Source organism: Anopheles stephensi, chromosome 2, assembly GCF_013141755.1.
Source record: "Anopheles stephensi strain Indian chromosome 2, UCI_ANSTEP_V1.0, whole genome shotgun sequence".
Lineage (NCBI taxonomy): Eukaryota > Metazoa > Arthropoda > Insecta > Diptera > Culicidae > Anopheles > Anopheles stephensi.
In genome coordinates this window covers 11,597,228-12,076,008 of record NC_050202.1, presented here as the reverse complement: position 1 = coordinate 12,076,008, position 478,781 = coordinate 11,597,228, and the positions used below count along the sequence as shown (strand labels likewise).

The following is a 478,781-nucleotide window of genomic DNA, read 5'->3' as shown; positions in this document are numbered from 1 at the left end:
ATCGATTCGCTCCGAAGCGGCAAATTTATTTCTGCACAGCCATTAGCGCACAATTAGTGTCTGTTAGCGAAATGTGGCCAGTGAAAAGAATAACTGTCACACGTTTGGTGTAATTGTAAAATAAACGTTACGGTCACGCTTAAAACAAACCGTCTCTGCACATTGGCAGACGATGATTAGTGAGCGCCTAGCAACAGTTTGCCCATGACGTGGGATTCGGTGACGTAAAATTCGTCTAATATTAGTCTAGAATGACGAGGATTTCGAACATCGAGCAAAATATTTCGTCCCAGAAGCTGAGTCGTTCAATATCAGCCGCCCAGACATCACTCCATGCATGTAGTTGTTCGTTGTTGGGCACTGTGTCTCGAACAGGGGAACATTCCACAACCCACTGTTGCACTGTCGCGAGCGAATGCATCAAACCGGCATTTTAGTGCAACGCGGACGGACGGATCGCTCACGCTCTCGTTTTCCAACCGCACGGCCGGTACTCAGCAGTCTCACGCTCTTATCAGCCGCTTCGGTCTCAGTCGCTCAGTCGGAGTAGAATGAGCGCCCATCAGGCTGTATGCACACTGTCGACGGTGCTTTTCCAATGGTGAGATACTGGACATTTATTAAATTTGACGGCTTCTAGTAGAAGCTCTGGATGGTCTGTTTCCCATTGGGCAAGTAGAACTGTTTCAAAATGCCCTGAGATCCTAATGCACCGACCTCTGGTGCAGTCCAACCACCCGACGGTGTGTAGCCGGCTAATCGTGCCATCACGCATCGCACCGTGGGTACCGACCGCCGTGGGAAATGGCCGTTCGCCGTCCGTTCCCGAGGATGCTGTAAAATCAAAACAATCGGCCCTTTTGCTCACGCAGGCGGCCGTTGTTTGTGTGCGCGCGCGGTCAACGGCAGAGCATCTCATGAGATCCGTCGACGTGATCGCGTGCAGTTCGCGGTGAGTTGGGTCAGTTCGTTGGTGTTCGTTGAAATCGTGTCTCGGCCGGAGATGGTTGTGCGTGCAGCGTGTCGCGTTGTTTGTGAATGTGATTGATGTGAGGGAAACCCGTACGAGCGAGCCACAGTGTGTGAGACCGTGCGTCGTCCAGCGTCCGTCGAGTGGCGGTAGGTTGTAGGTGTGTTTTTCGCACTAGATTTACATGCTCCGATCTCGAACGGTGCACAGGTCGGGCGATCCTCTCGAGAAAGGGAGGCTGCGAACATAATGATAATGGCAATAATCGTAGTAGGCATTGATTGAACGAGCGTTGCGTTAGACGGCTTGCGCGAGAGCAATTTGGTGGTTGGTCCGTCTTCCAGTCCCAGAGTCTGAGCAGGGCCCCGTGTCGTGTCGTGTTGTGTTCGTTCCGTACGTGTGCCGTACGGGAGACAGCCAGAGTGTGTTGTGTGTGTGTGAGGCATTGTGTGCGCCGTGTTCGTGTGAGTGTTGAGCTGCGCGTAATTCTTGTCGATCGCGCGCGCGGCTGGTAAGTGGAAAAGTGCGAAAGAGCTAAGATAGTAGAAAGGAAGGGGAAAGGGTAGGAAGAGAGAAGGGCGGAAGGGGGAGTGTGGGAGGTGGGAGGGAGTGTGTAGCAACTTCGGAGTACAGCGGCGGATTCGAAGATCGCAGAAGCAGAGTTCAAAGCATTATCAGAACCCGTCATCGTCATCATCATCACCATCATCGTCAGTGCGAGTGAGCAGCAATAGCGAAGAGTGAACACAGACAGAGAGAGAGAGAGAGAGAGTGCTCGTCAAGGAGTGAGCGAGAAGGGTTGAAGAAAAGGTTTTGGAAAGGGAATAGTGTGTGTGAGAGTGCGTGTGTATGGAAGAGGAAGAAGAGGAAAACGACGAGGTGGCACGAAAAGGGAAGTCGAAAACAGAGCACAACAGCACAACAGCGACAACAAAGCAGCGCACATGCAAACGAGAAACAGACGAGAAACAGTAGGCTGTGCTGAAGTGTGTGTGTTGCGGCGAGTAGAAGAGTGAGCGAGAAGGCGATAGTGTGGTGTTTTGGGTTGTGTGTTGATAGCGCGTTGTTGATGCGTAGAAGTGTTTTGGAAGAAGAGAAGAACCGAACAAGAGTCAGAAGAAGGGAACAGTGTAGGAAGATAAGAAAGAGAAAGAAGGAAAGGTAGAGAGGAAGAGAAGCACGGAAGAACGACTCGAAACGTCAGAAGGCGCTAGAGAGTGAGTGAGTGTGCGTAACGGAACGATCGTGAGTGAAAGAGAGAGCGAGAAGGTGTTTGACAGTACGGAACAGATCAAACACAATGTGAGAGAGAGAGAGAGAGAGAGAGCAACAACGATCAGCAGGCCGACCGTGCGATGCAGTGAGCAACGGAGAGCGAATAAACGAGGTGAGTAGGACAGCAAACGTGGTGGAAAGAGATGGGAGGCGTCGGTGAGCTTGAGATGCGAGTAGCGGAAGAGATTTGCCAAAATATGTGTGTATGATCGGGTGGGGTGGGAATGTGGAATGGTTGAGTGGGGTTGGGTGGAATGTGGGTGGGAAAGGGCGCTCGGGGAAAGAAGACAAACAAATCCATCATCGATTATTCAATCAACGCGAGCAACTTTGCGCTGGAGAATGAACGCATTTGAACGTGGCTGAGATTTCGACTGGAGCTGAGGGACTTGTATGTTCTTGGTGTCTTGGAGATCGCCGTCGTTATGCTTGTTATGTTGATGTCATGAGTGTGAGTGGACGACAGCTTGTGATAGCAAGATCGATCGTGATGAAGGTTTTCAGCATAAAGTTGAGCTGCTCTCTTGCTCCTCAAGGGAAGATTAGCTGACTGCTGGTGAGGAGATGGCAATGATGGCAGAATTATGTTTCCAAGAGCTTTGATATGTTTGATGGAGCATAGTTTTGGAGTGGAATTACCGGGAGAGTAACCAGTGGAGACGTTGGCCCACTATGCAAGTGATTGATTTTCCATCAACTGCTTTTGGGGGAGATTCTGCTCCATTCTACTGGCTCACAACGGTCGGCTGTCGACGTAATCTCCTGCAATCGGTGGAAGATGTTGCTGCAACGTGACTAACGCCCAGACGCTTATCAAAAGCCACTGCAGGTTTTGTTTGCGACGGATTTTCACCATGGCAAAGGATTTGTGATGGGGCAACGAGCTTTACTATTTGGTATGGAATGGTATCAGGATTATTAACATCTCTTTAAGCTTTCGCTGAATTATTCAGCGTTGATCTCTTTAACACCTTTGATATTATATAATTATTTAACTTCGGATAATTAAACTTCTCGTATTAAAATCATTTTTTAAGTTGTACACTGATTAAAAAACTTTTTTAATAGACTTGCATATTGTATATTATAGGATTTTGGGTAAAAGACTCGAGAAGGCCCCCCCCTGACAAAATTTGTTAGGCGCTGTAGGATTTACGCCTAAAGGTATGCAATCCGCAGTACACGTTGCGAGAGCTTCACAGTGAGCTTTCAGTGTGCTTTCAGTGTGGTCAAAGTTGGTTGAAGAAAGTCGAATAAAATATTGTTATTATTTGATTAAAATCCCCTCTCCGCTAACCCTACCATTCATTTTGGGTTACAGGAGCTTCGTACTAGTTTTCAGTCGCACTAGGGGTGAACAATCGGGCCTAAAACATGCACGGCGTTCTCGGACGGTAACGGAACAGTAATTCGATGAATACTTGTTACCTTGGATTGATATTCAGCAAAGGAGGAAACATAAGAATATCAAAATCTCAAACCACTTGTTACAATGTATTTTATCAACTTCTACTTGCTGTCTATTAACAGTATTAAGGAACAATGCACAATGTTTATATCAAATGTGTTTTGACCATACAGAAATTCCACTGTACATCAAAAATGACAGGCCACAGTGCTGCACACAAAAGATTCTACGGGGGGCCTTCTCGAGTCTTTTACCGGATTTTGTGATAATTACATATTTTTCCTACCCATAGAAAATAATAGTTAAGGAAATAATATGACTTGGAACATCTCTAGGAAAATTCTAGTGTTGTTCAGTAGCAAGAATAGCCGAAAGAAAAAGGACATGTTGCAAGAAATGGAAAGCTCCAACTGATGCTCCTACCATAGTAAAGTTTTCGCTACTCGCCGCTAGGTGTCACTAACGTCATTCAAGAGAATATCGTAAGGGCGCGTTCAAACACAAGTCTGTTTTTTAAATCATAGCAAGCACATTAGTAAATAATAAATTAATAAACTAGAAACTTAGAAAAAATACGTAGAAATAACTTTTACACAAGTCAGACGGTACAGTTTTGTGAACTATTTAAGGGTTTATTTCACAATTATGCTTCATGACGACACATTACAAAAACGAACAACAGTGATTGATAAGGATGTGTGTGTGTGCTTGTGTTTGTGTGCATTGCACTTTCTACGCGGCACAATACTGTTTTCTCTTTTCTCGGGTGTTTAAATCCGTGTTGCACACTAGCCTTTCCACTGTAACTGTTTCTTTCGCTGTAACTGTGTGTATTACAACATAGAGCTTAGACGGTCGCGACCGTGTTCTAGCTGTTCATTATCACCTTATGCTTATTGGCAGTTAAGCACACAGACACAGACATTGAGCGTATGACTAGATATCGGTAAGAAGGAAGGACATAGTTAAAACCGTTCCGCTTATATGTTTTTTCTTCTTCTCTCATGTTATCTCTCCTCTAGGTGGCGATACTGTTGTTGAGCAGTGGTGTTGTTACGGTTGGGCAGTTGGTTAGCAGAAAGCTGGCCGGTTCCGTCGAATGACTCGTGCCGAGATGCTCGATGCACGGACACGAGGCAGTAATGTCTTCGGCACCGTCCGAAATGCTGTAATCCGATCGGCGGATGCTACTGTCGGAGATGACTTCCATCAGCGCATCATCGCTGTACCTAGGGTGAGTAGAGAAATACAATTTTTATTCTCAAATAAGCTAATTCTGTTTTCTGCTCCCATTTTAGCCTACCGATGGTACCGATGTTGCTCGAGCATGGCTCCACTGGCAAATCTCAGTCTTTTCGGTGACTCCAGACTAGACGAGCGAGGCAGCGAACCGCGCGGCAACCCCAACGAGCGACTCTTGAGCGAACTGCGTACCCCGGGCAGATTGGTGACGCTTTTCAGCATACCGAGATACTTGTTGAGCGCCCGCGAACCACGCCGCTCGGTCCGTTCCTTGGTGCGGCGGGCCCGCGCATCCGGATCCTCGCCCACCAACCAGAACGTCCGCTGGTCACCCTTGCCCTTCATCGGCACCAGGCCCCGCTCCTGGAAGTGATAGCCGCCGAGCGAGTCGAGGATCTCTTTGGTCTGTAAGCTGCAGTGGATCTTGAGCGGCTGTCCGGTCGATTCCATGCGCGATGCCGTATTGACCGTATCGCCGAACAGGCAGTACCGGGGCATCTTTAACCCCACGACACCGGCACATACCGGTCCGGAATGGATACCGATCCGTAGGAACAGTCGATCGTTCGGTCGATGCCGTATCTTAAACTCGGCGACCGCTTCCAACAGCTGTAGCGACATTGAAGCAATCTCGGCCGCATGTATCAGTCCGTTCCGGATCGGCAACCCGGACACGACCATGTACGCATCCCCGATCGTTTCCACCTTGTACACATCGTAATGCCCTATGATCGAGTCGAAGCACGTGTACAGATCGTTCAGAAAGTCGACCACCTGCAGCGGTGTGCTTTCCGCCGACATCGACGTAAAGCCGACGATGTCGCTAAAGTAAATCGTCACCAGATCGTAACTTTCCGCCTCCACCTTATGGCCACGCTTCAGCTGCTCTGCCACCGGCCGTGGCAGCATCTCCAGCAGCAGTGCTTCCGTTTTCTTCTTTTCCTCCTGCAGCTGATCCGTACGCTCGTCAACGAGCTGCTCGAGATTGTTGGCGTACTTTTCCATCATGGCCATCATGTTGTCGAAGATGTTCGGTCGCATACCCTTCCGCAGGACGCGCAGCTTGTTGCGTATCGCCTTAAAGTCGGGCCGATCTTCGGGCCGTTCGGCCCAACATTCCTTCAAACATTCGCGCACACAGTCGAACGATGTTTCGAGCGGTTGGATTGCGGGTCGGAACGGTGTGTTTGGATCGAGCGGGTTCAGGACGCGCTTGAGACACTCCATCGGTGTGCATTCGATTTCGCCGAATGGACCGCGGCGGGTGAAGATTTCGTACAGTACGATGCCGAAGGAGTAGACGTCACCTTTCGGTGTGCCCGGCACGGTTGCGGTAGGGCCGGCACGCAATAGCTCGGGCGCACGGTACAGCAGTTCTGGAATAAAGAACGTGTATTTTAATGAACACCGTTGGCGAATTGAGAAATGTGAATACTGTGTATTCAATAATTTTTCAATTAAAAAAATAATCAACAATTTCTATTTCAGACAAGGTTTCGTATAGTGTAAATTATTGAGTTAAAAAACTCCTGGAAGTATGCAATTTAATTTTTTAAATTACATATGCTCGCTAGATAGCGTTTTGCACCATGTTGCATACTTTCAGGCGTGTAATAAGATAATAAAGGAAAGCTCTTCCAGTCTGTGAAAAGTTTCACAAAAAATCGAATTAATGAACGTTGTATAAATGTAAACTCTAGAGAGAAAATCACAGTTGATCTGGTTATAGAAATGCCCCAAAAAAGGTTTGTATACATTCCGGTTAAATATTTGCTGTTATACAACGATACCAAGTAGCAGCATAAGTGTGAACGGATCTTGCGATTTATTCCAGACTACAAATAGCAGCTTTGTTTATCTTACACTCCTCACATAAACAACTACTTCCAGGTAGAATCAATCCCGTTTCATTCCAGAGCCGAAACCTATTGTTAGATTGCACCGTACATTCTCATTCAACCTTCAACCCGTGCAACCCCAATTGGCACAGCACGCCACACTTACTTTGACACTTTTCCTCCAGCTTTTCCTTCTCGTCCGGCACATCCTCCGAGCCCTGCTTGAACGCAAACAGGCCAAAGTCGCTCAGCTTCACCACCCAGCGGGAATCGATCAAACAGTTCGATGTACGCAGCGAGCCGTGAAATCGAAGTGGCGACTCGTGCAGATATATCATGCCGCGCAGTATGTCCGCCACCATCGAGGCGGTGAACATGTTGTCCAGCTTGACGTCTTCGTTTTCCAGCACATCCTACGGGTGGAAGGGGAGAAACGCGTTAGTAAGGGGTATTACGTTCTTTTCCAAATAAAACCACCTCACCTTCAAACTGCCACGGTTGCAGTAATCGGTAATGATGCAAATGTTGGGCGGATCGGTGCACGCGCCGATAAATGCGTTCAGGTTGTCGTGCCGCATGTCGCGCAGCAGCTTCAGCTCCTTCTTCATCTCCCGCGTAATGTCGATGCTTTTCTTCTTCACCTTCTTGATCGCGTACAGCTGACCCTTGTACAGCCCGATCGGTGTGAAGATGGTGGAGTAGCGGAAGTCTAGGTCCGGGTTGGAGCTTAAGCTTACCTGGCTGGTGCGTATCAGCGGGTGCGTGGTCTGAGAAGGAGAATAGAGAAATGAGTGTTCAAAGATAGAGAGCTCGGTCTACTAGACGCCGCAATTATAAAGTACCAGGCGCCTCCATCATCAAACACCAGTCGCCTCCACCATAAAACACCAGGCGCCTCCATCGTATGGATTCGGAGTTTTATAAATAATAAATCGTCTTGTTATTTTACCCCACGAAATCTCTTTCTTGTGTAAAAAAGGTAACACAAAACTAAATTATTTAAAAAAAACAATTTGTAATAATGAGAGCAAAAACATGTCGAAAAAAGCTTGCGATTCATACCGGCGATAACTCTTATAACCACCGATCAACGCCTCTCAAAATTGGAGAGCATAGTTACGGCAAAAGGTCAATGCTCAACACGGGTGTACAATGGAGGAAAATGATTGAACACGACCCTTATCAAGCGCATTACCTTACTCAACTGAACGACCTGCCCAAAATAATAATAATGCTCGTTTACACATACTCTTACACAGAATGTCGCAAGTCGACCGTCCTTCTTGGTCCATTGATTCTTTACAACAAAACGCACGCACACACACACACACATCCAAAAAGTCCCAAACACGCACCGGGACAGGGAAATCGTTATTATTTATTTATTTTCAAACGACATGGGCTAGCGGGTTCACACGTTGCTTTGGGTCCAGCGCACTATGGGACGGTCATGGTATAAAACCTCAGATAAAAATACCTTTTAATTGTGAAGAGGAATGATAAATGGTTTTAAGCTTTGACATCTTGAGATCGTCAAAAAACATATTTTAACAATAAACTAACATTGAGTTTTTGAAATATTTTTTCACTTTTCATTTTTTCCTTTACTTTGATTATTTTGAGCTCAGAAAATAGAAGATAAAGTTTAAGAATGTCTTGGATTATTCTTAGTTGACTTATCGTGTTTCGAAAGGCATGAAATTCCATTTTTTTACCATCTCCTCTCTCTCTATAGTGCACGGGTACTGTTTCAGGTCATCGACCTGGAAAAAACTGGTCGCACATCAAACACACAGAGGCCAGATTGCGTGCTGTGTGTCACTATTGCCGGTTCCTGCCCCAATTACCAGCGGGCGGTAAGTTCCAGCACGTGTTGATACATTTGGCACGAAATCTTCGAACAATGTGTTCGAACAACAACGCAACAACAACAAAAAAAACAATAGGAAAAAGCTTTCACATAAATCTAGGTCACAAGCTGTTTCGTTTGGCTTTTTTGTTTTGGTCCATTGGTCAAGTGTCTGTCGAAGCCCCCAAACGGTTCACATAAATCAATGCCTAATCGAGCATGATGACGTCGGTGAGAGGCCTTTTTCTTTGTCACCGCGGCTCTCACCTGTCAAAATGGCACTCGGTCCATGACTTACCCGTGTCATTTTCTGACCGGTCGTTTCCTTCTCATTCTCGTGCATCTGAATTTCGCGAAAGTCCACCTTCCACAGCAGACTGTCGAGCTCCTGTTCGTAGCGCCAGTTCCGGTAGAGGACGAGTGACACGACACCCAACAGCAACAGGGCACCCCCAGCAATGCCGCCCGTTATCTCGCCCGTGTAACCTATCCGGGCGCAGTTCCGGGAGAAGAGGAAAGCACTGAGTATGAGACGTTCCAGGTTCCGGTTCCTGCGGGGAGGCGCGCTGATAGCTCTACTTACTGATACACTTTTCACCACGAAAGCCGCACCGTGGCTCGGCGACCGGAGGACCGGATCCGACCCAATCGATCGTATCAAACAGGCGAATCTCCTGTGTGGCGGAAATGAAAAAACCGTCCATAAGTTACAAAGGGAATAAAAAACACGAGCGAGAAGAATAGTTCTTTTTCGGGGGGAGAGAAAAACTCTTTTGCCAACCATGCAAAAAGAAAGAAGATCAGTCAGTCAAAACCGGGATGATGAATTTACTATCCAAGCGGGCTACAGGCTACTGAAGAAAGCCTCAAAGAAGCGACGGAAATATTGGGAAAAAAGGGATCCATCCCAAGCGTATCGTCAATTAATCAAAACCGAGTCATCGGTGTGCGAGCGATGAAAACCAACAATTAAGTTAAATGATTGGGCGAACAAAGGATAGGGGACACACTTCCCTTTGTGGACGGGGAGGACAATGCCAATGCCGCCTTGTAATGGGTTAAACGGTTGAGGCAGTTTAGCATGAAATAGGAACCCGAAGGATGACTGTTGGGAAATGTCAAAAAAGGGCTTCCTCGTTGAATATGATACGTTTTAGATAATTAATTTTTTAAAGTGCCTGTTTTGGTTTTTTTCTATTGATTTTAATTAAAGTCAAATTTAAATATTATTTTTTAATAGCTAATAATTATTTACAACGCCCCAATTACCAGCAAAAAGAATAATTGACTATAAACCTTGCAAAAAGCGACACAAAACAGCATGCAAAAACCCGAAGTTTTAATTTAATAATCAGGAAGTCATTCAATTTTATACAAATTCATTGATCACAAATTTATAAAATGATCCCCAATAGTGTAACAAATCAAGAAGGAAATAAGCTAATTAAATATACAAACATATTAATACAGGGTTTTTCAGTTGAGCAGGCAATAGCATCCATTTTTATGGCAACCTTCGTAGATGAAATGGCAAACAGAGCTAGTTGAGATGGAATCGGCCTCAGATGATAGGGAAATCAAATACCTTTTATTGTGATATCCTCAAATGATATTCTCATAGCAGCCGTTGATATTGTACGTACTTGAACGCACGCTGGGAGGTCATGTACAAAATCAATGGTTACTATGACAATATCGTCAAAGGGCATCACAATAAAAGGTATTTGATTTGCCTGTCATACGAAGCCGTTTCCATATCAACTAGCTTTGTTTGCCATTTCATCGAAGAAGCTTGCCATAAAAATGAATGCCGTTGCTTTATCAACTGAAAACCACTGTAAGCTATATTTACAAAAATAAATCATAGATTTATGTAAAATACTAGCCCAAATAACAAACGGAATTTAGGGCAAAAGGTTTAATTTCCTCTAAGAAATTGTACAATATCACTACGTTAATATTTACAACACATTTTATCACATTGATTTATGATTAATAGTTATATACAAACAACTTCTAATAAAGTACAGTAAACTATGCTACGATAAGTCGTTGAAAATAATTGCACGTGAAGCAAAGAGAAGCTGTGACCATGCTTAGATTATTTTATTCAAATAAAAAGCCAAATAATGACTTTAAACGCCGATCCCAGAAAACCGAAACCTCTACCAAAGCGACATTTAAAAATAAAGTTCCCAAAGTAAACATTTTCCAATTTTTACTTTTCTTTAATTAAATTTGTTTTCAAAAAGCGCACTAAAAAGAAACATTCTTCCGACAAGCGTGCTGGCTATTAATCATTTCCAGCATATCATAACAAAATCTTCTCTGAACCTCTGAAAGCGGACGGATAACTCGCTAGCCTAAAGACGACCATTAGGTGATCATTTTAAGCTAGTATCGTAGCAACGCCACGTGCGTATAACACGGAGAGAAAGAGAGGAAGAGAGCAAAAAAGTAAACAAACGAACAAACAACGTTGAACCAAAACAACATCGATCATGCTGCGTCCGAATCGCAACGCTAGCGTGTAGTGTAGTGACCACGGCGCAAAGTTGATTGATCGCAAAAAGCGAAAATTGGATCGGATTTAAGGAAAGCACATTGCACACAGACGGATGGCAAACGGAACGGGGGCCAAAGGGAACACATCACATTGAGAACACACAACGGACGCAGACTCACCTGAATTTTAAACTACACGCGCGTGGCAAGATGAGATGCGGAAGTACAAGAAAAGCGTACGAAGAAGATAGGGATGTTTTAAGGTATTTTTCGGTATGTTTTTTTACAGAAAAGAAAAGCTTAAGTAGCAGCAATATGTACACAGAAAACCCACATTTTGTTCCTATCGTTAGTCAGTTTGAAAAGCAATTATTACATGTAACTGCCAATGTGAAAGTAAAATATTACTGAAGCATTTTATGTAGCAATAAAATGTCACATTATTTATAAATAATTTAGAGTTTTAGTTAAGTAAGTTAGTTTAACTTTTTTTGCATGATAATCTCCACTTTACATAGTTCTTGAAGTTCCAGAAAAAAAAGTTTAAAGATGAAGACTGAAGCGAGAGTCGAACCCATTCCCGGTACACAGTAGTCGGTTGATCTATGCGTTACCAACGTTACTATTTAGCCGCTAAAGATGTATATGAGCTAATAGGTCTAGTGCTTCTAAGTAAGCTAGGTACACTGAACCATCTAAGGTTAAATTTGAACTAATTTTAAGCTAAATTCTCATTTAAATTCTAATTTAAAGCTTAATTATTTTTTTTCCTAAATTCAACAAAATAAAACATATCACAAAATAACGCTCATTACAATATTCTGTTTCACTTGCCATCATAAACAATATTTAAAATCAAAAACGAAAGAAAAGCCTTTTGAATTGATTAGTGAATTTGATAGTGAAATCTCATCCGTCGCAGGTACTAAAGCATCCGATTATTATAGCTCAATGTAGCAGAGGGTTTTTATCTGTAGAACCACACATCACAGCCACACTATCAGCACGAACGCATTATGACATCGGAATATCATTTCCATAATATTATTTTCTTTACAAATGTTCTCCTGCGTGCCCTTGTTTGGAACGGTTTCCAACCCTAAACTACCCTTCCGGCAATCCATTAAAAGTGCATCTGTTCGAAAAACGAAGGTAATATCTGTCTATGTGTGTGTGTGTGTGTCTATACGGCACTTACCGGTATGCGATCCACGGTCGGTGAGCTGAACCGTCCGATCGGAAACAATCCGTACTGGTTGCCGGCGGCCGTACTCGGAACGGGTTTCCGTGCGAGAATCGTGTAGTTTCCGGTCGCGTCCCCATTCTCGTCGATGTGCACCAGATAGCTGGTGGGGTTGGGCGAAAGGAAAAACCGTGAATGGAGGGTTGAAATGGCGTTGCCGGAAAACGGATAAAACGACCGCGCCCGCACGTAGTCACCTTACCCCATCGCACTCATGTAAGCGCGTCCCTTAATCGCTTCGATGATGGCGGAACCATTCTTCGGACTGCCGCCCGCCAGCAGCACCTGCATCAGTGCATTTGCATACAGATGAACCGCATCGTACAGATAGGCAGCTTCCGCCCTTATCTATCGGGTGCGATGCGTTGTGGTGGGCGTGATTATGAGGGATGAGAATAGAAGAAAACAAAATGGAGAGCAGATTATTAAAGAGTTAGAAAAGTGCCTGAAGCAGCCGTTTAAAAAAGCTATCAGAAGTGATGTAAATTTTATTTCTTTTTATGAAAATCTTGTTCGGAATACCGTATTTTGAATATTCTAACTCGTCTAGACACACATTTCACTCGAGAGGTTGATGACTACTAAAGCAAGAGCTAGCTACTAAATGGACCGCTAATGGACCGCTCTCGAAATCCACTCTTCTGTGCTTCGAATCAAATCCGAAACAACCGTCCATTTAGCAGCTGCAAATTGAATCCTTTTCGTCGCATGGAAGCTGCTTCTTTATGAGAAACGATTCTAAAGTCATTCTAGTTTGAAGTGAGATTTCCAAGCTGCCATTCAATCAATCGGTTGCTTTCCACGCGAAATCCGTATCAACCGAAACCAAAAACCTCAACCAAAACCTTTCCACCACGCAGTTGATCTCTTGTGGAACGGATCCTTATTTACGAACCGCTTAGTGGGTAGCAGTGGAAAGATGGAATCGATTATTGATGCTTCTCCACCTCTTCGGAAGTCATCGGAATCTCCGTGGGGACTTTGGTTGAACGATGCTGCACTTGAGCACAGCTGTACGTAATGCAGGAAAGTGCAAACTAAGCCATTAGTGATGGGATTGTGTAGCGGCAGCCCAACAATGGATGCAGCATCATCTTTGCCTTTGGATTCGTAGCCGGTTCTTCGTCCGGTGTTGAACTTTAATTGGGGAAATAAGCTGTATTGTTAGAGCAAATCAATATTGACCAAATGGTCAAACATGGCTCAACCTATTGTTGGTGCCGATAATAATGAGAGCTTTTTATTCTTTTCAGTGTAGTTGAATTGGGCTTGAAGAAAAGATTATTGTAAAACAAACTTTGCTATTGCTTAGCTTTTTGTTTTATTGTTTGAATTATTAACGTGTCCTGATTTATTATTATTGATTTATTTTGAAAATCAATGATACATCTTTAAGCCTTAAAGTTTATGAAAAAATAGAGCAAAGATACACCTTCAGAAAATTGACAGAAAATTAAAAAAAAGGAATGGAAATCAGTGGTGGCAGATCACCCTATTTCACATTGCCATCGTAAACCTTTAATTTGGCATCCTAAATCTCAAAATGGTATAACGAAGAGTGAATCGATCATACAAAATTAGTTATTTGGCCGGTTATTTTTTTAACGAGATAGAAATGAGGAGAAATAAGAAAGAAAGAAAGTATGAGAAACGAGAGAAAATCAAAAGAAAAGTGAGAGAGAATCGAGAAAGAAATTGCAGCGGATCGAAATAAAATCGAGAGAGAAATGAGATATAGTCGAGAATCACGTAAGAGAAAAAAGAGAAAAATGTGAGAAAAATGACAGAGAATACCAAGAAATTCAAGAGAGAACCGTGAGGAAATCGAAAGAGAATCGAGAGAAAAATGAGAGAGAAATGAGCGAGAATCGAGAGCGAAATGAGAGAGAATCGAGAAAGAAATTAGAGCGGAATGAGAGAAACTGGAGAGAAATGAGAGAGAATCGAGCAAAAACTTGCGAGATAATCGACAGAAAAATGAGAGAAAGTCGAGAGATAAATGAGAGATGAATGAGAGAAAAACAATAAAGAATCGAGAGAGAAGTCAAAGAAAATCTAGAGAGAATCGAGGGAGAAATGAGAGAAAATCGAGAGGGAAATGGGAGAGTAATGAGGATCGGGAGAGTTATTTCTTTCTCATTTCTCTCTCGATTCTCTCTCATTTCTCGCTCGATTATTTCTCAATTTTCTCTCCGTTCTTTCTCAATTATCTCTTGATTTACTCTCATTTCTCTCACTTTTATTTCTCGTCTTTCTATCAAATCTCTCTCAATATTCTCCAGATTCTGTTGTCATTGCTCTTTTGATTCTCTCTCATCACTTTCTCATTTCTCTCTCTATTCGCTCTAAATTCTCTGTTTTGTCTCTATCGATTCTCTCTCATTTCTCTCACGATTTTCTCTCATTTTTATTTCGATTATCTCTCATTCCTCTCTCAATTTTCCCTCATTGATCTCTGATCTATCTCTTAATTTTCTCTCGATGTTGTCTTTTATTTCGCTCTCGAGTAACTCTCACTTTTCGTTCGATTATCTCTTTATTATCTCTCATTTCTTTTACATTGCTTTCTCGTTTCTGTATCAATTTTCTCTCGATTTTCTCTCATCATTCGTTCATTTATCTCCCACTTGTCTCTCACTTCTCTCCTGTTGCTCTCTCATTTCTTTCTCGATTCCTTCTCGATTTCTTATCGATTCTCTGTCTTTTTTAATTTTCTTTTAACTTTCACAAACAACTAATTTTGCTTGACATTTAAATCAATACAGAACCTAGTGGAAATTTGACTGCTCGTTCTACAGTTCTGATATAATAGTTAACAGCTATGATCGTGCTACTGTAATTTAGATGATAATTGTATCTCCAGCAAAGTAGCGCGTTATCGTCTCTCCTTTTTACCATAATCCTTCCCTCGCACGTACGTACAGCCAGACACCGTTACTTGATCTCGTTTAAACCTACGAGGCGATCGGAATCGTAATCGGATAGCAATCAGCCCGAGCTTTTGCCAACTGGAACGATTACCCGAGTGCTTAGTGCTTCAAGTGCCCGGCACTCCTTCGTTCGAGGCCACTATGCACCGATGTGCAGCACGACCAAGAAGGACGGTAATCAACTTATTCCTGACAGCTGCATGTACCCGACACGTCCCTGTCCACCACCGTTGCCGTCCTAGGCGACCGTCGAACGTAAGGAAGTGGCATATTAATTCAATTTCCGTATGAATAACCATGGTCCAATCGATAAAACGGCATCCGATAACGAGCGTGCGTTGGTAGATATGGTAGAGGAAAATGATTCCCCTCAAGGGTGTGTGGATGGGTGTGTGTGTGTCCTCTATTACTTGAGTGGTACATGAAACTCAGTAAGTAAGAGGATGTAATAATATCACTCCTATCGTATGAATGCAACTCAGCACAATCTGAGATTTTGCTGTGTAAAATCCAGCAGCTGTGGAAAATGGAATCTTAAAGCTTTCTTGGAAGGAAATTTATTTTTAGACTTGAAACACTTTTTCAATGCAAGGCAGTATGTGGTGAGGACGGTTAAAAGATAGAAACAAATAACTTTTCCATCTAAATTCAACAAATTTAATAATAAAATCTCCAGACTGTTATACAGTAGAAAAGTAAGAAAAAACACTTTCTCAAATTGGGTGGAACAATTATGATATCATATGAGAACCTTTCCCGAAGGGTGATAGTATGACGAAATAAACTGAAGCTGGTGTCTAGTAGCAGAGGATACATTCTCCAAGATGCTGGATTATAGTTAAAAAAATTCTCGCAAACGCTTAAATGACTTTCTCAAATTCCAAGGCAACTAAACTCGAACAGAAATCTTTTAATTTTCGGTCAGTTCTGTAGCAACCAAATTAAATTTTGTCAATATCTATTTTGACCTGTTTCTTGTATTGGCTGTATCAAATGAATGTAAAAAGTAGCTCTCGCTTGCTGCCTTTAGAAAAGATTTAGTGAAGACTTGAAACTGTTCTAAACTGTTATACACATCGTAAGAAAATCTTTCCCTCGGATAACATGTCCTTTGCCATCCCATTGTGCTCAGTAGTTTAATTTTTTTTCCAATAAAATAACTCACAAAAAAAATTATCATAAAATTAAATTTACAATCTTTAAACGCAACGGCATCAAAGGATCACAACAAAGGCTTATCATCTCCCTTTTAAATTACGATACAGCTTAATCTCCCTCATAATATGTCACGCTCATCCTTTCCACGGTAATCCCCTTATTACCATTTTTCACACACCGGCTCTGCCGGGTATTTGTAAGCCCCCTGTTGAACGTTTGCTCTATAAATATTTACCTGCTTTACGCCTCCGAAGAAGATCAGCGCATTCCGATAGTTGAACGGTGGCAGCTCCAAATATTTGTTAACCTGTTGTAACGACAAGCGTCAACGAGAGAAAGGACAACGTGTGTGTTAAACGCGACTGAATGGATGGGAACATACGGCGCTGTGTGTTTGTAATAAATTAACGTTCGTTTTTCTGTTTCGTCCGATGTGAAAATGGTGCAAAAAATGCTGCTTGTGCATCGAATGTGCAGCAAACGGTGTTTGCATCCGCCGTACACCAGTGCATCAAAGCGCACGTTTGTGTATTTATTTGGCTGCTGGCGCGAAAGATTTATGGCGAGTAATAGCAGGCCAGACTTTTCAACGCCAAATGGTCGTTCTTTCCCCTCGCTGGATGGTATTTATTTTGATGGTCCGTAAATAATTTCTCTACCCAATTTTGGGAGTTTCAAGCAGACAGATATGGTTCGCGGTGCTATTCTATTTACCAAAAAAAAAGGAACTTTCATCTTCCGCCGTCAGCGAAGTTATTATTAATGCAAGAAAATGGCTTTTTGTCTGAGCTCGTTTCGTCGGTTATAAAATTAATTTTATTACTGGTCAGGATAGAACCGGGTGGGTTTTTATTTTAGCACCACACTTAATTACGCCCATTTAATGGTTGGCGAGGTTCATATTTGTGGTGTGGTAATGCATAAAAGTACTATTAACCACTGATTTGTTAAAGACGAAGACGAAAGAAGATAAAACATATTTGGCAGAGTAATCCATATAGATTTGCTTGATAAGATAGATCAATCGCAAAGGCATAATATTCTTTAGGCACACTGAAAGGCACCTTAAACCATCCATTTTCCTATAAAGCTTATTCAAAGCTGTCATACGTTATGATAGAAAAACTGCACAATCCGTAACAATTCGTTTCTTCACCTCACAATCGGAACCCACTTGTTGGCTAACGAGATTAATCGTAAACCCCTTCCGCATCACTGTCCACACGTACATCCGTTTTATCCATCATCCAGTGACAGTGAAATGATACTCCTTCACACTCACTCACCTTAACCGCAAACTCTTCGAATCGTACCGGTGCCGACGGTACGATGGCCAGATAGTGCCGGAACGCTTCGACCGCAACCGTATCCGGCGCCGTCTGCAGCAGCCCGTGCATGTACTTCGTCGGCAGGGCCGCGTCGTACTGCTCGATGTCGACACCGACGACAAAGTATTCGCCCCGGTCGAGTAAACCGCGCCGCCATAGGCTCACCAGCAGCCCGATGTGTTCGTAGTGGTAGCCCAGCACCAGATAAACTGTTCGCGAACCGTCAGAAAAACGTCAATAAATTGATTAATGGCCTTCTAAAGTGTTGTTACCGCAGGAGCGGAGCGAGTGCAAATGAACCGGACGGAAAGGAAAAGTTGAAAGATGAATAAATAAAAGCGCGAAACGTGGATCCTGGTGGTGGATTTCTCCAGGTCCTAGGGGTAAACTTTTGGGGGGTAGGTCATCGGAACAAATGGAAAATAATTTATCAAAAAAAAAAGAGTCTCCCGAGACAGCTCGGTAAACCGGTGCTATTAATTGAAATTTAAGCGATCTGCTATCGACACTTGTGTGCGCGAATTTACCAAGCGCCGAGAACAGCGAGAAACAGATTAATGTGGTAATCGATCCAAATGAGTGGTGGAAAATGAGTGATAAATCGGGAAGCTTTTTAGGAAAATGCTTAAATTGTTCGCTGTATGTATTTCGCCCGCAATCGATTGGTGATTGATACATCTGTTCTAACGTACCCAACAACGAGGCGTCTATTAAGCCCTAACGGTAAGTGATCGATCTCACGTAAAGCAGTAGGTGGGATCGAATCTGGTGCAAACCACGCTCTGTTTCTTAGCAACAGAAAAGTTTTTTCTCCTATGGATTTGAATCAGAACGGATTTTCCTCTGAAATAACTATTTAAGTGCTCCAAATATGCTTTTATGGGTCGAAACAAGCTGATGAAATGCTTCAATTTTGCTCCTTTAAAATTCCCTCCCCGAGAAAAAAAAAGCAACCCCCTGCCAACTTACTTCTCGTGTCCACGTACGTGTCCTCCACTAGCCGCTCGAACGGATTGCTCGAGTACCCGTGATGGTAGATGTCGGTCCAGGTCGCGACGGACCGCACCCGGATGCTCGCCGTCCGGAGCGTCGTCTTGAGCGTTTCGGCAACCGCATCGAACTCACCGTTGTCTGAAGCACGATACAAAAAACTAACCTTAAAGAAGCCGAGGAAAACTATTTTTCCATTTTTTCGATCGAATTGTTTCTGTTTTTTTGTTGTTGTCAGCAAAGACACATATCGGAAGTAGCGGAAAGACTTTTGGCTTTGTTTTACACGCGCCGGATTTTTTGTTTGTTGCTAATCAGCCAGACAAGCGTACGAATTGAAGGCAACTAAAGCATATAGCAGACACACACACAGAGAGAGAGAGAGATAAACGCACACACACACACAAAACACAAACGAATCCGTGCACACCTACCTGGGTCCAGTTGTAGGCGAGCAGCAGCGAGACGACCGATTTGGAAATCTGTAGATCCGGCGGACGCGTCCGTGCGAACGTTGGAAAGTGTTTCTTGTTGGACGTTTCATTGTGCGTACAGAACTGTTCGGGGGGGTGGAAAAATGGAGGAGAAAACACAACGAGCTCCGTGAAAATAGCTGTGCTAGAACAGAAGAAGCAAGTCCTGCTACACTCACGTAAGAAATCATTGGCAGATTGAAGGCGGCCGCCATACGGCCCTCGTGCACGCAGGTTTCCTGCGGACCAAGGTATCCGATCACGTCCCGCGTCCAGAGGTCGGCCGTCTTCCGTATGCTGGTCACCTCCTCGCCGTACGTTTCCACCACCTCGAACCGCAGCTCGTGTCCGTGCTTGCTGAAGTACCGGTCGTTCACCTCGGTCATGGCTAGGGTTATGGCACCGGAAATTTGTAATCCTATCCACCGACCGGACCGGACCGAGAAGGAGAAGAAAAGAGAGTAGAACAGGAAATGCTATTACTCTCGTGCTACTTGCGGGCCAAGCGCATCTGCCGGTACCGGATAGTTCGTATTGTATAGTCAGCAGGCAGGCATTAGTCCTGGCGGAAAGCGTTAGTGCATATTTAATTGTCTAGCGAGGAGGAGCGATAGGAGGAGAAGAGAGAAGAGAAAAAGTTTCCCGTAAGTGGAAAACAATCCCATCCGGTGAAGTCGTTCTAAGAGTAGTAAGCGAAACCGAGCGGCCCGCCAGTAAACACAACACTTGCGGTACAAGTGGAAACTTGTGTAAGATGCTGAGAATGCTGAAGAAATGGTTGAAGAAGAATGTTGCATCAATTTTTCACATGAAACGCCTTAATGAATTCATTTGGGTATAAGATTGCAAAATAAAGTACAAGGTGTTTGGTGTCCTTTCTTTTTAAAGTTGCAGGTTTTTTAAATATGTTATGAAACATTTGCTAACCTAGCTTGTAAAGCGAGATTCATAATAAATTAGTGAAATAGTGATCGAATCGGTACAATCGGTAGCACATCAAAATATCATATCTGGCTTCGAAGAAAGCGCGATAATCTTCTGATCCTATCCCATCGGTTTAAATTCATCTCTTGGATATTTAAATCCTAGATAACCATTAACTGGCATGGATGAAGTGTCTTCCGTGCCCTAAGTCAAGCTTAAAGAGATCTCTCTTTTATTGCTTCTTTTCTTCATCCTGAGCAGTACAAACTCAAAGGATCTCAAAGTGTCATTTCTGGCTTTCTGTGATTTGACTTTACCCGTAGCAGGCGTACGGAGAGGCGATCGAGATGAGATTTGAATCCCGGTCCTGCCGTGTGAAGAACGGCGCCATTATCGCCTCGGCCATCGAACAGCCTCTTCCACTTCATTCTGCGTGCTGAGGACAAATACAATGTTTCTCAGCCCATAGAATAAGTGTTAGAATAGCTGCAACTTTGCGGAAATACAATAATATCCGTCTTGAGCACACATCACATCAACTTTAACATCTTTTTTGGAGCAGTTCATTGGAGGAGCATCTATTGATCTTCGATCAAGGCACAGTTGCTTCAAATGCCTGCTGTTTCACGTCTTTCAACATCTTTTCACTTCTGGATAAAGACAACTTCCAATGGAGGACAGATTTTGGTTGGCATACAGTGTTTAAACATAGGTGAGACTTTGATCCAGGGATCAGCACAACCGATCAAACGGTGAAGAATCTCCTGGATATGATATGCCTTTTTTAAATTGGCAGACTATGAGAGTGAGACGGGGCGGTCCGGTGGCCGAGGCGACAATGGCGCCGGGACACGACAGGACCGGGGTTCAAATCGCATCCAGATCGCCCCTCCCTCCCCCCCCCCAAACGCAAGGCTGACTACCTTGCTAAGGGTAAAATCAAGTCTCAGAAAGCCAGAAATGGCAGGCCACGAGACCTTCCCAGGTTGAAGTGCCACCGAAGAAGAAGAAGATGGATGTTAGACAGGGATCGTCCAATTGACAACAACTGAGAATCTAAAGTAGACGATGAACTGAAAAGAATATATTTTTGTACATGAGCGTGTCGTCGATCGTAGAGCCTCGCAGCTGCTCTCAGCAACGATCAAGAGAATTTGGTTTGACAGCTTTATCAAAGGACCTTATCGAATAGTTCTGTAGCCAAATCAGTTCACTAGCCAGCGATCGATTCACAAGCTCCATAAAAGCGATTAGAGAACGCCTTTGTAACGACCACCACGGTAAAGGTACAAGCAGCCTGTCCAAGATTCGCCCTGAAAACAGTGGCAATATGTTTGCCCAAGGCTTCTTGGATGTAGAGATCAAGCGAAATTGTTGTCCAATAGATTATTTGTATTGAGATTATTTGTAGCTCAGCCTTGCGCACAGAGCTTCCTGCAAAATTATTTGCGAGCTGGCTCTGCCTTGAGGACTTCTCCAGACCAAGAAGGAGAAGACTCTCGACTCTTTCATCTAATTAGTCTTATTCTTCAAGCATTTATCGATTTCTTACAGATTTTAATTAATTAGCTCAGTCTCACACCCTTATTCTCATAGTTCTGTTACTTGCTGCAGTAGAGATTTGGTCTCTTGAGCGAACGTGATCTCTTGAGGGGAATAAAGTTCACAAAAAATAGATAAAAGAATAAATCACGAGCAAACATCAGCTCGCGCTTGAGAAATCTTAACGCTGCAACCCCTGATGTTACGCTCATTTTCACTTGCCAGTAATCTCCATTGCTATTGTTTGCATTTGCGGCAACCAAAAAAAAACAACAAAAAGATAACAGACACCAAACACTAACCCTCCGGAAGTAAATAATCAATCCCAAGGCGAGCGAACAACGCCAGTACATCCCGTACCCTTTGCTTATGGTCCTGTGGCTCAGATCCATGCGTGAAGCGAGCACAAAGCAGCATGGAGTAGCCGCCGGATGTTGCTGTTTCCTTAATTCCACGGTTCACGTCAAAAAGCTGGCTGGCGTAACTAATGTACTAGCAACTCAAGTGCTTCCGCTACTATCTCTGGGAGAAGCCCAGTCAAAGCTGAAATGAAAAGAAAAACAGGTTCAAGGCGCTATAGGGGTTTTTCATTCGTTCGATAACGAACGCCACCGTGGAAAGCGGAGGGCCCGTACGCCGTTTTCCACGCATTTTACGCCTGACCTATTTGCACGCAAAAATAAAACAATAGGTTTGTTATTTACGGTAAACGGCTACACCTACCCAAACTCTACCTCGTTTACATAAAATTGTAATAAATTACTTTCCGTGCTGCACTTTCATGCAGGCGTTGCTTGGATGCAGAAATAAATTAATACTGTCCCCCAAAATAGACGGGAAAGCGCGCGTTACTATGGCGACACCCAAGGAGCGATAAATAACACAATGCAATTGGGCGACAAGTCCAAGTTTGCAGTTTGTGGTTTTCTTATCACGCTTTAAAACACATATTTCATCACCTCGAACCAATTAAATTTGGTTCTTGCGTTCCTTCATTCAGCGCGCTATCATCTCCAGACAATCTGGCTGATCTGGAGAAGGGAGATGGATAGGATGGATTCCCAGTCATAATAACACTTCAAAAATTCTTCATTTACCGACAAAACACCATTGCATATTCAAACCGCACAATCAGATCGCATTAATATTTATGTCCACACGGGCACAGATACCACGGGGCGTTGAAATTCAAGGACGACAGATATTCTTCCCAAACACTCCCTATTCCAAGGCCATTTTCTTCGGCTGGGCTTTTTTGAGGAGCTGGTTGGGGTTCCAGGAGGGAGCCACACAAGGTCAGGTCAGCTCCTATCGCTGGAACGTCAGGTGTACGTAGCGCAGACGAACGGCGTCATTTTCTGTGGCAACGCATTAATGTACCGAGGCGATGAGCGATGGCGTTGGCTTTTCATTTCACTACCAAGATAAATGATGAGCTCTTTACGCGGGATGACAAATTTGGTTCTCTGGCGCTGTTTGCGTTCGTTCCTCAAGGCACCAGCAGGATGCCATTTTAGTTTTCTTGCATGGTTTTATGGGAAGAGGATTATGTGATACGACAGTGAGAGATGTTCACTTGTGGTGTGGCGGTTAGTAGATTTGATTTTAGAATAAAACTTCTTTCCTAGATACAATATTGGTTTGTTGCCTACTTTATGTCCTTTGAAGTACAATAAAGGCTCTTTAACATGTTTGAAACATCTCGCAGGATTAAACGACATGTCAGCCTTACTTCTTCATTCATTCACGTCCTCAACTGTAACTGAACGAATGCTAATGAAGAGAGCGCGTAAAAGAACGCCTTACGACGTTGCAACTTCGGAGCTATTAAGCTCAAAATTACATCGCACCATCCAACCGCACCACCAGTAAAGCAGCTGCCAACCAGCAAACGCACCCAACGGTTAAACCATTTTCCCACGGAAATGGAGACAACGCTGACAAGACAGTGGGGAAAGCGGAAGTCCCACGCGAAAACCGTGGCTGGACGAAGCATGTGCTTTAAGACGGATTAGCCGTACGACGTTGACGGGAGCCCGTCAGGCAGTGTTGGTCTCGACAGTGGGTTTTATGGTTGGCTGGCCGGAAAAGTGGTACCTAATTATTATTCGCTTTTCCGCTTTGAGCGAGTAGTTTGCGCAATAGTACGGTGGGTACTGTTGTGTGTCATTTGCTTCGTTTTAAGCGCAAGGGAAGAGTTGCTTTTAAGATGGGAAGTTGGTTTAGTAAATTTTGTAACTCTTTTTTTCCCTGTACCTAATTACTCAGCTTTTATTGCATTACTTTGGTGATTTTTTATGCAGTGCGTCTGGAACTATGCAACTGTGTGTTTTCAGGCTTTATCAATAGCTTTAGTTATTTTTGTATGAGCTACGAGAAGGCATAAATAAGATTTGGAGAGAATTTAACTTTATTTTGAAATATTATGAATGTAAGAAGATTTTTCTCTCTTTGCTGTAAGATTTCAAACCTTTTATAATATTTTAAAAAATCTGTGTTTTCGGCGCCTGAAACTTTGCAATTACTTTGTGCTATGATCTACGGGCTTTCAGTATGAATAAAAAATCCATTGCATAATTTTAGGAGTATAGTGATCTGTCGATGATATTGAAAAAACTGTTGTTTCTTCTCGAGAATAATAAATTATTTATTTTTTTGTATTTTTATAATAATTCCCGTTCATTTCAAAAATTTCTGCTTTGAAATGCCTGAAGTTATGCAACCACTATTGTTATGACATATCTCGCTCTTCAATTTGGTTTTGTAGTAATATTTGAGAATGATTTAACTGCTGTAACCGTTGTATGTTTTTTTTTGTATTAATTTTAAATCTTTTATGTCATGAAAAAATTTGAATTTTGAACTCCTGAAGTTATGCAAAAAAATGCTGTGCTTTTGTACTATTTTTTGTGTAATCTGTTAGAAACCAGGGCTGAGAAATCTTATAATCTTCGGTGCAAAAATTTCTGTATAATTATATACTTCCAGAAGAAAACTACAATTACAAAAGCCGGTAATCATTCTTAGAGTTGTGTATTTATTGGGTTCAAAGCAATTATTAAAAAGCTTTATTAAGTTTAGTAAGTTTTAAGATTTTTAGATAATGTGAAGACTGTTTTGATACAGAGCATATCAATTGTCAGAGGATGGTGAGTGGGTTACGTTATGACAATGACACCAAACTATTAAGGAAGCTAAAGCTAAGGACAGATAATGAATGAAAGGTTTAAATTTCTTTTGAAAGTTTTTGAAAGATTATTAAACAAATTTTAAATTAAGTTCAATTTAACATTCATTAATAAATACATTCCAAATGACAAAATATCTATGCTATAAGTACTCACCAGGACGGTCGTAAACGCGGTCACCCGGCCGCCGCTGCGATCCTGTCAGATAGCCAACGGTAAACACATCCCCCACGGTGGACACCACCAAACACCCGAGCACAGCTACCACGGCAACGAATGTACTGCCGCTTAGCCCAACCAGCCGGCCACAAAACCGTCCCACTCTGCTGCTGCTGCCACGCAGCCCACTTGCACTGTTTAGCAACGCTTTGGTACGTTCGGTCGGATCGCGTCCACTGGACTTCATAACGTTACGCTTGCAGTACACCGGGACCAGTACGCGGTTACACTCGGTTCGACCGGAACCAGGCGCAGGAAATGCCGAAATGCCGAACACACGAGCCAGCAGCGGTCAGCGAACATCTTACTGCTGGCAGCGCATACCATCTTCCCGGCGCATTACACTCACTGTAGCTCAAAACCAGCACTTGCGACCAGAACTTTCACTGAATTGGGGCCAACCATGGATTCAATCTTACGTCCTTTTGAAGATTTCGATAGGGAGAAGGAAGGAGGGGGAGGCAGAAACTTCTGGCTTTAATAAATGGGCTCAAACCGCTTCACTGCTTCCTGCAATGAGACAGAAAATAAACAAACATTACTTTCATAAACGGACTCACAGGTACCACAGGGGTAAAGTTGGCATCGGTTGCCTGCGGTGAATGAAGTTTAATTAATTTAGTTTTTTTTTAGTGCTATTTTATTCCAGAACCGGAAATTAGTTTCCAGCTTTTCCCCGTTTGAAGGATGTGGAGGTTAGTTTCGGTCGGTTGAGTATTTGTACAGGTTTAATTATGTGACGGCACACCCGATGAGGCGTGATACGGTGGTTAACTTGATTACGGTGCAACTAGACCGAACACAAATTAGTGCGCGACCGTTTGCAAATTTTCACCGCACAGGACAATCGCCTATGTAATTGCGTTTTGATTGTGGGTTACTACCAAGTTAATTGGATTTTCGCTGGCTGTTTTTTTTAGTTGTGGTGGAAATTGTAGTTGACTTGACTTTGATTGTTGCTTGTTAACTACGGACAATTCGAGTTTTAGGGGCATAATTTACATCTATTCAAGGATTCGATAGTTCCGGAGGCGTTTGTCATTGATTTCAAAATAACATGAAAACATCGTTAAATAATATTTGAAAAACTACATAAATGATACGTTTAGCAATTGTTTAGCAACTCTGAAAAAAAAACTTTTATAGAAGTTCCTCGAGTGTTGATTATTGTGAGTAAGACCAAACCATTTAATATCCATCAAACTTCAATAACTGAATACCAACACAAAAACTAGCATTACACGGAATTTCAAATCGTTATTCCGGTGTGTAACAGTTCAGGTTTTAGCGATCTGAGAGGATGACAATATTTGTTTGTTTGAGATGAGAAAGCATCGGGAGAAATTTGAAGGAGCATCGAGAGAAAAATGATAGAGAATCGAGAGAAAAATAAGAGGAAAATGTGAAAAAAATCGAAAGAGAATCGAAAGCGAAAAAAGAGAAAAAAAAGAGAATTATTTCTATAAGAGGAGAAATGGGAGTGAATTGAGAGAAAAATGAGAGAGGATCGAGAGAAAAAAGGGAAAAAATCTAGAGAGAACCGAAAGAGAAATGAGAAGGAAATCAGAGAGATATCAAATAGTTTCAAGAGAGAAATGTGAATGAATCGAGAGAGTAATTTTTCTCTCGTTATTTTTCATCTCTCTTTCGATTATCTTTAATTTTTCTATAATTTTTTTATCATTTCTCTTTCAATTTTCTGTTATTTCTCTCTCGATTCTCTATTACTTTTATCTCCATTCCCTCTCCTTCCTCTGTTGTTTTTCTCTTGATTCTATTTCAATTTTCTCTCAATTTCTTTTTCATATCTCTCTAGTCTTTCTTGACGTCTTGATTATCTTGCGTCTAGTCTTGATTATCTTGCGAAATGTTGTCATTTTTCTCACAATTCTCTCTCGATGTTTTCCCGATTTCACCTTCACATTTCCCTCGATTTTCTCTCATTTTTTGTTTCTCTCTCAATTTTTTCTCATTTCTCTGTTGATTTTCATCATTCATGCATTTTCATTTTTCTTTCGATCATTTTTCTCTCGGTTTCCTCACATTTTTCTTCCATTTTTCTCTCATTTATTTCTTATTTCGCTCTCTATTCTATCTCAATTAATTAATTACTTATTTCTTTATTTTACAGTTTTTTTTTATCAGAAGCAGTTGACCTATGCAAATACGATGAAAGTTATATAAAATCAGAATAAATCTAGTCCAATATGGTGGAAAATAAAATTGTCTCTCATGAGGGTCTCATAAACCAACAAAAACTCGACGATTCGCTTAATTGTAGCTATTTTAGGCAAATGTTTGTGCATTATTGAAATTAAACCTTATCTTAATAAACTGTATCAATACAAATATGTCTTGCATTCAGTATAAAACTGCCTCATGACCCTAAACATGGAACATCTTTGAAATTACATGTACGCGTTAAACTTTGCCGTGTTATACAGTATCATAAACACCCGTGCATCACCCTTGAGCTTTTGCTATAACCCCGCTCTGTACATCCCAAAATCAACCATCCATTCATACAAGCTTTTACTTTTGTTTCGTCCAAACTAGTTTCCGAGCAAAACTTTGTCCTCTGAAAAATCGATTCGGATTGCTGGCGCTGCCACCATCGCTTCCACCTGACAAATCCCCAAACACAAAAGCGTACAGAATCACACGGAGGAAACTCTCAACACCGAACCGGGCATGCAACTCCAACTGCAACGCGCCGTACGTACAAGCAAAACAGCACTTTCTTCAGCATGCCAGACGGTGTGAACTGTCCCGATACTCGATTACCCAAATCCACTGGGGGGAGATGTAAAAAAAACACCCCCGACCGATACGGGATTTCATTCAATTTTCACATTGAAAATTGTGTTGCTGCGTTGTCTGCCTCTGTCGCCTTCAAATCTATTCCTAAATAGCGCAAATTGAAAGTTTACACAGTATTGGAAAGTTGTTTCCCTTTTTGCAGTTCTGTTGGTTCAACACATCCTCAGCTAAATGCCACACTTTAGTGAGAGAAAACTTTTCCAAACACACAAACAGTTTCCAACCGTCCCAATTTGGTCAATGCTCAGTGTCGAAATTCCTATTGCGAGGGTCACCACAGTTTTGGGTGACAGTGTTTGGCTTCAAACCTCACTGTCGGAATGTCTAATACATTCTCGATCGTTCCGTTTAACCTTTCCCGAATCTATCCCCAACCATTATTCCACGCAGTTACACGCGGTCTTCGATCAGTCGAGTGGAGATAATTTGCATTTGTCGAGTCCTGCCCAAACCAGGGGAAGTCACATTTACATTTAATCTCGTCTGGACGCGTGAGCGGCCACCGCTGGTTTGGGTGGGTTGTTTCCGTACCAGACTAGCGGGCATGAAACCGGGGATCAGCATCAGCTTTACGATGTCGATCAAGACTGGGACTGCAATATTGGACTTTTGTCAATATGTCAGCAGCCGAAGCCTTCCCTTCCAACAGTCGGTTTCAAACTTCTCCATGGACCTCGAACACTCTGTCCTTCTGAGTGAGAAAAAAAGGGGACCACCAATAAACCCCCAAAAACCGGCACAATGTTAGACGATTGTTTGAAGGGGGAAAAAAAAACACCGAAGCTTGCAATTTTGCAATCAACATGTGTGTGTGTGTGTTTGTCCTCTGTCACTTACGCCTAACCCTTATCACGTACGAGCTTACCGAATGACTAAACTTTGTCGGCTGCGGCCTCTCTCCAGAAAAAAAAGCAAACGAGCCTCCCGAACAACCTTCACGCGTCTCATTACCATTTATTTGACTTAGAACGAACGGCGCTTTTCTGTCGATAATTAGTTGCGAAAGGGATGGCAGGAGGGAAAAAAAGGAATTGGTGCCCCCCCGTGTGTTTGTGGAACTTTTGGGTTTGTTTTTAAACTGAATGCCACATTTAATTAACCATGGTGGGGACGGGCGAGCTTCATGCGAGAAAATTGAACGGTTCGGTTTTGCGGTAAATGGGTCATTACGGAGGGCGAAACGCTTTGCAAAAGTTAATTTACTCACGGTTTTGTTTTTTTTTTTAGTTTCACTGTTCTAGTTAGAGCCTCATGACTCATATGGGGAAATGCTTCGCTTTTTTTTCCACTTGCATAAAATTTTTCGTTGTTACTCAAAAGTTTTTTTATGTCTAACATCTAGTTTAAGATTTTTTGTTTACATTTATTTCTTTAAATTAAAAGTCTATAATAGGTACAGTGTTGGACAATAGAATAAGACCACCAATTAGATAATAGTTTAATATAGTAAAATTGAGGTTATGCTGTGGATTATCACAATTTTTGTAGTTTAAAATGTTGAGCAAACGATCCTATTATTTAATGTAACGAAATTTCGATTTTCAAATATATTTTTGTTTCATCGAGAATATGTGATCCTAATATGTTTCAGAATTAAATAACTTATCAATATTCAGTTGGCATTGAAAGTTTGAAATTTTTACTAGTTTTTCAAGTTTTGGGCCACTTTTCCTTTTTGCAACCTTATCATAGAATAGTTTTGTTTATTAAAAAAGATAAAATTTTTGGGCACATTTTTTACGACGGTCCAACACCTAACTATGCGGTATCAACAAGACTAGTGAGCCGGAAATGGCAGACATGACCTAAAGAAGTCGTTAGGCCGAGAAAGAAGAAGAAGAAGAAGAAGATCTATAACAACTCATGAAATAAATAAAGGGATTCAAAACACTAAACTAATCAACAACATTAAAGCATTAAACAAAAGTCTAGAATCTTTGTAAACTACAGTGCATACCATAAATGTATGTGTCACATTTAAAAAGCATATTCAAAACAAGTTTATTTACAAATAATTGATCCAAAAAACTTCTGTATCCGTGTTACTGTACTGAATATGTAAAGAAAAATGTTTAAACGTTTATCAACAATTCTTGTTCAACAACTCGTGTCTGCGAATGTCACTGACTGTCCATGTGCATTTTGTACATTCTGTCATTAACCACACCAATGTCGTTTATTTTAACCGAACCGAGTGACATCTGCCACGCGTGAAGGTGCTGTTTATTTTTGCCCCACCGCTGAACCCGAACATCTGTTAACAGCCCTGCCAAGGTTACCCTTACACCGAGATTTGTTGTCGAACAACTCCACAGCTGACCACAGAGATACTTGCCGGTGGAAACCCTTACCCGTTCACCACTTTCATTTTTCACCCCGAACTCAGTTAGCCAATGTGAAGTGCAACATCCAAATCTTCGTTTGTTCGCAAAGCGAGCAACGATTCGGGCAAGCGGACGACGGCAATAAACGTCAGACGTCCGTGGCGCGTTTCGGACAGTTGGAGCGAATTGTTTGTGCTTTTTTCAACACGCGACTCCACAATTGGCTGAGGATATAAAGTGAACAATGTATAGCAATAAAAAAAACGCACGGAGCACGTGAATTTACTACCACCCGCGAGACAAACGCATCGGTCACACGCTAGTTGCAAGTGTAGAATGTGCCGGGATGCAGCGTGTGCGGGTGCGTTTTTATTGCCACTCGTTTAAAATTTTATTGCGCTTAGTGTGAAACATGTGTGCAGTGCCCGCATGCAACTCGCCGACACGGTCCGCTTATTATGCACCACCAAACGCCGGGTTAGACCGGTGTGGTAGGTCTAGTGTCACACTTGTTGGCAGTTGTCGCCGTTTGCTACTGCGTTACGCGCTAACAGAATGGCGCGGCGGGGGGTGTTTCGGTTGACAACTCACCCGACCGAACTGGCACGGGAGCTGGGCTGCTTATTGGTTGTTGCGTGAAAAATTACATCCCATCATAAATGCAACCATGCAGGAGGGGGACACAGGTCGTTGGTGTGAAGGCAAATAACATCAAGCGATGCTATCTGTAGCTGCTGATTAGATCTGACAGATTATTACGTTCTAGTGACAGGGCAACAAACAAAAAAGGGGATGTTCCACCGGGCTCTATTAACACGATGTGCTGTACAGGGGGTTTGATGATATATTGTCGCACGGAACGGATTGTAGCGTCAAATTTGGTTTTATTTAACGAAGCACATTACAAAATAGTGCAATTAGTAGTGCTATACGGCAAGAGACTCATTATGAGCGCTTCTATGTTTTGTGGTTGCATACTTTTTGGCGTATCGAAAATAATGGCTATTGTCTTTCAATCAGTTCTAAATAGTCGATCAGTCGACAGTCTCCTAGGGGCAAAATTATTGCATAAGTTGACCACTTGATCTTCAACTTCGACTGAAGGACATTTGAATTCGGAAATTAACATTGATCGTAACGTATTGGATAATAAATAAAAGGCAGACTGGAGTACTGGTTGAAATATTCCTCTCGCGATGATTTCCAGCGTGGACCTCATACAATAAACCATGGGAAGAATATAGGCAAATTTCAGGCAAATTTCAGAGATTAATTTTTGTGAAGCCCTCGGACGCAGAAAGTTTCTTTGCAAACAGATACTATGATGCTCCAAAACTATTTCGCGCTGAACAATCTATCCATTTGCGGGCGTTCAATCGCATCATTAATCAGAACATCACTAACGGAGTCCAGCTCATTCCAAAAGATTTTTCTCTTAAGAGCTACTCAATCAACTAATTGCTTTCAGTTCAATTTTATAGCAAGGGTGACGGTATCAATATCAACATAAAGAAGAACTAGGAAGAGCTTGCTGTAAAAAAAAAAGTTGAAGAAGGTTTATCCCGTTCGATAGATGGCATCATCAAATTCAATTAGAAGCACCACATTGACACAAGATTTAAACTTTAAATAAACTTTAAATAAAAATTAAAAAAAAGTAAATAAAGCAAAGAAAAAGATCTTCCTGAAGGTCCTGAGTAAATTATACTTTCAGGGGTTCAAAGCTTTGTAGAGTCGACATTGAATATCGCGAACTAGTAATTGTAGTCTGTATAATACATTTTAAATAGTTTAAAGTATTTTTACAATAAATTTGAATATAAGAAGTTATTCGAAAGTATATCACCTGCTTGGTATAACAAGCATTTAAACTAACTGTAAAAAAAACCCCAAGACGTTATATACTAGTTCACAAGGAATACAAACGACAACATGCTCATCGTCTCCCATTTCTCCATTGAACCATATCTCATTGCAAACCCCCCAGGGTGTCTGGCCGAGGAAACCAATATATCTACATACCCAATATCGTTCCCGTCACCCGTCCTTTCCCCCCCCCCCTCCTGCCCCCGAAGTACTCCACCATTGAATTGCAATCGACCAGCGGTCACGGTGCTTGGAATGTTTCATTCACAGTATTTCTTAGAAATGCGAATAATGTCGTTTCCTCCCAAGTACGCCAAGATTGACTTCATGAAAATTACTCACTCGGTTCGGTGAGTTGTTGAATGGCAGCTGAAAACTTTACGACCCAGCTCACACTCTCCACAGAAGACGCACTTTGGAGTTAGCGAAGGGAAGCAAAGAAAAGCACACACACACACACACACATCACAAACATGCCCTATCAGCTATTGCCCTATTTCGATCGCTTGTAAGAGCGCTTACTGCACGCAGCCAATTTCGCACCAGCTGACACGCCGTACCGAGCACCGGCAAAACTGACTGACTGACGCCCCACGCCTGTTGAGCGACGAGCGACTCAAAGTTGCACGATACGATAAGACCGATAACAAGCCCTCGAAGACATCGGGGACGCCCGGTGAGGACTTATCATCGAAATAAAAATAATAACATTTACACCACCAACCCTCCTTCGTGTGACTGACGTCCTCGAGTGTCGACTCTAGTCGAAGTCGAAGGAAAAGCGGAAGAGAGATTACAGCAACTGTAACAGTTACCAGTGTGATGGACTTTACGTCATGGCCAAGCAAGTTCACCTTGTCGTGAAGTTATTTTCCGCAGGACGGTGTGGTAGGGCGAAAGCCACATTCACAACTTTATTTGCCGTTTGAAGTTGTGCTCTGGAGATCCCCAAAAATTCAATCATAATCACACTTTATTGACGTCTCCAAATAGTCCCCATCGAGTTAATTAACCTAGATTTGGTTTGCGCTGCGGGATTTTGGTTTACTTTTCTGACGACATATTTTTAGCATGCCGTCGTGTCGTGAAAAAATCGTCTTGTTTAATCCTCCAACACACTATCAGGCACAATGACCTGCTTCAGATAGAGTGGAGGGCCAACTATGTCGTCAGCTCGGAAAGTGAACAAGCATAGAAACGAAGCAGCTAAGCTTAACCTACAAATCAACTCCGAAAGAACCTCAACATTCGCCCCACATGCATTCGGGTGTTGTCATTAGAATTAATTTTCTATTAACCGACCTGCCTCCCTTTATCACGTCAAACGGTGAAGCAACCCCTGGCTAGTCCCCGCGGTCTCTTATCCACGACAGCCGTCTAAATGCGCGTTTTGCTTTATTTTGTTGACCCGTGCGTGATTGTAAATGGTGGCTTGATTGACGCTTGAAGGTGTGTTGGTGTGTGATGTTACATCGTGGTTTATTCTTAAGGAGCTGTGAACCGACTCGCACCACTTGAAGGAAGGAACTAGATGCGCACAGGACGCTGAAGAGGTTTGCGGACCCTGGCTTTGGTGGTTTGACCCATAAATGATAAGGCTTTTACAGTAAAAAATGGCGCGATGGATCGGTCTATGCGGTAAGGGGTTCGTTGATTGTAAGTACCCTTGGACTGACACAGTTTTGTGAGACACACGCACACATAGTGGCGAGCTGTTTGGTTTGAGTGATTCGAGTACTGTGAACATTGTATAGAATGTAACTCATATGTTTAATTATTTGTCCTCATATATATAACACGATTTTATTGTGAAGACAACAGGTTCAATCTATATTAACTTCATTACAACGTGGCGTTCAATATGCACCTTAAAATCCAAATTTTTATTGCCTTTCAATGCATTTACAATGGTTTGAATTAAAAGGATTTTTGAATCTTACGCCTAAAATTATGCAATATGCAGGGTTGCTGCAAGTGACATGATTTTTGTATTCTTTTACATTTTCAAACTATTTTCCTTTTACTTTTAATCCGAGACCAATAAAAAAAGATACAATTTTGGAGAACTTTAAATTTGACTGAGTTTTTTATGTGTAAGTTCTTTCAAATAAAATATCTGTACCACTTTTGGCAGTGTACCTCTGTTTGGCAGGTGAGCATGAGTAGGATAGCCTGGCCTACTGCTGCTGGCTTATAAACAAGCTTGTTATTATGGAAACAATCGAAGTAGGCATTTACTTAAACATTTGTTAATATTCAATGTTTATTCATCAAGAACTGATTTTTTAGCGCACTGAGCCAACGAATTTTGGAAATATACGGAAACAGTTTAAATATTTCGTCGGCGAAATGTTCTTTTAGTTAAAAAAAAACAAGGAAAAGTTCCTTGAGCATGCATAATTAGGCTACCATACCATACTTCAAACGCCATTTATTGCTAACCGCAAGACATAAACAATAGTTAACCAAGAGTTGTCGTCCGTAAGCAGCCTAATAAAACAGTTAATATTAATTCTTTATCGATAAAACTTCATAACAATGATAAAATTTACTCCAAATCCCCACTGGATGATTTATACCCAAACAGGCAACAAATTTACTTCCAAAAACAAACAACATAAACTATCCTAAAGCGTGCCCATAACCAGGCCGGTTAAAGACGTGCCTGCGGAGCTGCCCACGATCCGGGTCACACACAAATCGTTCGGAGCTGGTGAGATCGATAAATACCCACAGCAGCAAACGATCCGTTCCGACAAAAAGTATTTCACGTTGAGCCCGGTCAGTTCGGCAAAGTTTTATTGACCAGCGATCGAACGAGCTTGGAATATGCGATGCCCGCTTAACGCTAGAGAATCGTTTAATGGAAAAACAAAACATTCCCAATGAAGCACAGGCCCAAAGGGTTTATTCTTAGCTGCAAAACTTGTCCTTCCTGCATCTCGGCTGTCGTATGTGAGCTGTTTCGCAAATTCAGCTTGATGTTTTGCACATTTTCTCTCTCACCCACTCACTCACTCACGTCGTTCGTTCTGCCGCGATGCACAAATATGCAAGCCCGGCTTCGGGTGCAAGCGATCCGAAGAATGTTGAAGAATTGTTTATTTATTTCCGGTCGTTGCAGACGCTGCTGTGTATCGATGATCTCCATCACCGTTAGCTGCTATTTTGTAGTAATGGATTTTTTAAAGCTTTTCGGAGGGAATAGTTGAACAGATCGAATGATAAAATTAACGTAAGGGGCGAAGCGCAATAAAACAGAGCTATTTACAACCTGCTTAACGAAACCCGTAAGCAAGGGCACGGAAAAGTTTGCTCGGGCTCCGCTGATCCTGGCTGCTGCTGTTTGTTGGATTTGTAGATTGCTTCAGGCAAATATTGATTTTGGGCTAGAATCGATGTCCTCTGAGGGCTGGAGCGCGAAACAGAGTCCTCGCCGTTAACGGCCATTGCCAGCACGGGAATCATAAACTACAAAATTGAATTCGAATACTTTGACAACAAATTGTGCGGGACGAACGTTGGACCCGATGGTTGTTTCGTGGATGCGCACACCACAATCGTGTAAGCTGATAAACCCCTCGGTTTGGTGGTCGTAAAATAGGTTTCCTCTTTATCTGCTAGGAACGGAGCCCCAGCGACGTTGAAGGTCGCGCTTGGGAAGAATACATGCCGCGGGTTTCGACATTTATAACGAGCTGTTGCTGGTGTTTAAGGGGATTTGATACGGAATTTAATGGTCGGCAGGAAACGAAACATCGTGCGAAACCCATCAACTGCAGTTCAACGGAATCGTACGGGGTTTTGGGTGGTGTAATAAAATTGATGTCAACATATGAGGTCTCCGATATGAAAGCTAACAGAATTGTTGATTGGTTTTATTATTTTATTTTTTGTAAATTATATTAATTATGACCTACTCATCGTTTCGTAAAGACTTTTGTCTATAAGTCGCCTAAAAGTATGCAATGGTTACTTTGATACTAACTTTTAAAATGGTTTTAATTGTCAGATCGAATGCTCCACTTCTTTCATAGTGTGGATAATTGTTTAAAAATACAGGGTTTCCCAATTGATTTTCCATACCGATCAATCCGATCTTCTGTTAACAATTTAAAAATTAAAAAAGCACCATTAAAATTTTATGGATTAAGAAAAAACTCTTTTTAAAGAATGATTTAAAGAAATCCAAATATAAAAATATGTTTTTAAAGAAATCACACTTAAAGGCACTTTAGCACAAAATATGTGAGTCAACATTATTTCAAATGATCCCTACTATTCCCCAAAAAGTAATAATTCATTCCTTTTGGGAACAATCGTACGTGTCCTTCACATATGCTATCCGGCTCATATTTATATCATCAATATGGACAACCATTTTACAACAATATACATCAATCAGTTTTTTTGAACATAATTCATGGTGATGATTTATCGTATCGCCAACCAACTGTCCGGACGCATCACATCAACGTCTTTAATCTTAATTGAGCTCCCCCTCAGCTCCCCCAAAACAACCAAACCGATCTGTCATTCTACCGTCCATCAATCCTCATTCTTGTCGGCGATCTGCGCCAACGTATCATCTTCGTTTCCCTTACGCGGTGGCACGCGCGATGATAATAAATGTGCCATTCCGTTCGCCGGCCGTAACATGATCCCGCTAATTGTGGCAGTACGCTGACATGATTGCGATTAAAAACATTCCCAAACAAAACAGCCCCCGAACCCGAACCCGGTGGCGCGCTGCAGCAAAATATTTCTCACCCGAAAAAACACCATCATAGCGCAAAAAAAAACGAAAGATTTGCACGTTTGGCTTCTCATTCGATACGCGTTTTCTCCTCCGCTTGGTACACATAATAACGATTCGGTCATCTGCAAAAACTGATTCTGGGCGGACATAAATCAATCTAAATAAAGATTCGAACGGCCAACTGCAAAAAAATCCCATCATCGACCCGGTGTACGTATGGCGTGGCTGCTCTCCTGACCTACTTCTATTATCAGATTAGGGGAACAGTATCCCGGGATGGGGCCGTGAATGCAGGACCAACCAACGCGCCAGGCCACACAAGTCTGTTTTTCGTGGTAAAGACAACAAACTCCCGGACACACAAGCTGGTAAATGTAAATTTTTTTTTTCTTTTTCACTGCGCTAAGATTTTTTTTCTTTTATGTTTTCATATTTCATTGAACTATGTGTCGTTTGTCTGGCTTTAGGTATGATTTATTGGTCTGGTTATGGGAACGCTTTTTTCCCCATTCAAGTTCCACTTTTATTGTATATTATTATTCTCCTTTTATAATGAACATTAAAAGATTTTTTCGACTTTAACAAATCAAATCCTTTGAACGACAGTGATTTTGTACTTAGAAAGAACGACCTGTGTAAATTTTTGCAATCGATACACATTTTACAGGGTTTCTCCGTGTGAAATGAAGACGAAAGGCGATTACGATTTTTTATTATTCGTGACATGGATTCGTGGCATGGTCGAATTGCTTATTACGAAATTAATAAACAAAAAATATAATTTAGGCTCATCGTAAATAGATTATGAACAATTTTTTAACTGAATTGCATCCTTAATGCATTTTGCGCACTATTTCCAAATATAGTGGAAAATAGTAACCAAAGACATTTTATATTCTCTGCAGCCCTAGGGCGATATTTTATTTATCAGTAAAATAAGAGCGGAAAATATGAACCGTAAGACCAGATTTTTTTTATAAAATGGTCATAATTTATCAAAAAATTTGCGATTTTGTAAAATCTATTAAGAACAAATAGAAAGTAGACTCAAGTACTTATGCTTCAGATTCAGAATAATAATTTAAATAAATAAAACCTCTGGTTCCCTATTATTTACTTTTAAGTTGAGTGTATTTCATTAATATTTTGGCAAAAATTATCAGAACTGAAGTACTGAAGAAAGAATTACATTCCAACTCTGATTTTAATATATAGTTCCCTAGGCTTGGGGTTTCCCGCAGATTACAATTTTGTGCTGAGTAACCCTGCATTATTATATTCGAACGAAAAAACTGGCACTGCTCTTTCTTATGAATGTCTAACCTATCAAATAACACACTTTGTCGAGTCAACAATGTGAAACATCTCATAACGCAAAGAGGGCAGCAGGCGACTTTTTGTGTACCGAATACCGGCTCCCCGCCCAATCATTCCTACGACCGGAGATTTGGTCCTTCACGATCACACAAAGACACGCACATGAAAAGGCTATCTGTGGCCCAGTTGTAGCGTTCCGGGAAGGTTTTTTTGTAGGTCACCATCTGAACCTCCCCTTTAACGCTTTTTTTTTGTTGGCGCAGAACTGATGCCACCACCGATGGAAAACTGCTTCCGAACACGAAGCTCATTGGGAGAAAATATCCATTATCGCGGACGTTGAGCAGTACCGAACGCAAGGACGCTTTTTCCGTCGTATTTCACTACTGCACGGTAGGATTCGTTCGGCTGCAGCCCATTGCTGATGGGCTCCGGTTGTGGATCCTGCGGAGAGAGTTTTTTTCCAGTACAACGAAAATCAATTACTAGCAGCTGCGAGCTGCACTACAATTGCGTCGTCGGTTTGCTACGCATCCGTGCTCGGGGCATTTCGCACTTCATCTTCAACGTTTTATGAAGGTACGTATTTTATCGAGCTCCGTTTCGTTTCCCACCATAAATCATAACCGGTGGAATGTGGAAATGTGTTTCAAACACTTTTCGTATTTATTTAAATCAGAGTTATAAAATAAACATCATTATGTGCGTATTAAAGCTAACGATTGGAACACTTAATTAAATCACATTTCGCTATTAAACTGTCATAACACACGGAAGCCTATAAAATTCCCTGGACTTTAAGACGGTACAGCCCACTGTCTCTCTCACTCGCCTCTTCAGAAATCGCGGAGCATCGTAACCATGGAATTTAAATTCAAACCATACGGCTGGCTAGATTCCTCTGCCTGGATCTCTGCTGCACTTGGTAGCATTCCTTGTGGCAGTGCACCGTACGCTGCTTCGGTCCCTTCTCCTGCAACCCATAGCAACCCGCAGTAGGACATCCGTACGGCACAGGGCTTTTACTACGTTCCGAACAATGCCCCATTCATCAAATGCGCGTGTGTGTGTGTGTGTGAAGGGAAGTACCGGGCAGCAAGGCATGAAGAAAGGCCAGAATGCAAAATAATCTCACAAGAAATTTCTTTGCTAGGCGTAGCGGTTTTACATAATTGATTCGTTGTAAGTACATTCCACAGCGAGAAAGGTTCCGAGAGAACATTGCTAAATTTTTAGATGCATTCTTTAATTACTCTTATCTAAAATAGAGTTGTAAATTTGGAATGTAAAATTTGGACTTAAAATATCAAAAAATGTTCTATTAAGTATGAATTTATTAACTCTCTTGACATATTTTAGATGGAAGCGCCTAAAGGTATGCAATTTATATATTTTAAAGTATAATACACTGGTACTCTTCAGATAACCCAGACTCAGATTTTACCGACGTAAGCCTAAAAGTATGCAATTTATGTAATTTATTGAATAATGCATTAAAGCTCATCAAATAACCCGCTCAAGACGATTTTAACGATGAACGCCCTAAAGTATGCAATTTTTATATTTTAAAGCAAAATTCACTGCCACCCTTCAAATAATCCCCTCAAGATGTTTTCAACAGAGGTTCCTAAAGCAGCGATTGCATACTTTCAGGCTCGTTGAACCCTACTACACGGTCCTGGGGAATTAGGTCGAGATGAAAGGGGCTTATGTACTTAAGCCCTTTGGAGCACTTTTGTATGCCAATACTGTGAACCTCTTCAATACGATTGTTTTGTGTGCAGGAGCTAATATAATTAAGCGAATAATAATTGAAGGTAATTATTGAAAAAATATATTTAGAAATGTTTAACATCTAAGAAAACAAAAAAACTCTTAAAATATGTATCAAAACCTGTACAAACTCCCAGCTGTAACTTTTCCAAACACGAACATAATATTTTCCAATCAAAAGCGCGTTTGAAGGGTGAATCGTCGGAGACAGGCGCAAACGAAAGAGGTGCATACCGAATGCAACGTTAATTATTTCGCCTTTGTTATTGTTTTCATCATCATTGCCCCATCCGGTCCTTCGGCGTGATATTGTGCTAGTGTGTGCGCACAATGTGTACATGTATGTGTGTGTGTGCAGTGATTACGTGCACTTTCCTTTTCAATGAAATGCATACTTTATATGCGCGGCTTTTTAAAAAAAAACACATGGGACGGCGAATAAAGTGCTGCAAATAACCCTTGGGAAAGAGATGCAATGGGCGAATGTATGAACATAAAAAATGGCGTCGAAATTATAAAGTTTGATTTAATAATTAGAGAACACATTTTTTAACACAAACTATTCAATTTTTAAAACAAAAATGCTTTAAAATATCAAAACCGTTAGATCCATCAGAAAAAACGGCTCCTTTAAGGGTTAACGAGGAAGGTGCAGCAGACTGTAGCCAGGCATGGTGACAGCGAAATGTGCATCCATCGCGTGCATCCGCCGGCCTGCTGTGGTGCACGCGAAATTAAATGCAACAAGTTCTGTTCAGCGTTCACCTACGGCTGCCCCCACGGCTGTGTTTGGTGTGTCTGTCTGCCAGTGCACCTTAGTGTATCGACAAGACAGAGCGGAGAAAGTACAATGCTTCGACCCACACACACACACACAGTGCACCACGACAGCAGAGCTAAGAAAAAAAAGCTGCATTAATGTAGCATTGTGAAGTCCAAAAATGGTGTGATACAATAAAGTACGGACCGGTAAAGCACCGTCAAGAATATGATCGGCGAGGTTTGGCTTCAAGTGCAATAATCGTTTGCTTTCGGCAGAATGGTCTCGGTCAGACCGTAAAACTCCATTTTTGGCAGTACGTAAATGGTCCAAATCCCAAAATCGCAAATCGCTGTTGCCTGTTACCCAAACAGGCACCCAGCACATTACTCTCACCTCGGGTGTGCGTGCGTTGGAGATAATTGGTTCGGATAAATGCATTACTGCTGCCCACAGAAAGTCATCCAAACGGGGACCATCGAGCTACAGGTGGTCGATATTTGTGCTCTGATTTAAATTGGCGTTGGAAAACTGGAACTGTCCGCCGCTAAAGTGAAGGCGTATAATATCAGGGGGGTTGGTTTTTATCGATTTTTACGTCATGTTTTTTGCACATTAAATTGTTTACTTATCTTGAGCATTGTATTTAAAGCTCAATCTTTCTTTTTTTAAACTAATGGGAAGGCGGCTGCAAAAGCTGACGTGAAGAGAAAATTTGCTCAATTGCATCAAGTGTTCTCAGCGCCTGTTAGTCACTAAGACCAACCTCGAGAGGTCTGTGACTTAATTTTACCCTTAGTAGAATAGTCAGCCCTAAAAGTACGGGGAGACGGTCTGGATGGGATTTGAACCCCCGTCCTGCCGTGTGAACGGCTGTGAACGCTGGTGCCTCTGCCACCAGACGCGCCTGTTTACGGATGGAAATGTTGCTGTAATTTATGGTCCACCGTGTTAAACACACAACACAAATGAAATAAATCGACACGTACAAAACCCCGACACGACGGAGAACCCGACTTCCACCGATGTTCAGTTAAAGCCGCTAGCAGAAGCCCACAAAAATTAATTATCGTCCAGCTGGCCAGATAGTGTAGCATAAATCATCGGCCTATCCGTCAAACAACCACCCAACCAACATGCGTGTGTTCGGTGCATCCTGCCGAACTTGTCGACGTCCATCAACACATCGAAAGTTATTAGCTGTGGCGAGAGATCACTTACGTCACGCACAAGCCAACCACAGCCAGATGGTTAAGAAGGGAGGAATGCGGAGAGGTCCGCTGACCCATTTCCGGCCAGCAAAGGGATAATGTAATATCGCACATCGCGTTGTCTCGCCCCGGAACGCCTGTCCCATCTTCTGCTGCTGCTCATAAAACCAAAGTTCGAGTCCATCTCATCACGCCGGTCGCATCACAATAATGACCGTTTGAGTGCCGCATGAATGGTTTTCGAGCGAGACGTATTCAATGGGCGTCCCAGTAGTGGTTGTAATCCGGAGAAGCTTATGCCATCGGATGGTATTGGTTTACTTCCTCGTATGTTCCGAGCGACTGGTTAGCCTCGGGGCCTCGGGGATCGTTTTACTTTTATTGATACGGTAAGTGGGGCTGTGCGTTAAGTAGAGCCGCCGGTTATTGTAGCACATTAATAATAAATAATAAGTGTTGCTTAAACTACTACAAGCGATTATTATGTACATAATGTTTTGTTACATTTAGCGATCTAATGAAAGGTAATACTGTAACAAAAAAAGATAACTTTAGCTTATACTAATTTTCTAGCTTGCTTTTCTAGCTAATATTTATAGCTTGCTTGAAAATAAAAGAGATTAAAAAATTTCTTGCTTGGAGTGAATAAAACAAAATTTAAAACTGTTGTCAAAATAAAAATGATATGCACTACTAGTAAGACTAGGCATTCATTTGCCTTGGAGCTTGCTTGAAAAATAATCGTGATATGACTATTTTCTTGTGTAGTGCATTTCAGCCCCTAAGCTGCTTAACTGCTGTTTAAAAGGTTTTTTCTACAAAAATCTCCTAAACGACCCAAAAGGTTAATGAACGCAATAAAGAAAAGCTAGTGTGCAACAATAAAGTATTTTTATCACTTCACGATCCATTTATTCTAATCGACAGAGATGAACAGCTGCACTACCAGGGCACTGACCACATGCAAAGCTCCTAGACTCTGGGGCTGGAAACTAGCAAACCTTTTCGCAACGTACTCCCATAAAATGGGCAACACATTTATGTCACACGTCACACGGAAATTGAGCAACCCTCTGGAACGATAAACAAGAGCCCCCGGACGGCATACTGTATCCGCCCTCGTCGAACGAGGGCTGCCGATGATGGGTCCCACTAGACGGTGGCTCACACCCTCAAACGGTTCCGTGGCACAGGAATGCTAAACCTACGCTCATCGTGTGCATTACATGTCCCTTGTTGCTCCTTTTTTTTTCTTCCTTTCCTTCTTCTATCTCTCTATTCTTTCTTTCGGCTGCAACGATTGCCGGGTGCAGTTGCATGTGGGATCCTGTACGATAACCTCAATGGTTCATAAATCATTCGGTTGATAATTAACGGCTCAAAACCGTGGCTTTAGTGGGCCGCTGTACACACACACACGCGCGCGCGCGTCGGCTGGAAGCTGGAAAGCGAATACTCGCCCTCGGTACATTCTCACACACACACACGCGTGGCAAAAAGTGACGGTTGTTGGGTACGGTGTAATTATGGAATAATTTATGGTTAATTTGAATCATTTTAATTTGCACCGAATTCCTTGCCGCTGTGAATGGCACACACACAGACACACAAAGACAAGGTGAAAACAGTAACCAAACAACACCCTTACCCCTTGTGCTGGTGTGTCTTATGACCGCCCCCACCCTAGCCTCCCCCCACCCGAAGGGATAAATGACACTGGTCGTACGAAGGGAGGCAAGATAATTAAGCTGTGTCTCTGTCGCGGTGTGGCGCAATTCGTGACTTAACTCTTACAAATCCGATTGTGGCAATTATTGGCATTTCGGAAGAGAAGATTGGCAACGGTCGTAAAGCGTGTGTGTGTGAGTGTGTGGGATGTGATTCAGCACTGTCAACATAGTTGCTGCAATGTGGCAGATACGGTGCCGGACTTTGTAGAAAGGATGTATGCTCGATCGACTAAGCATGTTGCTGCGTTTCATTTGAGCGATTTGCTTACTTTTTTCAAGATTTTTCCACAATTTTTCAGCAAAATTACTGGTTTCCTAAAATTAAAAAAAAAACTTTATCTTTAATCAGATTTTGTGATAAATGAATGTAAAAACCCCTTTTACTCTAGAAAACCTTTTATGAGACGAGATTCAAACCAAAGGCCTGAGGTATGTGGCACCAAGCGCCTAATACTATGCTATGAAGCTACCTATATGATAGTACACTATAACTGAACCAGTATAAGAGCTCATTTTATTCGACCAGCTTATTTATTATTCGATTTCATCTATTCGGTTAGTGGATGACTAAAAAGATTAAGAAATTACTTTTTATAATGCAAAATTGTTCAATTAATTATGAAGATAGGAGAGAAACATGAGAAGGCTACAAAATATTTATTGCCTCTCTCTCTCTCACACTCTCATAAAAAAACTTTACAAATAAGAAGTAATGTATATAAATAAACAAAAAATAAATTAAAATAAAACTTACAAGCCTAAATGAGTGACAAATGAGGCTCGCTAAAAGAAATTGTTTGTCGTCTCATATCTACAGTACATTTGCGATTAATCACATCGGCAGCAGATGTTGCTGTTAAATGTAAATCTTGATTAATTGCTTTCAAAATTTTCCATTTGTTTCGATAAGAGAAAAAAAAGATTTCGAATTCAGAAACCCCGAACCAGACTGACGTAAATCAGTCCAATCTGCTAATTATTATTCGAGCACGATCCATCAATAAATGTTTCATGCATTTTTCGATGCAATCAACTCGTATACCGAGCACCAGATGCACTCTTTCCGCTGCATCCATATGGTGCTTGTTCCAATTTTATTTACTTTTTCGCCCGTTTCGATTTCAAGCGGGTTTATTTTTAAAACCGAACCTTTTGCTCCACTTTTCAACCTAGCTGAGCTTCGTTTTGGACGCAATTTTTGTTTTCGGAAGCACCAGGGCGCTACAATGCATTCAAGGTCTTCGATAAAAACCGAACCTTGCGCATCAATTTACGATCGCGCGCGAGAATTCGATGAACCGGTTCGGATGACAGCACGTTTCGATCTCCACTATTTAAATTACCCGGATCGTATCGGTACGGTGGGTGCTGGAGCTTAGAATATACTACCGGGGGCCCTCATCGGTAACTGCCACAGTCTTGAGAGCGCCTGCGATGAAGAAATTTAAGCGTTCCACATACCGTCAACCTCCACTTAGTCACTCACTGAAAATTAGGTTAATGTTTGCCAACCCTTCCGGCACGCACGCTAATACACCCCTAGGTCGCTGGGAGTTTCTACTAGTTCCTGACTTTATTTCACCAAACACTCACCGCCGCCTGAGCTTGTCAAGGTTAGATCGTAATGCTGCTGGTAAACAGGTCCATAAATATACGGTTCGGCAAACCAGTTGGAACTGTACCGCACCCGCAAAACGGCGCACGATCGGCCCGTGCGGCTTCAGCAAGATAACCGTGTGTCTTTGCCTCCCTCATCTGTGGGAGCCGCACGGCAGGGAGGCAAAGCTACCGTTTGCCTACATTCGCCGGTGTCAAGTCTAAGCCCTTCAATCTTCCAATGGGTTGGCTAATTTGTCAGCATGTCACATTTAGTTCTCTCCTTTCGTCCCATTGCTGCATCGCGACTGGGCGCATTTTTATTTCCTCGCCCCAATCTTAACGCCCAATCGATGCAATCTGCACAAATCGGCACCGAACCGATGTGCCGATGACAACTATTTACGCTTAGCCCGGCTTACTAATTTGACTACCGGCTCGGTGATGGCGGCAGTCGCCATCGCTCCGGGCACACCTGTCTGGGCGGTTCGGTGTCGCATGCCTGTTCGCAGCAGATGGTTGCAGGTTGGCGGTTTCTCTTCAATCTTGCCTTCGTCAGCATGACATTACTGCGAATAATGTTATTATGAAATCGTGCCACTTGCAGAGCACTGCGCCACCACCACCGACGGGGTACCGGTTGTTGCCTAACGCAACAACTCTTCTGTCTCTTCTGTTATGCTTCAACCGGGGCGTCTCTTCGATCTTCTAATAGGCGTTGGCTTTGCGGTACATCTCGTTTGAAAGTTGGTAAGGAGGAGGAAAAAGTCATGATAACCTTTTCTTTGGAAGAAATGTTTGAGCTCAGCAGGAAGACAAAGGATAATGAGAGTCGAGGGATACTGAATAGCTTCTTTATAGTTGTGCTTGGGCATTGGGAGCCAATCATGTTTCAAAGGGCAAAAGTGGAGCTATCAAGATAGTTAAGTAGCTAACACTAAGTTAATTAATATTGCTTCATCAGGAAAAAAAACTCAGGAATAGCGCATGCCTTCTCTTCTATCGTGGCGTGCTCCTAAGGAACACGACTAAAAGACATGAGCTGGGCCATCTATATGCAGTATAGCTCTCTTTCAGTGAGGAATAAACTCCAATCAAAAGCAAGCAGCCCGTTACGAGGCATACATGATTAAGGTCTAAGGTCTAATAATTAAACCTAGATTTTGTTTGGGACCTGATCTTTGGAGTAAGTCCTCCACTAAATGCAAATTCTTCTCTAATAGCTAGCATCTGCCAAAAGAGAACTCACCTATGGCATTCAATAGAACTTCCATTTCATATAGATTCTCTCACTGCAATCTATATCTCTACTCCTGAACTTCGAAACAATACAACATAACAATGCCAGGTTAGGCCTAGACACTGTTAAAGAGAGCGAGACCTATGATGTCTTCATGAGGTTTCTGATACTGATCCTTAAACTTTGAAAAAGGAGTAAGTTGGAGAAATATTTTAATATACTGCTTACTGCTCAGAGTATCTTTGTTACCGTCCTATGTATCCCTCGCTGAGGAATAATTCTTCGCGTAGCCTTCGCTTGGCTATAAGCTTTAACTGAACATGCATCATCGACCATACCGTGTAAGAAAGTACCACGCCATGCTGAGCAATAATACAACACGATGGAACATCAGTGGATGTCACTTACCCAAAAAAGCAAACCTCATATTGCCTAACATTCCCAATCCCGTTAAGGATTCCGTTTCAAATTACATCCCAAGGTAAGATTCATCTCTCCTCCTAGTACTGGTGGTGGGATTTTCGGGAAGGTTACACTTCCTTTCCTGGCAGCACACAGCAGTGGCCTAGTGTGCCGTTCCGCTTATATTCCTCCGTACAAGGAACCCCCCCAAAACGGTCGATTGTGTCTTCGAATACTCCAAACTTGCCAAATTTGCCAGTTTCGAAGAAATGATTACCGTTGCCAAAACCGAACAGAAACACAGAAAACCACCAATCCGATGCGTTCCAATCACGGCAGGATATTGTTTACCGAACCGAACCGACCACTTTTTGATTGACGCCAGCAAGGCTAAACCATTTACGGATTTTGCGATCCTTGCAGGTGACCCACGCACTGCCGTGGTTGCCTGCCGGTGGTGGATATGTTGTGAGCTTTTTTCAAAATTTTATTTCGATACTTTCCATCACCTACGGCACCCTTTAACCCGTTTTGGAGAATCAGTGAGGGCAGGGAAGGTTGAGGTTTGTGGTGTGTTTTTTGCAACATCCCGTGACTCAATCATGTGCGAGACACAGGCACACACAAGGCCCTCGGGCCACACCATTCGGCCATCGCTCGCTCATTCACTTTCACCGGCAGTACGGCATCACAAGTTTGGCAGTAGGTCAACCCGTGGGCAGTGCCCAAAAGGAAGTATCGCGGTACGTTTTGCGGACCGGTGTTTCTGCAGTCGTGGTTGGTAATTGTTTTTGAGGACTAAAAGAGATACAAAATTAGGCTGGTTATGGGGAGATGGAATTAGGACAGGAAGACGTTGCCATTTTCTACCGATTGGTATTGAAGGATGACACGCACTGCCTGTTTTAGTGGCCACAACAATCTCGGATAACACCAACAGCGCTATTCAAGGTGAACGTTATGTGTGGATTGAAAAGTTTCCCTGCGACTGCTTCTGTATCAACAGACCTCAAACCACAAGCCTTTTCACAGTGTTAGTAGACTCCAATGACTGATCAATTAATCTATGAGCGCGCCCTCTACGGGGAATTTTTATAATCATTTCAAGAACTCAGTTATGTCAGCTGCCAGAGGTTAGTCATAGTCTTGAAGAAATGGTGCTTAAATTATTGATCAAAGTTCTATTCTTGATTCGAAAGAACTCTTGAGCTTTTAGTCTCTTAAAATATCAATTTTAAGCCTTCGTTTGCTGATAGTTATAACATCTCATTCACTTCTCAATCCAACCATCATCATTACATCATCGTAAAGTGGCCAAAAATCAGCGCCTTCATTCAACCGAAAAAATAAAAAGAAAAACCCAAAAAACCGGTACCACGCACGACAAAAACGAGAGGTCACAACGCAAATAATCAACAAAAAAACTTCAGCTCCTATCTCCCGGCTTTCGTTAAGTTTTGCAAGCGACCGGCAAAAGACCGGCGATTCGCCAAGTTGGGTATGGAGAAACGAGACGTGCTATAATGGTCCCCGAATATTGGGCATTTATTGGGATGGAGCGAGTAGCGAACCCGTTTTGGGGGTTCGTTTTCGCATAGGTTTCACATATTTTGTGTGCTATAATTTGTATGTTTATAACTCATCACCTCGCGTCAACACGGCTGTTGGAGTGTTGAGGATAGCACAACAAAAAAAACCGGATTGAGGTAGATAGAGCTGGAGAAGAGGATGTTATTCAAGGATGAGTGTAGTATGAGAAACAACATTTGATACTGTCAACAGAGCGCTTAAAATCAATTACATTTTGGATGGGAAAAATTAAATAATCCTGGTTTTCATCACTTTTATTTCAATTTTATGAGCCTAATTTATAGCTACCACATATTAGCATCTTCTAATGAACTCGTAAAAAGAAGTTTCAATTCGAAATGATTCATAAAAAAAACCTGTTAAACTTTGCCATTTATTGCTCTTCTTATCGTTCTCCGTTGCCAATAATCGTTAAACCATCCGATCAAGGCGCAAAATTGTACATCCGCCAAATGTGACCTATTTGCTAGCCCTAGGGGCAGATTTTTGCGCCATTCAATTAAAACATGCTAATAACCGTTTTTTTATGTAAGCTTTCCTTGGCATAGATCGCTGAAAAACGCAGATGCTAGCGGCGGACAGATGTCTTTAACGATTTGCAATCCGAACGATGTTTTACGACCGATCTTTTACCGCGCCGAGTTTTTACCGGGCGTATGAACGACGCAAAAAAAAAGAAACTCATCTATCGCAGGTCGATGGTGTCCTGTAATAAAACCTCCGCGACTTGGTTTTTTCCCCTGTCGGTGGAGCTCAAAAAAGGGGTGCCGTTACGCGTGCTGATGCGTGAGAAACGATTTCGTTTGCCAGAATCGATGAGTTTCGATGGCCCGAATCCGATAAGCGGAGTATTTTAAGTGATACATGAGTGATAAGCAATAAGTGCTAAACAATTTATTACTGAAATAATATTTTTAAATTGCGACTGAGCAAAAAAAAACTTTAATACACGGTTTGAATTTCATAAACCTTCAACAAAAACTTTCTGTCCCTTCGATTTTCCTTATTTATATATTTAATATTCAAACTCGTTCCAAATATTCAAGCCTCCTTCTGTTTGGCTTAACGACATACTAGATTAAGTCGGCGATCTAATGGCTCACTAGACAACAACTAACTTGCTTTCTAGTTAGTGGGCTAGAGCGGCCCGATGAAATAGTGGTAGCGAAGCCCGTCGCTTACTCAAAGGTACTGGGGTCGATTCTTATCCATATCCAACATTTTAATTTACAATAGAAATTTAGGTAAAAAAGCCAGTAAGTACTAGTTATTTGTAAGCCATAAATAAGGAACCTCCAGTTGTTGTTAGTCTAGTTTCAAAGAAGATGTTGTTTTTAAGTATAATCATTATTAAAGTAAAAATATGATCTTACCTTTCAAATGTGTTCTCCTTCAATGATCTGTCACTTCAAAGCTGTGGCTGGCTGCACACGATCACAACTCTATTTCTAGAGCTAATGCTTAAACAATTTTCGCACTTATTCTTCAGTTATCACTTTCTTTTTTCAATTTAAACTAAAATTACTGTTAACACTGGATTTACAATATGTAAATTCCCCCTTTGAATTACTCCTTCAAATGATCATCAAAATTGAATCAATTATCTGGAAACGGGGTGAGCTTAATTATTACTAGATCACGATTGACGCACGTAAAACCAAACAACCACACACATGAAAAAAAAACTTGTTGAACTCCACTTGAAAAAAAAGGTTCACCCGTTGGGGGAAAGCAAACTTAAAACGCCAAGTACGCAACGCAAATAGTCACAACGCATGGCTACGACAACTAAAACAAAAAAAAAGGGGGCCAAGCACGCTTCGGACTCAGGAGAAAGATCTCCTGAGCAGCAAGCAAACCCAAGAAAAGCCGTAACTAAAAAAAACGTCAACAAAATCAACCAGAAAACAGACATCCCGTGAACGCAGTCTTACGTTATTTATAAATAAAGAACCACACGGGTGAAACACCGCCGACAACCGTTCGAACCGTTGTCCGCCGAAACGATCAGGCAGGGTCGGTCGCTGACTTTTCACGTTTTTTGATGACGAGTTTTCCCCGAGTGCGACGTACCCTTTGCCGTGTGTTCTTTGTTCTGAACGGTGAAGTGAGGAAAACCCCGCGAAAATGTGATCGAACCCGATTTCGCCCGATTTAGCGTGATCACGATTCGTGATTTAGAAAACGATCAACTGACAAAACTGATTGTTTGGTATAGTAAAACCTAGTTTTCTTACCTGAGAACCAGCTGAGTATATCACTTAGTTTGAGAAGTCTAACAAGCCTTATAAACGACGCTTAGTATACATAAGTGCTCCTGCAGCGCCAACCAGCTCAAACCCCAATTTGAGGACTTTTCTTAAGTGGAATTTAAATGCCCTGCTACTATTAAACTACCTCATCACTACTACCACTACCACGAAGACTACCAACACATCTGTTGCCGCTTCCACTAGCTCAGCAGATACAAAAAAACCTGTTCCACCCTAAACGGCCCATAAACACACCATCGCCGAGCAATAAGTAACAACAACCACCACACTACACTACACGCATCTTATGCACTACCCCATGCAGCTCACCCTTAACACATCGCATCACACCATCACACCGAGTGCAACGAATGCACGCGCCGACCACACTGCATGCACCGAACCGACAACAACAACAACAAAAAACCGGTGCAGTTTTTGTACACACAAACACCAATCCACGAAACGCCGAGCACAGTGCACGCACGCGGTAGGCCAACTTTCTTTCGGATGCGGGACAGCTGACACCGAGCAGGCACGCACCGGAACGGGAACACCGAGCAGGAGAGAGAACGAACCGTATTCGCCAAAGTCACACCAATAACTGAACTGACTGTCCGTGCACGAACGACGAGCAAACCTTCGCGTAAAACACGCACGGCTCACGTTCACTCGCGCGGTGCTGAAGCGTACGGGTGAACACGTGTCTGCAAAGGCAGGGTTCGTTAGTGGATGAACATGGGCTGTTGCAAAAATCTTTAGCTCACTTTCGTTCTGTCCTTTGTCATGAGCGGACAGAGCAGTGTCATAAGATCTAAAAGGACATTAGGGTATAAATAGCTAAATGTGTCTAAAGTCCCTTCCTGATTATCTTCAGCACACAGAACTGACACTGCTGCTGGAGGTGAGTAATCTTCAAGAAAATTATAAATAGAAAGCCAAGAACCTCTCGAGGTTGTAGATCCAAAGCAGAAGATGGTGGCTTATTTATACGACGTAGCCGGATAGCCCTATGTTTGTGATAATCTCGTTAGACAAGCTGTTTAGGAAGTATTAAATGCCCTAGTTGCTGTTCCTCACAGTAACAGTTCCTTGTTACTGTTCCTCATGCAGATATTTTTAGCACCGAGGGTCTTGCTGACTGAAGCTTAGATAATGTAATAGTAAATGTGAGTAATGTTTTCAGGGGTGGTCCGGTGGCCGAGCCGATAACGGCGCCGGTCTTCACACGGCAGTACCGAGGAAGGTCCCTTGGACCGAGGACCGAGAAAGGAACCTTGAAAGGTCTCGGCATGGCATTTCTAGCTTTCTGTGACTTAATTTTACCCGTATAGTAAAGTAGTCAGCCTTACGTACGGAAGGCGGTCTGGATGGGATTTGAAACCCTAGCCCTGCCGTGTGAAGACCGGCGCCGCTGTCGCCTCGGCCACCGAACCGTACCATAATTCAGTTACACTTAGGCTTAAAATGGACCAACACACAGTCAGATCTGAAAACCCCTGCCATTCATTCACGCAAAATGAACATCAGCTAATGGTGTTCCGAGGACCAGTTTTTCACCGATTTCCTTTCTTATTTCGCCGGTAGTAAACCGTGTCCACCGTGCATCAAGGGATGAAAGGCAAGCCACGTGGGATAAAATGGAGGAAGGGGAAACAGTAGCGAGGAACGATTCAAAATCCGAACGTGCCATGTGCGTTCTCGGGTTTGCTATCGGAGAGTTCATTCATTTGCTCGTGAGCCAGTTTGCCGGTGTAAACAAAATTATTGCATCTTCTACAGCTGTCCAATCAACACGGTCTTGAACGGAACTGTTGTCTCTACTCTGTAACTAAACATTTCTAGAGCTATATGAGCTTCTCTTTTTCCATCGCTCATAGTCTGTACACCATTTGAGGGATTATGTTTGGATCATGTTCCATTCCAAAGCTTTTTTTGTGTTTTTAAGCACAGCACAGCATTGGCTTTTTTTTATTTAATTTTTGCTTCTGGCTGGATGTTCATTTCTGCATAAGGGGAGACGATCCATACGGGATTCGATACCCGGTTGTGTCTCGATCTCGAGCCGGCCGTAATCCAAAGGTTCTTTACCCCTCTCTTCTTAGCCTAACGACCTCTTAGGTCAAGCCTGCCATACTATACTTAATGATACCACATAGTTGGATAGTTGGAAGTCCTCCCTACAGGGGAGCAGCCTAGATGGGATTTGAAACCCAGTCTTATCGTATAAAGACTAGCTCCGTTGTCTATCTATCGGTCTTTCGGTGACCCCTCAAAGGTTCAGATTATTAAAATTCTGCAGTTGTTACATACAAAGCTGTTCCCTTTGGTTTGGCCCTGTAGTTAACTTAATTACCTCGTATCCTTCAGATCGCTTTTTCGCTAACATATTTGAACAAAATGTTATTAGAGTAGTGTTAACTATTGTTTTTTTTTTATTCATAAAGAACGGCCTGGCCGTATTGCTTAAAGCTAAATTACAAATATAAGTACAATTCACGATGGTTTGGAAACATTTCCTTCTCCAAATCGTGAAATGGCACCTTATAACTATTGTTTTTATCATCTAGCTAATATTTAATTACAATTCCACATTTATGCTTGTGATTCTGACGATTAATTGCCAATCTAGAATACACATCAGAAAGCAGCTGCATGCAAACAAGAGAAACACGAGAGATGATGAATTGTGGTAAAACCTTCTTGTAAAAAGAGTATTTCCAGTATTATAAAAATATATTTTAATGAAATAACACACGTTCCTGAACCGGCGTACAATTAAAACGAACAAATTAAACAAACAGGCCCGACTTCATCCCGAACGTCATCCACGCGATCGTGCTGCTTCTTGCCTTCTGTCACAACAATCAAAATACGCCGTTCGCGTCCGAACTGTCAAAAAATCAAACTCAAAAAAAGCGGTCCTTTTCGTTAGCGGTTCTTCCATTGTTTTGTCTCCGTCGCTTGCAACGAAAACTTCGATTCCGATTGTTCGTTCTTTAATTTTGGTTGTTTTCCGTTCCCGTTTCCATCGTCCGTAAAAAAAATGTGGTCTTGCGTTGAACCGGTTTCATCGATCGATGAATCAATCGTTGGAGTGTTCTGTACCAGTGGATTGTTGCGAATTTCATCCCAGGAAACGGTAATGCTCGGAGTGCATCCTCCTATCGCTTACCTAGTGGCTTGTTGCATGCATACCGTTTGATTGACTTCGTTTCCCGAAATCTCTCTCTGCAGGTCCTGAAAACTCCAACCATAAATGGAATATTGCAAAACAATCGATTGGTCATATCGATCGACAATGCGTTGATACTGTACGAGGACGAAAAACGCTGCCAGCAGGGCCAGTTTGTTGACGCTGGGTATCCGGTGGAAGTGATTGCCGTATCGGCGAGTGGAAACATCATCGTGAGCGGCCTCTCGAACGGTACCATCGTGGTGCTGCACATATCGGGTGTTATTGTGTTTGCAGTGTATGTACATCCTGTCCTTTTTTCCATCTGCTTTTTAATATTTATTATAATTGTATTTTTTATGGAACAATCATACATTTCTGATTGCAGCGAATTGCCAAACACCGATGCGACAGTCGGAGGGACCACCTTCGCCGGTATATACGATGAAGGCAATGGACGCTTTTTGCTCCACACGACAAAAGGATTGCTGCACAGACTCGTCCTGGATGAGGGTGCAATCGTTGAATCGATTGCTTCTGGTAGCTATCAGCAGAAAGATACGGTCCAGTTTGCACAGTACGAGAAGCTGATTGGAAAGCAGTTCAAAGACCCGATCGTGTGCTTCATTCCGATCCGCCAGTACAGTGTGGGAAGAGACGGTAGCCGCACTCTGCCGCTCGTTGCGGCTGCAAACCAACATTCGATTTACTTTTACCGTGAGGCAAACGCTGAAACTGTTCCACTGAAGCCGGAGTACAATGGTGTGAAAAAGATGTTTACACTAATGGGCTGCAAGTAAGTGTGGGATTTTAATGTTTTTCTTATTCGCAGAACGTTCCTAATGATTTGTATTGGTTCTCCACAGGTATGCACTAACCTACAGTGGTCAGCTGTTTGAAATATGTCCACTAACGAAACTGATGTCCGAATTGCCGTGCTCGTTTCGCATCGAGCAGCTCGTCATATTGGAAGCTACCGGGGAAATTATCGAACTGCTCATCACCACCAAGCCCGACACCAATGGAAAGATTCTGATGAAAATCGTCAGCTTTCCGTGTAAGTATGCCCAACTGCAATTTTGCCGCCTTTCAACAAAAAAAATCATCCTCAATTTATTTAAACACCGTAACAGCAATGGAAATTCGTCAGGAAATGGAAATGTCCGAGCACACCTGGCTGGTGCAGCAGCCGAAAAATTCCGCCAACATCTACTACATCGCCGGCCTAACGCACCAGGAACCGGTGGTGCAGGAGTTCGAGCTGAAAATACTGTCCGAAACCGACCCTTCGCTGCGGCTGATAAAGTTGATCAAAATCGGACGCCTGGATGAGGCGGAAGAGTTTGCCAAACAGTTCGAGCTGGATGTGCAGCTGGTGCACCAGGCACGTGCCAAGCTGCTGCTCGACGCTCTCGGCACCTCGCCCAACGCCGAGGACACGTTCCGCAGGCTGATGCAGGTTTTGGCGGACGTTACCGATCCACAGTTTCTGACCTCCGTGCGGGACGCTAGCATTGCGGATAGGAACATGAAGAAGCGCTTCTTGCAGTTTCTGCTGGCGAAAGTGTCAGCTGCACAGGTAAGCAGAGCAATGTCTTTTAAACTACCCACAAAGCGATGTATTTAACCTTTGCTTCGTCCCTTCGGAATAGAACGTTGAGATGGATTCGGTGATCGATATCAACGAGCGGTTGCTACGGATGGAAACGCTCAAGCTGATCGATCCGTACGAGATCGACCAAGACTGGCAGCAGTTTGTGTACCACGACAGTCTGTTGCAGCTGTGCACCGAACTGTTTCAGAAGGATATGGACGCGGCTTGCCTGATTTGGTCGCGGCACATCGCCTGCATACTGCCCCAGCTCGATGACACCAAGGTGGCGCTTTTGCTGCGTGCCATCCCGAAGGAAACGTCCCCATTGCACGTGGTCCAGTGGTTGCTTCATTTCGTCGGCCCGATCCTGCACCACCAACCGCAGCTAATGCATCTGCTGGTACAGTTCATTGTGACGCGTGCGAAATCCTTCCAAAAGCTGGCCGGCTGGCCCATGATCGGTCTAACGTTCATCGAGGATGTGATCAAGCTGCTGCAGGAGGTTAAGTTCCCGCTGGTCGATCTGCGGCTCCAGTACGACAGCAACATGGCGGAGCTGCAGCGGATGGCGCGGGCCCTACGCGATCTCGTCACCCTCAAGCAGCAGTTCAATCTGCAGGCAAGCCTCGACTGCTACATGCAGGAGGATGTGAACAGTACCGCGTTCCGGTTGCTGCAGATCACGCCGCTCAACCTGCTCGCCCGCATCGTGACCGAGTTTCTGTACCAGTTTTTCATCGGCAAGGAGCAGCTGCTGTACGATCAGATCGTACGGTACGTGATGTTTCTGCTCGCCAACCAGCACAACAGCTTCTGGGATCAGCGGTGCGTCACGCTGGTCGAGCTGCTGTACGACGAACCGCTGCAGCTGCAGACGGTGCTCGCTATCTTGCGTGCCGCACCCGTACCGTGGTCACCGGCCATCGCTTCGCTGATGCGGTACGCGGCGAGCGATCTCCCGATCGCGGCAGAAATAACGACCGAGCAGAACACGCAGACGATCAAGTGTTTGAAGGTGAAGTACGGCTGGAGCCTGAAGGCACTGATCAACATCCGGCTGCTGGTGCAGCGCGTGCTGAAGCTGCACCTTCCGGAGATGCTGGCCGACATTCAGGCGATCGTGAAAACCAATCCGGCGCTCGCGTTTACCACCGACGTGAGCGTCATTTTGAAGCTGGCCGAGTATGGGGACGTCATTGCGGCGGCACAGTATGTGGATGGGTTGGAGAGGAAGCGGCGAGACGATTGCTGCCGGAGCAGCATCGCGATGATGATTGTAAGTGTTCCAAGTCTTCTTACGTGTTATCCCCCTTTCTAACACACGAATTATCCCTCTTTCTCATTGGCCTAGCGCATGATTGATGGTGGAAAAATTTCAAACGACACTGCAATGGCGTACCTGGAAGCGCTGAACATGCTGAAGCGACGTGCCAACCCCGACCAGCAGTCGGCCATCCAGCAGATCGTCAGCATCGTCCAGCTGCGGACCGAGTTCCGATTGGTCGTGTCCTGCCTCAGCTACGCCAGCCCAACCGAACGAACCGGACTGCTTCTCACCGGCATCCGATACATCCTTCACAAGCTGCAGGGGAATCGCGACCAGTTTCTTGATCTGCTGCTCGGTGCGATGAGACGCCTCTCGTCTCTGTTGCGCATCAGTCTGCTAAACGCCCTGTACGAGCTGATGGCACTGCTGAGGAACGTTCATCTGAGCTGTCTGCTGGCGGGCCAGCTGGTCGAAATGGCCGACCTACGGCAACCGGGAGCGTTCCATTCGGTGCACCGGATCGTTTCGCTGCTGCTCGTGCAACAGATGCGCAGCATGCAGTCGAACGATTGTTACGCCTGGATGGAAGATCCACTGACCTTTCCCGTGTGCCGGGAGCTGCTAAACCAAGCGGCAACCGACTGCCCGAAGCAGGTAGCTGTCCGACTGGAGCTTTTGCGCTGGATTCAACTCGGTGCCCGGTACTATCCGGTTGGTGTTGGAGAAGAATTTGGCAAACGCACGGCCATCCCCGAAACGGTGTTTAACGCCCTGTACGAGCGCCTCGCGGACGATGGCATGCCGAAACAGACCAATGGTACGAATGGAGCTGCACCTGCCAAAGCGAAGCGTGAATCACTGTCCGCGTTCGATGTGGTGAATGATGAGTTTGATCAGGTGAGCGTACCACGCAACCGGCACGTACAGGAGCAGGAAACGATCGTGCACTGCGTTGGGTTTGCGCTGCAGATGGTTCTGCTGCGCGTGAAAGAGGACGCACGATCGAGTGGCACGTTCGCGCACCTCCTGGCCCTGATAGGGCCGCTGGATGAGGTGGCCGTCTCGACCGCGTTTCAAGCCGCTCTTGACGGGTTGATCCGTGCCAAGCAGTACCCGCCCGTTATCGGGCTCGTGCACATGCTGCGTTCGTACCAACCGACCGTCGGGCTACTGATTCCTGCTCCGTACGCGGAGAATGTTTGCCGTAAGGCAATCAAGTACATGCTCTCGCAAAAGGAACCCAATTATAGCAGTGAGTATCATCCCCTTTTTTTGGCCTGTCTTTACCGCTGTTTCGCGAGATATTAATAAGCGGTTCGCTCGATCTACCTTCCAGGTGCCATCATGACACTGTTTACGTGCGAGCAACGTGACGCCTGCCTAGAGTATCTGCGCACCAATCTGATGAATGAATCGCAACGCATCGCCCTGCACACGATGCTCGAGTTCTACTACTTCACCATCGGCCAGGAGGAAAAGGCGGTCGAGGAGCGTAACCAGCGGCTCCGCTACACGCTGTTCTACGAGCTGTGCAAACTGGATCCATCGCTCAAGGCGAAGAAATCCTTCATCTTCCACTCGCAATCGGATCTGATGAAAGAGCTGAAGCAGAAGGTGATCAGCGTTGAGCTGTTGCGCAAGTTAAGCGATGCCTTCGGCTGGGACTATCAGCAGATGCTCGTGTCGCAGGTGATAACGCTGCTCGGCCAGCAGGAGCTAACGTTTACCGTGCGCACCGATGCGTACGGCCAGGAGGCGATCGTTATTCACCAGAGCGCGGAAACGATGCTGGCCCAGCTGCAACCGTACCTGGCGGAAATCGACAACCAGCTGCTGCTCTGCACCAAGCTGACGAAGTACATGGAGCAGGCGAACGGATACTTCTACGAGCAGTACTTCTGCATCCTCGAGATGCTGGCCCAGTACAGCGAGACGAAGGACGACATTGCGAGCTGGCGCACGATGCTCGGCTTCCTCACGAATCAGCTGACCGGGCGCCGGCGGCAGCGACCAGGTCAGACCGAGCTGGACGCCTGGACGCGGCTACATTCGGATGGGGACATGCTGCCGGAAATTGCCAAGTATCGGTACCCGTTCATGCTGATTCTGCGCCAACCGCTGAAGGTGCTGCTGAAGGAGGACATTTCGATCGAGAACTATCACAAGCTGCTGATACTGGTGTCGATGAAGGCGTCGGCGGAAGGTTTGGATGGGCAGGAGATGAACGATTACTTCTGCCGGTCGGCCGTCATCAATTCGCTCAATGAGTACAAGATACAGAACAGGGAAAAGACGCAACACTCCGAATGGCACCGGCAGTCGAAGAACAAAGCGTTTCTTCAGTCGGTACGGTTCGGTTTTTGGATCGGTGAAGTGAACGCAACAGTTCGATTTGACGCCTTTCTTACGCCTTTATCTTGCAGATACTTCGCATCGTGGACAGTGTGTGTGACCTGTCGATCAAGCTCTACATCCTGTACTACATCACCTGCAACGCGCTCGATGGGGACGATCAGGTGAGCGCCGCGTACGCTTGCTACCAGTTTGCCCGCAAGCACGAACCGATGCTGATCGGCAACCCGGAAGCGAAGGACAAGATCGAGAAGATTTACCGCAAGTATCCGGTGCTGAAGACGCAACAGCTGCTCCAGCAGAACGGCGTCACGGACGAGAAGCAGTACCAGCTGGTGAAAAACCCCCACGAGCTGATCCAGGCCCTGTACACCGAATCCTGCTTCCAGAAGGTGAACGTAAACGAGCTGGCCACCATCATCGGCCAGCTGCACGATCTGGACGTGGAAGCGATCCAGATGGGACTGTTGCAGAAGTGGCTCACCATGTTCGGTGGGTCCGGTATGGTGGCTGGCGCGGACGGTTTCAGCAACGGCAGCGGCATGCTCGAGGAAACGCTCTACGACGATCATAACCTGTCCGGTGCGAGCCAGGAGGATGACTCGAACGTGCACGAGTGTATGGCGCGTGCGTACTACATCCTCAGCAGCTGGCAGCGGTCGAAGAGCGTCGAGTTTCTGGTGGCCGAACTTAACGCCAGCCTGGACGCGTCGAACGGCACATCGGACGTGAGCAAACAGCTGCAGATCTACCAGTGCTTCAGCAAGCTGGTCGATGACGACTGTACGACGTACCGGGAGTTCTTTACCCAGCGCCGGTACGTTGCGCTCAAGTGTGTCCACCTGCTGAAAGCGCTCGGCATGCATACGATCTCGGTCGCACGGTTCGAGGAGGCGGACAAGATGGCAATGCTGAAAATGCTGTGGCAATCGCACGCCACCAACCCGAAAGGGTTGGAGGTGTTGGCGCTCATCTGCATCGGGTACGGCATATACGTGCCACAGATCTGGAACGGCATACTCAAGCAGATGGCCCGGTTGGGGCTGGTGGGCAACCTGTGCGCCCTGATCGATATCGTCACGGCTCACCGGCAGCTGTTCGGGCTGGAAGGATACCGGATGGCTTGGGAGCTGCTCATTAAGGAACCGTTCCGTAGTGCCAATCGGGAACAGTCGCTTACGGAGGACGCACTGCTCGCCCGTTCGCTCGTCATGGTACAAAAGTGTCCGATTTCGTTCCGCCTGAATCTGGTCGAAATTGCGGACGTTTGTGTGAACGTGAATCGGATCAGTATGGCCGCCGTACTGCTGGGCTTTTGCGACGAAGCGCAACGGGAAGCGCTCAAGAAGGTAAGGATGAGGCGGGGTTGTAGGGAGCGGTGGTTTTTTTTTTCGCCCACCCGTTAAACGTTTGCTTCTCACCCCAACCGTCTAGCTAATTGCAACGATCGCTGTGCCCAACCTGCACGATCAAATACGGGAGCTGGAAGAGTTTGGGCTGGCCACCACGATCACGAAAGCCGTCTGCCGGGAACTGATGGCTTAAGTGGGAGTTCCCCTGTTTGCCACCGGACAACCGTACAAAACACCGGCCACCGTTTGCGCGTATCATAGACTATATATTTTTCTTCTTTTTTTAAAAAATAAATAACTATTAACATGAAATCTTGCACGTGCACACACAGACCTGGCAGTCCACAGGTCCCAGGGACACCAGACACCAGAATCGCATGATCCGAATTACATTTCTAAATTCTATCACTTTTAGCTTCATCGAACGCTACCGCCAGGGTCGGCATCATCCGCTTCAGCTTGTCCAGCTCGCGCTGATACACGCCGTGACAGTGGCTAACCCGAAGCCAGCGTAGCGCGGGAAACCGTTTGACCAGTATTAGCAGGTGAGTTTCCTCCAGCTGTGGGGTGGGAAAGGAAAGCATTAGTTTATCGTTTAATGTGCTGAATGTCTGGAACTTAGTTGGTAGGTTGTAGGGCACACTGAAAGGAACTTTGAAAGAGTCGATCTCGCACCAGAAATGGTTAACGACTCCTGTGCTTGTTCTATATGATCAATCAGGGGATACAAATCACACCCTGACCACATTGAAATCGCAAGTACTGTTCTTGATAGGCCTTGATACCCCTTCTCAACTCTCGTCCAATGAGTTAAAATCAAGCCTCTCAAGCCCTTAGTCTCGGATGCATGGTTAAGCTAGACCTTCTGGAGGGTCCAAGAATGGCCAGAATTCAAGATGGAATCTTCGATGACCATCAACTGTTCTTTTGTATATTTCGTTGAGGCCACTCTGAGACAGACTAAGCGATAATGGGGGATAAAACTAGATCCCGAGTAAAAAACAAGGATCCATGACGATCTTGATGGAGAAGGACTTGCTGTAGATGTGATAAGGCATAAGCCCCAAAGAGCACTTACCCTCCGGTAGTAAGCGATCACCATCCGCTCGACGCTGTACGTCGGCGTTAGCTGCAGCATCTCGGGATAAACCTTCACGTTCATCAGCGTTAGCGATCGCATCCGGTGGAACGCCATCAGCCCTTCGATGCCCTCGAGATACGTGCCGGGCAGTTCGGCCGACCCGAGCTCCAACGATTCGAGTGCCGGCAGGTGCACATTCTGCAGATTCACCCGACACGCCACAATGCGTAACCGCTGCAGTCGGGTCAGGCTTGCGATGTGCTTCAGCTCGATCGTACCTTCCGCGACTTCGAGCGACAGTTCGCACAGCTGCTTCAAACCGTCCGCAATGGTGTGCAGGACGTAGCTGTCGATAAACTTCACGCGCAGCTCCAATCGCTGCAGCTGATCCAAGCGCTTGAAGAACGCTATGCTAATGTTACGCTCACTCTTGGTCATCCCCTTCTGGCGCCGGTCGATCGCAAGCTCACGTAAGCGGGTTGGCTTAAGGTGGTAGAAAAAGAAGCTTTCCTTCGCATCGAACACGATGCTAAGCGTGCGGAGCTGGTGGATGAAGTGTAGCAGAAAGTCGAGATGCTCCTCGGACAGGACGTGCAGATGCAGGCGAGAAAGCTTGGGTGCTACGAGCCACAGGTCCTGTACGCCACTGCACACCAAGTCCAGCAGGCGGAGCTGGTCCATCTGTAGTATGAGCGGTTTGCGAGGATGCTCCGTACGGCAGCTGCCCGTCAGGTGAAGCCGTTGTACGGTGCGAAGGTTAACGAACTGTTGCTCCTCGCACAGCGCAACCCACCGTGGATCGTTCGGGAAGGCTAGGTGTAGCGCTACGGTGGATGGCGACGGGACGATGGTTGGCAGCAGGCGCAGCCCTTTGAAAGCATCTCCATTGATCGCATTGTCCAGCTTGAGCGTCAGATTCGGGTAGGTGCGATGCATCGGATGCTTGTGCAGGGTGAGCGTACGTTGTCCATCGATCACGAGCGTTACGTGGCGGGTAATGAACCGGTCCGACAGCAGGACTGCGTTCCAACGGCGACAAACCAGCGTCAGATTGCGACGCGACCGATAATCCAGATGATCGAATATCTGTTCCAAAATCTGCCAACCATTAAACGCGTGTGTGAGTGTTTGTGTGTGTTGTGATTTTCGGGCCCCTTGTCCCGGGGCAGCTTACCTCATTGGGCATCTGGTTAAAGGTCGCCATCTGAGACGAACCCGCGGGAGGAACGCTCCAACTGCCGCCGAGCATCCAATCACTTCCGGGACCGGAACGACGATCCTCCGACTCTAATCTCCACTGTTTACACACAGCCGCAATCAACCGATTCTCCAGCGAGATGTATCACATGATAGCAACAACCGGCTGAGCCACTCACATTACTGTCAATCGGACGTACGGTGGCGAGTGTTTGGAGGCTATTATTTCGCGCCTTTCCCCCCGATTTTCGGCCAACTATCGTTCTACATCTATTTCGCAAGTATTCTTTATCTGGTTCGATTCATCGTACGCAACGATAAGGGCGCGAGACGTACCATTTGATGCTTCCTGCCGGTCGTTGGACACTAACAAACAATCGGATTGCGTTTGTTTTTGTTTATGCGTGCGTGTGTTGGGGGTCGGCGGTGGAATAGTGGGAGTTTTGATTCCGTTCGGCACATTGGGCAAAGCTGGCGAACGTACGCGGACAGAATATGTTTTGTGATCAAACGAAAGTGTTTGAAATTTTTGGTTCGGTGCGTAAAAGTGCGTCATTGGGATGCGGGGGGAACCAAAATGCATAACTCCGGAAGTCACTTCTCTTGGAGTTATGATCCGATCGTTAAACAAAAATATAAGTAGATCAGAGAATAATTGGCGGAGACTGGGGATATTGTCACCTGACCTTAAACTATAAAAGAAGTCCCTGAAGACGTTCCTACGAGAGCATCAAGAAGTCTCACGCAAATTTTGTAATATTCATATAGCATTCACACCGCCGGAAATCTGGCTCATAGCCCCTCTACGCTTCCTCATATTTCTTCGCACAAAGACTACGCCATCCTAGTCTAGATTTTATCACATTCTTCGTATGACGATTCATTGTTGGTGTTATGTTCAGAACCGATGATCTAAACAGAAACGATGATACAAGTATCTTGTTGTACTTTGCTCTGAGTAACCGGATCACCGGAAAGACACGTTAGACCGCGTTCCAGATATGCTGATATTCGGAAAAGAAATGTTGTACCGAACATTAGGTTGAATTGAAAACATTTTCAACTCAATTCGATGCCTATTCTATTTCCATTCTCGATTTATGTTGTTTAAAATTATGATAAATAATTTTCCTAATTTCTCTTGCATCGATAAATACGTGATGGGATGCCTCTGTTCCTAATATTTAAAAACATGCTACCGCGCTATGCCGATACATACCCTGCAACTCCAGCAACAATTCGCCCAAGTCTCACTTGAAGTTCAGCGTTCTATATGTCACTCAAGCAGAATTTCTTGATTGTTACGGCTTTCTTTTGCACAGTATTCGATTTCCTTCTCGTTGTTGAGCGCTTCTCGGGATGCTCTCTTCGGTATTGTGCAACTTCCGCAACAAGCTCCTCACTGCTCATGATCGTCCGAAGCATGGGAGCATTGTTTTGAGGAGCTGAACTGAGGTTTTGAGCAGAAAATGTATTCCTCTGCAGCGCTGGCATAGTATCCGGATAGTAAAACGCATTTCGCATACGGCTGAACGTATCGAGCAGCTCGTTCCGTTCGATGGTGTACGGGTTGCGATAGTCCGGCGTCGATCGTACGGTTATGGTGGGCAGCACGACGGGTCGTCTGAAATGTGCCCTGAACTCATCCTTCTCCTCTTGGAGCAATGTTTGTAAATGAAGCCGTTCGACCGTTTCCGGCTGTTGAGGTACAGCGGTAGACGCTAGCTGCTGATTCCTCCACACGTGAATACATAGATTTTTGCGTCTTTGTTTAGCAGCCGCATGCAACGGGCCGAGCTGGTTGCATATGCTTTCATTCAGAAACGCTATGCTTTCCGGTGGTAAAACGGTTTGCAGCACGGATTCTTCCAGTACACCGGTCAGCGCTTTGCGCAGGTGGAAACAGTAGTATCTGGGTATGGAGTTTATGTAGCGCTTCATAGTGTAGAGGAAATGTTTGTTTTTAACGGTCAAATTGCTACAATTCTCGGTCAGCAATCGATTAAGCTCGGAGTAGTCGTACGGTAGCAAGTACAGAAATATTTTCCCGCTCTCTTTCTTGAGATAGCCGAAGGGATGTTCCCTCTGGTCCTTCGAGCTCGGTACGATCTCCACCGGCCATACCTTACCACACTCCGTTACAGACAATCCGGTAGTGGGTTGCTTGCATTCCCTCACCTCATACTTGTCGATCGGGACATTAACCGGCCATACTGGTTCATTGAAACACATGGACAGTATGCGCACCTCTGGATGCGCAGCTCGGGGAGCTAGTTGGGTTTGATCTTCCCGGGGCCAGTAAGACTCGGGGAACGGCCACAGGCCCTTCGATGTAGTGCTGCAGCACGTGATGGCACACTTCGTTGTCTGCAGTTCAATGGCGTACAGCTCTCCGTTTTCGGCGCGTTTTTGAGACTCGTGTACAAAGTTCACCATCAACTCCAACTTTAGGCTGTCCATCAGCTTCGCCATGCCGTAAGTCAAACTGGGCTTGTGCTTGACCGACGTACACCATCCACCCGTTTTACGGCACACTTGCAACAGGAATGGCGTACACCGTGAACTTCCCAGGATTAAGGCGAACAAACGTTGATCCCAGCGGAACGGTTCCTTCGTCAGGGGCGATTCAGTTAAGACTGAGCGTGGCAGCATCAACGAACTGCCGATGGCCGTCGGCCCGTGGCGATAGTTTGTAATGAGTATAATGAAACTGTACATACTGTTGGATGGACATCTTCCCCATCCGTACGTATCGATACCGACGGTCATACGCTCCTGATCGATGAGTTCGAACGCATTGCCTAGTGCAAACCTTTCCGAGACGCTTCCCGTGCACTGGAGGTTTTTCAATGCCCTGTCAAACTGTTCCCATCCTTCTTGCCAACCCGCCTTTACGTGGTTCGGTGGGGTGTCGTACGTTAGTAGCATGTACCGCACCTGCATTCTGTCCTCCTGTGTCTCGCGAAGCTTCAGGAACGATTCCACCATGCGCTTCGCGAGATCAATGTAGGAAAGGCGTACCCCGTTAAGCATCGACTGCTGCAGCATCGATGGAGTGTTGTTCACCAGAAAAATGACCACCGTCATTTTGGAAGAGAATCCTCTTTTTGCCAAAAACCAGTCTGCAAACGAAAATGGTACCAAGAAATGAGAGAACAAAATTTAAATGCACCATTTTAGGGCGAATTTTAAAACTTTTTAAATCATGCACTTACATTCGTACGGCTGTTGATGTGATAGGTTTTGTAATTTTCTGGAAACTCCCTGCACTGGAACACTAGAACACTTGCTCACACGAACGAACTGGACCGTTCAGGAAACTCCGATCACGATTTGAACCGGCACTGTCAGTGTTTCGAACTAGATTGCCCGCCATTGTTGCTACTGGCCCTTTGTCGACGACAGTGTGTGCTGTACATAGGTTCCCAAGTCACAAATCAGTGGACTAACTCGTGTGCGATTATCCGGGTATCTTTAAGCTCGGGATTATCCGTGCTGGTCAATAAATTCGATTTCACAGTTAAATATCTGTGGAGAGGAAAAGGAAGCAAGGGCAGATTTTACAGATTTCTCTATGCAAAGATAATTTAAAAAGTTTTTTAAAAAAGTTTGAGGTATGTGGTTTCAAATAAAACATCATTCAAATGTACAGAATCGAGGAATACGAAACAAAAAACTGAACATTGACTTTCTTCTAGGAAACTGGCGATCCAGGATATCCTATACGTTTGATATGGAAACGAATTGCAAATCCTTTTCTCCCTGATGTCCGTACATCCAATTTTGCTCTATTACCGAAGAGCCAGCGGTGTTTTGTTATACTTGCATAAACAAAAGAGATGGCCCTATATTGCACAATCTCACCCAAACCTCTCGAACATGAAAATGTATCTTAATTTTAACTTATTCCCGTTTACCGTATTTTCGTTACTAAATTTAAAAAAAATGCTTTGCTGATAAAACATGTCCTGCGTCCACGACCACTGTGCGTTTCAGCACCTTCGCAAGCGCACTTTGACAGTTGTGCGTTTTTCCCCCTTTCTTGCTGCAACTGTCAAACGCGTGTGTGTGTCGAAAAGATCGAACAAAAAAGAGTAGCTTGTGCATTTTTCGCGTTTTTGCCAATCGAGGATTTGCGGAAGTGGACGGCAAATTTCGCTTACTAGCGTAATTCCAGAACGAACTATACTTGCCGGACTTACAACTGTGTCCAGCGTGTGTGTGTGTGATTGGCGTTTGCAAGCGCTCCGTGCGAACTAACTCGGCGACGGTATTGATTGGTCTTTTGTTCGGTTTCGGGAGCTTCTTGCTCGGAGACGGTGAAGATTGATCGCAGCACTACCCGCAGGCGTGCAGAATGGGTCTGCTAGAACAGTTGCAGGAGCAAGGATGGTTAGTATCGGGAGGGCTGAACAAAGTGTGTGGTCACGTCTGGCTGCTAAACTGCGCAGAAGAAAACAAGAGCGGTTCTGATTTGCATTTCCTTCGCGTATTCCTACGATCTAGGTACATCACGCAACCCGGCTTAGACAAGCTGCTGGAAGGTGAAAAAAATGGAACCTCCACGAACGTCGACGTGAAGCAGGTTGTGAAATTGGCCTTGAATGTAAGTTTCCGTTGCATGGCAGCTTTTTTTTTTGCTTGTCTCGCTCCTCTTGCAATGCACGCATCGTTCGCAACGCATCGCTAGCCTACTTGGACCGGGAATATTTTTTTTACCAACGTTTTACGTCAACCTTTCTCTTCTGCAGGTCGATTTGCGGGAGTATGGCGCCGGAGCGCTCAGTAGCTTGGCTTCCCGGGGTGCAAAATCGGACAGCTTCGATGGGCCCAGTGTGGTGCAGCTGGTCAAGCTGCGCAATCTCGGCGCCCCGAAGGTAAACGAAGAGTCGAAAGTTGCTCCCCGCCTGCTGAAGCTTACCGTGACGGACGGTCAAACGCAGTACGTTGCGCTGGAACATGAGCATATACCGTCGCTCAGCTTAAACACACCGCCGGGCACAAAGATTCTGCTGAAAAATGGCCCCATCCGCATCATGCAGGGTGTGATGATGCTGAGCGACAAAAACGTACAGGTGCTGGGCGGGCACGTTACGGCGCTGGTAGAGAAATGGGAACTGAGCCGCACCATGGCCAAGTATGCGAAGGGCGGACGGTTGATGTTCAGCACATCCGGCCCACCGCCATGGATTCCGTTCGGGCAGAAAATACAGCAACCGGTTGCGAACAGCGACAAAGACTTTAAGAGCCTGCAGCCGAAAGAGAAGGAAGAGTCGACGGAAAATACGGCCTTCAACGCGCTGCGTAACGATGCCATCGCGGAGGCAACCAAGCTGGGCACGAAGAAAACGTTCGGTGGCGGTGCGAAGCAGATGGTTGATGCGAACGTGCAGAAAATAATGGACAAGGGTTTCACCGAGGATCAGGCGACCCACGCGCTGAAGCTGACGCGCAACAATGTGCATCGGGCGCTGAGCAACCTGCAGCGAATAGAGGACCGCAAACAGGCACAGGCCGAGGGAGGCGGTGGCAAGATGGACGGAGGTGGAAAATCGGGCGGCAAACGAGGATTCGGCAAGCGGGACGATGATGCCGAGCTGCTGCAATCGAAACCATCCGGCAAGGTGTCGTTGTTTGATTATTTTGGCGATATTCTGGCGGATACGGAACCATCGTCCGGGTCTGGCGGTGCCGGTGGTGGCAAGAAAACGAGCAAAGAATCGACACCGGTCGAAGGAAAGGAACAGAGCCGAGCGCGAAGCGATAGTTCCGGTCGGCAGACGGGCAGCAATCGCAACCACCATCAACCGTCGAAGAATGCGCCTGCTACGACCCGTTCCCATGGTGATAGCGCTGCTGGCAACCACAATTCCAACGGCGGCAGTCAAATGGTTAATGGTAGCAGCTCGAAAAGCTACAACCAGCAACGGTTTGAGAATAATATTTCAAGCAGTTTTGCCAATCGCAACACAGCCACCTCCTCTTCTGGGCGGGGAGGGGGAGACAGGGGCCGGGGTGAGCCACAGCAGCACCAGCAAGGAAACCATGGCCAGTATGCGAATCAATCGCGAGATCAGCAGTCCGGTTACAAACAGTCGGATTATTACGGCTCGTCGGGTAACAGCCGGTACCGAGGTGCGAACGCGAGCGAAAGCCATTCTACCAACACGTCCAACAATCCCCCATCTTCCGGTGCCGGTGGTGCACGGGGTGGAAATTCGCGCGGTGGTGGAGGTGATTCGAAATACAACCAACAACATCAGAGCTCCGGTTACAGCCATAGCTCACAGCAGCAGCAGCGCGCAGACGGTTACAACAACAACAGCAGCAACAGCAACGCTACTGGCGGTGGCAAATACAACGGAAAAGGTCAGTCGAACACTAATGCATCCGGCGGCGGGTACGGTAACAGTTACGGTTCGGAAAGCCGAAACCAGCAACCATCGGCACAGTACGGTTCGGGTTCGCACGAAGGTCGCACGGCGGGTGGAAAATCCGGTTCCGGGACGCAAAGTGGAGCCACGCCCCAACAGCAGCAGCCGCAACAATCATCCTACGGAGGTGCATCCAAGCAGTCGGGGTACCACAATCAGCACCCGGGATCTGGCTCGTCGTATAACAACGGCAATGCAGTCAACGGAAACCAGCAATACAATCAGCAGGCCAGTGGTGGTGGTGGCGGCAGCGGCGGCGGCGGTAACCATGGCAACAATTACAGTGGCGGTGGTAATAATGGACCCAAGGTAGGTTTGCGCCTTCTTGAGTAAGGGCTTGAGTAAGCGCTCCTCCAGGGAGCGAGTAAGCGCCTGAATTTATGCAACGCAATCCATTTTCAGGAAGGCATTTTTATAAATGAATATTTGATTGAGTTCAAAAGCTCCTTTGCCATTAGATCTCCGGTATAATCGTTTGTTGGCGATGCTGGACACTTATCTAATCCAATATCCGATCCAAGCTTTTCTGGCGTCACATCACTCCATCTCAATAGGGGTCTAGCATACCTTCCTTTCTCGATGTGTCCTTGGCAGATGAATCCTTTTTAGCCTCGAACGTCTTTTTAGCTGACTATTCCAAGCTTAGATGTATAACGTTTTCTGTGTGTTTAAAACCTATCATCCTCTCCATATTAGAACTCAACTAACAAAGGTGGCCGCTATGGAGGAAAAGATGAATCTCATAAGTATGCTGGAGGTAATGCGCCACCGAGCACCAGCACCACCACAACCACCAGCAGCTCGCAGCAATCAAAAAAAGGATCTTCAAAGGGTCATCACGGAACCCAGCAGCAGCCGCCGTCGCATTCGAATGCTGCGCATAGCAACCACCCCCCTGAGCAGCATTCATCCTCCTACAGCTCATCCGGTGGCAAACAAGGAGCAGCGAACGCGAATAGCAAGGTGAACCAGGTGACGGAACAGATGGGAAGCATGCAAATATCCGACAGCAAACCGTCGGGCTATAACGCCACGAACAGTAACAACAATGCTTCCCATGCGCCCGCCTCATCTGCTTCCTCATCCTCCACGGCAAACAAACCCGGTTCGATGAAGCAGACAAGCGCAAACAATCACGCTTCATCGGTAGTGCAGCAGCAGCAGCAGCAGCAGCAACATGTACCGCAGGTAGCCTCTCCACCGGGAGTAGCCTCTCAACCGATGGCAGTGCCCACTGGCACGGCAGGTCCGGGTGGACCATCGCCAGGCGCTCCGGTCACACCGTCGCCGGGCATCGGTGTCGGTGGTGGTGGTGGACCACCGAACGTGCCGAAGAACTTCATCCAGCTTCCGAACGGCTACAACTACAATCCCTACCAGATCATGGGTTTCCAGAACAAGCAGACGAACGAGTTTGCTTTGAATGTGCTGAAAAGCCAGCAACAGTTTGATCCGATGCAGCAACCACCGCACCTCGGTACGCCCGGCCCTGTTCCGCCGACCGTTTCACCGGTCGGGCCCAACGTGATGCCGATGCCGGGCCCGAACGTAACACCGACCGGTGTGCTGGCCCAAGCGCCACCACCAGCTACCACCGTAATTGCCACCGCACCGCAACCGGGATCTGTTCCCGGTCATGGTGCGCTTGGTCCGGCCGGTATGCCGATGGCGCCGGCACCGATGGCTCAGGCCGCTGCCACAATGCCCGCCGTCTATCCCAACTGGAAGATTGGCGACCGATGCTGGGCAAAGTACTGGGAAGATGGAGGGGTAAGTACATACAATGTGATATTGGTGCAATAGGAATTGTTTTTTAAATACAATCTATTAACGTTGCCATTGTTCCAACAGTTCTACACGGCCGAAATTACTGACACGTCGAAGAATACGTTCGTGGTGCATTTTCTCGAATACGGCAACTACGAGGAGGTGTTGAAAAAGGACTGCATCCCCATCACGCAGGCACCGACCCCGGCCGCACCCGCTCCGATGGCTCTCGGATACAATCCCGCACCCTCCACACCTCACCTGCCACCACCCCATCCGGCAGCCGCCGCCGCCGCACCCGTGCCGTTTGCTCCCCATCCGGGTGCACCGCATCCGCATCTTCCGCATCAACATCACCACGTACCGCATCACGCGATGGCGGCCGCCCCGGGAGCGTACCAGGCTCCGATGCAGGATGTTACCAACCAGCACACGCACTATGCGCCGTTTAAACCGGGCCCAATGCCACCGGTGCCCTCGCCGATGCCAACACCTCCGGGACAGGGTCAGCTACCGCCCGTAATGAACCAGTATCAACCAGCCCAACATCACCTGCATCAGCCCCAGCAGCAGCAGCAGCAGCAACCGCCACAACAGCAGCACCATCTCTCCCAGCAGCAGCAGCAGCAGCAACAGCAGCAGGGTGGCCATATGCCACAACACCACCATCAGTCGCAGATGCAACCACACGGCGGTCAACAGCGGCCGGGTGGGAAGTTTCGTGAACAGCGACCCATGTACGTTCCGCCGGCGCAACGTAAATAAGTAAGCTGGGAAAGGCTATCAACCGTCATCTGTCAGTAAGTAGCTGCAAGTGCATTTCCCTTTATCATCACTCTACTAACACAGAAACCGGGGAACGGACCGGATTCGGAATGTTAAGCGGCGACTCTCCCAGGAAAATAGCTAACGATGTGTTAAACACACACACTCTCTCTGTCTTGCTCGAGTGCAGGTTGTTTCGCCACTGCCATTGCTAGTTCAACCGCTCACTACAGCAGCCATTCGGTGGGAGTTGTGACCAGGATTTTGATTTGTCTTGCAATGGGATGCTGTTAGATGGCGTGATATGATGGGGTATAGTGATGGTGGATAGCATACCGAGTACACACCGATGATACTCCCCTGTCCCTTGTAGATGTACTGATTTTATATGTGGTAGTTGTGAATGTGTGTGTTTCTTCTGGCGGGAAGCTTGAAGCGATGGGGGAAGTCCATCGGAAGCTGCGTGAATGAATGTTGGTAATTAAAGATAACAAAACATTTTCCAAAAATGTTTCTACCCGTTTTTCGTTGTGACGTTTATGGTATTACGTACGTTCTTTTTTAAAGTATTTAAACTCTACTGGTCACGATTTGGTTTCTCTCTCTCTCTCTCTCTCTCGATCCGGTTCCTAGGAATGGATTTCCCGGGCGGGGGGTGAGCTCTTGAGGGAAAACATACTAAATCAGTATGAAATTAGTCACAAGCGGTCGTCGCCATTTTGAAATGTTAAAAAGAAGAAGAAGAAAACTATTGGAATCTACCTAGCAAAACGATTCCACACAAAAAAAAACGATTCGCGTAATACTTACCGTTTCCAATTCGCTTCTGATTATTACAATTATTACACTACTGTCGTACTTTTTTATGGTCTCTGAAGGTCAATATTTGATACAATCAAGCAGCAGGAATATACAATTGGCAACACATCATAACTAGAGCGATGCGTTACGTTGTGTGGATAGAATTCACTTCCTCGATTGGTTGAATAAAGCAAGCAAGAATGAATCGTTGTATATTCTGTGAAGTATTTAGCTGTAATGTATGGGTTTTTTTTTTTTTTAAGTATTGCCTCTTAAGCTTATAATATCCGAACATAAATGTTTATTGCTTGTAGTTGTTCAGAATAGTCGGAAACTATCAGAGAGGATTCCGAAACGGAAAATCAACCACTGACCAGATCTTCATGATGCGGCAAATCTTGGAGAAGATGGCCATCGCTTCATTGATTTTAAAGCCGCATATGACAGCTTAGCCAGGGTAAAATTATACGACGCAATGAGCTCTTTTGGAATTCTGGCCAAGCGTACCAGGCTTGTAAGAACGACAAAGGTGGATGGAAAACTCTCAGGGCCCTTTGCTACCAACAAGGGTTTGCGCCAGAGGGAGGTGGGCTTGCCTGTCTCCTTTCCAACCTTGCGCTAGAGAGAGCCATCCGCGACTCGGAGGTGGAAACTTCAGGGACCAGCTTCTATAAGTCAATCCAGATCCTGGCATACGCTGACTCAAATAGACATCATTGGTTTGAGGCTCTCCTATGTAGCAGAAGCTTATCAAAGGATCGAGCGTGCGGCACAGAACCTCGGGTTGGAGATTAACGAGGCGAAAACCAAAATGATGATGGCACCACCAGCGGCCCTGCTAACAAACGCTGATTGTAAATTAGCATCATTACATATAGGTGACCGCACCTTCGAGGTCGTCCAAAACTTCACCTACCTGGGGTCAAAAGTCAGCACACCGGCAACAACATTGACACAGGCAGGGGTGCTGGCTGCCAACCGGGCATACTATAGCCTGAGGAAACTACTCCAATCAAAATACCTGTCGCGACGGACGAAGCTGGGATTGTACAGAACATTTATAGTCCCAGTACACACATGCTCCTCTGAGACATGGACTCTGTCCAAAACTGACGAAGCCCTCTTGGCCGCGTTCGAGAGGAAGATGCTCAGAAGGATTTTTGGCCCCGTGTATGTTTGGAAGGACAATGGAGGAGCCGCTACAATGACGAGCTCTACGAGCTGTAAGGTGATCTTACACGGTGATCTACGGTGTCATGAGAATCACACCGGACGACCCAGCCCGTAAAATCCTTTTAGGCCGTCCACACGGACAGAGGAGGCGTGGTAGGCCCAAATTGAGATGGAGTGATGGCGTTGATGCGTCCGGGCCAGAACGGCCGGGATAACGGATTGGCAGACGACGGCGCTAAACCGTGGGCGGTATTGAGGATTGTTGCAGCATGCCAAGACCGCAAAGCGGTTGTAGCGCCTGATAAGTAAGTAAGTAAGTTATTCAGAAAAATATATTCGAGTCATATTATCAAGTTAAGGTATTCTCAGTCTTCTTAACGCGGTTTCAACTATCATTTTTGGAATCGTTCTGTTAAGCCTCAACTCGAGGTTTTGCGCCATAGTCGTTTGACACGCAACAGCATCAGCATCCAAGACGATTATTTATGAGTTAGTATTCTTTATTTTCTTCTGCTTTTTTTTTGGTAAATTGTAGCTAATGTGACTCCACCATAGGCTCCTTTAAAATAAATATTTCCCACTTTATACACACGGTTATAAATAACACCTACCCGTAGCAGATTTCGTCAAAGATCCTTCATTAATTCTATCCCTTCCCCAACCAACTTCCTGAGGTACAACGATCGGGGTATCGTTTGCGCCTAATCCTCAACACGCTGGAATTTCGTGAAGAACAGAAACACCTGCTCGAGCGACGTCTGGCCCAACGCATAGTCTTCAATGTCCAGCACCTTTTTGGCGTCCTCCATAATGCCGAACATGGTTGACCAGCGGGTGTTGGCTGACGGGATCTGATACGTTACCGATTCGAGATACTCTTCCCTAAGTTGTTGGGAGAACGATAGACGTCAAAGTTAGTAGGGTGCCATGACTCTCGTCGGAGATAGTTATAACTCGAAGTGGTAGTTGTACTTACTTTAATTCTGCCTCTGGGAACCGCTGGACGATGTACTGCTTAACTTCCTCGATACGTTCAACGTTCGGTTCGTCGATGCGTTTTAGTTTGATTGTGAGGAAGTACCCGTTGGAGAACTTATTCTTCAGGTGCTGCGTCGAGCCGAGACATTTAAACTCTCCGTTCACCATGATGGCTAGACGGGTACAGAGTGCCTCACACTCCTCCATACTGTGAGATGTCAGGACGATCGCTTTTCCAGCGGCTCGCTCTTTGCAAACCACATCCCACAGCTGCCGACGCGCTCCCGGATCCATACCGGTGGTCGGCTCGTCCAGATACACGACGGCCGGATTTCCCATCAGTGCAAGTGCGGTACTAAGCTTACGCTTGTTACCGCCACTGTACGCCTTCGTCTGCTTGTCGATGTGTTTGGCAAAGTTAAGCTCCTCCGCCAATCGGTTCGAGAGGGCCGCAATCTCCGTCCTCGGTATACCACGCAGAAGGGCAAATATTCTTAACGTTTCACGCCCAGTTAGATCGTCGATCAGTGCATCGAACTGCGGGCAGTACCCTATCCGCCGGTGTACCTCGTTCATGTTGCTCTTCAGGCTCACCCCGTTCACCCATGCCTCACCGAACGATATGTTTTCGTCACCGGTCATCATCTTGAAGGTGGTCGTCTTGCCGGCCCCATTCACACCGAGCAGCCCGAAACACTGCGAATGCTCTACGGCCAGCGACAGCTGATTGACGGCGAGGAACTTCTTGTAGTACTTGGTCACGTCCCGCAGGACCAGATTGTTGGCAGCGATTTCACCCTCGGTAAGGCCCCGGACGCGCAGCTTCTCCATGCGCACGTCCGAGTCGATGTCGTCCGCTTCGGTCGGTGGGGCCGACTGTTTCGATTTGCGCTTGAACAGCCGATCAATTACGCGGTACTCGATGCACATGAGCAGCACGAACGAAACCAGCCCCACCACGAACAGGTACATCAGATTGCGGCTGATCCCGGTACGCTCGAAGGTAAATATTTCGGTATCTAAAAACAAAGGCGGTTGAAACACGTTAATTACACTCCAGACACCAGCATGCCATCTTCCTACTTACTGCAACACTGAGGGAAGAGTTGACAGAGCAACTCCTGGGTGCAGCTCGGTATAAGTGCGCACTGCGAATCGCACACCTGCTGCGTGGCGACGGCAATGTTCATGTTGCTCAGCGAGTGGCTTAACGCAAACAGGGGGAATATGAGGAAGGCCCACTCCATGCCCTCGGCAACGTGGCGCAGATCGAACCCATCGAACAGGAGCAGAAACACGGTCATGAAGAAGATCGTACCGGTAAAGATGTTGAGGATCATCACCTTGACGAACCCGCTCGCCGGTATGTCGAACGCGAACGAGAAGAGATATGTGAGCGGTAGGAAGGCGAAGCCAAACACGACCATTACGAGAATGACTCGACCTGTGGGAGAAACGTGAACGAACCCATGTTAGCAATGGAGATAAGAAGAAAACCTTGCAGTGCACCTCACCAATCTCGTCCCCGGTTGACCATCCATCCTCTTGGAACGCGGCCAGTACCGCCACGTAGAACATAACCGTCACGAAGAATGTCATAAAATCCCAAAGGAACGATATCAGCCAGAATCCGAGCACGTTGGCACCGCTAACGAACTGCAGCAACTTAGCGCGTGTCACACGCTCCTTGATGTAGAACATGATGTAGAGCGCTGCGACAAATGCCATCGCAAAGCCTGTATTGAAAGCGAGCTGGAAGCCCATGTTGTTACCGGCCTGGAGTTGCGTGAACTAGGAGAACGGGACGAGAGATCCTGAATTATACCTTCCGAGATGCAAGAAACGTATCACCCCTACCTACCCTAGTCTCGGGACGGAACGGAAGCGGATGGTTCGTGATCAGTATCGAACACTGCGCACAGACCGTGCGCAACATCGCATTGTAGAACGTGTTGACGGCCAGCGGTGCGGTGTGGAATCCTTGCGCGTTAAACCAAACGGTATGGTTGGTCGGTGTGATGGAGGCACCCACCATGAACTCATTGTTCACCTGCGGTAAATTCTGACCGTATCTTCGCAGGATGTAATCTACCATCGGTTCGGTAATCGTTAGCAGCGAACGGCTAGAGCCGGTTCCTTCGAATAGCTGTTGGTACGCCTGTATCACGTTCGTATCAGCAGAAGTTCCCTCGAGCACGGTGACGGTGGTGGCATAACTGTCAAAATCGATCGTCAGCGGAGGCAGTGCGAGAGAGTCGGGGAACGAGCGCACGATCACGACCGTCATGATGACGAAGAAGATCGGTATGAAGATCTGTACGAGCAGAGCGATCCAGCTGCGCTTGGTAGCGATCGCTTTCTTGAGCAACATGGCCAGCAGTTGGTTGGAGAGTAGCGGGAATCCGGTTAGTAGCTTATGTTCCTCCTGATCGAGCGTTAGTGTGACGGTGGAACCGTTCGAGGGTTCTAGTGCGTAAGGGCGGGCGGGATCGGTTATGGTGGGCTTTTTGTCCAAAGCGTGCGAGTCACTGCCGACGCGTAGGAACACCTCTTCCAGCGTCGTTAACGATATGCCGTAGCTGCTAATCCCGATCGAGTTGGAGTTATTTTCCAGATCCTGAAGTAGCGGTTGGAACAGAGCGGTATAGTTATCGTCCAGCACGTACGACAGCTCCGTACCGATGTCCGTGTCAACCTCAATGTTGGGAATGTGTCTTCGCATGAGGTCTGTTACGCGCGTCGAATCACAGCTGTCATCCTTGACGCAAATCAACCGATAACCGACTCCGAAGCGTTTCTTGAGGAAGAAGGACGACCCAGCTGCCTTCAGTTCTCCGTCCGCCATGATTGCGATACGGTCGCCCAGTATGTCCGCTTCATCCATGAAATGCGTGGACAGTAAGATCGTGCGTCCACGCTTCTCCTGTATCAGCAGATCCCAGAGCGCGCGCCGTGCGGTCGGATCCATGCCCGACGTTGGCTCATCACAGAACACCACCTTCGAGCCACCGCACAGCGCCACACCGACCGCCAACTTGCGCTTCATACCGCCGGACAGCGTATGGCTCTGGGCGTGCCGTTTATCTTCCAGCTGCAACACCGACACATAATGATCGATTTCCTGTGGAACGTTTTTGCTCTCGACACCCTTCAGCCGGGCAAAGAACTTAATGTGCTCCGAAACGGTCATCTCGTTAAACAGCACGTTATGCTGCGGGCACAGGCCCAGCGACTTTCGTGCGCCCTCTATATTCGTCCGGATGTCACAGTCGTTGATGAGCGCCGTACCGGACGTGGGCGAGAAGACACCGGTCAGCATGGACATTGTGGTCGTTTTGCCGGCTCCATTGTGCCCCAGCAGCACCGTTATCTGATCCTCGAACATGCTCAAATGAAGTCCCTTAACGGCAACCTTCGTTTTGTTGAACACTTTCCGTAAACCCTTAATGCGAATGCCCGCATACTTCCCGACCGGTTCCGGCTCTACGCTGGTACTGTTTGCATCGGGCTGCTCACTGCCATCCGCACTGTTGGCCTCGGGCGTCACTTGATTGGTCCAAAATTTCTTCGTCACCGGAAAGTACCAAGGTTCCGCCACGCCGTACTCGCCCGGGAACACCTTCTCCACGTAGAGCGCAATCACGAGATAGATGACCGTGTCGGCGAGCAGCATCATCATGGTCGCACCAACGCTCAGATCATCATCCACCGTGACCGGATCGAACATGTTCGACCACTGCAGCCCGTTGGTGGTACCTTCGTGGCGCATTATCAGCATAAAGCCGAACGACATGGCCGAGTTGTGGAATAGACAGAGCGCCAGCTTTGCCGACAGTGACATCGTGTCGTAGTTGGAGAACGCAATGTTGTACGGCATCACGAACACGAACCACATCAACCCGGCAATGCCGGACGCTGTGTTTGCCTTCGAGAAGAAGGTGCTCATCATGAAGCAGAACGTGATGGTGGCAAGGCTGTAGACGAACAGGTAGAACCAGATCGCGAACCAGTTGGCGAAGGTAAATATGGCCAGCTCGGTGTTGCTGGTGATGCTGACGCACAGCAGTATCGTCAGGATGGAGATGGAAATGATGAGCAGGATGATGCACTTCACGAACCAAGCGGTCCAGTGAAGCCAGCTGGAAAGTCCCATGATCTTCATCGCTTCCTTCAGCTGCCGTTCCTTCTCGACCGTGATGTACTTGACGGTGTTGATGCAGGTGTAGAAGAACGCGATCACAATGATGAGGGGAAGCAGATTTTCGAGTCCCGTTAGCAAGACGTCACTGTAGAAGGGAGGATAAGGGTAGCGCTGTGGATGGAACAAGGGCACCGAGGCGAGTTAGACACGTCACGTTACGCTGCAGACGAATCTGGCGAATCACTTACGCTGAGATACACATCGGGGAACTGGTAGTTGGGATCGCGCTCCTGCAGAATGGATCGCGAAATGGCACTCTGAACCTGAAGGAACGTTTCGTTGTAGTAGTTGGCCGGGTAACCACCATCGTCACGCTCGTACTGCCGTGCACCCGGCACTTGGAACGGAGGAAACAGTCGCTCCGTTTGCCAATTGTTCCAGAACTCGGACCCCGTCTCACGGAACGTGCGCATCTCGCTTGGGTACCGCAGCGATAGAATTGTTTGGTCTGGTAGTTGTGATAGCGTCTGGTGGTGGGCAAGAGAATGCTGGATGAATCATAGTCCCGAGCACTAACCACCGCTAAGGAGCTACTCACTGCATAAGCATCGGGAAATTCGATGCCAACCAGCACATTGTTCACCTGCAGGTGAGCCTGCAGCAGTTGTGCATTGGCGAAGGCTAACACTTCCAGCGCTTCATCCAGATAGGAGACCGACCGTTGTACTACGCTTTGCAGCAAAGGACTTTGGGGTGAGTACGCGATCGAGTATATGATCGGGGGCTCTATGTCTGGGTTGTTTCTGCGCAATTAAAAGAAGCATCCCATCAGCCAGCGTTCTAATGACATGCGTTGCCTCCTCTATTGCAGACTTACCGCAGGTGTGAAATGGTGTCCAGCTCGAGCGGGTTAAATACGGTCGGTTCGTCAAACTCCTCCGCATCGACTAAGCCACGTATTATTATCAGCAGAATGCAGGCTAGTATGGGGATAGCTATTTCGAAGAATGTCTGCAGGTAGTGTCGCTTGGTAATGATCCAGTTCTTCCACAGGAGCAAGACGAACTTGCCCCAGTTTGAGGTGGTCATTTTTTTTTGGGGGGGTTTTCTTTGCGCTGTGAAGGTGAAAAGTGAAGTACATATTCCTTTTTATTTGCTTGGCACATCATTATTGGAGCTCTGTTGTACAACAAACATCCCTGCCCTCCTATCGCAACAGATCGGCTCGGATTGCTGACGGATGTTTCCGGTGCGCAAAACCACAAACGCACGAACAAATCAGCACGAATTATCTTTATCGAGTGCGATAATCGTTATCGCAGTGTGAATGTCGACACACTGCTAAGCCCGGTAAGGATAAATAAAGTTCTTTTGCGTGGTGCCATGACGCAGCACAGCCACACCAGGGCCACACGATGACATGGCGACGTTTTGCAATGATAAAGCACTTTACTGCGAGGCTTCGGACAATGATTTTGCACTTTACTGTGAGAAGGTTTTTTCCTGCGGGAATTCATCGCTCCAGAACACTCGAAAAGCGTCGGGATTACTCATGATTTTTTGAGGTTAGAAATTCTGATCCTGGACCTCTCGAAGAACTTCACCTACAGGTTTTGCTTTTTCACCAGAGTAAGATCGATGTCATGCTTGTCCAAGAAGACCACTTTCACAAAGAATTCTACCGACGCGCTGCTTCTTGTGTGTCCTGATGATATCCTCGGCGTAAGTATCAATTCCACACTGATTATATCAGACACACTGGTTAACATACTTTTATTCGGAAATGTCCTTCAACTTTCACCACAGTTGTTACAGAGTTCATGGTCGAACGATTTGGCGGGATCCGTGTGGCGCACCCACATAACCGGGAACCACCTAACATAACGTCCATAATTAACTTCCTACGCGGTGAGAACCGTTCCATATCGATGGATGATTGTCGTATAATGCTAGACCTGCTGGGTTGGTTTTAATGTCTCTGCTTTCAGGCTCACTTATAACTACATTGTGGTGGCACACCGAGTGAAACGGAATGCGGAAACGGAAACACTTGCCTGTGACCGAACTTGTTGCTGACGAACACCCCTTTCAAACACTACGGTTACGAGCGGACTGAAACGATTCTCACCGGTCGCCGGTCATTTATCGATATGTCGACCGGGGGCTGGCTTAGCGCAAAGGAGAGAAACGCTAACCTCAAAACACACCCGCGGCCCCGAACCACCCGATAACGTGAACGGTGGCCGATGGAACGGAAACACAACAAAACGCCCGACACCCGCCGAACGCAAAATTGATCCAGGGAGGGATTAATGATAGCGAAATCTCATCAATGATTCACGTGCGTTAAGGGCGACACTACTGTGAGTGAGTGTGTTTTGGAGGGTTTTGGAGTACGGGTAGTAGTGGGAAAAAGAAGAAACCTGTGCTAGGTTCGGGTTTAATGGGACACCGGCAAAATTTCTCGGTCTACTTCAGTAAGCGCCTTATCAGGTACACGAACACGACAAACAGATGTTGGTGGTATTTCATCAATGAAGGGTGAAAAACTAAACGAACTAATAGAGGATCCCCGACCGGCATTTCCTACGTCCTAGTTATCGTCGGTAACGCGCTGATACTTGGTGAAGAACAGGAACACTTGCTCGAGTGATGTCTGCCCCAGGGCGTAATCTTCGATGTCGAGCGTCCTTTTGGCTTGCTCCATCAGCCCGAACATGGTGGACCACTTCAGCTCGGACTGTGTGATGTGATAGGTAATCGAGTCGTGATACTCCTCCCTGGAAAGGTCCCAATCAATTGAACCGCTTAGATAGCTATGCGAATGAGAGCGTGATTAGCGTGGCAACTTACTTGAGCACCGCCTGGGTGAAGTTTTGCGCCACGAACTGTTTTACCGGATCGGCATTAGCCGCGGAACCGTCGCCCGTACGGTTAAGCTTAATCGTCAAGAAGTAACCCTTGGAGAATTTGTTCTTCAAGTGCTGCGTTGATCCGATACACTTGAATTCGCCGTTCACCATAATCGCTAGCCGGGTGCAGAGCGCTTCACACTCTTCCATGCTGTGTGACGTGAGCACGATCGATTTGCCCGCCTTCTTCACGTTGATGATAACGTTCCACAGGTGACGCTTAGCGCCCGGATCCATACCGGTGGTCGGTTCGTCCAGATACACGACGGCCGGATTCGCCAGCAGTGCCAGCGCGGTGCTAAGCTTTCGCTTGTTACCCCCACTGTACTCCTTGACGCGCTTGTCAATGTGCTTCATGAAGTTAAGCTCCTCCGCTAGACGTACCGTCTCGAATCCAATCTCGTCCTTGGGGATGCCACGCAGCAGGGCAAAGATCTTCATCGTCTCCCGACCGGTAAGATCCTCCAGCAGTGCATCAAACTGTGGACAGTAGCCGATCACTTTGTGCACCTGGTTGAGGTTACTCTTGAGGCTTATGCCCTTCACCCATGCCTCACCGGCCGAGATGTTTTCATCGCCGGTAAGCATCTTGAACGTGGACGTCTTACCGGCACCATTCACACCGAGCAGCCCGAAACATTCCGAACCTTCGACCGACACCGAGAGTTGATTCACCGCCAGGAACTTGCCGTAGTATTTGGTCAGTTCGCTTACGACCAGATTTTTGTTGGTAAGCTCACCGTCCGATAGCGCTTTCACGCGTCTCTTCTCTTCCCACACATCATCGTCCAGTGCGGGATCTTCGCTGGCCGGTGGTAGCGTGCCGGACGATCGCTTGCGACGTTTGAGCATGCGTTCCACCACCCGAAACTCGATGCCCATCAGTATCAGAAAGCCGACCAGCCCGACCACTCCCATATACAGCAGCTGCCGGTTGATGCCGGTCGTTTCCCACGAGAAGATGTTCGTATCACAGCACTGGGGCAGCAGGGCACAGATGTACTCCTTCGAGCAGAGGGCAGCCGTCTCTTCCGTGCACTGCTCCCGGCAGACGGATTCCGTCGTCGACAGGACGTTAATGTTGCTGAGACTTTGGCTGAGCGAAAACAGGGGGAATATCATGAATGCCCACTCGAGCCCGTTCGCGACGTCCTTCAGATCGAACCCGTCGAAGCCGAGCAGAAACACGGCGGTAAAGAAGATCGTACCGGTAAAGATGTTCACGATCATCATCTTCACGAAACCTGTCGCCGGCACTTCGAACCAGAACGAAAACAGATAGGTCACGGGCAGGAACGCTATGCCGAACACGAGCAGCACCAGAAATACGCGGCCGAGCTCCTCGAACGTGGACCAACCATCCTCCTGGAAGGCGGCCAGCGTTGCAATGTAGATAAGTGCGGTGATGATGTACGTGAAGAAGTCCCACAGGAAGGACACGATCCAGAACGTAAACACGTTGATGCCGCTGACGAACTGGAGCAGCTTGGCGCGGCTCGTCCGCTCCTTGATGTAGAACATGATGTACAGTGCCGCGATGAAGGACATTGCGAAGCCGGTGTTGAACGAGATCTGGAAGCCGAGGTTATTGCCCGCCTGAAGTTGCGTGAACTGTATCGAGAGAGGTAAGGGGCAAGTTAAGGTTTGTTTTTCTGCACGGATCATTCCTTACTTACTCTCGTTTCAGCCTTGAAGGGAAGCGGTTTGTTGATAATGGTAATCTCAAAGTCGGTGTTGATTGACTTGATGATAGCGTTGTACATGAAGTTCAGTGCTAAAGGTGCAGTGTGGAATCCGGTCGGGTTCCACCAAACGGTGTGGTTCGTGCTGGTGATCGATGCAGCCGCCATGAACGCTCGATTAACCAGACCTATATTCTCGACCGACTGGAAACGGGAAAGATATGTTAGAGATACCGGGAAAACCAACTATAAAGTCCTGAAAGTCACCTACCAGTTCTAGTATGTAGTCCACGATATCCGTATCGATGATCCGCAGCCGGTGTGTGCTGGGATACGCTCCGAACACTGATCTAAATCCATCAACGAACGGGCTTGCGGTGGAAGCCTGCAGTAGCGTGTTTGTCTCCGTGTAGTTGTACACGTTGATCGGTATCGGCGGTAAATCGGTCTGCCCCGGGAAGGTCCTCACAATAATAACCGTCACAATCACGAAGTAGATCGGTATCAATGCCTGCACCAGCATCTGCACCCAGCTTCTCTTGGTGGATATGAACTTTTTCAGCAGCATGGCAAACAGCTGGTTCCAAACGAGCCCAGACCCGCCGAGCAGCGGCTGTGTATCACTCGTCTGACTCATCGTGACGGTTGAATCACCCAGGCCCGACACTCCGTCACTGTCCTGCCCGATATCGTTCGAGCCCGATTTTTGATCCAACGCGTACGAATCACTACCGACGCGCAAAAACACCTCCTCGAGCGTGGTCAACGATATGCCGTAGCTAGTGATGCCGCACTGCTCTACGTTGTCCTCGAGATCGCGCAACAGATCCTGAAACACGGCGGTGTAGTTTTCGTTCAGCACGTACGACAACTCCGACCCGATGTCCGTGTCGATGTTGATGTTCGGTATGTGCTGTCTGAGCAGTCCCGTCAGCCGGCCACGATCACAGTTCGCACCTTTCACACAAATCAACCGATAGCCCACCCCGAACCGTTTCTTCAGGAAGAAGGAGGATCCGCACGCTTTCAACTCTCCCTCGGCCATGATCGCGATCCGATCGCCCAGAATATCCGCCTCGTCCATAAAGTGCGTCGACAGCAGGATGGTGCGGCCCTGCTTTTCCTTGATCAGCAAATCCCACAGAGCGCGCCGAGCGGAAGGATCCATACCGGACGTGGGCTCATCGCAAAGCACCACCTTCGAACCACCGCAAAGTGCTATTCCCACGGAAAGCTTCCGTTTCATGCCACCGGACAACGTGTGGGACTGCTTGTTGAGCTTATCCTCCAGCTCCAGCAACTGTACGTAATGGCGAATTTCTTCCTTAATTTTGTTCCTCGGTACACCCTTCAGCCGGGCAAAGAACTCGATGTGCTCCGCTACGGTCATCTCGTTGAACAGGACGTTGTGCTGCGGGCACAGTCCGAGCGATCCTCGCACCGCGTCTATATTGTTCCGTATGTCGTACCCATTGACCAGCGCCGTGCCGGACGAGGGTGAAAACATGCCGGTCAGCATCGACATGGTAGTCGTCTTGCCGGCCCCATTGTGTCCGAGCAGCACCGTAATCTGATCTTCGTACATGTTAAGGTTCAGTCCCTGCACAGCCACTTTGTTCTTCTTGAACTCTTTCCTTAACTTACGTATCCGGATGCCCGCGTACTTGCCGTCCGGTTCACGCTCAATATTGGACGTATCCTGCCCGATGCTATCCATCACCGATACCGGTTCCGGCTTTTGCTGCTTTTCCCTGCACCAGAACTTCTTCGTGTACAGGAAGTACCACGGCTCGGCAATACCAAACTCTCCCGGGAACACCTTCTCCACGTACAGTGCGATCAGCAGATAGAGGAGCGCATCGATCAACAGCATGATCATCGTATCACCGACGGAAAAATCATCATCCACCGAGACAGGATCGAACAGGTTCGACCACTGCAGTCCCGTGGCCGTACCTTCGTGGCGCATCATCAGCATAAATCCGAACGACATGGCGGAGTTGGAGAAGAGACAGAGCGCCATCTTAGCGCCGACCGTCATGTCGTCGTAGTTGGAGAACGCAATGTTGTACGGCACGATCAGGATGAACCAGAGCAAACCGGCAATGCCGGCCGCAATGTTAGCCTTGGAGAAGAACGTGCTTACCATAAAGCAGAAGCAGATCGTTGTGATGCTGAACACGAACAGGTAGAACCACACGACCGTCCATTCGGCGTACTCGAAGATCGACAGGTCGGTGTTGGTGGTCACGTTGACGCAGAGCAGTATCACGATCAGCGAGATCGATACGATCAGGAGCAGCAGGCACTTGACGAACCAGGCGGACCAGTGGAGCCAGCTCGGCAGGCCCATAATCTTCATCGCTTCCTTTAGTTGCTTCTCCTTCTCGACCGTGATGTACTTGACGGTGTTGATGGCGGTGTAGAAGAACGCGATCACAACGATCAGTGGGAGCAGATTTTCGAACCCGGTCAGCAGTGGATCACTGTAGTACGGTGGGTACGGGAAACGCTGTGGTGGGGAGAGAAATTGTTAATGGACTCACGTGCAGTAGAGCGTCTTACCAGAGTCACTACTTACATTCAGATAGATGTCCGGCAGTGCGAACGAAGGATCCCGCTCCAATATGATCGCCCGCGAAACTGCGCTCTGTACTGCGATGAACGATTCGTTGTAGTAGTTCGCCGGATAGCCTGCATCGTCTCGTTCGCGCTCACGCGCACCCGCAATCTGGAACGATGGGAACATCAGCTCCGTCGCCCAGTTCGCCCAGAACGCGGTGAAGTCATCCTGCAGCGTTCGCATTTCGCCCGGGAACCGTAGCGACACGGTAACATTGTTCGGGAGTGTATCCATGGTGCGGTAGCTGTCCGGAAATTCTACCCCAGCAAGGGAATAGTTCAATCGGAAGAAGTCCTCCATCCGCTGACCGGAGTCAAACCCGACTACATCGATCGGTTCCAGTATCTGATCGACGGCCCTCCTCATAATTCTTTCCGTCAGTGGAGACTGAGGGCTGTACGCCAGCAGGAACGTTATGGGCGGTGTAATGTTGGGGTTCAGTTCAGGCCTGATCAACACAAAACAGGGCAGGGGCAAAGGTTAGTATGGCCGCTTTAAGACCTCCAAACTGCATACTTACATCATGTGCCGAACGGTGTTTATTTCCAGCGGTTTCCATGTGGTCGGTTCATCGTACACATCCGCATCGACCAGCCCGCGGACCACTATCAGCACCACGCAGGCGATGGCGGGGATCAGAATTTCGAACAGTGTCTGCACGTAATGGCGCTTCTGGATGATGCAGTTCTTCCAAAGCAGTAGGATAAACTTATCCCAGCTGGAGGTGGCCATTGTCACCTTTATCTGGAAGAACAACAAACTCAATTCGTAATGCGTAATGCTGACGGGGCGAATTTCCGATTCGACCGATTCAAAAAGTCATTGTACGCGGGCACACCAATCTAGCACCAATTTATCCGCTGCTTTATCGCAGCCCAGCTTATCAGCCGGTGAGTACCGAGATCACTGAATTGCGCTAATCGTGGCGTGTCCGTAGCGTGAATTTGTTAATCTGCCAACCGTTTTCGACATTTCAAGGTACTTTTGTCCAATTTTTGGTGAAAAGGAAGCAAACCTGGCGAAGCCGTCTACTATCTACATCGACGTCAGGTACGTCATAGATCGGATGGGAAAGATAATCTCAATCACGCTCCTATCAACGCACTATCGTTTTGGTATGTTGTGATCTTTGTTGGAGAAGAATCGATAATCGGTTTGTGTGTCGCACCAGTACCTCAACTGAAGCTAGACAATGCTTCGGCTTTCTTTATTAGACGAGTCCGGGATCACTTAACAGCAGAGAGGCTTTTATTAATAGTGAGCTGATGCTCATCGAAATATTCCAATATAACAGATCGAAAATGAATATTGAAGTTAGATTAATTCATAACCAATAACTTCACAATACGACCAGGAAGTTCTGAGCACAGTTCTTAGTTAGAATTATGCACTAAAACCTCAGTAAGAAGCTCTTCCAGTACGAAGATACTTCCAGGATACTGCCGCGTCTTCTCGCACCTACTCCAACTACTTTACACTCCGCTTTCAACTTACATTCGATCAACACAAGCACCACCAGAGCACCTGTACACCACTGTTTCACTAGCACGACACGAGTCTCAGCCGCAGCATACGAGCGGTGCGCATTTTTATAGAAATCGGCCAATCGGCCAATATCGGGCATTTCGGGCAATCAAGCACCGATTCGATAAGGCCCCTATCGGATGCAAACCAATAGCGCTTCTCCCCGAGACCCGATGAGATAATGATTATCGTTGTCTCGCAGAAAAATATCTACGTCTAATTCCGGATGAACGATACGGGTACGGGGTTTTTTTTTTGAGGCTGGTCGTGTGATGTGCTTTCGTAAAAATGCTCCCGATGGCCATCCCCCAAACGATGAATTAAACGCCTGCCTCCGATGCCCTATCACCTGGATGATGTACCGTGTCATTCGGGTTGGTCTTTGATAATGGGATCTGCACGGTTTTGGCAAACGAACCACATGAATTATTATGCACGTGAATGGCAAGTAATGGGACTTCGCTATCACGTCCATGTGATTGATAGAGAAACGATTATAGGGATGAAGACCAGTGGACAGCTGTAGATTTGACCGCTTGATTGACGGCTGGTACCGGTTTTTATGGTTTTTTGTTTGCATATTAAAATTTAAATTTCTTTTTGCAGGGGTTTTTTACCGTAAAAAACAATGAGCTTCTCACTTCATATGTAGCGTGTCTTGGTCTACCTTAAATTGCCTTGCCAATGTTAAGGCTTATTAGTTGTCCATTGCCTATGGCAGAAAAGGGAGATAATTAGTTTCGGTTGTGTGGTGTACAAGACTAATTCAATCTTAACCTTGAATAGATAGAGCCCCACCTGCTCCCTAATCATTGTGGTAGGGATACAAGCCGTCACATGGTTTAAACCTTCACCGATGCTGCGAGGACCCACCTTTCACCATCTCTTGGATTACCAAGCAGCAGTCAAGGCTTTACGTTCTGGAACTAATATTCCACCCTCTTTGTTCCTTTCATAGATCCCATACTAGAATGGCCCCCTGTTCTTTAACCCCATTTACTCCAAAGATTATAGGCGCCTAAGTATCGTTTAGAAAGAGATTCCCTTTGCATGTAAAGTCTTGTTAATGTAGTGTCAAAACATGTCCTTTTCGTCTTGGAACAATACCACCCCGCGAGATCTTGGTCTGCTATTTCTAGTTTCCTTGAAGTAATTTATACCTATTCCTGGATAGTCAGTAAGTACGTTTTAAGGAATAATCCCAGTACAGATGGGAGTTGATACTGATCAGTCTTCTTTTCTTCTTCCTCTTTCTTGGCTCATGCCTGTCATTTGTGGCTTACTAGACTTATTGATACCGCATAGTTGGATAGTCTAGTCAATCTAGGGGCCGCATCTTCTACCGGGCCGTCCCTATCTACTGACTATTGATCAGTATGATCGGCAAGAAAGATCTGATACACTAACACTAATCCATCAAGCTGCTCAAAGATAGTAGAGTCTTGATACCTAATTGTCCTTTGGAGCTTTTCTGGGGTTGCTCTGAAGCTCTGGAGTTTTTCTACATCACTCTTAGTACTTTTCATTTCGGTAACTCCTTTTAGCATCTATCTCCAATCATACGCTAAAGATCAAAGATTGGATCCTTTCCATGTCTATGATCTTACTTCACAATCCGTGGGAGAAGAACAAAGCCAAATATGATTTATTATACCGTTGTCTGCAGAGAGACTTCAGAGAGAACTCCGCCTGATCAGTTGAGATATCAGTTAACCTGGACAACGATCTTTCTACCACAGACTTTGGAGATTTATTTACCCTAGTAGATGGACTTAGTGCTTTAAGTATTCTATATTTCCATCAATCAATTCCCATCTGCTGTTTTTGGTGTTCTTCGACTTCGTTATATTACCTTACAATTTATCACAATATCCTTGTCCCATTGAACTCTCCAGAATGCATCTTCTTTTACCTTCAGAATCCATTGAAGATCTGCCTCAAACCTCATCTCTCAGCAGCAATCGCAAATCTCCACACAAAACGCGATAATCATGTGCCCTAATACGGCATGCTGTCTATGAGCTTTGCGCTCACGGAAGCAACAAGCAAACGCGATAAACGCACAATGCAAACCACCAGCATTCAGCCACGCCAACATCTGGATCGTCGACGACGGTTTCACTTTCACACCATTCCGCGCCCGGGTGCCATCCGCGCTGTCACTTTCGATGGCATTGACCGTAAAAATCTGGCCCATTCTGTCACACCGATGGCTGATGGCGCGTTGGCTGGAGAAGGTGAAACAAATATTGCACACGAGAGCAGCTTGCAAGACAAGGTTAAACGGGTTTATAGTTTCGCTAAAATCATCGGGTTCTCGGTCAATGTTTCGATAAATCTTGTTATGGTTATGGTAAATGTACCCACACGATCCGTTTTTTTTCGGACCTCTTTTCGTATGACGGAAGTGAAATATGTTTTTTATTTAAACTCTTTATAGATTAAGTTTCTAATTGAAGGAATTTATTTATCATAAGTTTAACAGTTACTCAACGGAAAATTTAAAATATTTTTATGAAAAATGTTTCGGGGGAAAACCCAACAATCAATCGACGCAACTATGTGGCGGTTGAAATTTCTCTCTCTCTCTCTCTCTCTCTTTCGGGCCCGCTTGACTACCTTCCGTTAATTGCTTCTCGTCGCATTTTTTTCTTATCAGACATCATTTCTTCCTTTTTTTGGTAATTAAAATTAATTTTATTCGCATGTTTTATACGGATGGGATACATTATGCTCGGCCTGGTGCATTTAATTGTGAACCATTCGATCGTCCACAACTGTCTTTAAGCTAGTATATTGATGCGATCTTACGATTACTTCAAGAAGATCGAAGTCTAAAAAAAATCATTTCAAATAATTCTAAGAGAGTTTCTATGTAGATAAGCTCGAATTAAACTTCCGCCATGATGCATAGTAATTCAAGATGTCAGCCTCTGCCTCACGTAACGAATCGTAAAGAGAGGCATCGTTTTATTAGTGCCACGTACCGCGTAGTTGGTGGGTTGATGGTGTTTGATGATGTTGTCATACAATAATTACGCTTTTCGATGAACTCTGAAGCCCCGAGCTAGCTGCTCCGTACACAACGACAGATGAGACCTGCTATCATCCGATTTTAGAAGCACTTACACGGTTCTGATCGATCGCATCTTCCTACCTTGTGCTCTTGGGATCTTGGAAAAGAGGTATGCAAAGAATACAATAATTAAGAGATAGAATGCATCCCATCGTTGCTCTTCAAAGTCGTATGATATCATCCCCATCATATCTTCCCCGTTAGTCTACCTGCTCGTGCTGTACTGCATACGAAATCTGACAAACGGTTAGAAGACTTTTTCCACCCTACAACTGGTGTTGTAACTCGTCTAGCTATCACAACGCACGCTAGACGCTAGACGATCGTACGCTTAGACACTTTCGCCCAGGAGGATACTCCAACCTGTCCCACTACCGGCGGCACCGCACTGCATGCATTTGTGTAAATATTATGATAGATTAACTGCGGGCGTGTTCTCCTCGGGTCGTTGTGTGACATTAATGTTGTTGGCGATGCGGTAAAGATGGGTTTCAGTATAGCTTTATACTGGTGGTACAAAAACCTGTGACGAGAACGGTTAACGGGCGGCCAACTTCTTATCGTGCACGGTGAATTATTGTGACCCCATAGCTTTGCTTGGATATTGTATCGTAGAGGTGTTTGTGAGCAGTGCGATACAAAAATGTGTCTAAGTAATATAATTTATCGTCGGTTATTCGAACCGATCAAGAAAAATCGGATGATGAGGGTAAGTGAGATAAGAGTTGTGATGTGATCTGAATACCGTCTTACTTGTCAAGGTTTGCTTATTCTACTTTGGCTCTATAAACCTCAAGAGGTCGTGGATAATCCCAACTGCGTTATTTAACGATATTCCATGTGATGGTCCTGTGCCATAGCGAGTGCCTTTTGCAGCTGTGTCGAATAGTTGGTACCGCTCAACATCCTCTAGCGAAGAGGCTTGGAGACAGTGAGACACTTTTTAACCTCACTCTGAAGATGACTTATAGAATATATAAGCTAGAAGATCGAATTGGAGCCCTTTGGTGGATCTTAAAAATGCGCCAGAAGCTTCGGATTAGAAAACCCCGGACACCAGGAGTCATAGTATACGTTACAGTGTGGAAGATCCTAGACAAGATCGATATTGTTGTTCAAAGCTCCAGTCGATGCTTTCCAACTCTGAGCTGTTGATCTGACCAGTGGTGGGTCAAGATGGATGGAGCCATCGAGCGGAATGGCAGTTGACGCTCCTCGAATTGTGATATAAGAGGGAAACATCAGGATTTCCCTCGCCGACGAGGTCCCGAGCAGCCGCTCCTTCTGCTCCTAGGGTGATCCGCCACTGGATCTGACCGTTTCCTATCATTCTGTGGACTAGATTCAATCTCAACTTGTATTACATCCATAATAACGATCTTCACTAAACCTTTGATCCTGAAGATCTTGGATGATCTTCACATACGTATTACACTCTATTGGTATAACTTTACGTGTGTTCTTTAGAAACATGACAAGTCTTGGCGCCTTTTTATTTTATTATAATGCTAAACGAATCATACCCACGACATATGATCATCAACCGCAATTGTCACGGCATTCTACACACACCGGCAGGTCCGGATCCGATCGGCGATGGAGGGAGTCTGGCGTGTGTTTGTGTTGCCTACATACGGTCAATCACAGTACTTCCCCCGGTCGAACCGAGCGTCGTTGAGGCCGTCGTCATCGTTGGCATACATCATGCTGCGGCAGCAAGGTCTCTCTGACTCTCTCTCTCTCTCTCTCTCTCTCTCTCTCTCTCTCTCTCTCTCTCTCTCTCTCTGTCTCCCCCGGTAGCACCACGGTGGGCCACGGGTGGGGTGTGTTTATTGAAAACTAATTTTCCACATTTATTACGCGGTGGTAGCTGGGCTCGCGCTTTCAGTCCACCGTCAACCGTTGCACGTAACGCACTGCGCTATACGTACACTCGCTGTGGGGCTTTGCACCGGAGTGGCACGGTGGTGGTCAGTACGGGGTACAAAACAAACACCTGTAAAGTGCATCGTGCATATTACCAGACACGGACGAGGACCGATCGATCGCGATCGCACATTAGCGTACACGGCTTACGGTTAAGCATTAGTGGGCACCTCCCGAGAAAGAAGGTGCCGCTGCAGTGGGTGGCTAGCTAAATTAGATTCAATTGAATAGGTGCAGCAGTTGTGTAGTGCTTTTTGTGCTTGTGTGTGTGTGTGTGAAGTGTTGTTGAGACGATTGTTCTTCGACAATTGTTTGTTTGATTATGCCGCTCTTTTTTCGCTTGCTCCTTCGAAAAGAAAAAGACAGATTAAATCAGTCACTCGCGGTGTGTGCGATCTCCAACTTCCATTTCCTGCCCAAAAAAGCTAGATAATTACATTTTCCAAAAGTGCATCACGTTCGCTTCCCGAGGGGGGTGCCACTTTCACGCACCGGAAGATCTTTCACCGATTGTGACGAACAAAGAGGAGAAATACAATTACCAAAATAACAAAGCCACACACACGCACGCGTAAAATCGAACCTAAAACTAGCTTCCTACCATACCATACCGGTACTCCGGCCAAAAGAAAACTCCCTCAAAAAAAAAATGTTAGCCATTCTATCAACCGTGACCTACGTTGAAGCGTTACGCACCTTTTTTTTATTTTATTTTGGGAAGTAGTGTGGATGTGCCGGACTATTAGTAGTAGTAGTAGTAGTGGCAGGTGATCATTATCGCAGGAAGAGGAGAAAAAAAATCGAAGAGAAAGTACCGAAACCATTATGCGTATGTGTTTGAACTAGGTGTTAGCTTCATTTGTGTCGCATTTTCTCTATTTCTCTCTCCCAAAAAATATTTTAATTTGCCACCAAATACTGCTTACACCCTATGCGTTTGAGTGGCGTAACGGCAAACCGTTACGTGAATCCTCCGTTGATGAGTGCCGATCGAAAGCTCGTTCATTAGTGTCGCAAAGAAAAGTGAAAACGTATCCTTGCGTATTTGCATAGTGTGCGTGAGAGTGGATTGAACTCACACCACAGATACACACGGTCGCTGACAATTAGTGTAACAGCATCATCTTGCAGATAGTTTTACCGGTGTCCGATGTGGTTTATCTTTTCTAACAGCGTTTTTATCACCCTTCACCAGTAGGTACAGAGACGGTGTGCTTTTATCTATGGTGGTTTGCAAAACCGACAGCTGGGATCTAGCGGTGTGTTATCATCGAGTGTGCAAGTGTAAAATAGTGCTTTAGTGACGAATTTTCGCGTGAAACCCGCACCCGGCTGAGTTGAACACGGACGGGCAGCACATTCATTACAGCCCGATAAGCGATACGTGGATACGTACAACCTGCTGTATAAAGAAAACGAGGCAATGGTTTCAACGCGCTTCGAAATTAATAGCACACCGGTAATAATTATGTGTGTTTACTACTATATTGCTCTAGCCTGTAATTAATAGTGGGCAACACTTTGCAAGCTCACTCTCATTAAAACATCGTTTGACATTTACACTATCGCCATCTTTTTTTTTTAAATGCGTACAACGCACCAATAATTACGACGGCGGCATACTACGATTGGAAGCGATTCTTAGCAGGCGTCGATAGCCCTCCTCCACTCTGTAGCTCTGTGATCAAAGCAAACCGTGTGAATTTTTCTATTTACAATTTCTCCATGCATCCGCGTTTGCCGTGCAGATTCCCCCAATAGAGGGACGCACCCATTTCGTTCGTGCGACCAGTCGTCCCAGTAGGTGGTAATTGGCGGACACTTACACACCCAACTACTTTTCCTCCTAAATCGGAACCATGATAACGTGTGTGTGTGCGTGTGTGTCGATATTGGTCAGACAATCGCGCTTACATCGCCTTCATCTCTAGGGAGCGGACCCTGCTTTCTTCCGACGATGGACGGCTATTTCACGGATGAATGCGCTGACAGCTAATTTCGGTTTGTTGCTTAAGTTAATTAGCCATTTGCGCACCCGCACAGTAAACTCGATCATTACTGTGTGTGTGGTCGAAAGCCTATTTCAAAAACCTAATTATCAGAGGATTTTGTTTTACTAATGGAAAAAGGGAGAGTATTTCAAGCGGATGTGTTGTGGCTAAATTAAATTTGCATTATTGGTGTTTTAGTAATGGCTTATTAGCGTCACACACTTATGTCAGTTAATTTGCTTGATTTTTATTTTATATTTGAATATGCTTCAGGTATATTGAGACGATTCCATGGTCTGATGCCTTTGGTGATAAGATTTATTTACCGAAGATCGTCGATCATTCAGCTGTCAGTTCTGATCTGTTTTAAGGATTGTCCATCTAGCAAAGAGATAAAATATCTTTGAATATTCCTGAGTTATAGGATAACGGCAAAGCGTTACGACGTTACAGACTCGCAGAGGACCCCTAAGCCATCAACGACGACTCCCCTACTCCGCTGGGTGGCTTCAACTAATTTTCAGATTGCGTTGTCTAATGTCATTCTCATGACGTGCTCAACCCATTGCAATTCTATTACCCTAGTTCTTCAGTATCAATTCTTTAGAGATTTTTTGTCCTTAAACTTGAATGCTGGAGCAGATATAGATAGCATACTGAAATTCTGAGAGGAAACCATTTATGAATTCATAAATAATATGATTGAAAAGATTGTATCCATATTGTCCAGGATCGCGTGCTGTGTGAATGTCCGCTGGTAAAGGTCAGACTTTAACGCATTTCCGCACTTCCTTGAAGCAACATCGGAAGCAGCGGCAAACAATTCAAGTCCAACAACCCACCCACAAACCCGATATCGCAATCCTTGAAGCGCTTCAGGTGACAGAAATGGTTTGCATTAGTAGCTCCACACTTCAGTCGTGAACTTGGCCCGTGTAAGTTATGTGATCGTCCTTGTCCAAAACCGCCCACACAAGCACGCTCGCAAAAGAAAGCGTCAGGAACTGATGTGACGACGACGTGTTTGGACAACTTAATCGGAATGCGCCTGCATACGATTATCTGCAAGACATTGGGACGTATCCTTGAAGCAAGGCTCAAGTTCCGAAATGTCATTTATCACTCGCTCGTTGCTCCCTTCTGTCGCTCGCCTGAGCTCTCCTCGGAACTTACTTTCCGATAGCAAAACAAATCTGACCATGAACTCGTGCGCTCGTTTCGAGAGATCGACCGAGAGAGAGAGGCTCGTCGTTCGACTCGAAAAACCGGCCGCGCGCGAGCTCTCGCGAAGATGCGTGCCAATGGCCCAACCGCAGCGTGGACGGCATTGACGGTCCAGTTTTTTTGTCTGTCCCGGGGAGGAAAGATGGCGCGAAGGCGTGTGCGGTGGGAGCGCATGCGTAACATTGACCCGCTTTTACTCTCACACGAGACGGACGGCACAACTCCGCCGTTTGAATGAAACGGTTCGATGAAACGTGAAGGTATGCCGGGACAACAGCCTCCGTCGATCGGTCGATCGTGGAACGTGGACTGCTTCTTGAGCATACCTTTAGGGATCCATCGATCATCACTGATCGTCAGCCTTTTTTTTTCGACAATGTGACAGATGAAAGCTGTGAAGTGATCAATGCTGTCCCCAAAGAATCCTGCCGTCAAGAGTGCAGAGTGGGCTTGTTGGTAGGACTCGTGGAGGTTGAAGTCGTAACCCGATGTAGGTCAACTGGGTGGCAGCACTTGAGCTGTCGACCGTACTGCGATCTTCGGCTGCAACTGCAAGCGTTGCATAATTGTTTCTCCCCCAGATACGCACTGCACTTAACGTTGCACACACGCGCATGTATTGCGACAGTTGTCTAGCCCCGTTGGGCAGTTCTTTCGGCTGAGGGTTTAATTGATAGAAATTGAAGTAGATTCGCACTAAATGAACTAACTTCATCGGCAGCACCGATTTGTGCTGTGAATGAGCGGTATCAATCGACACTCGCCAAAGCGTTTGGCTCAATTGACGCAAGTGCGCGGGCTATGGCGCTGCATAGTTCAAATGTCAGGCACGTGGAGATGCACTACAAGGGCTAGTAAAGAGCAAGAGGTATAATGGTTTTATAGAGTTCGGGACTGAAACATTTGCTCTTACAATGTTTGAATAGCTTTTCATATTTGAGTCAAGAAGATCTTTCTCTGTCGTATTTAAACCTAGAAGGAAAAGTTACAGTTTGACAATAATTTTGAAGCTTTTTGAGGGCAAAATAATACTTTACTAGCAATCACCAAACTCCATCTATATGTCAAATGGAGAACCTTCTATCCAATCACCTTTTAAGATACTTTGTAGAGCTCTTCATCCTATTCCGAAATTCTATTTGAAACGATGGACATACATATTTTGCTACTTTGACACCAAAACCTTGAGAGGTCTCTTTGGCTAGCATTTTTTGGATTCTCTGTTGGTCTTAGTCTTACCCTAAACAAATTATGATTTGTAGCTCATGCAGTGGCGGATCAAGCACCTTGGAGGTCTTAGGTGGAATGGAAGTTGGGGAATGCGATTGTGGATCCCAAGCCAAGGGTCTTGATGATCCTCGATGATCTCCGGTGTCACACCCAGTGAGGACCTTCAGACGGCGCTTACATGAGGGGCTTATCGGGGAGGCCCTACTGGCGGCCTCCAACTCAGTTCATAGCCTCATCCGCCTCTGACCCAATGGCACAGGATTATAAGGTATTCTTACCAGATGATCTTCAAGGCAAGATCGCTGCGCTGTTTAAGCATAGAGCTTTACTCATCCAAATTCTTGATAAACACTTCCCAAACATCCACAAACTCTGGAGTGCAATAAGAGCCTAGCAACTCCAAATAATCTTTGGCACAATTTTTAAGATTATCAAAAAAAAATCCTGAACCTTCCTGAATCCTCGAGATTCAGATCTACCTTATGCGCAGACCTTCTTCTTGGCTTACGACCCCTCTAGTCATGCCTTCAATTTCTGTCTTACTCACAATAAGTCTATTGATGCTACGTAGTTGGATACTTGTAGTTTCCCAATAACTTCGTAACAGCATTGCTGTTATAGTCTTATATAATTAGAGATATTCTCAGACTAGAGATCTTATATGATTAGAGATTCAGACTTGACAGACTTGTGATCAAATAACTTTGACGTTTGTATGCAAAAACGTCCCCATGAAAGATGAGCTTCAATGCCGTATTACCACCTGGACCAAGAGACCTATAGGGGTTTTGACTTAATTCTCTATTGGTCCTTATGCAATATAAACTTTTAAATGTACTCATAAGTGCCGACTGCAGTTCAATTTAATTTGCACGCCAATCAAACCAATAGCGAAATTCCCACGCTACACAGCAAAAAAACGGCAACATACGCGGCAATTGCATCAGAAAGAACTCACTTCGATTGCATCAGACAACATCAAAGTAAAGGCTGCACACCACACCGGCGGTCAGCCAATTGCTGGTTGCTTCTGGTGCCTTTTTTTACGTTCCGTTTCTCGTTACATTTTTATTTATGCCAAATTATTACTTTTTTTTCTACGTTTCTACCAAACCTCCTCGACAGCCGTAAAATGCCACGGTGAAGGCTTTTCTATTTTTGGCCTTTCCTTCCCCCCGCAATTGCCGTCGTTCCCCTCCTTGTCCTTCGCCTGCGGTTGGAGGTTGGTACGCCAAAAGTGCATCGTAATCGGATTTGTTGGTGTTCGTTCTTCTCTCTCTCTCTCTCTCTCTCTGCTCATGTTACGCTCGGGTGCTTACCATTGTACGACCCATAACAATGTCCGAAACCGGGGCTACTTGGGGAATGTTTGCGGGCCACCTCGGGCCACACGGCCCAATGTTATGCTAACACACATGCTGGACGAGAATGCGCCTTTGCCAGTGACTTAAACGCTCACAACAAGACAACAAACAACATCAGAAAATAGTATGTTTCTGTACTTCGTTCGGTGGACCTTTGCCAAGTGTGGCACGTGGCTACATCTCTGGTGCCGTGGTTAACCGTGCAACCATCTGCAACCCACTCCCAACCGGATAAGACACGCATTCGGAAGTGGCACGTGTTGCGAATAATCTATCGAGCCAGACCGTCCGTCCTTACCCTTGCGACTGCCATTACGAGTGCATGACTCCTAGCCATTACGACTACCGGCGTATCATCCAGCGCTGTCACGAGACAAGACGTGCAAATAAACGAATTCCAATGCGAATCCAACGGGTGCGCTTTATCGCACCAGAATTGTAAACAGAAACGATTGGCTTATCAACGACGGCGTCTTCTTGAGTTGCAATGTATAAAAAGTTGTGCTTTTTTAAGTCACTTGTGTAATTGCTCCTAATTGCATCTTCGACATGTTGTTTGCATACGGCTAAGTAGAAGGAAAATAACATTTTAATAAAATTAATTCAATGCCTCGCTGAAGCTCCTTTCGACGTCATTCCATGCCTAGAGACGCCTGCAAGTATGCAATCAGCAGTAATAACGAGAGAATTGGCCTGTGTTCTTGATAGTGATGCGGAGACTGATTAAGTCCCCTGGATCTCCTAAGCAGAATGAATGCTGGAGGCCCTCTAACACATTGAATCTGATGACTGGGAATGTGCAAGGATCAAATGGAAATATTATACGAGGCCTATTATAGACTTTGGGTCCATTTAAATGATCGAGGCTGCCAGGTCCGCACAAGCTGCTTATAGGAGGTTTTTCAGGTTTGTGCTCATTCACTCAGTCACTACTGCTCAAAACAGTCTGGAGAATTGCTCAGAGTACTCCAGAGCACTCTTCTCAGAGGAGTTGTTCGATTCAGAGTGCTTAAAGTGTCCCGCCTTCCTCTTGGCTCTACAACCTTGCTAAGCATTGCGTATACTTGTAAAGTCAAACAGGCCCGCGGATCGTATGCGACCTTCGGGTCTTTTCAAAACCGGTCCGAAAAGGAATGTTGAGACATTTAAATTTCTGGGATAAATTTGAGTAGGTTTTCGAGAAAAAAGGATTAAGTTGCGCTGTCACATCAACATGTATTTGTTGAATAGGCCATGGTCCAGTTGGGAACTTAACCCCTTAGTTGGGGTTGACTCCAGCGATTTTCCAGCAATATTCTGAATGAAAAGGTTAGTTACCAAGTGATCTTGGAACAAGACCAATCATCAAGAGGACCTCCTATGTCACGTAGTATCTCCAGGAAGTCACAATTTGGTGTTCCTTTTTTGGGGCGTTGGGCAGCCAACAAGTGATTTCTTCCCTTGGTCAATGATGTCGAAATATCCACGATGACTTTCGGGGGAAGCGATGATAACTCAACCCCAAGATTCTGTGGTTTAACGCTGCTAGACTGTTTTCTTATGAAGTTATGTTTAATCCCAGGGCCTTAACTCCAATTAGTTACAATACAACTATAGCTTTAAGGGCCAGCGTTTCATAAGAGATTCAACAGGATTCGAGATTGACTTGTGCGTCAGAGTCATGGAAAGGTTAAAGCTCTCTTGAAGTCCAAGTCTCGGCCAGCTGGATGGAGTCGTATCGGAGTTCCCTAGGAAACGTTCTGGTTTTTGAGTGACGGAATCGTCCTTATTTTCTTCCTCAAATGTCTAGGGCTATTACCAATCTCTCGATAGGATCTGCGGACAATTTGATTACATATCACAAGAACTCGCTTCACATCTCCAGTTGTACTAATATTTGTACGCCTCTTTTCCCTCTCTCTCTCTCCCTTTCATGCCCTTATTGGCCAGCAGCCGGTGCGGTATCCTCGCTCGATATTCTTCATCATCAGCAATGAGTTCAGCGAACGGTTCAACTACTATGGCATGCGAAGTAAGAAATGCTCAACACACCTCAGCTAAACCCTGTCAAACTAATGTCCCATTTTCTCTCCCTCCCCCCCATCGCTCCACAGCGGTTCTGGCACTGTACCTTACGCAAAAGCTGGCCTACAGCAACGATACCGCCACCGTGATCTACCACGTGTTCACCAGCCTGGCGTACTTCTTCCCGCTGATGGGCGCCATCCTGGCGGACAGTTGGTTGGGCAAGTTCAAGACCATCCTCTACCTGTCGATCGTGTACTGTGCCGGCAGTACGCTGATCGCGCTCGGTGCCATTCCACCGCTGAATCTACCCGCCACGTGAGTTCCCATTTGGGTTTGGGAGAAGCGAGTAAGGTGAGAGTAAGAGTTTTTTCTCCATCGATTCCAGCTGGATGACGGTGCTGGGTCTGCTGTTCATAGCGGTCGGATCCGGCGGGATAAAGCCATGCGTTTCGGCATTCGGTGGCGATCAGTTTAAGCTTCCGGAGCAGGCAGCCCAGTTGGCCAAGTTTTTCTCGCTGTTTTACTTTTCCATCAACGCGGGTTCGCTAATTTCGACCACGCTCACACCGATCCTGCGCGAGGATGTGCACTGCTTTGGGGAGAACAATTGCTTCTCGCTCGCGTTCGGCGTACCGGCCGTGCTGATGATCCTGGCGATCGTGATCTTCGTGTGTGGACGGGCGAGGTACACGATCAACAAACCGTCCGGTAACATGATCGTGCTGGTGTTTAAGTGCATCGGGAATGCGCTGTCGGTGCGGTCGAAGGAACGTGGAACGAACCCACGCCAGCATTGGTTGGATTATGCCGAATCGAGGTACGGCAAGGGTATCGTGGCGGACATTAAATCGTTGCTGAAGATCCTGATCCTCTACATACCGCTGCCCGTGTTTTGGGCGCTGTTCGATCAGCAAGGATCCCGCTGGACGTTCCAGGCGACGCGGATGGACGGTGAGGTGGCCGGGTACACGATCAAGCCGGATCAGATGCAGGTGATCAATCCGCTCCTAATTCTTGCCTTCATTCCCGTGTTCGAAAGCGTCATCTATCCGCTGCTGTCCAAGATCGGTATCCGACGTCCGCTGCAGAAGCTTTCACTCGGAGGATTGCTAGCCGGAGCAGCGTTCGTACTGTCCGGGTTTGTGGAGATTGCGCTCGATCGTACGAATGCGGTCCTGCCGGCGGCACACGAATCACAGCTACGCATTTTCAACGGACTACCCTGCGACTATCGCTTCCACACCGACATTCCCAACCTGACCGGGTTCAATGTACCGTCCCGTGGTGCGTTCGAAGCGCTACACATCGACGTGCCGGCCACGAACACCACGTTCCAGTTCCGGGCGGAAACGAGTGAAATTGGGTGTGTGCGGGAAAACATGACCGAGTTCAGCGGTACCTTCTACCTGCAACCGGGCAACGCGGTCAGCTACTTCATCAGCCGCAAGGGTGGCCGCAGCAATCTGGTCGAGTACGCCGACACGGCCGAGAAGGATCGTAATGGGTTGCCGCTGATGCGACTGCTAGCGAACGTCCGCACGACCAAACACATCTCGCTCCGGCACAACCGGGACGCCACCGTCGTTTATAACGTTCCGCTCAACCAGTACGATCAGCTGGCCGTTACCGAGGGCGAGTACGGTGTGTACGTTGGCGAGCGGGAAATCGCCACCGTGAAGCTAAGCCCGGGCGGTGTTTACACGCTGATTCTGGACGAGTTTTTGGAGAATGAATTTGTGAGTACTCGGTGGCGACCCCGCAGGAGCTGGTTTCTAATGTGTCCCATTTTCTTTTTGTTTCAGAACCTTCAAACACACATCATTACACCGTCCAACTCGGTTCACATGCTCTGGCTCGTCCCACAGTATGTCGTCATCACTGCCGGCGAGGTTATGTTTTCTATTACGGGGTTAGAGTTCTCCTACTCGCAGGCACCGGAAAGCATGAAATCCGTCATCCAAGCGTTCTGGCTGCTGACGGTCGCCATCGGCAACATGCTGGTGGTGTTCATTGCCGAGGCCAAGTTTGTACAGTCACAGTCGCTGGAGTTTTTCCTGTTTGCCGCCCTCATGTTCCTCGACATGGGACTGTTTATGGTGTTGGCGATGCGGTATCGTTACTCGGACAGTGGAGCATCGCCGGACTCGATCGAGGTGGACAGCAGCAGCGGTAAGAAGCAGCACGATCCGTTGGCGATCAGTGAGTCACTGTCGGAGAGAAGCGCCAAAAGCACCACGTACGCGAACGAGGCGTTCCGGGAAGACTGAAACAATTGGGCTGGGGATGCGGTTTGCTAGGGGGTTTCAGCCAGAGAGGATATGTATTATTTGTTTCGTCGTTTTTAAGGCGTCTTAAGTTAGGTCTAAATCTTTTTTCTATGTAATAAAATAGGTAGTGTTTATGAATTGCGTGTGTGGGCAACATTTTCTTTGCGTCCATGTCCTTGAACAGCTTCCGAGCCGAGCCAGATTGTCCAGAGCTCTTGCTAGGACCCTGCAAGTATAGTCCAGGAGTCGTGGATTTCAAACCCTTGGTTTGGCACACAGAGGCCTCCAAGCATTTCTTGGTAGTCTGGATCTGGTGGCAGATGTCTTGGCAGCATCTTAGAGGACTCATCTGTAGGGTGTATAACATGTAATTGTCAGTCCTCTGGTAGTTCTTTCTAGTCCCAAACCCTTGCAAACATGACGGGCAATAACATTCGTTTGAAAGAATTTGGTTATGAATTGTTCGCATTACTTTCAAACTGACTTGCGAATAGCTTGAGAAACCCTGGATACATCGATTGAAAGATATGTTTATAATTTAGTTAAATTAATCAGTATAAAGTAAAAAAAGTGTTTCAATTTGTTACTTGGAGTAAAACTGCACAGCAAGAAAAAAAGTTGGCATGTGCCGAAACCCGGGATTGAACCGGGGACCTTTAGATCTTCAGTCTAACGCTCTCCCAACTGAGCTATTTCGGCGCCATGTAGCTCTTCCTGCTAGAAGCCGCATATATATCACAAAGCGAGACGGTTTCTGTGTTCGCCCACACGTTCTCATTTATTGTCAACGTCGCATTTTCTAGCGCTTATCAACACCCACGAGTTTGCTTCGTTTTTTTTTCCTTCTGCTTCCAAAAACAAAGAAACTAAGATGTGACAGATAACACATTGCATAAAGTACAAGTTCTGTTGGTTGTTAGTTTCATTTTCACACAATATAATGTGTGATAAAGGTATACATATATATATTGCACAAAAACTGCACAAACACACAATCGCCACGTTCCTGCTGCTATATAATAAATGTACAACCCACCCTTCATCAGTGCGCGTTCCTGTTTGTTTACTGTTAATATCACTCGCTTATTATCCTATTACGCATCGAATAGGTTGGATTTTCGGATTCACGGTTCTCCTTCGCAAAAAAAAATCTACCCCACTCAACTCAGCTTTGTTTCACGTTGTTGGTAAAAATGGTCGAATCCTTGGTCGAGATGCCACAGCACGGCATCTGGCGGCGCAGCTCATCGAACGTCATGTAACGTTTGGCACTATCCGTCGGGATCAGGTACAGGAAGCAGTTGCTAATGACGAACGTTTGCAGCGACGGGAAGCGGGCCGGTACCGTGTCCAGTATCGACACCTCCGTCACGATCGTGTCCATTACCAGCCGCTCCAGCTGCGGCACCGTTGGGCAGTTGGCATAGATCTGGCTCGATACGGACATGTTCTCTATCACTAGCACCCGCAGCTTGGTCAGCAGGTTGAGATGCAGAAACGCGTTCGAGTCGAGCTCGTTGTCAAAGTATTGCAAACACAGGAAGGTCAGGTTGGTGAAAGCGGTCGCAATCTGCTTCACGAAGTTCGTTTGGTCCTTGGCCGTGTTGTTGTAGTAGAGCGTGGTCAGCATGGTCATCGGACTGCCGCCGGTGAACAGGGCGAGCTGTTTGTAAGGCATCACCAGGGTCTGTAGGCCGGGCAGGTCCAGCTTTTTCGTTGCATCCATCCGTTGGCATCCCTCTAGATTAAGATACTGCAAAGGAAAGGCGAGGTGTGCGTGTGAGAGATCATTGCACTAATCGTAGGTCGTCGTAGGTAGCAACTTACAGTTAGCTGCTTAAACCCGTTAATAAGCTCACTCACATCACCGATCAACTTGAAGTAGTTGATAGTGAGCGACTTAAGAGCCTTGGCGTGCGAAAACATCTGCAGGAACTCGAAATCGAATATGCTACAGATGTCCGCGATTCGAAGCGTTTCCAGCCGCACGATGCTACGGGCAAACACTCCCGTCCTGTCGAGCGGTCTCAAGTGTACCGGGGAAACACTGTACGATATGTATTTGTCGTTTTTCAGCAAAATATTTAGCACCTTCAGCGAACTAAAGTCACAACCGAACAGCTGCGCCACATGATCCTTCGAGATGAACGACACCTTCAGCTCGATCAGCTGCGCCGAAACCGTGCTCAGTAAGTCCATCTCGCTCCGGTACCGTACGGTTAGATGCAGGGTGTGTAATCGGGGCGTATTGAGCCGGCAGAGTGAATTCTGGTAGAATGAGATGTTAACCTTCTCTAGACAGGCACTATCAATCTGGACTCCGTTCGTGAGCGCCTCGTTGGCCGAGATCTTTAGCTCGGTCAGGTGCAGCAGATTAGGAATGTTGGCCACCACCAACCCGAACGCTACCTTATGCTCCGACCGCAGATACAGCGACAGCGACTGTACCTCCGCCGATCCCGTGCTGAACGATTTCACAATCGTGTCGAGCAGCTCTTCCGTGTCCAGCATGGCGTTCGAGTAAAACTCGATGCTCTTCTGCCGGCACAGCAGCTGCACACCGACGCCGGAAAAAAACTTTGCCTTGCCATAGTTGTACAGCACCAGCTTCTGGCGGCGCAGATAGTGGACCGAGTTGATAATGCCGTTCCATCTGCTGCACACCAGCGACACACGCTGCCGATCTTTCCATGGTAGGTAATCAAAAATGTAGCACAGCACCTGCAACGGAGAAGCAACCCGGACGGTGAAGAAAATGCACGCACGAGGACGATGATATCGTATCACTGGCTTTTCACACGTTTACCTCGTTCGGGAAAGAGTTTAAATTCATTTGAAACCCCAACGAATTTCTTATGAAATTTCGTACGTCGCGCACGGGCCACGGCCACACGTAAACACGCAAAACCCTCGTGTCGTGCGGGCTGGCGCTGCGCTTTCGGCGAAATTGTAAACACGTTATGCGCGTTACATAAAGCTGTGGCATGGTAACGTTTTCGTCCAAAAAAAAAAAACATCCACAATTTTGACGTGTTGCGTTCAGCCGGGTTGCTAACGCAAGCTTTGCCAAGATTTCGATATATGAGATGGGTGAGACGAGCTTTTAACGTTTAACGTAACGAAAGGATTAATTTAAGCCTTGGTTTAAGGATGATTTTCAGCCACTAGTTTCATCCGAAACATTCAGGCTGTTGTCATTGGTCGCATGCGTCTAGTCACATTTTTGTTCTATTTACAGCAACATTGATCAATTTGATTTGTCTTAAATGCCCAAAATTTGAGAGCTGATTATAAGTTGACTAAGCCTTAAGCTCCTAGCTACAGCGTCACAACACGGCACTCAAATTTCGCTCATAATTTGTAACCTGTTCCGAAGTTGCTCTCCTTCACACAGCTACTTAATTAAATTATCAGACAACCCCATCTCGTACGTATAGACCTTAGGCGTTTCAAACTGTCATCAACAATCCTGGTGACATTTCCCTTTCGTTAAAAAGTGTACACTGTTGACGTTTTCGTTGAATAAAAAACAACATCCCACACCGAATCAAACGACGGGAAAGGCCACTGCTGGACAGAAGTGAATTGTATTCGGTCCCGCGAAATCGACCCGCTTTCCCTGCACCCAATATCCTCCTTCGTTTCCGCGTTCAGTGCAACTATTGTTGGCCGCGTTTCCGCAAACTTTCGGTGACGTTTGTCGTAATAAATCCGTCCGGTGTTGGTCGCGGTGTGAGAGTGAGATGCTGCGGCTTGTGGTGTATTTGCGCTAGCCAAGCAGTTCCGCCGATTCACACCTGCAGTAGTAGTGAAAAAAGAGAACCCAGTGAATCCCGGGGTCGCTTTCGTCCGATTTTGTACTCCGTTACGTGTGATTTGGTGCAGATAAGCTCGATTGCTATTGTTGGTATTGTTGGTTTGCTGGTGTGTGCCTCGTGTCATCTTATCACCGAACCACCACCGACCGTCCGATATCTTGGCCGGAAGGTGCCAGGTTGAAGCAATTCAAAAGTGCCACCCGAAAGGTGTGTGTTTGTGTCCGCGTGTGTTCGTGTGCTTGAGTGAAGCGGTGCAAGGGGAAGAAGCGTGGCGGCATAATTACGGTCGTGGTGTGGCGGTGCGTGGGACAAAGCGGTTGTCCCCCGGTTGTTGAGATAAAAAAGAATAGGTGTCAATTCTGTGTGTGTGTGGGTATTTGTGCTTATGCTGAAAGTGTGCGTGCCTGTGTGTGTCCATCTGTTCCGTAATAAATAGAAATATATCAGCTAGAGAAAACAACACCCGCAAGCGGCGGAGACAAAATTTGGCCTAAGGCGGGGCAAAAGCACAGCAAAGCAAACGACCAACCATAATGGCCAACTTTTACCGTACCGAGATCAACAAAACGGAATGGGAAGTTCCGGACAAGTATCAAGCACTGACCCCGGTCGGTAGCGGTGCCTACGGGCAGGTGTGGTAAGTATCTTTAAATCGAATCAGCTCTTCTCTTAGCTGTTTATTACTGACCCATGGGTTTCATGGGTTTTTAAACGTTCTACAACGAGCTCCGGCAGTAGACCGGAAAATTCATTAAATCTTGATCGCTTTATTGGGAGCAGGCTAGTTATGATTGCGGGACCAACAGACCATCTAATTGATGTTAAATAACTTTAAACCATAGCATCAGGTGGCCAGACAATACAGTTGATACTGTTGGATGTTGTACACACGCTAGAATCCCGATTGTCTATTTTGTGTTGGAAATTGTATTTTATAAATAGTTTTTAAGCTTTTCTTATGAAAATACTTTCTTCTAATTGGATTCTGCTAAAGGCTTTTTGGCCTGCTCTGAGTAGAGCATGTGTATAAGACATGGCTAGATCGCCAATCCGTCAACCCTTTCAAGAGTTATTTGTCTTGGTGCATCTGCTTAATTAAATATCTCGATTAATTTATTTTTTTATTTGAGCCATGAATTCCTTGAGTTTCAGTATACATAATTCTTATGCAATATCCTGCAAATGATTGGAAAAGCCTCTCTGATTCAAATTATATCCGTGTAAACTCTCGGAGTCTTCTGTTCCCTTAAGCATGAGCGTTGGGGCTCATCCGGGGTTATCTGCAATATTTGAACCGATTTTTCCGATCTCGAGGCAGACTGTGATTTGCAGAAAAATGAAATCTCCAAGCTTATCGAAACCTGGACTTCAAGCCTAGGAGGGTCAAATCTTTGACCGAATCTACTCAAATATTTAAACGAAGTTATAATGCTGTTAAACCTTTAGTCTGCACATAACAGACACGATACAGTAAACGATCGATATTTGGGAGGATCTCTAGAACACAGGATGCTGTTATGAAAAATCGTTACAGTCAGTATATTTTTTAGTATATTTTAGGATTTCATTTCCTTTTCCCAAGCAAGTATCGTGCCTAATGAGCGAAGCGTTTCTTCGGTCCAAAACAATACGTGCTGTAAACCGAAAGCGCTTATCGTGTATGAATGGGCAGTATGATTTCTTAATTACATTCAAGTATTCTCTTAGTTATCTTCTAAACAGTGACTTACACTGTATTACTATAAATGAAGCGAAATTAAGTTTTAATTTAAGCTAGTAGCACGAACAGTCAGCCGGGTCGATAGCTTTCAGTACAGATGCGATCGTGATTAACGGGATTAGGATATAGCTCAACCTACAACATCGTCTGCACAGCAAATGAGTTCTACATGCTTACATACTGTCAAACTTACCCATTTCTCACGACATACAACACATTTCCATTGCCACTTGTGTCCCATTTAAGGTGAGAAACATCCCAATTCAATTGATCGTGATCTATCCCAACTGGCACGGGATTTGCTGTAAACCCGTCATTCGAATGATGCCATCACCATTCTCCACACTTCCGAAACTGAGCAGCTGAGCAGAGAGAGAGGAGAGCCACAAGAAATAAATATTAACACCGGCACAAAACAACAAACAGCCTGGCTGGCTAGTCAGCAGCCATGCGACGACCTTTCAGGGGGCAACCGACCGATGGGTGATGCTTACGTACTTTTCGGTTTTCCTGTTCCGCTTTTTGGTGGTGTCGGCCCGCTGTTTGCACAGCAAACCGGTTCGTGCTGTGATGATGGTGGAGGCAGCATCGTACCACCCGGTCACAAATCTCATAAAGTTAAATAACCAAAACTAAGAGCGGTTGGTTGGTGCATTGTGGCATTAGGTGGTGGTGTGTGTCCGCAGTATGGTCTGTCAGTGTCTGTCTGCAACGCAGATCCACTCTTAGCAGATCACAAATACAAGCGGAAGATGTTGGCTTCAAGTGCAGCAGCGTTGGTGGTACATGCAATCGATGTTTGATTAACGGACAGTTAAGGTATCCTCCCCAACTGACCTTCTCCCAAACTATGTTGGGAATGTTATCCATTCTTTACCATCGCTCATTTCAACTGGCATAGAATGGCGCACCATGGCGTCTCCCTAACATCAAAAAGAACCATGCAGCAGCAGAGTAGGAGTGGCTTCCATTCTAGGTGGGCTGGGAGTGGATTTCATTCAACCACCATTGCCCGTGGTGCCCGTGATTCGAGCCATAACATCTGTCGTCATTCATCGGCCGTTCTCCAGCACATCCAGCCATAGCCGCGTGTGGGTTTGCGAGGGATGTAGTTGGGATTGAAATGCTTCCATCGCGCGCGCTGATGTTCGCGTAACCTTGGCGCGTATCAGAGCGGGGTTCGTACCGGATTTACTATTTTTCGTACACATCATGTACTTCTCATTGAGGGAATGTCACGAACAATGAGGGGAGTCAGGAAAGTCATTTGAATTTATTAAAGTTGACGCTAGTGCGTAGTTTGAGTTGGTAGTTATAAAGAGGGTGAACCGTCTAATGTCAAATTAATCATGTGTCTCTTGAAATTTGATTAGTCTCTTCTCTGAAGGTGGCATCAGCCTAGTGGACAGCTCTAGATTCTCATACAAAAGGGCTAGTATCCAAGATGAATCGCGCCAATTTAAACCTTCTAAAGATTCCAAAAAATATTCCAACATTGTTCCAACCCCATCACGGAAATAGCTCTCTGGAAGGTCTGCCAAATACTGCTCCCCTTTCTCGTCTATAACCTCTTTGTTTAATGAGAAATATTTTCCCCAAAGGTTCTGCAACAGATTGTTGATTCAAATGTTGCTCAGAATGTCGCATTCGGACGTGTTTTTGAATTGCATTGTTACGGCACTCGGCGAGCAAACAGTTTTTGGGGAACCCCAAAACTTCGGGCAAAAGAATAAGCCATATTGTACCATGGGAGATGCCTATGATGTTAGCTACTCGATCCAGAATCGATCGAAGATCTTCAAGAGCACCGGCATTTTTGCTATAATATGATTTTGATGCACTTTCTGCCACGTTTAGAACGACCACGTTTGAACTCCAAAACAGAGGAGAAGAATTCTTTGCTCTTGCTCTACACACGTTGCTTTCAAAACTTATAGACTTACCTTACCTTACCTTATAGGCGTTATGAGGCCGAGATACCGTTCTCTAAAAAAAGTACCTCTCTTTTAGAAAATTATCGGGATGGGAAACATCTTAAGGTCTACGATACTATCATGAATACCTATCAGTTTGAGAACATCAGGAGCCTTGATTGTCTATCTCCGCTGATGAAAAACTTGGGCCTTATATCGGTCAACATAGACCGTAGACTGAGGCTCCATCATCCTCTTCAAAGAAAAATGATCCCATAGCCTAATTTGGTGCTCTTCGAGGATCTTTGCACTACAACCTCGAGAGGCCTCGGACGTTATACCTAATGAATAAATTCGAACATCTCTTAGCACCCTGTAGATGAACTAGTACTTCGAAGCTAGGACCAAATTCCATCCGCACAACGCTCCACCGTAGGACACAGTACTTCATTTATTCATCTAAGGGTTATAATCAATTCAAGAAAGCGCAAAAAATTGTAGGTCTTGAGGCTATGGAATAGCAGAAGAAGTAATTGAGTGCGCGAACATCACCCAACCCTAACTCAGAGTCGCGTCGTGGCCTCTGTGTACTGCTGCTATGTACTTTAGATATCTCATTGGTATGCACCAGATAAGATTAGATGCCCGCGAACAACATTTCACCTAACCCCCGGGTATAGTGGTGGGTAACAGCAAAAGCTTCCCGTTCCAACCAGAGAGTCACTAAGCGTTGCTGTTATTTAACCTTCCACTGTTACTTCACTTTCGATTCGGAACGATTAAAACCAACGACGATGGATTATGATGTTTACAGTTCTCCGTTATTGGTATTCGATTAGTAATAATGGTTGAAATAATTTGCATCTGGCGATAAATCGGAGCGAGCGTAGCACAATCCTGTGCAGATGATAAGAACATTGTTTGCATTGCGCTATTTGCAAATATTACATATGCAATAATCTTGCACGGGATGGGTAGCCTGGGGCAGTTGGGGTGTACATATTGGCGGACTAGAATCTCGTAATCTCTTTTCCTTACATTCAGCAGCTGCCCTCCAATCGTTACGCGAAACGAGGAAGTGTTGCGATAATGACTTTATTTTACTGTTGAGATAGGTTTATGGAAAAAGGGTGTTGCTGATATGCTGATTATGTAGCGCACACACACACTTAGTAACACAATGTTGGCACTGTAACTTTAAGAATGTCCTATGAAAAAGATAAAAGAGTAATTAAGTAGTTTCATAATCGGTGTTATCACTGTTAGGTAGGTATTATCGTAATTATGACCTGAAACTGTCAGAAGTTGAATCCAGAACTCCAACTACAGCTCTAGAAAGCTGATTTGACCAGTTTATTTAAATGAAATTAAACCCTATTGAGCCGCTACAATGACGAACTCTACGAGTTGTACGGTGATCTCACTATAGTGCAGCGATTTAGATTCGCAAGGCTCCGGTGGGCTGGTCACGGCACGAGAATGACACCGGACGACCCAGCCCGTAAAATCCTTTATCGAGGATTGTTGCGTAAAGTCCGGTATCGAGGATTGTTACAGCAGACCAAGACCGCGAAGCCGTTGTAGCGCCCTGATAAGAGAGTAAGTAAGTAAAGCCTGTTGAAAACCTATGGGATCTTCTGGACAGAAAAACCATCAGGAACGAATTTCAGAAGCGAGAGGAACTGTTTTGTTCCTTGACTCTCAAAGGAATTGTAGATATCTATTATTCGGTTCCAATCTATTAGAATTTTTGAGGAGCGATTGTCTAGGTGAATTTCTCAATCCTCAACAGTTAAGTGTCTGACGAAGCTCTTGACGAATTTTTGACTTGTTTCATGTTCTTCATGTTCAGATTCTAAAGCTATATCAATTAATGTTAATATCCGTCTATTTGTGGCCACTCATATACTTTAGAGCTCTACTGGCCATAATATCTCCTAATGGTACGCGCTCGACTATGCTTATCGAGTAGGGAATGATAGTTAACGAACTCCACGCAGAGCCAAACAAGATAATACTTATCCTTCACACTTTCGTCTAAGCCAGAGTAATTCGCTGGAGATGAGTCTACAACGCAAAATGCATAAAAGACGACGACTTAGACTTCTCAAGACTACCTGTGGAAGTTCTTAGGCAACAAGTAGAGGTTGGCCTGTTGTAAAATCTGCCTTCTTTAACGAGAGTCTTGACCTGCCCAATCAATTTTATACTGACGAATGCATGGTTTTCAACAGCATTTTGAGATCCAGTTACCTCAGCAATATCACTTAGGCTACCTTTAAAAATGAAATACTGATCCGGAAACTGGTACAGTTATGTCACGCACTGTAGAGAGAGTTATAGCTTTAAGCATAAACTTGCCCTTACATCATCGAGAGGATATATCGTGTCACAACTGCTGACTGTCACAACATTCAAATTACGCTTCAATGTACGCCCGCGAGACAGTAGCAGTAGATCTAGTTCAGTAAGGTACCGGCAATGAATCATCGATCTTCGCCTTACCTAGCTGCACGCCGCTTGTCATTGAAACCTCCTCGCAAAGTGACGCGTAAAATGCGGTCAATTTGCAACAATTGAACGGGCTTCGAAGTGCGATTAATAGCCGTGTCACCCTAAGCAAGTGGATGGCACCCTAACGGACGTACGGCGTGGAGTAGTTGGTGGTGGTCGGTCGATCATTGTGTTTGCACGTAAAGAACTCGGGTGGCAATTGCGTCTTGGCAACGATTGGCTACTGGAAGATGTGCAATGAAAAAAGGGGGTAATTGCAATTTTCAAAAACTAATTTCTAACTGTAAAAAGAAGGAAATTATCTAACAGGAACTTCATGCGATCTTCCAATCGATCCCGAAACAAACAGGAAACTCACAGCGATGAAGGGGCAGGTTTGATTTAAACGGCCCCCAGCAGCAAGGTGTGAATAATTAGCCGTGCCACTGTGTGTTACTGTTTTGTTTTACTTGACGACGCGTCTCTGTGGTGGATGATGCTGCTGCTTCTGCTGCTGCTGCCACTGCCCACCTAGAATCCCCGCCGAGAGATAGGTTTGAGAAATGCTATAAATAACACGAACGGCTGAACTAACCGTATAAACAAATGAATCCGAAAGCATCGCCTTTTACTGGGCCGCTTGCCGCTCCGCGATCGGCTCGGTGGTGTCCGTCTGTCGGTAGGGTCGTTTGGGGCCGGCGTAACCTTAGGCCCCCTTATAACCTTATCTCTTCTCAACCCGCGCGTACACACACAGGTAACGGAGACAGCAATCGTACCCTTTGGCTTTAATTGTTTCTGTGGCGTTGCAAGGTGCACTACTGGTCATGCGCCGAGATGTAGAACCACCAAGCGCATAGAAATAATGTTGAAGGAAAGAAGGGGGAATCTCTTTGGCTTTCGGTAATTCTTCGGGAGGATTGTTGCTGTTTTCTGCCCTCAAAAAGTTGAGCGGAATGAGCATTTGCATGTGAGCAATGGACGAAATCGAATGACGCTTATTCAATAAAAGTTCTGCTTCTTTTATAGCCGAAATTCCAAATTATATTATAATTTTGACAAAATTATCGTTAAATTAAAAGTCGATTGCTTCATGTATTAAAATCGCATTACGTGCAAACCAGTGTACCTTGGTGATGATGATGATGATGATTAATGAGTTGGTACGTGAAAACGTGACGGGTTGGCCGTTATTTAATGCATAAATTCCACTGCTGTTATGATGTAACGCTCTGTAACGCTGCCTGGTTATTTATTGCTACTAACCTAAGCCCTAGAAGCTCCCTCAGCTCCTTGGTTTTATTGTGCTGTACCCGTGAGATCACTGGAAAGCAAATATCTTTACAGGTGGTTATCAGATGATTTCACAAGTGTAGTACTTAATTTCACACAGTCAAAATACCAACTTTGTAAGGTATAGTAGCGGAAATTAGAGTTTATGAGGCGTTAATGGAATGTTAATTGTTTTAAAGGCTGCGAATTCGTTAACAAAATTTATTTTAATGACTATACGGTGTTAATCCTTTATATTTCTAAATATAAATATATTCTACTTATAACTTATAATATACTTTGTGCACAGGAGTTTGAATATGAGATAATGGACAAATTCCTATTGCACCTATCTTAGCAAGTATATATTGATCCCTGAAGCTTCTGTATCGAAAGTATAAAATTGTATGCTTCGTTTACGATATTAATTGAACAGTTGACTTCATTGTGATATTTTATTGCCATCATTCATCGAATGCAAACGGAGCCGTTCTATAGCGTATATAAATTTAATTTAAATAATTAAATTCAATTCAATATTTAACTTGTGGAATTGTCTTATAATTTTATTAAAAAATTCGTTATCATTTTTTAAAAGCGTTTAAAACGACTGCTTGTTGTGAACTTGAATGCTAATTTATTATTGTCCACGGTGTAATCAAGCCCGTGTTGTGTCTAGGCTCGCTGGCGCCTGAAAGTATGCAATCGATATTTGAGAGGGTCTCGTGTTTTTGGCGGGGTAAAGAGTTAGTGGCAAGCCTAATTCAACTGCTAATGAACATCAACAAAGCCTGTTGTGCCACTACCCTTGTTCTAAAGGCGAATGGTTTCTGATGTTGCATACTTCCAGGCGATGTAAATGTTGTTTTTCATAAAAAACTAAACTAAATAAATTACTGATTTCTATCACCATTTTCCTTCTCTTTCACAGCTCGGCCATGGACACGGTACACAATGTGAAGGTGGCAATCAAGAAGTTGGCCCGCCCGTTCCAGTCGGCCGTCCATGCCAAACGCACCTACCGGGAGCTGCGCATGCTGAAGCACATGAACCACGAGAACATAATTGGCCTGCTGGACGTGTTCCATCCCGGGGACAACAAGCTCGAATCGTTCCAGCAGGTGTACCTGGTCACGCACCTGATGGGCGCCGACCTGAACAACATCATCCGCACCCAGCGCCTGTCGGACGAGCACGTCCAGTTTCTCGTGTACCAGATCCTGCGTGGTCTCAAGTACATCCACAGTGCCGGCATCATTCACCGGGTACGCTACTGACCGCTCAAGCAGCTTAATGCAAACATTAATCAAACGGTGTACTACACCGGCACCCATGTGCGTGTCGCCACAAAAAAAAATCTATTCGAAAGTTCGGTGTGATAAGAGAGAGGGGACGGCCGTCTGTGTGTGTCGTATCCACCAAACCGACCGACCTCGGGTTGGTGGGTTGAAAAATCGATCCACCACGTTCCTCTCCGCAGTATAATAAGTCTTTTCCACATGACATTATGTTCCACCACCCGTGTGTTCGTTCCAATCGTCGCATTATGTCGCAAATTCTGTAATTACCCTGCCAGACCCAGGATCGTCAACTCAACCCCTTTTTCCCGCTTTATCTACGCTACTTGCAGGATTTGAAACCGTCCAACATTGCCGTGAACGAAGATTGCGAGCTGAAAATATTGGATTTCGGGCTGGCCCGACCGACCGAGAACGAGATGACCGGGTACGTTGCGACCCGCTGGTACCGTGCGCCTGAAATTATGCTCAACTGGATGCACTACAATCAGACGGTCGACATCTGGTCGGTCGGGTGCATCATGGCGGAGCTGCTAACCGGTCGGACCCTGTTCCCCGGCACGGACCGTATCCTTTTCGCAAAAACCCGTTTGTCTGTACCTGTACATGTGCCTAACATTGACCTGTAGCCTCAGACCGCTTGTGGTATTAATTTGTGCTTCGGTGTGACGTTCTATGACTAACCTTTCTAACAAAAAGCGGGTAGTTTATGTCCCTTTATTTCTCAATCTCCCTCCATGATTTGGGTTAATTGATCACTGTGCTTTAATCCTTTCCCTCAACCAAACCATTTTACTCCATTCTGTATGTGTGTTTAGTTAGCGTCCCATTCAACCAGTATTTGTCATTAACGTATAGTAATTCCCCCTCTTTTTACCTACCTTAAATTGCCCTTCTGTCCAAAGGGGGCAACTGAAATGTTGTGAACGTGATTTTCTTTCACTCCAAACCCGTCGTTGCCTTTTGCTCCCACCCATTGCACTCTCAACTCCCCATCTTCAATCACCGCCAGACATTCACCAGCTAAACCTTATCATGGAGATACTCGGCACACCGAACGATGAGTTCATGGCGAAAATCTCCTCGGAAAGTGTGAGTAATCGTATGCTGTTTTTCTTTTTCTTTAATTTAAATATGTTAGTTTTTAGCAGTTTATTTGTGCGTTGAAGGGCTTGAGAGTATCAATACGTTACGGGTGCCTTTATTTGACTTGCTTAATGAACGGATCTCGCCGCCATCTCACTAAACTTGCCCCCAGAAGACCGTACACAAATCGGTACACGAATGACAAATAGCTTTAGAAAGATTTTTAATTAATGCCAATTAGAAAGGTCGAAGCAGCGGACACTTGTCTGCAGACAGACACCCAAAGCAGTTTTTGCAGGTAGCAATAACCATTTTTAAACTGCTTGCACTGCACTGCAATCAATCAACTATTGCAGTGGCAAAACGGATTCAAGTACGTCCAGTAGTAGCCAACTCCTTGTACGCACTGGTACGTACCCCCCTAGCTAGCCTGGCTTGGTGGCTGATTGTGTCAAATGTGATTAGAGCAACGGATACACGACGCGTCGTGATCGATTCAACCGGCTCTGGGCATTAGGTGGCATACTGCTATTACCCACTACAAGATCGTGACAGTAGAGTAGACGTGGTCAACCTACCTGAGGCGGAGAGGTGGTGCATTGCGACAAGCGTGTTTATGGCTGATAGATAGGCTTTGGGGTTGGGTCAAACATTGGTGGCTTTTAAACTAATTTCCAGTGGCCACGGGGTGGTGGTTAAGTTCTTTTAAGCAATCTAATTTAATTCTAGACGCTCACACGAGTTGTACGATTTGTCCTGTACAAGCCTCACATATCTTTCCCGTTGGATTGGATACACACTAATGGACATTCGTATAAGATTCGATTCCGAGGTGGTTTTTATCAGCATTTTTGCGTTATCTTATTGTGCTATATAAAATTATTGAAATAGATTACTTACTTACTTACTTATCAGGCGCTACAACCGCTTTGCGGTCTTGGCCTGCTGCAACAATCCTCGATACCGCTCACGGTTCAGCGCCGTCGTCTGCCAATCCGTTATCCCGGCCGTTCTGGCGGACGCATCAACGCCATCACTCCATCTCAATTTGGGCCTACCACGCCTCCTCTGTCCTTGTGGACGGCCTAAAAGGACTTTACGGGCTGGGTCGTCCGGTGTCATTCTCATGACGTGACCAGCCCACCGGAGCCTGGCGAGTCTAATGCGCTGTACGATAGTGAGATCATCATACAGCTCGTAGAGCTCGTCGTTGTAGCGGCTCCTCCATTGTCCTTCCACACATACGGGGCCAAAAATCCTTCTGAGCATCTTCCTCTCGAACGCGGCTAAGAGGGCTTCGTCAGTTTTGGACAGAGTCCATACTCCATACAGAGTACTTTAAAATTAAGTCACAGAAAGCCAGAAATGGCAGGCCGAGACCTCTCAAGGTTGTAGTGCCACAGAAGAAGAAGAATTCCGAATCGCGAACATTGGATAAGTAGAAAACTTGAAGAGATGATGTTCCACTTTTCGCAGGTACTCACGGGACACAAGTACGTACCTGAATACTTGCATCGTATGGGCTTCATCCCATCCCCTTACTGTTTTCATTGTGAGGAGGTAGTGGAGCATCTGTGAAGCATGTGATCAAAGTCAAGTCAAAGCTTTCCATTACTCTGGCATCTAAACTGAGCTGAAACTGGCTTGGCATTCAGTATGGAACTAGAACTGGGACTACACATCTTCCTTGAACAAAAAGTCTATCAGGGTCTTGGTGGACAGACAGCGCAGTCTAGCAGGACAAGATCATGTTGATCATCGCTCGTGTAGTGGCAGACAAGCCCCGAAAGCAAAGCACACCCAATAGTGAACTTCTGAGGATGCCTAGCGACTTGGGGAAAACTCAGTGGGGATTATATTTCCGACTGTTGTATCTCTCTAATGCAAATTTCTCTAATGATGTTCCTTGCAAGTATAATCTAGCAGTCATATTTTTATTTGATTTATGCGCATAAAGTCTAATTGGTTGAAGCAAACAAAAACTTCACGCGCACATATAAGCATTTCCACTGGTGTAATCAAATGACCGATAGAATGCATTTAATGTGTGTTAATTGTGCTCCTACTAGCGCGAAGTGCACCGCCACACTCCGATGATTGAATGTGGTCGATCCAGTCGATCTTTCCTACTGTAGACACAATGTGTGGAGTGCGGACAGACTTAACGGGGTGAAGGAGGAGGGTAGGAGGGGGTTTGCGCGACAGCCCATGTCCAGCTTGGGGACAACATTCTACAAATTCTTGCACGTTTTCTTTTTTAATAGTTGAGATTTTTGCTGTTGCCATTTTCTTCTGCGCGCCCAGCCTCTGCCATTTCGCACACACTTAATCACGACTCGCGGTGGCATCTGGTAGTTTACGATGCGAGTCGTTTTTTTTTTACTCGGGCTGAAAGGGGGTTCTTGGTGAGTGCAGGGCTCGCTCGATTGGGCAGGATTGAACTTTCGAAACTATTTATTATTTCCAAAGTACATTTTTTTTAAAATATTGTTGAATTCCATCGGCTCAAACAATTTTATGAAGAGCTCGATTAGGATGCGACATTAAATGCTATTGTAAAATAAAGTGTTAGGTCCCTCAAAACCCCAGTAAACGCCACACAAAACTACCCTTACGCTGGCAGTTTCCTAGGTAGAGGCTACGTCACGTGGAAAAGTGGCAAGGTTTCAACCAGGATTTCACTGACATTCCTGCAGCAAGTTACTGTAAAAGGGCGGCGTACATGAGATATGTGCAGAACCCGCTTATCATCACACGGTTGGAGGGATGATGGGGGGATGTATGTGTGTGTATTTCTGCACGCCAATGAGGGGGGGGGGAGGGGTGGCTTATCATACGTCCGTCCATACCCCCCCTTCGCCCCATGGCACACCTCACAAGGCAGTTGAGCGATCGTCTTGATTAAGTTATTATCTGTCATGTATGTTGGCGATTTCTTTGGACATATGTGCATACATGGCTAGTGTCCCAATCCGGGGAGGGTAGACGTGATTGTAACTGTGTGCGGTTTTTGTTGGGAAACCGCTCCATGTGTATTTTTTTTGCATTTGCCTTTGCCTTGTTCGGCAAACAAGTGCACACACATCAATTAGACATTCTGACACCATGTTCATGTGAAATGCCCCACTCAAATGGAGAGGGATGAAAATATAGATGTTTTTTTTTACGCAAAGCTACGGAACATATGGGTGATGAATGATTTGTGTGAAAAACCGGAATTCCTCTGATGGGGAGCAAAAAAGGAGGAATTGTTTCTTCACTCCCTCTCGTGTGTGCCGAAACCCGGGATTGAACCGGGGACCTTTAGATCTTCAGTCTAACGCTCTCCCAACTGAGCTATTTCGGCGGGTGGGGGGCTGGGTCGCTATACGCGTACTGGTAAACTGTGCCTTTCCCGTTTACATGCTTTTTCCATTTGCATAAAGGGGGGACGGACATACGTGTCATTCAACGGGGTGGTTCTTGTTGTTTTGCGTAACATTTAAAAGCATATGTTTACATTGATTTCAACAAGAGTGTAAATGTATTACAATACTAATTCATGAAGTTGTGTTTTAATTGGTTGTATCTTTCATTTTTAAAATTGGTTATAATACAACAAATTTAAATCTAGACAACTGAATGACTATCAAAACTGACTTACTATACTTACGCTATATTTGTGAATTTTGATATTAGTAGAAAAAATGTAGCAGTGTATATATAAATTATTCAACAATTATTCGTATACTATGGTAACAAGTACTTGTATACGGTATAAAAGACGGAATGCTTTCACGAATACGTTCCTATCTTATCATGTATCCTTCTCTTAGTAACAGTAACAGTAGAATAGTAACAACTTCGGGTAGTAATAGTAACAACTTCGAGTAGTAATAGTAACAACTTCGAGTAGTAATAGTAACAACTTCGCTGTTGATTACTGTGTTGTAACTACTAAAAAGTCTGAGAACTATATAAAATGTAAGCTTTTACGATCACATAAATAATAGTAAAAAAAGAAGGGCATCTTTGCCGAAACCCGGGATTGAACCGGGGACCTTTAGATCTTCAGTCTAACGCTCTCCCAACTGAGCTATTTCGGCAGGTGGGGGGTGGGCTGTCTATTACAGTGCTGTTCAATAGGAAGCAACCTGAACGAATAAGGCTGTGCTCTGATGTTGGGGAAGTTAAGCCACCGGCCTGTTGTCTTTGGGAATTGTCTTTCAATGTGACAATACATAAACGCGGCTTCTTTGTGTCATAAATATTGTGATAAATACTCCAATAGTTTGAAAAAAAATACCACATAACTAATTTTATCCAAACAGTTGGCGTCACACAGTCAAGGAGTACACAGTGCAGCTGGAATATCGAACATGACAAAATTGGACAAAACAAATAGTTTCGTTTGAGGCTGTCTGACAGAGTACCTCCATGTAACTCTGTGAGGTTGTTCGTGTTCCATGTCTTGTACAGAGTTCAACTCGGCCTTTAGTCCTGGAGCCCCAAAGGCTATCTTCCTATAAGCTGAGTGTGGGATCCTGCGAGCCTCGTTCATTTAAAGGGTCCCCAAACTCCATAAGAGGTACAGGATATATTAATACAGGCCGCTTGTTCTCTAACATTGGCCCAGTCAGCAAATTCGACGTATTAAGGGTCTCCAAGAGGCGGATTGATCCGTTACTGGGCTTTGGTAGTCCGTTTTATGTCACAGAAACTGTTGAGCTGACTTATACTATTAACATTATATCTGTAATTATGATTTGTATAGTGGGCAACAATAACATACAAAACTAAGGCATGTTTTACGGTTATCTAACAGCTAAGGTATAATTTGAAGGGCGATCTTATTAAAACTCCTCACCAATGTTTAACGTTGTTCGACACTAACATTGTTTGCATTCTATCTAATATAGCTTATGCGTTCAAGTATTATTTTAATAGTAAAATTTCGAAAAAAGTGTTTTTTTTTTTTTGCTTGCTAATGCGTGATATATGCATGAACTATAGTTCAAATTTTTTAAAAAATGGTGTAAAAACACGTATAAACTAATATTCAAAAGCGACTAAGACTCAGCAAAATAATAATTAAATTGGATAAGTGGTTGTTTGGATGGTTAATTGTGTATGTGTAGGGTAAATTGAAACCTAACTACACAACGGAGCCAAGAAAAAAATATTGCTCGTATGTGCCGAAACCCGGGATTGAACCGGGGACCTTTAGATCTTCAGTCTAACGCTCTCCCAACTGAGCTATTTCGGCGCGTCGAGAGGAGTGCTGGTTAAAGCGGTACGGGCTACGCTACGCCTTCCCTTAGCTCATAAATACGTTAGATGAAGCAGTGGAAGAACTCCATTCTGATTTCTCGCTCTATTGCGACTAATTCGGGTTTTACTAACAAAAATTGTATGGTTAACAACAATTGTACATCAATAAAAAAGCCAGCATGTTTCGTAGCAACCTTAACTTTTGGAACTTACGAACTCTTCTGCCACGTTTGGCCCCCCAACCAACAACGACCCGCTTTCGACTTACGACGACGCTGACACATGCCGCAACCCCCATGGGTTTTGATCCATCAGATATTGACCATCTGACGCGCGTTATGTTTTTCTGCGGTACACCCAACGAAGAACTTATGCAAAAAATCACCAGCGAAGAGGTAGCGAACGCGTGTTAGCTTATCTTTTTTGTTGTTAAATTGGTATACCCAAAAGGCCAGTTTGCAGTAAATGTAGTTAATAAAAAGAGAGTTGAGAGAACATGCAAAAGGATATTAACGATTTGTTGCTTCTACTCGCAGGCCCGACACTACATCAAATCGCTCCCGAAGACCGAGAAGCGCAACTTCAGTGATGTGTTCCGTGGCGCCAACCCGCTTGCCATCGATTTGCTGGAGAAAATGCTGGAGCTGGATGCGGACAAGCGGATAACGGCGGAACAGGCGTTGGCCCATCCGTGAGTCTAATGCTGTCCCGAAGCCACTTTGGACGTATTCTAATCCTTTTTCCCCTTACTATCCCCTTTTCTAGCTATCTGGAAAAGTATGCCGATCCGTCCGACGAACCGACCTCTTCTCTTTACGATCAGAGTTTCGAAGACATGGATCTGCCCGTCGAACGGTGGAAGGGTAAGACAATCAGAGAGTGCAGAGTGCCGTATTCGAAAAAAAAAAAACGATTGATTCGCTTCCGCTTTCCTTCTATCGTTTTAGAGCTGGTGTTTAAGGAAGTGCTGAACTTTGTCCCACAGCAGCACGCACACATTGGCGGTGAACCGCAGGCGTAAAATGTGCCATCCATCCACAACACCACCCACCCAACTGAACCTTCTATTGCCACGAACGACAAGGACGACGGGGAGCTACTGCAACTCCACCGTGTGCAGCAAAAAAGAAAGCAGCAATAGGAGGAAACTCGGGACACTAAAACACGCCGTCGAATAAGAATTTAGTTGCTGCGATTGCCTAACTGTGTGTGTGTGTTGGTGTGCGCGAGGACACTACTTTTTAAAACAAATTTCTTCAATAATGTATTGGCGTTTAAAACGCTTGCCTTCGGCGGGTGCATTGGTTTTCAATTGGACAGCCTCAGTACGGGTAGTAAGCGGGTAGTAGACAGTCACGTGGCAAACATGTGTGTGTGTGGTGGAAGAGAGCAGGGCAACACCAACTAGTGTATTAAGCGAGCGAGATGATGATCGTGGTGATGTAGAAAATGTAATGAAACTAAAAAACACACATAAAATACATACCGATTAAAGGCGGTAAGCAGCAATAGTACTCTCGTGCCGGTTCGAAGCTTCTTCTCTTCTGTGGTCACCACAATACGACGGCGGAACGTATGGCGGGTAGAAGGAGGGAACAGAGGGAAGTGTACTTCGAAGTCAACAACTGCAACAACAAAACTATTTGATACGAATAAAACAACAACAAAAATGCCTGTATGTGTGTGTAGTGCGTCGTGGTCTGGTTTACAATAAATGTTATACAATTTGTTTGTTGCCTTAAGCTTTAAAAGGGTTTTCAACTTTTTGTTTAAACAAAAGAAGACATTTTTTGGTATTTTTTAATTGAAAACAATATTCGAAACGTAAGACAGTGTTGGAATGTGCAGAAAGATAGGAAGTTTAGCTAGCATAGCCTCAGGGACACAGCACCAATGATCAGACTCGTTGGGAACCATGTATGGCCAGCAAGGCCGGAGGAACCTCTGGGGATTTGTCTTCACTAGGCGACACTGTTACGATCGACTGAGACACTTGTGGACACTGCGCGAGAATAACTTCGTTGGTATCCCGGAGGTTGAGCATCTCCACGGACAGCCATGTATAATCCGGAACACAGAACGAAAACTGTTCACGACGTACGAATCATGAAGACTGGGTTAAAGAATTGCACATATCACTTTATAAAACCGTTCCATTTGGGTTGTTGGCTATGAATTTCCACAGGTTTCCTACATAAATTTAGAATGACGACACACATGAAGACCCTCCCATATAAAAAAGCGACTGGCTAATTGTGGTCCTTAATCCCTTTTCAACCCCTTTTTGCTTAACCAAATTAGGTGCATCAGCAGAGGAGAGTGTCCTTTTTTGTTCCTTGTATCCGGTTTTTTTTAATGGAGTTCATTAGATGATTGTAAAGTTCCACAATAGGCTTAGAATATTTCACTATCAATTTGAGACATTCTCCTCAGTGATTGTAAATATAAATCCCGCACACGGAATTTTGACCGTTCTGATTGCAAAACATGTTGTGTGTAATGCAGATACAAACTGTATAATATTCTCAGTTTTGTAGTTTTCATAAATAGAGAACCTGTTAAAAATTGGACGTAACTCATAATGTGAGCATAAGTACGCCGAAAAAGCCAAGTAACAACGCCACATTTAAATACCTGCTTAGGAGCCCCTCCGTCATCCTTGTTTCCGTAGTGTAGTGGTTATCACGTCTGCTTCACACGCAGAAGGTCCCCGGTTCGAACCCGGGCGGAAACAGAAATGCTTTTTTTTATTATCCTCTCTCTCTCATCAGTAGTTTATTGAAAGAGACATAAATTTTGTTTATTTTTTTGTTTTGCTACACAAGGATATTTATGATTTATTATTAACTCCCATTTTGCGTCTAATAGTGTGTGCTGGTAACTTATGTTGCAGCATCACCGCTCGATCATTCACTCTAAAGGTGCAAACTAGGTTGGTTTGGGAGAACTGTAAGTGTGCGGACACACACACATTTATTGCTTAAGGATCATCGTCGTCGTCGATTACTCCTATATCCTCGCCTTCCCCGTTGTCGTCGTCCTTGCCCGTGCTGCACAAACCTCCATTATTATTATTCATCAGCATTATTAGAGTGGTTTTAGATGTAACTTCCATCGTGTAAGTTTACGAGTAGTTAAGTGTGTGTGTGTTGGTAGTTATAAAGTGTCTTGGAAACTTAAAACTTTCTTATAAATGCCAGCCCATCTCACTACTATCACACGCATTTTCTTGATGGTTTGCTCTACTTTACTCTCCGATTCTTTCCCTTTTTTTAACAGTTGCTCAGCTGAGCTGAGCTATATAAGTAGCTGCTCCGATGGTCAGTTAATGGTTGTTAAGTGAACGGAATGTTGGTAAGTGTTGGTGTACATCGATCTACTACTATTAGAGGGATTATATAGAGATTTTGGTTGCTTCTTTGTACTGTCTGTTAAGCCTTTGCGTTTGTGATTTTTTGTTCTTTCGACTACACATATACCTGTGACGTTCTACTAAAATGCACTGGATATTAGAGAGTGTGTTAGTGATAGTAAAAGTGGTTAGATTACTTTACTTGTGTTCGACAGTGAGCAGCTTTCCGATGGCTGCCACCATCGAGATCGGTTTCTTCTTCTTCAGGCCTTCTTCATCGTAGCTTGCTGCGCCCGAGTCGGAGCCCTTAAGCAGCCAGTAACCAGCAAGACCAACCAGAGCTGCCGTTTGGATTAGTTGATAAAGGAAAGCATTTTCCTGCTGGAAGGCGGCCACCAGCTTCTCATCACCCTGGTAACGTTCGTTCAAGTTGTTAAGCTCGCGGAAATTGCGTCGGTCTTCCGCTTCGCGACGTTCAGCTCGTTCCCTGCGAGTAGTGTCGCGCCTTTCTGCAGCACGTTCTTCACGACGACTGTTCTCAGGAGATTGTTCGGCACGAACTTCACGACGCTTCTCCGAGATGTCCTCGCGACGTTCCTCTCGGATGTTTTCACGGCTTTCGCCACGCTGTTCTCGGCGGAGATCTTCCTGACGCTCCTCCGTTCGGCGATCTTGACGGCGGCGTTCATCCAGACGTTCTTCTCGGGTGTTGTCTCGACGTTCTTCTCGACGGCTTTCAGCCATATCTAGTCGGCGGTCCTCTCGACGTTGCAGTCTTTCATCTTGGTTATCATCTCGCAGGTCCTCTCGGCGTTCATTTAGTCGTCCATCAGCTCGGTTATCATCTCGAGCATCTTCACGGCGATCTTCACGGCGCTCCTCTCGCAGATCCTCGCGTCGTTCCTCACGATTATTATCCCGGAGATCTTCTCGCTGATCCTCACGACGTTCCGCTAATCGACGTTCAGCTCGGCTATCATCTCGAACATCTTCACGGCGATCCTCTCGGTGCTGCACCTCACGTCGTTCCTGACGCTGTCTTTCATCTCGGTTATTGTCTCGAAGGTCTTGTCGGCGATCTTCACGGCGATCCTCACGAGAGGCATCTCGACGTTCTTCACGCAGATCTGCTCGCCGATCTTCACGACGTTCTTCACGAGAGGCTTCTCCACGTTCTTCACGGCGATGTTCTCGAGAGTCTTCACGCCGTTCTTCACGCAGATCTACTTGCCGATCTTCACGACGATCCTCACGAGAGGCATCTCGACGTTCTTCACGCAGATCTTCACGACGATCTTCACGAGAGGCTTCTCCACGTTCTTCACGAAGATCTTCACGGCGATCTTCTCGAGAGTCTTCACGCCGTTCTTCACGCAGATCTACTTGCCGATCTTCACGACGATCCTCACGAGAGTTTTCACGTAGTTCTTCACGGCGATCTTCCCGACGATCTTCACTGCGATCTTCACGACGCTCCTCACGAGAGTCTTCTCGACGTTCTTCACGACGTTCTTCACGACGTTCTTCACGTAGGTCTTCCCGACGATCTTCACGGCGATCTCCACGTTCTTCTCGGCGCTCTTCCCGAACTTCTTCCCGCTGCCTGTCTTGACGGCGCTCATCCCGGCTGTCCTGACGACGTTCGGCTAGACGCTCGTCACGGCGATCCTTCACGGGACCTTCGCGACTTTCCTCGAGCCGGTTTTCACGCCGTTCAGTCTCTCGTCTAGCCAGAACAACATCATCTTCCAGGCGATCCTGGCGGACGATCTCAGCACGATCGATGTCCATGCGCTCTGACCGTTCGTGACGTCGTGCGTCCACCTCGAACCGATCAAAAGCCCGCTGCTGGTCTACCTTCTCGCGCCGATCCTCCCCTTCTACCCGCTCTCCGTCCAATCGATTATTGAACAGCAGCAGCCGTTGCTCCTGATCCTGATCCAACCGATCGATCCTACGATCAGAGTAATGTTGCCTTTCGCCAACATCATCCGTACACGCTTCGGCCGCCAGATTGCGACGCTCTTGGGCGAGCGAGGCAACACTCTGCACACTTGCCACCAGTCCGATGCAAACCACCATGAATATGGTTCCTCTTTTCGCCATCTTAACGTACCCGTTGGTGGTGCTGGTAACGGCCATCAAGTCACACCTTTCTCACGAAAGTAGCACAACCAACTTTATTGTGAGTCACTGAAGCACCCGAAGGATTTGTTTGTACTGTCCCGGTTGTAACGCGTGCTGCTGAGGACACTTTCCAAATGGAACTGATAGTGTCCCAAGAACCTGTCCACTGCTTTTATAGCGAGAGGCGATTGGAACAAACACACACGCACACAAACATTGGAGCCTGTTCCATCGAATTAGGAAGCTTGAAAAATTACATTTAAACTTCAATTTCACACTTCACTTGTACGAATTGTATCGCACCGAATAAGGGTGGAAGAATTAAGGGGTTGTGGAGGATGCTGATCCGCTCGCCGTGAGGAATTTCATTGATAAGTTTCCAACATCCCAACAATGGCATGCGCTCCAAGGATGCTTGGTGTGTGTGTGTAAGTGATTTAGGATGTTGTGAACAATAAAAAAAATGGAACTGCGTCTTGCATCCATTGACCGGCTGTCCTGGGTGGCTGGCACGCGCCCGATAAGGATAAATCGTCGCAATTGATTACTTTCCAATTGCATTACGATGACGTCATGCGGCCACACAGCTTTTACCAAACCAATCGATTAATCACGGCGGTGGTGTTGCTCCGGTTGTTAAGGCTTGTTGTCTGTGGTTGGCCATGAAACTGGGAAAACCATCTGGGTCCGGAAGGATTCGTGAGAGGTACCTATTACTTCCGCCAGCATGCATTTGGGTGGGTGTTTTTTTTAACCCTAGAGTGCGTATTGCGTGCATTCGTTCCGACGGAAGGTTTGTAACGTTCAAAGAGCTTGTAGGTGAAGCAGGTTTTTGGAAAATTCGATTTAATATGTCCTAATGAAATGTTAACAGATCGACTCGTTTAAAGTAAGTTCATTAAGAGTCCGTTAATGTCTAATATGATGGCTAATGGTTTCATTACTACACTCCAATACTAGTAGGTACTTTTGGTAAATTTGGATAAAGCCTCAGTAAACTTATCTTTAAGCTCTTCGAAACGATCACGAGTAGGGGTTTTAGAGGTAGATATCTTGAAGAAGTCCTTACAAGTCTATGGAGTTAAATCTGCAGATACAGGGTTTGGAGACATCTTCATGATCTAATCATTCTAAAGAAACTAATTATTTCAAGAACTGTCAAACGTCAGCTATTCTGAGCCTGTGGTTGACCAGTTGTTAAAAGAGCCCATGTTGCCGAACTGTTTGAAGAGACGCAATAAAAATTTAGACTGAGTACACAAAGTCATATAAATATTATAGAAAACACTCAAGTTATAGGAGGTTCCAACTGTGATGTGATACTTACTTACTTATCAGGGCGCTACAACCGCTTTGCGGTCTTGGCCTGCTGCAACAATCCTCGATACCGCTCACGGTCCAGCGCCATCGTCTGCCAATCCGTTATCCCGGCCGTTCTGGCCCGGACGTATCAACGCCATCACTCCATCTCAATTTGGGCGTACCACGCCTCCTCTGTCCGTGTGGACGGCCTAAAAGGACTTTACGGGCTGGGTCGTCCGGTGTCATTCTCATGGCGTGACCAGCCCACCAGAGCCTAGTGAGATCATCGTATAGCTTGTTGAGTTCGTCATTGTAGCGGCTCCTCCATTGTCTTTCCACACATACACGGGGCTAAAAATCCTTCTGAGCATCTTCCTCTCGAACGCGGCTAAGAGGGCTTCGTCAGTTTTGCACAGAGTCTATGTCTCAGAGGCGTATGTGAGTAATGTTCTGTACAGTTCCAGCCTCGTCCGCCGCAACAGGTATTAAGTGTGGAGATGTTTCCTCAGGCTGTAGTGTGACTCAACATCAATGTTGTTGTCGGTGCTGACTTTTGACCCCAGATAGGTGAAGTTTTGGAAGCCCCTGAAACTGCGGTCGGACCTATCTGTACATCACCCCGTGCGTAAATCAGTGTTTGTTAGCAGGGCCGCTGGTGGTGCCACCATCATTTTGGTTTTCGCCTCGTTAATCTCCAACCCGAGGTTCTGTGCCGCACGATCGATCCTTTGATAAGCTTCTGCTACATAGGAGAGCCTGATTCCGATGTGATAGTAATGTGATATTATCGCTGACGTCGATGGCTATACGCGATTGTGACCAATCGCCCAAATTACTGTTCTCTGGTCCAGAGGTTCACAGAGTCTGCACAGCATTTAAATTTAGTCTGAGCAATGGAATAACTTATTGAAGACCTTCTGGATAATTTCTGGCGGAGCTACGTAAGTCGTCGAAGTCCTTATTAAGAACTTCTGGGTGAAATCGATCAGCTTCTCATAGACTTCCGTATACTAGACTAGATGAAGTCCTACACCATGATTTGCTTAAAAAAGCCATTCCACGCAGACATAATCAGGGAGTTATACTAAGAACTTGTATGAAGTCTATCTCATCCGCCTGCCAAATTAACCCAAATCTTTAGTCATTAGTCTATTTCACACAAGTTACTCAAATTAGCCCAAATTCTTAGTCGTAAATCTTAGCTTCCGCATGCATTCTCTTTAAGGGTCCTAAGGCATTCCACGCCCGATGAAGCTAGCAACACACTGTTAAATTAATTGTCATCATGCTTTACTCCGCTTACTAATTATTAAAAGACAACAAAATTGTACTTGATTTTGGGAAATATGTGTATGTGTGTGTTTAATTATTCCATCCATACAACACAAACTAAAACGCGAAAACAAAATCTCAACCACAATGTACAAACGCAACGGTTATTGCAAACCACAACGAGTTTTTCTGTTGTTGTTAACCGGTCACAATTATTATCTACTATCATTATCATTTTACACAGCTTATAAACCTACGCTTTTTCTGTCACTTTCCCCCTTTTTTTTTTGGTTGATTCATTCGCATTTCTTTTATCGCTCCTTATCCTGCCCGAAAGTAAGAGAACACACGTTGTGAAATGAATTGCGGCAAGCAAGAGAGCACAACTCGCATGCGAAAATTCTTTTAACAAAAATCCTACTTAAAACATAAACTTTATCATATGCGGGACCTGGGGGAAGGATTGTTGGTGACTGATTCCCCAAAACTTCTCCAAACAAGAAAACAAAACCTCGTTGCAAGACTCTACCGGAAGGACTGGCGGACTGTTTCGCCGCAGCTTCTTCTCATCGAAAGATCTCATCACACATATACGGCGTAACGCTTGGGAAGAGAGAAAACGGTCAATTAAAGCTAATCTTAACATGTATGGTTGAACTTGGAGCAAAAGTGATTCACCCCTCCCATCCTCCTCTTCCTCGTTTCACTTACTGACTAGAGAGATTTGTGTGTGTTTTGTGTCTATATAATGTAACGTTTAGCTAGTTGCTCGGAGTTCGACACGGAACATAGGAACGAAGAAGCATTTTCTCACCCTAACTAACATGTCGGAATTCGGAAAGTGGTGCGAACTTTTTTTGTTAAATTGGAGAAGAAAAAATGAACAAAACCGCAAAGACTTGTTATAAAAATTGCTTCTTCAGGTTTCCTATTCCTATAAGATATGTAAAAACCGTGTACGTAAAGCGTCGCGTAGTCTAGCAGCGGCAAAGGCAAAGAGTGGCGCATGCGCACGCCTAATTGTGTTCCGAACGAAGCAAGGAGGGTTCGATAGCGTGCGAGAGTGCACTACCGTTCGCGAGATGCAACAGGTTCGCCCGACCAGGGCGGCAACAACAGGGCCGAAAGAATGCATTTAACGAGACAATTTTTGTTTTTTACAGTCCAGCGAAACGGAAGCTTGTTTTGTTAGGTTCTTTTGTTTTTTTTGGTAAGGAATATAAATCTACACCTTAAACTCATTACATTCTCTGCCATTCGCTTACTATTTATGCTCAATCTACTATGTTCGTGACTTTGCCACATGATGATGATGGGCAAGCTGTTCTCTCTCTCTTTCTTTAGTCTTGTTTGTTTTTATTACAATTAATTACTTGCAATTAGAATTTGTACACCGCATTTGTTAACCTCCGGGTCCGGATTTTGTTGTATCGGGTCGTCTTTGTGTGTGTCCGGTAAAATACAGAATATTGCGGTCAGAATTCGAACGTGTTGAGAGATGGCACGCTTCACTAGGCTAGCCCTCCCGCAGAACAACCACCTCTGCCCCCCTGCCTACTCCTTATGACTATCCGGTAATAAAGATTCACAGATACAATGCTTCTCCCCTAGCTAATAACTCTACTGTATTAACGTAATTCAATCAGCCTTTTTTACTCGGCCCGCTGCATATGCCTGTACGAAGTAGTAGAAGGTGTCGGTAGAAGGAAAAGCGCTGATAGCTAAAAGCTTTGCAAACAACTCATGTGTGCAGATGGGTTGAACTACTTCTGCGTGCAGATAGAAAGCTTTGCATGCGTGCGTGCGGTTGGTATTACACGGTAACAGTGTTACACTGTTGCACGCGGGAAAAGCGCGCATTTTTTCCTTTCAAACATAAGACATAACACGCGCTAGAACGCAGAACTAAAAACACACCAAAACTAACACTAAGCAGCAGTATTCAAATGAGGGGGGAGGAGTATTCAAATAGCTGTTGGAGTTGAGCTTTTTATAAGGATTCAGCAGTATTTTGAATTTGATGGTCCGAAGAGAGAAAAACAGTCTACAGCTTCTTGAAGAGACGAGGGAAGTTTTCCGCAGTCGGCAGGACAAACACTTGTTTCCACAGTCTCGATTGTAACGGGTATAGGCGTGAGACTTGCGATATTAGAACACCGAAACAGGTCAAACCGACAGCTACTAAGTCTAGTGTGGAAGGCTTGTTCAACAACACTACCTCCCCCTGTGAGTGTGTCCGCCCAGTCGCACCGACAAGATCTCTCCTGTGTCTGTGTACCACACACTACTTCACCACTCCTTAGAACCTACTCAAGATGTTCGCGGACCGATTTGTCGGCAGTTGTTGAGCCTTGGGAACCGCCAATAAGGTTCCGCTGTTGAGATCGTGCTTTTTTGGTGGGCGTAGATTGGGGCGAACTTTTTGCCGACGAAGCTGAACCACCCTTGTTTCCTATAGTGAAAAAGAAGAGTAGAAAAAAAAGAAACAGAATAGCAATAAAGTAGATGTCAAACGAAACGTAAATCGCCAATTACAAGCAGTTACAACACACATCAGCAGCAAAGGAACGATGGGTAGAGAGCGCGCGCGCGATTGTCGACGAGGATTCAGTCGGGGAGTAGAACAAGGCGTTGTCGAAGGCGTCGACGCAGAGTAGGAGCGAGTCAACAGCCCTCGGAGGTCAAAAATTACGTGCTGGATATGTCTTGATGGCCATACCCCACCGGAACGGACACCGGGCTGGACTCAACCAGCACGGCACCGCACAGATGTGCCATACAGAAGCGTAACAAGGCAAGCACCCTTTTATTAACCCGCACACACGCACGCCGTCCCACATACCAACCGAACGGCGACATGTTGCGCTAGCGATGCATAACACTGGCAGACACGAATGCAGGCGGTTAGGGCACGTGAGATTGAGGTGGAGCTCGCGATGTATGCAAAGGGTGGATTATTTTTACCGTGAATACTTTGGGATTTGTCTAGAAATGTTTTCGTATCTTAAAAATAGCCCTTAGTTGACAAAGCATCAAAGAGTTTGGCTCTCATCGGCTAAAAATAGGGCAACTGTGTGTTGTGTAACCATAAAACTTCGCAGAAACTCCAAATCCAGGGGCCAGAGTATCCGCCTAAACAGGGTTAAGGATAACCTGGACAATAAGGGACTTTGTTATACAAATCTTTGATCTATCCGAGGATCTTAATAAATCAATCTGTAGCCAAGAAGAAGAAATCAGTTGAACGGAAGGCGAAAACACTATTTTTCGAGACAGCCACCGCTAAGGTTCCAGATGACTGTCACTACAAGATTGTCTATGTCTGGGTGGCAATAGTTTTGTAGAATGCTTCTTGGCCGTAGGAGATTGGATGTAGCAATTTTATGTAAGTTGGCCTTTCAGAGTTAGCCTATTCGTTTTGATGCATCCGTTATATGACTGTGACTTTCGGTCCAATGTGAAGCTATATCAATAGTTTAACTTCTTGGAGAAGTGTTCCTTTAAGTTTCTAAACTGAAGCTTCTACTAGCTTATGATTAATTTGAACATAACTGATCTATTCAATTTTTATGGGTTTCTTTGCAACCAAAAAGATTTGGATTGGTGAAATCCGAAACTGGTTTAAAGAGCCAAGCTATTTGACATATGTAGAATAATATTAGCCATCACTGATCTCTTACACGATTGGACCAATCACAAATCCCACTCGAGACTGTCTCCAGATAGGGCTGACACACAACTACGTGCTATAAGTAAGTCTCCTTCTTCTAGCGCACCACAACCTCGAAAGGTCTAGTTTTGACTTCCTTTGACTTGATTTTACCCTTGGTAATCAGTCATGCGTAACAATAAGTCTAGTAAGCCTTTATAAGACCATGGCTGACATAACAGGTCCTTAAGCCATGAAACATTAGGTGTGGTTCTTTGCTGAATTCAATATTAAACTACTATATAATCCTCTATTGCATTAATACAAAATTAGCAGAATTTTGCAACAAAAATTCGCATAAGCATCTTTTACACTAAATAATTTTTCATTCTAAAACACCAGTATCGTTATCGATACTAGATATCAGAAACCCCCTTTCCACCCACCCGTACGCTGGAAACGCGTGTGGCTTGGGGAGAAATATCTACCTCCCTTTTTTCTATTCCTTGGTGAAGCGCAAAACACGATAAGCTCCGATTTGGTTGTGAAAATTGCCGTAAATTATACATGCGTTCGCACGCGATCCGGGGTTTTCCACGGTGCATTTGTGTAAGGCACAAGGCAATGAAAACCATTCGGCATGTGGGTGTTGGTGTGTGCTTCGAACATCACTATCGATAGAGGCGCATTATTAGAGGCTTAATTTTAGCAACTTGACCTTTTTGCTAACCACAGAACACCGGCTCGTTCCGTGTCCGATTGGTTTCGTTATTCCTTGAATATGCTAATCAACCCAACAAGGTTTCGGCCAACCCATTTTCCTCGGCACATTTGCCATCGTTGTTTCGAAGCGACAGTTGATTGACTATCCGCGCTGCTTGCGTGGCGTGTAAAGAAACCTTTTTTGTTATCACATTTTTTTCAGTCAAATCAATTATAGAAATAACCTCGCCACAAGAGTAGGTGTGTAGAACGGTAAAAGACTCTAGAAGGCCCCTTCTTCTTCTTCATTGGCACTACCACCTCGAGAGGTCTCGGCCTGCCAATTTCTGGCTTTGTGTGACTTGATTTTACCCGTAGCAAAGTAGTCAGCCCTGCGTACGGGGGGAGGCGGTCTGGATGGGATTTGAAGCCCGGCGCCGTTATCGCCTCGGCCAACCGACCGCCCCCGAGAGGACCCCCCCCCTGACAAAACTTGTTAGGCACTGTAGGATTTACGCCTAAATGTATGCAATCCACAATACACGTTGCGAAAGCTTCACAGTGTGCTTTCAGTGTGGTCAAAAAGGGTTTCATAAAGACGAATGAAATATTGCTTATTATTCGATTAAATCCCCCTCCCTCTATCCTGACCATTTATAGTGGCTTACAGGAGCTACGTAATAATTTTTGGTCAAGCTAGGAGTGACCAAACAGGCTTACAACATACACGGTGTTTCCGGACTGTAACGGAACATTGGTTCGATGGACACTTAGGATACGGGCATAGATAGAGAAAAGGAGGAAAAATAAGAATATCTACATTTCAAATCAAATGCTTATATGAAACGAGTTATAACCATACAAAAATCCCACTGTGCAATAAAAATGACAGATCATACTGCTGCACACAAAAGATTCTAGGGGGGGGGGGGGGGGCCTTCTCGAGTCTTTTACCCTTTAAAAAAAATATTACAAACTAAGTCTATGTCTCATTCGTCTCATCAGAGGACTGATCACACCAACGCAAAAGCATCGGTACTCAGTGCATTTTAAAGAGGAAAGAGGTAGGCAATAGAGCTAAAACGTAAATAAAATGCCAATTAAGATTAAAAAAAAAACATTTGGCTTTTTAACAAAAAACAAACAGCAGCAGCGCAGCGAACAAAATCAAACCAAAACAGCATGAAGCATCACCATTAACCTGCCAGCAGCTAATGTAATGTAAGTGAGAACCAACAACAACGGCAACGTAAAAAACACAGCTTAACACAAGGCCAGCAAATATGTCGAAAGAGCTGCGCGGCGCACATTGGCACATTTTTATCACATTCTGAAACACGACGACCTAAGGCTAAACCTAACAATCAGCCTCAAAGTGGCGCATAATGCTGTTGCTGCTGTACTGTGTTCGGCTTTTCTTCCTAATTATCCTGTCTCTGGATAAGCGTTAGATTTGCTAATCTAAACAACGCACACACGCAAATACTGGCTCGGGGTTTTTGTTTTCGCGTTACGAACAATTATTGATCGGGGCAAAACCGGTCCGTGCTTCACACTATTTTGATTTTGATATCATAGCTGGGGCTGTTTATGTCCATCATCTTTAGCTTTCCGCGGGCATGCGCCACAAACATTGGATGAACGTAATATTCCGGTCCTTCGTGTTTTTTTGTTTTGTATAGGCCGCGGGAACAAAGAGAAACAAAGACGATTAAATATACACATTTTAGGGCGGTGGAGTACCGCGCGGGAGAGATAACGTATAATGTTTGCGCCGAACGATTATGCAAACCGCATTGCACGGACTCTCTTGGGATAGTATTTGTAGTATCAGTGCAAAAGAATCGGCAAATGCTAAGAATAAATTAGCAATCAAAGAACAACCAAACAAGACGCATATGTCCCCAGAATGCGCGTACGCGTGATCTATCCGAACATAATCGGCGTTTATAATCACCGGATCTATGGATAGAGGGAGCGCGACAAAACCGAAAGCGACAGGTAACGTTACGTCACTCACCCTCTACTTCTACTGGAGGTCGAATGCGTCGGACCACCGTTGGCTTTGTTTCCCTGTTTGCTAGACTTAGTAGCAACACGTGCTAGCGCTGAAGGTTGGCTACAGAACGCATGAGTGACATGATAAGGATCGTACCAGGGTGGCGTGACAATGATGTTGGGATGGTCCCTCGGATGAGAGAGCGAGAGAGTATGTCGCGCCGGAGATAAGCCTTGATTTGGCACACGGCTTATATTTGGTACTCCGGGTTTGGAAGTGACGTTGCTTATCGGACAGCAACGCCGATCACGAGCGAACTCGGCATGTCTGGCCGCGCGCGATAAGGCCATCGCTCTTTCGCTCTCCTCGCTAAGCGAGGCTGGTTGCATTGCAGTGCCCCGAAGAAGTTCCGCATAGCAATCAAACTCACGCACGGCGTAAACAATAATCGGCCCATCGGCTTTACATACTATTGGGGTGATGATTCAACCCGGAATCGATTTCACCTATAGTCCCTACTGACAGTGGACTTTGATAAAGCGCCTGGATGGATGGTAAAGCGAAAAAGAGGGAAAGTGGAAGACAGCACAGCTACGTACCTTTCGAGTCACCGGAAACGATGGCAGAATCCTTGAACGAGCGATTCATCTGCTTCACCGGAGATCCGTCTCGTGAATCGTCTTCCTAGAAACGACAGACGAAAAAGTGTGTTTTTTTTTTAATGAGAGGGCTTTTTTAACACTTCTTTTCGATTTGCATACGTACCGCAACGTATCTGTGCCACAGCATGCAGCCGTACACGAAGAGTACCGACAGCACTGCCTGTATGATTAGCCAGACGACGATATTCTTCACCTGGGTGCGCTCGAACAGTTCCTTGCCGTTTTTAATGCACAGAATCGCTTCCGACACGAGGATGGCAATGTACACCCAGCACTGCGTTCCCAGCCGCTTGCAGCGCGTGTCCGTCACGTAGATGTAGTATTGCCGTACCGAGGGAGCAGTAAACAGACCGACAAACATCAGTCGCCCAATTACGACCGGATGCGATGGGGGCATTTCGAGAATGTGTTTCAAAAAGAAGGTGTTCAATTCGGTTAACTAAAATAGAGATAGCATGCATATTGTTACAGTGATTTAGTTCAGCGTTGCCGGTTGCCCCAACACTACAACCTACCTGCCAAAGCAACACCAGCTGACACACCGCGAAGAATCGCATATAGGTACACTTCGGATCGAGCCACCGGACCGGTGCCCAGCTTTCCGGCGTAAACTGCAGCACGGCCCGCTTCAGCTTGCCGGTAGTGGACGAAATGTCCCGTATGCTGGCCCACTTGTATTCGCGCATTTCCAGCAGCTTGCAGATCTTCAACCCACACCAGATGCCGAGCCCGTTGCAAACCAACACGTCCAGTATCAGTGCATCCCACCAGCATTCGGCAAAGTTGGGCAGCAGATGGGCGAACGTAATTTCCGTAATTTCCCACATCACCGAGATGGCCCACAGGATGCCCATATGCCGGATCAGCACGGCTTTAAACGCCCAGCCAAGAAAATGGCCCCACGCGAACACGTCCACGTGTGACCAGATGCGTTCGAACGACATGTCCGAACAGTTGGCGGCGTATTGCTGTAGGGGGGTTGGTGGGAAGAAATAACTTAGCTCACTAAAGGCGTTCTAAACAGCTCCCCGCTCCAAACTGTGCCTTACCTTCTCCATGTCGATGTGGAAATCTCTCAGCTTCGGATCGAACCAGTAGAAAATCCCCATTATGGATTTGTAGTCCTGGAACATTAGAAACTGTAGCAGCATCAGGTAGAGCACCGACAGACCGAACAGCATACGCCAAACCACCGGATGCGGTCGGGTAAATGGGCCGTTCGGGAATGCAAGCACCGAGATGATCAGGAAGAAGAATATCACACACACCATGCCGGCCCATATGTTCTCCTGTATATCGGACTGATCGCTACAAATACGTTGACAAATATGTTTTTTGTGTTTTTGTGGGTGAAAGAAAGCAAATAGAGGGGGGGAGCAAGTTAGTTGCCATAGGCCAATTGCAGATTAATGTACATGTGTGTCGAAATTTTGGGCTAATAGAAGTCTGTCAAACGAAAACACGAACCATCATAGAACTGTTGGGGAATTTAAGCAGCAAATTAATCTATCGATACTCTATAATATCTTGAGGCTTTTCAAAGACAGGAGGCCTGCCATGTCTAAATCGGTGATTGGTTGCCTTTTTGATCGACTCTCCCCTACTGAGTAGCATGAAAGCTGCTTAAAAGCTGATTAAAAGTTCCAACAACGATCTTTAACACATCACAGTAACAGTAACACCCAACGAGTGTTTATCAACCAAAGGAAATGTAGTTACATGACTGCTCGTATCGCATACTCTTCTCCACGTGTAGCAATGTGTAGAAGATGAACCGAAGATAGTGTCAAACCAAACATCTCTCCGACGTGCACCACACTCGCAACGTATCGTACGAGGGTGCAATGTACAATTTCTACATTCTAGGCGAAGGACACTAACGTGGTTCGATCGAAACGCCGGTACGCCGGTAGGTGACTGAAGCGGCTCAAATATGAGTCAAGCGATTTGTTTCACCGAAAGTTTTTTTACAGTGGAATAAAAAAGCAGCTATTCAATCATAGCAAGCTGTGGATCTTTTTTTGCTAATTTAGCAATAGCGACAAACGGTTTTTTGTCGCTGTTAAGCCGTGCGCTAATGCGCGGCATCTAGTACGCACTGCGAGCACGTTGCGTTGATTACCTAACAACGGATGTTTTTTTCCTCTCGAAGAATCTCCCCATTTTTCTTCACCCTTAATAACAATTGTACAAACGTATTCGTGTCCAAAGTACACGGCGCGTTTGGGTAACGTACAATTAAATTATGCCCGCGCTTCCTAGAGCGCCTGTCCACAGTCGCGTTATTATGGTGAAAATTGTGCGTTTGGGTGGACAGTAGAGGTAGTGGTAGCAGCGGGTGCGTAGAGTGTCACCAATCTTCCCTGATTCTCCTTCCTCCGCTACCGTACGCTACTTACCGGACGAAGGCAAAGTACATCCCACCGATTATCGAAACGGCCAGCAGCGTGATCGTGTGTGGTTTGTAGAAGAAGTTCAGCGAGATATCGTCCACCGGGCGCTCGTTAATGAACTTAAACTCGTTGACCGCCATCGTGTGCTGCGAGGCATGCAGCAGCGTTTCACTGCCAATGCCACCGTCCGCCATCGTCGCCGGCGGTGGCGGACTGCTCCGCTTCTTCATGTTTCTGCGGCTCAGCACAATAACACCGTCCGGATAGGGGTCTGGTTCCGCGTTCTGGGCCAGCGCTGCGTTCCGTACACCGGACCGCGGAAGGCCGTACACTATCGGTTTGCCGGGTAGCTGCTGGTATGTTTCGTATTATTCCACCTTCCGACTCCGTTCTGTTTTTTTTTCTCCTGTGAGTATGTGTTCCAATTCACAAAGCTAACCAACGCACTCGAAGCACGAATTCGGTACGGATGGAAGGTTCCGTCGCTGGTACTGTACTAACTAACGCACGGCTTGCTTTGTCTTAATTGAATTAAAATCGATTCCAGCATAAGCTCGGTGCAAGAAAAAACAACTTCCCTTTTCCCGAAAGCCACTACACGTTGACCAGGGGGAAAGAATTGTGTTTTCCGTTCGCGGCGAAAACAGGGTTAGATGCGTGTTGCATTTACGGCACGATTCTATCACAGAAGCTTCTATGCATGTGGTATATACTGGTACCACGAGTGCACAAATTTTCACCAAACACGCGTTTCTTCGCGGTCCGCACGTCAAGCTCGTTCTTCGTTTGGAAATTTATTGAGATGGGTTTTAATCTCACCGCAATTGATTACATCAGAGAGCGCACATGACAGAGGTTTTGATTAGATTTGCCGGAATGAGCAGGTTGGTCCAGTGACGTTTGTTATCATGCGCACGGTGACAGATTTGTTTTGACAGTTGGGCGCAATACAAGCGCTGAATACCTGAATATCCCTTCGAAATAGGATTTGTTGGGAGAATAGCATAGCTTTTATGGGTTTTAAATTGATAATAATAGTATTAAGACCGATTTCAAACAAAATACAGCTTTATTTAATATAAAAACCAGTCCAGCGTTCTGTATTTGGGGATGCACGGAATGCAAAAACCGGCAATTTCGCTGTCTGAATGCTGTCAAACATCCCGAATGATAACAAACAACTATTTTTTTGCGCTGGCTACGTGTTTTGTTGGAACGATATCTGTACGGGCTGCTTGAAAATCCTGCATGTTTGCACAGTTGTATTTCGTTTTGGAGTAAGATTGTAGACTACCCCAAAGAAAAAGGACACCCTCAGTAGCAAACTATGCGGTTTCTGGATTCCTTGCGAAGATTAGATGCTTATCCTAAGATAGACAATGAATTTAGCATACGCACAGTCAGTGGAGCGGCACGTAAGCATCAGTGATCGTAAAAGTGGCCAATTTAATGGTGGCAAATAATACAACGGGTTTATCTTCCATTTACAGTCACGCTGATCAGCACGATCGTAATAGTTACCCTAGTGATAGGCGAAATCAACGCCTACCTTTCGCCCAACATTTCGGAAGAGCTGTTCGTGGATACGACACGGGGCCACAAGCTTAAAATCAATCTAGATTTTACCATCCCGAGAATATCGTGCGATTGTAAGTGCGGGTTTCCTCCAATTTTTTCACATTTTAACTAAACGCCTTCCTCACGCCACAGATGTATCGCTGGATGCGCAAGATTCAACCGGGGAGCAACATTTGCACATCGAGCACAACATCTACAAACGGAGGGTCGATCTGCAGGGGATTCAGATCGAAGAACCGAAGAAAGAGGACATTCAAGCGTCGACGAAACGTATTGCTAGCACGGAAACACCGTCGGTGACGACCACACTCAAACCCGCTTGTGGAAGTTGTTACGGTGCTGCGACGAATGCTTCCCAGTACGTGTTGGGTTTCCTTCGCGGCTTATCGTAATTTGCTTATAAAAATGAATCTCTTCCTAGGTGCTGCAACACATGCCAGGAAGTTATCGACGCGTACCGTGAGCGAAAGTGGAACCCGAACGTGGAAGACTTTGAGCAGTGCAAAAACAGCAACGATGGTAGCATCGAAGGGAAGGCGTTCAGCGAGGGTTGCCACATCTACGGTACGATGGAGGTGAACCGGGTCGAGGGACGGTTCCACATTGCACCGGGCAAAAGCTTTTCCATCAACCACATTCACGTGCACGACGTGCAACCGTACTCGTCGTCCCGGTTCAACACAACGCACCGGATCAACACGCTTTCGTTCGGGGAACAGTTCGAGTTCGGAACGACCCGTCCACTGGACGGACTGATGGTGGAAGCGACGGAAGGTAAGCGACCATTGTCTCTTTGCCGAGGTTTAGTTGTAGGGTAGCGCTAATTTATTCGTAACAATGCTTAAACGTAAAAGTTTTAATGCTCCATCAACTCCCATCACATCCGGGAGTTTAGCATCGAATGCCTGTTCCAATTGCCATGAAGGTGCCGAATGTACCACCTCCCTGTACCATCACTTTGCCCACGTTGTTGATAAGCTCCCGACCGCGCAATCCGTATCTGGAAAAGGGACCCATTCATCTGATTAGCATGAAATGGAATGTGTGTGGAATTACATTTCCGACACCACGCATTACCTCAGTGCGGAAAAGCCACCGAACAGTGCACCGCTTGCCATTCCCACGCAGAATCCAATCGTGAAACCCATCTTCATCCGGTCAAAACAGCTCGGCTGCTGGTTCTGATTGTATACACCTCCCGGGACTGCAGGCATGGTTGTTTTTTTTTTGTGGGGGATCGACTGGAACAAGCTTCGACACACAAATTACTCTTGGTCTCAATAGGAATTCCGGCGTTTTTGGTCGACAAAACTCGTGGTGCAATATTGTTTAGTCGCAACAATGCACAAATATCACGTAATAGAAATTTCGGTGCTACTTTGACAGGCAGCACGACGTTGACAGCTGCAATTCACGGTGAGTTGCCGGTGAGAAGTGAGAGTAGCGAGTTTTACTCTCACTTGTATTTTTATAGCAACGTGAGTGATTTGAGTGAGACGATTGTTCTGGACGCACGGTGTAGCGCTGTGTGTTTTAAATTGTTTTTTTCTTTTAAAATTAAATTGCAAAAATCCTAACTCGTGTGCTTTTCCTCCAGGTTTTGTATTTAGGGACACAATTGCTAGACTCTTCCGGCTCTTCATTGAATTTGAATCCTTTTTGTCCCACACAATTTTTAGACGATGTCTCCTCTTTATTCTGTTCCTGCTCTTCCGACAAATGTTACCTCTTGGCTTTTCGTTCCCTCGAATTTTCAGGTGCAATGATGTTCCAGTACTACATAAAAATAGTTCCAACGATGTTTGTCCCGCTGAAAGGACCAACGCTCTACACCAACCAATTTTCCGTCACCAAGCACCAGAAGAGTGTGACGGCTATGAGCGGTGAAACGGGCATGCCTGGCATTTTCGTCAACTACGAGCTCTCGCCTCTGATGGTGAAATTTACCGAGAAACGCAAGTAAGCGTTTAGTCCATTCCTCGGTGCCTTTAAACAGAGCATTCATGTTTCTTTCTCCCTGCTTCTTTTCTTTCCAGCTCACTCGGTCACTTTGCTACCAACGTATGTGCAATAATAGGTGGTATCTTCACGGTGGCCGGCATTATTGACTCGCTGCTCTTTACCTCGATACACGTTATCAAACGCAAGATTGAACTCGGCAAGGCGAGCTAATGTTATTGCCACAGGTGGTGGTTGATACATGCGCATGTATCTTACCAATGCTGCTTCTCAATACGAATCTCTCTCTCTCTACGAATGAGTCGAGTCCCTCCAGTCCATTTTACACTGTGCTTTTCCCTATTACGGCACCATATATCTATATATTTTCACTTCGTTTGGTTTTGTTTCAAAAATTAAACTTTCCATTGCGTCCAGCAGCGTGTTTCAGATTGTTTTCAGGAAGCGATTGTAACATTCCATGTTCGATTTAGCCACTTCTGTAACGAACTCCTCGTCGGTACCCACGGCCAGTGATTTTAGCGGAATATACAGCTCTTTCTTGGGATCGTACTGCACTTTGCCGAGAAATTTCAAAAACCCGTGTCTTTGCTTGATCCGAACGTCGCGTGTGAGCAGCAGGTCGGGTGTTTGCAGAATTTCCGCATGCGATAGCTTCATGCGACGGTGAAGGTATTCGAATCGGTACTGTAGCGCTTCCGTTTCTGCGACACAAAAAATCCAACAGATTATTAGCTGCTTAAGGGATTTAGTAATCGAAAAAAAAGAAAAAAAAACAACATACTTATCATCCAAATGCGCGGCTTGCTCAACAAAAGCTGCTTTACTTCCTCCTTCTCGAATCCCATCTCTTCCTGCACGGTGAACGTGTTTTTACGTACATGCTCCAGGTTGTACGTGATCAATCTTGGCTGTTTGGTGGCTAGCGTTCGCACCTCATTGCCCGCCAGCTGAAACGTTTTCTGAAAGTATCCTAACCGTCGATCGATCCGCTTGGTGTTGAGCATAAGCCAGAACGGGTTGTTCGTCACGATCCGTGCAATTTCTTCCCGTTGGAATCGTTTCGATTCCAGATAATTCGTTCGCGTTTCAAGATCCCCCAAATCTTCTTTGAAAATCAACGGGTTTTTAGTGAGAAACTCGCCCAACAGTTCCGCCGGTACACCAACGTCCGCCAGGAACCGTATGTGTGCCTTCATGTCTCGCTCAAAATCTAGCCCAAGCACATACTGTGGGATACCTTTGCGCTTTTCCAGCCGGTGCAGCTCCACGCCAAGCGATACGAGCTGCTGCAGGGTGTGTGATTTGTTTACGTAGGCCGCAAAGTTAAAGGCGGGTTTTGTGTTGGGGAAAGCTTCCAGTGCCATCGGATCCGGTACCGGATCGAGCACGGACCGTTGCTGTTCTTCGCGCAGCACTTGGTGGAACTCATCCTGCAGATCATCCTCGTACCGTTGCAAGGCACTGCTGTGCTGTGGATCGGCAATGGACACCTTCGTACACAGGTGGCGTCGCAATAAAAGCTCGAAACGTGCAGAAACACCTATTTTAATTACACTTTTCAGTATGCTTCTCATTTTTACGCTGGAATTGCGAAACCACACGCGTGCAGCATGCGGTAACGTTTTGTTTACAAAACACAGCGGTGAGAAACGCTTGCGAGATGCTATAAAATGACGTTTATGGCACGCCGTTCAACTGTCAAACGATGAAACGTCAAAATATTTGTTACCAAAACAAACCGGTTGCAAGCGAGGGAACAGCGCATCGTACAGCAACGCAAAAGCTTTAGTTTTCTTACTAAATAAAGTGGTAAATTCCATCCGAATAGTGCAAAATGTCTCTAGCCGACGAGCTGCTGGCCGATCTGGAAGATGACAACGATGAGGAGATGGAGGAACTGGACACGATCAAGGAGGAACCGAAAGCGGCGGTTCCGGATGAAGAGGATGCCGATTCCGGCGGTGAAGAGGACGACGCCGTAATCTACGATCTAAAGGATGAACCGATGGAAATAAATCTGGCCGTTGCATCGATACGGGAAATTTGTAAACTTCGCGACTCGGACAGGTTGTCGAATGTGCTGTCCCAGATAGAGACGTATGCCAAAAATCCACGCACAACGATGGAGATGGTGGGCAACGTCGAGTCGGACCCGGAGTACCAACTGATCGTGGAGGCAAATAATATTGCGGTCGATATTGATAATGAGATCTGTAAGTACCATGGTGTGTGATATGCAGATATGAGGCATCTTCTAACGTTAACATTTTTACAGCGACGATACACAAATTCGTCAAGGACAAGTACCAAAAACGTTTCCCGGAGCTGGACTCACTCATCATGGCGGAGATGGACTACATACGCAGCGTTCGCGAGCTTGGGAACGATCTCGATCAGGCTAAGAACAACGAGCGGTTGCAAGAAATCATAACTCAAGCTACGATTATGATCGTTTCCGTGACGGCTTCCACCACGCAAGGGTACCGTACACCGTTCTTCCTTGCCTCTCTTTTTACTGGCTCGTGTAAACTAACCTTTTCTTTTCTTTCAAACATTTCTTCTAGGGTAAAGCTGGAGAAGCATGAGCTGGAACAGATTAACGAGGCTTGTGATATGGCAGTTGAGTTGAACGATTTCAAGAGCAAAATCTTCGAGTACGTCGAAAGCCGCATGACCTTTATCGCACCCAACATGTCGATGATAGTGGGCGCCTCGACGGCGGCGAAGCTAGTCGGATTGGCAGGCGGGTTGACAAAGCTTTCAAAAATGCCTGCCTGCAACGTGCAGGTGCTGGGTGCACAGAAAAAGACACTTTCGGGGTATGCTCATACATTTAACAGCTTAAGAATTCTATGTACTCAATAACATTTTTTTTTTAGATTTTCCAAAGTGGCAATGCTGCCCCACACCGGTTACGTGTACTACTGTGACATCGTCCAAGACACACCGCCCGATTTACGACGCAAAGCGGCACGTCTCGTAGCCGCCAAGTGCACGCTGGCGGCGCGTGTCGATGCATCGCACGAAAGCCATCTGGGCGAGATCGGGCAGCGGTTCCGGGAGGACATCGAGAAAAAGCTCGACAAGCTGCAGGAACCACCGCCGGTAAAGTTTATCAAACCACTGCCGAAACCCATCGAGGGTGGCAAAAAGAAGCGAGGCGGTAAGCGGGTGCGCAAGATGAAGGAACGCTACGCCATCACCGAGTTCCGCAAGCAGGCGAACCGGATGAACTTTGGTGATGTAAGTGTCTCGCGTCCGTTTTTATGTATTTCGTACCAAAAATAATAATATTGTCCGTTTCTTTTCTTTTGCCCAGATTGAGGAGGATGCATACCAGGAGGATCTCGGTTACACGCGCGGTACGATCGGTAAGACGGGCACGGGCCGCATTCGTTTGCCACAGATCGACGAAAAGACGAAGGTACGCATCAGCAAAACGTTGCAGAAGAATCTGCAGAAGCAGCAACAGGTGTGGGGTGGCAGCACGACGGTAAAGAAGCACATTTCCGGCACGGCTTCGAGCGTTGCCTTTACACCGCTGCAAGGGCTGGAGATTGTAAATCCGCAGGCGGCGGAGAAACCGACCGGCGAATCGGGTGCAAAGTATTTCTCCAACACGTCCGGGTTTTTGTCGGTGGGAAAGAAAACGACGTAAACGTTTAGTGTGCGCTGAGTGCGGTTTAGGCAAATGATAAGCTTGAGATACAAAATAACGACAAACTAGCAGCGATTTGCTGTAAATTCTATGAACAGAAAAGAAATGTATTTAAACGTCTTGTTAAAAAATGAATCAAATAACATTGAAAAATAGAGAAAATTACTTTGATTCACTAAACCTTATTTTAAACGATTTCTACCATCCTCTCGCAACGACTCTCAATAATCCCCAAACCGAAACCGATCCGAAAGAAGGTGAAATGAAATACCTGATGGAAAGTAATTAAAGGCATAATTGGAAACTTTTCTTTCAAAACTGTGTGCAGCCGAGCGTTGGAATACAAATTTGAATTCTCCGTTTTCATTCCAAAGCATGGCGTTTAACAGGTACTAGGCGCCTCCATTGGTATGAGGAATCAGTGTTGTTTTTCAAAAATCGATAAAGTTAGGTCTATTACACACTAAATGAATGAGTAATTTATAACATAACCCTATTTTAAATATTATAAACTATTAGTTACACGGGCTTAGATGTTTCAGAATTGGTCAGCTACCATGTAGGAGATGAGAAATCGCCTGGGTAAGTCATACCAAGTTACCCTTCGTTTTGGACAAAAACATGTATCCATATCCTAATGTTACGAGGTTTCGTATTTTAGGTCTATTTTTTAAAGGGCCACTTGTTGTTCAAAGGAGCCATGGCCATGTCTCAGTCGAATGCCAAAGGAAAATTCTAATAGACCTAGTCTATTAAATTCCAGCTAGTTTGGGAGGGTCATTATTTCGTAAAGGAAATCGTCGAAGATTTCTCAACACATTATAGTTATTTATATTAAAAAGTATTCTTCATTCTGTAAAAGAAAGTACGAATGACGGAACATCAAAAGGTTCGAGAACTGCCAAGAAGTCTCGTCTTCTAATCCATCCAATCCAAAGGGTATTAATTTAGCAAGAGTACTTGTTGTTTGAGTATATTCTCAGCAGATTCCAAAGGCAGTTTACTTGAAGCCCATTGAACTTCGACGGGAAAATATCGAGGAACAACATGATTTAAACCCAAAGGACCTTACAAAGTTCAAAGTGTCTCAGTTTAGTTTGATCCGAGAAGATTCCTTCACCAGAAATTATGCTCGCTGAGGTTACAATTTTGCCACGTGTTCTCCAACCCCTTAAAATTTGTTATTTTTACTCCTTATAAACTTAATCATCGAATTGCAATATATTTTTATTGAAAATGTTAAAACTAAGTCAGCGACTAGAAACTATGGCCTGAGCTTGACACTAAAAGAAAAAGTGGAGTGGAGGTTTTCTGAGGGTTTTCCTTCAATTCCGTCACCGTGTGTACCACACCGACACAACACTTACAATCCCCACCAACACCACCCGGTGCCATGTGATGTTCACTTTTTACCGTCCGGCTCTATGAAACTGTACTGTCTTTTAACTGTGAAAACGGTTCGAACAAAAAGGTAAGTCGAATTAGTGCGCCCGCTTCTCCCCACCGTACTTAAGCTAGATAGAAATCCCTCCAGATTACCTCAACCTGCTCCGTAGGGTGAGTAGTGGGTGTGTAGTAGATAGAGAACACAGGTGAGCGCGCGCGCGTGTGTGTATTACAGGCAGCACGCACAAGGTTCACAAGATAGGAAGAGAAAAAGAAAACGAAGCAAATATGGTGAAACAATCCCAACCACTGGTCGACCTGACCATGTGTGCGAGTGTGGTGTGTGTGTGTTACGCTGCCCTGCCCAATCACTTACCGGTCAGTTTGCTCGCCTTCTGGCTGTTAAGCTTTTCGTTCAGCACCTCTATAAACGTGGGCGTCACGTTACCGTCGGCATCGCACATGGTGACCCGTTTCGCGTCACCTTTCCGTATGCTGCCGGTCGGTTTCAGTATGGAGGCCGTTTGCTTCGGTACCGGAATCGGTGAACTTCGGACGGATACTGTGAATGAAAACCGGGACGCAGCAGAACGAACGGGGGAAAAAGCCAGTAAAAAAAAAAGCAACACAGTGAAGGCCAGATTGGAAGAAGCAGAAACCCCCGTGAAAGCCACCCTCCCCGGGAAAGGATAATATGCACTCACACACGCACACGCACAAACACAAGCAAGGACAGTTGGTTTGTACAGTATATAGAGAGCATGGGCAAAAAAGGAAAACCGGTGCAATTAGATGGGAGCAGTCAGTAAACAACACACGCGAGCCGAAAATGAACCGGAAGGAAGCCGAAAGTTGCCGGGGCAACTAAAATCAAACAATTTCTCACTGCAATTGGCACACTTGGATCGTATAGGAAAACAAAACAAAACGCCGCTTACTTTGTTCGCAATTTGTTCACGCATCCCTGCTTTTATACACGTACGCACACAGTACGGTGCAACTATATTTAAATGCTCCTTTGCAACGCGGGGGGAGGTTGAATATAAACATACATTTGGTCTAAATATAGTTAAGCAATTTCTCTATCTTATCGCACTAAATTGGGGATGGGTGTGGTAGTGTTGGCCGTCCGCATCCTGTGTACTGATGTGTACACGGTGTTCCGGGGAAGAACTGGTTTAGAAAGCACCACCAATAACGCGGGAATGTGGTTGTGGGTGGGAAGATTGGTTGAAAGAATTTACTAATTTGGTTACTTTTGCAGATGCACTTGCTTTCCCTGTTACCTAGCCATTATACTTCATCCTGTACTCCTGGTTCCCTAACGCAGACGGGCCCGCTCGCTCACTAATCGATAGTATCACTTTGGTAGAAGAACTCGGTTGGTGGCGCTGTCCGTACAAGAAGCCCACTTTACTTAAGACAAAAGCAAAACTATCCTATTCTGTTTCCTACATTTTGTTCGCTTTCTCGTTTTCCTAACCGTTTTAAGCGCGATTCCCTGCCGGGTGTTGTATGGAATAGTGTTTTTTGCGTAAGTTGTTGAGAGATGTGCAGTGGGGGGAGAAACATAGTTGCTTTTTGTTTTTGGTTAGCAATTTTTCACGCTTCCAATTGTGAGTGTTTTCCTATTTTACTGCTAATGCTTTTTAGTGTGAGTGTGGGAGTGTTTTTTGTACCAATGGTTTTTTTTTTAATTAAGCTTAGTGCCCCGTTAGCACCATATCCCGATTGCAGACATGTTACACAGGGACGGGTTGTTGTACAATGGGAATGTAAGTTCTTTTTCTTTTCTTTTGGAAAGCACATCAAACAACACCCAAACGGCAGAAGAAAAACAACACCCTATAGCATCACCATCAACAATAGCAACAACAACCACACAACAACAACAACAGCAATGCTTCGGGGTCCGGAATCGATTCACCGTACACAACAACAGCAAAAAAAAAAAAAAGAATCATTAGAGCTTAGTGTCGTTGATGTTGCCGGTGGTGCTGGGGGACGTGTTAAGGAAGGGAGGGATGACCACAATGCTGGTCAGCGATGCATCGTCATGCAAGCTGTGGGAGCGACTGTGCCGGCCGGACCGTGGCGTCGGGCCAAGATGCTGGGCACCACCACCGTCGTCCCCGTTCAGCGTACCGTTGCTGGTGGCCAGATCGGTCAGGTTTGGGTTAGTAAGGTTGTAAGTGAGGCGAGGCGGTGAACCGATTTCCGAGCTTTCCCGTATTGGTGCCAGGTACTGGCTAAACATCTCACCGGTTGGGCTCGGCCGTTCGCTGCTGCTGACCACATCCTCGAACGCGTCCTCGTTCAGCGTTTGCAGCGCGCCGCAGATCATCTGCTCCTCGAGCGTCACCTGCCGGAAAACGGTGGTGGAAGAGCAATCGGGGAAAGGGGGGAAGGGAAAAAGGAAAAGCACAAGAAAAAAAGAGGTAAATAAGTAATTGGTTCTTTCTATTAAAAGCATCCCCTTTTCCCGTATAGAACAGGGACATCTTACAGAGTAGAGTTTAAAAAGGAAAGAAAGAGAGAGAGAGAGAGCGACTACTAACACGCAGACTATGGAAGACAATGGGAAGAACAGAACGCCCAAAATGATGACAGAACACAACATGTGACGATACAACAGAACGGAACGTGATAGAGGTGTGTGTGACAAACATCTGTTATCCATTAAAGTAATATTGGTTAATAGTAAGAGGTGTCCAGGTTTTCTTTTTTGGAATAGATACACTGCCAGTAAACAGTAAACAGTAAACATTGTTTAGAACTAATACCTAGGCATATAGCGTTCCGGTACGATACGTAACAGAAGACTTCAATGTGGGAAAGCGATGAACCTTTGGAACAGTCGAACAGATTTGAGAGTTCTATCGAAATCACTCTCTAAAAGTTGATCGCATCCAGAAGCCCACAAAATTTGGCATTATGTTGTGGCATTTTTAAATCCTTTTTTTATGTGATTTACGTGATTCACATTCATTAGAACCAACTTTCTGTACTTTCTTTGCGTACATGGATCTCTAGTAGCGTTAAAGCAGTCGAAATCAATGTCAACCCAATGGCGCTCAACCGACCATGACAAACAATAAATTTATTGCTGGAAGGGTCGTAGTATGGCATGTTGCACAGTCTGGTCAGAACCACTAATTAGCATATTCCTGTTTTCCAATCCATTTGTCGCAAAATCAGTCAGTTATCCTATATGGCTCACTAGTAATCGTTAATGACGCCCCTTCAAAGAAGTTCGTTATTCAACAAGAGGTTAAATATAAGGGTCGGATATCTCTAGCTGGATAAGCATTATTGACCAAAAAGAACGAGGATCAAAAATAAATCAGCTCCGAGCATCCTTATGGATATGTTCAGTTATCTTTAGCGCCGAGTACAGCTCATGCTTTCCTTTGCCCTAGCATCCCAGCTGCGTAACCCACTCTATGCGGGTTCGGTGAAGAAAATCGGTGGTTGCCATGGATGGTTGGATTTGTAGCTAGCGTGTCGCCACCGCTTTATAAATTAACCATATCCTTATGGGTATATTAAGGATGATAGAAGCATCTTCTTCTTCTTCCTTGGCACTAAAACCTCGAGAGGTTTCGGCCTGCCATTTCTGGCTTTCTGTGACTTAATTTTGCCCTAGTAAAGTAGTCAGCCTTACCCAAACCCCGTACCATGATAGAAGCATGAAAAGTTATCTGTTATTTAAAAGAAACAGGATATATTCCTGGCTAGCACATGATACCCTGCTTACAGTGGAGTCAACAAGACCCTCTAACGAAGCAAAAGAATTCTTAAATATCTAAAAAGATTCAGTATAAACGACTAATATAGAAGGCGTTCTGTCAGGTCAGTGCTCCGGAGAGTAATGTCTATCTCCATAATGATTTGCAGTCCTAAATGTTTCATACTGAACACTTCCCGGTCCATTGATCGGACTGGGGAAAATTCCATTTTATCAACAATAAATTCAGCTTTAGCAGGCTGACTTTGTATTGTATATTGCCCTAAATATTGAAGTCATTAGGGCTTACAGTTTAGTTTTTATTTGTAAGAGAAGACCACTTATAACACTTATAGCACGTAATCACTAATAAGGGGTCACTTGTAACACGTAAATGTCAGGGGGTTTCCTTTTTTTTCAATCAGCCAATTGATTATACCGATCGAATTTTCGATACAAACCTCCGTTTGGAGCATTTTTCCCATTTCTCGTAGAGTGTGAAATGTATGTAAGGCGACAAAGAACAATTCCATCATATTGACGACACCTAACTTGAAGTGTGTTAATTTGGATTGAAACATCCTGGTATGGGTAGCACTTGACCAACATTGTCGTATTAATAGAAGAACGCAAGACACAGGTACAGAATTATGAGTGCGCAACCATACAGAAGAAGAGGACAGGAAAAAAACACCATTCTCAAATTCTATTCTACAATGCAAAGTGCCACATCATCCCAGATACATACACACAAACACATGTACTGTAAATAGTAAATTATATACACGGTCACAGTTAAGTAGAACAATTGTTTACACAGGCTACTATAGGTTGAGTGATATAGAATGCAATTTCGAGCACGCCAAATTGGAACCATTAAAATGTCGCGCCATAGAAGCTCTATAAGCGCTGTTTAAAGGTGGGGAGTGATCGTAGCCGATCTCATGGCACACTAAGCAGCTTGGAAGGATTTTTAAAGGTCTCTAGAGATTAGAAACTGTTTGGATAATAATGAACCAAAGGAGTTCAGGAACTCACACTAGCAGAAAGGCTTGAATTCTAATCACTCTATTAGTCGCCTAAACACCGTGTTATTACCAACATTCGTGGAGGGTAGACAAAAAAAAAACAAAAACCAACAACAGTAAGGTAAAAGGTAGCCAGCACATAACGCACAAAACTAGAAAACTAGAGTAGTAGTATACAGAACATTTGGGATACGAAACAAACGAAACAAACGGGCAGTACAGCATTCGGAGAAAAAAAACGATCGAAAGGGGCAAAAAGGTACATTACACAGAACAGAACGTAAAAAAACAGTAAGATACGGTAAGGGTGAGAAGAGCTCATTAATATCACAGCTGTTGGTGTTGTTCACAAAAAAAAGGGGAAGGGATGGTACAAAACTATATTAGACACAGACTGGAATTCCGAAGAAAAGTCGGACATTACCTGCAGATATTCGTAATCATGCACTTTTGCTGGCTGCATTTCCGAGAGCACACGAGAGATATAGAGAGTGTGTGAGAGAGAGAGAGAGAGAGTTGGGGAGAGAGATTGTACACACACACACGCACGCGCTCACACGGGGACACGCATCGGTTGCACACAGATAGTAGTAGTATGCGTTGTGCGAAAGTGTGTTCGTATTTTATGTGTGTATGTGTGTGGTTGTTTTGTTGATCAAGGGGTTGTGATTGTGATGGTTGTGTTGTTTTGTAAGATGCCAATTTATTGTTGATAATACGGTCAAGATTCGTCATTAACCCGCCGGTGTGTCACACACACACACAGATTTTTGTTACATCACAGTGTGGGATTTGTTGTGGTGGTGGCAAGTAAGGTCGGTTTGTACGTGGTATTGGTTGAGGGGCGGTTCAGAGATTGTGATGAAATAATTATTAAAATTTGCGATCAGTTTTTCTTGCGCGTTTTGTGCATCAGCTCGTTCACGAGCAGAATCCTTACCTGTTTTTCCAGCAGATTCTGTGACTTCTGCCGTATCGGTTGGAAGCTGCTCGAGGACGAACCGAACGGTGGCGTCGATTGGGCAATCGGTTCCTGCAGCTCGACCGGTTCGTTCGTACCCTTCGCGAACGAGGTGGTTTTCGACAGCTTCCGGCTCGGTGGTTGCGCCGTGCTCGATTCCCGCAGTGCCGCTACCAACATTTTGAACATTTCCCAGTGGCCGAAGCTGAGGTGTAGCACCGATTTCAGCTCCTCCAGGTTGCAGTACATTAGCACCCGGCCGGAAATGGCATTTTCGCGCAGAATCGGAGCGGTACGGTCCATCGCCGGTTTTAGATCGTTCACCTGCCCTAGGAGATCGATCAGCTGCTCAACCGTTAGGCTGGACAGCTGCACGTTCGACAGGTCGATATCGATCGGTGGAGAGGTCGGTAGTCCGTTGGAGGGTTTGTGGTTGCTGTTGTTGCTGCTGCTGCCGCTGCTTGTGCTCTTACTTCGACCACCACCACCACCACCTGCGCCGGCCAATGTGGAATGCTGATCGTGCACTGGATGCTCGGTAATGATGGGCCCACCGCCAGCTGAGGAGCTCTGCTTGTTCATCGGATCACCGGCCAGCAGCGCATTGGAGCTGGAGTTAAAGAAGTTGGCCCAGTTTTGATTGTAATAGCTCATCAGTGCCATCGCTTGCGGTTGCGGGTTGTAGAAGTTGGGCCAGTTGGTGAGATTGTTCGGATGTTGCGGGGTCGGTTGCAGTACGCCGCCACCCTGGGCCCGATGGTGATGGGGCATGAAACCGGTCGGTTTGCTCGGTGGCAGCACGGTCTTCATGGGGATGATGATGCCTTCGTCTTCCAGCGCTTGCTGGTCCTCCTTAAGCACCTTCCGAAGGTACGGATCGAGGTTGATGGTGAACGGTAGAAAGATTCGCAGATCGGACACGAGCAGATCGGATTTGTGTAGCTGCAGGAACGCGTCCAGCTTGCGTTCGTCACGGTCTAGGTCGAGCAGGGCGGCCGCTTCCCGCAGACACGTCAGCTTGGGACGCACTCTGTAAGAAACGCGATAGAATTTAGCAGCAGCTTAATCATTCCAATTAAATACCACTTCTTACTTATCGTACACAGCTTGCAGTGAGACCGAGTCATCAAAACTGTCCCCGGCTTGGTCGTGTTCCAGCACGATCATGCTAGCTCGCAGGGGCCACTGTTCCGTGAGATTGATCCACGAGCTTAACCGATACCAGCTAAAATCTATCTGAAACGCTTTCAGCAACCGGACTGCAAACGAGAGAGCGAGAGAGATAGCTGTTTAGTTAATGAAACTCTTCACAAACTGTTGTCCCACCTACCAGTGATATAGATGACGTTCATCAGTCTCCTCATGCTTCTCGGATTCACATCGCTAAAGTAATCATCGGTGAGAATGATTTTCGACAGATCTACCGGCGGATTCTGGCCCAGCTTGTGTAGATTCGAACCGATCGAGCTGGCGATCGAATCGGACACGCGCAGCTTCTTGCTTCCACCACGCGACGAACTCGGCATCGCACGTAGCTTCTCCTGCGATGACATAATTTCCGACGCGTTCGACAGTCGCCTTGCCGACGCCGAATGTCCCAAATGCGGCTGATCATCATCCCGGCTCAGATCCGGCACGGCACGCCGGTAAGCCGACAGGGCCGTGTTCTGGGCCCGCTGCACCTTCCGCAGTCCCGAGTTCTGCAGGTACACCGGCAGATGCACCAGATTGCGGAGGAAATCGTGCCCGCCTATACCACCCTCGGTAAACAATCGTCGGCTGTTGGCTTCGGCCGCTTTGGCAATGACGTGCGGATCGACCGCTAGCAGCAGTACGAACGGACGCTGCGGTGCAGACAGCAGCGTCTGGACAGCGTTCAGAATGGTAAGCGTCCGCTCGGTATCACACGAATCGAGTGCATCGACCACCCCGACCAGCCGGCTTTGCTGGCCGGTGAAAGCATCCAGACAGCGCACCATATCCGTCATCAGGCTTACCTCGGCACCGAGCGCGGTCAGTGGGGCCGCTTCGTTGCCGTTGAAGGCACGCTTAAGGTGTTTGCCCTGCGACATAAACAAGGCACCAATCAACTTTGACCAGGCGTGCAGGTTAGCGATAGCACCGGCTAGCAGTATGCCGAGCAGGATGTAGATGGCAACCGCTATCTCTTCCCGGCCCTCCACCCCGTACTCGGAATACACGATCGAAAGGGATGCGGTCGCCAGGATGCCGAGCGTGCCCAGTTCAAACATTAGCACCACCGGCATGCAGCACATTTTGCGCCATTTCCAGCCACCGGAAGCTTTTACTGGAATCGAACAAACGGGAGCGTTGGTTTGAATTTGAATTTACTAAGCACGGTGCTGCATACTTACAGGGTTTCGGTCGAAAGGCACGATAAAGCCCGGTCGCCAGCGACCCATAGTGTGACTCTATCGCATCGAACAGTGAGGCCAGCATAAGCGCCACCGCCGCATCACCATTCGGTGCAGCACCGCTCGCCTCGGCAAAGTGAAACCGTACCGGCATCGGTTGCTGATCACTCTGCGGACCGGGCGGATGGCAGAAGGCGACCTGCAGTATCAACCGCAGGCGGCCGAGCTTGCGCGACAGCCCATAGTTAAGCGAGTACAACCATTCGAGATCGTACCGCCGATCGAGGAACTTGAACAGATTGTCCGTAAAGTAGATGAGCACCAGCAGGATGGCACCGGTAACGATGCCCCACACGTAGCTCCACGTGGCCAACCCCACCACAGTGCCGATCACCAGCACCAGATGCAGACTGATCAGAAAGAACAGCCACGACGAGTCGACCGGCTTTTCCGACCACGAGTGGGCAAAGTTCTTCATCTCGTCGCGCAGCGTCGTCAGCAGGAAGCTCTTGCCGCTGCCCCATTTTGCGTACAGCCCCACCGTAATGGGGGTGGTAAGCGTCGGTTCACTCAGCACGTCTGCCAATGCCGACGAGTACAGCCCGTACCCTAGCATTCCCTCCGAGTCTTCGTTCGCATTCAGCCTCCGGTTGCCGAAAACCTGTCCCAGGATCGTTTTCTGATGCGTAGCATCAATGGCGTACGGTGTTTCACCTTCCTTGTTCGAACGGTACAGCAGCTGCCCGTACTTCGGGTTGCTCAGCAGTGCTTCCACGATCGCTTTCGAACGGGCACGCATCGCCACGTGCAGACAGGTATCGCCTCGCTTATCGGTCGCTCCCACCTTCGCCTTCCGCTCCAGCAACATCTGCACGATCTCCAGGTTGCGGTTGCGCACCGCGCGCAACAGTGCCGTATCACCGTCTTTGGTAGATAGCTCCAAGTCCGGGTTGGACTGCAGTATCAGCTTCACGATAGCCGTATGACCCTTCTCGACGGCCGTGTACAGCGCAGTCTTCTTATCCTTTCCCTGTATGTCCACGTCCACGTGGCGCTTCATCAGTATCTCCACCACGCTCCGATGCCCTCCCTTGACGGCATTGATTAGCGGCGTATCGCCGGCACGATCCTGTACGTTCAGGTACGCGCCAGCTGCGATTAGGGCGGACGCTATCTCGGTTAGCCCTTCGCGGCACGCGATCGATAGCGCCGTCATGCCGTCCTTGTCGAGCGCATTCACGTTCGGTTTGCGTTCGAGCAGCAGGGACACGCATTCCTGAAAGCCTCCACTAACCGCCACGAGTAGCGGGGTCCACGAGTACATGCCAGCCGTGTCGACGTTGGCACCCGCCTTAAGCAGGACGTCCACTATCTCCGTGCTTCCTTTCCGGCAGGCCCATACCAGCGGCGTAGTTCCGTACTGGGGGAGATTGATGAGGAGACCAAAGACAATATTATAATCTGTTTTCATCAAATCGATCGTTAACGGACGGGTGAGAAGACTTGAAGAGTCAGCTGTTCTTTAGGAGATTAGAAGACAAGAAGACACTCCCAACTTTTTCCTTCTTTTTCGGGAATTAGCTGATGATTTTCCAGAACCTACGATCAACCCTTTCAAAATTATATTAGTCAAGACGAAGGACCATCTATAAGCCACGATAGAACTGAAAACGTGAGACCACAGACGACAGCCATGACTAACGATGCCAGATAACTACTGTAACGCCTTCTTAGAAGGGTCACTGTTTGCCCAGCACTTGACTATCCGAGCTTGCGGTTGAATAAAGTCAAGGAAACCCGGCCAGTAATGTCCGACCAAGACCTCTTGAGGTTTGCTGCACCGAAAACTAAAACCCAAGTTCTGTCCCAAGTCACGACTCTCCGCCTTCCCTGGGTGTGGTTCGAACGGCTTTTGCCGATGCACTTACCTTATCACCTACATTCACCTTCGCACCGCCCGTGTTGACCAGTAGCCGCACGATTTCCGTGTGCCCCCGACCGGATGCCCACAGCAGCGGATTCAGATGGTAGTTGCCGTGTGCCTGCACGTCGGCACCACGCTGTAACAGTAGCGCCACCACGCTGGTGTGGCCCTTGTACGAGCCCCACATGAGCGCCGTCCACCCGCCCATATCCCGGTGCTCCAGGTCGGCCCCATTGTCCAGCAGTATCTCGACGATCCCGACGTGACCGGCCTTCGCCGCAAAGTGCAGCGCCGTCCAGTTGTCCAGATCCTGTGCCTGCACATCGGCACCCCGGGACAGCAGTTCCTTCACGAAATGGGACGCACCGCGGCCGCTAGCGACCATCAGCACCGTTGTGTTGTTCTACAATCGATGGAGGAACAAGGGCCACATTGAACACATGATCGTTTGGTGGAGAATCACAACACTTACCTCATCTCGATCGTCGACCTGTAGGTGGCGGGTGCCGAGGAATGATTTTAGTCCAGCTAGATCATCCGTTTCCAGGTACTGTAGGAGCGAACGGTGGCCCAACGATCCCATCGAATCGCACCGATTCAGTGCCTTTTGAAGGTGCGCATCCATCAATCATTTCCGGTCAGCGTTGAAAGTGCATTAAAACGAAAACAAACAGAAGAAATGTTATACAAAACGAAACACCAAATTTGGTAGACAATTAAGAAGGTAAAAGATTAAGTAGGTCATAATCAAAAGATATAAAACAAAAAAGAAAAACTCAACTCTAACACTAGAGCGGTAAAGGTCTTCAACAGCACATTTCGCTTGCAAGTTATCGTTATCGGTGTTTGCCGTAAGCGGATGTTAGGTTGAAAAGTAAGTGCAGCTGTAATTGCCTAACGTCTACCAGGCTTAGTGGCGAAGAATTAAACCGTCAACAAATGGAACGCAAACACAGCTACACAACGAAAGCAAAGGTTATGGATTTTTTTTTTGGCACGATCCCGGTTCGGGCTTTTAAAGGAGGGTGTGTGATAACATGTTTAATGTGAAAAAAGCCTTTTCGAAAAACATAAACTACGAATTGGGCTTTGTTATGTTTAATGAAACAGAAATTTTGGGTTGAAATGCTGCTCTATTAGTACATCCAGCAGACAAGTAGTGCCTGATCATCTTAAGGCCTTGGGAAAATATTTTTATTATTTTCAGGGATAACAACAAATCAGTTATATTCAACACAGAAAAAACACCAATACATAGGGTGTAAAATTGCACAAAGGGTTTACATTGCATGCCCCAACCGGAACTGGTCCTGGGAGGTTATTAGTTACTGGCCGATATTATCTACACACTCTGCATACGACAATGTAACACACCGAAGCGTTACACACAAACGTTACACAAAACGTTAGTACGTTAGCACAAGAGTAAAAGGTACAGCAATTTTTACAAGCATTCGAGCTTTAAGTTAGGGGGGAGTTTAATATTTTTATAGTATTTTAAAGGAATTTTGTATTATTTACAACAAATTTTATATTTATAATTATAATCCCTCATTATTCTTTACAATTATCTTAATACGCCTGAAGTTAGGCAATACTCGAATCACGATTCAATCGATATAAATAACCTTCTACAACAAATTTAGAGCCTTATGAATTGCAATAAGGTACAATAAGGCCTGTTTCGTCTGATCTTTCACATTGCTGTAACAAACTTCTCTGAAGGTGACTAATGACGAAGGATGTCACCAGCAAAGCTCAAGAGAGCGCTCGTCATCTTTCCAACTATGACGCGGATATGATGCACCATCTCGCAGTCCAACAAAGTCTATCATTAATTATTTTCTAATTGGTAGCTGGTAGCGTGGATCTTCCGCCAATCAACGCATCCATCCGTCGCCCGGGGACACACGGACCCGGATAGACCTACTCCGAAGGAATGTCTAAGACTGCAACAAACAAACGTAAAGACACGCGCGAAGTGACCTTTGAGGAAGGGTGCTGCTGGTGCTGGTACACTGGTTCAGGTGCCGAAGGCACACTACTGTAGACACTGGCAGTGCCGACTGCCTATTTGCGCAGTTAAACTCTCGTCCACCATTTCATTACCATACCGGTTGCTGGTGCTGAAGAGTGGTGGTCCATACCCGACATGGTATTAAGAGTTGCATTCTCGGTGCAAAACCCCGTTCAGAAGAGTTTGCCCTGGCCGTTTGACCGCCACGGTGCGACACAGACCTGGGAGACACCCACCGCCCGCAGCAGCAACCGATGAGATCATTAGCGGTGGAATAAAACAAACATGCAGACCGGGGCAGCAAGCTACCACAGCTACCAGTGGCCAATTGACCCGCGATCGGAGGTGCACACACCACTCCCGACTGATGGTCGCACCCCATCGGACCCGTGGTTCCGGTTTTTCGAGGACGGAATTACCGTGCTCACATTGAGCAATCGGGCCATAATTTCACCAGCCAGTGGATGGCTAAATGAGGAACAATTTTGCCATCATCAGGTACGATTACCTGGTGATCTCTTCTTTTGGACGCCGGCCAATTAGGGTCACAGGCTTTGTCGTCGTTGGCGTGCCGAGCGTGTTTGAGCCGCTTGGGAAGTGCAGTAGTGGTTGTGCCGTGTATGTGCTGCGCTTCATTATGAAACATTCTGTTCGTCGAGTCGGTTCGATGCTTTTGCAACACCACAGCACACACGGTAAGGATCGCGTAATGAAGTTAGCGACAACTGCAATTGCGCTGAGCAATGTAAACACAATTACACCGTGATTTCATACCGATCATGCGAGTGACAAATTGATAAAGTAAGGAACAAGGGTGATCCGGGGAAGACTTTACTCGGTGTATCGAGCACAGCTACACTCAGTCGATTATAGTTATGATCGCAATTTTCCTCCAGTAATCCGCTGTCGGTACTACTTAGCAGCGACGATCGCGTCTCAGATTGATTGATTTGGATCGATGGGTGTATCGTGCGGGCCAGCTAGCACGACCTGCCCCGAACCAACGATGCATGCCGCTGATCGAGTTACTAACGACTAAACTTGACGCTGCGCCCCCCTCCGGCAGGCAAAGCGGGAAAAAGAAAACAAACCACTTTGACTTCCAACTCGCGCGGAGGCTGTCCGTAGAACACAGCATGTAGAACAAAACGAGCCGGCGCTGTAGGCTTAGAGCTACTGCTCACCGAACCGACGCCAGAAAGCAGTTGCGAGCGGGCGCGTGGTTTGCCCCGTTGCTTTCCTTATCGGATTGTTTTAAGTATTATACTTTTAAATGAGCCCTTACTTAATTAATAACACCCGCGCATTCGCACCCCTGTGGCGATTCAGAGAATTTGTTCTGCCTAACGTGGTTGCTGCTGCTGGCTACATGACACTAGAACTGGAAACGCACCACGGCGACCACACCGACAGTGCACTTGGAAGTTTTCTTCAGGTAGCCTGGGGCTACTGGAATCGTTTAAGCTCACTGATTAAGGGTGCAGGCAAGAAGGTTGCACCAGCGGGGCCGGGGAATGCAAATCTTTCCCTTTTTACAATACCTTCCGCTTCTTGAGGGTGCCTGTGGTCTGTGTTTAGTCATGGGAGGTCAGAAAGCATTGCCTACCCACTGCTCCAACCATTGATGCATTCTTTCTTGGACACGAGTGTATATCCTGATTGTTTGTTTGCAAAGGTGTTTCAAACCCAAGCGCAGGACACAAGGAATGGGTGTGGTTTCTGTAGATGGAGGTGGCCCACTAGAAGCTCAAGGTCGGTGGGAATGCTTATGCCTCAGACGTGCGGGGGAGGGTGGTAATAATTCAATCGCTTTGAACTGGTGGTTCCGGTTTAGCACGGACCGGATCACACGTGGTGACCCATTTTGTCTTGAGTAGACTGTCCCTGAAGCTGTCCATAGCGTAGAGAAAGAGAATCAGTTGGAGTCACTTAAGTTATTTACTCATTTAATTAAACAGAATAGATTGTACGGTTAAAAAAGGTTCTGAAAATTTTACGAAGTAACTACTTAGCTCGCTGTTGGTACACAGTTTTTTCCAAGAGAGGGCGCTATCTTAGAATATTAAAATAAAAATTATAGCAGCCTTATCTACGATACTTTAGATCTTTATATTGGATGGAATAGAATAAATATTCCATGTGCAAATGGTTCAAGGATGTAGCTTTACTTAACCCCCTTTGTCGATATTAGATGGAATTTCTACCAATAAATATTTTATAGCATTTGTACCTTTGCCCAATGCTATAAACGGATCAATAGAACCATGTGCCTGCCGATCAATACAGTAATCGTTAGTAGCACTAATAATGATTGCTGATGGCTTTGCGATTGAATTTCTAATTACACACTAATCAGTTTGGAATAAAAGCAGTAGCTAGATTAAATTGGACTTTGTGTTAATTTAGATGTACTAAGTAGCTTGTTATTCACTCGATATTCACTTAAACGCGCTGAGTAGTCAGAGCAATAGATCAATTGATTTACATATTTTATAGCTTTTATAGCATCGTTTTAATTCCTTGTTGGATATTGATAAGTAAATTTATATTTGAGAATGTTCTTGTTGATCATAACGATCGAGATAGCATCAGGCCACCAGAAGAAGTAATTAAAAGGGAAATTCCCAGCTCAACATGTAGTCACAGGCTTCGACAATTCTTCACGATTCAATTTAATAAGGTTCGTGTCTTAGCTAAAGCAATGATCACTCATCTCATAAGCAAGGCTTTCGCTAGCCCATAAACCTTGACACACACACACAAGGTGCTAAAACAACATAAAATTCTTGGCCTTTAGATGACAACCAATCATTGTAATTCCCCCACATTTAAGTTTGGGCTTCGATATTGCGCTTCAATTAATTGGCCAACTGTTGTATCCGGGATTGGACTTGCTTTTGTGTTCCAGATCCAAAACCAAAGCACCACTGGGAATTACCCGGCCATCCTTATTGCGCCTCTCGGGTTTGACGGGTTTTTGACGCCCCAATGTTCCATGACGCAACGACGCTATTGAGTGACGTTGGACGAAAATAACTATTGCCTGCTGTTTTGATCGTGTAGAAACTTTTCAATAACATATCATACGATCGAATGGGAGGGGATTTTTGCGTCGCTGCTGGAAGAATTGATAAAGAATTTCCCCCTGGTCTTTTTTTGTTTGTTTGCTGTTTGTTAGTAACCGAATTTGCAACTCATCGCTCATGGGTAAAGAAGTTATTTACATACATGCACTTTGGACGACCGGGTAATGCGACGGCCGTACGCCTTGAGGCGCTGAACGTTCAGGATCAGCTCATCGTAACCGATCACTTTCATCTCGGTAGTGCCTGAGGACTGAGAGTCCTTAGACGAATAATGGTAGTACTAGTAGTAGTGGTGGTAGTAGTAGCTTACACACAACTGTATTATCACTGATCGAGCGCAACCACATACAGATACACATATACACACACATACACATACACTTTGGTAGCCAAGAGAAGGAAGCCGGGAGGTGTGCAATCTTTGGCCCTGTTCGCCCCGCGAGGAACTTCGATCAACGTTTTTGTTTTGCGCGCACGCAATCGGCAGTGAGCGATTTATTTAGTGCTTCTTGGCGAACACTTTTATTTGCTGCGAATGGTTCTGTGTTACTGCTTTGCCGCAAGCAACCAACCAGGCGGACACCAAACACCAATCCTGCCTGTCTGCCACTTTCGGTAAATCTTCCGCTTTTCTCCCGGATTTTCGCACCACAAATACCAAAAATCGCCCGCTGTGAAAGGAGCGATGCGGAACGAAATAAATTATTTTCATTCTGTAACGTTTTACGCCTTTTGTGCTGTCAGTTCGGTAAAGTATCCCGGCTTATTTTTGGGCAAGCTTTGGAGCACCCTTCGAGCAGGGTGCGTGTGTTCGTACAATTTCTTAGAAAGCTTTCCATTTATTCGAAAGTCAAGTTGTAATACTTATTGTGTGGAGTTCTTTTTTTTTTGGGGGGGTCCATTGGTGAATAAAAATCCTCAAAATGGTTGAACGAACGAAGCGTTCCCAAGGGGTTTTAATTTGTGAGAAACCATAAATTGCTTCAAAGGATTTTTTTTCGAGGAACACAAAATCACGCAATCAAGCCCCGCTTTATGGCCCGTTATCAATCGCGGGTTAACGAAATGTAGCCGAGCTGCTGAGAGGCAACGGCTACAGATAGCCAAGATATTTGCGTTAAGAATTATGTGGCTAAAACTTGTTCTTCTTCTACCGAGACGCTACACAGAGTTGTCTTGATTAGTGGAGTTTTTTGAGAAACACAATTTTTGAACGATCTTTGGAATGATCTTGCTTTGGGGGGAGGATCTCCCCAAGCTGCGGTATGTAGAAAGGAAAAAAAATCTTTTTCTGTATCTTATTAATTCGTTAACCGTTGAATTCAAACCCTGCCGGTCCTTCATCACCATCATGATGGACCGTCGGACCATCAGAGAAGTATGTGTTTTTGGAGAAACCCGTACGGATTATGCTCCTCCTCCGATAATGCGTAAAACCCCTATTGTCCTAATTATCGGAAACTGCTAACTTTATCAAAAGCTGTTTTCCTATGCAAATGTAGAACGATAAGCCACCTGATCGCACCTGATCAAGGCTGCTGCGGGTATTCCCTAGGATAGGCGTTCTGTTTGGCGGTGCTATAAATTTCACCCCATAAAAATATTAACCAATCCGGTCACAAAAGTGATTGGTATTACAAGTTTTTTTTTGTTTTTGTTGAGTGTGTGTTTTTGGTCAGAGAACCCCGACCTTTCCCGTGTGCTTGAAACTTCACGCTTGTAGTGTATCGGCAAATGAGCTAAAATCAGCACGAACTTGATGGAATTTGCCGGACACACCTCTCAGGAATTAATTATGCTACACACACACACACACACAAAACTAAAATGGTTTGAACCGCTTTTCGGGGGGCTAGAGTTTCCCCCACCGAGCATGTGGAGCACGTGTGAGATACCCAAGATTCTTTTCTTTTAATTTTATTCCAAAGTTTAAAAAAAAAATGCTGGACCAAGACCTCACAGGATTGCGGTTGTGGGAATAGGGACGAAAAGCTATTCGTATTGAAATAACTTGAAAAAGTAGAAAATATTCCAATATTGATTCCCTTTTCCAAACATTTCAACAACAACATTTTCAAACATTTTTAGTATTCGATGAGGGATCACTTCAGCGAATGCTCCCTACAGATGTTGCGCAAATGTCCATTCAGCCGAGCTGCTCCACTTCTCCAGAAATGGAGTTACGACGTCATTTCAGAATGTGAATGGGAATCGCACAAGAATGTAAAAGCTTCGCCACAGAACGTAAATTAAACTTTTATTTTACATTGTTATGGCACATACACGCACGCACACGCGGACTTCGATAAAATATGTGTTACGTCGTGAATTTATAAAAAAGGATGCCCGGTGAGACAATTTTGGGGATAAATAAAATTTAAACTTAAACCGTAACTGACAGCACAAAAAAGGCGCAAAACAACACTTTGGTGGTTTTGGAGGGTTTTCCTTACAGTAGCGCGGAGATTTTGCTACATGAACACACTGCACTGGTGGTGATAAGCGAATACGTTAGCCTACACTACTATCATAGAGGCACTAGCGAAACAGCACAACGATTTCCGTTCTTCCCGCTGGACGTGTCGGTGCCAACAGCACTGCACCGGCCAACAACATCTGCACCGAGCCACAGCACGGTGCATTATGGGGTGTCGCAGCGACAACCAAGCGACGACCACACGCGCAGCTCAGCACAAACGAGATCAGGTAAGGGCCGCGGAACCCCTTGGCGAACACAAGCGAGCACACGCCTGCGTGTGTACACACACACCACACCGAACCGTCGATCGTTGCGCTCGGTTCGATCAGTCGCGTTCGAGCGCACTACACAGACTGAGCAGCGTGGTGCGACCTGACCGACGGAACACCCACCATGGCGTTATCCTCCGTGTGTCCGGTCCTGAGCAAGCAAGCAGAGCGAACCCTGCAAAACGCCTCCCTGCTCGGAAAGAAAAAACAGGTATTCCAGCTGATGCGGTGCGCTTGATTATCACAAATCGCAATCCGATTCCGGAGGCAACCGAGAGCGAAAAAAGCAAGCGAGCAGGGCAAAGAGAAGCTGCGTGAGCGAATCCAAATCGATGAACGCAGCTGAGCACATAGCACCCGGGTCGATGTCGCCCCCGGCGGGCCACGGGAATGGGAAGTTGCCGTGACTCGAGCGACACACCACGTCATGTCGTTCTAGCTGTCAGCGCAGTTGTTTGAGAGGGGGGGGGGGCAGAGATTTTTCCACGAAAATGGTCATCTCGTGCAGTGGGGCTTGTCCTCGCGCAGAGACGGAGGGACGTCAGCGGCACGGTCCATTGATCTTTGTAATGAGTTGGGGCTTTTTAAGTTGGGCGATTTAAGTCGTGGTCCTACTGTCAAAATAAAATTGCCCTGTTTGTACTCAGTCTTTCACTTATAATCGGAATTTCATCATAATAATTACATCGTAGAGAGTTCAGATATGAAGGAAGGCATCACTGGCAGCTTCTTCTTCTTCTTTCTTGGCCTGCTCCTATGGAACACGTCTAAGAGACAAGGCCTGGTGTCCAATCCATTTCCAGGAGCCTCGGCCCACAGCTGCACTCCGCCACCCCCGGCTGCATCCGAGCTCCTTCAGGTCCGACTCCACTTGGTCCAGCCAACGAGCTCACTGCCCTTCTCTACGCCTCGTGCCGAACGGGTCGCTGACGAACACCTTCCTGGTAGGGCATGAGTCGGCATCCTCATAACGTGCCCTAAGCAGCGTATCCTACCGGCTTTGACAACCGTCACTAAAATCGTGAACCCCGTATAAAGGTCTACTGAATCATTTGCGTCACGTAACTGGACAGTCAGTCAAACGTCCGAGTGATGGTCTCCAACACAGCACAGCGTTAGTGCATAGTAACGCCTTGTAACGTCTATTTTTCTGATGGTGATCTGATCGATTTTTGTTAACCAGCGAGAACATATTCCAAAAGTTCGAGGGAAATTGGCAAACCATATATTATTTTATAAAATATAATTAAAGAAAATATTGCAGCCATGAAAAAAAATATATTATTGAGCACCCCTGAAAAGCGTTACCCTCTTATAACGCATAACGATTCGTGACGTTTTAGAGTCGCACTTAGTACTTAGTACGTTAAAAAACAGTGCTTCGAGTGCTAAAATTGAGCAATAAATTCTCAATTCAGGTTGATTTGACTTAGAAACAGTATCCTTACACGTAGATCAATTACTACGCAGCATAGCGATTACTTATATTTTCAGCTCGTGTGTCAGCTCATAAATATGCCATTACATTCTAAGTGCCGTTTTAATCATTGACACGTGTAAGCTGTATTTAAATACATTGAAACACACCTAATACGAGTGATTTAAATGTAAGGCAACCTGTATCCGGACGTACAATCTGTCGATATCCTGAATGCGCAACACCTTTACTCTCCGTACAGCGAACTCTTGGCTGTGTACGATAGCAACAGACCGTCGAAATAAAAACAAACGGTCGATTTGAAATTCAATTACTCCTGCACGCACAGGACGCCACGCGAACCTGCTCCAAGCTCAGTTCAAGTGATTCTTTGCCTCACCGCCCTCTTCTCATTCTACTTTATAATGCAGGTTCACGCAGTACGGTATTTCCCTAACAATGACAGTGATTTGCTAAGTAATGCCGCCAACCAATCCCAAATGCACCTGTATCATTGGGGAGCATCGTGCCTATTCCAAACCATCTTCTAATTTGTCACGAATTAACGGACGGCATCTTTTCAATGCCGGTTGCCTTCTTGATGAACCTCCCTTTCGGCGTAAAATGAGTATATTTTTGCTAGCAACAAAAAAGCGCATTGAAATCTTGCCAACTATTTGCTCACTGTACCGGACTATAATGTAGCAGATGATCCCGTTTCGAACCATTTGCACTGTCGGACCATTAAGAAGGCGGACGCTACAGGTAAGACAGTAGCGCTACACCTGGTTAATAATACGGCTTTGGATTTGATAAACATTTTCGGTATTAGTCACTATCGTGAATTGGAAAAAAAGATTTTAAAAAATCGGCACATAAGATAGTATACTTCCATTAGTCGTTCAATCAATTTAAATTTATATTAGTGATCAAACATCGAAACAAAATCAAACAACTGACTAAAACATGTATAAATTACACTATTAAACACAATCAGATAGAAAACGATGGTAAAACGACACTACCGTATAAAAGATACATCAAACAAATAGTCAACACAGAGAGATCAACTGTAATGTGCTACACTTATCACAGTCACAGTTGACGTGCGCTACACATCAAACAGTAAAGAGGACTTTAGGTTTTAGGTAAAAAAAATAATTCATCATTCGTAAAATGGTAGGTGGTGTTGTTATTGGAATAAACATCTTAAGGGAATTAATTTGTTAGAAACCGGTGACAAATGGGAAACAAGAGAGGGTTATCAAAAACGAGTGAAAACGAGGAATTGTAATGTACAACAAAGTAACAAAGAGGTGATATACATAAAACATCGGATCGAATCAAAGAGAACGCTAATGACAGTTTTGGAATGATGCGTGGCCAGCGAACGATTTGACAGAATATAGTGGTTAGTGGTGGTCCAGTGTGTCAAATGCGTACAAGAGAAGTGTCAACAGGAGAAATGACAGGAGCATTAGAAAGAGAGAGAGGGAGAGAGAGAGCAAGAGCGATCATAGAATGTTACTAAAAGAATGCAGCGAAAGAAGTAGCGTTTGTAGTAGTAGTAGTAGTAGTACTAATAGCAGTGAGAGCAAAACACGATCATGGAAAATGGAGCATTTTGAGGAAACTGGAACAAACACAAACACGCACAAAAACACGCACGCACTAAAACGGATTCACGGTGTACGGGGATTGAGCTAAAGGCGCGAAGGCACAGAGCATTCTGAGCGGAATGGAAATTAGTTTTGTGTGCAGGTAGGTACCGTATTGGAGTGGCGTCTCATGATCGCAAAACTGAACCGCCTGGGCGTCGTATGGTCAGGGTCAGCGCTGGCGGCGAGCAGACTGCCCGGATGGTAAGGCGAAAGCGAGCTTGTTACGACCAGCGACGGTATGCGCAGCCGGTGCTGCAGCAGTCTCGTCGGCGTGCTGTGGCTGTTACCGGGCACGGTGGTGCTGCCAGCGATCGGCAGTACGCTGGGCACTTCCGACGATCCGGTTGGGGCCGGTGCGGCGGCACCATCGGCCGCTGCCCGTTCCTGACCATCGGCTGGGAAGGTGGAGGCGGTTGGGGTTTGCGAGTCATCCTCGGTAGTCGTCCGGAGCACGTCCGGCGTGGGTGATGGTGAACGGGACGGTGTGGACGCTGCCGTTCGCAACCCCGACGGGCTGTTATTATTGGTGCGATCCAGCAGTGAGGCATCGGTGAACGATCCGTGAATGCTGCTCACCAACGCCTTCACGTGATCGTAGCTCTTGTCTCCATCCATGCGCGACTAAAGAAACCGAAGACGCAGTAATGATCACTTGTGGAGATGGTTTTTGTTTTGGGGCAAAACCGATGATTGTCGGGTTGATGTTAGGCTTTCTGGTAGATTCTGTTCTACCTCAGTGAATGGGGTGTGCTTCTGGTTAGTGACGGTCCTGTTTCGATATCTTCCAGTGCTGCGTGGCGCTCTGGGTATTCTTGCTCATGATCATGCTCTGTACACGATCATCGTACAGAGCTCGATGGAAGGATCCCAAAACGCACAACCAACGGACGAGTCCTTCTTGAATGTCTACATACGGGGTACGGGCATCCAGATCGGGGATCGAATGGGTAGAGTAATCGGGACGGACGGCTTTAGCACAGCTGAACAAACGAGACACATACAGACACACGCGCGCGTTCGAACGAAACAAATACACAACACACACAACAGTCTGGAAATAAAACAGCAAAATCGACGCATAAGAGACACACAACAGAAGAGACAGACAGAGATAGTAAACGGGCGCGTTCTGGTAGGCAAACCATTCGGAGCATTCCGACTAGGCGACTAGTGTTGCTAGCGCGGCGCGTTTATTAGCAGCATTCTTAAACTTCCAAAATGCAGCATGGGCAGCACTAAAACGCAAACAGAGAAAACAAACAAACCAACGGGTTGGGGGGGGGGGGGCTGGAGGGGATGAAAAACGGGGCCAGCTTAACGTTAGACAAGGAGGGCACGGGGACGGTACAGGGCGATTCGGTTTCATTCCAATTAATGGAGGGATTTCGGTTACTATAAGGCTGAGACTAAGCAAACGCAAACCTAGAGCGAGCACCTACCGAGATTTTCATGATAGTGTATGATCACCTTTGTTTTGTTAGAATGATGAATTTATAACCAAAATAGTTTCTGCTTTCAATTATTAACCGATTAAAACCGAATAGATGATACAGTGCACAGTATACACACAATCAGTATCTATTCCAATCGAGCGAAGGATTTCCAAGGGTCAGTTGAAGGTCCATACTTGGAGCAAGATTACTGAATTCCTTCCAGACACGATGGAAACCCCGTATCAAGTAAATTTTGCAGTATAGAGTAGATCCGACTTCACCCCAACTCTACTACTCACAATATGCTAGGATATCTATTAGGTTCAAACGCTTCTATTCTATATGCCAAAGCCAAAGGATGAAGAAGGCTCGCTAATCATTCTATTCTAGCACGTCTAATATTCCGCTAACAGTGAACGAAAACCACTACACTATATAGAAAACGCATTACGCTAGAATGCTATCCGCTAACCGCTGGTGCCTGGAAGCGTTACATATCCTGGTCACGGCACCAACGATTTACACAGAGCTAGTAACGGAGTAACGGGTGGAGCTCGTTTGGAGAGGCTCGTTCTAGTAACACTCGTCTCGGAGCAAATTAAGGAGGAACCATCGAGCACAACGAACATTCCACCAACCAATCCTGGTCCTAGTTTGGGACCATTTTTTTCGTAATAAAAACAACATACACTAACATAACATGCACGGCGAAAGGAATGACATTTATTGTATGCTGCAATAGAAATGTGACTTAGGAACACTTTGATATCACACGATGAAATAGGAATGTTGACAGTTGGGGAAAAATCATGATACGATCAGGATATATGTTTGGGTAGTATCAATCAAATCAGTAACGATCAATGTGACTGAATGTAATTTTTGCTTCACCTCCGATTAGTGTGAAGAAACTTATGAATATATTTTACCTCAGTTAATTAAATACGAATAATGCCCATTAAACAGCTTTTTTTAATAGCAGTTAATTAAGTAAGGTAAACCTCTTCCAAGTGCTCGCCGAATGAATGCATGAGATAATGATGAGCGTTTGTCATCGTCATGTCATCGTTTGTACAGTCGTGTGTCAAGTCGCTTTAGTTACGGCCAAAGATAAAACTCGAAGGAACTACTCGCTTCTCTCAACCGCCTTCATGCACCGCCTCAAACACAACCGGAAGAAACGATTCTAAAGGCTGTCCTGCGGCGTTGATATCATCATTATCAAGCGGTAAAGGACATTGAGTTTGGAATAAATTAACGCACTTCTCACCAGATGTCACGTTCTTGACTTGCTTGACGAACAAAATTTATTGTCCAATTTAAACCGCCATATCGCTTTACGATGAGTAAACACCGGGAGTGGAGCATTGTAAATCATACGTGTCTTGAACACCCACGGACAGCACTCGGGTCGGTTCCGATAACGCCTGGATGTCGATGAACGGTGAATTATAGATCGAGTGGTCATTAAGTACCCATTCGGAGGGAAGTGTAATCTTCAACCACGTTGTCACATTCTACCAAGCAAAGTTGATCAGAATATTGAGATTCTTCGCTAATTAATCAGCTCACAATAAATGACACAATAAATCGAACGGGACCTTTATGGTGGCTCTTGTACTTCGGTGGTGCGCTGATAAGAGATCCCGTGGCCACCACCAGTGTGCCGTGATATCTTTTCGCAAATAAACACCCGTGACCAGCGTGCTCGTACGGAGACATGTCGCTCACATATAGAGACCATTGAACGTAGGACACACATTTGGAGACGAAAGCTGCTTCCCGGTGTGTCCTTTTTTCTACCGTTTTGGCAGTAGGACATACACGTCCTCGGTGCATGATCACAGGCTTCCACAAACGTTGTGATGTTGTGATTTTAACTCATTTCTACCCACACTAAAATTCATTCCTATCAACCACTCAGATAAGCCACTCCCCAATGCTTTCCCTCAGGTGAGCGAACGGACACGACCTAATGAGGTTGTATTTAGCTGCTGTTGGTTTGTTGATTTTACCGTTTTTAAAATGTTACTTCCTCTTAGCGGATCGTGAATCGCAAAACCGAGAGCGATCCCCGTAAGCCTCACCGTTCCATTCCACCTGTTGCAGCAATCGATGCAACCGTCCGGATCTATATTTACCTGCTGATGGTGGTGATGATGATGCTCGTGGCCGGCGGAACGATGTTTGCTTTTGAACATTTTGTCGCCTACAGCATCGACCGCACAGTTGTGTGAAGGCACGGAACAATCGGCCACCCGCTATTAGTATCACAAAACAGGCACAGCCGCTTATTGGGGGTCTAGTGGAGGCGCACTTTCATAATCACAATTTCTGACGACGAGGAGATGATGTTGAACATCCCCAGACATTGAAGAGATTAATACTGGTTGAGTGAGACACAGGCACAGTACGCTTGCTTTGTGACTATAGGTCGCAAGTGCAGACTCTCTGCACGATCACCAACAACCACCAACCACGAGGTTCAGATAATGATGTGCCACCAGTTCGAATCGATCTCGTACGTCTCACTTCGCAACCCCGTATCGGATTAGAATCACCGAAGGAAACCACCGACACGAACCGCGAACGCGATGCGACCGGTTGTATGAACATTCGCCAACTGAGCAACAGCAGCACGCCATGACGCGGGAAAAGTCCACGACGCCGTGCGCTTGCCGCACACAGCCAGACAGACAGACCGACAGACAAACAGACAGCGACACACTCGCACGCGGGTGCAACCAGCCTGTTTGTACGGTGGCGTATCGTACGCATCGAGTTGCCCTGCCGGTCTCTCGTGAGAATAGTCGGGTATCTGTGATTAAAATTCTTTTTATTACAGCGCCGCCACCGTACGATAGGACGGATGATACGGGCCCGTGCACGGTAAAGATCACATACGGACGCACGACAGGATGGCAATTCGGAGCAAACAACACAACACTGTTGCGTTGCCTGCGGGTCGCCGTGCGTGTGTCCCAAACCCGGCAACAGCTGATTTCGTGGGCCAGTTATCTCGAGACAAATTGTCTTTCCTCAGCACAGTCTACCGCAGGGGCGAAAGGAACGAAAGCGATCAGGGAAGCATCTCAATCGTTTAATGAATCGGTCTGTTCTCTACAGATGGCTCACAGTCAACAATGTTAAATCGTTACTTTGTTATCAGGTATCAGCACCAGTGGATTCATCTCAGCGTAGCTTAATTTACCCCTGTCAGTATGCAATACGCTTTGCTAGTTCGCGAGCCACTTATCGGTTCATAAGACAGTGCGAAGTGTAAGTACACTTTTTCTTAAAAATATTCATGAAAGAGAGAAAATGGTACGTTTCTTAACCCAAGTGCACCTGAAGGCGTCATTCATTTTTGACCACAAACACTTCTATTACCAATCATTCGATCAGCTCTCTCCCGCACATTAAAAATTCATTAATTACGGAAACAATTCCGCAGCACCATTAATCATGGAGCAATTTCTAGCAATCATAACTTACAAAACAAAACACACTACAGCTTTGATGAAAATCAATTCGATAGGTGCAACGGTGTGCAGCTGAGTAATGACAGACCCCCGCTGCTCGCGCGCACAATCGAGTCAAGCGCGGGCACAATATGAAATCAATGCTGCTTCATCAAGCTCAGCAGGAAGTCAATTATCACACTCAAGTTAGAGCGTGGTTTTATGATTTTTTAATACTATTACCTAGTGCGCGTGCGCTACTAGCAGTAGGCAGCAGTTTAATGGCAGGGCAGTGTGCTGGATGTCATTTGTAGATAAGAGGCAAGTCATCTTGTGTAGTTAATTGCAACACCATTACCATCAGTTTTTACGTTAAAAGATTAATTAAAAAAATGTCATGATATCTGAAGGATAATGTAACACAGAGCGCATCATTAGAAAACTCGTGCTTAAAACAATCCACTGCATACTTTTAGGCGCGCGCACACCAAAGACACAAACCAATCACCAAGCTACTAAGATCGAAATTACTACATTTTAAAGACGAATCGCTTGAGTAGTTATTTTTCTGTGCTTCATATCTTCTAAAAATTCCAATATTATTTGATAAAATATTTTACTTTATAAATTCCTGTTATTAAAAATGTAACCCATCAAATGCCATATCTGCCAAACCCTGCCTCTTAACAGGTACTCAAGCTAAAAACTGATAATGGCACGGTGGCGGCATCAATTGAAGTCACCGGAAGGGAAGATCGCACACGAGTGGTTCTGTATCACGAGATGTGCACCGGTGCAAGTCATACCAGCACGGGCAGGCACGGACACGGCAACGGCTTTGTGTGCCGCAAAGCCACGTGTGCGCCATCGCAATCCCGCGGCCACATCACACAGCGATCGGTGTGATGTGGATGGCCAGCACTCAGCGTAGAAAGGTTAGAAATCAAAACATATAATGGCCAACTAAACGCATCCTCGATTTGGACGATTTTCAGACGAATCAATCTGGAGCGCGTTGATAAGCGGGGCTTATTGCGATGGTCGTGATCGAAGCGTAAAAGCCAATTTAAAGTAAGCCAGGGTCGACACGAAAATAGCAATAGCGCGACCAACCAATCACGGCATCATGTAAACAAACAGAAGGAGATGAGCGCTTCTTTATAAAGGTTTTTAATTAAGGGCCTAGCTCATATTTCTAACTATAGTGCATCGATTGAATATCGTAGAATGAAACTCGAAACACGAAATTAGCCACGATATAGCTTCACGGAAAGGATCTTCTGCCTGTACAGCCACAGTCTCTTGATGCTGGTGAGATGTCACCAAACACACGGACACACTACCTTACAGGTTTCCTATACGCCTGCAGTGCCGTTTTACGCAAACATTGAAGTACCAGACAAAACCCCTCCCCTGTAATGGTGTGCTGCTGCTGTTGGGGAAATGATTGTTAGCACAAATGGCGAGATGTAAACAGAGATGAGATGGGAAAGATTAGCGGACGAACATTCCAACCACTCACACTCACACACGGAGGACAAACGGCGTGTTTGGGCGCGCCCGCACAGTACCTGGCTGGAGGAGGAAGCCGATCGTCGTAGCGAGTTGCGCAGGAAGCCAAGGTACGGCAGAATGCTACCGTAGGAATGATTTCTCGTCAGACCTGGTGCACCTGTTCCACCGAGCTGGCTACTGCCAGGGGTGGATTGCGTCAGCGGAGACAACTCCGATAGTTCCCGGTTTCGTAGAAATGGACGACGGTCCATCTTGTCGTATCTAAAACTCGCACACACACCGAGACACCCGCACACAAACACTGGATACTAAAATTCGTCAAGTATTATCAGAGTCCCCGGGTTTGGGACCGTGTCAAAAAATTTAGTTCCGTTTTGCCTAACACACTGTACACCTTTTAGCGTTCGCCCTGCACTTAAACCGCACTATCACTGTAACCCGATCAACGGAGGCGTCGATCGTGAGGGATCGTGCACCGAGTCAACATGCTGCCCAAGCCCGCACCGGTGCACCACTGAACCGCAGACTTGGTGCAGTGTCTTATCAGCCCTTCGGCCGCATCCAACATGGCTAGCAGCGTGCGGAGAGGCGGCGGGATACGTTCACGGAGGTATGGACGCGACTAACCTGGCGCTGGAGTCAGAACACACCACTGTCAGAAGCGCAATGCTGTCAGACGGCGCTGTCATTTGTGGCGCTCGCGTGTGTGCTCGCCAAGATTAGCGACAAAGTATTGCCAACCGTGGTTTCTCCGTGTCCACAAAACGCTCGTGAATTGGGCATGTGGGAAACCGTGCTCGTATTAGTGGATCTTGGCTAAACCGTTTGCTGATAAGACGGCCGTCGCGCACGTCATCTGGATGACCCAGACAGCGAGGACAAATTTTGGGATGATTCTGATCGGTCCATTAACCCCAAACATCAACACTCCAAACGATGTTGTTTTTGCATAGTATGTACTTTAAAAATAAAAATGCTACACTATGGGAAAAAATAATTATAAATACACTCAACTGATACAGTGTCTCAATCATTGAAGCGTTAAATTCATGGTTTTTTTATTGCGTACTATCATCAACTGTTTATGATTGTACTAATTTCATTTAACCAGCCTGCGAAACAGAACAAACCCATGCGTTCTCAGGAGAGCGATCATTTGTCGAAGCAGTACAGCTACACATTAATTAATTAATTCATAAATCAACTTTGTTAAATTATTTTTCATTTCATATAAGGGCAGGGAATAATTTTCGATTATGATTAATGTACGAAATATTAAATATTTCTGCAGCATTGCGTTCTAAGCATTTGTTCGAAAAATGTTGCATGATACTTTGGTGTGCCAGTTGCCACACATTTCCTATCTAGTGTAAATTGAGTAAGAGTTCTGTGGCGAGATTTCTTCCATGCAGGGATGCGGTACAAATGTACCAACGGGTTTGGAGCTAATTTCGACCAGCGCTTTGAGCCATTTTACTATTTCTGTCTATTTTAATATAAATTCCAAAGTATCATGTCTTGAGCTGTTAACTCATGAACAACTCATTGCGTAATTTTATAGCAAAATCTGTTTTTGTTTTGTATTCGAGGATATTTTGCGTGACAAACACTTGTAGAAAATAACGAATAATGATTCTTGTTTGGCTCTACAACCTCCAGAGGTCTTGGCCTATCATTTCTGGCTTTCCTTGACTTGATTATACTCCGTACGGAGAGGTGGTTCGGGTAGGATTTGATCTTCGGACCGCCGTATGAAGACTAGCGCCGCTATCGCCTTAGTGGTTATGTTTATATAAATTAATTTGGTTGGCTGCCAACCGGTCATACTACAGCATGAGGAAACTTCTCCACTCTAAATACCTGTCGCGACGGACGAAGCTGGGACTGTACTGAACATTTATAGTCCCAGTACTCACATACGCCTCTGAGACATGGACTCTGTCCAAAACTGACGAAGCCCTCTTAGCCGCGCGTTCGAGAGGAAGATGCTCAGAATGATTTTTGGCCCCGTGTATGTGTGGAAGGACAATGGAGGAGCCGCTACAATGACGAGCTCTACGAGCTGTACGATGATCTCAGCATCGTGCAGCGAGCTAGACAAGCCAGGTAGGCTGGTCACGTCATGAGATTGACACCGGACGACCCAGCTCGTAAAGTCCTTTTAGGCCGTCCATACGGACGATCGTTTTCGAGGATTGATGCAGCAGGCCAAGACCGAAAAGCGGTTGTAGCGCCTGATAAGTAAGCAAATTAAATTAAAATATTTCACCGCAAATAATGTGACTAGAGATATTCCAAACAATCATAGTTTAACTTAGTTTTATTCTTATTTCCACTAGTGTAAGACAGCAAGTGAGACAGCTTATATCAGACATGTTGCAAGTGCAGTGAGGCTCAAATCGATATTCTTTATCACACAGCCTTCATGAATTTCTTTTTATGTGGTACTCTTCTGTACCAAAAAAAAAAGATTAGTAAAGAAGGTTAATAACGCATCCCCGTGTTTAACGATCGTGTCAAGGATTTAATATTCTCGCTCAGCTAGCCGGGATCATCGCTGCTGTACAACAAACGCAAAACTCTAATCATCACACCTAATAAATTAGTCCATTTACCCAAACAATTAGCATGATGAATTGTGGCAGAATCTGTGTGCGAAACAATTGGCTAAATTTAATCCCCAACACACATTCCGAACCCCGGGTGCCGGGAGGGCAAAAACGCAGCCGAAGTCACGCAAAACAACCCTGACAACAGCCAATCTGTCTGCGATCGTTTAAATCACGGCTAACGGATGTGCTGAGCAGCGAAAACAAAAAAATATATACATACACACCGAGAGAACGGCGGGAAAATAGCGGCGTGTAGTATTTTCAGGAACGAAAACAGTCCATTTTCAAAACAATGTGTCATGCTGTGCGCTCTTCACTCTGAGTGCGAGAAGAGCTCTTATGATCGGGACGGGAACTGTTGTATTTTTTTCTAGCGCCATGCGCCACATTGCCTCCTAATCGCGACCGTCCCCGACACATAATTTCGCTCAGCTGTGATGTCATAGTGCGTGGAGTGGTCTTATAAAAAAAATAGATGTAACAGCAAGAAGCCAGCATTTCAGAACATTGGCAATTAAACGATACTGAGCGTGGCTGGGTGATTCGCCTTCAATCAATGTCCTGCTCTGGCCCCTTCTTCCTCGCGACACACACGCCGAGTAGTGGTGCGAGTGGCCCGAAGAATCAATGAAATCAGTCACGCTCGAAAGAACGATCGTTCGCTATTAATAGATGAAAGGAGGGAAAAAATTAATAACGGACGGTGAGAAGAGATGATGGCCGACCGTACCCGAGGTTGACACTTTGGGCCATTGATCTAGGAGCGGAAAAGTGCTTTCGACTTTTAACCACACAGACTGATGAATATTAAAAGGGGTTGGGGTTGAGCGCGACCATTAAAAGGGGCTTATTTGTCGAATATACATTGCGGGGCAAAACAATCAGACCGCTAAGTTAGCTCGAAACGTCCCAGCAGCAGAGGGTTGATTTACTAACATTTAACGTTGTGCAGAAGGTACTACCCACTGTTGGTTTCTGATAACATTTAGCTTGATAAACGACCGTTCGATGGGTATTGTTTTCGTTTTAAATATTATGTTTCAAAGCTAAAGAATCCTATAGCACGCTCTTCCTTTTGTGACCAATTGAAATGACCCATAGAACAGTATGCGGCATTTTAGTTAAGATACAAATTTGTAGGGTGTGCTTATTATTTTGTCCCACACTGTACGCAGATAAGTGACTGAGAAGACGGGCTCCTATCGCATTCGGCTCCTAATACAAATCGAACCGCTCCGGTCCGGCAGCCGGAAAAACCGGATTATTCAGCGCTCAGCTGATCGCACTGACCAACTGACCGGTTGGTTGGTTGGCTGACTGGCTGGCTGGAGAAGCATAAATGCGATTCGCGATCGACGATTCGCATCGTGTATCGAAGCGAGCATAAATACATCAGTAGGCCATAAAATTCGGGTTGCTAGTGTTTGTTGTTGTCGTCATCATGTCACCATGGTCGCCACGCAACGTCCCGTTATCGGCGTATAGCGCCTTTGTGCAAGTCATATGCGTCACAGAAGGCAGTACTAGTCCGTAGTATATAGTCCCATACATGAGGTCCAAATAATGATGAGGGACACATGAATGAATGAAATTCGTCTCGCACATAGTAAACTAAATGACGGCTAAATCATTTGTCTAGAATGGGAAAAGGTAATGATGATGATGATGATACATTGAACGACTCACTCACCTGCCTGGATACCGGGGAGCTTCTCGGTAGGGTTTTGGAATCTTCTGTGTAAACAAACAACAAGGTGTGTGGTTTATCTGAAAATGCGGCCGTGCCGCACTGGTGAAGGTGCCTCGGCCAACAAACAAGGCAGCAGCAACCTGAAACGTCCCTGTGTGGTTGTTGTGTGCTGGAGCTGGACGATGGCTACTTGGTTGTAGCGGATCCGCCGTTGTTGCTAGACACGCTTGTGTTTCTGCAAGATGATGCCGCGGATGCCTACCGCGCACGGTGATGTATCGAGGACGATGGATTAGCACCGTCCCAGTGTCGATGCGATTTTCTTTCCACACTTTCCACACCACCAACCAATTTTCACCACACAAACACACACTCACCACACACGTACTGGACGATACCAGAAGAAAACGCACTTTCTTGCCCTCCCCCCTCGGTGCCCTTCTTGTTGCCGTGAGAAATAATCACGGCCAACTAACTAGCCGCTTGACGCACGGAAAACTAAACTCTCTTGTTGCACAACGCCGTTCAAACATCTAGTGCGGCAGCAGGATATAAAGGCATCTCGTTCTGCTGAAGTCGATTAGCACACGCACGCATCGCTCTGCAGCTCTCGGGACGGTCCATCGAGCGTTTATCGCAACATCGGCTGGCTGGTTGGCTGGCTGGCTTTCTCGCAAAACTTAGAGCACTTTAGCACCGAAACGTAGGGAACCAGCTGAACGGAGCCCCTAGGCTTGCAGCACTCACTTGCTTCACCGCGTACCGATGCCGCCGCCAAGAAAACGGACCCGTCCGTGTTGTCACAATTTCCTAGCCCTTGGAACGTCGGTAGAATCCTGCAATGTGAGGCGTAAAGAACACAACTGTACAACGTTGTATTTTGCGAAAGAACAAAAACAGTACGCAAAACGAGGCGAACAGACGCAAGCAACTGTCACTGTGTGTGTATTTGTTTTGTCCCTTTTTTTCTGTTGCCCCCGTGTTTCCCGTTGCACAATTGCGCGCTGTGAAGGCAACGGGACAAACCGGTTGACAGTTGGTGACACATTTTTGCTTAAATTTTGGAGTTTATGAAAGCAAAAATGTGCGTTTTTTAGTTGTATAAAGTATTTTAAATTTGAGAGTGTAGAAAAATAATTGCAGCCATGAGAAGATGGCAGATTTTGACATTTTGTTGTTGTAACGAAATTAAATTCATTTCAAATAGTGTGATAAATGCACATGCATTTTAGTGTCCTTTTTTAATTCCATGCAGTCATCAATTTGATAGGAAAGGCATAAGATGAGAATCGAATAAAACGATATCCTTTCCATCCATCCCAATTCTTTCGGTGAATCAGGGCAAAAGACCCGCCGGTTGAAGAAAGACGCATCCATTTCCGCCTGCCCAATGATGTATCGTACAATAGCATACTATATTTATTAATAATCATACTGAAGAGTACGGGGCTTCCCTATCCACTTTGATGTGGTACAACACTATTATCTTATTGAGGATTAGTTATTTAGGCTTCTGTGTGAAATAGAACCACGAAGAATCGTTCCCTTCCCTCCTATGAAGATGTTGCTGATAATCCACACTTCCTTCCAGAGTATCTGGAGAGGATACTAAGGATCGACTTGCGTCACTGGCTGACTTCCCGTCCGAAATTATCCGCCACTAATGAGCTCTACCGGAACACCCAGAAACACCCCGTTAAACTAAACCCTCTCTCACACACCGAAACACAATCACGCACACGCGATATCGAGACTTTTTTTTTTGTTGAAGCGCCTAGACGCCACGCAAACAAAGGGTCTTAGGTTATTACGTGCGTCGGGGTTGTAAAATGGTCAAAACGCGGAAGTTTTAAACACAGATCAGCCGTGTGCGTATGATGTGGAGCAACTTCCCCGTACAGTACCGAATAGGCTGCTTTTCCTGTTTCTTACGACGCTTGCTGCGTACCTCCCACCACAGTAAAAGATCCCCACACGTGTGACAGCGCTCCCCGGAACGAAAGCAGCGGTCACACTGGCGTAAGGGTAGAATGTTGACGGATGGTTGCGAACGCCACCATAAAAGCCCGTGCAGAAGGGTGTAGGAGCTGCGTTCTACGGATTACTCGATGATGGTGGTATCTTCACGTACAAGTATTTCAACAATTTCTTCCTCTACGTTATCTGGATCTGCTTCCAGCGTGTCTGTGTCGATGTCTGTGAAACAGGAAAACGGGAGAAAAAATCGTTAAAAAAGCCCCCCTTGCCACACTCGCAATTCAAACAAAGCAAAAGGGCTGTGTACGTACTGTTTCGTAACTGCATACGACGCTTCTTCTGCTCCTCCCACTCCTTGACGCGTTTCGAGCGGTACTCGGTGAACTGCTCGCGCAGCTTCGCACGCTTCTCGATCAGCTCCTTCGAGGCGCGGGTCATACGCAAACGGTCCTTGCTCTCGAACTGCGAGTAGTACTTCTTCAGATTCTTGCGAATCTCCTTCTGCTTCGCCTCGGACAGTAGGGTCGGTGGACGCGGACGCCACAGGAACAGCATGAAGTTCTTCAAATTGACGCGCTTCAGGATGCGTCCCTGGAACGACCACATGTAGTAGCCCTGGTCCTCCTTAGCCTGCGGAGGGGAAGAAAGCAAAGCAAGTAAATAAATAAGCATTTTCGAATAAACGCATCTTCATTTTGATGGTGAGAATTCTGGTGGAAAAATCGTATTAGTGAACTTGTCAACTATGTCCTCGAACTCTGCAATCTTATAATTATTATATCATGTCCTGTGCGGAACGAGCTTCACGTACCCAAAATGTATCAAACACATCGAGGGAGCATTTACTACTTGCCCAACATAGTACACTCTAGGAGGCTAAACTAAGAGAACTTCCGATACAGGACACCAAATCCCACAAAAAGTTCCCTAATGGGTCCTCCGACTGATCCTAAGCTGGATAAAGACAAAACGGACACTTTCTTTGGCTCTACTATATCCCCGAGGTCTTGGTGCTGCCATTGCTGGCTAGCTAAACTTATTGATAATTGATTCTTGGCCTTACGACCTGCACAAGGTCATGCCTGCCATTTCTGGCCTACTAGACTTAATGATACCACGTAGTTAGATAGTCAGTCCTCTCTACGGGGGAACCTTGTCGCCTCTACCACCGGACCGCTCCCATACTCGATACTATCGAGTTAGAAATTAAGTTCCACTTCACTGAAATACGCTTTAATAAACAAAGCAATTCAGTAATCTAGTCCATTGTATCCATGGAAACCGCTATATATAAAGTGTTACTGTGCGGAACGAGCTTCTCGTACCCAAAATGAAGTAAGAGCATTGAGGGTGCGTTTACTGCTTGCCCAACATAATACACTCTAGGAGGCTAAACTAAGAGAACTTCCGATACGGGATACCACATCCCACAAAAAGTTCCCTAATGGGTCCTCCGACTGATCCTGAGCTGGATAAAGACAAGACGGACACTTTCTTTGGAACTACTACCACCCCGAAGTCTTGGTGCTGCCATTGCCGGCTTACTAAACTTATTGATAATTGATTCTTGGCCTTACGACCTGCACAAGGTCATGCCTGCCATTTCTGGCCTACTAGACTTAATGATACCACGTAGTTAGATAGTCAGTCCTCTCTACGGGGGAACCTTGTCGCCTCTACTACCGGACCGCTCCCATACTCGATACTATCGAGTTAGAAAGTAAGTTCCACTTCACTGAAATACGCTTTAATAAACAAAGCAATTCAGTAATCTAGTCCATTGTATCCATGGAAACCGCTATATATAAAGTGTTACTGTGCGGAACGAGCTTCTCGTACCCATAATGAAGCAATAGCATTGAGGGTGCGTTTACTGCTTGCCCAACATAATACACTCTAGGAGGCTAAACTAAGAGAACTTCCGATACGGGACACCACATCCCACAAAAAGTTCCCTAATGGGTCCTCCAGTTCATCCGATACAATTTCTCTCTCTCCCACAAAGCATCTCAACTCACCTTTCCGGATGTGCCCGTCACGACGTACCGTCCGGTCGGATCCCATTCCACCTCCGATGCCCGGTAATGGTCGCCCGTCTTCATGATGCTGAAATCGTTCGTGTCGACAAACTCGAACGTGCCCATCTGCAGGTTCGCCAGCACGATAAACTGTCCCCGCGGGGACCAGAACAGATGGCTGCACACCTTCTTCTCCAGCTTCTTCACCAGCGTCGGTTCCTGGCCCTTGTTCGTCTCGTAGAAGCTCACGTTAGCGGACGCCGGTTCGCCGTGGATGATGGAGAACTTGGAACCGACCGGTTCCCAGGCGAATGCCAGGATCGTTTCCTTCACCTCGACCGAATCGACCGGAATGTCCTTTTCGCGCATATGGAAAATTTCAAAGTTGTAGAACATACCGAGGAACTTCACGTCCGAGTCCTTCTTGTCCTTCTTTTCCTTCTTCGATTTGGAAAACCGGTCCACCTTCACGCACAGGTAGTCGCCCGACTTTTGCCAGTGTATCTTGCAGTCGGCCACGTTGAACAGATTCTTCGTGCGCAGCTCCGTCTTCTTCGGGATGGCCATCAGCGTTACCTTCGCCGGCACGTCCACCTCTTCCGCGACCCAGTACGCGATGATATTGTCCGTCGGTGACCAGCTAAAGTTGCGGATACCCTCCACCCGGATCGATTTCATGTCCAGCAGGAAGAAGGTGGTCGTGTCGTAGATCTGTATCTGGCTGTCGACCAGCCGGGCCACGTACCGGTCGTCGTGCGACCAGCGCAACATCGACGCGTTCGACATGCCGTCCGACACGAAGGCACGCTTCTCGGCCCCGGTACGAATGTCCCAGATCACAATCTTCTGCCCGTTCGGACCGTACGTGACCAGGTACTGCTCGCACGGCGAAATGTCCACGTACTGTGCGTTACCGTGCGGGAACTTGTTCAGCTTGACAAAGTCCGAACCGCCCCAGATGATGACGCCCTGCTTGTGGAACGTCACGATGTACGTACCCTTCGGTGACCACTTGACGTACGTGTCGGTGAACTGTTTGCGCTTCAGCAGTTCGGTCGGTTCCGGTTGGGTGTTCTGGCAGAACTGTACCTGCACCGAGCCGGGCACCGTTTCCGACACCACGCAGAACTGGTCCTGCGCGTCCGCTTCCAGCAGGAAGTTGTACAGATCGTTCTGCACCTTGTACGGTTGGGGTTGGGGCGGTGACCATTCCTTCGGTATGTCCGAATACTTCTGGAAGTCGGAGAACCGGTTCACCAGCAGCTTGTAGTTTTTGTCCAACCGATGGTTGTTCAACGATTTCACCGCCTCCTCCGCGCTCTCCTGGTTCTTGTACTCGATGAACGCGTACCCCTTCGTGTTGTCCTCCTCGTCCTTCGGGTAGTGCACGTTCACGATCGTGCCGGCGTTCTTGAACAGCTTCTCGATGATGCCGTTCAGCTTGGCGAAACGCGCCGCCCCGACGATCGGAATGTTGTCGACCACGATCACATTCTCCACACCGTCCGATTCGCACGGTTTCTGCTTCAAGAAGTCGCCCAGCAGCTCTGCAATGAGGGAACATTTCACTCTTGTAAAAAGGAGCCACAAAAAGCTTCAACGTAGCACATATGTACACACACACACACTAACACAAACGCAGCGTATCGTCACCGCCGCCGGCATCCGGCATCGCACTTACCCTCGTCCGATATATCGTCCACGAATCCTTCCGGATCGTCAAAGTTGGGCTCCTCCTCAAAGTCCTGCTCCTCTCCTTTCTTTTTGGCCATCCTGGACAACCAAGGTGCGTCGGTTTATGGGCGAAAATCCGGAGCAATCGAGCAAGGAAAATTCGCTACGTTTGACAGGAAGACCGGAAAGGAATGAAAAAGAGCAAGCGCTGCCATTTCCGCACAGTTGGCAGCACGATGACGGGCTGTCACTTTATCGCAGTGTCAGCGTGACGTACGGTCGTTGTTGTGTGTCTTGGCTTACGAAGCAACCCTGGCAAATGCCCTGCCGACCAAATGGTTTTAGGAATACTAATAAAGCCATTGATTTATGTTTTAATAAAAAAAAAACAATCCAAACCCAAGAATAAACCAAAAATAAAATAATAAAAATAAAAACAAGGCAAATAATGCGCAACCCAGTGGTCCTTTACACGTTACGACTCGTTATCGTACCCCATACAAACCACAGGAGCCACGTCCAGCTGCTAATAATCATGCCAAAAATCGTAGAATAAATACTTTAGAATTTTTACAGTGAACTGAACTTAATAAAATCCCATACAGAAAATTTATTTGTGTTTATATCATTTTACAGCTTACTAAGGATTGCTATCAAGCCGCTCCTCAGCACCTTAAAAAGCACATCACCCGTTTGACATTGTCACCGGGGCGATACAGTAGCGCTGGGTAGAGTTGTCTTTTGCAAACATTTTCATGTTGAGGAAAAAAACATACTTTACAGCAATCCTGCCTGCCTAAAAACGCCCCAATAGCTCCGGTTCGACACTTTTAAGTACCGTGCAAAACAGAAATAATAGGTTGTTTTAATGGTGCATCTTACTGGAAGAGAATGGTAAGCGGGTGTGGGCTTTAATCGCCTTGTTGGCGCAATGCCACCAACAACCATCGGAGCCCCACAGTCAGGAAGCCCCGGGTTACTTGGATACGTTGTAATTGAATTGACCTTTCCCTTTCGTGCCGGGTTTTTTTTTCATTTTTCTTCCTGCAGGGTGCAAACATTTCCCAGCTTGAGCGCGACATCGGCTCCGATCAATTTCCACCGAACGAACACTACTTCGGACTGGTCAATGTATGTAGGTCCCTGCGCGGGTTTCGCACATTCCTTCACACGCCAATTTTAATAATGGTTTCCCCCCCCCCACCGTTTTCTGCCCCTTGCTCACAGTTCGGTAACACCTGCTACAGCAACTCGGTGCTGCAGGCGCTCTACTTCTGCCGCCCGTTCCGGGAAAAGGTACTAGAGTATAAGGCGAAAAACCGCCGCACCAAGGAAACGCTACTGTCCTGCCTGGCCGACCTGTTCTACAGTATTGCGACGCAAAAGAAGAAGGTCGGTTCGATAGCGCCGAAAAAGTTTATCGCCCGCTTGCGGAAGGAGAAGGAAGAGTTCGACAACTACATGCAGCAGGATGCGCACGAGTTCCTAAACTTTCTCATCAACCACATCAACGAAATTATACTGGCCGAGCGCAACCAGGCAAAGACAGCCGGCGGCACCGGTGGTGGTGGCACTGCGGGTGGTAAGGGTGGTGGTGCCGCCGCCGCGAACGGTATATCGGCGAACGGGAACGGGACGGTGAATGGGTTGGACGGAGGTTACGGTACCGGTAACGGGGGCAGTAGCGGCAGCACCAACGGCAGCGGCAACACCGAACCGACGTGGGTGCACGAAATCTTTCAGGGAATACTGACGAGTGAGACGCGCTGCCTCAACTGCGAGACGGTCAGCAGCAAGGACGAGAACTTTTTCGACCTGCAGGTGGACGTGGACCAGAACACCAGCATAACGCACTGCTTGCGTTGCTTCAGCAACACCGAAACGCTCTGTAGTGATAACAAATTCAAATGTGATAACTGCTGCAGCTACCAGGAGGCGCAGAAACGGATGCGCGTCAAGAAGCTGCCCATGATACTGGCCCTCCATCTGAAGCGGTTCAAGTACATGGAGCAGTACAACCGGCACATCAAGGTGTCCCACCGTGTCGTGTTTCCGCTCGAGCTACGGCTGTTCAATACGGTAGCAAAACGACACACGCGGCCGAAGCTACCGAACGAATTCTAATTCCTATTTTCCTTCTTTTTTTTTTTGGGCAGTCCGACGATGCAGTCAACCCGGACCGGTTGTACGATCTCATGGCGGTAGTCATACACTGCGGGTCCGGTCCGAACCGTGGCCATTACATTAGCATTGTAAAGAGCCACGGTTTCTGGCTCCTGTTTGACGACGATATGGTTGATGTAGGTGTTTGAGTTCCGTTGGTTGCACGCAATCGCAACGATTTTCCGTTTTTTACAATTTCCCAATAATCATTGCAGAAAATTGAAGCTTCCACCATTGAAGATTTTTACGGGTTAACGTCGGACATACAAAAGTCTTCGGAAACCGGCTACATTCTGTTCTACCAATCGCGTGATTGTGCGTAGGACGCAGGGACGCGGGACGCACAGCAACAGCACGACGGAGAGGAAGAAGCAGTAATGTTACTTTTTGTGTTATAGTGGATTTGATTTTATTTATTTATTTTCTAGCGGAAGATGTTGTAATATATCATTACATATAATGATGCGTTAGTGACTGCTACTACTACTGCTGCTGGGCACCGGGGGGGAGGGGTAGTTGGTAGTGAAACAACCGAACGCAAAATGCTGCTGTTGTTGCTGCTGCTATAGCAACGGTATTTGCAGTGCACTTGGATAGTTTGGTTCGCTGTTTTTCGATTGTTGAGAGTTACAAACAAGCGTGCGTAGTGTAATCGAAGTAACCGTGTGGAATTACCGTGCCCCAGAACGTGAAGAGATCGGGGATGTTGGATGATTTTTTTCTTAAATATGTTTTAAACTTTCAGACTGAATCTGATTGAAGAAGATCTTCGAAGGTTCTTCCTCCTTGTCTTGGACCAAAAGCCTCCCAGTAAGCTGGTAAGATTGGCTGTTTATATGCGTCCAGGCTTCTAATCTAGCCATCTTCTCAGTGGCAAGGAACTCCTCTGATCTAGCCTGGAGGAGGCCTTTCGCGAGAATGATTCTGAGCGTGGCTCTTGAATCCTTTTGGACCTCGAACCCCCAACAGACCCTTCGACATCAAAATTCTCTCGGTGGGCGATCCCTCTCCCTCTCGGTGGGCGATGAGATCTTCTGGTAGATAGGCTTAGAGAGGGATTTTTTGGTAGATGAGGGCTTCTGTTGGACCAGGTCCTTTGGTAGAAATGCTCTGGGTGACAAAGCTTCTGTGACTTCAACGAGGAAGGCTTGGGCGATGCTGTCTTATCCGCCGATAAGGAGATTTTCGAAATTTCAAATTCAACTGCCTGGGTTGTAGAGATGAAGACGCGAAATTGTCCCCATGTCGTCGAGAATGTTATCCACCGGAAAATGGGTTTGGGGTGTCCCTTAAGACAAGCTTAATTCCTTCCACACGCTTCACCATGGTAACAACCAACTCGAGGCACACGGTTACTACGCGCGATGCAGTATTGTTTCAGCATGCAAAGTAACGAAGAGTGGAAGAGGATCGATTGGAAATCGAACATCATCAGGCAACAACGGTCGTTGTGCAAAGAGTGAAGAAAATTTGCCAATAGTGATAGTGAACACAAGAAACTTCTAATAAAAACAAAACAATACCAATATAAACTGTTCCGCTAAATTATTTCTCACGCAAAAAGGAAACAACCAAACGCTAAAGTGGAGTCAGTTTTTTTTTCGATTTTCATCACGATTTGTATTATTGGATGTGCTTCGAAAAAGGAAAACGGTGAAAGAAGACATCTTTTACCGCCTGGCGCTGTTTGTTGGTCACGGAGCCACACCACATACACAGTACATAACACAACATCCTCCTCTCAACCGCACGGAACCCCCATTTGCACCATCGCCGACGATCAACTTAGGCCACGAATTCGTACGGAATCGGAGCCAGGAAGATGGGCGTCGGTGGGTTCTTGATGATCTGTGCCTGGCGCGGCGGATCCGGCTTACGCTTCAGCGATACCTTGAACTTGGGCAGCTTGTGCTTCCTGATTTCCTGGCGCTTCTGCTCGTTCTCCTTCACGCGTCGCAGGAAACCCTCGCGACAACGGGACGGCTGCACATGCTCCACGCGCACGTTGATGCGCTTGGGTAGAATCTTTCCACGGACGCGCTTGTTCACGATCACGCCCAGTGCGTGCTTGGAAACGTTGTACACACGTCCCGTCTTACCGTGGTACGCCTTGTAAGGCATGCCCTTGTGCACGGCACCATGTCCCTGTGTAGAGAAACACCGAGTCGCGGTTAGTATCGAGAGTGCGTCATCGTATTTACTGCTAACGTACCTTAATGTCGACATAGTCGCCGGATTTGTAGACCTTCATGTAGGTGGACAGCGGAATGGTACCATGCTTACGGAAGCCACGGGAGAACATGTCCCGGGTACCGCGGCGATAACCCTTGGAGTTCGTCATCTTGACTGTCGGTTGGCTTTACGGTTGTGAAACGACTGTACTGTAAAAAGAAAACACAAAAAACGAAACACCTAATTAACGACAAACAATTCCCTGGTTCCCTCCTTTTCGGCCTGTTTGATTCGTTCGTGGCAGATGTAGATCCGCGGTGTGGATCCGCCGCATACACACACACGAACACATTTGTTGTGAAGCGCTGCGAGTCACCGCACGACTCGCGCTAACACTCTTTTCTCCCGTTTACCGGACAATAACAAAACAGAATTTTGTTTCCTTTCGAAAAAGGATCTTTTCGGCATTAATTCTACACTGTCACGAACGATCAAATGGCAATACTTTCGGTAAAATAGGCGAAAATTATCACCAACTTTTCCGTCGATACGTACTGTCAACTTCACGGATGCCGAAGAAAAGAGCTGCAGTTCGTGCTGTCAACAGCGGGTGGCACTACTGACTTCCGGCTGTCAGCCGAATGGCGTGCAGGGTTGCATACGAAGCATCCAGCATCGTCCTGTACAACAATTCTGCTGGCTTTGTTGTGGAAGAAAAAAGGCATCAAAAAATGTTTTAAGTAAACGTGTGCATAGTTTATTGTTAATTTTTGTAATTTCAGCGATATTGATGATCGATTGCTATTTATTTGGCTGTGTGGTTCGCAAATCCAGCTTCGATCGTTAAAACCAAGCAGTATAAACGAACATTTGACAAAGCGCAGCTGTCGGGTGAAGACAACTTGAGCAGCGAAGAAAAATTAGCACAAGTGGTAAACAAACAAATAATTTTTTCCAGCATTTCTTCGCTATGGATCGTTTGGAAGTACGTTTATTGCTGTAGCTTTTGATTTCAAATGTTCCATTTGTTTACCCACATTCTACTTTGTTTCAGCCTTCTTCCCAGGATGATAGACGGCTGTGGCTTGGCAATCTGGACAGTCGAATCACCGAGTAAGTAGAGCTCGTTTTTCTTCCTGCTTCGGTAGGGGCAAACGAACACACCAAATAGAACATACTCCGGTTAACCGTTCACTTCATTCTCTTCCCCGATTTGCCACCAATCGGTATCAATTACTGAAAATCGTGCAAAAATACGGCAAAATTGAAAAGTTCGACATGCTGTTCCATCGCTCCGGACCGTTAGCGGGCTATCCGCGAGGGTACGCCTTTGTTACGTACGAGAACGTAAGTGCTGGCAATGCTCTGTACGCCTGTACGCTTCCATTAACTGGCAACGTTCAATTGCAGCATAAAGATTCGGAATCCGCATTGCACCGGTTGGATGGGAAATTGGTCGGCGAGAAAACGATCGTCGTCCGATGGGCAAAGCACGTTAACCGGGAGGAAGGCGACCGAGCGAAACCGAAACTCGAAATACCGTGCCTGGCGGGCGGTTCCAAGGGTGGCTCGAACGGACCATTAAGCCAGCAGACCAAAATTCAGGCACTGGAAGCGAAGCTTAAGATGTTGGAAAGCAGATCGGACGATCTGGTGATCAACAAATCGGCTACCTCGGAACGGCCGATCATCGAACGATACCAGTACAACATTAATCAACAGCCACAGCGAACCGATCCGAAGATGAAACGTTCGCACCATCCGACTGGCAGTGGACGGGGTGGAGGTCGTGGCGCACCGTACAACAGAAACTCACACCGCCACAAATAGCGCGCCAGCGGGAGGAAAAAGCCAGCTTCGAATACTCATAACTTTACTAATAGACTAGCTTTAATATCATCTCACCGGACGTACCCATAAAGCAGTGTTGCGAAAACCCATCAAACTAAACTATCAAACTAAAACAATTTATTTCGTTTTGCATATCCCCGATACGGGAAAATTTGGGACAAACTATTCTTTCATTTGATATTTAAACTTTCCTCGCATGTGTTGCGGTACGGGTACGACACCCGGGCACGGTAATTGGCCGGGGATTTCGCAAATGCAATGCTTCATACAGCCGACGCCAAAGTTGGCCGGATTGTCCTGCTTTTCGGCGAGTTTTGCTTCCGCCTTCAACGTTGCGCTACGAGGGGGATAAAGCAATGGTTAAGAAAAAGGGGTGCTAGAACTTTTCCCATCCACTACTCACTCAGATTTGCCCACCACGGTGGTCAGGTGCTGGAGAATTTCCTGTCTGTTTTTGCTATCAATGTCGATCAGCATCTGTTTACCATTCTCTGAGGATAGAAGAAGCAAAAATTCGCAGCAACTCTTGTCGATGACCAAGGTCTTATTTAAGCAAGATAACATACCAAAATAACAACGAATGAACGGGGACGGGGTCATGTTTTTAAAGGTTACCACTTGCACCTTCGGATTCTTGTACTGTATCTGAGGAATGTTCCAAAAGACGAAATCCCTGCAGAGGATAAATAAACCATTGTTAGGACAGTATTTAAACGCTGCAACCATGAATCTACGGTACTTGCCTGGCACCCTCGTGGTGTTCACCGTACGTGTTGTAGTTTACGCTGAAGATTTTCACCTTATCCTTCAGCATCAGCTGGCCGGCATTCAGATATTGCAACGTTCTCCGAATCGGAGCTTTTCCCTTCATGAACGGCATCTTTTGGCTGTAGCAAGAGACACACTTTTATTGTAAAGAGAGTATGTTTTAATTCAGGACGAATTGGGAAAGGAAGGTAAACTTCTAGCCGAGCACTAGTTTTCCACTTTGCGTAAGATTGTGCCTTCCGCGGTGTGGTATTTGTTTTGAACAAAAAAAAATGTCGCAAAATGTCACTGTCACATTGAATGTCAACCGATATTTGTTTGTTTGTACTAAAACACCAATCATTTCTACAGAAATACGATTGTTACACCGATAAAGAAGGTAAAGTAGCGTGAAAAATATTTTCCTTGTGTTGAAAAACTTTTAATACGAGCTAAACAAAAACTAAATGAAAATAAATTAAACTCACGTTGTCTTCCACGCGATTCTTTATGCGCATCTAATTCGCCACACACGTCAAAGCGGCTTCAAAAGAAAAAAAACCGGCCCCATCAAACGTCAAACGAAAAACTTGTTTTGTCATTGCGGAAAAGTTAGAAACAAGAATCACTCGTTTCTGCTTGTTGTATAAAATCGTTCCTTGTTAACTTCAACAGATCCTTGCATCGTAGCAAAATGCCGTCTGAACTCAGCACGACCAAGGTAATCGTCCATCCGCTGGTGCTGCTCAGCGTGGTGGATCACTTTAACCGGATGGGCAAGATCGGTAACCAGAAACGCGTCGTCGGTGTGCTGCTCGGATGCTGGCGTGCGAAAGGTGTTTTAGACGTGTCCAACAGCTTTGCAGGTATGTATACGGGATTGGGCTGCCACTTGCAAAACACTGCTGTTAACTGAACCACCGTTTTAACCCATGGTTCTGTTCCCACAGTTCCGTTCGACGAGGATGACAAAGACAAATCAGTCTGGTTCCTCGACCATGACTATCTGGAGAACATGTACGGTATGTTTAAGAAGGTGAATGCTCGCGAACGTGTCGTCGGTTGGTATCACACCGGGCCCAAACTCTGCCAAAACGATATCGCCATTAATGAGCTGATCCGACGCTACTGCCCCAACTCGGTGCTGGTCATCATCGATGCAAAGCCGAAAGATTTGGGCCTGCCAACGGAGGCGTACATTGCGGTAGAGGAGGTGCACGACGATGGTTCACCCACCTCGAAAACGTTCGAGCACGTGCCGAGTGAGATTGGGGCGGAAGAGGCCGAGGAGGTGGGCGTCGAGCATCTGCTGCGTGACATCAAGGATACGACGGTGGGCAGTCTGTCGCAAAAGATCACAAACCAGCTGCTCGGTTTGAAGGGGTTGAATGCACAGCTGCGCGACATTAAGCACTATCTGCTGAAGGTGGGCAACGGGCAGCTCCCGATTAACCATCAGATCGTGTACCAGCTGCAGGACATTCTGAATCTCCTACCGGACATTGCGCAGGAAAACTTTACCGACACGCTGTACGTGAAAACGAACGATCAGATGCTGGTCGTGTATCTGGCCTCGCTGGTACGCTCCATCATAGCGCTGCACAATCTGATCAACAATAAGCTCACGAACCGTGACGCCGAGGAGGGCAAAAAGAGTGACGACGCGAAGGACAAGAAGGCACAGGAAGGAAAGGATGGTGCCGGTGAGAAGGACACCAAGGGCAAGAAGGAAACCGACAAGGAGAGCAAGAAAGAAGACTCGAAAGCGGAGAAAGGGAAGGAGGAGAAGAAAAAGTAATGCCGATGAGAATGGTAGGGTTTATATTTTCTTGTTTAAGGAGTGCTAAAACGATTTTTTCTTCGGTAACACAATAAATGAAATCTAAACAAACAAAAGCGGGCACGGACTTGATGCATGTTTTTATCCAGCATCCAAAAATGAAACGAGAATGTATCGAAGTAACCGCTCACAGGGTGGTCCATTTTCAACGTTCAACGTGTGTACTAAAAGGCGAAATGCTGTCAGAACGTGTAAATTGAATGAAAGCTTTGCACAATTCATTGGGCTCCAAGTTCAAGACGTTTCGATTAATTTGCATTTTATTACAATTAATTCCCCCTTAAACAACATTTGAAAAATAACGCCTCGGAGCGCAAACCCGTGGTGCAGGCAAAATTGTACTAAAAATGAACCCCTCAACCTCTAGGGTGATAGGAGCTGCAACCACGCTGTAGCTCTAGAATACACGTTCGGACAGGTTGATCGATTCGCCAAACTGACAGTTCACACCGGACTCAACAGTGGCTCCGATATACGCAGTCTGGTAAAGTTGCACACTTTTCGGTAACCTGCAACATTCTGTTGCTTTTTGTAATTTAATTTCATATCAAACGTACATAACTTTACGGTAAGTACAGGCAGGCAGGCAGGCAGACATTCCCGACGGCACCGTAGAACATTCCAGAGGGGTGGTTCGCTCTGGTGCGCTGGTGTGTGCGTGATCCGCGGAAGAGCCGAACCGGGGGAATTCTGCATTCTTTGCACCGCAATATTACTGCATGTTGGGTGGGCAGATATTTCTAACTCGATTCATCCTTTCTTTTGTAGGGTGAGACGTTTGTAGGCTGCAAAAAATCATTTCCCGTTCCGCACGAATACCAACGCTGGTGGGGTTTGTTTTGTTCACCGAGCTGCACCGTGCAAAAGTGAGGTTAGGGATATCGCTCTCCCGTGCGAAGTGCGTAGTGTTCGTCGGCTCGGGCCGCGCGTGGTGTTTACAATTTTCGTGTGTCTCGTGAACTGTCAAACGACCACCAGCCGAAGCGGAGCTTGATTGGCGGTGGTTGGTGGCTTGGTTGCAACGGTCCGAGCCCGTGCTTTTCTTTTTCTGTTGGTAATGTTAGCACGCACGGGTGTATCGTCGTAGTAGCAGCAGCAGTAGTTTGAGCTTAAAACACACACACACACAACCACGTACACACACACACTCACCACACGATGGCCGCACTGGATCAGGCCGAAGTGTTGAGTGGCAACGACCTGTCCCGCATTCTTCAGCTATGGGACGAAAAACACAGCGTCGCGGGCTACGATCCGGAACCGATCGTGACCCGGCTCGCCGAACTGTTCGAGGCGGAAATAGTGGCGTACAAGATGAAGGATCCGGACCCGTTCGATGAGCGGCATCCGTCGCGCACCGACCCAAACTGTGAGCTGGGCCGTATGTTGAAGCTGCTGTTCCGGAGAGATCAGTTCATTACCCGGCTGGTGAACGATTACCTGCGTGACAATTTCTACATGCGCCAGAACATCCACCAAAGCTCGCACGCACTGAATGTGGCCGCCTGCCGGCTCATATTGGTCATTATGCCCGGCCTGGACACCTCAGCCGTCTTTCAGGTGGAGTACGATCATCTGATCAAGCGGCTGTACGGGTGGGCCGAGAACAGTGCCGAACCGCTGCAAAGCTACGCGACCGGTTTGCTCGGTGCGGCCATGGAGGAGCAGGAGATAGCGGTAAGCTTCCGCGAGCAAAACATTCGCCTGCTGCCCATCATGCTCGCTCGGTTGCACAGTTTGCAGCAGCAGGCTCTCGGCCAGCGGCCGCCGGTGGTGACACAGCCAGAACCTTCGACGTCCAGATTACGAAGCATGCCGGAGATACCGCCGCTTTCGCCACAGGAACCGAACGGCGATGAGCAGTTGACGGACGGCACGATGATGATGGATGACGCAGACGGGCAAACAGCTGCCAGCAACGAGAGGCCGGCACAGGAGGAGGACGCAATGGAAGTGGGGGGCGGTGGCGGTGGTGAAGCGGAACCGAGCGCGCGAACACCGACGACGGCGGGTACGATTATGATTCCGTACTATCCGGTAACGCTCGCCACCAGCCAGATGCTGATTCTAAACTATCTCACACCGATGGGCGAGTACCAGGAGTTTTTGCCGCATGTGTTCGAGCATAACGCGATGCAGCTCATCTTCCGCTACATCGAACATCTCGACCCGAAGGACACGTGTCTCGCGTTCGAAGCGCTCAAGTATCTCGCGTCGCTGCTGTGCCACAAAAAGTTTTCGCTCGAGTTCATCGCGAACGGTGGTTTGGAGCGGTTGCTTAAGATTCCACGGCCGAGCCTGGCCGCGACCGGTGTGTCGATCGCGTTCTACTATCTCGCGTACTGTGAGGACGCGATGGAACGCATCTGCCAGATGCCGCGCGAAATCATTACTGAGATGGTGTCGTACGCGCTGTGGTTGCTCGGATGTTCGCACGATTCGGGCCGTTGCCATGCGACGATGTTCTTCGGGTTGAGCTGCCAGTTCAAGATCATACTGGACGAGTTCGACAATCAGGACGGCATCAGGCAGCTGTACAATGTGATCGCTGTGTTGCCGGTGCTGGTCGTGTCGGACGACTACCAGATGAACGAGGACGAGGAAGCATCGGAACGGCAGGTCATACGGCATGTGTGCGTTGCGCTGAAGAAATACTTCGAGAACCATCTGTACTACAAGTACATCCAGGTGACGCGGCAACAGGAACCACAGTCGGCCGGTACGCTGACGCAGCCGGTGTTTAAGGCGGTAAAAAATTCGCCCGAAGTGATCAGCCAGCAGATAACGACGCTGCAGGAGCTGTTACCGATGAAGGCGCACTGGGCCCCGGTGGACGAGCTGCTGAAGCTGGGCGGTGTCACGCTTCTGTTGCGCATCATTCTACTGACCTTCGATTGGACGTACAGTGGACGGTATGGAAGGGTGTTCCGCGTTGTAAAGGCAGGCATGGCTTATTAACTTTTTTTTTTCCTTTCTTTCCAGCGGTGACACGGTACGGTACGCGCTGGACGCACTGAGCGTTTGCACCGTAATATCGCGCGTGCATAGCGTGTTTGTCGAACCACTGCACCATCACGACGGCATACTGACCGGCATCAGCATACTGCTCAGTGCGGTCGACGGTGACGTTGCCGATGCGGAGGTCCAGAAATCGGCCCTAGCGCTGCTGGTACATCTGGTCTGTGCCCCGGTACATCGGCCGAGCGGTTCGCTGGCGCGGTACGGTTCGGCGAAGAAGCGTATGCCAAACAAAAGCTCCGAGGAGCTTATACAGAAGGTGTGGGAAAGTGTGCGGTCGAACAATGGTATACTGGTGCTGTTGGCGCTGATGCGCATCAAGGTACCGATCACGGATGCGGACTGTATCCGGGGCATGGCGTGCCGTGCGTTGGCGGGACTGGCACGGTCGGAAACGGTGCGCCAGATCGTCGGAAAGCTGCCCCTGTTCGTGCACGGTGAACTGCAGAGTAAGTGTTGTAGATGAAGTGGTTTGTGGGGAAAAATGTTTGCGTTCGATCATGTTGCTGAATGAATCTTTTACTACTAGTTATTTGTACTAAAAATAGATCGAATATGTGCAACAAGTTATCATTGCTAAATTTCGTTGGTAAACGAGGCGAGTTTCCACTAATTAATTTAATTCTCTCTCCAATTGCCCACTCTAGGTTTGATGCGTGATCCGATTCTGCAGGAAAAGCGAGTGGAGCATGTGCAGTTTCAAAAGTACGCACTGGAGCTGATGGAACGCGTGTCGGGCAAGGTCGATTCGTTCGGTAGTCAGGTGGACACATCCCTGTCCGACATCCACAAGGCGAATGTGGTCGCCCAAACGCGCATCCAGTTCAACGAGCAGCAGGTGTACCAGCTCATCTATCAGCACTTGGTAGCGAACGGGTTAAAGGACACGGCCGCCACACTGGTGAAAGAGTCCGGCCTTAGCTCGACAATGTTCCAACAGCTGCCCCACCATCACCATTCGCTGCAAAACCCATCGTCTTCCATATCGCGATCGGCCGCTGCCCTGCACTCACCGTTCGTCTTCCGTTCGCCGAACACCAACATCATCCAGCGATCGCGCATCCGGAGCCGTACGGTGGACGCGTCGTTTAACGCGTCAACGGCCCAGGCGAATCTGCAGGCAGCACTAGCCGCGGCAAGCATCGAAAGTACCAACAACGGTTCGGCGGCGGCCACAGCTACCGTTCCTACCGGTGGTGGCGTTAATGGGTTTGGAGCTGCCACCCCGGAGGGATCGTTTGATGGAATGGCGGGAGGTGGCGGTAGCAGCAGTCCGACAATCGATCCTGGCGAACCGCTCGCACCGATTAAACTAATCAAAAAACAAACCAGCACGAGCGGTAGCGCTAGTACCGGCACACAAAACGGACACCATCCGACGGCGAGTAGAGTGGCCGCCACACCGGCCGATATGAACCGCTCGACCACGTCTAGTACATCCCAGCGTTCGCTGCAGAAGCAGATATCGGCGACGGATGCGTCAAACTTTCTGCTGCTAGCAACTACCACCGCCAAAACGACGTTACCGACCGAGCTGGTTCCGCCTGCCCCAAACAACATAACGCTCAATTCGATCATCACCGAGTATCTGACGAATCAGCACGCGCTCTGCAAGCACCCGATGTCTACCTGTCCACCGTTCGATCTGTTCAAGCCGCACAAGTGTCCCGATCCGCGGCCTAATCGGGTGTCGGGCGTTGGGAACAATTTTGCCGCCCGGTTTTACCGCCGACAGGCGGGTTTCGCCTCCAGACGGTTCGATCGGCGGTTGGTGCATTCTAACTTTTCCGCCTCACGTGTCCTCCGGACGGCCGAGGTGGATTATTGTTTTACGTCCTGTGATTTTACGGTAAGTAGGCCGATTCTGAGGTGAATCACAGTCCGATCGTAGCGATGGCAGCAAGCAATAATCAGTTACTTCTGCGCTTGTTTACAGCCGTGTGGAACGAGACTGCTCGTCGGATCGCTGTCGGGTGAGGTGAAAATTTTCAACCTAAACGACACGAACGAAGAGCACAGCTTCAGCTGCCACGAAACGACCGTTTCCTCGATCAAATGCAGCAAGGACGGTAAGTTCCTGATCACGTCCGCCATTTGGCGATACCCCATATCGGCCCTGTGGAGCCTGGACGGAAACCAAATACTGGAAAAGCTCGTGTGGGACGACGAAGACTACGTAGAGTTTGCCAACCTAACACCGGAACGAGTGTTGGCCACGACAAACCAGGTAAGGAAGGGCGTGCAGGAGGGGGAGAATAAGCAAGGAAAAAGGAACCAAAATCATGATGGTTGCTCTGCCGTTTACAGATCGCCTCCATCTACGACATTACCACGGGCCAGAAGGTGATGAAGTTCGAGCCGGCCATCGCAAATCACTACACGAAAAACCGTGCCACCTTCTGCCCGAACGACGAGCTCATCCTGTCCGACGGTGTCCTGTGGGACGTCACGTCCGGTAAGGAGATACACAAGTTCGACAAGCTGAACCAAAACATTTCCGGCGTGTTTCACCCGAACGGGCTGGAAATAGTGGAAAACACGGAGGTGTGGGATTTGCGTACCTTCCATCTGTTGCGCACGGTACCGTCGTTGGATCAGACGCACGTGAAATTTTCCTCCCAAAGCGTGATGTACGGCATTACGCTGGACAAGGAAGATTCGGAGGTGGCGGAGGTCGCCGCGTACCAGACCAGCTTCAAGGTGTTGGATAGCTACGACTATTCGAGCATTGCCACGATCGACGTGAAGCGCAACATCTCCGACCTGGCCGTCAACCGGTACGGCAGCCAGATTGCGGTCGTCGAGAATCAGGGTGGGTACAACTCGCTGCAGGAGTCGGTGGTGCGCATCTACAGTGTCGGGCGCAAGCGAAACATTGGCGACGATCAGGACGAGGACGAGGAGGAGTTGGAAAACTCGGAGGAAAATACCCTGTCGGAGACGGAGTCTGTTGGTGAGTGAGGGGAGACGATGGTTTGGTCATTAAGAAGGTGGAACTATTCGTTTTTGGCTTTGGTTGGCGTTGTTGTAATTGAGCCTGTAGCATTTACCTCCATCTGGGTCGTCCTTCTATAGTGAGGACATGTCCTAAGAGGAGGCAGGCATAAGCTAAGAGGTCGTTAGGCCAACAAAGAGGAAGAAGCATTTACCTCCTTCAAGTCCTTGCTTCCAAGCCTTCATGTGTGGAAGAAGTGAGGTGTTATGTTATCAAAATTTGAATTGAGTATATGTTTGGATGCGACAGCAAAATTCCTTATTATTAGGCTAACGACTTATAATAATAACGACAAACAGTAACAGTGTTGATCTTAATGATGTTCCTTTCGCATACAGGTTCCTCTGCGTCCAACACCGACGAAGACGGAGAAGACGACGACGATAACGACGATGACGACGAGGACGGCGATGGTGATAACAATAACGATGGGGGCGATGGTGACGATGAAGATGATGATCCCGATGCTGGCGGTGGTGATGATTCCGACGACTCATCCTGGACGACGGCATCGGATGTAGAGGATTATTTGTTTAGCTACCGCTGAGCAGCACACACACACACACCGTCAGCCTGAGTCCTGTCTGAAAAAGGCAGCCGGAGGCAGTTGATGCCAGGTCGATCCTATGCTGTATCCGGTAGCGCTTAAGGTTCCGGATAGGTTCGTGATACAGACACCGATCAGTCGTCAGCAAGACAGCGTCCACGCAGCTATACCGAGACTGTGTGCATTTGTGCTTTGCTAGTGTTGAGTTCCCGCTGTACAGACGTGTTTTAGTTAAGGCTTTGTAAAAAGAAAGAGAAATGTTACTTTAGCAATGCGCGCATGAGGAGTAAGAAGAAGAAAGTGCGAAAAACAAAAAAAAGGGCTTACAATGTTCTACTCCTTGGATGAAGCTTCCTGGTAAAAAAAGTGAAGGATACGATACCCTTGAGAACTTCTATACTCCCCCCCCCCCACCCCCTATCCATATGCGTTTGCGTCCGATTAGATAGGTGTGAATCTGTTCGTTCTGTAGGTTGGAGTGTTGAAATTATTTATTCGCTTGCACTTGGGGCATCCGGCAAACGGGGGAGAACTATTTTGTGGATTGTTGTGTGCCCGTTTTGTAATCCCCTTTTTGTAGTTACAAAAATAATTCACACATCCAGTGGAAATTCTGTGCGTGTGTAACCCTTTCGGAAAAGGAGCATCTTCTTATCGACCGATAGCGGAAACGATCAATCATCCGTTGTGCGCCGTACGTATTCAGTAGTCTGTTTAAAGATCGTGTTTACAGAAACACTTCTTGGTATGTGGCATCAAGGTTCCGATCAATGGGGTCAGCCAATGGAAAAAGGCCACGGCAAGTAAACTGGAGCTCGCAAAAAGTACCAACCGTAGTGTATTTTTGATAAACACTGGTAGCAATTTTAATGTAATAAATAAGGCGGAGAAAGAAAATGAAACGTCACAAATCATCCGTAAGCCCCGAGCCTGTTTTTGGTGCGCCCAAGGTTGTTCCGTGGAAAATTGTAACTCATTCTAGTTCCTCTGATCGACGAGTTCCTTTCAGTTGACGCGCTCTCTTGATAGAAAATTGTTCGTTGAACGTATAGGCTTCATCAACTAACGAGGTATGTTGTTAGCGGAGGCTTTTGGACGAAGGGGGACTGGTCAGCTAGATCGTCTTGACACAGAATATCCTTGAGGTTTTTCATTCAGACCTGGTCCACTAAAAGATCTCTTAAAATATGAGGCTTCTGAGGAGACAGTTCAAAGTTTTGGTTCAAACACCAACTTTGGGGAGATGGGAACTTCGGGGACTATCTTCTATAAGTCAATGCAGACCCTGGAATACTACTGACTAGTGTGCTGACTGCCAACCGATCATACTACACCAGGGGGACCAGTATTCAAATACGCCTCGGAGACATGGACGCTGTCCATAACTTTCGAAACCCTCTTTGCCGCAATTGAGCGAAGGATTTTTGGCCCCGTAAGTGTGGAAGGATAGTGGAGAACCCGTTACATTGGCAAAATCTACGAGCTGAGCTGTGTGATCTCACTATCGTGCATTGCATTAGACTCGCCAGTCTCCACAAGTGGGCTAGTCATGTCATGAGAATGGCACCGGACGTCACAGCCAGTAAAGTATTTTTTTGAAACATATGTCCGTAAAGCATTCAAATCGCTTGATAAAAAAAACTATTTGCTTTGCCATTTATTAAACCTTGCCAGTGCCAGTTTCTTGCACGAACGTAGCAGCTCCACCGCATGCCGACATAGGACTCGCACCCGCAGTTCAGCACACCGGATCGCAGCACGCAACTTCGGGCCGTTCGCACAACTGCATCTGCACACTAAAGTGCTGCCCGGCGGGACAAGGCAACAGACACGCATCTCCGGTACGACACTTGTAGAACGCTCCACAATTGCCCGCCACGGGCAGTAGCAGCGGGTTGAGCAGATCATCTCCTAGCGGGCAGCGTGCATCGGGCTGGCATTGTTCGACCGGTGCGTCGGTCGGGATGACGGGCGTGGTCGGTAGCTGTTGGCACGGTATCGACGCATCGCAGCAAGCAAACTGGGGCCACTCGCAGCGCTGCAGCTGTACGCTAAAGTGTTGGCCTGTTTGGCATGTCAGCGGACAACGCTTACCGTACGAGCAAGCGTAAAACAGACCGCAGCTCGATTCGTGTTGCATCAGGATCGGCTGTAACGGGTTGTCATTGAGCGGGCATCGCACGTCGGAAACACACTCGGTGCCTGGCGTTGCCACCGTCGTCGCCGTAGTCGTTGTGATGGGTGCCGCGGTGGTGGTTGTCGGGATTTGGACCGGAGTACAGGCTGTTGTGCCATCGCAGCAGGCAACACTTGGCCACTCGCAACGATTTAATGACGTGCTCCAGTGTAGCCCGGTTGGGCACACTTTCTCGCAAGCTCGCCCATACGAGCACTGGTAGAATCGGGTGCAGTTCAGTGCAAAGGGAAGGAACGTGGGAGGATTGTCGACCATGGGGCAGCGCGCATCAGCCGTGCATGATGACTCGTCCGTACCGTAAGCCACTCCGACGGCGCCAAACACTACGAGGAGCAGGATCATCTTCGTCCTGCCTCTTTCGGGACGTTTGCTGCACGTTCTCACAAGCAATCCTACAGACAACACACAGGATGATGGTCTACTGGTAACTTCACTGTTCACCGATCGTTAGCACTTCGAAAGGTGAGCGATTGGTAGATGTCCGTTAGGCAGGCGGTAATATGGTAACAAACCGTGTTGCACGCGCCGTTGATAAGTTTTTATACCGATGGGCATCCTTGAGGATCAAACACTTTTCCCAGTCGTATAATCAATCAGATAAGGTACAAGTGTGGTAAGCCAATTAGATGGCCGCCATAACCTAGTAGAACGTTAAGCCAAAACAAAGAAGCGAAGATAATCAATCAGATGTTGAAGATATTTTTACACATTACACAGTTCTGGCGATTCGGGAAGAATGATTACCAATGTTTAGTTCAGCTAATTTCGACCCGGGTAGACATGTTAGGTCTAGGGCTGGTACAAGCGTTTGTCTGTGGGGCATGTTGTACATGATTCGCTTTTATCGCTATCGAGGTAGTACTGCTGCGCTGTGCTGTGGACATCGTCGATGACGTTTTCTCTTGCTCCCTTACAGCAAGGTTATCACAGACGCCCGCGACCTGTCTGTCCCTGCTCTGTGGAGTTGCTGATGTGCACCCCCTACATTTCGAACGTTCCGATGGTCAGGTAATGCAAGCCACCAGCCGGGAAAGATACAGCCACAAACGCATGAGCAAACAAGCAAAACAAAAATGCTTCCTGTTATGGCACGAAGGTGACGGAACGATAAGAGCAGAGTGGTGCCGGTCCAGATAATACGTCATCGTCCCAAAACGATCGTGGAGATCGAATGTGGAATGTCTAGCGTCCTATCGTGGCGGTGATGACCATGTCTTCTGCAGACAGAGAGGTGTACCCTTATCGTCGTTTCGCAGAACTGCCGTTTTGGGGTAACACAGGGATGGCAACAATCTGAACTTTTGAGACCTTGCAGACACTGAGTAGTTGCGTTCTACTTACTGCAACACTCTGTAACCGATAAGGTGCCCTTTCACGGTTCGGAGGAGGAAATGTCTCCCAACTAGTGTGAAAGGTTTTATTTGCTAGAATAGGACTCAAAGGTACGACCTGGTCGAGCTCTGCGCATAAAAAGGTCGGTCTCTACCAATACGTAGAGACTGGGAACGAATCGCTGTGTCGTGTAGAGATTGAACCACATTAGAGGCTATGGTAGGAAGAGATAACTAAATGTTGCTTCTTCATAGGGTGCGATCCTGCAGCACTACCATTAGACAAGAACGCTAGTAGATTTGGGTGATTGAAAAGAAAATAGTGACCTTGGAGATGATGGCCAGAACCAGCAATGAGTTTGGGCTTTCTGCCTTCAAAGCCGGTCTAGAAACGTCACCCGGCCGGCAGATCCCAAGAATGCCAATTGTTCAAGAACAATTCCAACAAGCTAGCGTGCACTGGTTTTCGGTTCCGGGTGGACAACAGTTCCTTGCAGCAAACCCGGTACAGTTCAGACGCACCGATAGACACGCGCTCATTCACAATTGCTCTATTTTATTGATACGCCTCATCAGGGAATCACAATGCTCACTATCATGTGTGTGTGTTTTATGTGTTTTTTAGTAAACGTATGTATGTGTATGTTTATAATGTGACTCATGCTCATGTCCTCGTCCAGCTGCTTAAGGGCAGGTGACGCCAGGAATGCAGGCCGGTACGCACTCAATCGTTGGATCGCAGCAGGCCTGATGCGGCCAATCGCACACCATCGACTTTGCGTTGAAGTGCAGCCCGTTCGGACAGTCGAACTCGCAGGCCCGTCCGGTTTGGCACTTGTAGAACTTGGTGCAGTTGGTGCTTGGCAGCAGGATCGGTGTAGCACCGTCACGTGGCGGGCAGCGCATATCCGCGACACAGTTCAATGGGCAGGTAACGGACGGATCGCACGGCGTGTCCGGTAGCGTTGGGCCTGGTGTGGGAGCTGGGGTGGGAGCTGGGGTTGGAGCTGGAGTAGGAGCTGGGGTAGGAGCTGGAGTGGGAGCTGGGGTCGGAGCTGGAGTCGGAGCTGGGGTCGGAGCTGGGGTCGGAGCTGGGGTCGGAGCCGGAGTCGGAGCCGGTGTAGGTCCAGTGGGGGGGCAAGTTACGCCGGGGATGCACGGATCGCACGGAACGGTCGGGTCGCAACAGGCCCGCTCGGGCCAATCGCAAGCGTTCTGCTTCGGGTTGAAGTGCAGCTGGGGCGGGCAGTCCATCGGGCAGGCAAACGGTCCGGAACACTTGTAGAACATGGCACAGTTGCTGTGCGGTAGCAGGATCGTGTCCTGCGACGTGGCGGGACAGTTCGCGTTGGGCACACAGTTGGTTGGTGGCGTGTCAGCGGGGCCGCACGGAATGCTCGGATCGCAGCAGGCCCGGTTTGGCCAGTCGCACGACTGTTCGCGTGAGTTGTAGTGGAGCCCGACCGGGCACAGCTGTTCGCAGGCATTGCCCGCATTACACTTGTAGAACTTGTTGCAGTCACTGTGCGGGAGCAGCACCGGGTGCAGCGGGTCCCGGGCGGGACAATTCGGGTGCGGGTGACAGTTAAACGTGGGACAGGTGACGGACGGGTCGCAAGGTTCCTGCCCGCTGGTCAGCACCGCTGCCAGCGCGACAGCTAGAAAGAGCGGAAGGTACATTGGGCGTACGGGAGCGTCGGGGTGCTGCGTGTGCAGGTGTCCGAACCGGGATGTAAGGGAGCAGCAACAGCAGCAGGGAAAACCTGTAACCTTAAGAAATGGGCGGCCGATGGCGAACTGTGGCTGTACCGGTGGCCGCCGGGAGCTTTTTATACACAATTTCCATTTCGCTCGGTCCTTCCGTGCCGTGCCGTCTTATCGGCGCCGGTCGCGTAATCAGATCGCGGCACTACCGGTGTGGATAGTATCGGCGTAAAGTACCTCCAAAATGTGTTTGCAATTAGTGAACAGCCGAGGGACGGGTTCGATGCGGTTCGGTTCCCCGACCAAGGTTGTGCTTTGCCCCAGCTAAGCACGTGTTTCTGCGTGAGAGCAACCTTCACCGTAACCGTGTAACGGTGTACCACGTTGCGATACGCATCTTGGCTGGTGCTGAGATCGGCTGAAGAAGGGACAGAGCCAGGAAAGAGAAAAAAAAACCCGCCGCCAACCAACACTTCCGATAGTGGTGAGCTAGGTCTAGCAGGAACGGTTAGTTTCTGTACGAAAAGACATTCAACACGATAACGCGTACAACATGGCCGTTTTGTGTAGACAATTGTAGGCGATATCGATACGGTCCGCTGTTACGTCACAGTGAGTGACAATGTTTTGACTGAATCCCCATCATGGGGGAAGGGACGTTAGAAAACGGACAGACGGGTAGGACGTAGGAGAAATGTCGTGTAAGAAAGTCCGAACCGAAGGACCGAACATACTGGAAAGACACACAAACGTAGGGATTGGCACATGAAGCCGGATCAGTTTCAGGGACTCGACCATCTGGTCGGATCGATCCCAAATCCAGGATATCAAGATCTCTTGGATTCTGATCCAGGATTGGGAGACGGATAAAGATCGGCAAGCCTTTTAGTAAGCACGGTAGTCGCGAACTGTACCGACGAGGATGATTCGTTCGTGAGACGTACTCAACTTAAACCTCAAACCACTAGGTCTACACATCATGTGACATTGCCCAGTCGGTTAGTAGTATTCTCAAGCGAATGTCCAGCATTTAGAGCCTGGTCATCTTGAAGATCGGTCTGCTGTCAGTGCTGCTGAGTGAAGTTATCGGCAAAAGGGTTCCCGATGCTCTCGTGTGATATATAGACAGTAGTTGGTGGTAAGAAGCAAGCGACATGTTTCCATTTGAAGTTTTGCATGCAGATGTGTGTAAATAAGCATATATGTATCCATATGTGTGGGTTAGTATTCGCATATAATCATGGTAAGGGTTGGTTAGTTTTTGGTGCAATGCTGCTGAATGCGTGGTGCATTTGTCCAGGATTGCTAGCACAAAGTATAACGACTAATACAGGTGAATAAATACGCTTTTCTAAATGAGAGATTTGTTCGCCGCTGTCTGGGCGCCCCCGAAAGTTGGCCCTTGCATCTGCTGGCCATATGGGGTTGATTGGCATCAGACGGGTAGAACTCTCATACTCATAAGCGGTAGTGTAGGTGTACAACCACTTATATCTAATGAAGTACAGGCTAAGCATTCGAATCCGTGTGTCATAGGCGGTGCATGTGTCTATCTCGGGGCAGGGGCCTCACATCCGTCCTTTCTCGGGCTAGATCCGGAACGCTCTGCTGCACGTGATGCCCGGAATGCAGGGCGGATCGCAGAGAACCGTTGGATCGCAGCAGGCACTTCCCGGCCAGTCGCACACAAACAGCTTCGCGTTGAAATGGAGCCCCGGCGGGCAGGAGTGCTCGCAGGCCTTCCGGTTGGCGCACTTGTAGAACTTGTCGCAATCCGCGTGGGCAAAGAGTGTCGGCTTCGTGCCGTCCAGTGCCGGGCAGCGCATATCGTTGTGACAGTTGGTCGGCTCGCAGGTCACACCGGGAATGCAGGGATCGGAAGGTGTCGGACCGACCGTGGGTGTTACTGGCGGTGGAAGCGTCGGTGGTGGAAGCGTTGGTGGGGCTGGCGTTGGACCACTTGGCGGACAAGTGACACCAGGAATGCATGGTGGAGGATCACAGGGTACGGTTGCATCACAGCAGGCACTCGATGGCCAATCGCACACGCTCAGCGCTTCGTTGAAGTGCAAACCCGCCGGACAGTAGTGCTCGCAAGCAAATCCGTTGTTGCACTTGTAGAACATTTCGCAGGACGGATGTGGTAGAAGCTTGGGCGTAACTCCATTTCTTGTTGGACAGTTACTATCGGCAAAGCAGTTGCCCGCATCGCTCGGTGGACAGGTGACGCCAGGAATGCAAGGATCACTTGGGCCAGGGGTAGGAGCGGGGGTCGGTGCCGGTGTTGGTGCCGGAGTAGGAGCTGGAGTGGGCGCAGGAGTAGGAGCTGGGGTAGGAGCTGGAGTAGGAGCTGGGGTAGGAGCCGGAGTGGGTGCGGGAGTAGGTGCTGGAGTAGGAGCAGGAGTTGGTGCTGGGGTAGGAGCTGGAGTAGGAGCTGGTGTAGGAGCTGGGGTAGGAGCCGGCGTTGGTCCAGTTGGAGGACATGTGACTCCAGGAATACACGGATTATAGCAAACTATGGTTGGATCACAGCAGGCGTTCTCTGGCCAATCGCACACGCTCAGCGCTTCGTTGAAGTGCAAACCCGCCGGACAGTAGTGCTCGCAAGCAAATCCGTTGTTGCACTTGTAGAACATTTCGCAGGACGGATGTGGTAGAAGCTTGGGCGTAACTCCATTTCTTGTTGGACAGTTACTATCGGCAAAGCAGTTGCCCGCATCGCTCGGTGGACAGGTGACGCCAGGAATGCAAGGATCACTTGGGCCAGGGGTAGGAGCGGGGGTCGGTGCCGGTGTTGGTGCCGGAGTAGGAGCTGGAGTGGGCGCAGGAGTAGGAGCTGGGGTAGGAGCTGGAGTAGGAGCTGGGGTAGGAGCCGGTGTAGGGGCTGGGGTAGGAGCCGGCGTAGGAGCCGGCGTAGGGGCCGGTGTAGGGATCGGTGTTGGGGCTGGAGTTGGTCCAGTTGGAGGACATGTGACTCCAGGAATACACGGATTGTAGCATACTACGTTAGGATCGCAGCAGGCATTCTCTGGCCAATCGCACACACTAAGCGCCTTGTTGAAGTGTAATCCAGTAGGACAGTTGTGCTCACAGGCATATCCATTGTTGCACTTGTAGAACATTGTGCAGGTTGAAGGATGGGGTAGAAGCGTTGGTGTAAGACCATTCCTAGACGGGCATTCTGTGTTGAATACACAATTGCCTGCATCGCTTGGTGGACAGGTGACTCCAGGAATGCAAGGATCGCCAGGGGTAGGAGCAGGGGTCGGCGCTGGTGTTGGTGCTGGTGTTGGAGCTGGGGTAGGAGCTGGGGTAGGAGCTGGAGTAGGAGCTGGAGTAGGAGCTGGGGTCGGAGCTGGAGTTGGAGCTGGCGTTGGAGCTGGAGTGGGGGCCGGAGTTGGAGCTGGTGTTGGACCTGTTGGTGGACAGGTAACTCCAGGAATACACGGATTGTTGCAAGTGACGTTAGGATCGCAGCATGCATTCTCTGGCCAATCGCACACGCTCAACGCTGCGTTGAAATGCAAACCAGCAGGACAGTTATGTTCGCATGCTCTGCCATTAGAACACTGGTAGAACATGGTGCACAGGCTATGAGGTAGATACGTCGGTGTCGGTCCATTGGCAGCCGTACATCTACTGTCGAGCACGCAGTTACCGACATCGCTAGGCGGACAGGTGACTCCAGGGATGCAAGGATCGCTAGGACCAGGGGTTGGAGCTGGAGTAGGAGCTGGGGTAGGAGCTGGAGTGGGAGCTGGGGTCGGAGCTGGGGTCGGAGCTGGGGTCGGAGCTGGAGTAGGAGCTGGGGTAGGAGCTAGTGTAGGAGCCGGTGTAGGAGCTGGAGTTGGAGCCGGCGTAGGAACCGGCGTTGGGATCGGAGTAGGAGCAGGTGTATTTACACACGTGACGGAAGGATCGCAGCAGGCAATTTCGGGTCGTTCACAGCGCTGCAGCGCCTCACTAAAGTGGCCAGCTTCACACGCTAGATCACAGGCTTGGCCGGCGGAACATTTGTAAAACCTGGCGCAAGAGGTGCTGTGTTTTAGTAGCAGCGGATTGTTCGGATCATCAAACAGCGGGCAGCGGCTGTCCGGTATACAGGCTGGCGTCGGTGCCGTACACAAGGCCGGATTGCAGCACGCTCTGTCCGGCCAGTCACAGTATCCCGTCGTAGGCGTCTCCTGTCGGAAGTGCTGTCCTGGAGGACACTCTAGCTGGCAGGCTAGGCCGTTGTCGCACTTGTAGAACAGCGAACAGTTGGTGGAATGGCTCAGCACAGTCGGATCGAAGGGATTGTCGAGCACCGGGCACCGGGCATCGGGAGTGCAGATGCTGACGGTCGGCCCACGGCAAGGTATGGCTGGGTCACAGCACGCCTCATCAACCGCTTCGCATCGCTGCGTTTCACGGCTGAAATGTGTACCGGCACCGCATTCGCGCGGGCAGCGTCTGCCAAGGTCACACATGTAAAACCTGGAGCAATTGGTTTCGTGCGGGAACATGGTCGGGAAGAAGGGATCCTCAAACAGCGGACAGCGTGCATCGTTCACACATTCGCTCGGGCTGCACAGCGTTTGATCGCAACAAGCCTGCTCGGGCCGTTCGCACACTCCTCCGGCAGCCCAGAAGTGTTGTCCAGCTGGGCAGCTCAGCAAGCACCGTCGGCCGAGGTCACACTTGTAGAATAGCGTACAGTCGGTTTCATGCGGCAAAACGGTCGGATTGTTTGGATCTTCGAAGGGATTACAGCGCACCGTATCCTCGATGCAGGTTCCCGGTGGCGCTGGTGTTGGGACGGTTGGTGGCGCTGGTGTCGGGACGGTTGGTGGCGCTGGTGTTGGGACGGTCGGTGGTGCTGGTGTGGGAACCGTCGGTGGTGCTGGTGTTGGAACCGTCGGTAGATCGGACGGTGGACAAGTCACGCCGGGAACGCAAGGATCTGCAGGCAAGCACGGCCGATCGCAGCATGCTCTTTCCGGCCAATCGCAAGCATTATCCACGCGATTGAAGTGCAAATTTGCCGGACAGTCGTACACGCACGCTTGGCCGTTAGAACACTTGTAGAATTTGGCACAGTCCGTGTGGGGGAGCAAAACCGGTCCCTGCGGTGGATTCGTTGCCGGGCACCGACTGTCTGTGGTGCAGTTGAACGCAGCGCAGGTTACGCCGGGGATGCATGGGTCCTGCGCCGGGACCAGATGCAGAGTGGCAGCAATCACTGCCAGGAAAAGGTGTTTCATCGGTGGAGATGCTTCTGCGGCCCGGCACCAGAATTCAAGCGGATCGAACTGCTGACTGACTTAATGGTTGCATGGGCCAGTAATTTTTATACTACTTTCGTTGCGACCCGATCCCGAGATCGAGTTCTTTTCATGTGTCCGCCCGGCGCGTATCGGTCGGGATTTGGCGTTGCGCCGCGAATGTTTGCCTGTTTGCCAAGTACTGTTTGCCAAGGTGTAGAACATCGCGCCAGTGCTACCAGTTCCGGTGTCGAGCAGGTTCCTCTAATGTGATGCATGATGCGCGGGATGCTCATCGTACGCATGGTCGGACGGATCGGGGCCAGGGTCGGAAAATAGAGCGGATGCAGGGAAGCGTTACAGAACGGTACATTGAACGGTACTCTTCGTACCGTCATTAAAGTTCTTCGAATCTTACGCTTGCATTGGAAGGGCATTGGGTAGGTTTGACCCTGGTAATGGAACCATTCCCCACAGTTCACCGTCCGATTCTTTTGGGTCCGTTCGAGCCTTGTGTCGTCTTCAAACCCTCTCTCTCTCTCTCCATCTCTCTCTCTCTCTCTCTCTCTCTCTCTCTGTCTCTTCCGAATTTGTTGGTTTCCGCGCTTCCTGCCGAAATGTTACATTATCTTAATTATTATCACATGTCGGCGTTCCAAAGTTCTAGTTCATGTTCATGGGTACTTACAAGGTTCGCCTTTTATCGGTGAACATCGAGTCACGCTCGGAAACAGTGCGCGCGCGGGACGTGCGTGGTCCACTAGTGTACGTCTCGCCGTGCTTCCTATTCCTTTTTCAAATGACGTCAATCGATGCGAATCGCGTTCGGTGAGCTGTCCATTGCATCATCACTTTTGAATTAGCGCTGGTACGAACTTGGGCGATGAGGCACCTAAAATCTATGTTCTAAAATGTTCTAAAATCAATGATAGGGGTGCTCAGTAGCACCCATGTGCCAAGGCTTTACTCCGTACCGTTGAAAGGTATGCAACGACATAGCTTCTCTTGTGTGATCTAGTAGATGGCGAAGGTATAAATTCAGGCGCTTATAGCTTTAACAATAACGAAACTACACCTGCAAGAAGTTACCGAAGGCATTCGCATTGAAGCTGCATGTCTGGTTTTTTTGGAAAGGACTATCTTTCAGGTAGGACTATGACAGAACATGCCTCATCATGTGGTAGTGTTGGCTGCTTTCGTTATCTTTACCGGCAAGCATTGCGCACACAGCCGAACGGTGCTGTGGCTTGTTGCAGCTGATAATAGATTATCCTCCTAGTTACGGACATCGCTCAGTCCTTGTTCTGGAATCGTAATGGTTGGTAGCTTAAGTACTTGGCCAGCTGCAGTAATCGTTCTTGATACCAATTACGATACAGACGCATCTTGGCCATCACTACACACCTCCTTTTTCCGTGTGCGGTCCGGCGGCATTCTTATGACATGACAAGCCTACCGGGGTATCGTTCATAAAGCTTATCACTGAGCATGTTCCTCTTCAACGCAACCAAGAGAATTTCAGCTGCTAGCTAACTGAGTAAACTTTGGTACACTACCGGAGAGACGCGCCTTAAAGTATGCATTTCACAAGAACTGAGTGCGAATGGCGATGCTTACCTCAGACGCAACTTCTACGTAAGATACTGGTCTGCTATTTCTTGTATCCCTGGCTTAATTTATTTGGTACCTATGTAGTTTAAAGTCCTTCGTATGGGAAGACGAGTCAGTCACGAGGGTGCAAATGGTAGGCAGCAATAGCGGCACCCTGTTGCTAGTTGGACGCAGTGGGTAAATCACAGTCTCATAATCTACGTACTGGACGCTGCAATCTGTAGCGAACCATCTGCACGAAAGATATCATCTTAATGAGGCATTCCAGCTTTATCGGTGCGATGGCAACCTATGTACCGTGGCTCATGATACCACATACATTGTCTATTAGTGTCTACAACCGGTCGCGCCTAATTGGCGTCCAATGTCTGGCAAGCGGTACGAGATGTTTTCCCGAGCGCGAGACATGACTTTCCAAGCCGTGGTCCAGTCGTGGTTCATAAAAAAAGTGCGCACAGTGCAGAGATGTGCACTACCAACACCATCCCAGCCTGTGCACAGATATGGACCGTTGGGGGTCAGTTCTAGTGCCCGGTGGTTCTATAAAATGCAGCAATAAGACTGCCTGCGACATCAGAAGCATTCCGGCTAAACAACAGTGGTGCACAATGCTTACGGACGTGATTGCGCTGGTGTTGGTAACCGTGCTGGTGGCAGCATCTGCCGCAACCGTTGATCCACGATGTTCGCGCTACAGTACGGGTATGAAGGCGCAGGTGCTTTCGTACCCGCAGGATTGCCGCAAGTTCGTTATCTGCGATATGGGCGGCAATGGGCAGGTGTTGTCGTGCCCCCCGGGGCTATACTTTAGCGATGACGCGCATGCCTGCTCGTTCGATATGGCGTCCTGTACGCACGGTGAGTTAGACGGTGATCGACCGGAGCAGTCACAACCTCAACCATCCATGCCGGTGCAACCGCAGCCCGTCCCAGTGCCGGTACCGCAAGCTCCACAGGTTCTTCCGCAGCCCGTCCCTCTTCCGGCACCGCAAGCTCCACAGATTCTTCCACAGCCAATGCCTCTTCCGGCACCTCAACCGATCCCACAACTTCCCGTCGTACCACCACCGGCAGTCGAGATACCGGACGAGTCGCAGCCACAGAGTTGGCTACCGATAGTGACCGCACCACCGACTGCTGCCGAACCCGTAGAAGAGCAGTCCGAAGTGGAGTCGCTTCCACCGCAGAGTGTAGGTGTGCCACCACGCAGCAGGTGTTGTGCACTCGGTCTCATTAACCGAACGTTTCCTTGCTTCTTCCTCGTTTTTGAGCAGGTTTGCTGGGATAAGGCGGCCGGTAAGATTTACCCGATCGCGCACGACTGTGGCCTGTACGTGGTGTGCATGGGCGACAACAATGCGATCGTGCAACGCTGTCCCAGGGGTTTGCTGTACGACCACAAGCAGCAGCGCTGCGAGTTTGCCGACGCGTCCAACTGTGCTGTACCGCGCGTCGATGCCCAGCTGGCGCTGGATGTGCACGGTGTCGACCTGAGCTTGCTGGAGGAAGAAGATCGTTCGGATTCGGTGGAGTCGGACGCCGAGCTGGTGGTGGTCCCGGTCAAGGAGGATGCTGCCACGCGTGTTTCCGAACTGATCCAGCAGGACTCGGTGCAACCGATACTGATTGTGCCCGAGCCGGAGCAGAACCGACCGGAACCGGTCGTCGAGTATCGGTTCCGCATGATCGACAACCATCCGCGCTGCCTGGTACGGAACAACATTCACCTGACCGTGGAGCTGCCGCACGATACCGACTGTTCGATGTATCTGGTGTGCGTGGGACGGGTCGCGATCGAGAAGAAATGTCCGGCCGAACAGCACTGGAACGCGAAGCACAACTGGTGCGATTACGCTGCCGCCGCCGGTTGCGCCCTCTAAGTATGGGATGTTGATGCGCCTCTTGAGTAATATATGTATTTGTATACTGCACGTCCACGCCGTGCCATTTTCGTTCTTCCACACAACGCACAATTCGAGCTGGTGGCGGGTGTTTATTGAGAATGTGGCAAAGAAATTTTAGTTTTATTCAATAAGATTACTGTTTGCGGCCGTCTTGGTGCCTGGTAGTGCTTGGAAGGGATTTGAGCGCCTAAAGTTATACAACTTCAGGGAATCGCTATCGAGTAGAGTGTTAGACGATAAAACTACTTTTTGACGGCGTTTAGGCAGTCACGGTAACTGCTTAAACTAAAATCAATAAGAGGTACTGGACGAGATGGACCCCTGGGAGGCCCCTCGGGCCAAAGCCGCTTCCTAAACGGAGGTCAATTCATAGGGGAGATCCCTTAAAGGAGTTGACTTGGACGGCCTAAAGCTCCATGCGACTTAAGCGACTCCTATCATATTGATTGAGGAGATTTAAACAAGCATGCCCAAAGCTTCTCCAAATTCATCTATTCTTCAATAAGGTTTTTTTTTGCATTATGTTAGTAAAAGTAGTAGCATATATTTCGGTATTACTCTTGATTTGCGTTTTAGATTATTATAAACTGTTCTGTTTGTGTGTGTGTGCTCTACTTCCACCAACGGCTGCACTGAGCTTTGCTGGGCTCGTCGCACCGTCCCACGCCGCCACTGTACTCGAGACCGTGCGGACACTCGAGCACGCAGGCCTGCCCGGCAAGACACTCGTAGAAACGGTTGCAGTACAGCTCGTGGCTGAAGCTGATCGTGGTCGTCTGCATGTTGGCCGGTGGGCAACGCTGCGACGGGTGGCACGCGTTCCGGTTCGAACGGCACGGTAGGCACGGGCACGTGGGACAGTTCGGATCGTTGGGCGGTATGTTGGGATCGCACCCGGCCAGGAATGGCCACTCGCAGCGCATCTTGGTCGCGCTCCAGTGCAGCCCATCGGGGCACTCCTTCAGACAGGCATTGCCCCAGCTACACTTGTAGAACAGCGTGCAGTCGGACGGGTGGGGCAGGAACACCTCGATACCGTTGCCCGGTGGACAGCGTGAATCCGGCAGGCAGGCCACATTCTCTGGCGGGTCTTCGATGATGGGCGGATACTCGCAGCCGGCCTGCCCCGGCCAGTCGCACACGTTCTCGCGCGCGTTAAAGTGCAACCCGGGCGGACATCTCATCTCGCAGATCAGGCCAAAGCTGCACTTGTAGTACTTGTCGCAGTCTTCGTGCGGGAAGAAGGTGGGATCACACTTTTCGCACTTTGGACAGCGTGTGTCCGGGTAGCAGTTGGAGGGTGGGCAGGTCGGACAGTCCACCTCGGGGGTGGTAGAAATTTGCGTCGTCGTCGTGGTGACGGGAGCGACGGTCGTGGTGACGGGAGCGACGGTCGTGGTGGTAGTTGTTGGTGCCTGAGTAGTCGTCGTTGTGGTTGGAGCCACCGTAGTGGTGGTGGTGGTGGTTGGAGCCACGGTAGTGGTGGTGGTGGTGGTTGGGGCCACCGTAGTGGTGGTGGTGGTGGTTGGGGCCACAGTTGTGGTGGTGGTGGTGGTTGGAGCCACGGTAGTGGTGGTGGTGGTTGGGGCCACAGTAGTGGTGGTAGTCGTTGGAGCCTCAGTAGTGGTGGTAGTCGTTGTCACCGTTGTCGTCGTAATTTCCTCATCTTCCGGCACGTCGCACTCTCTCGTAATGGGGAACCACACCAGACCTGGTGGGCAGGACATCTGACAGGACGATCCATCGCGACAGATGTAGTACCAATCGTCTCGATCCGGGTGCGGCAGTTTTGTCGGCGGTACCGTATCGGGTACGGGGCAGTCCGGATTGGGCAGACAGATCGGGTCGTCGCAGAGCGGCGGTATGGTCGGTGTACACTCGGCCAGTTCCGGTGTCACACAGCGCCGGAAAAAGCTGCTAAACCACATGCCGATCGGACACACGGTTTCGCACGCATATCCGTGCGTGTTGCAGGTGAAGTACGCGTCGCACCGGCTCGGATGTGGGAACAGCTTCGGTGGCAGGATCGGATCACAGTCTACTGGGCACCGCAGGTCCAGGAAGCAGCCCGGTTCACAGATGTCATCCGGCAGCACAATGCTACCATCGTTATTGTCGTCGCCGTCACCCGGTCCCGGCAACGGTGTTGATGTTGGCGGGGGCTGCACGGCTCCCGGAGCACATTGCACCTGCTGTGGCCAAACGCAAACCTTCATCGTGGCGTGGAACAGCAAATTGGATGGGCAGGCGAACAGTGCCGACCCGGACTGGGTACATTGATAGAACAGGCCACAGTTGGTTGGATGGGGCAGTTTGACGCCGGGCCTGTACGATGCACACGGATCGACAACCGCACGTCCCAGGTAGGTTTCGCCGAGCTGCGACTCTGATGCCGCATCCTTGCGCTTTCTGCAACTTTCCGGCGCTTCGGTCGTGCACGCACCGATGGAAGCGTTGTAGTATTGATTACTGCACGTCAGCAGTATGAGCTTATCCTCCGCACACTCCAGATACTTGCGACAGTCGGCTGGGTGCGGTACGGTACTACCGGTCGTCGTACACGGATCAACGGCGATGCAGCAGTGCAGCAACGATGCTATCACGGCAAAACTCGTCGCAGACACTACCCACCGCGGACAGATCATGTTGAGGCTGTAGAGGTCACAGTCAGAGGCGTATGTGGCAGCCCTTTACTGTGCTTACCCAACGTTCCGTTCGATACTAGTAGCGTCCCGGTGGCGGTAGCTAGCTTTTGTAGGCCGCCTACCGGTAGTCCGAAACATACGCATCGCTGACAGATGACAAGTTGATGAGCAAGAATCAGTGGCGACATCATCTCGAATTGGTTCCATGTACAGGAAGCACAAACGTAACTATTCACTTCCATTGATTGGTTTGCTGGCAGCCGCTGAGTCCCACGAGGGCTCCAAATGCCACACACACACACACACACACACATTAGGTAATGGAAGGTGGGATTCGCAAAACCATTGGCAATCATGGACAATGGTGTTTGTCCATCGAGGACTCCCCCACAGGACCACTACAACTACAACCAGAGCTGCGCAGTGCCGACACACAGTGGTCAGGGTTGTACGGGCGACGACAACATATTTTTGTTCAGCAGCCACCGTTTGCACAGCAAAACAACAAGATACGACAAAAAGAGGTGAAGAAAAACAAATAAAAAAACAACGAAAGTTCTCCAAATAGCTGCCAGATGACGTGCACCGCATCAGGATCTTCGTGCGAACCTCGGGCAGATAGTATACGCCGGTTTCGTTATCTTACGGCCGCGACGGCGTGCAGAATACTCGATAAGATCGGCACGATGTTCTGTGGCTATAAAAATTTAATCAAACCGCTCGTCCCCCATCTGCACTGGTTGCGTCGTTTTGTAGCTGGCAGCACTGTAACGACAGACCAATCATGGACCTACCGACTGCTCATCAAGCAACCATAGCAATTTTTGTGATAGATAAAAAGTTTTCCCACCAGATTAGATACGATCAGACCGATCCGAGTAGGTAAGCTGTAGGCAAATCGGCGCACATCTTTCAAACAGTACCTAAACAGCGTAGCTTGTCTCGAAGTCGTTTAGTATCACAGTATTTCGGATGATTCAGACGGCCATTTTTCTATCCAATTGGTGAGCAAAATTTAATGATACCATTAAAACACTGTTTATTCAACTGATAATGAGTTTGGCGTTACCGGTTTAAGAAGCAGCTGCAAAGCAGCTTTTAAAGCGTTACTAAAGAGCTACTAAGCGACGCCACTAACGATTGGTAGAAAAATGTTCTATCAGGCGCCTATAAACCAGCGCACAAGTTGCAGTAGCTATATTTCCGATATTTTTCTCTGTTGGGATGTGAATGGCCGCTAACCTATCGTTGGTGCGGCCGTCGGTGCCGTCGGGACGAAGATGCAGATTTTCAACATGTTGAACCATCGCTGACCCTCGGGACAACGCAGCCGTAGGATGCGCCGGTACAGTACCTCCACGAATGGTTCATCGCCCGGTTCGAGTGTGGTTGTCGTTTCCTGACCACAGCAAAGGACGATCAGCAGTACTAGCACTGCACCGATGAGCAAGACTTGCTTGACCGTTGTCATAATTTTTCTCTTTATTTTTGCGTGGGTTTTGTTTTTAGTAAACTAGACACTGTAATCTCTTAGAAACGTTTGACACATCCGCTCGATTGAAGGTGTTGCTGGTTACTGTACTGTCCAGTTCCCTCGCGTTCGGGCATTATAAACCGCCCGCCAGTGTAATCGTGTAGTGCCCACCCATAAAGCCCAAAGGTCGTGCGATACGTCCGCGCACTTCCGACATGCCTTGTCGCGACATGAAAGCGGGCAGGCTGTTTACATCTCCAGACTCTGATTGGAATGCTTTCAAGCTGCGTCAGAATTTGTGTATTTTTAGGGGTAGCTGACCGAAAATAAACCTCAGCAAGATGTTGTTGAGGATTGCAGATGCAGTCTAGCGATTCTCGACAACATCCTGAAAACAAACAAACAAAAAAAGAGGCGCCTTGAACATTGAATTTCCTGGGCTATATATTATTGCGGTTTTATTGCGTACAGGTTTTTCGGTGCCATCAGGTTAAACCTTCTGCGCATGATGCGTGATAAGAAGTATTTCGATTATCCGGTATCGACAGTATCGGCTGCCTCAGATAGGCCACGGAACGTATCAGGGATTGTGGACTTGAGGCGGAGGTTATAAATATAATTTATTGATTTATGGCCGCAGACGCAGGCTCTATCCACATTGTGTGCTGTTGGCCACGTTTTGGGCAGTGTGTGTGTGTGAGGTGAAGGTATGGCGCTGCCGGCAGTTCGTAGAACACGCGGACAAGAGTTGGCCATTTTGTAGACGCTTAGCGCAGGAGTGCAGGGGGTGCCGTTGGAACGGTCGGAATCGGTGCTGTGGGTACCGTGGGAATGGTGGTAGGTTCTGGCGTTGGAGCCGTTGGAACCGAAGGAGCTGGCGTTGGAGCGGTTGGAACTGGTGCGACAGTTGTTGGATTTGTTGGCACCGGTGTTGGAACCGCTGTTGTTACCGTGGGAGCGGTCGGTATCTCAGGACTTGCCGTAGTAGTTGTTGGCGTACTGGTGGTCGGTGTCGTGGCAGTTGTAGTAGTGGACACCGTAGTGGTAGGCGCCGTTACGGTCGTAGGTCCCGGAGTGGGAGCCGTTGGTACTACTGTGGTCGGTGCGGTCGTTGGTGATGCAGTTGGAACTGTTGAGGGCACCGTGGTAGGCACTGTGGTGGGCACTGTGGTGGGCACTGTGGTAGGCACTGTGGTAGGCACTGTAGTAGGGATCGGCGTTGGCATCGTGGTTGGGATAGTGGGCGCCTGGGTGGTGGGCACAGCGGTCGGTGTACCACCAAGATTACACTCGGCAAAGAACGGATGGTCGCACCGTTGTATGGCGAATCCAAAATGTTGGTTCGGTGGGCACGTCTTTAGATACTTTCTGCCATAGGAGCAGGTGTAAAACAGCGTGCAGTCTGTTTCGTGTGGTAGATGGAACGGAGGATTGTCCACCAGTGGGCAGCGTGCGTCAGGTGTCTGTGCGTGCACGTAGACAAACAAGCTCAACGCACAAAGCGTTACGAAAGCACTCTTTCCCATTTCCGCGACCGTCGTCACTATTTCAAAAGCAAAAGATTTTCAAAAGTTTTTCACAGTTTAACTATCACACTTGGATGCCTGTCCGGGAGGGGCAATTCGCAATCACCGTGCGCCGAACGGTAGTACTGGGAACCGAGGCAATAACATTTCATCTTTTATAGCCTCTTCGATGGCACGGTGGCGGCTGGGCAAACGTTGCTTCCGTCTGCGTAATCCAATCGTACCCCGAGATAAGATACACACACACACATAATGTTTGGTAGAATGTTTTTCGAACGGTAAATGTGCCGATTAACGGCAAAAATCGTCTACAGATAAAAGGGCTGTCGCTTCTGATGCTGTTCGATAGTCGGTGTGCTAGGAATTTATTGTTCAGGTCCGACTATAAAGGCTACGGGTAAAATCAAGTCACAGGAAGCCAGAAATAAAGGGCTGGGGATCTTTCGAGGTTGTAGTGCCAAAGAAGAAGAAGAAGAGAAGAAATTTATGGCGCCCTTGATTGAGGAGCGTTTTTTTTTTATTATGGCTGTGTAAGTGTAGTTTATGAATGATTAGTGTTGGGTAGTGAGCTCAAGAGCTACCGGGAGGACTCACCTCAATAAATGGAGGGTTCTTAGCGCGCTCTTCCAGTTCAAAACGATAGCTTCGCATTCTTCAACACGCCTTCAATTACATACAAATGCATCTTTAACTATTAGTCGTGTAATGGAACAAGAGCAATACTTCACCAGCTTTCACAAGTTTGGTTTGCGTTTCTTGAATTTCTTAAATGATGTAAATACTTCTTAACACTATCGACAGACGACAGTGCAACACTGCATGTGATGTGTATCGTTACATTGCATACATTCAGGAGTACTGATGTAACGCTGTCAAATGTACGATATTTGTGTAGACAATTTTTTTATTTGTGTTTTATTTTCAGCACAACCAACAATATATTTTTTGAAGCCCATTAACCAATGTGGATCAGTGCTTTGATAAGGCGTTCCTTAAAAACAATTGATTGCTTAGCTGGCCTACGGATGGCGAACCCGTGCGACAAAAAGCATAGCTTTACCCTGCAGGCGCTATTCGGCAGTTGTTGGTCGATTCGCATACAGCAAGCAGTCGGTTTAGAGTTTTGGGATCGAATTCTTCATATTTATTTATGTAATGCTAGAAAGTACGATTGAGCTACTGTTTGGTACAAGCCTTTGCAATCACTCATCTCATCGGCTCACCCGGATCCGTTGCGGTGAGCTCGTTCGTAATCGTATTGTTTGGTGACGCAGTAGGATCCGTCGAGGTCGGCTCATCTGTCCCGTCTGTTCCATCCGGTGATATTGTGTCTTCGGTGGTAGTTGATTCGGCTGGTGGTGCTGTTGGTACCGTTGGTATCGGTGATGTCGGAACCGTCGGAATAGTGAGCGTAGTTGTTTCCGTCGGTTCCGTCGACACATCGCTTGTTGACGATAAGTCCGTGACGGCAGTTGATTCTGGGGCGGTCGGTGCCGTTGGTGTCGGTGATGTCGGAACCGTCGGAATATTCGGTTCCGTCGACATATCGCTTGTTGACGACAGGTCCGTTACAGTTGATTCTGGGGCGGTCGGTGCCGTTGGTGGCGGTGATGTCGGAACCGTCGGAATATTCGGTTCCGTCGACATATCGCTCGTTGACGACAGGTCCGTTACAGTTGTTTCTGGTGCGGTCGGTGCCGTTGGTGGCGGTGATGTCGGAACTGTAGGAATAGTAGGTTCCGTCGACATATCGCTCGTTGACGACAGGTCCGTTACAGTTGTTTCTGGTGCGGTCGGAACTGTTGGTGGTGGTTCTGTCGGAACCGTCGGAAGAGTTAACGTAGTGTCGGTGTCCGTTGTTTCCGACGGTTCCGTCGATACACCGCTTGTTGACGACAGGTCCGTTACAGTTGATTCTGGGGCGGTCGGAACTGTTGGTGGCGGTTCTGTCGGAACCGTCGGAACAGTGAACGTGGTAGTGGTTTCCGTTTCCATGCTGGATGACAGCGTTGTTGTTGTTGTTGTTGTTGGTTCCATGCCGGTCAACGTGACGGTCGGATTGGACGGATACGTGGGACTCGGTGTTGTTGGTATTGTGGGGCCGCTGGGAATCGGACTCGAAACCGTCGTCGGGAACGAAGGATCACACTGGGCCGTCTCGGGTGGTTCGCAGCGCAGCGTTACGGGCGAAAAGTGGTACCCGCTAAAGCACGACAGCTGATACTTGTAGCCGTCGGAACAGATGTAGTACAGCGTGCAATCATTCTCGTGGGGAAACGCTTGATCCGGTCCAGTGCACTCCGTTTGGCAGTTGAAGCGGTCGATCAAGCTGACGAGAACGAAACACACGATCGTCAGACGAACAGCCATCTTTCCCTGCTTCGAATCGGTCCGATTGTTGAACAGAACTGTTGGATGTAATTATACGACTTCTGCCGGATTCGGAGTTCCTGGACCGAAGGCTATCTAATCTCCGGCGGTTGAGCTGATACACGGGTCTATTTATTATGTACATTGGAAGGCAAATCCAAACGCGTTGCGGTAATCCGCGCAATACTAATTGCCAACCGGATCATGGATCCGCTCGCACACACATGGACACCGGCGTGTATTGGAAAACCGATGATAGCGCCATCAGCGTCGCCTCCGTTGCAGGCCTGGTTATTGGTGCAAATTCATTTCTCTTGTATTACGAAGGTTTTGCCGATGTTGTCGTGATCGCCTTGGGTTACAGGAAGCACCGGCCCAGATAAGATAGAGGGGGTGGTCTGTCTTCTGCAAACCTCTCCAAGGGTGCTGGCAGATAAAAGTTTCGTCAATGGCACAGTAATGGTTCGGTACGGTAGCAAGCACAACAAATGGTCTGACAAGACCCCACAATGTACCGCTAATTGGTACAACAGTTTGAACTTGGCGAGAGCGTTCCGAATGATGGCGAAGAACTTTCGAGCTGACGCAGTAGAACAATTTCGATCGTTTTGCTATATAAGACGTTCTGTAGTCTGTTTGGGTGAGCTAGTTTGAAAGGAGCGTAGACTTATATACTGCAAACTGCAAACAAAGTAGAATGAAAGGTAATATATTTTGTGTGGGCAGTAAATGCTACTCGCCGGTCCATTCCTAGCTGATGGTACAAATCTTTCACAGGTACAGCTGTGACCATTGTCGTCACTCTGTCGCTGGTCGCTGTCGGACTGGAGGCTAAAGTGTTGGCAACCCGTGATCCGCGCTGTCCCCGGGCCGATGATCCGAACAAGACGGTGCATCTGACGCACCCGTCCGACTGCAACCGGTTTCTGGTGTGTTCGTCCGGCATGGCGTACGAGATGCGCTGTCCGGACGGATTGGAGTACGATGTGGAGCAGCGCAGCTGTGACTATGACTATCTCGTTCGTTGTTCGGTTGACGGGCGTACCCAGGTACAGCAGGCCAACTATGGGTTCGAGATGCCGCTGGAGCAGCTCGTACAGAATCGTCCCTCGTGGAACGATCTGCAGGAGGAGCGCATGGACGTCCCAGTGCCGCAGTACAAACCGGCGGTCAGTGTCGTTGATGCACGGTGCCCCCGGACGGACGATCCGATGAAGCCGATTCATCTGCCGCGCACCGGTAACTGTGGCAAGTTCATGAAGTGTTTCGGAGGCCGTGCCTACGAGATGGACTGCCCGGCCGGGTTGGAGTTTGATGTGACAAACAGTCGGTGTGACTATCCTGTGCTGGCCCGCTGCAGTCGGGTGTGAGAATCGTTAACTGGAATTGAATAAAATCCGGTCCGTCCGGTGAAAGTTAGAAAATGCTGTCAAACTCCACTAGTTGACTGCCTAGAATTCTTCTTCTTCTTCCTTGGCACTACAACCGCGAGAGGTCTCGGCCTGCCATTTCTGGTTTTCTGTGACTTGATTTTACCCGTAGCAAAGTAGTCAGTACGGGGAGGCGGTCTGGATGGGATTTGAACCCTGGTCCTGCCGTGTGAAGACAGGCGTCGCTGTCGCATCAGCCACCGGACCGCCCCGGACGCAGTAATTATCAATCACCAATTCTTTGCCTAATTTTAGGCGGTTGGGAGCTCTCTCAATCTTGTCTACCTGTTTTAAGGAAACCATATAGCACGATGCACACTTTGTCCTGATGCTGTCAAGATGTTGGCAAGTTTGCCCAACTAATAACTCCAACTCGAATGGAATGTTGGTGCAGGGGTCTAGATCCACACAAGACCATTTTCTTTCTTGTCTATACGACTGAAGAAAATACCTCCTCCAAGGCTTCAACTCTCGATAGGTCCCGTGACGTAGTTGGTCAAATGGAAGGAAGTGGCTGGCAGTCGTAGCTTCGATGGCTCTGTGATAAGAGGCTCGACATTGAAGTCTTGCTTGGCTTACTTTGTCCAATACTCTGTTACTTCTTTTGACCTTAATGTTGCTTAGATGTTACACAGTAAGCGCCTAAAAGTATGCAACCGCGATGCATTGATAAAAACTTTGCAACTATTACTGGGTATTCGAGATGATTTAGTAAGGTTCGAGTTATTTCTGGTCCCTGCTCTGGGAGAAGTCGACAATTTGTCGATAGATAGAAGACAATCCACAAGCAGTCAGTTGCCATCTATTAGTGTGAATAGAACTGGTGGCGATGAAAATAAAAAGACACACAAGCTACGGAGTAGATTTCAGTGCAAAAACCAGACAGTTTATTCAAAGCAAATGCCCTCGCAACTCATCGACAGCATGCGGGACGACATTTACGCGTTCGTTCGTGCGACGATTTAGAAGCGGGAGCACTGGGCAAGGGCAGGATAGTCGCAACGGTTCACCTTGGAACCGAACTCGAGACCGGCCGGGCAGTCCATCTCGTAGGCGCGGCCACCGAAGCACTTCATGAACTTGCCACAGTTACCGTTCACCGGCAGATGGACCGGCTTCATTGGGTCGTCGGCACGCGGGCAGCGAGCATCAACGATACCGGGGACGATTTTGTATCCGTCGGCAGTCAGCTGTTCGCTCTGGGACTGGGACTGGTACTGGGGCTGGTACTGGTACTGCTGGGCCTCGTACTGTGGCTGCGCATTGTACGGCTCGTAGCGGGGCTCCTGGGGCATGGGCATGTTGTACGCGTTGTACGACATTTCCGGGTACTGCGGGGCTGCGGCGACGGCAGCAACGAGGACAGCGAGTGCGATGAAGGCTGCCAGAATCGAAAGGAAAGCAAATCGGTTAAACTAAGGCTTTACCAAACCGGGTACCTTGGTACTCCGTCCATCCTCGCTTACCCTTCATTGTTGTTTGTGTGCAGAGGGATGCGCTTTGGAACTTGCTTGAAACCAAATGATGCTTAGTCGGTGTGCGGCGCGACGCTTATATACAGAAAATCGTTGAAAGTAATTTGCCTAATTGATAACAGTACGGCCCATACATAATTTGGAGAGCACCAGGAGTCTGCGTCGGCACCACCAGCGTACGCTTTTACGCCGCTATCGTCTGTATCGTATCTGCTACGGTACGTTATCGGCGATTCCGCAGAACACAAAACATCAAAAAACAAAATCAAACCATTACGCTTTTCTGCACCCGTTGGCAGCGTACCCCGATTGCTCCGGGCGCAAACCAAACCATCCCTACTACTTCCGGATGTTACACAACCTGTTTAAAGCTGTTTAATTATGTCCCTCCATTCGGCATGGAGGAAAGTTCCGTGTCCTAAATTCTGCGGAATTACAGCTCACCAAGACGCTCTATCACTGTTGTTGCTATGAGCAACACAAAAAAAATCATCTTGATATCGTCAAGGCGGTGTGTCCATATGAGTGTCTAGTGAAGTTGATAGCCTTGTCCCAATTATAGGTGAAGTCTTTGGTATTCTATATTTAATTAATAGGAACTTCTAAGAACCATAGCGCCAGGATGTTAACGACGATAGAATTTGATCGAGCAGTTCTTCATCTTCGCACATAAGCACACGAGATCTATGTCTCCAGGATCAGCATGGCTTTATGACAGAACGACAAACGACGATGACGACTGGCTGGCAATTGGCAACCTTCGAAACTATACTTCACCATTGCTCTATGAAATGAATCGCTTAGATACTCTTATATCCGATCCTATTTCGTCGCTTGTCTTCCTATGACCCTTGTTTTAGAGTCCTTTTGGCCTGTAATGACTCTATTCCTGAGTTCCAGTTTCGCTTTCGTCTACGATGACACCTCTAATCCTTCACAGGCCTACAAAGACGGCCCATAAAGATCTAGGTGTGGAGATAAATGTAGGACATTCAACTCTGAGAGCGATTTTTATATGTTTTTTTTGTCTATTTTATTTGAAATGGGTTCACATTTTTCGGCTAGTTCCAACTGTGAGCCCCAACGATTAGAGCTTCCAAACTCATTAGAAGTAAGATCAATTGTAAAGAGAACCGATGCTGCTATTCTGAAAGTATTCTTTGATTGCTTCTTTATCTCTCTCTCTCTCTCTCTCTCTCTCTCTCTCTCTCTCGTTTGGGACACACATAACCACGTCAGTTTAACTTAACAGTTGCTTGGAATTACTTTTCTTATCCTATAGTATTATCAAGGATAGTGATACGGCCAGGCTGTTCCTGTAGAATAAAGGGTCCGCATCATTCTCTCTGAGAGCCGGTCTAAATAAAGCGCAACTACGATTTTGCGAAAAAATGCTGTGAGTTTTGTATGGAAATATGTCAAAAACTGATAGCATTTAGCCTGAAAATCTAGTTTGCGCTGCGAGTTGCGCTTCGTGTGGACCGGCTTTGAAAGCTGCCTACTAAGTCTACGATATAAACGCCTGACAGTATGCAATATCGCGTTACAAGGGCAAAACAAGAGAAGATTAGAGGGTATCGATTAGTAGTCCGGACTTCATGGAGTCATAGCTGTCCACTAAATCACCGAAATAGAAAATCATATATTTGCACACACTTGTAGGCAATAAATTTAAGTTTCTCTTCCAGATAGACCTTCGACGTGCGCTTTATTAAACTCGAACGATCAAAAAGAAAGACACATAGGCGAATGGCGATTTCGATTGGCATTATGAAGGTGTTTTATTTGTTAGAGGATAAAACAAAAGCAAGATATTGACTAACACCAAATGTTGGTCTGTATGGCCCTTGATGCATTCAAACGTTCAGTTTTGGGTTCACTTAAGGTTGTCCCGAGTCGTGTACTCCCAGCGCTTCCGCGACGGCGGCCTGGGCGGCCGATCATCGTACCGAGGTTTCCATCGATTAGACGCGGCACTGAGCAACGGACGGATAGTCGCAGCGGTTCATGCGCACGCTGAACTCAAGTCCGGCCGGACAGTCCATGACGAAGCCCATGCCGCCGGTACACTTCAGGAACTTGTCGCAATGGCCGGCGTACGGCAGATGGACCGGACGCATCGGATCATCGGTACGGGGGCAGCGCGAGTCAGGGATCGTCTTGGTCGGTTGGTACTGGCCCTGGTTGTACTGACCATTGTACTGCTGCTGGCCGGCGTAATAGTTTTGCGGAACGCCAATTTCGTACTGGTTGTTGTAGGCGTACTGGGCCGACACTCCGGCGATGAGGCACAGGGCAATGATGGCTGCAAAGTAGACAGTGTTATAGCGCACTGTATGCGTTGATCACACACACACACACACACGATGCTTACCTTTCATTTTGTCCGTTTGTTAGAGTCGGTACTGACGTGCGGTGAAGTATACGGCTGGTGAAGTACGATGTCGAGTATGGTGAGAATGTGGCCTATTTATACGATATTTAGCATTACTGCCCGGTTGGCGGAACTTATTAGTTAGAATGTATTTTCCTGTACCGCGCACCTGTCGGCGGCGGTTCTTTATCACTCCTGGGTGAGGTATTGGTGTTCCGCGGCCGTTGATTACTCGATTTCGATCATTTTCTTCATTGGGCGAAATTTGTTCCCGCCAAACCAAATCAGCAGGAAGCAATCGTATTGATTGCATAACAATTAGACGTTCTCGGGGGACAGTTCTCGGGATTCGTTACGGTGGGATCGTTTGCCGTGTGGAGTGCGCGTGCCTAAGAATTGTGGAGCTGTATTAGGCCTGAGCTATCCACGTGCCATTCTTTGAGCTCTATCGCGATGTTACAAGTTCTTGATCCTCACGAGAAACTTGTTGCAAATTCTAATAAGACAGCTTGGCAAACACTCACTCACACACACACAGACACACAACTATCGCACAAACTAGAATGATCCTGTGCCATATTAGGCCAACTGTGAGAGCATCCTTCTTCAGTGGTAGTATCATTGGCACTATCGATACATATGATCAAGGTGCAATTGCGGACATTGAGCCTTGAGCGGGCGCAGTTCCGGTAGCAGCGAAACGCTGTCCAGCGTATCTAGCTCCAGCGGGCTACTTTGCACGCCGATACGGCCGATAAGAGCATAGTGGTGTCGAACGATTGTGTGGTACAAAAATTTTGCATTACGCACAACCCGAAACATCCATTATAGCCGGGCTGTTTTCCGCGAACTCATTTCCTAGCAGTAGGTAAAAATTTGATTCCAAACCCCCCCCACCCCCCCCCCCCCCCCCCCGCCTAGCCAGAATCTCGCAGAAGTTATAAAATGCAAATGATGGCTCGTTGGAAGGCAACAGCAGTAGCAGTGGTAACGACAGCCATTACAACACAATGCGAGGTAAAGTGTCGTGTCGTGTACTGACTGGTTATGGCACGCGACTTGGTGTGTGATGGTTTTAAAATTGGTCCCGGTGGTTATCCTTCCCTTTTTTCAGGTGTCACTATGAGCGTAGCAACACCTGTCACCTTTGCGGTGATCCTTTGCCTCGGCACAACTATCCTGGAGGCAACGTACCTCGAACGTCCGCTGTGGTTGGCGGACAAGGGCCGACAGCAGACGGTGTCGTACGGGAATGCGAATACGCGTCCGAGTCAATTTTTGCCGGCGAACGAACCGAGCTGGATAGTGCCGGAACCGTATCGCACCGGAGGGGTGAACCTCGAGTGGGCAGAAACCGCTCCGATACGCAACCAACCGACGCAGGACTCACCGAATACGGCGCAGAAAGTTCGCGAGGAGCGTCCTCCGTACGAGAGTTACGAGACGGACAAGGCGTACGAGTACCAAGCGATGTATCAGGGACAAGCAAGTCAACCTGTCTGGATGAACCAGCAGCAGCAGCAGCAGCAGCAGCAGCAACAACAGGTCGAGTATCAGAAGCCTTATTCTGCACAGGAACAGGCACAACCCGAACCCGAGTACTATGCGACGTACGGTGGTCAGCAGCAGCAGAGCTGGAACCGTGAGCCGGTACCTGAGAGCTCTCCAGTAAACGAGTTGTATCAACAGAACCAACCGATGCCCGATACTGACACAAAGATGCCGTTCGATCAGCACAAACCGGAACAAACCCCGGAACCAGTTCCGTCTAAGCCTGAAGAGCAGTCGTCCAACACGGCACCACTGCGACCTCAAGAAGTACAGCAGAGCTACAATCCATACCTAGCCCGCCCGGAGATGTATCAACCGGCCCCAGCATACGTAGAGCCCCAGTATCAGCTTCCGTACTATGGACTGCAGCCGTTCCCAGCTTTATCCGGATCGGAGCAGTATCAGATGCAAAAGCCCGGCTATAAACAACCTTCCTTCCAGCCATTCAAACCTGCGGAGGAAACGAACAAGGTGAGAAAACCGATGCAACAGGAGAGCCAGACCGAGCAAGTAGCGCCACCCAACGCTAACCTGGGCTACTACGCGTACCAACCGCAGGCCGGATGGTATTCGTACCAGCAGAACCCACTGCAGGCCGCCGTTCAAACGGAACCAGAAGTGCGTGTAGGTGATGCCGGTTTGTCTCTCTACCCAATGCCGTCCGTCCAGGGGGTGTACGATCGTGAGCCGGTAGCCGAGAAGCCTAAGCCGCAGGTTCAGCAGCGTCCGTCGGTGCAAAAGGTACCGGAACGGCTACCCAGCTACCAGCCGAACCGCATGCCATCGAATGGCTGGGAGGCGCCGTACGAACCGTTGCTGCCGGCACCGATGCAGCCGAAACCGAGACCACAGCAGCAACGTCCAGCAGTCGTGGAACCGACGTACAACCGTCGACCGGAAACGTCCCACTGGGACGATGGTGACGACGATGACGAAGTGGTGGTGAAGTACGAAAAGCCGGTGACACGGATCGACGCACGGTGCCCACGAGATGACAATCCGGCCAAACCGGTACACTTCCCGAGCGCGACCAGTTGCGTCAAGTTTCAGAAGTGCTTCAACGGTATCGCGTACGAGATGAGCTGTCCGCCGGGGTTGGAGTTTGATGCCAAGAGCAATCGGTGCGATTATCCGGCCCGTGCTAGATGCTCGCTGTAGGGTCGCGTTCCTCGATCGAACCCAGTGGTGCAATTTTCGGTACGTTTAAAGCATCAGCGTGTGCAATGATCACGTAACGCCCAATAAATCAGTAGCTAGATAGAGCATCCACATGATTACGGTGTTTCATTGGTGGCCGATTGATGTCATTCGCGACCTTTAAGACAAACATAGACCAACTTTAAGTATACCGTGCGTCCTTGGCACATAAGCAAATGTAAGCTAATTGAACCAGCTTTTAGCCATTTATTGTAAGCTGGGTTTTCTGGCGGGCGCATCAACGCCATCAGCCTCCTCTGTCAATGTGGTCGGCCAAAGAGGGCATTATGGACTGGGTCGTCTGGTGTCTTTCTCATGACATGGTCAGCCCACAGTAGTCCCGCCGGGATGCTAGTCGTGTTATGAGAATGGCACCGGACAATCAAACCCGTAAAGTCCTTTTAAGCCTTCGTGATGGACAGACGAGACGCGGTAGGCCCAAACCGAGATGGATTGTTGGCAGTCGACCGTGTAGCGCCTGATGAGTAGTTAGCATGTTAGTATGAAGATAGTAACGCCTAGTAACGCTTCCTAAAAATAATCCGTAATGTGTGGTTTCTTGTAAGATTCTACGATGTAGCTCAGTAAAAAATGAATAAATTTAGTATTTTTAAGCTTAATTAACAAAAATTTTACCCAAACAAAATGTTTAAGCAATATTGTAATAGATGAAATAATGTAACAGAAATTCAAATTAATATTGATTGACAACCACTGAAAAGCGTTATTATCAGTTAGCAATTCAAATTTTTAACGTTTTCTTTCTTCGGTTGTAACGCCTCCAAGCGTTATTTCGAGATAAGACAAAGGTTACTTTGATCTATTTGAACAAGAATTTGTATGATGCACTAGTCAAACTCCTCCCAATTGCAGTCTATTAAACGTCATAACAGTAGGCGAATAGTAGACGCCCAGTGGCGGGTTTTATGGTCCAAGGACTAAGGCCTCGAGCTAGCAATGGGCCTCGAAAGCACAAAGACCTCGCATTCGATCTGCAGAATCTATGTGACAGGATCCCTCGAATTCTATTCCGCTTAAAGAAAGCACTGTATTATTTTTTCTTTGTCGTATTATTTTATTTACATCGACCAAACCGTTGCTCACTTCACATGGTACCAATTTATTGTTACAGCGTGTCTATGTGTCTATGGAACAAATAAATACTTCCCCTCAAAAAACCCAAGCGCCCGACCTGACGCCAGCCGGCAAACCGCGAACCGCCTAGCTACCGCGAATGGTACATTTCGCCACCTTCGGATAATCGCATCGATCGTACCGGACGCTCCAGTGCTGGCCGGCCGGGCACAGGATCAGGTAAGCGCGCCCATCATAACACTTGTAGAACTTGCCGCAATCCCGCGGGTGAATGAAGTGTACCGGTTCGGCCGGATCGTCTATCAGCGGGCAGCGCAAATCCTTAATGCCCTCGATCATTTCGCGCTGTTCCGGTGTCCATTCGCTCGAATCGAGCGGAATCCGGCCGTCGTCGTCGTAGTACTCATCGTAGTAGTAATCGTCGCTGGCCGCTTTGCGCATGCTTTTGCGATCCTTCTGCAGCGAGCATTGGGCAAACTGTGGGTAGTCGCAGCGATTGATGCGCAAGCCGAACTCTTGCCCGACCGGACAGTCGATGGTGTACGCGCGACCATCGAAACACTTCAGAAACTTGCGACAATCGGTGGGATGGGAAAGGTGTATCGGACGGAACGGATCATCAAACTTGGGACAGCGCGTATCGCTCACACCGGCATTATAGCTAAACGCAGCCTTGGCAGGTTTAACGTATTCCTGCACCTCTCCCTGTGCCACTTCCTCCGGCTGCTTCTCTACCGCAGCCTCTTCGGGCTGTGTTTCCACCCGGTTCGGCACCTTGTCCACCCGACCAACGGTACACCGGGCCAACGAGGGGTAATCGCAACGATTCAATTTCGCGCCCCATTCCTGTCCCTTCGGGCACTCCAGCTCAAATGCCCGACCGTCGAAACACTTAAAGAATCGCTTACAGTCGGTAGGATGCGGTAGATGTGTCGGCTTGAACGGATCATCGAACCGTGGGCACCGTGGATCGACCTGCCCGAGATCGTAGCTAAATCCGGCCGGTTGCGGCTGTACGTACCGTTTCTGGCACTGGGCAAACACCGGATAGTCGCACCGTTGCAGATGAACACCAAACTCCTGCCCGGGTGGACATTTGATCGTAAAGGCGCGCCCATTGAAACACTTCTGGAAGCTGGTGCAATCGTTCGGGACAGCCAGATGAACCGGGCTCATCGGGATATCTCGCAGGGGGCAACGCACGTCCAGCACGCCATCCTCGTAGTTAAACTTGTTTCCTGTCTCTCCGCTGGCAAACGCCACCGAGCACAGTACTATTGCCAGCAATGGCTGAAATACTGCAACCGAAAAGTGTTGACATGATCTGAAGCTGAACCGAGAGAGCTAGAGAGAAAGAGACACTTACCGTTCATTGTTGGAAACGTTGGCCACTCTCTGTTGGGTTGTTGATTGGGGGGGGGGGGGGGTTCCACCAGCGAAAAAGTAAACCACTTTTTCGAAGCCGAGAAAACCGTAACTGACCGTGTGGCACCAGCCGTATTCCGTTTTATAGTATACCGGGAGCACAGGCTCGCGCAGATGCTGATGCACGGCGTACAACGCCACGATTGACACACGGTTATTCCCACAACACGCGTGCCATTGTTATCCTTCGACGGGCTGATTCACCCATTTGCCTGGTGCACCTGTATCGAAGCCCAACCATGGCTGCAGCACGAGAAGAAACGAGACGGCACTCGGTCAGCCCAGCCGGACGATGCCCATTAAAAACATCGAAATGCCATTGACGGGCGTGTGATCTCTGCATCTAGATCGTATGACTAACTGAATAGTGCTGTTTTCACCTGAACCGTTCGCTGTCCAGCGATGACGATGGTGATGATGATGATGATGGTTACACAGATTACGTGCGATACGCGCGAAGTTGGTTATCGGTGTGTGTATCCGGAACAAAATGTATTCTGGATGATATCTGGCGCGTTGAAAGCCATTCGATGCCGGAAGTGTTTGTGGGCACTCATACGGCTGCTTGTATAAGTGATGAATGCAAGAGTCCTTGTTCCCGTTCGTGTTCGGTCGGTAATGGAAGCAAGGTTACACAGGTAGGCTAATAGTGAAGATGTGGGGAGAAACACACGATGACACAGCTGCGGCAAGTCATGCCCAACCGATGACCGATGCTAAATGATAAATCTATACGTCTTGCCCTAACGAAGATAATGAGCGTGTACAGAGCTGAACGGGTACTTGTTGAACATCCGATCACAAAATTGTTTAATGGAGATTTTTCTAATTTTGTTATCTGTAAATTTAGAACGGGGGTGAAAAAACACACATTCCAAAATTGTTGATGATCAGTAAGTAAAAGACACCTTCGGAAAACGGGAAATTCTTTGGGTGCTTGGCTAAGTGGTGTAGGTTGAACTGAAATTATTCTGACTGGAGACTGGATGATAGCTGTGCCCGTTTCGTAATACGATGAGCTCTGGTAGGGATACCACGGCTCAAACTATTCGAAATACTCTTTGCATCACTAGTCGACGAGCATCCGATATTTTGATTTTTTTCTGAGTTCTGGCTAGCCTCTTGCCACAATTTCTCAAGGTTACATCGCTTTGTGATATTTGAGTAGATTCTTCATAGTTGCAAACAATCGAGAATTTTTCGTCAGTCAGGAACTAGGTTACATTTCCACAGATTTACAGAAGTTAAATAAATTATTGAGAGAGATACTAGCATCCAACAATTTTCACAGAGATCTTCATAGAGACCCTTAGGATTATCTTTGGAGAACTGCATGATCTTTTTGAGGTTTGACGTAAAAAGTGAATGGTATAGACTGTAAAATCTCGCTAAGCGTGATCGGGCGTCTTAGCTTCACGATCACGAATGATCATCAAAGAGCTAATGAGACTCTCCCAGTTTCCAATGATATGATATGATTTACTACCTATCATCGTAGTATGCTGTGTCACTGAGGAGTATTAATGGTTACCGGCTGACAACTTGCTGAGTCCCTGGACCATTGTCAACCGTACCTTTTCTCTATACCAGTACGTCGCTATAGCCAGTTAGAATCACTCCAATCGTCACTGCTATAGTGCACCGCTTGTTTTGATACCCGCTAGCTACTATACTAGAGGAATCATGAGATGCCGTTTGCAATGCACTATAAACTCGCTGGGCCAGTTTCCTAAAGAGAGCCCCCAGGGTCTGGCGAAGGAATCTCAAACAGAGTCTGAAACAGGAAGGATATCAAAGGACAGAATTACAATGGCGTAAGCCTTCCAAGGAGGTTGAGTTTCTGAATCGATATTTCCTCACCGGAACTCTTCTTGGGTCTTGGGTACTTTTCTGTTGAGCATGTAGATTAACTTCAACTTCGCCAATATCTAGAAGCTCCCTTTTAAGGTGTAACGTATTTCATATAGTTTTGTTGCAAATTAGTTGCTTGCTAAACATCACATTCTAGCAGAAGCTCTATTAATTACCCGTTTCAATAGTGCTGTGCGGTTTGACTACCTTTTTTCCCAATATTCAACACCGTAGTTATCATTCACTTGTAGCAGTGAATGGTTAAAGTTTCGTGATGAAGCTCATGAAGTGCTTTTTATCACCTCGCTACTCATCCTGAACTCTCCTCGCAGGTGCCACCGTCTACTGTTTCCTTGTTTTATTTTTCTTACTTTGAAAACAGTAAAGGCATTGAAGTACGCAGTTTTGTTGGTCATTTTTTTCCCCCGATGTTATAACGTGCTTTATTTTTTGTTTTTTACTTGAACAACTCTTACAACACAACTAGAAAGCTTTATTAATTAGTAACTGGAAGCTGTGGAAACTTAATTAACGCAGCGCCTCCTATCGACACTCCAACGAGGGTAGGGCGCAAGTTGATGGTGACGGCCAACAAAGAAAAGTACATCATCATTTGCTTGTTTGCTCTGTTCAACCAATATATTTTGCTCACCAATATATTTTACAGGCTGTGTGTTGCTTTGTTTGTTTGTGTGCGTGTTTGTGTTGATGGAGAACTTATGACAGTTGACTGTCATGCTGTTTTCTACTGCTGAGTTTGTGTGTGCTTTGTTGCCACTTTTAATCCATATCAATACTTACGTGTGTAGGTGTGTTTACTTATATTTCACAATTCCTTACTATCTTTCTCTACTACAGTTGTTGCTGTTGGGAATTTATTTGCAACTCCTGCCACTTCTCTTGCCTCTATGTCTTATGGTAAAATAGCCCTGCCTCAAAACCGTACGTATTGCCCTCGGTTAATGTACTGTAAACATAAATTGCCTTTCTCTCTGCTCATCTGGCCATCTTCCGCCACTATGCTACAAAATGGAGGCAAATGTATTTTGCATCGTGCACTATACCAAACAAATAGGGTGAGAAGTTTCTGCTCGATACAGTGCCGCTTCTTAGTCATATAGCTTCTTAGTAGCATTGGAGTGATAAACGTTTATACAAACACAAAAACGAACGGGATTGAAATTTGGTTTGTGGAAGTGTTAAACGCCGTCAAACGTCAGAAAATGCATATCCAATACCCAGCCTTTATTGGATGCATTTTCGGACGCCTGTTTATCGGCGTGTTGTGTGCGTTCAAGGATGTTTTTCATAGATGGTGCATCGAAACGTCATGTAGTAAGCTACGCTAGATTTGACAGATTTGACAGACAGTCAAACAAGAATATTCTGTACGTTGATGGAGCGTTGACCAGTAACGAGTGTATGTTAGATGATGTTATAGTGTCCCGTGAGTGTGTGCGTGCGTGTCCAGGAAAGGGTTAATGTTTGTGGATGACGCAATGTGTTGCGCTCATGTCGTGCCTCTCAGCTCTCCACCAATTCCACTAAGCCACTATGACAGGATGACAGCTGGTGACGTTCGTGCTTGCTTAGAACAGCTCGCCAAGATCGTTCGCGTTCGATCCGGCGCCCGCCATTAGCTCGTTCGTTTCGAGCAATCCGTCGCGGTTAGTGTCCACGAAGCGTTGCAGTATCGATTTGGCCAGTGTCGGATTGGTTGACATTTCGTTCGCAAACCACTCCAGCGGGAAGCTGATGGAGAGGGAACACATCGTATGTGAGTAGGTTTTATTTATCTCTTTTTAAATTTAGTTTACCTATTTTCTTGATCACCCATAATCAACTGCAGGGGTTGCTGCTGCTGCTGCTGCTGTTGCTGCTGTGGATCGTTCTGATCGAGGCTCGCCAGATCCTCCATCAGCTTGCCAATGTCGTGCTTCTCCTCGGTCCAGGTAACGCTTTCACCGTCCCCAGGTGACAGGGTGTGGTGTGATGGGCGACCGCTGCCGAAGCTTACACCGATCGGTGCCCGACGCTTGCCGAAGCCTCGTGCCGTCATCATCTCGGAGTTCCGGAACGGGGCCCGTATCGAGCGCGGTATCTTGGAGGCTCTTGCTGCGAGGCTAGCGAGCTGCCGGGCCGGACCTGCCTCGGACGTTTGACAGCAGAGCATCACGGTCGAGAGGACCACGAACAGCAGCAGCTTGTAGATGGACATTTTCATGATCTGTTATAAAGATGGGATGAGAGACAAGTGTAAGAAGGTTTTAAGGTAATTCTCTGCTTGATCTGATGATCTATGATAACATTTAAGTCATTTTTTATGGTGAAAGCGTTTTGCTTTTTGGAGGCTAGAATGCTAGTGAAATAGCCAGTCTTTACTACCGACATGACGGTCCGCATAGGATTTGTTACCAACTTTACAGACGAGTTCACAACTTCAACGCTGCTAGATTAACTGCTTTAAGTGCTGAATAAGCCAACCAGCTGTATAGTAAAAAGAATTAAATATTTCAAGTAAAAACCTTCCGAGTCACATTCGACGTGACCCGTAACTGTCATCCATGTTCACGTACGTAACAACATCAAGACATAAATACCATCACAAACAATCAATCTCGCCTCGTTACGGTGCTTTATCAAGCCATCAACAAACTGCGGCCTACATTATTAGATGCGTAAGCGATGGTGGGCTAGAGTTTCAATTTCCCGAACAGTCGGTACAAAACGGACCTGCCACTGTTCGGGTCGTGACTAGTGTATCCGTATTCATGGTTCCCGAGAACCCGACACAGAAGTGGCACCGCTGAAGCAATAAATTTAATTTATCAATAAATATTTATTGCCATGGTTCACCGCTGTAGGGCTTCTTGCATGTGCTTGTGGCGAGAGGGGGAGGAAGATACACGCCCGAAGCCATCAATTTCCAATCACCCAATCATTGTCACCATCACCGTAGCTAGCTGCCGTTCAAAGGACATTGTTTTACATCGGTTTTCGCACAATTTTGACACTTGTTGCTGCTGGTGCTGGCTGGTAAATCAATTGTTTGCACTGGTTTTTTTTTGGTTTCCTTTTCATGACAGTGTTATTTGTATTCCAAGGTTTACATTTTTCAAACAAGTGTTATTAGGTTTATATTATCATGATGATAAAGAATCGTTTATTGTGATGGTTAATCGAGCAGGTGCTCGAATTTTATGTTTCAGATTTTCTGCTCGAAATTAATCTAACGATCGGGTCGGATTCTATATCAGCTAGCTTGTAGTTTGTGAGTTTGCAGCATGTCAGCCTCCGAACATATACAAAAACTTTCAATTCGCAACAAAACAGCATTTGAATCCCGAACCGTCGTATTGATGATACTTGCTTATGTGAGCTGTATCAGCCTATTGGATTATTTTCCGTGCCAATCACACTCCGCCGTCAATTGAATAGTGGGCCTCACTATTACACTATTCCATCGAGACGTGATAGATGAAAAGCAGTTACGATTCCATTAACCGTGTGTTCAATGGGGCGAATACAGTGGTTCAATTCTGTCGCATTCAGGTGTTTCTTTTTCACCTAAAGCCCTCCTCGAATGCATATCAGTATCCGGTAGGCTTAAATTTTGCCTCCAAACGCACCAGGTGCGTAGTAAAATTGTGCCATGAATATTAGTTTCACAAATAATCTCTTACAAACTTTGCTTTAAAAAAACCTGATCCTCTCAACCTTAGATTTCTGGAAAATATCTTACGGCGGCTACGAAGGTAGAACCCGATTGTTTGAGGTATTTCAAAAATATCACTTACATATGTGTCGCTCCTCAAAAACCCACCCCGAATCCGGTGTGCGTCATCGAGCACGTTTAAATAAGACGAACCAAAGGCGACCGTTGGAGAATGGGGAGAAAAGTTGACAGATAGAAGCGTGTTCCTATCTTCCTACCTTTTCCGACAGCTGATAGGTCGGGTATGTGTTGCGTTTTCTACCAAAACAAGACAGGTTTTACTAATAATACGATACTGTGGTGAAAACACTATCCTTTGCTAAACGCGAAAATAGTCCCACAACGTACAGAACGTGGCATCGTTAGAAATAGACGCATTCCATTTGATACGTTCCAGTTTTCTTCGATCCACCCCTTACTTTCTCTCCCTTTCCCCATACCAAAATGGCCACATTCCGCTAGCTGGTGAAAAGTTTGGGCCCAGTTATGCTGCTGTAATTGATTTCGCAGCCAGCAAAATTGAGCGTTCGAGAGAAAGTTTTGTGCTGGGCCGGAAAAAAGGTTTCCGGTTGCAACCCGTTCGGTACTGCTGTTCGCAGGCGCATAGTGTACTTATCACTGCACTGATTTTCAAAGCTGCAACGTGGCTATTGATAGGTTTTTGGAGGGGACGTGTTGGCGAACCAACTGACAGGGCATCATTTCTGTGATGGAGATGATAAGCAACGGAGCAACTGTTTGAGAAAAAGTTATTGAAAGGTGGGGAAGGGGGGTGGGGGAGGGTGGTGGTACTTGGGAAAACCTATAGCACTTGTATCGTACCCAAAGTGTTCGCTAGTTCTGGCCGGTGGTAATTTTGTGCTGACCGGAAGGTTTTGTTCGTAGGTAGTGGGCACTGAACATGACATCGATGCAGCACACGAGTGTAGTGCAGGTTAATCGTTTTATCGTGGCGCTGGGCACCAAACTTCTCAACCTTGTGCTTACATCGTAATTATGTTGTACCGAAACTCGGCCGATGTGTGTTGCGAGTTTGATTGAGGTTATTGCATTTGACGGGCAATAACATGCGGAGAATGCACTTGCTCGTTGTGATGGTGTTTGAAACATTCACATAATAGAAAAGGTATAAAAAGGTTAAAAAAATGGTTTGTAGATCGTTGTTTTTAGTTGTAGAAACCGACAGTAACATAAAAAGATCCAGATAGTGGACAATTTTTAAAATTTGCTATGCGGAATGCATACATTTAGGCGTTTCATTGATCATTATAATTATATTTTTGTCAGTCTTTTTCCTTAACGAGTAAGTAGTTTTTATGAACAGAAGTTTTCTCTATGAATGTTTTTTTTTGCATGATTGTAATACAGTGCGCAACAAAATTGTATCGACACCTAATTTTTGATAATATCTTTGAATCTTATCATTAATTGAATTAAATCGCAAATCTACAGCGACGGGCAATAGAATAAGAACAATTTTATATCTGATTTACAGGCTACAGCTTTCGATACTTTTTCTAGATATTTTACCTTAACAAAATTTAGAGCATGCATCATCCATGTTTTTTGTTTAACCATAAATTTTCTGGTAAAAGACTCGAGAAGGCCCCCCCCTGACAAAATTTGTTAGGCACTATAGGATATACGCCTAAAAGTATGTAATCCGCAACACACGTTGCTAAAGCTTCACAGTGTGCTTTCAGTGTGCTTGCAGTGTGGTCAAAATTGGTTGAAGAAAGTCGAATAAAATATTGTTATTATTTGATTAAAATCCCCTCTCCGCTAACCCTACCATTCATTTAGGGTTACAGGAGCTTCGTACTAGTTTTCAGTCGCACTAGGGGTGAACAATAGGGCATATAACTTGGACGGCGTTCTCGGACGGTAACGGAACATTAATTCGATGAATACTTTTTACCGGGCATAGATATTCAGAAAAGGAGGAAAAATAAGAATAATAACATTTCAAATCACTTCTTTAAATTTATATTATCATGCTCTACTCGCTGTCCAGTAACAGTATTAAGGAACAACGCACAATGTTTGTATGAAACTTGTTATGACCATACAAAAATCCCTTTGTGCAATATAAATGACAGGCCACAGTGCTGCACACAAAAGATTCTAGAGGGGGCCTTCTCGAGTCTTTTACCCAATATATGTATATATATATATATATATATATATATATAATATATATATATATATATATATATATATATATATATATATATATATATATATATTTATATATATATATATATATATATATATATATATATATATATATATATATATATATATATGTGTAAATAACAAAGCTCAAAGACGTTAAAGTTGTAAAGTAGAAATAGGAGATGCTCAAAGCAATGTTTAAATCTTATTTGAATTTTAAATTTAATTTAGTTTTACTTTGTTTTATTTTATATACACATAAGTGGTCGTATTTTATTGTTCGTCACTGTACATTGGGGCGGTCCGGTGGCCGAGGCAACAGCGGTGCCGATCTTCACACGGCAGGGCCGGGGTTCAATTCCCATCCAGACCGCCTCCCCGTACGAAAGGCTGACTACTTTTCTACGGGTAAAATTAAGTCACAGAAAGCCAGAAATGGCAGGCCGAGACCTCTCGAGGTTGTAGTGCCACAGAAGAAGAAGAAGTACATAATACAAGTTTTGTTTTCAGACTGTTGTAATAAATTGAAAAAAAAACAAAAATTAATTACAAAAATTTTGAAGCTAAATTTAATGTTTAAATGACTTAACTGTATTTCCGTGGAGCACCATAACTATATGCCTTAAATTATTCTTCCTTGGCACTACAACCTCGAGAAATCTTGAGCTGCAATTTCTGGCTTTTTGTGACTTTATATAAAAAAATAGGTACTTATGGTTTTTATTTATTAACCTGTTAGTGCTGCATTTATAACAAGACGTTTTTAAATTTTTGGACTTTTTATAACTATAGTAAGCACTGTTTAAGAAAATAAATGTTTAGTAGTTTAGTAGTAAGTAAATAATGTCCATTATGTCCTCCACACGATCCCATTAAAGATTCCTGTAAAACATACCAAAGTTAATGATAAAAGCAACTCACTGCGTTACGAAACTATTTAACGGACATCTCTGCCATTCGCCAACACACCAGACGACCTCCAATAATGAGGTACAATCGAAACAACGATAACGATACACATCGATCGAAATTCGAAAATATGCTCAACACCTTTTCAGCACTTTTTAATTGCAAACGGTGGGCGTTTGAGTCTATTTGACAAAATTCCACCGAAACGATTAATCGCACGTATAGTGTTTCGACGTAATTACAGCACGTCGACGTCACTGGTTCGAACTTTCCTCGCCCAAAGTTTGTGGTTTTGGCGTGTTGTTTCAGCCAACCTCAACAAGCAGTACGTGTGTGCGTGTGGGAATAAATCCTACACCGATTGTGTTGACTGGTGTCACTCGGCAGCAATAACCTTTTGACGTTGTTTCTAAAGAAATTCACAAAAAATGTATTGTTTTGGAACGATTTCTGAAGGAAGGTTTAACACTGCGATTGCAATTTGGTGTGCGTCCACCTTTTTTTCCGTTGTAGCTATAAAGCAATTCTTCACAATTCAATTTCGTGCCAGCATGTCGCGCTCGTCTTCTTCTGCGAATGCACCCGTATTACAGAAACGGCCAAAAATCTCCCCGAAAAAAGGAGGATTTTGAGTGCAACAGTTGTTCTGGGGCGTCATAAATTATCGTTTATTTCTTTCGCCTCGAAGGATTGAAATAAGATGGTGCTATGGTGGTGCGAAACTTTTCCAGAAGCTTTGTCCCTTGTTTTATGTGACCCATCGTAGCTACGGAGGCATGCATGCGTTTTGGAACGTAGGGCATGTGTTAACCGTGTCACTAGGGAGACCATTTTTGGTGAAAATTTATTCCTCGAAAAAAAAAGAAAGACCAACCGAAAGGAAATTCCCTTTAAAGATGGCCGCGACACTCTTTGCGCAAAATATATGACGCATTCAATCTTGTCAGTGGCCCCACTGTGGCCCGCACGGGCCATCAGTTTTAACGTGAAAATGCAATTTCATGCCCACTTGCAACTTGGAGCGTATCGAGTCGGCAGGAGAAAAGTTCATCCGTTAACCGTTAAAAGGGCTTTTAAACCTGGCATCCTGGCTTGCCGCGTGTGAACGATGCTGTCGAGTGCCGCCGAGAGTGTCGCTCTAATGGTCGGTAAACATTTGTTTTTCCGATTGATTGCATCGACCACAGCGCGAAGGGGGAATCCATAATTTGTTGTGTCAACAGCGTGGAGCAAACATGAAACGGGCAAGGATTGTTGCGGATCAATCATCGTCCGGCCGTTGGATGTCGGTTTCGCTTTCGCTAAGGTATCGCTGTAGCTGATCCTTTAAGTAAAGTCAACATTAAAGCTGTGTTTACAGAGATGCGTGCGTTTGAGCAGACTTTTCTGTGACGTTCATGCGTGTATTCTAGGGCTCAAGATGGTTACGGTATTCGGCCATAACTGGAATAATCAATCGACACAGTTACAACCACCCTCTGCTAGCCGGATGATGTTGATTGGTTAAGCACTCCATTATCGATGGATCAAAGAAAAGTTTAGTGCGGGGACACGTTCTCGGAAAGCTAGTAAACTTTTCCAGCAAAGTGTTGGAAAAGAAAATTGAGACACGTCGTGTTTAGCTTGCTCGCACTTTGTGTGCGTAGTTGTGTTCTCTTCTTCTTGTTGGAACATCGTCTGGGTTGAAGATAATGTAGAGATTTCCTTTGTTTTGCTCCTTTTGCTATCCAAAAACGGCCGCTTTCTTAAAGCAATCCGCCACTAGCCAGCTGCCGTACGGAGGATTATCAATCAATCTTGCCGCCATACGTTCGGAGGCCTGCTTTTCTGGCATCCGTAGTTATGATGCATGGTTTCCGCTTAAGGTGGAAAGTTAGTTTCGGCCAAGGCTCTTTTTATGTCATACAAACGGGTTAACGATATGATTATGTTATCATGTTTGCATACTTTTAGGGGCGTATAATAAATAGCAGTGGAAAAAGGAAGCAAATGCAAATATGAATTGAGGGAAATTTAATTAAAGTGAATTTAAAGGACTTTCGATATTATTGTGTTATGATAATTGCATACTTTTAGGGGCATAAAGAGGAAGGAATCAATACACCATTTTTTAAAAAAAGGAATCACTGCCTAGGTATGACGGGCTATATTTTAATGATAATTGCATACTTGTAGGGGTGTAACGAAGCTTCAATTTTTCCTATTTTCATGGAAAGGTCCTGTTCACTTGGCATTTCCCAATGCCTGATTTTGAAGCTGTATACGTTGGAGTTCATAGTTTTTTTTTTTACTAAACACAATTCATCCAATCCAATAAACGATCAAAATGGCTACGTTTATTCATAGAGGTATTGGGTCTCTGAGATCCCATTCACCTCTTGTTTACTTTAATAAACGGCTAATAGTTTATAACGTGTTAAACAGGTTCCTTTTACCAGTCAATTATCATCGAAGCCCCTAAATGTATGCAATTATGATAAAGGAATAATATTCTTTACCCTTTTACTGTTATATTTATATCTGAGGCAGAATGCTTTTCAGTTGTTGTTATCATTTTTTTAAATGGGCTGATTGGACAGTTTGAAACCGTTTTCCTTTACTTCTCTTGATTACAAAAAAGAAAAGTAAAAGATGCGTGAGCTAGTCTAGTGTATCAAATGACCTACAAATAAGAAAAAGCACATTTCATACCTGAAAAGCAACAAGTAACCCTCATTGCAAGGGAAATTAAAGTCCAATTCTTCTCACAAAACCCATGCTTCAAGCAGCAAGTGCTCTCGAGCGAATTTGAGTGGTGCTTTATCATTACGCGTACCTTGCCCAGTACAGGTGTAACGCGTCGAAAATATCCTCATCTCGTGCGCAGTTTGTCTCTCGTGCACACAAGACGCACACGCCTGCCCCGATGGGAATTGCGTGGCTGGCAACGCATAATGGCAGTCTTATTACTTATAACTGCGGTCATCATCACCATTCACCCATCATGCGCTGAATGAGAAACATGACGCTGATACACGCCGACGTACTTTTCCTCCTCGTACCCCCTTCCCGCCCAATAGCTTATCCGGTGTGGCTTTGAACGGGCGTCCAAAAAAATTTCATTCCTTTTGTACAGTGTGCAGGTCGCACGGGAAACACTGGATCGCCTCAAGCACCGTCTAATTGTTATAATAGGCCCCGTTACGGAGTACTGCAGATGCGAGGCTAGCCGGCATATGTGGGGGAGCGGGGGAATGGGGGCGTGAGGTCAACCGGTGAAGACAAAGCGACAAGAAAGAAAGTCTAGAAACCTCTTGTTGTTGTGGGCCGTTGAGTACTGAGAAAAGCATGTAGATTGAGGCATAATCTTGAGCGAGAGAATGAAAGAGCGAAGAAGAAAAAAATCTTCTGCTGCACTTTACCTCGTTTCTTAAGTACGAAGAAGGTCATCATGAGCTAAAGAGCTGTTTAAAAAGCAAAGGGTAGTGTAAACAATTCACTTTTGTTTCGTTTTAAACCAGATTATTTTAAGCAAGAATTCTAATCGCAATTTTGTCGAAGGCTAAGAATTCTCGTGGTTGATTTGGGTTTTAATTAATTGGCTCATTATTTATGCACACAAATTATCAACTTTAATAATTCACTCAGAAACTCTATCCAACGATGAAACGTGAAGTACCATGCGTCTCCATTATGGAACGTAAATGACCATGCGTCTCCATTACACGGCATGAGCGACCATGCGTCTCCATCAATACTCCCAATCAGATATAAATAATGATTTTAAGCATTTGTTTTGTATTTCATTAACTTTAAACTTAAAGTGTGTTTTTTTTAATTTAAAACCAATCAGACTCAGTCAGACTTTAGAGCAAGCAAGATATTCATTCCTAGAAAAAAAATTAAATTTCCTCTCAAGAATGTTTTATATAAACACGTAAAAGCAAACTGTAAATGAGTCTCTCCGGTTCAGCCCGAAGTTTGCAAACTTATCTTCCTGGTAGCAAACAATTAATCTAGGCTCAAATGTTCATCAGAAAATTTCAGCTATAACAGCTGAATGTAACATGGAATAGAAAAAGCCTCATGATTAAAGTCGACACAAAGAAGTATTCGAACGCAATCACATGCGGTAGAAACTGATGACAGCGTGTAATAGTTCTGTCGTATTACACGCTTGGACATCATCATCTTTAGCCGGTTCCTATGAAATTGTTTACAGTTGTCGTTGGGACAAGACTTGATAAGTTGTTGGGGGTACAAAAAAGGGGTATCAGGAACTATTTACTTATTAGCAATCAGCTGGAAAATGTACAATGGGTACAAAATTGAGCTACAGTTATAAATAGACCCATCGAACGGAATATCGGTGTTCTGATGAAGCGTTTCAACTAGCGACGAACTGCTGTCGTCGTCCGAGCGATTCATTCCAGCTTGCGCCGTACGGAGTACGTTAAAATATTGGACCGGAAGGAAGCTAGAAACTGTGGTCCCCATTCCAACGGTGCTTCAGCGTGGAAAACGACTACACTGCAGGCAAGCCCCGCAACGATTGGACCGTTCAACTGTTGAGCAAACTTGTACAAGATCTCGTCGTACGACAGCACTTTCTTCAACTTGACATACGGACACGGGTAAATCACGCCAATGCAATGGTCTCGCCATGCAGCACGAGTCCGGTCCAGTCCACGTCCGGTCAAGTTAGCCAACAAGCCACAGGTAGTTATGATAGTCGTTGATATTAGAGTGAAGTGAGCCATGAGCCCTTGTGTGTTTATGCTGCACAGATGAAGCCTTGCTTCGTTTGCATGCGTGCGTGCGGAGGCGTGCGGCTGTCCGACGACGACACGGTGAGTATTAAAAGATTGATGCTTGGTTGCTGTTTTTTTAGTGCATCCTTCAATGAAAACTCTCCGCTGGTGCTGAAGGCGTTTAGCTAATAATGATGGGTGGTGTGGTTTGTTTTAACTTACAGTTGTTCTTGCTAAAGCAAAGAATACTTTCATTAGATAAAGGAAATGCGTGGACGTTTTACCAGACTATGCTGAAGTGAGCCAAGCAGCATTAGAGTCATTCAATAGCAGCAGCACAATGATTCGTTCTTCTCACGTATCGCCAATATTTTCCGGTATTTGCAACACAGAAATTTTCCCATCTCGTAAGATCTATTCATAGAGTGATTGATTGATTGGTGATTGATTTAATATCGGTACATTCTAACAGGGGGGCTGGCAGCGTTTTCCCGAGTATAATGCTGATTTTGCACACAGCGTTCATGTGTGTGTGTTTGGGTCGTTGATGCGTTTGAAAACAATTAAAATGTTGCTGACGAGCAAATCGCTCGCTGAAAAGAACGCTTTTTCGATTGCGGATTTTTTTCTCTACGGGATCGATTGCAGGATTTCATTGTGCACGATTAGAGATTAAAATTTAATCTGTCGGACGGAAATATTGAGGAAAAAGCGACAAATCATTTTGGAGCTTATGGTACATAATTGCGGTTTTGATATTTGTCGTCATTATACCACGTAAATATGTTTAAAGTATGTCTGCTCATTTATACAATTTTTATAATTTAAAAAGGTTTTATAGCAAATCTTTAGCAAAACGTTTTTAGCAATCAGAAATCTAAAGTACAAAAGCTCGACCCTGGCGATAGCGGCTTGGGTCTTCTCACGGTAGGACCCGGGATCACATCTCATCCAAATCGCTTCTCCCCGTACGCAAGACTTACTATCCTATGGGTAAAATCAAATCAATTAGAGTCAGAATTGGCAGGTCAAGATCTCTGAAGGTTGTAGAACCACATAAGAAAAAGAATTGTGTTATCATATAAAAACTTTATCCTAAATGATGTGAAATCTATTTTGCTTACTGTCCTATCAACTGGTGACGTTTCCTCTATAAATTATTTTCTTATAGAAGAATCTATTTGGTGTTACAAATTCTAGTCTTATGGCCTGCAATTTGGGAAAATCATAGATTCATTTATCCGTAAGTGAACTGAGTACAAGGTGTTAGCCTTTTTTTGTATTCAGTCAGCAAATCAAAGCAAGTAAAATCCAGTAAGTCAGCAGTTAAGTGCTCCATTTGCACAAAAAGTTGTTATTCTAGCTAGACCATCTGAAAAACTTTGTCCAAAAAATTCCATTTGTTGATTTTCCCTTATTTCAAATGTTAATATTTTCCTTACAGCTTTCAAAGAATTTGTACAGAAGTTTGTGTTCCTTCTCGAACAAATCAAACTATCAAAACACCATGGCTTGTGTGCTCGGAAAACATCACGTGCAGTTAGTTTTTTTTATTCGTTTGGTTTCAACTTTCTTTTATCTAATCCAAACGCATCTTGCTTTCTTTTTAATCACTTTTATTATTATTTCAAAAGCATACCGGTTGAAACGTGAGCAAACGTTTACTGTAGCCGATAGTTCATAAGCTAACGGCTGATTAGACGATGCTAGACGGTCAGGTATGAAACGCTGGCTGACTATTTGAACAAGGTGCAGACCGGGATTGTGCTGCAACCTATGCTAACGATGATTTATGGTTCGTCCGGTGCAGTAACATCGGTACGAGCTTTGACCTTGTGTGTGTGTGTCTGTGTGAATCGTCCGACCCGTCGACGTGAACCGATGACAAGACATTCGAAGTCGTGTATTAAGTTCATGTTCAGTCCGGTGCTTAAACAAACAAGAGAGGACTACGGCACCGTCTTTGACTATCGTGCAGAAGAGGTAATTAAACGGTTGCAAAACGCCGTATGAAGAGGGTGATATTGCTAATCTCTTACTAATTATAGCTAGAATTGTTATTACTCCAAATAAAGGACTTAAAACAATGCTTTCTGGTGATTTTTGTACACCTTTAAGTATTAAATAGTAAGTGGTATGTATCGCGGATTACATACATTTCGGCGCTACCTAACGTATGACAGTTACGTTACGAACGTAACGTTAGTCTATAACAGTTACGAACATTAGTGCTCAATCAGTGTTTTCCCCAGGAAAAGAGACGTTTTAAAGCTAGTGTATTGGCGCACAGTAATAATTTCTCTACCATGTAAGATTTACGAGCGGAAGGATATCTACTGCTACAAAGATAACAGGGACGCCCCTCGTTGGTGGCAACCGCTCTCACTGTTTCTATTTGCTAATGGGAATAAGATGAGAGCAATATTATTAATTATTCTCCTGGCAGTGGCTTTATGTGTTACGTTCATACCAACTTCTTACAGGCCAGTAAAAGCATTAAAATAGCTTCACAAGAGTGTTCTTCAATCCCAATGGAGTAGGAAAGAAAATTATTTGAAAATATTGAGCAAGAGTTCTTTTGATGGCTTTTGGATGACACAAACATACAGCTAAGTGCCCATACAGTTGACTCAAGACGACTCTTCCGTAACGATTCGTTAGATTGACCTTGTGTTTATTGCTGTTTACTCTCACCACCGTTCGCCGTTAAATTCGCCTCTGGCTGAATAAAATCCATTTCTTCAAGCAGTACAAAGTTAAAAATGAACGAAATGAAAGAAGGGACCGAGAATGATTCTTGCTAAAAAAAAAAAACACAACCACACTCCACCACAAGGCCGCTTAGTGCAATATTTTTGCTAGCATTTGTATCAACTTCACCCATCCGGTGGTAAACAGTCACCGTGCCACACGATCTTTCATTTTGCTGCAGCCTGCGGGTTTGGTGTTTATGAAGAATTAAATTTTTCGACAAACTTTCACTTTCTCCATGTGGGGCCGGTAGTTGCTTTTAGATCCGATTCAGTATACGCACGCACATACGCACGGCAGTAAAGTGTTTCGTTACACACTCCGCACAGTAAGTGAGTGCTATTTTTGGCAGGATAGATTAGTGGTGTCATTTGGTGTGACTTTTCGAGAAAATTTAATGTAAGGCTTGGTTCGGACAGTTTCAGCAAGTCTGAACTGAGCAAACCTCGATCGAAAATTTATAACATTCTCAGAGCTTTACGCGTTTGTTTTGATGATAGCTGTTTGATGACGGTGTGCTGAACAACGTATTTAGAATTACTTGAGGGAATTAAAAAAACGAATAAAATTCTATTTCTAATTCTAAAATCTATTTATATCAAAATTACTTTTAGTTGGAAGTTTTCTTTGCATATTTCCACCTACTTTTTCTTATGATAAGTAAATTCAAGCTCAAAACGCTTAAACGTGTGCAATAGCAATGTCAAAATAGGATTGCTTTTAATAATTTGTTTGATATTCTCAAAAAAATAATTGCTCTTAAATTATTGTGCTAATTTGAAAACAGCCGTTACGCCTAAAAGTATGCAATTATGATAACGGAACATAATAGCTTTCGTACGCAGGACTGTCTATCTACGAGTAAAATTGAGTCAAGAAAGCCAGAAATGGCATACCAAGACCTTCCGAGGATGTAGATCCAAAGAATAAGAAGCAACATTTCATTGTATGTTAGAAGAATATAGGATAGAATGTAGTTTTGATGAGTTTGTATGATGAAACAATATACTGCATACTTTCAGGCGGTTTTCAGTGCTCTTTTTTGTTCAGTCATAATTTATTATTTTTTCACAAAAAAATCATAGTTTAAATTCAACAAAACTTTGGAATAATGCTACAGCTTATTCTCTCATTTAGAAAAATGAATTCTGATTCATATTTAAAAATGAACACGAAAATTTAAAAAAAAAATGCCATGGGCTTGTACGTGGGAAGTTGAAACGCTTCTGTTACCAACCTTGAATTTAGACCATTCTTCTGCCAGCTATTGTATACCACGCAGAAAAGAAACCTATTTTTAAGGTGTGTGTGGCGTGGGACGGCAGCCAAAAAAGAGCCCTATCCAAAAATTGCCCTTCGGTATCCCTACCAAACATGCTACGCAGGAATTGCACTGTTCCCTCGATATGTCAAGGGGTTTTCCTTAAGGTGCAGTTTCAACAGTTGAATAGTTTATCGCTTCCATCTTTACCTCATCATATTGTTTGTTAAATCTCACTCAGCTTTTTTTTTTTTTGCCAACACCCATGCTGAGGCAAAATATTGCTAGTTTAAGTTTTCTCTCTCTTGGAACTATAAGCAATATTAACAGGTAGAGTGATAGACTTCAATTCATCCGTGACGCAGAATTGAAGGTTAATCGATGGAAGGTTAGGTGTCGGTAAATCTGGGTTTGCCCTGTAGGAACTGTACTGAGAAATGGGTTTTACATGGGAGCAATACTTGTTAGAAGCTTTGGCTTTGATAGTTTTTTATCTTGATTATCAGAAATGTCTATAAAACTGATGAAACTGTCAGGGCAAAAAATTCTTGATTGATTCCACCGAACGAGATAAATCAATGTATTGTTCACCTCTGTTACAATACGTTTGCTTTTGATACATGAGATGTGGAAAAGGAAACTAAACCAGAGAAAATTCTGTGATCGTACAGTTAAACTGTTATTAATCTTTCACAGTACAGTTATGTGAAAAGCCAAAGAGAAAATTTGTTACATTATCTTTTATACCCGTTGCGCCTAAATGTATGCAATGTATTGGTTCAACGTGAATTGTACATAGACATTTATTCTTAAATAAATAAATAGACATTTATTCTTCAATCCTGGATCCGTCCTGGAGCAGTCTGCCCAGGACCCCTAAATGTAGGCAATATCATGGCTGGATGGTTTAAAACGTCAATTTCTCATACATTTTTACTTGGATTACATATGTTGCTGAGGTTACGCTGTAACGAGACAGCATGTATAATATTTTGTAGGTAGTTTAAAAAAAATTCAAATGTTCATAATTAATTCCAAAATATTTCTTACTTTAGTACAAACAAAAAACGACATGCAAAAAAAAAACTCTCATCGAAAGAAGAAGCCAATTTCTTAAAAAAAGCAAACAATTAACATCGATTTCATGTCCTTCCAATTATCCCGAATCTCTCTGTCTCTCTCACCATCAATCTCCCGAATGAATGCAATTTTTAGCCGCCCGCTTTCCAATTATGCAAACGATGCTCCACCGTACTCCGGGCTACGGATTAGAACATCGGAATCCTTACAAAACCGGACGCCCAACTCCCACCAATCCGACCCTCCTTTTTTCAAATGAACCGTTACGAAGGGACGGCAATGAATATCCATTTTCGTGGTTTCAGCAAAACCGTGCGATCAAAAAGCCACCGAAGGTTAAATGAAGTGCAAATAAATGGACGACGGTGGTGCTGTTATTTAAGGATCGAAGTAGCCCGCCGACCGCACCAGCTGCTGTGATGATTTAATTAGATCGAATCAGTGCGCGTGAGTAATTGTGTGCGTGTGCGTATGCGCGTGTGTACGTATAATGTATGCAGACAACTTTACGCGGTCAATCTTTAACCGATCAATCCCGTCCGGCTGGCAACGGTACGCCCATGATACTCGCCACAACTAACCGCACATTCTTAATTTGGGCAAGAAATTTGCACGTACCAATTGAGCAAAGCTCCGTAAAGCGTAGGTCGAGCAGTGCTTCAGGGTGATAAAGTTTCCCTGACGCGTTTGTATACTCGTTCTAGATTGGGACGCTCTGGGATGGGTGGCAAAGGTAAAATAGATCTCGCAGCTTCTAGGAATGCTTCGAATTGGTTGATTAATTAATTTAAAACTGTTTCCTAAATTTGTGCTAATGGTTATTTCTACTCTGCTCTGACACATAACTCGAGCGTCAACCTACGCAACCGCTCTACCTTCTAGAACCTCGGGCAGAATAGGGGCATGGGACACTTTTTCCTTCCGCCCGTACCAAACAAAACTGAAGGGGAAAACAAAATGAGCCCACAGCTCGGTCAAGGTGCAAGAGTCATCTGGCCAGCTAGCTAGTGCCTGATGATGTTTTTTACGTTTTTGTAGAAAACACTCTATAAATCTTTCCATTCGGACGTTCCATCCCGGCTGGACAAAATGGCCAGGGACAAAACATCTTTGCTTGTGTTTTCCTCTCCCCCTTATTCCCAGAGTCCCGCAGGAGTTCGGTGAAGAGGAGGGCAGTATTTAGCTCCAAAGCACTGTGAGAACCATCTGCATTTCGGGGGTTTTATTTAGCCTACGCATTCGTTCTCTGTTTCGCTCGCCCAAGGGACGAATCGCGCACGATACAAATCGTCCGTCCACATTAAACGACATCTCGAGGATCAGGTTAATGTGATTGTTCGGACAGGTTTTTGAGCACGACAGAAGCAACATGTTTCCTTGGGATGGAGGGAGGGCCTTTTTTGGCCTTTGCTTTACGTTCTGAAATTTGGTGACCCACTTTACGGCAGGTGCACACAAATGAGGCAGTTTTGTTTTTGAGCGTGCTTAATTTAACCGGCCAGAATAGTAAAGAAATCGAAATGAAGTAAAGCAATTTTATTGCTTTTCTCATTTAAACACTGATTCAATAGCTGCTTTATTAGAATGTTTATTTAAAACAGTATAAGCGAACCAACTTAATCGTAAGCTTTGTCGTATTGCCTACACACAGGCGTTTTAGACCAGCGCTGAAGGCACGGTTTTGAGCACGATGACGCGTAATGCGAACCGGAGATGAGTAGCCCGACGGCCTGCGGCTACACACGGGCCGAAAATTGTACAGCAAATTTTTAAACAATTGCTCGAAGCTGGTTGAAGATTACCTGAAGACTATGTGACAAGTACAGACCATGTCTTTAAAGCGCCATTGTTGGACTGTATTTTAAGACTGGTTCAGGTGCTTTGTTATGCGCAATTGTTAACAGTTTTTCGTCAAAAAAAGAATGAAAACGATGACAAAGTTTAACACACAACGTATCTCCATCTGGTACTAATTGTTTATTGGGATGTTATTAAGATTGCATACATTTAGGCGTTGCTACTTGTTGTTCGCGTTTTAAATTAATTTTTCATAATGTGGAACTCGTTTATTGTAGTATTTCTTTTATTTCTATACGATAGAGCAACTTTCTTCAAACATAGAAACAATCCACACTAGATCAATTTGAATAATAAACCCTTTTTAGAATGCATTCCAACAAGGGACTCTCATAATGAACCTCCGTCAAAGTGTTTTGTCAACATTATTTATCCATGGTGTGGGATTATCGTCTGCTATTAGAATAAAAAATCTAACAACTCCGCAACACAGCAAGCTCTTGCATGCTAATCCATAACATTGAAACAGAAGAGCAAAACTCGCTCATTTGTCATTTGTCTCCCTATATAATGATTTTCTCCTCTGTCTGTTTCCCCCATTTTTTCCCCGTCCTCACTCAGCTTTCGTTTGCTGCGTGCGAATGTTATTGCAATTGAAAATGCACCTTGACAAACAATACTCTTTTTCTATGACGGAGCAAACTGTTGCATGCCCACTGTCGCTGCCGGTTTTAAGTGCAACGCAGCAAAATTGATAGTCAAAATTACGAAAGCAAAAAGTTACTTTTTGGTTTTCCCTTTCCTAGCTTCTTCAGTTCCTGTTCCACGAAAGCGCAGAAACTTTGTCTCCGCATCGAGTCGGTGGAAAACAAATGATTTCCGCTTTCCACGTTGCTGGAGTTTGTACGAAAGGGGACGAAACAAAAGACTAGACGTTTATCTTGTTTTGCTCACATTTCCGGCATTTTTCTTTGGCACACTTCAAACGGTGAAGTGAAAAGTTTTGCTGCGGTGCGAAAAGTGCAGTTGCATCTGCTGCTTTCCTTTTGCTTTTTTACCGGAAGTGGCCTCGTTCACTTGATTATTACATTTTATTGACTCTATTAATTTGTGAGTGGTGGTAAGGTTTTTGTTTTGTTTGAAAACTTGAGGGCTTGGAGGTTTTACGGTAAACAGCTTTAGATGAATGGTGTTTTCATTTTTGTGAAAATGTTTACGTAACGTCATTTGTTTTGCATTAAGTGTTTTAGTGAATTTTAGAAAAGAAAGAGATTAGATAAATTGGTACAATAAATTTTACAGTATTTGATTGGCTCAATCTTATTACTTTAAAACATTGAATTAAAGTTTCTATAATTATATAGTGTTGTGTTAAAATAATATTTTGAAAGTCAAGATTCAAAACAAAAAAAGGTTAAAAAGTGCGCCTAAATGTAGGCAATTTCACTACAACAAGCACATTTAGAGATAAATTTTAGAGGTTCGATTATTTATAAGTACACTGTTCGTTACTGTACGAAGCAGTGATCTTTCGTTTCATATGCTGAAGGTACAAAAATCAAAAATGTATAAAAATAATATTTAAATTTAGAAAATAGTCTCAATTTTACGCCTGAATGTAGGCAACCGAACCACACCAATCAATCGTTCGCCAATTTTAATCGGTTGATCAAGGATTGATTGTCAATTTAAAACTGGAAGAAGCACTTTCATTCTATTCCATATGCTGTATGTTAAATAAAAATAAAAAATGATCCAAAACGTATCAAATACATTAATATTTCTCAATTTCACGCCTGAAGGTAGGCAACCCAACTACACCAAGCAACCTTCTGTCAATTGCTTGCTTACGGAGTACTACGCTATTTCCTACTGCAACAAGCATTAATCATAAAAACGCGGAAACATTTCCATCTTTACTATCCGAATCTTGCCACACATTCAATCATTCAATTAAGATTGAGATACATCAAAATGGTACGTATTTCCGTTCCGTACTTCCGAACCCAATCGTTCATTTTATCTGATCCGAACACTGTTCATCTGTCGGATACAGATTTTACCTGGCCAGATTTTTACTTCCCGTGTAAACTTTTCGTACATCTACATCCAGCGGATCTTCGAATTCCCAGAATGCACAATAAATCAAACGAGACGTATCGAACATCGCTATCGGTGTGCATAATTGAACTTTGACAGATTTCGTTCGAAAGCTTACCTCCATTTGGTGTTTGTGGTTGAAATAGTGCCTTAGCGTTGGTGTGCTCTGCTGGCAGGCTGTTGTCCGCTGATGCAAAGATTATATAGATGAGGTGGTGGAGTTTTGGATGCTTTACGTGTGCCGTTTAGTTTGTTGCTTCACCAGAGTTTATGTTTTTTCAAGTTACAGATCACTTCACTTGGACTATATTTATGTGTTTTAATATCAACCGAATGACCACTATTCTATTTGTTTGATTTATTAATCTGTGCTGAACGCTCTTTCTTAACTTCCTTATTGCCAGCGAGTAAATCTAAGGCGATGATAAAAAAAAACGATCGAGGTTATAAAAACAATAAATTATTCAAAATAAGTGTAGTGCACGCCTGTAGTGTACGTACCCAACAAATATGACCCATCGAGAAAAAAGGGATTAAAATGTGAATTTTATGCATGAGTTTGATTCATAAATTGTGCAACACTTCCAAACCTCTAGGTTCTGCATACGCGAACAACACCGGCAGGCAAAGCGAAACAAAGCGAAACGGTGTAAAACGGAAACATTTGTTCTTGGAAAAAGGACGCCCACGATGATCCTGCTTGGCAGCATCATCATCATCATCATGCACGCCTACGATCCGTTCGAGCAACACTTCATTATCATACGTGTGTGTGTCTGTGTGACGTGTTGCGCACCGGAAACTATCAAAATGGCCGCTAACGCTCTTTTCGCGCGTCGAAGCCGAACGCTTGTGAATGATCTTTTACGTGCGTTTAGCTGTTGTTGTTTTTTCACTGGGCGAAAAACAAGAACATTTTTCCCCCGCTAGAAAGAGTGCTTAACTGCCACTGTTGCATCAATTCTCTTGACGGCAAGGAGCCAGATTTCAATTGTTTCTGATCACGGAAGCGGAAGAGTGCACCGTTGCACATCACATCACAGCTGCTCTCTTTTTTTTCAGTTGCTGTTGCTTCCTTTCATGTGAAGGAAGCAGATTGTTTCAACACGGGGAGCAAGTGGTATTTAAATTTGAAAGGCACCCTTGGCGTTGCCCACGGGCAGGAACAATGGTCATCTGCACGCTACATTGTAGGAAAGGGTGTTCTTGGTCTTTTATTCAAAATAAGCACCCTTTTGCGGGGCCTTGTCGTTTGCATATGACAATCTAACTGGTACTCGCTGTTGAAGGCATCATCGTTTAACGACAATCTCGTACGAATGACACGCGTGCTAGGGATGATTAAAATACAGAAAACGCACATATCTCCATATGATTATGCAAAAGGGAAGGAAGATGCACATAAATGTCGCAAATATTTACAAAATTACAGCAGAATAAACATAAGACCGGACACTGAACTCTGTTGTACTAAATTCGAACACACCGTTGCCTACATTTAGGCGCACACACTAGAATCGCTTGTATTATTTGTTTTTGATTTTTTCAAATGACTTTAGGATAGTTTTTCGTTGGATTTTGTTCCTGTTAGAGTATTTACGGCATTTCTGGCATTTCTTAATCTCTAAAACATCCGTTCCACTACACTTCCGCACAATCTATTGAAATCCAGTCACATTCTTCCACAATTCTTGCAAAAACCATTAGCAAACCAGTTTCGTACTTAACGGTGCATCAGTACGCCACCATTGTTCGCACACACTTTCGCACACCTGACACTCACTTACTGCTTACGGTACCGAGAGCATCCGAGAGCACACAGTCACTTTACAGCCCGAAAAAACAATATATATATCTATCGCTGCAGAACTTCAGAAAGCTTCACCGGTTCGGTCCGTAACCTAAGACCTGTCGCAAACGAGTGCTTGCCGGTTCGTGAAGATCACTTCCTTTTATTCACCCGACGCTACACCGTCCGGATGCGGTGCGTAGCTTTTTGTTGGAAGGGTGGTGGTGCTTGGTAGGTACGCTTCTGCTTTTCTTTCCACTTGCCAAAGGTTTTGACGGTAACCGTTACGCTTGTTGCGTTACGCGCAGCAGCGCAGCCATGTGGGCTAACGGGGTACAAAATGTTGCTGGCAGACAACGCAAACGGGATGAACGGGACGTTCATTTGAGGAGCTGTGATGCTGACGCGTAGGTTCATTTCGGAGGATTCATCACGGGTGGAATTTAAATGGTAACGACTTGTGTAACACGTGGCTGTACCGTCGTGCGCGGTGGTAATTCGAGTTTTTATGCTTATGTTTTTTGCGATAGAATTATATTAAGTTTCGATAATGCTTATTGAGAATCGAGCATTTCAAATCGATTTAAAAAAAAATAATTTGAGCCTCACATTAAAATAAAAACTAGATAAAGTCAGAAAACAAAGTAAAAGGGAGACTCAAAACAAGTAAAAATACACATTTTGTGCAAGAAACCAGAAAATGATAATAATTTTTGAAATAAAAAGAAAGAAATAGCAAAAAAAATAGCACATCATCATAGCACAGACTTCAACGAACTTAAGAAAAAAGTCTGACAGATTAAGCAAAACAGTTTTAAAACTGAAATAGAAGAAGAATCAACCACAAAAAATAAGTCCTCATAGAAAAGAAAATTAAAAAAAGCAAAGAAAAACAAAAAGCAAAGCACAATAAAAATAGTGAGAAGAAGGAGAAATACGAGAAGAACCAATTAAAATATTAAACTTTAATCTGGTGATAATTAGAATTACTAATAAATATTACTTAAGGTAAAAACTTATCTAAAAAAACCCCTGTAAAATCTATAAAAAAAACTCAATATCAAAAATAGACAATTGTGTACACACGAATGCTTTAGTATCGTTCTTGATATGGATGCAAGCGGACAAGTGTTCATTCGTGGTGAAGGCCGGTGATGAACCTTTTCGTCAAATGCAGTTTAGGAGGCTTTTAATTATACTTTTGGGTTTTTTACAAGTTTTTTATATTATTAAACTTTCTTTTTGAGATGTTTTGACTAATTATATGAAAAAATAGGAGGTTACTTAAATTGCTTCTTTAAAAAATATTTATTCTCCCTGCCGTTTGGAACACGTCGTATTCTCTCCCAGGCTACCAGGTGTATGGTTGGGTGATTATGGTACTGCATTTACATAAAATATTCTAGAATGCCTCTAGGGAGTTTGTTGAAGGTCGCAGGCACGCAAGTAAACGCTTTTAAAGTCGCTTTGTTATGATGACGATGTAGTGATTCGCCATTTACAGTGCAGAAAGAAAACAAAAATTTGAGAGCATCCTTATCATAAGCGTTGTAAATGTACAACTGTAGCTGTATCATGATCGTTTACATAAGGTTCGCCACAGTTGCGCTCCCTTCGATTGAGCTATGAACAGAGCAATTACACTGCCAAAGGCGCTATTGAAACTCGTGAATCACAGCAAAAATACTCAAAAAGAGAAAGGACATAATAGATTTTGCCGATCGCGTTTATTCACACACGATAAACAAACGCAAACCCTCCCCCCACGGTATGCTTTATCGGGCATCCATGCTGACAGGTGGTTCAGGTACGATTTCACAAGCTCTGCCATTTCCCAAAAAAGGAACCGTATAATCTACTGCAAAAACACACACAAAAAGCTCGGCGAAGAAACATGGAATAACCGAGTGAGTGTTATTTTTTGTTGTTGGGAAATTGCTCTTGTCACACCACCGTAGGACGTAGGGTGGACTCACACAAGAGTATTTAAAATTCAAACCCGCACGACCCGCAAGGGAAGTCCTGCAAGTAGCCGCAACGTTTCGGGAGAAAAATCATACATTATGCGTTTCGTACGTCTTTCTCGAATCGCCAGCAGCCATTTTTCGATAGCGTTCGGTGTGCAAAGCAAATATTGCTTCCAGTGGGTGATAGAACCGATGTTGGCGGCTGCCCATGTCCCATGGGCTACAACTATTGGTGTAATTGGAGACGCATACTGTTCTCACTTAAAAATCGTTTGCTGTTCTGGCTCTCCAACGTTCGATGGTCGTTCTGGTTCTAGTTAGCCCAGCCGGTAAAATTTGATGGAAATATTGCTTTTTGATTGTAAAAGAGCAAAATGCACAAAAATATGCAGTACTGAAATATGTTCGGTACGAAGAACGGTCATCTCGAATGCTAGAACGGCTAGATCAGGAGTATGCGCCGAAATGTATGCAAAATTCCGGCAAATCTTTTTTTGAAACTTAATTCTCGCTAAACATGTGGAGGAATTTTTAAACGAGGTTAAGCTTCCTTAGCTTTCTCTGAAACGATCTTATCTAGAAGCAAAGTTTAAAAAAAATTACTTCATTCAACAATTTGCTGCTTAGAAATCGCCATTGAATTGCATTACTGGGTAAGAGTTAGATAGAAAAATTATCTTTCGCCCGAAAGTATGCAATAATTAGCATCTCCTCGTATTTCATGGATTTTTCGATGAAATCCAGCACGACTGTCAAAGTGCCCAAATCATTGCATAAATTGAGGCGTTTCGAATTCGGTGACCAAAAAAAAAAAGCAGCCAGAACAATTTAGCGTAACAGCATCATCTCACCAGCATGCTTCCTAGAATTCGGTAAGTATTCAAGCAATATTTCGAATGACGGGTCGGGAACGCACGGGTCGGACCCGGTGCAAATTAATAAGACAACATTAATCACCTCAACCAAAACGATAATCCTTGGCGATGTTTCCCGTGCTGTGGGGGTGTACGGAGAACCACCTGTTTCTCACTGGCTGTGTGCTGTGTTTCCCATCCGCCTAGCCACAAGCCTTCAGCCCGTAAGCCGCCGCTTAACAGCGTGCGCCATATGCCAAACTTTCACGTCACGTCTCGCGGTCATTAGGCAAAGGCCGAACGGATATGCGATGCGCTTTCCGAAGCCTGGAGGAAGGTGTTAATCTTACCGAGCAAACAATAGCATTATTGACAGTGTGGTCTGGGCGCCGTGAGACGGTCAACTGGCACGGGAAGGATTAATGTGAAGCTCATTTAGCAGCGACATCTTCCAGCGGTTTGGCGCCGATCGAGGGCCGCAAGGTGGGCGAACCTGCCCGTCGCACCCCAATAATGACGTAATTGAAAGATGGACATAGTCGAAATCACTGCTGATTTGAAATTGATGAAATATGGCATTTTCTGTGCGTGAAAGTTGGTGGACATATATTGCAACCGGTGGATAATGAAGACAGTAACAATTTAGCTGCGGGAGCAAGTTGTAATGAAGGTGGGCGCCAACAGCATGCTGGTTAATGTCACTAAATACTAGCAGGCCATTTCTTCGGCTCACATAGTGTGTTTCGAATTGCATACCTTTAGGCGGCAATCGACAACAACAATCATTTACAGTTTTTAGCACAACGTAGTGGGCTTTGAGTTATGAATTGTTCTATAAATAAAGGAATGTAATAAAAGCGTTGCTGAATGTATCTTCTATCAGCAATCGAGACGCACGAATATTTTGATATGAAAAAGCCTTCGTGCTGCCATCCGTTTTGCCTCACAAAACGATGACGTACGATCTCGAGGACTTTGTGTGGATTCAACTGCGCCAAACATTCAGAAAGTGGGTAGTTCGACCAAGCACCACTGGGACCGGTCGGTAGAACTGTGGGACTGCAGCTCGAAACTTCCGGTGCAGTAGTGAGTGACTTCGTCGAGCGTTGTTGAAATATTCAGACCAAACTCCACTACTGACGTGCTGCACAGGCCAAGCGGAATCCTTACCAACGCAACTATATGTACGTGGAAGACAAATTATTAAATTTCTTCCGCACTGTACCCTCCTACTGGCAGCGCGTCCCAAAAGCTGGGAACGATTTATTTACAGACACGGATAGATTACATTGGCCCGAGTGTGGTACACTGGTGCCGATTAGATGCGGCCAGCTTCCATTGGTGATTGGTTCGTTTTGGCCGTTTTTGCTCGATCCGGTCGGAGGTTATGTTCCGATACAGTTTAGTACTACTTCAGCCCTGTTTACTTTGCGTTATTAGTCGCACCAACTTCATTAGCGTAGGTTTGCAGCTCATCCGAGCGGAAGCAGCAAAAAAGGCCCAGAGTGTTGAGAAGAAGTGAAACGTTATGCAAAAAAAAACCTACACGATGAATAAATCTTTCCCATAACATGACAGAAAAAGGCCATTACACACGCTGCACCTCGTCGCAATTCACCACCTCCCTCACGTATATAGGGCCATTGTTGTTGCTTTGCAATAGCATTTGCATCCTTCGCCAGCAAAGCATCTCTTTTCTAGTGTGCAAATGAATAAAGCTGCTTTTAGCTAAGCTGCCATGGCAGTGCGTTACGTCGGGGAAAGGTTAAAAACTCCCGGCACACCAGTACGGCACCGGCGTTTGGTAAAAGTGTTGAGAGTGTAAATTGTTTTCCAAGAGTTTCATCCTTTTTGTCCACCCACTGGGACGGGAAGGGATAGGTTTTTTTCCCCTTCTAAAAGTTGCACTGCAAGATGCAACAGCCGGCAGTCGGTGCTTATCCCCGATTGTCTCATTTAAATCTGCTCTTATTATTCACTGTACCTAGTCCGGTCGTACTTAAGCTAATAGTTTCTTCAGAGCTCCGTCACCTTTTCGCTTTTCAAAGTTGAAAGGCTTTTGTAAAGACACCTTTTACTTTTAGTTAAATAAACCTTGTACTGAGAATTTGAAAAGATTGTGTATTGGCGTCACATACCTTTGGGCGCTTGTGTCAAACGAAAGCTGGGAGCAAACAAGGAAAAGCCATTGCTTTTGTTTAAAAACATATAATGTTGAACTAAAAATATTAAATTAAGCTTTATGATACTTTTTGAACTTAATTCAATTCAATAAAATGCTTTAAATTAGATGGAGAAACTATCGTGAATGTTTTTAATGGAAGTTACCGAAACCGGCCTCAACAACCGAGAGTTGTTGATCTAGTTAGCCGTGAAGCGCCGAAGAAACAAGTTAGCAACTAAACAATGCACAACAGTAGAAAGAGCAGTTTGAATTTAATTAAATATTCCATTAAATGAGTCTTAAAAGTTAGAAAGTGTCTCTGTTTTAAGCAACAGCAACGCAAAGTGTTGCGCGAGCTTCCTTTGGGGAGCTTCGTAAATTATAACTCCCTCGCACTATCCGCGACTGATTATTCCGACTCCCCGCGCAATTTCCGCTTATCACGACCGGAAGCGTGTGGCGTGCATTTAAAATCGACACGAGAAACACAGTTCCGTTCACAGTAAGAGCGCTCGCGTACCAGTAAATCATACCGCAAACAAAAACATGCAAACAAACGAGCATCGATTTATGTTAATACAGCGATACGCAAATGTGGACAAATTTGTGCCCACCGAGCGCGTGTTCGCTTTGTTCGCTTTGTTCGCGTTGCAAAGGGACACACAGGGAAGTCGTATGGTTCGGGCGCGGCCATATAAATGCCCTTTCCTTGGTAACGTACAGTCTAAGCCTTTGCGCTAAAAACGGATGGCAAAAAAAGGCGAGAGAAAATATGGTCCGCCAATTCGTATTAATACATCTGCGGTGTTGAATGAATTTTTCATAACGCGTGTACAGGCGGATGTCACCGATCAGTCACTCAAATTTTTGAAAATCGTAATGTATGATGACAATTGTTCATCGAGCGCGTGTTGGTTAAAAAAGAAGCTTTTGTATCGTTCACAGGAATTTACTGAACGAGTTTTTAAGTTTGGCTCGTCTCGTTAAATGGAAATTATAAAATAAAACTGAATTTTTCGTTTGCGCCTAAATGTATGCAATACATTTTTTTAAATCTTAGATTTCTAACTAAAAAGCAACATTTTCTGGAAGCTTGTTCCAGAGCTATATTAATCCACTTACGGCACCAAACATTCTTCGACAGTTCTGACTCCACTTGCTTCAGTTGCTATGCTTTTCACTTCGGTATCTTCTCCGACATAAAACGTAGCAGTTGGCTCAGAATTTTAGTACACTATTAGTACGTCATTAGTACAAACCAGAATACTGGCTCCTAGAGACCCACCAGATGTATCAGTATTCTACCGAATAGCAAGAGATTGTAGAGTTCAAGTTGACACCTCTCACCTTTTTAGATTCCTATCCAAAGATACGGTCTTGTCAACTTCTAAGTTCTTGTCAAGTTCAGATCATCGTAGGGACCTGTAGCTTCGGACCAATTCTGTAGCAAGGGATGTAAGTTTGCAGATGAGTATTTAGGACAGAATAGTCTTGTTAAACTTTTAGGGCTTATATGGCTCTGCAGATAGCACAGTAACTCTTACTTGTGCCAAATCCTTAAAGTCACTGCATCGCAGTTGCTATTCTCTCTGTTGTACCGCTGATTATTGCGCCTAGTTAAGCATTCCCTCTTGCTCGTCCGTTCTTCAAACACTCAGTCGAAAATGAAGGACATTTCTTATGCGATACTCTCTCGATAACTAAGCATTTTATTTTTATTACTATTCACAAACAATTACACACAGCACCATCATCGGTCTGCTTCACTATCCAATCCATCGCTCTCCAAACCGGCTCCTTTCACCTTCGGTGCACGATAATCGTAGCTGGCAATTTCCGGATGCTGACGAACCAATTCATCGTACGCCTCAACGATACGCAAGCACTCGGCCACCGACAGCTGGAACGAACGGGCCAGTGGATCAACATCCGCCCGCTTAAACGTCAGCTTGGTCATCTCTTCGCGTACCGCTGGCGGAAACAGGTTGGACACACCGCGTCGACAATACTTTTGCCGCATAGAAAATATGTGCCGTATCACCTTTTCCACCGTATCGAAGTGAACCTGGGTTAGGGGTGTTTGTAATGGAACGATCGTTACCACTCCAACGTCCACTTCCGGTTTCGGTACAAACGCACGGCCAGAAATTATGAACCGCAGATCGGGTGAGCTCCAGATTTGATTCATCACCGACAGGCGACACCGCTGGTCGGACAGAATCGGTGCTACGATCCGTTCGGCAACCTCCTTCTGGAAGGTGAGCGTTAAGCTGGCCCGTCCGTACGACCAAGCACCAGTCCGAAGGCTCATGTCCCGCAGCCAGTTTATGAGCAAGCGTGTCGAGATAGCGAAAGGTAGGTTACCGATCAGATGTACCGGAGCCCTGACCTTATCCATCCAATCGTGCTGCGGACAATCGGGAAAGGCACCCTCAATGCGATAGTCCAGTATGTCGCCCTGTACGATATCCATTCGCATGAACGGTTGCGCTACTTCGGCCAGCATTTCCATCGTGGGCATAAAACGTCGGTCCTTTTCCACCACCACCAGATGCCGGGGGTTTTGCCGTATGATCGAGCGCGTTATGCCACCCGGACCGGGTCCTACCTCCAGCACGTAATGATCGCGTATGTTGCCGGCTGCCCGAACGATCTTGTCTGTTAGCCGCTCGTCCATGAGAAAGTTCTGCGACAGCTGCTTGATGGCACGCAGCTGGTAGAGCTTCACCAGATCGCGGATGGTCGGTAGGGGCGGCAGCCGGATGCCGGTTGAGGTTAGGGCTTTCGATATTTTCGTAGACGCAGACATGGTTGGGTGTTGTGGGTCGAGTTCTTACAAACTAACAACGCAAACGGAATTTAATAAAAGGGATGCTGAAAAATGAAAAGCAGCGGTATGAATAAAAGGTCGATAAGGACACTCCTTCTATCCGTGTTGTAAACACACTTACGCGGGGCGTGCTGCTGCTGCTCCTTTACAGTGCCTTGTTTTCCACCTCTAGCTTGACGGGTTCTTCAAAGTCGTCCAAAAATTTCTCCTGCTTCACGGAGAACATCGAGTAGAGATAGATGCTGAGCACGGTACCGCCAAGGACGATGCCGGTAAGCTTGTTGTTGCGTCGCTGGCGCTGTAACTTCTGAACACGCTGCAGGTTCTGCTGCTCGATCAGCCGCATAAAGTCGACCTCCGTCTTTTTCAGCTGGCGTCCCGTTCCTTCGATTTTGAATTCACCTTTCGGGCCTTCGCTGGAGGACATTTTCTGGTGCGACGATGTTCCGGGCGTTATTTCACAACGAAAAATCACTATGTTTGGCTGCACATTGAACAGGAGGAAAAACGATGCTGCAATACGCGAACTCGGAACCTGTCAACCTGGTGTGATGATATAACAAACGTTGTCAACAATTGTTTTGCTTTTTTCTGATAGTTTTTTAGTGAAGGAATATTTAAACGAAGCTTGTTTTTTTAATTCTTTCGGTAAGTCAACTTCTGGTAAACACTATTTAATTGAATTCAATTCCAATTTCGCATAGTCATCCACGCGATCACATATTATTGATGTCACACACACTTTAATTCGAAATGTTACTTGGGCCCAAAGGTCCCCCTAGCTCAACACGTTTGTTTTGATTGAAAATATAATTGTTCAACATTTTCGTTATATTTCTTATTTTCTTTACAGCTTCAAAAACTATTGTAAACCCGATTTTAATTTTCAAATGCTGGAAATAAGGCTGAAATCTGCAAATGTTTACACTGTACGACTACTCTTGACGTTATCTGTACACACAACAAAGAGAATTAAACATTACACGCACACTAGCGCACACGCTCGGCTACAGCTGATTTTGTTTTGTTTTTCCATTCCGTTGCAGCAGGAACAGATCAAAGGTGGGCAATGTAATCCGATTTCTTAAAACGTGGTGTTTCGCATAAAAACTGAGGTATATGACAATAAATCCATACCAAAGGTACGAACCAGTGGTGAAAAAACAAGTTCTAGCAATAGCAGAATCAAACAATTTTATCCATTTCCTGGTTTTGGAAGGTAGCGGTGGTAGTGTTGGTGAGCAGCTATATAGCTCACCTGAAGTGTGTTCTCTCGTTGTGCAAACGCCTCTCTCGCTCTCTCTCTCGCACGATTTGTAGTGTAATTCAAATTGTGTAATTTCGTGGAATCGTATCGAATGCGCTGCAAATGGCGAAATATTTCTATCAATGAAGCACACACAGAGAAGGAAATCTGTTGCAACAATTAAGCAGACAAATGGCTGGCGTTATTTGAAAACATTAGTTCCATTCCGTTTGGAACAGTCGGTTGGTGTAAGAAAACGGAGACCGTGCGAGCGAGATAGAGCATGCGAATAGAACTAGAAAAAGAAGAGAGAGAGGAAGCACATCGAGCGAACGCGAGAGTGGAACAGCACAACAAATTACTCAGAAAAATAGCAACAGCTCCAACGAGCGCGCACACACACACACAATCACACTGTGAAGGGTTCACGAAAACGTACGATGTAGCTCCTCTGCATACTGTGTTGTACTGTGGAAGTGAATGTCCGCAAAAATCTCCATCAGCCAAGCGCGTTTCGGTAGGTTGAATTTCCAGCCCGAAAGTGTTTTGTGAATTGCATTCCCTGGTATTGTGTGTCCAACTTGTGCAGCGTTGAATGTTGGGAGGGTGAAACCCCCCTGGGCCAGAGGTTTTATTGATGCCCGTATTGCTGGGAGCTGGTGGCTAGAAGCATCGCAAATTTTCCTGCCACCGTTTTGCGCCGCTCTCCGTGTGTCGTGTACCGATATTGAACGGAAAACCAACTACTTCAGGAGATTAGAGGGAGTGAAGAGTGTGAAGTGGCAGCGGGAAACAGTAAAACAGGCAGACATCTAAATCCGTTCGAAATCGACGACGCAAATCGCCTTTCTACGGATGAAGTTTTTTTGCTTGTTCTCACATTTGATATGCCTACGTCGTCATTAAGTGTCCTGTGTGTTGAAAAGGGCAGCCGTGTGATATAGTGATGTTGGTCCTCCTAACACACGTGTGTGTCTCTGTTTGCTAGCCCCTTGCATTATAGTGTGTACTGAAAGCTGTTTGTAATTAATTTATTTTTGGTTAAATGTCAAACTTATGTGTTTGTTTCCCCACAAAAATAAATAATAATAATTTGTGTACGGAAACTGCCAAAAACTATCGAGCAACGTAGCGTGCTGTGGAAAAATCATAAACAAAGAGATCACAGAACAGCACACCGTGTTTGCGTGCGCGTGTGACAGGTACATATTGGCAACACGCGTTTATGCGTCAGTGTGTGTGAGTGTGCGTGTGCGTTTGGGGCAAACTTTTTTTTCCAACGCAACCCTAGAGCGGCTGCACGTGCATAGTGCGTGAAGTAGTAAAGGTTTGAGCGTTACTGTAACGCGGCCACTCGCCTCTTGCGCTCTGCACTTTCAAATGCATCTCTCGTGCAGCAGGGTGCACTTGCTAATGAAACAGACGGAGAAGAAATGCATTCCCCTCGAAGAAGCGCGAGTCTCCTCTCCCGACACATACGCCAAGAATAGAACGGGATGCACGGTCGAGCTTGTGCGAAGATTCTAGCCCGAAGAGGAGCCGCGATTGTCGACGCGGTTTAAGATGGAAAATGGGAAAACTGACGCTGGGATTCATCGGGCGGAGTTGTGTGACTCCAAAATAGATTACATAAAGAAAAGCGGTTCAAAGAAGAGGGAAGGTAGACCGACTTTTGGATTCCATTCAGAGGTGTAGGAAAATAGGTAGCAAACATATAGCAATCCCCAATGTGAATGGTAATAGTGAAGGTACCGGAGAGGGTACAGGACGCAGTTTGAACGTCCGAAAATAGGACGACGAACGTGTCGTTGACTGACATTTGAACGTTTCCCGGTGCAATTGCATAGGAATGCTTTTCAGGGCTTATGGGGAACCTTACGAAGGGTTTCGCGGACATGATGGACCGCTGTGGAAGCCCTCGATACCACTCACAGGCCGGAGACTCGACCTTTCAAGTGGATCCTTTAACGCCATCACTTCATCTTCAATTTGGAAGATTTTTAACAGTCTTCACAATTCTTCCAATGTCTTTCCACACATACAGGGACCATACAGGGTCCTAGTTCCTTCGGAGTATGTCCCTTTACAATGCAGACAGAGTGCAGGACAGATTCCGATGAGTCTGTAAATAATTGAACTATACATACAGGCCCTAGCTTTGTCCGTCGAGGCATTTCGATTGAGTAGAGAAGATTTTTCGCAGTCCGGTCTACACACGGCAGGACCGGGGTTCACAACCCATCCAGACTAAGTGCCGAGGGAAATCAAGTCTTCCATAGCCAGAAATGGCAGGCCGAGACCTTTCGAGGTTGTAGTGCCAAGAAAGGAATGGAAGGAAGAGAAGATTCTTCTTGAGAATCTCGACCCATGGGCATGTTTCTGTTTCGCCTTAGTACCTCAAACAAGCTATATCTATGTAATCAACATATGCCTAGAGATATGTTGCAACTGATAGGACCCATGGTCTTAGAAGCTTGCCCCTCCGAATCTGGAACTCTAGGCTCTGCTCATCTCTCTAAGGGCAAAGGGCTTTCAGATTTCTCTATCCAGCTTCATCTACCAAGCTTATTTGATATGTTTTCCCCCTAACTCCATTTCATTCCTTTACTTCCTACAGATTTCGACTGACTCTTGCTGATGCTGGTGCCGGAAAACAAAACCATGAAAATTCCTCCAAACTTTGCACACTAAAGAGAAGGGTCACTTCGAGTCGCGCTTAGAATAAAGAAACCCCGTACGGACATACCAACCCTGAGTAGGAAAAGGGCCGGCCCATTCGACATTCAAACATCGAGGTCACGGTAGTAAAAACACACGGCGGGGCGCAGATACAAGACGCGCACGCGAAAAGCGAAAGCTAATACTACAACAGCTACCCTTCTCGGTCGGTCGGTCGGGCTCGGTTGGTTGGTTGGTTGTGTTGAGTTTGTAAGTTTGTTGACGACGATTCCGCGTTTGTTCCCTTCCCGCGTAATCTCTCGCCCGGTCTCATATCTCCGCCCGGTCAGAAAGAAGTGATTATCCCGAGTGAAACCGTTGCAAATTACAAGAGATTTCCAGCGCAAGAAGCTGACAAACCCCAACTCGCCCCGCGCGTAAACTGCATCGCCCTTGTTGCATAGAGAGAAAGTACATTTGCAGCATCATTAATAGTGTTTGTGGCTCGGTGTGTGTGGTGAAGTAGTCAACGCAGGTGGAAAAACGTTTAATGCCATCATCGTAACACGGAATCGCGCGCACGGCTGTCTTCTGTGAAGATATTTCCGCCAACAACGTACCGTTCCTTGAAGAAGATCCAAGCGTGCTAAGCTTGAAACTGCGTGCAGCAGGCTGTGAAAATTGTTTAAATTTCCCGTGTATCGATTACATCTAGACGAGAACGGCGCGTCGCCATTGTGTGTGCGGCAAAACCAGTATTTTGTGCAGTTTTGTGTTGTAAGGAAAGCTTTTTTTTCCATTTTTCACACCCATCTTGCACGCCGTGACATTTCGGGAGTGTGACGTGTTAAGTGCGCACCAAGTGAGTGTTGGTACCGACATAGGCGATAGGCGAACCAGCTGGTGAACCGGGATGCCCTTCATTTCGAAAGATTGGCGCTCGCCGGGAGATTCCTGGGTGAAGACTGACGAAGGATGGGAAAAGCTGAAGGTGCTCGAGTGTGTCAAGCGGAAAAGGTAAGACCGAAGAACTAAGTAGTAGCATAAGTATCTGTGTTTTCTTAGTTTCGTTGGCAATAACGTATTTGATTTCCTGTTCGCGTGTCTGGAAGAGTGCATCCGTTTGGGAGAGGGTTACATAACAATGTGACTCTTAGTTTCCTGAAGTCTCCACTCTCAGGGGGTCTCTAAATTGCGCAAGTTGACGTATTGCTTCTCTTTGTAAGTAACGATTCTTTATGGGAAGCTGTAAACGTGGCTAAATCGCAAAAACGTTAATATTCGTCTCACACATTCTCGATTGCGTGGCCAAACACCAATAATCTGGTCCGAAACATGGTCCGGCGCGCTATGCTGTCATAATTAGTTTCTCGTCGGGTCGTAATCCAATTAAATTTAATGACTCATCCAGTGAGCAATAGTAGGTGGAAGCAGTGAATCCAACAACAGTAGGAACGGCATAGACCAACCCAACCGTTTGATATTGCAGCACGCTTCTCATATGGAGTTATTGCAGCAAACACGAGTGAGGGCTTCCACTGTCCACCTCTGGACGCGCTTCACCTGTTGACGTTCGGTTGGTGGCGTTGACTAAGACCCTTTTTTATCTACGAAAAAACAAAAACAAAATGCATTGGAACGAAGTGTTTCTCTTCAATTGATAATGGTTTTGGTAATTTGCTGTTGGTAATCAGATAAACAATGTTTTGCTAGAAACAATGTTTTGATGTCTATAATTGATAAGAAAGCAATTTATTGATCATTTTTAAATTGTATTAAAATGCCGATTGAGTTGTTTGAGTTTATACCGATTGCAAAAAAACGTCTGTGATGACTCTGGAACAAGCCTACTGGACACATTTATACTGGTCACGGCACCAATATTATGTCCTGCATTACTCTACGTTGCGTTATACAGTTGATTAGTTCAAGATTGGAGCGGTCCGGTGGCAGTGGCGACAGCGGCGCCCGTCTTCACACGGCAGGACCGGGGTTCAAATCCCATCCAGACCGCCTCCCCGTACGCAGGGCTGACTACTTTGCTACGGGTAAAGTCAAGTCAAAGGAAGCCAGAAATGGGAGGCCGAGACCTCTTGAGGTTGTAGTGCCAAGGAAGAAGAATTAATTAACTTTGCAACGAAGAACTTCCTCACTTCTGAGGATTTTTTTCGATTTTCTGGGAAGGCTCTGTTTCTTAGTCGCAAGGGATCCTGGTCATGGCACTAATATTTCGTCCAACCATCATTTATGTACTTTGGAAAGTAGCTTTGATTTGAGAATTATTTTTCATGGGTTAAAGTCTATATTAACAAGAGTGACTTTGGATGTTAAGCAAGTGGATTATGATATAGCAAGTCAATTGTTCCAAACTTTGAGGATCTCAAGAGGAAGATTCTGAAGAAAAAAACATATGGAGATGACTATATCAGACGGGATTTTCCAACAGTTGCCTGGGTAATCCGTATCATGTTATCTAATTATGTAGCATGCTTGAGTGATGGAGAATTTTGGCTATAATAATTCAGTAAGTTAGTGTTCTAGCCGATGGGGAGGTCCGGTGGCAGAGGCGTCAGCGGCGGCGGTCTTCACACGGGGCAGGGCCGGGGTTCAAATCCCATCCTGACCGCCTCCCCGTACGCAGGGCTGACTATTTTACTATGGGTTAAATTAAGTCACAGATAGCCAGAAATGGCAGGCCGAGACCTGTCGCGGTTGTAGTGCCAAGGAAGAAGAAGAAGAAGTGTTCTAGCCAATTTATTCGCCAACTTAAATTTGTCTATTTTTTTTTTAAACCGAATTTCCATATGCGAGGCACAATATTCTTCTTTTGAAACCATGCCGGGACATATTTTGTATTGTAGCCATTGTTCCACGGCTTTGTTCCGCTCCACACAAACGCACCAGAAGCGAGAACCTTGTTTTTCATCGGTATCGGTGCTGTTTAGCTATTTTACTATACACATGCGTAACGAACAACAAACCAACCAACAACAACGAGCTAACAGAAGAGAAAAAAAAAACGCCCGCTATGTTGGTGGAATCGTTGATGCCAACAACAACGGTCAGCTGAGTTTAATGAACGTTCTTTGCTCGCCGTTTCTCTCGAACGGGTTGTTCGCGCGAGTGAGTCTCGCGAGCATCGAAGGGGGAATCTCGCTACAAAAGACGGCGTAAAATGCGCCCTGCATGAGTCACGGGGAGCGAGAGCACAAGAGAGAAAGCCAGAGACGATGAACGCAAGTCAGCTGCAAAAGTAAACAAACAGTACAATGATCCACGAGAGAACGATGCGCGACAACGCCGAGCGGTGGTTCGAATCGATTTATGGTAGGAAGCCAGCCTCTACACTCTGGCAATGCTTCGTTGGGTGTGCTAGAAAGTTTGGAGTTGGTTTTGCACCTTGTGAAAGAGCATATACCATAGAAATAATGTTGACCATTTAGAAGATACAGACAAATATTTCATTCTGTGTGAAAACAGCTTGAAACAAAGGAGTTTCTAATAGCCATAAGCTCCAACGGTCTTAGTGTAAAAGATAAATGTCACAGCTAACTGACAGATGAGATATGTTGGTTATCAACCCTAGAGTGAAGCAGTCTTATCGTAATATCTTCTATGTATCCTTTAGCATAGCATTTGCTTGGAATAATACTTTACGATCTATTAAGAAGAGCTACCTTGAAAATTATTTAATGTTGTTTCCTTTTTATTAAAGCATCCTGGTCACTGTTCTGGTTGATTATTCAACATTATTTTTCCATCTGATTTTGGAAAGGCTTTGCCGACATGGTTGTCTGGAGAAATTCTCATGACATGATTAGTCTACGGGAGCCTCTAATTCCCCGTTGTATCTCATCTTGGTCTAACGACCTCATGCCTCAACGAGGTCATACCTGCCATTTCAGGCTTACCAGACTTATTTGGCACCGCACAGTTTTATAGTCAATCCTCACTATGGCGGAACGGCGTGTGAAGTCCAGGGCCGCTGTCGCATCTACACCATCATTCCATCTGAATTTGAGACTACGACGTCCTGATCTGTAATAAGTCTTCACGGACTTGGTCGCTAGGGAATTTGTACTTATATAATAAGTCCACCGGGGGCCTTTAATTCCCTGTTAAATATTGAGGAATTTGTAAGTGTCATGTAGCTTGATACGAATTCGAATAAGGTGATGTTCTACAAAATCTGCCGACACGAGGACGGATACAAACAATTCCAACTCATCTCTTGGAGTCCAAGGCAACTTCAACAGAGTTGTTCAGGACTTTGCTGTTGATAAAATACTTCTAGGTGTTTTAGGGCAAACTTTTAGAGACGCCTAATTTATTCATTTAATTATTTTCTTTTTACTGAAACTTTGTCCCCCACACCAATCGCCGCCTATCGTTGGCGTGTGTGTATTATTACTTGTTGTTGTTTCTACCTATTTGGACATAACGATCCGCACAACGCACCAACGCACATCGTTGCCGTTTTCCGCTCAGGCACGTTCGGTGCATCACTCACGGCGGTGTTCCAGCTGAACCGCGAGTGTCAAATCGATGCGAAGTTCCTCGCCCAGTTCTTCCCTGCCGCGGCTTTTATGATGACACCGTTATGTAAACAATCGCGTACAACAATAGCTCGGCGTAGAACTTGAACCTCGCGGTGTGCATACTCCTACAGGGTGCTCTTAGGGAGTATCAGAAATAAAGTTTGCACGGTGGTTGTTTTCTCATCACAAAAATACGCGCTATCGTTCACCACAGACATGTTTTTATTTTGTTGAAGTGCACTTGTTATTGGGAGAATAGCTACTGTAGAGATTACGTGGGATGAATTTAAAGTATATCGCATCCACTGTGTGCACTTGTGTGCTTTATTATTATTTTGATATGTGCCCTGTTCTCTTATGTTGTTTTAGAGATGTTGTCCCATTTGGGATACTTTTGAAGCGATGCAACTATCGAGACCATGGACCATCTCCATCCGCTGGATAATCGCACCGTTCCAAATCCGCGTACCAACGCAGTTGAATGTGTCGGTCGTAGTAATAAAATCCTGGACATTCGTACACCGACAATGTACCGTCCGTGTTGCAGGCTAGTAGCATTCGATCGGAACATTGTGCAGTAGGATCGAGATCCTGTGGACGCAGAAAGTTCCGCCGACACTGCTGACAGTGATGGTGGGTCGCTTGATCGTGCAGCGTTTGATGCGATCGATGTGAGTGATGCCGTTGGTAGTGGCTAAAGTCAGTCATCAGCGTGCAGATCTTTCTCTCATCGTCCCAGTAGTGCAGATTGGGACACTTGAGCATAACCGCCTGACCGTACACACAGCGATAGTACATGTCACGCTGTGTTTCGTGTGCGAATGCAATGTGAAAGCCCAGGTCATATCTGGGACACATAAAGTCAGGCGTATCCGGAACGAAACACCACTGCGGAAGCATTACGGGGATAGCCGGAATGAGCACGTGATGTCTCGTTAGACAGAACGGGTCATACCCATAATAGTAAGGATCTTCATCGATCTGATCGTCGGGACGATGTTCGATAGTTCGCTGTTGGTCTTCTTTCGGTTCTTTAGTGTCTGCTGAGGTTTTGACAGAAAACGGACATCCTGCTGATGCTGGTTTCGGTTCATAACTTTCCGTAATGTAGTAAGGTTTGAAGGTGGTGGTTGTGATGTAAGTATCTTGCCGGTCTGCTTCTCCAGCTGTTCCGTTTTCATCCTCCCCGAAAACGAAGTCATCAGCTAATAGCTCAATGTGCTCTTCCGCTTTGGAAAGCTCAGCATCATCATTCGACGTTGCATCCCGCTGCTTGTCACCTTCGTTCGCTTCAATTGCTGCAGATTCTTGATTTGGATGAGGGTCTGTAGACACGGAGGCTATTTCACCATTTTCGAAAAGAATCTTCAACACACTTCCAGGAGGCACCTGATACGTGTTGTTAAACTGTTGTCCATTGGTTTTCGTTTCTTTCTCCTGTATAATTGGTCCTTGCGGTGGGAGTGTGCTATTACTTTCTTGAGGATTTTGCGTTTCGTAAACGGGTATAGGATTGCCACCATCACCATCTTCAGATACTTCATCAGGGTCTTGCTCTCTAACTACTTCATCAGCCGCTTTACTAGAAGCGTTTGGATCAAGTGTCTCGTTGGCTGGAGTATTGCCAACTGTTGTATCTAGAGCCGGTGAATTGTCTTCATTGGCTTGATTCGATTGAGATCCATTGCTAGATGGCGAACCAACTGATGTATCTGGTAGATTTGGCATGATGTCCGGGTCGTTTTGTGCATCACTCGTATTATTAAAGGTTGTTTGATTGTACGAGCTTTCACAGAGGGAAGTATTACACCCTGAATAGATTCCATCAGAGTCTGGCAGTTTAGGTTCGCTGTTGGAATCGTTATCATCACCAGATTCCTCGTTAGGGTTCGAATCTGAATCATCGTTTTGGTTATTGGTAGCAGTTTTGTGTTTGTCCAAACCCTGATCTGCTGGTTCATCGAGACTAATATCTGCGGCTAAGAGTTGCACTTCTTGGAACCCGCCGAACGACTGGGGAATGTTTGAAGCACTACCAGATTTTGGGGCGTTATCAACACTCGTCGACGCATTGTGGATATCTGAAGGAACAGGTGTAGTAGGTGTACTAGTACTTTGATCGAGTCCAGCCGTACCGTTACCAAGATCAGTGTTGGATGCTCCAAAATTGGGGAAATTAAGGGCTTGGAATGGATTTGCGTTATTTTGCATGAACGTTGTTCCATTGTCTCCATTTGGAGGTGCTTGCACGAGATCCTTCGATGATTCACCCTGCGCTGCATTTGTTTGCTGTTCGGTTTCATTAAAGCTAGTTCCGTTGCCTGATTGCGTGGTAGCTACATTACCTGTATCAGACGAGCTATTATCATCGCCTGTTTTAGTGGTAGATTCAGTAGCATTATTCGGCGCAATTGAAGTACCCTCTGTAGATGACTGCGTTACAACCTCATCATTACCTTCACTTGCAGTATCGTCGTCCTGTACAATGTCCTCTTGCATGTCATCTGCTAGTAGCTCCACTTCAATCCCATCCTCTTCCTTTGGCGTTTGATCCACTTTACTGTTTGTATTGGACGTTTCACTATTTTCCGTATCACTGTTGATCGTAATTAACGGTTCGGAAAAATTTTCATCATCATCATCATCATCATCCCGTACGTCTGCTTCGCCTATTTTTACACCTGCTTCATCCTTCTTTTCGATTTGATCCTCCTTGTTCGTAGTTTCCGGTTGCGTTTCCGATTTGTTCGTATCGACAACCTCCGTTTCTGCAATTGAACCATGTGCGTCGGTACCAACTTCACTTTTGTCCATCTTTGCCACACTATCATCCGTCATATTCACCTTTGACGATGAGACTAGGTCGTCCGATGAACTGTTGGAAGACGTGGCGTTATTCTGAATAGGAAACAGAGTTGCTGGATCAGAGTCAGTCACTGTTGTACTCTGTGTAGAGGCGGTTCCATTGCCATTCGCTATAAGAGGAGAATACGTTGACGGTTCTTTTGTTGGAGAAGTGTTGGCGACTTGTTCTGCAGCTTCCACAGCAGCAGTAGTAGTAGTAGTACTGGTAGAGGACACGGCATCAGTAGACACTTTTGGATCTCCATTTTGAACGTAGCTGTCACTATTTTCACTCACGCCAAATGATGTGCTGCTGATCGATGAGTTAGGCTGCAGTGTTGCACTCGGTGTAGAAGATGTTTCATCGTTCATCACCACCGTCGTTGTCACATTGGTAGCACTACAACGCTGCAGTAGATGCAGCATGACGATCACTATACCGACTGTGGTTCGCTTCGTCATGATCTTTTTCATCGCAAACTAACTTCGTCACCTGTCCGTCACCGGTCCGTGGTTCGTGCTGTATGGAAAGAACCTTGCCATGGTCAGGCACTATATAACCTTCTCGATCAAGCAGCTACGTGATTCTGAGGTTAAAATGTTCCACCCGTTCAATCAATTGGTAAAGAAATCGTGTGCCATTGGAGATGAACGCGACTTGGTAATGTGATGATAGTGAAGAATCGGTTAGATAAGACCAGGTGGCTTAGGACATGTTTCATCTGCTGGCGTGCTGCTCGAACTTGAGTCGGAAAAAAGATATGCTATCCACCGAAGGCACATGGCAGTAATCTTTAAGCCATCCATTGAAGTTGAGGTAGAGCAAATGTGAAGCTCAATATATCATTGATTCCTACTGTGTGTGTCAAGGTTATTTTTGGCATTCCGGATATAAGTATTTAGTGTTGGTGGCGGTCTTGGTGGATTCTCCAAATCCGTGCAGTATCCGTTATACTGTCCCTAAAAGGAAGCACGCTGAGCTGGGTAGAAAATAGTTCACATAAAAGTAGGTCAAATAATTCGCTATAACTGTTTTCCTAGGCACATTGGAGACATTTATTTTAAAGATTCAAGGACTGTGAACCATAGCTTCCGCACAATCCGCGAGAGACGATGGAACTTCATGGGACTATAATTTTAAAGCTAAACCCATTGCACAGTTTAGTTTCCAATAGCTATATGCTTCAGGAACTCTGTTGCTGCTGCTTTTGATTACCCTTTTTCTTTTACCGTCCCCTCAAACGGCTAGTTTTGATACGCTTTTACTTTAATTCGAATTGATCGACACCTCCTTCAATTCGAGTGGCTGGCGCCGTTTATTGTTACGCCGGCCATAATGCTTCAGCGCTGCAGCGGCAGCACAAGAAGGTTTTACTCAAACACTGGCGGGAAAACAAATTACCCTCCACATCCGAGCCGAGTTTGTCTGTTGTTACTTTCTTTCGGCTGGGCGGACTTAATTGCTCTTGCCGCGGATTTCACTTTCCGCTCGCAAGACGTGACATCATACGGACGAGCGTTGGATTCGATCCTGGTTTGCCTCTTCTTTCGGACGCTGATGATGATGATTGTGAAGAGAGAGAGAGAGAGAGAGAAGATTGGTGTTGGAAGCTTTTGCATGAAACTCGGAAAGACTGTTTGCCATCCAAATGATCGTAAATCAACAATATCGCGCAGGGTTGTATATGGCGTGCGTGTAGTTTGTCATGTAAATGGAGCATCGTTGGGGGAAAAGGAGGCTTTACATTTTGCCGGGGGGATGTACTTCATCTTCATCATCATTTTCCTGGTTGATTTGGAGGCATCATGAAGTAGTTATGGTAGATTCGGACGTCTACATCAAATAAGGCATGGGGATTTTCTAAAATATCGTTATTTTATTACAGGAGTAAATAGAAATAATCATTATTGCGCTGTGGAGACTTACAAGAAAGACTTTGATGGATTAGTTAATCCGTATCTTCAAAACCATTCTTCTTCTCCTTTTTGGGCTTAATGATCTCTTAGGCTTTTTGGCATTTCTGGCTTACTAGACTTATTGGGCAGACTTTGGGGCGGTCCGGTGGCCGAGGCGCATGTCTTCACACGGCTGGACCGAGGTTCAATTCCTATCCAGACCGGTTTCCCGTACGCAGATCTGACTATCCAGCTACTACGGTTAAAATCAAGTCATGGAGAGCCATTAATGCCAGGCCGAGAAGGCTCTCGAGATTGTTGTGCCAAAGAAAAAGAAGAAGACTGATTGATACTGCATAGTTTAATAGTCAGTCCTCACTGTGGGGGAACGGCTCAGGTGGGAGATTTGGCCCTGGTCCTGCCGTGTGATGACCGGCACCGCTGTCGCATCTATCAGCCCTTCAAAAGTATTAAAATATGTAAAGACAATAAATTATTAATCACGAAGAAAAGCTTTTGCATCAGAGTGTTCTGTTACTATCAGAGTTTTTGCTTCCGGAACGCGAACCCCAACCTAGTGTAGTAAGAGTAAAAATGCAATAAAATATTTTCCTTCCCTCGTTCAGGTGCTTTCGGCTACGATAGAGATACAGAAAGAGTGATTGAATTTCCATTTCAATATTGCCTATCACTGGCGGTGCAATTTAAACCGACGGTTCGTTCTCCATCCCCCAGTATCCCCGATCGTATGAACGACCGCTGGTGCAAACTATGTGCTCTCCTTCCTTCGAGCGTTTTCCACCGCGATTTTCCTTTCCTTTCGGCATCGATCGATGATGCAAACGGTTGTTTGCAAGGCTTTTCTGAACGTCAAACCGTGATAACCGTGGCGCTGCGTCTCGAGAGTTCGAGCGAGATGTTAGACACACGCATCGAGCAAGCAACGGCCACAACACCGGTTATTGCATCTAAGCGTGGATGACCGGCAGACAGCGTGTTAAAATCGATGGATGTGCTGCCTCCGTTACGCATCGGCGATATCAATGCAACACCGTTCCGCGTACCACTCCGCGCAGCTTCTGTTTGTGTGTGTGTGTGTGTGTGTGTGTGTGTGTGTGTGTGTGTGTGTGTGTGTGTGTGTGTGTGTGTGGAAACAATTATTTTTCTGGAGGTGACGTACTGTGTGCAACAATGCGTTGACCACCGTTGAATCACAACTGCTCCATTGGAGTATTAATCGATGCTCTCTAGGTATAATAAAAGCTGCGAGTCGTTTACCAGGGCTTTTTCTGATGCAATTAGCCCAATGAATGTCACATGGTCAGATCAACAAAGGGTGGAAAAAAGGCAAATAAGTTGATTTAGTATTAACTTTTAATTTCTACTTCAGAACCTACAACGAGTTTAGGTATTAAATTGATAGAAGCTGAAGAAGTTTTTTTTTTAGTTTTCTAATCATTCAGAACTCTGCCAAGCATATCTCTAGATGTGTGCGATGTGTTGTATAAAGTATCTACGGGATATTAAGGTCCAAGAATCATGGGTTATTTAAGCGTGATTAAATTGGTCTGGCCGAAGAATACGTATCCACGGCGATATGTTCCATCCGGTATGCATCGGTATATTGAGAGATGATACAGATTGAGGATATTGCTTTGTATGTTGGAAATCCCGCCGCCTAGAAGAAAGGACAGACCAAATCCTCGTAGTCTAATGGTTCGCAGTGTTAAAGAAAAACAATCACATTCCCAATCACTTGGGGCCGTGTCCCGGTGGTAGAGGACCGGGGTTCAAATCCCATCCGAACCGTTTCCCCGTAGCGAGGACTGCCTATCCAACTACGTGGTATCATTATGCCCAGTAAGCCGGAAATGGTAGGCATGACCCTTATAGTAAGGGGTTGTTAGACCTAGAAGAAAGAGAGAGAGAGAGAGAGAGAGAGAGAGCTCAACTGTAGGATGCAGCGCAACCTCCTATTGAAATTCCAAAGATGTGTGGCTTTCTAGCAGTCTGGACTAAAAGCCTCCATAGGATCTTATACTAGTTGGAAGACCCTAAAATCTATGTTCAACCGTGGGAGTTGCGGGAATTTTATGCTCACGAAATATCTACCAGAAGTTGTCTTAACGGAATTAGTACTATCATATAATTCATTCTCTTCATTTCAGGTGCATTTCGGAGTGCAGCAATACTAGCGATACCGAAAACGATAATGAGAATGGGTATGACTACTACTATGCGTTGACATCTAAGTATTGACGTTTGACAACCAACTGTTTTGTTTTTTTTTGGCTGCTTTCAGTGACAACGAAGTAGTTCCGCCCCACTGTCACATCACACTGAAGTGTACGCGCGAGATTGCCGGTTTCAATGGGCTCGGCGAAGCGGTACGGCGGTTAGATTTCCGCAGCTCGGTACGCGACGGCCGCCGGTTTAACTACGTGTGTGCGCTGCTCCGGTTGGTCGTGTCCGGCAAAGGTATCACCAGCCTTCCGGGCGGTGCACAACGTTTGTTGCTTCAGATGCTGGAGGAAGTGGCCATGCACGTGGGCGAATCGCAGCAAAACATTAACGTGCTGCGAGGGCTGGTGCAGCAGCTGCGTGCGCTGCTAAATCAGGAGAATCAAAAGTGCTGGGGCAAACCGCTCGGCAGTCAAACGCTGTGGGCGGAGCACGTGCAAACGATCCAGCGCATACAGGATATAGCTAGTCAGATTGAAATTAAGGAGGTAGATGTTGGTGATGATGGTGTGTCCTGCAATGGTGGAATAGATTGATAATGCGAATCTCTTTCTTATTTCTCTCTCTCCAGCCCGGTCCAAACATACGTCCAAAACTACACGACCTGCCCGAGGAGTGTGTGCGGGAAATCATACTCCGAATCACCGACTACAAGGATCTGGAAGCGTCGGCTTCGGCCTGTTCGCTGATGGCGGCCCTCATCTCCGAACAGCGCGTCTGGCGCGAGCTGTCACAATACCAGTTTACTAAGCAACAAATCGATGTGATATTAGAGAAGATGTCTCTGCAGGATACGAAGGAGCGACACCGTAACTGGCAAGCGATCTATCATGCCTTGAGAAAGTAAGTGCTCCCAGTTATACGCGCTACGATTCTCCTGAATGAAGTTGCCAGTAAAATTCGTTTCCTCATTCGTTTTTTTTACGGCAGAATGTACGGAGTTCGGGAGGAGTTACAGTATGCGGAAATTTTAGCCTTCTGTCGGCTGTGCCGTTGTCTGTTCTGGCCGTCGGCCGGGCATCCGTGCATCGTTGACCAGTGTCCCGACTTTCGGCAGCGCGTACAGGAAGCCGGCAATAGCAATAGCAACGAAACACAACCCGTACCACCGGCCAAGTTTCTGCAGTACTTTTCGCTGTAAGACGTGTTCTGTTCCCGTTGTTCAAAATTCGACCGTTTCGGTTCTGTGTCATCGCTCCCGAGGGAGGGGCGCAGGACTCCTCTCGTAGGTGGCTGGAAAGCCACTCAACAATCTTCACTATTATTATACAATATGAAATATTTATATTTTTCTATCTGAAAATGAGAGCAAACCAGCGAACGTAAATTGTGTGTTCACCAGATAGAAAGGGATTCATGTACGAGACGTTTGCTGGACAAAACCAATCGGTGCGACAAGAGTGTCCATGATGATCGATCGATCGATCGAGCGAACGGAAAGGAACAGAACTGAGACACGTGCGTTATAAAGCCGAACACGACCGACCCCACAGCTTGAGCGAGAAGCACTGTTATAAGGAAGAGATGCGAAAAAAAATCTACCTATATACATACACATATATATATTCGTAAACAAAGTAAAAACAGAGAAATATTTTTGGGCGAAAGGAAAACCAAAACCACGCAAAAAGCAGAAGAACTATTTTCAAAAGCCAGCAGGCCCATATTTAAATAGCCCGTTAGTAGTTGCGCATAATTGCAGATGTGTGCTAAACTATTTACCCTTTTAATGTCCCGTCATCTATTTCTGTGTTCGTACAGCGGGAAAGAGATCGGAAAATTCAGTTAGATTTCCCATTCGATCGGAGAGAAAATGATAGGTGAGAGGAGTAGCACGACTTGGACAATACGTGACGGATTCGTACAGGAAAATTTGGCCCATTTTTCACACCACAACACTCACACAATATATACTTTTTCATACCGAAAACACTATATCGTACGATAAGCTATTCGCGACCGTTTTCTATAGGAAAGTTACACTTCAAAGCTATAGCTATACTATCTTGCAAATGTGATTACCTTTTGTCGCCATTTCTTACGGTGTTTAAACGAGAGCGAGAAACCGGTAACTTTTTAATGATGCAATGATGTTTTCTCTAATCTCTAATTGTGATAAGCGTAGCAGCAGCAGCATGCAGTGTTCGGTTGTTCCAGCTGTGTTCCAATCGGTGGGGTCGATCCGCACTTTTTCATACCGTAATGATCTTTATTCGATGATATTATCCGGAAGAGCAAGCAAGAATGATAGTATCTAGGGGGGTGGTTTTAGCTGTGCATCGTGGAAAATCCCTTAAGGGGAATGATGAGATCGGCGTCGTTGTAGAAATTATGTGATAATAGAATGCGAACAAAAAAAAGAAGAAGAAGCTTCGGAGAAGAGGAGGTAGGTAGTAGGAAGCGGATGGTTAATTTTTAACATATGCAACATGCATATTCACATTTTACGTATAGAGACGCGACCGCTTTTTGGGGGATTTTTTAAGTGAACTTCGAACGGATTAGCTTTTCTTTGAAGGAGCGGAGGGAGCGAACACAGTAGTACTTCCAACAAGGGCCTCGGTAGCCCCGTACATGATTGAATTGACTTACACCAAATGTTCTGTTTGCTGTCCTCGTTAAAGTAGCCCACAGTAGTAGCATATTTCCATTTTCATGTTCAGCATACTGACGGTGGTGCGCACATATAGCAGGGCAAAACATCACCCTCAAAGGCAGCGTCGTCATATCGGTAGACTAAGTAGTATCCTTCCTCTCTATACGGCGCAAGCAAAGGATGATTTCATTGTAGTATAATTGATTATTTGAATGTTCTCTTCAATGCCGTTTCTGAATTTCTCGCGTTGCGTTGTGTCCGTGTTGATGATGGTCGTGTTGGAATGATAGATTCCACCTTCATTTCTCGTTTCATCGAACTAATCTACAAAACGCTTAGTAGTGTGTTCCATAGAGTGTTTCTGGTGGAGGACGTAGAAAGAGCTAAAAGCTCCCTTCAAAATCACCCGTGACGCAACGGATTGGAGTCGAATTGGAGAAACAAGCTTAGCGAGAAGACGAGACATGCGCAGCAGAAACAGAGGTAGAGAACAACAAGTACATACGTATTACAACCAGAAAACAAAATATCACTACACGACAAGTGAAGATTTTAAGTAAATCTACTACGATATAACTACTTCAGTATTTTATTTCTTGAACAATTCCGAAAATTGGTGGCGGTTGGCAGAAGCGATTTCTTTAAATTTCCCGGCCATCTACATACTCGGGGCTGCACAGAAGAATCCTGACGCTTACATGCTAAACGTGTTTTTGCATGCAGGCTCTGGAAATCCCTGACACAATCTTGTAAAGCGTATGCGGATTTAAACAACAGTTCTGATGAAAGATTCCTTTAGCAACCGTTTTTATTTAACAGTTGTATGAGATTGAGAACTTAAAAACAATTTCATCTGCACTAGAAATACTAATTTTTTTAACGGTAGACTAACGGTTATTTTCAAATTGTACAACAGCCACCTGCCAAATAATGTTGTCGCAAAATTATTAGTTTTCCATATTAGTTGCTCATTCATTCTGTAGTAGCAAGAATTGTCTGAATAATAATTAAGTTTTGATAATGCTCTTTTACGTTTATGTAGGGCATTTTATTTGAAATTTCAAAAACAACAAACGTCAGTCGTGTCAAACTTTTCTTTTTTTCTTGGAATGCTTCTTGTTCAAAAGTCATCAGCGCTAAATATGTAATATTTTTATTTTACACTAAAAATGTGTCATACTTTCAGAAAACTAACATTTTGAGTAAATTGGTTTCGTAAAGTGTCAACCACCTGTCACTGCTCACGTCCTGAAACCACACACTGTGTCAGTGCTGGCTGTCAATCTGTCGTGCGTTTGTTTCCAATTTTCGGCAAATTTGTGCAAACTTCGTGCGTTTGGTGGTAAGCGTCGGGAAAAGCTGGTACCGCAAGCAATAGGCAAACACGAAGGAAAAGGCGTGCACAGAGCCACAAGGGAAAAATTCAATTCACCGTTGTCGTTTCGTGCGTGCGTGCGTTGTGTGTGAAATTTTCAGTGAAAGGTTTGCGTGTCGAGATAAACAAATACGGAAGGAAAATCCCGTCCTCTGTGAGGAGCGACCACCGTTTTCCGGCTTGCATCGTCAGCTCTTGCTGAGAAAACACAGCGCCAACAAGAGCCCCAAACAACCGAACAGTAGTAGCACCGTAATTGGCCGGAATGGCTGCAGCACCTGTTATCATTCCATCGGTGGCGAAGCACACATCCACGGTAAGTGGGGTGCAGTTCTAATCGGACTGTTCATCACAGTTCCGGAGGGAGAGGGAGGGGGAGTTGGGGAGGGGAGCAGAAACTAGAGGGCTGCATCTGCAAAAACATCCTCCCGATCGATGTTTTGATGAACCGCTTCTTATCTCACATTCTTTCTCCTTTTCTCTCTCTCTCTTTCTTTCACGCACGGATTTTCCCCCTTGCAGCTAATCTTCCTTCATGGCCTTGGCGATACCGGGTATGTTTGGCGGTGGGCGGACGGGGTAGTGCCTGTGGGAAAAATAAAGTCTGCCCCAAGAGCGCGATTAGCAAAGGAGGAACCAACCATTTGCCATCGGCCTAGCCTGTGTAGCAAAGGTGGTGGTGATAAATGCCGCGAAGAAATGGAAAAGAGAAAATCAATTTTCCACCAGTTACTAGTTAGCCTCCCGAACATGTAAAGACCAGTGGTGGCAGTTACAGGTCGCTGCACTGCATGGAGTAGCATTATGAAAACATATTTTCCCGTTCGTGGTGACATTTTCACACAAACATACACACACACATACACAGAGTGACCTTCAGATCGACCATCGGCCGTACTGTACGGAGGGTCCTTGCGTGGATGTGGCACGCTTTGCTAAAAGGCTTCACGCGCTCTGCTCTATATGTGGACACATTGATTTAATTATGTAATTTCATTGTCACCCTCATGGCCGGGCTGTGGGTTGGGTGCCTTCGCAGGGAAAAGCTTCACGTGTAAAACGATTCTAATGCGAGCGAGCGAGCAGGAATTTCTGTGCCGTCCTTGTCTTTGTTCATAATTTGGTTTATATTTTTTATTCTTCTATTCCTGTAGCCACGGTTGGGCCACCTCGATGGGAGCGCTCCGTACGCCCGACATGAAGGTAATCTGCCCGACCGCACCGAACATGCCGGTTACGATGAACGGTGGCTTTCGGCTGAACTCGTGGTTCGATCTGAAATCGATCTCGATCAGCGACCCGGAAGATGAGGAAGGCATCAAGAAGGCGACTCGCTACGTGCACGAGCTGATCCAGAGCGAGATGAAGGCGGGCATCTTGTCGAACCGCATTATGCTCGGTGGATTTTCGCAGGGTGGCGCACTGGCGCTGTACGCCGGGCTTACGTTTGCTGAACCGTTGGCCGGCGTGATGGCACTGTCGTGCTGGTTGCCGCTGCACAAAAGTTTCCCGAGTGTGCGAAAGTGTCCGGATACGGTGCCGGTAAGCAAGCGAACCAGCGAACGGGAATTGGTCAGGATTTGATTTTCATTTTGTTTTTCACCGCAACAGGTCCTTCAGTGCCACGGTGACTGTGATCCGATCGTGTTCTACAAGTTTGGTCAATTATCGTCCAGTGTGCTGAAATCGTTCATGAAGAACTCGCACTTTCAAACGTACCAAGGGCTGGGCCACAGCTCCTGTGATGCCGAATTGAGCGATATGAAGGTGAGAGTGGACGATTGTACGGGACGGTATCCCCAAAGGGTTTTTATTTTATTTTTACCATTTACATGAAGGTCAAGATTTTTTTTATTGTTCAATTTTAAAGTTATGGTTGATAATCGGATTTTTCCTAAACATAAATCACCCGCTCACCTTTTTCCTAATTGCAGAAATTCATCGATGATCATGTTCCTCGCCAGTGAAGCCCTGGCTGGCTCCGGCGGCTCTATTCGGCAGCTTGTTCGCTTACATTCGTTAAAAAAAGAAAGCCGCACCCGTAAGAAGGAGGAGGAGGAGGAGGTAATGTTTGCGACATAAAAGCATTAATATTAGCATCCAAATGTAGTGTATCGGTTCGCAAAACAAAAAAAAAAAAATATTTCACACAATGTTCTGTTAATGCAATAGAGCATGCAACAACAACTTATGTAAAACTCGAGAACGCGACGTAAATATGACTAACCCTAGCGCGATTTAAAAGTAGTACGCGAGACGTTTGTTGAAAGCAATCATGAGAAGAAGTAGAAGAAGGAAAGGAAATGGATAAAACGGCCAAATGAAAGTTGCAAAAAAATACTAAAACATGAGGACTGCAAAACAATACAGAAACTGAGTCAATGTTTTAAAAACACACAAATACACACACACTATTTTCATGCACTATTTTTCGTAGCTCATGTGGCGATAAAGGAAGAGAAGAATCAGATTGCAACATCCTTCCCAAGGCCAACCCCCTTTATCTGGGCCCTTTAGCAGCGTAGTGATGGGCAAATAGAAGTTTCAGGCGGGACCGAGGGTTCTTATCGCTTGTAGACCGGTGGCAAGATAAAACTACTTACGATTACTGTGCATTTTGTGTTGTAGAGACACGTTGCCACACTACGTTATATTAGATAAAAAACTTGCGTGCGTGATAATATGTGACCTAAACGCCTATATATACATACGGAGAAAGGGCTCAAGCAAACGAGATCGAAAAAAAAGGTATACAAGAAACAGGGCTGGGGAGGGGTGTAGTAATGCTAGGAAAAAGCTAGGAAAGGGAAGATTAAAAAAAAGGGAAACAACACACACACACATACAAGTATTGAAACACACGAGCTGGCAATTGAACGCAATCTAAGCCGATAAAACTAGGGCGGGAAAAGGGTACGTAGGGAAAAGTGAAACTTTTGATTTCTCTTTAGTCATACACACAACACGCAACAGTCCCAAAATCGAGAATAGGAGTTGTAGTCTATAGTATTAATGAGACATTTCTCCTTGCTCTAGGGAATATGCTCTTGCTGCAACTAGATTTCGTCCAATGCGAGGTTTTCCTTTAGTTCAATCGAATTTTTCCTTTCTAATTTTACCATCTAGAGCGAGTGTTTTACTGACCAGAACACATAAGATAGACCTCCGTCTGAAGTCTTTCTAGGTACTGTGGCCCCATAAAGAGACTAAGGAGAATGGTAGAATTCTAACCCCGTAATGTCAATCAGCATGAGGACAATTTAAATAACACATGTGAATAAACTTCAATCTTACGTTTTAGCTACGTTTCCTTAGCTACAACCAGCCAATCGCTTGATGGTGGAAGGCCGCTTGATTTCGATTTGACGACTCACAGTAATGTAACATAGTAACCTATGTCCAGGATGCCAGGAAAGAAGCTGAGCGTAGCGATGGGAATGACCACTCAGTAAAGTGAATTGCATCAGAGTGAGTGAGTTAAACCGTGCTTAGTGAGAGTGGTTAGTCGGCAGGGAGAGTCAAATCATAAGAGAGTTGAAATTACTCTTAGTGATGATTGAAATCATCTCAGTCATTGTTAAGATTTAACTGATTCACCCAATCGGACTCAGTTTGCCCATCACTAGCTGAGCGGTTATCCATTTGTTGACAAACAAATACTTCTCCGTAGGGCTATATTTTCCTTTCTTCAATTGACTAACTTCCGGCAATCCTTAAAGAGGAAAATAAAAGTATAATGCTTCTTCAAAGACTCACGAACAAACCAGGTTTTGGGGTTTGCGACTTCACAACAGACAACAACACCATTCGAGGGCAGGACCGTAACACACATGCTATGAGGAAGAGGCTTCTACAACAGGGCGGCAATCCGTATAGAAGACGAACAACTACTAATCATCTGCTACTTATAATGTAATCTGAATTCCGGTGTCTGTGTGTGTGCATCGCAAGAGATTTAATAATATATTTTAGGTTAAAAAACAAAAACACACCCATACAGACCGCTTTTATGCATCTTAAAGCGTTTTTTTTATTCTGGAGATATTCTTGCTCATCAACATATAGGCAGTTCGTGTAATTCTAATGATCGTGCTAACACTTTAACATGCTATTCGCATCGTGGCAAACCGGTAGCCTCGCGTACGCGTTCCCCTTACCAACAGCTTCAGCTTACCCTTGGTGCAGATTTTGAACAACTTCACCAATCCCTTCGCCGTCACATATCCGATCCCGTTGACAGTTCCCTCCGACAGACTAAATCCGCCCTGCGTCATGTATCCGAAGCATTCCCGGGTGCACTGGTTGCGCACGGTGGCCGGTGTTGCCGGTAGCCACAGGTCCGCCATTCGCTTCAGCTGCTCCTCGACCAGCGCTCGATTGTTTGCCTTCGGGATGCGTACCAACACGCCCGGTTTGGCCCGCTGCAGCCGTTTCTTTTCCCGTATACGGCGGTTCCGCAAACGTTTCAGTGTGCGGAGATGTTGGGCACGTAGCGCGAGTCGTTCCGTGCCGTGCGGATCCTTACGGACCGGTTCCACGTACACTGGACCGTGCATGGAGGAAAGGCGGTTCTGTTTGTTTGACCGGAAGTCGCTACGGTTCGGTAGACAGATGATCGCATTATCACCTGGATTGCCACGCGTTTTCAGCGTCAGCAGTACCGGAATGAGCGCGTCCGGCGAAAGATCAATGGACTGGATGTTAAATTTACGATCCAGGGCGAGCCTTAGCTGGACTAACGTTTCTAGATCGCGCACCACAAAGTATGGTCGCTGCTCGGGGCCGTCATCCTTTGAGCCGCCGTTCCACTCGCGGACCAGCTGTGACCAGGGGCACCGAAACGGTGACGCGATGGCGAGCTTGGTGTAGTTAACGCGCTTGTTATTGGGGCGTTTAAAGTATCGGTCCAATGACTGCTGGTGTTTGTGGGTCGCTTCATCCCTGCCGAGCAGGGTGTCCGGCACACCGGACCGATCGTGCCCGGACTCGAGCGCGATCATGTTTAGCTCCTGCTGGCCGACCGCTTTGGCGCCCCATATTACAAGCGAATGCCATACGGCTAGCCCGTATCCGCCGGGCACGATTACATCCCAGCCCGCACCGTACCCGAGCCGCTTGTAGCCGGCATCCTGTGAGCCGGGTGTTTGGAGCAAAAGGATCGGCAGTGGTTGTAGGCGCGTGTCCGACACGCACAGCTCACCTGGGACGAGCGTTTCGACCTTACGAAACCGGTTTAGTTCGTGGGTCGTTTTCATCTCCTCGGTAATGCGCTTCCGGGTCGGTCCGTCCCACAGGGGTGAATAGCTGCGGATGGCACGGGGTTTAACCGTTTCCGCAGGAACGCCCTCGGTGAAGTCGTAACGGGCGGGAACGCCGGGCAGTGCTTTGGTGCGATAGTTCGGACGATTCAAGCGTGGATCCTGCACGATCAGAGCAATCACTTCACCTGGGCTAATTTCGCCCGGCGACGTTAGATCCTTAATGTCCGCCCAATAGTTCGCTTGATGGGTGAGAATTTTCTTGCCCTTCGGGGTGCTTTCGATGAAATCGTTAAACCACGTCCGATCGGTTGGGCTCGTTTGCTCTGGCGGATCGAACAGACGGAACGTTTTAACGATGGTGGCGTGCGACAGGGGTCCCGTAAGATGGAACCGATTGAGGGTGTCCTTTAGCTCCACCACCTCCACACCGGACGATTTTGATCTGTACCGTGGGCACCGAATGTCCGCTGGATTGCGCGTAATGTCTTCCAGCGTGTCGTTTGTCTTGCGGAGCGCATTTTTCAGCTTAAACACTTTTACCAACTGTTCGACCAGCTGACGGTAAAACGATGGATGAGCAAACATCCACACCGTGCGCCGTTGTGCGTCGTCCTCATCGTCGGTGCTTCGACTCGAGCGCCATACGATCCGTACCCGGCCAAGACAGTTGTACGGATAGGCACCGTCCTCGTACAACCAAACGTATCCCGCCCGTTGCCCGGCCATGTAGGCTTTCGCGGTTACGGTGAGTCCCACCCGGTCGCTACACAACCGCCGGAATCCTTCCCTCAGCACGGGCTCCTCTCCGCTCACCTCAACACAACCCTCGTACGACATATCGTACAGCAGACAGTGTTTCGTGGTGGCCTTATAGCTGGACCGGTAGCTCTTGTTGCACGGCGTCAGCGGAATCTTGTACCCCCAGCGGGACGTCATGTGAAACCGTTTGGCATGCCACACGTGCGTTTCCATCCACACGAACGTTCGCTTGCGCCGTTCGTACTCCTTCAGTAGGTTTTTCGGCTTGCGGCGAAACTTTCGCGACGGTCGCTTCTTCTTTTCCGACACGCCGCTCTTGCTGAACTGAGCCTTGTGCACGTGGCGGAACTTCCGGGGCAGCCGGCGCGCATCGTACGACATGGCACGGCGCCGCATGTGGTTCGGCAGCGATTGGTGCATCAGCTTGCGCTGGTGCATTGTGCTGCTCATGTTGCGTAGCATCTGGCACACCTCCTCCTTGCGGCTTTCGGCAAATTTGAGTGGGTTCAGCTCTAACGGCAATCGCATTTTGCTACCGCGGTCAGCATCATGGTACGGGCCGTGGTGTGACTGCATCTTGGTGCAATCTATGTGCGGCGTTTAGCTCGCTTTCGGGTGAGTTAATTTTCACAGCTAGAAAGGTAAACGTTGTTTGCGGTGCGATGTAGTAGTAATACGAAAGCAAGCAGCAAAGCCGGTGTCTTCAAACGAACTGTCAACGGGCACGTTGTTTTCCGTGTGATGTAAACAAACAGTAGGCACAACGGGCATTGGTGGTGGGCAAAATATTTGACAGTTTTATTTGGTTCTAAATTTCATACATCGTGTACTAAAAAACGGGTTTGCAGTTTTTCAACAAAATTATTTAGAGTTGAAAATATTCCGTTTTGTTGAATTGTAGCATCTTTTAATAATCATAGAGATGAATCAAGAAACATTATAGGCTAATTTAAATGGGAGTAGGAAATTAATCGTATTTTCCCGTTTACTCGCTGTGAGCCAGTTTGGCGCGATATTGCATACATTTTGGCGCTTTGTTTCGCTGCGAGAATTTGTATGAGTTTGGGGGAGTAAATAACGTTTTGTAGAAGATGTTTGTTAATCCAATTTGATTTTAAGCTTCAAAAATGAGATAAATTGAGATATTATTATATACATTTTCTTACAAAAAATCAATAAAGAGGTCTTCACAATTAATTTTGTACCAGAATGTTCATCATTAGTGTGCTACTATCTCAACATTAAACGGGAAAAGAGATTGTTAGAGACAAACAAAAGAATTCCACCCCAATATCGCCCCCCTTTCAATGCATGACGCATGCCACAAACATTGGGCGACAAAATACCACGATGACTAATAAAAATATCAGCTCCCACTTTTGAAAACTAGTACAACGACCTATCCGAAGCAAACCAGCAGCTGCAGATGCAGTTCGTCCATTGCCTCTGCCGCCCATTAACATGCGCATCACATTCACACAAAACATTCTTTGTTGAGAATGGGCGAACGGGGTTGACCCGGGGTAGCAGTGCAGCTGCAGTGCCGCAACTAAAATAGTGCTCGGTCGCGAATGTCCAACCATGGATGTTCTCCATCATCGGGTCGGGTGCATCAAGCCGACGACACCGATACACAGGAAGCGATGTTGTTTATGAGTCGGAGGCCTTCTGGATCGATACACAGCCCTGGCTGTACTGTGGTCTGCGCTATGGGTGAATGTGTGTGTAAATGTGTGATTATCGTACTTTCTGTGAAATGTTCTAGATTTGCAACGGAAATGCACATGCTACCGTGCATGTTGCGCTGTGTTTATTTGATTGTGAATCGATATTTAAAATTACATTACAAAGTTACGAGTTGTTTTGTTTGAAGGGTTATCCAAGCCAATGTGCAATGAATGAAATAGAACGAAAGTTTAACAAAAATCTGTAAAAAATAACAAAAATTTAAAATTTAATAGAAAAAGTCTGTAATTTAATAAATGTAATATAAAATATGTACAAGTTGATATAAATAGAGCAAATGATAAATAGTATGAAAAAAATGGCTAGAATTGGTAAAAAAGAGTAAATAAACAAAAATTAGATTAAGTGTGATGGTGTGATTTAATTTCCAAAATAAATACCACAACAGACGGACCAACAGATCCAGTGGGCGCTATCACGCTCGTTCGTTCTGGTGACCCCTTGCGTGCAGTTGCCCTCCCGACCAATCTTGGCCATCAGCAGCACTGTGGCCAACGGCATACCTACAAGCCGTCCCAGTGTGTGTGTTCCGAAGCGCATGATGATGTACCGCGCTGAGGGCAACCCGACCGACCGACTCGGTCCCATGCGTTACGCGAGCGCTCGCGAACGCAGTTATGTTTTGGTTCTCAACCCGTTCGGTTCGACGTAAAGTTCTTCGTGCGAGCTCCCGCGGCCCACCATACTGAAACGGTTTGAAAGCTTCCGTGCGTTTGGTGTTGCTGTAGCTGCTGTGCTGTGACTGTGAGAATCGCGAAGAATTTGTCCGTGTGTGCCTGTGTGTATATAAGTGGTGTAAGTGTGTGTGCGTTGATCATCATTTTTGGGCCCTTTGCCCAATTTTTCGTAGCGGTTCGGTTCCCTACGCTTTTCTCACTCGCTCCGCCGATAGTTCTCGCTGTAACTCGATCGTCGTTCCTCGAGGCGGGTTTTCAGAGTGAGATAGAGATCGGGCTTATTATTTTGTTTTGGTTTTCGGGGGATTTTTTTTAACAACTGACATACTTCCTAAAATTATAAGCGGTACACGATCGCAAATATTTTTTTAAATATAAAATTTAACGATCGAACACTGTTGGATACTTTCGAAACAATTTCAAATTTTCAAAAATTAAAATAAGTCGTTGTTTACAGCAAAAGTTTGCAAGATAGTACAAGGTGAAACAAAATCGTAGTCGAAAAAACAAGCGTTGATGCTGGGTTTCCCTTTTCCTTGGTGTGTCATGTGCGTTGTTCGTCGTCGGTCCTTCCACACGACTTGAACGACTTGGTGAAAGTGTGACAATTGTGTGTAATTGTTTTTTGTCCCTCTGTGTCATTTATTCTTTCTCAGCTGTTTCTTAAAAAGAAGTGTAGTAAACGGGCGGTTTTAGTTGCAGCGAAGGCCCCTATAAGAGCCAGTGTGAAGTTTACCGCGTGAAGTGAAGTGAACGGCAAATCTGAGCTGAGGTTACAGAGCTGTACGAGAGTTATCTGGATATTTTGGAGATTTTGGAGGACACAAGCAATCGAATATTCAGCCCACTGCTCAGGTACGTTTATCCTTAGAATAAGTTCAACTTAATCCGGGGGGAAAACCCCCCCGTTGGAATTGGAAAGAATTCATCGAGCTTGATTCACCAGATAGCTTGAACTTTGAGCTGGGATTTGCCTGGGGACTCAACACTCGTTATTAAACACCGATCGATTCTGCATTTATTGAAGCAAGCAAGCGACAACGAAAAAAAAATCCCACCACCCGAGCGAGTAGGAAGCGATTATAAATCATGCACGTAGCTGTAAAGTTGAACGACAATCCGACAGATCTCGGTTTTCCGCCGGTAGATTGAATTACAAATGCCATCTGCCACAATTCGACCAACCCCCATCTCCGAGCCTTGGCAGGGTTTCTCGGCATGGGTTTATCAAAAACTTTGTAGCAAAAAATTGAGTCTTCTAAGCTTTTACGGGAAGAGTTCAGTTCTGGTTGTTTACTCGGGTGATAGTAGTTTCGAGTCACTCCGGAGTCACTCACCGGTCAGTAGTTGCCGCATTTGAAAGTGTAATGTCTTCCGGCTTCAGTCCGGTGCCAGTGGTCAGCTGGTTACGGCAACCGTACCCTCCTAAGGTCAGTCAGTCGGCCGAGGGGAACGCTAGACAACGCGAGACACGGGTACTATCGCCCTATCACGCCATGTTGAACGTTTCCTGAGGTCCCGGTGGCGAAAACGGTTCCTCCGGCTACTAGCCGCTAGCTTCACTGCGCAATGGTTCAGTAACTTTGCAATAACTGCAACCCCTTTTTACCAACACTTGCATACAAACGCTTGGACGAGTCTAAGAATATGTTGGAGCGTCCAAATGGATTCTCTCCGAAACGTCATCGTCTCCGGCGGTGGACAGTTAGTCCATCGCTACCGGTACTGTGGTGTTGCTTGAAGCCGTCCGATCTACGCACGATGCCGTTAGCTTCAATTAGGTATGCGACCGATGGCGGCGGCAGGCCACTAAACAAGATGGCTCCTCGCCAGATCTCCCCCGTGCACCGTTGGCATCGTTTAGATCAACAAACCAGATCAACCAGAAGCAACTGAGCGGAGATGTGGTTGTACTTGACTTGCTCGTGGGGTGGATCGTTTCTCGCACAAGCTCCGGACACGGAGTATTCACCAGCGTTTGAAAACAACTCCACGTGCTCGGAGACGTTTGTGTGCGTTTGAGATTTTTTTTTTTTTAAATCAATTCCATCATTCACGAATCGTAGAGAGATCGTTTAAGTGTGCAAGGCCACGAAGAACCAAAACGGCCGCTTTCGCTACGGAGTGCGAGCGATCCCTTCACTAGACTTTGTCGACAAAGATGGTGCTTCATCAGAAGAGGTGGCTTCACTCGGCGTAAGGCTTCTTGAAGACTGTTGAAGCCTCGTTCTAGCCGGCCTTGGAATCATTCGGAATTGGGGCTTTGCTGTATTTGTTGTTGAAAACTAAAGGTTTTGCGGTCCCTTAACGCATACACGCCGAGTGATGGATGGAGAATGGTTCTACAAAGCTTGGAATCTCTTATAGGAAACCCCCAATCGCCCACTGTAAATCGCCATATTTGTCTCAGCCAAATGGCTGAGCTCGTTGGATGGATGGTTTACCTTCCACTGTCACGGTTTTATGCTTCCGACTTTGATTTGGCTCGACAATGACGTGTGTGTGTGTGTGTGAAGCCGATTGTGAAATCACAATTAAACTGCCCCGTGGGCCAAGGTTCCTCTGCCAAGGGGTTTTGCTGCAAATGATTGATACCACCGTGGTGTGGTTTTGCAGTTGGAGAAAATCTGACCAGAAACAATAGAACTCTGCGCTCTATGCTACTAGGGGTAAAGTAAGGTTGAGGTTGTGTCTGTGTTGGGAAAAAATAGAGAACAGAATTGACTGATCTTCACCCACATAAAGGTTGGATAAAGGCTTTTTGAAATTGAAATTAGCCATTGAAAAGCATTCTAACAGCCATATTGTGTTAGTGCCGATCGCTAAATTAGAATTTTTATTGGGTTTGAGCGCCTGCAAGTATGCAATATCAGTTGAGTTTGATTATCAATCAAGAGGAGAGCGTAATGATTAAATTACAGAGCTACTTGGATCTTGAAAAATTTGCAAATAAGTTCCTTAAGGTTTACCTAAAGAGATTGCATACTTGTAGGCGTTATAGTGGCGTAACGCTCTTCACTTTGGCTGGAATATTTAGACTTTTGCACAAGCTTTAGAGTGTTCAAAGTAAAACCATACAAATCTGTCACCGATTTTTTCTCCACTGCAGAATCAAACATCTCATTAAGGCCAGCCTTGTGGCGCTTAAAGCCTCCACAAGTGCCTAAACCACCATCTCAACCGCAACCGACCTGTAATTGTTTTGTCTTACAACTCTTGCAAGTCTTGCAAGGCAAAAAAATGCAACCAATATTGTTTCCTGCCAGCAGTCATTTGTTTTTGTAATAATCATTCTTCTACGAAGCTAGTGTGGTTAATGGTTGCAATCCGGCCACACACCACTGATTGTTGAGCGGGAGGGTTCACCGACTGCATCAAGAAAATCCACTTCCAGACCCCGATTGGCATTAAATCCAAATGGTAGATGAAGTGGATTTCTCTTTTTTTCGCTGTTGTTCGTACCACAGCACCGAAGGAAAAGCGTGTTACAACGATGAGCGTGCTCATGTCATTGGACTTAATTTCGGTGCATTTTGCACCATCCGCAGTAAGCGTCGATGGTAGTGGTAGCTCCAGAAACCCGGAGATTGACAAACCCTGCCATTTCCTGCCCGAATAGACTAAACTCGCCGAGATTGTGTCATCAGGTGGCTGGTCACGCGATCTAATTCGATGGTAGATCAGAATCATAATTCATTACAACTCGGGGCGGATGTACAGCGCAATTAATAAATCGAGCAGTTTCGTGATGCATTCTTGCGATGCGTGCTGCTTGTTTTGTCCGGTCAAGTAAGTTGAGCAAGTTTGGTAGCCATTTTTCAGGAAGGTTCTGTAGCCTGAGTGGTTGCCACAGACGTTCTCTGTGGTACGAATCAGAGCGTGAAGGTGTTATTGTTGGATGTTACGCACGTGATATGCAGCTCTGTCTAGTTGCAATCAATCTACCAGCCGCGTGTTGTCCGAGTTCTTTCCCTTTCCATTTATCTTCTTTCCCGCCGATTGAAGAGGGTGGTTCTTCACCATTTCAAACGCAACGTGAAACATGGAAGGAAGACATTTGTTATGCATGTTTCGTTGCATTGTAAATTGCATGTTTGGCGGACTTGCACCGCTGAAATCGCACTTGAAATAGTGCGATGAGGCCATGAGGCGAAATGATGTGCTTGCTGTAAGTAGTTCAAGGTTTAAAATGAACGCATGATCGGTAGAGCAATAGAGTTGCTTATTTGAATTTAATTTTGAGGATTCTGAATTCTAGATGCTCTCTTGTTACTTCTTTTATAAAAATTTAAAATATCCTCTAAAGACTTTTTTTTGGGAACTCGCTCATGACTCACGGCTCCTTCACCGTTATGGCCTGTCACGACCTACTTCAGCTGCAAAAGCGACAGTAGCTTTGTTGAAATGATGCACCTTTCCTGCAGTATGATGAACTCATTTGCAACCATATGGTGAAGACGTAGAAAATGGAAGTAAGAAAACAAAACAAACCATGTCTACTGAGATCTTCCTCATCAACGGGAAGCTTACTGCTCGCTGTTGAAGCACCGAAAACCCACCCGAACGAACGAATGCCACCAAAACAGGTTTGGTATCGCTCACCGAAGCCAGCGTCTTGCATCGTTGAAGTATTTTGATGTAAAGATGAGGTTAAAAAGGAAACTCCAAAAACAAAACAAAAAACAGCATGAGAATGGAAGCTTTAATTGAGCTAAGATGCGGTACGCTCAACCTTGTAAGTCAAGCAGCTTTTTTCTGCTTCTTCTGTAAGGTTAATTAGAGCGTTATGTGTCTTATAATGAAAACAAAAAAATGGAAGTACGTCAAACAAGACCAAGAAAATGTTTGTTTTTGCGTGTAAAATGAGTAACTTAATGATTTTATCATGCAATTGGACGAAGTGAGGGGTTTGTTTGTTTTTTGGACTTACTAATTCTTTTATTTGTCTTGAGCTGCGTACACAGAACAAAAAATTAGCCCCCTTGAGTAGGTGTGGCATGATGCAACATGACGTTTTATTTTTTTTTTTTGCGGTTCTTACTAAATGTGGCATTAAAAGATTCATTTAAAAAGTTCAAAATGAATCGTTTAGTGTATATAAATGATGCAGAAGTGGGACAGCAAAGCCATATTCATGGAGTAACACATGTACCAAACCAAACATAATCCAGCTGTGGATTATGGTGCTGTGGTATAGTATTCTGCTTAAGACACCGAGAACCGTGGTTCGAATCTGGGATTAACACACCTCTAGCACTCCAAAGGGGTGATATTCCCTTAAAAATTGCGCCTGCTAGATTCAAAACGACAGGTAGAACGAAGAATACTACCTCCCCATCATATCACAGCAGGCTGAAAATAAGCAGGGGCGTGATGAAGTGATGAACGTCGAATCGAATCTCGTCGTTCAAAGTCGTCCTCCCTGCTGAGCGCGAATAGCTTTGCACACACTCAATTTTTATCGATTGCGGCCGAGTCTGGAAAAGTACGATCGTCTCTAGGTTATGAATAAGGAAACCTTTAACCTGACTTCCTATAAAGAAGCTCTGTTGGACACCAAGAAAAACCCTTGGGTTACTGGAATGTTTTTTGTAGACAGAAGAAAGTTAACCAAGGTACCAGTCCACAGATCAAGACATCATTTGGCGAGACGACCGCGGGACGGTGAGGTTCTTGGCGGATATTGAAACTGCAACCAAAGCAACAGACGTTAGTCTCATGCTTCGAAAATTTAGAATAAAAAACCAGCCCAAGAACTCATGATGTTGCAGTGCCCAAAACACAAGATCTCTGACTCTTGCCTCCATTTTTCTTAAAAGATCAGGCCATTGGAGCAGTCTCTGCATAAGCCTCTCTGCCACACGGTAAAGTCGTTGCCAGAGCCACCGCAATTGTCAGCATATCTGGAAACAGCGGATGCCCTTCTCCACATTCCAAGGTTACCGGTGAAGTTACCGTAAATTCCAAGTAGTTGCAAAACAGACCATGACTTCCCAGCACAAAACCCAGTTTGTTGTGTCACCTTGAGACAAAAATGTTGAAACCAGCTCACTCCCAATATCGAAGAAGTGTTTGCACCTGTGCACCCACCTAATCTAGCTGATACGCCGCCAACAAAGCAAATAAAAGCTCCAACCTCAACCCCAAACCATGGGTCGTATTGCTTTCCGGAAGGTGTTCCAGTACTGCACCATGCCACGAAGAAAGTAAACGTACTTCTCCGATCGGCACTGCCATCCGATACCCTTCCCGGGGCAACTTGAGAGTGTATTGTTTGGTGTTTGTTCCGTTAGACACGGCGGACTAGCTGCGCCACCGGTTCACTGTGTTTGCTGATCAGTTAACTTCAATTAAAGCCTAACCTGTGGCGCGTGGTAAGGTCGCTTAGCGGCATCGGTGCACCCTGTTCCGCAATCGGCGAGTGATCACGCCCCCCCGCGTTTGGCTGCAACGAGTGCGCGTGTTCGGTGGCCTTTCTGTTCCAACCCGGCGGAAGAACAAGTGGTGCACGTGCACGCCTGCGTATGCGCTAATGCGTGCAGTACGCTAGCAGTGCGTAAAGATCAATAATTAAATGGACATCCGTGTTCGCGACCCACAGCAAAACACAACGGCAGAAACACAAGGATCAATTTGTGTGCTGTAACTCACTGAGGCACTCTCAGTGCAAATTCCGTCCCGCGTATTTAAGCTGACATATCCAATTAAAGGCACTGCACTTCAGAACGAGAGAGAGAGAGAGAGCGAGAGAGAGAGTGAGAGAGCGGTTAGGGTCAGAAGGTACACAGATTAAACGTGTCAACCCGGGTATCCCAGAAGTTGTTGGTGGTTCCGGCACTGATGATGATTATGGGATGGTGGAGTTTGTAATTTGCCATTACGATCTTATCGAAAGGCAACCTCCGCGGACATTTGTTCTAGTTCTAGGATAGTGGTAGGGATCTCAATCAATCGGCTCGCCTAATCGGAGGTTTCTTTCTTTGCCGGCGCACGTGCTTATCCTGAGAATGGTGCTTATTAAGGGATTCTGGTTGTTTTTTTTTCCTGATCAACGCAGAGGAGGTTTATGAGCAAACCGGCTTGGCGAATGCTTAACTGGGACAAGTGTGATACTACGACTCGACGAAGTTAGAACTCCCGGCTTCCAGTGTTCAAAGTCCAGCACTCTCGCAAGCGTTGGTCTAGATCGATAGTTTTGCAAAAACATTCTCACGTGTGCGGTAATGCTGCGTGGTTTACACTTGGAGCTGATAAGCAAGCCCGAGTTCTGGCCGGCATCCCACGACCGCGTGCAAGGGTGTTAGAAATTCTAGAACACTCTCGCTTCAACGCCTCGCCTGCGGCTTGATAATGGCAATCGGAAATGAGCATGGGATGCATAGGACTGTAGACCGCCTATCAGCAATGCATTGAGTTGTTTGATGGTGCAAAATTCTAAAGAACTGCCGAGGCGTGAATCATTTGGTGGACTCAAATTCTAAGCAACAGTCACTCAGGCACTGCGTCAGATGTTTACCTTTGCCCTTATCATTTTACACGCTCACGTTTTGCTTAGCATGAGGTGAGTTCCTAAAACAGTGCCAGCAAGATGAGGAAACCGAAGACAGGCAGCCGTCATTTCAATCAAAGCACCCATTGCTTTGTCAAACAGCTCGTAGCGACGGACGGTCGATCGAACGAAACCTTGCCCCTGTTGTTACTGGGGGGCTGGCTACGCTTGCAAACTTGGCCCTGGCAATCAACGTGCGAGGTCTGCACAATAGCTCAAGATCCGGCTACATGCGTGTGAAGGAGAGAGTGCGTCTCTCCACGCTCTAGACGCCGAGTGAGGTGCCACGCGGTCAGGTCAAACGTCGCATTCTAATCGAAAACACGCACCCGACCGCCTTCGTGTGTGCTGTAATACTAGTTTGCATTAAGTAGGACGTCCAGGAACGTCTGGTGAACAAGTGGAATTCTAATCTTCTTTGTGCTATAAAGCACCAAGACCGTTTTGTTGGATAGTTGTGGCGTCTTATCAGTGTCTAACTGCAAGTGGGTGATTGGATTGGTTCTTGTGATACTCCAGAAGGCTTAAGCCGGTTTCTGCCCATCCATGATCGAACTGCTGCTGCCCGCTGATATCAAGTAGAGGGTTAAAGTCCAACAGGCCTAACAACAGGAGACTGTGAAGTGCATTCTCACACCCAGGAAATAAGCTGCCAAGTGACTAGAGCGCTATGAAGTAAATCCTCCTAAAATGTGACAGCAAACCGATCGACACTTCAAAGCAGTGAGGCAGTATAGCTGAGAGATGTAAATGAGCAGCCTTTATGGCTTATCGCTTATGACCAACGGAAGTGAGTGAATCGAATCGGCAACGTCAACACTTGGCTGCCTCAACTTTGACCCCATTCCAGCCGGGAGACCAGCTCGGTTCGTATGTATAATTAATTTAATAATTTTTAGCACTTGAGCTGAACAGTGGGGAACCTCACGGTGGACAGACACAGCCTGTTGTATATTTGTTTCCTGTTGGTTGTTCAGCTCTTGGCTAGTTTTATGATACCCAATAAACAATTCGCAGTATGTAAGCTGAGGTTTCGACTCCAGTTTTGCAACCTCGAGCTGGGTGCGCTTTAGGCACAATGAATAAGAGCGTTTGTTTGGCTGTGGGGTATAAAGTTTGGCCAAATTAAACCCCCAGTTTTTGTGCTTGAGGTTGCGTGCGTTTTTTTATGCGAAAATCTTGCAAAAATGAATAGCTAATTTTGAGGGTGTTACGATGGCCTTCAACATTGAGGTTGGTGAATGGGTTTGTGCCTTTGTGTAAAGGTTTGCAGTACGTTTTTGGAGTAAAAGGTTATGAATTTAGATTATATTTATCCGCTAAATATTTGTTTTGTGAACTAAAGTATCGCATTAATGATTCATTAAGATTAACTCCACTTGAAAAAATATTTGCACACTAGCTAAGGACAAAACAAGGATAGGAGTTGCATACCTTTAGGCGCAACAAACCCCATGAAGACTCTAGCACAGGCAGGTAGAGTTCTTGGATGAAAAACAACTTACGATAAAAGTCCTTCTTAGTACTCTAAGATACGCTTGGATGGATATCAACCTTCCCATTATTTCTGAGTTAAATTAAATCGCCTTCGAGACGTAAACAAATCTCTGTAACGCTTCGAAGCGTTACTTAGTACATTATAACCCTTTTAGTAGATCATCAAGTTCCTCTACCGAACCGACGAGAGTTCGGAAATTCCACTTGGCAGTGTGTGTTGGCAAACTTAAACAGATCTTATCCACCGTTCGATCGTTCGGAAACAATTCCTTCCTCCGCGATTTGGTCCGCGTTCATCATCGATTGACCTTCGATCGATCGCTCGTACGCCATACCTTCCGCTCATAACGTCACGTTCAATTAACGTTTGAAGAAGGAAAAAAAGGGGCTCCAGCGACTCGGTGTCAACAAGTGTCCGTCCTGCGCCGCGCTCCATCTGTCACCTCGATCATGCAAAGCACCGGTCGGCCGATCGGAAAGCGGCAAACTAATTGAACAATCCGATTCAATTATAAATGGCCAATAAAATGCTAATCGAATCCATACCAGCGCTTTGTCTCCGGCATTCCGGGCATCGTAAATCGGTGACAATTAGTCACCGTGGGTGATCGTGGACGTCATCGTGGGACAGGCGACCGTGTCTACTGTCGTCTCGCTCGGGACTTGCTCAGCCCTTTACAATGTGACACGGTACTGTACCGTGTACTAAATGCTAGTATCAACCGAAGCAAAAATGCTTGGGGTGTGAGTTGTTTACAGCGCATCGGCAAAAAGGGCACAGTCGGACGGTGGAATTGGGTCGCAGCGCTTGGTTGCGATAAGTGCGTCCCAGTGCGACACTTTGGCTGTCAATATCTTAGTGATGGACGGGACGAGTTTGATAGTGTACATAGTATGAGCGAAGGAACTACAGGCTTCTGTGGCTTCTGGACTTGGTTGGTTAGTACAGTGCTAATCAGTGGTGCATTTGGTCAGTGTGTGCCTTTGTGATTAGCTACTATCAGCTGCAAATGATGCTTTGTGCGAAGTTGTTGGACTTCAAGGATATAATAATACTGTACCATCCTAGGCGGTAACTAAGCGAAACTTGTATTTTTGTACTAAAATTGTACTAGAAATTAAACACCATCTAGTTGTACTAATGTGTATTTAGTAGAACGTAGGACACAGTACGTAATTAAAACAAATTTCAACGACTAACATTCGCTCGACCGGGGCCGGTACTAGCATGAATAATCTAGGCACCGCCGTTTGACCCACTTACCGGTACTTAGAACGTGATCACTCACGTTTCGCCCATGGATAATACACTATCCCGAGGAATGACTTAATCGGGGCTAGCGCACTGGACATTAGCGATAAATAGCATCCTTTGCCGAACGCCGTATGATTAGTACACGTGTGTCCCGGCCATCATCTTTCCCCATCATCGTGCGACAAGCTGTTCATTACGGGACGGGATCCCGGGATCGTACGTAATCGATGGCAGGTGCTGATAGTACCCTTTCGTGTAGAGATAGCTGGCTCTGTTGTTGTTGTTTTTCCTGGTTTCTGCTCGGTCCTCGATCAATTCTAGAGCTATTGGTACGTGCCTTTGTCGTGGTGTATCACCATCGTCATCGGTTCGGTTCGGAGAGCTTTATCACGTTCGAGCGATGTTGCGAACCGTCTGGAGGAGAATATGCACGATCGTCACGATCGTCACATTTACCGAAGAGGTGCAATGTCGATAACGCTACTGTTTAATAGCGTTCAGCTGATTAAGTATTTTTTTCCCAACATAAACGTTTAGACAATATGATTAGATCTTCCCTTTGGCCTTCCACTCCGATCCTGACAGCCAGCGCTTACAGGTAATGAACCTTCGCAAATATTTCCTCAGTTATTCATTAATCAATAAGAGCCATTAGGAGAATGTCGCGGTGCCCGCAGGGTATGCTACGGTCGTAAAAGTCAAGTTGAGTGTACGCAACCTTGAACCAGCATTCTGCACATGTGGTGCCGCGATGGTTAAATGCATCGGGCCAGTTAATGCTACCACGCGATGCGAGTGTCACCAGCGGTACAGCGCGCCCTGGCGTCGAACTGCTTCTGCAGTAATGCTGCAGCATTAAATGGCAAAACATTCTACCACTGAATCAGCTGCATTCGGCAGCCCACACCAACCGGTTTGACCGAGACGCGTTTCGGATGCATTCGGCCGGTGGCCGTCCCGTATGTTCTGCAGCCGTTTGCAATCAGTGTTGCAATCATAAGCGTGGTAGGTGGGCTGGTAGGCGTTACTCGTCATCTTCCACCAAACCTCGCAGTTGGACTTTCGGTTTTTCGATGGTCGATGTGGAAAATTAGAACACCAGTGCCAGCGCTGGAAAAGTGTTTGCCCGACCTTGGACGAGCACAAGACAGCTGGCAAGTTTTTTTTTTGTTTCGGCGAAGGAAAACATTAGGCACAACTTGTTTTTGGTTTGTAAATGGTTTTCGATTGGGAGCATTTCACGTATTGGGAACGGGTTATTCTTACTGGTTCGGAATGTCTGCAGGACCGGCACGGTTGTATCGGAGTGATGCAATGTACAGTGCCCGGGGACCACCACTCGGCAGATTGCAAGCACGGTGGTGAATAATGTTTTTCATTTAATCATAAATCGTGCTCAATGGCTGTGATTACGCTGTCTCGCTGGAAATGAAACCGTATGTTGTAACGGTGGATGTGCAAGTGGACGCTTTTTAGTTCCAACAGATGGCGCTGTTTGTTTAAGTGTTTATTTTTCTCATAAACCCCCGAACAGTTCTATGAAAATAGCTTGGTAATCAAAATAGTGGAAACAAAAATTAAGATAGCTGTTCGATCTAGAAATTTTTAAATCATTTTCCGAATCAAATTTAAATTTTTAATTAAAAAAAAAATTGATCATTTTTGCTACATGTTTTGGCAAATGAATATCGAAGCATATATTTGCGCGCATTTAGTAAATTAAATGGCTCGCGCATTTGGCTAAAAATTTACGTTATTAGTAAGGCATACATTAAGGGGCCCGGAGGAGAAAGCAACAAAAAGGCGCCGATCTTCATACCGGAAGATCAGGGTTCAAATCCCATCCAGACCGCTCCCTCGTAGTGAGGACTGACTATCCAACTACGTGATATAATATTAAGTCTAGTAACCCAGAAATGCTAGGAATGACCTTAAGGGGTTGCTAGGCCCAAGAGGAAGAAGACTTTTCTTAGTATCAATCTTCAGTGCGCTAATTAGATCAAATAGATGGCGCTGCTGTTTTAAGTAAATTTTTCTTATTTGATAGATGGTGAATGGATTCTACTAAATTGATTTTTCTATTCATATAGAACGGCTATATTGCTAAATATTAGTTAAATCATGTATAAAAAATTGCCGATTTTTTTAAATAAAGTACAATCAATTGGGCAGAACATTTTATTTGAAAGTTTACTATTATATCATACCATAAAACTGTCACTTATCTGATTCTGCGTCGAACAATGTTCCATCTACTATTATTATTCAATTTTTGTTCATTTTTCTACATTTCTAGAACACGCTTTAATTATACCGAATCAATAATAGTTAAAAAATGTTAATTTACTATTACGACCGGTGTAATGCGCTGGCAGTCTTAGTTCCTATAATTAATGGACCGCTAAAGAGCATGTGATGACAAGAAAATTACACCCTTGGTTATTGTTTTTCTTTACACTGATTCTTTAGCACTACTGGCTTAGGTTCCGATTTGTAAAGAAATGCTTATTACATATACCACATTCTTTAGAACTTCTACTAAGTATGCATTGGAGGAGGAATTGTGTCGCACCATGTTTTTTCAGTACTAAGCCATCCGGTTAGTGTTTACCGATTAAAGAAATAAACCTCAAACCCCCCAGTCAGATTGATCTGTAGCATGTAACTTCCGTTTTCTTCTCACGCCGGCCGGGCAATCGGATAAAATCTTCCCACCACGTCCATTGATGTATGATGGACATTGGCTGTGTCTTATTGTGTCTGACGCCTTCCGACACATCGGATGCACTGCCCCTGCAACGATGTCTGATCGATGTAGTTCTCGGGCCGCCTGCCGTCAGTGTCGCCTCGCCTGGGTGTGCATAAATAAGCGCTTAATTTGCATTCACTTCTGGCGAGAGACTGCCCGTAGCTGCAACTGAAGTTTATGAACTTTATGTTGACACATACACACACACGGCACTCGTCGGTCGGACGATTTACATTGCGGTGGAGCATTGTTTAAACATGTCACTACGGACAACAGGAGTTTTGGTCGCCACCACTTTTGAGGCCACCGTATTGACGACAGCTTCATTGTTGATCTTTGCCCGTTCGATCGATGCAGAATCGTGCATCGTTGCCGAGAAGCACCCCATCGACACTCCTTTTGCTGAGGCTGTGCGAATTCGCAAAAATCGTGATCGACGTAAGCGAATGCGACTGCAGTGACGTTTCGTGGGGGTTTCGTGGGGTTCGATGAAGTATCCTTGAAGTTCTGAAACGTTGCGAGAGGCCGGTAAGCACCCGGGCACCCTTTCACTATCTGTTACTTCTGGGAAGTGTGTCGTATGTGAAACTTCTGGAATTTCTCCCGCCGCGCTGGTTATTCCACCGTAAATTACCCGTGTGATCTTATTATTATCACGATTGTTCCAATGTTTTGATTTTCCAATGATTTGAAATTCAAGATGCTAGCTTGTTCGGGCCAACTGAAATCCGATCATCTGAAATCATCAGCAAAATAGGATGTTTTCGGTTGGAAATCGCACCCAGTCCTTTAAAATCTTGGGAATTCCCCAACCTCATGACATTTAAGAATGATAGTCAAAATCCAGGCGTCCAGAATGTGTGTGTTTTTTTTGTTGCCGTCCAATCATTATTCTCTTCTCCAAGCTTTTTGAATTCTTTTCCCCTCCAACGTAAAACCGTGACTAAAAATATCCACAACGAAAATTAATGATCATCCTTGTCTCATTTTGTTGCCTATTTGCACAATTCGCTACAGTGATTCAAAAGCACTTATCATCACACAAAAAAAAACCGAAACAAGACAACAACAAACAGTGGAGAAGTGGGAATGGAACATCATAAAAAACAGACCATCGTTTCGCACTAGGATCAAACCGAACATTTTAATCGTTCGACCTGTTGCCGCTGGTTTCGGTCAAGATCAAGGTCTACGATCAACGCCTCTATCCATTCTGCATCGTACGTTCCACCTTTCGCTCTCGTCCAGCTAAACCGGTTACCAGGGGTTGGGAAGTTTTTTTTTGCTGGACATTACTGGCTTACCTATGGATGTCGACAGAAATGGCATCAGCGAAACCGAATCGATGCGATATATTTTATTTGGTGAATTTATTTCTCTTTCATGGAGCTGATGCAGTCCGAGATTCTGAAAGAACACTTTTTAAAGATTCTAGAAGCTTGGGTTTGGTTTTCTAATTTTCTTTTTCCTTCTTGTGTATATTTTTTTTGCAGCGAAAGAGTTCCATAAACCAAAACCGGACATGGATTGAAGAAATTCTCCCAACGGAAGACGACTTTATTCTAGAAGACTATTCGGCTGGGAGTAGTTCTTGACGTCCACTCTGCCTTTTTACTGAACCAAGTATCGAGAACCAATCACAACTACCGGCCTAACATTCCCTGGCCTGGAGAGTGTGCCGGACACACACACACCTTCGAAGTGGAAAGGAAGTAGCAAAGCAACCGAAAGGACACTGTACCAAAAGTGCTCTCGAGAACCCACCAACCCTGGCTGCAAGATGAAAGACGTCGAGTTCCAAGACATCGAGTATGCGGTCAACGTACGCAAAAGTTTCCGTAAGTATTGCCGTAACGCTTCTGCACTTTGTCTCAATGTCCGGGATGCACTTGCGTCAATGGGCATGACCAGGGTTCGGTGATTGCGTACCGATCGGGACGCACGCAGGAAGCAGCACCGTGCAGTGCGCGCAGCAGCAGCACCAGGAAGACTGTGCTTGGCGCTGGTGTTGCCGCCCGAGGTTAACCAGTTGTGTGCCGGCTGAACCGATGGACTGTAATTTTAAATGAATTATTTTTGCCCCCCCCCCCTCCCCTTTTCCTTGCCGGTTCGGATTTTTGCTCTAGGGATCATGGCGGTGGTGTTGACCAATCGTGGGTGCGTACAAGAACAGAACGGAGATTCCAATGGCAATTCAATAATTACTAGAGCGTTTTCTTATTGATTTTATATTTAAGTTTTTGTTTTTGAAAATTTGTTTTAATTAGATTATTGCTCTTAAAAGCTCTAAGTACACAATGCTTACTTAGCTACTCGCTACTAAAGCTATTTTTATAGCACTTTATATCAGCTTTTATAGCGCAATCCAGACAATAGCTAATTTTATCCTCATTAAACTGTCACCTGATTCCATTCGAAAAACATCACCCAACGATGATTTTGACACATTGCCTTCCGGCCACTACGGTCATGCGTGTTTCCCTTCTCCCCTCAGCTGTCACACGACAGCTGACCGGTGTCCACAATGGTGCTTGCCTGAAGGTCAGACACTGACAAGCAACAACAACAAAAAAAGGCATCACAAAAATTCCTATCGCAATGCAAAGAAGATTAACCTTTTGAATCGCCACAACCTAACAACCTCCTTCATCTGGAAGCCTACAAAATCCGACATCTACCGACCATGACCGAGATAGCAGGTGATAAATTGTGGCCGCACCGGTCCATCTTTGGTTTCGTTTTCGCAACGCGCTATCATCAAGCGATCATAATTTGGTTTTGCTTAGTTTCATAATCGTTGTTTTGTTTTTAAATGCTAATAAATATTATTGCTTCTGCTTATGTTTTACAGTGAGTGAAAGCCACAAACGGAACATCCTGAAGGGTGTTAGCGGTGTCTTCCGGCATGGACAATTAACAGCAATTATGGGCCCGTCCGGGGCGGGCAAAAGTAGTCTGCTGAACGCAATCTCCGGCTATCGGTAAGTAAGGCTTGCCTTGCGGGCGTTATTTATTCAATTAAGTTGGTAAGACGGACATAGTACACGCAATAGCATTGAATGTGCTTCATAACGAAGCCCCAACTTGGAAGTGGGGCTATGGACTTTTGCTCTCCTTGGGATCAGCTTCAAAAAAAGCTTTGAGCCTTTGAACCCCTTCACACACTTCTTAACAGCTTCTTAGAATACGATCTACGTCTTTGCTTATTCATTCACCTTTGAAGAAGTTTTCCAGCTAAAAAAGCACAACAAAGCGTTATTAAAGTGCTTTTTATGCAGATGATGCATAAGGTGGAAATTAATTCAACCCCCAGACGCTGGTAGAAATGTTTCACGGGAATTAGCGCTCGTTTAATGGTTCTTAACGGCGGGCACGTATGTCGTCTCGAAACAATCGCACATTTGCGTCTAATGGCACTCAAGGCACACGTTTTCGTTAGAGCATTTGACATGAGGCACTTGGCATTGCGCTTGCTCAAACTTTGACACCGTACACTGGTGATCATTGTAGTCACCATGAATTGCTCTCGCTTGCTTTTTGTTACGGCACGACGTTCTTTGCTGCTTTTATGGCAAGATTTAAGCAGACGAACTATACATATTAGATTGAATTCTAAATTTCAAACTCGTTTTGGGAAAAAAAATCCTTAACTCAACTTGTTTCTTGCTTGACTTTACTTGACAACCTCCGATGAAGTTTTGAATATTTTATTAAAGTCTTTTTAAGTTTAAATCTTACTCTACCACGCCTCAAAATGACTGATTAGGGCTGGGTTGTTCGGTATCATTTTTATCACATTGACCAGCACATGCATGAAAAACCTTATTCCTTTTTCTCTCGCGAACGATGCTAAGAGTACCTGTCGAAGATCTCTTTATAATTACTAAAACTTCAATTTTTTTTAGTAGATTCAATCTCGACTTACGTCAACAGTTTAGCAAAATCCTCCTTTAAAAAAGTATAAATCTAGTTCTCAATGTGATTTTATTAGCTTCTTTTTTCTCCACTTCTTTTTTTGGTGGGATCATTGGCCCACCCAGACTTTGCTGAAAACCGGTTACGCATGGGGTGGCCTTCGCCGCCGTAGCATAGTTCATCATTGGTGATAGTCTAGCAACAACTGCACGCCGGCCAAGAATGCCAAGCAGGCAAAGACCCACCCCGTCCCCTCTTTAAAATGGCATTTTGTGCAGAATAAATATTTACATAATGTTGTTTGCATAGCGGGCATCTGCTATTTTGGAACAGCGCCATCTGTTGGAAAACGGTTTTAGTACAACATACTGAGATTTAGCATAATCGATTTTGAATAAAGAAAATCGTATCTCATCAGTAAATAAACAGTAATTAAATTATGTTTCACTGCAATTATCACCGCGTAAACCAATTATCGTCAATCGCTGTAGCTGCAGCATCTTCTATAATTAATTCACCCTGCCGATTTTTGTCTAGATCGCCTAGTGCTAGTACGAACGTATGCCAAAGCGCTCAAAAGCAGGCCATTGACCGACTCGCGTGCGCAAGATCGCCCCAGAAGTAAAGTGCAACATCACCACCACCGTGCTGCTACGGGGCACATCACCCGACCACCCTTATGAAATCTCGCCTACCGCACTCATCCATACGCATGTTCTCGAACCTCCCCGAGCTATGTTGCACATTACCCGCCAATTATTCGCGCCGGATCAATAAAGGATCGTGTCGGCCGATGACCAACGGAACCACCCCCTGCATGCACGTGCATAAATATTAAGTAATTTATGTTGACAACACACCCCTTGCTCGAGGGCAAACCTCAGCGCTCAGGAGACTGAAGACATAATCAATAAACCCACACCCTGCCTGCCTGCCTGCCTGGGGTTGGCAATTAACGATCATTGTGTGTTTTGCACTTGATCGTTTATGAGACGCGAATTAACGGTGGGCCATTGTTCAAATTTGACTTTGGCTGCCGTTAGCAGCGAGCTGTCAATGGTTCGCCGCGATCGTTTACGCCGGTTTTCACTATGCGAGTCATTTTTATTGCTTTGTCACCCATAACTCCTCGGGGAGTTGCACACGTGCGTTGCAGTTTCCCTTTTTCTGTGACTTTCGATTTCACTATAACCTCAGCAAAGGTACGGTAACGGTCGGTTGACACATTGGGCATTATTGTTTAATGATACGTTCGCGCATTGGGGCCCGGCGACCTGGGCCGGCGACGTGCACATGATCAATGCGATCGCCACGCCGACCTTGCCGACGCAAGTGCGAAACCATTTTTTTCCCCCGCTCGCTGTGGGTTCCCTTCTGTGTGTTATTTCAATCATTGCAAATAATGACACGGCTACGGTGTGTGCATGATTTGATGAGCCACACACCGGGTCTGCATGTGTCATTTGATGAACGAAAGAAAAAAAAAAAGATGAAAACGGCACAGTTCGAGTCGGCTTAGGAGATGGGCAGCGAGACGGAACCGGAGCAGTTTGTCATTAGCGCAATTTACAATCGGCTCGGGTTGTGTGTAAGGGCTGTGGGTTGGCCGTCGGGTTGCAGGCATCGAACGAAACCTGCCTGATGATGGTGGCTAGACATTTACATCTTTTTTACGCCGGGGCAGGAATAACTAATGGTACGCCATTTGTCATTTTGGGGTTGGGTTGGGATGGGATCTATCATCTGTACGCTTTATGCACTCGCGCTAATTGTGTCCCTCGGTTCGCTTGGGTTGGAATTGATTATAATGTGATTTGGTGTAGGTTGATATGTCGAGCAGTTGGTGGATTATTTTGAGCTCAATTCTGATAATATTTTGGAGATAAATAATGAAGGCTGTTATGGGGCATGCTTCGTAAGCTAGAGCTTGTAATTGCTTTAAATTGGGTCAATGAGTGATGGCGATCGCCAGGTCTAGTTTGGAATAGAATTCATAGCATAACATTCCTCTGATGGATTAAGCTTCCAGCTATAAATGCCTTTTGCTAGTATTTAAGTGTAGCCCAAACGGTTTTAACCAAATGCAATAAGTGATTGCATAAATTCAGGGGTTGCAACTTCCATCGTATAAATAATAATAGTTTGTTCTACACAAGATTCGTTCTTTGGAGGCTTTATAGCGCCCAGTTCCGGATACAAACCCAAAAGCAAATGCAGGTCCACTTTTAAGACTTGAAACATTTCTTGAACAAAAATAATAAAATCAGTTAAAAAATTCAGTTTACAATCTTATATAATTAAAAAATCATTATTTTTAAATGGTTGCATACTTTCAGACGTTTAAATTGCATCAAACCCTATAAAAAACAGCCCTCTAAACTAAAAAACTAAAATAAAAATTTTCATTCATTTACTATAATTAAATGAAGCTTCATGAGATAGATTATCTCTTGTGAGTTTTTATGCAAGCTGCATTGAAATAAAATCGAAATTAATAGTATAAATTTAGGCGCCAATCTTTATACCAGCAGGATCGGAGTTCAAATCCCATCCGGACCGCTCCCCCGTAGTGACTACAGAGTATATAACTACGCGGTATCATTAAATCTATTAAGCCAGCAATGACAGGCATGATCTAAACGTTCATTAAGCCAAACAAGGAGAAGAAGTATAAATTTAGGCGTTATAAAGTCCTTTTTTTGAAATTCAATATTTAACCAAATGAAAAGTAAGAGGGTGAAAACTTATTTCTCATCAAAGTTATTTAAACACCGTTCAAACTGTTCTTGTAACCTTTAATAATCATTGCAATAATTAGATAACAGCATGTTGACCTCATTCAAACAAGTGACACGGTGTCCCATTGCAATAGCAACTGACCTACAGAGCCGATGTCCAAAAAAAAAAATCGAAAGAATTCCCTTTTCTTCACCTTCACCCAACTTTATAGCACACGTTCTGTCTTGCGTACAGCTACAAAGTGACTGAATGTGTAATTAATTAAACCATTGCGCTGATTAAAGCAATTAAGTAGGTTAAAGAATCGATTGTCCACACGGTGCCGTATCTGTGCCATTTTCCACCACAAGCAAACATTATCCGGAAGGGCACCTGTCGTGTTTGCTTTCACTTATTTCAGTCTTACCGGTCTGTCTCGTTCACGTCCATCTTCCTTCCTCTACAGGAAATCAGGCGTCCAGGGTACGGTACACCTGAACAAGAAGGCATCCTGCTACATCACACAGGAAGACCATCACCAACCGATGCTGACGGTGGAGGAGTTGATGGCGATCGCGTGCAAGCTAAAAATCAAAGACCAATCCGACTGTCAGGAAACGATCACCGAGGTACTGTCCAGCCTGAACCTGAACCATCGGCGCAATGTAACGGCGGAACGGTTGAGCGGTGGCGAACGGAAGCGACTGTCGATCGCACTGGAGATGGTTGCCAATCCGTCCATCTTCTTCCTGGACGAACCGACCAGCGGTTTGGACGAGGTGACGGCGGCGAACTGTGTGCGATTGCTTCGTGATCTGGCCCGTCAGGATCGGACCGTGGTTTGCACGATCCATCAGCCTTCGGCCAGCATTTTCGCGCTGTTCGACCACATATACGTGATTGCCCGCGGGCAGTGCGTGTACCAGGGTAATCCGAAAGCGCTCGTTCCCTTCCTTTCCCACCTGAACATCGAATGTCCGCGGCATTACAATCCAGCTGACTTTAGTAAGTAGCGGGAGAGAGAATGTGATGAGTGCGTTCGATTAACAAATGTTGTCCTATTCCCTTTCAGTTATTGAAATCTGTGATAGTGACACCCAGGAACTGATTCCGACGCTTGCCAACGCGATGCAGAACGGAAAGTCGATCTGCTCCGAGCAGCAGCTAACCGGCGCGATTACAGCCGGCAGTTCCGGACCCACCTCGATCTCTTCCGACCACGAACCCTCCTCACTCGAGCCGGTCAGCGAGTTTGTGCTGAAGCCGACCGTTACCTCGATGATACTGGATCGGCAAGGTCCGCACGTTAGTACGCTGGTGCAGAAGATGAAACAGATTACGCGCTTCTTTCACAACCGCCATGCCGTGTCGGGGTTTGTACAGTTTTGGGTGCTGTTTCGGTTGATGTGGACGAAGATTATACGCAACCGGACGGTGCTGTGGATTCAGCTGATACATCACATAGCGTGTGGAATATTTATCGGTAAGAAAGCAATCAAATTTTGGTGTTTACAATGATAATTGCATAAATTTAGGCGTAATTTTCAAAAAGGCTGAAAGTACGCCTCAAAGTATGCAATTTGTAAAACACCTTTCCATCTTCTGATTTTTTTCTGAGGTTTTTTATTCATCAAAAAAGGTTTAAAAACCTTCTAAATTGTTCAATTTGCAGTTCAAAATTTAATTTTTATAATTTTAGTGATATTTTCCTCTATTTTTTATATGATGGTCTGAATTGAAAAGTTAAACAAAAAATGCTTCATTTCTAGGACTTATATTTTTGAACGCTGCCAACGACGGTGCACGTATGTTTGATCACCTGAAGTTCTGTCTCGGCGTGTGCTTCTTCTTCTGCTACACTCAAGTGATGGTACCAATTTTAAGCTGTAAGTATTAGTCCCTTTTATCACCAGTAACCCATTTTTAATGACATTTCGACGTTCAATCTAGATCCTCGAGAGGTAAAGCTGGTGAAAAAGGAATGCTTCAACCGCTGGTACGGTCTCTTCCCTTACTATCTTGCCCTGACGCTATCCCGACTGCCCGTACAGCTTCTGCTCAACATTGTGTTCACCCTGCTCGTGTACTGGCTGTCCGGTTTGCCGCCAGAGTTCTTCCGGTACTGTTTGTTCGCACTCGTCGGTATCATCGTTTCGCTGTGTGCGGAAGGATTCGGTCTCATGATTGGTGCCACCTTTAATGTGATGGTAAGTGGCATCTAGACGCAGCTGGATGTATTAGAACTCAAATTGACGAGTGCATTTCTTTCCTTTTAGAATGGTTCCGCCATCGGTCCGCTAACGATTGCACCCTTCCTGGGGTTGGCCATCTACGGGTTCGATTTTGCACCACAGATTCCCGTCCTTATGCAGTGGCTGATGCGTGTGTCCTTCATCCGTGGCGGTGTGGTGTCCGTTGTGTTGGTCGTGTTCGGTTACAATCGGGCCCGGCTCGAGTGTAACGAGATGTACTGCCACTTTGATGATCCGAAGGTGCTCCTTCATTACGTGCGCATCGACAACACGACGCTGCTGTTCGAGCTAAGCATTCTGATCTCGATGACGCTGTTCTACCGGTTGGTGTGCTATCTGAGCTTGCGGAGACGGTTCTACAAGTAGAGAAAAGAGCAGGGTGCAAACCCCCTTCTGATAGCAAACACAAATATCATGTGATCCTGTCGATGCGACCTGTTCTCTTGCATCGAGAGTCTTTCGTTTTCGTTTTTATAGTGTAGCAAAGCGTGTCCTCGTGAAAAGTTGGGTTTTTTTTTTATTTTGCAAATCTTTATTTCTCCAACCGAGCCTATCGAACACTGACAATAACGCCTACCAAGACTTGATATGCAGTTCCATGTGGGGGTAGTGATAAGCGAGTTTTTGACATAGATTTTAAACACCAAACCCGCTAGGGAAGGGCTTTTACAAGACGAATCCAAAGTACTAATGACAGGCTAGGGTCTCTCTCTCAAACGTACACACACATACTCTCTCTTTGGATAGGTGACGTTCTGAGTTGCCAGTAGGTTGGGTTTTGGGGAGGGAATGTTTTTAAAAATGCCAGCAAAACAGTGAATAGCTATACCACAAACCAGTACGGAGCGTAATAACATTCCCATTAGCTGACTAGAAGGAGTAATGGCGAATGTTTTGTTTTATTTTTTATGTTAAACACTAGAGAGGAAGGAAGCAGTACGGTTTCAGATAGGCTTAAGCTGTGTAATTATGCAGCAGACTTACGATTACGAATTAACGTTAAGCTGTTTGTGGATGGAAAGGATAAAATCAGACAAACAAACACAAAAAAAAGAACGCAATGAGTGATGATACTTTTACAAGGCAAAACGGAACTGCAAATTAAACTGTACTTACAAAAAAAAACAAACCTGTGCAACACAAATAAATGATTGATTGGTCACTTTTTCGACTGTTTGGAGATGAGCATTTTTTTCTCTTCACCGGAGTAGCAGTTTGATATGAGATAAGGTTAACTTTTTTTATATATAAAAAAGGAACTTTTCGTAGGGTTTAAAGTTTTATTTTTATACAAGAGATAATAAAATGTTCCATTTTTAATTTGAAATTTGAAAACGGTCGTTTCAACGGTTTCAAACGAAACAATTTCAGTGAAACTTTTCGCATACAGCTGTAATGAAATTTTTCACACGAAAAACGCTTGCGCTTAAAATGACAGTTATCAATTGACCGAAAAGAAGGGAAAATGTGTAAAAATAGAACTCAAGTGGCATTTGCATTGAATTAGTTGATATTTGAAAAAAAAAAAAATATCTTTTTCCACTTTAAATTCAAAACAAAAAAGAAATTTATTTTTTGAATGGCATTTAAGGGACCAAATTATCTTGAACAACATATATTCAACAGCACCTCCGGACTCCGGACATTTTTTTAAATCAAATGAAACTGAAGAGAAAATGATTAAAAACACAATTCTATTCAAAACTAGTGTTTGCCCTTTTCAAACGATATAGTTTGCATTCTTTTCATTCTTTTCAACAAACAAAAGCGTGCACTCATTAGCTGTGACAATTCAATGTGACTCTGCTCACAGGTTCGCTCTCCCCGAAGCCCTACACACGATCACTGCTTGCTTACATATTTTAAGTTGAAACCATAAAAAATGGACCCTAGCTGAGAGTGATCTGGGTGCAGAATGTAAGCAATTTATTTGCCGTTAATTGTCCACCGAACCGCGGGCCTGTATGACGGCATGTAAAAAGGATGAACCTTTTCTTTGCTCACCCCACACTTACTGCTTCATTAGCAAAGGGGGGTCTAAGATACGGCACACCGAAACGGATAACCATTTGTAGAGAAATATTACGACCAGCACCAGATACGATCAGCAGCCAAATGGACCTGTCAACCGAAAACATCGTTGTCGTTCGTTTTTGGCAACCCTCGCCTAGCTGCTGCTGGCCGCACGCTGTTGCTTTCGTTTGCATGTTTGCTTCCGTCGCGTTCTGGACCAACGCCAGTAGGTGTACGAAAATATTTTCCGCGAACCTTTTTGCCGGTTGCATTTCCTTTCGTGCTCGGCTCGGTTAACGGTCGACTAATCCTCCCGATCGACGGTGCAAGTGTTAGAATGCAGCTTTTGCTGTGTCCACGTTTTGGGCTGACGGGCGGGGGATATTGCCAAAATTATTAGTACCATCTGTCGTGACAGCATCACCAGCTGGGAATCTGGGAATGTTTTTGAATGAAAATAGCGTTCAAAACATATAGTAAAACTCATTCAAGTTGGCTTCGGGCGGTAGTTTGATTGAGTGTTTGATTGGCTTATGAAGATACGAAATCAATGTTTCGAATTTCAAACAGCAACAGGTACAGTTTAATTAATATGACACATTCATGGCATTCGTTCGGTGGATAGCGCTTTATTTCTCTCTCTCTCTCTCTCTCTCTCTCGCTCTCTCTGTTTGGCGTGGTGTCGTGAGAGACAAGTTGGCAAGCTCCATCTCCATTTATCATGGGATCAAAGAGTGAAATAGCTTAATGGAACATAAATTTTTCACGTCGCTGAATCATCCTGGGAAGGATGGGGTTTTGTGCTGACGAGAAGAATTAGAATTTTCAGCTCGATGCACGTTGTAGTGAGCAAAACAAATTTGCACAATACTTTCGCGAATAATCTATCTCTGCAGTTCGCCGATGCCAAACCGTGGAAGAAGCTGTTTGGTTAGAGTCCAAAGTTCATAAAAATTTCAAACACTCTTTAGAAAATTGTAGGATTAACATAAAACGATTTTGTAAACCTTTAATTGATAATTATTTGAGAAGCATAAAATCAGGGCTATTCTTGGACTCGATCGTTTCGGGATCGTTTGTCACCTGTTTCAAACGAACTGTTGGACAAAGGGTTGGGATCTTCTCAAATTCCGAATTGTCTTATGATGTCTATGAATCTTTTTCAAAATGTTGGGTGTTGATGTTGAAAAAGTTTTGTTCTATGCTTTATATATATTTATTTTTGCTTATTTTATTCATGTAGGATAGTCTGGCCGTTTTGTTATTTTTATTTTTATTTTTTCTTTGAAAAGGCGAATGTAAATAAAATAAAATAATTTAATTTATATAAGGAATAGATACTGCATGTTGTTTTTTGTTTAAGCCCCAACAGATAAATGATTAATAAGTCTCTCTCTTTCTCTCTCTTCTTGGCCTGGCCTTGAAACTGCCGTATGAAGACCGGCACCGTTGTCGTCTCATCTCTGGGCCGCCCCAACTTTAACAAATAATAAGTAAATTAATTAGCAATTAAGAAGTAAAGAATTTGATTTTTTTATCGTATTTTGTCCTATAGTCAAATTAAATCTTGACAATAAGGTATCATGCCGTGTAAAATAATTTAATATTTAAATTTAAATAAAATGCTCTAATGAAACCTTGGCTCTGGGATATTTATGAACTCGTTATAGCACTTGTTTAAAAATTTCATAAATTGTTAACTGAACTTAAAAAAAGAAAATTATAAAACAAATGTCACAAAATTGGAAAAAGTTGTTAAAATTCCCCCTGGAGAAGTTTGCTATGTGAGATAAGCACTAAATTATAAACAATAAGAAATTCGACCCAAAACCTTGTAATAATAAAAATTATAAATCATTATTTTAAATTTGAATTCCCAACTGAATACTACGCTCGGTAATATTTTAAGGCAAGGGCTGAAAATATTTGTGTGAAGAGGCGAACATACTAGTTCCAATTGCTTAAGGTACCGATACCTTAACGTTCGTATCCAACAATAGCTCTCGTTAGCGCTTTGTTTACATTTCCACCGTTTAATATTGTGGCGCCTAGTTGCTGCTGAAAGCTATACGTAAACAGAATGTTTTTACTGAATAGTGTTGCACCTCCAACCCCTCCCTTTTTGTATTATTATTGCACCCGAGTCACTATTGCTTCAAAGCTTTATTATAGAAAGTGAAAAATGCACAAACGTTTAAAAAATCCGATTCGATTGTAGCGAAAGAATAAACTCTGTTTATCATCGGCTTAAAATGAATGAGGTTAAAGCGCAGGGTTCAGCAAATTATAAACCAATCGGTTTGTAAATTTTCTCTCGCTTGTTTACGGGCAATAAGTATTCTCCGCCAGCGCCGCACAAACCTATGGTGGTGTTCGGTTCGGAGTAGTTTAATCCATCCACCGAACGAAGATTTCAATTTGTTTGGCTACATATCGCTCACCGGTGGCGCGTCACAATAACGGCGTGGCACACCGTGTCGTTCGCCCGTCAGACCAGACGAAATATTTACAAAATTCCAATGCACACCGAGGCCGAAGCCGTAGTCGGCCGAGTAAAAATTAATCTTCCAACCAAACCAACCTCCCTCGGCTTACTTGGCGTGAATCACACTAAAAATATGAAAAGCGTGGTGGGCGCGATCGGGAATGAGTGCGAGTCCCAGATTTTCCCGGCCCAACGGTTTCTGCATCGCCATTTTGCAACAAACACACACACCCACCCACCCACTCGCGGTGTGGCCCCGGCGACATCGTGTCACGCACTTTTCTTCACCGGTGAATGATGATGACGCGGTGGCATGTTGCGTTTGATGTTTGTGTACGGAACGGCAACAGTACGGTGTGCCGGTGAATTTTCTATGCAAGCTGATGGTTCATAAATTAAATTGTGAAATGAACGTACTTAACCTTAATTGTTGCATTTTTTTCACCTTCTCGAATGAAGTCGGATAGTTTGCAAAGGATGTCCTCAGGTGTGGTTGGCAAGAGGTTGGTGCCAGACAAAAATCGGTTGCTCTATTTAACGCCAATTTATGTGTACTCTTATGCTCGCTTGTCACGTCAAATAAATTGTCTTTATTTTCTTGCCAAGAAATTAAACTGAGCACTAGAACTGAGCAACAACTTTGAGCTTTGATGACTCTTGGAACCTTTTGGACCCCAACTACAACGAGATCTTTTATACTACAAGACCCTTCGATCGATTAGATCTATCGGTTGATGAAGGGATTCTAGGACGATAAGTACCTTCAAACGAAGAGGTCTCATGATAGTCAAGGTCCTTTAGACAGTTCGGCCTATGAGGATTACAAAGTCTTTAAGCAGAAGGAGCTTAGGCAACGAGGTCTATACAACTACGAGAATCCTGGGTAATTGAGTCGCTTTTATATGAACCCCTTTGGGCTATGAGGATGACGTGGCTTGGTACATGAAATCCCATGAAAGACGAAGCCTTTTTTAGACAAAACTTGATCGCCAAGAGGCCTCTTGAGACACGAAATCTTTCTAGTTCGACTACAACATCTCTAGGTAGATGAGGCTCCATAAACGACGAATACTTACAAGAAAAATCGGTAGATTAGACATAGAGGAAGAGTTATGGCACCTTTGACTGTACTGTGGACGATGGACGTAACGTTTCTATAGAAGAAGAGATCTTAAAAGAGATCCCAGCGAAGACATGCGCAAGAAAGATCCTTGGACAGCTCAATCTCTTTACCAGCTCCCTTTGGCCCCCCCTCTTCTCGGTGGCTGCCTATTCTACTTGCTGTTAAACTTGTTACTGGATTACACAAATTTCTTAAATTAACGCTTGAACCAGAAATAATTATTATCATTTTCCCCATCTTTTAATAGGATCCTCTGATGGCTTTAAAAGTATGTTGCACTCTTTTTTATTCAAATGCAAGTTTTTTGAGAAAAAAAGATACAAATTAATAGCAAACTGAGCACATTTTATATATTATTCTTCAGCTTTTTTAGTAATTTCCTTGTTCAACTAAAACCATGACATAATCTTCCAATTAGAATGTGAAGCTTATGTTCTCCTCCCGTTCCGATATGGTTTTTATTTCTTCATGTAAACTAAACAAAACAAGTAGGGTGCAAAAAAAACCCAACAAGCATGCTACTAATCCCATTAACCAGCATTTACAAAGCGTTCGAGCAAATGGAAACGTGTTCACTCACCTGAACAATGCACGGCCACGTTCGCCATTCCCAAGGTGATAATAATACGCGGAACAATGCATTTTATGAAACGAGTGACTATGTGTGTGTGAGTTAATATGCAGTAAGGGAGGGAAATGGAAAAGGGCTGATGCTACATTCCAAATTCCAGCAAAAGGTAAAATAAACTCCCGCTCTCCCCGCGTTGATCCTTCCAAACATTTGTCCATGGTGACGTCACACTGTGCAGCGCACACCGTGCATCGTACTGCGCACGCAAGGACGTTTGGTGCCGGTGCAAAGAGGACCAACAAACGGACGGTGTGGCCTCTGGAAGGCCATCACACCATTTCCTCACATTCCTGCACTGTGTGTGAGTGTGTCGTTGTGTGGGTTTGTGAGCGCCAGAGAGAGAGAGCAAGCGAGAGAGTGAGCTGAGAGTGAGCTTGTTTATAATTGCTTTACTGGAGAAAGGGTGCTTTTTCCACCACGAGCACACCAACACATTCTCACACAGCAAAGCGACGTCCCCCCGTCGACTAACGTGTTATGAGTGTGTGTGTGTGTGTGTGTGGGGAGCATCAAGGCAACGCAGCCAGGACAATACACGAGCCTGGCAGACGATCCGACAGTCGAAGGTTGTCCGTGGTTCAGCTCGTTTCGCGCTTCGTCGTTTGGAAGCTTGGCCGTGTACATGTGCAGGCTCGCTTAACAGTGTGTGGTTAAAGTGTATTATAAGACCTGAAGAAAGGTTTCTAGAGCTTTTTTTCTTCCTGGAATAATCAGTTTTTGGGCATTAACGTTGAAGAAAATCGTGCTTTCAGTGATCAAAGATTGAGTGGTTAGTGTTTAACAGTAATCAATTTTAATGTTATGCAAATTATTTATTATTTAACCTTTTCGGACTTGTGAAAACGGGTTTTTAATTTAATAATAATATTTTAAAGTGCTTTAGTAATACTTTGTTCTACTAAAACTACTGCATGAAGCTACTTTTTCGACTGTAATACAGAGATATTAAGCAGAGGAAGAAAAAAATCATTATCCTTTTTTTTCGGATATGCTGCTGCCTCCATCGACACACCAACACAATCAAACTGCAATGCTGTGTGAGCGTTGAATGGGCAGAAGGTAGCATACAATCGATAAATGTTCCCCTTTCTTTACTTTTTCCAAACAAAATATAACGCGCGCACACACACACGCACCCGCACACGCACTTTCATTCTTACACTCATACACATACGCACGGCACAAGTAGCCACAGAAAATATATGAGTGCGTTAATGGTAGTAACCACCCGTTCGGATCACCATTCTCTCACCGTGAGAGTTGGTAAAGTGAAAATGAGACATCTAGCCTAATTTACTTGTGTGTTTCGTCCTTGCTACTAATACTGCTACAACTAAAGAACAGCAGGAGAAGATTGATTACTGCAGAACGAACGGGGAGACGTTTTTTTTTCGAATGTGCATTGAAAACGGGGTGAGAAAACAACAACACACCAGGGCTTTTGTTTACAGTTGAATTCGGGGGAGTATGAGTGTAGTGAGATGAGATGCAGTGAGCAGTGAGAAGGTGTTGGTTTTATTTGGTTATTTAGAGATTAGAATTATACTATGCGTTCTGTTCCGCCATCGCTTAGCGATAATGATGATTAGGCATTAAATTTCGGTGGCAAGATTTTCGGTGCCGTATCGTGAAGAAGATAAATGGGAAAATGCACGCACACACAAACGAACAGTGACGATAAGGTAACAACGGCTAAGGAACAAGCATTATGAAAAAAGCATTAGGAAAACTTCGCTGTTACGTGAGCTGTATCTGTTTGTGGGGAAACAAAATTGGGGGTTTTCTTTTTTTAGTAAACAGTTCAAGAAAACCTGTAAACGACAATGTTACGGAAGCGTCTGTTTGGTTTGACGTATGAAAAATGGTCTTACGTCGCCCATTTCGCGTGCGTAAATAATGCAACAACAGGGAACATGACACTACCTTGTAGCAGGATTTTGAGTATTGTTTGTTAGTGAGTCCCATTACAGAGTTTTTGAGCATAGAATTGGCAAGTTCAACAAAATGTTGATATGTTCAGGCACATAATTGATTATTGCAGCCAGTTGTTCAATTATACCTGTCTTTGGTTTGTTCGATAGTATTCTAGAATTACACGATTTTTATTCAAGCAATCAGTGCTGTAAAATGTCTCAGCAAGGTGAGCTTCCTTAGCTATGGATACTTCGATAGAACAAAACATCTCACAGAAAGGGACAAAATAGCCATATAAGCTTCAAAATCCACAAATCGAAGGACTGTTTTGTTCTATTGACATAATTTTTTGTTAAGTAAAACACAATTTTATTGTGACAAAAAAAAAGCCACAAATACCAAAGAAGAAATGGAAAATTATATTTTAAGACAATAATCAGAATGTCCCCCAAAACAATTATTTCGAAACCGATATGATTAATCGCTCTCGAAGATCGTCAAGCTAACCTCAACCACTAAACGTAATCCACCGGCACCAGATGTCGATGCGATCGTGTGTCTTCTTTACTCTGCCGCTTTTTTCACCATAACCCCAACAAAACACCTAAACAACCATTACCGGCATCTTTAAAATAATGTTTCACTCCCCTCTTTAAATGCCATCTTTTATTGGTTTTGGGGGTTTTCTTGAAAACCCCCCTTCGTGGACTACCTTCCCCAGCATGTCGCACTTTAATTAACAACAATGTTTTCGTTGTCTTTTTTCGGGTTTCATTTGTAATTAAAAACAACAGGAAGATATCTGTATTTTCTATACAGCCAAACAAAACAAAAAAGTGTACGCCTGGTACTTCGTTCATCACAACGAACTAGCGTTTTCGCGTCCGTATTGCTCTAACTGTCTTTCTCTCTCTCTCGCTCTCGGGCGGTTTTTATTCGTAAATACTCAATGCGACTCTTCTTTTACCTACAGACCAACCATATCCAACCGTCCACACTCACAGACCGCAGGGAAAACGTGCGAAATTCGGTCGAGATTATAAATAACAAACTAATGCTCGGTTTTCCGACTGTCGATGGCGGCACGGTGTGGGAAGAACGGCGAAATGTTGTTTTCCGGGGTGTTGGGGGAATGAGAACGGATAAAAAAAACGAAATGGTATGTTTTCAATAATCCACAACGGTCCCGTTTCCGATACCCGAACACACTTTTACGCCTGTTGTTATGCAAACCTCACAGCAGCTCAATAGTAAAAAACCACCCTTTTGTGGCAGTTCTTTCAGCTCGAAAAGGGTTATCGACAAGGGAAATAAAATAAAACAACACTGTTGATGTGCCACAAAAAAGGGCGGGAGGGGAAGAAGGAAAACGCTGTGGTAATATTGAGGGTTTCCCCTTTTTGATGCGAATCTTCTCCTTTCGTGTTGGGGTTCGGAATTTGGCTGACACATTCCACACACTCATGACGGGATAACGGGAAGCATAATGGGGAGAAAGTGGGCGATGCACAGTATTTACCTTCTCATTCTCCCTCCCTCCTCGTCCTCTCCCCCGTTTTCTTCCTCGTATATCGGTCTTAAGCGACAGGGAAACGGATAAAAAGACAAGAAGAACCCATTCACACCGCACCATGAGATATGTACTACGAGCCGGGATTATGTGTGTTGGTTTTCTCGCTTCCTATTTTCCCGCTGAAACATTTGAATATTTTACTCACATCGTTGCCGCAGCACGGGATCGTACGAGACGCGCGCTGCTTTAGTGCTCTCGCGGACTTACCCGAACGAACAAGTGCGTGCAGGTGTCTTACGGTGTGTTAGCGAATAGACCGAAAGCAATCAGCACAATGCATCATGTGTAAGTTTTTGACACTGGAAAGCGTGAGTAGGAGTGGTGTAGAGTGTGTGGCGAAAGAATTTCCCTCCACTTGGATCGTGCGCACGTGTGTGGAATTATGTCGAAGGAAATTAAACCCAAAACTGTTTTAAGGCTCGCTTACACCACTCACACAAGCACCGTGAGGAGCCTTTTACCACTAAAGCTGTATATGTGTGGTGGAAAAGGCTTCTCAAGCTCGTGTTAGTGTAATCCTCTCTCGTTCTCTCGCAATTGTAGGCTGGTTGCAGAACATTGCCACCGTTTACCACTAGCGAGCGAGAGCGAGGGTTTCGGGCTCACGCGAATCTCTTACGGCGTGAGACGTGGAAAACCCCATCGTTCGTATCGACGGTCCGAAAAAAAAATCATCGTACAGTGACTCGGAATAGTCGTGCAGCACTCGTGTGCAGCTATTCGTGCGGGTCGGGTCACCGTCTCAGGTGTGCAGAACGTTGGACGGTCCAAACAAATTTTTTTTTCTACTCCGCATCAGTGTTTACCACTTTACCCGCTGTTGTGCTGCGCTGTTTTCCGTTCTGTGAGTGTGAGTGTTTTTGTGAATGGTTTTCCACGAAGAGGGATTTTGTTTTTCACCCAAATACGTATTATGTTCCAAATCGTGTCACGAAGACTATTAAAAGAAAATAGTCAAAAAAGGAAAATCGAAGTACTAATTTCAGTGTAAATCAAACCAAAAAGAAATAAAAAGGAAGATTTTTTTGTTATAATTTTTTGATAAGTGTATAAATTTACAATAAGGGAAAGTCTTAAAAACTTACTCATATAAAACCTTCTTAATAACTATCAAGTCTGGAAACCGCATCGGGAAAAAATACTTACCCACAGTGTAAAGGAAAAACAGTTTTTCCTTCCATTCGTGTGCATGTGCTACAAAACGTGTCCAAAAATCGATGGAAAATTGAGACGGGTGGCAGCCACAGAACCAGTGCGATCTGGGGAAATCAGCGAATCAGCCCTTCGTTCGATAAGCTTTCCCGTGAGGTTCATTCACCTGTTTTTCCCCAATTTCGTTAGTGTACCACAACAGTTCAGAATAGAAGATGTGAAAGTGAGGTTAGAGAATCAATTTCGAAACGTAGAAAGTAGAAGTAAAAAAAAAATAGACAAATTGGCTGACTCGCTTCTGCTACTGTTAAGGGCAGATTGCTTTCATCGCGTGATGGAAACCTGTCAAAAATGTTGCTGAACGTGTGTGTGTGTCTGCGCTCCTGGGAGTGCTTTTGGCAAATTGCATTTGCTCGTTCCTCAAACTTCATCGAACGGGCTTTTCCAATTTTCTCCAAATTTTTCCTTTCCTTTATTTTTCTCAGCACAATCATCGACTCGGAAGTGTGTGTGTTTTGCAGGTGAACAGTGTAGTAGTGGTGGTAGTGGTGGTGGTGGTGGTGGTTAGTGTCCGCGTACACGTCCATGTGCGGCGCGTGAATAGCGAGCAGAAGTCGCTACCGTGCGGAATAGTGTTGTGACCGAGTGACCCGAAGAAAAGCACAACTCCTAGTGTTTGTGGCCTGCTCGGGTGGCCACTTCCGTGTGTGTGAGTGTTCCTGTGTATGTGTGCTGAGTGCTGAATGTTGAAGATGTCCTCCATATCCGCCCAGGGAGTGGTTGAGCGTGCCTCGGCCGAACTATCGAAACGCATCAACGGCCTTGGGCTGCGGTCGAAACACCATCACGGTGGCAGCGGTGGTGGCAAATCCGGCGAGAAGGCAAGCGTAATGGAGCGCGTCACGAACGTGCTGTGTGGGGGCAGTAGCTCCAGCAACTCCAACAACAATGCCGGAAACCTCACCATACAAACCGCTGGCCAGTCACAGTCCGGTGGTGGTGGTGGTGTTGGTGGTGTTGGTGGTGGTGGAGTAGGAGTAGGGGGTGGTGGCGGTGGTGGTCATGCACCGGAAAAACCGTCCCGTGTATCCAACCCGTCGGGCGGTGCAAACAGCGCCGGCGGTAAGGGTGGAGGATCGATGATGGGCATGGGTTCCGGTACCGGTGGTGGCAAGTCACAGTCCAACACGCCCCAATCCTTGCGAAAGATTGGCCAACACCATCAGCATGGCGGTGGGCTGAACCATCATCATCTCGGCGGGGCGGGAAAGATGGGCCAGTCGCAGCTGGTTCTGCCGCAGATCCTTACCATCGAGCAGCTGCTACAGGATGAACGATTCTTGGCCCGGTTTTTCTTATACTTCACGTCGTACGAACGGTGCACACTGGCGCAGGTGTGTCAGAAGTGGCGCGATTTGCTGTACCGGAGTCCGCGCTACTGGAGTGGGCTGGTACCGGTGCTGCAGTGTCGAGAGCTGCGCCAAACCACCAACCAGGACCGGGTGAAGCTGTACAACTCGCTTATCCGGCGCAGCTTTCATGCGGTCTGCTTGATGGGTGCGACCGATGAGGATGCGCTCGATCTGGTGCACTCCTTCCCGCTTGCTTCGAAACACGTCCATTCGCTGAGCCTGCGATGTTCCTCGATCAGTGATCGAGGTCTCGAGGCGCTGCTAGATCATTTACAGGTGAGTGGGACATTACAGTCAGCCAGAATTTAATCGGAAGGGAGATTCAGATCATCTGGTTTAATAATATCTTAGCACTCCGGGCTGCCGTCTTCTTTGCTCAAAAGACTAAAACCTTCCTTAGTCTCATACTTTCTGATTAAAGTACCTTTTAGCTTAATACATGTTTTTTTTTGCTTTTTAAATGCAAGCAGTGAAGTTAGGGAGAGCACTTCATGACTCTCTTGAAAAATTTGGCAAGGAAAGCTTATATTCTTCAAGATTTACCTCCTTGGCGGGTGCATTAAGTTCCAATTGTAGGCATGAATGTCGCTAAGATAAAGAGAGGTTGGACTGAGGATAGAGCAGTTTCATCCCTTTCTCAACAGCTTCTGCTGATCTTATCTCTCCGCCGAAGGAAGAGAATGTTGTAGAAATTGGATCGCTATACGGCCTCCAACTTCTTTGGCCCGAGATAATACTACTAATACGATCCAAGCTATAGTTTTTTGATTGATCGACTCCACCTGAATAAGGATTAACCTGAAGATAATTTAAGCTAAATAATATTCTTCGGGATTCATAGACAGTGCCTAGACATTTTTCTGACCCCATAGTCGTAGTTTCTATCAGACATTTGAGCGATTTCCTTGCTATCGATGGGAAATTGTGTTCTCCATGGAAGGCTCTTGGTGGATTGATCACTTGTTAGTGGTCCATGGTACACGATGAGTCTACTTTTGTGTTATATAGACTTGATATTAAATGCACCTATGTCTTTTGTGATCTATGGGTTTTTTTTTGTACATTATTAGTACAAGCCGTATCGAATTCTTGTAATGCTTAAGAAAGCTCTTTTTATTGATGATTTATGCCCTCAACCATATAAAATCTAAAATTTCGGTTTTTTTCTTGTAATGATTGTCGATTTTACAGAGACCTTCTTGTCATCTGCTTATGCTTCATTCATACTGCTTGTGCCTGAGGCTGATGTTTTTGAACAATGTCTATGATTTGATTCTAATAAACATTTGCAACGAAAATGTTAAATATAGTTACTGATTTATTTGACACTCTGATTCTGACACTATTTGATGTAGCATTCCTAATAAGAGTGTATTATGTACATCTTTTTTTCCTTTTCCATTCGCCAAACCCATCGAGTAGTAGTACTTTTTTCCACATTTTCCACTTTAAACATTCAATTACCGTAAAATGAAAAATGCATTTCCCTCATAAAGCGGTAAATATGCCATACATGTATCACGCCCCCCCCCCCCCCCCCCCCCCTGCCGGGTGACATCTTGCGAATGACGTGTGACGTAAATAAAATGGTTCTTTTAAAAGGAAACCCCCGAAGAAGAAAAAAACGAACGATCTTCCTACACTTCCAAGCCGGTAAGAATTTTACCGTCGGCTCCGGTAAGATGAGTGGGTGGTCCGTAAAAATTGAGCAAATACAGTTTTCCCACCCACAAGGCAGCAGCGGTAGCAGCAGAGCGGCACTTGGGTTTACGACTCCCGAAACGCTGTGGAATGTGTTGTTTTGGATGTGGGATTTTTGGTTTGTTTCACCACCAGCGCGAGAAATCGTGGATGTGGGATGAGGTTGGTCTTTAGATAAATATCTTACAGATTATAACAGGCAGGCCACAATCAAAATGCCAGGTTCCGCACATTTCTACTAAAGCTCGATGGAGGCGCCTGGTGGCTCAAACCTGGAGGTGGGCTCAAACCAACGATCATAACGCTTAGGGACGAATCGTTCCCGTTATACATCCCCCATTGAGGTGCTTTTGTATGTGTGTGTGTGCCCTTGTGTATAACATACTCACCTACCCGAAGTCTATTCCAAGCGGGGAGCCATGAAGAGTTAAGCAACTCTCGACATCGAAAGCCTTCGCAATGTTGAAGTACTTTTCTCTTGTTTCTTTCATTGTCAATGTTTCCGCTTCCGCTGGTTCGAAGGCCTTTGCGGGAACAGTACCGAAAAGCTCAAACTAACCGATCCGAGCAGAACGGATTTACGATGATATCACTCTGTGCCGTACACGGGGCCAAACATCGCTTACTCGCCTCGACTACGTGGACTTATCGCTCGCCACACACAGCAACCCAGACTTGTTGGCAACGGCAGTTACAAACGCGCTTAGAAGTAATATCGTACGATGACCCAATTTTTCGCAATGCAGAACAAACGCTGCCGAAACCCGGTCGCTTGTTTTGGCAGTGATGCTACGCTGGTCACCGCTTCTGTCTCGCCCCGTTCCCACCGTTTGCCGTTCGTTTAATGGACCGAGACTCAATTTATGGCCGTCTTGAGCCTTCCGGGATGCCCTCCGAAACGAAACGAAACTGTAAGGTCAAACGCTCGGGACAAGCGGTGCGGTGACTTCAGTTTGTTCGGCGCCCTTGTGGGGAAAGTTTTTCCTCCCCCGTCCCTTCTTCATCGTTTTGCCATAAGCAAGTGTAAGTAAGGTAAAAAGTGTTCTGTACACGTCAGCCGTTACATAACCGGCCACCAGGGGTGGTAAGAGTGGGTGGCCTTGCTGATCATGATTTATGCCTTTCTTACTTGTCCTTTCGCTTTGGTGCGAAGATTCGCCGAGCTGAGCGAGTGTAAAGATTTGTTTGCTATAAATAATTAAGACATGCTATAATCTACTTAATGACTTATGGCATATTGCGGTTCCACTTATGGCATACTACATACCTGCTTAGTTTCACATTAGAAGAGGAGCAACATTTCCCCACCGTAGCCATCCAGACTGGCAACGACATTGTATTGGCATCCACCGAATAAAACCTTCCACTTTATTGTTGTCATCGGGCCCGGTCTTTCTGTTTGGCGTTGGGAGCCGAAATGTATCATACATCTTGGCAAACCATCAACAACGGTAAACAAACGAGCAGCCGAGCCAACAAAACGTCCATAAAGACAGAACGGCAGCGAGCTACATTCCTCACCGCGGTAAATGCAATTTTCTGTTTTCGCCTTTTTTTTTGTTCGCTCATCCATTCTGTTTAATCGAGCACAAGCAAAATAATCTGTTGATTGAAAATCGTTCCACAGCTCAGGTTCAAGGGTTGACGGGCCGGACCTCGATAGCGCTGCGGAAGAAAAATAAATAAAGCCATTCGATACCGTGCTGTCGCCGAAACGATCACCGGTGGCATTCGCTTGCCAACCGAGCTGACAAAGGAGGCTGTTTACGGTGTCAGATTAGAGTGATGGACAGGTTTTTTGGCTGTCGAGCGGGCGCGACAGGTTGTGGGTAATTATGGCAAATATTGCACGAAAAGGATCAATAAGCTAGTGAGAGAGTGATGCTATACTAGGAAGACTTGTTAAATCCTGAGAATACAGCAAGCCTGTCTTTGGTGCAATTACATGACCTATTGATTGACATCCTTCAAATGTCGAGGGCAGCCATGCTAGATGGCCCTTGTTTCCAGAATTCTTGGAACTGGAAACAAGAACTGTAATCACTGTAGTCAATCAAGTTGCACTCAATTTCAGAATATGAGCTACAAACAAGGTTTTCCAAAAACCATTCTTCGCTGATATTCGTAATCGAAAATCAATATCCATTACTATCTGTTGGTGCAGTGGGCAGATGCATTAAGATTTATTTCCCATTTCCGAGCCTCAAACAGCCAGCCAAAAGTGCTGTAGCAGCGAATTTGAAAGTTGCATCACTCATCACTGCTGCTGCTGCTGCTGCTATTCCATTAGGATAAACGATTCAGCCAACTCTTTTTGTTCGTAGTTATTCTCAAAAATTTATATTGATTTTTATTTCCATTCGTTTCCCAAAAGTCCGGAGAATAAAGTCTGCTCGTAATGGATTGCTTTATTTCGAAGAAGACTGTATTGTGGCGCAGCGGTGAAAAGCGAATAGTAAATATAATGACGCCGCCCCCCCCTGGTAGATTACTTTTGTGGAAAAGTTTTTGCGCGCTGGAAGTTTCGAAGCTTGGTGGTGTTTTACAGCACCAGCACTGTCTGTCTTTTGCTTTCGAGCAATGAGCAGCTTGACGCCAGTCTGCCTCGGGTTTAAGGCACGGCAGTTAAGCGTTCTGTCTGTCGGAATGGCGTTGTCGAATAATGCTGTTTGATTTTCATCTCCGTTGCTCTTTAGCAGACGGGGGGTTTTATTTGTGTTTTATTTCACTCGTCATTCTGGCGGATGCATCAACGCCATCACTCCATCTCAATCTGGGCCTACCACGCCACCTCTGTCCTTGTGGGCTGCCTAAAAAGGACTTTACGGGCTGGGTCGTCCGGTGTCATACTCATGACGTGACCAGCCCACCGGAGCCTGGCTAGTCTAGCTCGCTGCACGATGGTGAGATCACGTTACAGCTCGTAGAGCCCGTCATTGAAGCGGCTCCTGCATTGTCTTTGCAAACATATACGGGGCCAAAAATCCTTCTCGAACGAGCGGCTAAGAGGGTTTCGTCAGTTTTGGACAGAGTCCATGCCTCATAGGCGTATGTGAGTACTGGGACTATAAATGTTCTGTACAGTCCCAGCTTTGTCCGTCGCGACAGGTATTTAGAGTGGAGAAGTTTCCTCAGGCTGTAGTATGACCGAATGGCAGCCTCAGCACACTTGCGCGTAACTCAACATCAATGTTGTTGCCGGTGACTTTTGACCCCAGATAGGTGATGTTTTGGACGACTTCGAAGGTGCGGTCACCTATCTGTACTGATGCTGATTTACAATCAGCGTTTGTTTGCAGGGCCGCTGGTGGTGACACCATCATTTTGGTTTTCGCCTCGTTAATCTCCAACTCGCGAGGTTTTGTGCCGGTCGCTCGATCCTTTGGTAAGGTTCTGACTGCATAAGGGAGCCTCAAACCAATGATGTCTATGTTAGTCAGCGTATGCCAGGATTGACTTATAGAAGATGGTCCCCGAAGTTTTCACCTCCGAGACACGGATGGCTCTCTCTAGCGCCAGATTGATAAAGGAGACAGTCAAGGCCCTTGGTGGTAGCAAAAGGCCATGAGAGTTTTCCTGTGAGAATGTTGGCCGTTGTCATTCTTACAAGCCTGGTAAATTTTGAAATAAATAAAACAAAAGTATAATAAATAAAACACAAAACAATTAAAGTGAAAATTTGTTCGGCTAGAGGGTGCATCAATAAAAACAGAAAAACGATAAGTAAAACACACCACAGCTTTGCAATTTTATTCCTTTTGTTAGATGAAAAACTAAAAACAAAACATCATAAATGAAACAGACAGCAGAAAAACGGCAGCATAACAGAAAAAGTTAAGCTCCATCCCGGGCTATGAAAAATATGTTTTCTCCGTATGATTTCATTTCATTTAAATTCCAACCAAGTGAATATTTTGCCTCGTGCAGCAGGAATGTTGCTTCATGCTGCAATCGCTTTAGCTGTCCGGTTGTTTGCAGCGATTCGTTTGATGCTCAGTGCTGGAATTCATCTGTGGCGTAGAAATACACAACATTTCCGCTAACCATGCCGGTTGGTTGTTTGGACAGTTTATTTGAATATACTTCGACGGTCGACGGCGAGCTTCCGACAAACACAATAAATCTGTTCGATTCTTTCATGTGTGTTTGCGTTATGAGGATTTGAACGATTTGGATGGATTTTTCGTGCCGTTGCGGTGTGAGTTTGATGTTGGAAGCGTAAATCCATTTTTTCCCAACCGGTATTTTTAAGGGCAATTTTCGAAACCGCTCGATACAATAAAGCGAAAATATCTTATAAAGAAAATGCGATAAATTCATCTTAAACTAACTTGATAAATGTACACTGTACAAATAGATCTTAAATTTTGTGTATACAAAGTACCGTAACCGATAGTACAACTTTTCGCCATGCGGCTTTTCCCAAAGCTGCCCTACCCGATACCTGATATCATTCGGAAAAGACCACTCGCGTAAACATGCCCGTTTGCTCCCGGTTCCCTCCCGGCTTGCCTGGTACAATTATTCGTACATTTTTCGGCACTCTATTAATATTTTATGCCACGATACCAAATCAGAACTCACTGCCGATGGCAACACCAGCACCGGCAGTAGCCACAGCAACCTCGTCTGGATACGTGCTATTGGACTCTGGGGGAAATGCACGGGAATAAATGTGAAATGAGAAAATAAAAGCCTTATCGGCCGTTGCCGAAAGTCCCGAAAGTAGGTCACATTTGTGCCCAATTTGTGTGCAGATGTTGCTGATGCCTGAGCTTTTCTGTGGGTCTGTGGGTAATGCACACAAGATTATCCTTTCATTGAGGAGTTTTCCAGTCTCGTTTACGGTATGGCCGGATGAATTTTTCATTTCATTTACTAACAGTTGGAAAGACAGCTTTCCAGTATAATTTATAGCGTTACTTTTGGAAGTTAAAAACAAATTTATAAATGTTATTTTGAGGTGTAAAAATGAAGGAAATAGAAGAGAGCATAAACTCGTCCTCAATAACCAATAACACCATAAATCGAATCATTACCACCGGGGCAATAACTGTCATCGGGTTACGATTTTAAAACTGTAACTCCACCGTCACCAGCACTCCAACCGTTGTTGCGCTTGCACATCGCCCCAATATAGGTTGTTTTGAAATTGCGAGCACTTTGTTTGGCTATAATTAGATTGCCGACCGACTGCGTTCGCCTTTGATTGCGCAAAACGGAACGCATCAAACGCTTCATTAGTGCCACTTTGCGCTGACTTCTTTGCGGTTGAGTCACTGGGCTTGTCTGGCTTTGCTTAAAATAAACGTCTATTTGTATTTTGTTTCATGTTATTTTAAACTTCGTTAATTTTAACTTTGAGTTTTTGTTTCGCTTTATGAGCCTTTTGCCTTATTTTATATAGTTTTATATGATGACACTTGTATAATATTTACTTTTTACTTAGTTGTTATATTGCATCTCATTTGATTTATTTCTCAATTTTTCATTTTATTATATTTTTCATTGTTTTTTATTTTTTAATTTAACTCATACTTTTTTGTATTTATTAATTTAAATTTTAACATTATTAATAACTTCTATCTGATTTATGTCCTATTTATCTCACTGTATTATTTTCTCAGTTTTTATCTATCTTGTACTTTATTTAATTCGTTTTTTGCCATTTTGTTACCTCCTTCCTTTTATTTTATTACTCTTTTTTATTTCTTAAGTTCATTTATATTTTCTTATTGAACCTTCTTTCTAGTGTTTTATTTTCATTTTATTTTTTCATCTTTTTCATTTTTTTATAATTATTATTTTTTCAGTGTTTTCCTTAAAATTTTGTTCTCTTTTATTTTAGTTCAACTCTTTCAATCGTCTTATTCTTCTATATAATTCTTCAGCTTACTCGAACGCATTTTCACATCCACCCGTACTCCAGCGTACCCTGGCGTCGTTAATAATTTCCGTTCGAAATATCCGTCCCCAATTTCCACTCCCGGCCGGTTTTGCCAAAAATATCTACTCAGAAACCTGCCACTGTCCCAATTTACCGTATCCAATTTGTTGCGGGCGAATATTTCTGTAGGCGACAGTTTTTTTTTTTTCGTTCCCCACTTCGAACTGGTGAAGCTACTCACCTGCATTTTCCTTGGCTTTTCTTTTTCCACAAAAACTGTTTGTCAACGGTGTGAATCTGGAGAGCGTAAATTAGATTTCCTTCCCACATCAAAATCCGGTTCCGTTCATTTAATTCTTTTTTATTGTTTTTCCCCTGTTTTCTTATCCCTTTACGTAAACGTTTTTACAACATTGCTGCTGTTTGCGTTAAACACCAAAACAGCGACGTTTTCACACCTTTCCCACGCATCAGTTATGCGGGTAGGAGATTTGCTTGTTTTTTGTTGTGTATTGGTTGACAATTTCCACATTTCCCACATGTATTAAAAATAAAAATCTTTCCATGTTTCGTATCTTTATGCTTGCAACGTGGGTTGGAAATGCGAGAAAACTGGATAAAGACTCCTGAAGACATTTATTTTAAGAATAGCATTTTATTGCAACTTTAGCTTCTTTTTGTTGATAATTGAAAAAAATAATACAAAATTAAATTTAATTTAAATGTCGGGGTGAAAATAATTTCGTGAAAAAGATGAATATTTTCCTTTCGTTTAGCTAATGAAATTATTGGCCCTAAATGAATGCAATTTTGTATTATGCTTCTTTTGCATGAAGTTAGTAAGTCTGCTAAAAATCGTCTTCCCTTGCATATATTCATACTTTAGCGTTAATAAAATTTAATCAAGAGAAGCAGAAATGAAAAGTATCCACTTTATACAACAGCAATCTACTGTATCTGAACAGTTTCGCTGAGAAATATGATTGCTTACATTTAGGCTCGCGTAGAACTTATTTTAAACCTTCCAAAATAAGAAGAAGCAATTTTATTCCTCTTTTCCTAATGAAGCATTTTGTTCATTTTTCTCAAGCTCAAACCTTGCCCATCCGATGGTGGGAAAAATATTTGCTTGTTAAAAAAGTAATAGACACGCCGCTTGGAACCATAAATCTCTTCGCCCAACAGTGCTTTAAGCTATCATTTGTCATTGGACGCTCGGTTACGGTGATTGAGGCACATTTTTCACTAACGAAACAGTCTTCATCTTTAGCTTCCTTCTGAGTTTTACTTCCATTTCTTCCTTTTTTCCTTCTCGGAGGCAAATATTTTATAACGATATTAACAATCAACTCCTATTGACAAGGCAGCACAAAACACCACCACTTAAGCTCAATTGAAACAGTTCGGTCTAGAATCTATTGGGCAGAGAAGAAAAAACAACAACAACAACAACACTCTCAATCAGCCTGCGGCGGCAACCGTTTTCGACCAGAATGCGAACGAATGCTGATTTCGCATTCTGGTGCAGTACGTCGGGGCTAGATTTCTTGTCAACTATTGTTTCATGAATTTAACATCCAACGCCAATGGTTTTCGTTTCGCCATTTGCATACTGTGATATTTGAATGAGCGTGCCGGTCGCCGGTTTCCGGGTAGGTTGGCCGACCAACAGTAATCCTCACTCGCTCGAGACCGCATAATGGTTAAGCAGCAGCAGCACCATCATCATGGAGGCAAATTCCGAATCGATGACAAAATTATGCGGAAATGTTTTATTTGCCTTATTACGAAAGGCGAAATCGGGTGGATGGTTAGTTTAAACGGTTTTCGTGTTTTTGCTCGTGGAGTACAATGTTACAACCTTAATGAGCATGATTTTATGACATTAAATTTAAGCATTAACATCATATTGGAGAAAGGCAAATCAAATTTTAAAGTAAGAAAAGTCCTTTGTTAAATTCGTTACGTTTTGCACAACTTTCAAGGATTTGTTAAGCGGTTTGCATACATTCAGGCTGATGTCTTAAGATCATGACGAGAATTTAAAATTCGATAAAGAACTATGTTTTCAATAGTTTTAAAGACCTTAAAGTAAGTTCCTTTCGAGCTGTGAGCTTTTCTCAAAGTTATTTAAAGTGACTTGAGTTATCTCTGTTTCCCGGTCCTTACTCGTATTAAGCATACGTGACTGCATCATCAGGAATGTCTGTCAGTCCTGTGTTGTGGCCGCTATCTCGCAGATAAAATCCCCATTAACAGGACATCAAAAGGATAGCACTCACACACACACACACACGGTCAGGTGTTCCAGATGTCGATCAGAGCCCTCAGCCCCCGTTGGTCATATAGAGCAAACGGAACGCTAGCAGCGATTTTTGTAACCCTCGCTATCAAACTCGGCATTCGTTCCCGAAACGAATGTTCACGGTTCGGTTCAAAGCTTCTGATCCGTAAAATCGATTTCCAGCTCAGACTCACGTCAACGGTACTGCTGGCGCACACACACACACAAATATGAACAACTAGCGAACGTGGTTCGATATGTTTGGCAGGTCCTTGCCTCCATTGTCTTCCGAATCGTGGCTCCAGCGAAAAGAGTGAGCCGAATTTATTTATTTTTTCAGCAACGAATTTCTTCAAGCTGCTCGATTGTTGGTTCTTGAAGTTTGTGGCCCGACACACTCGAAGCATTTGGTTGTACAAATGCGATTGAAGCTTAGCAAAACTTCTGCATTCCCTATGTGCGCTTCCGTACGATTGCTCCACATCTGCATAAAAAATGGAGACAAATCTTGAACAAACAAGCTTGAGCATTGGCAGCGCCCGAAAAATGTCTTCCAGAACTGACAGCCCAGGGAGTATGGGCGTTTGATTATTGTCGTTCAATAATATCGATACAATATTGGGAATATTTCAAAAGCGGTCTAAAATCTGGAGCACTATCAAGCGACTGGCAGAAACGCTGACAACCATTCATTGTGTTGTCGCAAACGCGCGAGGACACATTCCTGTACCGAATGTTGGTAAGGTCCACAATCGCACATCAAAGGATTTTCCAATCACCAAATGAACCCTCACCGTTTCCTCCAACCTGATAGAAATGTCAGCATTATGTCAACATCCGGTGGGCAAATACTTCAGGAGATGCGGCATTAATTGTGTGAGCAGACATGTGAGCCTGATTGAAAGCAGCAGCACATTGCTAAGATTTTCTGGTGATAGACAAACATTCTTCACACATCCAGAGCTTCCAATTCCTAACCCTAACACTAGAATGGGTGAATATTTGAGCGATGTTTTTATCTCCACCGGTTTCATGGCAGTCCACAAAATTTCGGCTACGATCTGACATTCAGACTGTCTGGCGAGACAGACACCGAGTACACAGACAGACGCAAACGACCAAGATAGATCACAGTGCGCGGGTCGCACAAAGAACTCAGACGTTCTCCGGGTAAAATGCGAACCACCGGCGAAACAAAGAATCATGACTGTTGAAGCTTCGGTACTGCCCTGGAGACCTAATGGCGCCTAGGTTTTGCTAGCTGTTTTTTTGTTCCGAATTCCTGCTCGATTTTTCATTTGCTCAGCTTCCTCAGCAGTATGCTTGTGGTGCAACGTTTCACCGGCTTCACCCGGGGTGGAAAAACAAGCAGCCGACGCGTGTACGTTTGCTCAACGCAGCACAAATCGATGACAGTGGCTTTATTTGATTGCAATTCCGCTTGTGCCGGCACTGCATTCGCTTTCCTGCTATGGTGTGTTCCAGCACAAGCCGGACGGGCGACCATCGGCAGTATTGATTTCCTGCTCGAGGCACACAATAATGTCGATTGCCTCGGGGCTGTCCGTGCTGCTCGGAAGGAAAGGATCTATTTTCACATTTGCTGTGGCTCGGTGGCTGTCAGAGGTCGGCAAGCATTATTAGTAGGCACAGTGCCGTTGGGGTACGGATTATTATGTTTTTCTTGTTTAACGAGCAGAGAGAGAAAGAGAGAGAGATAGAAAGCGAGAGAGAGAGAGAGAGAGAGAGAGAGAGAGAGAGAGAGAGAGAGAACATTAAATCAATTGCTTAATCCGCAGTGTTTAAGCTTTGAAAGACTTCCAGCGCTCTGTTAAGAAGTCGCTTTCATACTAAGCGCCTGAAATTATGCAATGGTGTTTCTATGAAAATAAGCTTTTATTATTGATGAGCTGGGTAAGCCCATTTTGACAGGAGCAATCAATTCACTAAGCTAGATTTATCGTTAAAATCAATGGCCACTATTTACTAACACGTATTGCATACCTTCAGGCATTAGAGTATAAAATACGAGCCAGAGCTAATCTGTTAAAAACAAGAAAAAACATAACTGTAGTTCTTGTTTAAAAATCACACTGTCTACAGAATACAATCCTCAAATTCAGTTTAAAGTACCATCCCAGCTTCAAAAACACCATTTATTCGCTGACAGCCCCTGGAGTTATACTTCTCACAAAACCCCCGGTCGGTATGAATTGTGCTTCCAATCATGAACATGAGCTTTGAAAATTCGCTCCAAATCTCACTCATAACATACCTGACCAGCGCACGTATTGGCATTTGCCGTGCTTCCTGGAAATAATGCAAACCGTCAAAATTTACTCCGCGTCATCATCAATCAGTCCGACACGATGAAGTTCATTTACTCTCCCAGGAAGTAGAAGTCCATTTATGATTGGCAGCGGACCTGTGTAAGGCTTCCGTTTAATTTTTCCGGTAATACGGCCTGTGAAAGCCATTTTCATAGCAAACAAAATTCGAGCTATTATGAAAACATATTAGGAAAACACATTTCAACTGTCGCCATTGTCAACGAAAACCACACGAAAGATGTACGTCACTCAGTGTACCTTCTTCTGTGGCCATTTTATTATTCCAAACAATTTAACGGTGTCTATCAAAACTCGAACAAACGGTGTACGGGTGTTCGTATGCGAACCGGCGACGTTCACGACCAGATGATTGATGATGCCTGTTTGCGAGCGGAATCTCTACCACTGTCAACTAGGATTGCGTGACCATACGCAACACACAGGAACGCCCGCTGCTCAAGAAGGCTGTCAAAGTCGCTCTCCATCATCGGCTAATATAGGACGAGGCGTTAATGTTCGTGCGGCCAGTGCCAATGTATGTAGCGCCGGCTGTTCGCCTTGTGTTTTAGTACAAGATGTTTTCTAATGTTTTGGGGTTGTAATGGCGTTACAGAAAACATGAAGAGAATTTTTTTTAAAAAGCAGCAAAAAATATCACGACGCCCGAAAGTATGCAAATACTTTGGTCTTGTGTAACAGTGTGTATCTTGATTGCATACCTTCAGGGGAAATCAGATTTAAGCAGCTTAGAAGCTCCCTTAAAAAGTTAGAAAGCTTGTTAACGATATCATTTATCGTTCCCTTTCCATCTAAAACATTTAACAAATTTCTTTCCATATATATATAAGCAATTCTCGTTTGTTCTGGTCCCTACAATAGCGAAAAAGACTCACTTTCAAAGAACCCTATCATATCGAGCCCAGCACGTACATCTTTTACCGTATCGTTTTACAGCGAATAAATTGATTCGTTCCCTTTCCTGGAACGGAGAGATGCGTTCCTTTCCGCCTGCAAAGCAGTTGATGTAACACTAAACAGCTACACTCCCGGGTGCATTGAACGATGAATATTTAATCAGCATTTGCTGTCATCAGACGGCCCTTGCATTTTCTGCACGCTTTCTGCACACTTGTGGCGAGGAATTTCTCAGAACGAAAAGCGTTACATCGTAATTTGAGGGTAATATGCGTGAAGGAAGGAACGTACTTGTAGCTCTTGGTAATGAGGATGGATGTTTGTACAGAAAACACACGCGCCATTGTTTGTTGAGTCATTGGAAAAGCTGTTGTTTTATTACAGCAAGATGCAAGATGGTTCATTAAAATGGTACGCTATTGTACTGTTGAAGTACAACACGAGATTCTTCTCTGGATATCGAGCTTCACGTAATTTAGACATCTTTAATCGTCTCATCACCAGTGAAAGATAAACACTTTACTGAAATCAAAACCCACTTCACTGTATCTATGAATATTCACCATCAACAAACTAAGCCGACCAAACCAGCGAAAGAATATCACAAAATAAAACGAACAACCCACTAAGAACTGCTCCACTTCTTCGGCTCAAAGGACGCACGTCCTGCTGCAACGCTCCTCAACCCAAGTGCCGTAATTTAATCGATCCAGCTAATGATAGCTATTTTTAGTGCTTAACTTCCCTGCTTGGTGGCGCACCCGGACGACGCTCAAGTGTGAGATTCTGCCTGCGACAAGGATGTCCCAGCAGACCGTTTCGGCCGACCGTCCGTAAGCAAATGCTTGCTGACACTGCTGTCAGTCACAGTTTAAATTATGAAGTACGAGGCGGACGTGAATTAAAAGTGCGCCAGTGAACTGATTAGGCTACTTGAGAGGAGCTTTTGCAAGCGGCCGGCTCCATGTTCTCGCAACTTTAAACACCTTTAAAGACCCAACGACACGTTCGTGCAATAAGTTTTGCAACTTGATCTCGTTTCTTTATGTTGTAGTTGCACAGCACAATATAATGGTGAAAGAGCTTGCGTTGTTTTCAATTTGCAGTTAATGAGCGAAACTTCGCCCATTCGGCTGTAATGAAGTACTGTGCGAAAGGATTTATAATGTGCTGCTGTGCTGCGACAGATGACGGAGGAGGTGAGTTAAATGAGGAAAAAAACGAAGTAATTTAAAGCCTGCCAAGGAAAAAGGATACCTTTTTTGGAGCGAGAAACTTTGAATGATGGAAGGAAACCGGTAAAAGACTCGAGAAGGCCCCCCCCTGACAAAATTTGTTAGGCGCTGTAGGATTTACGCCTAAAGATATGCAATCCGCAGTACACGTTGCGAGAGCTTCACCGTGAGCTTTCAGTGTGCTTTCAGTGTGGTCAAAATTGGTTGAAGAAAGTCGAATACAATATTGTTATTATTTGATGAAAATCCCCTCTCCGCTAACCCTACCATTCATTTTGGGTTACAGGGGCTTCGTACTAGTTTTCAGTCGCACTAGGGGTGAACAATCGGGCCTAAAACATGCACGGCGTTCTCGGACGGTAACGGAACAGTAATTCGATGAATACTTGTTACCTTGCATTGATATTCAGCAAAGGAGGAAGCATAAGAATATCATAATCTCAAACCACTTGTTACAATGTATTGTATAAAGTTCTACTCGCTGTCTATTAACAGTATTAAGGAACAATGCACAATGTTTACATCAAATGGGTTTTGACCATACAGAAATCCCACTGTACAACAAAAATGACAGGCCACAGTGCTGCACACAAAAGATTCTAGGGGGGGCCTTCTCGAGTCTTTTACCAGGAAACCTTGCAGTAAACCGGTGCAGAATGAGATTTTTTTTTTTTAAGTAGTTTTTAAGTAATTTGTATTTAATCAGAAAATATTGCCGTAAATGTTTGGTATGGTTATCGCAACGTTAATTTACTGATTGCGTTTTACGACGGCTCTTCAGCAAATTATTGTCCAAATGACGTCAAATGAACTTAAATCCTATGATTGAGCGTAAAGTGGTGGACAATTTGAATTAGACCACCTTCATATCCGTATTTCAAGCCACTGTTTTATATCACAATTTGGAAAAATCAATCGAAATTTAAAACAGCCGACCATGTATAGAAGAGCAAAGAGGAAATTAAATTAAATTGAAAATTCGAAGTCGAATTCGAAGTGCTTGTTCTAATAATATTTTAACTTTCTTATAACGACGATATCGATGTCATACAATATTTTTTTATGCTTTCTACCTCGGTGGTAACGGCGACAACGGTGCCGACTTCATACAGCAGGACCGGGGTTCAAATCCCATCCAGAAAAGGCAGGCATGACCTTAGGAGGTCGTAAGGCCAAGAAGACAGAGAGAGATGAGAGAGTAAGAGAGATTTTATAACATGAGATGACCTTATTTTATTCTTAGTGACCGTTACTGTCAACCGGACCAGTAATAATATCCTAAGTATCACAAACAAACGTCAATTTGAAGCGCCATCTGGTAGATAAGTATTAAAGTAATGATTTTTTTTACGCCTCAAAGTAGGCCTCTGTTCCAAATAGTGCATCTTACTTATCTCAAAATAATTTTACTCACCGACTGTTGCACTGGCAGCTGTCAGATATATTATAATATCGTTGGAAGGTTGGAACTAACTGAAAGTAACATAGATTAAATATCTTTACCACCATCTGTCTGCAACGACTTCTCTCTTGTTAATACTGTTTGCGCCTACCAGTTAGGCTATACGCAAACCTAAAAAGTATTTGGAACAAGATCGGTTTATTCACTTTTTTAGTGTTTTATTTCAATCTAGCTTCGTTCCAGATCTTGGTTTCAAGTTTCACTTACAAATGCAAATTTGTAGCGCCCTCTAGTGGCAACTCCTTCAGGCACTTCAACTCCTGAAAATAGTCTCAAGTAAGCGTCTAGCGTCTCATTGTCTAGCATTTGCAACCTTCTGTTCCTATAATTCACATATGCCAACTAAGTTTCTACAAATCACACAGCTGAGTACAACAGCATTAAGCCATTCTAATTATATTCTTACCAACAACACTTCGCGCCTTGTAGTATCTCCAAACCACACAATAGCCTTCCACTGGCACTACAAGGTATCGATCGTCAGTTTGATTGTTTGTCCCGAAAAGAAACAAGCAATCAACGTGCGGCAATGTGTGTGTGTTCATTGTGTTTTCCCCTGTCATACCCTGTCCCGCCTTTATCCTGGCCTGCGGTTACCGACTTCTTACTGCAGTTTTAATGATCCTCTGGCGTCGTCGTCGTCGTCGTTGCATCCCTTCCAACAGGATTTTCAGGGTGATGCAATGCGTGTGTGCATTTTAATTTCAGCCAGCTTTCAGCCGTAGCCAAAGCACCTGAAGGATGCCGGCTCCACTTCATGTGTGAGCCGGCGAGCCCCCTTCGAGGAGGCGTGCTCGAGTGGTGGAGTTCTTTTGTTTCGAGACTCTAGCCCCTTATCGGATGCATAAGAAACCAAGATACTAGCGTGGTAAGCCACGTGTCAACATTGGGCGGTTGCTGGTACGATCTTCTTAACAAAGCAAACAATATCCTGAGCACGTTCTATAAAACCGCACCAGAGGGAAGCCCGAGGGAGGGATGTTTCACAAGATGGTTTATGCCCATTCACCATTCTTTACGGTGCGAATGTTTTGATAAAATTCTTCCAACACAGTTCCAACCCAGTTCCTTTCGGAGACTTTTTGCTGTTACGCCATTTTTACCTGTGCAAATACGGCACACGGAGAGCATTTGTCGCTCTGCATACAATGACCTAACCGGTGTTGGCGAAAGCCTTAGCCTTTTGGTTAACGTCAACGTTTCGTGTTTACCCAGCGAAGGCAACAACCGCAGTCCGGCTAGGACTAGGTAAGTTCTGCTTGTTCGGGACCTTAAGCAAGCAACCGTTGTCATGCAACGCACTGCCGGACGACAACAGGACAGCAGCCCGACTTTACCGCACGCTAATGAAAACGACGGAAACAGCTTTAAGCCCGCAGGATCCGGTATGGCGATGGCCATTTCACCTGCCTGTGTGTTGTGTGTCGCCCTTTTACTATGCCTAAAACCGCACATCTCCGCTTACCGGAGATGAGTTTTGAGGAATGTGTTTATTAATAACAGATGTAGCACAATCATAATGGGCCGTTGTGCGGTGGTATGCTTGTCGAGCGAATGAGAGGTATTTAGAGGGAGAATTCTCGCTGGCGCGGTGAGCCACACAGGTGAGCTCTAAATTGCTTAGAATTATTTTAAAGGCAGTTGTCCTTAGGATATGAGGTATTTATGTTGCCGGAATGTTCTCTTTGTTCGTAGCTTAAGTTGCCGTTCCTTTCTTGGTGGAATGTCTGGACTGATTTTGATATTAAAATTTGGAGTCCGGAAGCGTCCTCATCGATTTGGTTTTCTTCTTTATTATGCTTAACCTTTCGGAGATGTTCACATTGTCCACGGGATAAGAGTTCAATTCACATTCTTAATTTCCGTTCCGATTCCTGATGTCTGGTGCTCTTTTGATGCTGCACTCCAGGCTCTTGAGCCTTGCTGGCATCTGTCCAAGTGGTTTTAGAGTAAGGTGCAGCTGAGCCTTATATGAGATTCCAATGTATGACCAGCTTGGGTAATTTTTTACCTGTTTGCGATATTAATAGTATTAGGTCCTTTCTAACGATATCTAATATTCTAATGGTGGATATAGGAACGTGACACGGATCTCTCTTCTGATAAGGATACTAAATAATAGTTCTATCCTTTCCTCACGAAAAAACCAGTTTTGTTAGTAGAATACTGTCTAATTTGGATCGAGTCTTATTTGGCTCTTGAACTTCAAGAGGTCTTGGTCTGCTATTGCTGTCCCTCCTTGACTTTACTTTGTGGTTTTACCCGATGCTGAAGGCAGTCTGGATGGGATTTGATGCTCGGTCCTGTCGTCTGAAGACCGACGCCAACCAAATGGCGTCCTCAGTTTCCTGCATAATTTCTGTTACTGAACTTCGCCGTGATATTCGCGCCCTATTCGTCTCATGACAAAATTGTACTAGCGGCCACCAAACCAACACCGACACCGACTGCATTATTTTATCGCATTAATTGCTTTAAATATGAAGGTTCGTTACCGAAGCACTTTGCTGGCAATTATTTCATTGTTAACTACTTTACCGCCAGATTGTACCGAAAGTGTGCAGCGCACTTGCACCGTACATTGGCCACAGGGATAAATAGCAGCTCTCGGCATCTCGGCATCTCGACGGTAGCGCCCCGGTTACATCCTGAAATTAAATGGGAAACGGTGGGATGCGTTGGTTGGTCCCAGTTGCACGCTTCGTACGATTCGTTCTTACACATCCATCTTGGTAACCGTGCGGATGCCCCGAGACATCCCCGTGCCTCGTGAACAAAAGACCCTTCTGCGGAATGCGACAAAGTGGAACATTACACGGCACACTGCAGTTTGTGCTGCAAGTTTTATGAAATCGCTCCCCACCAACGGAAACGGAAACGAACCGACCGACCGGGGCCGCTGCCTGGAATATCGGGCCGGCAGACAACGGTCCTCTTCGTGGTGCCGTGGTCGGTCGGTTACTTGGAAGTCTTTACGCTCGCTCTCGTCATTCGGTATACATGGGGGAAAAAAGGGGGAGAAAACAAGCACATGGAAGGGGTAAATTGGATACTACACGCTGTCCGGCCACATCCGGTACGGGCCTTTCATTGTGCCAGAGGAATACGGAATTGGCTACGATCCAGAAGGAAAACGAAAAAAAAAATTGTCATGGGTAAATCATGTTAGAAGAATCTAATAGAAGGAGAACGTTGTTGTCATAGGATTCGGGTGAGGGAAAGAATGTTGAAAAAATGTTTTTACCGATAGAATTAAGATTCGGCAGAGTAAAAACAGTTAGATAGCCTTGAAAGTACAAATTTTATGGTAATGGCTGGAAGGGAATATTTTAAAATTTATTTTACTGAACGTTCCACAAGACCATTCAGAGTATGCAAATGGTACTTGGCAAATATTGGTATCTGCACATTGCGCAAAGGCACATGCCAATAAAATTATTCTGTAAAAGCGCAACCGTTACAGCCAAGAGAGGGAGCTTTTAAAAAATGAATTATAACCTTTTCTCTGGTTATGCGCTCCAAGGACAGCCGATGGATTGAAAAAAAAGCCACATCATCATTCGGTCGATGGTTAACATTTACATGCCTCTCTGACCATTTCGTGTGCGATTGTTTTCATGTCGAGGACCCAGTGTTCAAACACAGCGCCTACTGGTCAGGGTGCCTATTGTCAAACACGATTGTTGGAGAACGGTTCTCGAACGTGATTCATTTGGTAGACAATTTGGCAGTAGAAAGAGTTAGTAGCTTTTACTGAAACGAATACGTGCCTTAACGGCCCGGTGGTAGAGGCGACAACGGCACTGGTCTTTATACGGCATTATCAGGGTTCAAATCCCATCTGAACCGTTTCCCCGTAGTGAGGGCTGACTATCCGACTACGTGGTATCAATAAGTTTAGTAAGCTGGAAATGGTAGGCAAGACCTTAAGTGGTCGTAATGCCAAGAAGAGAGAGAGAGAGAGAAAGAGAGAGAGAGAGAGAGAAAGAGAGACGTGCCGAAACCAATTAAAAACTCATTTTGGCAATAAAGTCTTCTGAAAAAAGTGCATCAAAAAATATTTTCCAACCGTTAGTCTTCTTGATTACCTCTCATATTTTAAAATTTAAAGTTGATTTTTCACAACAATTTAATTTAAACGACCAGCCAGTCAGGAGATTTGATCAATATTATCTTAGGAGTTCCATGCCATGTCTTCTGGTCATCATTTACCCCATAATAATTAAAAAGACAACCAAACCCACCATTCGTGCAATCACTTTGATCGTTTCGACTAACACTAATCATCAGCAAAAAATTTACGAATTTTGGACATTTCTAACTCGCTTTTTCTAAAAAATGTATGCTCCATTTGATAACTAAAACAAAGTTTGTTAGAGACTTTTGTCGATCGAGAACGATAATACGGGCTGCAGGTTGTATAAGCAAGCAAGCAAGCATAAATATTCTAGCTTTGGCAACTGTGGCAATTCCAGTAAAAAAATGGTCACCATCAAATGGTGCTCTATTATTTCGGACCTACTTTTTGCACGTCATCCGATTGAGGATAATTGACCCGGCGACGGAATTGACGAACGTACCGACCGCCCGGTATTGCGTGTGTCTTCAAACGACGTTTTCAAATCGTTTCGCCATTTTCCCACCTGGCACAGCTGCTTTACATAGTGTTTGAATGACAGCTGTAGCTATCCATCTGGAACTAAAAACCACCACGAAAAGGAAAAAGATAAACTTTTATGTTACGGCATTCCTAATGGAACAAACCGCTTCCCGCGTGTAGGAAGTGACTTTTTGATGAGTTCCCGGGAAAAGCCCGGGCATCCCAACTTTGCGATTATCAATACATCGAAGTTATTTACGATCGTTGCTATTTTCAGCGCATTTCATCCGTACGTACACTGCTTGAAGTACACTCGGAGAAAATTGGCTGCTCGTGAAACTTCCCTCCCCTGGTAGGCTGGGAAATGGCCGACCAGTGTTTCCTGGACTCCCGTCCTTGAGGCAGTTTGAAGAAGTACACTGAAAATCGGATCCGTACATCGGAATAAAATGTTGCACCAGAAAACAAGGTGTAGATTGATTTAACGTTGGCCAGTTGAGGCGTTGGAAGCGGGCAATGGGAATAGATTATTCAGGCTGCCGTCCGTAAGCTGACTTTCCATCGAATCCGGCTAGCAAGAAAATGGGACCAGTAAGCGTGTGCGTGTACGCGTGTGTGTGTGTGTGTATCTGCCCGAGGAAAAAGTAATCTGATTAATAATGACGGTACTTTGCAGTAAGGTTTTCCACCGATCCGCCGATGATGGCAGCGTTAATTAGATGCTGCAGTGCGCTAATGAATTTATCGAAACCGCCAACTTATGTGCGGAGCTGGTGTCGACGTGCTCTCGCTCGCTCTCTCTCTCGCCCGTATCATCGCCCTCGTCTTGTGCTGGGTGTGGTTGTGGGTGTGTATAAATTTTCCATTTTCGTCCAAGCCAACTGATGCGTGATTTATGCAGCCGCGAAAATATTCATTGATGCTTGGGGTTTTATTTAACATGCTCGGGCGGATAAAGGCTGCCTTTTAACATTTTGTTATTGCATTATGGAAGTTTGCTGCTAATTGCCAAAGTTTCCTCGTGGGTTTGCGTGGGGGTTTTGTTTGGTTGTATGTGGCTGCCAAGAGAGACATTTTAATGATGATTTTTGAAATGTTTTTTTTTTTTGCAACAGAAGTTGAATTTTTAGAGTTTTGGTATGAAGAATATAATAATTGAGGGGGTTGCAGTTGATATTTTTAAACTGTAGACATAAAAGTTAAAGATAGTTTCGAAAAAATAGAGCCTTGTAAGAGCCGAGCTACCTAGTGTGGGCAGAGCTACTTCATGAGGACAAACCTTCCTACTGAACACAGAGCTACCTAATGAGGGTGAAGCTCAAGGGTTTAAAGTGAGACCAAAGCTAGTGAGAACAGAGCTACTTCGTGAGGACAGAGCTACTTCGTGAGGACAGAAGATGCCTAGTGAGGTCAGAGCTACCTTGCGAGGGCAGAAATTCATAGTGAAGTCATAGCTACTTATGATCGAGGTACCTAGTTAGGACAGAGCTACATTATGAAAACAGAGCTACTTTTTGAGGATACCTAGAGGCTATTTTGAGCTGAGCTATTCTGTGAGGATTGAGCTACTTTTACTTACAAATCTGCCTTCTACAGTTACGATGTGAGAACTGAGCTACCTAGCTATTTTGAGGATAGAGCTACTTTTGTGAGAGCAGAAGCCTACCTATTGAAGATGGAGCTTCTTTTCTGAGGGGTGTGCTACCCAGTGAGACCCAAGGGCGAACTCTACATTAGGTTTAGTTCTGAACCAACGTTATCATCAGCTACCATTGCCGTTTATACTTGCATACTTAATATGACAGCAAAATTCTCAAAACTACTGCTCTCTAGTGCCTTGTTGAAAATGTTAAAGCAAATGATATTCACTGAATCATGCTGATTGCCCTTTTTTCTCACCAACCACTGCTTCACCACAACTTCAGAGTAATTAAAACCATTTACTCTGCGCTGCCCATTCGGAAGTGTTAAGACACGAGCGCTCTTCTACTGCACTGCCTTGAGGAATCAGCTGATCCGATCAGACACAGTATTGACGCGCTATTTTTAAGCCCGGCCATTTTCCCTACGCCAACTCCCCATCACCATCCCACTCCTGACAGCTTCTGCCGGCTGCATGTGTGTGTGTGTGTGTGTGTGTGTGTGTGGGTTTGTGTGATCAACAAGATAAAAGTAGTTCACTCGCTTCAACGCGACGCTCACACCGACGCCAGTGAGACAAATTTGCCGAACGTGTGGTATGTGAGGAATGTTACTGTGTGAGCCTGTATGTGTAAGGGTTCAATTGAAAACACCCCGAGCAGGAAGTGTGTTGAGTGTGGCCGCAATCCGTTAGATAATAAACACCGTACGCCAGCAGAAAAAACCCCTCTCAGCCGTCTGACGAGATTGTTGTGCTGGGCCTTTTTGTGTGCTTTTTGTACTTTTCACACTTAGCTCGGGGGAAATGACCCCACCGGTAAACCGTCACACTGGGAGTAATGGTGGTGAGCACAACCCCGATGAAAGCTTTGGGGGTGAGATAAACCATGCCCGTTCACATCTGTTCTGCGTGTACCTTTTTTCCACTAACCCCTACCTCGCTGATGATGATAACCTTGAAAAATCATTCGTATCCTAGGCAGTTGCGGCCGGGTCCCGCTCCTGCTACAGACAGTTCTCTGTTTATTTACGAATCGTCCGAGGTGGTTCGCATATTCCAACGGTAGCCAGTGTCCAGCGCAGCTTTGCACCGCTCCTGTCAGCACAATGACGCTGACGTTTTATGATGTTTAGTTTAGCAGTGGCAAACATCGATCGGGAACAGATGGCGTCGGACGGACGGACGGAAGCCGGACGGACGGCCGGGAACGATGTTTTCATTCCGCCTGTTCACATCATGTTGACATTTAATTGCTTTTCCAACACACTCGCTCACACACTCACTCACTCACTCACTAACGATCCGTCCGCCGTCCTAGGCCACCTGTGCCCAACGGTCCTGTGCCTGTGTGGGATTGCAAAAGGAAATGATAAACTGTGGCCGTGTTCCGTGCTGTCTACAGCCAAAAACGATAAAATGGCAATAATGAACGACATATACCGAATGGTTCGCAAACGATTATGTTGCACTACGGATCGTTTCATTTCGAATAAACACACACGTGCAGGCGTGTGCGTTTAAAATGTAGCACACAGTCAGATTAGACAATCGTTTGATTTGATTTATTGCAAATGGCGCTAGGGTGCGTATTTTAACAGCGATTCTTGGGGTTTGATTGCTTTGACGGGGATACAGAAGCATTAACGGTAGTACGATAGAAAGCCATCAGGTTTTTGTCGTAAGAAGGCTACAAGTGTGACAAGTGGTTGGCCCGTACCAGGCTTCTCTGGGTTATTTGGATGATTAGTTTAAAGAGTCTTTAAGTTATTAGAATGCATATGTCACTTAGCTTTAGCTATTGTGTTTAGCTATTGTCGACTGGGGAGGATCTATCTCATAGTAGAATCGAGCTATGAAGTTTACTTAGTTTTGATCATCATATAAAAACACTTACCATCATCACATGAAAATAAGTTAAATTGACTAACTTCTAAAGTTCTGTTTGACTAACTTCTAGTGACTTAAATCTAGCAAATGTATCATCTCAATCAGGCGTTAAAAAATCATATTAAATATGGCTTTCAAAATTAAACGATACACTGTTTTAGAAATTTGAATGGTTAAGCCCTGCAGACTTTATTCTGTATTGGCTCCATTTAAACCTCATTGATCGATTAATCTTGTATCTCTAGAGTTCTAGTTGGGTTCATTCCTTTTCCAAAACTTCCTGTTTTTCCCTCTACGAGGATACCAAATAATTGAACTCGACTTTAAGTAAAATTTATCTCGAAATTTGACTCAAAAAATACTTTGAATCCTCAATTACAATTATTCAATTGTTAGTTAGGTCTTGACACCGATCTAGCACGGCCATTTTTCGATCCAAAATTTCAGGCGAACGCAACAACGCGATTACTCTACATCAGATTGGGCCTACCAAGCCTCCTCTGTCCATCTGAACCATCTTTCCTTACACAGGACTGGCTCTTTCGGTGCCATTCTCATAACATGACCGCCGATGCCTGGTGAGACTAGTTCACTGTACGACTGTCACTGTGTGTGACTATAAGAAATTATCGGACGCGTAATAGGAAAATTAGGACTAATATTTATTCTGGCCAAACATTTCGATTAGACAAGAATGAATATCCAGCTGCGGGTAATATCAAGTCAAAGCTAAAATCAATAACGATATAAAGGCAACAAGGAAGAAAGGATATTCGATAACCCCAGAGCACAATCGCCACTTGACAAGATCAACTACTCAATCCTTCGTTTAGTATCTCATCGTAGATAGAATACTCCACGAGACGAAGCGTATACTAAGAATTTAACCTTAGTACTACCACTTGAGCATTGTTAAATCTTATAAGATTTTTATGTTAGCAGATAACTTTTTGTGCCAACAAAAATGAAAAAGAATTTTAAATTAATTGGTATACCGACTCCGTCTTTCGACGAGTAACTGCATACCAAATGAAGCACACAAAATGAAAGGGGTTTTAGCGTATTTACAGAAGAAAAGAACGAAAACGTTAGCCACAAAAGCGCCAACGACAGAACGGTAATGAAAGAAGTGCTGTGCCATTTTAACGTCAAGTTACGTTTAACACAAAGCGTAACATTCATTAGGGAAACAGTGAAATTTGCCTCCCAAATACACACACACGCACACATATTTCCACCCCGAAGAGGAGCGAAGCATATTATTCATCCTTTTTTATGATGTTTGCATTCATATCTCTCTCTCGCTGCTTGTGAGCGAAGTTGTTTTATCTTATTCGTCTGCAAAATCTGATGACAACGCAGCATCTGCCGCATTAATACGTGGAGCTCGGAATCCAAAAAACCGGGTCCCCCCGAGAACCAGCCAGAGCGTTTGCTGATGTGTGGTAGACACCGTTTTTTTGTTTTTTGTATCCAACATTCCGGGATAACCTTTTATCGCACCGTATGCGGTAGTTAACAATTTGTGGTATGTTTAATATTCATGTATGTGCTGGCTTATAGGAAAAGAAGGGGGAAAATGATAACGCTCGACCACAGCGCTCTTCCCTTCTGTCCTATTGATACAAATTATTCCTGTGGTAATAAGGACCCCAAGCCTGGGAGCTGGGATTATATTTCGGTATAGGTTCGGTATAGCCACCCAAGTTCTGGTCGAATAACTTTCCCAGTAACCGACAGCAGCCACGGATGCTGCAGCATTAATAATCATGAAGCATTAGCACACCATTAATAATCGCCAAACCTGGTGGCTTTTGGGAAGATAGGGGTGATGGTGGTGTAAAAAATGTAAATTTGTATAAACACACACACACACAAATAACGGTGTGCTAATGGATTGGTGATCGAGCAGCTAAAATGCACCTGTGCACGTGCTAAGGAGCTATTTTGAATAAACACTCTGTGCTTAAGTGAAGCATTTGAATTTGAAAATCATTTAATGGCGGCCACACAAAAATTAGTCATGAGTTTTAGCCGAGGAGGAATTCGCTTTTCGACGAAATATTTCCAATTCTCGTTACAACTTTAATTAGCGTGATCCGATTTTTCATCAAAAAGGGCGGAGGTGCTTTGTTTTTGCCGAAAACAAATTTCCCACTAAGGCCCTCCGGGATCGTGTTTACTGAAAGCGATTTAACTTCTCGGGAATTGGGCTGAGACAGCGTCTGCTCGTCGCCCGTGGCACCTTTCAGCTTAACTGTGACTACTAGTCATTTAGTTCTTCTCAAGCTGTTTCCATCGTAAGGGTCACTTTTGCCAAAACTGGGGCTTAATCCGACCGGATCCCCACCATTTATATTGTTTCAATTTTCTTAACCACCGCAAGCACTTGTACTGAACCGATACTCAACTGATATTTAATTTACGCGTAACTTCTGCCCGATCCGTACGCTCAACCCCTATGCACGGTTTGCGATATCCCAATTTTCAATTTGCCGTAATCTTTTCGGTCTGACCTTTCGTCGGAGATCGATTTTCCCATTCCAACAGTTCCAAAACGGGGCCCGGGAAACATAATCTCGTTCATGTTTGGCTAAGGAAATAGTTGACCGTGTACCTAAAACAATCGCAATCTCTTCTTTCTCCCCGATACAGTCCCTGTTCGAGCTGGAGCTCGCTGGCTGTAATGAGATTACTGAGGCCGGTCTGTGGGCATGCCTGACGCCAAGGATAGTGTCACTGTCGCTGGCGGACTGCATCAATGTGGCGGACGAAGCGGTCGGAGCGGTCGCACAACTGTTGCCTTCACTGTACGAATTTTCGCTGCAGGTAAGTCTTTCCTGTCCACAGCCAGGTATTTTCCGGCTTCTAACATTTTTTTCTACCTTTTTTTTACCTTGCCCCATTTGTTTAGGCCTACCACGTGACAGACGCAGCGTTAGGTTACTTTTCGCCCAAGCAAAGCCACAGTCTCAGCATTCTTCGGTTGCAGTCCTGCTGGGAGCTTACGAACCATGGTGTCGTCAATATAGGTAGGTACAGCGTGATCGATCGATGAACGGTCGGAAGGAAGTAGCGAAAATGGTGCCCTTCACTAGTGCACGCAAATTGAATGTCAACAAAAAAAAATCTCCGCAATACAGTGCGTAACATAACTATACGATCGCTAGATTTTATTTAAGAGCAATGTTAAATTTGAGAACATGTTTATTTTACTAAAGGATGATTTTTTACTATTCTTATTCGAATGCATTGTCAGCATAATAATAGTAACATTTACAATAACATGAAAATTAAAAAGGAAATCAAATTTAGCTCTCCACTCATTGTAGAAGTCAAAATATCGCTGTGAAGAATATTATAAATCAAGATACAGCAAGTTCCTGATGAGTTGCTCGAGTTGTGCAGATTCTGGGTTTACTTTAAAGACATCTTGACAGTAGATTCAATTTATTTATTTAATCGGAAACTGATTTTACACTTAATTTGTTACTCTCATGGTATACACAAGCTGTAATGTCAAAAACCAGCAGGAGTAGAAAGCAATAATTTAATACCGTACTCCCTAAAGTTAGGATCGCTTAAACTGCCTAAAATTATTTAAAATAATTAAATTATTAATTAAAATATGTCTGGTTATCGACAAAAAAAAAAAAACAAAAGAATTGTCTGGATATCGACTAGCTTTTTTATTGATGTAGAACAGTCTGGCCGATTTGCCTCTAAGTGTTTAAGTTGCAATGAAAAACAGAAATTGTACTTCTTATTCTTACAGTCATTTTTAAAATTTAAATTAATTTGAAAAAAAATCATAAAAAATGGTGATTGTATACTTATGCTACCTACTGTAATCCCAGTGCTAAACTTGATTTACAGTCAATTGAGGATAGAAAATAGAAATATCTCACAACATGTTTTTTTTTAAATCTTCTCATAAATTTATATTTCTTGCATATTGAAAATACTTTTATAAGTATTTCACAACCACAAACAATTTTGAATCACATTATTTTATCATTTCAACACATTACATATTCAATCAAAACTGTCGTATTCATGCTAATGTGCCGGTGCACGCGTAAAACGATTGAAATAATGAAGACATTTTTTGGGGCTTGCCTCCCCTGCCGGCATGAGTGATGTTTTCTTTCACGGGTCCATTTTTAAGCAAATCGATAAAGGTACACCAATGTGTCACTGGTGCTCGAACCAAAAAAAGAAAATCGCTTTCCCTTACTCATTCATATTCAAGCCAGTGCCGTCCGAAAACCGACCAACCGGTCCTTCAATTACTGTCGTTAGCAAACATTTGCCTCGACATTAATGTCGATCCTCCTTCGAGCAGAACCGGGCACAGAATACTTTCTCCCGCTCGGCACAGATCTTTTACTGAGGTCCTTTTTCGACATTTTCTTTCCCTCCGTTCGTTCAGCCATCGTCGACGTCGGTTCATGATTTCTGTAATGGGTTTCTTCCTTCCATTCTGCCCACAGTACACTCGCTGCCACATTTGACCGTCCTATCGCTGTCGGGCTGCAGCAAGGTGACGGATGACGGTGTGGAGCTGATTGCGGAAAATCTCCAGAAGCTAAGGGCGCTCGATCTGTCCTGGTGCCCACGGATAACGGATGCTGCCCTCGAGTACATTGCCTGTGATCTGAACCAGCTGGAGGAGCTAACACTCGATCGGTGAGTAAAGCGCGCTCATTTAATGTTTGTTTTTGGGGTTCTCTTTTGTCCTGTGGGTGTGGGCACTTCCTTCGGAACGAAACGTACCAGGCGTCTCCATTGTGCTTTGATGGAGGCGCCTGGTCATTTGTGGATGATGAAGGTTTCCCGAAAAGTGGGTTGCGATACGGATCAAGCGTCATAAATATGGAGCTGGGGAAATGATGTCGATATAAAACTTTAAGGATATGCCTAATCTTTTTATAGCGTTTTCTTCATGATGAATTTAATGTATCAAAAACGTTTTCAAGCCCTTTTTCTTGGATCGATGGTCGAAAGCTTTTGTTGTGATTTTCGATAATTGGAGTGAGAAAATCACAACCCACTGCATTCACATTCAAAAATTATTCAAGCATATATTTGCAAATGATTAAGCTTTAATACGATGCAAAATTATTTAGCCTTCCTGGCATAACATTTAAACAGATAAAAAAAAACAAATCCATACATTCAACCTTCCCAGAAACAGAAAGCCCTTCCTGAACATGTGCTTGATATAGTTCCCACCGGATTCTTTCACTTTCTTCGCATTCCTCAATTATTCCTTGAATGTTCCATCCTTCTTAACAATTTTGTATTTACTCACAAGCAGCCCACTTTAAGTCCCTTTTCTACGTTTCAACTCATGGCGTTTCCTATGTGTGTGCGTGTGTGCGATGCAAAATCATATGGCCACGTGCGCAAAAATTGATCCAATCATTTAGGTGAATTGAGGAAAATATTTGGAACACCGTACTGCTGCACACCTCACCATCAACGGCAGTTGAAAATGGAAAAATCGACAATGGAGGTCCTTCTGCGAAAGCTGGGAGCTGTTATCGCTTGTTATCTATTTGTTGAAATGCGAGAACAAAAAAGCTTAAACATTCTGACCTTTCTTTTTTGCACGAAAGCTCCCATATTGTGAGATAGGAACATACAATATTTGGAACAAGAAAAGATCATGAGAATAAAATGATTGTCTTTGTGTTAATTCTATTTCACATTGTACAAGAAACCGCTTGTCTTTTTTTCCCCTGCTACCGTACGGTAATCACTCAAATGGCCATTTTCTAGCGCGAGCAAAGTGAAAGCACCGGAAGGCATGAGTGCATTTCGCGAATGCATCCCGTGATGCCACATTTGTTTCGCTCGACTGGTAAACGATTTTGCAGCATCCGGGTTCAGGGAAGTGCAATCAATTCCACCTGGCCGGCCGGTGGAACTCCTTCTCCCTCGCTCCCGTCTCTTATGAACCGTTTCCGGAAACGGAATAAGTGGAAATCCATTACGTAGCAACGGTGTTTTCCACCTACGGTAACATCAAAGACTCGTTCAATTAATTGATGGATGGTTGGATGGCTGCAAGGCTTGTGCCGTCCGTCGATACATTTGCTTGCTTTATGTTGGGGCTTTTTTTTCCCCGTCAAACAACGGTTTGTGCCTCAATCTCACTGCCTGGTACGTTTTTATGCCCGTCGTTACCAGGATACGTTACGACAACCGCCTCATTAGGAGTGTGTATGTCTCTTCATTGTAAAAAAGCGGCAAAAAAAATAAAACAATCACTCGCATGGGCACCGGATTACCATGGTATTGTGTTACCAACGGATACAATACAATGCGCCCATTTGGGTGGATAAGGCACGGAAAAGGGGCGAAAAAAATTACATTAGCTTCATATGGCCTCACATCCATCCGCGCAATATTGATATTGATGTGGCAGGTTATTGAATTTCATTTATGATATTAATTAGACGCCAACACACAAACACATGAACAAGCTTCTCCAGGTCTGAAGTATTTTATCGCTGCCTGCTCCAATATGAACAATTGATATCATTATGCTGCTGTCTCGAGGGTATTTCAGGACAAAATTATCATTTCGACTTTGAAAGTCGCATTAAATCACAAACATAAAATGCTTCAATTTAAATTTAATTGTCTGTATTGAATGACACGAAGCTGTTTTAAGTACTTAGTGCAATTGAATGCCGTTTATCCGGGAATTTCGTTTATCCGTGTTCACACTTTAAAAATGCTTCGATTATTCGTGTTAGTGTTCGGTGGATGCTCTTGTTTTTGCTTTATTAAGTTAAATTAAGTGATTAAACGTATAAAATAAATAAAACATGAATTAAAAATGGTTATTGAAAAGTTTTATAATCTGTTGAATGGTTTCGTATGTTGATTGAATGATTGATCTTTGGGTTGTCCGATGACTGGGACGATATCGATATCCGGCGTCACATAGCAGGACCGGATATCGAGTTTCGTCCGGATCGTGTATACCGGCTACAGGTTAACTAAGTAATGAATGTCAAAAATAAACCTCTTAAGGTTGTGAGGCTAAACAGGATTGTGAAAAACATCTTCGTAGGGCGTTAATATCAGTAATTTGATATTTTTTGCTTGAAAACTGCTTAAGAGCTGGTTAAAAGTTTCAAGAGCTTTGATGCTGTTTATCTGCTTGAGATGGCTTATAGATTATTATCATGAGTTCGATACCTAACGAGCCCGTGTTACTGAAGTAATAAACATTTTAGCATAATTTCTTCCAACTATTAAAGCTCATATTGATCCCTTTTCTGTCTTCTAATTACCACTCTCTCACACCTAACAATTGTATACCAGCTTCCTCCAAGCGCCAGCAACGCATTATCGCAGCCATCACGGCAAAGAACAGTATCGACATAATTAGATATTTAACCATTATGTCCATCTATCTTTAGCCTTAAAAGCTTCTTTGCTTCCCTACCCAGCCCGGCTGCCTGAGGCACTCTCTGACCCCGGCACGGAAAAAAAGCCTGAATGATGGAAATTTCCCAACGACACAAGAAAATCTGCTACATTCACTGTCCCACGGAGCCATCTTCCACTTGGTTTCTCCCATTCATTCGCAGCGCCTCCAGTGATGAGCGCAAAACGCTTTCGCTCCGGACGTGAAACAATTAATTTTAATTTGAAACATAATCACTCCGCCTGCGCTACGCTACTGCCACGACGCCATTTGCATCGGACGGCCTTTACCGGGAAAAGAGGGAACTGGCTTAAAGACCTTCGGAGGAGGATGGGTTTTTTTTTTGTCTCACGGCTCACGGACCCACCAATTTAATGGTGCTTGAGGAAAGGTGGGATTGTTTTGATTTACATTCGGGCTCAGCCTCAGACAACTGCTGTGCCATTTCGGTTACCTTGCCAAGAAGGATTGATTTGTCCTGTATTTACAATTTATGCGAACATTCAAAAGGATTGATAGGAAGCAAAGTGAGCTGTGGGCAAGGTGGTTCGGTTGAACATTTTAATTAATTCAGCCATTTGCGAAAGGAAAAGGAAAGATAAATAAAATTTCGCACAGCTCGGTGAATTCATCCCAATATCCTAGCGCGGAGAATTTGGAGAACGCGGGGAAAAAATAATCCGTAATTAAAGTTTGTGGAACGACGAAGAAGGATTGACTAAATATTATTTAAAGGTATCTCAGAGCATGATGCTCTTCCATCACTCAAATAAATCACCTATGATTGCTAAACCACGAGCCGTAAATAGCTCCATTTTAACCTAATCCATTCCCTGCTTACCAGGCTTTTGGCTATTTACATTTTCAATTCAAATCTCTCGGCAGTGCGTCAGACACTCACGCCTCAAAATCTCAAACAGGATAAAACAATGCTGAACGTTCGCTCCAGTGGCCAGAAATTCTACCCCCTCGCTATGATGCTTTTGATGATGGCACCCAACCAAAACCGCACTGGCACTGGTGCTCCGGCAAGAAGATGAACCGTCTGGTTGAGGCGCCCCCCGGGGGGCAAATTGTTTTCAGCTTTCTGCCTTTGCTACCAACGCACCACCCTGTGCACCGAGCAGTTGAAATAGCTTCGAGCGCAATTTTGGGGTAAATTTTGGAGGTTTTTTTCTTTGTGGCGAGTGTGGGTCGCACCAAGGCACCGCTGTCTTGTCGCTCTTGAAATGGGTTTTGGATTGTTGTTATACAAATTGTAGCATTTTGTTTTATGATTATTTCATAATTTATGTTCTCCGATTTGTGTCAAAGGCATTTATTTAGTTCTTGAGTACACTATGACTCACAGTTATCGTTATCCAAGAGTCCTCATCCAAAAGTACCAAGAGTCCACATTAAAGAGTACACGTCCAAGAGTTCACACCCAAAAATCTCGTCCAATAGCCCACGTCCTAGAGTCCTCGCCCAAGAATCTTCGTCCAAGAATCCTCGCCCAAGAGACCTCGCTTAGTAAGATACCTTGTCCTCCAGAGATAACCAAGATTCCTTGTCGAAGTGTACTTTTCCAAGAATTCTCATCCAAGAGCCCTCGTCCAAATGTCTTCGTCCGAAAATCCTTGTCCAAGAGTCCTCGTCCTAGAGTCTTTGTCCAAGAGTCCTAGTCAAAAGTCCTCGTCCAAGAATCTTCGTCCAAGAATCCTCGTCCAAAAATCCTCGTCCAAGAGCCCTCGTCCAAAAGTCCTCGTCCTAGAGTCCTCATCCAAGAGTCCTCGTCCAAGAGTCCTTGTTCAATAGTCCTCGTCCAAGAGGTCTCGTCCAAGACCCCTTGTCCAAAGGTCCACGTCCAAAAGTGCTCGTGCAAGAGTCCTCGTCCAAGAGTCCTAGTCAAAAGTCCTCGTCCAAGAGTCCTCGTCCAAGAGTCCTCGTCCAAGAGTCCTCGTCCAAGAGTCCTCGTCCAAGAGTCCTCGTCCAAGAGTCCTCGTCCAAGAGTCCTCGTCCAAGAGTCCTCGTCCAAGAGTCCTCGTCCAAGAGTCTTCGTCCAAGAGTCTTCGTCCAAAAGTCCTTGTTGAAGAGTTCTCGCCCAAGAGTCCTTGTCCAAAAGTACTCATCCAAGAGTCCTAGTCAAAAGTCCTCGTCCAAGAGTCCTCGTCCAACAGTCCTCGTCCAAGAGTCTACGTCCAAGAGCCCTTGTTCAAGAGTTCTTGTCCAAAAGTATTCGTCCAAGAGTCCTCGTTTAAGAGTCCTTGTCCAAGAGTTGTTGCTTAGTAAGGCACCTTGTCCTCAAAGAGTAGCTGAGGGTCCTCGGCCAATGGTCCACATCAAAGAGTCCGCAGCCAATTGTGCTCATCCAACAGATCTTGTCCAATGATTTTTATGGAAGAAATCTCCTTTAATCGTCGTCCAGAGACATCGAAAAGATCTCGTCGTTAAAATATCCTCGACCAAGAATCAACATCTAACAATCTCATTGACAAGATGTCGCCCAAGAGCTCTCATCTAAAAGATCTCGTCCTAAGGGCTATGATACCTTGTTGATTAAGAGACTCGTTACTGGTTTTATTAATCGGTTTAAAAGTATATTCTTTAAACTTTTATTAGATTTTACCTCCACTATGTCAATTTCAATACTAATCCTCCTTTCTTTCTCTTTCAGCTGCGTTCACATCACCGACATCGGCGTCGGGTACATCTCGACCATGCTCTCACTGTCCGCCCTGTTCCTGCGCTGGTGCACCCAGATCCGCGACTTTGGACTGCAGCACCTTTGCTCAATGCGTAACCTGCAGGTGCTGTCGCTGGCCGGCTGCCCCCTGCTCACCTCGTCCGGCCTGTCCAGCCTCATCCAGCTGCGCCACCTGCAGGAGCTGGAGCTGACCAACTGTCCGGGCGCGTCGCAGGAGCTGTTCGGGTACCTACGCGAACATTTGCCCCGCTGCCTGCTGATCGAATAATCCCATTCCGGTACCTGTCCGGTGCTCACACGCTCGCTCGCGTTGCCGATGGGAGTAGTAATGCGTGGAGACGTGGAGTGTGCTCCACCTGCTCGGGATAACTATTCCCAGGGAATAGTTTAACACATTCTCTGTGTGAAATCTTAGGTTTTTTTTCTCTATAACTTGTAAGTTGTTTTAAGAATCCAGACGATTAATTGGCCTACGCAAAAAAAATTGCACTAGAATTCCGAACTTTTTTGCAGCACGATTTGTGCGTGCTTTTTTAAGGTAAGCATCCTAATACTCGATTGACTATCTCTATATACCAAAAAAAATGGGCATTATGGCCGTATCAGTTGCGTCCTTGTTTGACTCGTCTTATGCAGCAACGCTTCGATATAATTTTACAACTCTCTTTTTACTCACAGTTTTTAAACCAGTTCCCTTTTCTACACATAGTAGCACTCTGTAATAACCCTTTAGCTGAAACGATTCCTATACACACAGACCGTACGACAAAAGAGCACTACTACTAACAAAAACAAAAAACCGATCGCTTAAGAATAATGTTAATCCAATGTTTGTTTTTATTTCTTTACTGCTGATGTTCCAGAAGCGTTTGTAAAATGTTTAAAAAAGCAAAAGAAAATGCGAAACGAAACATTTACTTTTCCTACTACATATAAAAAACGATAAGTAAACAAAAAAAATCAAACGAAGCTGGAAAAGATGGCAAGCAGGAAACAAATGATGCTACAAAAGAAGAAGTAAAAAGCAAAACCAAAAACTCATCTCATTTTGTCGAATGTTAAATGGCTGTGTAGATAAAGTGTGTATAAAACAAAGTAAGCAAACAAAAAGGCCGAAGAGAATGTAGGAATGAAAAAAACTGCTAATATTATAGCCGAGTAACAAGACATGCAGACGAGACGAGAGCAGCTAAGCTAAAAATTAATACAGAGAAGAAGCAAAACAAAAAGCGGAAAAAGAAAAGATTGAAAAGCTAGTGTTATAAAATAATTAGAAAAGAAAGTCCTTCACCTCTAAAAAAACAAAACAAAAAAACAAATAGCCCGGTGTGCGTGTGTGACGTGTATGAAGAAAGTGTTTAAAAACAACTTGAATGTTCAATGGAGAAAAAAGAAACAATTATAAATAATGTGTTAGTAGAAGAAGCAGAAAGCTAGAAGTGAGCAAAGAAAGTACACACACACACATTTGTTACAGCGTATAGAGAAACGTTACAAAAAAACAATATAGCGCAGCAGTAGCGAAAAACGAAAAGTAGAAAAGGAGAAACATAAGCGTTATGATTGAAACAAGAAAAAACAAAAGGAAACAAAAGAGAAGAAAAACAAATTAAACAACACCCATTATAGCAAACAAAACTCGGGCGGTATTATTGCTAATAATTAAGAAAACGGTTGAAACAAACACAATTGGTACAAGTTAATGTATGGAGTGGCACAGTGGGAAGCGTGCAAGGACAGAAACGTTGGCGTAAAGCGAGCGCCTTAGTATTCATTGTACATATGATTTTTTAAACCTGACAAGACTTGACGTAGTAGTGATCCCCGTGTGCGTGTGTGTATGTGTGTCGCATAAGTACGTGTATGTGACACACTTATTATGCTGCTGGTGCGTTCGTGTTAAAGTGCGTAATGTGAGGTTAAGTAGTGCATACCAGTTATTAAAAAGCGATACATTAAGCAAACCAAAGCGCTGAATGAAGATATAATGAAAAAAGTTTAATAAGAAGCTTACCCTTTAATTAAACTCACTCTCTCTTTCTCTCTCTTATTTCTCCCACCGTAAAATAAAATGGAGAAAAAGAAGAGGTAAAGAAACAAAATAATAATAGTAAAAAAAGAAGAAAACAAGCTAGCAAGCAAACAACCTTAGATGCAAATAAAACAAGCAAAAAGTGAACCAAAAACTTTACACTCGTTCCAGGGTTGCCGTATGGTGTGTTTCTATGCCAGATTTTTGTTTTCATAATTGTTTTGGCTTGGATTTTTTTTTTCGGTTTCTTATATGGGTGTCTCTTGTTGGTGGGTAAAATTTTAAAGCTTACAAGATAGCTTAGGCAAGAGGTTTGCACCGAAAATGATTGAAAATTCTTTCTCAGTCACAGAACAGGGCTGTTTTATAACGCCCTGCTCTTTCTATCTTCAACCAAGGTTTTGTCCCATGTTGAGAATATGGCAATTGTCATTGCCAACTTTTGTTTCGGCTGAAAAGGGAAAAATCCCTAGACGATCCTACATTCCTGCATCGACAATCCCCAAAGGATGTCGAAGAATTTCGGGTGGATGTCAGTAACTGCATACTATACTATTCAAAAGATTCTTATCTTGTCTTGAAGGTCCTTGATGGCTTAAGGACCTGGCTAGGTTATATAGGAACGGTCCAGATGGGATTTGATCTTCGGCCGTGTCGTGTAAAGACCGGTGCCGCTAACGTCTCAACATCCGGACCGCCCGGTGTCGGAAGTAGAGCGATTGTTCAGTGCAATTCTTGAAGTCAAAATTTACTTGACCTGCGCAAAGATAATCTTGATCAGGACACGCGATTAGAGCACGGTTAGAAGATCTCCCTTTTTGGGCCTACTACTAACCTCAACAGGTCTGTATAATTAGTTCTTCTTACGAGGAACCGATCTAGGCAAGATGCTATGCATGGTCCTGTCATGGGAAGTCTATCCGTTTCAATTTCATAAAGAATTTTAAGTGCTTTCGAGATCCCTAATTGGTGATTATATTTTGTATACTTTTGGTTCAGTATTCGTTTATATCTGGCGTAGAATTCTAACTAATAAATATGGTAACCTTAAACGGAATAATAAAAACTAAATAATTACAGAGAGCTTTAGCTAGTGATGGGGGGGGACAAAAGCAATTATGTACTGTATTGCGCCACCGCGTGTTGAGGAAATATTGATGCAAAAATGCTGCGAAAGAATGTTGATGAACGTAGGTGAGAAGAGCGACCGATAAACCCCTCCCGCAAAGCAACACGACAAAGACCGCCCATGTCTGATGACTGATACCGATTCTACGAGCTCTAAATTACCCATTAAACCCACAACCTAACTAGTGTTGCGCGCATCTTTGGTAGCTCTATACTATACGTGGCGAATGCGGTGGCCACGCTAACCGAGAACAGGGAGCGAACATACTTTACCAAAGCTGTATAAGAAGGGCGTCAATTCTTTCTCGGCTCTTTGTTGAAACCTTTTGGATTTTGAAAGAAAAGATGGGTTGTATGAGCATTGTGTAAATTAGACAACAATTTTTTGAAGGATTCTGTTGGGAAAATCCGTAGAAGCTTTTTCGATTCTTTTCTGCTGGTTAGTGGCTGCCTCAGCAAACAATCAGCTAGTCCAGTGCACGCTCATCGCTACCATACATACCATACCGCTAGGACTTTTCACTAATAGACGCTCTTTAAAAACCAGAATCCATTTTTAATTCGTAGCCATACGAACAGGCGTAGCAGGGAAGCGGTTTTTGCGGCAAATTTGTGGCAAACCCCCAATTAAAGCAGAAATGTTACTTTCAGTAATGGGAAGAAGAAAAAAAACTTTACGATACATAGAACGACCCATGTATATAAAGTTAAAACTAAGATACAGAAACGAAGGGAAATACTTTACGTTGGCAAAGAAAGAATAACTTTCACAAAAAGCGAAACCTTTTCGGATGTTTTCTGTCTGTGTGTGTGTGTGCGTTTTTTTTTTACACTACTGAAGCCCTTATGAGGTAAGTTACATTTATTCATTCTCACCACCCGAATCCTGTTCCGCCTCATCCTCCTGCTCTTCCTCCTCGCCTTCCTCGTCTTCCTCTTCCTGATTCTGTTGAACCCACCACGATAGCAGACCCAGCCCCGACTCGTTAATGGCCGCCACTATACGGTACGGTGTCTTATTACCCTCCGTCACACCGCTCGTGCCTGCCCCACCACCGCCGCTCGTGCCGGGCACCGCACTCGACGGTACCTCCTGATCCGGTGGACCAATCGGGGAACTTTCCTCAAACACTTCGCCCGAAACGCGAAACTTTATGCTTTCCCCAATGTCCATGTACAGATCGTGTGTGTTACCGTCCTCCAGAGGATACTCCCATACCCACGCCTGTTCCGCTTCCTCGTACCGGGAAGGATGCTGCAGTGCGGACGGTGGTATGAGAATGTCGTCGAAAAACCCCAGCGTTATGTGTACCCCTTCCCGGCTGCAGCTACGTATCTTGCCCGTAATCACATCGCCAATAATCGGTCGGAACACGATATACCGGAAGTTTACCTCGGTGTGGGAAGCGCCGTCGCCCGGCAGTATGATGGAATCGCCCAGCTTTACGATGTCTTTTAGGGCGATACAAAGGCCCACGTTTAGTAGGACCTACAGGAGGAAGAGATGGTGGAAATTAAAACTGTCCAATGTGATAAGCCTTCGCTTGCTTACCTTATTTGCTAGCTTTCGATTGATTTCATCCTTTATAGCCTCTGGTAGCTTCAGGCCGAACAACTCCGGTGCTATCCGCACGTTGTCTTTCAGCTCGGCCAGTACGAACATTTCATTTGATTCTTTAAAATCAGCTTGTTTAACAATTAAATCACACCTGTGCACGCTCCAGTATACACAATATTCAAAGTATTCTATTCGTTACACTGTAAAAACACTAATATAACAACTTTTTCTCAAAAAAAAAACTATTCCATTGTAATATTGTGCGCCGTTTGTGACAAGCACATGTTTGTTTACAAAATAAAATGTCAACAAAAAACGGCTGCCGGGTTTTTTGACAGCTACACGTGCCATTTCGGTACGTTTCCAAAGGGAGCAGATAGGCGAACTGTCAAAACAGCAACGCAATCAAAACAAAACATTGCAACCGCGTGGTTGCTCTGCTAGGGAACGAAATCCTCTGTACCTTCATCATAATTGTGATTATTTGCGATAAGTGGTGCAAAAATGAGTTGTGGTCAGTTTGATGATGCGCTAGACGATGCCACACAAAAGCTGGATTTCTTCCAGCTGCAGGAAAAACCGCAGGTTCCAGCCACCAAACAGACGAATGGCAGTGTCACGAAGCGAACCGAAATCGAACTACAGGATGCACTTTTTGGGTCAGGCAACAAAGACAAACCCACGTCCGATGCGCAATGGGAAGAGTATTACGGCCAGGAAGACAGTGACGGGTGCGATGATGACGATGATGACGATGATTTCTACTGCTACGAAGGTGGTGAATTGAAGCGAAACCAGCAGCTAAATCTGAATCAATCGCACACCAATGCACAGCACGCAAGCCAGAAGGTGTCGCACTTTCAGCCGGCGGACGTTTTGTTCAAAAAGTTCACCAACCGTATCAACGTGGAAAAGTACGAAGGACCGGCATCGCTACCGAACCATGCCAAGAACACACTCATCGAAACGCAACGCAAAGCGGACATCGATCGGCTGCGCAGCAAGGACAAGCAGGATCGTGCGACAGCGGAACAGGTGATGGACCCACGGACACGCATGATTCTGTTCAAGCTGCTCAACCGTTCGATGATAACGGAGATCAATGGATGCATTTCCACGGGCAAGGAAGCGAACGTGTACCACGCCACGTCCAACAGTGGGCGAGATTATGCGATAAAAATCTACAAAACATCCATCCTTACGTTCAAGGATCGAGATAAGTACGTAACGGGCGAGTATCGCTTCCGGCACGGTTACAGCAAGCACAATCCGCGCAAAATGGTTCGCACCTGGGCGGAGAAAGAGATGCGCAACTTGGTGCGCATGAAGAAGTGCGATCTGCCCGTGCCCGAGCCGATTCTGCTACGGAGCCACGTCCTGGTGATGGAATTTATCGGGCACGATGGTTGGCCAGCTCCAAAGCTGAAGGACGTGGAGCTTAGCGGTTTGAAAGCACGCGAACTGTACCGAGACACGGTGGAAATGATGTGGACGTTGTACAACCGCTGCAAGCTGGTCCATGCCGATCTGTCCGAGTTTAATCTGCTGTACCACGAGGGCAAGATAGTCATCATCGATGTGTCCCAGTCGGTCGAGCACGAGCATCCGCATGCGCTTGAATTTTTGCGCAAAGATTGCACCAACGTGACGGACTTTTTCCGCAAGCGTGAAGTATCGACGATGACGGTGAAGGAGCTGTTCGATTTCATTACCGATGCGGCCATCACCGTGGACAAGGTCGAGCAACGGTTGGAAGAAATTTCCGAACGCATAGCAAACCGTAGCTTCGATGAGTTTACCGAACAGCAGAAACTGGATGAAGCTGTGTTTAAGCAAATTTTCATCCCGAAAACGTTGCACGAGGTGTACGATGCTGAGCGCGATGTGTTCGACAAGCGTGCGGATGAGCTGGTGTACAAAACAATCACCGGATTGGATGCGATGGAAGTGAATCGGAAAAAGCCCGACGCACATGATGGAACAGAGAATGGGGATTCGGCTTCGGATACGGACACTGCCTCGGAACAGTCGGACGATGATGAGGATGGTGATGGGGGGAAGCAAGCGCCCGCCAACGGTGTGGTAGTGGTGCGAGCGAAAGATGAAACACCGGAAGAGCGGAAAGCGCGCAAAAAGGCGATCAAGGACGAAAAGGCCGAGAAGCGAAAAACTAAGGTGAAGAAGCATATAAAAAAGCGAAAGGAGAAAGTTGCCGGCAAGAAGTAACCGCAATAGGGAAGAGAACGGTTCCGTTTGCAATGCATTGTATAGCGTATGAAATAAAGTTATATTGTATTGCTTACAAGAAAACAGCAATGCGTGAAATAATTAGAAAATATGAGAATATTAGATAAAATTTGCTATGGTCAACTTTACAAAAAAGAAACTCTACAACAGGTGCATGAAAAACCAAAAGCCAAAAGAAAACCATTTGAAAATGACAGCCGTGACAGTCTGGAAAATGTTTGTAAACAATTCCACATTTGACGTTTCCAGGCGCGAATGCTGTTTGTTTTGATTTGCAGCTCACAAAGTTTCCTTTGGCTTTGGCGTAGGTTTCGCGAAGAAAGCGTTCTGTGTTCCGTGCACGAAATCGCAACGATGACCGACCAAACACAAACGGCAACCAACCCGCGGAGGATTTATCTAACGCCCGAAGAAATATTGGCTGAAAAGATCTACATCTGCTCGTTCGAAAACTGCTTCGCGATGTTGCACAATCTGGCCAATTTGCAGATGCATCTCACCCGACATCACAAAGCGCCGGCAATTAATCTACAATCCCTGAATGGTGCTGCCGAATCGGAACGCACCCACTTCTACTGTCCGCACGAAAGCTGTCCGTATTATCAAACGCCGGAAGAAAGAACAAATGGTGCACGTTACTTCGGTTCACTTCGTTCGCTGAAGCAACACTACCTGAAGGTGCACGGTGAGCGAAAGCATCGGTGTGAGGCATGCGAAAAATCGTTCGCTACCCAAAGCTACCTGCGCCATCATCGGTTATCCTGTGGGCAGAAGTTTAGCTGTGACCACTGCTCGTACACTTACGGTTCTCGGGAAGCATTGCTGACCCATGCAAAACGGAAGCGGCACGGATATGAAGAGCTACTTTCGGCAAAGAAAGCACACCGCGTGAAACCGGCAAAACAGGTGGCTGAAGTGAAATGTGTCAGTACCGCCACACAAACGTTGTCTGAGCGTTCGGAAAGCAAAACTACACAAACGATAACTTCAAACACGGTTGCCGTTGAAACGCGTGAAGCTGAAATTCGACTCCCCGTAGAGACAGTGGCAACCCTCGTACAGACTTGCACCGTTCCTGAGCCGATCGTACACGGAACGGAACCACTCGCACCTGTCGTTTGCACTGAAACGCAGACCGATTTCATCGATGTAATGTTCGCACACACGGAAAACCGACACGATCCGCTGCTTTCCTATGCTCACATGTACACACAGACGTCTGACGAACCGGGTCTGCTTGCTGATTTGGGTTTGTCCACCACGGAAACACAAACCAGCTGGAACGAGGAAAGTGAAACGTTCGGGGATTACCTTGTATCGACGGAAACGCAAACGAATTTCGATATCGACAGCTTTGATTGTTCCAGCAATAGCATCGGCGATAAAGCTGATCCGGTCAACAGCAAGCATACCCAGGTGCCGGAAGCAATGGCTGATGAATTCCACCTGCTAAGAGGAGCTAGCAGTTTTCTGAGCGATATTGCTGATACGATCGATGATCATAGAGCCGTTCACACACAAACCTCTTGATATGAGGAGAACCACGGTGAGGATCACAGGTTCAGGAGTTTCGAATTTTAGCTGTACTTTTGCGCTGGCTCTAGCTCACTACAGGTTAAATATTCTAAAGGGTTTATTAAGTAGGTTATAGCCAGTAAAGATAAGGAAGAGGAATATCAAGCTTGAATCATGTCTGCAATAGTTACGATAATGTTAATTGCCAAAGAAAATATTATACTATAGAGCACAAATCATTCGTTGCCAAGCCCAACTTCTGAGGGACTGTATTGGACGAAGCACTACAAATTGCTGTGTTAATAAAAGGGTCAATATCAATCAATAAAGTATTTGAAGATCTATTATGGAGCTAAAAACAAATGTTGTTAATCGTAAAATTGATAAATTTGTTGAAAACGAACAAAAAAAGAATAAACTCCAAGTTCTTCAACCGTCTACCGGCATGTAAAATTTAAAATTGATATTGCCACAAACTGAAAACAAACCCACAGTGTGTAGACCCCCACTGCAGTTGTCATTCAACTGTCAAATGCAGTCTGTCATCCGCAGCCAATCCAACAGCAGCAGCAGCTTCAGCCCAAGGTGTATGTATTTAGAAGGTGGATTTTTATCGATTTGACAGGGCGACATTTTAGTCGAGTTATGTCAGAGTTTGTTTACAAAAACATATGGTATGGGGCAAGAAACATGAACAAACAGCCTCGATTCTCAATCCCTTGAGCAATTTCGCTAATTTATGGGTCATCTTCGCATATCAAATGTTGTACCACAGAAGATTGACGATATTTGGTTGCATTTTTCGTCAAAAAATCGCTAGCGATACCACCACCGGCGCCTCCTCCGACGTTGCCATCACTCTTCTCAATACCCTTCCCCTCGACCACCACGGAACTGTTATGTCAGGTCGAGAAATGTCAATTTGCTCTAAACAACTCTACCTTCTATATCCATATACCTTGCTTCAGCCAAAAAAAAAACAACCAATTTCAACGCACTGAAGCACAGGATGACCGATTTGTGAGCCTTTCCGCATAAAGTTAACAAAAAAGTGACGCTAGAATGGGTAATTAAGCCCTCACAGAAGAAAAACCAACAACAAGTTCCTACGTGTCGTAAGCGTTTTCGATTGACGGGCATAGTGTGGGTCGACACGGTATGGATCGCATGTGAAAAGCACGGCCTTCGGACAAAACACTCCCCACACACACGCGAACCGGCATTCGGTGCTAGCATTGTGTGTGCCCACTGTCGAGGAATTGCAAAACGTTGATCACCACACGGGAAAATCTTCGCGCAAGGAAACAGCAACGAACACGCCGAGCAATGGGTGATACGGGCTGTGTACACTTTGCGGCATACGTGAAGGAGTACGGGTACGATTCGTACAGTGTGGTGCACGCGTACTTTAGTGCCTGCATCAACAAGGAAGCGAGGCGTCGGAAAGCTCTGTCCTGTCTGTGCTACAAGTGTGGAAGCTCTGGGCCGCAGCTATACTCCTGCCTGCACTGCATCTACTTCGCCTGCAAGGGAGCGCACATAAACGAACACTACAAGCACACGAAACACTTTATGGCGCTGGAGCTGTGTTACGGCATGCTGTACTGCTACCAGTGTCGGGATTTTATCTACCACAGCAAATGTCAGGCAATTGCCGAACGGCACCTACGGTGCGAGGCTCGCAGTCTCGACAAAAGTCTTTCCTGGCGACCCTGGAGCCCCTCCCGGCTGGAGATCGATCTGCTGCTGAAGAACCCGAAACGCAGGCACGTAACCGCTCTGACCAGCATCGGCCTTCGGGGGTTGCTAAATCTAGGCTCAACCTGTTTCATGAACTGCATCGTGCAGGCTCTCATCCACACACCGCTTTTGCGGGATTACTTCCTGGCCGAGCTGCACGAGTGCACCACGAAAACGGCCGCCAAGTGTCTCGTGTGTGAAGTGTCGCGATTGTTTCAGGAGTTTTATTCCGGTGCACGGGGTCCACTGTCGTTGCACCGGTTGCTGCACCTGATCTGGAACCATGCCCGGCATTTGGCCGGATACGAGCAGCAAGATGCGCACGAGTTCTTCATCGCTACGCTCGACGTGTTGCATAGGCACTGTAAAATATCAATGACGGAAGTGGCTGCTAATGCGGCGGCGGCGGCGGCTGCTGCTGCAGCGGCGGCCGCGGCCGCAGCAGCAGCAGCTGCAAGTGAAAAATCGAAATCCTCCCAGCCAAATGCCCATCAGCAGTCGCATAATCAGCACACGGGGACAAACTACCATGGGCAGCAAGGTGCTTCCCAGCAGGAAGGCTCGCAACAACTGCCCCAGTCCGGCCCAAACGCTCCACCACTAGCGGCGGCGGCTTCCCTTACCACGGCCGGCACAACCACTGCTACCGGCGGAACCAACAGCGGCCAAAGCCAACCACCCGACCCTAACCCTAGCCAGTGTAATTGTATTATCGATCAGATTTTTACCGGCGGCCTGCAGAGCGACGTGGTTTGCCAAGCGTGCAAAGGCGTCTCCACCACGATCGATCCCTTCTGGGACATTTCGCTCGATCTGGGCGAATCGTCGAACGGGCAGGGCGGATACGGTGGACCACCGAAATCGCTCATCGACTGTCTGGAGCGGTTTACCCGGGCGGAGCATCTTGGGTCGAGTGCCAAGATCAAGTGCAACACGTGCAACAGCTACCAGGAGTCGACGAAACAGCTGTCCATGCGCACACTACCGATTGTGGCAAGCTTCCACCTCAAGCGCTTCGAACACTCTAGTCTGGTTGGTATCGATAGGCTGGTAAAAATGTGCATTTCATTTACGTTGGGTTTTTTTTTTTTATTTCCCTTTTTTTCCCCGGCCCCTGGTAGATCGATAAGAAAATTTCCACCTTCATCTCATTCCCGGCGGAACTAGACATGACACCGTTTATGTCGCAGAAAAAGTCTGACCAGCAGCAATCACATCAAACACCGTCCTCACCGAACTTTGCCGGCGGTGGAGCGAACGGTTCTTCCGGCTCCTCCCTGCCGGGCGTCGTGTCCACATGCCTACCGAACGATGATGCGAGCAGCGATACGGTTTCCGATTTCCGCTACTCACTGTACGCCGTCATTAACCACGTCGGCACGCTCGATGCGGGCCACTACACCGCGTACGTACGGCACCAGAAGGACATTTGGGTCAAGTGCGATGACCACATCATAACCACTGCCACACTCAAGCAGGTCTTGGACAGCGAAGGGTAACTAGACGAGCAGAATCGCCCTCAAAGCCCCCCGTTCCGTTTTCTAACCACTATCCATTTACTACTCCACGCAGGTATTTGCTGTTCTACCACAAGAAAATACTGGAGTACGAGTAAAGCGCGGGGCTAACAAACGAAAAAAAAACTCAACGGGTGGAACAGATTACCGACCGTAGTGACTGACGTGTAGAGGAACACATTAAAGACTGGTTAAAGAAAGAAAAAAACAAAACAAAAGGGCAACCGCGTAACGGCAAATATAATAGGGATATACTACGAGGACGAGATCGCGCGTAGCGTCACAGCAGGAAAAAAAGGGAGGGGAATGTTTCTTATGACATTTTTTTTAAATCCCTCATTGAGCCTTTTTTTTTAACCCCAAGCACGGGAATGGGCGAAACCGCACCGAACAAAAAAATGTATAAATTCGATTTTTAATTTTAAAAAGCGTATCGTTCGCTCGTAGGACAATACGGCTGGGTACACACAATAGGACGCTAGGGATGGTAAAGTTTCTGTTGTACGTTTAGTAATATATTTATTCAAAGTGGTCCCCGTCCTCCCATTTTAGAGCGTTGCCGTAGAGGAGAGTTCATTTTTTTTTAGTTTTTGTATTTATTTGGCGATCTGACGAGTGTGACAATTATTTGCATCCCCGGGGGAGTTGGTCGAGAAAACGGGACGAGAGGTGCATGCAATGCGGAGGATGAGAGGGGTGAAAACTAGGATGCTTAATTGAAAATATAACACGAAAATTAATAACCATAGTACGAGTTGGTTGTCGTTTTTTTTAAGTCAAAGATTATCGATCCTTAGAAGAAGCATGCAAGGGGTAAAAAGAGTGCCTAGAAGGATGCACAGGTCCTTGGAGGGTTTTAGCTTTTTTTGAAACTTTGGTCGCAAGTTTCGGCTAAGGAATACATAACGGTTTTCCATTCTCCATACTCCTCAGACGCGGTCCAGGTTCTCCTCCTTTACCAGGAAGCCCGGTCAAGCTCCTTGGTGGCTTCCATCTTATTAATCTATTGGTGACGAATCATACGACTCTTTTCATGAATCGATCCGGAGTCGAGTTCGTTGCTTTAGGAATCAAGTTCGACGCGTTGGAGCAACGAGTTCGGGTCGACCCGTAGCGATATCTGGGGATATTATCCTGGATTAGACCGAACTCCTGGGCACTAGGATTATGACCCGAACGATTCCGGAACCCAAATCCGATAGGTTCGCGTCGACCCGCCCATCACTCTTATCTATCCGTTCCCGAAAGATGAATCTTCATGATGAGTTCAAGTTCTCAAGTCCTGACCGAAAGAACACCGCAGAAGTGCAGAAGTAGCGAAAAAATCTGATATGAGAGTTTTTGTCCACGTACACTCTACTTCTATCATTACATTGACTACGGTAGCCACGAGAAGACTTTCGAGGTCCCGGACTTCACGATCGCAATCCGGCCCTAAACGTTCAACAACTATTGCACTAGAGAGTTCATAGGACTTCTTAACATGAATTTAATCTATTTCGTTATTTAATTGTTGAATGAGCGAACAACTAATCGATCGATGACAATGATACCCCCTCCCTTTGATTTTGTTTTAGCAACGGTGATAACACATACGTACGCCTCACTCGCCGAACGAACGAAAATGGATCGATGGTCAATATTTTTAAGGGTGCTATATTTTGTAGTTTGTGTGGCGAAAAAAGGGAAAAAGTTAGAGAGTTGTGTGCGGCGACTCGTTGCGTACATAAAACAAAGAAAAACGTAGACGCCTCGCAGCCCAACACGTGCGCTTGTGTGTGAGTTTGAATCGGAAGTAATCTCGTGTGGTCCTAACCCATCTACAGCAGGGCCGATTGGCAGCAGAACAACACCGATACCTGACATTCGCCCGAATCACGTCACGAAGTCGAGCTAGTGGCCGGGGGAGTGGGGGTGGCGCTGCTAGCAGTGGGAGTGATCGTTGCCACCGCAGCCGGGGATGGTGCTGTCGCGGCGGTCGTGGTTGTCGCTGGTCCATTACTACTGACCGCCGCAGGGACCGGCATGGGACTCTTGCTGGTGCTGTTTGGTGAACGGGTCGGATCGTCATTGGTCGGTTTTGCTGTTTCATCCACACCACTCGACGTTCCGGCCGGTACGGATGGGGGACTCGTCGCCGGGACCGCCGCTACCGGTTGTGAGGAGGATGGCGATACCGGTGGTCCCGCTGCCGTCGTCGCTTGCTTCGACACATTTGCTCGTGCCAATACAGCCGCTTCGATCAACCCGTCCAGCAGATAACTGTCCGTCTGCGTTGATTTATCATCGACCAGCATCTTCTGCCCGGCACCGGAACCATACTTGCGCGATATTTCCAGCAACTCCCGCAAACCCTTATTTTCCGTCATCAGCTTGCTCAGCACCTCCTGCTCCTGGTTCACCTTTTCCTCGTCCATCTGCGACACGCGCTGCATTACGGCGGCCATCTCCTGTATCTTGGCCGTCTGCTGCCGGATCAGCTGATCGCGCCGCTCGATGTCGGCCGACCGGTGGTGGCGCGTAAATGCCTCCACAAAGTTTACCTTCGTGTTGAGTATCTTTGCCTGCGTGTGCTCCCGGTATTTGCTCATGATGTGCTCGAGTGCGTGCTGGTGGTCTTCGAGCGCTGCCTTCAGCAGCCGATTTTCCTGCTGAATTTCCCGTATCTGTGGATTCTCCTGGTGGATGATCGTGATCAGCTGGTTGTTGGAACGGTCGCGTGCCAGCTTGTTCAGTATGTCGATGTCGTCCTGAAACTGGCGCATCGATTCGATGTGCTTGTTGACCGATTCCGATTCCAGCAGCAGTGCGTCCCCGAGCGCTTCCCGGTCCTTCAGCCGGTTGGCGATGCGCTTCGCGTCGAGTATAATCTGCTCAAACGTTACGGACATCTTGAAGGTTTTTTTTTCTCTTCTTTTTGTTGGTTCTAATTACGACCTTCCCTCAAAACCAATCGAAGCGACCTGGAACGAGACGATTGCATGCGGGAGAAGGAAGAAGGCGCAGGTTTTAATGCGTGTGTAAAAATAAAATTTCCGCATTCCGTTAATAGTTACCCGATAGCGGTCCCGATGCTGGCACACTCGGATAGTGCGTACGCTTGTGTACGGCTCGCAACTGTTCACCGTCAGGAACAAAAACAATCACATACCCATTACCCTACAAACCGAGCTGGGCTGGTGGCAGGGGTGGCCTTTTAACTGCGTGCAACGTTGTTATGTTACGTCGAACGCTGGCGGGGTATCTGGTATCTGGTCACAGCTCAACGCACACCCGACGGGAATTGTGTGGAAATTAGACACACACACACAAACACTCTCCAAATGAGAAAAACGGGGGGTGGGTTAGCAGACAAAACAATAGAACGGAGCAGAACTTTCCTCGCAGAACAACTTTCACGCACGGTTCTCGGGTCGTGTGCGTCCCTCGGGCTGAAAACAGAACTGTTATCGTGTCCTCTCAACACACACGCGTACTATTACTCCATCTACTATGTTTTGACGATAGTGAAACAATTTATGCTCTCTGGTCCCCTTCTATTTTTTCGCCCATCAGCACAATCAAGTGCCTGCGACGACGATGTAGAAATTACCTTCCCTTTTTTTTCGCTTTCCACCTCCTTCACTTTCTGACAACTCCGTTCGCAACCGCACAAGGTTACTAGAGCTTCTTACCCGCACACCCCAAAACAGCTGTGTGTGTAGTAACCGTGGGCCAGCTGTCAACACGGCTGTTTGTCATTTGACAGATTGTTTAGCAGCAAGAAAAAAAAACACGAGCTGCCAAAAGGGAAAAGAAAAACGCAACTTCTTCGCTGCAAAAGACTCTTTTCTTGGCGACTTGCAAAGAAATATTCATTTATTTCTTTGTGGCGTACACAAAAGAAGGAAAACCAACACGCCCCAAAAATTTGGAGTAAAAAGTTGCACAGCTTAGTGCGGAAGAAGTTGTTGGCTGGCTGGCTTTAGTTCGTAGGAGTTGCGATAAAATCCTATCCTGCAGCACTTGAAACCTGTGGGACCGACGACGTTTCTTTTGTTATTCCTGCACCCACTTTCGGACGACGTCCTTATGTCGTGTCGTGAAATCATTCTTCGCTAGCTGTAAGCAAGCACCCTAATCCCCGACGGGGAACAACTTCCTAACAGTGTGGACCGAATGCTGTAGTTCCTTGCTTTATCTTGCCTCGTTGTAAAGTTCGCAAAACGAACCAATTCCCCCCTCGGAACTTGTGGAGCTTGCAACTGCAACACATCAGTTCCAGCCAAGCTTGCCAATCTAATTGCGCACCACGAAACGCAAACAAAACAACGCACGCACTCGTCAACAGGCCATCGGAAAGGGTACGTTGAATCATGTTTGTATTCGGAAAGGATTCCGGCACGTTAATCGTATTCCGTTCTCGCTTCTTTTTAGTGGCAACAAGTGGGCCACCAGCGTACGCCCCGCAGGTAACTATCCTCTGGCAATGGCAAAGGATAACAACAACATCAACACGGATGATCTGACGGGTGCCACACCATCGTCATCTGTGAAAACGGTCCCGTCGCCGTCTTCCTCCTCAACAGCGGTGGAAAATGAAAACCACGGTCCACACACGGCTGAAGTGGTACAGTCCACTTCACCCTCGCTTGCACCACCACCAGCCACTAGCAGTACCACTCCGCACCCCGAAGTCCCGCGAAGAGAGGAAAACCCGTTTTCCTTTAAACATTTTCTCAAATGGGACGGCAACCACCATCATCATCAGGCGACAAACGGTGGGGCGGCTAGTGCCGGTGGCGCAACGGGCACAAACTCTTCCAGCAGCATAAATCACAGCCGTAGTGCGTCGAGTATAAACGGACACGGTAGTAGTACGCTTGGAGCGGATGGTGGAGCCGGTTGCAGCGCGAACGGAACGAATGGAACGGCAGGAGGATCGGGGCTGGTAACGACGGGCAGCCATTTAGCGACGGTAACGACCGCTACCACCAGCACCGGTTCACCGTCGAAATCGGCCACCACGAGCTCGCTGAATGTGGTCAGCTCGACGACAGGGGCGCGGCCAAAAATCCCCCAATTCCAATCGGTCAACACGCTCAGCAGTGAGTCGAAGATGAAACGTTCGCCACGCTTTCCGTCGTTCGATTCACAGTCCAGTTTGTCGGATTTTGCGGACGACCGGTTCGGTTCGATATACCAGAGCCGTAGCAATGGTTCCTTCAGTTCGGATTATCCTGCCGCTACTGGAGGTGGCGGTGGACCCGGCAGTGGTTTGCGTGAGGATGCGAATGGAATAGAGCAGCTGGGCGAGCAGGTGGAATTGCTACGCGGGTACGTGCAGCGATCCTACTCCAATTACGATCTCGACAGTCCCGGTTCGTCGGCGGTCGGGCCGGATCGACGGAACGATCCGGAGGTGCACAACGACGCACCCGAACGAAGGGGACTGGTCGGGGCGGCTGAATTTTCTGCCGCCCTGCCCGACTTTGTGCAGGACCATCTCGTGATGGAACAGTGGTACAACACACTGCCCAAGGGAGGTGGTGCCGGAAGCGGTTCTTCCGCCGGATCGGCCGATTTCGACGATGTGTTAGATCTGACCGGTGTGGCGAACGTGTCCGGTGGTGGCGGTGGTGCACCACTTTCTTCCTGTAATGATATTCCGTTCGATTTGACGGCAAGCAGCACTACTAGCAGTAGCAGGATGGGCCGTGATGCGACCGGTGCGGGACACCGGCACTCACTTGGCGTACGGCTCGATCTTCCTTCCCGAGCAAACCCCCCATCCGGGCCCGAGCTTGAGTTTGATCTTCCGCCACGATCTCCAACTTCTTCATCTTCAGAATTGCCACCGGATCTTACGGAAGGGAATGCGGGTGGTGTGGGGGAACCGTGCGGATCGGGTGGGGCAGGTCCGGGTGGTAGAACACGCTCATACTACTATTCCGTCTCACCACCGCCGGGGACGGTTTCCAGCGGTACAACGGCTGATAAAATTCATCGCCTACCGGACTTTTTGTCCGACGGTCCAATTCACTCGTCTGGCCGGTTAGCGGACGTTACGCACGACACGCCGCACGCATCGGAAACGGCAGCGGCGGCCGCTGCCGCCTCAGACCGACGTCAAAGGATACAGCAGCGGCAACGCGAAGCCGAGTACCAGAACCGGCTCGGTGCGGAACTGATGGAGAACGAACGGTTACGGCACGAGCTGGAAGCTAGTCGGCGTACGGTGAGCGAACAATCGCGCCGTATCCGTGAGCTGGAGCGGGATCTGGAAACGATGGTAACGCTCGCCCGGCCCGGTGGATCGACGCAGCGTGACGGTGGCAGCGGGACGACGCAATCGAACGCGAGCAGCTTTCTGCAGGCAAAAACACGGGCAGCTACGGCCGAGGCAGAGATGAAACAGTTGCGGCAGAAGATGAGTAGCCTGATTGTGCGTAATCGTTGAGCAATGCGTGTCCGTTGCGGCTGGTTCCTAATTTAAAAGACAAATTCCCTTACTTTCGTAGGTCGAAATGGAGGCACTGCAGAGGGAAAACGAAACGCTTAAGGAGGAAGCTTGCGGAGGTGGTGCGATCGGGGGTAGCACGGGTGCGGGCGCCAGTGCTAGCGTGCGACAGAACGATGGTGACCGTGGTAACGGACCGAAACGGGAACGATCATCCGCTTTCTTGCGCACACAAACGATCGCCCTTCGACAGGCGGCTTCAACAGCGGAAAGCAATCTTCGGTAGGTGTACCATTACACTGTCCGTTTTAACTCTAATCTAATCCGTCTCTTTATTGGTCCTTATCGTTGGCAGGCAATTGCTAAGCGGCGTTGAAAACCTACGAACGATGGCAAATCAAATCGAAGCGTTCCGAGTTACGCAGGATGAGATTAAACCAGAGGCAGACTCTATTCCTCTCGAAGACTTTTTGCATGACGTCGGCATCAACAGTGATGATGATGATGATGATGACGATGATGACGATGAGCCGTTTGGTCCAGCATTGTAGATAAAAAAAAAAAGGAAACCACGCACCGACCACGGTGGCACGCTCTCTGAAGGACGGATGCTATGCAAATTGGAACTGAAACCCGACGGTGGCGCAAATACAGCAGCTCTTGCATCGTGCATGTATTTAAGAAAAGAATATATCCATATACATATACATACGTACGTACACCCACATATATATGCATCGCAGTACGGAAAGGGCTTAATCAGATCCCTTTTTTGTTGCACCGTGTTTTGCACATCGCACTGACGATGATGATGGTGTGGAAGCAATTTTTTCGAAGCAATCGAACACTCGTGCACTCATTGGTTCCCTGCAGGAAAAAAAAACAATACTCCATAAATATAAATGGCCGTGAAATCACATTTCCCCGTTAGCCTCAAAAGCCTCATCTTCCCCATACGTACGCTTATGCAAAATCATGCTATCGAAATGGAAAATTGGCTCGATGGACTACTGGAATGGGGTTTAAAAGGTAACGTTAAACGGTGAGAGTGATCGCACATATTAAGAAGGACCATCCAATAGCGTAAATAATAAAAAAAAACACAGCAAAACACACATAAAACAGCTTTAGTTAGAAACCAAAGCATGCAGATAGAGTGGAGCGCAAACGGAAATCTAGAGATTGCTTTAAAACGCTTTTTGTACCGCGAGCGAGAGGGACTGGCATGGCATATTCGCATCTCGTGTTAAATATTCCTCAAGTCAAGCACAAAGCACAGGATCAAATCATCAGTTTTGTAGAGAGCGAGAGAAGGAAAACCGGGGAAACTACTGGTCCGCTGTGATGAGAGTGGGGCTACCGATTGTTTGTATAGTGTAGTTGCAGTGCGGTGAAATAAAGAAGAAAATTCTGAGGATTTGATAAGTTTAGCGTCGCGATAAGGGTTGAATCGTGAAGCGTGCAACGAACGAGAGAGAGGGAGAGAGAATTAAAAGATGCCCCGTACATGGATGACGCCGATATTTCCCCAAATGCAATATGAATGGTCGGAAAACACCCTGACGAATAAAGGCTATAACATATTTAAAACTTATACTATTTTAAATCGTACTTTTGGTTTCGTTTTTTGCTTCCTTTGTCTTATTCTGCTTGGGCCACTTATGGTTGAGTATGTTGTAGTGAAAGTCTTTGAAGATCTTGTCAAATTCGTTTCTGAGGATCCTACTACTGTTTCAATCGATCTCCAGCAGATCTGGGTCGATGACTAGCACATTCCAGGTGCGGTTGACACCTGCGTGTAGGTATCTAAACACTTGTATCACCGCAAGACCTTCACCTTGAACCGATGCTACGCTTCAGGATCGGCCTCTTTTCGCGTTCAGACCCTCCGACATCGGATTGATCCTTAATTCAATGCAACGGGTCTTGCGATTCTAGTCGATTTCAATCGTAGTCTAAAGAATAGGAAAGTGTGTGATCTTGATAGAATACGGGAAAGCTACAAAATTACTACTTAGTACTTCCAATGGCCTTCAAGTTATTTTCAGGTTAAGAACAGTTCAGGGATAATTTAATCTAAAACCTCGAGGAAATGATGCATACATTACTGTGTAGAGTATTCTATAATAAATTTAGGTATCAAATTCGAGTTTAGTATTTCTGAACAAAATGCCCCGACGCGAGTGAAACACTCTAAATTTCAAAAATCTTTCCAAAACTCCCTTAAAATATCAACGGTTTTTCTTTGCACAACAACATCCAATTCCGCCCCATTCGGCCAGGGCGAAAACAACCATCTGGGGCGAAAAACAAAACGAGAGCAACTTTGACAGTTGCCCGCTTCCATCCTGTTTCCCTCTCCCTCTCTCAACCACTTCCATACCGATTGCGTGTTCCACAACAACATTTTCCGTGTTGTTTGGAAAACGGGTGAGAAACAATACACACGCACGGTCACGGTCATATTCGTAGTACCGGGTGGGAACGCGAACGAAAAAAAAACGGAACAAAAGGGACATACAATAGCTGGAGCTGGAAGAAAAAAAAATCACGACAAACATACTATGGGATCGTTTTTCCGTACTAGTGCCGGGAGGGAAGAACCACTGACGACGTGTTTCATCTGCGTTACCTGAACTGGTGTGCGGTGTGCGGTGGTGTTTTTGTGTACCGTGGCAGAAAACTCGAGTGTTTTATCGCAATTTTCGCAAGGATCTGCAATGGAATGGAAACTGTGTTAGTGGTGGTGGCCATTTGGTGGCAACGAATGTGAAAAGTGTGTGAAAGTGTGCTCTCGTCACAACCTGTCCGTGCCAATCGTGTGCAGGTGACCTCACCGAAACGTGTGTAATCGTGCTGTCCACGCGTGTTAACCGCCGCCCCGCGTGAGGAAAAAAAGGAAAACCCTCTCTTATCGGGCAGCAAAAGTGTGCAGCATCTTTCCCGGTGCGAGGCGGACCCGGTGACGTTTCCCCCCCGTACGGCTGGTGCGTATGAAATAGTTGTGATGATTACTTTGCACATATTTCTTACACCCGCAGCGTGATATCGCGTATCTGTTGTTGACGTAGAGAGCGGCATAGCTTGGTCGGTTGGTGATGACACATCGTACAACAGATAGCAGTAGCAGCAGCAGAATGGCACTTCCAGATGCCGCATAAGGGCGGATCGATTATCGTTTCGAGCTTTTCTGTCTACCCACCGCTGTAATCGGGCTGCCATTATCTTTCTCTAGGTCAGCGTTTGATTGCACAGCGCAACAACCTCCTTCGTCCGGGGGTATACACGGCGCTCGTTATTCCCTTTCGACCGTCTTCCCTTTGGTGCGATATTCCAGTTGCTAAACATAAGACAACATTTTGCTTTTGCCAACAAAATCCCACTCACACACGTACACGATGAAAGCTTCCATGTCACAGCCTACATTGATGTTGATGCTCATAACGTTTTCTTCCCTTGGAATCTTGAGGTTCGCGAGCTGAGCAGGTTAAAAGAATTGCAGAACGATCTTCCTATACGCACGTTCTTCTTCCACGCATTCTCTTGCTTTCTTTCTTGTTGCTTCTTTGCACTCGTGATCTCTCTCGCGTTGCGTGTTGTCTTTCCGCGGACGATGATCCTCGTGGAACGCACGTGAAGATCGTATTTAATTAGCGCCCTCGAGAGCGAGAGAGAGAGAGAGAGCCAAGCAAACGCGCGAGAGCGGCCTGTGTTGTAGCTGGACGAGCGCGCGCGCCACCAACATTCTAAACGAAACCCCGGCCCCGGGCTTACCGGGCGCGTAATTGCCACAGTTCTTTGCCGCAATTCATCGGGATCGCCGGCGGCAAGTGCGATCTCGGTGCGTCTTTTTGTTGAAGTTGCGGTAACGGGATCCACGTTCGCGTCCGGCCACTTGTCACATCAGAGTCATATAGACGTAAAAGCATCAGCACAGTGTAGTTTATGCCGGTGGACTTTCCGATCATATTTCGGCGTTCGCTTTTCCGTGTGTACGATCGCGTGTGCGTGCGTGTGTGTGGATATAATTATGGCGACGCATCTTATGCCCAGCATCGCCAGCAGCTCCCTCGGGCGACTGTTTGGCATGGAGCGGAGATCCGTGCTGGGGTACGAATCGTTGTCCCAAACCTGCGCCGAAGATGAAGATGTTCGTGATGATGCGACGAGCGAGTTCTTGTCGAGGCGTTCCAACGACGACGAGGTGGGATACCTTCGACGGCTCTTTGCACCGTTGTTGGTTGGTTACGGCAACAAGGTAAAGGGAATGCCGGTGAGCAAAAAAAAGCATCCAATTCTAATACGTTTTCTTCCAATTGAATGTTCGCTTTATAATATCCAAACATGTAACATGCAAAGCGTCTGTCACAATTCTGGTTCTCTTGAGGGTGGGTAGCGTAAGATCTACAAAACCACAAAATTTGACACTGACGCTACTGCCCGTTACGATCGCTTGTATCCATTCCATCCAAGTTTTTGGGAGCCCTTTTTTTTCGTGACCTTGTGGAGTGACTTTTATCTGCCTTCCTTCTGCTCCAGCACTACTCCGACGCCCGATCTTGCATGAAGTGAATGTGTTCCTGAGCTTCTGTGGCTGTGGTGGCGTTTTTGTTTGTGGTCCCTTGCATCTATTCCCTTTCAAATATTTTCTTCCCTTTCGCGTGATGTACGCAACTGGAGTTGAAGTAGGTAATGATGAGATTGGGAAGAAACAGTGGCGGATCTTAGCATAAGCAACGCAAGGCAGTTGCTTGGGGCACTGAACTTTCAAAGGATTCAGGATATTGACAGATTTGGATTTTTTCCCCGATTGCCGACACGAACGATCGGATATCAAATCCTATCCTGTGCCCGTTCTCCGTTCCGCCAAAGAACTAACTATCCTGCTACTAGAGGATTTTAGACATGGAATCCAGGGAATCGTAGGCCCCCAAATCTTCTGACTTGGTAATGGCAAAGAAGAAAAAACAACGAATCGGGGGGATGTTGTTAACACCTGTCCAAGTTGTCTCTCTGAGGGAAGGTAATGTAAAATTTTAATATTTATCTACAAGAATGCACAACATTGCATTTCTCTCCTGCTCGCACGCGCTCGCATAACCCATTCATGAGCTAAACATTCCAGCGTGAAATCTAAACTATCACTTGACCCGTCTCCTGTTGTGTGTGTGTATTTGTTTGTATTGTTATTTATGTGGGTCCTCTCAACATTTACTCTACGCCAACAAAAAAGTACACGTCATCCTTTCCGATCACGCGTTCCACCGTTTACGAGTGTGTGTTACAATTGCATCGGTATTAGTGTTGTACAATAAAGAAAAAAAACACACGAAGAAAACACCAAAACACACTCCATTCTTTCCCATTTTCCCACGGAAACTTGACGAGTTTGCCAACCGTTTGCGCATAATCCTTCCTGCTGTGTAATAGTGCTTTACTTCCCCTTTCGTGTAGTAAGGGTGAAAGCTCGGTGGCGAAAATCAAACAAAGCTTACCGTGGACTGTGGTTTTCTCCGCTTTTATTTGATCCTTTTCACTCTCTCTCTCTCTCTCTCGCTCTCTCTCTGTTTGCTCTCTCCACGCTGACTTTCCTGCACACTCTGTATGAATCTAGTGGTCAGTGTCTGTGTGCCAGAAAAGGACAACAAATCAATGCGGGAAAATCACAACACACATTTGTTGCTGTGGAAAACCGCTATGCCAACTGGATACGCTTTATCTCCATCGCAGTCCCTTTTTTCCACCTGCGGCGTTACCATGGTGCATCAGTGTGAGCGAGATAGATTTGGTGCATAAAAATGGAAGAAAATTTCCAGCACGAGAGAGAGAGAGAGCTTTTGATGCCGAACAAAGTGGGCCCCCGAGAAAAAGCCCCTTTTGCAGAGAGAATGAGAAAATTTGTGGTAGTGGGTGACACATTGTGGCCCAAAAACGGCAGGTTCAACGGGATACAGTGTATCGAACGGCGCGCACTAGCTTTCGCCGCACCGTACTGCGAAGGTCGGTCAGTGGAAAATTTGTCAGTCCGGCACTTTCCACCTCTGCGCTTCGTGCCTCGCTTTCTGGCGGAAGGTTTGGTGGGTCGGGGAATCGGTGAGGAAACCGATCCGTGACGGAAAAGCACCTTTGTGTTCCCATACGTACGCGGGTCCGTGTAGTGCGCCAGGTTACGTTGCCCAGTGAGTGGCATTGGCCAACGGTTGGGATTTGTAAGTTTGTGGCCGGAAAATGGAAAACGGAAACGGAGTAAAAGTGACATAATTTTGCATCGTTTTAGAGAGGGTGTTACGATCCGGTGCATATTGCAGCTGGTACGACTAGTGGTGCAACAGTGTCAAGGATTCGTTTTCGAGGTCTTTTGGTGCGAGTGTACGGATAAAGTATCCTTCGCTCCTTGAAGTCACTGTGTGTGTGTCTTTGTGTCCTTGTGTGTGCGCTCATAATTACGATCACGTGAATGTGTTTAGTGAGTGAAGTTGTTCGCAGCGGAGCATAAGTTGCCCTAGCAAACCTAGCGAATCCTGCCTGGAGTGCGCTTTGCTGCATTCATTACACATAAACGAAGTGAATCAGGAAAAGTATCACAAGTTTAACAACTACTACAAACCACTAAACTAAACTGTTCAACAACTGAAAAAGGAGGGCGCACCGGCATACAGCAGCATGCCTGAAAAGGTGAAGGAAAAAGTAAAGTATCTCGTTTGAACATTTTTGATATCAATAGTAGTTTCACGGTGGCCTTGCCACTCTATTCCTCCATCTCAGTTCCTTATCTACTTCAATCTGTTTGAACCATTTCAACCGTACTCTTCTAGTGGCTCTGTTTCCCGTCGCCCATGTTTGATTTTCCATTTGTTTTTACCCCGGTTGTCACACTGCGGCGGCTACCGTGCTTTTTGGGTCAACTTTTAATTACTTCCGTACATCTAGATCCTTTTTTCCGTTGTTGGAGGACTTTCTCCCCGGGTTCGGTATATGATGGTGGTGGTTGGGTCTGTGTGTGTGTGATTGGGACTGTTCGTGACAGTTTTTTTTTCCTATCGTGCAAGTCCAATTTTCACGCACATTAGCACTCGTTTGGGTGGTTGAAAATCCTCGTCGTATAAGAGCTTTAAGTCGTATATTATTTATTCGAAAACTTGATATAAATATTTATAGTAGGATTATCACCAGAGAACACTTAAACAAAAGCTTATTTAGGAAACATTTCGTTTATTATCAGCAAGGACACTCGGGGGCATGATGGCAGATGTAAAATATTTTTGTTTCCAGTTGTGGTTTAACAACTGTCAACTGTCGCCATTTGCTAACATCCCAAGACTAGCATCAAATTTTATTCCGACCGCTTTTCCGAAGTTCGTAAAACTTACTATCCGTCCAGTTACGGGAAGATTAAGGCAAAGATTTCAGAATTGTTGGCGGTCACACAGCAGGAACCGGGTTCAAATCTCATCTGGGCCATTCTCCCATAATGAGGACCGACTATCCAACTATAAGTCTAGTAAACCAGCATTAGCAGACATGATCTTAAGAGGTCGTTAGACCAAGACAGTAGAAGAAGATCCCAGAATTGGTAGGGACTATTGATACAAGATATCCTGAATTGTTGTAGCTCCAAGCAAGAAGAGCTCCGGGGGAAGCTCCAGGCTATTTTTCGGAGCCAGTCTTGCGAATTTAGATGAGATTGTTTCGACATTGAAATCTAGCACTAGAGTTCCTTGTTTTGAAGAAATACTTTTTACAACATAATATTGAAGAGATTTTCCTTCCGTTTTAGAGCAAATACGGGTCATACAATAGTGAACTTTCTACGAGATTTAAAAACTTTTAAGGACAGAGCTATTTAAAAACAACAAATTTAACCATAACTTTAAGCGCACCGTTCAAGCATCTAAAGTCTGTGCTTTAGTCTGAGAAATTTGACTCTCGCTCCGGGAGCCTCACCGTTCGTTAGCGTCTAGTCGCTATATGAATTGGATTTTTTTTGCATGTGTCTACTACATCGTATGCTTTTCGCCTTCTTCTGCTTCTGTACGATGCCACAAAAGCTCGTACAAAGTGAACTAACTTTTAACAAGCTGTCGATGGAGATGATAGTGCTTGGTAACTTATGTTTCTGACAGCTGTGCTTGTGGGTGAAAAAAGGATTCCCGTTTCTTTCACCTTTCATGGCGGTACATCCAACAAAGCAATGGCGTAACCTTACATACTATACACCTTAAAGTGATGGGGATGTTCAATTTAAGGGATTTTGCAAAAAAGAGGAAACTTTTTCGTTCAAAAATCTCCGAAACAAATCAAATAATTATCATAAAATATGACAGTTTTTGGGTGCCGTTTTTGCGGACAAAACTATCAAGACTTCGGAAATCATTATCTAGGAAAAAAACACTTCAAGCGAGTAGCAAAAATTAGATTGTTTTCGTTTGCGGTCCTCTTTTTGTGTTGCTGTATTCATCAACACTGCGTTATCAATATTCGCCACTCGACCGACACCGAGGTCAGCTGATAGTTACGCAGCCATATTTCTCTTTCGGCTTTCGTATCACGTGTGTGTTTGATCTGGTCGATTGCAGTTGCCTTGCGGTTTTATTGCATTCTTTACGTGCTGCGGTTGGTTTTTTTTTTCGTCGATTAAATTCTTTGACAAATATTATAGAAATTTGATACTGCACCAATCGCATCAAGCATTCGCAAGTTCTTGAACTTGAAAACTTGAACGGAGTTTTTTGATTTGTTTCAAATGGAATTATAATAATCGTTTTCTTTTGGCAAAAAAATGTCCACCGTCATCGTATCGTTGACACCATGTGCGCCATCGTCGGGTGAAAGACGGCTACCAACCAGGCACAAAGGTCTTTGTTGTCTGGATCAGTTTTCCTCGCAAACGTACAAGTGACGATGAAAGATGATGAAAGGTTGTTTTAATATGTGGCTGTGAGAGTGCAACTGATACTACCTTCCATGTCTCAGAATGTGCCCCAACGTAACATTCTGAGCGTATTTTAATTTCCGGCCGCGTTCAACCGCATTTAATAATGTATGCGTGTGAACTAATTTATTGGTAAGTTTTTAAAATGAATCCGATTCAGCCAACCGTAAACAAGACGAATTTGCTTACACATTTATCGGAGTTAAACACAACTTTTACAACCCAACACAAATACTAATAAAGACTTGTTTTTTTTTACACATTATCGAACGTTGACACTTCCATGGGCGAGAAAAGTGGCCTGGTTGTTGTTACAGCTCCAATAACGATTCTCCTTCTACGGCTAACTCTAGTTACTTCAGGTTGTTGCTGTGATGTAAGATGTAGTTAAGATCACCGTAGGCAACGTTCACTTTGCGATCATTATCAGCATTACTGCAGGCATCGTCTAACGCTGTCCATTCGTTGAGTTTACCTCGCCGAGAGCTATTATTATCAGCAGAACGATCGACAGAAGGTTCGGTTCGAAACTTAAATTACTGCAGGCAGAAACGGTTGTCATGCTGGTCGAACGATTTCTTATAAAGTGAAGGGAAGATGCCGTTCAGCCGGGCCACTTGTAGTCATAGTTCTTCGAAGTGAAAATCATGCTAATAAACCTCCCAGCATTCAGAGTTAATTCTGTAAACCACAAATATTTCACCTCCATCGTCGCATATCACTTCACAAAGTCGAAGATTTAAAATGTTCTCGAAAGTTTACCGAGAAATGCGCTCCCAACTCGAAACCCCGAAATAAACCACAGGGGTTCATTCACACTGCTCCGAGAGGCGCTGCTTCACTTTCGGCACGCTTATCTTTGCAGAAACCGTGTAGCCGGTTCAGTAGTAAATGTACGATTCGTTATGCTTCGGTGTCCCCCGGTATGTGGCCGGTATGGCGACGGTTCCAAAATTCCAAAATGTGCCAATCATTTCGGTCGGTTTTTGACCGGGTAAGGTTAGGCAAGGTGCGTGACCGGATTCAATTAAATTGAATTAGAGCACTGGTGGTGGGACTATCAGGGAAGCGGTTAAAAAACATATCACTGGAAAATGGCGTGCACCGTATTCATTTGTATTCAAAAATGGTTGCTGGAGGGGCGTTTGTTTTTTTTTATTTCCTTTCATTCGCCTAGTAGATTTGTTTTTTTTTTGCGCAGATTTGCAAACTGGTTTTGACAATTTGATAGTTTATTAGGTCGTCAAAGTGTGGTTTATGGGGATTGAGGGCAACATCAAAAACAGCCTAGACCACATCCTTGCGGTGTCTGTTAGAAATGACTGGTTTATGATAAGGAATCAGCGGTAGAAGATTAGGAATAGTTAATTATTTCTTGCCTGTAGAACACTGTTTTTCGTTCAATTTTATTTGCTTTAAGTACTAAGACTAAAGACAGGCTTTCTTAATTAGTTTTTCGACGCTTCAGTCGCTGCTTCGGTGGACTAAACTTTCTTCAGAAGTCCTTCAATGCTCACCCGGGACAAGCGTTGTCTTTTGCATCTCAGTTTTGGGACTATTAGATCTCCACTGTCTTCTTGGACTCTGCCTTTTAGGGCCGTATCTGCCAGTGTCATTCTCATGCCATGACAAGTTCTCTTGGGACTTCTCGATCGTAAGTATGAGGATGTCGTCAATTTTGGACTGAGTCCATATAAATGTACTATGCAGTCTCAGAATCATCCGTCCCGACAATAGTAGAAATTCATATAGTATGACTGATAAGCCTCAACATCTATGTTATTGTAGATACTGACTTTTCACCCTAGATCAGCGATCACCTGATCATCTGTACAATACCCTTGGTTAAATAGGGTGCAGGATCAATAATTGTGTAAGCTTCTTCTGTAGAGGAGAGTCTCAAACTAATGAGGTCTATGCCTTCAGCGCGAATCAGGATCGATGTTGGCTCATACAAGATACTTCCGGAAGCTTCCACTACCTCCGAGTCTTTGGTGGTCTTCTCTCTGGGGACTTTGTAGAGTCGGAGTGGAATAGAGTCTTTGAGAGCGCTTTGAAGTCTATGAATATCGTTTAAGACTATAAACGTGTTAAATTACCCAGCCAATCTCTTACACATAGCTGTGTTGAGATAAGTTGAGCCGTTCATTATCGACTCTTCTATCTAGCTGACCTATTTCCCATTAAAAAGACAAAAAGTACAGAGCACGCTAGCTACTAGTGCTTACTGTTTTTGGAACATTAATAGGTCTGACATTTCGTGCCTAATAATTACATCGATTGTGTGGCCTAATAGATGTCTGCCAGACAGACAGCCCCGACAAATTGGGCCAATCTAGTATTACACATCCTATTAATTATTTAAGCTCTCTTAAAGCTGAGTTCGGAGCTTTGCGCTAATGTTCAATTTAATGTCTTACCCAGCAACGTAACGATTTCCTGGAATTACGAGCGAGAGTGCAACAAGTATAAATTCCTATTTAAGGCGCTCATAAAATGACACGTCAGCCGAGCTCAGTAACTTCCCGGCATTTTCCTGATAGTGTTACAATCCAGTGGAGCATTTGATTGTTTTCTGTTTGAAATCTTTCTTTTCGAATTTGTTTCCACTTTCCATCACCGGCGAACGTTGTCATTTGTTCGAATGCAATCTGTTTTGCTTGTTCCCCTTCTACTCTGTCGTTAGTATCGATCGAATTCGTCATACATTGTTTTGTAGCTGTTCATTACTTAAACATGATGGAACATCGAAGGAACCTTTTTTTTCAATTCCTTCCCTCGCCACACACATACAGATACACATTACGTGTTCGATTGTCTAGCATAGAACGAGAGAGAGAGAGAGAGAGAGAGAGAGAGAGAGAGACAATCACGTGGTGAGAAAGTGTGCATTACAACAGCAGCAAAAAACAAGATACACGATAAAAATCGATGCACTTCCATTAATCGTCCTTACAGCAGTTAGTACGGCTGCCTCTACACTCGGCGGTACCGTGGTCCGTGGTTTTGCTTCATTCCTGTGTGAGTCCTTTTTTCCATAGAAACGATCAAGGTACAGGACGACCGGTCCCAACTCCGATGTTTGCCCGTTGGAAAAGATTGAACCTGTGCTTTACACATTTTCATCACAGGACGTTAAAACTAATAAAAAAAAAACGGTAGGAAAATGCTTCTTTTCATGCAACAGTTTTATAGTGAAAAGTTGGGTTTTTTCTCTTCTTGCTAAGACCGATAGATGGGGCAAGGTTTTTTTTTTGAAAACTATCGGTAAGTAATCGCTGCTGACCATCACGTCACTGGCAGAAGAGCAATGGTTTTGCATACTGCTAGTCTCTCTGCCTATTTCTTTTTTTGTCGTGCAATTTTTATCTTGTGTATTGGTGTTCTCCATTTTCTCTCTGTGGTGGTAGAGAAGGTTATGTTTTCTTCTCGTCTCATCCCACCTCATAGAAATTGGGAATGTGTAGTGTTTTTTGAATTTGCATGCATATTAACATACTGTCTGCAAAATTTACATCCCGTCTGATGCTTTCGAAAGAATTTCCCTTTTTTTTGAGGACTCGCTTTAAAACGCTTTCTTATTTTTCTGTTTAAAATTTGATGCTTTTATTCCCTATTTTATTTATTTTTTGTGTTTTCCATTTTATTTCGTTTTATTTACTTTTTACTTCTTATTTCTATATTTTTTGTTAGTTTTAACACACGTTCTAAAATTTATGTTAAAATTTGTTTTTGCCTTTTATTTGCTGTTAAAAAGTTTTTTTTCTATTTTAAGTTCCTTTTATCCCCTGTGATTAAATGATTTTTAGAAATTTTGTCGTTTCTCTAAAAATATTTTTTCATAAAAATTGCTCTTTTCTCAATATTAGACATTGAATGTCTTGCAGTAGCAAAGTCTCAAATAGCTTCACTTTTTTTTGTATAAACTAGAAATTTTTTGATTTCAATTTCTTCTATACAATTTTATTTATAATTGTCAATTTTATATTTATTCTACAATTAAAGGGTTAGGATTGTTAGAGTTTTACTTTTTTAAGTTTTTTTCCTTATTTAAATTTTTTTTCTAGTGAGATGCTCGTTTTTATAAAGTTTTACTAATCTTCTTAAACTTGTTGTAGAAATTCAGCTTGTTTTAAGTTCTGTTTTAGTCTTATACAAATTTCACATTGCATAAAAGCGCCCACTGTTCCACTTTTAACCCGCTTCTGTGGAAGACTATTTTTGTAAGGCACCTCACGCAGCCAGACAACCTTCCGTCTTCATCAGTAACGATCGATACGGTTGCGCTCTACTGCTGCTCCTCCTCCAGCCCCTTCCGACTCACCATCCGTCATCCCCATAGTCGCAGTTCGATGAATTGCCCCACTCTTCCGGTACCGGAAGCCTTGCCCGTTTGCCACCGTGCCGCCCCGAAAGGATTAACCGGATGTGTTCTTTTTATGCACAGTTTTATTCATCGATGTTTTAAGTGTAAAACTCATCCATCCGTTGTTCGTTGGTTCGTGTGGCGGCGTGCTATAAAAAGGAAGGAAGGCCCCAGAATGTTTGAGACGGTTGAACGGCAAATACACGGAGATTGGCGGCGGCCAAGGAGAAAGTTTCGTGCCGTGTGGTTCGTGGGTTGAGCCCATTTTTCACAGACCATTTAGAATCCAGGCAAAATGGGACGGCTATTTGGACGGTGCTAGCGAGCGTTTGGGTTTAATCGTTTAAAGTCTCTTGGGAAGACTTTTCATGATAGGAACAAGTATTGTGGTAAGAGACCCATTAAGATGGGCTTTTTTTACCGAAATTGATACTCTTTAAAAAGGACGTCTACGCTTTCCTTTCATCCTGTCTGCGGTTTATTGTTTATTAATTTACTATACCGTCTTAGCAAGTAGCAAAATGATTCAAAACGGAAAAAGGACCAGGAGCAATAGAAAGGAAACGAATCCCCTTTATCAGTACGATATCCAGGGTTTTTTTTATTAGAAAAACAAATACTCAAAAATGGAAAGAAAAATTAAATGCTAATCAAATTCCCTTCCCGGTGCGTTTTCTTCCGTCCGCTTCCTGCTTCTCTCCGTGCGAGGAATGTGATATCCTTCATAAAGTAAAGCAGAAAAACACCAAACACAGCAAGCGCCGTCGGACGTTGTTTTGTGGCATTTTTGGTCCAGGTCTCTCCGTTTTTGGGGCTTTTCCTGCACTGAGGAATCTTCAGGATTTCAAAGTTTCGCTCAGACACGGGGCGGGACTGGGAGGGTTTGTGAATTTTGTGGTTAAAGAAAAACCCCTGACTTTGATGTTTTTGGCTTGGAGCTCCGTTCCATCTCTCTCTCTCTCTCTCTCTCTCTCTCTCTCTCTCTTTAAAGAGAGAGGGTTGTTGCGGTTATAACCTCCTCCGGGTGAATAAACTGTCTCCGGAGGAGGGGGTTTTGTAGGACATTCGCACAGTAGCATACCGAACCCATTAGTGTAATAAAAGAAGGATGCGGCTGGCAGAAGTCCGCCAGGACGGGAAACAGGGGCTGGGAAAAATCACCACCCCGACAAACAGTTTGCTGTATGTGTGGGCTTAATGAACCCCGACACGGTGTAGTTTTTGGTTGTGCTGTAGCTATTTCCGATTCAGATTTCCGGCCATTTGGTTATACGGGGTAACCTGTAAAGCAACTGTGTGTGGAGCATTGAGCCGATGAGTTGTTTCATGGGTGGGAAAATTCAGTGAAAAAGTGAGAGTTAATCCTTGATGCTTTTTTCAATCCCCACAGTATCTGTACGTGGTGTGTGTGTTTGGGTTGTATTGTATCAGGTTTCCTGACAAGGCTTGTCACCCCACACACGAACAGGATATTACCAGGTTTCGGTGTTGCATAATTTGTTGAGCGATAGGGGTTTTCCATCTGCTTTTTTCCTCATTGTCCTCTCAGCAATTTTTCGACTATTATTTTTAGATTTCAGTCAGACACCACACCACCCTGCTGTTCCGATGCGTGCGGGAGCTTTGAGCCATCAAAAGTTCATTTACCATTCATCCACCACTCAGCGGCTAGTGCAGTTTTATGCTGCTCTCTTTGCGAAAGAGAACACCGAAACCAGACCGGCGACCGTGTTAAGTCCTTTTTAAACCCCGGCCCGGGTTCGTTCTCCATACACATCAACCACAACAGAAACAGACCACTTAAAATAGGGAAAAATTGATCGCACGTTATGCGGCGGGCACGTTTGTTTGCATTTGCAACAGAAATAGGAAGGCGAAATTTGGGGCAAAAAATGCATCATCTCATGTCGAAATTGTGGTAATGTTTCTGCCTCCGTTCAAATTCTATTAGCGGTTTTTCAGGGTTGGTTGAAATTTTTTGAGGTGAGATTAAAAAGGAAAAACACCCGAAAAAGGACTCAAAAAAACAGGACATAAAGAACTTATTTTCCGAACCCCGGATGGTTGATCTCTAAAGGTTTGTCGAGGATGTTTTTTTGGTCCTATTTTTGCTGTTATTTTTCCATTTTTTCAAGCTTCCGGCATTATTTTCCACCGGATCGGGTTGGGGGAGGTGGGAAACGATAATATAAAATTTTTATTACGACATTTTAATTTCTCTCTTTTTGGTTCTCCGTTTTCTTGCCTGTGGGCCAATCTCGTCCCCTACATTGTCTATTGCTTGCTGGAGGTGGGTCTTGCTTGTAGGATTCGAAATAAAACATTTCTGAAGCAACTGAAGCAGTACCTAGAGCAGCAGCAGAGTTCGATGATACTATCCGATTTTTTTTAACAAACATCAGATACTATTCGGTTTGTCCGGTTTGCCCGGTGGAAATTGTGGGAATGTGAACAAAGCATTCAACTCGCTGAAGCCGTTTCTCGCACTGCGCTGAGCTGAGCTTCGCGTGTGTTCACAAAAGAGAGAAGAAGAATTCTTTCAGGGATCGAGGAACCCCTTTGTAGAATTTAATCGACCAGTTGTGTGGGTTGCTTTCAGCTCTTGTTTGCAGTTGATTTTTCACGTTCGGGAACCATTAACAAATGGTACTTCGTGTTCAGTGGATTTTTTTTGCGCCACTTTTTGTGCCTGGAATTTGCTGTGTGAGAAATTAGTAAAAATAAATTGCAGAATTATTATTTTGCATTTAAGGATGTCTGATCCTTCTACTTGATAGTCTTTAAAACTGCTCTTGAATAAATATTGTTTATACACTTTTTCCTATAAAGTTTTTGTTTGTGCTTTGTATGTTGACATACAGAGGGCTCCCTCATCCAGAATGTTGTATACATTTTTTTCACTGGGGTTTAAGCGTTACTACTTCATGTTTAAATGCAATACAAACATATCGTACACGAAGTTCAAACCTACCTCCCAATCCACCTGTGGTGTACCGTGGCCTAATCCTAAGGGTCGGTCAAAAATGTAGCTTCACCATTTTCTTCCTCCTCGTTGCCAGGAGAGCACATATTGTACCTGCACACGTCAAACCGGATGACACTGCGCATACCGTTGACATGGCATGACAGTGTACTTATTCCGTATCATTGGATGCCCGAAAATCCAACCGGAGCGAGCCATTCCTAACTAGCTCTGGGAAGCAGCAATAAATGGTTCACAGCGTTCGGAACATGTCACCACAAAACACCATCCGTCTCCACTGACCTGTCAAATTGCAAGCGCCATCTATCGGACAAATTTTAAGATGGGTATCTTCTTTCACAGACTTGGACGGATGAGTGTTGCACGCGAAAAAAAGAGGGAAGGCAAAAATAGATTTCGGGACCGGGTTTGGCCACAACTTGTCAACCTCTATAGTTACGGCGTGTCCTGCAATGTCACGCTCTGGATGGGATGTGAAACCTCGCAGATTGAATGAAAATTGATATAAAAATCTTACCGAATGGGTCATTTCGGTACCAGATTCTGATGAAGCTTTATGTTATATCTTCACACACAAATAGTACTTAAAGGAAACGTAAGCAAGCACAAGCACGGCGATGGCGCACCGAATCAAGCTCCCGCTTTTCTCATTGTCAAATATTAGCATTGCATGACGGCAGGGTGATTGCACGAAATCCCCAAAAATGTCACAAATGTGTATGTCGTTCGGGGTCGAAATAGTCGCCGCCTACCCCAACCTTATCGTCCTCCTCGGTTGGGGAGCTGTTCTGGTATTTGACAGGGCGTGCAAATCGGTCGAAGGTACGGTGCTGTCGTCTGACAAAAAAAGCGATGTTCGAAATATTTATTATGCCTTTTTTTGTTGCTCTTGTTTCCGAGATTGCTAACAAGAATTCTTTCTCACTAACCTTGAAACGGTCCTGCTACTGAAGTCCTTCACAAAGGATGATGATACACGTCCGGTGCCGCTCGGGGAGGTCTTTGATATCCACCAAAATGAGCTTTGTTTGCGAGTGGTTGCCTTTCGAGTGGAAATAGAATGTTATCAAAATCGAAAACTTGGTTAGGAACAGGACGATCACGACTGAGAGAGAGAGAGAGAAAGCGAGTTTTGCAGAAAGCACCGGATATGGTCCCGAGAAAAAAAAATGGCCCAAACACGTGCTTTGATGCTAAATGCGAATCCTTGCGCGCGAAAAAGGTTCACCAGTTTTGCAGAAATCGAGAAAATGAGTGTACCAAATCCCCCACTCCACCACCGTTTTGAGCGACTTTTCTCCACCACCGCCATCCGGCCGGATGTGTATAATGTCTGTTGACAGAGACGTGCGCTTCTGATGAGGAGATGAGTTTTCCGCCATGTAATGGTCTCCGGTTTTGCCGTGTAACGGAAGGGCCATTTCCACACGGTGGCGATTGGATGTAAATTCTATTTAGCTGACTGCTTTCCCACAGCACGCGCCCGCATTACCCCCCGCTGTAGGAGCATCGCGATGTACTGCAATGTCAAGCGAGTGCTTCCTGTGGCTAATAATCCGTTGGAGGGTGTGCTGTTGCTGTTTTTTGCTCGCATGCTTGCTTGCTTGCTTTGCTGTTGATACACTGGAACGATGTAATATCAACAAAATGTGTTGATACCTACGGGAAGGGTTTTGTTTTCATTCCATTTTCATTTCGAACCCACTCGTCGGGGGGGCTCGCTTCTTCGCTGGAGAAGCTAATGCGAGAGTTTCTAATCGATTTTCCAGATAATTTGTGTGCGTGTACCACCATGCCTGTTTGGAATTTACGTGCGGTTGCATTTTGATGTACTTCGGTAACGTATACTGTGGGGTTGGGAATTAAACTTTCATTGTAATTGGAACGTTTTGCTCGGGCAACATTAATTATGGAAGAATAGAATAGTGTGGGCAATTTATTTTATTCAAAGGAACAGTCGAAATACATATTAAGGAGAAAATTGACTACATTATTTATAATTAGAGCTTAATGTGGTTGAAATAGTACAGTGTGTGCCATAACATTACGATCAAACCAATTGATAAACAAAAATTATTGCTTTCGGTTGTTGATATTGCTTACTACAAATAGGGCCCATTTTATCGGTAAATTTTTTACTTTCTTGTTCACATTTTTATAATGAAAATTAAAAAAATAAAATTAGAGCAAATAATAAATAACATATCTAATATTTCGTGTGTCAGGACGACATACCAAAAATATAAATAGATTAATATAATATTTTGCTTTATACTCGTAATTTCGGATCGCAACATTTCTCTGCATTATATAGACTGTTCTAGAATATTTATTTTTTAAATCAGTGTTCTTATACTTATGTTATGCACTGTACAGTCACGTTATTGCAGTATTATTTAATTTGATATTCTGAAAAGCAATATTTTTTACGTAAAATATAACCTTCTATTAGTTCCCTATTTTAAACATAAAATTCATCTGAAGAATATTAAGCAAAAACCGGTAAAAACCTATTTCCAAGGCCCTCCCCTAGTTAGCAAATGTATCACTTACTATCGTGCAACCCTTTTGCACACGAAACGATGGCAACTAATAGGATCAGAAATTATCAGTTGTTTGCCATTTGTGCAACAAGCAGAAGTACAATCGTTTCACTTATCGTTAAGCCGGCTTTTCTAACCAATGTCGCTCTCGACGGGAGCGGCAAAAGGTGGGCTGCCGGGGTTTTTGCCTTCTCAAACTTTTTATTCACGTTTTTGCTCACGTTCCTCCTATTTGCATCAGTGTGTGGGACATTATCGGATGCAAAACACTCTCGTTGATCACGAAATGCGTTCAATTACAGAGGGGGCGACGAACATATATACACGCGCGCGCAAGGGGTGAAAATAAAGTAGTGTGTCTTGTCCACAAACTCACACGGTTAAGTCCTTTTTTGGAGGAAGCGAGCAACGGTCTGAGTGGAGTCCTGTTGATTCTCGCAATGGTATAATGGCGCATTGGGAAAGATTTCCTGGTACCGGGAGGCTATGAGTATTCGTTCCATCTGTCTGGGGGTGATATACAGTGCTGTACTAGTTTTGGGTACATTTTTCAAATAATCTTAACATTTTTTTAAGCTTGACATTCAAATGGCAAAACTCTATCATCTTTATTGCGAATTATAAAAATATGTTTTAATTAAAGCAATATTTTTTCTTGTTTTTTATGTCCACCTAAATTACCATTGTCACGCACTGTCGCCAAATTCTTCGAAAAGGATCCAACTCCTATCACTTGCCCTTTTTCCCTAGTAACTACTCCTCCTCCACATCCGCATCCTCCTTTGCTGCGTCAAGTACACACATTCGATCGGTGAGAAGGTTCTACCTACATGTGTCGTTTGGCTTGTTGTACCGGCGTACGCTCGTTAAGTACTTCATCACAATCTCATTTGGTTCACGGTTTGGGTCCGTCCCGTCCTGGTCGCATACTCGCAGCAGCAGGATTAGTCACACACAGAGAGCCGTTTTTCTGTTTCATCTTCGCCATGATGATGAAAGGTAGTAGTTCTAGAGAAAACCCCCGATAGACCGAACCCCCTCTAGTGGTAATTGATTGAGGCTATAGCCTGTTCCGATACGGTTGAACACTTCGTTTTGGTAAACGCAAGAACGCGCTTGCATGGGACCGCTTGATGATAGGACGATAATGCGGGGCTTTTGCATGAGCAGCAGCCTCAACAATGTTGTCCTTTTTGAGAGGGATGTTTTCTTTGTCTGTCCTGCTTGTTTCATTTTCGTGGACCAATCATTCAACGGACTCAATGAGCGACCATTATCTGTGTGAAGGAAAAGTTTTTCGCCTTATATTTTGCTGTAAAATAACAACCTGTTGTGAAGCTGTTGGCATGGAATTGGCTTAGCAAAGTCATTTATTGAACTTCTTGCAAAAGTTCCCTAATGCGGTTATCGTTCGCCGAAATAGACACGGAGTTCGGAATATTTGCAGTATCATTGCTCCGGTGATACTGTCCTGTTTTTCCAGTCGAAACGCTTTTCACGTTCTTTGTACGGACATCGACTTTCAGTGGAAGTTGTAAAAGTAACGAGAACGAATTTCTGACGAAAACTGTCCAATTTCAATGCATCAATGACGTTCATTTTCGTCTCCGTCGGGGCGGTGGAAAGCAAAATAAGAATTTTCGTCATGGGAAGCATGGAAAGCCACGTTGCGATATTTCCTTTGATGGTAAAACCGCAGACCGTTTTTAATTAAATTTGTCTGTCATATTTCTCTGACGGCCATTATCTTTTGACGTTTGCCTTTGACCGGCATCGATTTTCCCCCGGTAACACTCTTGCTCGCTCGTTCACATCTCCCCAAACAGTTTAACCAACAACAATCACTGAAGCAAAGCCGGATCTTATTTATGGTCCGCCCGCCCGTATCGACGTTTGCCGATCGGGTGATAAGTGGACCGAACGTTTATATCGTTTAATGGCAGCGTAAGCCGAAGGACTCCGTTCGGTCCGCGACCGCAACGGTTTCGCGCTGTTCTAATTGCCATTTCGCGGAAGATGGTTGCTGTAGCGTGCCGGTATCGATTTCAGTACGGTTCCTTAAGCACAGAGTTGTGGAATGGGCGGGCTGGAGGGTTGATGAGCCAAAGAAAAAACAGTTAAAGGAGCACAGTCGCTTGAAGATGAGATGCAAACGGCTATCTCGGGACTGGTCTAATCAATATTGATGAAGCGTTTCACTGATTGATTTATTGGTTTTTCTTTACTTGTGATTTGTGATGGGAATTTTCTGAAGTGCTCGGGTCCTCCAATATGAGCTGTAGCCACTCTCTTCTTCTCCTGTTTTTTTTTGGTTCAGTTTCATGATTATTTAATTATCAAATTGAGTCTTTTTGCTAGTTAGCCATCAGATACTGAGGTGGATGGCGAATGTTTAGTTACGGTTGGCAAGTGGCTAGAATAATCAGACAATAACAAAGTGGTGAGAGAAACTCACCCTTAGTGTGTTTTGTTTTTTCTTTAAGACGAGCTTTAGACCCAAAGCGACTGCTAGTGCCATCTGCTGGAAAACGAAGAAAACATCCAACGTTCAAGGGATTTTCTGAACAGATGTGAGACTCTTTATGCATGCAGATAGGATGGCATAATTAAGCCACCTAATTAGCATCGGATTATCATAAGCTGATGCCTTTGGATTGCTGAGTTAATTGAAGATAAGAACTCTTTGGTAAACTTTTTTTTTTAATTAATTTTAAAGAAATTCAGAAATAATATTTTAAAAATTATGATAACCTTCATTGTTGAAACATCTGGAATTTACTTGATTGTTAATTCAATATATTAATATATATTAATATATTCCTTGCAAAGTTTGAAGTAATTAAAATGCCTCGCTTAAAACATCATCTCTTTGTCTGATTTGAGTTAGTGCGTAAGTGCCAATCTAGACAAGCTATGAGCCTGAAGCCTTTACTGAGCTGCCATCTGTTGGAAACGGAGTAAACCATCGAACGTTCAAGGGATTATCAGATCAAATGTGAGACATTTGACGCACACAGATCATATCGCATAATTACGTCATTTAATTTACATGGGATTACACATTGGATTAATGCTTTAGGCCCAATCGCAGATGAAGCTCACATAACAAATGATTTTCGTTGTAGTAAATTTAACGGCACAAGTACTTATACTTTAAAAAGTAGTTTTGCTATAATATCAACGAATAATCGTGAAACTTTTTGCTCTAGTTCTAGTACAGACTTTCTTCCGGAAACGTAAAAAATAATACCGTGATTGATCTAAAGGCACTGGCGAAAGAAAATTGCTCACCAACGTGCATAAAGCAGGGATTTATCATCTCAGCATTAGCATACCTCCTCCGACCCGAGCAGGAGCAGGATTGGCACTTTCATTCGAGCGACCGTGTGCCTTTTTTTTCCCTAGAAATCGTTATAATAGCCCATTCGGCAACGGCAAGATAATTTACCCACGATAAGCGTATTATTTGCGTATAACAAAGTGGATTTTCTGCACACGCACACGAAGGTGAAAAGTTTGGTTGAGAGGAGGGGGGGGGGTGGAGATTTCCCCGGTTCTCTTCCCCGCTACGCGATAAGCGTGCACGTTCGGTTTTCCATAGTGGGGTTCACATTTTCCGGTTTCTCGACTGTGCTCCCGTCCATTGCCTTTACCCTGCATGAAGGCTTTGTTGTGCCGTTTCAAATTCAAATTCAAGGATTGTGTTGGATGTTTAAATAAATTGCTAGAACATTTTTCCATTTGTTCAACATAGTTTGAAAATTTAGTTTTATAATAAAACAGGAATAAAGGAACAGTTTAGTTGAACTTTTACCTTTTACTTCATATACAACATTATAGCGAGAAATTGAATATTCACCTTCCAAAAACTTCATCTCATCCATCCGAACACGTGGCACGAGGCGTCGTTCGTTCGGGTTATTGATCAACTAAATTTCAATTAGCCGTCTATTGGGTTTCAAATTACATCAACTCATTGACGTTGTCCCTCGGCCCCACCGCCAATCGATTGTCCACCTTTTGTTTACAGGAAAACCAACAATCCAACCAAGGTGTAACCTTTTCGACATGGAAATCTTGCTCCGAGCGCGGTAACTTTTACTCACCTCTGCCACTGTGTGTGTATCATCAGGTGGAATGGCGATAAATCGTCCAATTAATGAAAACCCAAATGGAGGAAAATTTATCGCCCGTTAGAGAATGGCTGTTTGTCCCTCGTGGCCTTTTAGCCTTTTTTGTTTCGTGTTTGGAGACGAGAACGGGTGGAAAAGCAGAATGAAGTGACTGAAGTTTGTTCCTGCATGGGGAAAATTCTTCCAATCGTTTGATTTACGATGTGCCGTCGAATCTTTTTTTCTGTGTTTTTCATTCTTTCGGCAAACTTTTCTTAACGCGCTGCGAAAAGGGATTTTCTTTATTATTCAAAATTCTTTTCCCGTGTATACTTGAGTTAACTTTCGAGTTGCGTACAGTGCTTTGTTGGGTAAGTGAGACTATCCAATCGTGGGATTGGATTTCGAAAAGAAAATGTGTGAAACATTACGAGGATAAGTTGCTTTTCGATCGAAAAAGGTTGTTCCATTCCTACCTTGGCGTATTTTCCCCAAATCCAATTCACGAACGGGATTTTGAAAGATTCGAATGTGGCATTTACAGAGAAATGGGGAAAAATCAATTTCCTGATCCCCTTCGTCCATTCTTAGCTGGTCGGACATTTCAACACCCACCGTTTTTTCCATGTGCTCCACTTTCCGGCACCGAATACCCTGCCCTTAACGCTTTTCAGCGTAATGGAACGTGTTGCTTGTTGGATTTGACCATTTCGCTGTTCCACGTTGGCCCTGAACAATCGGGAGGGGTGGGTGGGAAAAACGGGCCACCGGTGGGGTTTGATGTGGCGTGAGTGGAAAATTTAGGTTAGCGAGCGACTTTTAGACAGCCGCACGGAAGCTTTGTACGCTTGAGAAATAATCATAGCAAAGCGTTTGCCTTCGGGGTGTTTTTTGTCGCGAAGGACTTTTGTGACTTAAAGTCCCACTTATTTGAGCAGCGGTAGAGTAGTTTAGAAAATAAAATGTGCGCATTCTATACCGCTTAGCAGTACAGGTACGTGCTTTTTTGTCCAAACCAGAAGTTCATGTAACACTTGTCTACGGGTTTTGTTTGCTGTCTTACTCCTTTTTTTCGGTATTGCTCCACGCTTGATTCCATTTCCTAATGCCATGTCATGGAACGTGATTTATGTGCAATCGTAATCGAAATTGCCCTCGTCGATGTCGTCGTTGTCGTGTTCATTCCAGTCTGGAAATGATGAATTGTGTGCCCGCTGCTGCATGTGAAGGTACACATCACTCACGTCCGGGCTAACGACTACTACAGGAAGAACGTTGGAAAGCTTGATGACTAACAAGGAAAAGATTGTGATTCCTTCCCGTACTGTTGTGGTGGTCTTAGGATTGCAGGCTGAAGGAAACGATTATGTTCCTCTTCCATTTGGAGTAAGAATTTTAGGTGGCAATGCAGGAATGCTGTTAACCCAGCAAAGCGGTAATTGAGATAATTGGACGTTTTAACACTTTTCTGATTGCCTGCTTCCGTTATGAGTGTAATCCCGCTATGGGAGTTTAATTATCTGCTATCAACAGATCTCCAATCAGTTAAGAACATTGAAGCTTAATTTGTCATACCCAATTAATTGTTCTATTAAAAATTCACACCTGATTGTCCCTTTTGAACTTTTGGAGTTTAAGAAGAAGAGACCAAAGCAGGAGAACTAGGTAAATATTAGTCGAGAGTTAGGAAAAAAAACTTGAGAAATTCTTCCAATGGCTCGATTCACTAAGACTACGAATGCATCATTTCTTATCGGAATACTTCTCATATCGAAGGTCCAACTTTATGATCAAAAAAAAAAAACTACAAACACTGTGCGTATTAAGCATAAAGCGCCATCTGTTGGCAAACAGAATAAGAAGCAGCTTAGTATTCAAATTTTAAAACTCAATACAAAGTTCAAGTTCAAGTTGTTACTGGATAGTTATATCTTTCCAAAAACATGTTCAAAATTGCATCCAAAGCTGCTCATTAATACTTTCCGCAATGTCAAAGAGTCACACCAACTTTGAATACTCTAAGAGCCATCTGCTGGTAAATAATAGCTGAGTAATGAAATGAGAATTAACTTTAGTACAAGTTTTACAACTTGCGGTAAACAACCTCTTCATCGTTAGTTTCGTTAGCAACTGCATCGAAAGCAGGATTTGCCACAATCTTCCGGCTGCTCAGCGATGCCACTTCGCACTGCCAAAAAGTCACGTCAACTTTGGATAGTGAATGTCAAACATCAACATAATAATGCCTGCAGTTTCCCGAACAATTCTGCCAGTGTGCTTTGGTGAAAATTAAATTTCCATTTACCACAGCCCTTACAATGTAGGCTTGCACTGCTGCCGGTTGGTACTACTGAGCGACAGCTTTTCACGCTAGAGATCATCCATTTGACATATACTTGGGCCGGGCCCTCGCCCCAAAAACTCCGGTGCGAGCGTCCTGTCACATGCTTTAAAAGTTGTGCCTGAGTTGACGAAGATAAGAGCCTTGCGGTGCTTTTGTAAATAAATGTAGATAGGGAATGGGAGTGAGTGAGTGAGTGGTTGCGCTGCTAATGTTAGCATTAGTCTGCTCGAAAATGGCACGTACGGTCGAGTGGAAAGGGCCGGCTGGACTGCCGAGCGCATTACCAAGAGTTTAAGCGAAGTTTACGAGCACTGCTACATTAAAGAGCATTTTGGTATGTTGTGGTGTGTGAGTATTGGAATTTCAACAGCGGGTGGGTTTCATAATTAAACCACTGGCGATCCTGCTGCAGCAGTAGTGTACCGGAAACCCGGGCGTACAATGCAGGTGTCGTGTTACTCTGGGGCTTCAACACAAGCGCTTTTCCCAAACGGCATTCTGCCATCATCCATGGATTTGCCCAAGCTTTTGCAGGGTGTTAGCGATGCTCAAAGGACCGTACTACTCGTCTGGCGCCAAATGTTACATCCCTAGCTTTACACGAATCAATAATAGATTGCTTTAAAATCAATTATATGTTCGCCAAGCTCCAGCACATCTGGTGCGCTACGATAAATGAAGCTTTTCCACTGGTAAGGATTCGTTCACCTGCAATTCAAAACGTTCATGTGTGTATCCCCGCTTTCCGAGCAACTTCAACTCATCAAGAGAGTTCTCTTGCTTCTGGCTTCCTTCGTGCAATCAGTACTGGCTCTCAAACCCGTACAACGCTCCTCAGTTGTTGTTTAAACCAAGAAGAGTGCGTCAAGATGCATTAAGCTATGCCACTTTCAGCTGGAACTGGTACAGAGTTTTCAGAGTTGATTCAAAAGTGTACTCAGGCTGATGGTATAATACTTACCGTACACACCGTTGTACCATCGGCCACACGCCTCTACCGCGTGCATGTGCCGTGTCCTGAAAATTGGCCAGAAAATCTCATGTGAAAGATTTATTGCTCGCCGGCAGTAAAGCTCGGCCTTAATGCACTGGAGATTCGCTAACTATTCCCCGACAGAGCCAGCAACGGAGACAGCAACCGGGTATGCGGGTACAAACAATAGAATCTTTCGGATCGAATTTACGTTCTGGGGTGTGGTGGCAGAAAATGGCATCAGACAGAAACAAACATGGGAGTACCGCTGGGAACTACCGATGCACATGCACAAACCACCCCCCCGTGTATTGGCACCACCGATGGACGTTTTATAATGGGAAAGCGTTCGGCCTGGTTAGGAGAGAATGTGTGTGGCGATACCAGAAGCAAGACTTTCACACAACAGTATACAGCAAGTTACAAGCGCTTGAAGACGACGACGCCTCAAGAAGAACCCCCCGCTCACACGCACCCAGCAAACGCAAACAATAACGAAGTCTTGCGGTACTATTTCCTTTGAGCTGCTGGGGTGTGGTGCAAGATGGTGCTTTCTACGACATTTCTTGGCAACAGGAAAGTTGCTCCTTCCAGGCTAGATGCTGTGCTGTGTAAAGGCGTGGGAAAACAGGCATCCTCATGCTTCGTGGTACCGTCTTTGATAGGCCTCCCGTTGGAAGCTGCATCAAGTGACATGGTTTCTATTTTTCTATGGGCATGTGGCCCCATGGTAGGACTGTAAATTGTTTCCCACCCCGCCTTGGTGTGGTTGAAAATTTTACCAAAGCAATTTAACAACCTGCTGCAACGCGTACCGAGGGCGGCAGCCAACAGGCTCTCGCAGTCGAAAATCACATTAGCAGGAAGGCGGGTCGGGTTTCGTTTAATGTATTGCGTTAAATTGGCTGTGGCCCATAATTTACCAGCAATTATTGGATGGTTTTCAACAAGACGTTAGGATTGCCTTCTACTTGGCATTATTTATTAGTGTTTTTTACTTAGAGCCATTTCACAATTATCTTCTTTTAAGGCAAAACATGTTATTATCGATTGTTTTTTTGAAGAATATTAAATTATCAAAATTTAAATGGCGACCAACCTTTTTTCTTCTTCTTCCTTGGCACTACAACCTCGAGAGGGTTCGGCCTGCCATTTCTGGCTTTCTGTGACTTATTTTTACCCATAGTAAAGTAGTCAGCCTTACGTACAGGGAGGCGGTCTGGATGAGGTTTGAACGCCGGTCCTGCCGTGTGAAGACCGGCGCCGCTGTCGCCTCGGCCACCTGACCACCCATTTTAATATTAGTTATTATAACTCTATCAATGCTGAAAACGCCATCTGCAGATAAGTGTGTTAAGTAATATCTCTCTATCTCTTCTTGGTGTTACGATCGCTAAGGTAATGTCTGCCAATTTCAGGTCTTCTAGACTTAATCATATCACTTAGTTGGATGGTCAGTCCTTACTACGGGGGAACGGGTTCGGATGGTATTTGAACCCCGGTTTTGACGTATGGAGACCTGCGCTATTGTTGGCTCCACGACCGGACCACCCATAAGTAATATACTGTAAATGAATAGAATATAGAATATTCTTGATGAAGTCAGACAACATCTATACATACAAATATTATTATTAATCAATGTTTGCTTCCTTCTGTATATAATTTAATATTTGTCATTGCACAGACGAAGTTAAGCAAACGTTTACTTAGTTTTCGACCGAAGTTTGACGTTTATGTGTGACATTCGTAACGCCATCTGCAGTAAAACTGCCATATGTAATATGTTCGATAAACGACATTAAAGGCATTTTAAAAAAGATATTCGATATCAATCCATGGCTATAGATAAAAATAGATTTATTTTTCATATTTTTTATCTAGTATTATGTAAATTTTATCAAGTCACGCGTCCAACTTTTGTTTTCTTAGTGCTAAAACTCGAGCCCAAACACTGCGAGTAGCGTATAGTCCGCCGATACCCCTTTGAATGATTGTCATCCGTAAAAATTAGTCACTTTTGATTACCCCACGCGCTCCATCGCACATCCATTCAGCGCTAATTAGATTCGCCTCGTAATGCCATTAAATTTGACACGGCGTTGTGTTGTAATTTCAGGTTCGGTCCTTCAAAAATGTGTTTTTAAATGATTATTTAAATTATCACAAAACCGCACAACAACAAAAACCATCGACACGCACAACACAGTGAATTTAGGCAATTTTAAACCACCCCACATAAAAAAACGCGTAACGTACCGCTTTTTGATTGGTTGTAACGCTTTTTTGCCCGATCCTCTCCTTACCTATTGCCATGTAACGTTCATCAATTTGTATCGATTTTGGTTACATTATTCCTTGGCTCGCTCGAGAATGGTGGCAAGGTAAAGTAAAAACAGCTAAGTAAACTATCGATCACGATCGGTATCGCACCACCACCATACAATGCACCACAAGTTTTCCCCGGCACGGGGGGGCAAAGCATTTTTTTTATTATGATTGTATCCGTCGCGTCCGTCATCGTCGTCTTCAGGTCGTTTGCGTTCGTTAGCGCGATTTGAATAACGTTAACGAGAGCTTTTTCTGGCACACGCGACTTCTTCCCCATAAGCGCACACCACGGAATATGATGGACGCACGATCGGGTGTGCGAGCTCGCACACATGTGTACCCGGTAATGGCCTAGAGGCGTTTGTTTATTGATGTTTATTTTTTCGAAGTTTGAAGTTGTGTGTTGCGTCGTTAGGGAAGCCACAACGAAAGGGGGAAGGAAAGCTCCTTCATTCGGGACCGCGAGTTCGGAGATGTGGGATCTTCCATTGTGTTCACAGCTGTTTGGCTAGATTTTCGGCTGTGCGGATCCGTCCCCGAACCGGTCTTCAGTGGTGTTCGGGAAGGTGTTGAAGACACATCTCTCTTGCTGACAGCTCGGAGCGAAGCACAGGGCTCTGTGTTCAGCTAACGCTGTTGCGAAGATCGATGGGAGCTATCGGTGGTCGGCGGCGTGCAAGCAGTTTTGCAGCTCCCAATAACCCGGTCACTGTTGGCAGTGTGTTGCGATGGAGTGCAGTGGGCAGTTTGGTGATTTGTGTGCTAGTGCTAGTATTACCCTGGCCACTGCCTTACGAACAGTCGGTCGAAGAGATCATGCAGGAGCGTTCGAATCATCTGCGGGAACAGTGTCAAACGATTCTAACGCACGGCACGAACCAGTCGGCGTCAGGTGCACGAACTTCAAAACCACAGTCCCTGTACTATAACTACTTTTATCAACCCCGGTTCCAAATGCTTTGGTGTTCGATAAGCAAAGTAGCGTCCAGCAGTTGGATGTATCAGTTCAACCGCTGGGCGGGTGTTTCGCGCGATAAGATCGCCCAGGCAGCACGAGATATGAAGGCACTGGCGCGAATGTACTATCCCGTGCCGACACGTGCCGACGTGGAACAAATGAAGCAGAACGTCGCGTTGCCAGCGATCCGATTTCTGTTGGTGCGTGATCCAATGGATCGGTTCGTCAGTGCGTACGAGGATCTGATCGTGCGGCCGCAGAGTGATAACTATCGTAACCTCCGGCGGTTTATCTTTCGCGAGGTGTACGGCGTGGACGCGCCCGCAGGCACAGCCGAGGTAGGATTGATTTATTTCCTCCGTTTGTTTGATTCGGAGTTGCTGAATGGCGTGGACTAATTAGCATTCGAAAATGCTGACAATGCTTTTCCAACCTAACCCGTAGGCCCTCACACGGCCCGCACAACACGCGGAAGAGCTGTTGGTCGCCCCAAAAAAAACGTGAAACTATATTTACTGACAATGTCTTTTATTCTTTGCGTGTTTTCTGACCGACTTGCGTGGACAGAATGGTACCGCCACGCCGCCGCCGGTACCGAGCTTCAGCGACTTCACCGAATTTGTGCTCCGTCGCACCAACGTGCTCGATCCACACTGGAACACTTACTACAATCTGTGCGATCCCTGCTTCCTGCAGCCGACCGTAATCATCAAGCTGGAAACGTACGACCGGGACGTGGCGCACCTTCTCCGGCTGGCGAACGTAACCACCGGTGCGGATAATTATGATAATGCACGGAGCGGCAACGCATTCGAGGGACATCGTCTGAATGTTAATCATCATCGCGCGCCGGGTGACACTTTACACCGCAACGCCTCCACGATTGACCGGTTGGCGGAACTGACGAAGGAACAGTTCGAGCGATTGTATCGCCGGTACGAGCTAGATTTTCGATTGTTTCAGTACGACGCGAGCCACTACTTTGCGATGTACGGGACGGATTGAATCACGCAGGGTGAAACTGTGATGTTAAGAGAGTGGGCTGTAGGTTTTAGATGAGGTTCGCGATACATCTCGTTTAGGTAGTAAGGTATGTAATAAAAGGGTATTATGTTACACGCGTGATTTTTGTTACTCTATGCGGTGCGGTCTGGAGGTGTGCAATGTGTTATTCTGCGAGTTTAGGGTAAAATAAGCGTGAAGCATGTAATTGCATACTTTCAGGCGCAATGCACCCAACAACCAACCCTAGAAGTAAGCCAAGTGGAGTTTGAAACAGTTGCTCAAAAAATTAAAAGGAACCATCTAAAATGATGCGGATTTGAATTTTAAGTTAGAAGAGATGCTAAGGACAAAGATCTAGCTCGTTTCAGAGCTTTCATTTAAACCGACAATAATGAAATGCTTCGCCGTACAGTTAACAAAAAAAAAACAATAAGAGATGAATAAAAACAAACGGCTTTTCATAGGCATCCCGCTTGAAGAGCAACGATTATGCTAGTGTGCTTCAGCTTTTCCTTTCATACGCACCAACACTCTCACTAACGGGATCGCTCTATTGTTCTGCACGCCGTGGCTCAGAATCGTCGTACATATGACAATCGGTAGTCTCCGCGTCCTTGGCAGGAAACGCTTACTTGCAGGAAATAGAGAGACTTCAACAACATCAACCCGCCCATGGCCGTGGGCACCCCCGCTTTGCACAAATCCCTGAAAATGCAAATTGGTGCGGAAAAATTGTCGAATCCACCGGTTCCACCGAAGGATTTGCGTGTTCGTTGGGTGCGGGCTTAGCATGGTGATGGCGATGATGATGATGGTTCATTCAAATATGGAAACGGTTTTATGGGAAGGATTAGTCTGGCCACCGGTGTGTGCTACCGGCGGTTCCCTTAACCCTTAAAGTGTTCACTTGGCTATGAATATTATTTCATAATACTTTATTATGAATGATTCATGTGTCAAAACAGGTTTTCTATTTTAAAAGTCTTATAAATTTAGCTGTAAAACATTTTAATGACATAAGGAGTTAATTATTACAAAGCAGTAGCTTTGTCAGTAAATCATTCTACCATATTACCGTGTGAGGAACACCAACACCACGCATGATGCGAACCGCCTGGCGATCATTTATATTCCTTTCAGCAAAGCTATCAAAACACTCGGAACCATCTAAATCAAATCTTCTTAATCTTCGCTCCGCCATTATATCTGTTTGTTTGTGCTCCCCTAATGAATGTCATTCACATCAAACTCCTCTCGAGTTCTCGCTCGCACCACAAGATTCCGTCTCAAATTTCCATCAACGGATTATGCAAATGTACACACGATTAATAACGCACCGGGGCCGTCGCGACCATCTCGGCCAATAGTTTAAAGGCCAAACGGTGCGACAAATCCGCGGGCAAATATTTATCGAACGCTGTCTGCGCCGGGAATCGATTATGCGTAATAGCTTCATCTGTTTTAGATTTTATGAGAATATTTCTGTTTATTCTTTTCATGCGTTGATTGACCGGTCTTAAAAATATTTACCTTAAAAGGACTTTATTAAATTTTGAAGCTTCAAAGTTCATGTTATGCTCAACGCATGCCGTTGCTCACCGGACCGGAATTGCATACATCATCTTCAAAGCCACGATGAATGTAGCAATGTTGCATCCGTGAGCATGCATGGAATTCGCGGCAAGGAAATTCACAGCCCGACGGAAAATTCAAATCTCATCGTCGCTTGTTAAACATGTCCGTGTGCAACAATGTTGTGGTGGTGGTGGTGGTGACGTTGCACTGTAATTTACTGACCAGCGTGCCACATCTTTCGGGAAACAGTTGTCGGGTTGGCTGCTGATGACTTTCCTATCTTTTAGGGATGCTGTCGGGGTGTGACGGCTCCAGCCCACAGCCCCAGCGCACACGTGTGTTTGAACAGTTTCCCGTTCCGTCCGGTGTGCACATCAAAATAAACAACTGTCCACGGAACAATGATGCATCTTCGGTCGGTGCAACGAACGGGGCATTGCGATGGCATGATTTTATCGTGTCATGTGTTTGGTTGGGAAACAGTGGCCATCATCGCACCGTTTCGCAAACTTCTTGCGCATGAGTTGCTGGTGGTACATGAGAACATGCTTCATCCATCATGCTTCGGTGCAGGTTGGACGAGATAGTTGTTACGTGGTTCTGCATACTGGTGGGTTTTTGAATTGTTGGTAGGAATGCCTGAAGTTTTGGGCAACGACAAGATCGAGCTGCTGACATGAGGGAGAACAAGACATTTTTAAATACAATTCTATTTCCTGATGTAGTGTATTTGGAACTGGTTCTCAGTAAAAGAAATTTAAGTCTCAAAGGAAATAGAGCCTTGCTGTATTGAAGTTAGTCACATTGATGACCAAACATCCAGCCCATAAAACTGTGCCACTTGTCACAGTGGCCATTTTCTTTGGCCAGTTTCCAATAAACGCTTTTGCTATGTGTCATGGTCGACCACTGCATCGATTGATCAAATTTTTGTCTGTATCCATCTCCTATGTTAGGCCTCAAAAGCGCTAGTCAAAAGAATTCAATTCAAACTACAGCATGCATGCGACAATCGGCTCTGTTGCTCCTCGCTTTACTTCCGTTCCGTAACAGGCCACCGGACTGGCGACGAATATCGGAAGTATTCAATCCCATCTCTGGACGGGTCGTCTCTTTGGCAGGCAGCATATTGAAAAGTGCTTCACATCGTAGCCACCGGAAAAAAACGGGGATACAAATTTACCGAAGGTGGAATCGTTGAGTGGAAAAGTAAATAAAATGAAACAGTAAACCGAATTCAAAGCCAACTGCGGAATGACATCACTTGTCCATTTCCCTGTTTGGTGTCCTTTCATTTTTTTGTCGTTCGTTATTGCATTTTTTCCTGCCCTTGCTCCATCCGATGGATGTCCGTAACTCAGGGGGCTTGTATCGTTTGCACATATTTCGTCAATAGTTCGTTTCATTTATTGAATTTTGGATAAAAGCAACAGCACACAACCAAAAAACGAAACAAACCATGCAATCGGATACAGAAGGCAAACCTTGGCCTTGCGCTTTTTCTATCTTTGAGCAAGCTGAACGGGAGCAACGAAAAAACACAGCAGAGAAACAAATGAAATGCAATCAACGTGTGTCAGAACATTTGAGACTTATGAAGCAACGGATTTGTTTTTTTTTTCTTACACTTGTCCCGATATTACCAAACACTTGTCCCGATATTGATTCGGAATGTGTGGATATTTTATTTAGTAAGAGTGATTAAATACAGTATTTTTGGGGTTTTTAGTGTGGTATCTTTGCTGTCATTTCAATCATTATTTGTTGTATTTCTATATCTATTATCGATTTAAGATAAAAGATTTTATCTCGATTATTTTCCAGCCTGAAACCGGTCATCTCACTGCAGGTCATGAAGCCTAAGGCGTTCCACTGATCCTTATGTATTCGAAAATAGATATCAGATCAAAAATAGATGACATATTTCAAGTGATCTTCAAAACGCCTGAAAGTATGCAATTGATTTCTATTTTTGTGACTATAGGGGCCTATGATGGCTAATGGCTTAAAGCTACAATTTTTAGTCGTTATCTTTAAATTAACCAATAGAGGCAAAAGTCATCTTCTTCTTCATTGGCTCTACAACCTCGTGAGGTCATGGCCTGTCATTTCTGGCTTTTACCCATAGCAAAGTAGCCAGTTCTGCGTACGGGGAGGCGGTCTGGATGGGAGTCGAATCCCGGTCCTGCCGTGTTAAGACTGGCACGTCAGTTCGGTCCGCCCCGAACCTAATAAATATATTGCATACTATCAGGCGCATAAATCTTATTCAAAATTTTACCGTTAAAGGTATCAAGTGAAGTTAATTGAAATCTATTAAAAAGTTGTATGAAAGAACCAATCACCTAATGTTCGAACGAGAAGAAGAACTAGGCGCAAAACTCTACTATTCTTAAATTAGAACCCCTTTTAGTCTATTATTACTCTTTCACTTCCAATCACACCTGACAGCTGATAGATAGTGTTGGAACCACCATTAGGAAACCGTTTCGAATGTCTGCTTGATGTTGATGTTCCAGTACACTGGCCCACATTCTCCCTCCCCTAGCCAATACTCAACAATGGCTCCAGCTCATATCTGAAGTACACTTCAAAACCGCAGAGCGTGTCGTTAGAGACATGATTTTCCTTTACATTCAGTTGAGTTTGAGTCGTTCGTTCTTGATAAAAAACATGGACTTCTCTTTACCTTTCTTTCTTGAAGGTGCGTGAAGGCCTCTACGAAGAATTGTATACCATTGTACTTCTTATCGCACTTTCACTGCTCGCTTTGTAAACGATTGTGTCAAGAGGGAAGCAGAACAGCTTGCGAAACGGAAGTGGAAACAGTGGCAGGTTTGCCGTGCCGTTTACTGTTTTGTCTAAACGACGCCGGCGACGGCTTGTTTCGCAGGCCTATTTCCCTGGATATCAATGTGTCATACGTTTTATGTTACTTATTGCAGGAAAAAAAGCGTGCGAAAATATAGCCTCTGACTGTTGTCAGTGGGCTTTACCGACAATTGAGTAATGTTGCTGCGTGTGTCACAACAATCTGTTGCGTTCGTCGTTTTCGGATGGATGGAGTTCCATCCTGAACTCAGAATGAAGTGCGGTGTCGGTGCCAGTAAAAATGGTGCTAATTTGTTACATCTGGTGTCCGCCGTCCCTCGGGAAAAGCTTTATGTGAACTGAGGTACATCGGTTCACGACGGCGGCAATATTGATTTGGTAACTTAATGTTATGAATGATTAATGAATCGGCCGTTATTGCTGGTAAAGAGAACGCTAAATATGTTATTAATGAAGACATTAATTCATGGGCTTTGCAATTGATAAGGCAAAATAATTAACTTTTAAGGTAACGATGGCAGATGTCACGTCCAAACCGATCGGATAATATGACAAAAGCGCCATGTGAAAGGGAAGCTTAGTAGATGACAGATAGTGGAACAGTTAAGTGTGCAACTCATTAGTATAAACTTATAAATTGGTGCAGAATGCTAGTAATTGCAGATAGGACAATCTTTGATACCTCGACACTTGACAAATTAAATGTCACCGACTAAGCTTGCTGTACACATATAGCCGCTGTTGGCGTATCGTTTGACTGTTTCGACGTAGTAACTTCTGCCGCCGTAGCCACTCGAGTTGATGACATCGCCTTATCAACTGATCTTCGCCCAACCCTTATTATTAGGCACATACATAATTTTTATTAAATAATTTTCAATTAGCTAGCAATACGGCCAGGCCGTTCTTTATGAAGTTTTCTGCAAAGTTCATTACCAAATCATGTCCAATCATTTTTACTCAACAAATGGAACGCCATCAAGGCTGATACCTACTCAAAGATAATCGATTTCCGAGGGACCTCTACTTTGTCAAGTGTGTCGCTGGCTCTCTCTCCCTCTCTCTTAACTATGCCATTATGCCAGACGTCTTCCTTTTATCCTTTTTAATTATTCAGTTTTGCATTTCAGCCCAGGTATAGTCTGCGCTGGGTGGGAGCAGGGTTTTGTTGGATGCCAATTTCCAACCTTGTTGAGATTTTAATCGAATTGATCATTCAACCAACACTCGAGTGGCAGCTTCGCCGGTACGATTTTCTGAAATGAAATTACAAGTGTTTCTTTTTTTTTTGTTGTTAAGTTATAAATTCACTGTTAGTATACTAGGGGAGCTTTTGGAGTTTGATGATTCAATTTAATGTTATGCTGCTTCTATCGCTCGCACTTTTGTTCGATCCCGGGTTTTATGGAGGTAATGATGCATTCAAAGTGTGCTGCCCATTTTCCCGCCGGCACAGCTTGTAATCTGAGCAAGCGAACACGGTATTGATTACAGTTGGGTAGCGCTCGTGGAGTGACTACCCTGCTGTGCACATTTTGCTTCATCATCATCATCTTGCGCAGTGTTGGAAGGGGGCGATGATAAGTCGATGCGGTTCTACAGGTTCTGGTATTACATTTTGCATGCGCACACGTTCGAGCGTTCGCGCTGCCTAATGAGGTGTAAAGCAAAGTATTGTAACCGGCCCCGTATCAGTAAAGGGATCAAATATCACAGTAAATGAGGTGTTTGTTCTTATGCAATTGTTTTCGAGTCGAGTGCGTTCGACAGATGTGTTGGTAATCAATTTCGAATTTGAAAATATCGTAGTGATATTTTACTGCTAACTTCAACAAAATATTCAAATAGCTTAAAATAAATGTATTCGACAACTCACAACAAAGTCCTGTAAAACAAACCAAAACAGTAAAAACCAATCACTGTTCAGTAGGTAGCGATGATCGTGACCCTTGTTGGTATGTAGGTCTCGTTACAATCACAACACCTGCTCCAAATAGCCTTCCCATGGGAAGAACTAATAATAAAAAAAAGATTCATTCTTTACCCGGTAGCACCAGAACCGTTTTGAGCGAACAAAAACAAGGAATCGTCGAGAGAATTGGCACCTCAACCCCCCTCAGTTGGGCAATTGAAATTTGATAACGCCACTGTTGTTACGCGTTCAAAAGTCGGTGCCGCTCCCAAAATTCCGACATATTTTGTTACTGATAATATTTGTTTTTTCTGCTATGCTTTATATTAAATTTTGCACCCGTTTCGATTGCAATATTATTGTTATGGGTTGGGCAAAAAAAAGGCTCTCGGTACAATACTGACCTAGGGTCGCGAAATGAATGTTTGCAAAGTCAATCAGCTCGATGGGCCGCTACTGGCGTCCTGTCAGCGTGGATGAGTGATAGCATAGAATTGCATGCTGTTTGTGCACAAAAAAGGATTGTTTTTCTACTTTGCCTTTCCAGTGGTCATGTTGGATCGAAATGAAGCATAAAGAGATAATGCGCTCCGGACCAACAAATAGAAGCCGCTTCAATTTTCTTTCTTTTCATGTACAATCTTGAGTAAGCTGCAGAGTCACTGCTGTGACATACTTTTTCAAGGAAAACAAATATTTTTTTTTCTTATAATATTAAAGATTCAAACAACCAATCGAGTCGTTTGCATTACTACACCGGCCTCCAAAAGCTGTCTTCGGGTTTGTTTTTACTTGTTGAGCCGGATCAGATGCGTCGCCGGGTGACATTTGATCCAAGATAACAAGCATCAGCGACAGCTTTGAAGCACTTCAAAGGTTCAATCACCCCTCTGGGAAAGGATTGGACGTGTAGATGGGGTAGTGTCACCCTCGACTGTCTGTTCAGAAGGCGTCTTGTCAATCAATCTACTACAGAAGGAAAATTCAATCCTTCAACCTCTGAGTCAAAGGTGGCAAAAATATCTCTCAGTACATCTCTTGAAAACTGGAGCACTCAAGAAAGCTGGACGCATGTCCAGTCGTAGCACTTATCGGTGTCCTTGGTCAGCAGAGTCTAGAGTAAAATACATTTATACCTTCGATGTTTGAGAAAATTCTTCTTATCGACGAAAATAGTTAGCTTATTAAAAAAAATAGCCAACATCTAGCGGCAAGTAGAGGCTGAAAAGAAAAATCTGTTTTCTACTTGTCTTCATATTTTTTCCACCTTAGAAAATAATTTCCGCAGAATCATTGAAGACGTTTCATTCAAAGAACAGCTTTCATCAAACTGGGATTAAATCTTTCCGGACCCCCCCCCCCCCCCCCCCCCCCCCGCGTATGTCTGTATGTTGTGCGACTTCACGGAAGGTCTTCTATTAATTGCTTGCGTTCGATGGAAGAGATAATAATCATTTTCTATGGCCGTTTACGATTCGGTTCGCTTTGCAAAGGCGGCATTCGCAGGCTTCATGCTGTTAAATAAAAGTATGCTGCTGTCAACGTGGGCATAAAATCTGACACGCCAAAAAGGGCACTGGCGTTGTGAATGTCTTGCGAAACGTTAGTCAGACGCCTGTCCTGTTCAATGAACTCCATTCCCGATCGATACATTGGAGATGTGCAATTTGCTCCACAAGTTGATATCCTTCCTCCAACATCCACGTGAATCTAATAAAATATTCAAATTAGCAACCTGCTTCATTCATCTCTGCTCAGTCAGTGCTGTAAGTGCTTTCCTTTTTATCGAAACCCCCGACACGATCGTCGGATGCCCTTTTTTGGGGGTTGGAGGGGGGGAACTCGCACCCAAAATCAGACGAGCACGGCTTTGTGCGATTTGCGCATAAATGTGATGACAAATTGACGCCTACCGGGGCAGCGCAATGTGTGCTGCTAATGGCGGGTTCGTTGTAACTTTCTGTACCAACTTCAACACTTCATCCCGGTACAGTGTAAACGTAGTAAGAAAGTGCTGGATAGGCATGTGGAAAAGGGCGAGGGACGAAAATTACATCTAATTCTACTTCTATCAAGAAATGTCGGACCCTCAACACACACACACACACACACGCACTCAAGCCGGCTAACCAACCCACACACACACATGAATGTTCCGTAATTCCCAGTCTGATTTTGGGTTTTCTACCCTCAGTTTTTTGTTTGGTGCGGCATTATCAAACATTTGGAGCTCGTGGGGGTTAACTTCATTTCCAGTTTGAAGTTCGTAACGTACCTTGGAACGCTGGTGGAAGGGCTCCAAGTGTGAGGCTAGAATCCGAACTCACTGTCACTGTCGAAGGAGCGTTGACATCCGTTCTGCTGGCAGCAAGTAATGAAATATGTCGTCTGCGTGTTCTACCGAAGCACATCCAACAGGTGTGTGCTACCGCAGCAGTTTTTTTGGGGAGGGAAAGCGGTTACCCATCTTTTGCATCGAAATGGAAAAGGATCCTTCCGGCAGCTTAGTTCGTTAAGGTGCCGTCGAATTATGCTGACGATGTTGTATCTGGGCGGAAAGGCCAGGATCCATCGTGTACGACTGGAGGATGCTCGAGCGAATCCCATGTTTGAGGTTAGGGTTTTCGACCTGAACCTTACTTCCTTCGTGCTGCTTCGTATGGATGAATGAGGAGACAAAATAAAGGCAAAGAAAATACGCTCCATAGTAATCCATCAGAATTTTGGGAAAAGGTAATACCAGCATCTTGGTCCCGTTTCCTCCGCGTATTCCACCGTCGCTAACGATGGCACACCTTTAAAAGCCCCGCAGCGTATTACGGATAAAAGGAAAACATTAAAGATGTTCTGGCTGACGGCTGGTGCGGCATATGGCTAAAAGATATCAATCCCTTGTACTGCTACCTACTGCTGGCTGGTGTGAGACTTCATCCGTAGTCAGGTCTTCGAGCTGTCTTGAGTGAAAGGGGTGTGTTTGCTAACCGATGGATAAATCCCCTACCCCTCCTTCTAACTATCTCGTTACACCTGACACAGAACCCCCCATAGCCGGAAGCTGAAGATTGCCGCGGTGGGTAACTTTCTTCACCAACTTCAAAAGATCATCATTGCCAATAAATCTCCAGACTGCGTATTAGATCGAGTTTTAGATTCGCCCTGCCCTCCGTTCGCCCTCCCAAAACATCCAACTACTCGGCCGGTAAAACACTCAATACTCAGAGGTTTTTGTGGTGGATGCCGGTAAGCTCATCAAGGTCCTCTTTGCGTCTATAAATCTAAACACTGGAGCTTGTACTTTAGACAACCGCTCCGGAACATCCCGAGCCTCCGGGAACTCTCTCACTGTCTCACTGGAAAGTTGATTGAGATATTTTGCCAACAATTTGAAACGTTCGAAATTTGCTCTACCGCCACACGGCAATGGGTCTTCCAGAAGGTGGAAGGTAGAGAGCGCTCAGCGGCAAGGACAATTCAACCACGTCGACGTGAAAATGTGAAAATGTACTCCACTGAACTCGCTGGAACCGACCAGTGAACTTGGCGGTGGCAAAACGGGAAGTGAAATGGAACGAATTTTTCATCCACCGGAACTTTAATTAAAATATCTTTTGCCTACCGAGCATGCTGCTGCTGTTCTGTCGGGGAAACCATCGCTATGGGGCAGTGTGGGAGGATCTTTTTCCGATTCCGAGGGGGGTTTTGCTACGATATTATCTTTTCGCCAAGTTCCGCTTTGTCATTCGCACCGACACACACACACACATCAGCCGACTCTAGTATGCACATTTGTTTGTAACACAAGTTTCAAATGCCACTGTGCCGGGTGAAAGCTAGTGTACCGCTTTGACTCGAACGTTGGACGAATGTTCGCGAATGGTTCCCACATGAAAATGGTGCGGATTGTAAAATAAACCCTCGGGACACATTCGCATTCCCTGGTTCCAGTTTTTTCTTCTTTCGTTTGCCATGCTTATGAAAATCCCCCCCAGGGAGGTGGGTACAGTTTTTCAAGCCACCAGTCTACAGCTCCTGACCTAGGTCCCGCAGCAACCGAATGCTCCACCGGAAGTCGTACACTCATATTTCTGGAAGATTATCTAGCGGAAAAAGCACCACGGGATTTGCTGGCTTGTTTCTTTTTTTTTCTTGCTGCTCCGCGAATGAAACTCTCGCTCTATTTACACTCAGAGTCCTTTGTCGTCGCCTACCATTGGTGGTCGGTGCTGGTTTCATTTGGCGTCTAGCAGGAGACAGCGGGGGCTGTAGAGTTTTTATCGACTTACCGTGCTTCGTTTACGTTGTAAGTCGTGTGTGAAATTATGATGGCGAATGGAAATATGGCGAGCTGGAAAGGCTTGGGTAGGAAATGTATGCAGGATGGAGTAATTTAAGCAAACAAACTCAAACTGTTGTTATTCGATTGCATGTGGTGAAAAGCTTGACTTATTCTTGGTATGTATGCTTAGTATTTTCATAAAAGAGTAAAAAAAAAACCTATGAAAATAAATTCAAAAAAATTTAAAATCGAATTAATTACTAGAGCTTACAGCTTGCTCCGTAATTCCGGTAGAGGGCGCTGCGCTGTTTGGTGTTGTATTGTGAACTTTTTGTTCGCAAAAACGATATAAAAATCTATACGCTAGTATAACGTAAATAAAATTTAGTGAAATGGTCCTGCTAACTAAGAGATTTAGTAATTCATCATGATTGGTGCAAAGGAGAATTTCGAGAGAGGGCGCTCGAAACTGTATCCCAACTCAGAACTACTAACCTATTTTAGTATCCGGTTTTGATCTCGCAAACTAATGGTAAATGTAATTAAATGTAATTAAGATTTAGTTAGAAAATTTATAAGTCAAAGAGATTAAAAATTCTAAGAATGCTTTTACAGCTTGAACTTAGCAAATGTGTTATCTACAGTACCACCAAGGGCTCAATTGCGCATCCTCATGCCCAATCCATGGGTGTTTTAACCATTAAAACCACCACTCAACGGCCGGACCACACCATCAGCTAATACCTTTTTAAGTGGTGGAACAAAGGCTTACGGTTTCGTAATAAGCGTTTAAATTTGCATTCACATTGCTGTTTTGAATGAAATGCACCCTCGAAAGTAAGTGCAGTTGCAAACGTCATCGACCAATTTGCTGTCTGCCGGAAGGCGACTGTAGGGCTTCATTTAATTTACTAACCACAACTACTGCAATTATACTACACTTTCATTACTGTCGTGTTGGTTGCTGCAGCGGGAGATTAAGAAAGCTTCGCTATTCTGAAAATGGGAATCAGTAACACTCCCTTAATCCTCGTTGCTACTTTGTTTTTATTTCATTTCACAAAAACCCGTCAGACTAGTTTTTTTTATATTACACTACTTCTTCAAGTCTTACACTTTCCCATTATCCACGCCCCAGCTCACCCTTGAAGGCAGTTTAAGTTTTTTTTTGTGTTTCACTTTCGCCATTTTGTGCAAATTTAATCCTTTATCCGCGCTTGAAGTCGGTGGCTTTCTGCCTTAACGCCATTAGCACACCGGCAGATCGGGCGGTTAACGAGCTGGCAAACAGTTCTTGCTGCCATGCCAAACATAGCCACACCACTTCAAATGTGATGGAGGAAAACGAGGGGACAGCAAAAAAGTTAGTCTGTAAATGATGTAAAAACAATTGCAAGATATATCCATCAGAAGAGACTTCACGTTGTTGGTGGGATCAGCTGGCGGTGCCGTCGCGGGAATGATGGGGTTTCTTTCTTTTGCTGGCAAACAAACAGGATCGCTAGGAAGTTTTGAAAGGGGAGGCGGTGTGGTTTTCGGGAAGAGACATGACTTTTCATTTGCAGATGTAGTTTTGAGGGTTTGACTGACTGAAAGATGGGTGGGGATGGGAAACGTGAAGTGAAATAAAGGGTGCTGAACATTAATTTGTCTGTAAATAATATGTTTTGTCAGTTGGAGTAGTTTTCCCCCTGTTTTACTACGTCCGGAATAGTAATATAGGAAAAATTATAATTATGTGTTTAAATTGTTAACAAGTATAGAGTTAACAGTTAAGCGTTTTTAAAGCGTTTTTAAAGACAACAATATATGAAGAAACGCTTCAAACGCTTTAAAATCGAAATCAAACGCTTCTTTGTGTTATTTTGCTCTGTAAGATCAATGTCCTTTTTTTATTCACATTAACAGCAAAATCATCTTCAACTTGTTCATTAGCAGCTCCATTGTTTCTTGTATCCGGTAGACCGTGAGAGAGAAAAAAAGAATCATCACCTACCACCGCCATTAGAGCGGACAACAACAACAACAACAAAAGGAACCGGCCATCCTTGACAAAAGGGCAGAAAAGCAAGCGCCTGAAGATATGCAACAGGATGTGACGTTGCAGAAAAAAATCCCACAAAGAGGCGAAGAAGAAATGTTTATTGGTGCTCAGACAGGATGATTAAACGGATCTGCCCGTTGTTGTACGATATCATTCAAATCATTTTTCAAACACAACACTCGACAAAAACTCTTGCCGGCTGGGAAACCGACACACAAAAATGGCAAAGAAAAATCTTTTCCAAACCGGGTTTGTAGTAGAAAACAAAAAAAAAGACGAAAACACCCAGCAGCATTAACAATGTTTATTTGCTCGTGAAAAGTCGATCCCGCAGGAAACACAATGTGGCGCAGGACAAAAACTTTCCACTGTGCACCCGAACCACCCCCCCCACCACCAGAATTGGAAAACATAAATTGGATTTGCGCTTTTTCGTGTCACTTGTGGGGCGCGCGAGAGAGATGCAGAGGGATACAAGAAAATAAACTTAACAAAAACAAGTTGGTGGAGAAACAATTCTCCAGCCGGGGCATCCCAGGCGAAGAGGAAGCAATTCCGCCCTTAACGAGAATGTATCCGAGTTGTGTTTTGTTTTGTTGTTGGTTGTCTATACTTCTTCGGTTGAGGTTGTTTTCCCGTGTAGCAACCTGTCTTACACACACATACACGCAGGTAAAAAACAACCGAAGAGAACCCAAGAATGCTCTGGCACAGGCTATTGTTTGCAATCTGCAAATTCCTGTCCAAAGTTGGTAGAATTATCTTGTCTGGTTTGTGTGAGCTTCCTTTCCTGCCTTGGTTTATTGAATTTTAAACTTCCCTTCGTTCAACTACTTCCAAGTTAATGATGTTGTTCGATACAAGAAACAGTGTAAAGGTTTAAAGTTATTCCTTCTAAAAACTATTTTGCTTCAACCTTAAATATTTTTTTTACTAAAAATCGAATATCCCAAGGACAAGCACAGAAAAATGGATAAACGGTCCACCGCTTCTCCCGATACGATAATTGTTTTAATCTCATCGCTACCGGTGTAGATTGCTTCCGCTTTCTTCATTGTCTAATGAAGTCGTTCTATCGCACCCTGGACAAGGATTTAATTTTCTTACTCTTCTCCTTCGAGAAACAGAACAACTCTCAAACACACACACAAATTAATTCTGTTCCATGGACTTCTGGTGGCAGGCTCGCTTGTTGCTCTCGGTATAGTGGCTCAGTAATTTATGATAATTGCGTGACTTTTCCGGCTTTTCGATATCTGCCAACGTGTTACGAGCGAGATGAATTTTATTTTATTTTTATCACCTTAAAGTTTCTCCGCTGCCCGAAATTAGTACACTTCTTTAAGTGGAACATAAATCATGCTGCCCTGTTTTACTAATAACAATTTATACATTTTTGTTGTGAAGCAAAGGATAGCTTTAGTTATTAATTTATGCATATTTTATGCTAGTGGACAGTTGTGAGGTGCCTGCAAAGATTTACATTCAAATCATCTAATCTGCCCTGCTCTAGCTCCCATTCTCGCCCAGAAAAGATCTTCCGAGCCACAGACCTGAGCGAGATGGTGGTGGATGGATGGATGGTAAGCACGTTTGCATAGGACCGCACACAATCAAATAGCAGATAGGAAACGCGGTCCTACCCGTATTTCAACCGGATACACCGCTGGTTGGTACCCTAGCCGCGAACCCATCCGGTACACAATGAGTCGGAAAACCGGGGCCACGCTCATCCCGCACCCAACACACTCGTAACGTAAAAAAAGGGGATGCTGAAAATGAACGGGAAAACAACTTGCGGTCACACCTATTTTGTCTCGTGGAAAGGGCCGGCAAAGATAAAACTTTGTCCGTTTTTCGCCTGGGTTTTCTCGCCGACCGGCACACACCGTTTAGACCGGGTGCGAATTGTTTTTCCCGTGCCCACTTAAGCTAGCGAAACCACCCCGTATCTCCCACCGGTGGTCCACGAACGATGGACCGGTGGTAACAGTGTCGGTTTTGTAGCCGGGTGAAACAAAACTCTTTAGGGCAAACAAAACCCTCGGTTGGAAAATCGGGTTTTTCGGGAGCAACCCCGAAGAGCGGGACCGTGTGTTTACGAAAGCTGTTGCCGTGAAAGTCTGTTGCCCGGTGCCATAATTAAAGGGCGGTGAACTAGCGCGAGAGGGTTCCCCATTTCGGGGACGGCGAGGATGTGTTGGGTTGTCTGCGTACACATCGTTGCGGAACCCTATCGTTCGACCGATCTCTGTAAAGCCGTGGAGTGGTTGGTTGGGTAGTTTGAAGTTCTTGACCGCAAACGTGCGAACGGATTTATGGTGCTTGATTCAGAAGCAGCAACGTGCGTCGAATGACACATACCGTTTCATCTGTGTGGAACGTTGCCACTGTAAAAGCTTTTGCTACGTGATTGTTAAGGTTGCAGAGGAATTTGAATATAAGGAAACGTATTGGGATATTATAATTTTATATTAAATTTCTAATGTCAAATGTGCATTAGCATTAAGCCTAAAATAACAGAAAAATATTTTTTTATTGTTTTCTCAAAGATGGCGCTACTATTAATAAGTATATGAGGACTATGATGTCTTAGACGTTACAATTCAAATCTTAACCCAGTTTCTGTAGAATAATCCAACGATTGTATTACAGCAATATAAGGGTATATAAGGCAGTAAATAATAGAAATGATCTTTTTGCCAGTCCCCAAAATTCAATTCTAATTGTTTGAATATTAATTCGAAAAAATCTAATGATCGAGTTGAATCTCAGTTTAGCTGACCAGTTGCCAAACGCCTTACAATACGAAAATAGGCTAAAATCAAAGTATTTTACATAAATGTGATAAAAGGGATGTTGGATTTTTAATTTTCTTTTCAAAAATTAAAATTTAAAAATTTACATTTTATATAAAACAGCAGCTAAAAGCGTTTCTGGAGTTTCCTCACAGATGGCGCTATCATGCGCTGAGATTAAAATTTGACAGATTCTAAATATTAAAATAATTTTCTTATTGTGTATTTTTCGCTGCTAGAATCCTACGAGGAAAATCCTTTTCAAGGACATAATTATTATCTTTTCCAAAACTCAATTTAAATCGAAAAACGCTTAAAAGCGACCAAAATTTAAGCAATTAAACAATGATGTGATTTATTTTCCATGCAATTAAATCTGTTTGGGTTGGATTTTTTAACCACCTTCGGCCATAAATTTGCCTGCATTCCTTCGAAATTTCAGTCTCTTCGACCCAATTGGCATGATTGGTAAAGTTCTTCGCAACCATCACCACAACCATCCGGCCATAAATGTAAAACGAACGCGGCGGGTAAACATTTGTCATTTATCATTCCCACTAGTTTGGTGCCTCCGGTGTGTTTATGTGTGTGAGTTTTTTTTATTCACAAGGAAATAAAGTGCTAATATGCCGTTTGAGTGTGCGACTGAAGTTTATGCGAGTCGGGGTTTTTTTACGCCCCTCCTTTTGTTGTCAGACGCAACCGTGAAAGCCATAAATTTGGTGTAGCGTCAACGAAGGATTTTAATGCGGCGCACCTGTTGCCTCTGTTGTAGTACTGCAGTAAGGATGAGCTTTTTGAGATTTTTTTTCCTATGAAAGCAAACAATATTTAATCATTTATCTCTAACAGTATAATTTATATTTTTTGGGTACTTTTTATGATTCATTAAAAATTCTAAATGCATCTTCGTGTGGGGTACACTGTTCCAGTGCCACTCACTCTCACAAACTGCTCCGTATGCTAATCGGAGGGAAAATATCAACCAAGGGTCCACTTCTCACAACTCGAGCCCAGTGGGAAAAATTCAACCCCATAGAACTCGGCACAGAACTTCCACCGAAGGGGCATTTCGCAAAACCCTTTCTCAACCACTTCAGCACTTCATCGTCAAAACGCAGAGCGGAGCATTGAGTTTATCAATTATGCAAACGAACACTAAACAACACGGCAAAACGAATGCAAGAAACGGAGCGCCGAACAACAACAATCAGGCAACATTTTCACTCCAGCACCTTCGAGCACGGGTTAGCATGCTGTTTTATGGGTCGTCGCTCCTGGTCACGGCCGCACAATATGCAGCAGCTTTAATTCATTTACTCGTCGCCAAAGCAACCTTCTGGTTCGGTCAAAAAGTTTCAGTAGTCCTTTGGTGGTGGAGGTAGTGGTGGAAAAGCTTGAGGGCTCTGGGTGTGAAAGCTCGAAAAGAACTTCTCATCATCATTGAGGGTGAACGATCGTGCACGACGATTCACTTCCTGTGAAAAGTTATGCTTTCGGGTTTTGGGTGAAATTCTTCTTTGGTAGGGAATATATTTCCATTGCCCCGATTGCCCCGATATGCTACTCCTTTTTTACTAACTCCATGCCACTCCTCCCAAACATACTAACAAAAGCTTTGCCTTTTTGGGGTGGTACTATTTGTCTCATTTCTACCGCCATTAAACTCAAATATGGAAGGTAAAGTTCAGTGCTCTTTCAACTTAAATTTTACTGAACTGGCCCCGTACCTATCTCTAATCTTCTTTGCCGTCCATTTTCCAACTCACATCATCATCCAGCAGAGTGTGTCCCTCATATTCGCCAAAGCAAAGGATTCTTTTGTGTGTGTACTCGCTGCTCCACCGTAGTACTTCCAGCCAAGTCATTAGCCTGCTTTTGCTCGCCAGCATCGGGGAAAAAGCCATCGTTATCGCTTACCGATGCCATGAAAACAGGTTCGTGCGGTTGTGAGCTTTATGCGGGAACGACCATACGTTCCTGTCGCATTATACCACCACCGAGCGAGCAAACCTGGATGCTCGATACGAAAAGCGCAGGGCGAGGATTAAATTATAAAAATTTCATTACCACAACCATTGGTGCCCTAAGCTAGTGTGCGGTAGCTGTGCCAAACGGGCTAGCTCGATCCCGGCTATCCCGAACCACACTGAAAGTTAGCTTTCTGTGTGTGTGTTTTTATTTTCCGCGGAAAAAGAGGATTATCGGTGGGTGAAATTAAAGAAAATAAAAACAACCCATTTATTCCGGGTCTCGTAGGTAACGTAGACTCGTCTGACGGAGACCCGGCCCTTCCATCCCTAGAAAAAACTGAAAAAAAGACGAATGAGGGAGGTTTTTCCCATTATGCTTCACACAAAGAAGCCGCCTGTTGATGCGATTGCCAGCGTGCAAAAGTCGATGGAGGCGCCTGGTAGTTCGTTCGATCGTGATTGGAAAAATCCGCATCCGACGGCTGAGTAGTGCCGGTGCAGAACGCGATATGAGGTGCTAAAGGCTGCTATTAAATCCACACAACGATGCAGTTTACAAGTGAAAGATGTAAAACGGAGAATGCAAAAAAAAACAAAGGACGTTGTTAAGAGCAGCCTGGCACTCAGTTCTCTGCCAATCAAGGTACTCAGAGCAAGCTTCCACTTGTGGAAAAAATGTGCTTTGCAAAATGCGCAGGAAGCAACGGAATGCAAATTGGAAACAGCAAAGAACCACTCCACCATCAGGATTGGACAGTTGAACAGCGGGCACGGAAGCCAGATTCGTTCCACACGCCGCGACAGGTGATGGATGAAACGTTTTCATATAACGCCATCATTCGATTACCGATACTGTGGTCGGTAAGCGGAACGTTTCGGTGAAGTGTGAAAGTATGCAAATTAACACGACTTGAGATTGTCGTACGAACGATCAAAGGGACAATAGAGCAATGGAAGTTCTTTGTTGAACAAAAACCAACTTTTCCGGAGCCGTTGTTCTAGTTGGAGGTTTTGTAAGTCCAAAGGCTTTATTTTTCAAAGAGATCACTCTTACTCTTGTTTAGTCTGCTTAATTTGCACATCGGTATAATTCAAGAGGAAAAACTCCTTTGCCAGCTAACGTGTTTCGCCTCTCATCTCTGACTGTTGGCACGTTCAAACCCGCTTAGCATTTAATCCATCAAGGCTCTGTACATCCTGCCGGTTTGATGTGGAGGAGCTCAAATAATTGGACACATTTATATAATTTCTTCCCCCCCTGCTCTTAATCTTCCCAACGCAAGGAAAGGAATTAAACTTGCTGCCATGTGGATCGTTCTCCTCATTAGCAGCAGCCAGAACACACACCCGTTTACCAAGCTCCTCCTAATGACGTGAACCAATTTTATGCTTCCACTGAATCCTTAAGCTTCCTGTCTGCTTGCGAACGGCGTACTGCGGTGGCAGCAATGTGCTCATCGTATGCTCCTGGTCTTTTGTATCTTCACGCACCTGACATTTAAGAAGCGTGAGGGTCTGGTATTCGTTAAAGGCAAAGCAAACATCATGAAGCGTTCGCCATGAAGCTACTATAAATGCTCGATGTAATGTGATGCTAAATTAAATATTTCACTATGACAAAATTTGCCACCAACGGCACTATTTAAGCGTAGTTATTAAAATCCACCTTTCAAACGCCGACAGGAACGTGTGCAAAGTTTTCATAATGGATGTGTGTACGGTGCATACTGCAATTCAGCGCACGCATCCATCATTTCTTCTGTCGCGCTGTCAGCAGAGAGTGGTCGTTAGGGCGCATATTTTATAGCAAATTGCACACACACTGCAGATACGTAGCACCATTCATTGTGGATGAGTTGAAGAAACGATACCTGAAGTGAAAAAAATATAAAAAAACGGAAGAAAATTTGTCGCTCACCTTCTCGGCGGAATGTGTTTTATTAACTTTTCCCGCTCAGCAGCTTCACTTCCTTTCGCCGAACGCGGCTGCAACGGTAGCGTTAGTCTGAGGGTGCTGAAAGATTGTTTTGCCCCACACGTTTTGCCCACAACTGGTACAAACATATACGCAAAATTCATCGCTACAGCAGCAGCGTGTAGGAAAACCAAATAGGGAAGAGGGAATTGGACCGGTGAGAGACAAAACAAGTCGGTTAGGTGGATGGCTCTCCACCGGTCCCATGTGTAACATATACAGGCTGCAGATAGCGCGGTGGATGGGAAAGTTTCGTTGGTGAAAGTTTTTCCTTTGCCGTTCGCTAGCAAATGTTACAGTAAGTGGTAAGGAATATGGCTAGCAAAAGTTGAGCTCATAGTTTTCACAAGTGTACGGCACAACAATCTTAATAAGCTTGACAGCGAGTTATGAGGAGTGTATTTTGCTGTCTATATTTAGATATGCACTTTTCACACTAGATTTAAAACCACTATCTCTCCAGACAGTTGGTTTAGTGTTCCTGTGGGAATAATGGGCGGATGGTGATCAGGAGAAAGGTTTTAAACAATTTTTTAAGTAACAGCTTTAAAGGTTTACAAATACAAAAAATAACGCCAAAAAGTATGCAATCTACATGACTTCTTCACAATCTGCAGATTGCGCCTAGAAGTATGCAATTTGCATATTCAATTTCACGGTAGCTTCATGCAACGGATAAGGTTGTTCCAATAACTTATAGTTCAATATTGTTACTCTTAATCTACTCGAATTATCTACCTAAGGAACACCTCTACAGTCACGCAGCAAATCTTATTAGGTGTATGAAAGAAATAAAGTTTTTTTTTGTAATAAACAGCAACAGCAACAAGTTGATCGTTGATCACTAATCGAATCGCCAGAATATGACGGTATGACTTCCATTAATTTATCTGCAATGTGCTTCACCAATTTTGAAATGGCTGCTTTGCCGTGTTGCCTTTCCCTGGAATGAGTCCTATAAAGTTAAACCTTTTAGATGGAGATTAAAATTGAAAATAATATTCGCCTTCCTGGAGAAGCTCTACTAATATGTGTACAGCATTGCGCAGTGTTCCGCTAAGAGTGATATCCTTCCAGCTAAAGAAAATCCGCTAAGCTCTCTCTCTCTAATGATGCTGAGCGTTGAAACCCCTTCCTTAGAATAGATTTATCCAGTTGAGATCCATTAATAACCTTCTCAAGTGTTCGCCGTTGTACGCTCAGTTGTTATTTATCAGATCCAGTTTCCATCCCCCGATGCACGCGTTTTTCTTACTTCTAATACAGCCCCACTAAAACCATACTATCGATCTTCAAATACACTATTTGCTAATTAGGTGATATTTTATTTTCTGTTCTGCAGAGCGGTGCCATAGACACCGGTGGCGGTGGTGGAGGAGTGGGCGATACCACGAACGACACGGACGCGGAAAAGGAAATGCTCCTGTCGACGGCCGAATCTTCGGCCTACTCGGCACAGGAGGTCGCTGCCCGGCTACGGGTCGACGTTCGCACGGGCCTGCGATGGTCGGAGGCGAACAGTCGGTCCAAGATCGTCGGCTACAATGAACTGAACGCACTGGACGACGAGCCGCCCTGGATGAAGTATGTGCAGCAGTTTAAAAACCCACTGATCCTTCTACTGCTAGGTAACTATATTAGATAGAGGAAGGATTGTCCGAAATGAAATGTGTTTATTTATGGTGATTTTTCTTATGCTTACTTCAGGTTCCGCTCTCGTGAGTGCCTGTATGCGACAGTTTGATGATGCGATCAGTATTACCATTGCGATCATTATCGTCGTTACGGTGGCGTTCATCCAAGAGTATCGTTCGGAGAAGAGCCTGGAGGAGCTTAAAAAGCTCGTCCCACCGGAATGTCACTGGTGAGGGTTACACGAACCTCCAGATTCTTGAGAACTGCATGTACGTAACCGTCTTTATTTCCCATCCATCACTCTACAGCTTGCGAGAAGGACGATTAGAAACGTTTCTGGCCAGAAATCTCGTACCGGGCGATATCGTGTACCTCAACGTAGGCGATCGCGTTCCGGCCGACATACGAATCTTCGAGGCGTTCGATCTGTCGATCGACGAGTCAAGCTTTACCGGCGAAACGGAACCGGCGCGCAAAAGCGTCGAGGTGGTGCTGAACGCCAACAACACCAAGAATCATGCCAGCATGAAGAACATCGCCTTTATGGGCACGCTAGTTAGGTGTGGTAATGGAAAGGTACGGCAAAAAACAATTTTGCGTACGAGGTCGAAGGTTAATGAATTTTTCTTCTTATTTACATCACCACCACAACACCCCAGGGTATCGTAGTTAGCACGGCCGAAAACAGCGAGTTCGGCGAGGTCTTTAAAATGATGCAAGCCGAGGAAGCGCCGAAAACGCCGATGCAAAAATCGATGGACATTCTCGGCGCCCAGCTAAGCTTCTACTCCTTCTGCATTATCGGCGCCATTATGCTGCTCGGCTGGATACAGGCCAAACCGCTGGTCGAGATGTTCACCATCAGCGTCAGCTTGGCCGTGGCCGCCATCCCGGAAGGTAAGTGGTGATGCTGTCTTTGCAATTTTGTTGGCGATTCGCCTCCTACATTCGCTCCAATTTTCTCCCCGTGATAAATGGTCCGAACGTAGTACCATCCTTACGCCTTCGCCAACTAGCGTCAAGGGTAGTAGAACAGCGCATTTGTAATGGTCGCGCGTTTCTTCTGCAAGGGGTTCCCATTTTCCGGGAATAAATCAAACGAAGTAGAATAAGAAATAGTTTCAATGCTACGGATGCGAACCGAGAGCCGAACCGACTCATACGCTGTTGGTGTCTGAATGTTGAATGTTGTCGAATAATTTTTGGCAACGGGCCAGTTTACGTGCCTTACATTCGTTTTTCGTATTGGGGGTGTCTAAAGTAAAGGGACAAAAAATGGCTTTGCGGAAACGCTTCGGAGATTATTCACAGTAATAGATTACCCTCTATTACTGGTTGGCTTAATCTGCTGTTATACATGAAAAGGCTTTTTCTAAGAAAACGAGTTAATGCACCCCTAAATGTATGCAACAAATTTAAAATTTTAATTATTAAAATTGGTTCATTAAAATATTTGGGAAGCAATCTATTCAATAATAAAATTATATGACCTTTTATGAAGCAAATGGATTTCATACATTACCTTCATCCTTCAGGTCTCCCGATCGTAGTGACCGTCACGCTAGCCCTCGGAGTCATGCGTATGGCGAAACGACACTGTATCGTAAAGAAACTCCCGACCGTCGAGACGCTCGGCTGCGTAACCGTCATCTGCTCGGACAAAACCGGTACGATCACCAAGAACGAAATGACCGTCACCGTCATCATAACTTCCGACGGTTATATGGCTGACGTGACGGGCGCCGGATATAACGACAACGGTGAAATACACATCCGCGACTGTAACAGCATGGACAACGCGAAGGCCAGCATTAACCAGCTGCTAGAGGCGGGCGTCGTCTGCAACAATGCGATCATCCAAAACGATACGCTGCTCGGCCAACCGACCGAAGGTGCCCTACTGGCTGCGGCGATGAAGAACGGTCAATATTCGGCCGCCGACAACTACCTGCGCATTCAGGAGTACCCGTTCAGCTCGGAACAGAAGATGATGGCGGTGAAGGCGGTGCCAAAGTACGCCAACACGAAGGAGGAGCTGTTCTTCGTGAAGGGTGCGATCGAGATGGTGTTGCCCCAGTGCACCAAGTTCTGGTACGGTGGGCAGGCGATCGCTTTGAACAAACAGAACGAGGCAGAATTCTTGCAGGAAGCGTACGAAATCGGACGGAAGGGTTTGCGCGTGCTAGCCATTGCCCGCGGCACATCGCTACAGGATCTTGTGTATCTTGGGCTGGTGGGAATCACCGATCCACCAAGACCGCTGGTACGCGAATCGATCGAAATGCTGCGCTCGAGCGGTGTGCTGGTGAAGATGGTTACGGGAGACTCGCAGGAAACGGCCATGGCAATCGGTGAGTACTTTTTTTTAGGTTGAATAAGTTAGATTTTCTTTTTTATTGACATACGAACAGTGTACATATGGACAGGGGAAAGGGGAAGGATTTTTGGGAGTAGGGGCCAGGGGACAGGCTATCGTGTTAACCCAGGAAATTCTTCAGACCGTGCAGGTGCGAGAACTTGTTGAGCTTCGTCAGGTGCAGCTCGTGCGCCTGAACCGGGACAGGAACATGGATCGGAACCTTCACCGGGTATGGTTCTGCCACGGGCAGATCCTTCTCGATAACCTCCTCCACCGGCACTTCCTTGATCACCTTCACAACTTTCACGTGGGGAATCTCCTTGATCACCGGTATCTCACGCACGAGCTCTACCTCTTTAATAACCTCCACCGGAACTTCGACGCGTCGGTGTACAATCTTCTCCACGGGCACTTCCTTGACGACCTCCACATCCCGGTACACGGTAATTTCGTTCACCACCGGCACCTCCTTGATGACTGGCACTTCCTTCACGTGCGTAACGACATGCTCTTCCGGCACCTCCTGAATGTACGGCACTTTCACCTCTTTGATGGTCGACACGCGCTTCTCGATGTGCTGAATCTCCGGGACCGGGATCGGCACGGAGACCGGTACCTCCACCTTCACCAGCTTGGCTTGGGCCACGTTCAGAATCGCCAGCGTGGCGAAGAAAATAACCTAGAATGGAAGTACCGGAAGGTTAGATACGAGCAGGTGCAGTGCGCAGTGATTGACCTACCAGTTTCATGATGTGTGTTGTTGTGAATCTCTCCTAGCACCTGCTCACTTGTGGGATGTGTCTTCGGCGGAAGTTGAACTGTTAATACGTTAGGGTGTCGTTTGCCAAACGCTTTTATACCTGTCCGCTTTGAGCGCGATTTTGGGTAGGGCAAAGGGAGGTACGCACCACGGGACAACGTGTTACATGATCGCCAAGAGAAAAGGAATGTCAACCCCAGTGTCGTTACTTAACCAGCTCGGTGCGCAAACTTTCAGAATTTGCTCGACTTGTTTTGGTACACTCACTTCCCACGCTTTCATTAATATTTAAATCTCTTTTCGGTATTAATAGCTGTACTTTGAAGATTAAGCACCACATCAACGTCCATAGTCGCTGTTTGTGTAATTTATCGTTATCGCTGATCAGAATCCGTCATCGGGCATGATGGAATATGACGAACCGATCGGGATTTGGTCGAATTATGTAAAACCTGAGTGTGATAAAAATTCCAAAGATCCAAGAATCTTACATGGGGTGACAGAATAACCTAAAGAACGCGGCAGGTTATAGAACAGAATAACCGGAGCGGTCCGGCGGCCGAGGCTACAGCGGCGCCGGTCTTCACACGGCGCGACCGAGGTTGAAATCTCATCTGGGCCGTTCCCCCACAGTTGAGGACTGACTAAATCTAGCAAGCCACAAATGGCAGACATGATCTAAAAGGTGGTTAGACCAAGAAAGAAGAGAACCTAAAGAACGCACTGGAAGCTATAAGATAATATGTTTGTTGAAGATCATTCATGTTTGCTAATAACCGCCGAAATATTCTTGGAAATGGGCTTTTAGCATACATTGTGGATAGCAGGACAACATAGCGTACCATAGAGAATAAATAAGTTTTACACTAATTTCTGGTGCCTTTTTGCTCGAACGTAGACTGTTGAAGTTCGCAGTCCGTTGGACCATTGGAAGTGTGTCGAATGAGTATGTAATGTGCGGGATGTAGCTTATTCTAAACCTTCCTACTGTCGAAGAACATTACACCATCACATAAATTGTAAGGAAGTTTTCGAAAATTGTCCAAAATATAAAGAAAAAAAGACTAGTACCTAAAACTCAATGGATAAAATTTTGCCCGAGAAGCATTCTAACCCTTCTTGGTCATCATTTCGGCAGCTAACCTTAACTATGGTTGTTGTAACACATGTTAGATTTTTTCCAATCATTCTCGACCTTAACGATCAGAAGCTAAACTGTCGTGAACTCACAACTGTCGCGCTATGCTATCCTCCGATAAAGCTATGTCTAGATATTCTGGACACCCCTGACTTCAGTTGGTAGTCGGAAAAATATTTACAACACATGTCGCCACCTGCTTATTCTAAGTGATCGCCACGTCCAGACCATTTAGATGGATGCTCTAGTTCTTGGTTCAAAGTTTCACTAGGGTAAAATCAACAGGCGATAAAGTGTGTCGGCTTTGCTTGTGAGGTTGTGCTGTTTTTTGAAGAGTGATATGATACCATTGAGTGGCCATACTGTTCCACTGTTCGAGGATTTCGTCTTTCTCTAAAAATGAGAAAATATTGTTATACTCAAAGTCGTTACCACCGGTCGTGAGCATTTTTCAAACTAGTACCAACTTCTTTGCTCATGGAGTTGCTCGCCTGTAGAACATAACTGCTCTAAATCTGTCTACATAAAACAGTCACGATTGAAAACACACTGTCAACCAGTTTGGTGTATCGCTTTGATATAGGATCATCGAATGAAGGACACGATGCTGGATAGTCGACTACAATTAGCATGCATCAAAAGCAGAGTCATTTCTGGCTTTCTGTTCCTTGATGTTAGCCGTAGCAAGGTAGTTAGCCCTACGTATGGAGAGGCGGTTTCTGAAGGGATTTGAAACCCGGTCCTGCCGTGTGAAGACCGTCGACGCTGTCGTCTAAGCCACCAGACCACTCCGAAGAAAAGAGTTCAATTCCTAGTTAAAACAAAACTTTTATTTATCAACTCAAACTTTTTTTAATCATAATTGAACGACTTGGCCTTATTGCTTACCAAAACCTGTTTATCATCATACAATAAAATATTTAAAATAATAATTATACAATACAAAAACATACGAAAGTTTTTTTCTAGTTTTGTTATCTGGTATAATAAATATCTTTATTCAAGTTTCATTCCACGCCATTCCACGCCATCAATTCTTAATGGTTCACCATTTTCTTGAAAAATCCTACCGGATCGGGCAGATAGCTGCCTGCCTGCGGTAGCAGATTGTGGAACTTCTCCTTCAGCGTCGGTTCCGCCGGTTCAACCACAGCGACAACCGGTGCGACCGGTGCCGGCACGGTGTACGGCACCTGTACCTCCTCCGGCTCGTTGTACGGCACCGGGAAGGGCTTCTTGTTGAACACGTACCGCTTGTACGGTACCTCGCGGATCTCCTCCACCTCCTTGATCACCTCGATGTGCTTCTCGACCGGGATGTGCTTGATCTTTTCCACGTGCTTGATCACCTCGTACGGTACCTCGACCTTTTCGATCACCACCTTCTCGATCGGAACTTCGCGTATCACCTCAACCGGCCGCTCGACCACAACCTCCTTCGTGACGGGCACATGCTTCACCACCTCCACCTCCTTCTCCACCTCAACGTGCTTCTCCACCGGGACGCGCTTGATGACCGCTTCCGGTACGTGCTTGATGATTTCGCCCTTGGTGCGTTCGATCTTGGGGATGCTGAACGGGACCTTCTTGATGTGGGGCACCGGTACCAGCACCGGCACGTTGATGTCGTGTGTGGCGATCGACGCTTGGAGCAGCGCTCCTAGCGAGCAGAGAACGAGCATCTAAAATGTAGGAAATGTTATAGTTAGTTTCGAAGAGTTTTAAACCTCTGACTGGAGTGTGTTGTGCTTACGAGCTTCATTGTGCGTGTTCGGTTCGATGGGTTGTAGATGAATGGTGTGCTACTGTTGGGCTGACGTTCGCTTTTATAGAAATGTCGGTTCGAGCCGCCGAAGGATGGAATGCGTGAGTCCCAACTTTCTCTTCCCTTCTGTCTGTCTGTCACTAACGGGAAAAACAGGGTGGCTTGTGACCGACCATATGGCCAGCAAGGTTGGTGCGATTCTTTGGAAGGGTTGTGGGTCATAAGAGAACCGGAAATCAAGCATTGCTGAATCATGACTATGAAGAGACATAGAATTCTTGGTCTTCAAGAATTTCAGCCCTGAGTTGCTGATGGGCTTCTCTATAATATGAAGTTGCCGAAGCAATGGGTGATCGATCCTTGCTAGTTACAGAGATACAATTGCAATAAAAAATCTCCACCTTCCTATCCATTCACAGCGTCTAAGATCGGACTAGACATCGTGCACATGCAGGCAATGTCCGGACACGACATCGACCAGATGAACGAGATGCAGCTGGAAAAGATCATCAACACGGTGAGCGTGTTTTACCGCGTCACCCCCAAACACAAGCTAGCGATCGTGAAGGCACTCCAACAGAACGGCCACATCGTGGGCATGACGGGCGACGGAGTTAACGATGGTGTTGCGCTAAAGCGGGCCGACATTGGTATTGCCATGGGCAAGAACGGTACCGACGTGTGTAAGGAAGCGGCCGACATGATCCTGGTGGATGACGATTTCCATACGATCATGTAAGTTTTAGGGGAGGAATTCCTTCTCTTTGCTGGCAATCCAATTGAAACGCGTCCCTCTAATTTCAGTGCCGCAATCGAGGAAGGCAAAGGCATCTTCTGGAACATTCGCAACTTTGTGCGCTTTCAGCTAAGCACATCGATTGCGGCCCTCTCGCTGATCGCACTGTCCACGCTGATGGGCATCTCGAATCCGCTAAATGCGATGCAAATTCTGTGGATTAACATCATCATGGATGGACCACCGGCCCAATCGCTCGGCGTCGAACCGGTCGATCAGGACGTGCTGAAGCAGAAGCCACGCAACGTGAAGCAACCGATGATCTCGAAATCGCTCATCATCAACGTACTGCTGTCGGCCGGCATTATCATCCTCGGTACGCTGTGGGTGTTCCAGCGCGAAATGGCGGACGGGACGGGTGTAACGAGCCGTGACACGACCATGACGTTTACCTGCTTCGTCCTGTTCGATATGTGGAACGCGCTCAGCTGTCGATCGCAGACGAAGAGTGTGTTTCAGGTTAGTAATGATCAATTTAAAAAAAAGAAATCCAACTGTTTTTCCAGACTAATTGCGATTTGTTCTCCGTAATTAAAGATCGGACTCTTCACGAATCGTATGTTCCTGTTGGCGGTCGGTTTCTCGCTGCTCGGCCAACTGCTCGTCATCTACTTCCCACCGCTGCAGATGGTCTTCCAAACGGAAGCCCTGTCGGCGATGGATCTGCTCTTTCTCGTGTCGCTCACGTCGAGTGTGTTCATCGTGTCCGAGCTGAAGAAGTGGTTCGAGCGCACCATGGAACGACGAATGTACCGCAAGCGTACCGAGCTCGACTTTGTATGACAAACAGCTCCCAAAGATGCTGGAAGATTGCACAAGGACTAAAGTAAAGAAAACAAAAACTATTTACCGACCGAGAGGGCGCATCCGAGAAGCGAAATGGGCGGAATTGTCGGTTGCGATTGCGGCTGCTACTACCAACTTCAAACCACGCTACTACCACCGACGACGGACGGACGAACGGCGACGATGAGGACGTCAACCGAACCAACAGTAAATCAACCGGGAACCAACGACGAGTGACGATCGACGATCAAACTTCGGGTTTTGAAAGTGGGCTTGTGAACGTGGAGTGCGTTTGTTTTTGGACAGTTTTATTTCGACTCCTTTTGGAACAAACTATTGCACCTACCTACACCACTACTACTATTGTTGTAAACGAAACACTATTTAACTAAACAACCAACCAACCAACCAACCAATCATGCCATAAGCCGACAAGCACTGGATCCTTCAAATGAGGATCGTACCAGCAGAGAAAGGAAAACGGCCAAGAGTCTCAAACGATCCAAAAAAAATGGAGCGGATTTTTGTTTAATAGTGCTCAACAACCATAAGAAAAGCTATTAACACTATGCAGACACGGGAACAAAGTGGTACCAGAATTGTGTGGCTCGCGGTTGGACACCAGCTGGAGAGAGAATAACAGACAATGGCTAGGCGTAAATTGATTTCTGTAACACGCTGTTCTCTTCTATTTGTGCTTCCCAGATATTTTTGAACTCGTCCCAAGATTGTTGGACGATTTCCCAACCCAAGTTCGAATCTGTCTCACGGGTAACTGACACTTTCCCAAATATTTCTGAACCGTTCGTTTGCGCGTATCTTTGCGCCTTTGGACTAGATTCAAAAATACATGTGAAAAAACGTCGAAAACCCAAATTCGAAAAGAGATGGGAAATTGTCAATAAGCTATGGGACGGATTCAAACACATCTGAGAAACAGTTTAAAAAAAACGTTATAAAAACACAACAAAGGGACGCAAAGTTATTTAGTGCACCGCTTATACTTCGTTTTTTTTTGTAAACTTTTACCCCTCCTTTGTTTTACTACTTTCCCGTTTTATGTGCAAAGCTCTGCGATAGCTTCAGTTAAATTAGTTAGCTATTTCTATGGAAGCAAAACACACAAAGGAAACCAATTAGCTGATTCATGCTCAAACTCAACACAATCTCGCTGTATTTTATAGTGACTGTTTTAGTGCCTTTCTGTTACTAGCTTACTAGCTTTCGGAAGAGAGAGGGGGAAGCTTTCTCCGTTTTAGTGACCCAACTTGGACGCTCCATCAATATGCAACGGGCGGTATGCCTTTGATTTCTCTTCATCTTAGAGTAATGGATTAGTTTCCTGTTTTTATTATTATAAATACATTGTACAAGGAACCGAAGAGCGAGTGAGAAGAATATAAGAACGAGTTGTACAGCTAGGGCTTATCATTCTTCCTTCAAACTATTCAGTTAAGTATTACTAAGAGAGGAAAAGGCCTAGGTACGGTACTGGTGTAGTAGCCTAAGTATTTAAAACGATAAGGTTCAGTTCAGTAAAAAAAATAGAGTAAAGAGGCAAGCTGTGAGGGGAGTCAACAGCAATCGCCTGCAGCTAAAACAGACGGGCAGACGCTGACACCGGACGCGCCTGAAGGCTGTGCATTCAGTGACTATAACAAAAGGGTACTACATAAAGAAGCAGAAGAAGTTGAAGAAGATGAAGAAGCATGAGATAAAACAAAAACTGTAAGTTGTAACCATTTTGATTTTATTTGTGTTTTTTTTTCCTTTTTTATTTATTTTTAAATGCTTATTTCATATGTTTTAAGCTTTTTATCGCTTTTCTCATATTATATATGATTTATTATATATTTTATTTTATTATTATCATACTTTTCTGTCAATCTTTGTTTCTACCTGCTACTTGTACATGCGCGAATCGTTCGGTATGTAATCGTTTAAGTAATCTTGTGATATAACGGTAACCACCTTACACATCGTCACTACTGATTTATCTAACTTGGGCGCGGAATGTGATGGCAGGTGTGTGAACGGAGGGGACGCAACCAAAACCCCTTACGACCACCACCATTAGCTATGTCGGTGTGCGCTCTTGTAACCTTTCTCGTGTAATCTATGTGTGACAATCGCCAGACGGAATGTGAACCAGCGGGGAGGGTCGTGGTGTAGAAGAGATCCGGTTCCGGGGTAAGGTACAAACCCGAACCGGCTATTTGTGCTTCTGCTTTTGTCGCATTTTTTCCCGCCTAAGTACCGGGACTCTCCAGAACGTCTGCCAGTGGAAGCTTTTGGAAAGAGAAAGCTGTGGACCCCTGTCAATAAATGTGGGTCGGTAGCAAATATCCCAATGTCATTACGAGCTGTTGTTGCAAATATTTCCTATTTTATTAGCATTATTTTTCAGCCTATGCAGCCTTTTAACCCTATCCGGCACACTATGGTCCCCGATATGAATTGAAACTTACGCCTATGTTTCGACTATCCACAAAATCCTCACTACAAAAACTAAACTAAACGCTTTAAAAATTAAAAAAATCCAACCGAAAACTCAAGCTGGCCACTTACTAACAAACAAGGAGCAGGAAAATTAAGAAGAAGAAAAATAAAACATATGAAGTTGATCGAAAAAGTCGGAAGTCTTCTAAAAGGGGGACGGGACGGATCTGTAAAACAAGGAAGAGTAAAGTAAAGGATGAGGTGTGTAGCCACCGAAAACCAAACCAAACAAAACCAACCAAAAACCTCGATCGGCGCAGAATCAACAAGAACAACCAGGTTGAACCAAGCGAACAACAGTCTTTTGCGGAAACAATACAAAGTTGAATGTGCAATATCTTCTAGCATGAAATGGGAGCATGAAGGGAAGGTGAAAAGTGAAACATGAAGTAAAAATGAACCACGAACAACACAAGAAGGAGGAAAGAAGGAAACCAGGGAGCATGGTTAAATCAACACAATAAAGCGCGTGCGTTAAACATGCCCTCGTGGATCTATAAAACGAGACGCAGGAAAGGAAGCAATGATAGCATTTGAAAAACGATATGAAACCATCAAAGGCAGCAGCACACTCATTAAGTCGTGCACCATTCACGCCTGTTCGCAGGATTTTCCTTTTTGCCTAATGGGAAAGCAAAACCATCATCATCATCATCATCAAATGAACGCTAATGAACGCTTACCCAACTACACACATTGCTTGCTGAATGCTACAGAGTGTGTAGCGTCCCATCTCGTAGGGGAAAAAAAAGATAGAACTAAAGGCCGGAACTAGAGAACGGAACCATCATGCAAATCAATGCACCCCATTAGTGTGCCCATCATCATCATCACCACCACCAACACCAACGCAACTAGCACATCATACCATCATCATTCACGCACGCACTAGAGCAGGCGCACCTGACGATCGATTTCGAATTTGGCTTTGGACATTGCGGAGGCATCAAAAAGGGACGAGAGACTTAGATAGCAGTTGTTTTCATAATTGGTGAGAATTTTCTTTCTTCAAACGACTTCCTCCCATCACTATACACATCACAGGCGGCACGATCACAGAACCAAACACGTGAAGCTCACACATTATAAGTATGCGAACGAAACCGATCGTACTCATCACTCATGACATATCATACACAACGGTACCAAACGACACACCCCTAGCACAAACACAAATTTTCATCTTACGGAGAACCGCTTGAGCAGCACTGTTGTCACATTTAGATTAGTTTCACCTGGGCGAAAATGTGTAGTATGAGCAACGCGGAGGAACAGTAACGTGGAACGCGTTCCGTGTCTCTACTTGGATTTTAATGCCGCACGTGACTGTATAACCAACTCACCAAGCAAATAGCTGAGTCTTAAGATGAGCACTAAAGGATTTTTTGTATCTAAGATTGTTCTAGAACCTTTGGAAAACAGTTTTCTTAAAGGCTGCCCTTATTATTTAGCTAGGTAATTATGAGTTTCTGGTTTAATGGGTGAATTAGAACTTGCCCTCTGAACCCCTATTTTGTTTGGATTGATTCCAACCATTTTTCTGAGGTCTCGTACAGGCGCGATACAGTTGTTGGCGAAAAAAATCTAAAGTGATACATAGCCCAAGTTTTATAAAACTCACAGTACACGATGCACTTCCAGTCCCACCAAACACTAAGCATTATCTTGCTGGTGGTTAATCCTGAGTCCAGCGAGATTCTTCGAACTCTGAATACATTTTTTTCTGTGTGTAATTCTCCAATTTTCTTTCACGACCCAATATTTTATCGGCTTTTTTGGTCACAGATCGTCTGGACCGTTACAACCGACCGATCATTTTCAATAGTAAATATAGTCAAGCATGGAGGCGTGAGAACAACTCCTATCTTCTTTGAGGAAGTGAAAGAGCATCACGTATTGCTGCTCTTCAGATGTCTCACTCAAGAACCAAAAGAGGCAACACCTATGGTTCCATGGAATGGTCCGCTGATTGTTTCATACACCTATTTTCCCATGTCAAATCAGTATAACATCGATTTTAAAATATGGGAACTACTTTCTTGATGACCTTTTATTCCTCTTATAATACAAAAACATGCACAGATTTGTAGAGACCCATGCAGAAGAGACCACTATAAAGGTTTCGGTGAGTAGGATAAGTCACGAAAGCGGCACCGGAACAACCAAAAGTCACTAATTTGTCGTCTAAAAATTCGGAAAATAAACTATTTAGTAGTCTCCCCTTTTTGTTCACCTCCTGAGTTTAATTCTCCTGTCCAAAAACCCATCTTCTTCACCAAACATCCTAATAATCAGTATTGCATTCCGTTTTCATTACCATGTAAGGCTCATGCTCATTAAAACCGATCAAACTAACGATAGCGATTATTTAATAACCAGCTTACCTTACTTTTGTGAGCGAATAAAGCAAGCATGGTAACCCCTTACCAAAAAGATAATTGGAAACATTTGAAAAACTAACAAATAAACACAGCACGAAAATTATCAAACCAATGGGCATAAAACTAAACACACGCGTGCGTGCGGTAATAGCAGTAAGATAGTAACGTTAAACGCATAACCTTTAGCGAAGAGAGATTAAAAGGCCAAGCGAGCTGAGCAGTGCAGAACAACCCCCCCAATCAATGAAATGGAAGGTACATAACACTATTTAACATGAAGCTAACAATCATGCATATTTATCGAATGTAAGCAACACTATTTATGGGCTAGCCGGGCGGAGGTTTGCTCCGGAAATTTTCCGACCATACGTCGGAACAAACATAAACTATGAACTTACATGTATGGAATGGATATTTAATGAGCAGGCAGCAAAGGTGGCCGATTGCAGCAGAATTAATTTATATTTAAAAAAGGAAAGAAGGTAGCATAAATTACAACTCAACTTGGTTTTCTCAATCCCCAGCAACGACCGGGGGACATTTGAATTGAACGCATTCATCGTTTGCGTGCTGTGTATTTAAGAAATGATTAATTTTGTAAGGACGTGAAATAAACTCGTGAAATCACTTAACCACAATAACATTAAGCTAACGACACGTGCGCCGTTGTAAGCAGTGGCGGTAATAATTTAAATGGAAAACCAACGGTTTTAAGACACAATAACGGTTTTTTTCTTTGGTTTTGCGTGGAACCGATCATGCACGGTTGCTGAAACTTGATACAATATTTATCGGTAAGCACCGGTTGTATTGCCGGACATTAAACAAAAAACAAACAAACAGCAAAAGAAACACACACACACACACACACTCACATAAACAAAAACCTAGTTCGTGTTACGCTTAAATGTTTAAATGCGACGTCTTGTGAAAAAAAAAACAATGGAATAATCAGAACAATAGAAAGATGTTTCCTCCGTGAAAAAAAATTGCGTGTCCGTGCAACACGTGAAAGATAATTGTAATAAAAGAGGAACTCATACTTTCATGGAAAACAAACTTTAGAGAAAAAGGAAAAACTGAAGGACAAAAACGAACAGCAAAAGGATAAGGAAGGCGGGATCGGAGACAATTTGAGGACGGACGGAACGATTAATGGAACACACTACTTACACAGTGTTTGAAGAGCATGGAAAGGATGTGAACTGGCAACAGAACCCCAAACTTGATGCAATAAATGGCACGTACCGAATAATGGGATATGTGTTTAGTATGCTTACCTTAATGTCAGAGACCATAGGGATCTATTGGAAGACTTTCAAAACAGCACATCAGCAATCTGTTTTGTGAGATATCTTTCAGCTGGCCTTACCCATTGAAAGGCATCAACTTCACTTGATCCAGCCCTTGAACTCGCAACACTCCTCTACGCCTATTGTCACTTTTTTGACCTTCCGATTTCCGATACAGGTCCGATTGGTTCGTCCTCGTCAAAAGGTCCCGATCTAACGTATTTGAAAAGACCTGGGGCATCATAATTGGTTACTCTCAGCATTTCTGAAGGATCTGGACGATCGCAGATTGAAGTTTCGATACAATTTCTTGGTCCAGCAGTAGATTTTTCTCAAATAAAACCGGCTAGCTATATTCTCTTCCAGTCGAATTGCATAACCGGAAGAATTTGCTGTTAAAAAGATTTAAAGCGCAGTCATCACCTGAACATTAAACGGGCAAATCAAATTCTCTCACAAACGACCACTCGACCCGAAATCACACCAACGAACCCTGCATTTACATTGCTCGGAAGCATTCACCACCACGCTATAAACACACCCGAAGCCGCACGTCAAATTACCGCTGTTTGCAATTCACGGTAGCGAAGCCGGGAAAAAAGAACGGAAAAAGGTCGGTGGAAAACTGTCTGCGGTTCGCTGTTTTGTTGGAAAATCTGTTGCATGTTTTAAGTGTGAACGAGTATTCTTACCTTCGCATTTCGTTGCAAAAAAAACCCAAACTGCGGAGATTGTTACCGTAAAGTTTAGCGGAACCACGAACAAAGGAAAACTCCATTTTAAAGTGTTGTCTATCGCTGGCGCCGCCGCCTACTACTGCAACCAAACAAAGAAGGGGCGAACAGTTTGTGAGGTTTCCTTTAGGTAAGCGCGGCTAATTAAATTAGTAGCTGCCGGTGGAAAGTGGTGCCAGTTGCGCGTGTCTCGAGAGTCGGGTGAAAATATTCTTGGTGAAACCGTTTCAACAAGCAGTGGACAAAATGGACGTTTGGCTACCGTTGGAATCTAACCCTGAGGTAAGTTTCCGAGAGCGTGTTGCTGGTGGGATGGTGGACTCTTGCTAATATCCTTCCTCCCCAGGTGCTGACCAACTATATGGTGAAGCTGGGTGTATCGCCCCTGTGGAGTATCGTTGACATCTACGGCATGGATGATGAGCTGCTCGATATGGTTCCGAAACCGGTCAAATCGTTGATCTTTCTGTTCCCCTGCTCCAAAGCGGTAATGTTGCTGAGGAACCGTTTTCCACGCCACGCGTGTTTTTAACATTCTTATCACCTTCTTCCTTTCTCGATTCAGCATGAAGAGTATCGTGCCAAGGAAGATGAGGAACTGAAGGCCAAAAACGTCGAGCATCCCAAGAGTCTGTTCTTTACGCGTCAGTTCGTTCACAACGCCTGCGGTACGATTGCCGTGATTCATGCCATTCTTAACAACCCGGACATTGAGATTGAGGAGGGCAGTGTGCTGAAGAAGTACTTTGACGGTGCCAAAGACCTATCGCCCGACGATCGTGGTGAGCTGTTGAACAAAAACGTTGACCTGAAGGCAACGCACGAAGAGAACGCGCAGGAGGGTCAGACGGCCACTCCCAACATCAACGATGCCGTGTACCATCACTTCATCGCGTTTGTGGAGGTCGAAGGTACGCTGTACGAGCTGGATGGCAGGAAGAATTTCCCGGTCGCACACGGTAAAACAACGCCGGAAACGTTGCTGAAGGATGCGGTCCAGGTTTGCAAAAAGTTTATTGAGCTGGATCCGTCCGAGGTGCGCTTCACGCTGCTCGGACTCGTACCGACACAGTAGAGCTGTACCGGAAGCAAGGGACAAAATTTCGCTTTTAAATGCTTTGAAGCTGAACTGAAATATAGAAGCGAAGAGGAGAGCTTTTTGAATAACACCGCCATACCACCATAGCAGCGCGCGTTCCTTTGGAAATAATTAGCAATAAAATCTCATCATGCATGTGCTTTTCATGTACGTCATTGTTGTCTAAGCAACAGGAGGACAGGTTCGTTTTGTTTTATTTCGTCGGCATTCCTATGGGTGGAAAATTCGATCGCACAAAGTACTCGCCGATGGCCATTGCAACTGAGTTCGGATTTCCGCTCGGAAGGCTCGGCATAACGGACGCATCCGCTACGAACAAATTGTGCACGCCATGCACACGCAGATCGACCGATGACACGACCGAATCCAGATCGGAATGTCCCATCCGGCACGTCCCCACAGGATGATAGATTGTGTGCGTGACGGATCGAACGTAGCACTCCCAGTACGCATCACTATCGAACGGTAGCATCGAGCAACCGGGGAACGGTCTTGGATTAAACTCTAGGCCTACTTTTCTCGCTGCCGGTTGTTGTGTGATCTTTTGCAGCAAGCGTATTCCTTTGATGAGAACGGTGACATCATCTTGCGAGGCCAGATAGTTTGGATCGATAACTGGCGTGTCCCGTACATTTGCGCTTTTTAGAACGATTTGACCCTTGCTCTTTGGGTGTAACAGTATTGGTAAAACCGTAACGGCTGGCTGTCCCATACGCAACAGCGGTTCATAGTAATCGTCCCATACGGAATCTTGTAGGTTCAGAATTTTCCGCAAGTGTACACCACCATCAGAAGTTAGACCGGCCGGAAGTACCATAAATTGCAGGTCGCTCGTGTAATTACTATCCAGCGATACAAATCCGACCGCTTCACAACCACCGAACGACAGTGACGATTGGCGATGGTTGCTGGTGAAGTAGTTCCAAACATTCGCCGGATGAACCAAATCAACCGGATGCAGATTAAGCGAGTTCTCGATTAAAAGCAGCTCCGATCCCGTACCGATGTGGTCTTGTAGGTTTTTACCAACATGTGGCAGGTCGACAACCGTATCAATACCCAGCTTCTCCAACTCCTTCCGAGGCCCAATGCCACTGTGAAGCAGCAGTTTAGCCGATCCGACCGTTCCCGCTGCTAAAATGATTCCTTTTCGTGCGTTTACCAAAAAAGGTGTTCCACCTGCGCGGGAAACGAGCAAACTTCTGGCAACACCTTCTTGAACCGTTATTTTTTCCACCAAACTGTTTGTCATTCTTGTGTGTCCGTTTCGCTGGGCGGTTTCGTAAGCGTGGGCCGTTGTCCATCGTTTGCCGTGTCGTGTTGTAAGGAAGGGTTGGAAAAACTCTTCCTCTCCGAACCCGAGGCTTTTGGCAGCGTCGATAAACACGGTTCCCAGCTCGGTGGTAAACCCGCGTTCCACATTCGACCATAGATCGTGCTCGAAAAACTCCAGAAATCGGTCTAAATCTTGGGCACGTTCAAACCAATCAGAAAAATCCTTCCTTTCCGCCTTGTAGTGAATCATGTTGTTAAGCATGTGGGTTCCACCGACAGTTTTACCTAAAATTGTTCAACATTTTAGCAGTCCAAAAAGGTTTAATAGAGCCGGCTTATACTTACCCATAGGCCAACGGCTACGATTTTCGTTCATAGCCCAGCAGGATTGTGTCTGAGGTTCTGTAACGTACTGCCAATCGTACTGTGTGCCGTGCACTAAGGGCAAAAATAGTGGAATGTCCATTAACCCGTTCCACGTCGGACCAGCTTCCACGATGAGCACACTTTCGGAAGGAATACTTGTGGCAATCCAGGAACCGGCTGTTCCGCTTCCAACGATGATATAATCATACTCGGAAGGTGTCTGTGCCGTTCGTTGGTCAGTTAAATAGGCTGCATAGAAACACAGTTTGAATGCACAAGATGCAACGAACACTCCGATGGCATAAAAGCCCACAATGAAATAGTAATTGAATAAACTGAACAGCATTTTAACGCATAACAGGGAAATAAAATTCAGAACCGACCGGCACACAAAACAACCTGTTGTTTGGTTTTTAAAAACGTCAACAAGGCCTGACAACTGACATTCTTTGAAAAATCATCGAAAATCGATGTTTTTAATCTCCAAATTTCCTGCCAGGTAATCTGCTAATTTCCACGCAAGAGCAGTTTTTTTTTTATTAATTTGCTTAAGAAACAAAGACAATCCGTAGTATTTTTTCTACATTTACAAACCGATCTGCTAAAGCAAATGTATCAAAAATATTATTTGTCCGGTAGTGAATTTCATCGAATTTCGATGCCTTTTAGTGCCAAATGTTTGACAACGCACACCCCGCTCTATACACCTGGGCATCAGGCAATCTTCCCCTGATTGCACACACCTTGAAGCCGGCGGTGGTATACCGTCATCGGGTTTTGTGTTGCATTCATTATTGTGAAATAGTTTAGCTAGATTAGATAGAGTTCTGTTATTTTTTAAATTTCTACCAAAGTGCACCATGGGACAGCACGTATCCCGCACCGATTTCGAATGGACGTACACCGAGGAACCGCACGCAAGCCGGCGAAAACTGATCCTGGAAAAGTATCCCCAGATTAAGAAGCTTTTCGGGTACGATCCACAATTCAAATGGGTAGCGAGTGCGATGGTCCTCACCCAGCTAGCGATGCTGTTCGTCGTGCGGGATCAATCGTGGAAGATGGTGTTCCTGCTAGCCTACTGTTTCGGGGGCGTAATTAACCATTCGCTAATGCTGGCGTGCCATGAAATAGCTCACAATCTTGCGTTTGGGCACGCGCGACCGATGGCGAATCGGTTGTTTGGCTTCTTTTGCAACCTTCCGATCGGGTTACCGATGTCCGTATCGTTCAAGAAGTACCATCTCGAGCACCACCGCTATCAGGGTGACGAAGTGATCGATACCGATCTGCCCACGTACCTCGAGGCGAAGCTGTTCTGCACGACAGTGGGCAAATTTTTCTGGGTCTGTCTGCAGCCCCTGTTCTACATCTTTCGGCCACTGGTTGTGAATCCGAAACCGCCGCAAAGGCTGGAACTGGTAAACGGGGTCATACAGCTCGCGTTCAACACGATCATTGTGCAGTATTTCGGCTGGAAGGTGATGGTTTATCTGATCGTCGGTTCGCTGCTGGCGATGGGCCTGCACCCGGTGGCGGGCCACTTCATCTCCGAACACTACATGTTTGCGAAAGGGTTCGAAACCTACTCGTACTATGGTCCGCTGAACTGGATCACCTTTAACGTGGGGTACCACAACGAACATCACGACTTTCCGGCCGTGCCCGGCCGGTTGCTGCCGGAAGTGAAGCGAATTGCGCCCGAATTCTACGACAACATCCCGCAGCACACGTCCTGGACGCGGGTGCTGTACGATTTCATCACCGACCCATCCATCGGACCGTACGCTCGTATCAAGCGTAAAGCACGCGGACTGGATTCGTAAACCAGATATTACCAGGTGAGTTCCGTTCCGTACCATTCATAGCTGCGTCTAACGGTGCCACCTGTGCCGCCGGGTGCAGTGATTGATTGTTCAATCAGTGGCTGGCACCACATTATCTGTCGCGTTATCGACATTGCCGTTGCCGCTCTTAATGTATCCGAGTAGCTGTTGTAGACTTAGCGATGGGCAATGCGATTAGCTTGCCCATAACCATAAGCTTGTCACGCGATAGCGACCGACCGCCAAGGTCCCCCACAATGAGAGCAACAACAAAACACGAACTAAAAGAAGCAAAAAAGATAATGCTTAGGCCTGTTAGTCTCTTATCACCACCACCACCACCACCGAATCCATGTGAAAAATGGGTATCAATGAACAGAACCGATAGGTTAGGGCGCTGAGGGAGGGGTGTGTGGGTCGATGAGTCTTTTGTGCAAACAGTTCCGGCTCGTGGCCCCAAAATTTATGATCCCTTCCAATGAGCAATCGTTCAGCGTTTCGTTCGCTGCATACGATTACGTTAGGCGCATACTAATTGATTTGATTGGGAGCCCCGAGTACCGCAGCATAACTGTGCTTATTTCGGAGAAATGAAGGTTTATGTCATCAAACAATCGATGGGTCGGTTGATGAAGAGCATCGATTCATGGGACCCGCATAACGATGTCTGCGGAGCACTCTAATGTGGCCTGCAGAGACCTCGAAAGACTTATTTTAATCAATATCATATTTACTTATTTGTAATTTTGGTAGTAATGGGAATAAGTTTACCTGTTGCTTAAGGCTTCAAGTTTAAAATTCTTGTGAACGTCGCGGAGGTCAGTTGAGAGTCTCTTCAATTGACGACCCGCTTACAGTCGATAAGATATTTTTCCGCAAGCGCCGTCAGACGCGATTGTAACACATACGGCTTTGGTTTGGTCATGGATGGTGAGTTCCGCATAACATTCTGTCCATATTGTCGTGAACTTGCTTCACCGCATGAGTCTTGGACACCTAGATATTGGGATTCAAAACGATACAGCTTACAGTCAATAAACCCTCAATCCTATCATAAATTTCTGCTGTTTTTCAACGGTCAAAAATCAAAATCAGAGTCCAGAGTCTTTTTGAAGATGATTGAAATCTCTACTCGGTTATAGCCAGTCATTAGGATTCGCCTCACTATTTCCATTCGTTTTGGGATTAAACTCAAAGCAAATCTTAGACATCTTTAAATGCAGCTCTTTGACTGATGCGGTCATAACTTGCTCACAGCGCCTTCGTCTTCCAATCGACTTTGCCGGCCGTTCTGGCGGGCGCATCTAAGCCTCCATCTCAGTTTGGACCTACCACGCCTCCTCTGTCCATGGGTCACCGGAGCCTGCCGAGTCTACTGCGCTGCACGATGTTGAGATCATCGTGGCTATGCTGCCATATACGGCTTTCAAATAAATGAAGAGGTGATAGGAATGGAGCTGCTGCTTTGGTAGATTTTTCATTTTGGAATCCTCTCTGATAGTTTCCAACTATCTCTTGAACGATCTCTTTAGCGATAACTGCTCCAACAAAATTTGATAAAGCTTTAATGTAGTGGCTGTACACCAAAAAGTTATTAAAGAGCATGATGGATGGATCAGTTTCTTCATTTCTGGGCTCCAGAATGTTGAGTAATTAATCAATTAATGGTCCGGTATTGCAATTGCAAAGGCAAAGCTTTTGTCCACCTAATTCTAGCAATTTACGTCGCAACTAATGAGTTCGTTCCTATAGGGATCGAGTTCGACCCTTGGGTGGGTTCGGGTCGACTCGTAGCGACCCATGGATTCGACCGAACTCGTCAAATTCATTGGTAGACCCAAACTTGTTGAAATTAGGAATACGACCCGAATGATTCCGGTTCGCTTACGAATAGGTTCCCATTACTAGTAGCAACGTTGCCATTGTACTTGAAGTTTCGCAGACCGTTTGGTGTCCTAGATCCAGTGGCGGGTAAAGGGGGTTTGGAGGGGGCCCCTCTAACTGTGACTGCTTGTGTGAGTAAGACCAACAGGCTTTCTCTCGCCGACGAGGCCTCCCTAACCGACAAAGCTTGTTCCTCCACTGCCTCGACCCTTTGATCGGGGGATCGTATTTTGTAGACAAATTCCACGCACATTTATATATATTTACGGCATGCGCAAGGGCCGAAAATGGGAACTTCATTAGAGTCATCTCAACCATTTTCCAAAAGCTAGCCAACCCAATGTCTAGACCACCAGAAAGGTTCCTAATGTCCACTGGCGTCCGGTTGAGGTTTGAACCCGTTTTTCTGCTAACTGTGCGAAGAGACATTCGTTCGTTTAAAAGGTTGTTTTCACCCGGCTGATTCACTCTACCCTTCTCGTGACCACACATCTAGATATGTGTGCTGCTGGGTGGTAGTAATGATACGTTTGACACTCGACCCTACGCGCTTACCATACAGAGGAAGCTAATTATTTATCCAACGGGCCGCGACGGGAGTACAGAGCGCGCGAAGGAGTGCGAGTTGCGGTTCGCTATTATCGGAAAAGTAAACATGCAGCTGAGTTATCGTACGAGAGGGGTATGCGTCAGTGAATGATAAAAAAAAATCGCTCAACGTCTCGCCGTTTTATGGACCAACCTCCACTACTGGGGTGGAAAAGATAGCTGGGGTGGACCCGGTTACGGAATACAGGCAAACTGTGTATGATGGTGGTGGTGGCCCTAAAGGCTTCTCGAATTCTGCAACCGTACTTTAATTTGTTTTTTAAATTACGACTTATTTTCTCTTTTTCTGGTACGTTTCAGGTCTTTAACGAGTATATTAAACATCTTTTTTCCCGTTTGACAACGTGAGTGCGACGAATGTGTGTACGTGCGTGCGTGCGTGTATAGAACGATATAGAATATACATTCTCTACAACAAAAAAAGGATCTACCTTTCCTGCCATGGGCAGAAACACACAAAGCAACAGGCAAAGGACAAATTCATACAACCGGTAGCCTAAAACGAAATGGACTTTTTTGCTTATAAGCATTGATACAATGTTGATTAGATCGATAACACCGCCGAGTGTACTGCGGAAACAATTTGCTCTGGTGGGAGCAACAGGCACATCGCAGCCATCTAAAGCACCATCACCATGCACGCGAAATGTAAATCTTGATTTTTTTTGGGAAGTTAAAAAACAGAAACAAACGACGGCACTAGCAGAAGTATTAGCAAATACAACAATCGACTTAGCTAGTGTCGTCAGCGTGTGTTGTAAATTACTTCTACTAACGATAATTTTTTCGTTTATTTGAGCCTTTCTCTTACGGCCTTTGGTTCCGTAACACTCAATCTATTGCGCTTTTGTTAATTAAACTACACACACACACCTTACTGAAGTTCTTTTCCGGTTGCATTAATAGATAAACCAAATAAAAATGGCACTGATAAATGGCTAACATTTAAGTGTATGATAATGTAGGCTTAACGACACGTTCCTAAACGTTCGTTCATTGCGGCTGCCGATGAGCACAATGATTACAGTACAGGGAGCGATGAAACAAAACCACGAGCACGTGTTAACGGAAAATTGAGTTTTCCATTGCCTTTGGTGTATTTTTTAAATATATACCCATAAATATATGTTGTGCTTTTCCCATGTGCGTGAAAACAGTGCTTCACTCTCACGAGTTCAGTTGTTTGAAGCACGCATTACTTAGAGTTTGAGAGGATTTTTTTTAAATACATGTGTACACTAAGAAGCTGCATGATGGATGTTGTTGCTTGCGAGAGCGGCCGACGAAGCCGCCTAACCTATACTTGTACTATACTGTGTCAATAAAGCAATGATGAAAAGTGATCAATGAAAGTCGAAGCTTAATTGCTTGTAAGAACTAAAAAATATATTTATTTACAGTATATAGAGAGTGCTGTTCATCCTCCGGGCGACTGTGGCACCTGATGGGCTGTTCTTATGTGCCTGAGTAGATTTCGCTTCGCACTGTAAACCCGATGGCATTCGGTGCATTCGTGGAGTGTGCTGTCTTCGTGGATCTTCATATGCTCCACCTTCAGCGTTCTGTAATGCGAAAATGGAAACTCAAAATTAACCATCTAATCTCATCGAGCGACGATCGTATCGCATCTTACTCGTTGTTAAACTCTCGATCACAAATCAAACATTTGTGCTTCTGCTCCTTCGGCGTGTGCACCCGCTGCACGTGGATGGTTAGGTAAAACTTACGGCTATACATCCGGTTGCATATCGTGCAAGCGTGCTGCCGCTCGAAGTGAACCGCACGGTGCTGTTTGAGGCCCTGTATGCTGCTAAACTCGCTGTCACATTTTTCACACCGGTAAACGCGCTCCTGCGTATGAACGTTGAGATGGGCGTGCAGATTCGAACGATACACGAAAGCTTTCTCACAGTACGGGCACTGTTGGGTGCGTACGTTCAGATGCATCCGACGGTGCTCCGCAATGTTGTGCAAGTGTTTGCCACATATCGTACAATAATAGCGCTTCTTTTTTCGCTTTGCTTTACTACCGTTCGCCACTCCATCAATGTCATAGTTGCTGGCTTCATTGAAGATCGTTGCCTCAAAGCAGCTATCGTCCTCCTCCGGTGTTTGGAAAGTGTTTTCTTTGCTATTTAAATGCATGCGTTTCCCGATTGGTTCTATTTTGAGGCTGTATAATCGTGTGCTGGGGAACGCCATTGTTAATGTGTGTTTCTGTAGGCCGTTAATCTACAAGAAAAGAGAGTATTTTTCGATATATTCAAACAAATTAGGGAAAGCCGCTGCACTGCACATACCCAACACAAAATTTTGCTATGAAAATTGTTTGTAAACAAACCACACTCAATGACAAGCGGGATGACAGCTGGCGAGCGAAATTTGTATAAACCTTGAGAAGTGGGATTTCAAAAAAAGACGGATTGAGAAGTGATTTTCAGTACACAAAATGCATTTTTCTACTAGTTAAAATGTTTAATACTTGACTATTGCAGTTGTACAAACAATTGAAAGCCATACCCCGTTATCCTATCCAGTATTTAATCTCACTACATATCTTTTCACGCAGTTCTAGCAGGAGGTGCTACTTGTTTCACACGCTCCTCGACGGTAGCCTCCTTTTTCTCACTTCTCCTTCCGGTTAGGTGCGTTTTCTTGTGTGCTTTAAGATTGTCCTTCCGGTTAAACGCTTTCCCGCAGATGTCGCAGCTAAACGGCTTGTCGTTCATGTGCACCAACAAATGTTTCGTCAGTCGTGTTCTATGGAATTGGGAGATTAAACTTTAGTATGAATGCCGCAGTACGTTTAGTAAACGATAATACTGACTTTGTCAGGAAGAGCATATTGCAAACGGTGCACTTCTGCTTCGGTTCCTCGAAATGGATCAGCTTGTGGCGTCCGAGCGATGCACGATACTTGAACGATTTGCCACACACGGCACACATATGCGCTCGCTCGGTGGTGTGCGTTTCCCGATGCTTACTGCGGCCCGTAGTGCTCGGGAACTCCTTATCACAGAGATCACATTTGTACATCTTGTCACGCGTGTGCAGATTGATGTGATTTTTCAGATTGGAACTGTTGAGAAATATCTTCGGACAGTGCGGACACTGGTACGGTCGCTCATTATTGTGCCAGCGCATATGAGCTGCCATGTCGGTACGCGACACGCCACATATAGTACAGATTTTTGGCAACGTTCGGTGCCGTCTTTTCTGCTGCCCTGGTTGCTGGTTGGATGCTAATCGGTCTCCACTTTCTTTGGTTTGCTTTGGCCGTCCTCGTTTCTCGGTACTCGATATCGGTGGGCTTACTTCCTTCTCCGACCGTTGTGCGGCAGGTAGTTGCTCCGTAATTGCTGAACAGGTGGGTTGATCCGCCACAATGGCTATCGTTTCCGTTGGTGTACAGTTGAGATGATCTTGCACAATGATGAAATTTTCCTCTCCCGGCTGCAGGTGTATCTCGTCCACCACGATGTGTTCCTCGATCTGTTCTTCCTTCGGCACAACATTGTATTTGTGTTCCTCCGCATTTTCTTCGCGTTTTGTTTCCTGCTCGGGAAAGCAAATCTCGTACGGCGTATCGGATCGGGGCACCTCTTCGTACGCGATGCTTTGCTCCAGAAAGAGGCGATTGTGTCGGTGACAGTTTTCCCGAAACGTGTGCCATTCGTCGATACGCTTCAAGCAGTCGGCACAAATCAGTGGATCAAACGGGGTAGGATGTATCTGCAAATGCCGAAAAAGCAGTACGTTGCAGAAGGGAGGTTAGCTACTCAATGGTACGGTAAAACAAGCCGCACTTGAACCACTTACACTTATTGCTAAATACTGTTCAATGAGATCGTCCAGTGGTACGGTGGCTTCCTGATCGACGGCTAGCAACCGGTAGTTCGATATGCTGGCAAGTGTCGTGTCGTTAATCGTACATAATCGGCAAGTGTGTTCCATCTGGGTGGGAGATAGTTCGGTGAAAAATACAAGGCGCACAGCCTCCACAACTAAATTTAGGGTCCTATTGTTTTGATATTGTACTTTTATTGTGGTTCATTTGTTTACAAGCAACTTTTTATTGCATCCCAACAACCACCTGTCAACTGCGCAAGGTTAATACATGCATGGTAGTTTGTTTGAATATTTGTTTCTGTAAAAAAATGTATTTATTCTCGACGTTTTGCCCTATTTGGGTTAATTTGAATAAAAATCACATCTTATCTGTACTATTTTTCTACGAAATGCGCTTTGGTGATAATCTTTCACCCCGAAAAACTACTAAATCCATATTAGTCGTTCAACCCCACTTCAACTCGACCACAATGCAATATAAACCTGTGCGCACCAAGCTTGCAAACGAAACACATTGACAACACGGCATCAAAACAAATCGAAATTTTGGGCGGACTAGGCAGATTTTAGCTATGAATCCGACGCAAAAAATCGCACATTCCGGCCTGGAGGAGGTTAACGTGCCCGGTCCGGTGTTCTTGAAGGCGGCGTAAGTACTCCGGCAATATGCGAGCAGAACACTCCGTAACTGTTTCCCGTTTACTGGCCCGGTTTTTTTAGCCTCTCGGAGTGTGACGATCCGTTGAAAGCGATCGAATCGTTCCAGGTGGAAAATGGCATCCTACTGCCCTCCTTACGCCCCATGCTACCGCTGCTCGATCTGCACGGTGTACGCCGGCTGGATTTTCACACCTCCGTTCTGGAGGAGTTGCGCGACAAGCTGATCGCACACATTAACGAGCTGGGCGCGAAAGAGGGCCGCCAGCGGGATGCCAAGCTGAAGGAGCTGCTGGTAAAAAGCTTCCCGGTCGTTCGCGTTAAAGCGCTCCGGCCGGTCGTTATGTGTATTCTGCGCAATACGCCCCACATCGAGGATAAATACTTGCGGATTTTGGTACGTGACCGCGAACTGTACCAAGACACGGACACCGAAGTGAAGCGACAGATATGGCGCGACAATCAGTCACTGTTTGGGGACGAAGTTTCCCCCCTGTTGTCGCAGTACATCCGCGAAAAGGAGCACATCCTGTTCGACCATCTTAATCTGAACAATCTGTTCTTCGCACCGACCCCGAAGGTACGGCGCCAGGGTGAGGTGGTACAGAAGCTTGCCCACATGATTGGCAACAGTGTAAAGCTGTACGATATGGTGCTACAGTTTCTGCGGACACTGTTTTTGCGTACGCGCAACGTACACTACTGCACGCTGCGGGCGGAACTGTTAATGGCCCTGCACGATCTCGAGGTACAGGACATCATATCGGTGGATCCGTGCCACAAGTTTACCTGGTGCTTGGACGCCTGCATCCGCGAAAAGAACGTCGACATGAAGCGTTCGCGTGAGCTGCAGGGCTTTCTGGACAACATAAAGCGCGGCCAGGAGCAGGTGTTGGGTGATCTGTCCATGACGCTGTGCGATCCGTACGCCATCAACTTTCTGGCAACTTCGGCCATCAAAATTCTGCAGCATCTCATCAACAACGAAGGGCTGCCGAGAGAGAACCTAATCCTCGTACTGCTACTGCGCATGCTGGCACTGGGGCTTTCCGCCTGGGTGATGATCGATTCACAGGACTTTAAGGAACCGAAGCTGGACAGCCAGGTGGTAACCAAGTTTCTGCCCGCGCTGATGTCACTCATGGTGGACGATCAGGTGCGCCATCTGCATTCCAAGCTGCCGCCGGATGAGCGTGAAAGTGCAATCACCACCATCGAACACTCCGGCCCGGCACCGGATGCGGTGGAAGCCTACATCCAGGAAAATGCCGTCGCCTCAATCCTCGCGATGTACTACACGCTGCACACCGCGCGCCAGAAGGATCGTGTCGGTATACTGCGCGTGATGGCCATACTGGCCTCGTGCAAGGACGACCGTGCGTACGAAGATCCCTTCCTGCACTCGCTCATCGCGCTCATCATACCGATGTCGGAGGAGTTTGCCAACGAAGACTTTTGTACCGGGCTGTTCGATGAGTTTCTATTTGCCGGGCTGACGCGGGATAACGTGACGCGCCACATGCTCAAGCTGCTCTGGTACATCCACCAGAAGCTGCCGCAGGCCCGGCTGATGACGCTGATGAAGGCACTGCAACCGACGGCGCAGCACCACGAGAGCGTACACAAGCTGTACGAAAATCTGCAGAAACGGGTCGGCGCACTGACGCAGGAACCGGCACCGGAACCGATGGAGACGGATTTTGATTCACCGCTGAAGAATGTTCCCACCCCGGGACCACACTACGTCAGCTAAGGCCGTCAACCAATTTAGAAACACACGCCCTACACTACCTTAAGCATGTATGTACACTAATAAATAGCAAGTAATAAAGTAAGTACACTTAAAACACGGGGCGGGTTATTATTTCAATGCCACTGTTTGTTTATTTTGATACTTTATCCGGTGAGCAACATCTAAACGATCGTTGCCCGGTATAAAATTAGTCCCATTAAACACGTACACGCACACATCTTACAAAAAAAAAAAGACAAATAACACTGAATTGTCCTCCTGTTTTCTTCTCCAGTACGCACAAGAAACATATTGTCTAATAAATAGTAAGCGGTATAGAGGCAAACGATAAAGCTAATGCTCGCTTTCGTTGAGGCCACTTGAAACATAGTTGTGGAGGAAGAATAGGCTATATAGCGGCGTCTAATCTACTGTACGACGTTTTGCACCATTTAATATCTAATACATACGCGCTTTGGTGGAGGCGCCATTAATCGAACCAAATATCCTTCCCTTAGTGTGTAGGACGGCGGCTGTGTGTGTGTGCCTTTTACGACTCTCCCGCGTTCTGTCCCTAATCTCTAAGCTGTGGAACCACAGCTTGGTGTTGGTTAGCTCACTTCGAAGTGAGCGGTTGAGTTGAATCCCTTTACTACGGCTGAGTTTGCTCAAGAGCGCGAGCGTATGTTTGGCTCAAGGCTGCTCAAGAATGATCGCAATACGATCACATGAACAGCGCTCATATAAGCTCACATTGGTTTCCTGTTGCTCTGATAAGCTTGCATGTCCTCACATTAGCTCTAATGAACTCATATTAGCTTTCATAGGCTAGTATTTACTCTCATGAGCTCACATAAGCCCTCGAGAGCTCACAGGAGCTCGTAACAGTACGCTTGAGTCTATATTCGCTCTTATAAGCTCTTCACCAGCCAAAATGAGCTAAACTTAGATTACATTAGCTCATATAAGCTCTTATAAGCCTACATGAGCTAATATAAATTTGTATAAGTCCGCTTAAGCTCTCAGCTCACATTAAGCCGAAGGAGCTTATATCAGCTCGCGTAAGGTCTTATTATCGCGGTTAAGCTCTTATTAGTCTACATGAGCTCACATAAGTCCACATTAGCTCGGAGAAGCTCCAATTAAGCTCACGATGACCTCCTGGAATCAACGCTCCTGAGCTAGCTCATCACACCGCAGCAAAATCCCGCTCGCTCAGCTCGCAGAAAGTCGCCAAGCGAACAGGGGAGTAATAAATGGAAATTGACCACGATCAGACGCTTACCGCATTACAGCAGCTTAACACTAATTTGGTGCCCGGCCTAGTGTTGTACGATTGTAGTTGACACACATTACTCGCTGGTGTTCCCTTGCTGTATAATATCATTTAACTATATTTAAAAAAAGAAATACAACGATGGGTGGCAGCTCGTCTGGGGGCATGTGGAGGGGCGTGTGTCTCGTCTCGGCGAGGAAGAATAGCAACAATAGCAACAAAACATGAAACGGGGTTGAGGCGAGGGAGAGGAGTTGGAATGTCCTTCCGGCCATGCACTCAAAGGATCCGGCAGCAGCCCTTCTTGTCCCGGTTTGGCTGCGGGACCGTGCTTTGGCTTTGTTTCTTTCTGTTCGAGATGTCCCGTATCAGATCGTAAAAGATCTGGGATCGATCACAGGACACAAGAGGAACGAGGAGAAGGTGGTGAGAGGGGTGGTGGGGGGGGGGGGTTGTATGAAGAAAGAAGGAAGGGAAAAAGAGAGAGAAAGAGAGGGGATGTAGTAATAATTATGTTTATAATAAAATAGAATAAATCACACACGCGCACAAACACACACACACACACGAACACAGACACGTATATAGATTTTGGGTAATTATTTAAAACATTTTAAATTACTAAAGTATGGTTTTTCTTTTTTGCTGTTGTCTTCGTTTTTTTATGCATTTTTTTTCTCTCTCTCTCCCGCGTGAGTGATTCCGTTTTTATTACTTTTGTTAACAACACAGCAACTTGACATACATTTAAATGTGGTGTATCCTTCCCACAACCCCCTCCTCCCACCCCCCACCCAACGGGCCGAATGGTGAATGTAATTTGCGGACAATTAAAACGAGGCGTGTTGTGTAGCTCTTACAGTGGCTCTCATCTCGCATTGGGACACTTCCGGTAGATTGCGGAATTCTTCGTTGCTTTAGAAAATAATTAACTGAGGGCAATCTGAGCTCTAATTATCCAACAACTGCTCGTTCATTTACTAAGCGTTGTACGTAATCCTCAACTGGTACCATGATGGAATATTGTAAAAAAAGAATGCGGATCGTTTCATACAAATTCATATTTAAATGTGAAATAATTTGTTCCAGGACGAAATATGTTGTTTTTCATGAACCTTCTTCTTCTTCCTTGGCACTACAACCTCGAGGGATCTTGGCCTGCCATTTGCTGGCTTTCTGTGACTTGATTTCACCCGTAGCAAAGTAGTCAGAACGGATAGGCGGTTTAGATGGGATTTGAACATCGGTCCTGCCTTGTCGCCTCGACCCCATGAACCTTGTCCTATAAAAATAATCTCAAATTGATCATGTTTTTAAATTTTATATTTAATTTACTGTTCGTAAATAATTAGTAAACGATACGCCACGTGCCGTATTAAACATGAGAATGACTCTCGGGGAAAAAATGATTGAGGCGTCTGAAACAACAGGAGCTCTTACGGGAAATGTTCCTTTGGACGACGAGGTTACTTGGCTGTTGGACGTTGGGATCACTGGAGCGATAGGGCTACTGGCGACCACTGAGGAATCCAACTAAGGAAAACTCAATAAAGCCAGGGAAGACCCTCTGTAGTTGTAGTAACTGCGTAAGTGAAAGAGTAGTTGTTGAATTGTAATTTTCAGCAAAAAGATTCACAGTCCGTTGTTACTAGTGTTGGTTAGTGAGCTCGAGAGCTACCGGGAGCACCTGGCCTCAATAAAATGAGGGCTCTGAGCGCGCTCTTCGATTTCAAAAAGGTCGACCTCTTCGCCCTCAGCGAGTGCGGGGCTAGCTACCGGGAGGCCTCACCCCTTAACATGTTAGTGAGCAGTTGTCCTCTCCTTTTTTTAAAAAAGAGCTACTTGCCTCATTGTTACCATTCCTGATATCCGCAAAAAATCCACAAAGTATCAAAGGTGTCCCGTTTCGCACGAAAGCCACTGTAACTCAAACCGTATTTCCCTTTCCCAAGTTACGAAGCAAAAGCGTGTGAGAATGAGCGTGTTGCGGTTTTGTGTGTGCTTGTGCGGGAAGCGAATAGATGAGTTTCGACCTCCCCACCCCCCAGTTACATGAATGCGAATTAAACGATTCTATGCTGCAGGGTTGGGAATCTGTACAGGCAAAGAAACGAACCGTTAGCGTACACCAAAGGGAAAGCATCACAGCAAGAGAGAGATAGAGAGAGAGAGAGACGCAGATCGACACAGCTCATCACATTTGGCGCGTATTTGGATAAATGAGCACGAGCACTACATAAAACACGTTGTTGTTAGACATTCGGTTCCGCTTCCGCTTGTGTGGGGTTCTACTTTATCTTGCGGTCGTTAATGGGCAAACCTCGACGCCTTACACTGAAGGGAACACACAATTAAAAACAAAAACGCACATCTTGCTCATTGGTGTAATAGCCTACGAGCAGTTCGTTGCGTGGAGAAATTACATTCTATAACTAAGCTTACGGGAAAACGGGAAGAAAAAAAAACCTTACGCTTTACGGATAGGACACAGCGGACACACCTGAGCTTCCCCCAGCACCCATGGGAGCACCAATATCGTTCTCTCCCACATCTGATGATATTCCCGATTTCTGGATTCCTATCCTATCTAAACCGGGCCTTTTCGCCCTCGGAACTTATTTCCCTTTTCCTTACCCTTAAAGTAATAATGGTTACTAAATAGCGATGTTTACGTGTGCTGTTGTGTTTGCTTTGCTTTGTGTTTTAGCTGTGCCGCGGTGAAGATGAGTTTCTCTCAAAAATCTGCTCCCCAACAAAACGATCGGATTTACGCGAAACACAAATAAGCCAGCCGACTCGCGCGTTCGTTCGCCGGGCCCCCTCTCCCATTCTCCCATTCCGGTCGTCCGGTCGTGTTTAGTTTGTTTCGTATGATTCCTGAAGAATACGTGAGTATTTGTTGCCCACTTGTTGCTAGCAGTAGTAGTAGTAGTAGGTAGTAGTCGTGGTAGTGTAGACACGGCAGCCACCACCGAGCGGGAAGAATCCCTGCCAACCGCTCTATAATGGCATGCATTTGATTTTTCGCCGTTTGGATTTGTCCTTAACGCGACCGTTGGTGGTTTTGGAATCTTCCGTCTTGCGTGACCGTATCTGGCGCATCAGGTCAAAGAACACCTGCAGGTGGAGGGAAAAGGAACACACACAGCACGGTTTGGTGTGTTTGTTCGATTTTTTTTCTTTTCGTTTTGGGTGGGAAGGAAGGACTTTTGCATGTGTGTGTGCGTGTGTTTGTTTGTGTGACTAGTTTGTAATACTAAACTTATGGATAATAAGAAGGCAAAACCAAGGATAAGAGAAAGGGGATATACTAAACTAAAGATGCAATATTGCTTAACGAACGGAAACTCAAGCCTAACGTTAAAACGGCTCGAATGGCAAACAATACTCCTGGTCCTGGTTGTGCAACTCATGCAAATGGCAGGGGATTTTTGAGTTAAAAAGGCACTCCATGAAGCCTACAGCTAACAGGGGGAGAGTGAACGTCATTCAGGAAAGTTTCATGCCACATCATCCTGACTTCTGGCGATTCACCTATCTTTCCTGTTCCTATAACGCAAATCGACAGCTTCTTTTAATCAAAAATCTGTTGCCAAAATGGACAAAAAAGATTATGAGTCTTATTTAGGGTAAAAAAATCGACGCAAATTATTTTTCCAAACCGTTTGACTAGCAATACAAGTATACTTCATCAACCTATTTTCTAATAACGCCGCGGTCCGGTAGAACCAAACATGATTTTGGTGAATTCAAGTCCATTGGTCCTTGGTTTGGTGTGGTTAAGGAGTATTGCCCTAATAGCATCATTACACGAGATCATTTTATTTTCCCTAAGAGGTCCTATTCCTATTCCTATTCGTTGAGAACACTTCCAGCATTAGATCGCAAGACTTCCAACACCGTTTACAATCATGTTGTGTCCAGAGCGGATCCAGAGCGGAGCTTTCCCCTATTCTATCCCACTTTAGCGTTAGTGGATTTTAATGTCTAGCCTATCCCTTTTTTGTGTTTAAAATTAGTCACGCTGAAAGGTGCAAAGCAACAGCGTTTGACCAAGCCCTTAGCAGGTGATCATCAAGGTCCCAAAAAGGCTGTTGCTGTAAAGGAGTGGCACAATGTTTGAGTCTTCATCACCGACGTCCTAAGTGGGTCTATTTGTCTCCTTAAGCCTACGTTAAATGAATCCTACATCTAATGGGGTAAATAATATCGCTTTTGTATTTTTTTCCGCGCCCGTATTCCTATTCCCAAAAGCGTTGAAATTTCCCGGCCGATTTGTGCGTACATTACACGTGCAAAAAACATAATTAAATTATGCGTTTCCAAGTGGAACAACAACCTGGCAGTATGACCCTGGTTCGGTGGCGGTGGTTAAGCGACATTCATCTCAACAACAAAAAAGCGTCAAAAACGAATCAACAATTGTACAGTTTATGCAAAACAGAAAAAAAGCAACAATAACCTAAAGGGAGAAGGGTAAACAAAAATCGGACAAAAACGACTCAACGGAAGATGACTAATCAACGCAGGGCAAACGATAAGGGCATGGAAGTAAGCATCACGTATCATACACACAGGGCACCACACACACACACACACACACATACAAGCCCGGGCCGGGGCTGTGCATGATGATATCACATACCTTGTCCACATTTTCGCGTGTTTTAGCCGATGTTTCAACGTATGGCACACCCCACTGTTGGGCACGGGATTGACATTCCGCTAGCGGTACCTTCCGTTTATCATTCAGATCGCATTTATTGCCCACCAGCAGAAATGGAATATTTTCATCGTTCTTCACGCGTAATATTTGTTCCCTGGTTGGGGCGATGTAGGGAGGCAGGCAGGCACACGAGTTGGGGAGGGGTCATAAAAAGCAGATCCATCAATTAGCGACTTGAACAAGGGGGTGTGCGATAGGGTCGCATTCTATTAGTCATCATCATCACATGATGATACCACTTACCGGAATTCCTGAGTCGCCTGAAAGCTGTCGTCTTCCGTGATGGAAAACACACACAGGAAGCCTTCGCCGCTGCGGAAGTAGTTGTCCCGGATGGCGGCATAGTCTTCCTGGCCCGCCGTATCGAGTATATCGATTTGGACCTCCTCACCGTCCAGTACCACCTACAACAGAAGGGAAATGGGGGAGGGAAAACATTACCGAAACCGCACCCATCCATCCATCCATCCAATCCACCCCGCCGAGAGGAAAACGACACGATGAATAACGGAGAAATCGTGCACTTTCCCACGCGTGCAAATTAACATCACAATGGGCCTGTTGGCCCAAACGGCGCACCAACACTCCCCTACCCCCACATCGCGCCCTTTCTCCGGAGCGATGCGATGTACCTTTTTACGGTAGCTGTCTGCTTTCGTTGGTTCATAGTCCTCCACGAACTCGTCGTACATGAACTGTAGCGTTAGGGCGGATTTGCCTACACCGCCGCTGCCGACCATGATGACCTTATGCAGGGCCGGGCCCGTCGTTGGTTTCTTCGACATCCTCTGAACGCACACGCAAAATAACGCGACAACCGAACCGGACGAGCTGCTTTCTCGCGCAGTAGCAAAGTTTGGAAAGTTTCCAAAACAATTTAGAAGCTCTTTGACAAACGCTCGTTTGACGTATGAAAGAAATAAAGTGTTGGTGTGTGTGTGTGGAGTGAGGAAAATGTGAAAAAGAGGAACGAGAGGGGGCAAAGTGTTGTCACGCCTTGCTGTCAATGGGCTGCCAAGGAATGGTGCAGGTTTATACATTACGATTCACAGAAAAACAAGCAAAAATTTACTTTTTAACGACTTATGACGAAATTAAGATGTTTTTTTGATTACTTTTCGAGTAAAAGAGCATAAATGTACCCTGTGATTCGTCCCAGGTTCACTCTGAACCATGCAAGAGAAAAACATCGCCACGGAGAATGTTCACACCTTAGTAAAAGTAATCTTGGTTTATTTCAGAATGTGCCTGCATGCGTGTGTGTGTGTGGCGATGGTTTTGTTTATGTTTGCTAACACATCTACTGAACCGCAAAGAACTGTACCGAGCTTCTTAACAGCTGTAGTAAGATTAAATCATTGCTTTAATTGAATTATCTTAACTTAAAGTGTGTCTAACCGTGATTTATCTCGTTTCAGTGCGAGCGTAAATCATTCCATCATGCGGCGACGAGAAATTCCGGCCTTCACCTTGAAGCTGAGCGACCTGAAGGAGTACGAACAGGCTAAGCAGGAGAAAATCGACAGGAAAGCGTGTCAGAACGATAGCAGCAAGCAGCCGAAGTCGGCTACCTCCCAACCGGCACGCAAATTGCCCACAAATGTGAATTCATTTAATTAGTAAATAAGTTCGCTGTGTACTGGGTGCATGTCGGTTGCAGTGCGATGGAAGATAGACCTGCTAGATATCACAGAACAAGATGGTGAAGGTATTTGATGCCATTGATGTTCTGTGAATGCAAACAAAAAAAAAACAATCTAGAATTAAAAATAAATTGAGAAGATAAGGCGAAAATGTATTTCAAGTCTGTGGAAATAGCGCCCACAATCATACGAAAGATTCCCAGAAAGCTGAACTGTCAAATTCCGTACGAAAAGCTACCCAAGTAATAAAATACCGCCTCAAATGTCATCTAATCAGCGTTTTTAGAACATCTTTAATTCATTTTGTTTAGAAATCACTATTTCACTTGCTTTATCAAGAAATAAAATGCAAAAGTGTGTTAAAAGTTTTCATGAAATTTCTGCTCCGGTTTGGTGAAGAAAAATATTACCAGCTTACCGTCTAGAGCAACCCGTTCTCACGACCAAGCGAACTACAAACAAGCTGGCAGCAGACGACAGGTCCGCGAGCGTACATTCAGCACAGTGTGGCAGGCGCATCGAAAAATTCTGACCGCTGCCGTCTTGTTTGAGCTGCGGTTGTATAATTCATTTTCCCGACAAATTGTCATCCGGTAGGTTTTACGTAATCAGTGTTATTTTCCCATTTCCCCATTAGTTTATCTTCTAGGTGTAAGTACCGATCGACCTTGCTCCGTTTTTTGCTAAACGCATCCTCCATTTTCTTTCTGCAGATAATTTGTTCGAAAAGAAAAAAAACCCACCTCGATCGATCGATTCCCGTGACTGTCCGTACCCCGTGTTCGAAGCTAGAGAAACATCTCAGCACTCAGGATGTTTTCGACGATGAAATCGCTCATGACCACCGCGGTCCGAGCGGAGCAGGTGCTGGCCCGATCGTACGCGGCCAAGGCAGCGGCAAAGGCTGCCGCCGGTGCACAGGGCAAGATTGTGGCCGTCATCGGTGCCGTCGTGGACGTGCAGTTCGACGAGCAGCTGCCCCCGATTCTGAACGCGCTGGAGGTGCAGGGCCGCAGCGCCCGGCTGGTGCTGGAGGTTGCGCAACATCTGGGTGAGAACACCGTGCGCACCATTGCCATGGACGGTACGGAGGGTTTGGTGCGTGGCCAGCGCGTGCTCGACACCGGCTCGCCCATCCGTATTCCGGTCGGTGCGGAAACGCTCGGTCGCATCATCAACGTGATCGGAGAGCCGATCGATGAGCGCGGTCCGATCAACACCAACCTGTCCGCTCCGATTCACGCCGAAGCGCCCGAGTTTATCGAGATGAGCGTCGAGCAGGAGATTCTGGTGACGGGCATCAAGGTGGTGGATCTGCTGGCCCCGTACGCGAAGGGTGGCAAGATCGGTCTGTTCGGTGGTGCCGGTGTCGGCAAGACCGTACTGATTATGGAGCTGATCAACAACGTCGCCAAGGCGCACGGTGGTTACTCCGTGTTTGCCGGTGTCGGCGAGCGTACCCGCGAGGGTAACGATCTGTACAACGAGATGATTGAGGGAGGTGTCATCTCGCTGAAGGACAAGTCGTCCAAGGTCGCGCTGGTGTACGGTCAGATGAACGAGCCGCCCGGCGCCCGCGCTCGTGTCGCCCTGACCGGACTGACCGTCGCCGAGTACTTCCGTGACCAGGAGGGACAGGATGTGCTGCTCTTCATCGACAACATTTTCCGTTTCACCCAGGCCGGTTCGGAGGTGTCTGCCCTGCTGGGCCGTATCCCGTCCGCTGTCGGTTACCAGCCCACGCTGGCCACGGACATGGGTAGCATGCAGGAGCGCATTACCACGACGAAGAAGGGTTCGATTACGTCGGTGCAGGCCATCTACGTGCCGGCTGACGATCTGACCGATCCGGCTCCGGCCACCACCTTCGCTCACTTGGACGCCACCACTGTGCTGTCGCGTGCCATCGCCGAGCTGGGCATCTACCCGGCTGTCGATCCGCTGGATTCGACCTCGCGTATCATGGACCCGAACATTATCGGCGCCGAGCACTACAACATTGCCCGTGGCGTGCAGAAGATCCTGCAGGACTACAAGTCGCTCCAGGACATCATTGCCATCCTGGGTATGGATGAGTTGTCCGAGGAGGACAAGCTGACCGTCGCCCGTGCGCGCAAGATCCAGCGTTTCCTGTCGCAGCCCTTCCAGGTTGCTGAGGTGTTCACCGGTCACGCCGGTAAGCTGGTGCCGCTCGAGGAAACGATCAAGGGCTTCACCAAGATCCTGAACGGTGAGCTCGACCATCTGCCGGAGGTCGCCTTCTACATGGTCGGCCCGATCGAGGAGGTCGTCGAGAAGGCGGAGCGTCTGGCTAAGGAAGCTGCCTAAGCCACATCCGCCAGGCATACGAGATGAATGACAAAATTTTGGTCCAATCGTTTGCTTTCGGTGCCGCGGGTAATGGGTGATATGATGGATGCGGTGCGGTTCAGCTCGGTCATCAATCCTCCCAAAACTTCCATCAAGGTGTGCCGCTGGTGAACCGATGCCCGTCACATCGCCCATTCCGGGCGGGTTAGCGACGGTTAGCGACTGTTAGTGCGTTAGTTGTGTAAGCGTATCCAGTAATCAGTAACACTCACCAACACAATCCCTATTTGTACCCTTGCCAAGCAGGAAGAGGTGGACGAAAACGAGCGTGTGCGTGTAATTGTTTGTTTCTCCGAGCGAATGAAAATAGGAACGAAAATCGTAACGTACTTTTTTGCTTTATTTATTGCGCAAAGAAAGATCCTGCCTCAGTCTTTACCGTAGATCGTGCTTCACCTTGCGCGGTATTGTGGCCGCCCGCAGGTACGGATTATCGATCGGAACCGGTGTGCTGAGGACGCTTGCGGACGACTGACCGGAATTGCTACCCGGTGTCGCAGAATCATTTTTTCCCGCCGATGGAGATGGAGCTTCCTCTAACTCTTGTTTATCTTCCTGCTGTGATCTTTTCTCCTCCTTCTTCGGACTTTCGCCATCCTCGTCATCGTCATCGTCCGCGTCGGCCTCTTCCTTCGTTTCCGTAATGTCTTCCTTCCGGTTCGCTACCAGATAGTAGTATTCGAGCTCCTCGAAATCGAATATCTGATCGCTCGGGTTCAGTGCTTGCAGGTACGGTGGAAAGGAGGGTTTGCATGCAATCAAAGGAAACATTGGATTTTCCTCGTTCTCAAACAGTGTGTCGATTTCGCTAGTTTTTGCAAGGAATTTGGTCAGCGCTCGTTCCACGTCTCGCTGCTGCTGGGCTGCCTTCTCGCGAATCACCTCGTACTCCGTCACCGGTTGTTTGTGGGTCTAGAGAGAGAGAAAAAAAAGGAAAAAAAATCAATTCTCGCTTTAGGTGATGTCAATACAGCGAGGAATACTTACCGGTGTTCGTATGTATGCATGCGGGTCAGGGAACTGGGGCAGATGGTTCGGAATGTACGATGGGTGTGGTATTTTCTGGCCAGCCTGCAAGATCGATTGCTGCTTTTGGGCTTGTGCTTGCTGTGGCTGTGGCAGCATATGGCGACCTTCGCGTTTCGCGAACGCTTCCATGCCTCGTATCGATATGCCCATGTTGATGAGTGACACAACCACATCTCCAATTACCGGTTGTGTGCGGCCCGCAAGCTCACAGTAGTTCCGTGCCGATTGTCCCAACTCAACGAGGACTGAAAAGGATTCGGGGTGAGTAAAAACAAGCCTACTTTTGCGACGGCGACCCCACACTTACAGCTCTGCATCATTTCGGTAAGTGTTTCCAGTGCATCCCGTTCCGCTGTGGCAAAGCCAACCTCCTCCAGCTGGGACGATATGGCCATCGTCAGATATCGTCTGCGTGCCATTTGCGTTGCGTTCAGCTCTGCCATGGTGTAGAAAAGCGGCAAGAAACTCGTTCACATCCAAAATACGATCGTACTTGAGATTTGTTTATGTTTTTCTTTTCTCAACGGATTCGCCCGTTTGCTTCGATTTTGACAGCTCGGTTTCGCCCCGAAACGTCAAAATGTGTGCGTCCTTTTCGCCTTTGGTGAAAGAAAGAAGACATTGGGTGTTTGAAAAAAAAATTATCATAATGCGATTGTTAAGTAATTTTTACATTTTTTGAAGCAGTACTTGTGAATATGGTGTTTTTATGTACCAGATATCACTATTTGGCAACAAGTTACAATCTAACTAATTTTATCATAATATCTGACTGAAACAATACTTGGGTTGTTTTAAACAAATATTAAAACCGAGGATATATTGTAGCTTGAACAACTAAAACCGTAACGAACAATCATCCTAATTATTAAGGTACAGTCATCGAACAGCGTAAAACTCCCGCAACGTCGTATGGTACAACGGTTCGCCCTTCAGGATCTGTGAGTTTGATTCACTGATTCGTACCGCAACGTAATCCCCAACTCCGATCGGCCTTAAATCGTTACAATTGCCCTCCCGATTGGACCGTATCGGACCGGCCGGTATAATTACTTTGACATTTCCATCGTTTCGACCGGCAAGATCCGTGCGCGATCGTTTACTGTATCCTTCCACCAGTATCAGTTCCGTCCGATCGATAAACTGTCGATTTAAACGTTCCGCTTCGCTCCGGAAAGCTACAATCATCCTGCGAAGACGTTCCTGCTTTACATCCCCCGGTACATCATCACTGTATCGCCGGTGGGCTGTAGTTTTTTCACGCATACTGTAAGCAAACAGGAACGCTGCGTGATAGCCAACCGACTCGATAAGCGTAACCGTATCGGCAAATTCGGGCTCCGTTTCGCCACAGAACCCGCAGATGAAATCACTCGACAGCGTTACGTTCGGTATGATGGTACGCACTTCCTTTACGAGGTTTAAATACGCTAAAATCAAAAGTAAATATTTAATATTTCAAGTCGATTGCATGTGGCTTTCTTCCTTATGAGGTTACCTTCCCGTGTATAGCCCCGTCTCATGCGTTCCAACACCTGCGTATTGCCCGATTGGGCCGGTAAGTGTAAGCTGTTGCAAACGTTCGGGTACTTTGCGATCGTTTCCAGCACATCCCGCGGGAAATCTTTCGGGTGGGGCGATGTAAAGCGGATCCGCATCTCGGGGACAGCCTCGGCCAGCTCGGAAAGCAATTCGGCAAATCGAAGGCCACCCAGCTTGCTTTTGTAAACGGTACGGAACCCGGGTGCTAGCAGCGTTGCCTCTTTGGGCGCATCTCCGGGCATTTGACCGCTCGTATCACGATAGCTGTTCACATTCTGTCCCAGCAACGTTATTTCCCGTATGCCTTCATTTTCCAGCTGCAACACTTCATCGCGGATCGATTTGATTGGGCGCGAGCGTTCCTTCCCGCGGGTAAAGGGAACGATACAGTACGAGCACATGTTATCGCAACCACGCATGATGGAAACGTAAGCCGTTTTCGACTTACGATCTAGCTTTACCGGAACCACATCCGCGTACGTTTCATCCAGCGAAAGCAGTACATTTATCGCTTTCTGGCCTTTCTGTCCGATCGCTAGCAGCCGGGGCAAATCCTTGTACGCATCCGGCCCAGCCACAACGTCCACGGAGTGTTCCTTTTCTACCAGCTGCTTTTTTAACCGTTCCGCCATACATCCGAGCACACCGATCTGTAGGGGACGGTCATCGTTTGCTTCACGTTTCTGTTTCAGCTGGCGTAAGTGTTTAAGCCGATTCCAAACCGTATCTTCGGCCCCTTCCCGTATCGCGCATGTCATCATGAGGACAATGTCCGCCTCCTTTACGTTTACCGTCCGTTGGTAGTCGTGCGTCTTTAGGATGGACCATACGATCTCCGTATCGCTGGCATTCATCTGGCAACCGTACACCTCGAGAAACACTTTCCTTTTCTGTCCACGGAGCGTTTCAGGTGCAATGTAAGGTACGGGCTCATTGCGGCTGGCAATGTAGACGCTTCCGGGGTCGGTTGAGCTGCGAATAAAGTCTTGCAAAGATGGACCCTCCTTAAGGTGGGCTGCATTTTTTAGACTGCTGAAGAATTGGCTGCGTAAGCATGCTCTTTTCGCTAACATCGTTCGCCCCAGTCGGAATAGTGTGGAGTTTCTTGCTAAGGTGCTCATGTTGGCTACAAGCTAAAAAAATAGGAACATTTGGAGTAAGTCTTTCTGCTTACATAAGAATGGTTGCATTCTCTTACCTATATGGATGAAATGTTTCACCAAACAATCTATAACTACCTTAAACAGCTAATAATAAATTAGATTATATTTTAATAGGCTAATTTACACTTTTACACTAATTCTTTCTCCTCGCGGCACGATTAATTATTTTTGCGGCTTTTCCGGTGCTTTGTTTACAAACACACGGTGCAATGTGTTTGGCAGGCGTAACTGTCACTCACAGCAGGGGTGTGCAACCCTCTTGATTGCTTTCAGATCGGATCGATAACACCAAATTGCATACTTTCAGGCGCTTATTTATAATTTTGTTGTTTGAAATATTCGTTAGCCAATCAATCATCGCATTTTGGGGCCTTTTGAGTCCTTCTTCTTCTTCTTCTTTGGCACTACAACCTCGGGAGGTCTCGGCCTGCCATTTCTGGCTTTCTGTGACTTAATTTTACCTGTAGAAAAGTAGTCAGCCTTAAGTACGGGGAGGCGGTCTGGATAGGATTTGAACCCCGGCCCTGCCGTGTGAAGACCGGCGCCGCTGTCGCCTCGGCCACCGGACCGCCCCTTTTGAGTCCTATGGGGCAATAAATTATGAATTAAGCCTTCCATTTCAGTATAAATAACTTAATAGTAAAAGAAACTGATCTCATTCCTCACATATATCTCAACGGACACTTCGATTAGCGTTTCCAGTTGCTATTTTTGCATCTGTCTTAACGGATTTTTTTTTCCAAAACTCGCCCCATATTACCCGCTGTTCCGAGAAAATCTCCTGGATCTTCTAACGGTTTTCCAAATTCTAGAAAAACTTGAAATCGAAATTCGGTACCACATACAGTCTCACAGGAAAATTTGCAGATGTCCGAAGCCTTGGGAAACGATCCTAAGATCAGAACGGTCTGTAACGGTTCGGAAGCTGCACCTTTGACCCGTGTTCCGGCCCTGCCAGGACACCCCATCACATGAGTGTCCTTACTACTGGCCACATTAAATTTGCATTAATACAAAATCATTGTCCAATTGTCATCTCACCGAGCGGAACTGGTCCCGTGATAAAGAGACGGCGCCATTGTTATTATAATCAAATTAAACGACAAGCTGCTACTGCAACTGTCCCGTGAAAGCGTCAGTGTCAGCTTTTCTTTGGTCAAAAAAACGAAGACAAAACTGTCGGAACTGTCCCCGGAAGACATGATACAACAACAAAAAAAAATCTTCCATTTCCCATCACACACAAACCTCACAGCGATCACGGGAATAATTCGGAACAATAGAGATTTTACGACTTGTTTTCTGTATTTAATTAAATTATTCCTTCTACCACCGCCACCATCACCGTTCTTTCTCCTCAGTCCCAGCTCAGTCCGATTTGTATTGGGTGCGTGTACGCGAAAATTGAATTCAATTTGAATTTCGAATAAATAAAGCTATTCATCGTTTCGGGAGGCTGCGAATCCGGTAGCCGGCTCGAGGGGTCGGAGGCATCTTAAGGACAGTTGTTCGCTTGCTAGTAATCTGGACGTGAAAAGTGACCACACCTTGCGATCCGGTCGCTCACCCTCGGTCCCTACCGTCAGACGCCCTTTTTTTGCGTCCGTCCGTGGGGTCAACCATCCCGTTTATCTGTCATGCGTGAGCCGCTACGCACCTGGTTACGCATTTCGTATCCTGTTTGACCACCGGGTGAGACGAAAACCCCCATTCCGGTCATCGGGAAATAGGATTCGCATTAAAAATCAGCACACGGAAATAAATCTTGCTTACTCTTGCCGTTCTCATTGCGCCACTAACAATGTAATTCTGATTTGGTTGAGACCCAGAGCGTTTTTTCTGCATGTTGTTGTTTTTGCTGTGGCCAAACCTCCCTGAGTGGTTGGCTATTTTTTGGCGCCAACATCCTTCTGTCCGAGCGCAGCCGTTACGTTGGCGACTTTGTTGTTCTGTGTGAAAATTCTGGTTAAAAATGTGGGAAAGTTTGCTGCAACGGTTGCAAACGTATAATTAACGCACTACGCACGCATTGGATGCGGTGCGTATGGGTTCGGCCATCTTTGGCACCCTGGGATTCTGTTGGCCGCCACCATCTGCAAGAAAAAGAAGCTCAGCAAAAAAATATCACACCGCTCCTGTACGTGGACAGTGCGTGTAGCAAGCTTAAGATGAAGTACGTTAGAAAACGTGAATAAATTATAGGTTTTCTAACGGTAGAATTTGCGGACGGCTTGCAGCTTGCAGAAAAATGGCTGCCATTTCGGTGCGTATTTGAGAGAATAAAGTCCTTACGCACTGTCCGTTAATGTCGATGAATGTTTCGGTTCTACTCTTCAGTAAGGTATATTCGATAAGTGGCAAGAAAACGCCATCTTTGAATCATTACGAGATCTAATCTAAGTGTAAGGGACCTCATTCAAGGGGTCTCTCCTATCCTTTATCGCGAGCCAAGACCCATGGATACAATGGGCTTTATGAAGGTTACTGCGGCTACTCGTTCGAGTCCAACGATTCGATTCGCTATGAATTGTGGTAACAACTTTTCTAGGCATTACTCCACTTTTTTCTCTAAAAGTCTCCATAAACTTTGTGATCCTCACTCAGAGAGATATTGAAGGCCCCCAGTGGAATGGCAGTTGAGGCCCCTCTAATTGTGATAGCAGAGGGGAAAAACGGATTCCCCTCGCCGACAAAGCCCCCCTAATTGACGAGGCCCCGAACGGCTTTTCCTTCAGCTCCTAGATTGATCCGCCACTGATGAGGGCCTATGGAGGCTCTCTCATTAGCAATGGCGGATCAAACCATTGGGAGGATCGAACCCTAGCCACAATGAAAGTTGGAGGCCTCTATCACGCCGAATCTCTAGACTTAGAAAGCACATTATACGAGCTCCATTTAGGAATTCGGGGCTCTCAAAATTATCGACGTTTTCAGAACCCTAAACCCGGTTTAGAGAAAGATACGTTTCAGTCGATATGAATCGAAAAGCCCCCTTGAAAGCTCGGGACCTCAAGCATCTGCTTTGTTTACTTATACTATGAACCGTCCTTGTTGGATTAGGAAGATGCTCAGTAAAGTTGACCCAAATTCTCACAGCAGTCAGACAGAGGATAAAAATAAGTCTAGTCTGTAAGGGCTACGCCATACAAGGGGTTGTACTCAAGAGGGATCGTTTACTAAGTGGTCCAGCTTATGAAGAGACCTTGTCGTTTAAGGCACTGATAGATTGGGCGGCTTCCGGGGGACGAGGTGGTGGTCAGAGAAAAGGCCTTAATGTCTCTTGATGCGTTTCAACCTCAACGACGTTAGGTCACTTAGCGACTCTCCCTTTTTACTCAATATTCCTCCTCGGAACTCTAAAAGCCTATCGTAGGCCACTGGTTAAAAAGGCTCAGTTGTATTTATTGAGCAACTTTTACTACACTTTTCGGTAGTAAAACGCAACTGAATTAAAAAAAGTCCTCCCTCCACGAATCCATAACGCACTGTCATCATCATCGCGGCTCTCGATACACCCTTCTCCGGATTTGCTACCGGATCATCGAACCTTCACCGGCATCACCGGTGCTGCTGCTGAAAACCAAACAAAGAACTCCGGATCGGATCCCGAAATGCCGAAACCGTACCCGTGCCCATCTGTGAAAATCGCATGCATCTCGGGCGTGTGCATCATTCGGCCGGTGCTATTTTTAATTCCACCCTGGAAGAAACGCACACGTGGTGCCGGTACGACTGTCGGATATTTCCGCTTTCTCCGACGAAGGGGGCCATGAACGGGACTCACGGGCAATGGGGGTTTGTGGAATGCTGGAAGGCCGAAATACATTCCGTCGCTAAAAATAGTAGTCTCTAGCGCGCGGCTTACTGGTGAACGGCGTGTAAGCAGTCAGAGAGTGTGAGTAGAGTGTGCGGTTTTCCGGATGGGTTATTACTAACTGCCCTTCGTTGGGCGGTGGTGATAAGTTTATTAAGGGAGATATGGAACTCGTTTTTGCTTGCCGATCGATGACCTAAGGAGTATTTTTCATGAAAGGAATGTATGAAATAGTTTCACCTAACGAACTTACTTACTTTGGAATAATTAGAACGAATTGTCTGAACGAGCTGTATGAGCTATTGGACAGCGTTTTAAGCCCGTCATGTGAAAGGCACCAGACAACCTTACTCGTTACTTAATCGTTTGACGTATCAACACCACCATTTCATCTCAAGTTTGGTCCATTTCGCACCCTCTGTCCCTCTGTGGCCTTAAAAAAAACTTTACGGGCTGGGTCGTCCGGTGGCATCCTGATGACGTTACCAGCCCCCCGGAGCTTGGCATATCTTATAGCTGCACGATGGTGAGATCATCGTACAGCTATAAGAGCTCGTCATTGTAGCGGCTCCTCCATTGTCCTTCCACACATACACGGGGCCAAAAATCCTTCTGAGCATCTTCCTCTCGAACGCGCGGCTTAGAGGGTTTCGTCAGTTTTGGACAGAGTTCATGTCTCAGAGGCGTATGTGAGTAATGTTCTGTACAGCTCTAGCTTCGTCCGTCGCCACAGGTATTTAGAGTGGAGAAGTTTCCTCAGGCTGTAGTATGACTCAACACTAATGCTGTTGTCGGTACTGACCTTTAACTCCAGATAGGGGAAGTTTTGGACCACTTCTAAGGAGCGATCACCTATCTGTACATCACTCCAGCGTAAATCAGCGTTTGTTAGCAGGGCTGCTAGTGATGCCACTATCATTTTGGTTTTCGTCTCGTTCATCGCCAACCAGCCGCTCGCTCGCTGCCGTTTAGTGCTGCTCGCTCGATGCTTTGGTAAGCTTCTGGCTACATAGGAGAGCCTCAAACCAATGATGTTTATGTCATCGGCGTATGCCAGGATCTGGATTGACTTGTAGAAGATGGTTCCGGAAGTTTCCACCTCCGAGACACGGATGGCTCACTCTAGCGCCAGATTATGCAAGGAGATAGGCAAGTCCATCTCTACCTGGCGCTGGCCCTTCCTACCTTCCTTCCTTGGTGGCACATACTACAACCTCGAGAAGTCTCGGTCTGCTATTTCTCGGTTTCTGTGACTTAATTTTACCCGTAGTAAAGTAGACAGCGCTACGCACGGGGAGGCGGTCCAGGTGGGATTTGAACCCCGGTCCTGCCGTGTGAAGACCGGCACCGTTATCGCATTGGCCACCGGACCTAAGCCTTTCAAAGCTCTTAATCATAAGACTATTCTTAGCAATAATAAGAAGAAAAACTTAAAACAAATAAATAATCAAAAAAAATCCTAAAACATGTAAAAGAAACTTAATTACAAAAATTATTCACCAAAATGACCACACATGATCGACTCACATCACAATCATAATTCGCGACTAAATGCAATTGGTTTCGGCCGCATGCCGTCACGCGACGCCATTTTGTCCGCGCCAATTGGCCAATGCGATAGTGGCGATGCGTTTTGCTTTTGCACTTTATGCAACCGCCAGCTATGCCCGATGCCGTCCCTGTGTGCGTGCATGCAAATGCAACTGCTGCGTGCAATTCGGTTCTCCCCCCCTTTGATATTGCGCTGTATTGGTGTGCATCGGCAAGAGTGCAATTGGACGATGCAGATGATGCAAGTGCGAATGTGCAAGTGCATTTGTTTCCCCTTTTCGGCTATTTCACGAATGCAACCGAGGTGCATTCCCTGCATAAGAGCACTCGATTGGTACGTGTGCTCATGCTCGTGGTGGACGGTGATGTTGAAGTGTTTAAACGATGGAAAAAAATCACGCACAAACAAAAGAAGGACGAACAAAATGAAGCATGTTTGCAGATTTTGATAAAGAAGCTATAAAGAAAAATCAAAAATAAAACCGTGGAATAGAAAATGGAGATTGTTTGTGAGACAAACGGGCAAATAATCATGTGGTTTACCTGTGGTCCCTGTTAAGCCTGGGAATAATTCCCTTTTTAGGAATCTAGCCCTGAAAAGGGCGAACTAGACAAGCATCTAGTTAAAGCTATGACGACTAGCGAATTTAAACAGCTTTGCAGTGCATTACCTATTTTTTTTTTGCCTGGTCGCTTCCCTTGCTTCTGCACATTTATCGTCCCCGTCCGGAAAAGGGATTTCAGGCAGCTTGTGCTGAATTGAATTTTAAAAATCCCGACACGCTAGTACAATGAGGCGCACAGGTAAGCACGCAAATTATTCCGGAACCGGCCGAACGTGATCGTGGATCATGGTAGATAAAAAATAAAACCCGTGCTTGCCAATTCCTAGACGGGTCTCTGCGAGCATGGCTGGGGTTTCTTTTAATGCCGTGCCGAATTCTGTTGCGAAAACGGGTTTGAAAGGACATTTTGAGGGAAATGGTTGGCATTATTTGTTGGACAGATTTCTCTAAACATTAAAGAAAGCATGAACATGTGTCTCGCACCTTGGTTCTATAAGGTGTACCCGAAAGTATTGTAGCTATTCTGCTTCGATGTTCAGGAGAACTGGACAGGGTACAGACAGTTGAAGAAGGATTCTAAATGTTCCAATTTTTGAAATCAAAATAGGTATCAGATATTACTCTTCATTGCTAACGTACGGATAAAAGACTCATATTAAGGATTTGCCATACAATGACCATGTGCCAGCGATAAAACCCAA

The 478,781-nt window shown here is 45.5% G+C and overlaps 59 protein-coding genes, 4 long non-coding RNA genes and 6 other non-coding genes across 121 annotated transcripts; 29 read left to right on the top strand and 40 right to left on the bottom strand.

Moving 5' to 3' along the window:
- The first annotated feature begins 866 nt into the window (after window positions 1-866).
- On the top strand, window positions 867-6,559 carry LOC118504047. Its single transcript, XR_004905243.1, has 3 exons — window positions 867-2,357; window positions 4,676-4,887; window positions 4,952-6,559. It is a non-coding gene; the product is annotated as an uncharacterized LOC118504047 (long non-coding RNA).
- Window positions 4,260-51,331, bottom strand: LOC118504046 (speract receptor). Of its 5 annotated transcripts, none has more exons than XM_036038048.1 (17): window positions 50,708-51,331; window positions 49,844-50,042; window positions 25,020-25,592; window positions 19,389-19,627; window positions 19,171-19,293; window positions 18,716-18,902; window positions 17,705-17,955; window positions 16,654-16,725; window positions 12,533-12,678; window positions 12,286-12,433; window positions 11,268-11,279; window positions 9,166-9,256; window positions 8,881-9,068; window positions 7,216-7,500; window positions 6,900-7,146; window positions 4,957-6,271; window positions 4,260-4,882 (listed from the first exon to the last, which is right to left on the bottom strand). In XM_036038048.1, exons 3-17 carry the CDS (start codon window positions 25,267-25,269, stop codon window positions 4,672-4,674), a joined length of 3,765 nt encoding a protein of 1,254 aa, XP_035893941.1. In that variant the 5' UTR covers window positions 25,270-25,592; window positions 49,844-50,042; window positions 50,708-51,331; the 3' UTR covers window positions 4,260-4,671. The 5 variants fall into 5 exon arrangements, with proteins under 5 accessions (XP_035893941.1, XP_035893938.1, XP_035893939.1 ...); XM_036038045.1 differs by having other exon boundaries at window positions 49,844-50,074; window positions 51,053-51,331; XM_036038046.1 differs by having other exon boundaries at window positions 51,053-51,331.
- A 2,308-nt stretch (window positions 51,332-53,639) lies between these two features.
- On the top strand, window positions 53,640-60,774 carry LOC118504043 (kinetochore-associated protein 1). The gene is made up of 10 exons (XM_036038042.1): window positions 53,640-53,864; window positions 53,960-54,195; window positions 54,286-54,693; window positions 54,764-54,954; window positions 55,031-55,476; window positions 55,550-56,767; window positions 56,843-58,010; window positions 58,095-59,104; window positions 59,182-60,459; window positions 60,545-60,774. The coding sequence occupies exons 1-10, from the start codon at window positions 53,769-53,771 to the stop codon at window positions 60,653-60,655; spliced, it is 6,162 nt and encodes a 2,053-aa protein (XP_035893935.1). The 5' UTR covers window positions 53,640-53,768; the 3' UTR covers window positions 60,656-60,774.
- On the bottom strand, window positions 60,708-63,190 carry LOC118504045. Its single transcript, XM_036038044.1, has 3 exons — window positions 62,718-63,190; window positions 61,541-62,641; window positions 60,708-61,022 (listed from the first exon to the last, which is right to left on the bottom strand). The coding sequence occupies exons 1-3, from the start codon at window positions 62,790-62,792 to the stop codon at window positions 60,858-60,860; spliced, it is 1,341 nt and encodes a 446-aa protein (XP_035893937.1). The 5' UTR covers window positions 62,793-63,190; the 3' UTR covers window positions 60,708-60,857.
- Window positions 63,191-63,348: 158 nt separating this feature from the next.
- LOC118504044 (integrator complex subunit 6-like) lies at window positions 63,349-66,504 on the bottom strand. The gene is made up of 2 exons (XM_036038043.1): window positions 65,956-66,504; window positions 63,349-65,862 (listed from the first exon to the last, which is right to left on the bottom strand). The coding sequence occupies exon 2, from the start codon at window positions 65,825-65,827 to the stop codon at window positions 64,010-64,012; it is 1,818 nt and encodes a 605-aa protein (XP_035893936.1). The 5' UTR covers window positions 65,828-65,862; window positions 65,956-66,504; the 3' UTR covers window positions 63,349-64,009.
- A 271-nt stretch (window positions 66,505-66,775) lies between these two features.
- On the top strand, window positions 66,776-72,745 carry LOC118504042 (ataxin-2 homolog). Of its 2 annotated transcripts, XM_036038041.1 has the most exons (6): window positions 66,776-67,132; window positions 67,247-67,346; window positions 67,492-69,483; window positions 69,871-70,944; window positions 71,026-71,741; window positions 71,897-72,745. In XM_036038041.1, exons 1-5 carry the CDS (start codon window positions 67,098-67,100, stop codon window positions 71,704-71,706), a joined length of 3,882 nt encoding a protein of 1,293 aa, XP_035893934.1. In that variant the 5' UTR covers window positions 66,776-67,097; the 3' UTR covers window positions 71,707-71,741; window positions 71,897-72,745. The 2 variants fall into 2 exon arrangements, with proteins under 2 accessions (XP_035893934.1, XP_035893933.1); XM_036038040.1 differs by having other exon boundaries at window positions 71,026-72,745.
- Window positions 72,746-74,162: 1,417 nt separating this feature from the next.
- Window positions 74,163-81,385, bottom strand: LOC118504041 (ATP-binding cassette sub-family A member 3-like). The gene is made up of 9 exons (XM_036038038.1): window positions 80,854-81,385; window positions 79,677-79,914; window positions 79,398-79,602; window positions 79,048-79,326; window positions 76,520-78,970; window positions 76,173-76,449; window positions 75,746-76,102; window positions 74,657-75,677; window positions 74,163-74,562 (listed from the first exon to the last, which is right to left on the bottom strand). The coding sequence occupies exons 2-9, from the start codon at window positions 79,886-79,888 to the stop codon at window positions 74,382-74,384; spliced, it is 4,983 nt and encodes a 1,660-aa protein (XP_035893931.1). The 5' UTR covers window positions 79,889-79,914; window positions 80,854-81,385; the 3' UTR covers window positions 74,163-74,381.
- On the bottom strand, window positions 80,544-87,577 carry LOC118504040 (ATP-binding cassette sub-family A member 3-like). The gene is made up of 7 exons (XM_036038037.1): window positions 87,511-87,577; window positions 86,537-86,760; window positions 85,975-86,464; window positions 83,665-85,905; window positions 83,388-83,597; window positions 81,653-83,322; window positions 80,544-81,579 (listed from the first exon to the last, which is right to left on the bottom strand). The coding sequence occupies exons 2-7, from the start codon at window positions 86,746-86,748 to the stop codon at window positions 81,393-81,395; spliced, it is 5,010 nt and encodes a 1,669-aa protein (XP_035893930.1). The 5' UTR covers window positions 86,749-86,760; window positions 87,511-87,577; the 3' UTR covers window positions 80,544-81,392.
- A 2,404-nt stretch (window positions 87,578-89,981) lies between these two features.
- LOC118504039 lies at window positions 89,982-93,375 on the bottom strand. Its single transcript, XR_004905242.1, has 3 exons — window positions 92,980-93,375; window positions 90,826-92,888; window positions 89,982-90,713 (listed from the first exon to the last, which is right to left on the bottom strand). It is a non-coding gene; the product is annotated as an uncharacterized LOC118504039 (long non-coding RNA).
- Window positions 91,202-102,763, top strand: LOC118504037 (peptide transporter family 1-like). 10 transcript variants are annotated; one of them, XM_036038034.1, is made up of 6 exons: window positions 92,473-92,586; window positions 93,741-94,001; window positions 100,284-100,362; window positions 100,445-100,673; window positions 100,744-102,094; window positions 102,161-102,763. In XM_036038034.1, exons 2-6 carry the CDS (start codon window positions 93,966-93,968, stop codon window positions 102,623-102,625), a joined length of 2,160 nt encoding a protein of 719 aa, XP_035893927.1. In that variant the 5' UTR covers window positions 92,473-92,586; window positions 93,741-93,965; the 3' UTR covers window positions 102,626-102,763. The 10 variants fall into 10 exon arrangements, with proteins under 10 accessions (XP_035893918.1, XP_035893927.1, XP_035893921.1 ...); XM_036038028.1 differs by having other exon boundaries at window positions 92,474-92,597; window positions 93,738-94,001; XM_036038026.1 differs by having other exon boundaries at window positions 92,487-92,586; window positions 93,738-94,001.
- Window positions 102,764-103,251: 488 nt separating this feature from the next.
- On the bottom strand, window positions 103,252-103,324 carry Trnaf-gaa. The gene has a single exon. It is a non-coding gene; the product is annotated as a tRNA-Phe (tRNA).
- A 189-nt stretch (window positions 103,325-103,513) lies between these two features.
- Window positions 103,514-105,609, bottom strand: LOC118504038 (putative F-box/FBD/LRR-repeat protein At1g16940). Its single transcript, XM_036038036.1, has 3 exons — window positions 105,432-105,609; window positions 104,453-105,346; window positions 103,514-104,378 (listed from the first exon to the last, which is right to left on the bottom strand). The coding sequence occupies exons 1-3, from the start codon at window positions 105,456-105,458 to the stop codon at window positions 103,791-103,793; spliced, it is 1,509 nt and encodes a 502-aa protein (XP_035893929.1). The 5' UTR covers window positions 105,459-105,609; the 3' UTR covers window positions 103,514-103,790.
- Window positions 105,610-106,154: 545 nt separating this feature from the next.
- LOC118504036 (mitogen-activated protein kinase p38b-like) lies at window positions 106,155-123,217 on the top strand. 2 transcript variants are annotated; one of them, XM_036038024.1, is made up of 7 exons: window positions 106,155-107,080; window positions 114,773-115,106; window positions 115,472-115,706; window positions 121,791-121,870; window positions 122,012-122,166; window positions 122,241-122,338; window positions 122,423-123,217. In XM_036038024.1, exons 1-7 carry the CDS (start codon window positions 106,977-106,979, stop codon window positions 122,494-122,496), a joined length of 1,080 nt encoding a protein of 359 aa, XP_035893917.1. In that variant the 5' UTR covers window positions 106,155-106,976; the 3' UTR covers window positions 122,497-123,217. The 2 variants fall into 2 exon arrangements, with proteins under 2 accessions (XP_035893917.1, XP_035893916.1); XM_036038023.1 differs by lacking the exon at window positions 121,791-121,870 and adding an exon at window positions 116,152-116,231.
- On the bottom strand, window positions 119,499-119,571 carry Trnaf-gaa. The gene has a single exon. It is a non-coding gene; the product is annotated as a tRNA-Phe (tRNA).
- Trnaf-gaa lies at window positions 120,238-120,310 on the bottom strand. Its single transcript has one exon. It is a non-coding gene; the product is annotated as a tRNA-Phe (tRNA).
- On the bottom strand, window positions 121,398-121,470 carry Trnaf-gaa. Its single transcript has one exon. It is a non-coding gene; the product is annotated as a tRNA-Phe (tRNA).
- A 919-nt stretch (window positions 123,218-124,136) lies between the features above and the next one.
- Window positions 124,137-124,209, top strand: Trnav-cac. Its single transcript has one exon. It is a non-coding gene; the product is annotated as a tRNA-Val (tRNA).
- Window positions 124,210-124,216: 7 nt separating this feature from the next.
- LOC118504034 (trichohyalin-like) lies at window positions 124,217-127,109 on the bottom strand. Of its 3 annotated transcripts, none has more exons than XM_036038020.1 (2): window positions 126,063-127,109; window positions 124,217-125,906 (listed from the first exon to the last, which is right to left on the bottom strand). In XM_036038020.1, the coding sequence occupies exons 1-2, from the start codon at window positions 126,967-126,969 to the stop codon at window positions 125,026-125,028; spliced, it is 1,788 nt and encodes a 595-aa protein (XP_035893913.1). In that variant the 5' UTR covers window positions 126,970-127,109; the 3' UTR covers window positions 124,217-125,025. The 3 variants fall into 3 exon arrangements, with proteins under 3 accessions (XP_035893913.1, XP_035893912.1, XP_035893911.1); XM_036038019.1 differs by having other exon boundaries at window positions 124,217-126,231; window positions 126,304-127,109; XM_036038018.1 differs by having other exon boundaries at window positions 124,217-127,109.
- A 2,478-nt stretch (window positions 127,110-129,587) lies between these two features.
- Window positions 129,588-139,803, bottom strand: LOC118504035 (phosphatidylserine synthase 1). The gene is made up of 6 exons (XM_036038022.1): window positions 138,940-139,803; window positions 137,590-137,848; window positions 137,056-137,508; window positions 136,644-136,979; window positions 136,478-136,562; window positions 129,588-131,980 (listed from the first exon to the last, which is right to left on the bottom strand). Exons 1-6 carry the CDS (start codon window positions 139,161-139,163, stop codon window positions 131,835-131,837), a joined length of 1,503 nt encoding a protein of 500 aa, XP_035893915.1. The 5' UTR covers window positions 139,164-139,803; the 3' UTR covers window positions 129,588-131,834.
- LOC118508597 lies at window positions 132,165-132,337 on the bottom strand. The gene has a single exon (XR_004905814.1). It is a non-coding gene; the product is annotated as a U11 spliceosomal RNA (small nuclear RNA).
- A 268-nt stretch (window positions 139,804-140,071) lies between the features above and the next one.
- LOC118504027 (endoplasmic reticulum-Golgi intermediate compartment protein 3) lies at window positions 140,072-143,049 on the top strand. The gene is made up of 6 exons (XM_036038007.1): window positions 140,072-140,348; window positions 140,424-140,582; window positions 140,644-140,869; window positions 140,933-141,285; window positions 142,269-142,470; window positions 142,548-143,049. Exons 1-6 carry the CDS (start codon window positions 140,261-140,263, stop codon window positions 142,681-142,683), a joined length of 1,164 nt encoding a protein of 387 aa, XP_035893900.1. The 5' UTR covers window positions 140,072-140,260; the 3' UTR covers window positions 142,684-143,049.
- LOC118504033 (reactive oxygen species modulator 1) lies at window positions 141,311-141,942 on the bottom strand. Its single transcript, XM_036038017.1, has 2 exons — window positions 141,589-141,942; window positions 141,311-141,511 (listed from the first exon to the last, which is right to left on the bottom strand). Exons 1-2 carry the CDS (start codon window positions 141,723-141,725, stop codon window positions 141,403-141,405), a joined length of 246 nt encoding a protein of 81 aa, XP_035893910.1. The 5' UTR covers window positions 141,726-141,942; the 3' UTR covers window positions 141,311-141,402.
- On the bottom strand, window positions 142,789-144,120 carry LOC118504028 (transcription termination factor 3, mitochondrial). Its single transcript, XM_036038008.1, has 2 exons — window positions 143,255-144,120; window positions 142,789-143,174 (listed from the first exon to the last, which is right to left on the bottom strand). Exons 1-2 carry the CDS (start codon window positions 144,045-144,047, stop codon window positions 142,897-142,899), a joined length of 1,071 nt encoding a protein of 356 aa, XP_035893901.1. The 5' UTR covers window positions 144,048-144,120; the 3' UTR covers window positions 142,789-142,896.
- A 73-nt stretch (window positions 144,121-144,193) lies between these two features.
- On the top strand, window positions 144,194-146,313 carry LOC118504025 (U4/U6 small nuclear ribonucleoprotein Prp31). Its single transcript, XM_036038005.1, has 5 exons — window positions 144,194-144,686; window positions 144,749-144,953; window positions 145,038-145,292; window positions 145,353-145,716; window positions 145,793-146,313. The coding sequence occupies exons 1-5, from the start codon at window positions 144,308-144,310 to the stop codon at window positions 146,129-146,131; spliced, it is 1,542 nt and encodes a 513-aa protein (XP_035893898.1). The 5' UTR covers window positions 144,194-144,307; the 3' UTR covers window positions 146,132-146,313.
- A 171-nt stretch (window positions 146,314-146,484) lies between these two features.
- LOC118504022 (kinase D-interacting substrate of 220 kDa) lies at window positions 146,485-180,117 on the bottom strand. Of its 11 annotated transcripts, XM_036037992.1 has the most exons (13): window positions 174,927-175,549; window positions 168,570-169,082; window positions 158,005-158,136; window positions 157,537-157,935; window positions 155,609-157,028; window positions 154,564-155,541; window positions 154,327-154,492; window positions 153,213-154,263; window positions 152,697-152,729; window positions 149,780-149,879; window positions 147,894-148,079; window positions 147,671-147,676; window positions 146,485-147,577 (listed from the first exon to the last, which is right to left on the bottom strand). In XM_036037992.1, exons 1-12 carry the CDS (start codon window positions 175,119-175,121, stop codon window positions 147,672-147,674), a joined length of 5,178 nt encoding a protein of 1,725 aa, XP_035893885.1. In that variant the 5' UTR covers window positions 175,122-175,549; the 3' UTR covers window positions 146,485-147,577; window position 147,671. The 11 variants fall into 11 exon arrangements, with proteins under 11 accessions (XP_035893885.1, XP_035893883.1, XP_035893893.1 ...); XM_036037990.1 differs by lacking the exons at window positions 147,671-147,676; window positions 174,927-175,549; XM_036038000.1 differs by lacking the exons at window positions 147,671-147,676; window positions 152,697-152,729; window positions 168,570-169,082; window positions 174,927-175,549 and adding an exon at window positions 172,036-172,592.
- Window positions 180,118-180,548: 431 nt separating this feature from the next.
- On the bottom strand, window positions 180,549-185,074 carry LOC118504024 (eukaryotic translation initiation factor 3 subunit B). The gene is made up of 4 exons (XM_036038003.1): window positions 184,849-185,074; window positions 183,168-184,714; window positions 181,461-181,779; window positions 180,549-181,368 (listed from the first exon to the last, which is right to left on the bottom strand). The coding sequence occupies exons 1-4, from the start codon at window positions 184,937-184,939 to the stop codon at window positions 181,274-181,276; spliced, it is 2,052 nt and encodes a 683-aa protein (XP_035893896.1). The 5' UTR covers window positions 184,940-185,074; the 3' UTR covers window positions 180,549-181,273.
- Window positions 185,075-185,418: 344 nt separating this feature from the next.
- On the top strand, window positions 185,419-188,524 carry LOC118504026 (ubiquitin carboxyl-terminal hydrolase 46). Its single transcript, XM_036038006.1, has 5 exons — window positions 185,419-185,735; window positions 185,892-185,972; window positions 186,069-186,920; window positions 186,998-187,141; window positions 187,220-188,524. The coding sequence occupies exons 1-5, from the start codon at window positions 185,733-185,735 to the stop codon at window positions 187,325-187,327; spliced, it is 1,188 nt and encodes a 395-aa protein (XP_035893899.1). The 5' UTR covers window positions 185,419-185,732; the 3' UTR covers window positions 187,328-188,524.
- Window positions 188,525-188,593: 69 nt separating this feature from the next.
- On the bottom strand, window positions 188,594-189,888 carry LOC118504032 (60S ribosomal protein L21). The gene is made up of 3 exons (XM_036038016.1): window positions 189,732-189,888; window positions 189,217-189,385; window positions 188,594-189,149 (listed from the first exon to the last, which is right to left on the bottom strand). Exons 2-3 carry the CDS (start codon window positions 189,343-189,345, stop codon window positions 188,790-188,792), a joined length of 489 nt encoding a protein of 162 aa, XP_035893909.1. The 5' UTR covers window positions 189,346-189,385; window positions 189,732-189,888; the 3' UTR covers window positions 188,594-188,789.
- A 141-nt stretch (window positions 189,889-190,029) lies between these two features.
- Window positions 190,030-191,143, top strand: LOC118504030 (probable RNA-binding protein 18). Of its 3 annotated transcripts, none has more exons than XM_036038011.1 (4): window positions 190,030-190,161; window positions 190,231-190,289; window positions 190,449-190,523; window positions 190,587-191,143. In XM_036038011.1, the coding sequence occupies exons 3-4, from the start codon at window positions 190,455-190,457 to the stop codon at window positions 191,004-191,006; spliced, it is 489 nt and encodes a 162-aa protein (XP_035893904.1). In that variant the 5' UTR covers window positions 190,030-190,161; window positions 190,231-190,289; window positions 190,449-190,454; the 3' UTR covers window positions 191,007-191,143. The 3 variants fall into 3 exon arrangements, with proteins under 3 accessions (XP_035893904.1, XP_035893903.1, XP_035893906.1); XM_036038010.1 differs by having other exon boundaries at window positions 190,403-190,523; XM_036038013.1 differs by lacking the exons at window positions 190,030-190,161; window positions 190,231-190,289 and adding an exon at window positions 190,302-190,320.
- LOC118504031 (probable 28S ribosomal protein S25, mitochondrial) lies at window positions 191,123-192,064 on the bottom strand. 2 transcript variants are annotated; one of them, XM_036038015.1, is made up of 4 exons: window positions 191,771-192,064; window positions 191,594-191,700; window positions 191,431-191,518; window positions 191,123-191,364 (listed from the first exon to the last, which is right to left on the bottom strand). In XM_036038015.1, exons 1-4 carry the CDS (start codon window positions 191,905-191,907, stop codon window positions 191,190-191,192), a joined length of 507 nt encoding a protein of 168 aa, XP_035893908.1. In that variant the 5' UTR covers window positions 191,908-192,064; the 3' UTR covers window positions 191,123-191,189. The 2 variants fall into 2 exon arrangements, with proteins under 2 accessions (XP_035893908.1, XP_035893907.1); XM_036038014.1 differs by having other exon boundaries at window positions 191,431-191,700; window positions 191,771-192,060.
- Window positions 192,065-192,362: 298 nt separating this feature from the next.
- LOC118504029 (26S proteasome non-ATPase regulatory subunit 7) lies at window positions 192,363-193,670 on the top strand. The gene is made up of 2 exons (XM_036038009.1): window positions 192,363-192,640; window positions 192,725-193,670. Exons 1-2 carry the CDS (start codon window positions 192,469-192,471, stop codon window positions 193,570-193,572), a joined length of 1,020 nt encoding a protein of 339 aa, XP_035893902.1. The 5' UTR covers window positions 192,363-192,468; the 3' UTR covers window positions 193,573-193,670.
- Window positions 193,671-194,024: 354 nt separating this feature from the next.
- Window positions 194,025-201,088, top strand: LOC118504023 (protein mahjong). 2 transcript variants are annotated; one of them, XM_036038001.1, is made up of 7 exons: window positions 194,025-194,182; window positions 194,383-196,526; window positions 196,597-197,081; window positions 197,280-198,481; window positions 198,569-198,859; window positions 198,940-199,585; window positions 199,966-201,088. In XM_036038001.1, the coding sequence occupies exons 2-7, from the start codon at window positions 194,773-194,775 to the stop codon at window positions 200,172-200,174; spliced, it is 4,587 nt and encodes a 1,528-aa protein (XP_035893894.1). In that variant the 5' UTR covers window positions 194,025-194,182; window positions 194,383-194,772; the 3' UTR covers window positions 200,175-201,088. The 2 variants fall into 2 exon arrangements, with proteins under 2 accessions (XP_035893894.1, XP_035893895.1); XM_036038002.1 differs by having other exon boundaries at window positions 194,059-194,098.
- A 710-nt stretch (window positions 201,089-201,798) lies between these two features.
- Window positions 201,799-205,523, bottom strand: LOC118506262. Its single transcript, XM_036043162.1, has 3 exons — window positions 204,395-205,523; window positions 203,858-203,884; window positions 201,799-202,817 (listed from the first exon to the last, which is right to left on the bottom strand). The coding sequence occupies exons 1-3, from the start codon at window positions 205,380-205,382 to the stop codon at window positions 201,913-201,915; spliced, it is 1,920 nt and encodes a 639-aa protein (XP_035899055.1). The 5' UTR covers window positions 205,383-205,523; the 3' UTR covers window positions 201,799-201,912.
- Window positions 205,524-206,569: 1,046 nt separating this feature from the next.
- On the bottom strand, window positions 206,570-210,731 carry LOC118504016 (cell surface glycoprotein 1-like). Its single transcript, XM_036037984.1, has one exon. It carries the CDS (start codon window positions 210,647-210,649, stop codon window positions 206,996-206,998), a length of 3,654 nt encoding a protein of 1,217 aa, XP_035893877.1. The 5' UTR covers window positions 210,650-210,731; the 3' UTR covers window positions 206,570-206,995.
- A 2,004-nt stretch (window positions 210,732-212,735) lies between these two features.
- Window positions 212,736-214,221, top strand: LOC118504017. Its single transcript, XM_036037985.1, has 2 exons — window positions 212,736-213,450; window positions 213,535-214,221. Exons 1-2 carry the CDS (start codon window positions 212,764-212,766, stop codon window positions 214,138-214,140), a joined length of 1,293 nt encoding a protein of 430 aa, XP_035893878.1. The 5' UTR covers window positions 212,736-212,763; the 3' UTR covers window positions 214,141-214,221.
- A 450-nt stretch (window positions 214,222-214,671) lies between these two features.
- Window positions 214,672-222,229, bottom strand: LOC118506261 (mucin-2-like). Its single transcript, XM_036043161.1, has 5 exons — window positions 221,021-222,229; window positions 219,053-219,847; window positions 218,052-218,243; window positions 217,396-217,450; window positions 214,672-216,852 (listed from the first exon to the last, which is right to left on the bottom strand). Exons 1-5 carry the CDS (start codon window positions 222,177-222,179, stop codon window positions 214,776-214,778), a joined length of 4,278 nt encoding a protein of 1,425 aa, XP_035899054.1. The 5' UTR covers window positions 222,180-222,229; the 3' UTR covers window positions 214,672-214,775.
- Window positions 222,230-222,698: 469 nt separating this feature from the next.
- On the top strand, window positions 222,699-230,275 carry LOC118506258. The gene is made up of 5 exons (XM_036043153.1): window positions 222,699-222,883; window positions 222,957-223,543; window positions 224,716-225,052; window positions 228,410-228,475; window positions 228,573-230,275. Exons 1-5 carry the CDS (start codon window positions 222,877-222,879, stop codon window positions 230,165-230,167), a joined length of 2,592 nt encoding a protein of 863 aa, XP_035899046.1. The 5' UTR covers window positions 222,699-222,876; the 3' UTR covers window positions 230,168-230,275.
- Window positions 224,470-225,220, bottom strand: LOC118504019 (peritrophin-1-like). The gene is made up of 2 exons (XM_036037987.1): window positions 225,076-225,220; window positions 224,470-224,990 (listed from the first exon to the last, which is right to left on the bottom strand). The coding sequence occupies exons 1-2, from the start codon at window positions 225,080-225,082 to the stop codon at window positions 224,572-224,574; spliced, it is 426 nt and encodes a 141-aa protein (XP_035893880.1). The 5' UTR covers window positions 225,083-225,220; the 3' UTR covers window positions 224,470-224,571.
- On the bottom strand, window positions 226,841-227,569 carry LOC118504020 (peritrophin-1-like). The gene is made up of 2 exons (XM_036037988.1): window positions 227,459-227,569; window positions 226,841-227,389 (listed from the first exon to the last, which is right to left on the bottom strand). Exons 1-2 carry the CDS (start codon window positions 227,463-227,465, stop codon window positions 227,049-227,051), a joined length of 348 nt encoding a protein of 115 aa, XP_035893881.1. The 5' UTR covers window positions 227,466-227,569; the 3' UTR covers window positions 226,841-227,048.
- Window positions 230,276-231,257: 982 nt separating the features above from the next.
- LOC118504018 (probable chitinase 10) lies at window positions 231,258-232,816 on the bottom strand. The gene is made up of 2 exons (XM_036037986.1): window positions 232,668-232,816; window positions 231,258-232,599 (listed from the first exon to the last, which is right to left on the bottom strand). Exons 1-2 carry the CDS (start codon window positions 232,672-232,674, stop codon window positions 231,428-231,430), a joined length of 1,179 nt encoding a protein of 392 aa, XP_035893879.1. The 5' UTR covers window positions 232,675-232,816; the 3' UTR covers window positions 231,258-231,427.
- Window positions 232,817-234,985: 2,169 nt separating this feature from the next.
- LOC118504015 (allatotropins-like) lies at window positions 234,986-257,033 on the bottom strand. Of its 5 annotated transcripts, none has more exons than XM_036037978.1 (4): window positions 256,883-257,033; window positions 255,214-255,508; window positions 236,395-236,804; window positions 234,986-236,329 (listed from the first exon to the last, which is right to left on the bottom strand). In XM_036037978.1, exons 2-4 carry the CDS (start codon window positions 255,217-255,219, stop codon window positions 236,167-236,169), a joined length of 579 nt encoding a protein of 192 aa, XP_035893871.1. In that variant the 5' UTR covers window positions 255,220-255,508; window positions 256,883-257,033; the 3' UTR covers window positions 234,986-236,166. The 5 variants fall into 5 exon arrangements, with proteins under 5 accessions (XP_035893871.1, XP_035893873.1, XP_035893876.1 ...); XM_036037980.1 differs by having other exon boundaries at window positions 256,819-257,032; XM_036037983.1 differs by having other exon boundaries at window positions 256,895-257,031.
- A 6,517-nt stretch (window positions 257,034-263,550) lies between these two features.
- LOC118504013 (dimethyladenosine transferase 1, mitochondrial) lies at window positions 263,551-264,956 on the bottom strand. Its single transcript, XM_036037976.1, has 2 exons — window positions 264,823-264,956; window positions 263,551-264,743 (listed from the first exon to the last, which is right to left on the bottom strand). The coding sequence occupies exon 2, from the start codon at window positions 264,676-264,678 to the stop codon at window positions 263,620-263,622; it is 1,059 nt and encodes a 352-aa protein (XP_035893869.1). The 5' UTR covers window positions 264,679-264,743; window positions 264,823-264,956; the 3' UTR covers window positions 263,551-263,619.
- LOC118504014 (cytochrome c oxidase assembly factor 3, mitochondrial) lies at window positions 263,558-265,244 on the bottom strand. The gene is made up of 2 exons (XM_036037977.1): window positions 264,821-265,244; window positions 263,558-264,743 (listed from the first exon to the last, which is right to left on the bottom strand). The coding sequence occupies exon 1, from the start codon at window positions 265,124-265,126 to the stop codon at window positions 264,845-264,847; it is 282 nt and encodes a 93-aa protein (XP_035893870.1). The 5' UTR covers window positions 265,127-265,244; the 3' UTR covers window positions 263,558-264,743; window positions 264,821-264,844.
- Window positions 265,245-266,328: 1,084 nt separating this feature from the next.
- On the top strand, window positions 266,329-283,302 carry LOC118504012 (F-box only protein 25). 2 transcript variants are annotated; one of them, XM_036037974.1, is made up of 6 exons: window positions 266,329-266,462; window positions 268,563-269,620; window positions 280,050-280,103; window positions 280,184-280,610; window positions 280,694-280,965; window positions 281,053-283,302. In XM_036037974.1, the coding sequence occupies exons 2-6, from the start codon at window positions 269,517-269,519 to the stop codon at window positions 281,261-281,263; spliced, it is 1,068 nt and encodes a 355-aa protein (XP_035893867.1). In that variant the 5' UTR covers window positions 266,329-266,462; window positions 268,563-269,516; the 3' UTR covers window positions 281,264-283,302. The 2 variants fall into 2 exon arrangements, with proteins under 2 accessions (XP_035893867.1, XP_035893868.1); XM_036037975.1 differs by lacking the exon at window positions 266,329-266,462 and adding an exon at window positions 266,506-267,147.
- Window positions 283,303-283,962: 660 nt separating this feature from the next.
- On the top strand, window positions 283,963-287,856 carry LOC118504011 (acyl-protein thioesterase 1). The gene is made up of 5 exons (XM_036037973.1): window positions 283,963-284,409; window positions 284,616-284,647; window positions 285,248-285,635; window positions 285,705-285,860; window positions 286,028-287,856. Exons 1-5 carry the CDS (start codon window positions 284,359-284,361, stop codon window positions 286,058-286,060), a joined length of 660 nt encoding a protein of 219 aa, XP_035893866.1. The 5' UTR covers window positions 283,963-284,358; the 3' UTR covers window positions 286,061-287,856.
- Window positions 286,163-290,851, bottom strand: LOC118504009 (ribonucleases P/MRP protein subunit POP1). Its single transcript, XM_036037965.1, has one exon. The coding sequence runs from the start codon at window positions 290,687-290,689 to the stop codon at window positions 288,194-288,196; it is 2,496 nt and encodes an 831-aa protein (XP_035893858.1). The 5' UTR covers window positions 290,690-290,851; the 3' UTR covers window positions 286,163-288,193.
- Window positions 290,852-292,461: 1,610 nt separating this feature from the next.
- LOC118504010 (ATP-binding cassette sub-family G member 4) lies at window positions 292,462-315,651 on the top strand. 6 transcript variants are annotated; one of them, XM_036037966.1, is made up of 9 exons: window positions 292,462-292,654; window positions 293,193-293,391; window positions 307,080-307,424; window positions 308,438-308,567; window positions 312,686-313,224; window positions 313,292-313,702; window positions 313,989-314,105; window positions 314,170-314,426; window positions 314,496-315,651. In XM_036037966.1, the coding sequence occupies exons 3-9, from the start codon at window positions 307,367-307,369 to the stop codon at window positions 314,835-314,837; spliced, it is 1,854 nt and encodes a 617-aa protein (XP_035893859.1). In that variant the 5' UTR covers window positions 292,462-292,654; window positions 293,193-293,391; window positions 307,080-307,366; the 3' UTR covers window positions 314,838-315,651. The 6 variants fall into 6 exon arrangements, with proteins under 6 accessions (XP_035893859.1, XP_035893862.1, XP_035893860.1 ...); XM_036037967.1 differs by having other exon boundaries at window positions 292,465-292,603; XM_036037968.1 differs by lacking the exon at window positions 292,462-292,654 and adding an exon at window positions 292,670-292,796.
- Window positions 315,652-321,294: 5,643 nt separating this feature from the next.
- On the top strand, window positions 321,295-362,969 carry LOC118503999 (F-box/LRR-repeat protein 16). Of its 5 annotated transcripts, none has more exons than XM_036037954.1 (6): window positions 321,295-321,402; window positions 325,848-327,050; window positions 353,373-353,546; window positions 353,632-353,749; window positions 355,211-355,406; window positions 360,821-362,969. In XM_036037954.1, exons 2-6 carry the CDS (start codon window positions 326,106-326,108, stop codon window positions 361,116-361,118), a joined length of 1,731 nt encoding a protein of 576 aa, XP_035893847.1. In that variant the 5' UTR covers window positions 321,295-321,402; window positions 325,848-326,105; the 3' UTR covers window positions 361,119-362,969. The 5 variants fall into 5 exon arrangements, with proteins under 5 accessions (XP_035893847.1, XP_035893843.1, XP_035893846.1 ...); XM_036037950.1 differs by having other exon boundaries at window positions 321,301-321,492; XM_036037953.1 differs by lacking the exon at window positions 321,295-321,402 and adding an exon at window positions 324,446-324,495.
- Window positions 362,970-364,858: 1,889 nt separating this feature from the next.
- Window positions 364,859-365,867, bottom strand: LOC118504005 (DNA-directed RNA polymerase III subunit RPC8). Its single transcript, XM_036037961.1, has 2 exons — window positions 365,563-365,867; window positions 364,859-365,499 (listed from the first exon to the last, which is right to left on the bottom strand). The coding sequence occupies exons 1-2, from the start codon at window positions 365,671-365,673 to the stop codon at window positions 364,873-364,875; spliced, it is 738 nt and encodes a 245-aa protein (XP_035893854.1). The 5' UTR covers window positions 365,674-365,867; the 3' UTR covers window positions 364,859-364,872.
- An 83-nt stretch (window positions 365,868-365,950) lies between these two features.
- Window positions 365,951-367,878, top strand: LOC118504000 (serine/threonine-protein kinase RIO1). Its single transcript, XM_036037955.1, has one exon. It carries the CDS (start codon window positions 366,073-366,075, stop codon window positions 367,792-367,794), a length of 1,722 nt encoding a protein of 573 aa, XP_035893848.1. The 5' UTR covers window positions 365,951-366,072; the 3' UTR covers window positions 367,795-367,878.
- A 76-nt stretch (window positions 367,879-367,954) lies between these two features.
- LOC118504001 (zinc finger protein ENHYDROUS) lies at window positions 367,955-369,770 on the top strand. The gene has a single exon (XM_036037957.1). The coding sequence runs from the start codon at window positions 368,071-368,073 to the stop codon at window positions 369,343-369,345; it is 1,275 nt and encodes a 424-aa protein (XP_035893850.1). The 5' UTR covers window positions 367,955-368,070; the 3' UTR covers window positions 369,346-369,770.
- A 533-nt stretch (window positions 369,771-370,303) lies between these two features.
- LOC118503997 (ubiquitin carboxyl-terminal hydrolase nonstop) lies at window positions 370,304-373,338 on the top strand. The gene is made up of 3 exons (XM_036037948.1): window positions 370,304-372,102; window positions 372,192-372,565; window positions 372,643-373,338. The coding sequence occupies exons 1-3, from the start codon at window positions 370,657-370,659 to the stop codon at window positions 372,683-372,685; spliced, it is 1,863 nt and encodes a 620-aa protein (XP_035893841.1). The 5' UTR covers window positions 370,304-370,656; the 3' UTR covers window positions 372,686-373,338.
- An 878-nt stretch (window positions 373,339-374,216) lies between these two features.
- LOC118504003 (FGFR1 oncogene partner 2 homolog) lies at window positions 374,217-376,287 on the bottom strand. Its single transcript, XM_036037959.1, has 2 exons — window positions 375,644-376,287; window positions 374,217-375,550 (listed from the first exon to the last, which is right to left on the bottom strand). The coding sequence occupies exon 2, from the start codon at window positions 375,476-375,478 to the stop codon at window positions 374,468-374,470; it is 1,011 nt and encodes a 336-aa protein (XP_035893852.1). The 5' UTR covers window positions 375,479-375,550; window positions 375,644-376,287; the 3' UTR covers window positions 374,217-374,467.
- Window positions 376,288-376,353: 66 nt separating this feature from the next.
- LOC118503996 (autotransporter adhesin BpaC) lies at window positions 376,354-380,451 on the top strand. The gene is made up of 4 exons (XM_036037946.1): window positions 376,354-376,930; window positions 377,004-379,011; window positions 379,088-379,308; window positions 379,382-380,451. Exons 2-4 carry the CDS (start codon window positions 377,056-377,058, stop codon window positions 379,575-379,577), a joined length of 2,373 nt encoding a protein of 790 aa, XP_035893839.1. The 5' UTR covers window positions 376,354-376,930; window positions 377,004-377,055; the 3' UTR covers window positions 379,578-380,451.
- Window positions 379,583-382,002, bottom strand: LOC118504008. The gene is made up of 2 exons (XR_004905241.1): window positions 381,864-382,002; window positions 379,583-381,741 (listed from the first exon to the last, which is right to left on the bottom strand). It is a non-coding gene; the product is annotated as an uncharacterized LOC118504008 (long non-coding RNA).
- On the top strand, window positions 381,413-444,028 carry LOC118503994 (calcium-transporting ATPase type 2C member 1). 5 transcript variants are annotated; one of them, XM_036037945.1, is made up of 9 exons: window positions 381,413-382,013; window positions 430,301-430,586; window positions 430,666-430,822; window positions 430,902-431,169; window positions 431,253-431,490; window positions 432,129-432,944; window positions 437,035-437,350; window positions 437,420-437,870; window positions 437,949-442,714. In XM_036037945.1, exons 2-9 carry the CDS (start codon window positions 430,376-430,378, stop codon window positions 438,192-438,194), a joined length of 2,703 nt encoding a protein of 900 aa, XP_035893838.1. In that variant the 5' UTR covers window positions 381,413-382,013; window positions 430,301-430,375; the 3' UTR covers window positions 438,195-442,714. The 5 variants fall into 5 exon arrangements, with proteins under 5 accessions (XP_035893838.1, XP_035893834.1, XP_035893835.1 ...); XM_036037941.1 differs by lacking the exon at window positions 381,413-382,013 and adding an exon at window positions 382,742-383,299 and having other exon boundaries at window positions 437,949-444,028; XM_036037942.1 differs by lacking the exon at window positions 381,413-382,013 and adding an exon at window positions 382,743-383,284 and having other exon boundaries at window positions 437,949-444,028.
- LOC118504002 (carbohydrate sulfotransferase 11-like) lies at window positions 407,191-410,063 on the top strand. The gene is made up of 2 exons (XM_036037958.1): window positions 407,191-408,906; window positions 409,136-410,063. Exons 1-2 carry the CDS (start codon window positions 408,259-408,261, stop codon window positions 409,571-409,573), a joined length of 1,086 nt encoding a protein of 361 aa, XP_035893851.1. The 5' UTR covers window positions 407,191-408,258; the 3' UTR covers window positions 409,574-410,063.
- Window positions 432,969-433,781, bottom strand: LOC118504007 (mantle protein-like). The gene is made up of 2 exons (XM_036037964.1): window positions 433,693-433,781; window positions 432,969-433,631 (listed from the first exon to the last, which is right to left on the bottom strand). The coding sequence occupies exons 1-2, from the start codon at window positions 433,699-433,701 to the stop codon at window positions 433,071-433,073; spliced, it is 570 nt and encodes a 189-aa protein (XP_035893857.1). The 5' UTR covers window positions 433,702-433,781; the 3' UTR covers window positions 432,969-433,070.
- Window positions 435,719-436,736, bottom strand: LOC118504004 (mantle protein-like). Its single transcript, XM_036037960.1, has 2 exons — window positions 436,604-436,736; window positions 435,719-436,532 (listed from the first exon to the last, which is right to left on the bottom strand). The coding sequence occupies exons 1-2, from the start codon at window positions 436,610-436,612 to the stop codon at window positions 435,888-435,890; spliced, it is 654 nt and encodes a 217-aa protein (XP_035893853.1). The 5' UTR covers window positions 436,613-436,736; the 3' UTR covers window positions 435,719-435,887.
- An 869-nt stretch (window positions 444,029-444,897) lies between the features above and the next one.
- On the top strand, window positions 444,898-446,377 carry LOC118504006 (ubiquitin carboxyl-terminal hydrolase). Its single transcript, XM_036037962.1, has 3 exons — window positions 444,898-445,385; window positions 445,450-445,590; window positions 445,669-446,377. The coding sequence occupies exons 1-3, from the start codon at window positions 445,350-445,352 to the stop codon at window positions 446,176-446,178; spliced, it is 687 nt and encodes a 228-aa protein (XP_035893855.1). The 5' UTR covers window positions 444,898-445,349; the 3' UTR covers window positions 446,179-446,377.
- LOC118503998 (glucose dehydrogenase [FAD, quinone]-like) lies at window positions 446,338-448,261 on the bottom strand. The gene is made up of 2 exons (XM_036037949.1): window positions 447,823-448,261; window positions 446,338-447,762 (listed from the first exon to the last, which is right to left on the bottom strand). The coding sequence occupies exons 1-2, from the start codon at window positions 448,187-448,189 to the stop codon at window positions 446,396-446,398; spliced, it is 1,734 nt and encodes a 577-aa protein (XP_035893842.1). The 5' UTR covers window positions 448,190-448,261; the 3' UTR covers window positions 446,338-446,395.
- A 280-nt stretch (window positions 448,262-448,541) lies between these two features.
- LOC118503983 (sphingolipid delta(4)-desaturase DES1) lies at window positions 448,542-453,505 on the top strand. Its single transcript, XM_036037927.1, has 2 exons — window positions 448,542-449,684; window positions 452,463-453,505. Exon 1 carries the CDS (start codon window positions 448,704-448,706, stop codon window positions 449,667-449,669), a length of 966 nt encoding a protein of 321 aa, XP_035893820.1. The 5' UTR covers window positions 448,542-448,703; the 3' UTR covers window positions 449,670-449,684; window positions 452,463-453,505.
- LOC118506255 (zinc finger protein 714-like) lies at window positions 453,269-456,345 on the bottom strand. Its single transcript, XM_036043139.1, has 6 exons — window positions 455,982-456,345; window positions 454,990-455,894; window positions 454,726-454,922; window positions 454,463-454,554; window positions 453,796-454,394; window positions 453,269-453,724 (listed from the first exon to the last, which is right to left on the bottom strand). The coding sequence occupies exons 1-6, from the start codon at window positions 456,114-456,116 to the stop codon at window positions 453,580-453,582; spliced, it is 2,073 nt and encodes a 690-aa protein (XP_035899032.1). The 5' UTR covers window positions 456,117-456,345; the 3' UTR covers window positions 453,269-453,579.
- Window positions 456,346-456,442: 97 nt separating this feature from the next.
- Window positions 456,443-458,538, top strand: LOC118503965 (negative elongation factor B). Its single transcript, XM_036037881.1, has 2 exons — window positions 456,443-456,660; window positions 456,732-458,538. Exons 1-2 carry the CDS (start codon window positions 456,584-456,586, stop codon window positions 458,419-458,421), a joined length of 1,767 nt encoding a protein of 588 aa, XP_035893774.1. The 5' UTR covers window positions 456,443-456,583; the 3' UTR covers window positions 458,422-458,538.
- Window positions 458,527-465,340, bottom strand: LOC118503987 (ras-related protein Ral-a). Of its 2 annotated transcripts, none has more exons than XM_036037935.1 (4): window positions 465,035-465,339; window positions 464,646-464,806; window positions 464,322-464,496; window positions 458,527-460,060 (listed from the first exon to the last, which is right to left on the bottom strand). In XM_036037935.1, the coding sequence occupies exons 1-4, from the start codon at window positions 465,185-465,187 to the stop codon at window positions 459,956-459,958; spliced, it is 594 nt and encodes a 197-aa protein (XP_035893828.1). In that variant the 5' UTR covers window positions 465,188-465,339; the 3' UTR covers window positions 458,527-459,955. The 2 variants fall into 2 exon arrangements, with proteins under 2 accessions (XP_035893828.1, XP_035893827.1); XM_036037934.1 differs by lacking the exon at window positions 458,527-460,060 and adding an exon at window positions 460,896-462,793 and having other exon boundaries at window positions 465,035-465,340.
- Window positions 465,341-465,484: 144 nt separating this feature from the next.
- Window positions 465,485-466,196, top strand: LOC118503993. Its single transcript, XR_004905240.1, has 2 exons — window positions 465,485-465,746; window positions 465,821-466,196. It is a non-coding gene; the product is annotated as an uncharacterized LOC118503993 (long non-coding RNA).
- A 303-nt stretch (window positions 466,197-466,499) lies between these two features.
- LOC118503970 (ATP synthase subunit beta, mitochondrial) lies at window positions 466,500-468,740 on the top strand. Of its 2 annotated transcripts, none has more exons than XM_036037892.1 (2): window positions 466,500-466,638; window positions 466,759-468,740. In XM_036037892.1, exon 2 carries the CDS (start codon window positions 466,859-466,861, stop codon window positions 468,371-468,373), a length of 1,515 nt encoding a protein of 504 aa, XP_035893785.1. In that variant the 5' UTR covers window positions 466,500-466,638; window positions 466,759-466,858; the 3' UTR covers window positions 468,374-468,740. The 2 variants fall into 2 exon arrangements, with proteins under 2 accessions (XP_035893785.1, XP_035893786.1); XM_036037893.1 differs by having other exon boundaries at window positions 466,538-466,696.
- LOC118503984 (transcription initiation factor TFIID subunit 8-like) lies at window positions 468,738-469,987 on the bottom strand. The gene is made up of 3 exons (XM_036037928.1): window positions 469,752-469,987; window positions 469,403-469,689; window positions 468,738-469,327 (listed from the first exon to the last, which is right to left on the bottom strand). The coding sequence occupies exons 1-3, from the start codon at window positions 469,885-469,887 to the stop codon at window positions 468,791-468,793; spliced, it is 960 nt and encodes a 319-aa protein (XP_035893821.1). The 5' UTR covers window positions 469,888-469,987; the 3' UTR covers window positions 468,738-468,790.
- A 244-nt stretch (window positions 469,988-470,231) lies between these two features.
- Window positions 470,232-472,366, bottom strand: LOC118503966 (CDK5RAP1-like protein). Of its 2 annotated transcripts, none has more exons than XM_036037882.1 (3): window positions 472,185-472,366; window positions 470,943-472,119; window positions 470,232-470,874 (listed from the first exon to the last, which is right to left on the bottom strand). In XM_036037882.1, the coding sequence occupies exons 2-3, from the start codon at window positions 472,105-472,107 to the stop codon at window positions 470,324-470,326; spliced, it is 1,716 nt and encodes a 571-aa protein (XP_035893775.1). In that variant the 5' UTR covers window positions 472,108-472,119; window positions 472,185-472,366; the 3' UTR covers window positions 470,232-470,323. The 2 variants fall into 2 exon arrangements, with proteins under 2 accessions (XP_035893775.1, XP_035893776.1); XM_036037883.1 differs by having other exon boundaries at window positions 470,943-472,112.
- Between the last annotated feature and the right edge of the window lie 6,415 nt (window positions 472,367-478,781).

What these genes read in the sequence shown, in the direction of transcription:
- LOC118504001 (XM_036037957.1), top strand. Translation starts at nt 368,071, where the DNA reads ATGCTGTTTGTTTTGATTTGCAGCTCACAAAGTTTCCTTTGGCTTTGG.
- LOC118504041 (XM_036038038.1), bottom strand. Translation starts at nt 79,888, where the DNA reads ATGACCACCTCAAACTGGGGCAAGTTCGTCTTGCTCCTGTGGAAGAAC. An exon ending in TCCCCGATGTGTATCTCAGC is followed by an intron (nt 78,971 to 79,047) that starts GTAAGTGATTCG and finishes TTCCATCCACAG; the next exon opens with CGCTACCCTTATCCTCCCTT. An exon ending in CGTTCCGTCCCGAGACTAGG is followed by an intron (nt 76,450 to 76,519) that starts GTAGGTAGGGGT and finishes CCGTTCTCCTAG; the next exon opens with TTCACGCAACTCCAGGCCGG.
- LOC118504011 (XM_036037973.1), top strand. Translation starts at nt 284,359, where the DNA reads ATGGCTGCAGCACCTGTTATCATTCCATCGGTGGCGAAGCACACATCC. An exon ending in TGGCGAAGCACACATCCACG is followed by an intron (nt 284,410 to 284,615) that starts GTAAGTGGGGTG and finishes TCCCCCTTGCAG; the next exon opens with CTAATCTTCCTTCATGGCCT. An exon ending in CCGAATTGAGCGATATGAAG is followed by an intron (nt 285,861 to 286,027) that starts GTGAGAGTGGAC and finishes TCCTAATTGCAG; the next exon opens with AAATTCATCGATGATCATGT.
- LOC118504009 (XM_036037965.1), bottom strand. Translation starts at nt 290,689, where the DNA reads ATGCAGTCACACCACGGCCCGTACCATGATGCTGACCGCGGTAGCAAA.
- LOC118506261 (XM_036043161.1), bottom strand. Translation starts at nt 222,179, where the DNA reads ATGGCTGTTCGTCTGACGATCGTGTGTTTCGTTCTCGTCAGCTTGATC. An exon ending in GGATCCGGGTGAGCCGATGA is followed by an intron (nt 219,848 to 221,020) that starts GATGAGTGATTG and finishes AAAACTTTTGAA; the next exon opens with AATCTTTTGCTTTTGAAATA. An exon ending in ACCCCCTGCACTCCTGCGCT is followed by an intron (nt 218,244 to 219,052) that starts AAGCGTCTACAA and finishes TCATCGGTGCAG; the next exon opens with TGCTAGTACTGCTGATCGTC.
- LOC118504032 (XM_036038016.1), bottom strand. Translation starts at nt 189,345, where the DNA reads ATGACGAACTCCAAGGGTTATCGCCGCGGTACCCGGGACATGTTCTCC. An exon ending in GCGACTATGTCGACATTAAG is followed by an intron (nt 189,150 to 189,216) that starts GTACGTTAGCAG and finishes TTCTCTACACAG; the next exon opens with GGACATGGTGCCGTGCACAA.
- LOC118503987 (XM_036037934.1), bottom strand. Translation starts at nt 465,187, where the DNA reads ATGTCGAAGAAACCAACGACGGGCCCGGCCCTGCATAAGGTCATCATG. An exon ending in CAGACAGCTACCGTAAAAAG is followed by an intron (nt 464,807 to 465,034) that starts GTACATCGCATC and finishes CTTCTGTTGTAG; the next exon opens with GTGGTACTGGACGGTGAGGA. An exon ending in CACGCGAAAATGTGGACAAG is followed by an intron (nt 462,794 to 464,321) that starts GTATGTGATATC and finishes CTCCACCTGCAG; the next exon opens with GTGTTCTTTGACCTGATGCG.
- LOC118504044 (XM_036038043.1), bottom strand. Translation starts at nt 65,827, where the DNA reads ATGACGGTGGTCATTTTTCTGGTGAACAACACTCCATCGATGCTGCAG.
- LOC118503999 (XM_036037954.1), top strand. Translation starts at nt 326,106, where the DNA reads ATGTTGAAGATGTCCTCCATATCCGCCCAGGGAGTGGTTGAGCGTGCC. An exon ending in TGTACGAATTTTCGCTGCAG is followed by an intron (nt 353,547 to 353,631) that starts GTAAGTCTTTCC and finishes CCATTTGTTTAG; the next exon opens with GCCTACCACGTGACAGACGC. An exon ending in GAGGAGCTAACACTCGATCG is followed by an intron (nt 355,407 to 360,820) that starts GTGAGTAAAGCG and finishes TTTCTCTTTCAG; the next exon opens with CTGCGTTCACATCACCGACA.
- LOC118506262 (XM_036043162.1), bottom strand. Translation starts at nt 205,382, where the DNA reads ATGTACCTTCCGCTCTTTCTAGCTGTCGCGCTGGCAGCGGTGCTGACC. An exon ending in CTGCATTCCTGGCGTCACCT is followed by an intron (nt 203,885 to 204,394) that starts GCCCTTAAGCAG and finishes TACACGACACAG; the next exon opens with CGATTCGTTCCCAGTCTCTA. An exon ending in TTCCCAGTCTCTACGTATTG is followed by an intron (nt 202,818 to 203,857) that starts GTAGAGACCGAC and finishes CGAAGTGCTAAC; the next exon opens with GATCGGTGAACAGTGAAGTT.
- LOC118504025 (XM_036038005.1), top strand. Translation starts at nt 144,308, where the DNA reads ATGTCTCTAGCCGACGAGCTGCTGGCCGATCTGGAAGATGACAACGAT. An exon ending in CAGAAAAAGACACTTTCGGG is followed by an intron (nt 145,293 to 145,352) that starts GTATGCTCATAC and finishes TTTTTTTTTTAG; the next exon opens with ATTTTCCAAAGTGGCAATGC. An exon ending in ACCGGATGAACTTTGGTGAT is followed by an intron (nt 145,717 to 145,792) that starts GTAAGTGTCTCG and finishes TCTTTTGCCCAG; the next exon opens with ATTGAGGAGGATGCATACCA.
- LOC118504002 (XM_036037958.1), top strand. Translation starts at nt 408,259, where the DNA reads ATGGGAGCTATCGGTGGTCGGCGGCGTGCAAGCAGTTTTGCAGCTCCC. An exon ending in CGCCCGCAGGCACAGCCGAG is followed by an intron (nt 408,907 to 409,135) that starts GTAGGATTGATT and finishes TTGCGTGGACAG; the next exon opens with AATGGTACCGCCACGCCGCC.
- LOC118504026 (XM_036038006.1), top strand. An exon ending in AGCTACGGCTGTTCAATACG is followed by an intron (nt 186,921 to 186,997) that starts GTAGCAAAACGA and finishes TTTTTTGGGCAG; the next exon opens with TCCGACGATGCAGTCAACCC. An exon ending in TTGACGACGATATGGTTGAT is followed by an intron (nt 187,142 to 187,219) that starts GTAGGTGTTTGA and finishes TAATCATTGCAG; the next exon opens with AAAATTGAAGCTTCCACCAT.
- LOC118506258 (XM_036043153.1), top strand. An exon ending in TTACCAAACCGGGTACCTTG is followed by an intron (nt 225,053 to 228,409) that starts GTACTCCGTCCA and finishes TATAAAATGCAA; the next exon opens with ATGATGGCTCGTTGGAAGGC. An exon ending in CCATTACAACACAATGCGAG is followed by an intron (nt 228,476 to 228,572) that starts GTAAAGTGTCGT and finishes CCCTTTTTTCAG; the next exon opens with GTGTCACTATGAGCGTAGCA.
- LOC118503997 (XM_036037948.1), top strand. Translation starts at nt 370,657, where the DNA reads ATGGGTGATACGGGCTGTGTACACTTTGCGGCATACGTGAAGGAGTAC. An exon ending in GCTTCGAACACTCTAGTCTG is followed by an intron (nt 372,103 to 372,191) that starts GTTGGTATCGAT and finishes GGCCCCTGGTAG; the next exon opens with ATCGATAAGAAAATTTCCAC. An exon ending in CAGGTCTTGGACAGCGAAGG is followed by an intron (nt 372,566 to 372,642) that starts GTAACTAGACGA and finishes TACTCCACGCAG; the next exon opens with GTATTTGCTGTTCTACCACA.
- LOC118506255 (XM_036043139.1), bottom strand. Translation starts at nt 456,116, where the DNA reads ATGGAACACACTTGCCGATTATGTACGATTAACGACACGACACTTGCC. An exon ending in AACAGTATTTAGCAATAAGT is followed by an intron (nt 455,895 to 455,981) that starts GTAAGTGGTTCA and finishes CGGCATTTGCAG; the next exon opens with ATACATCCTACCCCGTTTGA. An exon ending in AATATGCTCTTCCTGACAAA is followed by an intron (nt 454,923 to 454,989) that starts GTCAGTATTATC and finishes CCAATTCCATAG; the next exon opens with AACACGACTGACGAAACATT.
- LOC118503984 (XM_036037928.1), bottom strand. Translation starts at nt 469,887, where the DNA reads ATGGCAGAGCTGAACGCAACGCAAATGGCACGCAGACGATATCTGACG. An exon ending in TACCGAAATGATGCAGAGCT is followed by an intron (nt 469,690 to 469,751) that starts GTAAGTGTGGGG and finishes AATCCTTTTCAG; the next exon opens with TCCTCGTTGAGTTGGGACAA. An exon ending in ATGCATACATACGAACACCG is followed by an intron (nt 469,328 to 469,402) that starts GTAAGTATTCCT and finishes CTCTCTCTCTAG; the next exon opens with ACCCACAAACAACCGGTGAC.
- LOC118504027 (XM_036038007.1), top strand. Translation starts at nt 140,261, where the DNA reads ATGCGGTTTCTGGATTCCTTGCGAAGATTAGATGCTTATCCTAAGATA. An exon ending in CCCGAGAATATCGTGCGATT is followed by an intron (nt 140,583 to 140,643) that starts GTAAGTGCGGGT and finishes CTCACGCCACAG; the next exon opens with ATGTATCGCTGGATGCGCAA. An exon ending in GATGGTGGAAGCGACGGAAG is followed by an intron (nt 141,286 to 142,268) that starts GTAAGCGACCAT and finishes TCGAATTTTCAG; the next exon opens with GTGCAATGATGTTCCAGTAC.
- LOC118504031 (XM_036038014.1), bottom strand. Translation starts at nt 191,907, where the DNA reads ATGCCGTTCATGAAGGGAAAAGCTCCGATTCGGAGAACGTTGCAATAT. An exon ending in GAACACCACGAGGGTGCCAG is followed by an intron (nt 191,701 to 191,770) that starts GCAAGTACCGTA and finishes TATCCTCTGCAG; the next exon opens with GGATTTCGTCTTTTGGAACA. An exon ending in ACCGTGGTGGGCAAATCTGA is followed by an intron (nt 191,365 to 191,430) that starts GTGAGTAGTGGA and finishes TCCCCCTCGTAG; the next exon opens with CGCAACGTTGAAGGCGGAAG.
- LOC118504033 (XM_036038017.1), bottom strand. Translation starts at nt 141,725, where the DNA reads ATGCCTGCAGTCCCGGGAGGTGTATACAATCAGAACCAGCAGCCGAGC. An exon ending in GGTGGCTTTTCCGCACTGAG is followed by an intron (nt 141,512 to 141,588) that starts GTAATGCGTGGT and finishes TCCCTTTTCCAG; the next exon opens with ATACGGATTGCGCGGTCGGG.
- LOC118503966 (XM_036037882.1), bottom strand. Translation starts at nt 472,107, where the DNA reads ATGAGCACCTTAGCAAGAAACTCCACACTATTCCGACTGGGGCGAACG. An exon ending in ACGGGGCTATACACGGGAAG is followed by an intron (nt 470,875 to 470,942) that starts GTAACCTCATAA and finishes TTTTGATTTTAG; the next exon opens with CGTATTTAAACCTCGTAAAG.
- LOC118504043 (XM_036038042.1), top strand. Translation starts at nt 53,769, where the DNA reads ATGTGGTCTTGCGTTGAACCGGTTTCATCGATCGATGAATCAATCGTT. An exon ending in GCAGCATCGCGATGATGATT is followed by an intron (nt 56,768 to 56,842) that starts GTAAGTGTTCCA and finishes TCATTGGCCTAG; the next exon opens with CGCATGATTGATGGTGGAAA. An exon ending in ACAAAGCGTTTCTTCAGTCG is followed by an intron (nt 59,105 to 59,181) that starts GTACGGTTCGGT and finishes TTTATCTTGCAG; the next exon opens with ATACTTCGCATCGTGGACAG.
- LOC118504034 (XM_036038018.1), bottom strand. Translation starts at nt 126,969, where the DNA reads ATGGCCGTTACCAGCACCACCAACGGGTACGTTAAGATGGCGAAAAGA.
- LOC118504046 (XM_036038048.1), bottom strand. Translation starts at nt 25,269, where the DNA reads ATGAAGTCCAGTGGACGCGATCCGACCGAACGTACCAAAGCGTTGCTA. An exon ending in CCGCGTTTACGACCGTCCTG is followed by an intron (nt 19,628 to 25,019) that starts GTGAGTACTTAT and finishes GTCGGTGGATAG; the next exon opens with GATTACAAATTTCCGGTGCC. An exon ending in CCGGTCAGAAAATGACACGG is followed by an intron (nt 7,501 to 8,880) that starts GTAAGTCATGGA and finishes TCTCCTTCTCAG; the next exon opens with ACCACGCACCCGCTGATACG.
- LOC118504024 (XM_036038003.1), bottom strand. Translation starts at nt 184,939, where the DNA reads ATGGCCAAAAAGAAAGGAGAGGAGCAGGACTTTGAGGAGGAGCCCAAC. An exon ending in GGACGATATATCGGACGAGG is followed by an intron (nt 184,715 to 184,848) that starts GTAAGTGCGATG and finishes CCCTCATTGCAG; the next exon opens with AGCTGCTGGGCGACTTCTTG. An exon ending in TGACGGGCACATCCGGAAAG is followed by an intron (nt 181,780 to 183,167) that starts GTGAGTTGAGAT and finishes TCCCCTCCGCAG; the next exon opens with GCTAAGGAGGACCAGGGCTA.
- LOC118504023 (XM_036038001.1), top strand. Translation starts at nt 194,773, where the DNA reads ATGGCCGCACTGGATCAGGCCGAAGTGTTGAGTGGCAACGACCTGTCC. An exon ending in GATTGGACGTACAGTGGACG is followed by an intron (nt 196,527 to 196,596) that starts GTATGGAAGGGT and finishes CTTTCTTTCCAG; the next exon opens with CGGTGACACGGTACGGTACG. An exon ending in TTACGTCCTGTGATTTTACG is followed by an intron (nt 198,482 to 198,568) that starts GTAAGTAGGCCG and finishes GCTTGTTTACAG; the next exon opens with CCGTGTGGAACGAGACTGCT.
- LOC118504014 (XM_036037977.1), bottom strand. Translation starts at nt 265,126, where the DNA reads ATGTCCTCCAGCGAAGGCCCGAAAGGTGAATTCAAAATCGAAGGAACG.
- LOC118504003 (XM_036037959.1), bottom strand. Translation starts at nt 375,478, where the DNA reads ATGTCCGTAACGTTTGAGCAGATTATACTCGACGCGAAGCGCATCGCC.
- LOC118503998 (XM_036037949.1), bottom strand. Translation starts at nt 448,189, where the DNA reads ATGCTGTTCAGTTTATTCAATTACTATTTCATTGTGGGCTTTTATGCC. An exon ending in TCGTAGCCGTTGGCCTATGG is followed by an intron (nt 447,763 to 447,822) that starts GTAAGTATAAGC and finishes GAACAATTTTAG; the next exon opens with GTAAAACTGTCGGTGGAACC.
- LOC118504036 (XM_036038024.1), top strand. Translation starts at nt 106,977, where the DNA reads ATGGCCAACTTTTACCGTACCGAGATCAACAAAACGGAATGGGAAGTT. An exon ending in GAACAGGCGTTGGCCCATCC is followed by an intron (nt 122,167 to 122,240) that starts GTGAGTCTAATG and finishes CCCCTTTTCTAG; the next exon opens with CTATCTGGAAAAGTATGCCG. An exon ending in GCCCGTCGAACGGTGGAAGG is followed by an intron (nt 122,339 to 122,422) that starts GTAAGACAATCA and finishes CTATCGTTTTAG; the next exon opens with AGCTGGTGTTTAAGGAAGTG.
- LOC118504013 (XM_036037976.1), bottom strand. Translation starts at nt 264,678, where the DNA reads ATGTCTGCGTCTACGAAAATATCGAAAGCCCTAACCTCAACCGGCATC.
- LOC118504015 (XM_036037978.1), bottom strand. An exon ending in ATGGGTGATCAAGAAAATAG is followed by an intron (nt 236,330 to 236,394) that starts GTAAACTAAATT and finishes CCTCTCCATCAG; the next exon opens with CTTCCCGCTGGAGTGGTTTG.
- LOC118504040 (XM_036038037.1), bottom strand. Translation starts at nt 86,748, where the DNA reads ATGGCCACCTCCAGCTGGGATAAGTTTATCCTACTGCTTTGGAAGAAC. An exon ending in TGGACTACATACTAGAACTG is followed by an intron (nt 83,598 to 83,664) that starts GTAGGTGACTTT and finishes TCCCGTTTCCAG; the next exon opens with TCGGTCGAGAATATAGGTCT. An exon ending in TTCACCCAGGCGGTGCTCAA is followed by an intron (nt 81,580 to 81,652) that starts GTAAGTTGCCAC and finishes GGACCTTTCCAG; the next exon opens with GGAGGAGTATCACGACTCGA.
- LOC118504029 (XM_036038009.1), top strand. Translation starts at nt 192,469, where the DNA reads ATGCCGTCTGAACTCAGCACGACCAAGGTAATCGTCCATCCGCTGGTG. An exon ending in CGTGTCCAACAGCTTTGCAG is followed by an intron (nt 192,641 to 192,724) that starts GTATGTATACGG and finishes CTGTTCCCACAG; the next exon opens with TTCCGTTCGACGAGGATGAC.
- LOC118504045 (XM_036038044.1), bottom strand. Translation starts at nt 62,792, where the DNA reads ATGCTCGGCGGCAGTTGGAGCGTTCCTCCCGCGGGTTCGTCTCAGATG. An exon ending in TTAACCAGATGCCCAATGAG is followed by an intron (nt 62,642 to 62,717) that starts GTAAGCTGCCCC and finishes AATGGTTGGCAG; the next exon opens with ATTTTGGAACAGATATTCGA. An exon ending in TGATCGCTTACTACCGGAGG is followed by an intron (nt 61,023 to 61,540) that starts GTAAGTGCTCTT and finishes CCCACCCCACAG; the next exon opens with CTGGAGGAAACTCACCTGCT.
- LOC118504042 (XM_036038041.1), top strand. Translation starts at nt 67,098, where the DNA reads ATGGGTCTGCTAGAACAGTTGCAGGAGCAAGGATG. An exon ending in CAGTTGCAGGAGCAAGGATG is followed by an intron (nt 67,133 to 67,246) that starts GTTAGTATCGGG and finishes CCTACGATCTAG; the next exon opens with GTACATCACGCAACCCGGCT. An exon ending in GTGGTAATAATGGACCCAAG is followed by an intron (nt 69,484 to 69,870) that starts GTAGGTTTGCGC and finishes TCTCCATATTAG; the next exon opens with AACTCAACTAACAAAGGTGG.
- LOC118504037 (XM_036038025.1), top strand. Translation starts at nt 91,260, where the DNA reads ATGTGTCTAAGTAATATAATTTATCGTCGGTTATTCGAACCGATCAAG. An exon ending in CCGCTGAATCTACCCGCCAC is followed by an intron (nt 100,674 to 100,743) that starts GTGAGTTCCCAT and finishes CATCGATTCCAG; the next exon opens with CTGGATGACGGTGCTGGGTC. An exon ending in AGTTTTTGGAGAATGAATTT is followed by an intron (nt 102,095 to 102,160) that starts GTGAGTACTCGG and finishes TTTTTGTTTCAG; the next exon opens with AACCTTCAAACACACATCAT.
- LOC118504035 (XM_036038022.1), bottom strand. Translation starts at nt 139,163, where the DNA reads ATGAAGAAGCGGAGCAGTCCGCCACCGCCGGCGACGATGGCGGACGGT. An exon ending in AGCTGGTGTTGCTTTGGCAG is followed by an intron (nt 136,980 to 137,055) that starts GTAGGTTGTAGT and finishes TCTCTATTTTAG; the next exon opens with TTAACCGAATTGAACACCTT. An exon ending in TGTGGCACAGATACGTTGCG is followed by an intron (nt 136,563 to 136,643) that starts GTACGTATGCAA and finishes TGTCGTTTCTAG; the next exon opens with GAAGACGATTCACGAGACGG.
- LOC118503983 (XM_036037927.1), top strand. Translation starts at nt 448,704, where the DNA reads ATGGGACAGCACGTATCCCGCACCGATTTCGAATGGACGTACACCGAG.
- LOC118504017 (XM_036037985.1), top strand. Translation starts at nt 212,764, where the DNA reads ATGGACCGTTGGGGGTCAGTTCTAGTGCCCGGTGGTTCTATAAAATGC. An exon ending in AGTCGCTTCCACCGCAGAGT is followed by an intron (nt 213,451 to 213,534) that starts GTAGGTGTGCCA and finishes GTTTTTGAGCAG; the next exon opens with GTTTGCTGGGATAAGGCGGC.
- LOC118504012 (XM_036037974.1), top strand. Translation starts at nt 269,517, where the DNA reads ATGCCCTTCATTTCGAAAGATTGGCGCTCGCCGGGAGATTCCTGGGTG. An exon ending in GAGTGTGTCAAGCGGAAAAG is followed by an intron (nt 269,621 to 280,049) that starts GTAAGACCGAAG and finishes TCTTCATTTCAG; the next exon opens with GTGCATTTCGGAGTGCAGCA. An exon ending in GTCAGATTGAAATTAAGGAG is followed by an intron (nt 280,611 to 280,693) that starts GTAGATGTTGGT and finishes CTCTCTCTCCAG; the next exon opens with CCCGGTCCAAACATACGTCC.
- LOC118503996 (XM_036037946.1), top strand. Translation starts at nt 377,056, where the DNA reads ATGGCAAAGGATAACAACAACATCAACACGGATGATCTGACGGGTGCC. An exon ending in AGAAGATGAGTAGCCTGATT is followed by an intron (nt 379,012 to 379,087) that starts GTGCGTAATCGT and finishes TTACTTTCGTAG; the next exon opens with GTCGAAATGGAGGCACTGCA. An exon ending in ACAGCGGAAAGCAATCTTCG is followed by an intron (nt 379,309 to 379,381) that starts GTAGGTGTACCA and finishes TATCGTTGGCAG; the next exon opens with GCAATTGCTAAGCGGCGTTG.
- LOC118503965 (XM_036037881.1), top strand. Translation starts at nt 456,584, where the DNA reads ATGAATCCGACGCAAAAAATCGCACATTCCGGCCTGGAGGAGGTTAAC. An exon ending in CCGGTGTTCTTGAAGGCGGC is followed by an intron (nt 456,661 to 456,731) that starts GTAAGTACTCCG and finishes CGGTTTTTTTAG; the next exon opens with CCTCTCGGAGTGTGACGATC.
- LOC118503970 (XM_036037892.1), top strand. Translation starts at nt 466,859, where the DNA reads ATGTTTTCGACGATGAAATCGCTCATGACCACCGCGGTCCGAGCGGAG.
- LOC118504010 (XM_036037969.1), top strand. Translation starts at nt 307,367, where the DNA reads ATGAAAGACGTCGAGTTCCAAGACATCGAGTATGCGGTCAACGTACGC. An exon ending in AACGCAATCTCCGGCTATCG is followed by an intron (nt 308,568 to 312,685) that starts GTAAGTAAGGCT and finishes CTTCCTCTACAG; the next exon opens with GAAATCAGGCGTCCAGGGTA. An exon ending in AGCGTGTGGAATATTTATCG is followed by an intron (nt 313,703 to 313,988) that starts GTAAGAAAGCAA and finishes CTTCATTTCTAG; the next exon opens with GACTTATATTTTTGAACGCT.
- LOC118504016 (XM_036037984.1), bottom strand. Translation starts at nt 210,649, where the DNA reads ATGAAACACCTTTTCCTGGCAGTGATTGCTGCCACTCTGCATCTGGTC.
- LOC118504005 (XM_036037961.1), bottom strand. Translation starts at nt 365,673, where the DNA reads ATGTTCGTACTGGCCGAGCTGAAAGACAACGTGCGGATAGCACCGGAG. An exon ending in ATCGAAAGCTAGCAAATAAG is followed by an intron (nt 365,500 to 365,562) that starts GTAAGCAAGCGA and finishes TTCCTCCTGTAG; the next exon opens with GTCCTACTAAACGTGGGCCT.
- LOC118504038 (XM_036038036.1), bottom strand. Translation starts at nt 105,458, where the DNA reads ATGAATTTAAACTCTTTCCCGAACGAG. An exon ending in TAAACTCTTTCCCGAACGAG is followed by an intron (nt 105,347 to 105,431) that starts GTAAACGTGTGA and finishes TCTCCGTTGCAG; the next exon opens with GTGCTGTGCTACATTTTTGA. An exon ending in ACGGGTTTAAGCAGCTAACT is followed by an intron (nt 104,379 to 104,452) that starts GTAAGTTGCTAC and finishes TTTCCTTTGCAG; the next exon opens with TATCTTAATCTAGAGGGATG.
- LOC118504030 (XM_036038010.1), top strand. An exon ending in CTGGACAGTCGAATCACCGA is followed by an intron (nt 190,290 to 190,402) that starts GTAAGTAGAGCT and finishes TGCCACCAATCG; the next exon opens with GTATCAATTACTGAAAATCG. An exon ending in CCTTTGTTACGTACGAGAAC is followed by an intron (nt 190,524 to 190,586) that starts GTAAGTGCTGGC and finishes GTTCAATTGCAG; the next exon opens with CATAAAGATTCGGAATCCGC.
- LOC118504022 (XM_036037992.1), bottom strand. Translation starts at nt 175,121, where the DNA reads ATGGACCGTCGTCCATTTCTACGAAACCGGGAACTATCGGAGTTGTCT. An exon ending in CGGCTTCCTCCTCCAGCCAG is followed by an intron (nt 169,083 to 174,926) that starts GTACTGTGCGGG and finishes CGGTTTCTTTAG; the next exon opens with TCGCGCATGGATGGAGACAA. An exon ending in CGAACGGCCGAGCCCAACCG is followed by an intron (nt 148,080 to 149,779) that starts GTGAGATGTTTA and finishes TTTCATTCACAG; the next exon opens with TATCCGTCCGAAGTTCACCG.
- LOC118503994 (XM_036037941.1), top strand. Translation starts at nt 383,057, where the DNA reads ATGGCGACGCATCTTATGCCCAGCATCGCCAGCAGCTCCCTCGGGCGA. An exon ending in ACTGATCCTTCTACTGCTAG is followed by an intron (nt 430,587 to 430,665) that starts GTAACTATATTA and finishes TGCTTACTTCAG; the next exon opens with GTTCCGCTCTCGTGAGTGCC. An exon ending in CGTGGCCGCCATCCCGGAAG is followed by an intron (nt 431,491 to 432,128) that starts GTAAGTGGTGAT and finishes TTCATCCTTCAG; the next exon opens with GTCTCCCGATCGTAGTGACC.
- LOC118504006 (XM_036037962.1), top strand. Translation starts at nt 445,350, where the DNA reads ATGGACGTTTGGCTACCGTTGGAATCTAACCCTGAG. An exon ending in CGTTGGAATCTAACCCTGAG is followed by an intron (nt 445,386 to 445,449) that starts GTAAGTTTCCGA and finishes CTTCCTCCCCAG; the next exon opens with GTGCTGACCAACTATATGGT. An exon ending in TGTTCCCCTGCTCCAAAGCG is followed by an intron (nt 445,591 to 445,668) that starts GTAATGTTGCTG and finishes TTCTCGATTCAG; the next exon opens with CATGAAGAGTATCGTGCCAA.
- LOC118504028 (XM_036038008.1), bottom strand. Translation starts at nt 144,047, where the DNA reads ATGAGAAGCATACTGAAAAGTGTAATTAAAATAGGTGTTTCTGCACGT. An exon ending in GCCGCGCATTTGGATGATAA is followed by an intron (nt 143,175 to 143,254) that starts GTATGTTGTTTT and finishes TTTGTGTCGCAG; the next exon opens with AAACGGAAGCGCTACAGTAC.
- LOC118504000 (XM_036037955.1), top strand. Translation starts at nt 366,073, where the DNA reads ATGAGTTGTGGTCAGTTTGATGATGCGCTAGACGATGCCACACAAAAG.